The 473,270-nt window shown below is 43.6% G+C and overlaps 6 protein-coding genes and 3 long non-coding RNA genes across 56 annotated transcripts; 5 read left to right on the forward strand and 4 right to left on the reverse strand.

Moving 5' to 3' along the window:
• Positions 1-50,712: 50,712 nt before the first annotated feature.
• On the reverse strand, positions 50,713-112,173 carry LOC310748707 (myocardial zonula adherens protein-like). Its single transcript, XM_083584548.1, has 17 exons — positions 111,780-112,173; positions 105,453-105,542; positions 98,816-98,974; positions 98,391-98,483; positions 96,909-97,022; positions 94,326-94,478; positions 93,380-93,505; positions 91,760-91,888; positions 87,923-88,008; positions 85,515-85,620; positions 73,053-73,136; positions 70,629-70,729; positions 67,885-68,053; positions 56,256-56,374; positions 54,086-54,745; positions 53,174-53,396; positions 50,713-51,329 (listed from the first exon to the last, which is right to left on the reverse strand). Exons 1-17 carry the CDS (start codon positions 111,981-111,983, stop codon positions 51,189-51,191), a joined length of 2,757 nt encoding a protein of 918 aa, XP_083440674.1. The 5' UTR covers positions 111,984-112,173; the 3' UTR covers positions 50,713-51,188.
• A 6,647-nt stretch (positions 112,174-118,820) lies between these two features.
• On the reverse strand, positions 118,821-223,467 carry CGNL1 (cingulin like 1). 10 transcript variants are annotated; one of them, XM_083586255.1, is made up of 21 exons: positions 223,332-223,466; positions 210,745-210,856; positions 207,953-208,036; positions 168,797-170,400; positions 168,179-168,273; positions 167,734-167,827; positions 165,490-165,591; positions 164,274-164,422; positions 163,297-163,432; positions 161,571-161,783; positions 145,962-146,168; positions 143,194-143,298; positions 141,348-141,500; positions 139,649-139,819; positions 137,715-137,876; positions 135,758-135,847; positions 127,961-128,044; positions 126,420-126,544; positions 124,749-124,857; positions 123,535-123,698; positions 118,821-122,910 (listed from the first exon to the last, which is right to left on the reverse strand). In XM_083586255.1, exons 4-21 carry the CDS (start codon positions 170,378-170,380, stop codon positions 122,775-122,777), a joined length of 3,879 nt encoding a protein of 1,292 aa, XP_083442381.1. In that variant the 5' UTR covers positions 170,381-170,400; positions 207,953-208,036; positions 210,745-210,856; positions 223,332-223,466; the 3' UTR covers positions 118,821-122,774. The 10 variants fall into 10 exon arrangements, 9 of the variants coding, with proteins under 9 accessions (XP_083442381.1, XP_083442382.1, XP_083442384.1 ...); XM_083586256.1 differs by lacking the exon at positions 210,745-210,856 and having other exon boundaries at positions 223,332-223,465; XM_083586258.1 differs by lacking the exons at positions 207,953-208,036; positions 210,745-210,856 and having other exon boundaries at positions 223,332-223,467.
• A 141-nt stretch (positions 223,468-223,608) lies between these two features.
• Positions 223,609-226,613, forward strand: LOC310749778. The gene is made up of 3 exons (XR_014541774.1): positions 223,609-223,749; positions 225,111-225,264; positions 226,498-226,613. It is a non-coding gene; the product is annotated as an uncharacterized lncRNA (long non-coding RNA).
• A 1,777-nt stretch (positions 226,614-228,390) lies between these two features.
• Positions 228,391-370,096, reverse strand: TCF12 (transcription factor 12). Of its 32 annotated transcripts, none has more exons than XM_083586469.1 (23): positions 368,312-368,455; positions 367,340-367,436; positions 366,437-366,509; positions 338,676-338,737; positions 321,903-321,976; positions 318,368-318,436; positions 313,551-313,653; positions 293,312-293,376; positions 286,591-286,723; positions 284,311-284,363; positions 264,648-264,750; positions 262,979-263,118; positions 261,605-261,752; positions 258,823-258,887; positions 256,281-256,359; positions 252,766-252,839; positions 250,776-250,847; positions 249,369-249,572; positions 240,551-240,665; positions 237,598-237,769; positions 236,412-236,644; positions 232,707-232,860; positions 228,391-230,570 (listed from the first exon to the last, which is right to left on the reverse strand). In XM_083586469.1, exons 5-22 carry the CDS (start codon positions 321,972-321,974, stop codon positions 232,718-232,720), a joined length of 2,043 nt encoding a protein of 680 aa, XP_083442595.1. In that variant the 5' UTR covers positions 321,975-321,976; positions 338,676-338,737; positions 366,437-366,509; positions 367,340-367,436; positions 368,312-368,455; the 3' UTR covers positions 228,391-230,570; positions 232,707-232,717. The 32 variants fall into 32 exon arrangements, with proteins under 32 accessions (XP_083442595.1, XP_083442596.1, XP_083442592.1 ...); XM_083586470.1 differs by having other exon boundaries at positions 236,412-236,641; positions 249,369-249,575; XM_083586466.1 differs by having other exon boundaries at positions 249,369-249,575.
• LOC310749764 lies at positions 231,869-236,614 on the forward strand. Its single transcript, XR_014541756.1, has 3 exons — positions 231,869-231,919; positions 232,187-236,113; positions 236,297-236,614. It is a non-coding gene; the product is annotated as an uncharacterized lncRNA (long non-coding RNA).
• Positions 370,097-375,704: 5,608 nt separating the features above from the next.
• Positions 375,705-410,382, forward strand: ZNF280D (zinc finger protein 280D). Of its 7 annotated transcripts, none has more exons than XM_083586165.1 (22): positions 375,769-376,102; positions 378,388-378,471; positions 382,770-382,918; positions 383,595-383,660; positions 383,758-384,056; positions 385,525-385,618; positions 386,435-386,458; positions 389,339-389,470; positions 391,937-392,040; positions 393,382-393,608; positions 394,201-394,358; positions 394,911-395,011; positions 395,111-395,257; positions 396,090-396,224; positions 397,182-397,480; positions 399,095-399,232; positions 401,225-401,287; positions 401,963-402,081; positions 402,175-402,211; positions 405,282-405,330; positions 406,337-406,401; positions 407,124-410,382. In XM_083586165.1, exons 3-22 carry the CDS (start codon positions 382,777-382,779, stop codon positions 409,423-409,425), a joined length of 4,701 nt encoding a protein of 1,566 aa, XP_083442291.1. In that variant the 5' UTR covers positions 375,769-376,102; positions 378,388-378,471; positions 382,770-382,776; the 3' UTR covers positions 409,426-410,382. The 7 variants fall into 7 exon arrangements, with proteins under 7 accessions (XP_083442293.1, XP_083442295.1, XP_083442291.1 ...); XM_083586166.1 differs by having other exon boundaries at positions 375,941-376,102; positions 378,341-378,471; XM_083586167.1 differs by lacking the exon at positions 386,435-386,458 and having other exon boundaries at positions 375,705-376,102.
• Positions 410,383-421,234: 10,852 nt separating this feature from the next.
• Positions 421,235-438,367, forward strand: MNS1 (meiosis specific nuclear structural 1). Its single transcript, XM_083587133.1, has 10 exons — positions 421,235-421,357; positions 422,763-422,999; positions 423,948-424,075; positions 424,460-424,562; positions 433,434-433,663; positions 434,173-434,389; positions 434,470-434,574; positions 435,668-435,925; positions 436,207-436,332; positions 437,987-438,367. The coding sequence occupies exons 1-10, from the start codon at positions 421,355-421,357 to the stop codon at positions 438,083-438,085; spliced, it is 1,506 nt and encodes a 501-aa protein (XP_083443259.1). The 5' UTR covers positions 421,235-421,354; the 3' UTR covers positions 438,086-438,367.
• A 140-nt stretch (positions 438,368-438,507) lies between these two features.
• Positions 438,508-459,724, reverse strand: TEX9 (testis expressed 9). 2 transcript variants are annotated; one of them, XM_083586886.1, is made up of 13 exons: positions 459,355-459,468; positions 459,126-459,214; positions 456,279-456,342; positions 454,731-454,807; positions 447,643-447,887; positions 447,460-447,508; positions 445,998-446,083; positions 445,301-445,464; positions 444,565-444,647; positions 442,298-442,471; positions 441,505-441,639; positions 439,979-440,113; positions 438,508-438,951 (listed from the first exon to the last, which is right to left on the reverse strand). In XM_083586886.1, exons 5-13 carry the CDS (start codon positions 447,801-447,803, stop codon positions 438,874-438,876), a joined length of 1,065 nt encoding a protein of 354 aa, XP_083443012.1. In that variant the 5' UTR covers positions 447,804-447,887; positions 454,731-454,807; positions 456,279-456,342; positions 459,126-459,214; positions 459,355-459,468; the 3' UTR covers positions 438,508-438,873. The 2 variants fall into 2 exon arrangements, with proteins under 2 accessions (XP_083443012.1, XP_083443011.1); XM_083586885.1 differs by lacking the exon at positions 447,643-447,887 and having other exon boundaries at positions 459,355-459,724.
• Positions 442,478-446,809, forward strand: LOC310749835. The gene is made up of 2 exons (XR_014541834.1): positions 442,478-444,420; positions 446,617-446,809. It is a non-coding gene; the product is annotated as an uncharacterized lncRNA (long non-coding RNA).
• Positions 459,725-473,270: the final 13,546 nt, after the last annotated feature.

Consider the following 473,270-nt stretch of genomic DNA (forward strand, 5'->3'; position numbering starts at 1 on the left):
CACTGAATCAGAACAAACAGCAATCTCTGGGGAAAACCTGAACAGCCATCTGCTCTGATTTAGCAGTAAATATCAGGTTTTCCTGGAGAAACAGCAAAGCAAAAGAAAAAAAAGCGGTGGGGAGTGTTTATTTGAGTCTCCCCTTGAGGGTGCAGTCCCCTTATGTGGCTCTTGCCTATTCCTACCCCTTATTTGTAGTTGGGAGAATACAATCCCCCCCCCCCATTTCCATTGCTAGGAAGGGCTTCATAAAGTGAAGCACCTGACACAAACAATCCTGCCCACACCATCTTCGTTCTGCCTCTGACTGTGGAATTGCATCTGCTCAGCTTATTGGGCTGCTGTGCATGTCTTGCACCTCTTGGGCATGTTCAGGGAGGAGAAGGCTAATTATCATCGCTGTATGTGCTACCCCCAGAATCAGTGGCAGTGGGCCTCTGCACATCAGCTTCTGGGTATCAAGAGTGAGGAGAGCGGTGCTGTTGCACTCAGGTCCTGCTTGAAGACTTCCTATAATGGCAGGCATCTGGTAGGGCATTGCAGGAACGGGACTTTGGACTAGATGGGCCCCCTTGGAGCTGATCCAACTGCACGGCTATGTTCTTACGACTGAAAAGCATCCTGGTCCTACCTGCCCTCCTCTGTTGACTTGGGAGGCCACCAAGTTGAGGGAGGGAGGTGGTGTTGTGGCTGAAGTTTTTCTTTGATTGGCTGAAATAAAAGGGGATGATGTGGTGGGTTTTTTTGGGGGGGGGGTTGGACACCAGTCTGCAGGGATTGCTCTTCTCATATGGGGGGTGAGAGGGCAGCCAAGGCCCCTGGAGTGTTTGAAAGGCAGGTTGCGAAGCCTGAGGCGTGATTAGTCTTCCCAAAGCGGACACTTTGAAAACAAAGCCCTGGCCATTTGTTGGCGTCCCACCTAGGAACGCAGCTGAGAGAGCCAAACACCCATGAGAGAGTGTTCAAGATGTGCTGTGTGTGTTTTTAAACCCCATCCCACCCACATTTTATCATAGCTGGTCACTGGCCAGCCTGTTTCAAAACAAGAGCAGCGCTGGTGGCAGAGAGGACAGCCTCTCCCTCTTGGAAGGAGAAGTGGCGACAGAGAGGGGCCCAGCAGACTGGTCTGGATCCTCCGGACCTGCCAGCCCTCCCCCTGCCCAACCCCACCAGTTAGGAGCAACAGGGTCCTTTATTTCAAATTGCCAATTCCCTTTTGCTTGTTAAAGGCGTCTTGCAACGCCACCCGGGTTCCTCTTGGCCTTCTTGGGTTCCAAGCTCTGAGCTCTCAATACCTCAGGTGACCTCCTCCAACTCTGGGCTTTCAGCTGCCGCCCAAGAGACACTCTGATCTCTGGCTGGTTTTGTCACAGACTTGATAGATTGGCCAGCTATGAGACATGGTTCAAACAAACTAATATTTCTTATAATAGGAAATGCCGAATATAACCAAGTTCTTATCGTGTTTGTTTTCAATAACAGTGTTTGCATAGCTTTGCATTTCAAAACATGTGCTTATAACTCTATTCTTATTCTTTACCTTATATCTTAGAAATATCTCCCTACATAACATTTTACAGTATATGTCTTAATATATAAATCTTGTGCCCGTCAGTAACAAAGACAGACACTGCAGGACCCTCCACAATGCGGAGAACTTTCCTCCACAAGCGAGTGACAGCTCCTGGTTTTGTTCGGAACAAGACCCTCTCTATGGGCCTCCTTCCTCCCTGCCACACACGCTCCCTCATGGCTGCCAGCTGATCGCTTGCCAGGCAGAAATCCAACTGGGCAAGCAGGTGAGGCCAGGGCAGTTGCTTCTCTGGCTTCTCCTCCTACCCCACTGTTGGCTGAGCCAGAGGGAGGCACAGATGTACAAACTAGCAGAGCAGGGGGCCATGGTGAAGAAGAGGAGGAACAGGTCCAGGGAGGTTCTTGTCCGTGGGCGCCTTGACGCCACCCTTGCTGTGCAGTGTCAGCACCAAAAGCAGCTGCCCCTGCTGCTGGCAGCATCCCTGGGAGCACCTTGTGGGCTTTCAAGGAAAAGGGTGCCTGGCAGGCTTCCTTGGGTTGAGAATTAAAGGGTCTGTGCCCCCCACCCCCAGTGCTGCTTTTGTCTTATTGTTGCTGTGTTGGGGAGAGGGGCACCGCTTGGCAGCGGAAAACCTGCTGTGCCTGCAGAAGGCATCACTTTCCCCCCATCCCTGGCATCTGAAGTTGGAAGGAGCAGGCTGAAGTGGCAAGGGAGCACTGTCAGTCAGAGGCGGGGTAGAGCAATCTTTGTCTCAACCAGGCAGTGCTGGATTTAAAGGTAAAGGGTAAAGGGACCCCTGACCATTAGGCCCAGTCATGGCCAACTCTGGGGTTGTGGTGCTCATCTCGCTTTACTGGACGAGGGAGCCGGCGTACAGCTTCCGGGTCATGTGGCCAGCATGACTAAGCCGCTTCTGGAGAACCAGAGCAGCGCACGGAAACGCCGTTTACCTTCCCGCTGGAGCAGTACCTATTTATCTACTTGCACTTTGACATGCTTTCAAACTGCTAGGTTGGCAGGAGCAGGGACTGAGCAACAGGAGCTTACCCCGTCATGGGTATTCGAACCGCCAACCTTCTAACTGGCAAGTCCTAGGCTCTCTGGTTTAACCCACAGCGCCACCCGCATATAAGCTAAACAAGCGATAGCTTAGGGCCCCACTCTCTTGCCCCCCCTAAATTCACTATTAATATATTTCTTCTCAATTGTATTTCAGTTCAACAATTAATTTGATAAAATACATATTTTGTTATGTGCAAATGGCTTATATATAGCATATATTCAACACAAAAAACCAGCGACAATTTGTTGTTGACAAAGGACAGCTGGACATATAAAGGGCGTCATTACCTTCAGGAGCTTAGGGTCTCATCAAACCTAAATCCGGCCCTGCACCCGGGGCTGCATTTCCCCATGGGTAATCTGCTGGGGACCAGAGGCAGTGGGGGGGGGCTTTGTCCCTCTCCCCCTCCCCCTTTGTCACCTGCATGAAATCAGGCCAAGGTGTAGAAGAGGCCTCTCTGGGTCTGGCAGCTCCATGCCCCCTCCATCGATAGTGTTGTCCCAGCTGCCTCTTGGCCCTTTGTGGCAGGCAAAGCCACCTTTTGGTTCGCTGACTTGACAGTGGCTTGAAAGCAAAGTGGGGGACCTCCCCTCCCCCCGCATATTGTTGCTGGACTCCAACTGCCAGCAGCCCCAGCAGTCAGAGAGTGTGGATGTTGGGAGTCCAGCAAGATCTGGAGGGCACAGATCTCCCTCACTCTAGAATCTTAGAGGACCTAGAATCTAGAGGTCATCAGCACAGCTATCCCATGAGTGGTTCCACTTTCAGGGACTGCACTTTGGAGAAGAGGTCCAGGGCCCCATTCAGGAGCAGGAGGGTCCCCAAGCGCAGCAGGGCTGATATGCCACATTTTGAAGGAAGCCATTTGAAGAGTACCATGAGGTCCAGAGCCTAAACCTGCTCAGAAGGAAGCATCTCCCACTAGGCTAAGGAGTACAAACCCCAGAGCCTAGGACTTGCCAATCAGAAGGTCGGCGGTTCGAATCCCCGCCACGGGGTGAGCTCCCGTTGCTCAGTCCCTGCTCCTGCCAACCTAGCAGTTCGAAAGCACGTCAAAGTGCAAGTAGATAAATAGGTCCCGCTCCGGCGGGAAGGTAAATGGCGTTTCCATGCGCTGCTCTGGTTCGCCAGAAGCAACTTAGTCATGCTGGCCACGTGACCTGGAAGCTGTACGCCAGCTCCCTCGGCCAATAAAGTGAGATGAGCTCCGCAACCCCAGACTCATCCGCGACTAGATCTAATGGTCAGGGGTACCTTTACCTTTTTACTGCACTTTCACTAGGACTTATGTGCCACCGCCCCCCCCCCCACCAGCCCAAGGACAAATGATCAAATATGGAAGCAGCAGAGGGGGAATCCACCACTCTGACCCGATTCTTGCAGGGCTTCCCCACCGGTATTTTGCTGCTTGAGGCCAAGGACAAAATGGCGCCCCCTTGTTCCACCACATACAACAGGAGTGGCAGCAGAATCCAGATTCCACCCTCCTCCTGCAGCACACCTCCTCTGCCCTCAGGGCCAGCCCCAGCACCTGCAGCCTGAAGCAACTGTCTCCCTTGGTAGAATGGCAGAGCTGGCCCTGGATTCTTGCCAGGCCACCATGTTTGAATTGCAACAAGCCCCCTTAGTCCAGCAAGCGCTGGTCATCAAAGAGAAGCAGAGAAGACCATTCCTCTCCCCTCAGTGCAGCACAGTGCATGCAGGATTGGATCCAGGTTGAGCCCAGGCTTGGAGATATTTCCTTGGAGCACCTGGATACCTTTGAAAGGCTGTCTGGCTTAGACATGGCTTGCAGTTCCTGCTCAGCGACGGCAACATAGATAAATGGCCAAAGGAAACGTTATCCAAACATTATCCGCTTCAAAGGCTTGACTGCAAACTTGCAGAGCTTTGACTCTGTCCAATTGCCCAGCGAAAACTGTAAGCTGATCCCGACCCGGGACGGGGGACCCATGCCGCTCCGGGCCAGCCTTTCCCAGGCTCCCCTGCCAGCCCTGCGGCATTTGATGTGCTAATGGCCTGTGTGTGATCTCACTTGGCAGCAGCACATTGTGCAAGGGCTCGGCTGCTGGATGCCTCCCATCGGACAGGCGGACGCCCCTCTGGCGGCCTTGGCTGGCCATGGGAGAGTTTCTTGGAGAGCAGGCCGTGTTCCTGAGGCAGCAGCACCCGTCAACAGGAAGGGCGTGCGCACCCCACCCTGACTTCAAAACAACACAGGATTTTAAAATGTTGTTTTTTGGGGGGGAGGTGGATGTGGAGAGGGCAGAGGTTGCTTGCTGCTCTCTAGAACAGGGGTGGATAGATGCAATGTGGAGACTGTCGGACTCATTCCCTGCAGAAGGCAGCATGGTACATGGCCAGGGAACTTGGGAGTTGTAGTCCAACAACATCTGAAGGGCGCCAAGTTGGGGAAGGCTGTCCTGGAAGGCCACACTGGGGGCGGGGCGAGTGTCACAAGAGATGCCAGAATCTCCTCCTTCTTTTTTAAGCTTGTGATTGATAACACGGGACCTCCCATTTTTATTAAGCCTGGTTAAACATTTCAGCCGGTGAATCATTTCCTCCCCGTTAAGTACATTTGCGCATTACGGAAGTGTCAAGGCAGCACCTTTTTGGAGATGCTGAAATTGTAAAATGACTTACAGATTAATTAGCAAAAGCTGTCACTCTTTGACAGAAGGGGAGGCTGAACAGAGCTGCTATGCTCAGCCGCAGTCTATCTCAAGTTCCAGTTGCTGGGGTCAGCAACAGCAGTAGTCAGAAAGGCTCTTGGTTTCCCACCAGGCAGCTGACTGACCTCTGTCTGAATGGTGATACTGGGCTGGTTGGGCCTGATCCTGTTTCTCTTAAGCAAGCTGCCCTGGTCATCAAATGACGAAGAGAATGGCTCCAAGCAGAAGTACATCCTCAATGCTCATCCCGGCCAATTAAGATCCACCCTTGCCCTATCAAATAAAGTTTGAATCGGTTGAAATCAAGCCATTCAAGTTAGGGCTGGCAAACCCAGTGTGCTTAGGTGTCATTGGATTCGAACTCTCATCAGCCCCAGCCAGGAAGGCCAGCGATGTGGGATGAAGAGAGCTGGAGCTCAGAAACATCTGGAGAGCCATACGTTCGCCACTCTGGATCAAAGCAGATTGTCTTCCTACTCAGTGCAGAATAAATGGTCTTCCTTTAAGTATTGAACTGATGCAAAACAAAGCTATCATCAGCTATATTATGTCCCAGGTCACATTTAATCCCTGCCCTTATCCCTTACAACCTCCCCCCCCCCGCCCCGACTGCTGTTAACTGGCGTGAATCTTATGTTGTGGAGGAGCGAAGGGGCCCAGATAAATCCACAACGGATGGGTCTATCAAAGCCTATTAGCCATGATGGCTACATGGAACCTCCATGAACCGAGGCAGCGTACCCTTGAATACTATTTTCTGGGGGGCAACAGCAGGAGAAGCCCCTGGATGCCCTGCCGCTTGTTGGCTTCCTGGGGGCATCGGGTGGCCATTATGAGAAGGAGGGGGAGGTTGCTGGGCTCTTCTGATGGCCTTAGGCCTCGCCTTTGGACGGGTCTTCTTGGGTTTTATTTTATAGCATGTTGCATGCATAACGGCTACATGAGGTTTATTGAAACATTTGGTCTCATTCGACAGACACAAATTCATCCCTGGAGACTCCCCTCATGGGTTAAGCGATGGTTATCAAGAGGCAGCCAGTTATAGCTAGAAGATGAATAGATGTGCATTGCAGGGAAATGCCTCTTTTAAGGAAAAAATATCTCTCATGGAAGGCAGCGCCATAAATCTTCTTGACTACCTTGCATGGGAGAGCGAGAAGTTAAAAGAGTGACGTGGGGATTCAAGCTGAGTCCAGCAGGAATAACATTCACACCGGGCGAAAACAGCCCCACACAGCACACTGCCTCTCTTCTTTTGAGGGCTGCGCCGTGTCCCTCGGCAAAACGGGCACAGACCAGGTGGGCAGGGCCGGCCTAAAACATTTTGATGCCTGAGATGGAACATTGAAGTGCATCTGCCCAGCCCTCACAGCTTCATGTTGGACATAAGCCACAGGGAGGTTCTCCTGCACAAGCCTCATTTCCACCAGGAGGATGTGCAGCAGACCATCCCGCCAGATGGTCTCAGTCGCTCAGAGTGGTCCAGCTCCCTCTCCCTCTCTGCAACCTTCAATGGCACCCAAAATACACACCTCTAAGGGGTTGCCTTCCTTCCCCATGATAACAGAGCTGTGTGTCTGAACTCGGCTGAAGGACCACACAAGGTCTTGACATCACATGCGCCTCTGCATCAGGACTGGTTTGTTCTCAGACATTCCGGAGGGGGTCATGGACTGCTCCATGAACCAAGGAGTCTGCAGTCCAGCTATGACTTCTGCCATGAACTCCCTAGCTAGCCATAGCCCCCCCCCCTTTGTCATTCCCAGTTTCCAATCTGTAATCTGTCCTCCTTTATGAGGGCATTGCAAAAAATCTCCATGATGTCCCCCCATGTATGGAGTTCCTTTCCACTGGACTGGCATCAAATTTCTAAACTGCTGGCTTTTTGGAAGGCCCTGAAGAAGACCCCTCTCTTTTTCCATTGATCTTCTAGGTAGGATGTCCATTGTGGGTGGGTGAATTATGGGTTTGCTGTTGTGTTTCTGGCTCTCTTTTTTTTTAAGGTGCAGTCAGTGTTCATGTTTTCTGTAGTTTAAGGTTTTGCTTTTTTTTTGCATTACAGTGGTACCTCTGGTTTTGAACGGGATCCATTCCAGAGCCCTGTTCGCAACCTGAAAGGAACGCAACCCACGTCTGCGCATGCGTGGGTGGCGATTCGCCACTTCTGTGCATGCGCGTGACGTCATTTTGTGCATCTGCGCATGTGCGAGTGGCGCAACCTGAAAAGACGTAACCTGAACCAAACGTAACAAGAGGTATGGCTGTAGTAGGTCTTTCCATCTATCGTAGTTCTTGACTGTCAGCTGCTTTGGATGGGCAGGTGCTCAGAAAAGCCACCATTGTTATTTTTATAATTTTGGTGGGACCCTGAACAGTTTGTAAATGTTGTGTTGCTTTAAAGCTTTGACCAATAACAACTGCACTAGTGGAAAGCTTTTACTCTTGCACAAGTCACAGCATCCAGTTTTCACTGGTTCTCCTGCTCCACTGTACCCTCCCAAAATCTGACCCTGAGATTTGGGAGACAATCTAGTACAGCACAGAATATTTGCAGAAAGCTGAAGCAGGGTTGTTGGGGATCTGAAAAATTGGGCTGCCTACAATGCAGGAGCACTTTCAGCCCCTCATTGGATACAGTCCAAAATGTTGACTCTGGTTACCTGTAAACTCACAAGCTTGAATCCCTGGTTCATGTTGCAGTGCAAGGTCTGAGAAGCCTGAACTTTGCGATGACAACTAATTAAGGCGAAAGTTCATAGACAACTAATTAAGCACTCGAGTGGTGGTGCAAATCCCCGCCCTGGAGCTTAGTGTCAGCGCGAGAGAGTAACACTGAAGAGCAGGTGTTGGAGGAGAATTCCCCTCGCCCCTTGGCAGGATGTAGATTTTTTTTTAAAAAAAGAAATTAAATTGTGCGATAGAAGGAAGAGGCATATCACCATGTTAATGTGTTTCTTCCCAAGATGAAGAGTGATTAGAAAGCACCTCTAGGAAATAATATTCTTTTTTCCCCCAGTCATGTATTTTGCAGTAAATATTGCCATTTGATTTATATCGGTAAATCAACTTTCAACAGGAAAACCCTTAAGGAGGAAACAGAGAAGGCGAGAGAGCTGAGGTGTGGTAGGATCCAGGCCCCAGGCCTCACTGGGAGGAGGCCAGGATTCAGGTCACCTTTAACCAAACGGTTGGGAGTGTGCTGACTCTCGCTTGCTCGCTTGTCCTTCCCCCGTCAGAGATTTAGAAACAAGTAAGACGGCCAACATGGCAGGCTCTCAGAGCGTCACCTGGGAGGCTGGCGTTGGAGCCCCACATGGCAAGCAGGTTAATCCCAGCAAAACCACAGCTGGAACATTGATAGGTACTGGGCAAACAAGTGCAGTTCACAAGTGTGTACAAACGCAATGCAGACATCTGTCACAACAAGGATGGTTTGCACGATCTTTAAAAAAAAAAAAGCCCTTACCCTAACAGCACAATCCTGCGCATGTTTACTTAGGACTAAGTCCCATTACAATCAATGGGACTTACTCTCCAGGTAAATGTGTGTGCCCTTCTTCTCTTCCCCCATGGAACTGCCATTGCCCACTGTCACCAAGTCACACTAGCATTTTATGAATTCTATTTTGCACTGATACTTCATCACCCATTTTATCCTCACAATACCCCTGTGAGGTAGGCTGGGTGAAAGGATAGCAACTGGCCCAAGGTAAGTTTCATGGCTTGAGTGGGAGTCAAACTCAGGCCTTGCCACACTCTAAGCTGGGCTGTTAAACGATGGGACTTGCTCCTAGAGGAGGCAGTGGCAGCTGGCAGCTTGAATGGCTTTAGAAGATGATGAGATAAATTAATGCAGGAAGAGCTCTCAGCTCCCAGCCACAGTGGCTCTGTTCTGCTTCCACTTTTGAAGGCAGTTTACCTCTGGATACCAGTTGCTAGGAAATCACAGGTAGGCAGATTACTCTTGCAGAATTCTCCCCTGGCCTCCTCCTTGGCCCAAGTAGGACCAATTCAGCCAGCTAGCCCTGGGGATTATCTAATTGATTTTTGAATTTTATTATTATTCATGTTTTTATACTGTATTTTATGCTGCTTTTATAATTAAGTGTTTTAAAGTGTTTTAAATTTGTTGTTAGTCGCCCTGAGCCCGGTTTTTGAACCAGGAAGGGTGGGGTATAAATAAAAAGTTGTTGTTTGTTTGTTATTGTTATTGTTATCCAGCTTGTTGGTTTCTTGTTTGGGGCATCTTGCTGGCCACTGGACTACATAGACTTGCTTGCATTCCTAGGAGGGGCAGCTTTTTCTCTGTTTTTCTCCTTTGAATTTTGTCTCTCACCCCCCCCTTCTAATTTCCCAGTAACATTACTCTCTTTCCCTTCCTATGGACCCCAGTAGGAGGGACATTTCCCAGTAAGAGGGAAATAGCTGGCCTCTAGAGTTGAGTATAGAGGCGACTGAGAGGAGATAGGATAAAAAGATAAAGGGACCCCTGACCGTTAGGATAGCCATATTCAAATAGCTAAAGGATGGAGCTTGTTTTCTCCTGCTCTGGAGGATAGGAGTCAAACCAATGGCTTGAAGTTACCAGAAAGGAGATTCTGACCGAACATCAGGAATAACGTTCTGAGAGTAAGAGCTGTTTGACAGTGGAACAGACTCCCACAAGAGGTGGTGGGCTCTCCTTCCTTGGGGGGTTTTAAGCAGATGTCCATTTGTCATGTATGATCTAGTTGAGATTCCTGCATGAACCAGATGACTTCCAACTTTACAATTCTATGATTAATCGATCAACACAAAATAGGACGCGTTTTTAAATTGCTGGGTAAATATATTGCTCTACAAACAACACTGGACCAAACTTTATTCCATGGATTCTTCTTTTTAAAGTTTTTATTAATTGTATTTTAAAAAGAAAATAAAAGTGGTCAGCCAATGTCATATAACTCCGTGGAACTTTTTTTTTGGGGGGGGGGGTAATCAGGATGGTTAAGCAGGTTGCCTGGAAGAGCCTCTGTGCCCTCAATTTTGCGAAGACGCAGGCGAAGCTCACTCCTGGCCCTCAGTCAATACTCAGCCCAACCATGGCTGGAGACCTCGCATCCCAGAAAGCCCTCTAGGGGTCAAGCAGGGAAGTGCCTCTCCTGCGTGGAGGAAGAAACTCGCTGGGTGGCTGAGGAGGAAGGCAGAAGGGCTGCAACCCAAGCAGCCTTATTTTACTTACTTAAATATTGTTAGAGCAGTCCCCGCTCCCAAATTCCCTCTTTGGGACCTTCAGATTTTGCTGTTATTAATTCAGTTACAATGGTAAAATATGTGATTTGTGACGGGAAGGCTATTCTTGTGTGTGCGCATGTGCTAACCCTGCTTTTCCCTCTAAACACTCCCTGCAGGGGTCAACAGAGGGACTTCCTTAGCTAGGACACTTGTGGCATCCTAAACAGAAAGCATTGTTGTTGCTGCTTCAATTTATTTGTTGTTGTTTAGTCGTGTCCGACTCTTCGTGACCCCATGGACCAGAGCACACCAGGCACTTCTGTCTCCCACTGCCTCCTGCAGTTTGGCCAAACTCATGCTGGTAGCTTCGAGAACACTATCCAACCATCTCGTCTTCTGTCGTCCCCTTCTCCTTGTGCCCTCCATCTTTCCCAACATCAGGGTCTTTTCCAGGGAGTCTTCTCTTCTGATGAGGTGATCTGATGAGGTGATCCCTAGATGCTGGTGGTGTGAGAGTGCAAATGCACAACAGGGTGAATGACACCATGGCATGGGCAAGTGTGGCTGGACATGACCGAGAAGTGGGGAAGAGCCCACGGCAGGGATGTCATTTGGGGCTACATCCCCGCATCATATATAATGTTTGGTGCTACTCCAACTGGCGTCTGGGATCAGGCTCAAGACTGGAATTCTGTTGCATCGGTGCAACTTTATGAGCAGCAGCTCAAGATGGTACAACCCACTATACATGTAAATGAAAAGAAGATGTGCAAAGGGCCAGGCAAAGACGACTGCAACACCTCGGCCAGTCCTCCTCCTCCTCCTCCTCAGCCACAGAATAGGCTTCCTCCTTTCCCCACGAAGCCACATGATGTTAAACCGGAGGGGGGGAGCTGTGGCCCTCCAGATGTGGCTCAACTCCAACTCCTGTCCACCCCAGGCAGCATGGGGGGTGGTCAGGGCTGCTGGGAGTTGTAGTCCCGCAACATTTGGAAGGCCTTGGGTTCCCCATCCCTGCATTAAGCAAAGCACTCACCAGCTCAGCTTCCACATTCATCTGCCACGAAATGACACATTGATGGAGAGCATCACAGAACATTCCTCAGAGTGCCATAGCCAATCATTTCTACATTCAAGGCAGGCTCCTGATTTTATACCTCTCTAGCTAAGATGGACTTCCCCTACTGCTCTATAATAAGACAGCTCAAAAGGTGCTACATGAAAATCCACTGTCCATCACACATGCCCTCAGCTCTCTCCTCGCCTGCTAGCAGGATTCAACTGCCAAAGATGCTTTAATGCATTAGGCTGTGGACACACAGCCAGAGATCAAGTTGTCTTATACAAGATCAGATGACTTGTCCATCTAGCCCAATACTGTCTACACTGACTGGCAGTGGCTCTCTAGGGTCTCAGGGAGGTCCCACTCATCACTGGTTGTTGTTTTTAGTCGTTTAGTCATGTCCGACTCTTCGTGACCCCATGGACCAGAGCACGCCAGGCACTTCTGTCTTCCACTGCCTCCCGCAGTTTGGTCAGACTCATGTTTGTAGCTTCGAAGACACTATCCAACCATCTCGTCCTCTGTCGTCCCCTTCTCCTTGTGCCCTCCATCTTTCCCAACATCAGGGTCTTTTCCAGGGAGTCTTCTCTTCTCATGAGGTGGCCAAAGTATTGGAGCCTCAGCTTCAGGGTCTGTCCTTCCAGTGAGCACTCAGGGCTGATTTCCTTAAGAATGGAGAGGTTTGATCTTTTTGCAGTCCATGGGACTCTCAAGAGTCTCCTCCAGCACCAGAATTCAAAAGCATCCATTCTTCGGCGATCAGCCTTCTTTATGGTCCAGCTCTCACTTCCATGCGTCACTACTGGGAAAACCATAGCTTTTACTATAAGGACCTTTGTTGGCAAGGTGATGTCTCTGCTTCAATTTATATACCGCCCTTTATCAAAAGACCTCAGGGTGGTGTACAACATTAGAAACACATTACAAAACATTGATGATAAAACATAATAATAACATAGTAAAAAGCATGTCCAACATGGGCTGGATCTGGTCTGGAATCAGCACCTAGAGTTGTTCAGCAATTTGGTCTGCAGAGGAGAGCAGCATGGTTTGTTTACTTTGAATGTTGCGTTGGTGTGTGAACATCTGAGAGCCCACATCGCAACACGGCCTTGCTCAGTGGAAGGGCCATAGCTCTGTAGTAGCAGAGCACCTGTTTTTCATGGCAAAGACTCCAGTCTCATTCCCTGGCATCTCCATATACAGTATTACCTCGGGTTAAGTACTTAATTCGTTCCAGAGGTCTGTTCTTAACCTGAAACTGTTCTTAACCTGAAGCACCACTTTAGCTAATGGGGCCTCCTGCTGCCACCACGCTGCCGGAGCACGATTTCTGTTCTCATCCTGAAGCAAAGTTCTTAATCCAAGGTACTATTTCTGGGTTAGCGGAGTCTGTAACCTGAAGCGTCTGTAACCCGAGGTACCGCTGTATAGCTGAGAGTGTCTCCTGCTTGAAACCTTGGAGCATAGCAGCCAACTCCTAGGGGGGCAGCCCCCCCCCCAAGTTGAGGGGCATTGCCATTCAAATGGTCTGTGCGCACGATGTCATGTGATTGATTATGCGGGGTAGGGCTTACCTTCCCTCCCTTGATATTTTATTCAAGTTGGCAGCCCTGCCCTGGAGTGCTGCTGCCAGTCAGTGTAGACAATATACTGAGCTAATTGGATCAATGGTCTGACTCCACAGAAGGCAGCTTCCTGTGTTCCTATGACTGTAGCTGCCACTCCTAGCAGCAGTGTCAGCTAGGACAGACAGGAGCTGTAATCCAACACATTTGAAGGGCACCAGGTTGGGGAAGGCTGCTTCAGTGCATCAGTTTGGAGTACGGCAAGGACATTGCACCCTAGTGAGCCTGCTTAGGATCCCAGTCCTTCTGCAGTTGTGTCTGCCTGCAATGGGGCCTTTTCAGTGGTGGTCCCATGATTGTGGAGCCAAAGACCATCACCATCTGCAATTTTCGGTATTTCATGTCCTCCTGAGCTGACTGTTTGTATTCCATCTCAGGATAACACTGCATGCATCAGTTGCTTCTTCTTCTTTTTTATTTTTCTTAAAGCTTTATTGAAATTAAAAGAAACAGTGAACAGAAATTCATCCCGAAAGGAAAAACAGTAGTAAATGATACATCAAATCACAGTAAATTCTTCTTGCATTAATAACGACTTCCCATCACCCCATCATGCATCTACCACTTATTTCATCTAACGCACTATCCATTTCCTTAATTAATTTTCATTAATGACTTATTGTCCTATAAACATCCACGATATCACAGAAGTCATTCAAGGCCTGCCATTGACATCATATTATTACAATGTTCCTTAAGGTATTTTTTGTACATGCCCCATTCTTTAATAAATGTTTTTTCACTATGACCTCTCAGTTTCCCTGTCATTTTGGCCAACTCGGCGTATTCCAATAATTTACTTTGCCACTTCAGTTTAGTTGGGATTTTTCCCCTTTCCAATTTGTAGCGATTAATATTCTTGCAGCTACTGTAGTGTACAAGAATATTTCCCTCATTTTTTAAGGTATGTCTAAATTGCTAGGCCGAATTGCTGTGATAAAAATGAATGTATTGCCAAGGATGCTGTTTTTGTTTCAAACATTGCAAATTTTGGATAAAATGGATTGTTTCAAGAAATGGCAGAGAGATATTTCTAGATTTGTCTGGCAGGGCAAGAAGCCTCGAATAAAATTTAAGATATTAACTGATGCTAAAGAAAGAGGTGGATTTGCCCTGCCAGACTTCAAACTTTATTATGAATCAGCCGCTTTTTGCTGGCTGAGAGAATGGCTGCTTCTTGAAAACACTGACGTGCTGGACTTAGAAGGATTTAACAATGTATTTGGGTGGCATGCATATTTGTGGTATGATAAGGTCAAAGCACATAAAGCGTTTAAAAACCATATTGTCAGAAAAGCACTGTTTAATGTTTGGATAAGATATAAGGACTTGCTTGAAAATAAAACCCCAAGGTGGTTGTCACCAATGGAAGCGAAGGCTCAGAAAAAGCTCAATATGGAGGCCAAATGGCCGAAATATTGGGAAATTTTGGAACAAGAGGGAGATAGATTAAAACTGCAGAGTTTTGAAAAACTAGAAAATAGAGTGCGAGACTGGCTCCATTATTATCAAATAATGGAGGCGTATAATTTGGACAAAAAAATTGGCTTCCAGGTGGAAAAATCAAAATTGGAAACAGGACTGTTAGATCCCAAAACTAAGAACTTGTCAAGGATGTATAACTTGCTGTTGAAATGGAACACTCAGGATGAAACGGCGAAATCAACTATGATTAAATGGGCACAAGATGTAGGACATAATATTATGATGGCTGACTGGGAACAGTTATGGACCACAGGTATGAAGTTTACGGCATGTAATGCCTTAAGAGAGAATATAATGAAAATGATTTACAGGTGGTACATGACACCAGTCAAGCTTGCAAAAATTTATCATTTGCCCGATAATAAATGTTGGAAATGTAAAGAGACTGAAGGTACATTCTTTCACCTTTGGTGGACATGCCCAAGGATTAAGACTTTCTGGGAGATGATCTATAATGAAATGAAAAAGGTATTTAAATATACCTTTCTGAAGAAACCAGAGGCCTTTCTCCTGGGCATGGTCGGCCAATTGGTGCCAAAGAAGGATAGAACTTTCTTTATGTATGCCACAACAGCAGCAAGAATACTTATTGCAAAGTACTGGAAGACACAAGATCTACCCACCCTGGAAGAATGGCAGATGAAGGTGATGGACTACAAGGAATTGGCAGAAATGACTGGCAGAATCCGAGACCAGGGAGAAGAGTCGGTGGAAGAAGATTGGAAGAAATTTAAAGTTTATTTACAGAAACATTGTAAAATTAAGGAATGTTAGAAGGATGTTGGAATGAAGTTATGTGGTTTTAGCAGAAATGTTATAAAGGATTAAGAAAAAACAGACTGTTAATTGGTGAAAAGAGGGAAACCGTCACATTATATTAAGATAAGGACAAAAACTGGAAAAGATGGAAAGGATTTGCTGAAATAGCTAATCAAACTAGAATACAAAAAAGGGAGGTGTGAGGAGGTCAAGGAAACAAGCGAATGAAAGATAAGTTATGGGAAGGTTTGTTGTGTTTTTTAATTGTGTTTATTTTTCTGTTCTTTTTTCTTTTTTTCTTTCTCTTTTTTTCTTTTTCATTATTGTGATGTGTTGTTTTGTTTTTGTTTAATATGGTGTTTTCTATTTTTTCTTTTTGTAACCTTCAAAACTTTAATAAATATTATTTAAAAAAAATAATAAATGTTTTTTCACTATGACCTCTCAGTTTCCCTGTCATTTTGGCCAACTCGGCGTATTCCAATAATTTACTTTGCCACTTCAGTTTAGTTGGGATTTTTTCCCCTTTCCAATTTGTAGCAATTAATATTCTTGCAGCTACTGTAGTGTACAAGAATATTTCCCTCTTTTTTTAGGTATGTCTGTACCTAGTATCCCCAGGAGGAAGGCTTCCAGGTTTTTTTACAAAGGAAATCTTAAACATCTTTGAAAGCTTGTTATAGATTACCTCCCAAAATTCCTTTGTTTTCTTACAGTTCCACCACATATGTAGCACTGAACCTTCTGCTACCCCATATCTCCAACATTTACTAGAGGTATTTTTAATACGTTTTAGATAGTTTTAATGGCATTAGGTACCAGCGAAATTGCATCTTCATAAAATTTTCTTTCAAAGCATAACATGCGGTGAACTTCATATCTACCTTCCATAGTTTTTCCCAGGCATCTATGGCAATGTTGTAACCAAAGTCTTGAGCCCAGTCAAGGAGGAGTTGGTACATTTTAGAGAGAGTTTTCCCTTTGGAGTTGATCTGTTCTTTTTCCAGTCTGGAGGGTTCCGTTGCAAAGCCATTTCTTTTATCAAGTTTAAGTATCTCACGTAGTTGGTGATATCATCATCATCATCAGTTGCTTCTGCTAGAATTCATTTCTCAGCCTTTAAGGTGCTACAAGAAACTTGATTGTTTCTTCCCAAAGAAGTTTTCTTGGCAGTACTGTATCTGTTTCATGCTTGCGTTCTCCAATAAGCTACGCCTGGCTATTATTGTTAACCAATGAAAGGTGAAATAAATAAAACAATTGTCCAGTAGCACCTTGGAGACCAACTAAGTATGTTCTGGGCATGCACTCAGATACCACTCAAGAGACAATAAGTGTGCATGCACACAAAAGCTTATATCCAGAACATACTTAGTTGGTCTCTAAGATGCTACTGGACATTTTCAACTGCGTCAGACCAACACAGCTACCTACCTGAATAATGAAAGGGGGACACGTTATGCTCCTTCTGGGGTAGCTTGTTCACCTTTGGTCCCCACCCTGCACTCAGTTCTCACCTGTGGCTCCTGGAAGCTGTCAGCAGGCAACAGCGCCTGATGGGTCTCAAACCCTTGGTGCGTTAGGGACCTCCTCTGCATGTGAAGATGGGCTCTGGTGGATTGAGCGAATGAGACCAAGAGTGGGTTCAATGGTCAAGAAGAAGGTTTCTGCATGTGCTGTAGAGCAGCCTTTCTCAACCTGTGGGTCCCCAGATGTTGTTGAACTACAACTCCGATCACCCCTAGCTAGCAAGGCCAGAGCTCAGGGATGATAGGAGTTGTAGTCCAACAACATCTGGGGACCCACAGGTTGAGAACTGCTGCGTGTAGAGGGAAGTGAGGGGCAGATGGGTCTCATCCACCTGGCAAGGTAGCCCATCGAAGAGAAGGAAAACTCTGATCCGAAACCTCTGCTGCCGTGTAAGATATCTTCAGGAGAAGAAAAGTCTAAGGAGCAAACCGTACATAAATCCAAGTGGATTCCCTAATGTGGTTGAATGACACCTTGTACGCCTCCTTCTGGCAACTCCTACAGTCAATCTGGCGCCAAACACATTGCTCTGCTTTCCTTTGGGCCACATCGGTGAGGCCAAGGAGGCTCTTGCCCAGGACCTCCATACACACTGCCCAGGTTTGCGCCCCGGGGAGGTTACTTCAATGCTGCTAATGCAGCAGATTGACTTCATTCCTGGAGGCACACTTCATTGTCTCTTGAGACAAATGGATGCCAGCAAGAAATAAAGGGGGAGAGGTGGGCTCCAGGCAGCATGCTACCCCGTTCACCCCAGTCCCAATATTCCTAAGCCCCCCTGGCCCTAATCTCTTCCCACTCCACATCCCTGTGGCCCAATTCATAAAAACATACATTTTGCTTTGAGCAGATAATACAGAATTCACTAAAGGCTGATGGGTAACATTCTTGCCTCTGAGTGTTCTGGGGTCGCAAAGATTATCTTCTTCAATCTCCATGTTGACACATTTGACAGCTGCAATAAAAACAGTCAGCCCTCTCCATATTATTATTATTTTTCTCCAAGTCAGCGCTCCCTCCCCCTAAAAATACATCTGTTCGGAAGTGTTAAGATCCTGCTGAAAAACCTCCACGCAGATATGGGCAGGGCGCCATATTGAAAAACAATGGAATATCCAAACATCCTCCCATGAGTTATTTCAGCATAATTCCCCAAAAAGGAATGAATCAAAAGGCACGTCACCAAATGCTCCTCCCAAGAGATGCTGATGTTGTGGGGAAGGAAGAGGTGATGCTGGGGAAGAAATGCTGGGGCTTATGGGGGGGGTGGCCCATATGGGATCCCCACATTGCACATGCAGACATGTAGATTTGAGTGGAAACAGGGCTGGCTCTTGGCATTTTGGCACCTGAGGTGAACCACAAAATTGTGCTCTGTCCCCACCATGGAAGAGGGGGTGAGTGAAAACCTACATCAGGAAGGGGGGATGAATATCTACATCAGGATCTGCTGCGCCTGTGGATCCTGCTGCCTGAGGCAGTTGTCTCACCTTGCCTCGTGGGTAGGCAGGCCCTGAGAGGAACCTGCCAAGCTGCTCCACAGGGCAAATGTAGGGAGGAAGTAAGGCTTGTTTCCTGTCCCCCCCCCTCTCCTTTTTGAACCATGTAACTGACCAGATGCATGTCCAGATCAACTCCATGCCCAGACTCCATGCTTGAAGATACTTTTGTATTTTGTACTGAATAAGTTTTTACCTGTGTTGCTTTTGCTGTAGCATTGAGCAATACATGAGTGAGACCTCTGATTACTGTAAGTAAAGCATTTAAACTTACTTAAATGTGTGGGCTATTTACTAGGAGAGGGGTAAAGGTGGGGGAGCACATTGTGAGCGGTTAATCCTGGGATATTTAAAAGTCTAGCAACCTATATCTCCCACATTTTGAAAATGCTGCATATATTTCAGTTTTAAACACTGCTGGGGGCTCTTTTGGCTAGCGAGTGAATCAAGCCTAGTGCTTTTTGAATTTAGGCAGTCAGAGAGGAAGGGCTTCAGGAATTGGTGCCATTGGTTTGCTAAACAGTGCTTACTATCAACAAACCTTTTCTAATGTTCTACCAAAATCTTCCCCGCCCCTGGAAACTGCTAGCCCTGCTATGGGTGTACTGTAGCAGCAGCGGCGGCAGCAGAGGCAACAGTGAACAAGCCTCCTTGTTCATTCATACTGCTTTTTGAACTAGCATTTTCCCAACATGGTAGTGCCTTCCAGGAGTCTGTACCAGTTTTCCCATGTATATCAGCCTTCACCAACCAGGTGCCCCCCATCAGCCCCAACATCATATGGCTGTGTCGGGTGTCACTGATGGGAGTTGTAACCCAGAACATCTGGAGGGCACCATGTTGGGGAAGGCTGTCCTAGTTAATCTCCAATGATAGTCTGATATCCTCCTCGAATCTGCATAATCCGCAGTTGTGGCTGCCTCATGGCAGCGCCGTAACAATGCCCAGCATGCGACAAATAACTTCTGGCTATCAGCCTTCAGTGGGTCTCCTCGTGGGGGGGGGCTGCTTTGAAACAGCCCCAGAAGTAGGAGAGGGAAAGGAAAGATATAAAGGGATCCCAGTATGTCCCTGAATGGGAAAGCAGAGAAGCAGATTGCAGGAGGAAATGGCGCCACCTGCTCCCTCAGCCATGCTTGGCTGATAAAATGGTGTGAACACTGCTGCAACTGAGCTGCGGGGCCTGCAAGCCTTTGCGTCGCAACTCTGTCTTTTGGCAACAGGAAGGCCTCTCGCATTTCCAAAGCGCCCTCATAAAGAGACAGGAAGCTTGTGCCATGTGTGTGGCTCCAGCCCATCCTCTTGCCGTGCTCCCAGTTCGGAGCTCTGGTGCAGATTCAGTGCCCACTACTCTCCTCCTGACAATTTGTTGTTTAGTCATTTAGTCGTGTCCAACTCTTTGTGACCCCATGGACCAGAGCACGCCAGGCACTCCTGTCTTCCACTGCCTCCCGCAGTTTGGTCAAACTCATATTGGTAGCTTCGAGAACACTGTCCAACCATCTCGTCCTCTGTCATCCCCTTCTCCTTGTGCCCTCAATCTTTCCCAAAATCAGGGTCTTTTCCTGACAATTACCTCTGTCTTTTTGGCTGAGGGTGCATTCTGCTAGTCACTTTTTGGGATGCCTAGCCTTGCCTGCCCACTAGACATCCAAGAAGATACAGAAGACAAATCAGTCAGAGATGCTGTTGCTGGACGTCCACTGCTGACAGATAAGAAGTGTTGCCGTGGAACCAGCCCATACAACTGATGACTCTCCAGCCAGGTCCTGCCAACAGTTTCTGCTGCCATAGAGTGATGGCGAAAGTAAGTGGTTCATGGAAGTCCCTCAATGGGCTGCAATCCAGGCCCAACTTTGGCACACAGCACCCTTGAATGGCTGGCATGGCCACAACAGGGATCCCGCTGAGCTGACACCTGCCTTTCCCCCCATGTCAAGCATCTGGGTCTGGAAGCTGCCATTTTAATTCCCATGAAACATCCCTCTGCTTAAAGGTAAAGGTACCCCTGACCATTAGGTCCAGTCTTGGATGACTCTGGGGTTGCAGCGCTCATCTTGCTCTATAGGCAGAGGAGCCGGCACTTGTCCACAGACAGCTTCCGGGTCATGTGGCCAGCATGACTAAGCTGCTTCTGAAGAACCGGAGCAGCACACGGAAACGCCGTTTACCTTCCCACCAGAGAAGTGCCTATTTATCTACTTGCACTTTGACGTGCTTTCGAACTGCTAGGTTGGCAGGAGCAGGGACTGAGCAATGGGAGCTCACCCCATCGTGGGGATTCGAACCACCGACCTTCTGATCGGCAAGCCCTACAGCAACACTGTACCAAGAGCATTATGGGTTCAAATGAAAGTGTCAAGCTGCCCTGCTCCGATTTGCAATGCGACCTTGCAAAAGTGAGAAAACGTAAAGCAGTGCACATGTTAACCAAAGAAGCACAAGTAGACGATCAAGGATGCCAAAAAAGAAATGAAATGGGTTGAAGATTCTATCTAGGGCCAACAGTACCATTAGGCAAAGCACAGCAGCAGCATCTCATGGCAGATGTTCGAGGGTGGAGTGGAGAAGAAGCAGAGCTGTGTGTGCAGCACCCTGACCTCAAGGGTGTGCAATTGTGGGTGCATTGTCTTGTTGCCAGTGTGGAAGGTAAGCTTCAACTGCCTGCCTGTGGGCGGGGTGGGGCGGGCAGTTCTGCAGGTGAAATTGGTGGGAGGGAGTCATGGTATCTTGTTTTCCACCTCCAGCACCAAAATGTCTTGGGCCAGCCCTAAGCATGTGGCTAGAAAAATGGAAGCTGGAAGCTGGTGGGCCGTTTGGTGGCCAGTATTCAGAGGAAGTGCCTGTCCTGCACCACCCAGCATGAGGACTGGGAAGAGAGAAACCAGTGTGGTGTAGTGGTTAAGAGCGGTGGACTTGTAATCTGGTGAACAAGGTTCGCGTCCCCGCTCCTCCACATGCAGCTGCTGGGTGACCTTGGGCTTGTCACAATTCTTGAAGTCTCTCAGCCTCACTCACCTCACAGAGTGTTTGTTGTGGGGGAGGAAGGGAAAAGGAGATTGTTAGCTGCTTTGAGAATCCTTTGGCTAGTGATAAAGCGGGATATCAAATCCAAACTCTTCTTCTTCATATGGAGGAAAGGATGGCCGTCATTTTGGTGTGGTTGTTTCCACCACCCCTGCCCTGAGGTGGGTTTCATGATGCCTTCTCCTCCTCCTCGCCTTTCTGGCGAGCTCCCTTCATGGACAGCCCCGGGGCAAGGACAAGTCAAGTGACAACACAGTCTATTGTGTTTTACGAACGTCAAGCCTTCCCTTGATTGTGAAGGGGATGTGGAGCCTGTTTCCTTGCACGTCACTCTCATCAGACGGTTGTGAAATTGGATTCCGGGCCTGGATGGGGGACCAACTCTGCCCCTCTTGCACTCCGGATGCTTTCCAGATGTTTCTCCGTCACATAAATGCAGGTGATGAGAGCCACAGCCTGCACATGGGCCTACAACAGGTGGGGAATCGCTGCCAGGGCAGCCTGCGGCAAATTGGAGGAGAGGGGCAAATGGATTTTTACAAAGATGCAACGCCCAAGTCAAGGTGGACAGGGCAAAAGTGATGGTGGTTCCCTTGGCCTCCAGACAGCAAGAGGAGCAAAGAGGACAAGGCAGGCTGCACAAGACAGGATGGTAATTTTAGAGGCATCAGCAGTGATAGAAACATCCCAGCATCCTCCACAGGAAACTGGAGCACACGTCTTGGCTCAGTCTTCTCCAACCTGGTGCCGTCCAGAAGTCATTGGACTACAACTCCCATCAGCCCAAGACAGCAAGGCTGTATCATGGCGGGGCTGATGGGAGTTGTATTCCAATACATTGGGAGGACACCAGGTTCACAAAGGCTGTGTTAGTCCTAAGTGCTGCAGCTCCTTGAGGTAGCAAATATCTTAGGCGAGTCCCCAGACGTGGAAAGGTGATGGAAAATGAGTGAGGAAAGAAGACTCAATGGACATTTCATGCTGCTGTATATTTGGTCAGATTATTGTCCACCTAGAAGGCCAACAGGCAGCAGCTCTTCTGGAGCAGGGGGCTGTCTCCTGCAGAAAGAAGGGTCTGCTGTCATGAGCTAATTTTATTAAGGGGAGATGCTGCCAGGGTTGGCAAGAATTTTGGTTTTTGTAAATGCGATTTTCCTCAGAAGGGGAAATTCCAGATTGCGTAGGAGGTGAGGAAAGAGACTGGCATTTTGATACCCGTGTTGTCATGTGGACACTGCAAAAAACTTGCCCACCTGGAAGCCGCCCACTTCTCCCTTTTCACTTCAGACATTTTGGGTGCAAATTGGGAAGCAAGTAGGAGATGGGTGATTTCCAGTTCTTCTGCACAGCTCAGTGGAGTCTGTGCAGGGAGAGAGGGAGCACCCTCCCAGGAGGACCATGAGATGGAAGAAGTGGGTGTGATCTTGGAGAGGGGGTGCTGCGCAGTGTGTTGGTGCAGGCTGTTGCCGACTCCAGGGCACGCCCCCGCCCCCCCTAGCAGCAGCTGTCGGCTGTGAGGGGGAGGAGGGCTGGAGGTGGGTGAAGCCAAGGAGATGCTGTGCAGATGTGAGGGGAGTGAAAGAGTGCAATAATATTTTTTAAAGACTGTCAGGGGGCAAAATCCCCAGCTGCACCAGATTAGCTCTTTCTCCTTTCCTCTGTTGCTGTCTTGGACTTGGAGGGGCTCGTGGTGAGGAAAATTATTTTCATTTTTAAAAGAGAGAGAAGCAAGAGCCCAGGACAGGACAGACCTCTGCACCCTGTTGCCAAAAAGCCAGTTTGTGCCCTCTCACATGAAGACTGAAATATACTCAGAGTCGAGAGTGGATTTCAGGCTCTTTATTCAGCTCATAGTGGTGAGGAGGAATGGAAGTTTCCCCAAAGTATCTGCTTTATATACATTATTTACATCATGGGCTGCACGTGATTGGCTAATTCCGGAATTCTCCTGTAGGCCAATCAGGTTGTGGATTCACTTCCATCTGGAGCTGGATTGGGTGGCTCCTGCAGACCAATCATACTGCTGCATTGTTCTAGGACCAATCAGACTGCTGCATTTTGGATCCTATCATTCTAGGACCAATCAGACTGCTGCATTTTGGATCCTATTCAACTCAGTACATAACAAAGACGCACTTTGAGACATAGCCCTGAAAACACTCATGCGCTGGCTCAGAATAAGGCAGCCTGTTGTGGCAGGCAGATCATTCAGAGGCCGACCCCTTCCCTCTTTCCTGATTGGCTGAGATACTAAGAGGTCATGGATTAGCATTCTGAGCAATGAAAGAACGAGCCTTTTCAAGGGGAAATGCTCACAGCCAGTTTGGATGGGGAAACCCTCCGACAAGCCACAGGGGCAGGAGGAGGAAACCCTGCCTGAAAAGTCCCTGGTGGAAATGGGCTCCAGGAAGGAGAGAAAGAAAGGGCCAAGGCTGAGCCATAGTGCCTTTTCCAGCCTGGTGCCCTCCTGTTGCTTCAGTTGGACTACAATGCCCATCATTCCCAGAGCATATGGCTTTGCTGGCTGGGGCTGGTGGGAATGGTAGTCCAAAACTTCTGGAGGGCACCAGGTTACACATGACTGATGCTGGAAGATGGTGGGCTTGACGTATTGAAGAGAAGCTCATCAGGCCTCTGCTAAGCCCCCCCCCCTTAACATTTTTTAACACACCGTTTGCTTGTGAGCAACTTAAGGAACTGTCATTGTATGAAGCAAAAGGCAGATAGTCCTAGACTCCTTACCTGGAAAGCACAAATAAGTTTCTGGGGCCAAAATCTGAGCATTAAAGCCCAAAGAACTGAACCATTTAAAAAACTGCTTTAAAAACATTTTAGCAGCAAATGTGATAAAGACATTCTTGGCAATGAAGCTGCACCGTGACCTTTCATGAATAGTGAAGTGTGAGAGACACAGAGGAATGCGGCAAGTCTTTTGGTGTGTTCCTATGAAATTATTGCTGATTGCCAAGGCTTGGGGCTGAGCGGGGTGGGGGATGTGTGGTCGATCTTTTTTTCTTTCGGTCAGGACAGATTCCGCTCCCCCTTCTCCTGGGCAGTGAGTCTGGGCCACTTGTGCTGCTTTTGCAAAGTGGTCGCAGGGTGAACAAGTCTCTGGCCATGGGGTGGCAAGGCACCTGAGAGATAAGTTCCAGAGACCCTGCTGCAGATAGAGTCAGTCCCAGGAGACGTTTAGCAAAAGGTATCCTCAGAAAGCCAAAGTGGGGTCCTTGGTTTAAAAGAGGGCCTAGTCCTCCCTCCTGCCAGGGCCTGTTGGCATTAGGAGATGACCCAAATTCGCCCCCAAACCCTGATCTTCCACTTCAAAGGCTTAACCATCTATGACATCCGCTTTCAATGGGAGGTTTGGGATGCACCAACAGGTCACGGCTTGATCTAAGGTGAGTTCAACAACAGTGCTATCACTATACAGACATCTAGGATTAAAAAAAAGTCAAGAATTGGTCCCCCAAGTGCATGCTTGGGTTAAAGGTGAGACGCAGGCCTGAAGAAGTTGAAGACTTCTGCTCCAGAAGATCACCTTGTTCCTCCTCCCCCACCACACATGCTGCGCAGCCTGTCAAAAGTGGTTTGTTGTTCCCAATTTGGTCAGAGGCACCAGCAGCCACATATTTTCCACCCATGTTTGACGCCTCCCAGGCATCTGGGTCGCCTGTGTTCCTGTGTCAAAATGGAATCCTCAAGAGACAAGTCACTCATTTTCACACGGTGGAGATGGATGGAGGCCTCACACCTTCTTCCATAACCATCTGATAGCTGCCAGTGTGGGAAGAAAAACCGTCTCTGGATTACAGTCAAGGCCATTTGCTGTCTTAACAAGGTGCAAATGTTGTGAAGGGGTAACTGGGGGAGGGGGCAATTCACAGCCTCCTGTACATGCCTGCCCTGAAAAGTGGAGGCAGAGTTCAAAAGAAACCCACCAGAAGTTGTTAAAAGAGACACCAGATATCAATCCCTCATTAGGCACCACTGAGGGGAAGGTTTTGGTATGAACATGGCTGTTTGCCTGATGCCCACAGAGTGTTGAGTTTGGCACCATTTAAGGCAGGATCCTGGGCCCTCAACGTCAAAGTGGCCTGAGGGGTCCCTATTTTGGTGTCCAAAGCACAGCGGGAGCTTTAACCATTTGATCTCTAGAAGACGGCTCAGCTCCATGTCCCTCATGAAAGTAGAACATTGCAATCTTGCACATGCCCACTCAGAAGTAGAGATGTATAGGGTTGCACTGGAAATGTATTGCTGCCCCAAAAGCTCACAGGGCAACTTACTGTCAAAATGAACAGGAAGATTGTAAGCTGTTGGCAAAGGCTTGGTTTTGTTCTTCTTTTGCACAGTCTCTCTCGTGCCAGCAAAGTCAGGCACTTCAGAAATATCAAAGAGAAGCAAGTAAGTCATATTAAACTATCTCTTCAGCTCATCAGAATCCATCCTAAACTAAACCCTTTCATGTTCTATGGATGAATTCCTGATCCTGGTTTTGATAGGAGAGTTAGCTACATGCTTAAAATTTCTCCCCTTAGAAAGCAGTAAGGCAACCGCCTGATCAAAAAGTTCTTTGAAAATGATTGTGAGAGGATTAATTGCTTGATTACTGCATTGACTCTGCACTAAACTGCAAATAAATAAACTAATCTCTTTGAAGGAGGAGGAGGAGACAACATTTTAACCGGGTGAAGTAACTGAACATTGCAGCTGCAAAATCAACGTGCCCAACTTCTCTAGGAGAGCTCCTATCTGATCAGTAAGAAAGAGCACAGTAGTCTGGCCAGTTAAAATCTTAGAAGAGGCATCCCAGACAGAAAGGTGATGAAAGTGATGCAACTGCCATTTTAATAAGACTATTAAAACTATTCTGCCCCTGTCAGCAGAGTTCTCATTGCCCTCACTGGAGGCAAAGCAGTGCTGTCCTACTTAAAGGAACCTAAACCTGTCTGGTTGCTGGGAGATTGGCAAAAGCATTCCCATTTCCAAATATGTATTGCTGCCCCAATTTGGGAGAATCAACTAGCCTGGGATTACTGGGTTTGGAGTGTTTTAGCTGGATTGTTTTGAGCAGTTGCTTCTTTGTATTGCACTTTAGGTAAGCCACCTTCAAGATCGTTTTGGATCAAAAGACAGGGTGGAAATTAATTAAGGGACTCCACACAATGTTGCTGTCGGATCGTGGCATTCCAGTTTCTTCTCTGTGGACCTTGTTTGCTTTTTTCCAGACCTGATTTCTGGTGATTTTTAAACACAACTGAAGTACCAGCCTTTCCACTGCAGTCATGCAAATTCTTACTGAGGCTTTTAAGGAATTCTGTGTCCAGATCAGAGGCTTCCTGTTTGCTTTTTTCAGTCCATTTCATTGCTTTCTGCTCAACGTGACTGAAGAATTGTTTAGTTAGCTTCTGTTCCCCCAGGGAGGTCTGTGTGTAAAATTATCGTTTAACACACAAGGAACAGAAGCTGACAAAATAACAGAAAATTAAGCGACAATTCTTCATTAATCACTAGTCACACCAAACAGGAAGAACAAAAACCTGCACAACTTGCTTTTAATTAATATGGGAAAGGAGCTTTGCAGAATATGACTTATTTGTGAGTTATTATTATTACTATATTATTACTATAATTATTATTACTATTATTATTACCAGTTATTATTACTATAATAACTCCTGCCAACCTAGCAGTTCAAAAGCACATCAGCGCAAGTAGATAAATAGGTACTGCTCTGGCAGGAAGGTAAACGGCATTTCCGTGCGCTGCTCTGGTGTCGGTGTTCCGTTGTACCAGAAGTGGCTTAGTCATGCTGGCCACATGCCCTGGAAAAACTGTCTGCGGAGCGGACAAATGCCTGCTCTCTCGGCCAGTAAAGCAAGATGAGCGCCACAACCCCAGAGTTGTTCATGACTGGACTTAACTGTCAGGGGTCCTTTTAAGCTCTCACTAGCAGCAAAGAGACCCTTGTGTGGAAGTAGCCCAGGGGAGTCTTTTTTAAAAAAGTGCTTGGTTTTGTACATTTGTGGAAGACTTGAAATACGGGTCCTTCTGTTTGTTTATTTTTAAAGTACAGATTGTAATCCTGTTTCTCTGTGTGATATTATATGCTTTACTTTCATATCTTTGTAACCTGAGGCTGCTAGGGGTGGGGTCTTCACGTAAAAATGGCATCCTGCTGCCCCCTCCTTTCTCTGGGACAGACCCCCTTCCTTGCTGTGTGTTAGCACTGCCAGCTTTGTCTGTTCAGTATAAAGCTGGCCTGGGAATACAGAGTTTTCACACAGACCCGTCCCTGGTTATGTGTAGCCCTGAACGGGTTTCCTTTCTCATTTGTTAATCCAGAGCTTGTTTATTCTAGAAAACAGGAGAAGTGACAGGAGGAGATTGCTGGCATCAGAGGCTTCGGCAGTCCCTTCTATAACCGCCCCCCTCAACACACACACACACACACACACACACACCCCGCTGCAGCTTTTACTGTGAAGTGATAAATGATGCTTTGCCCCTCTTGGGTTAGAGGGCACCAAACTTCAAATAACTACAACATCCGATAACAAAGTTTTTTCTTCTTCCATCATTTACAATCAAAACACCGAGAACGCAGCCCTCTGGACCCTCATCCTTCTTGTTCAATTGTAAATCCCAGCAAAATGGCTTACAGGTGTCGGGATTAGAAAATATTCATTGGGAAACGAAACATCTCAGCAGCTGGATTCCTCGTTTGGGAGCTGGGCTTGCTGCTTTGTTTAGAGACTGTTGACGGGACAACTGCAAGTATTCCTTTGGGTAGAGACAGAGTTAAATAACAAGAGGGATGAGTAACCAAACAGCTGGTGAGTCTTCCTCCTCCTCCCCTTATCCACCCCCTCCCCATTAAACATACCTGTGTTTCTTGATTTATAGTAATTCCCCACCACTGCCACAAGACAACTTGCATTCTGTGTATTCCACACCATTCTGCGTTTGGCGCCTGGGAGGACAATAAAGAGCTCAGGCTCCAGAAATGAGGTTTGGCAGGACTTGATAGGGTCTGCATTTGCCAACTGGCTAGTCTTTATGTTTTGGGCCAAGGAAATCTGGATTGTCAGTTAACTGCACCTTTTGCGTACAAGCTACCGGAGATATTGATGTCAACACTTCATCAGTATCTGGCACATCAATATCCTGCTTGCAGTTCTTTGGGTCTCCCTCCCTCCAGGTTTCATACTTCTGGGGTTTGCAACCAGCACCAGTAGCAATACATAAAATATTGGGGAAGAGACGAAGGAACAAGTTCGGGGATGTGGGGCCAGCTCTGATGTGTCTGCACAAGCTGTTAAGGAAATGGTGCTGTACACCAAGGGAAGGGGCTAAGAGTATTTTTGGAGGGGAGAGACATGCTCACACTTGACCTCTTATCTCAACCTCTAGAATAACCATGGCTTTTTCAGGGAGAACTCACAGGAACTCAGTTCCAGCATCTCTCAGTTAGGCAACATTGCCATTCTAAGAGAGGGAGGGAAGTGTTCCGGCACCTTTTTCCCCCTAGAAAAATAGCACTGACTTAACCCTATCCTTAAATGCTCCCGACAGATAATAATGCTTCTTAAAATTTCATTTGCAGTTATTCCCTGCAACTTGTATCCAGAAGCACACCACCTCTGACTATGGAGGTGGTTCATAGCTATTGCGGCCAGTAGCCCCTGACAGCCACCTTTTTCTCCACTTACAGATCTCATTGCCTTTCAAAGCCTTCCATGGTGGTGGCTATTAGGTGCTGTGGGTTAAACCACAGAGCCTAGGACTTGCCGGTCAGGAGGTCAGCGGTTCGAATCCCTGCGACGGGGTGAGGTCCTGTTGTTCGGTCCCAGCTTCTGCCAACCTAGCAATTCGAAAGCACGTCAAAGTGCAAGTAGATAAATAGGTACTGCTCCAGCGGGAAGGTAAACGGCGTTTCCGTGCGCTGCTCTGGTTCGCCAGAAGCAGCTTAGTCATGCTGGCCACATGACCCGGAAGCTGTACGCCGGCTCCCTTGGCCAATAAAGCGAGATGAGCGCCGCAACCCCAGAGTCGGTCACAACTGGACCTAATGGTCAGGGGTCCCTTTACCTTTTTATGAGGTGTAAAGAAGAATCAACATGGAAATGCGAAAGGGGTTTCCAGGAAGTCTTCCACACAGGTACTCAGACTGGCATGGCTACAGCAACGTGGTACCCTCATGGGATGTAGAGAGGTATGTAGGCAGGAATGGGGAAGAAAATAGATTCAGTTTGCATTTAAAGGTGAACCTGCCTAATTCACTCTTCCCGAAAAAATATGCAAGCTGAAAAATAGATGCCCTTCAAAATTTGCACTTTTCTGAATTGTTCAATGTTGTTGGCCTGGTAACCTGTATAAAAAACATATATACTAAGATAAAGTCTGCATTATAAGCACACGACGAAAATGACATACAAGAATTATATTAGGGAAAACTGTGTTGTAAAAATATTTATATTAGGGAAAGTTGTATATAAAAAAATATTAGAAGAAACCTGCACTAAAATGCTGATGATTAAATGGGCACAAGATGTCGGTCATAACATTATGTTTGCTGACTGGGAACAGTTGTGGACCACAGGTATGAAATTTACGGCATGTAATGCCCTAAGAGAGAATATTATGAAAATGATATACAGGTGGTACATGACACCAGTCAAGCTTGCAAAAATATATCATTTGCCCGATAATAAATGTTGGAAGTGTAAAGAAAATGAAGGTACATTCTTTCACCTTTGGTGGACGTGCCCAAAGATTAAGGCTTTCTGGGAGATGATATATAATGAAATGAAAAAGGTATTTAAATATACTTTCCTTAAGAAGCCAGAGGCCTTTCTCTTGGGCGTAGTCGGCCAATTGGTACCAAAGAAGGATAGAACTTTCTTTATGTACGCAACAACAGCAGCAAGAATACTTATCGCAAAGTATTGGAAGACACAAGAGCTACCCACCCTGGAAGAGTGGCAGATGAAGCTGATGGACTATATGGAATTGGCGGAAATGACTGGCAGAATCCGAGACCTGGGAGAAGAGTTGGTGGAAGAAGACTGGAAGAAATTTAAAGACTATCTTTAGAAATACTGTAAAATTAATGAATGTTAAAATTATGTTTGGATTGGCAATAAGTGGTAATTAGCAACAAAAGTTAACAAGAATATGTAAAAAAGGTATTGATAAATGGACGAAAATATAGTTATAATATGTTATGATATAAAGTTAAGATAAATGAAAAAGGGTAAGAATTTGCTGAACTGATTATGTAAATGGGAGTACAAAGGGGGGAGGTGTGAGGAGGTCAAGGAAACAAGCATATGAATTTAAAGATATCAAAAAAAATGGATTTTTTTTTTTAACTTCTTCTCTAACTATTTGTTTTTTGTATGAATTTTTGTATTTTTTGTGTTTTCTTTTTTATTGTTTATCCTTTTTTGTGGTTTTTTTTTTCATTCTGTAAATCTCTACTTTTTCTGTAAAACCCTAATAAATATTTATAAAAAAAATAAAAAATAAAATGCTGATGAATTTTCATAAACTTTTTATATATTTTTTTAAAAACCCACTAACTGATTTGGAAATGTGAAGAACTGAACTTACGGCTGGAAAAATGAGAACCTGAAAGAAACCAGCTTGGGCAGATTCGCCCATCCTTCCCACAATGTGGATCTTTATGCTTTCTCTCTTTTTGTGACCATTTCATGTGCCCTTTGAGGGTTCACAATGATGGTGCACTTGCGGAAGGCAGAATGGTCCTGCTCCATGAGCCTCTTTGACCTCCAGAAGACCAATGCAGCTTCTGAATGAAGAACTAGGAGGCTTCCTCTTCACAGGGCTTAATAAAGAGGTGTTGAGATAATGGATGGACAGTTGGACACTTGGAAGGGGCCTCCATGGTCCTCTGGCCCAACCCCATGCTGATGGGAGAAATCCACTGCTGCTGCCTCCCTGATAGGTGGGCCGTCCAGCTTCTGCTTAAAAACCTCCAATGAAGGGGAGTTAACCATTTCTGAGGCATGATGAACAGGCATGATGAAAAGTCAAATAGCTCATCCCTTCAATAAGTTCTTCCTTGAGTCTAAATCCTTTTTCTTGTCATTTGAACCCACTGGTTTTGGTCCTCTTGCCTTCTGGATCAACAGAAAACCCATTTGCTCCATCATGTATGTGACAGCCATTCAAATATTTGAATAGGGGCAGGAATTTTCAAAGGCAAAACCACAGCTGGAGCCTTTCTCCCTCTTCTCTGGACTAAACCTGTTGTTTCACCATCATTATTCCAAGGTATGCCCTGATTGCCAGCTCTTTTATCATGCCTGTGGCATTCTTATTCACTGAACTGAAGCTTGGCAAAGCAAAATCTCTCTTCAGATTTTCTGTGTGTTTGATAAGCTCTGATACTCCAGGTAAGATTGAATTTTCACAAGGCATAGTGGCGGAACAAGAAACTCTCTCGGACCCAGGGGAATTAGTCAACACACAAGACAATCAACATATGGGTCAAGTGAAAGTGTGGACAAGCCTTTTGTTTCACTGCGGCCCCTTTTCACCTTCTTATTAAAAATAGACAAGGCAGAAATTAAACAAAAAAGGGTATCTTGTGGATCCCAGATATTCAGTGCAAGAAAAGCTCAAGCCCAAGAAGAGGGTGTTTTAGACATCTGTATTGGGCTAGAAAAGATCCTGCCAAATGGTCCCAGATTAATTTGCACAGTGGTGAGTACGGTATTCACTTGCTCATGACAGATTGAACTTGCATTTCCTAGATCCAGGCCTTATGAGGAATTCAAAGTGCAGTGTAGGAGTGGAGCACTGGGGTCAGGGAATTCCTTACACTCATTTTATTGGAATTCAGGTGGATAGATTTGAATGAATCCCATTTCCCAAAAGCCCCTTTCGGTACCACTGACTGGGATGCGGCTGTTCCATGTCTCTTTCTGAGGTGGTTCAAAAAAGAAAAATAATACAGTGGTACCTCAGTTTACAGGCGCTTCAGGTGACAGACTCCACTAACCCAGAAATAGTACCTCGGGTTAAGAACTTTGCTTCAGGATGGGAACAGAGGCCCCATTAGCTAAAGTGGTACCTCAGGTTAAGAACAGTTTCAGGTTAAGAACGAACCTCCAGAACGAATTAAGTTCTTAACCCGAGGCACCTCTAATACTCCTCAGAAAATTCCAGTAGCCCAAATCATGACAGGACTTGGGAAATCTTGGAGGGGGCGGTTAAGCACGTCATGTTCGAGAGCAGGAAACAGGGTGGCCAAGAGCTCTACTTGACAGAGGACAGTCCTCTCTTCTGAAAAGCTGCCAGAGGATAGTCCTCTACTTAAAGCAGGGTTTCTCAAACTCCAGCTGTTTTTGGACTGCAACTCCCATCAACCCTAATTAGCAGGACAAGTGGCCAGGGATTATGGGAATTGTAGTCCAGAACAGCTGAAGACCCAAGCTTGGGAACCGCTGACTTCAAAGTCCACGCTGGGTTTCAAAGGGCGCAGAGGAGGAGAACGCTGCCCATCTGCAGTGCGGGGCACCTGGGTGGCAGGCTGAGCAGGTGGCACATAGGCCACCTGGTGTCTTCCCCACTATGGTAAGGTGCATTGTATAGGTATAAATGCAATTTTTGCAAATTTACCATATGCAAATGTTATGCAAATCAGTGCCCTCTTTTCTACAGTTTCCGTGGGCTTTCAGTGCACATCCAGCAGAATCCACTGTGGTGACTGCTGCCTCCCAGCTTACACTCCAGATTGCCTTCATTCCCTCTTCTCAGAGTCCCCATGCAGTTCCTTAAAATGTTTCTGAATGTTCCTTACCCTCTTTTTTTTTTGTTAGCTGCAGCATGAAAACAGAACACACATATCGTACCTACGGGACCGCTTCTCCTGGTATGCCCCACGGAGGACCTTAAGGTCCACAAATAACAACACTTTGGAGGTCCCAAGTTGCAAGGTGGTTAGGTTGGTCTCCAGTAGGGCCAGGGCCTTTTCAGTACTGGCCCCGACTTGGTGGAACGCTCTGTCACAAGAGACTAGGACCCTGCGGGACTTGACATCTTTCCGCAGGGCCTGCAAGACAGAGCCTGGCCTTGGGTTTGGACTCAGTCTGACCCTTATGTTTCCCTCCCCTTATAGTTTTGACTTATGGACTACTTTTAAAATGAGGCTGCATTTTAAATTGTATTTTAACCTGCATTCTAAGAAACCGGTTTCCCCGTGCCCCCATTATGTTTTATTGTAATTTTATTAGTGTTAGCCACTCTGAGCCCAGCTCTGGCCAGGGAGGGCGGGGTATAAATAAAAAAATATTATTAGTAGTATTACTATTATTATTATGTGCTTCCTTTTTCAGAAACAACTGCACTTTCAAAAAGGTGAGCTGGCATCCTTCCCTGACTTTCAAAATGTGCCATTGATCCAGCATTTAACTTGCTGCCACGTAGGTTTCTAACACCCGTTGCAGAGTTGGGTTCACACCACGAGTGAAGAAAGTGCCCCCGCCCAATGATTACAGCCTCCTCCAGCATCAGAGTCCTCTCATCTAGAATTTCTCCCCTTTCTGATGTGGCCCCTTTGGTTCTGGAGACATGAAGCCCTTTCTCTCTCTCCCCCCCCTCCCCACTTGCCTCCTTCCTCTTCTTCTTCTTCTTCTTCTGCATTTTGCTCACACGCTCATATTGTTTCTTAAAATAATTTGCATCTGCTGAGATCACACATCTGTAATCACTGCAAGCAACATCAGGTGTGGACTGCTTTGATTTTGACAAGGGACACTTGGTAGGGTGTTATTCTTACTTTCCATATATGCCAGTTCTAAAGGACCGGCTCAGGCAGGAGAGTGATGGTGAAAATGGGAAGTGTTAAGCCAGGGGCTTCGGAGGCAGAAGGCAGGCGACTGGAGGCCCCTTTTGCAAGGGGACAAGGCCACACAAGGCCACCTGATCAGCAGCCCTTCTGTCAGGAGCACCAGGCATCAGCGGGGGGCGGGGGGGCGGGTAGGATCCCTCTTTCTTTCCAGTTTCTGGCATACACTATTTTAATAATAATAATAATAATAATAATAATAATTTTTATTTATACCCCGCCCTGCCCAGCCAAGGCCAGGCTCAAAGTGGCTTACAAGCAATAATAAAAACAAGTTAAATGATTACAACTTAAAAACAAAATTAAAAATACAACATTAAAATATTGAAATATTAAAATGTAGCCTCATCGCAGGAGGAGAAGGAAAAGAAAAAAGAAAGAGAGGGAGGGAATCAAACTGGCTCCAAGCCAAAGGCCAGGCGGAACAACTCTGTCTTACAAGCCCTGCGGAAAGAAATCAGATCCTGCAGGGCCCTGGTCTCATGAGGCAGGGCGTTCCACCAGGCCGGGGCCAGTGTTGAAAAGGCCCTGGCTCTGGTTGAGGCCAATCTAACTTCCTTAGGGCCTGGGACCACAAGGGTGTTGTTATTTATGGACCTTGAGGCTCTCCGTGGGGCATACCAGGTGAGGCGGTCCCGTAGGTACGAGGGTCCTAGGCCGTGAAGGGCTTTAAAGGTCAAAAGCAGCACCTTAAATCTGACCCTGTACTCCACCGGGAGCCAGTGCAGCTTGAAAAGCACTGGGTGAATATGCTCCCATGGCAGAGACCCCGTGAGGAGCCTCGCTGCAGCATTCTGCACCCGCTGGAGTTTCTGGGACAGCTTCAAGGGCAGCCCCGCGTAGAGCGAATTACAGTAGTCAAGCCTGGAGATGACCGTCGCATGGATCACTGTGGCCAGGTCAGGGCGGGAAAGGTTGCTTTCTGTTGTATAACTGCTGCTGTTGTATAAAGAAAAAAAATTGCGTATCTTCTTTGGTATCTCATCACCAGTTATAGCCAATAAGAAGGCTTCAGGTTTTGGGGGGGAATGTAAACTTGAAAATCTTTTTTAAACTCATTATAGACCATCTCCCAATAATCTCTGGCATATTTACAGAACCACCACATGTGTATAAAAGATCCCTCTACCTCTGAACACTTCTGGCACAATTTGGACCCTCTCTCATACATTTTGACTAGTTTACAGGGCATAAAGTACCACCTATAGAGCATCTTTTGCAAGTTTTCCTTTATCAAATAACAAGCCGAAAAGTTCATAGTTTTGCCCCATTGCTTTTCCCATTCTGAAATTTCAATGTTTTTGCCCAATGTCTATTGGTTTCCCACTCTAATAAAATTATATATAATTTAGATATTATTTTTTTTTTAAAAAAATCTGATCCTCCTTCTATGAATCCTTTAATTTTCTGATGGACTGATGTTCACATTAATTGATGGACAATGCTAAACAAAGTGTAGGGCACGAATAACCTTGACAACTACTTGTGTTCTCCACTGTGCTGTCCAACATGCATCTGAATTATACCCCTGCATGCCATGGAAAGCCAGGCTGGTGCTGGGCTCTGCCACAAGAGCCCTTTTGACAGAAGGGCTTTCTTGGCTCTGCCCATGGCATTCCCTCGTTCAGCCATTACCAGCCAGCTTGGGCTGTGTTCCAGGGGAAGAGAGGCATTGTCTCCTTGAGCCTGCCCACACGGTCCCTGCAGTGTAGGAAGAAGCCTCCATATTGCCTTGCTGACAGACAGAGCAGCTGCCAGTGGCTGCACATGACGGGCCACTTGGGACAGGGAAAGCAAACTCCCCACCAGGTGCCAACAAGCTCTGTGCATTGTCTCCCTTGCTGTCTAATGATGACAGCAAAGAGCCTTGGCCAAATAATGGTGTGTGTGTACTCCAGGCCCAAAGAACCTGCACTCTGCAACCTGCAAGATTCATGTCCTTCATAAGATCACTTGTGTTCTGCATACCTTGGTTCTCAAACGCCTTGTGACTCAAACGTTTTGACTCCCGAACGCCGCAAACCCAGAAGTATGGCTGTGGAGGGTGGAGCTGAACTGCTTCTCTCTCGGAGGCAGCCCTACTGCCACCTGCCAGCTTTTCTCAATGACTTTGTGGGTGCCCAGCCCCCACAATAATATTATTGTGGATGCCCAAGCACCCATGGCCCCTTGGAGTTGGCTCCTAAGGTGAGAGGTGGAGGAGCTTCATTAGGCCCACCAGGTAACTTTTCTCAAATCACACTCGCCTGCTCTACCACCTGACCACCAGCTGGTCACCAGAGCTTGTGGAGCACCTACTCCTGGCTCAGCAAAAGACCCAACGATGAGCTGGTGCCATGTGGGTGCATGTTTGCCTTCACAGTTGGAAATCAAATCCTGTGGGCAAAAACAGGTCACCAGTGATTGGCCAATGAGCAGCCCTGCTCACCTCTCAAACCTGGACCAGTAGGGGCAGGGGAGAGAATGGTCTTGTTCACCCACTGACCAAATCCCACCCCCTGCTCCTGTTTTAGGGCCTTAGGGAGAAAATTAGCCTGGAGGACACAACCCATATCCCAAGAGAGGTTCTGAAGGAACAGGAGGCCACCTCCTTTCTGAAGATGAGCAGCTCCCTGGATGGAAGACCTCCTGCGAAGCACCTGCATGCTGCCTTGGGTCCCATAATGGGAGAAGGAGAGGCAGACATTCTGAACCACTTTGAGGTTTTATTGCAAGCAGGCGATGCAGAAGCTTGTGAAATAATAATAATAGAAATGAACCACACAAGCACGTTGAGAGGCTCTTCTGGTGTGTTGTGCCTTCCCCCAAGCCAGTCAGATTTATCTGTTGTGTCTTATGCAATACCTCCCTTAAGGGTACCAAAAACCAGCCACTCGAGAGATCTTAACAACTGAAATCTGGTGGGGGGAAATGGGAGAGGGACAGAGTGAGGGATGGAGGGAACATGAACAAATGCAGTTGGACCTGCTTATTGGCTTTCCTGTTCAGTTTGGGGTGACACGTAAAAGGCAAAGGAGACGGGGGTTTGATGGAGGAGGTGGCATTTGAGGCACAAAAACCTTGGTTTTTGAACATTTTCGGAAACAGACTTCTGGATCGGATTCCATTCAAGAACCAAGGTGTGACTGTATTTTACTTTGGTGCAAGACATGGGAGGGACTAGGAGAAGGCATTCCAAAGCCACCTTCCGCCTCTGACCTCTGGAAATCATATCTCTGCCCTGCAGCCCTTTTGGCTTCAGAGATTTTGCTGGTGTGGCCCACATATTTAAGCGCAGTAGTGCAGCCATGCGGACTAGCACTTTGCCTTTCTCAAAACTAGAAATCTGATAATATCAGAAAGCTACAATCTTCCACACTGGGTTGTGCTTGCACTGGACCAAGACACGCACACCCCTGGGGGCCCCCAAGGTCTGGGGCTGGCCCTGCTTCTTTGGGTTCTTTACTTTTAGGTCTGGGAGAGACAGCCCTTCAAAGTGATGGCTGTGCTTTGTGAAATAGGACGTCCCACCAATCTGTGGCCTCACTATAGACTGCCCTCTACAGAGCCAGAGCATTGGTCCATCTGGCAGTCTTGGGCCCCACCAGAGACTCTGAGAGTTTCACCTGGGAGCTTCTGTATGCCTTTAAAGTGTGGGTTCTACCACTGATCTTCAGTCCCGCAGAGTCAATCCTATCAAGAGACATGACATATTTCATCTGGCGAGTAAATATCGGCATCCAGAAGCACTGGAGAGGCCACGCTGTTTTGAAAACCGTTTTGCTTTTCTTCCTCTAAACCATCAATGTTGCCAACTCCTGCATAAAACAAGCCTTCCATTCCAAGGGGACCAGTTGTCCCGAAACCACAAGAAGGGTGGAAATAAATTCCATAAGGCACCTTAAAATCTTCAGGCAATTATATAAACACAGCTGCATAAATGTTAGCTCCTTCTCTCTCTCTCTCTTTTTAAACCTTTGTTTTAAGCCAGGGGATTTAAAACAATTAGCACACTTCCCTGCTTTGAAAACGTCTCCTTGGCATTCTTTTGAGTTTGTTTTAGAGAAGGGGGGGGGGACATTTTGAATTGTAGGCCGGTTGGCCTTTCCCCTCCAGGACCATTTGCTCTTCTGGCACATGAATATAGATCTTTGCTGACATCCTAAAAGGTTGGAGGTATATACAGTTCCGTGCTTGCTTGGTACCGAATGCCTCGCATCAAAAGACACAGAGCTGTCACTCCTGTAATCCCGCCCACTCCCCCAAGACCGCCAAGGGGAAGAAAGCTCTTGCAGCCAAGGTCCACTTTACTGCTAATCCACACCAAGGATGAGAAAACTTTGATGGACACACAAACACTTCCACTGAGCTTATTTGATTTTACAAACTGCCCATCGTCATTATTATCCATGCCCAAGCTTCCCCTCACCACACTTTCTTTATTTTTGCAGGGGAGCAGAATATTTCTTTCTGTTTAGACTAATTATGTGTTGACATTCTTTTTATAAAGAAAACAATTTCACAGCAGCAGCAGTAAATGTGTTCTAGGATTTAACGGCCTTGTGCCAGGAACTGCCTCCCAAATCATCACCCGTCTCCCTTCCTCCTTAGGCCTCATGAAGCCTTTGGTGCGACCGCTTCACCCCCATCGCCTGCCGAAAGGAACCTAGGCTGAGGGCACAGGCAACCCACCATGGCTCTTTGCCCCCTCCCTGCTCCCATCTCCCTCCCCTTCCCCGGATATTCAGCATAGAAACTTCTCTGGGCAGAGGAGGCAGGAAAGGAAGGCCAAAGAGATTGTAGAATGAAGGGCAGCGGTGCCATCTCACCCTCAGGATTGTGGGTGCCCGCCGCCACAATGCGGACATGTGACATCACAGGCACACACCTGCACATAGTGTGTTCGACGTCACAGGTGCTACATTCAGGCGTGTGCATGTGACATTGCACATCCATGTTGCGGTGGCCAGCTGCAGCTCCTCTCCCTCCTCCTCTCCGCAGCCAGTGAGGCACCCTTTCCCATGGGAAGGGGCGTGGACTTGGAGGCAGAGACCCTACCTTCGCATGCAAGGCCCCCCCTTGCAGGCAGCGCTACTGCCACCTGCCAGCTTTTCTCAATGACTTTGTGGGTGCCCAGCCCCCACAATATTATTGTGGGTGCCCAAGCACCCATGGCCCCCTGGAGTTGGCTCCTAGGGTGAGGGGTGGGGGAGCTTCATTAGGCCCACCAGGCCATTTTTCTCAAATCACACTCGCCTGCTCTACCACCTGACAACCAGCTGGTCACCAGAGCTTGTGGAGCACCTACTCCTGGCTCAGCACAAGACCCAGCGATGAGCTGGTGCCATGTGGGTGCACGTTTGCCTTCACAGTTGGAAATCAAACCCTGTGGGCAAAAACAGGTCACCAGTGATTGGCCAATGAGCAGCCCTGCTCACCTCTCAAACCTGGACCAGTAGGGGCAGGGGAGAGAATGGTCTTGTTCACCCACTGACCAAATCCCACCCCCTGCTCCTATTTTAGGGCCTTAGGGAGAAAATTAGCCTGGAGGACACAACCCATATCCCAAGAGAGGTTCTGAAGGAACAGGAGGCCACCTCCTTTCTGAAGATGAGCAGCTACCTGGATGGAAGACCTCCTGCGAAGCACCTGCATGCTGCCTTGGGTCCCATAATGGGAGAAGGAGAGGCAGACGTTCTGAACCACTTTGAGGTTTTATTGCAAGCAGGCGATGCAGAAGCTTGTGAAATAATAATAATAGAAATGAACCACACAAGCACGTTGAGAGGCTCTTCTGATGTGTTGTGCCTTCCCCCAAGCCAGTCAGATTTATCTGTTGTGTCTTATGCAATACCTCCCTTAAGGGTACCAAAAACCAGTCACTCGAGAGATCTTAACAACTGAAATCTGGTGTGGGGAAATGGGAGAGGGACAGAGTGAGGGATGGAGGGAACATGAACAAATGCAGTTGGACCTGCTTATTGGCTTTCCTGTTCAGTTTGGGGTGACACGTAAAAGGCAATGGAGACGGGGGTTTGATGGAGGAGGTGGCATTTGAGGCACAATTTGTATATACAGTGACATGACAGCAAATGTTGACTTTGAGTGCCCTGTGTGAAATATTGGCCTTGTTCTGGGATGTGGCTAATGCAAGTCCTGCTAAGGAGAGACTGGTTGAAGTTAATGAACATGACTAACTTGAGTTCACTCGTTTATATGGGGCTCCTCTGAGCAGGAGTAGCAGTGGACACAACCCCATGGTAGGAAAGGCAACACACATTCCCCGATGTGAGTCTTCTCGTTGGCAAACCAACACATGGAAACAGAGGTGCCCCCTGCCATGAGATCTGGGGGGCAGGGGTAGAGCCATAGCATCTCAGCCATGGGGGGGGTGGAATGGGACAATCTGCTTGGAAATTCTTCTGAGAAATCTCAGTGGAGAGTGCCCCAATGTTAATTAGAAGGAAGAGGGGGGCATCGTTTGGGTTTTCCACCTCAAGTTCCAAAAAGTCTCAGGGCAGTCTATTGAGCAGAGTGAATTGCAAAGTTGCCCTCCATAGCAACAAGCAGCAGATTGTGCCTTCTGTTGTGGACACTGCTCCCAATTTAAAGCTATAAAGAACCAAATCTGGGATGAGGAGTTCTTCTGAAGGCAACCTTTTTGCACTCTCCCCTCCCCCTTCTTCTTCTTCTTCTTCTTCTTCTTCTTCTTCTTCTTCTTCTTCTTCTTCTTCTCCTTCTCCTCCTCCTCCTCCTCCTCCTCCTCCTCCACAATCAGTTTTTGGCAAAGTGTTGACTTAGCTCCCACCCCCTCCGTTGCCTGGAGTCTCCGTCTGCTTCCTTGCCAAAGGATTCTGCACCAGATTCTGCACCTGTTTGCTCTCCCTGTAACAATGCAGGCAGAAGAATCTTTGGGTCACAAGGCTCCTTAAAAGCACCAGCCTGCTTTAGCAGACAGCTAGAACCTGGCAGCTACACAATCAGCACCCAGGGCTCTTCTTGAAGGGGGGAGCCGGGAGGAGCCCAGAAAAAGCACCTTGGAATCAGCTTCCTGCAGCCACAAGCAAAGAGGAACCTTCCCCTTCAACTGGGGGAGGGGGCGGCTACACAGCTGCAGAGCCCAGTGGGGCTGAGGGAACTTCCTCCAGCCAGCAGCTGTGCAAGGAACTTTTGGCAGGCTCCGCACAGCCTTGCTGCGCCCCACAAGGCAGGCGAGGCAGACTCCAGAAACTGTGCGTGTGCCAGCAAAGCCTGCTGGTTCGACTGTGCCTGCTCCATCCTGCGGCTGGCGATGTTGTTAGGGACTGAACTGGGGATCAACTGAGCGCAAAGTAGATGCTCCGTCCCTGAGTTACAGCCTTTCCCATCACCTAGTATTCTGTCTCCAAGAGTGGGGTGCTGCGTGTCATTCTGCCATTTTAACAGCAGACTTCCTGTACTGTCTCTCCCAGGTTAAGGTGTTAAAGGACTCCCTCTTCCCGGCAGCTCTTTACACGATGACCACGAGGGCAGAGTGTGTCCAAGCCAGCACCACATGCCCATGGGATAGACCATGGGTAGGCAAACTAAGGCCCAGGGGCTGGATCCGGCCCAATTGCCTTCTAAATCCGGCCTGTGGACGGTCCAGGAATCAGCGTGTTTTTACATGAGTAGAATGTGTCCTTTTATTTAAAATGCATCTATGGGTTATTTGTGGGGCATAGGAATTTGTTCCTTTCTTTCTTCTTCAAAATATAGTCCGGCCTCCCACAAGGTCTGAGGGACAGTGGACCGGCCCCCTGCTGAAAAAGTTTGCTGGGATAGACGCTCCCCTGAGACCACGGCCTCTTGCTTTGCCTTTGGCAACATTGCAGGAAGAGACAGAAGGAGAGAGGGGGTCCAGGGCTCAGTGTTGCTATGCACCTGCTAAGGGAGGCCCACACCTGGGGCCTTGAGTCCCTGGCCCTGCCATGAAGCAAGCGAGCTGCCACAGAGGGCTCTGAGCTGGTCTCTCAAGCAGGAAGGTCTGAGGAAGAACAGCTGGATTTCTACCTCTATGGCACTGACTTTGCTCTATGATTCAAATGCTGGCTGGCCTCCTTCTCATACTCTCTAGTATCAGTGGGAATTAAAGGTACGTCACTTAAGAAGAAGATGACGTTGCGTGTTCCAAAAGCGCAGCAGTATTACATAGGATAATAGGAAGCTGAGTGAGACTCTTAGTCTACCTGGCTCAAGATTGTCAACTACTGTGGGCAGCAGTTGCTATGGAGTTTCAGGGCAGGTATCTCTCCCAGCCCTACCTGCGGATGTTGTTGTAGATTGAGCTTGCAGCTTCTGCTTTCAAAGGAGGTGCTCTAATGATGGAGCACCTACGATGGGCCTTCCCCTAAAGTCTCTCTCAAGGAGAGCCAACAAAATGTATTGTGACACCTGGAAAGTTAGCAGAGTCATTGTCCTAGAAGGAGCCTTTATGGGCAAGAGTCTGCTTTGTCCAACGCATGAATGAAACAGTAAAATGGTGTGTGGCTGTGGAAAAGACACACATTTTGCTTCTCTATATCTCTTGTTGTTGTTATTGTTTAGTCATTTAGTCGTGTCCGACTCTTCGTGACCCCATGGACCAGAGCATGTCAGGCACTCCTGTCTTCCACTGCCTCCCGCAGTTTGGTCAGACTCATGCTGGTAGCTTCGAGAGCACTATCCAACCATCTCGTCCTCTGTCGTCCCCTTCTCCTTGTGCCCTCCATCTTTCCCAACATCAGGGTCTTTTTCAGGGAGTCTTCTCTTCTCATGAGGTGGCCAAAGTATTGGAGCCTCAGCTTCAGGATCTGTCCTTCCAGGGAGCACTCAGGGCTGATTTCCTGAAGAATGGATAGGTTTGATCTTGCAGTCCATGGGACTCTCAAGAGTCTCCTCCAGCACCATAATTCAAAAGCATCCATTCTTCGGCGATCAGCCTTCTTTATGGTCCTGCTCTCACTTCCATACATCACTACTGGGAAAACTCTATCTCTATCTCTCCATCTCTCCATCTCTCCATCTCTCCATCTCTCCATCTCTCCATCTCTCCATCTATCTCTCTATCTCTCTATCTCTACACACACACAAACACACATGGTGCAATGAGGGGAAGCTGCACGGTGAGATTTTTAAGTAGCCAGGTGTCTGCTGAATGTTGAGGTGCAGTATATGAGCCCCATCAATGGACGTGAATGAGATTCAGTCCTTGGAGTCAACGGTCTCAGAGGCAGAGGAAGACCTAGCCATTCTCAGGGGGCCTTCAGTGAGATTCGGTCATTGTAGGGAGAAGGGTGAGCTGTGCTGCAAAGATGGAGGAAGCCCCCCCTTGACCCCCCCAGCTCTTCCTCCCCCCCCCCCGCCTGCCTTTGCAATGGATCCGTCCTTTGAATCCCACCAGAGTTTCTCTGCCGCTGACTTTTCGAAGGGTTAATTGGGTGCAATTCTAAATACATTCAAGTATATTGTAGGAGACAAGGATTAAATCCAATGATGTGAAAACATTCCCACGGTTTTGACTTACTAAAAAGAAATAAGCAAGATGTTGGCCATCGTCATGTTGCATTACTTCATACTAGCCTGGAGGCAGACTTGACGGGAGGGAAATGAAGAGAGATGTAGCGAGAGGAGACCTTCAAGTCCATGTTTGCTTCACACCCCGATTTTCTTATGCTCAGAGATGAACGGGCACTGCAAGCAAAGCACACCACTTTATTCCTACACGACCACATCAAGTATCAAAAAGTGCTTTGATGGGACCACATTGCAAACTCATACCTTTGCTGCCATCTTCTGGCTGAATAGGGGAAGGACAGGCTGGCAGACTTCTGGAGCCAGGAGGACAGAACACCAAGTTTCCTAGTGTTATGTTTGGACCACTTAGCTGCAAAATAGACTTTGACAGACTTGAGCAGGAGAACTTCTTTTTGCTGTGCCCCATGTTAATTAGCTTGGCTAATTAGGCTTCGGGTGCTCGTAGAAAGCACCAGAATTGGCCCATCTCTTGTACCAGAAATAAGGCTGCCCCCGTGGGCAAAACTGCACATTAAAATGCAAGGGCCGCTCAAAGAGTTATTTTGATTATTACATTTTTAATTTAAATCACATGGCTTTAGGCACTTGGGGGAAATATCCCTGCTCCCAGTTTGTGGGTCTTAGTAATTTTGTCATAACAGTGCCCTTCTCTGCCCCTCTAATCTCACAACCACATCAGCCACCTGTGTACTCCTGAAGGTGTCCAAGATGAGGTCCCCTTGGCTCTAAGGATCCCCAGTTGCTCATCTGCCATGGATGGATGCAAGCTTCCAGGTCTCGTAGCCACTGGGCTCTTTTTATTTTAATTTGAAGGTAACACATGCAAGGGATTGCGTGTGTGTGTGTGTGTGTGTGTGTGTGTGTGTGTGTTCATTGCATCCAGTTGCAAACATTTAAAATATTAATTATCAGAGGAAAACAAAGTTGAAAGTGAAATGTTAATTGTGTTTCCAAGGGTAGTAGGCACATAGACAGTTCAGGGGGTCGGGGACAGTTAAATGGATGAACTTGGACTTAAGGTGATAACATTTGATTAAAGCAAATAAGAATCAATATAAGTGCAACTGGAAGGCTCGCTTAATCAATGACTGGAATTTAGCTCGGTTGTTACAGTCTATCAAGAGGCACCAAAGAATTTGTTTCTCTGTTCTGCGCTTTTAATCTGCAGTATCCTTAAAAGCTGCTACACATTTTATGGGAGTTTAAAAGCAGCAGCAGCAACTGCTTGTGTTGCAAATGCAAGGGTGGTAATTTGGTCAATTTCAGTCACTACACATGGGTGCTACTCTTGAGTAATAGGAACAGTGAGAGAACTTACTAACAGGAGACTGCTACAAATACTGGTATGCGATTTGTCACTTGTACCCAGAAGAGCGATGCCTGCCTATTAAGAACAGATGTCAAATATATTGCAGGAAATACCCAAGCGCTTAGCAAGTCTGAACATCATGCATACTGCACTGAAGGTGGGGCAGAGGAGCTTTTCCTAAGTAGTAGGGCGGCATTGTTGTCGAGCGGGTCCCTAGACCAGATGGCCGGGAGGTTGCCTGCTCTTGATGGAACAGGGATAGCCTAACTTCTGTTGTCTGTGCTCTGGTAACCTCAAGGTTAGATAACAGTAATATGTTATACTTAGGGCTGCCTCTGAAGATGGTTCAGAAACTTCAGCTGGTGCAGAATTCAGCAGCCTGGTTCCTCACTGGGGCAAGACAGGTTGAGCATATTACACCTATCCTGGCCCAGCTGCACTGGCTTCCAGGCCCAATTCAAAGTGCTGGTTTTGACCTAGAAAGCCTTCAATAGCTCAGGACTGCAATACTTCAAAGACTGCCTCTCTCCATATGAACTGACCTGGACCCTGCAGTTATCACGTGAGGCCCTTCTTTGTGTGCCTCCTCTGTGAGAAGTCTGGCAGCATGAGAACAGGCCTTTTCTGCAGTGGCCCCCCGTTTGTGGAATGCTCTTCATTACACACCTTTAGGCGCCAGGCAAAAAGATCCTCTTCAACCAGGCCTTTGGCTGACTAACAACCTATATCCTTTTAGATGTCAGTGTCAGCTTAGATGGAGCTCAAGGAGGAGAGGCCAGGGAGCTGCCCCCAGGAAGGTCTTTTCACAAATCACAGGACCCCGAACCACAATAGTGCTTAGTCACTGCAAGAAGAGTGTGCAGCTAGATAGCCTTTTGGTCTGATCCAACAGCAGGTTATATATAAAAGGTAAAGGACCCCAGGCCAGTTAAGTCCAGTCAAAGGCGACTATGGGGTTGCGTCACTCATCTCGCTTTTCAGGCCAAGGGTGCCGGCGTTTGTCCACAGCTTTTTGAGTCATATGGCCAGCAGGACTAAATCACTTCTGTTGCAACAGGACACTGTGATGGAAGCCAGAGTACACAGAAACGGCGTTTACCTTCCCACCGCAATGGTACCTATTTATCTACTAGCACCGGTGTGTTTTCGAACTGCTGGGTTGGCAGGAGCTGGGACAGAGCACCACCACTGCACGGATTTGAACCACTGACCTTCCGATCAGCAAGCCCAAGAAGCTCAGTTTTTCAGATGATATGTTATATTCTATGTTTATCCCTCAACTTGCAGAAGATATTTTAAAAACCCTTCCCTGAAGGGGTGGTGTTTCTAGAGGCGCCAGCCAGTGGGACCCCTCCACTGCCAGCTTACAGTCTGCTTCATCCCGCCATAGCAGGAGAAAAAAATGACAAAGACCTTTTCCTGTTCTTCAAAACAGAGAAGTAATGGCACCATCCCACTGCCTCCAGTGCTTCAGAAAGTGGTTTTCCTTCACCCTTTTGCCCTAATGAGACTGGGCAAGTCACTGTAGCTATTGCTTTGGGGGCAAACAAAAGTAAATAGGATCCTATTAAAAATGGGAAGCTTAGCACAAAAGAGTGGGGGGGGGGGGGAACCACACCAAACTCCGATTCAATAAACATCAGAAGAGGTTCTATCCATGGATAATTAACTCTGATGTCTTTCTAAAAACGAGAATAATTGAAAACAGGGGTTTCAAGTTGATTCATGGAGGCTTCCCCAAGATATTTATTATTGCAAGCTCAGAAGATCTGTCTGGGTTCTGTCACTGGGGATGGCTAAAGTTGGTGTCCAGATGTTTGTTTAAGTTTCTCCCACATAGTTCTGAAGTCCGTTAGCAGGGGGTTATCAGGGAGCAGGCCCTGCGAATCTTCCTTGACTAATATTCTCATTTCTTCCGCAACTTTGATGTTTTCTTTCATTAAAATTCCTGGCCCTTTGCCACACACACCAAAAAAAAACCTGCTTGGCTTGCAAAAAGAGAGGCCTGCAGACATGACATACGACCGAAGAAAGCTAATATTTATCATCAGCTGTCATTAAAGCCTCGCTATAATTGGTGTGGTGACAATCAGAACAGCTTAAAATGGACCAAAAAAAAAAAAATTAAGGGAAAAAGAACCGAAGGTGGTGCATAACGATGCAAGTCAGGAAAAGGTGTCCACCAAATTAATTGGGAGTTAGCAAATTCCTGCACTTTATTTTTTAAAGAGAAAAGAAAAAGCAAGACAAGAGTATAACTATGAAGCTGAGAGGGGGTGAATTCAGGGTGCCATTGATGGTGGATGGAGAAATCTCACTCTCAAAAACTGAGGCACAACCCGTCGTGACAACCTCCTGGGCATGTCCCACATGAGACCGCCTGGCTGTGGCAGGGCAGGAGTATAGGGGTGTTGCACATGCGTGCATGCATGAGAAATGGACAGAGGTTCTCAAGCATTTTCATTGGCTAAAACATTCTTGGGGAGGGGGTTATCGGCAATTCGTAGAAACCAGCCTTATAACACAGCCTATTTCTTACTCATAAACTTTGTTATTAATTGAAAACTGTAATTCACCGAATTTGCTCACAAATGCATCCATGTCGAACGGTACTGTACAAGGGGAAAGAGCCCCCACTGCAGACAGCAAACATCATAGTCAAGAAGAGCACAAGGAGGAAACGCTGCAAAGTTAATGGGACTCCAGGAGAGTTCAGTAGAGAGCATGGAGGGGAGCAGGTAGGAAGAAGAAACAGGGTGAGGGGGGAATAAGTAGGGGGTGGTGCAGCAGAATTGCAGGGCAAAAGAAAGAAGGGCAAGAGGACTTAGACCTCTCCCACTGTTTTGAACAGAGGCGCTGTGGGTTAAGCCACAGAGCCTAGGACTTGCCGATCAGAAGGTCGGCGGTTCGAACCCCCGCCACGGGGTGAGCTCCCGTTGCTCAGTCCCTGCTCCTGCCAACCTAGCAGTTCCAAAGCACGTCAAAGTGCAAGTAGATAAATAGGTACCGCTCCGGCGGGAAGGTAAACGGCGTTTCCGTGCGCTGCTCTGGTTCGCCAGAAGCGGCTTAGTCATGCTGGCCACATGACCCGGAAGCTGTACGCTGGCTCCCTCGGCCAGTAAAGCGAGATGAGCGCCGCAACCTCAGAGTCAGCCACGACTGGACCTAATAGTCAGGGGTCCCTTTACCTTTACACTTTGGGTGGACTAAGCCGTGCTTCTCCCAAGACCCCCTGCTCTCCCAGCAGCCCAATGGCAACACTTTCACTGACTTTAAGGAGCCCAGAGTGCGCTTTTGTTGATGCATTTAAGATTTTAAACTATGTTACACCCCAGAGCAGATTCCACCACCATTAGAAAGCCTGACAGCATTTAAAATAAAGTATATCTTCAAAGGAGCGTAGTGCTACAAAATTAATCTGGTGTTCACCATTTTAGGCAAAGGTGGTGGGAAAGAAAGAACCATGTTTTCTATGTGTAATCTTTCTCTCTCTCACACACACACACACACACACATCAAGAATCTTCTCTGGACTAGATGGTGGGAAGCTTTGAAGGCAACCGCATTTAAGATGTGATGCGGGTCACTCCCACAACGCAGCGTCTCAAATGAGGCCCCTCTTTCACTGCACCTGACTGCCATTAAGAGGCTAGAAGCAAGTGCTTGGGTGATGCAGAACAAGTCTAAGCAGAGGGCCATAGCCTAACAAGTCCTACTCAGAGTAGATCCATGGGAATTAATAAGCCTAAATTAGTCATGTCCATTAACTTCAATGGTTCTACTTGGAGTAGGATTAGCACTGGATTCCACTACACTGGGGGCCACATGTCAAACTGAGTATGTAGCCTATGCGTAAAGGGGGACAGGGACTTTTTTTGTTTGAAGGGCAAATGGTGGGGTGTCACAAAACCATTGTGGCATCATTGATACACAGTAGGGGGCCTGTGGGAGAGGCCAGTGAGTACAGGACTTAAAAAAATTAAATGGTCAATCCCGACCAGAGACGAATGGTTGATGAAGATGATGGATTATGCCAGGGTTCAGCAAACGTTTTCAGCCGGGGGCCGGTCCACTGTCCCTCAGACCTTGTGGGGGGCCGGACTATATTTTTTGGGGGGGGATGAATGAATTCCTATGCCCCACAAATAACCCAGAGAAGCATTTTAAATAAAAGCACACATTCTACTCATGTAAAAACACCAGGCAGGCCCCCAAATAACCCAGAGATTCATTTTAAATAAAAGGACACATTCTACTCATGTAAAAGGGGTGATATGATAGCCATGTTCAAATATATAAAAGGATGTCACATAGAGGAGGGAGAAAGGTTGTTTTCTGCTGCTCCAGAGAAGCGGACACGGAGCAATGGTTCCAAACTACAAGAAAGAAGATTCCACCTAAACTTTAGGAAGAACTTCCTGACAGTAGGAGCTGTTCGACAGTGGAATTTGCTGCCAAGGAGTGTGGTGGAGTCTCCTTCTTTGGAGGTCTTTAAGCAGAGGCTTGACAACCATATGTCAGGAGTGCTCTGATGGTGTTTCCTGCTTGGCAGGGGGTTGGACTCGATGGCCCTTGTGGTCTCTTCCAACTCTATGATTCTATGATTCTAAAAGCACGCTGATTCCCGGACCGTCCGTGGGCTGGATTTAGAAGGTGTTTAGTCTGGATCCAGCCCCTGGACCATAGTTTGCTTACCCATGGACTATGCCAAAATGGAAACACACACACATAATTAAAATTAAAAATTGGGAGTGGCTTGGGAGGTCACAAAAAACCTTTTAACCATGGTCTCACAGCAGGAGACTCGAAGCAGTGAAAAGGCCTTTCAAAATTAACTTTTGTTTTTGTTTTTTTAAGATAAATGGGGGTGAGGGTCTTGAGGAGGTGCAAGATAACCTCTTGAGGGGGGTAGCTGCATCCCATGGGCAGGTTAGCCATCCCCACACTTTAGCCAACACAGAGGAGGTTGCCTTCACTAGTGCATCTAGCTCATGACCTGCTACGCTGGCAAGCTGAGGCTCCCCAGGGCTTCAAACAGGGAGACTCACACAACCCCATGGAGATGCTGCGATTGAACCAGAATCTTCTGCATGCCAATCATGTGTACTAACACTACGCTATGAGCCTTTGCCACAGTCCCAAGGGCTCTATCTAACCACCCCAACAGTGGCTCCATCAAAGTTTAATCAGAAGGCAGCAAAAGGAAACCTGCCAGAACTGAACTGGACATACTCCGAGAAGGTGAAGGACTATGACTGATCTGCCTCTTAAGTCACTTCCTGCCTCTGAATGCCTTCATTCCACCCCAGCACGTGTGCCTCAAACCTGCAGCACTCCTAGAGACTATTGATCTGCAAAGGGTTGGATCTTCTCTTCCCCACAGCAAATATCTACAGAGCAGAGATGTACACTTCTTCCCTCCCCCCCGCCCCCCCGGTTTGGTCAGCCCTGATCCAGGAGATGCCTTCACAGGCAGTGCAACTAACTGACAGGGAGGTATTTTAACCCTGACATCACAAGGAGACACACACTGAAACATGCTGCTCCTGAATTTTAATGCCACATAGAAAAATATAGAAACACAACACTTGTATTTTTAAATAGAAAATATTTGTAATCTTTTACACAAGTTAACAAATCCTACATTTGTTTGGAATCAGTCGAAGACTAGAAGGCAAAGACTTGGCTGCTCTTGCATCTGCTGCCTCCCCCTTTTACATGGGGGGCACAGCAGACTCAGCATGCCCCTGCACAAACCCAACTGAGGCAGGCCACTGTGGACTGCTGCTTCTATGACTTACAAGCTTTCAAAATGCACCAACTTCTTTGGCAAGCAACAGAAAAGGGAACAGGGTATCTGGAAACCTCTGCAGCACTCTGGTTAATCCAGGGCCTCCGCAGGTGAGCACGCCTAACATCCTTGGGCTAAGATGTAGCAGCCCACAAGAGCAAAAAGCACTGCGATCCTTCTGAGTCTTCGCCCAGGTATCCCCTGCAGATTCTGCCTTGGATTCAGTCTTCAGCCGAGCTGTAGCATTCCTCGTCCCTCACTTCTCTGTAGTTGCCCAGCATCTCCCCCTCTGGCTCATAGCTGGCCATCTGAGGGCCTAGTCTGCCTGCAAGCTTCTGGGCTGCAAGTTTGGCTAGCATTTCCTATAAAAACAGAGAAGAGAAACCATTTACTGAAAGTGAGTAAATGCTAGGGTGGTCCCTAGGCCCAACAGAAACACACCAGAGAAAGCCATATACTATGAGCTGCCCACAGAATCCCCTGGTGTCGAGGTGCAGTGCCATGCTAGAAAGAAAGGCAGTGGAGAAGAGGGGTGGGGGGAAACAAGACCGCCATTCACAGTGCAAAAGCAACTTTGCCACATTGTGCTGAACACTGGGAAGTTTCTGGACACAGAGAGAGAGAGAGTTGCAGAACAAGCTGGCGAAGGGGACCCCAAGGACAAAAAGCCCAGTGCAAGCAGGTAGGTGGAGAGGGAGATCCAGTCCTCTCTTTTCTCTGGCATCCTTAACCACTGAGTTTCAACACCAGTGTATTAATTCATGAACTTGAAGAAAGAAAGAGACATCATAGAGCAAACTAGCTGTTAAATGCTGGAAGTAATTGTCCTTTACAGGCGAACTGCACTTCAGGCGAAGGTGTTCAGAGAAAAAAATCAACTCTGGCTGATGTTTATCTAGCTGAGTCTACAAATCCGAGATGGCTGGACCAGATATGACATTATTTGTAATTTAATTACAGACAAACCGTCCCAAGTTGTTTATTAACATCACAATAAGTAAAAGAAAACAAAGCAGAGCGTGACAAGACAGTATTAATTTAGTGCCCGATACTCTTCTGTATTCATTCCATTCTCACCTGCATTTCAATTAAATTAAGGCTTGCAAGTAAATTAAGTGGGTGTGCATATGAAAAAGATTCATAACTCAAATTCAGCATGTAGAATTTCAAAGCTATGCAAAACTGGCTTATTTGCAATCTGTGTATTTTCACTTGTAAGTCAACATGAGTTAGATTGCAATCACAGACAAATGGGGAATAAATATCAAAATAAATAAGCTAAGTTTACTCTGAACATTTCTATTCAGAACGTTCCTATCCAAGTGTTTTTAGAAAGCAGCATCTTTTGGGTGAAGTTGAATACTGGTACTGCTGAGTCAGGCCACTGATCAAAGTATTGCCTCCTCTGACTGGCAATAGTTTTCCAATATCTCAGGCAGAAACAAGAACAGCCCTGCAGCAGCTGCATGAGGCCAAAAGGGGCTCATCTAGTGCAGCATGCTCTCCTGATAGTGGCCTGCCAGGTTCCCATTATGGGAAGCCACAAGAACGGAGCACAACAGCACTCGGCAGCTGGCTTGCAGAGCATACTGCGTCTAACGGGGTCTAAAACACAGCCATCTTGACTAGAAGCAATGGATAGTCTTATCCTACATGAATTAGTCTCTCTTATAGCCACCAAAATTGATAGCCACCGTTACCTCTTGTGGGAGTGAATTCCATAATCTGACTGTATTTTGCATATAGAAGTACTTTCTTTTGCTTGTCCTCAACCTTCCACCCTCCAGCTACACCAGATGACCCCCACTGAGTTCTAGTATTATGGGAAAAGGAGAAGCTTCCTACCCACCTTTTCCACATGATCCACAACACGTCTCTCCCACCTCCTGCTACCTTTCCACCGAGCCTGCACATTCTGCAGGATAAGCTGTGCTGTACCACCAAGCAATGCATTCTCCCTGATGTTGGTTTGGGGCTGGGGCTGGACCTTGCGCCTCCTTTCTTTCCTCTGTCCTCCACAGCCCAAGGCATAGCAAAAGTACTGAAGCCTCTTTGCCACGACAAGCTGTTCTAACTCTGGGGTCAAGGAGTTCCCTCCTTGGAACAAAATCCTAGCAGACACTTCTCCCCCTCCACCATCCCAATCTGCATGTCCCCATAATATGTAACAGGAGCTCATGCAAAGCACCAGTGGTTTCATCCATACCTCATAAGCTTCCTTTTGTTGGATCTGAATCGCTATTGAATCTTCTAGGGATAGCAGCTGCGTAGGCTCGTGATGAAGAGGGGGTATCCGAGCAGCTGTGATGTCATCCAAGTGCTTCTTATCTCTGTGGCGTCTTTCCTCTGCAGAAAGGGAAAAGGGGGGACCTCTAGGTGAAGGGATATCTGGGGAGCCACAAGACGATCCACTTGACCCAGCCAGCAATCTAGAAGAAACCAAGAGCACAGCTCATGAAATGCCTCCCGGCCCTCTGCCACATAAAGTTGCTCCTTCCCTCCACTCCTATTCCGCTCTGAAATTTCAGGTTTGGATGAGTTTGAGGCTAACATCTGATGCTCAGGGAAGCTTCCTCCGTTGTGCTTGCACAGAAGAGTGGGGCCATGAAGCAATCAAGGAATTAAAATGACACCCATCTTGTTCTGTCCCAAGGATTTTGGCTTCTAAGAGGACTGAAACACTTTGTATTCTCATATAGGCCTCCGTGGCAGAGAAAATGGCAGCTCTGGTCAGGTGGCAGCTGCTGCCTGGTTTCCTTCAAATCCACCTGGCATTGGGCCAAGAGAGAGTTTAGGGGTCTCTGAGTGGAAGAGATCCCTGTGGCTCTACACTGCTTGGGCTAAGCTCCCCCTGCATTCGGGAAAAGGCCATGGCTTGGTGGTTTTGCATTGCATTGCAGGGGTTGGACTAGACGACCCTCGGGAGTAGCTTCCCACTCTACAATTCTATGATTCTAATGTATCACAGCAAATAATTACTATTTTATAATCCTACCTTTAAAAAATATTTATTCCCCAAAATATGTATCATAAACTTCCCAGTATGCCTAAAACATACCCACACTTGTGGTTATAGCAAAAGCTCTCTCTGTGAGAGCGCGTTTCCTACAGTACTCACACATTAGCTTTAAATTTGCTTCTTTTTGCCACAGGGTTCTTCGCTCTCAGTTCCAGCACTTCCATGTAATGTGGAGTTTTGGGTGGTGTGTTTGGAAAGTTCTGAAAAGCACGGCCTTTACAGTCAAAACTCTGCCCATTTTCAGAGTTCTCCCCATTCTCTCCCCCTCCAACTGAAATTCTTTTGAAGGCATCTACCAGTGCTTCACTGCTGCTGCTTGCAGATTGTGCTGGATTTTCAGCTTTGTCTAGAGAATTCTGCTTGGGAGCCTCCTGAGCATCTTTTGGAAGCCTGGCTATTGACACCTCCAAAACATTTTTGCTTCCTTGAGGAAAACTGGTGTCCTCAGGGGCTTGTCCTACTAATGAACTTCTGTTTGCTTTGCTTCTTTTCTTGGTCCAGACACTTTGCTTGTTCTGCAGAGATGATTCAATCTCATTGTAGTGACGTTCAGAAATAAGAGGTGGGTCTCGGTTGCTGACAACCCCTTTTTGTTTGCTAGATTTGATTGCCTCTTGTTTTTCCTGGAACTCTAATCTAACAGCAGATAGAAGCTCAGTTGTTCTCTGCAGCTCTTCCTCTTGTGCAATGGCAATCTTCAATTTCTCAACGAAGTTGGATATCTTTTTACCTTTGTCCGGAAGCCTGGATACAAATTTCCTATAATAGATGTGATGAAGATACACACTAAGGTAAACAGAATTCAAGGATGAGTTCTAATTCACATTTTGAGTTCCTCTGAAGCCCATTAGCAAACAGTCTGCCACTATCCCTTCTATTTGTTTGAGGTTGTCGAATGCAACAGCATGGTTTTTTCCAGAAGATTTTCTGGGGGGAAATTGTTTGCATAATAAAATCTTTTTATGTCCTAGAGAACAATCTAATTAAGCATGTTTATTTTACTTGTATTTAATAAAGAAAACTAAAAATGTTGAAACTACCAAGATTGCCATATTGTACAGTATTTGAAGCTGGCATCATAGGAACATAGGAAGCTGAATGAGACGATTCACCTATTTAGCTTGGTACTGTACTCACAGCAGGATTTCATGCTGGATTCTCACCTTCCTGCCAGGGACTGTTCTGTATGCAAAACAGATGCTTTTACCACTGAGCCACAGCCCAACCATTAATGCTGCTAATGAGATAAGGAAATGACGCCCCCCCCCGCCTTAGCACATAAAACAGGGTAGAGGGGCACATCTGACCCTATGTGACATTTGGCCACCCTTACTTGGAGCTTTTCTTACTGAAGGGGGAGTGGGAGATCTTTTAACATTTCACAGGTGACAACAGGCATTTCAGTGTGCCTGCACTGTTTCTATTTTCATATCACATTCAACAACATTTAATTTTTAGATAAAACAGTTTTAGTTGAATTAAAAAACAGCAGCTCACTGGCAGTGTGCATTTATGTGTGCACTTTATATGTGACAACCATTTACACAGAAGCCTCTGGTGTTTCTTTTGTTATTGATGCTGCACAATTTCATTTAGTTTGTCATATCTGAGAAGGACCTAAAGCACCTGCCTCACATGCAAAAGTTTGAGTCCTGAGCATCTCCAACAAGGGCTGGCCCAGAATTCCACCTGAATTTCTGGAGAGCTGCCGCTCATCAGTGAAAAACACAGCGAGCCATGCAGACCAAAGGCTTTATGTCTTAGCCTTTCTCTCACGTGTGTGTGTTATTTATTGACTGTGAGGTGCTTTGAGGGGCACCAAGTAGCAGGAAACCAGCACGTAAATACCAGCTATTGATTTTCGTAGAAAAGTAGGCAAAAGATACATTTCTGAAATAGGACAATAACAGAAATGCTTGAAAGACCACGTTCACGGCGGTACCAGCACAAAGGGCTGTGTAAGTTGTTTTAAACTGTTCTTACAACTTATAATTGCGTTTTGATGCTGTAATCCGCCCTGGGGCTTTAGGGTGAAGGGCGGTTTAATATAATAATAATAATAATAATAATAATAATAATAATAATAATAATAATATCGTTAATACTACTACCACTGCTACTAATATTGTCTCGGGGTTGAAGGGGCGCCCCCCGAAAGGCAAAAGCGGAGGGAGCGCCGCCCTCCAGGGGAAGGGGAGCTGCTCGCCAGCCCCGCCTGAGCCGCCAAGGGGGAGTCGGCCCGGCCCTCCTTCCCGCCCCGGCCTCTCACCGGTCCCCCAGCAGCTTCTCCTGCCGACTCAGCATCTCCCGCAGCTCCGGCAGGCTCCGGCCTCGCAGCTGCTCCGGCGCCGCCGCCGCCATGCCTCGCCCGGGGAGGGGAGGCCCGCATGGTCACGGAGGCAGGAGGAGAGCGGGCGGGGACGGACACAGCAGCGGCACCTCCGCCGCTTCCGGCCCCCGGTGGGCGCCACCATGTTTCCGGAAGTGCCCTACGGCTCCCCAGCCGGGCCAAAGCACTTCGGTGGCGCCTTTACGCCTTCGCTCGCTTCCTAGGCAGCCGTTTCGGCAGGAGCCAGAGAGGCGCTGCTGCAAACGCGTTCCGACGTTTATAGGATGCTTGGCTCCTCCTTCTTCTCCCTTATATATAAGTCGTTTCTATTTATAAAGTTAATTGCAAAGCACTTTGGGCGCATGTGGAGCTAAGAAGTAGTATCATTAAAGCCAATCGTTAACAATACTAATTAATGCCCAATGATGACCGATGAATCAACAGTGTGATGCAGCAGCAGAAAGGGCTAGTGCTACTCTACTCTGCATCAACAGAAGTACAGAGTCTCCGTCAAAGGAAAGAATAGTACCACTTTATTCTGCAGAATACACCTGGAGTCCTGTGTCCAGTTCTAGGCACCACAATTTAAGAAGGGTGTTGACAAACTTACGCAGAGGAGGGCGACCAAGATGATCAAAGATCTGCAAACCAAGCCTTATGAGGAACGGTTGAGAGGAGATATGATTGGCCACCTTCAAATATCTTAAGGGTTGTCACATGGAGGATGGAGAAAGCTTGTTTTCTCCTGCTCTGGAGGGTAGGACTTGAACCAACTGATTCAAGTTACAAGAAAGGGGATTCTGGCTAAACATCAGGAAGAACTTTCTGAAAGTAAGAGCTGTTTGACAGTGAAGCAGATTCCAACAAGAGGTGTTGGACTTTCCTTTGGAAGTTTTTAAGCAGAGGTTGGACGGCCATCTTTTACGGATGATTTACCTGTAAATCCTGCATTGCGGAGGTGGACTCTAAAATTCTCCGAGTGGGAGCTAGAGTTTTAAGTTTTATAAGCGCCTCAGAGCACATGTAGAACTATTTCCTTTGAGGTGAACTAGCATCTCCTTACTGCTGCTTTTTTAGAAAAGATACTGTTCCTTAGACAGGGACGCGGGTGGCGCTGTGGTTAAAACCTCAGCGCCTAGGGCTTGCCGATCGCATGGTCGGCGGTTCGAATCCCCGTGGCGGGGTGAGCTCCCGTCGTGCGGTCCCAGCTCCTGCCCACCTAGCAGTTCGAAAGCACCCCTAAGTGCAAGTAGATAAATAGGTACCACTTTCCAGCGGGAAGGTAAACGGTGTTTCCGTGTGCTGCGTTGGTGCCGGCTCGCCAGAGCAGCTTCGTCACGCTGGCCACGTGACCCGGAAGTGTCTCCGGACAGCGCTGGCCCCCGGCCTCTTAAGTGAGATGGGCGCACAACCCTAGAGTCGGACACGACTGGCCCGTATGGGCAGGGTACCTTTACCTTTACCTTTTTACTGTTCCTTAGAGCGAAGGCACAATGGTTTGCCCCCTTGGGAAGACTTAAAGGTAAAGGGACCCCTGACCATTAGGTCCGGTCGTGACCGACTCTGGGGTTGCGGGGCTCATCTCACTTTATTTGCCGAGGGAGCCGGCGTACAGCTTCTGGGTTATGTGGCCAGCATGACTAAGCCGCTTCTGGTGAACCAGAGCAGCGCACGGAAACACCATTTACCTTCCCGCCGGAGTGGTATCTATTTATCTACTTGCACTTTGATGCGCTTTTGAACTGCTAGGTTGGCAGGAGCAGGGACTGAGTAACGGGAGCTCACCCCGCCGCAGGGATTCGAACTGCCAACCTTCTGATCGGCAAGTCCTAGACTTAGGAAGCTGCTTTATACCAAGTCAGATTGTTGTCAACACTGACTGGCAGCAGCTCTCCAGTGATTCAGGCAGGGTTCCCTCCTAACCATACCTGGAGATGCTGAGGTTTGAACCTGGGACCGTCTGCCTGCTGCAAAGTGGAGGCATTGCCACTGAGCTACAAGCCCTTCTATTTAGAAGGGGACATGGATGGCTTTAGATGAAGAAGTCTCAGCTCTCACAGAAATACTGAAGCCAACCAGACTCACATTCTGGCCTTACACCTCCCGTTTCTTCGAACCTTCCTGGAGAAAGCTCAGCACTTAGTGGATCTGCTTCCATCCTAAACGTCCAAGCTCCCGCTGAAAGAGGCAGGCTTCCTTCCTTCCTTCCCTCTGGGATGAGGTCCAAGCCACAGCCCATCCTGTTTATCAGATATTTGGCTGAACAGTAACTGCATCATCATATTTCCGTTTTCCAACTGATTGTACTGGTCTGGGCTTTCTTTCTAAGAAGAAAAAGCCACCAAACTGGGAGGGTTTTCCTAATATTTATTCTAAGTGAATGGGTTTCAGAAAGTTCAGATCAGCAAAAACAAAGCAGGCCACGGCCAAAAGTGTAAAATGTGCTCTGCAAAGGATGTTTCTTCTTGAGAAGAAATTACAGCCACCTGATCAAAAATGAATCTTTCTGAGTCCAGTGGACCTTACTTCTGACCTGAGCAAGCAAGCAAAATGTGAAATAGGGCATTATCCACTTTGTGGTACTGTACAGTACTTGGCAAAAGTATTCTATGTGCATAGCTGCTGCGCAACAGACACATGATTTGTGGAACAGCTACAGATATAGTATTTATTTATCCCACTTTTTTGAAATGTGGTAGTGTCTGAGGTTCCCAACACCATAAATGCATGACAGTATCAAAATAAATTCTGCAAGACCAAGCCTAACAATATGAAGAATAGTAGAGGAACCCATCAAAACAAGAGAGCCAAAAGCTCCTTAAGAATTAACCCTAGTCAAGCCAAAGTATTGCCTGAACAAAACGTTTTTCCCAGTTACCCTCCGCCAAGTGATCCTTGCCAGGGCTAGATCAGGAGGAAGGGGGCCCATCAAGTCCAGCATTCTTGTTCTCACTGTGGCCACCCAGATGCCTTTGGGAAACAAGCAGGCCCTCTCCCCTCCTGCAGACTCCAGCAACAGAGATTCAGAAGGATTACGGTCTCTGACTATGGAGGCAGAGCATAGCCACTGCAGCTAGTAGTCCTTGAAGGAAGGTGTTTTACCACTACAGAAAAGGCCCACTGTCTCCCCACCAGCCTCACTTTAGAACAGGGGTGCAAAACCAGTTTCAGCCCAAGAGCCACATTCCCTTTTGGACAACAGAGGTGGGGGCATTCTGATGCAAAAAATGGATTGGGGGGGATGACACTTTGTACAATAGGTATAGACTCCCCTCCCCATCTTCCATCTAGCCAAGCAAAAGCACACATTACAACAGGACAAAAGCACTCAAGGGCGGGGGCATGTGGAAGGACTGGTGAGAGGCAAGGCCTGGGAATGGGCCTGAGGTCCCCCCCCCACTTGCCTTAAAGTTGGTGGATAACATGTGAGTAAAGTGGCCTCATCAGGTGATCTCAGTAGACAAGGCAGTTTCATAGAAGAGGTCTTTTTGGTGTCCTATAGGCATGGCATTGCTACTTAGAGACACCAGCTCCATTTCAAAGGGATAAATGTGTTTTCTCTGTTGACTTACACCTACCCAACAGTCCAAATTTGGATCCTGAACTCTTTTGGGCAGGGATCTCTTTGGCTAACGTTACTCTGTAAAGTGCCATTTAAACCCTATAGACAAATCTCAAAACTGAAATACAGTTAGAATCTAGTGTTCAACTTTGGGGGAAGGTAGTTGAGTCTACCTGGGGAAAACCCAGACTCTAGTCCTCTACTGCAGTTTCCCAAACTTGGGTCTCTAGCTGTTGTTGGACTACAACTCCCATCATCCCTAGCTAGCAGGACCAGTGGACAGGGATGATGGGAATTGTGGTCCAATAACAGCTGGAGACCCAAGTTTGGGGAAACCTGCTCTATTGTATCAGGTGGTCTTTGTTTTGTATTGCTCTAAAGGTACTCAGAAGTTGAACTTATTTTAATTTAGCTAAGGACAAGATGTTGATGTGAGGGAAAAGACCCAGAATTCTTAGAGAAAAGAAAGCATATATTTGTGTGACCATAACTTTAATTCAAAATCACACGACAGACAGCATCAGCCATGTGAGGCAACCTCCTTAGCACCTCCGTAGTGCCAGAGAAATTCTCTGCCCACACACTTCCAAGTTACAATTGAAATAATTGCAGCAGTCATCATTCAGCTGCAAGAATGTGAACTACATTCCCCTCTTCGTTTCAAAGTCCACACTCATATCTGACTTGGCAGGTGTTTTCCAGTATATTTTGGGAGGTGCCCTACTTACAATATCAGTATTTAAATAGAAATAAAACTTCAGCAAAGTGAAGTCACAGAGCCAAGGTCATCTTCAGGGGTGACTTGCATATATAGCGTTGGGGTTTCCCCTGTCAAAATAGGAAGTTTCAATTCTGCCTTTGCTAAGGGGTAGCTTTTGGCCCGTTATATCCTGCTTGGTTTGCACAGTTGGAAGAGTGTTGTAGAAAATTTCCGTATCCATTCATATTTCAACTCTTAACAAGTTTGTTCATCATTTTTAGGCAAGCTCACATTTATTCCTCTTCCATTGAATATGTAACATGCAAGCTAATTTGCCAAATGTTCTATCTATCCAAGGAGGTAATAGAATTGTTTTCATTTCATTTATTTCAGCCATTTATACAGTCCTTCACCCCTTAGGGTTGCATCCATTGCTAGTCCTACTCACAGTAGACCCTGAAATCTCTGAAATCTTCCTGGTAGGGCTGAACCTATGACTCACAACACCTTTGGCTTTGCCTGGACTGGGATAGCCCAGCCTCAGTCCATGCACTAGTGACCTCCCTCTTGGACAACTGCAGGACACTCTACATGAGACTGCCCTTCAATACTGTCTGGAAACCAGCTAGAGTAGAATGCAGTAGTTGGTGAGTGGGGCAGTCTGGTGGGATTATGTGTTTTTAGCAAAAAGAGTTTGTGTCACATCTAGAGAAGCGGGACCATTCCTGTACACCTGGAAAGCTTAACAGCTGAAGACCAGTAGGGAAGCTTTGAGAAGTTTGAACATAACCTGCAGACCCACAATTCCTGATAACATCACTAGCAGATTCAGACTTGAAATTATTTCCCTCCTCTCTGCCTTTGTGGATTATACGGTCTCAGTGATGGTGACTGTGGAAACTCTCACAACCTGTTCTGTATTTACTTCCTTCTTTTCATCATAGTTTTATTTGCTCCCTGATTTGGATTGCTTTTTGTTGCTAATTTATGGACCTACTATAAAGACTCAAAGGTGGGGTTGGTGTGCTGAAATATGCTCAAATAATTTCAGTTAATCATAAGAAAATCACTGTAGTGTGCTCCTTTTTAATTAGTGTTAATTAAACTTAAAAATATTCCAAACCAAGGCCAACAAACTCTATTCATTAAGTTTCTACACTGCCCTTTCTCCCAAAGCAACCCAGGGCAGCAAACAAGGCAGAAAAACAATACAATTAAAGTAAGTGAAATGATTTTAAAACATTAAGACATGCAGTGCTTTCAGGACTCGTGACACATAATCCCATCAGACTGCCCCCCTCACCAACTACTGTGTTCTACTCTAGCTGCAGTTTCTGGACAGTGTTCAAGGGCAGTCTCATGTAGAGTGCACTGTAGTAGTCCAAGAGGGAGGTTACTAGAGCATGGACTGAGGCCAGGCTATCCCAGTCTAGGAATAGCCACAGGTGGTGAACCAAATTTTACAATTACATGGGAGTTGTGAAGGCCATCAGAGGGAGAGGAAGTAACAGTTAGGCCAGGCATAGGCAAACTCGGCCCTCCAGATGTTAACAGGACCAGTGGTCAGGGATGATGGGAATTGTAGTCTCAAAACATCTGGAGGGCCGGGTTTGCCTATGCCTGAGTTAGGCACTCTCCACTTTGCCTGGATATACCTCCAGCTGCCTCCCTCCACCTGCCAACTACCATTCCTGAGAGTAGCAGCAGGCCATTGTGCTTAGATCTCTTTATTTTAAAGATGTCTACCCCTGCTTTTCATCACCTAGCTCTCAAAGCGGCTTACAGCAATAAAAATATAATCAATGCAACATTAATTAAACCTCAGAAATTTAAACGAAAACATCAGAAAATTTTGAAACGCCAGAAAAGCATTCATGATGCAACAGCCTCCTGAAATATGATTTTAACCAGGTACCTGAAACTCATCAGGGGTGGTGCCTATCTGACTTCTAGAAGCAGGGAATTCCAAAGTTGGGCCCAGAACACTGAAGGCACAACTTCTCATTGACATAAGTCAAGCTTCTGCTCCATGGGGACCCTGTTCTCCCAGATGATCTCAGTGATCAACTTGGGATGTCTAGGGCAAGGGGGTTCTTAAGGTGTCCTGGGCTTTGTACACCATTATCATTTATTTTTAATTTATTTATTAAATGTGTATACCACCCTTCATCCAAGGATCACAGGGCGGTTCTATATTGCAAAATGTGTAACATAGCAACAAAGAAAAATAATACCCATCCCGGCTCCTGTATAAAAGGTCCTATGTTGTTTAATTAGCCAAAGGCCTAGGAGAAGAGTGGTTTTTTGCTTGGTGCGTAAAGGAGTCAAGGTCCCCTTCTGTCACCTTCTTCTGGAGAGACTGTGAAATGTCCTGCACCAGCTGGAAAAGCTTTGCTGGATGGCACAAAGAGGATGCAATGGAGATAGTAAAGTATTCCTTCTTTGCTGCTTCATTGCCACTAGGTAGGCTCAATGACAAGCCCTTGCCAGTGTTTGATTTCCTCCATTATTTTCAAAGAACCCTAGTGCAAGAACCCGGAATCTGGAGCAGTAGATCTAGTTCCATGACCTGCAGAATTAGTGCATGAATTTGCTTTCCCCCCTCCTCCCTCCTGTTTCTTTTTTCTTTTGTGTCATGTCTTTTTAGATTGTGAGCTGCTCTGGGAGCTTGTTTGGGCGGAAGAGTGGGTGGAAATGCTTTAAACAAACATATTGGGACTTACTTCTGAGTAAACATGCCTAGGAGAGTGCTGTTTGCAGGATGTTGGACCAGAAGACCCTTTAGTCTGATTCCAGCAGCAAGACTCTGTTTACGTTTGTAGGACTGCCCCACACATGACTCAAGATTTTTTGTCCAAAGTATATGAAGAAAAGGCAAAGCACTAAAAGAGACTGGGCCCTCAAGCCCCATATTTCTTGCCATTTTGAACCCAATCCACTTTGCTGCTATATGTAGTTACAGTACATATTGTCACATGGTCCTCACTTCTCCAAGTGATGAAGATTTCCAGGTGTGCAGGTGCTTTCCTTTTTTTTTTAAATGATATTTATTAGAAGTTTAAAAATTACAGAGAAAAGAAGAAGAGAAAACAACAAAAAATTTAACAAAACATACATTACAATACATAAAAATACATAAAAAAGTAAAAGAATTACAACAATAACAATAAAAAACACACATCCAATATTCCATATCTTTATCTTTCATTTACTTGTTTCATTGACCTCCTCACACCTCCCTTTTTGTATTCTAGTTTAATTATTTGTTTCAGCAAATTCTTTCCATCTTTCTCAATTTTTATTGGGTAATTTATCTTAACAGTCTAACCTATTAATTAACTCAACAAATCCTTTCCATCTTTCACTATATTCTGTCATTCAGTTGACCTTAATTTATTTTAACCTTATCTTACCATAAAATACCTTAAAGCTTAAAACTTAATACTTATTTATACATAACTCCTTATATCATTTCTACTAAAGCCAAATAGTTTCATTCCAACATTTTTCCTAATACTCGTTAATTTTACACTAATTCCCAAAATAAGTTTTTAAAAACTTTCTTCCAATCTTCATCCAACGTCTCTTCTTCCTGGTCTCGGGTTATGTCAGTCCTTAATGTCCATTCCATCTAGTCCATCAACCTGGTAATCTTATGTCCGAGGCTCTTAAGTCTTTTCCATGTCCCTTCTGCAGATCTTCTTCTTGTTTATACCTGCACTTTACCTTGTCTTTTGTTGATCTCTTTCTTAGTTTCTTTCCTTTCTCATTGAGGAGTAGGTCTCGGGGAAACTCCAACCCAAAGATATCTCCATCTCCCCTCAGCAGATCAGCCCATTCCCCACAGTCCCATTCCCCACAGTCAGCAGTGTAGTCCAGAAAGTATTTAAAAACATGTTTCAAAGTCCCTCCAAAATTAAGAGCCCCCACAACTCCAGACCCCCCCCCGGCCTGCTCCAGATTCATTCTTCAAGAACAGCGGCTTGTGCTCCTGCAGGGCCTCGGATCTCTCCATTTGTGTTACTTGAGGTTCAGCAGCAACCTCCTCCATTGTCTTCTGCATTTGCACTTGCCCTGTCAAAACAGGTTCCTGGGTTGGTTCCTGAATGGTTTCTATATAAGTATTCGCTGTTTGTCCAAAGTTTTTAACTGCAACAGTCATCAAATCCATCTTCTCATGTATCTGGTCCAACAAAGCGCTTGTCTTGCAAAAAGCAAGCACCAAAACTTCTTCTAAACACATTTTTATTCAAGGTCAGAGTCTGGTCTCACGATCCTAATCTCCACAGCTGTGAAATCCCCAGATCGAGTCCAGCAACAATTTAACAAGCTCCCTCTAGAGGAGACAATTTCCATTTGTATCCATCTTTTGAAAGCAGGTCCAACAAAAGAAAGTTACTTTCATTTTTCAAATTTTTTGTTTCTTTTAAATGCAAAAGGCAACATTGGAATCAATTTGTTTCTCTTCTTTAACTATCTGTCAAAAGACGTTCCATTCACAGTCAATGAACTTCCCCAGAAATTTCTGTCTCTGACACCCCGTTCCCAGGTTTGAGACGGTGGAAATTTATCTTTCTTTACTCTCTCTCCTGCAGGCTTGAACAATCAAAATTCCCCCTCTTTTCTCCTGCTTCCAAGAGGGGTTTTGGTGGTTAAAACTGAAGGAAATTTAGACCTTTGTATACAACTTTCCAAACTTTAGCTTGCACAATTTTTGCTTCAGTCTATTTACAAAAGCGGAAGGCGGCCTTCCTGTTTAGAGCCTTCCCGCTACAGTGCCAAATTAAAATGTTTCTTAATCCAATTTTCCGTTCTACTCACGGATACTTGTTTAGAGTCCAATTGTCCACAGGAAAAAGTCAGCGCTCTCCAGCAACGGCTGTGCGGCTTCACTCCGTAAAAATAGCGGTCGATTCAAGACACCGCGCCGCTCACCCCACGTCGCTTCGGATCCCCGAAAAAGGGTTTCCCTGCGAGTAGGGGAGGCGCTCCTGGTGTCAGCCGAATCCCACGTTCCCAGGCTTCCTCCGCCTGGGATTTTTGAAGGGTCTCTGCCTTCGCCGCCGCGGCAAGACCCGATTTTCGCGGAGCGGGTTCCTCTCAGTCAGAGGAACTCCGCCATTGCCGATGGCGCTAACCCGGAAGTCGTGCAGGTGCTTTCCAAGTGCTTGCATTTTTTCGGAGGACGGAACACTAGAGACTTGCGGCATTTTGTATTATCAGATTTATTTACAAATGGCAATAAATCAAATCTCCAGAAAGAGGCACACCGAGGTGCTTTCAACGTTTCAGCTCCCTCAGCGCTGCTCTCTCTCCTCCTGTTGCAAACTGCAGTTTGCTTCCCTCAGAGACTTCAGCCTCCTCCCCATGACAGCAACAGGAGTGCCACTCTTCTTCCTCAATCTCTGATGTCTCTCTCTCCATTCAGAACTTTCCAGAACAATCTCAAACTACTTCCTAGGCATTCACTCACGCTGGAAACCATTAACATTACTTCATCAAATCCCAGACTCTGACCACGAATTGCCTTGGGAAGCCAAGGGCAAAGGCATGATAGTCCCATCCACAGTAACAATTTCATAACAATATAAATGGAATATATAACATCACAGGGAATATATACTTCATATTTAGGTTTTCCCTCCATTTGTAAATGTAGAATATGTTGCCTTTGGTACAATTTCCAAAAAGTATTTATTCAAACAGGCACACTAGAGCCAAGTGGGAAGGAACTGAGGTGGCTGGATGGTATCCTAAGCAATTAGTTCTCTAATAATAATAATAATAATAATAATAATAATAATAATAATTTATTATTTATACCCCAGCCACTCTGGGCGGCTTCCAAAAGAATATTAAAATACTGTGATACATCAGACATTAAAAGCTTCCCTAAACAGGGCTGCCTTCAGATGTCTTCTAAAACTCTGGTAGTTGTTGTTCTCTTTGACATCTGGTGGGAGGGCGTTCCACAGGGAGGGCGCCACTACCGAGAAGGCCCTCTGCCTGGTTCCCTGTAACTTAGCTTCTCGCAGTGAGGGAACCACCAGAAGGCCCTCAGTGCTGGACCTCAGTGTCCGGGCAGAACGATGGGGGTGGAGACGCTCCTTCAGGTATACTGGACCGAGGCCATTTAGGGCTTTAAAGGTCAGCACCTTTGAATTGTGCTCGGAAACGTATCTTGCAGAGTTATCCAAGTGACTCTCATGGCCTCAGACTTCCTATACAGTGTTCTTTTTTATTTACTAATTAAGTAGTGCAAATACATGAAAATAACAAGAGCTCTGTTGAAAGAGTATAGTCAAATGTGAAACACAGTGACAATGGGCCAGAGTCTTTAAAAGCATGGTGCCAATCATTTTAAATCAACATTTTCCCTGTTAACTCTTACACATTGTGTATTCCTTGAGGAATAGCTAGCCCCTCCAGCATTGATGTTAAATGACATTAAAATACAACATAGCACATTATAAAAATGCATATACAGTGAGTTAGTCAAATGTGGCTTAAGCTTCAGTACAAAGGATTTTTAACCATATTTCAGTGGAACAGCATTCAGCGATTTTCAATATACAAAATAATAGGCTTTGTTAAACAGGAAGGTTATAAATAGACACGTAAGTATTTCCAGGTATTAATATACATGAAGAACCAATGCTATATTTCCTGGAGACAGATGAGAGGTGGGTATGAAAGACTGAAAAAGTCCCTTTGAAAAGAAACTGAATCTCAGAGACCTGGAGGTTACTGATTGTAGAAATAAACTTGGTAGTTAACAGATTAGAAAGCTACGTGCCTTGTTGCAGAAACCCAACAAATGTCATTCCTTTCCACAAAGCTCACAAGAGCACCACTGGCACGCTTCTTTGGTGGTGGTCCCTGCCGCCCTCTTCAGGAGCACCGCGGTCCCATTCAGTGTTTTCAGAATCAGCATCTTAAAGAGCTACAAAAAGCAGAGACTTCCTCCCCAAGCAAACTGCCAATATATCTTTGGCTGTAACTACCACTTTTCCAAAAAGGAAAAGAGTAACATTGAAATTAATGCCCTTTTCAAGTAAAGAAAATGGCACTTCTGTGAAGTAGAATTAGATTAAAGTTCAAACGAGAAATGAGTTTCCATGTGCAGTTAGGATTGCTGTCCAGCAGCCTCTCCTTCAGGTGTGCTCAGAATGTGGCAGGTGACTTTGCATACTCCTTCCTCTAAAAAAGGAACAGGGGCAGAGGTTTTGCTCACCTTTGGTTCCCTTGCAAATAAATACACGGCAGCTTCATGAACAAAGTGTCTGAAAGGCTTTTCTGCCTCATCAGTCCTTCAAGCTGCAGAGTTTCAAGACGCTGGAACATGTGTGAGGAGTTCCTGGGCCTGGAATGATGGCAGTTGTGCTGCGCTTTGACGAATACTCCAAGACTCTCTTGAATGGAGTGTATGTCCTGGCAGGCTTTGATGTCTCGGAAGATGTGCCGCTGTTCTCAGTGCTAGGAATGAAAACCAACAGCACAAAATGTTAGACACTCGAGAAATCAACCAATACTGTTTGGCTGATCAAAACCAATGAAAAGGAATCCACAACAAATATAACTCTTTCCTTGAGCCAGTAGAGTGAGGAAAGTCCTTCATGCAGCACAGCTGGTAACCAGAAACAAATCTTCTACATGTTTTAGAAAATTGTTTGATGGTTCGTTATAGAGTCTGTTCAATATTTGGAGACCTTAAAATATCAAAACCAAATTTTGCACGATGGTTCCTGAGACCAAGGAGCTATCTTGATCTATGTTTGGATACATTTAGATGCCATTTTGAATCAAAATGTTGGACTGAACCTTTCAAAACTGCACTGGTTTTTGGTTTCTTGGAATTCCCAAGCAACTGTGGTTATGAGGCTGCTAGTTCTTTATTTTTTAAAAAAGACACAGCATGTTGGAAGAATTGCATCTAACATGTAACTTGTTGTAACATGGCAGCCCACTGCAGTCCACCTTTAGTCTCCAGACACTGAACTGGAAAAGTGGGGAGAACAGTGATGCATGCTGGGAATAGTTCTGCTCCCTAAACCCCAGGGCCGGGTATTTTGACTCTCAACTTTTTTATATTGCAACACCTACAGGAATTGACAATAACTGGCTTACAAAAGGTTGACCTAGTGAGCCCCACAAAAGATGACTCCAATCACCCCCCTCCCAAAGTGTAGGTAGAAGATCTAGCTATCATGCAAATCAAGGTAAACAATAACCTTTGGTTCATATGTGGGTTATTAAGTACCTGGGCAAATAAGACAATGCTTGTATCATACTTCCTGAGGAACCAGCATAAAAACATCACACTTGAGGCACAATAGCAATCTCAAGTAGAGCTTCAAATGAATTTTTAACTAATAAGGGTAGGGAAAGCTCAGCCTTTGACTCCTTTCTCCCCTTCTCTTCCAGCCATTCCTTTGAAACCAGACTCCAAAAAAAGAGAACAGATTCTGGCACATGCTTGGAACTCCTTTCTGTACACACCCACCATTCTCCTCTGCTTTCCACTGCAGTCTTACTCAGAGCAACTGAATGTCAGAGCTTGTGGGTCCCAAGAGCTGAAAAATCGTAAGAGAACCTGAAGCAGAGGAACTCTGGCCTGGATGCTTGGCCCTAGCATCAACACCCACCCACACCCACTAGTCATTTAGTCATTTGCAACTGCAGGAACTCCTCTGATTCCCAACCCTTTAAATCTACTCTAGTTAGCAACCTCTCTCTCTCTCTCTCTCTCTCTCTCTCTCTCTCTCTCTCTCTCTCTCCTCCACTAGAGATCTCTTTCTCCACTTTGGGGGTTTGAGTGCAGTAGATTATTAGGGGGGGTGAGCCCAAGGAACACATTATTTAGTGTGTAATTGAACTTCCTTTCCCCACCCTACCTTAATATATCCAGTACTTCAGCATTCAACTCAAGCTCTTGGTGTGAATTCCTGGAACCTGGAACCATGTGCCACGGTGGCACATGGTCAACCCACAGAAAGCATTCCCCTCTCACAAGTCCCCAGAGACACATGCATTCAGAGACTTCAGCATTCAAACTGGAATCTGATTAAGAACTTTCCCCCCAGGAACTAGAAGTTATCATTTATGTATAAGAACTTGCAAAAGACTTTATTTAAACAGATGTTTTACCAGTGATCCATAGTTGTTGGTATTAATTGCTACTTAACACTTTTGCACATGGTTGAAATCTTATTATTAGTATAATATACCGTAGGTTGTATTTGGATATTATTGGGTCTCTTTATTTCGTTGTGCAGAAAATACATTAAGCCTATGCCTGATGAATGGCAATTAGCTATTCATAAACAGCGTGAAAAAAGCCTCTTCCTGGTTTGTTTGTTTTACTGGCATTTGCCAAGTTGCTACAAACTGAGGAACATCTGCCACGTTCCCCATACACATTCTTTTGGTTTAGGGCCTTAAGAGCTTCCCTCAAGCCATAAAAAATCATTAATTCTTATTTACTTATAAAAATTAAACAGGAAAAATAAAGGGCTCCATAAAGCTAAGCAGAGTAAAGGTCAATGATAAATTTCCAAATGAACCACATATAGATGCTTTGGCACCTTGAGGGTCCCCAGGAAGCATCACATAAATAGCTGTCACACGGCCTGGAAATTTCTTAACTTGTCTTATTATCGCTGCCTCTAGGCTGAAGCTCTGGAAACCAGTGTAGCTGGTTGTTAATGTCAGAAGGGCAAAATCATAACTGAGTAATCTTATTAGTGCTTCATTAAACTGCTCTAGTGAAATGACTTATTCAGCGTGCCGCTAAGACTTCAGGCTCCTCTGGCAAGCTCAAACACAGCAAGCATATAAAAGTTTATTACGCGTGACAAATCACTGTTCCTCATTTGGCCTTGAAGAAGCACCATTTCACCTACGGAAATGCCCACCTGCCCACGTCCCCCCCCCAAAAAAAACTTCACAATTCCATGAATTTGCAAAGCGGTGGCAGCTGCTTTAGTTGTCTCAGTTTCTCAACGAAGTGGGCTAAAAAGCATTCCCCCTGAATGTATTCAAGCCCAGATACCTCAGTGGAAGGTCACATCCTACTCCAACATCTCTGGTTTCTACATCAGTCCTTGACTGTGACTCCATCAAGTAATCCAAACGGTCTTGTAATTCTTTATTCTGAAACATACAAAATTGACAACTCAATTCTTCAGTTCAATATCCCAGCAGGCCCTGCAATTAATTGTTACACATGCATACTGTAAAGCAATGAAGAAATTTTCTTCATTAGTATCTTTTTTAATTTTTGAGAGAAGCTCATGATAGTGTACATGACTCATCCTGCTCCAGGCCCCACCCCTGTTGCTGAACCCTGTTAGCCGTAGAGATGGTGACCAGTCCCAAGGTCACCCAGGGAGGGCCTCGAACCAGAGTCTCCTCCCCTGTCCTAAGTCAACACTCTTAACCACTGCCACTGCATAGCCTATCATTTAATCTCTTTAGATTAAGAGAGGCTTGCTTTATTTATTTTTACCATTGAAGGAGAACATTAAGACAACAGAGGTGGGGGAGCAGGAGGTGTTTAAAAGGAAGCTTATAGGGAATTTCTTAAACTGGAGGTGCAGAAAGTGAGAAAGGAAAAAGATGAAAGCTGGCATGGGAGAGGAGTGGAGAGTGTTGGACTTAGGACTCATCCTTACTGTCATTCAGCGTGGATAGTAAGCTTCCTGTACTTCCATTAATTCTCTGTTGTTCATATGACATTCTCCTCCAATAGCTGCCTTCCCACACATTCTCCTCTCTCAATCTGGATTTTCTCTTACCCTCTCCTTTTTTGAGTGATTTGGAGGAGAGCGTCCTATGGACAGGAGAGACTTATCCAGTGCTTCGCTCCCTTTCATGTCACAGCTCCCATGGGTCCTGACAGGTTTTGCAAGCGGGAGCAATGAGAAGCCTAGATGCTAACACTCTGATCTAGCTTCCAGGGTTTTCCTGGAAAAGCTGTCGCTCAGCAGTAGAGCCTCTGCTTTGCGTGCAGAAGGCCCCAAGTTTAGTCCCAAGCATCTCCAGATAGAGCTGGGTGAAACCTCTTTCTAAAATCCTGTTGAATTGCTGTTAGTCAATGTAGAGTATAGACCAATGGTTCCCATAGACCAATGGCTACACCATTGGTGTAGTAGACAATACTGAGCTAGATGGAGGAATGGTTTGACTCTGCAAACGGCAGCTTCCTGTGTTTTCCCCTCCCAAATCTAACCACAAATGTGAAAAGACGTTTCTATTAATTTTCACAGGCTTCTCTTTACATGTTACTGCTCATCTGTGCAAAATATAAATATTTTTTTTTATTTGTTGAGTGCCTGAAAAATAGGTGTTTCACAGAACATGTAGGAAGATAGGTGCTGCCTAAGTAGACTTGCTATCTAATACAAACCACAAAACCAACCTACAAATTAATCAAAAGGTAGGAGGCAGCACACACCTTAATTGAAATCTAACAAAATTAGTTGTAAAATAATGTCTAGGAATATTTTAGCTAGACATTGGAAAAATATTTCAGGGTAAACATAGATCATTCGTACAAAAGTGTATGGGATATTGGCCTAGTGGAAAAAACTAACTAATAAATTATGGTTGTTGAAGGAGCAGAAACAAAAGGATAACTTCACAACAGTTTGGCTTAATTTATTATGTATGCAAGTCTTCCAGACAATAATCAATCCCCCTTATAACATATAGCTCTACATGGCTACAAGAGTGGCGTGTGGCAACATTTTTTGTAGGAGAACAGTTAGGGCCAGAGGCGCCAGCTTGCGAGGGTGATGGGGCAATGTCGTACACGTGAGCATCACACCTCCCTCCCTAAGCTGGGCAGAAGCTTCCCAGGCTTTGGGAAGGAGGCGTCAGGCTTTAATACTTTAATTTAATCGGAACATTTAGGGGGCTAGTCTAGTCCCCTAACAGTCCATTGACTGCACACCACTGGGCTACAGTGATCCTATAAAAGGAAAAAGTATTGGATTTCCATTTCCTCCGCCCTTCCCCTCACATTCACATTCACACAAACACATCCTGGTCTGCATTACCTAATACAGGAAGCACTTAGTTCATTATCATCCCTGCTCCTGACTCACTCAAATCTCTAGACTGCCACTCAAATACAGCTGACGAGTGTACTCAATTAATAGTGTATTGTTTTCTGTTTATACATTTTCTATGGTTCCCCCCTCTTTTTTCTTCTTGTTGACACTTGATTCTTACTAGTTATAATATTATGCTGCCTCGATCAGAAGTGTTTCATATTTGTTTTTGAATTTTCCAGATTGAGAGTATATAAATGTTCTGCATTGTTAAACTTTTATATTATTAAATTTGTATTTATATTTGTACTGGGCTAACAGAACTAGCAGAGTTTTGAGGCATTTTTACACTGGGAAAGATAATTGGCTAAGTATCAGTTAAAAACAATAACTTTCAGTAATTAGCCAAATATAATCCTTACCTCTCCTTCAAGGAATGATATTTTTTCTAAAAGTTGTAATATAAACAGTTCCTTTTGCTTCATCTTTCGCTTTTGCAGCTCAATCTATGAAGAAAAGAAAGAAACAATGTACGGTAAATGCAGATAGGAGGGAGAAGCTCTGTTACTAAGTAAGTTTCCTACCCAAAATTAGATTGTACATATCCATAGGAATGATTTCCAGAGGGATAGCTGTGTATCAGTCTGTTGTGCAGCAGCAAAAACAAGACCCATGAAATACTCCATTCATTGGAACATGAAATTACTCATCTCAAACTTTATAGCTAAGCCTGAATGTTTTCACAGAATGCAAAAAGGTCAAATTGTGATTGTCAAACACATAAAAATTTAACAAATGGCAATGGGGAATAAGTTTCAGGGTTCAGAGCACTAATGTTACTTTTTATTTAAAATATTTTTATTCCAACCTTCTGTCATTACAATATTCAGTGATGTATAAAAATCAAAACTATCATGAGATAAATCCTAATAATAAAACTGAACTCTCTCACACCTACAGAGTTGTTGTATATATGTGTGGTAGCCTCATATATGCTGTCTTGATCTCCCTGTGGTAAGGGGGCAAATACAAACATGCTCATATCTCATGCACAAGCACATCCCCTCTCACCCCAAGAAATCAATTTGTTATACCCATGTTGTGCTGCTGACAGATTATACCCCATGTCTGCACAAACTAACCATGTGCTCATGGGCATAGCCAAGGGGGGCAGGGGGGACAGCTGCCCCCCAATCAATAGGAATCAATACAAATCTGAGGTTCTGCCCCCTAACAAAAGCCTGCCCCTCCCCCAAAAAAACCCCATGCATGTGTTGCTACTGCACAATGTGAGACTCCTCCAAGGCTCCTAAGTCTTCCCTTTCATTTGTGCTCCTCTGCCACTGCAGATGTTTTCTTTCACTTCTCTGCCAGGCAAAAAGTCATTGGATGCGGAGAAGGGGAGACCTAGCAGCAGAGAGGGAACTAAAGGCTACTAAGATGATGCAGAGGCAATGGGCAGAGGGGAGGGGTCATGATGGTGGGCAACAGGGACACCCCAGGTTATTTTAGTGCCTGCATCAGCAGAGAAACCAAATGGCACCCTCACGACTCACTAACAATGATTACACCGTGAATTTTTAAGGGAAGTCAGGACATAATTGAACAAAAACCCCACACAACCAGTGAAATGAGCAGGAGTTGCACAACGGCATTGCTCTGCGCCCGTGCATTTCAACTGATGGTTTCCACCTCAAGGCTCTGTCTGGCACTCTCTACTAACATATGTGAGAAATCGCTAGGAAACAGGGAAAGCCCTGAAAATGTCCAGGAAAATGACATTCTAGGGAATTAGACAAAGGAGGAAGGGTGTGTGTGTGTGTGTGTGTGTGTGTGTGTGTGTGTAAGTCCCTGGAGAATTGCATCAGTGTATGAAGACAGGAGAGGCAGGCAGCATGGCAGGAAATGCGTCTGCACATGGAAGGAGGCAACCGAACAAGATAGTGCCTCTTTGTCAATACCTGTTAGGGCTGGTAAACAACATACCAGGATGGGTCCGGAAAACCATACCATGGATGACTAGACAGTAATTATCTTATTTCATTTAGATTAAAGGCAATTCAGGGCTGCTAGGTACAATTCCTTATTTGCTCCCACGACATTACAGTCATCACTGTATTTGTTTACGTCCAATCACAACAACTATTTATATACCTAAGCAAGCAAATAAAAACAAACAAATAATAGGATGAAAATCAACAGAACTTTAAAAAGAATCCACACTAAATGCCAAAATATTTAAACTCTAAATTAACTGAAGATAAACTGACCTGATTCGAAAATTGTAGCATTCCAATAGCAGCAAATGTTTAGCAAGTTTAAAGTCTGGGTGAATAAAATTATATTTACCTGACAGCTAGAGCTAAGAGGAGGCACTAGGATTGTGGACCAAGGGGGGTGTTCCAAAGAAGGGTGCCAGCACTAAAAAGACCCTGGTCACCACCTATCTAACTGCAGGAGACCACTGCAGGCAACTATTTGGAACTGGGGGGTGGGGGTGGGGTGGAATACTTCCTTTATATCTGAGTGGCCTATTTAGTATTTTCTTTATATTTCAGAAACATTGGCCAGTCCAAAGCCAAGAAGCAAATCCAGGGTTCAGCTGTTGAAGTATGTTTAAACAATGGAATTCATTATCACAAGATGTAATGATGACCACAGACTTGGATGGCCTTAAAACAGGATTAGATAAATTCGTGGAGGGTAGAAGCGATGTCAATGGCTACTAGTCATGATGGCTGCTGTACTGCTTGTTTGCTTCCTAGAGGTATCTGTTTGGCCACTGTGAGGACAGGATGGTTGGGAGTAGATTGGTGCTGGGTCTGATCCAACAGGACTTAAGTTCTGGGATTTTTACAGCAAATGCCTTAAATTGCCAACAGAAGATGCAGAATTAAGAACAGGAGGACTGGTTAGACACCCTATGAGCACAAATGACAGATATAAGCACACTGCACACCTTTTTTATCCTGTAATGATTATCCTAATTTTTTATCCTTTAGTGATAGTATTTTCTATGTTTTTAGCTTTTTCTAGTTTATCTGTGTAAACCACCTAGCATCCCAGACTGGGAAAAAAGGCAGGAAATAATAATAATAATAATAATAATAATAATAATAATAATAATAATAATGGCACATTAGCAGACTATGTGCTTTATGTACCATCTGCCACTCGTACTGAATGTGAGGTAACGAAGACAAGTGCACCTATAAACTTCCCTGTTTGGGCAAATAAATTCAACAACAGGGACTGTGAGCCAAAGAAAATCATAAAAAATAGCTTTTACTACGTCACTGTAAGAGAATGGTAAAATAAAATCACAGCAATATAAACAGGAATTTTCTATAAAATGTACACCTAATTAAAAAGATTTCTGAATGGCACTCACCTTTGCTTATTAAATATTTTTTAAATAAATAAGATAAACTGCAGCAAAGGGATTGTTTATTTTAATTAGCTCTTGAGAAATTTTGGTTTCTTATTCAAAATAAATCAAATTCCCATCTAAAACTATCACTACACTTACACCCACATGCATAAAATGTGTTTAGAATGCTATGATTGTGTAACTGATCTTTTATTCAAGTTAATACTTTTAAAATAGATGTTTAACAAGTTCACTGTTTACAGATGTATACATAACAAAAAGTTTGAGCCAAATGAGAAAAGAAGAAATGTAACAAGAAGGACATTGATAAAATGAGAGTATTTTTCAAGCAAAATTTTCTATCAGCATTGTTGCTTCTAGAAACCTAAAGGGAACTACCACCCATATGTGTTTATCAACTACCACTGAAATGCACTTACAGAAGATCAACTGCTGAAGCATTATGTATATAATGTGTGCTATTTACCCATTTCTTCTCAAACAGCAGAGCTTAAAGCAACATACAAGCAGCCACTGAAATACGATGAACGTGATCCAGCAAAAGTTGAGCACTTGTAGAAGTCCCCCTGACTTTATTTGGAGAGTCAAGGATTTACCTAGCCCCACTGCAAGGTATCATTTTTATTGTGAATTCATAATTATTTGTGCTCATGATGGCATTGGGAAAGTTATATGTGATCCCACTTTCAATATACTTTGTGCACACAAAGTTTCAGAGTGGACAGGCTGCTTTGTTTCAATTTGGTGAATGTCTCATAGCTTCCTGCCGAAATTCTGTAACTTTTTATACCACAAAATTCAGATTTAATTTTTGACCTGTTCTTGTTGTCAAAAGTGCCCTTCCAGACAGCAATAATGTAATAACATTGGGGAAACATCACAGAACAAATAATAAAGCAGAATGATATACCACTGATGCTCTATAATGGGATCATTGACATGTTGCAGAATACAATGCCCGAAACAAAACCTGGAGGGACACTTAAATATTTGGGAGGATCATACCCAATGGAACCAGTGTAAAATCTCATGGCTACAGATTGAAGAACATTAATACAATTCATAGAATCATGGAAGAATTGCAAATAAACATATTGGGAAACATCCAGTGATGTTAGTGCAAGAGCAAAAATCATGCCATGTGCAACAAAAGGGTTATATTCTGTTAGTGTTAAAGTCAGCTAGCCAAGGGGGTGATGGGGGAGGTGTTACTTAGCAACCAGGCAGGGTGGCATGATGTTTCCTGAAGGAACACATGCCCTAATTGGCTGTATAGTTCTGAGGGAGTTTTTCTCTGTATGTTTGGTTGACGTTCTCCCTGTTATGTACAAGGCCTGACCTAAGAAGTCAAAACCTTTCTGTTTATTTCTTCAAATTCATCAGGAATTCTTTTCTTTCTTGACTTTGCCGACATTATTTAAGTGACTTTGCTAACAGTCCACCACTTGTGCAATAGTGGACATGCAGTTTCTATTCTCCCCTCTACAGCCTCCAGATGCCCCCAAAATTTGCTCTGTGTGGTCCCCTAGTTCTCCAGAGCAGATTTTGGGGATGCAGGGGGAGGAGAGAAAGGAGAGGGCCCATTGGGTGAGCTGATGCCGTCTTGGGCCATGTTGGAAGGACCTCACCTTCTGTGACTGGGAATCCCTTTTACAGCGTAATAACAACTAGTGGAATAGTAATTGTCTAAAGCATTGTGCACCAGAACTTGTCACTCGACCAGGGGATGCGTTCAAAGACATGGCAACATAGCACCAAAGTCAGCTAAGAAGGATCGTTTCTCAGACTCACAGAAACACACTTTGCCGTCCCAAAAATGACACATAGCCTGGGTTTTAAAAAGAAAGAAAATGGAAGCAGTTTAAAAGTATTATAAAACATTTATTAAAATTTGTACTTTTCTAACACAAAATGTTGCTGCTACATAAAAGTATTTTTATGCAGTTAACACTGCATAAAATAAAAGTGCACTGGCTGATAAGGTTATTGGCTCATCTTTGCATTGTTTTGATAAAGCATTTTAAAAACCAGATTAATACTTAAAACATTTAAAGGAGCTTGACACTTTGTAAGATCTATTAAAGTGAAACAACCAACCCATATTCCTAACACATGAAAATATAATGCTGCATTTAAGTTCTATTGACAAGAATAAACACCAGCAATGGCAGGAGAGAGTGCTATTGGGCACTTGGCATAACTGGGCTGCAGAGATCTCAAGCCACTCATCACCAGCATTGACTAAGTGCCTTCAGTGATTCAATTGAGCATATGGTACCATCAAGCACATTTCACAGTATAATATGAAACAGGGCCAATGTTCAGGATTAACAGGAAAATGGGGTTACTGCCATTAGAAGTGAGCAGAGTAATGTGTGAAATTATGTCCATGTAACTTATAAGACGAAACAAAAGCTAATCAAAAAATGAACATGATTTCACTTCTATGTCCTCCCCTCAAAACACATCAATTTTCATGACAATACTTCCTTATCATTCATTCCCATCATCTCCTGTTATTTCAATACCTCTCTTGGACAATCTCTAATCCTCCTTTCCCTTTAGGGCCAGAAGTCCCTGTTCTTCAGGATGTTGTCCATAGGCATTTCCTATAGACACTTCCTCCTTCTGGTTATTCCAGGAATTATAAAGCAATATCACTGTCATCATACACTATGCAGTGTAACAGAGACAAACAATATTGGCTTTCATAGAAGAGGAGCATAGATGAAGCTGCCTTATACTTATAGAGGCTTTCCAGGGTCTTAGGCAGAAACAAACCCAGTATTTCATACAGAGATCATTTTAAATGAAGATGTCAGGAATTGAACCTATCGCTAAGCCAAGGCCCTCCTCCACATTGTTCATTTGCTTTTTAAGTGAATATGATGTTAGATATAAAAGACACCAGAAACATGATTGTATGCAAGAGACAGAAAGTGCAGTTACAGAATGGACAAATTATATGCAAGAAAGATCAGATTTCAACCTAAATACATTCCACTGTTTATTAAATCCAGTAAAATAAGACTGACTCAAAAGTAGGCTTTTAAATAGTGGAGCCTTGGAGTCTGAATGTTTCTGTTTGTGCCTACTCAAAAGCTGTCTAGATTCTAACCTAACCAAACAGGAATGGAGTTTCCCCAAAGGATTCACAAAATTCTCATTGCCCAAACTTTCCCACTGAGATTTATGATTAGAGTTTAACTCCCTCTTATGCCCTTTGAAAATTCCAGTCCATTACTAATATTATTATTTACTCTACATAAACTTTCAGTAAAATTGTCATTTTGCTGAGTTTGTTTTTACAGATACTATAATTCCAGTCAATTATACAACAAGTTAGTGCTCGACTATAAGTACCTAAGTAATTGGTTTTGGGAATATATTGCACAAGCGTTGGACTGGAATTAGCAGCTGGTATAATTCTGAAATTTGCTTTTGTTCCTGCATTACAGGTGCTTAGAATTGACATCCCTGCCACAACGTAACTGTTGTAGTTTATGGCACACATTTCTCAGATCCACCAAAAAGTTGAGCCCATGACCTCTTTGGTTCATTGTCTTCTTTTTTTAGTAGTTCAAGTAACTTTTGTGGGATGGAAAAATATGCAACATCGCACAGCTTGCAAAAGCTTGAGTTTGTATGAACAGGGCATTTAAGAATTGCTTTTTCTATAGCTGGGTTTTCAAGTGCCTGCTAAACAAACATTGTCATCATACCACACTGGAGTTTTTGAAGTAACTACAGGAATCAAGATTCAGTTTGCCCTGGGTATATAGGGTAACTTTACAGAACGGATCAGATAATATTCCTTGGTTGTGGTGCATCCATGTTATTTCTCTCCATCGTTTTGTTTCAGGTAGTCACCATTTATCATCTTCCAATGAATCTGAGACTAAATGTGGAGAACAGCTCATGTGCCATGACCTAGAGACAGTTCAATTCAGTTGGTTAGGGGAATGTCACTCTAAATCTGTATTCTGCAAACAGCTCCTTAACCAAGGGATATATTTCCTTTAAAAAAACAACCCCACTCCTTTTTGGCTCCTTCTGTAAATTCACATCTATCAATCAGCACTGCTTTGACAATTACCCTCTTCCTATGATGAGAGAGAATAGATGGCTTACTAATGAGGGTGTTAAATGTGGTTCTGTGTAATCAGCAAAACAGTGGCTTTTTTTGCTCTTCTCCTTTCTATGCTATTTTGTAGCACATGATTTCTCAAACTAAAAATGTACTTTTGTTGCTTGGTCAAATTAGCTTTTTACTTAATGGTTTGTTTCACTCCCATTTATTTTGCATGGGCTTGGGTAAATGTAGATTAACACATTTGCCAAGAAATATCAAGAGAACAATGCTGTCTTTTTCTATTAGAAGTATATTTTTGAGCTCTCTAAGGGAACTAAGTCCAGGAGTGGTCTGGCAGGGTCACCAACACCAAATCCTGAAAGAGCCTAACACTTTGCTATCCTATTGTAAACCTCCACTCATCTTCCTGATCCTTCCAAGGAAAATATGAATACAGCTGGGCTTCCAACTAACTACTAATCATATTTTAGACAGCTGTTTCTATATGAATTTCTGTAGAGTTAATGTAAAGTGTATGAACAAGAGAATCATATTTGTGTAGCTTGGCAGCGGCTCCATTAATTTCCAGATGCTGTATGTGCAGGCAACGCAAAACAATTACCACAAATTATACCATGAAAATAAAATGTTTGGCCACAGTAGAGGGGAAACAGAATTTCTCATGCTTAGAGCTTATTCTTAACAGAGCCGTTGCTACTTCTCTGTAGTTCCTACCTATATCGTTTCAGTAATGCCTGAACTAGGGAGGTCACACAGATGAGATGAATTATGTCATTACTTTCCAGCCTTCCAAGAGGTTGGCAGGGAGAGACAAAGAGTTAGTACTGGCACTGCAAGTAACAACGTTACTGGATCTCTGCATGTAATCTCTCATACCCAAACCTTACTGGAATGGTGTAGGAAAGTAACTATGATAAACAGCACAGTCACTATAGGGGCTGGTCATTCCCTGAATTGGAACTTCTTGAAGATTGGGCCATAAACGACATTTCTTCAAGGAACACAGACCAAATTCATACTCTGAATTTCTCTTTTTAAGGTCTGTCAGATCTGTTTCATCATCATCTGTTTCTTCATCCATCCATTAATTCCTTATTCTTCACAAATGGCAGGTTACAACAACATTTCCTACAGTGAGCTAAAAGATTTCTATCCCTGTTAAATATCACACATTCAAACATACAATTATTTTTTCTAGTCTTGGCATAGTGCATGGGTAGGGGCTGGATCCAATCCAATCGCCTTCTCAATCCGGCCCGCAGACGGTCCGGGAATCAGAGTGTTATTACATGAGTAGAATGTGTGCTTTTATTTAAAATTCATCTCTGGGTTATTTGTGAGGCAATCCATTCATTTTTATTTATTTTTTCAAAATATAGTCCGGCCCCCCACAAGGTCTGAGGGACAGTGGACTGGCCCCCTGCTGAAAAAGTTTGCTGACCCCTGGAATAGTGCATGCAGCTTAATTCACTCCCTTTCTCCTCTATGCTACTTGGCTTTCTTCATTTTAGAATGTAACTGACAGCAACACCTGCCAGAAACCCTAAGAGATTTTACATATAAATTAGTTCCTATAAACTAGTTTTTCAGGTTTGTTATTTGTTTGATTCTACTTACATATTTACAGCCCTGTACAAGCATTAATTATACACAACTGCTCAACATAAAGACAAAGCTGATGCAAATTATAAATCACCTAATATCGTTAAGAGGTAAACAAAAATGCTAGGAAATGAAACTTGGAGCACAAAAGTGAAGAAAAGGGTAACCACAAATGTCAAGGGTTAAAAAACCTGGGCATTAGTTTAGAAAAAAGTGGGAATAAAGTGGGGCATGATAGATGTGTATAAGATTATGCACAGTGTGAAGAATGTGAACAAAGAAAAAAAACTACCCTCTCTCATAATACTGAGCTCATAATACTCTAACAATACCTGAGTTTTAACTCAGGACCATCCAGTGAAGCTGACAGTTGGAAGATTCAGGGCAGAAAAAAGGAAGCACTTCTTCACACAGCAAATTCACTTCTCCAATGGCCACAAAGTTAAATGATTTAAAGGGGGATTAGACAAATTAATGGAGGGTTTTCAGGCTATCAGTGGCAACTGGTTGTGATGGTTGGGTAACCACATTCCATGCAGTTGGTGATTCTTTCATTTTAAAAGCAAACCCCTCCTGTGCTACCAAATAATGAGAGAGAAGGAGAGAGGGAGAGGGAGAGGTTGTAGAGTTGCTGGTACATAAAGAACTCACATCAGCATCTGATGCCATTTTTTTATGCAAAGTGTGGTATAACTGACTTCATTTCCTCAAACCATCCTGAGAGATAGAGTATTAACATTCTCATTTTGCAGATACTGCAAGGCTCAGGGCAAAACTAGGCATGACATTAACTGCATGAATGTTATCAGTGCTTTATCAGTGTGGATTTTGTTATTTAAATAGCATGACAATGGAGGTTGGGGAAGGTTCTGCTAAAATAAAAATAGCAGCTTCAGAAAGTCATTTTTTTGTTGGGACTGTGGCACGGAAGAGAACAAGGTTGCTCAAGCTTCTCTGGGCCTGCTATATACTATTTACTTCTACTTGCTCTCTCAGCGGCTTTTGATACCATTGGCCATGGGCTTGTAAACTGCTGTGATATATTTTTTATGATACAGCAGGATATAAATATTTTTAAAATAAATAAACTGCAACAACAGTGTATTAACTGAATCTATACAATTAACATAATGCAGTGGTTTTCAACCACTGTGCCTTGGCACCCTGGGCTGCCTTGAATGATGGTCAGGGGTGCTGTGGGCAACACTGTCCTCTGTCCCTCCCTCCCTCCTCTGATGCCCTCTCGCATCTCTACCTCCCCACAGCTGTTTGTTGAAGCCCTGGCTACAAGCTCGCAGGGCAAATGCTGCCTCTGGGGCTGGACAGGGGGTGCTGGTTGCCAGGAGCTGAAGTAAGCAAGCAAGCGGGCAAGAGAGCCCAGCCAGCCAGTCCACCAGTCCGTGCTGTTGGGAATAGACAGACAAGTCCCAGGCCCCTGTGGGGCAGTGTGAGGAGGCACCTCTCTTTGGGGCAGGGAAGGGCAGCTCAGAGACAAGGGATGGCAGCAGCAGCTGCTTGGAGGACTCCCAAGGAGAGGAGAAAGAAGAGGAGGCTGAGGGAACACTGCACAAGGGAGGGTGTTCGAGAAAGGGTGAGAGGCTGCCAGCTCTTCTGGCAAGGGGTGGCATAACTGCACTCCTGAGCTCCACAGGGGGTGCCACAGAAAGAATGTAGTTGGTCAAGGGAGCCAGGGACTCAAAAAGGTTGAAAACCACTGACATAATGTCTAGTTTGGCCCTCAAATAAGTATAATGGCTTGTACAAAGCCAGACTCAGTTAAGATGAAAATCTGCTGGACCATATCAGCTTTCAATACTTTGAGCGTGCATTTCTGGGAGGGTGGGGGGTGAAGGTGGAGGAACCACCTTCATGTGTGGCTGGGCTTGATATGTTAGAGCAGAAGCAACGGTGGAGAAATACACTGTGTTCCAGGTGGTTTCATGGGACCAGGAGGATTTCGGAGTCTTTGGGTCCAAGCCGTTTTGTGGAACACCCAACATGCCCCTTTTTGGCCCTACTGACTGATGCTGGGTGGGCCAAGGCGCACCTTGGTGACTAGATCCAATCCTATTTTGAATCTTGGCACATCCTCCAGGGACCATAAGATTGTGCCACTGTTGTATTTTGTAATATTTGTCGGTGTCCAATATTTATATGTTGCGTGAATTAATTTTATTTGCACTTTTGTACATCACCCTATAACATTTTGATGAAGGGTGGTTAAGCAATATTTTAAATAAATAAAAATGCATTTCCTTTTTATCATGAACCAGAGTTAGCCACAATCTCTGAATGAGATTGCTAATCACACCAGGATTATATAACAGGACAGGATGCATGAAGTAGATAAAATTAACTCTGGTTTAAATCTAATCCAAAGAATACTTGTTTGAAATAGAAAATAAATAATGACTAGTTGGACACTACTTTGTGCTGGCATTTCTTATCCAAAAACCTACCAATGCAGAGATCCCAAATTGCTGCCTGCTTAGAGGTCAGTTTGGCTCTCACAAACAACCATGTCAATTCAGAGAAAATGGACACAGAAAAAACCATGATGCACAACATGAAGTACATTTTCAGTGGCAGGGAGTATGCCAACCCTTTCAAAGACAAGCACAAAGAAGCCTCTATAGCAGGAAGCAAAGGGAGGTGGGAAAGCTGATTTGCTTATACTAGTATTTTTGAATATGGCAGATAATGGGCTTACAAATAGGAGAATGTAACAAACAGATATCTTTCAGTTGCTTTACAATCCTCCATAAAGCTGTGTGAACCTTAAATGTACCTTTGTAGCTGTGTGATTTGTGCTCAAACTTTATTGTGATGGCCATTGGCTATAAATAATAAAATCTACTGACATTACCTTCATCAGCTAGAAATTATGTTTGCATTTCATGTTCCAACTGCCACATTGGCCAAGAACATTAAGAAAACGTCAATATTTTTAATAATAAATAGTGATGATGATGATGATAAGAGGAGGAGGAGGAGGAGGAGGAGGAGGAGGAGGAGGAGGAGAAGAAGCAGAAGAAGAAGAAGAAGTTCACAGACCGTATTGTCTGATTTCTGGTATAACTGTGATGGGTCAAAGTGAAAATTTAAATTAACATTTTAAAAACATTTTAACATGTTTGTTCTTGAAAAAATATTTATGATCATTACATCTATTTGATAATATGTTTCCAATCTCTGCCTTAAGAAAATCTTCACTTTAGGTTATTCAGACACAGATATCGCTCTTATGTGATTGTAATTGTGGGGCACCGGAATCGTTGCATCACATAATTCTTGACTGTGCTTTTCACTCATCGGCCAGGAGCAAGTTTCTTGCTCAATATCTAAAGGGAATTGCCGATGATACGAATGAAGCCAAACTGAGATATCTATTAAATGATGATGACCCCCTAAGATCACTCATGGTTGCCAGATTCTTGATCAGCGTCCTATCCCTAAAGAAGAGAAACGGACTCCTGTGCGGCTCGGATAATCCCTTTAAACTATGATCTATGTTTTAGGTTGTAATTAGGTGATATCACCATTGATGTCTTCTACTAATTTATGAGCAGAGGGTGATGTTTATGTTACAAATTTATTGTAATGTATGATGTTGGTCTTTTGTTTTTGTTTTGCTTTGGTTCTTGTCTGTTGTTTGTAAGTTTTGGCGGTTTTAAATTTGGAGGTTTAAGTACATTATGTTGGTATGGGAAACTGTCGTGTGATGGGCCAATGGCCGTAATAAAGATCAATACAATAGGTTATTCAGAGTAAAAAATAAATAAAAATGCCACAACTTACTTCCTCAACCATGTGCTTGACTTTCTTCTGTTGGCAAAGAACCATGTCATCCAGATGTTTGATTCGTTCTCGCAGACTAGCTGTAACCTCCTCTAACTGATGTGACCTAACAAAAGATGTGAATACTAAATTAGTAAATTTAAATTAGTAAGATATAAATCTGTAGAATAGCTGCTTCCCCAATACTGTATCAAATACTTTAAGAAAAAAAGGTCTGTCAATGATAAAACCAATGACACATAAATGGGAAGTACAGAATCATAGAGTTGGAAGGGTCCCAAAGGTCATCTAGTCCAATTCGCAACATATATCTACAAATTCATAATTGTCTTCAGTAAGCCAACTACCACCTGCCTTAGATGATCTTTACCTTATAGAAAGGAAGCTTTTCATCAGTTGCAAAGTAATCTATTTTAGAGTATGAATCAGAGGAGGTGGAAGATTGATCTAACTTATGTATGTACAACAAGGCCAGCCCAGGACATTTGCTGCTTGATGCAAAACAGAAAATGCCCCCCTACCTACATCTTTTTTGCTGCCTGAGGCAACTGGAGACAGCCCAAGGAAGCCCTGGCATGCTGAAGGTAGCAAGGGAGAAAAAAGGAGGCTGGAGAGGAAGAAGTGGTAGTGGTGGGGAGTGGCAGTGGAGGAGGAGCTGATGTAAATAAGAACATCAAAAGAGCCTGTATGCAGCTGAACTGGTCAAAGGACCTGTCTAGCATTCGCTTCTCACAGTAGCCAACCAGATGCTCATTATGGGAACCCCATATAACCTGAGTGTAACAGCAACAATACTCTCCCCATTGCTTTTTACATCATTTGGTGTCAGCCACATTTTGTTGACATGCCTTTCCTGTTGAGAGGTGTGTGTCCCCAATTTTTACAGAAAAGTGACCATACAAATGAGGGAAACTGAACCCTCCCCACTTTGCCAAAGGCCTTTCAGTCAGTCATTTTTCTCTCAGCACAACTCATTTCTGGTGCTGGAGCCTAGCCCAAAGATAGGGAGATGGAAGATGGGCAGGTGTGGCTAGGGAGAGTTGGACTTCCCACCCACCCCGCTTGCATACCCCTTTTAATGTTAAAATTAGACCTGCAAGCAAGCATGAGGAACCTTAGGGCTTCTTTGTATACCTCGGCTGGGGGGTGAGAAGTCTTCACCCAGCAGTATATCATGGGTGAACCTGCCACTGCTCCTGAGTCCCTCTGCTACCAGCGGCCCAATGTTGAAAGCGGCACTGGTGGCAGAAGGACTCAGCAGCGGCATTGGTTTCTCCTGCAATATACTGCCGAGTGAAGTTGCCATCATGGTCTGCCCCTCATACCGGTCCTGGGCGATGCATCAACACATTGTCCAGGCCTGCTTGACAGAGTTATGTAAAACTGTGCTCAGTTCAAATTTCCTCACAGATTTTCTCCCCGTGGCAGATTAGGTGCTCCTCATACAACAAATGCTTCTGTGCCCACCTGGAGGGGCTCCTGCATGAAAGGCCCCTTCAACATGTGGATGCACAGACAGACTGGATCCCTAGGGACTTTGGTGTGTCTGATCCAGCTCTTCTTATCTTCCCATTATAAATATTTCCTGTCAAATAATTTTCCTGACTGGAAGGCACTCCTCTGCATAGTTTTCTTAATTGCCCTTCTCTTTCGCCATGCTTTCCAGGAGTTAAGCTCCTAATTGTTATCGTCACCATAAAAGCTGTTGGGCAAAGAAAGTATAAATGGTTCTCAGAAAATAGCCCACAAGGTATCAAAGAAAATCTGGATTTTTAGGGAAGAAAGAATGTACATAAATTTCTCAAAGGAAATACTAATGTTAGTGATGCTCTTCTGCTCAGTAATGAACATTCTCTAAATCAGAAGATGACCTTTAGTCGGGTCCTGTAGACAAGTGAAATGCCTGAGACATTTTAATGCCTTGAAGAAACCTTTAAGGTCTTCCACACAATGAAGACTGAAGGAACTTTTTTTTTACAACTGAGAATCCATGCATGCATATCACCAGTAACAGCAGGTGGGGTGGAGCCACAAAGACACCCCACCATCAACATCACTACAGCTTACCTGGATGGCACTGGGGGATGGCAGTAAGGTCAGTGATACACAGCAAGAGCACTGGATTTTCTTTACAACATAACCTCAATTTTGCAGTCACCCTCCTCCCCACCAGCCCTGTCCAGGTACGCTGCAGTGATGACCCCACCAGGCCAGTCACCACTGCAAATTACTATGGAAGAATTGTGCAGGGCTCCTTCTCTATAAGGAATGCAGATAGTAGCAGTATATATGGCATACTGAGAATTTTTTTAAAAAAATCTAACATTATATCATTCAAAGTTAATTATCAACTACAGTTAGGGATATTTTATGAGCACCAAGAATCCTAGAAAGAATCAAGACCTCACCTTTGTCTGCCTGACTGACTGTGAAGGTTTGCTCCGTTAAGTTGTATTTCATATTCTATGAGTTGCTTTTGCAGTTGATGGCGTTCCTATGTGGGAAAAAACATTTTTATATATTTCTGTCTTTTAACATATAATAAATCAACTACAGTATACAAAACACTTTTCATTGGAATGCACACACTGCTCATAGAGATCCAAACACGTAGACTAAAAAAAACACAAGGTCCATTCACTCCTGAGCCCAGTTCTTAGTGCTTGTGCTTTACCTTTAAAGCTGTAAATGGTTGGCACAGGGCAGGTGGAGCTTTCAGCAGCACAGTAGAGACAACACAGATAAGGCTTCAGTTGGTGCTAAGGGCTGGTAGAGACAACAGCTAGTAGAACTACCATAGCAAGACCCTGGGAGCTCTCCAAGATCCTGCAAGTGCTCTGGGCGCCCTAGACTCCTGTCATGGCCTTTTGACAGGACACCATCAAGCTTCCCCCAACAGCCCCAAATTCTCACAGAACAGGACACCTTTATGAATGGCTACTTTTCATCCAGCCCTTCCAAACTGATGAAAACCACCAGAAAAGGTTGTTCTAGTTTCAACACTGTTACTTCTACCTCCTACTTGGGTTGCCCAGTCATTCATGCCTTCTTTCCCTCTGCACTACCTGGATACAGGTAGTTGCTTGGCCTCAAAATTCATATTGAAGAATGAGACCTGGTCTACATATGCATCAGAATGAGGTGATAAGAGTGGATTGTACCATTCCAGACTACAAGTGGGGGATATAATTTTTGAATAATCCCTTACATAAACGCCTCCTGGCACTGCCACCTTATCCTCACCTCAGGGCCAAATTAGAAATGGAACCAAAATAGAGTCCAGGAGGAAAAGGTATCTGTACATTTAGAGAGCCTTTGAGATCTTTGAATGAACTGATGTATTTCGGTCTGACCAGAGTGCAAATATATACAACAACAGAGAGCATACAGATAATAATAGATTAAAATTAAGTTTTATGAGCTGATACACGATAAATAATTCAGATACAAAACAGCTACAATATTTAAGTTAAAACCTTAACCACTAATTTAAAACATATTAGGACACTGGCCGTTAGATTCATTCAAAGCTAATCCCCTTAATTTTATAGCAGCAGCACAAAATTTAGCCACTTTTAAGGTAATCTCTGGTTCCTTGTCCTCTATAAAGTATTTTAAGCAGCAATCATCAGTTCTGCTTGTGGTTTGCTGCATGATTGGATTGATAAACATAGAATGTACAGTATAGCCTTGTAATAATGACAATGTAGTAGGGCATGAGTAGCAGTTTTGACTTCCTTCAAACCATATAGGCATATTTGCTCTGAATATGGTTTGCCTTCAAATCTGCCCTGCAGTAATGCAGATGGAAGGACATTGAATCTGGCAAGGGTAAAAGTCTTTTTCATTCTCTCTTTGAGTTGTTATTATGTCATAATTTTCAAAAACTGCACACTGCCAATGCACATTAATGGAACAGGTATACAGGCATACGCTACCAGCATAAGGTGGGTGTTTCCCCCTCTCAGCTATGTGAACACTAATCTTCTCTTCTACGGAAGAAAATTCCTATGCTCATATTAATTGCCACTGTGGTGTTCCAATATTAATTAAATCCTTTGCTTGATGAGTTCCACACACATACCCCACATCTAATTGGAATTGTAAACTAGTCTTCCAACAGCAAAGAAGTCGTGTTTCAGAATGTGATCCTCAGCAACAACTTCAGGCTATAACCCCCCAGTTTTGAGTGGATTGTACAATACATCAATGAAAATGGATGAATTGCACTGACCACGAGGACCTTCTTCATCTTCCTCCACCATCAGAGATGCAGCAGCTGACCACAAAGGAAAGGGACTTTTCCATTGTGGACTCTGGACTGCAATTATCTCCTTAGAGAGGCGTGCCCTCCCCCATCACTGCCTGCTTTTAGACAGGCAGTGAAAAGTGTACTTTCTAGAGAGTTTTTTTTTAGAATTGTTGCCTCCTTGAAAGATATTAGCTTGTGGCAATTTGTTCATTTTGATATTGGCCTGGTTTGCACATAATGCTAACTCAAACCAAGCCCCAGTGCACTATATATAAGGGTCTGGTGACTTCTGTTTCAGTGTATCTGATGAAGTGTGCATGCACACAAAAGCTCATACCAAGAACAAACTTACTTGGTCTCTAAGGTGCTACTGGACAATTTTTTTATATATTTCGACTGCGTCAGACCAACATGGCTACGTACCTGAATCTAGAACCATGGTTTAGAATGAACAAGCAAATGTGTGGGCTCCTGGAAAGGAAATTGCAGCTGCTTTGCTCCTTCCCAGTTATGTTGTGGTGATATGGCATGGCTTGAATGAGCATGTCCTCCAAAACTGAGCTCATGATTGAGACAGCTCTAGCCAACCAGGAGTTGTAACCAAGGCTTGCCCTATGGTTTACTAATCATGGTTTGTCTGGAAAGCTAAACCACAAGCTTGGGTTCAAGCAATACATTACGGCAGACCACAACTTAGTGCACCACCAAAACAACTGAGGAGCAACAAAGTGGTTGCAATCCTGTCTCTGCGTGGCCACACCTTTTGTCATTCATGCTAAGGCATAGTTTGGCTTAGCAGCATGCATGAACGCTTTATCTTATCTATTATAAGTATGTACAAAAGGTGTGTGTCTAAATCAATAAATTAAACTAAACTTTCAAAAATATGGTCACGTATGGGAATGTGCAAGTCTTGTAAAGTAAATAGTTTTGGCATTTGGAGGATCACTAAAATAAAATGTTTAGATGTGTGAGAAGATAGGTCTACTTCATAGATTTTCTAGCTTACATTAAATCCAAAATAAAATCTTGTTAAATCACATTGAGATATAGCCATCGTCTCAAAACTAGCATGACATTCACCCGGGGCAAAGTCCATGAAAAGAAAAGGGCAGGGCAGGAGACACAAGGAAGCAAGAGGAAATCTGCCACAACTTGTTCAACAGCAGTACTATGAATGTCACAAGAGGTATGTGGGCAGCAGGCTTGCTGCAGTCACTTGTAAAAACATATTTGATGCTTGGCTGTGATTTTCAACAAACAAACTTAATATTGAGCCAGTTGCCCTGTGACTGCAGAACTAAAAGGAAGGGCACCCTAACCCCTGTGATGGGCAACCTATGGCTCTGCAGAGGTTCTTGGACTCCAGCTTCTTTAATCTCTCACCATTAGCCATGCAGGCTCGCTGCAGCTGATGGGAGCTCAGAGTCCAACAGCATCTGGAGGGCTACAGAACTTTCCTCCCCCTACTCTACCCTCTGCCATTGACTTGGAGGACTATGGGCCACGGGAAAGCTATGCCTCCCCCTTGCTCTCTCAAGAAAATTGCCACAGAAAGAGGAAGTCTGGTCTAGACTCAGACAAAGGGCAGGGAATGAGTAGATGTAGGAAGCCTGCTTCTTCCGCTCTCTGCCACAAAGGAACTGTGTCACTTGCCCTATGACAGCCATTGGAAGAAGAAAGTTGACACTATGGCCAAAGGAGCAAAGGGCGGTGGGGGTGGTATTAATGTGCTGCAAGTTGCTTTGGATAACATTTAATCAAATAGTGGTATATACAACTATATTTATTTATTTTTTTAAAAAATTATCTGTGCACACAGAAATAGAGGGTAAGTGTAAAAACAACTGCCCTAATTGCTATTTTATATATGAAATACTCTCTGTACCACAACAACTGAGGAAACTTAAACAATCTTTGTATTTTTGTAAAATGGATGAAGCAAGCACACAGACAATTTACTGTATTGAGGAATTTTAGTGTACACACTTACATCTTCCATGCGCAAAATAAACTGATCCAGCTCGCCAATTCTTTGGTCTTTTTCTTGTAAACTCATCTCGGTAAGTCTCATCTTCTTATTTGCATCTTCAATGGCTGTAAGCAGTCTATTTGTTTCAGACTGTGAAGAAAAGGTTAAAATAGGCAGGATCAGCAATACACTGTATAAGCGGGGTAATGTCCTAAAGCAATGTTCTATCAGGAACATATCTCTGCTTCCAATTCTCTTGTCAGCCTCATCCCCACTCTGAAAATCTTCTCTCCCAGACCCCGGAGAAAGCCTGGAGCACAGGAAGCTGCTCTATCCTGACTCAGACCATTGGTTCACATAGTTCAGCATTGCCTATTCTGGTAGTAGCTCTCCAGGGTTTCCAGCAAGAGTCTTGCCCAGCCCTACCTGAAGATGCCATTGATTGAACCTGGGAGCCTTCTGCATGCAAAGCAGGAGCACCTTCACTGGTCTACAACTCTTCGTCTGAAGGGCAGTAAGCATCAGGTACCAGAGTTCATTTTGCAGTCACATAGTCCCCCATGATCCCCAGAAAATCCAACTATGTGAAAAGCTATAGCTACAACAAACACACCCACTTCTGACCCTAGAACTACAGGCATTGAAAGCTTAATGACAGTAAGCACTTTGGAAATAACATTATTAACTTACTTTTTCTTAGCAAAGTCAAATAAATTATCTTAATTTTATATTATTATAACCCAGTCTTGTACTTATTTATATGGAAGTAGAGATGAAGGAGAAATTAAAATCAGTTCACACATTTAAAGCCAAATCTATCAAATTTGCATGTTCCCAGACAATATGAAAACCAAAATGCAGACATCCTTCAAAATTTGCACATCCAAATTTTGTGATATAGTTCTCCAAATAACCAACATTTACAATAAGGCAGTAGAAAGTGTGCATAAAAATGAATATAGTAGTGAAATATTCATTATATTAGGAGAAATTGCTTGCAAAAATATGTACATTAGTCAAAACTACATACAAAAATATCTTTATTAGGAGAAATTCACACTAAAATCTGAAACAATTTCATGTGGGCTTTTTAATAGCAAACTGCTGCAAAAATGTTGAGAATTGATTTTAAGATTGGAAAAATGAGAAACTGAGAGAACCAATATTAACAAATCCTTCCATCCCTATTTGGACACAAGTTCTGCTGAGTTAAATGGAATTAAATTCCAAGTAAATGTGCACAAGACTACAGGCACTTCAACTTTTTTCCTCTGAAATATTTAGGGTTTTTTTTTCTTTCTTTTTATTGATTTTACAACATATCCTCACACCACAGTGTACACTGGAAGATGACTTGGCTTCCTGCTACTACACTAGTTGGTAAACTAGTCTGTACATATCACGTACATGCTCAGTTGAAATCAAAACAAAACAAAAACTATAAAACAAAGCATGTGTCCATCACTCAGCCTTGCAGCAACCCATCAAAACCATTTCCTCTTTACAAGTGGATGGACTAGGCACAGCTACTCAGCAAGAGGCCTGCTGAAACTCACAACCTGGGGTTTCCATGTTCTGTTTAGTGTAAGACTCTCCCACCACCACAATAATACACAACACAGGAAAAAGCTTCCCACGTACTATTAGAGTTTCTTTCTCAAGTTTATGTTTTTGTTCTTCTTCTCGTAGCTTCTCTTCATATTGACTGTATAGTTTTCTGGTCATCTCTCTCATTACTTCTGCATTTGCTTCCTGTGAACATTCTACCTATTAAAAAAATGAGGACATTTCTCACAGCCAAATGAAACAGGTAAGACAGAAAGCGAAAGGAATATATTGACAGAAGAAAATCAGATGCCATAAAGCAGAAGCTCAAGAAGTTGTCCTAAGACATATTATGCCTGAAGCTGAAAAGCCAAACCCCCTCCACCCCCCAGCCTTTCAACTGAGGTTGGTTGGCCATCCATCATGGATGCTTTACTTGAAATCCTGCACTGCAGGAGATTGGACTAGATGACCCTCAGGGTCCCTTCCAAATCTATGATTCTATGATCCAACCTGGGACACAATCCTGAAACCACCAGAGAGTTGCCTGGCACAGGCCTCTTTCAAATTAAAGGGACCTATGCAGGAACACAGCTCCTGGTCACTTCAATGGGACTGGCAGCATATATATATTACATTTTACCTTATATTACATTTTACCTTACTTTTTGGCAGAAAAAAGCCTCCCAGACCAGCTTACAAATACCAAGACTATATATACTAGGCTTTCACTCTCCACTTTCTCAGCCTACACAGCTGTTCCCCATCATAATAGAAAACAGAGTTGCAACTAAAATTCATGAACACTACCAACAAAAACAAGGGGCAGGAGAATAGGCAAGTTTTGAGGTAAACACATCTTGAATTCTGTGTCAATAAATGAGTAATGATATAACATTCCACAGATACTGCCTTTCCAACCAGTCACTGTTTTGAAAAGATTATCACGTTCCTCATGCTGTGAGGCACTGCAATTTCCTTTTCCAGGCGTCATCAGCAGTAGGATCCTCCACCACCCATGCATTGTATTGCCTCAGCTTACCTTGAGTTTGAGCAGCTCGTTTTCAACTCTGGCAGTTTCCAGCTGTTTCTGCTTTTCCTTCAGTTTTTCCATAGACTGTTCATGTGTTTGTTTCAGATTTTTTATTTGGTCTCGTATAACTGTATTCTCCAAAGTAACATCAACTAAAGTTTTCTGTGAACATATTTTTAAAAATACAAAATTAATTCAGTTGCTTGAAAAACTGGGGAAACTTGAAAAAAAAGCTTCCTGTTTTTTTCTCCCAGCATTCCCTCCCCACCCCCCGTTACTCCTTTGAGAGGGATGCAAGGACCAGACATATTGAACAAACTTTAAGATCAGAATTACCAAGTTTGTGCTGTACAAGAGACCCACAAATACAACAGATTATTTGTAGGACCCAGTTCTATGTAAGATTTCTGAGGGCATGGGTGGAGAACCTTCAGCCTCTCCATTTGGCCGGCAAAACCATTTTGGCCAAGCCATACCCCTCTGACCTAGGTTTGATGTCATATATGACGTCAGGTTTGAAGCAAGTGAAGCCCTGGCTCAGCCTAAAGGTGTTTGCAAGCACCACACACCAGCAGGGCTGGGCGATATCTGGTTTTCAACCTCATAAGATATCACCAGCTAAACATCATGATGTAGTGATATATCATGATGTCTAGAAAGAAGGAAGAATGAGGAGATAAGGCAGGGAAGGGAAAAGCAAGCAGCCAGCGTTAATTCCTGGATGTGAACTTCAAAGCGGTTTGAACTAACTCAGTAGGCAGCCCTTCGTAGGCAGCCACACAGGTGATCAGTGACACTGTTCACACGTTCTGCCACTTCATGGCAAGGTTAGGCAGGCAGAGTGTAACTGTCAGGGTGCTGCAAGGCGCCATACATGCCAAGTAGCCACAGGGCACTGCTGGCCTCCTGGGGCACCAGCCTCCCTGAAACCGAGGCCATTCGCGGCACAGCCTCTCCCCAAAGCCGGTCCGGGGCTGCTACCAGCTCTGGCTCATATTGATGGCCCCTCCAGAGCGTTGGCTCATGCTGTGCAAGGCGCCAGAAGTGGCTCCATTCTGCCTTAGTGCTAAGGTGCGGTTCCCAGCTGCAGCAATCACAGCCACCAGCACATGCCAAGCACACAGCATCAGAGGCAAGGAAGAGAAGCCACGGCTGCTTTCCATGTGCTCTTACCACTGCAGGCAAGCAGGGGGTGAGTGAGTGAGCACACGAAAGAGGTGGGCACAGGTACAGCTGCCGCCCCCAGACCCACTCAAGTATCTTGGGAGGGACCTTCAGCAAAACACTGGTGACGCCCAGGAGTGAAAGGCACGGTGCTGGCATTCACAATTTATTGCTAGGTCAGAAATTCCAAAACTGTTACCGCAATAAAGACTTCAAACTGGTTTTGTGTGATGTATTGATAAATCGCCTAGCCCTACCCAGCAGTTTGGAACACTCCTTACAAAGCACTCCTCAAGACTTGCAGAGTGCTTTGATAGGGGCTTTGCATGCTGTGCATTTGCCCACATGGTTTGGTTTCAAGCCCTCTCAGCAAAAAGGGTTCTCTGATGTCATTTTGATATCAGGAGATTGAAAGGTATGTGGTCCCTATCCACTTGTCAAACTTTGCCCACAGAAAGTGGGGGAATCCAATAAACTTTCTCCACCCCTGCCCTAGGATTACTAGTGAATAGGGAATAGTGATGGAGAGGAGAACCTTCTGGTGCAAATCCATCCAAAAATAAACCAAGAAGCATTGTAGATTACTGTGAAATAGCAGACCACCAAGCATGAAATACTGGCTTTAAGACCAAAAAACAATACATTACAACATAATACATTACAACACAGTACTTTAATACAGTGGGCTCACCACTTACACGAGGGTTAGGCTCCCGGGGCAACATGCAAAGGCAATATTGTACAAAGTCAGGAACCCCTTAAACTGCCTCCCTGGGAGGCAGAGGACTGCTTACTGGGCTCTGGAAAAGCTTCCAGAGCGCTCTGGGACACTCCCAAAGTCCTCAAACAGCCCAGGCTCAAGGAAGGAGGTGCAAGGGAGGTTTCCAAAGCCTTCGCGCCTCCTTACCAAAGCCTGATAAATGAGGTGGAAAGCTGCTCACCAGGCTTTAGGAAGGAGGCACATGGGCTTTGAGAGCTTCCCAGGACCCTCCTGCAAGCTTCTCAGATCCCTGTAAGCAAGGAAAAGCCATTGGGTGTGCAAGTGGGTGGAGAAATAAATAAATGGATAGCAGCGAACATCGAGTTTCCCCTGCTCTTCATTTATTTATTTATCCCCCACCCTCACACCCACACATAAGGTTGCAGTAGCATAAGTAAAGCAAACTTAAGTTGTGGGCCCACTGCATTTAATATTAATTTATCTTGCAGAAAATGACGTAAGCACTTAACTCTAAAATGTACCTAAGTTATGTGTTTTAATTCACAATGCTTTTCTACCACTGGATATTTAAACGAACAGAGTCCTATCTCTAAATGTTTAACTAATTGTCATTTTGGCCTACCGATGCTTTATACAACTGACGCAAGAGCAGTGATGTTTGCCAACATAATCATGTATCTATGGTGACCATACTATCAGCAATTTACCTGCAACTCAATTGAGGCTGAGGTCAACGAGTTATTCATTTCACTGAAGCTATTCAGAGCTGCAGAGTGCACTTCTATGTGATTGTCCAATGATTCTTGTTGAGCACTTGATACCTGAAGAAATATAAGCAAGATTTCCCCCTTAACTTAAGATAGCAGGAACTGCAAGCTTACCAGTTGTTTTGTATTAAGGTTGCCTGTTTATACAATGTGTTTTACAGGCATCTATGGAAATACATGTGCTCCATCATTACTTGTCACAGTTCACACTTTTGCAAGGGCAAGTAAAGTTGTGTTCTATGCTTGGCAATGAAATATGTCCTGGCTGCCATTAAGAGTCCACTAAAGCTATCCCAATGCACCTTCCTCAAAAGAAGTGCCAAAGGCATGAATCATCTTTGACTTTGTGGTTCCTGCAGAGTAGTACCCCATGTTGTATGGCAAAAGACACTTGAAACTTGAAAGCTTCAGAAATGATGTGTAATAATTCATTAGTGTGTGGCTGTCCTAGAGGTCACATTCAAACAATATTTGCACTTAATACTGCTCTCTGTATTGCGGCCCTAATATCTATTTTTATAATATTCCTGTAAAAATGCCCCACAATTTACAGATGTTAAAATATTGATCACAAGGTGCATTAAGCACCTGACCCAGAATATCTTCAGGGCAAAATACAAAATGGCACTATACTGACATTGCAGCCAGATATATACTAGCATAGATGTATAGAGAGAGACTAGATAAGGAATCCAGGTGGCCTGTGCTTAATGCTTTGAAGGGAAAAAACGACAAATCCAAGACAAGAGTGAATGTAGAGATCTGCTTCACTGAAACAGAAGGGAGGATATTGCATACAGCAGCAAAATCTGAGATAGGGATACAGCACACTGACCAGCATGCGTAATTTTGATCACAAAAACACACTACCAGAAAACCCCACAGTAATACAAACAATGCCAAGTAAGATGAAAGATCTAGACTTGCCAACATCCAATGAGAGCCATGTCTAGATGAAATGTGCATGGACTGAGGGCACTCCTCCATAAATATGTGAATTATTCCACAAAAAGCTTACTAACCAGTGGCAGCTAGGCCAGCAGGGTGTACTTTGGAGACATATGCAGGACAGAGAACCAGAGAAACACAGACAGATTTTAAAGGGTGGATTAACCAGGGAGGACAAAGAAAATGGAAGCGTGAAAGCACCCTATAGCCTGTATTTCCACGCTAAGCTAAAAAGAGTGAAGGAACAGTAGCTACATTAGACAGAGACACACTGGTTGTGGAAGTAGTCCTTGCTTCTGACTTATTCATGTTTTACAAATGTAACCATCTTTGAGCATCAGACCAATGCTGTATCCAATGTTGATGGGAATAAAATATTCTTATTCATTCTACCTAAACAGTATCAACGTACTGAGAATTCAGTAATTATTAAGCTTATCACTTTTGCCATCTTTAAAGTACATGAGTACTTACTGCCAGTTCATTTGTAAGCTCTTGGATTTTGCGTTTCATTTCATCATATTCGCCATACATTTTCTTTCTTACTTTTTCCAATGTTAATCTCACCTAAGAAAATAAAATATATAAATCAAAATATTGAATCTTGCTTCCAGTTCTGTGTAGATTATCATTTCCACAGCCCAAACATATTGATCTATTTATAATGATAGCCAGTGCTTTTTTTCTGGGGGGAAGCAGGGGAGATGCATACCCCTAAACATTTTGTGAATCTAAGTTTGGTCTCATTGAGGGGCAGTATTTCAATATGAGTAGGAAAATGAGAGTACCCCTAAACATTTTTTTAGAAAAAAGCACTAGTGATAACCAACTAAATCCAATATAACAAATCCTATTTTTATTTTTAATGAACAGCATCCTGTACAGAAAATTCAACTCACATCTCTTATATATTTCATTTCTTCTTTCAGCTGTTGAGTTGACCATCCATAAACCACCATTTCTTTGTTATGATTATCATCAGATCTACGCACCACACCATACACCACACCGTGCGATAAGTTCCCTGCAGACAATCCATTGGGAACCTGGTAGAGTTGCTATATAAAAATAAACAAACTTGTGTTACAGTCACTCTGAATTTCAAAATATTTTAACAAATCTGGAGCAGCTAACAATTCCCAAATACTGGATGCTTTCCTTCACCATTGTGAACTCAATTAAGAATAGTTATGTGTATATTTTCAAGTAAGTGCTTTTAGAATTCTATTTTTAGCGATCCAAAAATCCCATGGAAAATAGAGATGGCAACTACAAAGGTCAATTAAGCTTGGTACTGATCATCTATCTAAATAACCAGTAACTTCTTGCAGCCCTTGCACTAAATGGTTCACATCCACAGAGGCATTTTAAAACCAATTTAAGTATATAGCCTAAAGTGTCAAATAATTACATAAAGTCACGTTGTAATACATGTGTATGACCAGACTGCCTCAGAATTCTGACTCATCAATAAAAATACACTGTTTTGTTTTGAAAGGAGGGGGAGCAAGCATATGCAATTTGAAATGGGTGTGTCGCCACACTGAAAAACAGATTTTCATTTCCTGGGTTAAATATTTCCTTTGTTGCTTTGGTATCAACCACTCCCCTACCCTCATTATTAATATTGAAACATTCAAGAATTATTTCTGTGAAATACCAAAGAGCAAAGTAGTTTGAACTGGGAACAACTGTTTTAGAAGTATGTACTTTTCCAAGGACTTGAAGACTGCACACAGAACAACAAGTTCTGGCAGAATTCTAAGTATCGCTTTCTCCCCACATGCACAAAATGGGGGGGGGAATGTTCTATATTAGTACAGTGGTACGTTGGTTTAAAGGGACACGGATGGCGCTGTGGGTTAAACCACAGAGCCTAGCACTTGCCGATCAGAAGGTGGGCAGTTCGAATCCCCGCGACGGGGTGAGCTCCTGCCAACCTAGCAGTTTGAAAGCACGTCAAAGTGCAAGTAGATAAATAGGTACCACTCCGGCGGGAAGGTAAACAGCGTTTCCGTGCGCCGCTCTGGTTCGCCAGAAGCGGCTTAGTCATGCTGGCCACATGACCCGGAAGCTGTACGCTGGCTCCCTCGGCCAATAAAGCGAGATGAGCGCCGCAACCCCAGAGTCAGCCACGACTGGACCTAATGGTCAGGGGTCCCTTTACCTTAATCCGTTCTTAAACCAAAGCATTCTTAAACCAAGGCGTGCTTTCCCATAGCAGTGGGGGACTCAATTTACAAATGGAACACACTCAACAGGAAGCAAAACATGTTCTTATTCCAAGGCAAAGTTCACAAACCAAAATACCTACTTCCGGGTTTCCAGCATTCTTAATCCAAGTTGTTCATAAACTAAGCTGTTCTTAAACCAAGGTACCACTGTACTGTCATGAAGAGTGTTCACCTTTTACAGTCATACCTCGGAAGTCGAACAGAATCCGTTCCAGAAGTTCATTCGACTTCCAAAACGTTTGGAAACCAAAGCGCGGCTTCTGATTGGCTGCAGGAAGCTCCTTCCACTCTGCAGTTTTAATCTGAAATCTTAGGTGCAGTACTGCACTCAGAGCTCAGAAACTGCTCACGCTAATGAAATTCCCTGTTGCAAAATGCAACTAGAACAATGGGAGTTTTGAACGCTGACAGGGAGTAACAAACAGGGGGAAATCTGTCAGGAAATAACTTCCAAGGATGTGTGTGCTAAATCAAACACAGGCATATTTCTTGCACAGCACACCTTAGAAATCATACTTTTCCATGTCGAAACCCTAGGTTTTGCAAAAGTCCAGTAGACTGCCATTTATCCTGCTTAAAGCTGCAATCCTTATACGCAATAACCTTGGAGTAAGTCATTGAACTCAAAGGTAGTACCCCTTTGAGGGGTGCCCATTGCTTGCACAATGACATTTGGTTATGCAAAGGAAACTTCAGTTTCCCCCCCTCTCCCCATGGCCCCTATATCTGTTCTGGGGGTTATTCCAACCCTCCGGAGGGGATCTGGAGAGGTGGGTGGAACATGAAGAGGAGAGGAAGGGGAAGTGCCATTGTGCAAGAAAATCAATGTGCTACCAGATCTATCTACTTGGATTCTGCCCAATGGGACTTACTATTGAGTAGACATGTATAAGATTGTACTACAGGTCCCTTCTCTTTCCAAAGAAGTTGGTGAAAACTGAGGATATTCAGCCCAGCACAATGGCTACCTCACTACAATCCTGACTTCAGATCATTTCTAAGTTGAATAGCACTGGCCTTAGCACAAAGATCCCATGGGAACTCTGCTGTTTACTTCCCTCCATTGTGAAATGTGCCTGTTTATTCCTATTCTGCCCTTCCTGTTCTTCCAACATCTGCCATTTCTTCTCTTCTCTCCCCTCCCCACATTTTGTTTACCATCTAGACTGATTAAGACTTCTGGAAAACTTGAAACTTGTAAACTTTTCTGTAACGTTTTGATTGATTTAATAAAGGTATTGCCCAAATGTGGATTTGTGAGTTTTTCCTATGGACCAACGTTGATCCCTTCCTCTTTTGTATATTTTAAACTAGTTACTGATCCCTCGGAAGACTTTCACTGCTGCTCTGACTGCTGAATGTTTGACAGTCACCTGGTTCACACGTAATGCTAACCCATGGTTTGTTAAGCCAAAATGTGGTTAGTTTTAACATTAACAAAATGTGGTTTGTTTCCGAACCCAACAGCATTCCTTAACCATGGCTTGTTTGTCCACCTCATCCCAGACACTCACCAACTTACAAAAGCATGAGACATCAGTAGCTGGAAAACCAGGCAGATGGCCTTCTTGGTAGTGGCACCCTCCCTTCAGATGTCAAGCAGATAAAGAATTAAACAACTTTTAGAAGACATCTGAAGGTAGCCCTGCTTCAGGAGGTTTTTAACACTTGGTGTTTTATGTTGTTAGATATGCTCTAAGCCACCCAGAATGGCTGGGGAAACCCAAGCCAGATGGATGGGTTGTTGTTGTTGTTGTTGTTGTTGTTGTTGTTGTTGTTGTTGAAACAAACCAATTTGCCTATGAAATGACTTTTAGGTTATTGAATAAACCATGGCTAAAAGAAACCATGGTTTATATGCAAATACAGCCAGTAGTCCATAAGGGCCATTGTGAAAGCTTTCCAACCATGCCCATTAGCTCACATCTACATTTTAAAAATCATGCTGGCCCTGAGCCAAAGAAGCAGGAAAGGAAGATCCACATCCAAAGTTAACATTTTTCTTTATCACTCTTATAGACACAATGCCACATCACAGAGTTTTCAGATACCTACAAATATAAAGGCAGCTGAGCTGCAGCTTGGAAAAATAAGCAAAAGCCTTGTTCTATGCTTACAATCACTGACATACAAAAAACTAATCAATGGAAGAGGGTTAGCTTTCAAGCCACAAGCTTTGAAAAATACTGTTCAAAATGAGGCATATAAGCTTTAGAACATTTGTGAACATGTACTTGGGAATAACTGAAACAGGTTTTAGAGGAAGCTTCCAAGCCTTGCCTTATTAAAAAACTAAATTCTTCAAGAGCAGATATTAAGCAGAGCAAAGGTATATCTTTTTATGCGCTAGTAACTGCCAATGCACTTTCCTTAGCAATGTCACACTAAGCATACATAAAACAATGGTATCTTTCTCTGCCCTTTTTGCTACGTCTCTACTGCTTTTCTCCCAGAAACAGAAATTAGTGTCCTGTCCCGTCCCCAACCCATGAAATGGAACAAAACCGTCCCCCTTTCCTTCCTTAGCACTCTGCTACTCAAAGCATTCTTATTCATTTTATATTTAGACCACCCTTTATTAAAAATCACAAATTTTCTTCCAGCTTAGTAGCATCCCCAGAAATGAGTTATTAATTAACAAGATTTTCAATTCATTTTTTTTAAGAACCATGCTCTACAAAGTGCCTCACAACACATATGAAATATAAAGACACATTCAAATATTGGGGAGAAGTCCAGTGAGAATATTCCTAGATTGAACTGAGCACAAAAAGGTAAGACAAGGGCAGGGGCAAGTTTCACCCAGGTTAAAGATCCAGCTTGGCGCATGTGCACGAACAAACACACACACCACACACACTTGCATACACACAGATACAGGCTCGGGGCCTCAACGACGCCGTTATGGAGGCTTCACCTGGGGCAAAAAATATGGCTAGCCTCCCCTCCTCCAGCTATGGCTCTGCCTCCCACACATTCCATTTCATGTTAAAAGCAAACGACACATAAACCCTTCATATGTTCACAGGCCAGACTAGTGGATAACAATGTTGCTGCCTCATCACATTTAGCTTGGCCTATGTGGCTTTTTAGTAACTTCTTGCCCATGGCAAATAATATTTGCCCATGGCAAATAAAAAATTGGTGACAAGCATAGAGAAAGAAAGCTGGTTCTTTTTTGTCCTGGCTGTTGTTGTGACACATTTACATGGACAGACAAGCTAGTCATTGTTTTATCTGAGCTAGTAGTTTCTGCGAACTTATTTGCAAGGCTGTCTTCCATCACAGACAACTCTGGCATCTCACAAAACACATTTAGTCATGAAGACAATGAGGCATGTAATGGTTAAATAAAATGTGCTGATCAGCTTACAACAGTTGTTTGGCAGGGTCATCCAGTTAGTGCCACTGAACCACCAGCCTGACACTGTGCCTCAAAAGAATGAAGCCCAGCCCCATTTCAAAACCTACCTTGGCATTTATAGAGCACAGCTATTTCCATATGGCCTCGTGAAATTGTGGGTGTGATGATAATAGAGCTATTACTAACCTCTTTGTGAGCCTCACTTTGCAACGAAGGCCATGGGGGCAGGGAGAGAAGTGTGTCACCTGTGCCTTGCACATTCAGCACCATACCCATTTCTGCATATAAAAGTTCTTATACACAAGTTCCCACACTGGATCTGTGAGTGTAGGATTAACTCTTTCCTTCATGCACCCCAGTTTCAATTACACCCCTCCAGCTACTATTTTTTTCATTGCAGGAAAATGCATACAGGTGCATATGGACACCTGCATGTTTCTTCCCATGTGGCAAAGGACAGATGGAGAGGATTTAAACCAGGAAAGCACCACAACCAAAAACCTCCCCCAGATCCAATCGGAGCTCCCACAGGAAATCCTAATTACCAAGATCCTAATTACATATTTTTTGAGTTGCAATTAGTTGTGCCCAAAAAGTCAGAAGATGCTGACTGAAAATTTATGCTACAGTACTAACACTGGTCAGGGCCCTAACTGAAAACTCTGAGGATTTACAGCTGTCAACTGGCGAACAGCATCACCAGCAGAAGGTGTAGCACAGCACTTATCTGACAACACAGCACTGCAGCCACATCTGAAGAGGAATTGTGGAATTCACAGCTTTTAATTAATGTTTAGAGACAACACAGATACGGGAGGGAATTTTAAAATTGCTGACTGAGCTGGGGGCACAGATTGGCTTTTCTGAGAAGTTAAGTAGATGGCTTTTATCAGAATATTGTTTATTATGATGATTTTATATTTTGCTGTAGAATGTTTTGGGATTGTTATATTTAATTTTGGATCATTGTATTTATGTATTACTATTTATAAGTGTAAATAATAATACTTCATGCTCATGTAACATACAGTGGTACCTCTGGTTACGTACTTAATTCATTCTGGAGGTCTGTTCTTAACCTGAAACTGTTCTTAACCTGAAGCACCACTTTAGGTAATGGGGCCTCCCGCTGCCGCTGTGCCGCCGGAGCACGATTTCTGTTCTCATCCTGAAGCAAAGTTCTTAACCCGAGGTACTATTTCTGGGTTAGCGGAGTCTGTAACCTGAAGCGTATGTAACCTGAAGCGTATGTAACCCGAGGTACCACTGTATTAACATTCTGTAATATTTACAACAGTCCTATACTATAGAATTATTATCCCCACATTACTAATCAGGGACTGGTGCGGAGAGAACAATAGCTCCCTAAGGTCACTAGTAGATTCATGATTTAACCACATTTGAACTAGCGGTGACTCAAATCCCACTATTAAGACAGCCATAACACTTCTGAATCCTAGGTCTTAAAACCAACTACCCTCGCTCCCTTGCTCTTTCATATGCCTAGAATTGCTCCCATTACACAGGTGTAAGTAAGAGAGATACCTCTTACTTACTTCACATTCCTCCTTAAAACCCATTATTTCCGTTGGCATAACCACCTAGTTCCCATGTCCTGCTGCAGCTCTGCTTGCTTTTCCTTCAGAATAAAGTTGGCCAGCTTATGCATGCTTTTTAAAAAGAGTGAACAATGTAATATGGATATGCACTTTGGTCTTAGTTTTGCCCAAAAAGGAACAGGGGGGGCATGCCTTCCAATAAAACAATTGGTAATTTTGTAAACCACCAAAATGTACTCCATTTGCAAAATTTGTGATGTGTAGTGCAGATTTCTAGAACTTTTTTTCAGTTCATGCCAACAGACTCATCTGATTTTTTTTTAGATGGATTAATATTTACAGGGGTGAAGCAAACATCAGCAAAATTTTGTTAACTTACCTTTTTTGTCCTTTCAGTCTTATTTTTAATTTCCTGAGAAAGCGAGTTTTCTTCAGGGGGCAGGGTCAAGCGTAGCCGACACACGTTTGCCTAGAAGAAAGACAAAGCTCTTCTTTCAGTATATTAAAAACATTACTGTCTTTGTGAAAAGAATGAAAAGTAACTTTCTAAGGGATAGCTTGTTTACTTCAGGGAACAAGAAAAACGGACGTTTTTATAACAGAAATTATTAAATACTGTTGAAAGACAAGGGAGGGTCAAAAGCAGGGCTATCTGCAAGCAACAGTTTTCTCCATAAGTCAAACTCATTCCATGGCAAATAGAATTATTACTATAACAATATTCTCATGGACAACAGGTATTTGCAAATTTATTTTAAAAACTGAATAAATTTTATTAGATTTTATAAAGAGCGATACAAAGATAATTATCAAATACCTTTTTCTCCAAACTAAAAAGTTAATCTAAGTAAAATAAAAACATAGATCCAGAGGAAAAGAAGAGGAAAAGATGGAAAGAAAAGGAAAAAAGAAGAGAGAAAGAGAGATAGAAGGATTAAAACAGAGAAAGAGAAAAATAAAGTTAAGAAACTAAAGAACTCCCCACTCTTCTTCTGTCAGCTATATATAAACATTATTCAACTCATCCACTCCAATATAACACCCAGCACAACTACTTTCTATAAACTTCAGCCTTTAAACCCAAATGTCATTATTTCTTTTTCACGCAAAAAGTCTATGAGAGGGTACCAGTCTTTAGTAAATGTTAACTGACTTTTTCTGATTAAACATATCAATTTCGCCATCTCAGCTAAGTCTAATAATTTTAATAACCATTCCTCCATTGTTGGTAATGATGAGTCTTTCATCTTTTATAAATAGAGACTGAACTAGGTGGGGGGAAAGTTAATTACAGTATACCAGAGAAAATACATTAAGAATCACACAGCAGTGCTGGAAGGAAGAGCCTTACTCCTCTGGAAAACTTTGTTTCTCACTGCTTTCATTTTGGTGAGCGAACATTTTGAAATGGTTTTCAGTATATTTTTTCAAGACACAATAAAATAAACTGAGAACACGTATTGTGATACTGTAACACATGGGTACGCAAACTAAGGCCCGGGAGCCAGATCCGGCCCAATTGCCTTCTAAATCCAGCCCGCGGATTGTTTTTACATGAGTAGAATGTGTCCTTTTATTTAAAATGTATCTCTGGGTTGTTTGTGGGGCCTGCCTGGTGTTTTTACATGAGTAGAATGTGTTGCTTTTATTTAAAATGCATTTCTGGGTTATTTGTGGGGCATAGGAATTCATTCATATATTTTTTTCAAAATATAGTCTGTTCCCCCCCCCAAGGTCTGAGGGACAGTGGACTGGCCGCCTGCTGAAAAAGTTTGTTGTAATATTTACAGGTGGCATAAAATAACACGTTAAGATAGGGGTGAAGGAATGTTTTCATACTGACAGCTAAATTCCCTTCTAGACAGCCTCCCAGGGGCAACATGCCAGTGGTGGGTGAGACCAGAAGCAAAAGCGGGAAGAGCAATGAATGGAAATTTTACCACTGTACTGTAAGGTAGTTTCCACATACATTCACAAAGCTCAGTCTGTCCTCCATCCAAATAAGCAAGAGGCATTTTGAGAGTTCAAGGACATATTCCAGGCAAAGACATTAAAGGGCAGTGCAAAGTAGGGCCATTGAGTGGTGTGGACTGGAGAGAGGGGCTGTGACTAAAGAGATAATGTAGAGGAGAAAGAATTGCAAGAGCCGGATTGGAAGGCCTGAAGGGCCACATTTGGCTCCTAGGTCTGAGTTTTCTTGTCCCAATATGAAGGCTTATTGGGATCAAATTTTGCTTGACATTACGTTACTGCATGAGACGTGTTAACATTCCACTATTTTTATTAAAATTGAACCTATGAGTGTTGCTTTGCTACATGAATAGAGATAGCAAGTGTTCCAAAACATAATAATGGCTTTGTAATAGCAAGTGTTATCAGCTGATCTCAGTTTTCTGTCCCCTACAGCATACAAAGAATGTGCATCCTGGAATGATAACAGCCTACACTATCAAATTAGTGGAAAAGCTATTTAGAGGAGGATGACTGTTTTAACAGCCCTTTCATTAGATCTACCAGTGTTTTAACACAGCATTAAAGAGTCAAGATCTTAATCTGGTTTATGAAACATTTCAGAAATAATTTACATAGTTTTAGTTAATGTTTCAAAGTGATAATTGCCAGTATCCAAGATAGCAGCAACATCATCCTTGTTACCTCATTCCTTTCGGGCCTTTTCATTCATTAAGCAGCAGCAAACCTGGGTTTATTTCTGGAAGCACACTTAACAAGAGCTACAACCAAGCCTAGATTCCTGAGTGTGCAAACACATGATACACTTTTATGCCAACACAAGTTTTATCCCTCTAGTTCCTGCTTGTTTCCACTTCAAACTTCTTAGGTACACACTTAAAAAAACCCATAATGTATGAATAACAACATTGTTGGTGAAGGACCCAAGCTCTTAGTAGCTAAATCTAATGCCTCTATGCTGACCATTCTCTGTTAATGTCAATCTTACAACCAACTTCTCTTCAGACTCAGGAAAATACTGTACGTATTTTGGACCACACTAAAAATAATAAACTGATGCTTCAACAAAACAAATGTGTTGTACCCGGCACACATCATAAGCACACATTCTCAAGCATACAGGTACAAATTAAATCCAATCAGGTTTAAAAATGTGCTGTGAACCCAACACTTCTGCATTTCTAGTCACATTAAGTCAGGGGCGGGGGGCGGGGGGGGAATAGGATTGCAGCTGTGGTCAGGTTACCTTGATATGAATCCAGAAGTATGGATGCATAATGGAGGAATGAGTAACTCTGGAGAAAATTTACAGTAGTCGAAGTACTTTTAACTAACAATTTATTTTACATTTGCTTTACTGAACAGGTGCATTTTGGGTAACTTCTCTCAGAAGGCTAAAGCCCTCCAAATTCTTTGACCAAGACAGTAAAAGAGACACGCAGATTAAGGCATGTGTGGTGGAATTTATCACTGCAAGATGGGTCACTGGTTTAGGCTATGTTCACATTTGGCCTTAAAATGCAGCAAAGTTGTTCCCCCTTGCTGCATTTCAAGTTGTATTTTTACTTGCAGAACACACCATTACCTGTTTTGTTACTTACACACACACCAAACTCCTATTCAGTAAAGCCATAATCTGTGCATGTGCTGTCATCTGCGCATGTGCAATGGATATCTGAAATGTACACACCTCATCTTAACAGGAGTTTACATTTTCAAATCAGATGGAAGTTAGTTTGAGGGGAAATGTATCAAACAGCAATATTTCTCAACAAACTATATGAAGCCTATGCATTGTGACTAATGTCATACATACTCAGATTCAAACATTAGCATTGGGAGCGCACTGGAGCCAGAGAAAGCAGTCATGTGTTCACAGCCTTAGACAACTTGAAAATGGGCTTAAACAATTACATAAAGGAAAGCTCAATCAATGGCTACTAGTGACACTGGGTTCATGCCTTTCAGGGTGGAACTAAAAATGTAACTACAGTACACAGATCCTTTTCATTATTACTTTTTAAATCAATTATTCCACCAAAGGGCCTAAGATGGAGAGCACATGTTATCTTCACACCAGTCCTCTGAGATAGGTAAAAGTGAGAAAGCACACAACTGGCCCAAGGGCACCCAGTGAGCTTCATCATTAAACAGGGATTCCAGCATAGGTCTCCCCTACCAAAGTCCAGCACATAATCCACTACAACACAGATTAATAAAATATTTGCATGGCACCAGGATGGCCCAACCACATCAGCTGCTCAAAGCAACACTTTGGAATAGCACAGAATCAGACTCTTGAATCCAAACATCTTCAGTGATGCTGCAATAGATCCTGGATTGCAGCCACTTAGCAGGTTTCTCAAGCCAACTCACATGCATTCATGTATACTTCCTTAGATATATGCTGACCTTTGAGGTTAATCCTCTTCAATGATACACCCATGCCAACCATAGTAAATTACTTTCTCTACAAGCACATAGTTTACACCTTCTACATTTTAGGGGAGGTTGCCAACAAGCCAAAATTTTACAGGAATGGCCATTATTTTGTTTCTTTGCCAGAATAAATGTAGAGAGAGAATGCAAAATTCTGAGTTTGACTCATTGTTATTTCTTTAAAATGGTACCTTTCAGAAGAAGGCAGAGCAGTCTGCACATGCTCAGAAACTGACATGCTGGATGAGACCATGGTGAATCCAGCCGTCTTGTCCAGCATCCTGCTTCCTACAACAGCCAACCTGATGCCTCAAGAAAACCCACCAGCACAGCATGAAGACAACAATGCTCCCCCACTGTTGCTCCCTTGTATTTGGTAATCAGTAGTAGACTGCTTCAAGTTTGGAGGCTCCAAAAGGTCATCCATCTATTATTAATTTACAAAGCCCTAAACAACTTAGGTCCAGGTTACCTCAGGGATCACCTGAACCCTTATATCCCAGCTCGATCATTGAGATCACCTACAGGAGCATCGTTGTCAACGCTCAGTTGACAAGAAGAGAAATCAAGCCTTTGGTGTCACAGGCCCAACCCTGTGGAACACTCTACAAGAGAGATTCAGCAGACACCTTCTGTGCCAACTTCTAAACACCTACTGAAAACTTCTATTCCCCCAGGCCTACACAAACAGTTAAGAATGCCTCTCTCCGCAATGGCTAATTGATCTCTGTTTTTAACGTTTTAATATGGTTTTTATTGTACGGTTTTGTTTTACTGCTGTAAACCACTTTGGGCTTTGGTTTGGTTTTTCACATAGTGGTATATAAATATTTCTATAAATAAATAAATAAATAAATAAATAAATAAGGCATTTCCTCCTAGGCCTCTGTGAATTTGTCAAATTGCCCTTCAAAGGCATCTGAGCCACAGACCATCAGCACGCCTTGTGACAGTGTCCTGCTTTGTATGTCATATAAAATGTAGTTTAAAACAAGCTATAGACCGTTTAATGTGAAACAGCAGAGTTCTGGGGCCAGCTTCTCAGAAGTCCTGAGACGCTCCTCCCACTGCTCAACCCTGGATACAAAAAGAAGCCAGAGTCTGGTTTGTGCCATCTGAGGCAAGGCGTGTCTTGAAGGAGAGGGGGAAACTTATCTGTATCCACTTTCTCCACAAAAGGCATAACATATTATACACCAATATCCATATTTCCATCTTAAAGCTGTTGTGAGGGACCAATACATCCTACTACTTCTTTTCTTTTTTTGAAAGTAACTATATTATGATGCAGGATAATTCAATCCATAGAGCACGAGACGCTTAATCTCAGACTTGTGGGTTCTAGCCCCACGTGGGGCAAAATATTCCTGTGTTTCAGGGGGTTGGACTAGAAGATGACCCCCGTGGTCCCTGGCGCTGTGGTCTAAACCACTGAACCTCTTGGGCCGGCCGATCAGAAAGTCAACAGTTCGAATCTGTACGATGGTGGTGAGCTCCCCACTGCTCTGCCCCAGCTTCTGCCAACCTAGCACTTCAAAAGCACACAAGTGCAAGTAGAAAAATAGGTACCACTGTGGCAGGAAGGTAAACAGTATTTCCATGCACTCTGGCACTCGTCACGGTGCCCCGTTGCACCAGAAGCGGCTTAGTCCTGCTTGCCACATTACCCGGAAAGCTGTCTGTGGACAAACACCGGCTCCCTCAGCCCAAAAGAGAGATGAGCGCCGCACCTCATAATCGCCTTTCACTGGACTTAGCCATCCTGGGGTCATTTACCTTTTACCTTACCATACCATTCTATGATTCTATGGTGAAGCAAGATTATCCCTTCTATGGAGCAAGGGCATCTTGGCGCAGGTAAGGGGTACAGAACAAAGCCACCTTGGCCAGCCCTTCCTCAACCTGCAGCCCTCCAGATGTTGCTGGACCCCACCACCCCATGAGCCATCCTGGGTGGGGCTGATGGGCGTTGGAGTCCAGCAACCCCTAGAGGGCAGGGGCCCTGCCTTCAAGGCACCCAAGCCCCAAACAGCGCCAAGGAAGGCATGCGGGGATCAGCGGCTGAGGCGGCTCCCATTTCCCCCGAGGTTTCGCCTCGACGCCCTTCCCGCCTTTTTTCGCCCCTGAGGGAACTCGCTTCGCGCATGCGCCTCCTGTTCCTGAGGTAAGTTGCGCCCCTGCCTCCGACACCTGGCAGAGACCCGCTCGGGGCCGTCGCTTTGGGGTCTCCCTCTCTGCGCCTGAGGAGAGCTTCCTTCATCGCCGTGCGCTGTTTCGTTGCCCCGTCCCCGCTCACCTTTCTCTGAGCAGGGCCGCCCTGGCCGTCGGGCTTCTTCGGCGTGGTGGTGGTGAGGGTCAAGCCCGAGCTGTAGCGCAACATCTCGGCCGCCTTGGACGCGTCCTGCTCGGCGCGCAGTTGTGCCTCGCTCCTCTCTCCGCCGTACACGCCCCGCGCCGCCTCCCTCCCGCAATGGCCACGGGCCACTGACAGCCTCCTCATGACCCGGCGGGCGTGGCGGGCAGCCGCCCGGCCCGGCCAGCCTCTTCCCCGCCTCCTCGGACGGAGCGGAGAGAGAAGGCGCGCTCGCTTGGGCGGCCGAAGGGCCCCCGAGGGAAGGAGAGGCGAGGCGACGGCGCCTCAAAGCGGCTCCCGAAGGAAATCCTTCCTGCGAGGCGCCTCAGGCCTCCTCCTGACACGGGGACAGAAGCGGGCGGGGGGGGGGGGTGATCAGTCGCCTATTGGGTTCGATAAATCGGTTTTTCAACTTTTCATTCGACTTAAAACGGAGCCTCGCGCTCCACGACAAACGTAGAGCTCTGGGGAAAAACCAGGAGTGTGATTCCTCAGTGAGATTCCAGAAAAACATGAGTTTTGTGACGGGACGCAGCTGGGAAATTGTAATCGACTCAAAAAGTTGCTTGTCCATTAATCAGGCAGCAGATTTGTGGTGGTGGTTGTTGTGACGTGGGGTTTGTGATTTCAGCTCTCTTGACATAATATGCTGGAGACAGTTCTGTAGTAACACTTCTTTATTAAAGCAAACAAGACTGAGAACTGAGGAGGGGAGAGCTACATTTATAGGGACAGGGAACTAGCTAGAAAAGATACATTTTGGAGGGAACAATATCAGGCAATCACAGTCTGCCTTTTGGAGGAAACCAATAAGACAGAGGATCCAAATACAGCAGCTTAAATGAACCAATAGTAGCTGTACCCTCTGGAACCAAAAGGCAGTTACTTTACCCTAATGCAAATGCAGACAATAATAATACAGATATAAAATCCTTTGACTCAATACACAACAGTGGTGGTGTTGTTATTATACAAGCTAATAGGTTAAAAGGTCTGTAAAAACATAACATTCATAAACAGCAATTTAAATAACTTCTCCCAAATATTCATGAAATAACTATTATTTTAAATCATTCCTGTTGGTAGCCAACAGGAATACATGGTCAACATAGTCCCACCCTTATTCTCTGCACATTTTTGCCCTTGCCTGCCAGGCTGAATGCGTTAAGGGAGCTCACACAAATGTTGCTCCTCTACTAGATTTTAAGAAGCATTTAAATTTGGTTTCAGAGCCTCAAATAAGGGTGGCATAAAGGGGTGTATAAGTACTTTAATAAAGCTGCAATCCAGGAACAGTGGAGCAAGATAGCATCCAAAGCATCCTTGGCATCCAAAACCCTATGACAGGGGTCAGCAACCTTTTTCAGCCTTGGGCTGGTCCACTGTCCTTGAGACCATGTGGGGGGCTGGACTATATTTTGAAAAAATAATAATAATGAATTCCTGTGCCCCACAAATAACCCAGAGATGCATTTTAAATAAAAGCATACATTCTACTCATGTAAAAACACCAGGCAGGCCCCACAAATAACCCAGAGATGCATTTTAAGTAAAAGGACACATTATACTCATGTAAAAACATGCTGATTCCTGGACCATCCACAGGCTGGATTGAGAAGACGATTGGGCCGCATCCGGCCCCTGGGCCTTAGGTTGCCTACCCATGCCCTATGGCTCCTGGCCAGTGCAGAAAGGGAGGGCAATAAAACTGATTTTGGGCAAATCTTGGCTCACTGACCTTTTTAGAGTTATTTGAGAGTGTCAGGTGATCTCCTTGACATTACCTGGACTTTCAAAATGCTTTTGACAAAGTACCTCACCAAAGACTTTTGAGTAAAATTAGCAGTCATGGAATAAGAAGTCCTCTTGTGGATCAGGAATTGGTTAAAGTAGTAGGAACCAGAGATAGGAAATCATTTTCCAGGGGATGAGGGTGGGGAGGAATGGCTGTGCACCAGAAAAGGTAACAGATACATGTGTACCTTTGGATGCCATGTTGAGGACCCCAGCCTCAACTGAAAGGGGTTCTTGGTATCAGAAAGATGGAAAAGACTGAAGATCATAAATCCAGTCAGACTACTCAAAATGAGACAAGCAACAAGATCCTTCCTTTGGTGTACAAACAGTCTTTTGATTTCCAGTCTAATATTTTCTGCAGCCAAATTGCTCTGAATGAAGCTCTATGATAAATGCAAGAAAAGCATTGTGTTTCTAGGGGTCTTATCATTCTTCTCCAATCTTTGCCAATAAAGTAAATAGACAAGCAACCCTAATTCCTTCTGTTGGGTGCTCATTGTGACTTCGTAATCTAATTATAGATTTCATTCTAGTGTTACCAGATCAATTTTTTCTCTTTGATGTTCCACACACTGCTTTTTTATAGGGGTTAGAAATGTCTTCTTCCTCAACTCTGTTCTGGCACAAATCCAACATTTACTCAAAAAACTTCACAATACGCAGAGGCAGATTGCTTAAACATATGCACGTGTCATTTAACAATGTGCAGTACAGGAATAGCAGCATTGCTGCACGAGGGTTAAGATTCACGCTTACAATATACATTGAGTAATTAAGCCAGATGAAAGAACAGAACATGGCACACCCTGTATCACAGTTAACAGTGTGTGTAACAAATGAAACGGATGTCAATCATTTAGGCTATGATTTCCTATTCTATCAAATCCAGAATGTGATGGCCAATTACTGTTAAGGAATGAGAGGAAATTGCAGAATAATAAGAGATCTGAAGTTTGATGGTTCTGTAGGGCACATCAGAGTATATCTTGGATGAGACACAGTCAATATCAAACCACTTTAGTGCTTAGTTGCAGATTATATAATCAGTTGAAGGGGATAGATTGTGGATTAAAATATTATTAATAATACTTTTAATTGGACAAAAATTGTGGACAAAAATATTAATAATACTGTCTCAATCTGAAACTTTCAAATTTGCTTCAAATGGGCACATTCAGAACTTATACATGCTCATTTCAATAACACTAAAGGTGCTTCCTGGTCGGAGTGTGTGACACTGATCCAGTTTTTCTTTGTGTACACATGACAAATTAGCTGTCATACATTTCTGTTTACTTCAGTCATGGATATTCATTTTTGCTCTGCAGCTTCTGTCCACAGTAGTGGATGGGACTTGATGAAATGAATTTGTAGGTTTCTTTGTATTTCAATCCCACAAACACTTCTTCCACACCCTCCACTTCCTTTTTTCTGTTCTGGGTATGTACCTGTGCACATGAACAGTGCCAGATCTGTACAAATGTTTGCTGTAGGGGGTAAAACTCTGCCCTGCTGCTCACTCTACCTGGTTGTGAACTCCAAGCAACAAAGAATTTTATATAAATCCCATTAATCCTTTTAAAATCTATTTGAGCTAGAGGGCATCATCACATCCTTTGGCAGTGAATTCTGTTAGCTAATTGCACAGCATATGGATAAATTATTTAATTTGTATACTGCCCTTAGGAGTATATGGGGCCTTAGAGGAGGGGTAGTACTTCTGGTGGAGGCATGTTGTGCTCCTGGGGTAGTTTACCCTTCTTTGGTCCCCAACCTGCACTCAGCTCTCACCTGTGGCTTCTAGAAGCTGTCAGCATGTGACAGCGGCCGCACACTGGGAAATGGCTTTGACTGGCCAGCTAAGCCAGGTGAGAGTAGCCAATGGATCTCAAACCCTTGGTGCGTTAGGGACTTCCCATGCATGCTAAGACAGGCTCCAGCAGATTGAGTGGACAAGACCAAGGTGGGTCTAACAGCCAAAAAGGCAGTTTCTGCATGTGCTGTAGAGGAAAGTGAGGGGCAGATTGGGCTTGTCAACGTGGGAGGGTAGCCCATCTAGGAGAATGAAAAAACTGATCCGAAACCTCTGCTGCCTTATGAGATATCTTCAGGATAGGAAAAGGCTAAGGAGTAAATTCTACACAAATTGGAGTGGAGTTCCTAAGATGGTTGGATGGCACATTGTATGTCTCCTTCCGGCAACACCTACAGTCAAGCTGGTGCCAAACATATTGCTCTGTTTTCCATTGGATCACATCAGCAAGGCTGAGAGTGGGGGTCTTGTCATCTGGCAGCCCAGGACCTCCATACACACTTCCTAGGCTTGTGCAGTGGGGAGGTCACTGGTCCTGCTAACAGTGCTTTGACCTCACCCCTGGAGGCGCACTCTTGAGACGGACGGATGCCAACCAATACCGCCCTTCATCCGAAGATCACAGGGTGGTTCACTTCTGTTTGGGACCTATTGCCTATTAACTTAATTGGGTGACCTTGAATTTTAATAGTGCAAGAGAAATGTATGCGCTTCCTTGTCCTATAAAATTTTATTTCTAACGACTGAATATCAGCATGGAGAATATGCTTAGAAGGAAGAACTAGAGATCTGGTGACCAAGTGACTTACAATTATTCCAACAGGAGGGATCATTTTGTGATAAGTTCTGTAGTATGTAGCAGCACCCATCATTTAATGAGAGGTCCTACTCTGGAGAAGACATGGAAACACACCCAGATTTCTTAGTTAGGTGACCTCCTGAGTAGCTCTTCCTAGTATTTTCAAGTATCATCCATTCTGTTCTACAGTTCAGTAACAACCAATATTCTCTTGCATGTGAGCTCTTTAGTAGTAGTAAACGGAAATTTACTCCTGTAATTTCCACGGAAATAGGCTATTTCACATAGATCTGATTCACATACCAAGTTAAACGGTCAGACCAAAAGCAATCACATAACCAGCCCAACAAGATTTTCCGATTTAAATATGTCTGAGAGATGCTAAGATCCAGATAATTTTCAGACTAAAGCTTTCAGAGTTTGAGACGGACCTTCCAAAGCAGACACAGGCAGCTCTGTCTTCCCATGGTTAAATTGAAATGTGTTAACTGAAATGATCAAGAGGTCCAGCATCAGCCTACTATTCACACAACACGGATCCATCCTTCTAGCCACTCTGTGTTGGCTTCATTTAAAAAAAAAACCAACTATGAGTCCAGGTTCAGACATAACAATGTTAAACCATGACTTAACGCTAACAGAGCAGCAAGGTACACAACCTTATTTCCCGGAGACCACACATTTGTCATGGTATGGCTTAGTGTGATGTGTGAAAGGCCATGTATCATTATTAGGAACTGGCCACAAATCAGGCTATGAAACTGATTTCAAGTGAGGTTTCAAACCATTCTTTGACTTAACCATGGTTATGTTACCACATAGGTTGTATGTCCCGTGAAGGTGGAAGCCTTCAACAACTGAGACTCCCTGTAGCTTATCCTTATTTCAAGTATCCTTATTTCTTTTAACAATAATTTTTATTAGTTTTTAATTACAATAATCCAATGATAGCCTCATTATAACAATGCCAAATTATAATACAATTACTAATCCCAAACATTCAAATGCCAAATTACCGGTATATAATTTAGGTGGCCTGCGTGCTAGCATCAATGGTTTGATTATTTACTTTGTTTCTGCATTCCAAAATCTTATTCATCTCAATTACATTCCAGTCAAAATAACAATCCCTTATAGGACAACTGCAATGTTAACGCCATCTGTTTGTCTTGACACATTAAATGATTTTTAAATCTATAGGTGAAGCATTCAAACTATCTTTATTCCTCCTGTGTGTGACAATTATTCTGGCCATAGTGTTCCTTACTGTCCTTGTAAAATGTTTTATCTATCTTTTCCCAGCCGTTGCTGCCCTCCATCATTCCTTGGGCAGAGCTAATATCCCATTGTTGTTTCAGAAGTCAAGTATCCTTATTTCAAGATATTGTTTTAAAATAAAATCACTTACTTTATACTCAGTGATATGTTGCATAGTGGTTCATACCCAGAGTAGACCGACTGGAATCGATGGATGTGACTGTTTTAAGCTAGTTGACTTCAATACAGTAGGTATATTCTGAGGCTGACTTAGTTGGAAACAATGTTTTGCATCATATTGTTTTATATTCCTTTTTTCCCTTTTTTTGCATTTTCTTTGGCCAGGAATTATGTTCTCTTGTTCTCACAACAGCTTGCCAGCCAACTCCTGTAGTTGCACAACTGTCTCAGTTGCCATGTTACCTCCTACCAATCTTCATGCACAGGTATGCCAAATGGGAGAAAAAAGGAACCAAACATCACATGAAAAAAGATGGTCCATTAAGTGGATCTCATTTTGAAAGGCCTCATCAATCCCCCTCTCCACTTTTGTCACATTTTAACTATAACAGTGGAACCTTGGTTTTCAAACGTAATCCATTCCAGAAGTCCGTTGACTTCTGAAACATTCGAAAACAGGATCAAAGGGCTGGCAGCAAAGTCAATGGGGGAAAATGAAAAATGCACCTCAGAAGTCATTCGAAAATGGAAGCATTCACTTCCGGGTTTATAGCATTCAGCTTCCAAATTGTTTGGCATCCAAGACATTCGAAAACCGAGGTTTGACTGTATTAAATCTCTCCTTTGACACAGGACACAGTGTTTTATGCAGTGCTATTTTCTGGGGGTACTCAAGGCATGTACTGGCATGTTTTTTTCTAGAAGAAAAGCACTGCTTTGATGTAGTGTTATGACAGCTCCACTGCCAACCATGCCTGGTTTTTAAACAAGTTTTTGAAAAAGAGGCTTGTAGCTAGTTTTCTACTGGATTAAAAGGTTACCACCATTTTTGTTAATCTCAGTGCAGGCATAACGTGGCAACATGCTTAATACTAAAAAGGGAAGGAAAAAGCACAGGAACCCACAGGATGGCTTCCATTCTCTCATTGTGAAGAGATGGAGGGAATATTATTCATCCATTAGGCCTATTCCTGTTGACCCATTTCCACGGGGCTTATATAAAAGTTCCCACTGAACTGTCTTCCACTCTGCCACCCTTAACAATGTTCGAGATCCAACTCTGTTTGGGCTACCACTGGGTGCCTCTACTCTTGAGAAAGAGGGTGTTGGAACTGCACAAAGAGACTCCAAAATTGGATGATATTTAGCCAATGTAATTTTATTTCAGAATGACTAGTCCTTTACAGTTTAAGCATATCTGGAGGTAGCTGCCAAAATTACTTGATTTCCCACCTCCCCACACACAAATGGCTTGAGTGAATCAGTTTATGGGCAGAGTCCACAAGGAAATTTCTCTTGCATGAATCCTTGACATGAACGGGGACTTTGGAAGGGAACCTCTTGGTGGATTCTGCCATATATTTCAGGAAGGACAGCTGAACACTAGTGTAAAATAATGTCTATATGATAGTTTCAGAACAAACATAAAACCACAAGAGGTAGCCTCTATTGATTGTCAACACAATAGACTTCCAGTTTCTTTTTCCCTTCTAAAAATGCTGTCCGAGTATGGTGCAATCTGCCTCCTACAGATATTAGTGACAATCCTCTCGTAGATGCTGATGGGCTGGAACAGAGAGAGAGAGAGGACTAAAAAGAACATTGTTTGTCAGGAACCACAATACCTACTGGAAATCCCGCACACTTACAGCACAAGTTATTCCTATTAACCAGTATGCGCAGATTTCTCTTTGACTTGAGGTAGAAAACCCCAAATGCCACCTTGCCTCTCACTCATGAACATCAGGCACCAGCCACTAAGAACTTTTCCTATGCAGTTACATGAGATACTGTGCTGTTTCATAATTCAGATTTGTTTTCCCGGGATTTGCACAGTATAACTTCCCTATTTGAACAGAAATAGTTGCCTCATATTGAGTATCATCTAGCTTAGTATGAGCTACTCTGATGGGTAGTGGTTCTCCAACATCTCAGGTGGGTCCGTCCCCGCAGCATACCTGAAATACCTATAACAAGTATTTTGAAAGTTCTTTACACAGTGCATAGTTAAACTGTGGAATTCACTCCCAGAAGAGGTAGGGAGAGTCACTAACTTGGATGGCTTTAAAGGAGGATTGAACAAATTCGTGGATGATAAGGCAATGGTTCATGGTTCTCCCTCCACCGTGGGAAGCAGTGTGCCTCTGAATTCCACTTGCTGGGGATCACAAGCGGGGAAAGTGCTGTTGTGCTCAGGTCCCACTTGTGGGCTTCCCATAATAGGCATCTGGTTTATCCCCACGAGAGCAGGATGCTGGACTGGAAGGGTCTTTTTGGCCCAAAGCAGCAGCGCTATTCTGTGTTCATATGGAGGGGTTAGGGACTGAACCGGGGCCCTTCTGCATACAAAGCTGGTGTTCTGACTGTACCTAGAATCCCCTTTCCATTCCCTATAGCTGCTGCCCTATAAGATGGACCAGACTATTCTGCCAATCAAACTTCCACAGGAAAGCCACTTGGGTGCTTTCAGATTCTTTCAGACCTCCATGGCACCCCAATTCCAGTTCTCTCAAAGCCTCTACCTGCCCCTAGGAACTCTTAGCATGAATGTCAGGCTACAAAGTCAGCTGCTGCTGCAGCAGCAGCACTCCAAATGACTCATTTGGTGCCCAGGAGCTGCCATTTCTAAGGGGATCTTCAGTGCCTGGATTTGATTTTGCTTAGATGATCAAACAAACTTCACAGACTGATGTCCTCCCCTGCCCACTTTCCTTATAGCCCTGCAACTCATCTAAGGCTTCTTCTATTAAAGGGTACTGCCAATTTTGGGGTTGTGGGGAATTTATTAATGTATGCACAATGGGAGGCATTATGGAGGCTTAATTGCTTTTGTGCAAGACTCAAGCCATACAAACACTGCTCTACCCGTTCCAATACAGAAGCAAAGTTTCCTTCATCAGGAATGGTTTCTTACCCTTCATTTTTAATTGGTATCTTTGTTCCCTTAACAGTGCTACTGTGGACCCATATGCACATGTTTTTACTTCCAAGATTCTCATTGTTATTATAACCATAGTTACTTAAAATCCCAAGTACACTTGAGACATACTTGTTTTTGTTGCTAACTAGGCAGCATTCAACTGGAGTTCATTCTCAACATCTTGAGCAATGGATTTCCAAAACTGATTAACTCCTCAAAGTTGGCCACTTACTATAATTAACATAATTCTCATGTAATTCAGCATTCATCAGTATAGCAGTTTGATGAATCAGGATGCTTCCTTTTGTAGAATACCAACGCTGCATAGATGGCAATATGGCATTGCAATAAAACCTCTGTGTGTGTGTTTAATCCTCACTAATCTGTTCCCCTCCTGACGATGTGGGACTGCAGCTCCCATTAGCTCCAGTTAGCATAGCCAATGATCAAGAATGGTGAGGGGAGCTGTAGTCTAACATCGTCAGAAGGGCCACAGGTTAGCCTCCCCAGTGTACATAAAAGCATGTTTATAAAAGCCTGTAGATAAAATGCAAAGTCAGGGTGGGATAGCTGTTCCTTATACAGTATGCTTGTTGTTCTTTGTAGTCCACAACAGTAGATCTGGTAAACCATTTAGAACAAAGTGGCTTGTATTAGCTTCTGGTCCAAGACTGGCCATGTACACATTAGCAGCTTAAAACACAGCGAGGTTGTTTCCCCCGACCCCATGTGTTTCAAGTTGCATTTGCATGTTGCTGTGCACACCAGAGATGGGATGGACCTGATGCACATTACCTGTTTGGTTTTCTGTGCCTACAGCCCCTTCTCCCATCTCCAGAAAATCCTAGTCATGAAGGTGTCATCTGCACATGCACAATGACTATCTCAAATGTACACACCTCAGCTTAACTGCAGCTTAAGTTTTCAGAATCGGGATGGAAGCTGGTTTGAGGGAAATGCATCAAACAACAGTATATCAGTTTGGGCAAAAACTCTAAGACTCATATAGAATATGGCTAACATCATGTGTACCCAGCCTAAAACACCAGAAGTGGGAGTGCACTAGAGCTGGAGTAAAGAGTTGGGGATTCTGTACCTGGCTGTAGCAGGAAATCACCTGGTTCTTTTGCTCTCAAGGGCTTTGCTGGGTCAGAATGAAACAGACCAATTGAAAATAGGGGGGGCTTTGTTGTGGAAAAAATAAGTTGCAAATCCAGAGGAGAACCGTTTTTTCTCAACTCATTTTTCATGAACAGCAGAGGATTTAGATGTGAGAGAAGCTCAAGGCACCACAAACTGCTGTACTTCCATATGTCAGGAAAGCCTTGCTGAGATCCATGGGAGCTCATTCCTGTGGAGGTCATTGCTCCTGGGATGCAGACCTAGCTCCCAAAATTCTCTTTCTTCACTGAAACGGCAGGATCAGTATGAAAGACACAGTGAGTGCATCCACACACTCCTGAAAACCAAGGACTGGGAACTGGAATAGCAGCATCCATTGCTTCTGGCTCAAAACTTGCTCTTTATGTTCTATGAGCCCTGTGAATAAAAGCTTTTCTAACCCTCCCACAGAGTCTTGCTTGCTTGGAGACCTAAAACCTTGCTTGCTGAATACTTGGAATGTAAGGCTTTTTCAAGCTGAAAAATAGTATGATATTTCAGCAGAGATTTCAGTACTTTGCATGTGCTCTATAAAAACGGGAAGCTTTACAAAAATAGCTATAGTGTGATCAATTAAAACATCTAATTTAAAATATGTACATTCTATACAGTTTCCTCTAGTTACAGCAGTTAAATACCCTTTTTCTCTCTTTTAAAAAAATCTAGCATCCATGTCAGATGGATGCAGTTTAACCATGCTTAGAAACAGAAGGCGCTGGCTCCTTAGGACACAATTTTAGCAACCATCCTATTTCTGCTGAGAAACGTCATCCTAATTTAGTGGTGTACTCTCTATGGCTGCAGGCAGCTTTGGGTTTGGAAAGCAAGTCCTTCGTGTTTTAGGCTGTTTATTTCTGAAATATCTCAAGTCTGAAAATGGCACACTGTGGAGAGAGATATAAATGCCAACCAGCACCAATATTCCTGCAGCCATTGGCTTCCAGAGTCCGTAGCTCATTGCTTTTCAACAATGAAGGCTGAACATCCACAACTCATGGAACAGCTGAATTTTTAGCTTTTGATATCATCGTCCTTTAAGAATTTAAATCCTGAAGGTGCTTCGTAAAGGCTCTCCCCATCAGTGCTGAAGTCGTCGTCGTCATCTTCAAGGTCATTCAGCATTTTACTAGAGGTCTTTTTGTGCCTGCTAAAGCAAAAATATATAAACATGTTAGTGTGGCTTTATAAGCTGGCTGTCAACATTTGGAATGCTTTCATGATGTATTTTAAAGACGCTGGTTGATTTGAATGAGCCATTCCAATGCCTACAAGGCTAGGAAAATGGGTGCAACTGTCTCCTCCACAGCCCTGGGGGGAAACACCAGAATGAGCACTGCAATCTTGGGCATGTCTCCTTTCTGCAAAGTTCCTCTTTCTCCGAATGTTTACACAAAAATAAGCTCCTTGGAAACTCAGCAGTGAAGGTTCTGGCATGACACTTAAGTCCTACATTTTTTCTGGAAGGAATTTGAGGGAAAGCTCCAAATTTGGACATTTTAAACTAGTTCCCAGCGGAGGGCTGAATGTTAGGGTACGGGGAAATCCAATCCAAAGTGCCATGGAACCCCAAAATTATAAACTGGAAGGGGCAGGGACAATCAGCTTGGTTATGGTTTCCAAACAAAGATTCTTAGATCCAGAATGAGGAGAATGAGTTGGGTCATACAACCCATGAGCAAGGAGCCAATGTGGCAAGTGGAGCAGTGACTTTCCAGATCTTGGGAAGGGTTGATGAAAACCTTTCTGGATCCCAAGGCTCTTCCTTTCCCACCTGAGTTCCTTTTTGATTGCATTCAGCTGTCCTTGCAGTTGGTCATTCAAGTCAACTTGCTCTTCCAGCTCCCTCTGAAGCTTCTTCTTGGTGCTCTCAAGTCTATCTATTTCTTCTTCTGCTCCCTCCACCTGGCGTTTCATTGCTTTCAAACGCAAGCTCAGCTGAGAAATGAGAAGAAAGGGGCCAGTTAGAGCTTGGGGTCATTCATTGGGACAAGGGGTCATTCATCCTCAGCAATCCTTGATGGAGGGCATGGAGCCTATGTGAGCAATGGAGTAATCATGGGAAATGCTATTTTTATGGACTAGAAAGCTTAAGCTCGAAGCCTTTGCCAGAGGTTGGGAATTGGATCCAGATGAAGGACCTGCTCCAGAAGTGACCAACCCTCCATGGGGTCCCTTTGACCAAGTATGTATGAATGTATGCATTTTACCCTTTGGAAAATAAATGGGTCACTAAAGTGGTGTGTATCAGATGCTGCTGGACTGCAACTCCCATCATCAACATCATCACTGGCTGGGCTGGCTGGACTTGATGGGAGTCCCAGCCTCTGAAGGACACCATGTGAGCAAATCCCTGCTTTAGAACAACAGAAGGCATTGGATGCAACATACAAGAAAAAGCAGAGGTGTACTCGGTGGTTTTTTCTGGGGGTACTGAAGGGTATGAGAAGAGAGAAGAGTACAGAAGAGAGCCAGTGTGGTGTAGTGGTTAAGAGCGGTAGTCTCGTAATCTGGGGAACTGGGTTCGCGTCTCCGCTCCTCCACATGCAGCTGCTGGGTGACCTTGGGCCAGTCACACTTCTCTGAAGTCTCTCAGCCCCACTCACCTCACAGAGTGTTTGTTGTGGGGGAGGAAGGGAAAGGAGATTGTTAGCCGCTTTGAGACTCCTGAAGGGGAGTGAAAGGCAGGATATCAAATCCAAACTCTTCTTCTTCTTCTATGCAGTACTGGCACACACACACACCCAAAATGCTAAAAGTGTAGCACTTACTGTAACAACTTCATGGTGACTACCAGCGCCCTTTTTTCTTAAAAATGGAAGCCATTTCATATTGTGTAATATTTGTGATGGTTTTAGTGTCTTTAGTGAGTTCCTGGGGCGGCTCACAGTTCCAAGATGAAGGGTGAGCTATAAACTTAATAAAAGTAAATTTGGGGGACAAATCCTTGGTAACTACAATAGCCCAAGAGATGCTTTCCTTCCTTACCTGGTCCTTCTGATCTGTCAGAGAGAGATGCTCATCGTCGACTTGCATCATGACTTCCTTAACTTTCTTTTCAAGCCGGCGGTTACTCAGCTGGAGGTTAGCTCGATCCCTAGGAAAAGAGAAGGGCGTACTCACAGACAGCAAGGTAAGAACCAAAAAATGTTCCACTTACCTGGGAGAAGGACCTACAATTGAAAATAGATGACTCAGAGTAGAATGCAACATGGGTACTTAAGCCCTATAAATCAAGCTCAGTTTGTGTAAGGGAATGTTCCTTAAAAATTCTGCAAGGTAGCATCGTACTCCTGGGCAGCTTTCACACATGACATCAATTGCCCCACAGGGCTGTTGGTGCAGCTCCAGTAGCAGGGGGACATGTTTCCATTTTTGTGGGAATGCCCCTGACATCCAAATTTTGGAGTGGTGTTTTTGAAGTATTTTTATTTTTTTTAAATACTGTATTTTTCGCCCTACAGGACGCACTTTTTCCCCTCCAAAAATGAAGGGGAAATGTGTGTGCGTCCTATGGGGCGAATGCAGGCTTTCGCTGAAGCCTGGAGAACGAGAGGGGTCAGTACGCACCGACCCCTCTCACTCTCCAGGCTTCAGGAAGCTCTCCGCAAGCCTTGGGAGCCCGCAGGAGTTCCCGTTGGGCTCCCTAGGCTTGCAGATAGCAGCCTGCATCTTGAAGCCTGGGGCGCGCTGCACAGTGCGCCCCGGGCTTCAGTTCCCCGACCTGGTTTGGAGGCTGGTGGCGGGGAGAAGCGTGCTTCTCCCCGCCGCCAGCCCCACAAGCTTGGGGGACAGCGGGGAGGTGCAGCGCCGCCATCCCGCTGTTCCCCGACCTGGTTTGGGCTTCAGGCAGATATCCGCAAGGCATGGGAGCCCGGCGGGAAGTCGCACCGGTCTCCCAAGGCTTGCGGAGAGCTGCCTGTTCTGGGGGCCGGGGGGGAAATAATTTTTTTTCCTTTATTTCCCCCCTCCAAAACTAGGTGCGTCCTATGGGCCGGTGCGCCCTATGGGGCGAAAAATACGGTACTCCATCCAAGCTTCCCCACAACCTGTCATTTTGAACTTATGGGATGATCAAACAGCAATTTTCAGATCAAATTAACTTCTTATATGGATGCCGGGTACAAAAAGAACTTATTTGGCCCAGAAATGAAATATATTACTGGACTTAAACCTTTCGTTGTGGAAGAAAAATATGTCGACTGGCTATTGCAGAGAAAATAATCCATGAATTACATTTCTCTAAGGGTAAGGAAGACCTGGAACACTTCTGTATCAAAGGCCTGTCTAGACAAGTGGGAAAGTGGGAAGTCTGCCAACCGGGCATAGAGACAACAGCCCTTCCGTATGGTGTGTCTCCAGCATGAGATATTCTGATGTCCACTGCCAGTAAGTATGGATGGTCTGCTTCTACTACCTGTTCTTCTTATATGCGGCTCTGCAGTTGTGTTATTTTTATTGGATGGGTGGATTATAAACTTTATATTGATTTGAAATATTGTAAGCGGTACCAATTTTGAAATAGGTTCAATTCTTTTTTAAGCTAACAGAGGTGGTGGGTCTCCAGTATTTAGATGAGAGGCTTGTTGCGACTCTTAAAATAGATGAATATCTGACTGGGACATGGTGTTCCCTGGGTGGTCTTGCAGTCTGCTTTACCTCTCTTCATTCTCCAGCCGCTCCTCCAGTTCCATGATCCTGGTTTCCATCTGAACCAGAAGCCCTTCTTTGCTGGACTGGTAAGAACCTTCAAGATGAAAGATCCGGCTTTTCAGGTCCTTGTTCTAGAGTAAGAATATGCAGAGCTTATTGAGCAGGTAAGTCTGTGGACAAATCAGCAATGCAGCACGGGGCCTGGGCAGTTGCATGACCTAGACTTTTTGACTGGCGAATGGCATCCATCTCTTTTCCCCAGTTAATATGAGTCACCTGCCTATGCCTAACAATCTGCTTCACAGGCCCTGCTTAGGTTGCTGGGCACACAGAACAGGCCCTTCTCTTGAGTGACCCCACATTTGTGAAATTCAGTCCCACGGGAAATCAGGGAAACTTCACCCCTTTATATTTTGAAATGGGCCTTAAAGACCCACCTCTTTTAGTGGCTTTTACTGGCTGGCAGAAACTGTTGTGGATATGGAAGTTATAGATGTGAAGTTTCTGTATTTCACAACATGTAGTGAAAGTCTTGCTGAAGATCACGGGTGCCGACTTGAATAAAATATTGGGGGGGCCTAGCTAAGCCCCGCCTCACATAATCAATCACAATACACAGTGCACACAAACCCTATTTGAATAGCAATGGCCATCAACCTGGGGGGGAAGTCAAATACTTTAGGGGGGGCGGAAGGGACCTTGGCCCCTAGGAGTTGGCTTCTATGCTGAAGCTACACAAACAGAAAGAAAATAGTGGATCCTTTAGAGAAGGAAAAACACACACGTAGGGATCATCCACATTTCAGATACTGCCACACTTTTCAGGCACAGATCTGCACTTTAAAGCTCTTTGTCCAAGCATTTTCTGTTTTTGTTTTTGTCCCAGCGCTTTCCTCATGAAAACCCATGTTTTACCACTGAACTGGAGCAAAATGACAATCTGCAAAAAACTCGATTGCCATTTTCTCCAATTCAGCAGGCAAACGCAGGGAAAGCGCTGGGCCAAAAAAGAAACCGCTCGGACACAGAGCTTCAAAGCCTGGACCTGTGCCTGGTGGGACAAAAGGCTGTCTGGCTGAGCCTTTAGTTTTGGACAGCTAAGATGCATGTCCACCACTAGGTGGCACTCTGCTCCTGAAGTGTTTAAGCTAGGATGACTATGGGTGGATTTTTCCTGTGTAATTTCCAAGAGAAGAGGCACTGGTGTCCAACCCTGCTAGGAGGCAGCTCTGCTCCTTAACCCTGAAGGTGTGGGCCTAGGCAAGCCTTTCCCAACCTGATGCCCTTCAGCTGTTTTGGACAACACCCAGCAGCCCTGGCCAGCACAGCCATAAGATTCTGGGAGTACAGCTGTGGGTGTGGCAGCCCAAACTATCTGAAGAGATCTAGGCTGGTGGAGGCTGAGCCAGGCTTTGCCCACTCCATGGCACTGGGAGTGCACTCAGTACACAGTCTGGGGCGCTGCCTGCTAACATCCATATTTCCCATTGTCCGGTCCTGGCATCAAACACCCCAAGCCTGAGCACAAAACAAGCCGCAATCCTTGCCTGTCTCTCCAGCGAAATCTTGTCACATTCCAAGTCTTGCCTCGCAGCCCTTTCCTGAAGTAGCTCACTCCGCATTTGCTCAATCTGTAGGTGGTAAGCAAAAAAGAAAAGAAAAAAGGCTGAAACCTCCAAATGGTAGCAACCTAACAACACGTCTTAACACTCTCCTCTACAGCTCCAGGCAATGCCGTAGAACTGCAGGCACTAAAAAGAGACCTGCAGGTGAGTCAGACCCAAGCAGGCCTATCCAGTCCAGCTTCCCACAGGGGTGAACTAGGGGCTTCCTGAAAGCCCACAAGCAAGGCACAAGGGCAACAGCATGTCCCTAGGTGTGATACAGTGGTACCTCAGGTTACAGACGCTTCGGGTTACAGACTCCACTAACCCAGAAATAGTACCTCGGGTTAAGAACTTTGCTTCAGGATGAGAACAGAAATCGCACGGCGGCGGCGGCGGGAGGCCCCAATAGCTAAAGTGGTACCTCAGGTTAAGAACAGTTTCAGGTTAAGAACGGACCTCCAAAACAAATTAAGTTCTTAACCCGAGGTACCACTGTAATCGGCAGCTGGCCTTGCCTTTGATCCTGAAAGTGGTACACAACCATCATGGCTAGTATTCACCCACTTGGCCACAGCTAAGGGCATTTCCAGTCTGAAATGGGCAGAAAGGGCACAAGTGGCGGGAAGGGCAGCATGAATATTAGTACAGTGGTACCTCAGGTTAAGAATTTAATTCGTTCTGGAGGTCCGTTCTTAACCTGAAACTGTTCTTAACCTGAAGCACCATTTTAGCTAATGGGGCCTCCTGCTGCTGCCACGCCGCCGGAGCACAATTTCTGTTGTCATCCTGAAGCAAAGTTCTTAACCCGAGGTACTATTTCTGGGTTAGCAGAGTCTGTAACCTGAAGTGTATGTAACCCGAGGTACCACTGTATGAGGATGGACGAGGATGGGAAAGAAAGGCGCATCAGGCTTGCTCAGGGACTGCCTTGTGGGGACTTCCGGGTTAGCGCCATCGGCGAATGGCGGAGTTCCTCCGATCGGAGGAACTGGCTCCGTGGAAACTGGGTCTACCCGCCGCGGCGAAGGTGGGGACCCGGCTAGAAATCCCAGGTGGAAGAAGCCTGGGAACGTGGGGTTCGGCAGAGCACCAGGAGCACCTCCCCTACTCGCGGGGAACCCCATTTTGGGGCTCCAGAGCGAAGTAGGGTGAGCGGTGCGGTGCTGCGAACTGACTGCTATTTTCACGGAGGAAAACCGCATTGCCATTGCCAGAGAGCGCTGACTTTTTCCTGTCAACAATTGGACTCTAAATAAGTACCTGTGAGTAGAAACGGAAAATTGGATCAAGAATTATCCTAATTTGGCACCGAAGCGGGAAAGTTCAAAACAGGAAGTCCGCCTTCCGCTTTTTGTAAATAGACTGAAGCAAAAACCTTGTAAGCTAATAGCCTGGAAAGTTGTTTTACAAAGGTCAAAATTTCCTTCATTTATAACCACTAAAACCCCCTTGGAAGCAGGAGAAAAGGGGGGGGGATTTAACTGTTCAAGCCTGCAGGAGAGGGAGTAAAGGAAAATAAGTTTCCACCGCCTCAACCCTGGGAACGGGGTGTCAGAGGCAGAAATTATCGGAGACGTCCATTGACAGTGAATGGAACATTTTGACAGATAGCAAAAAAAAAAAAAAAGAGAAACAAATTTATTCTAATGTTGCCTTTTGCATTATAAAGAAACAAAATATTTGAAAATTGAAAGTAACTTTCTTTTGTTGGATATGCTTTAAAAAGATGGACACAAATAGAAATTGTATCCTCTAGAGGGAGCTTGTCAAATTGTTGCTGCAGTTTACTTGGGGACTTCACAGCTGCGAGATTAACATCGTGGGACCAGACTGTGACCTTGAATAAAAATGTGTTTGGAAGAAGTCTTCGTGCTTGCATTTTGCAAGACAAGTGCTTTGTTGGAGCAGTTGCATGAGAAGGTGGATTTGATGAACGAGAAGTTGGATTTGATGACTGTTGTAATCAGTAAATGTGGACAAATAGGGAATACTGACATACAAATCATACAGGGACCAATCCAGGAAACTGGTTCGATTGGGCAAATGCAAGGGCAGATAACAATGGAGGAAGTTACGGTGGTACCTCAAGCAATACAAATGGAGAGACCCGAGGCCCTGCAGGAGCACAAGTCGTTGTTTTGGAAGAATGATCTTGGAATGGACCAGAGGGAGTCTGGAGCTGAGGAGGCTCTTAACTTTGGAGAGATTTTGAAATATGCTGTTAAAGATCTTCTGGATTATATTGATGGCTGTGGGGAGTGGGACTGTGGGGAATGGGTGGGTCTGATGAGGGGAGATGGAGATAAGTATGGGCGGAAATCCCCCGGAGACCTACTCCTCAATGAGAAAGGAAAGAAACTAAGAAAGAGCCCAACAAAAGATAATGAAAAGTGCAAATATAAACAAGAAGAAGAAGATCTGCAGAAGGGGCATGGAAGAGATTTAAGGGCCTCGGACATAAGACTACCAGGTTGATGGACTAGATGGAATGGATAGTAAGGACTGACATAACCCGAGACCAGGAAGAAGGGACGTTGGATGAAAATTGGAAGAGTCTATAAAGAAAAACTTTTATTTTGGGAATTAGTGTAAAATTAACAAATATTAGGGAGAATGTTGGAACGAAATTGTCTGGCTTTAGTAGAAATGATATAAGGAGTTATGTATAAATAAGCATTAAGTTTTTAAGTTTTAAGGTATTTTATGGTAAGATAAGGTTAGATAAAGTAAGGCAAATTGAATAACAGAATATGGTGAAAGATGGATAGGATGTATAAACTATTGAATGTTAGAATGATGTTGGAATGAAGTTAACTGGTTTTAGCAGTAATGTTACAAAGGAGTATGTAAAAATGTATTGTTAACAGGTGAGAACGTAAAGTTATAATATATTAAGATAAAGGATTAAGATAAAAACGAAGAGGGAAAGGATTTGCTCAATTAACTAACTGAACTGGAATACAAAAAAGGGAGGCGTGAGGAGGTCAGGGAAACAAGTAAATGAAAGACAAGACATGGAAAGATGGATTTGTTTTTAATTGTTTTTATTTTTCTGTATTTTGTATTTTTTGTTGCTTTTTTTCCTTTTTCTTATTTTTGTAATCTTTTCTGAAACTTTAATAAATATCATTTAAAAAAAAGGGGGGGACTGCCTTGTGGAAAAAGAAGCCAGATGGGAGGAAAGGAGAAACTGTAGTTCAATGTAGCCCAGGACATATTTTGCAAGAGGTCCCAGGTTAACCTCCAGTTAAAAAAGCTCAGGCTGCAGGTAATGCACATGGGACTTTTCTCTGTATGTGCCACCACTAGAGAGAGCCTCCCTGCCAGGCAGAGTGGGCAGTGCTGAGATGAACTAATAGTCTGGCTCGCTGTAAAGCTGCTTCTGAAGGAAGGGAGCTATTTCTGACCCAAGGGAGCAGTCGGGAGGGCAAAGACCAAATGGTGGGTTTGGGTGAAGACAAAGGGGGCTGGCAAAGGAGGAGCTTAGCCACAGAAGGGGGGTCAAGAAGGGGCATGAAGTGGGGGAAGTAGAGCTTGGGAAAGCAAAGTCATTTTCTTAGGGTAAAAAACACAGCCACACAAACACCGCAAGAGAGATGGAATGAGATACTAGCCAAAGATACCAGCACCATTTTATAGGAAAATGAGGTCAAAGAGGATCCCAGTGGAAGGTTCAGTTTGGCATCATATCCAAGACACAGGGTCTGGGAAGACCATTGCAGGAGCTCTGGACAGTGTCCATGTTTTAAGGATATTTAAACTGATTTTGGGGCAGTTCCCTACAAAGTGTCCATCCCAATGTGCACCAAATTCCAAATGACAGCATATGCACTCCAGATGCACACACATACACAGCCCAAGCACCATGAACTTCTGAAACCAATGTTGTTGTTGACATTGGAAGATCTTGTTATGGACTGCCCACCATCCCTACTTTCATCTTTTACAAGGCCCTTTTATTGGGGTCATGCAGAAAACTCTGCTATAATTGCTTCAGGAGGCCCAGACAAAATGAAAGAAAATTCTGAAGGGGAGGGGGGAATTAATGAGCAACTAATTAAAGATGCAGCTTTTAAATGGATGATGTTTGTCAGTGGGCTTAGATGTAGCTGGTCACAGTGAGGTTCCAGACACTGAGCTATTGTGTCCTCTGTGTGCTCAGAGGCTGTGAAAAATGTGGGCGGCCATCCCTGGGTCTCACATTAGGGATGGATGTAGGACAGCAAGGGGCACTGAGGTGATGGATGCTGCTGCTGTGGTGGTTGAAGGATGCTTCTGTGTAGAAGGGTCAACACAGAATTGTCTATTGGACATTTCCCCAAGGGCTGCCTGTGGTGCCAATCTCACTGTGCCCAATGCTGGGGGGTCTGAAGCAGGGGTCTCGTCAGGGTTTGCTGGGCTTCTCTGAATTGCAACCTTTGGCGCGGCTCTCAAGGGGTGTGGGCCACGGGAGGGTCTTGTTCTTCTTTGGTGGAGACAGTGCTTTTTTGGGGGGGTACGTAGGGGTACGCATACCCCTAAACATTTTGTGAATCTAACGGGAGAAGAAACTAAAAATGTTTTAAAAATTAGTTTCTTCTCTAGCACTGTGAATTATCAGTTCCATTGCTACCCCCGATGGCAGCCTCATTTCCTGTCACGGTGTTTCCCGAGTCTCATGGAAGCGAGCGTTTAATGTGTGAAGTAGGAGTTGGAATCTAGCACGGTGATTGGTCAGTTTTGTTGTTACCACCTCCAACGGCAGCTTCATTTCCTTTCCTGGTGTTTCCCGAGTCTCAGACGGAAGTGAGTGTTACTGTGAGCTGTGTAATATGAGGTAATGCATGTTCTTTGTACTTTTGTTCATTTACTGTATTTATTTTCCCCAATTTGCACTATTAAATGGTGACTTTCTTGAGTCAAAATGAGAGTAACCCTAAACGTTTTTTAAGGAAAATAGATGTGTGGAGAAGATCAAGTTTAGTGAAGGATCTAGGCAGGGGTCAGCAAACCTTTTCAGCAGGGGGCCGGTCCACTATCCCTCAGACCTTGTGGGGGGCCGGACTATATTTTTTGGGGAAAATATGAATGAATTCCTATGCCCCACAAATAACCCAGAGATGCAGTTTAAATAAAAGCACACATTCTACTCACATAAAAACACCAGGCAGGCCCCACAAATAACCCAGAGATGCAGTTTAAATAAAAGGACACATTCTACTCATGTAAAAACACGCTGATTCCTGGACTGTCCGCAGGCCGGATTTAGAAGGCGATTGGGCCGGATCCGGCCCCCGGGCCTTAGTTTGCCTACCCATGATCTAGGGGCAGGTTCCTGATAGCCCCAGACTGGCACATCTTGGCCACTAGGACAGAAGAGACATGGGCCCTTCTGCATTTTTTATCTTCTCCTCCCCAATGCATCAAAGATGTTCTAATTCTATGACAAGCAGAAGCATGAACTGCACGGCTTCAGGTAGCAGCTGCTCCAGCTGGAAGGGAGGCCCATTGAAGAGCAAGCACGTCCGGTCCAAGGGGCCTTTATTAGAGAGCTTGGTGCTTTGGGTCTGTTTCTGGACAAGGCGCAGCTGCGGAGTTCGTTGTCAAGGAGAAAAGTAATTTGATTTCTAATAATAGCCTAAAGACGGCTGCAGCCGCTGTCTTCCGTCTCCCACTGGACACACGCACGTCTCACTAGTCCTCGAGAGGGGAAAGCCAGGAGAAAATAAAGCCTCAGCCCTCCCTGTTTCCTCGGCCGCCTGACTCAGCAGAAACACTCAGCTACTCAATAAAGGGAGCTAATGGAAGCCTGGATGCCTCTCTGGCCAAAAAAGAGCCGGCACTTCCCACATTTTCATCTGCCTGCTCCACACACCTGCGTCAAGTGAGGAGCAGGTGTGCGGCATCCACTGGGACTGCTTTGCCAAAAGAAGTGAATGACAGCCCTGCCAGTGTAACTTCATCCTTTGCTCATTTACTGTGCCATCGCTATGGAAACAAGCCCCTCAAGAGAAGCTGCTCCGGAGTCAATTAATTCATGTTCAGTCGGCTTTCTTTCTTTGGTCGTCCGTCTCCCAGCCCCAGTTGTTAGTTGCTGCAGGACGAGAATGCATCCAGGCAGTAGGGGAAGAAGGGCTGCTATTGAATGCTGGCCACTGGCACAGTGGCATTGCCAAAGAAGGCTCTCTCGTATCCACAGCTGGACTCGGGTTCAAGTCACCCCTACAGGCTTTGCAAATAATAATAATACAGGATTTTGTTCCTGCTGATAGTGCCATCCTCAGCATTGATTCTGGGTGGTGTCCCTTTAATCAAGGTTTAGGGACTGACTAAACAAAATGACACATAAACACAACTGGTTCTCCCATCTCCTTACATTTTTGCAAAAGCAAGCCACATGTTCCCTTCTCCTCTTTACACCCCAGCTCGGATGCCAACAACACAGTGGGCATAATCCAGGGAACACAATCCAGGGCCCTGGAGTCCCACAATCACATTTCAATTATTTCTTCCTCTCAAAGCAAACTGAAGGATGGGCTATGAAGAAGCTGCAACTCTCACCTGCTGAGCTGGAAGAGCTGCCATTAACTTCAAAGCAGAAATGTGCAGCTTCTCAATCATGACGAACAGCAGTTTAAGGAGTTAAATGCCCCATAAAACTTAGGCAATATTTTCTATTTAATGCCGATCACTCTACAGATTAGTCTCCATTAACTTCATATTAAGGGAGCTTGCCAGCAATGGGGGAGGGGAGTTTCCTGGGTCACCCAAAGGTTTGCCAACTTTTCAGTCAGCCCCTGCTGCTGTCACTTCAGCAGCAATTAGCAATTGGTAACAACATTTAGCTTCATCCATGCCATGGAAATGACACCTGCACATCGCCACAGCCCAAACCTTTGTTAAAGGCACAGGGGCAAACCGGGCTGGGTCAGTTGGCACCCTTAATCAACGATGTTGACCAAAACAAACCCATTATTAGTCCTTGCTTTATTGTGAATGTTTAGCAGACCCTGAAATAGTCTCCTGGGAATCCATCCTTTGGCCATCCTAGTGTTGACTCAGAACAAGGAAAACTTTGTAACTCGTATAAAATTAGGGGCTCCAGAGCCTTTGGGACGAACACCTACTTTGCCCTGACCCAACACCCCGCCTCCCAACTTACATAATATGCTGCTGGTCAGGAAGTTGGTGGTTTGTGTTTCTTTTAAATCTTCTGATTAAAAACTACAGCTACATCCCTTGAAGGCAACCTCCGCTCCATGATCCCAGGCACAGAATGGGCTGCAGCATCCCCACTGAACACTGGCATGGTCTGTGGGTCCAATAAGGCCAATAAGGGCCCCCTTGCCCTACCCCCACAAAATGCTGCATAAATACAAACAACTTTTAAGCAGGAGAGAGGAAGGAAGAAGAGAAGGCTTGTACATGCCCAATTCAAACCAACAAGAAACAAGAAATCAGCCAGCTGCTGCTGCTGACAGAATGCTGGACTCACATTCCTGGCACGGCCCCCAAACTCACCCTAGGCCAGTCCTACTCTCCCAGTGCCACCTGCCACACAGAGAAGCTGCAAGGATGACACAGGGCAATCGTCTTGTATGCTGTCTGGAGGAGAATGTGAATGGAATCCCTAGAAACAAGGCTGAGTAGTGGCTGGTGGGTTGGGCCCAATTAGAGAACTCCAGAGGATTGTCAGGAATCTTAATGTGCTCCCTCCAGCCAGAGCTGCCCAGTGGAGAATTCCCCCTGCTCAGGTACCTGCTCTCTGCACCTGCTGATCCTTTCAGACAAGATGTCTGAATTGTTCCGCTCCTCTTCAAGCTCGAGTTCCAGCTGGGACATCTTGTACTAAAAGAGATGACACAACATTGGCTCAGTGGCTGAGCGTGGGAAGAAGGAGTAGCAGTGGGTGACCAAGGCAAACTCTGGAAGATAAGAATTCAGGACTAGACACTGGGTGAGGACCAGTGTTTTTTACCAGGAAAATGGTGCTGGCACTCACCGTACCACTCAAAGGCGCGCCAGCCTTGCTCCCAAAAGAGGCGAAGTCCCACATGCGCCCCTACAGCAGCTGTAGCATCTCCCCTGGTGACACAGCCACATGAGGAGACAGGAGTTGAGGCGGGAAGAGGAGAGGGAAACGGCGCCTGTGCAGTGGAACGAGGCACCAGAAGCGCCTTCCCTGCATGGCTTCTTTCCCTCAACCCCTTCCTTTCCATTCTCAAAGCTTATTGGCTGCTGGCGCTTCCCGCCTTTGCAAATCATGCCCCCAATGGCTTGCAGAGTTGCTGGTCACTGCTCCCCACCCACCCAGAAACCAGCTGTCAGTCACCTTCCATATAACAGTCTCTCTCATTGGTCAAATCGGAGTGGGCAGAAGAGACAGTGGAATCAGGGAACAGCCGGGGTGGAGGTTAAGTTCTGGAGATGGGATTGGCTGAATAACCTGCCATGATGACAACAGCAATGACAATTATGATGTTTGTCATTGGCAATGCTAAGAAACTAGAGGAAGTGGAAAGCAGGGAAATGGGATCTTGGAAACACTTCCAGGTGCAGAGGATTGAGCAGCCCCCAGTCATTGCTCTCCTGATTTAAGCTGCTGGAAAACAGTGCTGGTGCCGCTTACTGGCATGGAGCAACAGGGGAAAAAGCACTGGTGAGGACTGTGCGCTCCCAAGTGTTTATCTCAGGAATGGGGAACCTGTGGGTTTATTGGGTTCCAACTCTCATCAGCCCCAACAAGCATGGTCTATGGCCAGGGATGCTGGCAATTATAGTCCAACATTAACTAAAGGGTCACAACCTCCCCATCTCTGGCTTACGTTGATCATCATTCAACATCTCTCAAGCTTAAAGGAATCAACAACTGGATGTGAAATCCCCAAAAAAATTCCCTGGGGCAGTTATTTAGGGCAACCAGAGTTTCATTTCCCTCAGCCTTGATGGCAGCATCACATGAAGAACCCCAGGAAACCAGAGCTCCACATCTGACACAGCCCACAGAGTGGGCAGCTTTTCCCAGACCAAGGGCAGTCTTCACAGTTCCCCCTCCTGGAAAAGGGGTCGGTGATGCCTTGAGGGGCTTCTACATACTCCAGCAGAGCCGTGAGTGCCAAAACATAGCTTAACTGCTGTTTTATGATTCTACTACCATTTTACAATTCCTTTTTGTTTTATAGTCATCTTTTTGTAATACTCCCTTGAAAACAGTCTTTGAAAGGAGGTGTGGGAATGTGGCAGGGGCTGGGGGAGAAAAGGGCTGGGCTGAATGTACCAGCAACCTCAAGGGGCACTTAGAGGGGCAACATTTGATGGAGTGTAAATGGAGCAGGGTGAGATTTGAAACATGCGCTCCCGGGGCCCTTGAAACTCTGTCTGTGTGTAGGGTGTGTTTCTGTGGGTGCTCTGTGTCCCAGTGCCAGGGACGGCCTGCTCCAGTTCAAATAGCCAGCTGATCACATCTGGGCAACATGTCTTTCCCTCTCCAGAGAGAAGGGAGGAAGGAAACATGTAAGCAAAAGCCAGGCAGCTAAATAGTCTTGTGTGAGACAAGCGAGAGAGGCAATCAAGCAGAACCTCATTGGCCTCTGGTGATGCTTATGGAAAGGAGCTGGAGCTGGAGCCAGTCCCCCTCCCCGTGTTCATCTACCTGGTGGTGCCTGAAAAGGTGACTCAGCTCTCTCCCACCCTCCACCCCACTCATCTCATCTACCTCCATGATCTTGTCCTGTCTTGCTCTATCTTCTTTCAAGTGATTTTTGGCCTCCAGTTCATATTCCAGGGCTTTCAAAGTTTGTTCCAGAAGCTGTGTTTTGGTAATAGCCTCATCTTGAGCTCTCTGGTGATCTCGTAATTCTTTTTCCATAAAATTCATCTGAAAGAAGAAGAAGAAATTGTGGGCTAAAGACCCCCCTGGGTAGGAGGCAATCACTAGTCTGGTCTGTTGCGGACAGAGAAACTTATAGGGCAAAGTAAATCCATCTTGCATTTTCCAAGTACAGAATCATGGGCCCATCTGCTATTATAAGCCTGACTTCCCTCCAAGCCTGATTCAAAGGTGAGAAGGGGCAGTGGATCCCCATAAGGCTAACTGCCCACCCCTTGAACAAACCACCTTGCCCTGTGCAGGAATCCTGGCCTAGTGTAGCAAGCAATCCCATTTGGGAGGTGTCTTGTGAAAATTCTCCTGTCCAGCTAACACTGAAAGCAGCTTAACCATTTTGGGGTGCCCACTCCAGTTTGAGAAGAAGAAAGTGATTGTTGAGATATGGAGAGAGCAAAGAAAGGAACTGGTTACAGAAAGAAATACCAAATAAGGCAATCTCAGGAATCTGTGGCCACATTTGTTAAGCAAAGGACATTGCCCAGATCAGCAAGTAAAAAACTCACCCCAGCCTCCTGGGACAACCTTCCCCAAACTGGTATCTACCAGATGTTCTTGACTACAACTCCCATCACCCTCATCCAGTACAGCTGTATGATGCTAGGACTGATGGGAGTTGTAGTCATAGAATCATAGAGTTGGAAGGGACATCTAGTCCAGCATCCATGGCAGATGGTTATCCAACCTCTGCTTAAAAACCTCCAATGCATCTCAAGGGGACTGGGTTGAGGAAGGTTGTCTAAAGGAAACGGGAACATGGGAGCAAGAGAGGCAAGGCAAATGAAGATCCAGCTGTTTGTGCAAAGCAACAAGATATCTGGACGTTGTGGCTCATTAAGCAAGCCGAAAGAGAAGCACAGCTTGGTACAAATTGCCTTTGGTGGTGTGTTCTGTGCTTGTGGACTTTCTTGGGTGACTTTGTGAGCACCTCATGTGGAAAAAGATTATTTTAGTACAATACCACTTCCAGATTCAGAATCTTGGATTTCTGTAAGATCCTGTTCACAGATACAGCTCTAGATATAGTGTGCAGATTAACAATCTCCATGTAATCTTTCCACATGGAATTACTCACGCAGAGACTTTTTTAAAAGTCCAGGTTCTTTCATGAGCAAAGTCTGTTAAGTCAGAACTTGCACTTCTTAACTGTTTGTTATCAGTGATCCTGCATGTTTTTCTTCCAGCCACAAGATGGCAGCATGCCAATGGCTTTTTGGGGAGATAGGTGTGGGATGGGATAAAAAACACTCTAACGAAACCATCTCCTAGTTTAGCAAGCCTTAGATAATAACTCAGTAAGCCTGGACAGCAAGCCAAACCCTCCCTTCTTCCTGGAGCTTGTTTACATGATCTGTGACCCTTTAAACTCATTATGGGATTTACAGTCAGTTACTGACTCATGCTGGAATACAGGTTTCTTGTTGGACCACTTTGCCCGGGGAGGTTCCTGTGTAAATCATAACACCGAAAATGGCCCATTTTCAAAGATGAAGAGGCTACATTCTTTTATATTCTCCACTGATAAGTTCTCAAATTTTTGTAAAACACTGAAGCTTGCCCAATGTGTCTGTTCTTACCTCTCTCTTGACCATGGGAGACCAAAACAGGACACTTGCTGGCAAGGACTTGGATGGGGCTAACTCAGGTGAGATTGGGATTTCTCTCCCCCCCCCCTCTCTCTCTCTCCCCCTGCCCCCCCCCCTGCAAAAGTGCACATTGTCCCAGAGAATCAGGATGATTCTTCCAGGCTGAGGAGCCGTTACCTCCTCTTGCATCTTGAGGGACACCAGGTGGGCCTTTTCCAGCTCCAGGTTTTTGTCTTTCAGCTGCCTGTGTGTCTCGGAAAGCTCCCGGCGATTCTTCTCCTTGTATTCATCAAGCTGGTTTTGCAGCTCCAGCGTCGATGTTCGTGAAACCTCAATGATTTCTGCCATCTAGCAAAAAAGGAAAGGAAGCATTAGCAAGAAACAAGAAGCAGTCAAAAGATGCCCAAAGCAGGCTCTCATCATCCAAAAGCTTTAGGCCAGGGGTCAGCAAACTTACCATGCCTCGGGCTGGTGTCTCCAGCGCCAATCACGTGGTGGGCTGCAGGGGGGGGGAGCGCGTGCCCATATGCGTGTGCACACGCTATTTCCGGTGCACTTCTGGGTCGGAGGAGCACTGGAAATAGCTTGTGTGCATGTGCACGGGCCTCCTCTGACCCGGATGTGCACCGGAAATAATGCTTGCGCATGCACACAACGCTTGTGCATGCACACAAGCTATTTCTAGTGCTCCTCCGACCCAGAAGTGGGCAGCTGTGCAGTGCAGTGCCGGTAAGAGCGGGCAGCGGGGGTCGCTGCGGGTCAGATAAACGAGTCCCTCGGGCCTTATCCGGCCCACAGGCCTTAGTTTGGGGACCCCTGCTTTAGGCTGAACACAGAAGCCCAAAGAGCAAATCACAGACTGATGGTTTCTCAGCTTGTGTTGCTCACAAATTACGATCTAAAGTAAGAGGTGGGTGAGGAACTTCTCTGGTTCTCCAGATGCTGCTGGAGCCCCAACATCCATCAGCCCCGGCAGCCAGCATGGCCAATGGTCAAGGATGATGGGAGTCGCAGTCCAAAAGCATCTTGGAGGGCACCAGGCTCCCCACCTCCGCTATAAAGTCTTTGAATAGTGTTTTTAGAAACACAGTGGCTACTTAAACCATGGGGACTTGGCCTGGCTCTCAGCACTGGTGGGTGGGCATGCAAGTGGCAGTTCCAGGAGTGCTGGTTGGCAATGAGAAGGGCGAGTGAGTGGCCCAGGAGGCCTGAGACAATGGTCTGATCTGGCTTCATGAAATGGTTAAAATAATAATAGTTCATTTTGCATTTTTAAAGATAACTCTTATGGTTACACTGAACACTACCTTCAGCATACAAGCAGAAAAGTGGTTCTAAACATTTAAAAAATGAACCCGTAAGTAATTATATCAAGAAAAGGAGCAGCAAAGAAGGGCTGTGGGTTGGAATGAGAAGCTGAGAGGAGGAGAGAGGAGGGCCAGTCATTCTGACTAATTCCTGTTTAATCTATGCTGCCTTTTAAAGAGCTGGCATAGGTATGTTTCTTTGGCTGTGCTTGCTGCAGCCAGCCCTGAGGCTGCTGGGTTAAAACAAAAAACAAAAAACCAAATCTGTCGTTCTTAAGTTTTGCTGGAAATAAATCACCAGGTTTGCTGACATTTCAGGCCCCAGGTGAAGTGCTGTCCGTTTCCTGCAGTTTTGTGCTTGGGATAGATGCCTGTGTTCCTGCCCCAGCTACAACTCCTGCTCTAAAAGCACCTATTGATCTTCCCTGGGTCCCAAACATTAAGTGCAAAGTTCACATTTCACTTTCATTTGTACCTCTTTCTCTCTTTCTCTCCAACCCTTTTGTACAATTTGGTCTTTTATTTTCTCTCCCCCTGCCCTTGATATTTAATCTCCAGCCAGCTCATACCTCCTTGTGTAACTTCTCAATAGTCTTGTCCAGTTGCCACCTCTCATTCTCTAATTCACTCTTCATCCTCTTTAACTGATCCTTCTGGTTAGCTTCATCTTTCAGCCGGTCAGTTAACTGTTGCAGCTCCTGGTTCAGCTGGCTGACGTCCTTCTGCAACCATGAAAAAAAGCCACCGCGTGAGATGCTCTCTTGAATTTTTTTTGATCCTATGCACTTAACATTCTTCCAAGAAATGAGAGCAAATTGGGGGGGGGGGGGAGAGAGAATCCCTGCTGTAACAAGAAACTTTAAAAAATCAAAAAAATCAAAGAAGGGGACCTCTGATTTAAGTTCCCTGGTGCAGGGACCTGGGCTTTTAATGTTGCTCTGTGGGCACAATCAGTATTTTAAAGGTTAAATACAGAGGTTACATTGTAAGTAAAGTACCGCCAAGCACGTATCACGCCCAGAAGCACACCTAGCATTTGACTGTGTTGAGCACCAGGGAAGTGCAAATTCAGTGTGCAAAACGGACAATGGTGAATCAAGGGCATTTATGTAAATGTGGGTTCATGTGCTGCACACCCCCGGCCCCCCAAAAAACTCACCCTGCTCAATGTGTACAGTTCATATTCTGAATCTGATTGTTTAGGTTTCCCCCCACCCCAGTGTTCACATCAAGCATGGGGCAAATGAGACTCCTCAGCAGCACAAGTAAAGCTAGGAGGGGTCACTCTTATGTCTTTAAAGGTAAAGAGACCCCTGAACATTAGGTCCAGTCGCGGACGACTCTGGGGTTGCAGCGCTCATCTTGCTTTACTGGCCAAGGGAGCTGGCGTTTGTCCACAGACAGCTTCCAGGTCATGTGGCTAGCATGACTAAGCCGCTTCTGGCAAACCAGAGCAGCGCACGGAAACGCCATTTACCTTCCTGCTGGAGTGATACCTATTTATCTACTTGCACTTTGATGTGCTTTCGAACTGCTAGGTTGGCAGGAGCAGGGACCGAGCAATGGGAGTTCACCTCATCATGGGGATTCAAACCACCAACCTTCTGATCGGCAAGCCCAAGAGGCTCAGTGGTTTAGAACACAGCGCCGCCCATGTCCTTTACCTTACTATAAAAAGGAGTTCTTACAGCTGAAAAGTTTCACACCAGGATTTAAATAGAGAAGAGGGTGCAAAGAGTAGCACGATCCTTGAATCCTCCTGAATAAAAAGAGCCTAGCAGGCAATGTAGCACTTAACAGAATACAATATGATGTTAAAAGCTACCACTGTGTATTCTCTCTGTGTGTGTGTTTTTAAACTAAATCTGCCAGCCATCTCCATTCCAAAACACTCCTGCAGCCCCATGAATCCATCTTTCACAGGTCATTTAACTTCACCATTTGTTTACAAATCCTTGAAAAACAACCAACACCAACTCAGATCAGACAGAGCTGGAGGCTGCATGGCAAAAGCATTAAGTCCTGGAGAATAAAAACTGCATGTTCTGCCTGTAGCCCAGACTACCAATGAGATAAAGTTGGAGCAATGGCAGCAACAGATCTAGCCCGTTTCAAAGTCCCCTGAACCAGCAGTTCTGTTGATCCGCTGCTCACCGTTCCATGAGAAGCATGCCAGCTTCGTGGGAAGAAAATGACAGCTTAGAATGCTGCAAAGCAAGTCGAAGGGATACAAACTTAGAAAGCAAAAGACGATGCTGATGTTCAACAACAGTGGCAGGAAAGCAATGCTGCTGGTGACACCACCAGGGACACCAGTAAAGGCCAGAGGACACGGAAGCTCAAAGACTCTGCCGGGAGGGCAAAAGGGGGACGGAGCAGGCCTGATGCAAGCCTCAGGGTCAGGTTTTCCTTTACCTGTGCATCCTCCAGCTGGGCTTCCAAAGAGGTTTTGGCCAGTGCCAGTCCCTGCCTTTCCTCTGCCAGACGTGCCAGGGCCTCTTCCAAGTGCTGCTTCTCTTTCTGCCATAAAAGACAAGGTTATCTTGGAAAAAACGGAGGAAGCATTCTCCCCACGGTGTCTCTCCCAAAGATACAACATTTCAAACTTCTGCCCATTTTGGAGCTCCAAAGCTTCTGCTCCCGTACAACAAATCTACATATTCACCTAGTTTGGCTCTCTTTCTTGTGGCATCAATTCTGCTCTTTTTTTTACCCAGTTCCTCAAACCAAGTAAAGCCAGCCCTGTTTAGGGAAGCTTTTAATGTTTGGCGCACTATTGTATTTTTTTTATGCTTCTTTTTTTATTAAAGAGTTTCTTGTTTTACAGAAGTATGTGTAATGTCTCATATTTTTTCCATGTAACATTTTTACAAATCAGTTTCATTTGTTGAGACATTGGGGGGGAGGGGGGAGATGGGGGTGGGGGGGTTGGGTGGTGATGTTTCTATTATGCTTAATGTATATAGGGTTTGGTGTCAGCGTTGCTTGTGCTGTTCACTTGTGTTCCTTTGGTGGTGAGAGAGGTTGGGGTTGGCCTAGGGTGTGGTTGTTTGTTTGTGACTGGCTGTGGTGATCTTTGTTTTCGTGCGTGAGTGGGGTGGGTGGGTGGTGTTTTAGATCAGGTTAGCCATATTGATTTGTATGCTGTTGGTGGATTATTGTCATTGTCTTGTTGGGCTGTGTATGTGATGAAGGGGAGCCATACCGGGGTGAAGGCGTCTTCTTCTGTTTGTCCCCGTGTCAGTTTCAGTTTATTGGTTAATTTTTCTAGTAGGGCTGTTTGTATTTCAATATTTTGTTGGAAGCCACCCAGAGTGGCTGGGGAAACCCAGCCAGATGGGTGGGTATAAATAATAAGTTGTAGTAGTAGTAGTAGTAGTAGTAGTAGTAGTAGTAGTAGTAGTTGTGTGGGCTTAGGGCCTCCCCACCCTCCCTGCATGCCCCATGAGGGCCAAGGGATTGCCCTCTGAACCCTGCTATTGCAGCTGCACACAGAGCTGCCTGATGCCAAGTCATGCCATTGGCCCATCTAGCTTAGTACTGTTTACACAGGCCAGCAGAGGCTCTCCGGGGTCCCTGGCTCCACCTGGAGATGTCAGCAGAGATTGAGCTGAGGGTCATCTGCATGCAGAGCTACAGCCCTTCCCCATTTGTCTTACTCACATCCTTTGAAACCCTCCCTTGACACCTCCTCCCCCAGCAGAAGTCAAGCGGGAGGGCGGGGGTTAAAGGCACCACATATTTGGAATATTTTCTATGAGAAGCTTTCCTGGAGTCAGTGGTGATGTCATCTGAGTGATGGGCAGATTTTTTCATTTGCCCAGGCAGCCCAACATGATGACTAGGTAGTTTTAGTGTTTTTATGCCCTTTGTTGGTTATGGTCCACTACTTTTGTTACTTTGCTTTCATTCCATGGTATCCTTTGGGCGGTTCACAATTTAAAAATCAAATGAATTTATTATTACGGTCACAGACCAATTCCGGCTCACTTACAATATCAGGAAAATCATAAAACACAACAGGAATACATTGAATTGCAATTGGGTATAACAGAGACAATTCAAATATAGTGGCAATTAAAAATATATATTAAATCTTGATCACTAAAATATAACCTAAAATTGTCATTTAAAACCTTAATCATTTTGGTGGTACAGCTTGTTCCCTAAGTTTTATGGCAGTCGCACAGAATTTGGCCACCCTTAGTGTGATCTCTAGATCCTTGTCCTCTACCAGGAGTTTTAGACATTGAAGTTCGGACCCATTTGGAGACTTTTGTATAACAGAAGTGATAAATACCGAGCGTATATCCCCGTAGAAACAAAATCAAATAAATATACAATCCACAATACTGTAAAAAACCAGAGAGTGATATTCAACTAAGTTTTACTCAGGGCAGACCCGCTGAAATTAATGGGCCTAACTTAGTTATGTTCAGTGGGTCTACACTGAGTAAAAGGTGAATCTCACCCAGTGTGTGTGTGTGTAGGCAATAGCAGCACAAAGTTAATTTTAAAGTGTGTATCTTCAAGGGTGATTTTAGTTATTATTATTGTGTTGGCATGATTTCTGTGTTCAACCTGACAGTCTTATGCAGAAGGGTGACTTCTGTACAGTATTTACAAAATAAAGCAAATAAAAAAGAAAGCATCTTGTTCAGACTTCACCTTCCTTACTCGGCCCAGCCCCGTGTTACAAGGCCCGCAAGCCATACTGGCTGGGGCTGATGGGAGCTGTAGTTTGAAACATCTAGAGGCTCCAGACCGGCAAAGGTCTCCCTAAACCCTTCCACTTGTGCCTTTGCTGCAGCTGAGCATTCAAAGCCACAGGTTTCTTTTGGTTTCTAAACATGTTGGCTGTGGCTAAGCAGTGGATTAGTGGATTTGGATGATGGGCAGATTTTTTCATTTGCCCAAGCTGCCCAACATGATGACTAGGTAGTTTTGGTGTTTTCAGTGGGGTTTAGATAATAAAAAAATATATCCGTTATAAAACAACTAATAAAAAGGAGTAAAAAAAAAAAACAAACATCAGGTAAGGAGGGGTGGGAAGTCAAGAAGAAACTTCGGATGTTAAAAAAATTGTATATGATGATAAATGCTTTGAAACATTTTTAGAGACTTAATAAATAGGATATAAAAATACCACACATGCTGGCTGTGGGTTGTGCATCAATGCTCACCTCATAGCTCTTTATTATTTCCTCCCTTTTCCCTCCTTCTCCTCTCATGCTCTCCAGCTCCTGCTGGAGTTCTTTGCTTTGCTTCTCCAGCTCTGCAATGGCTCCTTCCAACTCCTGGCTCTGCTCCACCATCTTGGCCACTTGAACTTCCGCCGTCCGCTGCATCTTCTCGGCCGCAGCCTTGGCACTGGACAGGGAGCCCATTTTCTAGGAACACAACACACGACATGGGTCAGAAGACGGCAGCTCTGAGAAGACAGACCACAAGATTTTGGTCTGGGCTGTACAATAAGACAGTTGCTGCTCGGTGCTCCTCCCCCCCCACGGTGTATAGCATGTGCCTCCATTGGAAAGTCACACTGGCCTGTATCTGAAGAGATGGGCAACACTGGCCTGCAGCTCTCTTGAACCTCAAAGTACAGTGGTACCTCGGTTAAGCACCTAATTCGTTCCGGAGGTCCATTCTTAACCTGAAACTGTTCTTAACCTGAAGCACCACTTTAGCTAATGGGGCCTCCTGCTGCCGCTGCGCTGCCAGAGCACGATTTCTGTTCTCATCCTGAAGCAAAGTTCTTAACCCGAGGTAATATTTCTGGGTTAGCAGAGTCTGTAACCTGAAGCGTATGTAACCCGAGGTACCACTGTATGTGCCTTTACTTCACGGGGTTGTAAATGGAGACTGGAGGGGGCAGAATGGCTCTGGATTTAAAGTAGCAGAAGCCAAAGTCCTGCTTGCTGATGTATTTAGATGGTCTGATCAATTTGCTCAAAAAAGAGGCAACTTAAGCATTTGCGAGTGGGGAGGAGAGGATATGCTGGGTCATTACAAAGTAGAAATCAGGAAGCTGTTGAACCCTCTCAGCAGGTTGCTGGCAGAGGCTCCATCTGTTGTCTGCTGGACTTTGTTGATGTATTTGCTTAACACGCGGGCTTGGAGTTAGCAGATGGCCAAGGAGGGTGTCCTGAGCCTTTAAACGCAATTCCATCTTAACAAACACTGTTACAGAAGATCCTCCACCAGCAGATCTGCATCAGCAGAAACTCAGACTAGGCAGATATGAACCAGGAGAGTCCATGCTTCCCCCCTGGGATTCATCATTTGAACCATCTGCCATGGAGAAAGAGGAGACCATCGCATGACATATCTTAGAGAATCAGCATCAAAGCAGGAATGCCGTGAACAGGGAGAGGCAGTGAAGGAAGTGGCTTTGGGGCTCACATAGTCTGTCTTCTAAATACAGTGGTACCTCAGGTTAAGTACTTAATTCGTTCCGGAGGTCCGTTCTTAACCTGAAACTGTTCTTAACCTGAAGCACCACTTTAGCTAATGGGGCCTCCTGCTGCCGCTGCGCTGCTGGAGCACGATTTCTGTTTTCATCCTGAAGCAAAGTTCTTAACCTGAAGCACTATTTCTGGGTTAGCGGAGTCTGTAACCTGAAGCGTATGTAACCTGAAGCGTATGTAACCCGAGGTACCACTGTATACGGTTTCTCTTCTCAACTCTGGTTTGCTTCAAGTCTACTAGGAAGAATATACCAGAGGGCAACAGCTTTGGACATCTCTGGATCCCATAGTGTGGAAAGGCAGGATTTAACAGGAATGGTTCAATGGACAGCACTAAAACAGCTTCCCTGGCCATTCTCACTAACCAAAAACGCACAATGGACACTGGGAATGGAGCTGGGGTTAAAGAACTGGAATTAATTGACAGGTATGATGGCTTTCCTTCCTTGGTTTTTTAGCAGAGGCTGGATGGCCACCTGTCATGGATGCTTTAGCTGAGATTCCTACATTGAGGGGTTGGACTAGATGACCCTCAGGGTCCCTTCCAACTCTATGATTTTATGATTCTCTCAGGTTAGAATAGACCTGGGTTCTTGCCAGCATCTGATGCAAGGGCCTGTCCCACTGGCTTGGCTAGCACCACTGGCCATTTGACTCCTCCCTTCCCAGAACTGTTCCCATTGGCAGCCTGCCACTCCATCATCTAATACTTTCTAAGAGTTGCTACACAGATTTGCCTATTTTGCTTTTCTCCTCCTCGTTCCTTTTCCCCGCTGTAACATGCCTATCAGATTGAATGTCATTTTTTAAATTGCATGATTTGTTAGAAAGGCTGTAGCTAGCAGATAGCGAGCAAGATAGACAGATCAGGTAGGTCTGCCTCTGCTGTGGCTGCACAGGTTTGTTCCAAGTTCTCACAAAGGAGAGCCGAGAGTTTTCTGCTCATTAGCAAACCCTCCAGAGAGGGGCCTGCCTTTCCTTTGGCCTCACGCTGAAAGGACCTGCTGAGCCGCAGAGCTCAGTGAATGCAATGCTGAGGTCTCTCATAACCCTCCAAGTGCTGGTCACACCCACGTTTAGGGACAACTCGAGTGCAACTTCCAGCGCCATCAACCTGGCACACAGGCTCTTGTCATGCGGGCAGCATGGCTTTGCAGCTCCCATGTGGTAGTGGGAGAGAGAGAAACGGGAGGAAAGAAATAACTCTCAGAGGGGCTTTTCTTTGGACGTGCATTCTGCCATGTGGCTCTGTACAAAGATGCCGGGGGCAGTTTTCTAGCCAGACTACAGAGAAGGCAAGGGCCATTGGGAGAAGTTGGCACAGAGATGATATTGGAAGCACCAGTCTTTCCAAACTCTGTCTTACTTTCTATGGAGCATTTTAAATTGGATTAATTGAAACAGAGCAGAGAAGGGAGGTGTGTGTGTGTGTGTGAGAGAGAGAGAGAGAGAGAGAGAGAGAGAGAGAGAGAGAGCGCTCTCCATCCCCAACGTCCTTTGCACAAAACTGAACCCTTTTGGATGGGGAATGACTTTGGGCTGCTGCCTGCTCTCCCTAATGTTTATCAGCTCCTCGATGCCAATTCCTCTGCCCCTTTCGGCTCCCCAGAGCTCACCAGTAAAGAGCCATGCTATGAGAACCTATTCCAGGGATTTCTGCTCCCCCCCCCCATGTTATTTAGAATCACGAGGCTGGCAGGAAGGGGGGAAGGGGGTGTACGAGTAAAAGCTGTTGAAGGCTACCCAAAGCTGTGTGACCGGCACTTAGTCACCAACCGCCACAGGTCTCCAACGACCTTGGCAGCTATGCAAAGGTTACACTTTCGCTCAAATGAGCTGCCCTTTAACCAGTTCTCCCATGCATTGCGGTACAAAATGTTTTAAAGAGGGATTTGTCCCACTGCCACCATCCTGTCATCCTCGGACCAAGCACTGCTAAAGGAATCCCATTATGCACATGAAAGTGAAAGCTGGGGGAGATTATGTTGTTCATAGCTCAAGACTGAATGGCCGGGATGTGGGGATGTAATATTTCAAATTAATACTTTGCAACTGTGCATTAACCAACTCCTCGCTGATCACTCTCAATATCTGCTGCTTATTATAGGGTTTAAAAGAAGAAATCCATAGAGATGATCTAGTCTTCACTTCAACCAATATCTCTACCCAAGCTTTCCATTTAAACTGTACAAACAAACAAAAGTATATGAGGAAAATATGGGATAAGGGGGAAAATGCAGCACAGCAGAGTCCTGTGCTAAAAACCAGGAGAGGTACGGTAATAGCTGAATACAGAATCATTGTTAAAAGGGCACCTCCCTCAAACAGTCTTTCTTGCAGTAGCCTCAATGGAGCAGGATAGGCCTCAGTCTGAGGACGTCCCACAGTTCTGGCACAAAGACATGTCTCGTGTGCCCACCCACAGGACCTCAGGTGGTGGGAGAGAGAGAAGGAAGGGCCTCTGATGTCCATTGAAGAGTCCAGGTAGAAAATTTGTGGGTGGAGACAGTCTCAGGATTGGAACCAATAAAGATGTTACAGAACTGGAGGATTATCTTGCTGCAGCTAATACTCTGGCAGCTGCCATTTCAGTCTTACGTTTCACACTAGACAGATAAGACACCTCCTGCTCTATACAGTGGTACCTCTGGTTGCGAACAGGATCTGTTCCGGAGGCCCATTCGCAACATGAAAAGAGCGTAACCCGCAGCTGCATGTCTGCGCACACGCGGGTTGCAATTTGCCGCTTCTGTGCATGACGTCATTTTGTGCATCTGCACATGCGCGAGCGGTGAAACCCAGAAGTAACCCTTTCCGGTACTTCCGGGTCACCGTGGGATGTAACCTGAAAGAACGTAACATGAAGCAGATGTAACATGAGGTATGACTGTATATCAAAGGACTACAGGATTTTATAATGCTATCTCTTTCCAAAAGTATCACCTATTACAGTACATGGACTCTCCTTGAAAGATCTGGTCAGTGTATATGGAAACTGCCTCCTAAGGATCCCAACAGCCTCAATCTGGTCTGTGCACCTGCCTCATCTCCCACGGCTGGAAGAAATGTGGGCTGCATGAGGTAACTGCTAGGTGGATTTGTAGCTGGCTGATTGAGTACTCATTGTTGGTTCCTCGTCATCCTCGGGAAAAGTGACACAGGGTTCTGTCCTGGGCCCGTTGTAGTTCAATGTCTTTATAAAAATGGGCCGACATAAAGGAGTTCCTAAGAAGGATAGGATAGGGTGGCGCTGTGGGTTAAACCACAGAGCCTAGGACTTGCTGAGACGGGGTGAGCTCCGTTGCTCGGTCCCTGCTCCTGCCAACCTAGCAGTTCGAAAGCACGTCAAAGTTCAAGTAGATAAATAGGTACCGCTCCGGCGGGAAGGTAAACGGCATTTCCGTGCGCTGCTCTGGTTCGCCAGAAGCAGCTTAGTCATGCTGGCCACATGACCCGGAAGCTGTACACCGGCTCCCTTGGCCAATAAAGCGAGATGAGCGCCGCAACCCCAGAGTCGGTCACAACTGGACCTAATTGTCAGGGGTCCCTTTCCCTTTACCTTTAAGGAGGATAGAGTTTGCGGCTGCAACTCTGTGTCATAACTCGTGTACTCCTTGGATGCCCATTTTATAACGATCTTAGAAACAATTACATCTACCCATTTGTTAAGATCGCAGAAGGGAGGGACGTCTCTTGCAAAGACTTGATTTTTGTTGTCTGATGTAGAGAGATATATATCCTTTAGAACAATTTTTTTGCCAAGGCTTTACAAATTCGTGTAATAAAATTTAAATGAGGAATAGGAAATCATTTATCCTCTAAAGGTCAGGAAATAGAAATGTAAGCCGCTATAAGCAGCAGTATTCTTCTTATTATTATTTTTATGTGTAATGTAAACACAATAAACTGAACTGAACGTCTTTATGACTTGGATGAAGGAATTGAGGGGATGCTCATCAAATCTGCAGAGGACACCAAACTGGGAGGGTGCCCCGGGATGTGAGTGAAAGTCACGCGCTAGCAGGGCGGCAGGTGCCATTAGTGAAAGTGCGCCTCATGTTATGAGCGGTTTTGGGTTGAGAACGGACCTCCGGAACGAATTAAGTTTGTAACTGGTGATACCACTGTAGAAGTAACTCCAGAAGTAACTCTATTAAATATATTCCAGGACAACAATGCAAACGTACACAACAAGGAACTCATAAGTCACTTACTCTCAGCAGCTAGAAACATCATAAGCAGACCCTGGAAAGACCTATCAGGAGCAAACATAGACCACTGGAACCAAAATGTATGGGAAACTGCCCTACTGGAGAACTTGGCCAACATACTTAAACTAGCACGGGGACAAGCAAAGGAAGACACCTTCATCCCAGTGTGGTTCCTCTTCATCACATACACAGCACAACAAGACAATGACCTACCCCCCACAACAACATACAAACCAATATGGCTAACCTGGTGGTTGTTTGAACCACCCCCACATATAAACAAGCCATACTGCAACCAACTGAACGCAACCAACCAAACTCTAGACCCTCCAACACCTCGCAATGCCAATGAAGATAAATATAGGCAAAGGTAAAGGGGCCCCTGACCATTAGGTCCAGTCGTGACCAACTCTGAGGTTGCGGCGCTCATCTCGCTTTATTGGCCAAGGGAGCCGGCGTACAGCTTCCGGGTCATGTGGCCAGCATGACTGAGCCGCTTCTGGTGAACCAGAGCAGTGCACAGCAACGCCGTTTCCCTTCCCGCTGGAGTGGTACCTATTTATCTACTTGCACTTTGATGTGCTTTCGAACTGCTAGGTTGGCAGGAGCTGGGACCGAGCAATGGGAGCTCACCCCGTTGTGGGGATTCGAACCGCCGACCTTCTGATCAGCAAGTCCTAGGCTCTGTGGTTTAACCCACAGCACCACCTGCATCCCTAAAGATAAATATATAAATATTGGACCTACCCATCTCTTCCCCCAACCATAAGATGTCTATGACATTAGTGTCTCATACTGAACATTAATGAACCATGAAAAAGACTCTATGAATCAAAAGTGGAGGTGCTATATGTACTTTCCCTTGTGTATTTGTCAATTTAGTAAAACAAAAACATCTTTAATAAAAACTAATGGAAAAAAAGAAATAGCATGATTTTTTTGAAACAAAAGCAGATGACACTTTAAAAGAGATTTAATGGTTTGTTTATTTATTTAATGGTCCTGAAAGTCTCAAAAGTGCTGCTACTAATCCCAAATCTAGGCTAAGAAAAGATTCAGCTGCTGGAGTGAAGCGGGGGGAGCATCTCTGATTTGTGGTGTGGCCAGATCCTGGGGGTCTCACTTGAACGGTGTTCCGTACCTGAGAAACAGATAGCTTCTGGATCTGCCCAAAAGCACTGTTATTTCCTAACAACTTGGGTTACGTATAACAAGAATTGCACATGGGGGAAGCACTGTGTAAGGAACACCATATCCTCTCCCTACCCCCCCCCCGCCCTACTCAAACACACAGAGATACACAGCCTTGGGATACAGCAGCAGCCAGGTTAAGCCAGGTTGACAACACCGATTTGTTCCAGATGCCCCCAAACCAACAGCAGAGTGTTTAAAGGCTACACAAAGTTTGGAGTTAGATGCCTGTGCTGGACTAACCTTGTTTTACTGTAATCCCACCCCACCCCCACCATGCTCTGCCCTCCTTCATTTGTGATTCACAGCGGCTCTCCCAAGGGTTAAAACGTGATTACTTGATTTAACACAAAGCACAGAATACAAGCCACAGAACCGGCTGTGCAAGATTCCTGCAGGCAAAGGCCAAAATCACCTGCTCACTTATCCAGATAGGCTGAGAATATCTCAAGAACCTAGGTGGAAAAAACCCACTTAAAAAAGAGCCTTCAGTGGCCGGCCGGCCTGGCCTTGAACCTGAGCTCTTCACTTCTGAGACTAGTTCCTTGCAACACTCAGTGTGTGCCAAGAAGGCATGGGAGAAGGGCACATGGCCTGGCTGGTGTGCCACAACAAGAACAGCGCACTGCGTTAGTTTGAAGGGTGGGTTTCTTTTAACACAAACGGCAAGCGGCAATTTTGTTAAGCTTGGTTGCAAAGGGCTAAATGCAGCAAGAATTTCTTAGGAAGGCACCTGGGACGACACAACCTCCCACCCCAGGAGCTGGTGCCAGTCTGTACAGAAGTCAGCCAGCAATACACTGAGAAGGAGAAGATGGGGAGGTGGGAAACCCCCAGGCCAAATGCTGGCTCAGCCACAAACTTGTCAGGCTGCCTGCGACAAATTGCTGCCCTTTCACCCCCAGAGCCATTGGTGCCACCCTAGAGGGCAGAGGCTTTGGGCCCCACGTGGCAGGAAGGCTCCGAGCACCGCAGGGCTGGCTTGCTACATTGAGATGTCAGCCAAGCACAACACATTGTCCTCTAAAGAGAGAACCCCTCATAAGACCAGAGCTTTAAATTACTGCACTGCACCCCTGCTCAGCCCCCACCCACTCCATCTGCAAAACAGAGATAAAAATGACCAAGTTGATGCGTCTGCCTCCAGATTTTATTGGACTACAATTCCCACCATCCATGATCACTGGCTATGTTGGCTAGGGCCAATGGGAGTTGTAGTCCAACAACATCTGGAGGGCACCAGCTTGGCAGGTCAACTTCAAATTTTCTCCTACATGTGCTTCTACTTTGGTGACCTGGGGGTTAAGAAAGTGAAGAGCCTCGTTAGTGGTGGCCCCCAGTTAAACTCCCTTTTTACAAATGTATACCCAGCACTTTTGCTGCCCTAGGGAAAGTACCTGGCCTGTTCATCCTTTAATTACTCAATTCAGCTGTTATTTTTAAGTAACAACGTTGTCTTGCTTCCATTTTTATATTTTGCTACTGTTTTAATCCTTCTGCTAGAAATATTTTAACAAAATACATAAACATAAAGTGTACACGAGAAGCACACAGGGCAGAACTAGGCATTTCTGACCACCTGGGCCTATAGCCAAAGCCAGCTTCCCAGCATCACTCCCCACCAGCGGCGTAGCGTGGGTTGTCAGCACCCGGGGCAAGGCAAGCAATTTGCGCCCCCTAACCCGGGGCAAGGCAAGTAATTTGCGTCCCCTAACCCCTAACCTGCCGCCGCTGCCAGCTTCTTCTTGCTGCTGCCTGGGCTGGTCTGGTGTGGTTCTCTCCCGCGCTCAGCGCTGCGCTGGGCGGCCGCTGCACTGTCCCTCCCCCAGATAGTCCCTCGTCCTCTCTCCGCACCACACGCCTGGCACCCACCCCCTCCACAGTGGGCGGCGACCCGGCAGCTCGTATCGGATTCGCACAGCCAGCACTGCAGTGAGAGAGAGTGAGTGAGCCAGGTAGGGGCAGAGAGCTGCGAGTGCGAGCGCGCCCCCCCCAGATGTTGCACCCGGTGCGGCCGGCCCCCCCTGCACCCCCACGCTACGCCACTGCTCCCCACCCCATTCCAGGTCCACTATATAAAAGGTACCATAGATGGTGCAACTGCAGAAGAAGCCCACAAGACTCCCTAGTGGAGGGCAATATTTGCAGGGGCACCAATTCTGCAGTACAGCCTAAGAGGCACATGCTGCTCAAATGGCCTAGCACAGCAACCAGGAAGCTATCCACTTTGACGACCAAAACGGATCCAAGTCTCTCCAATACAAATTCTTCCTCTCCTGCTTCCAAAATGCCGCTTTCCAATGTGTCAGAAGCACAACTCTAGCTGCTACTGCACCCTCACCTCAAGTGCACAAATCAATCTGGGCAGATCTGCAACATGGCTCAAAAATTGACTCCCTTGGGAAGTTATGGACTCTCCTTCCTTGGAGGTTTTTAAGCAGAGGCTGGATGGCCATCTGTCATGGATGTATAGCTGAGATTCCTGCATTGCAGGGGGCTGAACTAGATGACCCTTGGGGTCCCAACTCTGTAATTCTATGATTCTGTTGCTAAAGTACAGCTAAGTCCTTGCAGCTCAGGAGGCCCATTTAACTACACAGCTAAGTGTGACTCACAACATTCCCTTCATGTCAGAAGGAAGCCAAGTTCAAAGCAGATTTTCAGTTTCTGGTCATCTTAGATGGGCCCAAGAGTTGCCCTGCAATCCTCCTGATGAATTTACAGAAAAGACTTAGTGCTGAATGTGGAATAAGCTGGTTATCTTAACTGGATATAAGAATATCGCCGTCTGGACAGTTTAAAAAAACAAGCATATTGTGGGTTGGGAAAACAACCCCTGCCCCACAGGTCAAGCCAGCAGTCTGGCCATACAACAGCAGTTTAGAGAGTTTGCTTAGCTTAAAGACAGTGGGGCGAAAAACTGCATCAACAAATGAAGGTGGAAAATAAGGCTGGATTTTGTTTGTTTTGCTTTAACTCTCAAAGCAGTTCTTATAGTAAATAACATTTCCTCCTTTGGGTCAAAGGATAACTGGATACAATACTGAAGGAGACCCACTGACTTATCTTCCAACACCTCAGTTGTGACCCACCTAAGTTATAGGCCAACTCCCTTCCAGGGATACAGTGATGTAGCAGCCCTAGGAGAATGGATCTGAATTCTGACTCTCAGTACTAAAATCCTAGAAGGAATTGGGTGCGTACATCGCCTGAGAGATTATTGTATACTTAGCCTAATTATCAAAAGGAATGCTAATAACAGACAGTGGGGGCTGGATTAACCCATTTTACCTTGGTAGTTTATCACTCAGAATTAGGGTTTAGTTGAAAGGAAGATCACTGGACTTCCTTCTGAAGGCTTCTAATCTAACATCCAAACTTAAATTTGAACTCTAAATTGAAGGCTTCTCCATTTGGGATGCCATTAAAAGCTGAAAACTGGGAGACAGGCATTAGACATTTCCACCAGTGGCAGGAGGCTTCTGTAGCACAGAATAGCTTTAGGGAGACTTTAACAGGTAAAATCTCCATGTAATCACGATCTGTGTTAATTCCAGAAGAGGCAACATGGGCATAAAAATTCCTTGGGTTAGCTTAGCTCCTGTCACTCATTTCAAAGTCCCCACCCCATTTTCTGACTTAGCAACAAAACTTGGCCTGACACAAAACTTTTGAAGATAACACGTGTGCTGGAATTACAGCTTTTCTGGATTTCATAAATTTTCCCACCCAAGTGGGGGGGAATGTGTGCAACGTCAAACACTACTTTCGCCTCAACTCCATGCCACTGTCTTCACACTTTGCTTATAAATATGAAAAAAATGAATACCTCAGCGCAGGCTTGCTATGGGAGTGAACCATCCCAGTGGCAGCCTGCTCATCACTTGAGGTGCTACAGCATCATGTGATGGTTTGTCTGTGTTATGGACCATCACCACAGACCAAGTGTCACAGGCAGACTGTTCACATCGCCTGACATCACCCTCTTGGACATAGAGCCTTTGGTGCAATCCTTTCACATGTCGGCTCCCTGCCTTGCAGGCCTTTTCCACCTGCCATGAGAGGCTGATGCCTTGACTGACTCCAGCTACCAAAGCTGAGGTGTCTGAACAGACTCTTGGGTTGGGGAATTGTTTTGGGGGGGATTGTTGCTGTTAGGAGGGATTATGTTGCTGTTATTAGTGCCCTAATTGTTTAAAATGTTTTAATTGTTTCTAACTGCTTTTTAACTTGTGTGTTTTTTAATTTGGGGATGTTGTTGTTTTAAATCAAGGGACATAAGATGTCCCTGTGAAGAGAGGAGCTGGGGAGAGCAGGGGCGACTGGAAACTGGTATATTTAGCAGTACATCCAGCCTCTGGATATGGAGGGTCCAATGGAGCCACAACTAGCTTTCTCTTTGTCCATGAATTTGCCTAATCTCCTTTAGTCATTGCTAGATGCTGCAGCTATTGAGTGATGGCTTGCTCTGTGTGCAGTTTGAGTCAAAAGAGGATTCCAGAGCCTTGTTCCTGGGTTAATAACAGAGTGTGTCACTCCTATCTTTGATTACCACGTACAGTTCACGCTAAACAAGCCACTTCATTCACAGCATAAACACAGCCTAACGTGGCTACAAGCAGCCAGAGCAGGAAAAGGATTAACCTATCAACAAGTGGTTATTTCAGGGCTGTGTTATCCTCTTAGCCGTACATTGCTTCTGCCACACTCTGTTTGCTCGGCTCTCCAGCACAGCCAAGGTCATACCAATCGAGTAGAAGATTAACTCGCGTTCCCAGCAATGGCCTGGGGTCTCGCTAGACGGGTGGATTGTTTTCCCTCAGGGCCTCAACCTGTGGACTTGTTAGGCTTTAAACAGGAAAACCCCGAAGCTCCCGCCCTACCAATATAGGTTTCCCTGTTTCAGATGTGACACCATCAGACAGAAGTATTCTGCTTGCTTCTAGATAGCCTTAGGAAAAGAGCGAGACTAGACTGCAGCAGAACTGGGCCAAGCTTTGAGAACTAAGGCAGTGTGGCATGTATTACACCTGATACCAGGGGCAGCATGAAAACGTTTTGGTGTCCAAGACAGACCAGCTCACTTCTTAAATCAACTACTGTACAACACAGAGCACTGGGAAATTCTGCTGCACAAGCCCCACTGAAATGAATATGCAAGAGTACAGCCAAGCTCTTTTTCCATCTCATGTTCACGTCAGTGGGGTTTGTGCTAGAGAACTTCCTGATGGGCCAGGCCCAATCTCTCTCTGCACCCCTTCACAGCACAAAAAATTCAGCAGCAGAGAAATCACATCACATGGCCTCTGGCCAGGAAGTGCCACATTGTGCTATGCGCTGCTGCTTCATAGGGCCTTTATGGCTGTAATTAGTGCTGCAGCCAAGTAGATAAGAAAATGATTTTTAAAAACCCAAACACAGAAAGGCAAACAGACGATTCAGTTCAAATAAATGGAAATAATGGAACAGCAGAAGATTTTGACACCTCTGCCAAACAGTAAGCTGGTTATATAAAGTTCAGTTAGGCCAAAAGAATTAACATGGGAGGGTTTTAACGAAGTGTCTCAAATGAAACCTCCAGATATAAATAATGTCAGCTTGACAAACAATAAGAACCACATGATTACCCTTCTGTGCAGAATGATGGGTTTTTTAACCACATGGTGTGTGTGCGTTTTTAACTGCTAATATAAACATATATTTGCCAGATCTTTCAGCCAATTATTGACAATCAAGCAGAACATCCCATTGGGATATGCAGTTATCTGTATTCAGGGGCTTCTCTGCAGCAGCAACTTGACTACAGAATTCCCTCGCGCTAGAGGTGTGATCAGCACTGATCAGGCCTTCAGGTACCAAGTTAAAATGTCCTTCTTCAAGCAGACTTGCTCTTGGTGGAACTGATCAGTCTCAGATCAGCTTTTGGAATCCAGGCAGATTATGCCTGCTGCTGTATTTTGTCTCATTCTTTTAAACTGCTCTTTTACTCTTCCATTCATAGTTTAAATGTTACTCATTTTGTAAACTGACCTGGAATTTGTTTGAATGAAGGATGGTTTAGAAATGCAAGAAATAAACAACAAAACATCTAAAGGAACTCCTTTTACTTCCAATATCCACCCACCCACAAGGCAGATTTAAGTAGGCTAGAGTAGGAGAACTGCTCAGTTCTGCTAAGTCACCATTTCCACCACGCAACCAGAAAAATCAAGTGAAATCATTGTGCAAAAAGCAGGGACAGTCAACAATACCAGCTGTCCCCAACCTGGTGCTCTCCAGCTATTTCCAAATATCCACCAGCTTCAGCCAGTGCAACTGTATAATGCTGGGGCTGATGAAAGTTGCAGTTCACAACAGCTAAAGGGCACCAGCCTGGGGACATGTGAGCTATGTAATGCACAAAGAATACATCAGAGAGGTAGAATGCTGGGAAGGGACGCAGTGAAGGGCCAACCCTCTGCCCCCTCACCAATATAAGCACGACAAAGCAGGGGGGTGGCTGTGGAAGCCACAGGAAAAGGGTCAAATTGGCAGCAGAACTGGCTCCTTCCCACCAGCTCTTGCTACTGAAGATTGCTGGTGAAATTCACCCAAAACATCGGTGGCCTATGCCTAAGCCACAGGCAGGAAGCAAACGAGTGCTGCCCATGTTAACATATCTTATTGTTATTACTGCAATATGATATTCACAATGGAAAATGTGGTCTGGTCAGATTAAAAACTGAATGAATCTGGCACACTCAAGATTAAAGGGACTGACTGGGGAAGGGAAGGATGACGGCATCAGAGCCTTTGAGTTTCCACAAAGTGTTTAAAGGGATAATCTGTGCCTTGCAGGCTTTGTCTAATGACTTGCCAAGACCATTAAATAGATTTTTACATGTGCATGGGCTCAGCTTCACAAGGATGCTCTGTGGAGGCCAAAGAAGCTCTGCTACAGGATGCAGGTTGGCTTTTACATTCTGAACATGCAGCAAGTACGGTAAACAGAGCAATGTATCTGAAATGGGAGGCAAATGTTTATTCCATTTTGTCCAGTTGGCCAGGAAGCAACAAGCGAGTGGTTTTTATGTGCCATTCAGTATGGCAAAGTAGGGGGGACAGGCAAATGTGGCCCCCATTTGGGCTACAGTCCACCAAGATGTATGAAGCTGCTTCGTTCCCAGGGCTGGGAATACATTTTGACACCTTAGGTTCCCCCTTTACAAACAGAGAAGTCCCTGGGATGGGCACTTGAATCTTATATCAAAGTGGGCAATAGCACAGTACCCTCCCCTGCACCAGCAGAGGGCAGCAGGCAAGAGGGGGGGGGTTGCACAGTTCTGTCCTCTCTGCGCTCCTCAACAACAGCTACAGGAACCAAAAAAGAAAAACCTGGGCCAGCACAAATCTTCCACCAAAGGAGAAGGGAAGAACATGGGAACAGCCTTGCACCACGCCACTTACCGTATTTTTTGCTCTATAAGACTCACTTTTTCCCTCCTAAAAAGTAAGGGGAAATGTGTGTGCGTCTTATGGAGCGAATGCAGGCTGTGCAGCTATCCCAGAAGCCAGAACAGCAAGAGGGATTGCTGCTTTCACTGCGCAGCGATCCCTCTTGCTGTTCTGGCTTCTGAGATTCAGAATATTCTTTTTCTTGTTTTCCTCCTCCAAAAACTAGGTGCGCCTTATGGTCTGGTGCATCTTATAGAGCAAAAAATACGGTAATTTCTCCAGCTAGCTGAGTTCAGTCTCCCAAGTGGCAGCGCTTTCCAGGTTCCCTGGGATTGAACCTTATACATGCAACTCGGGGGCTCTGCCTCTGGGTTCTGATCCTCCCCCTCCCCCTCCCAGAAGGGCTTATGGGACCCTAAAAAGGACCTAGGTCAGGACAGGAGAGCATCCCATAATTGCCAGGAGATCGTCTTGCTCCATTTCAAAGGCCTTCTTCACTCCTCCCCACCAGTCTGCATCCTCCTCCTGAGTCTGAACCCCAATTTTCTACCCCTGCTCCCCCAGTTCCTATTAAGGGAAGTGGAGGTACAGGGAAATGCCTTGGGCTTCTGAGCGCTAAAGCAGGAAGCTGTCTGAGACCACGGGCAGCCGCCTCTGTTCTGACTGCAACTGCTCTATAAGACTCCTCTTGCTCAACCAGACAAAAGTCTCTTTAGGGCCATGTTCTGGTGCCACCCCGCCCTCCACCTTGTGGTCAGTATCCAGCTGCAGAGATAAGACTTCCTCTGCAAATGGAGGCTCCATTCAGCTCACAGCTGTTGGAAGATCTGCCCTGTTCCCAATTCTGTCCCTTTGCTTTCAGGGAGCCATCTAAACGAGTACCGTCCCAGACACATCCTGAAGCCCAAGTGTTTATTACATGCTGTCTGAAGGAGGATTTCTGTACTTTGGAACTGGGCCTCGCTCAAATGTCATGGCTGGGTCTGAGGTGAGCCAGGAATTAGGAACCGGGGGCAAGCCAGGTATCAGGACCAAAGGAACACAAGAAGAGTCCAGAAAGCCTTTGTTGCCCCCACATAGTCCTTCCTGTCTAGCTGGGTTCAATGCCCAGCCTGGAAGGAAGGGTGTCAGCCCAGGAACCGAGAACGGCGAAGGCAGGTGCTGCAATACATGACTCAGGGATATGGCCCCAGCCGCACCCCAGATGACTCCAAGGGTGTCAGAAGGACAGGAGTGACCAGGCCCAGGTAGAAGGTAGAGGCTCATTTCAAACAGGCGCAGGGGAGTAACCGGGTGATAGGGAACCCCAGGATGAAAGCTACCCCAGCACAGAAACCTGGCTCAAAGAGAAGCAGAGTCCTGGGCTGAGTGAGTCCCCTGCTAGCTGCTGGCTAGTCCCTGCTCCAGCAAACCAGTTGTTTACCTCCAGGGTCTCCCAATGAACAACAGCCTTGGCTGAATGTTAAGTCTGGCTCTGCACCACACTAACCTCTGTAACTTCTTCCAAACTCTCTCTCAGGGTCTGGAGTTCCTGGCTGTGTTGCTCTTTGAGCCGGTCTATCTCCTGGTCGTGGCTGGACACTTCTTCCTTCAGGGCCCCCTTCAGGGCTGTCAGTTCACGCTCTCGCTTCCTCAGGATGTCTTCCTGCTGTTCTTTGACCCTCAGGATGGCCTGAAGATCCTGCTTCAGCTGCATTAGCTCCTGCACCAATAAAAAAAAAGAAGAGACTTGTAGCCAGCACTGCTTAAAAAGAGAGGTCAAAACCACTGAGAGCAGAAGGGACATTTCCAAGGCCCTCAGAAACTCAGCACCAAGTCCTAGCTTGAAGAGTTACCTGAAACTGTTGGTGCTCAGGCCGCAGAGTCCTCTTCAGCCACAGAAGAGGATATAAGTGTAGAGCATCAGCAGGGCTGGCCCACCCATGAGGCAAGGTGAGGTGAATGCCTCAGGCGGCAGGATCCACAGGTCCAGCCTTCAAGAATGCACCATCTGCCACTTGCCACCACAGTGGCAGTGATGGTGCATTTATTAGAGGCCAAATCTGCCTCCTCCTCCTCAGCAGTAACCCCCCCCCAATACCACCTCTACAGCAACCTCTCAGCAAATAGGAGGTTCTGCTGGTCTCCTCCCATCCCTAGAGACGAAATGGCAGGGGCTGTCCTCTGTGGCCTCTGCACCTGCCCAGCCTGATTCAGAGGGGGCCTCTTTCCTCCCCACGGTGGCTTTTGAGTCTCACTTCAACTGTTGGGCTAGGTCAATTTGATTCCCCCGCCTGTTCTCAATGTAGATTTTCAGGCGGCGAAGTGGGACAGGCCACCACCCCGAGCCTCAGCCTCTATCACTGGCAGGCAGCAAGAACTCTCTGGATGGGCCAGGCTTGGTACAGAGCCCAGGAGCCCAGATTTCCTCCCTTTGCCCAAACAGATGCACTTTTGGCTTTGGCTCAGATCCATCTCCTTACCCAACTCCAGCTCAGGGCACGATGAGATGAAACACAGTCTTCTGAAGATTTTGCAACCTTAACACAGACTCAAAAGGCCTTGAATATGACTGTGGCAGCAGGCAGAGGCTGCAGGAAGGAGAGTGCTTAACCATTCTCACAACCCAAATCACCCCAGGTGTTTCTCGCTTTGCAGAGAAGAAGAAGAAGAGTTTGGATTTGATATCCCGCCTTTCACTCCCTTTAAGGAGTCTCAAAGCGGCTAACATTCTCCTTTCCCTTCCTCCCCCACAACAAACACTCTGTGAGGTGAGTGGGGCTGAGAGACTTCAGAGAAGTGTGACTGGCCCAAGGTCACCCAGCAGCTGCATGTGGAGGAGCGGAGACGCGAACCCGGTTCCCCAGATTACGAGTCTACCGCTCTTAACCACTACACCACACTGGCTCCACACAGAGGAAAAAGATACTGGGGACGAGAATTCCCCTCTCCACCTGTCCTATGGGATGAAAAGCAGTGTCTCATTGCTTGGTCAGTGACCAGGAAGAAGTCGATATCTTCCAACATCCCTTCTTGTTTGGCCCTTAAACTGAACCCTTTGCTCTGGTACCACCAATTCACCTCAGAGACCTTGGATAGGAGAACACTTCCCTCAGGCCTGGACTACCACAGTGGCTATTTCCAAGACAGCAGAAGGTCTGCTGGTTTCTGCCCCTTCTTCCAAAAAGAACCACGGTCCCTTCCCCAGGTCGTATTCTGCCTCCCTGACAACTCACCCCAAGGAGCATCTCCCTCTCGCCATCCTCAGCGTGCTTCGCGTTGTCCAGCTCGTCGTGCATCTCAGACAGTTGGTCCTGCAAGTCCCGGATCTCCGTCTGCTGTTGCTCCTGCTCCATTTTCACTTGAAAAAGCCTCCATAAGGGAAACAGAATCATGTTTTCTACTGATATTTCGTCATGTATATATTTCATGAATATATACTTGATTTCTGAGGAAGGCCAAAGGGATCCCCTCCTTTCAGGTAATGCCAAATGGAAAATTGGGGCCTTCATGGTGCTGGCAACCTCCCAACCTCTTGCCTTGGGAACTCCCTCCCCAAGAAGACGCTCTCAGCCAACTCTCTCCAGAGTCACAGGAAAAGGTTCAAGGCTGGTTTATTTGGGAGAGTTTCTGGTGAGAACAGAGGGAAACCGAGGCCACTGGTGTAGTTTGGGGGAGGCAGCTCCTACATACACAAAGCAATGGAGGAATGCCTGAGCCACAGTTTTGGCAATAAGAGAAAAACATCTGGTGAAACCAAACTGTGTTTCTGGGATGTTTTCCTCTGTTCTGGCCACTCCCTTTTTTCATCATTTCTGGAAAAGAATTGCAGTCAGTGCTCAGCTTCTCCCTTTGACCTTATCCCTGACCATTGGCCGTGCTAGTTGGGGTTCCTGGCAACATCTCCCCCCTCCCAGGTTCCCCACTCCTGGCGTAGAACAGAGGCAGGCAGGGAGAGCAGCAAGAGAGCCGCAAAGAAGCAAAGTCTGGAAGGTGGCTTTTGAGGGAAATGGATTGAAACCTGAAAGGGGCATGAACATTGTGCCCCTAAGCCAAGTTCCCTATCAGGCTCCTGATGGAAGGCTGCAAAGGAGGGAGGAAGATTAAGATGGGATCTGTGGGCTGAGAGGGGTGATTCCCAAGAGGGCGGACAATCACACCCCACTATTCACCCCAGCAGGCAGGCAGGCAAGTCCTCCTGCACAAAACTCACTCTTCAAGGTGCTGCCTGAGGTCTTTCTCGCTCTCCTCCAGCTGCTTCCGGAAGGTGTCTTTATCTTCTATGGTCTTTTCCAGCTGCTGCTGGAGCACTCGCAGCTCTGCCTTCACTGCATCTCTTTCATCTGTAATGTTCTGTTGGTTCTGCAAACAGGGGAGATCAGAAACACAGGATGCCGGAAAGGGGCTGGGACAGGCCCTTTTCAGAAAGAATGCTGCATTTTTAAGAAAAGGGACAGGCAATACATTGAGTTACTATGTGCCCCCCTTTTTAAATAGTAACATTTGCAGAAATTCACTATACCCAGCAGCTGGGCTCAGCACCAGCAGCAGCTCTAGTTTTAGGGCTCGAGGCCACATCCACAGCCAGCCCCCACCAGCTTAGGCAGCTTCTGTATTCTGAGAGGCCTTTGGTCCAACTAGGCCAGCATTGGCTCTCAGGCACACAGGGTGCTACCTGGCCCAGGGTGGAGAAATATTACCAGATATTTTTTCCAATGAATCTGGCTGAGTAGCAACAGGGAGTCAGTAGTGGGGATGGTGAGGCAAAAGACCCTAGGCCCAAGCACACATGCATATTGTATAAAGGTGCAAAGCCCTTCTTTCGCACCTGTGAAACATAAATGCGCAGAGTTTTTTTAAAAAACTGGGCAATGGCACACCGCCCACCCGTGATTCCCGAGCCTTCCCTGATCTCCTTCCCCCTTCCCCCTTTGTTTTGACAAATCAGGGGAGGCTCAGGAGTCGCGGGCGGGCAGCTGTTGCCCAGGAGGGGCCAGTCTGGTAGTGCAGTTGGCTCTGGCTGGCTTCAGGTGCTGCTCGCTGCCGTGGCGCCCGTCATATTTCCTGCCAGAGCCAACTGCACTACCAGGCTGGCTCTGGGCTGCTGAGGCTGTGGCTGCAACGTTTCCCAGGGACAGATTTGGGGGGGGGGGACAGAATCTGGGGACATTCTGGGGAAATAATTTGTTCGGGGACAGATTTGCAGAACCGGGGACTGTCCCCAGGAACAGGGGATGTCTGGTAACTCTAGCCTAGGCCCAACATAGAGCTATGGACTCCCCAAAGAAGGGCACTCTGATGCAAAGGTGAAGCTGCCCTGACAGTCCCTGGACTTTCTGCCCATGCAAACAATTTTGCTTCTCCCTGAGAAAGCAGAGCAATGTGCAGCACACAGCACTGATGCAACAACAGGGTGGATGGAGGCCTACCTTGACTTCCAAATCCAGCCTCCTCTGTAGATCAGAAACCTCCTTTTCCAGCTCCTTTGTCTGTTCCATCAACGCCTTGACTGAAGCAGACGTATCAGAGGCCTACAGTCAAAGAACACATGCTTGCTCTGAAAAATCTATAGATTGTTTTGTTCTAAAAGAGCCACCCAAAGTCAATGCCTCAGTTCAGAGCTGGTCTGATTATCCCACGCTGTCCCTGAAGGAGCATCACTGTACTACAGTGGTACCTCGGGTTACATACGCTTCAGGTTACATACGCTTCAGGTTACTGACTCCGCTAACCCAGAAATATTACTTTGGGTTAAGAACTTTGCTTCAGGATGAGAACAGAAATCGTGCTCCGGCAGCGCGGTGGCAGCAGGAGGCCCCATTAGCTAAAGTGGTGCTTCAGGTTAAGAACAGCTTCAGGTTAAGAACGGACCTCCGGAACTAATTAAGTACTTAACCTGAGGCACCACTGTACATCTAAATAATGTCTTGGGGGGGGGGAACGACAACAGACATATCACCAGGGAGTCCTGTCCTTTGTGTGCACCACAGAGAAGGACCACTCACATTGGTGCTACCCACCATTCCTAGGTAAGCCCACTGGGTCCAACTCAGAGCCAGTGTGGTGTAATGGTTAGAGCCCTGGGCTACGACCTGGGAGATGCGGGATCAAATCCTGACTCAGCCATGAAGCTGAGTGACCTTGAGCCAGTCACCATTTCTCAGCCTAACCTACCTCACAGGGTTGTTGTGAGGACAAAACAGGGAGGGCAAGAACCATGTACATCACCTTGAACTCCTTGGAGGAAAAGGTGGTATATAAATTAAACAAATGAATAAGCAAACAAGGAGCCACTTTGCCAAGGGACCCCCTCAGGCCGAAGCCAACCCTCTTAAACTAGGCCTGAAACAAAATTGTCCATTCGGTTTTGCTTTTGTTTTCACCAGCAGATTTCACTCATTTTCCATCCAGGTTCTGAATCTGTTGCAAGAGCTAAACTCAGGGGATCTCAGTGAGCAACATCTCAAGGACCCCACGTAGGCCCAGCCCTAGTCCTAATGATCAAAGGGAGGCGCTTCCCGTGAAGTGTAGGTGGGTTCAGTCATGACTGAGGCTGAAATTCAGCTCAAAAGGATTTATTGAAGCATCAGGAACAACCTAAGAAGGGCAAAGCAACTATATTTCTGAAGGCCTGGGCCACACCCACTCTCAACATGATTGGCTGTCTAAGCCCCCCTAGCAGCGAATCGTAACTCAGAGCTTAAGAGCCAGTGCCAGTAGCCCAAACCCTAATGCTACGTGATTGGATAGCGTGTATCGAATCAGAACGCAGGGGCTCAGGATCCTTAGTCCAGACTCGAGCTCAGGTGAACATAGACCACTGAATACATAACATCACCCCTCCTCTGTTTCACCACACAACATCCCTTTTCATCTTCAATGCTGAGTACCAATTAGCAGAAGGATTTCCTATATTAATATCATACTTAACATAAGGCAGGATCACATGTGAATGGACCTTTGGATCATGTTTTTACTTCAATGGAGTTCAGCCTAAATTTGAAACTAACATTTGAACCTGATGGTGCTCAGCTAACCATTGCTATCTACATAAAACAAAGAACAGGCATAAAAAATGTGTGTAACAGTTACAAAACACAGCTTGCCAGCTTAACAGTGCGCCAACGCACTTATGGAGCTTGGCATGGTCTAAAGCTTCATTATTCTCTGGAGTTTACATGCTGAAAAAGGACAGAGATCCAAATAGCAGAATCCCTGCCAAGTTACTAGATCTTATAGAGTGAGGAGGAATTCAGACTGTCACTCTTTTGCAGGATGGATGCACATTCCAGAACTTTAGATTTGCTCAATTAAAGTAGATTAAAGTAGCGTCACCCTAGCATGAAAAATCCACTTTTAAAAAAAGAAATGGACTTTGTAGTTTGAAAGTGACAGGAAAATGCATGGAAACATGAAGAGATATTTAAGGGGAAGGCATGCAAACATCCTGCAAGTAAATCAGGATGAATGCAGGATGAACACTCATTGCCATCTAACTGCCCTGTAAACAAATCAGAACAATAAAGACTGGAAGCAAATCAGAGTGGGTGGTCAAGCGTCAGGGTTGCCCAGAGGAGCCCTAATCTTTTTTCGTCACACAACAAGGTGAGGGATGTGGATAAACACAAGAAAGTTGAAGAGAGAGACAACCTTGTTTTCCTCGTGTACTTTACCTGTGAGTTCCCTGCTGCTCTGGACTTTAGAGTCTGGATTTTCTCAAATACCAAATTGACTTTCCTCTTCGTTGCATCATCATTTTCGCTGCTTCTGAAATATGAACAAACGTCAGCCAGCAAGGCAATGACTGAGATGTCTCACAGTCACCTGAAAGCCCCCAATTCCTACAGTGATCATCTTATGAAAAGACACTCAGCCACAGATGTTAGTAGGTTAAGATCAGAGTGGAATTTTACCTCCTGGTAGTAAATCAGAGATGCCTAGCTAGACCTCAAGGTTGTTTTAAGGACTGATAATCGGGGGGGGGGGGCGGGTGTAGGGTGCGTAATGTATTAATTGGAGATAGCCACCATATCAGTCCCAAATATCAAATATTCATCTGCTCAAGTCCTCAACGTAATGCCATTTCCACAAGCTACAAGTTTGTGCAAGCCCACTAACCCTTCCTTGAGATAGTTGTAGAGAATCTGCTTAGCTGTTTCCTCGTTGCTTTGCTGTGCAAGTTCCTGTTGGCCCTTCAGCAGATCAGGAGTGACCTGGAAAGACAAAGCCAGGTATCAGTCATATCCCTTGCAAAGAAAGCCTTCAGCTTCAGACAGAACAGCCTCTGTGCCACAAGCAGGGTGAGCCCAAAACAGTGCTATAGGATGGACTGAGAGGTGTGTGGCAGGAATATTTGCAAAGAGGATTTGCAAATGACTGCCTTGATGCCCAAGTCAGGAGGGGAAATGGACTTCTGTGTCCGGAGAGCTCTGTTTATTTGATACTTTGCCTTCAAAAAGGTAATGGCTCAAAATCCAAAAATGTGAATTATTCCTAAATATGTCCTAACTTGCCATCACCACTCCGCACTACCTCCCCAGAGCATGGAAGCTGCTTAGCTGAACTCCCCCTTTCTGTCTCTCTAAGTTTTCCATTCAACAACCTCACCTCCGAGTGGCTGAGGCCACAAGGTGCAGGGATAACCAGCTATTTCATTCATATGTCCAAAATTGCATTTCTGTAGCACAGCATCCTGTCACTGGATCATGTCAACAGATCACACTCTGGCAAACATACCTGAGCAGCTGAAGCAGAAGCAAATGTTTTCACAGGCAGTTTCGGAGTCGCAAGACGGTTTGGTAACAAAAGAGTGGAAGTCACCATTTTATTTTCACTTTTCTTGGTCTGGCCTGGAAGTGTGGATGATTTATAAGCTGAACTCTCGCTGACTATTTTACTTTGCTTGTGATATTGCAAAGAGTTGAAATGCTTGCTGGGAGAATCTCTTGCTGCTGCCTGGAGTTTGCCCACAGACCGAGGAGAAACCTGATCCCCAAAAGACACTGACTTCTGATCTGGAGAGAACACCTTCTGAAGGCAAACTTTAGAGGGCTGTAGTAAATGCTTGGACGACGTTGCCGAACTTTGACTAAATTCATCTGAACAACTGGAATTCACCTTGAGCCCGCAGGGAAGGGCACTGTCGACGCTCCTTGACCGCTTACGGTCGTCTGGGTGAATCCTGCTCCTGATTCCCAGCCTGCCTCTTCTCTGACGACCCATCTTCCGGTCAAACTTTTCAATGAGCTGATCAACTGCAGGAATTGAACCAGTGTCAATATCGCGACCAGTCCCAGGCAAAAATGGGATATACCTTCTGTTTTCATGTCTGTTTACATTGTCAGCATAGATGGCATACTCTTGGTCATCAAGGAAGAACTTGTACAGGGAAGCAACAGAAGTTGGGGTAGTTGATGATGACGACGACCGCCGTGAGCCATTCAGGACTGATCCTGCTGAATCTTGCCTGCGGAAAGGAAGGAGATCAGGTCTGCATTTCCTTGTTTCCTGATAGGTGGGCGGACTTATAGCAGATGGAGATCCATCACTAGAAGAACGTGATCCATGCATTCCATTGGGCGTGTCAACGACGCTGGGGCATTCCAATTCCTGCTTGCTTTGGTCTGCCCCCACTGCAGGCATGGTCAAATTCACAGTTTTTGGTTTGGACTTGGCCAGTTCTACACACTGGAGGGTCATTTTATCTAATGAAGCAACCTTCAGTGGTGAGCTCCAAGGCTTGCTGTCTGGTTTCTCTTCATCTGCAAGAGATTTGGATTTACTGGATGGGGGAGCCTCAAAGCCTTCCAAATTCAGGATGTTCTTTTCAGGATCATAGGGCTGCAGAAGCTCAGGATGCCTCTGGAAGTTCAACAGACTGGGCGACTGGGCGAACCCAGCCTTGAAATGCAGGGTGCTGCTCTCTCCCTCATCCACACTGGCCTGCAGGCTTTTAAACTTATTTGGCAATGTGCTGTAAGTTCCCAAACACTGTCTTTCCTCGCCGGTTTTCTTCCCCAGTTCAGGAGCAGAACTGGAGTCCAGCACTGACCTATCAAGTGTCTCGGTTGCAACCTGTGGGCCATTTGCAGGTGCTACGTGACTGTCAGGCAAACATCCCTCTGCATTGTTGAGCACAATGTATGGATGCCCGTCAATCCCTTGGACCCGGATGCTGACTCCATAGGACCCATCCTTTGCATTCAGTGCACTCTTTGCCTTTGGAGGCACATTGCTTGCAAGCTTGAAGTGGATCCCGCAGTCCTGCTGCTGCTGCTGCTGCTGCTGCATGTGCCTGAAGCTGCCCACATAGGACTCCATTGTTCACATGGGTTTAAGCACTGCAAAAAGGAAAGAAACAGATACGTGAGCAGAGGAAACAAGCCACTTTCATCTTCATCATACCAAAGTCCCTGGCATTTTCCTCACTGACATATGGGGCTGATCCAAGATAATTGGCCACCTGCAGAGGAAAATCCAAAATGCATCCATCACATACAGTGGCTAAAAGGGAGTTCAGTCCTTGAACAGAAATGGACTGGAGTGGGAAGTGAGAAGTGAGAAGAGAGAAGAACAAGGCTAGCCGATCTCCTCAAGCAGGAAGTTCCAAAGGGAAACACGAGGATTGCCCAACCTTCATTGGCCTGAGTGCTGCCTTCACCCTTGGCTAAACCTCCAAGGGCTGTGGGTATAACTACCCCACAGCCTCTCTCACAAACTCTTAAAGGCACACACAGCTTCCTCATCTCAGGAATTCTAATGCATACTTCATGATCCATGCATGTCAGCTGAGTGGTGGACCCCTTCTCTGCTCAGCAAATAATCAATCTGAGGACCCAGGAGGGAGCAATATTCATTCTGCATCATCAGGGCACTCGCCTTTGCATACCTCACTGTGATGCCATTACTACTACTACTAGTAGTAGTAGTAGTACATTATTCTTTGCCAGTGCTGCCAAAATTAATAAGTGTCTTGGTGGGCCAGAATAAATGGGTGCTGGATCAGGTTTCCAAACTGTGGGTGAACCACCGGACAATACCATGAGTGCAAAGGCCACTGGCCTAACCTGAGAAGGGCCTCCCCAGGTGGACTCTCAGTCTGTGGAGGGAACATGTTGAGAGAGAAAGTCCCCTCAGATGCCCTAGGCCCAGTTCCTCTTCCCAGCTTCCAAACGCCCCACTTCCTCCCCTCTTCATGAAGAAGCAAGCCCAAACCAAACCATACAGAGAGTCCACTCATGTTTCCAAGCTGAAAGCTCCTTCCCTAAGTCAGGTAATGCTGCCTTCACCAGCCTAGCTTTAGCCCATCAACTTTACGTATGATGAAAAGTTTAACCATCCACACATGCAAACCTGCTGCACTTCTCAAGCAATACAAGCCCAAAAGAAGGATCCCACTTCCTGCTGGATGTGCACTTGCAGCCTTATTCCATTTTGCCATGAACACATTCTAGAGCTCCATGAACAAAAGTTGGCTGTTCCACTTCTTCTAGTTGGTGACCTCCTAACTCTGCATCCCTAGCCAGACAGGAGTGTCAGCTGGCCATGAAAGTAAGGCTGTAGCAACTATGTGTGGCACAAAATGGGAAAAGGCCCTTCCTGTGACCAATGTGCTTCTGTAGCACCATGCATGCCTCACTTCTTGGCATTTGATCAAAGACCACCTTGGAGCAAGAGTGGCCAAAGGGCAACTCAACATTTTGCCCATATCAGGCTTCAGAAGGGTGAGGAACCAGGACACAGCTGCTGCTTGCCAACAGTCGTCACTGAGAAGACCATGTGGCCATGCTGAGAGCAGAACACACCAAGCTACAGCATCAGGCCCTGTCCCAGCTGCAGAATGAAGAGCAGAAACTCAAAAATGCACAGGAAAACACAGGTGGACAACGAACAACTGCAGGAAATGACATTTGCTGCTCCCAGCCTCCATTTCTCGGTTCCCCAGAACTTCCCCACACTTCCAGCTTCCCTTTGTTTGTTCTGCACAATCACATCTCCCACAAGATCTCCAACTTCCAGGTATTATGAGAGAAGACAACACCGGAAACTGTGCCTCCAATCTAATCGCAGTCAGACAGATCCAGCACCCTTGGATATCCACAAAATGTTCTGTCCATTTTGACAGATTTTGAAGCAAGATTGTAAAAAAGAAACAATGTATAATTTATATTGGCTGGGTATGGGGGGGTGACATCATAATACTATTAAAGCAACAGCCAGAAAGGCCAGAATAAAGAGAATTCTCAATTTCTAACATTTTAAAGCAACACCCATTCTGAACCTTCAGCATCTAATTAATGCTACAGATCAAAGTGAGCTCTTCCTATGAAAGTCAATGCTATAGTAAGGTTGCAGCTCAATTCACAGTCGCCTGAGCATAAGACTTAAGTAGCCATGCCCACGTTGGGCAAAAGATTCCTGCATTGTTGGACTAGTTGACCCTCATGGTCGCTTCCAACTCTACAGTTCTATGAGTCTGTGAATAGGATTGTGTCATGAATCTGTTATTCTTTAAGGTGCTAGCAATGGCTTTTATTGCAATAGAAATAATCATCTTCTGGAATCTGGCCAGTGAGACACTATTGGGAGATTTTGAACCTGTTTGGGAGTGGTTTTCCCCACCTCCGACCTTCTTTTATTACACACAACACAGGCACACAAGCATTGGCATCTGTATCAAATATATTTTAAACGCTGGAAACTGAATTACGAGCCTGAGCTTTTCATCCAATGGCTGTGGAATTTTCCTTTTTTAAAAACATGGCCTTCTGTTTTAATTTGCCCTTTTTATTTATCACACTAAATTTCAGTAATGTGTTATTTTAGAGGGGACATTTATTTATCATTGCTCAGTGTGCTGATGCATTTAAAATAGTTTGGCAAATAAAATAGAGGCATAACAATATCAATTTTGAGTGGTAAGAGCATAAAGTAGACAAATTATTGTGCACTGCGTTGTGTTGTAAATCTTGAGGGCATGCCTAACACAGATTAATGTACAGTTCTTAAGTTATCTACGGCTGCAGTTTTATTGACATGGACCTCTTCCAATCAGATACAAACAGGCACAGCTACTTTGTATGGTCCCATCAAATAATAAAAAGATAGGAATAGTGGTTGGACTCAGTTCAATTTTACACTGGCTCACGTACTGTTTTCTTAACAATCACATCCTAAAGTGGAGAGGAAGAAGCTGTTTCACCAGGGACATCTTCAGGATCAAAGAATTTTTCCAAGCCCAAAGGCATCTGGTCCAAATAATGTATCACATTCCAGCTATTAATACAGCCACAGTCTTGTCAGAAATGAAACAAACCATTAATCTCTTAGGAAGGTGCAGCAAACGTTCTTCAAATGCACAAAACCAATCTGGGGCTTGTTGAAGAAAAAAACTGCCCCTGCGAAGGATTTTGCAACCAAACAAAGCTTCTTTCTTCCTTGGAATTATTTTGACATTCCAGAAACCTGTCCACTTTGCAAAACAGATATATCATCCCTGGGACAGCAGCCAGGGGCAGATTTTGGTAGTCTTTCGTAATGGCACCCTATGCGAAGCCAAAATTTGGTGCCCCCAAATGGATCTTTTCTATTATGGGTCTTCTTGATTTTGTGCCCCCCACAGCTTGGTACACTGTGGGGGGAGTGCCCATACCACCCTAAATCTGGCATTGCAGCAACATGCCCCTGATCGGCAGGCAGGAGCTTATTCCTCATAAATTAGTTGGAACAAATTGCTTCCTCTACTGTCAAGTAATGCACCTGAACACTTTGGAGGCCAATAATGCAACTCCCAGGATCTTCTGGCACTAAAAACCGTCAGCTGCAATTTAGGAAGTGGGGGGCAAGAAACACTTTTGATGTTCTCTGTCTAGCAGGACAACACATCCACTGTTTCATACTATGCCAAATTTGACAGAGAAAAAAACCAAACCCTTTCACCTGGAAAGTCTGAATTCAGGCCAAGGAAGTCACAGGCTGCCTTTTTGTAAGCTGATTGTATTTGATGCAACAGCTGGGTTTTGTAAATGTTTGAGAAGGTGGCACCCTCCGGCTGGTGAGAGGGGAGGGCAGAGCAATGGCCTGGAACCAGTTTTGCACCTTAAATTTAAAGAGAGGCAGGCAAAGAGCAGAGAGTATTGCTGGAGCTGACTAGAAACCGGTACAAGCTTAGTGGCTCTGGGAATCTAACGCAGGCTTGGGGGCTCTGGGAATCCTATCTTTTTGCAAGCTCACTAGCTGTAAATAATACAAAGACACTTCAGTTTCCACTGTTCTCTCGGCGCCAAAGAAAACAAAACCCTGGACTTCTCACCACTCAGGAAATGAGGGAGCTCATAACAATCCAAAACAGGTGGATGTAGCAAGATCTAAAGCAGGGCAGGGAGACCCTTTTCAGCACAAAGGCCACATCGGCAACCTTTTAGGAGCGACACGCCAGTGGTGTGTGGGGCTAGAGGCAGAAGTGGGTGCAGCAACAATATTGCCCATTTCTTTACAGGAGAAGTCAGAGCGTTCCCACATGCGGATGGCCACAGCCCTCCATCCAGGTAAGCACCAGGCACAATCACAGTGTGAAGAAACATTCTATCCAGACAAAAGCACTTGAGGAGGATGCAGAGAAGCCCTACGCAGAGGTGTCGCAAGGAGCATAACTCTGAGGGCCAGACAGAAAAGTCTGGAGGGCCACATGCAAGGTTCCTCGCCCTCTGATCAAACAGCTGCAGTTCTCCATTGGCAATTAAGATTTCCCTCAGAGGTTTCTCCAGGTGCTTAGAGGTCTGCCAGGTGGGAAACTGGAGAAGGCCTGCCATGACACTCCCTCCCTTGGTCTGCCCACCTGGCACCTTTTTGTTAAGGAGCCAAGCTAAGGCTATACCAACATTCCCTACCTAATTTGGTACCTTCCAGATAATTTGGACTATGACTCCCATCTACCCCAACTAGTGCTGTCCAAAACATCTGGAGGGCTCCAGGTTGGGGGAAGCTGCTCTGTACTGCTCTCTAAGCCATCCATTGACATCCCATTGGCCCATAAGGGTATTCACTGTCTGTTATTGTGACAGGAGTTTTCGCCAGCTTCTGGTATATTTTACTGATTCTGCTGCTGCTCTTGCATTTTATTCATATTATTAGCAACAATATTTGGATATTTCAATAATTAGAATATGAATCATTATTCTTTATTATTAATCATATTTGAAGAAAAGTGGATATAAATCCATAAATAAACTAAAAAGATTGATACTCTAAAGGAGGTGCAGAATATATTCTACTAGTTCTGGAGACACTTTGAATAACCAGTAACCGGCACTGACTTGCATTATGGCCAAAAGGTATATTTTTTAATCCCCAAATCTAGCAAGGAAGTACTGTCTCTGGCTCATCTTCCAAACAGAAAGAACTTCCTTTCTCCCCAGGTCAGTCCGGGCACCACATCAGTCAGGCCGACCCAAACCAACCCAGCTACTACTTTGCTGGCTGGAAAACTGCAGGCCAGAAGGAACATCACACAGCGGCCACACTGGGAGCACTGTTTGCTCCTGGTACTGCTTATATGTAGGAAAAACTTGCGCAAGATGGAGCATTTAAGTAGCTCTTAAAAATCTGTTTTATCAGCTGCTCGCTTGGGATCAGCTGTGTCAGAATCAGCATTCAAATCCAATTTTCTCAAGTACTGAAACCCAGCTGCGAATGTTTCAGAGGCCCTGTTGCAGGCAGCCAACATCTTAAAAAGAGGGAGGGAGGATGCAGTTACAGTTCTTTCCTTACATTTTTCTACCTGACTAAATGGATTTAGAAAAGGGGGGGATCCATTGCTGTCCCAAAAGCAAAGAACAAAAATAGGCTACTTCAGGAAAAAGAGCTTCTTAGGCAAAGTTTCAGCTGCTTCCTACAGTACTTCTGGGGAGACGTATTTGGGGAAAGAGCACCACAGAGGAGGAGAGTAGGGAAGAGGATGGTGCAGAATGAGATCCCTTGGCTGGTCCATTTATGTGATTCACTGTCACAAATCATGGAGATGGCTAGAAGGGAAGGAGATGGGGCCAGCCCAAGAGGTTTTGCCACTGCAGGCAGAATGCCCCACTGCCCCTGTCCTTGATGCCCAGGCCCCCTCCTTTGCACTCATCCCTGCCATTGCAACTGGCCTACAGCTGTGTCCAGACTGCTGCCAGAAGGGGAATGGTGCTGTGCCAGCAGCCTGGGTGAAGCCATGCTCCAAAGGAAACATCAGCTCCCCCATATCTGCACCTGCCCTGCCTTTTTTCTTTTTTCCTCTCCAGGGCTCAACCCTACTGTAGAACCAGAACCTAAGACTTGGCGGCCACCAAAGCAGGGATGTAGCCACTGTTCCCCACCACCTCCATAGCTCTGGCCGAAGGCGGGAACTGCAGCCTGGGACACCTCTTTCCGCTGAGTGGCTAGAGCAGGTCAGGGGGTGCTCCTCCTGAACCCCCAGATAAGCTCCCAGGTTGGGCCTGTTGAACATGGGAGATTCAGCTACCAGAGACAACTTGACACATTCTGATGCCTCCTTCAGGCCATCATAAAAATGAAACAACTGGACAATTTGCAGCTCTTTTAATGGGGCTTCTGCAAGCTTTGCCTGAGGCAAGCAAACCACCTCGCCCTGGAGACTCCAAGTGTGTCCTGCCTTTGCCCCATACTGCCCAGACTCTGTCTCACTTGCAGACTTCCAACATAGCAGGAGCCATTGCCAAGCGCCAGGAGGCAGTTTTATTCTACATACAGTGGTACTTCGGGTTACATACGCTTCAGGTTACATACGCTTCAGGTTACAGACTCTGCTAACCCAGAAATATTACCTCAGGTTAAGAACTTTGCTTCAGGATGAGAACAGAAATCATGCTCCGGCGGCAGCAGGAGGCCCCATTAGCTAAAGAGGTGCTTCAGGTTAAGAACAGTTTCAGGTTAAGAACAGACCTCCAGAACGAATTAAGTTCTTAACCCGAGGTACCACTGTACATTTCTTTTTTTCTGGTCTGTATATGTACAAATATCTCACTGCCACCTTCCAAAATGAGGCAATAGAATTCTTTACAGTACTTCAAAAAGGCCACCAAAGCGACGTTCTAAGCCATACCAGTTTCCTCACGGCCGCCTCTCCTCTGGCCCTGTGGCGACCAACCAGTGTTGGATTTCCTCTATGACTGAAAATTATTTTATTTATCCTTCCCTTTTAAAACAGGAAACACTTCAGAACAAGCGGTCTTTGGCAGGCAACTATGGGGAGGGGGGGTGCAGGGGGTGCTCTTATTCCAGGCCCAGCTGTTGGATGAGGGAGACACGAGAAACCGAGGAAGTGTCATATCAGATCACACAAACAGGAAAATGGACCACTAGGTTTGTAAGTACAGGCGGAATGAGGATAGAGCGGACGGCCAATTCATGCTCACTTCTCCAGCATCAAAGGGCAAAAAAAAGAGAACCTGGCAAGGTCCATTTGTATTCCTGCCAAAATGGCTCCCACAAAAGGCGCACAAGGGGCCCCTTCAGAAATGGAGACTGGCTATTAACAATTATTAATTGCTAGCATATGAAGTTGCTGCCCTATACTCAGAGCAACACTATTTGTTCCATGGCAGACGTGCCTCTAAAGGGGGTGGGGGTGTCCCTCATGAAATGCAGCTGTGAGAGGCTGTCATTTCAAATAGATGAGCAGGGGGCTAATAACTTCAGCGGTCTGATTTTCCAGTCAAAATTGCCTCTCCAAAATACTTTGCTACCACTTGGGGTGGGGAAAGATGGACAGGGAGGGCAGTTTTCATCAGAAAAATGGGCTGTGTGGAAAGGGTTAAGGACCCCTCCCCCTTTAATAGAGTCATAGCCACTTGTGGCTTCTTTTCCTTGAAAGAATTGCCCTCTTACCAGCTACCTATGGATCTGAAGGGACCAAATCAATGGTTGGAGGGTTTTGGATATAGTTTTCAAAGAGCTCCAAGGATCTGCACAGGACCCACAGCCACTGAGGTTACCAAGCCTCTCCTGCAAAGACAGAATGCCACACTTGGGACAGTAAATTATCCCTAAATATAGCAAGCCTTCCTGTTTGGCAAGGTTTAATGTCTTCCCTTCCAACTTACTAGAAGGAAGATACAGCAAAGCCCCAATGAAAAACAGATGTTGCCCTTGTAGCAGCACTGAGGTGTCTTCCAGGTTCTTTTCTACTGTTCTTCTATTAGGAAGACCTAACAGATCCCACTATACAGTGGTACTCGGGTTAAGTACTTAATTCATACCAGAGGTCCATTCTTAACCTGAAACTCTTCTTAACCTGAAGCACCACTTTAGCTAATGGGGCCTCCCGCTGCTGCTGCGCCGCCAGAGCACGATTTCTGTTCTCATCCTGAAGCAAAGTTCTTAACCTGAGGTAATATTTCTGGGTTAGCAGAGTCTGTAACCTGAAGCGTATGTAACCTGAAGCGTATGTAACGCGAGGTATCACTGTACAGTCCCTCCCTGGCTGATCTGCTGAGTCTATTAATGAGAGAGTTTAGCATTATATACCTGTGATTTACAGTTGGATCCATGCACTGGCATACGAAGGGGGGGAGCACACCGCTCCAGGCACCATATGGGGAAAGGGTGCCATTGCGGCTGGCCCCCCGGACGCACGCCGCATGGTGCGCAACCCTGGCCATGCACCATGCCCCCTTGGGCAAAGTGCCACGCCCCCCCTCTTTTCCGCTCCAGGGACTGCAGCATGTTGCTCCACCACTGTATCCATGTATATTTTTATTAGTATTATTGCCAATTGTTATACAGCATTTAAATGGAAAAATAAAGAGTTTCATTAGAAGAAACTCATGGGCTTTGGGAGACCACGTGTCTTCTGTAGAATTTCCAGCTTGACTCTGGCCAGTGCTGAGCTTGAGGCAATTTATGTCAATTCCACCCTGTACCAGACCCCACAGAACCCTACAGAAAATTGCCACATCCTGTACTTGTTGCTGAGCCCTGCCCAGGTTCCTCCCACACAGAGGCTTGCACTGCACTCCCAGGAATGTGATCTGTTCTCTCTACAAATGAACTTCAATCGCATTCTGATATTTCGCAACTTATGCAAGCAGGTCTTTCCAGGCAGCAGGTCAGACTGGAGAGGCAGCCGGCACCAGACTCAAGCTTCTCCAGAGCAATCCCGAAATGACTGTAAAGTCCAACCCACCCCTAAAGGGAACCTAAATGCAAAACAAGAAATGCACTATCAGCTCTGTGGCCCGTGATCAAAGAGCTCCATGCTGAAGACATCCACTTCAGCACTGCCTAAATTGTTTGAATTTTCCTGGACTCCCTGGCTGCAGCCTCAGGTAGCTCCCATTCAAAGAAACTTTTGCTGCTGTTTTCACTCTGGTCATCAGCTCCTGGAGAAGGGGCAGAGCTGAGCAGTGCAGCATCTGCTTTGCATGCAAAAGGTCTCAAGTTCAATCCCTGACATGGCATCCCTGGGCAGAACCGGGGGAAACGATCCTGCCTGAAACCGGTTTTCTGACCGCAGGTTTTCTGACCCTGGATCTGCTGCAGAGGCGGGAGCCTGGCCTAACTGACTTTGGACTTGGCCTGGTCTTTGACCTCTTGGACTGTCGGACTACTCTCTAGCATTTCCCTTGGGACCTGTGTACACCAGTGGGACTGACCTCCATGTACGTTGGGGTTCAGGACATTCTGCTTCTAATTTCCTTTTCCCTTCAAACCTGTTGTCTAGCCCAGTTCAAGCAATCTGGTTCACCCTTTGTATATGCTCCCCATCCTTGAACTGTCCCCTCCTGTCATGCTGTGTTAAGTCAGGAAGTCTTCAATTAACCATAGATTCTCATTAAACCTAAACCTAGAGACTGGTTGCCATGTCTGGAAGAAGCCAGGGTCTTAAACTAACTTCAAACCATGGACTGAGGTCTTGGCTTGGTCTGAGTCTAATATAGTTTTCCAGTTTGGAATGAGCAGGAAATGATGCTTAACTAAAGACTTCCAGGCTTAATCACAGCACACTGAGGAGGGAAGAGACTGTATGTGCAGGCACAAAGCTCGTTCATTGTTTGAGTTTACTAAGTTAACTCGTTCATTGTTTGAGTTTACTAAGTTACTAAGTGGTCTCTTTCTGGCCCATCTCATCTGCTTCCTTTTCCCCAGGTAGCCAGGCTGATTTCTCTAGTCCAGCCTCCATTGTGGTAAAGCTCCCCCAGAATTTCAAAAAAATGCAAACATGGCTGGACTCGAAACAAAAGCAAAAAACCCACTTCTAGTGAATATAGAGCAACTGTATTTTTAATTACACCAATCATTGGGTTGGAAACAACCTTGCCAGTTCACCAACATACAATTTCCACAGTATTCTTATAATGGTTATTTATATTGAATCCTGATATAATTACTACGTTGGTTTACAGCAGGGGTGGCCAACTCCCAAGAGACTGCTATCTACCCACAAAGTTAAAAACTGGCAGTGATCTACCCCCTTTTTGGGGGTTCAGGTCAAGGCTGTTGAGCTTTTCTTAGGAAGGAAAGCCCTATTTTGGGGGGTTCAGGGCAAAGTTGAGCTTTTTTTAGGGGAGCCAAAGTTGTTGAGCTTCTTTGCGGGGGAGCCAGTGATCTACCAGCGATCTACCACAGACGTCCAGTTATCTACTGGTAGATCACGATCTACCTGTTGGACATGCCTGGTTTACAAGAAAACTTCACCACCGCCTCACAATCCTAGATCTCACAGCCTCCAAAAAGCAAAGGAACATTTTCTTCCTGCAGTTTAGAATTAATTGACTGTGCCACAGGATGTAAGGATGGCTACAAGCTTAGATTGAGTGTTGTTCTTGTTTGTTTGTTTGTTTATTTGTTTGTTTATTTGTTTGTTTGTTTAGAAAAAGGAGTAGACCAATTAACACCGGAGAAGAGGTCCACCAATGGCTACTAGATTCTTGGGTACTAAATCTTAGCAGGTTAGTTGTAAATTTGGAATTCATAAGTTCATCATGACAGCCCCATAGGAAAATCCAAAAATGAATTGCTGATCAGTTACTGTACCCCACCAAAGAGGAGCAGTATGCAACACAGTACCCAGTTTACTGGAATCAGCTTGACTATCCATAGTTTCCTTGAGTCAGTTTGTCCTTACTTCATAGATTCAACTTTCTAAAACACATTCGGCTTTAGCAACTCCAGCCAGTTGAAATACAACCTCTAGCTCTGAATCAGAAATGCAAGCAATCTTGCAAAGAAGGGTTAACATTTTTAATGGCTAGCATGAAGTAGGAGCTTCTTTTTCCTAGCCACTTCAATGGTAACACTTCAAAGAAAAGGAGGGAAATATCTCTGCTTATTTTCCTTATTCTCTTTCCTCTTTGCTAATATGGCACAGACACAGTAAAACCTGAAAGCTTCAGTATCAGCTAATTCACTTGCCACAGCTGCACCTGCTCTGAAAAAGGTCCCAGAATTGCAGAAACCCACATTCAACTCCATTACTGAATCTCAAGAGGCTAGCAATGTCTGTTTGAAGTCGCTGCTCTTGAGGGAGTAGACACAATTCGCTATCCCTCCAAACTGAACCTGAACAGGTCCCATTCAGACCCAGCAGAAGGAAATGTCTATATAGAAATGCCCATCATTGGTGTCTGCATGAGTCTCACACTTGGAATGTCGGGTATGAGCCATTTTGGCACTGGATTCCAGATTCTGAGAACAGGAGAGGCAGATTAGTGAACACTGGCAGCAGAACCAAGTACAAGAACCATACATCTTCCTCTGGAAAAAAATGAACAAGCTCAACAAACAACCCAAATGAGAATCTCAGGTCCAAAAGAGCAATGCTCCTTTCGCAAAAGAGGTCCAATTGCCATGTTAGAGGCCAGGGCTCCCTTCCTGACTCTGCTGCGAAGCCACACGATGCAGCCCCTGGACCTTGTACCTGTAACCACCCTTGTCTCTCCCTCCAGGAAAACAGAGAGCCTTTGAGCCACAAAATCTAAAGCAGCACACCATCACCTGCTGCAGAGAATATTCCTTTAGGCTAATGGGCTACAAGAAGCTTCATTAAGGAGTGTTTATCAATCTCCCAACATTTAGCATTCAGCAAATGAAAGGCTAGGCTAAGGAAAGACAGCAGGCAGGTGGATATTAATTCATACATTATCACTTCCTAAATATTAACATTCCATTGTGGAATGCCTTCCCAGGGGAGACACGCCTGACACCCGGGTTACTCAGTTTCTGGCACCAGTTTAAGCTTCTCATTTGCCTAAACATTTTGGTGATGGTTTTAATTAAACTGCAAATGGCTGATTTAGGGCTGAAAGGGTTTGATCTGCTGTTTTGCTGTCTATAGTATTGCTTTTTACACTGTGTCTTTTAGATGGTTTTTATCATTACCCACATTGAGAATAAGTGTCCAAAATAACATTTTTTAAAGAGCAGGTAATTCATTTTTATAAGAAGCCAGCAGTGAGTCTGCCGTATCACCAGTCCAGTCCAGACTGGCTGCCAGGAACTATTCAAGGGGCAGCATCCTTCCCAGTCCTGGTCCTAGAGCGCCTGCTGGCTAAGGTGCAGCTGGTTGTTTCAATAATAATAATAATCACAATGATGTTATTTATACCCCACCCATCTGGCTGGGTTTCCCCAGCCACTCAAATCAAAGCTCCCTCCTTTGAGCTGCCTCTTCCAACCCTCCTTTCTGATCCCTAAGCTCTTCCTTCATGGCCTGCCTTTCTCTAACTCAGGTGTAGTCAACCTTTTTATACCTACCGCCCACTAATTCATCTTTCTTAATGCTAAAATTTCCTTACCGCCCACCAGTGCTTGATGGAAGGAGAATTCAGCTTGTGCTGTAGAACCCCCTACCGCCCACCTAGAATCCTGAAACACCCACTAGTGGGCGGTAGGGACAAGGTTGACAACCCCTGCTCTAACTAATGGCACAGACTCTTCTGTTTCACATTTTAGCAATTTTTATCTGACCCATAAAATAAAAATAAAAATAAATAAAAAACAAGAACAATATTTTTGTCATTTTGAGGAGCTAGCCTGGATGTCATCTGAGGAGGCTCTTATAGGTCCTTAGATGTAAGACTGGGGTCTGCAGAAAAGCTGGTGGCTAAAGTGAAAAGCTGGTGGCTGGTGGTGCTGTGGTCTAAACCCTGAGCCTCTTGGGCTTGCCAATCAGAAGGTCGGCGGTTTGAATCACCATGATGCGGTGAGCTCTCGTTGCTCGGTCCCAGCTCCTGCCAACCTAGCAGTTCAAAAGCACGCCAAAAAGTGTAAGTAGATAAACAGGTACCACTCCGGCGGGAAGGTAAATGGCATTTCGGTGCACTGCTCTGGTTTCGGTGTTTCGTTGCACCAGAAGCGGCTTAGTCATGCTGGCCATATGACTCGGAAAAACTGTCTGCGGACAAACGCCGGCTCCCTCGTCCTGTAAAGCGAGAGGAGCGCTGCAACCCCATAGTCGTTCGCAACTGGACTTAACTGTCAGGGGTTCTTTACCTTTATCTTTAAAGTGACCAAAATGGTTTCATTTTGAATAGCCCTGGTCTTGTCTATTAACTATCTCCTTTGTTATGTAAACTAGGGGCAAGTGTTGCTACAGAAATGAAACAGCTGGAGACACTTCCTGATCTGCAGCATGGCTTTCTTTCTCTAGACCCATCTGCACCCTCCTTCAGGTAAACATGTGAGGCTAGATAAGAGATGGGGATCTGAGCCTTGCTGGTGGGCTGGATCTTTTATCTCCCCCACCCCATCCCAGTGGGCCAGGTGTGACAGGCGGCCAGGGCAGCTCATCTGTCAGTCACATCAGGTGACCCACAAAGTTTGAAATTAGGCAAAGGCACAAGGGCTACCTAGTCAGCTTGTCAAGGGCTGTGCAGGGACCTTTGCAGGTCTAGCCAATCAGCTAATCAGAGAGGCCCACAATCCCCTTAAGGTCCAGTTGCATCTTGACCCACTTTATACGAGAAGATTGCATGTGGCTTTCTCAAATAGTCTGATCTGTTTCCAGGTATGGAGTCTCTGTTTTGCCAGTCTAAGCCTGCTGGCTGGAACTGATGAGAAAGGTAAAGGGATCCCTGACCATTAGGTCCAGTCGTGGACAACTTTGCGGGTTGCGGCGCTCATCCCGCTCTACAGGCCAAGGGAGCCGGCATTTGTCCACAGACAGCTTCCAGGTCATGTGGCCAGCATGACTAAGCCGCTTCTGGCGAACCAGAGCAGCACACAGAAATGCCGTTTACCTTCCTGCCAGAGCAATACCTATTTATCTACTTGCACTTTGACGTGCTTTCGAACTGCTAGGTTGGCAGGAGCTGGGACCGAGCAACGGGAGCTCACCCCATCACGGGGATTTGAACTGCCAACCTTCTGATCAGCAAGCCCTAGGCTCTGTGGTTTAGACCACAGCACCACCGGAGTCCCTGGAACTGATGAGAGCTGTAGTCCAAAACTTCTGGAGGGCTTCAGGTTGGGAAAAAGCTGGTCTAAACGGTACAATTAACAGGTAAGGCCCCGTTTCCTCTTTTTCCTCCTCGGTGTTTTCTTGCCCCATTGATGCAGAGCCCCAAACTAGACTATGGTAGAAACATGTGATTCACTTTTTGGAGTTCTTTCTTGAACATCAAAGCAGCCTTTGTAGAAACAATGGCAAAGCAACGATGGTTGAGCTACCACTGAGAGCCAGGAGCCTTCGGTGCCTCTAAATGCAGTTTGCGCTTTCAAGCACAATAGCTGGTTTGTGTCCAAATATCTGATAACAACCAGCCCTTTTCTCCACAGGAGGCTCTGGCTTGTTTTACTAAGTTTTCCTCCAGCCAAGACTCCAGAAAACCTTGTGTCTCCGTAAGGCGGGACTCCCAAGGAGATAATTACTGCTCTGTTTCAATACGGAAGGCATCCCAGATGGATTTCTGATGCAACAGCATTTAAAAGGAAAAAATGCTTTAAAATGCAGTTAAAACATAAGAAAGACCCTGGGGTGCTCCACTTGCTTAGGACCCAGCTCCATGGCTGGGGGGTGGGAAGGGGCCACAGCCTTCAATCACCCCCGTCTCAGATGTGGTCCCCCATCCAAAGATGCCACTTGGAAGCAGTTCCCACCCTGCCATGGACTGTATGAACTGGGCCCCATTCATGTGCTCCTCATGGGAGCCAGGATTCTGTTTGTGTGGTGCATAACCAGTGCAAGCTGGCATCATCTCATGCAAGGCGGGTGCCCCATAGGGAGGCCTCCTAGGCAGTGGCCTCATTTGCACAATTACATACACTCAACTCATTCACTTGCTACTCTACCATCCCTATCAAAACCCAATTATAAACAGGGGTGCTTCTCTCCCCCCCCCCCCGGCCGCTTTCTGTGTCATGTATGCCTTCCTTCTCGGATGCTTTTGCTGCCCTCCCAGCATTATTACAGTCCTTGCTTCCTTAATTATCATTCCATTCTCTGGGAAACTGGCCTCCGACCAGAGTCTCCTTTTTAACTCATTCCTCCGGGCAGTCAGATGTTTAAATATGCAGCCAAGGCTGCGTTCAGCACAAAGAGACCCAAGCAAAAATGACATCACCCGGGGGGCTCAGGCCTGCGGAAGCCGCTGCTGCATCCAACCCCAGCAGCAACTCCTTCCCCACCCCTGAAACTCCCAGTGTACTCTTGGGGGCCAACCCTGAAGAAGAAGCAACACTCTTCCCCTGCCAATGAAAAACCTGCAAGGGAAAGGAAGTTGCAGCTGAACCCTGGATGGCGGCTGCCAGTCAGCATCACCAACCCTAAGCTGGGTGGACCAATGGTCTGGCAGTGCCTACGGCTGTTGCTTCCTCTGTTCCTCTGTGGGGTGGGGGTTGTGTATGGTCTGCCTGGGTGAGTTCAGGTGTGCTTTAGGTGTGGTGAATGGGTTTGTGTGTGTGCCTGCAAATGGCATGCAACCCTCAGAACACGGCCAACCTTCAATGCAGGCTTTGGGCCAGAGAAGGTTAGTCACACCCAGACTTGACCCTGGACCTGCCTCCTTCATACGTGATGGCTTCCTTGTCACACTTCGCATCAGTCTTTGTCCTCTCCAGTTCTGTCCAATAGTTCTCCATCCACTTTCATTTCAAATCTTTCCAGGTCACATTCCACACAGAGCCATATATATATATATATATATGGCTCTGTGTGGAATGTGACCTGGAAAGATTTGAAATATATATATATATCGTATTTTTCGCTCTATATGACGCACTTTTTCTTCTCCAAAAATTAAGGGGAAATGTTTGTGCGTCCTATGGAGCAAATGCAGGCTCCTTGGCTTCAGCGATAGCAACGCGAAGCCTCCGAAACACAGAGGGAGCACTCCCTCCGCGCTCTGGAGGCTTCGTGTTGCTTTCACTGAAGCCTGGAGAGTCTTGCTCTCCCGGCTTCAGCAAAAGGAACCCGAAGCCTGCGGAGCGCAGCGGAAACTCGCACTGCGCTCCGAAGGCTTCAGGGATAGACTCTCCTGGCTTCAGCAGGGAGGGAGAGCTGTGCAGCGACCCTTCAGCCAAGTGGGAGGAGAAATGGAAGGGGCTCCGTTTCTCCTGCCGCTTCGCTGAAGGGGTGCTGAGCAGAGAGGGGGAGAATTTTTGTTTCTTGTTCTCCCCCTCTAAAACAAGGTGCATCCTATGGTCCGGTGCATCCTATAGAGAGAAAAATACGGTATATAAAGTAAATTTATTCTCCTCATCCATGGGTCTTCCTTTTATAAAACGTCAGTTATATCAGTGTTTCCCAATCCATAGGTCACAACCAGCAAAAGGGTTGCAGGCTTTATAAGCAGCAAACCCAGTGCTTTTTTCTGGGGGGACGCAGGAGGAGGCTTACATTTTAACACTTTGGGAACTGCCCTGATCCAGTGATGGGCCATCACAAGGTGCTCATGCAGGAAGTCACCCTCAGTGACCGGCACAGCTCACCTCCAATGTGCATCAGAGGCAATTTGCAACCATCACTCAAAACACCTCCCTGCACAAGCACCCTGTGGCAAACCATTACTGTATTTGCTGCCAAGGTTAGTCAATAGTTAATCCAGGGGTGATTTGAAGTTCATTATATTTGCTCATGCAGCCGTGCATTTTTAGAATAATTTTTTATAGCTTATTAAGTACAATTCTGCAATCAAATGGTTCTTACATTCCCATGAACAAAACCAAATAACTCTGTAAGTGCTATAAATAGTCCAACAAACTCCACTTTAATAAGTGTTAAGCAGATTTTTTGCCAGGTTGCCTCAAGTAATGTTAGAGAATGGGGAAAGTTGCAGTTAAAATACATGAAACTGACTGCTGCCAAAGGCCTGTGGTCGAAACCCCATGTGACAATAAACCAATGGGTCACCATAATAAGCATTGTGGGTTACCATACCAAAAGGGTCGGGAACCACTGTGTTATGCCAAATTTATCTTGCACCCAAGGCTTCCATCCGTTATATTGCTTCCCAGTTAGTTTGGCGCTGTGGTCTAAACCACTGAGCCTAGCGCTTGCTGATCAGAAGGTCGGCGGTTCGAATCCCCACGACGGGGTGAGCTCCCGTTGCTCAGCCCCTGCTCCTGCCAACCTAGCAGTTCGAAAACACATCAAAGTGCAAGTAGATAAGTAGGTACCGCTCCGGCGGGAAGGTAAACGGCGTTTCCGTGCGCTGCTCTGGTTCGCCAGAAGCGGCTTAGTCATGCTGGCCACATGACCCAGAAAAACTGTCTGCGGACAAACGCCGGCTCCCTCAGCCAGTAAAGCGAGATGAGTGCCACAACCCCAGAGTTGTTTGCGACTGGACTTAACTGTCAGGAGTCCTTTACCTTTATCTAGTTTGTTAGTTTGTTGTTGGTCTCCCTCCATTATCTGCCACTTAACTTCATTTTCTGAATTGCATCCACTGTAAACATAGTACCGGAGACAAAGCTCACCTGACAAGCCTCTGTGCGCATTTTGGCTTTCGGTTCAGCTTCCTGTTTTCTTTTAACAATGTACGTATTATTCTTCTGTCATCATAGCCTGCTCCTGTCAATAAATGCTCTGTAACTTAGTTGGCTAGGGCTGATGCAGGAGGGCACCAGGTTGGCAAAGGCTGTGACCATATTTCTGAAGAGTGGCTTAATCTATTTATTAATAATCCTGTCAATATTTGCCTAATTTTGAGGGAGAGGTACCAACAGGTGTATTTTTAAGTCTCTGCCTGCTTGCTTTAGGAGTTGAGCTGGGATTTTCTATATCCCTGCTTGTTCCTTTTTCAGTTCTTCTAATGCTGTCTGATTCCTAGCAAAGAATGCACAGAAGTTGTCTTCTCTGTGTTACATTTTACCTATTTTTCTTTCCTTCTCATTATCTGAAAGCTTTTTTACTGAATAGTTTCTTTAAATATTGCCACCATTATATTTCTTGTAAATTGTGCCATCTTTAGCCAAATTAGAAATTATTCAAGGAAGTCAGAATGGTAGTGGTAAGAGGACCTGTAATTTGTCTGGTTGGTGAAAGCTTTTTTAAATATTTCTCATTGTCTGTTCAGGTTTTTAAGTGTGTGGATGTAGCTGCTGAGAATCTTCTTTCATCCTTGAGCTTGAAAAGGCCTTTCTGGAGCCCTATTTTGTTGCAATGTATGGCATTTTGTATTATATTCTGCTGTTTTAATCTGCTGTTCACTACTTTGGGGAGCTTTGGACTGGAAAGCAGCATATGGCAGTCATAATGGTATTTCTCAACGACTCTCCTCTTATTCCGATTGGTTAGTTCTGGGCTATTATGTCAATGGAACCTGGGTCATTTGTGAGATTTTAATGTTGCTAATAATATCATCATCGTAAATAATAGTGATACTTAGCATGGAAACAGTACTTTTGAGTGTTCAAAGTATTTAACATGCATTATATCTTCATGTGACCATTAACAACAACTGTGTAAAGAAACAAAATAAAAAAAATTCTTCCAGTAGCACCTTAGACACCAACTAAGTTTGTTATTGGTATGAGCTTTTGTGTGCATGCACACTTCTTCAGAAAGTTAACACTATCCTATATTGCAGATCTGGAGGGAGGGAGGGTATGTTAAGGCTTAAGGCATGAGTAGGCAAACTAAGGCCCGGGGGCCGGATCCAGCCCAATCACCTTCTCAATCCGGCCCATGGACGGTTCAGGAATCAGAATGTTTTTACATGAGTAGAATGTGTCCTTTTATTTAAAATGCATCTCTGGGTTATTTGTGGGACATAGAAATTCGTTCATTTCCCCCCAAAAAAATAGTCCGCCCCCCTCCCAAGATCTGAGGGACAGTGGACCAGCCCTTTGCTGAAAAAGTTTGCTGACTCCTGGCTTAAGGCTAGCTGGGGAGCGTATAGAGCAGCCCTAGGCAAACTCCAGCCCTCCAGATGTTTGGGACTACAATTCCCATCATCCCTAGAAAACAGGACCAGTGGTCAGGGATGATGGGAATTGTAGTCCCAAACATCTGGAGGGCCGGAGTTTGCCTATGCCTGGTATAGAGGAGTTGACATTCAAACTGAAGACCTTGTTTGCATTTCTGTCTTTTAGTCACCGCTGTTGCTTACAACCAGGAAAATCCTGACAACTTACATGAGCAGTTTGTAAATATTTATACTGAAGGCAAATTATCTCCAATTTTTATGGTAAAGTAAATTTTAACCAATATACATTCCATTCCTGCTAGAGTAGAATAAACTCTTACTTCCAGGAATAACGCAACAACCCTTTCCTTGCGGGTTCTAAAGGCTTCCCTCTGAATCACGGCCGGCATGCAGATCCCGAGAACATCAGGAGAATCAGGAAACTGCTCCAAACTGCTGGGCAAAGCCCTGCAGGCCACCTCTAGCCAACCCAGGCATACAATGCGGGGTTTACTTAGAGGAGGGTGGTTGCAAGCATGTAGCATGCAGACAAACAAAGTCAACTTCCGCTGCGCCACTTTGTTTGTTTTCCTCTCTAAAATTTGCCAGAAGAGCCTTTGGACTTTCAATGCAACGCTATCCATCAAAAGCAAAAGACCGCCGACACACTGGGTCCACAGTTCAGTGCCCACAAGCTGTTGGTCAGCAAGAACCAGGCACCTCCCCCCCCCACCTGCACCAGCCTTAGCTCAGAAGATGCAAAATAAAGAATCAGACAGATGGGGGGGTGCCAGCAGCTTTCTGAGCTCCTGTCTAGCCAAAGAGCTCAATTATCTGTGCATCACTTCAAGGCCTGACAGAGGTGTGCTGTTTTCCACAAGCCTGGGGGGGGGTCTGGGAGGGACAGGTTCAGTTCAGCACAGGGTAGTTATTTGACCCTTCCCCCCCACCTCCCCTTTTCCTGTTTTGAACTCTTCCCCCCAACCCAGCTGTTATCAGCCACTGAGGGAATGAAGCAGGGCATATAGCTCAGGGGTAGGCAAACTAAGGCCCAGGGGCTGGTTGCGGCTCAATCGCCTTCTCAATCCAGCCCACGGACGGTCTGGGAATCAGCGTGTTTTTACATGAGTAGAATGTGCCCTTTTATTTAAAATGCATCTCTGGGTTATTTGTGGGGCATAGGAATTCGTTCATTTTTATTTTTATTTTCAAAATATAGTCCGGCCCACCACATGGTCCGATGGACGGTGGACTGGCCCACGGCTGAAAAAGGTTGCTGACCCCTGATATAGCTTGTTAATTGGGGAAATGGCAGAGTGAAAGGGTTCCCCTCCTCCAGCATCAGTCCTACCATTGGGTAGGGTGAGCCTGTGGCCCCAGACAGCAGGTACTGCTTGGAGGGTGGGAGAACCCCAACCCTTCTGGGCTCCCTAAGGCAGCCTGCTCACCTCAGATATTGTGGTGAATAAAAGCTTCACCTGCCTGTCTAGTAGGATTCTGCATGTGGGATGGGGTGAGCCCCATGTGCTCCTCCACTAGCCCTGGATCCCCCCCCCCCAGCTCAGGTGATCTCGTCTACTGGGGAAGGGCAACAGCTTCTTTCAAGTCAAAAGATCCTATAAACCAGCCTTTCTCAACCTGTGGGTCCCCAGATGTTGTTGAACTACAACTCCCATCACCCCTAGCTAGCAAGGCCAGAGCTCAGGGGTGATGGGAGTTGTAGTCCAACAACATCTGGGGACCCACAGGTTGAGACACCTATTTTTCATGGTGCAAAGTTTGAAAGAATTCCCATGAAAATCTATACATACCTATCACAGAGAAGAGTTTCAGCCTAGCTTTCCAAGCCAGAGGATCATTTTCTATCAGTGGGGATACTTTTTATCAGGGAGCACAGGGTTCCTTCTCTGAGGCTCAGATCCTAGATTGCTGGTATTAGTGGAGGCCCAAACCAACCCACTGGGCCAGGCAGCCTCCATCCCATCTCTGCTCTTCCTCATCCTGGGGCAAACTCTGCAATCTTCCAGTTAGCAAATATTAATGATCGTCTTTTGCATTTTTGTTGCATTTCTGGAGGGTTCAGAGCCCTTTGTCCCAGCAACATGTACACTTGTCTCTGAATGACTTCCAAACCTCATTTGAGCCAGTTCACACACTCCAGAGCGCTGGGGTTTTTGAGGAGGGTAGGGATCCTTTGCCAGCACCAATAAAGAGGCAGGAGCTCCCGGGGCTCTACAGGAGGGTGAATTTCCGTGCCTTTCAAACTTCTGTTCTCCAAGGGCACTTTTGGCTCCCAGCAGCTGTTGGGTAAACAACTCTTGCAGTACAGCAAAGGGGCCAGAGGGAGGGATCCAAAAGGAGGACTTCCTGGAGCAGGCAAGTCGCTGTGCCCTTGGAGCAGCTCCTCAAACAATTCACCTTCATGCATGACAACCCTCCAGCCAAGCTAACTTTTTTTGTGGGGGGAGCTTTCTATTCCATACTCTGGTAAGGAAGAGGTGGAATCAAAGAGGAAGAGAAGAATAGCATAGCATTGGGGAGGGGGTGTAAGCCCACCTCCCACCAAAGCAGCACCTGCTCCAAACCATCTGTACCTGATGCAGATAAGTAGGAGTCATGGTGACAACCGTCAGGCTGGAATACCCTTCCCCACAAAGGGGCTAGGAGAAGTGAACCAAAGAAACTGAGCTGGTCAAAAGCTGCCTTTCTGGAAAAGATGGGTATTTTCAAATAATCACAATGGATATTTATCGTCTTCGTTACCCACTGAGAGCAGCGCCCGCACCTCACGACAGCCCTCTGGGACAGGTCAGGCCACGAAGTGCTTGATTCCCATTTGTACAAGAACCACAATTTATTCTTCTTGCCATTAATGAGAGGGAAACAGAAGGAAAGAAGGGGAGGTGTTATAAAAGCATGGGCCCACCTTAATTATCATTTCTGAGGGCAGACACTGGAGGCTCCTCATTTGATTCACTGGTAAGCATCATATTCCAGACCACAGAAGAGGTCATCTAGCTACTTGAGGCACCCTCCACCCCTTCCAGGTGATAGATTAAATTTGCATTTAATGTGGAAATTTCAGATTCTTTAAATAGGAGACACGGGGATCTCCTGAGCAGGATTGGGATTACGGTGTGCAGAGAGATGGAGTGAAACTTTTCCCTATTTTTCTGCCAAATCTCTCTCTCTCTCTCTCTCTCTCTCTCTCTCTCTCTCTCACACACACACACACACACACACACACACCTAGCCCCAAGACAGAAGCCTCTACTGGAGCCCAAGCAAACTCTCCTTAGGTATTTTGGAAAGAGAAAGAGGCAATCGTTGGGCTACCCTCCAGACCCCAGCTGTAATCTAAGCCTATTGCAGAGTTTGGTTTTGTTCCAGGGTCCTTTCGGACTCTGGTCTCCTCCAAGGTTCCAGCAGGGCTGCAAGGGGCCCAGCTGGAAAACCAATGACTGACCCCTGAGTCACTGTAGTGCTTGACTACCTAGAGAAAAACCTGGAGATGGAAACATCTGTACTCTGACATCACTTCCATGTGGGAGAGACAATGGAGAAGCAGCCAAGAGTGGCTCACAGTGAAAGTTGGACAGAACAGGCTCTCCAGGGGAGGGGGCAAGGGTCACAGGTACAAAACAATGGCACAAGAAAAAGTTTCCCCAACTACAACTACCAGCTTTTTCTTTTTTCCTTTTGCAAGGGGTGAGCCAAAGTTTTCTTCTTGTTTCCCTTCTGAGTTACATTCACCCAGACCTCCCTCCCAGCCTGGCCCCCATTTCTCAGCACACAGGACATGCCAGAGTACAAGTGTGAATTAAAAACAAACTTTGCACTCATTATTTCTGGTGCCATCCTCCAGGAGCTCCCACTTGACCAGCCCTCCCCCAGAGTGTCTCAGGATCTTGGAGATCTTGATGGATCTTCTACAGTGCAGGTGTATACATCCAGTAGCTCACAAAAAGCCAACATTGCAATAATTAAATGAATTTAGAAGCCAAGGAGATGGTGCAGCTGTCTCTGCTTTTGCAGCAAACACCGGAGCTTGAAGGAATTATGCTTTAACACGCTAATGTGTAGTTAAGGTTTCAGCTACTTGTCAAAGTTTAACATTAATGTTAAATGTTAATGCTGGGTGAGCAAATCAACACACACACACCCCACCCACAACAAGCCACACATTTCTGCAATCAAGCATGTTGTGCCCAGTTTTTATAAACTTTCTGCACTAGCTCAGCCTGGTTCTATGGCCTTTTCAGCCCAACCCCTAAGGAAGGTGGAGAACAGTTCTTCTCATGCTATACTAAGATGGAAAGGAAGTGCCCTCCAATTCTCTGACAAGCAGCAACAGAGGGCTTGCCAAGGGAGCACCTCCCGACAGCCTAGGTAAAGGTAAAGGGACCCCTGACCGTTAGGTCCAGTTGCGGACAACTCTGGGATTGCGGCGCTCATCTCACTTTACTGGCCAAGAGAGCCAGAGTTTGTCCACAGACAGCTTCCAGGTCATGTGGCCAGCATGACTAAGTCGCTTCTGGTGAACCAGAGCAGCGTAAAAAAACGCCGTTTACTTTCCCGCCAGAGCAGTACCTATTTATCTACTTGTCGCAGGGATTCGAACCACCGACCTTCTGATCAGCAAGCCCAAGAGGCTCAGTGGTTTAGACCGTAGCGCCACCTGCGTGGTCTAAATCCACTACAAGCAGCAACAGAGGGCTTGCCAGGGGAGCAGCTCCTGACAGCCTAACCCACAGCAATTTAATTATTTGCAAGTCTCAGTTTTTGCTGCTCAAAGTCAACACACACACACACACACACACACAGAGAGAGAGAGAGAGAGAGAGACTTTTCTCCTTAATACTACAGCCTCAGACAAAAGATGGTCAGGATTTGCTCCCCAAAGCCCTATGCATGTTTTTACAGGAGTTCTGAAAGAGATGCTTCCCTTTCCATCTGCTACCCTAACATTGTGGTAATGACAGGTCAGTTCAAACCCTGCCAACATTTCCATCCTGAGACCCAAAAATGTCAGGCCCTTTCCAACATCAGGTGGCTTAACTTCGCCCTTTCTCACGTGTGAGTTTATTTCAAAGGTTGCTTATCAAACAAGCATACATTAAAGAAATCAAAACTCCACAAGAAACAACATAGCTATATCTGCTTCATAGCTGTCAACTTTTCCCTTTTCTTGCAAGGAATACTATTCGGAATAAGGGAATTTCCCTTAAAAAAAGGGAAACGTTGACAGCTATGACCTGCTTTTCCACAAGCAAATGTGGACAAAAGTTTCCACCTTACATTGTTCTATGATCAGGGAAGATGAGCCAAGGCCAGAGAAACCCGCTGCGCTCAAGACACACAACCCTGTGAAATTCTGTGGGTGGCTGATCTTGGGTGAGTTGCTGTTTTTCAGCCTATCCTACCTTACAGGGTTGTTGTGAAGATAAAATGGGTGCTGTGGGTGGGTGTGGGGAACCTGTAAGCTCCTTGGAGAAAAGCATAGTAATGTAGTAGAAGAAATAAAGTAAAATATACCAGAACCTGTTTTTCTGAAGCAGGAATGGGGAACTTTTATCCAGCTGGAAGGCTGCATTGCTTTATGGGGAACCTTCTGGCAGCTGCATATCAGGGCAATTTGGCAGGACCAGATAGCAATGGACAAAACTCTTTCTTTCCTGCAAGAGGCCACATTCCAGCCATGAAAAAGTGTGTTTTTGCCACACACACACACACACACACACTCTCTCTCTCTCTCTCTCTCTCTCTCTCTCTCTCCCCTCTGGGTCCAGGCAAGCAAGTGGTATTACCATAAATCAAGGACACATTCCAGCCAGGCAAAATGACTTAAGGAAGGTGCAAAGCAGTGCTAGAGACTGGTGTGAAATACCCCCTCCCCAGACCAGCTGCACAGCCTCCAGGTAAACCAGCAAATCCAGAAAGAACCAAGGACTTGTTTTACGTGTCGCAAAATAGCCTTAGAGATCACTGCACTCATCATCGCCTCACAGCTGAACAAGGAATGCTTCTGGTTACAATGGAAAGCAAACACAAACATGTCCTGAATCCTACCTAGCCTTACACATTCATTCATTGATTTGCATGCATAACACACATCTCAACCCAATATGAGTTATTCAGACAAAAGAGACATTAATGGTGGTGTCAAAATCTCATCAGGAAAATGAAGTTTCCTTCCTTTTTCCCGGCGTGCCCAACCCAAAACAGTCCCACGTCTACTGCCAGAGCCAGCACATCAGACAGGAGTCCTGTTCTTTCCACACGCAGCCCCAAGACATTTTAGTCTCCAGTCTCAACTTTTAACCAACCCCTTGCCGCCTCCAAGTTCTAGCCTAACAGCATGCAAACACCAGAAGATCCCTCTGTAGTTGATGCAAGACAAAAATAGGGCTGGGGATTCTGTCTCCCAAGTGCACAGACATCAACATGAGGAAACCATACAATTCACTCTGTTCTCAGACCCCTTGCTTCAAATAGGACCATTTGGCATATTCTCCAAAAAATTAAACTGACAATCAGCACAAAGAGCAATGGTTTAAAAGACAGTAGTAACATTATTTAAATTAAAAAGCGAACAACCCACAGAAGTACAGGCAACTTTAAAAGGGAAACAGGACACACACACAAAGGAAATGTCCTGGCCAATCTCCACTCAGGAGTCTGGACATATTACTGATTTTTTTATTTTTCAGATGTTTATGTCACTGTTTGGCTGAAGAGGATGGCACAGATGAGAATCAAGACTGAAGCTTACCACAAAGCCAGTAAGCCATTAACAACCTCAACAAAGCAACAATAAAAATACATAATCTTAAAGTCAGCAGCTGGAGACTAACACCAGCAAACTCTTTAGCAGCCCTCCAAAGCCTTAGGAAGAGAAGGGCAGTTATACTCTCTTTCAGTGGCTTCAGTGGCCACTCTCTTTCAGTGGCCCTGGAATTCCTCCCCAAGGAGACTTCTGGCAGAGTAGACATGTAAGGGGTTGTACAGTCAAAGACCCAAGAGATTGCCCAGATGGGAAGGCACCAACATCAAGGAGTCCTGCTCAATACTGTGCCAAACAGAACTGGGAAGAACATTCAGAGTTGCAGGGCCTCCTCAACACTCACGTTACCAGAAAGGATGCTCTCCGCATTACACACAGATCCTACAGATTGCATTCAATCCAAGATGTCTACAGCTCAAGAGTCAGCCTAAGGTATTTTTCTGTCTGAGATGCCATGCCTTGGTCCGTGCAGCACAGTCATGGCAGCAGCTCTCCAGGATTCCAGAAGGGCAACATCCCCAGCCCTACCTGGATTTAACCTGGGGCCTTCTGCACTGCTGAGCTATGACGGTCCTTTCCCAATACAGCTACTGCTCAGAATGAAATGAGTGAAGTTTCCCCAAAGCATGGGACAAAGCAGTCCCACAACAGACAAGGAAAAAGGACAGGGAGTTTTAAGCCTGCTGTCCTAGGCTGAAGTTGCAACAAGGGAAGAGGGTGGGCAGATGGTTCTAGCAGCCCATCATGAAAAGTCAGGAATAGAGTGGTGGAAAAACAGCAGTGAAAACTTAACAGTGTGGATGGTGAACATGCTGCTAACCTGAACCTGTTTGGTTCTTTATTCGCCTCCCTCCCTCTGCTGTCAAGTCAACAATGGGAACAGCGCTTAAGCAACACCCTTAACAGGAAGGTCGCTTCCAGACAACTTATTTGCACAAAGTTTGTGGGTATTTATTGAGCGTTTATTCTGATTTGTTTGAGAAGAAGTTCGACAATGTCGTGCCAAGAAAATGTTATCCCAAACTTTCTAGTGTATCATTATCCTTATTGTAAAAAGTCTGATTTGGGAGAGAATAGAGCTTGTTGTGCAATAACTCCAAATTTAATAGTGCATGTATTTGGCAATATTTGATTGAATCCCACCCCAAAATAGTGACTCTCTGAGAGCTCCCAAAGTTGTTTAAGACATTTAATTTTACCTTCCCTACCAGCTACAGATGTGTGGCCCATCATTAAACTGTCTACCTCTCTGCTTATCCCAGATGACATCAACAGACATTGTGCAAAAACTGAAGTACTCTGTGACACATCAACCACCCCAGAACCAGCGCACTGTTTGTATCATCCCTGGCTCTACAGGTGGCCAGAGGAGCAGAGATACTAGCAGGGAAAGAGCCTCTTTATAGAGGACAAACCTTTCAATGGTCTGAGGGGAGCGAGAGACTCCAAAAAGAATTTTTAAAAATAGAAAATAGGAATTGGACTATTGGGGGAAATATCATTGATTGTAGCAAACCAAGCGTCAGCTGATGCTGCTCCACATGTCTCCAAGCAGATCAGGGTTCAGCAACATTTTTGGACCAGTGGGCACATTTCAAATTTTGAGAACGTGCTGTGGGCGCCAGTCATAAAATGGCTGTCATTGGTGCATGGCATAACACAACATGGTTGCCATAGGGCAGCCTGGCATAACACAAAATCAGACAGTGGAGTCATGGGGGAGCTTTCCCCATAACTGTATTTTGTTACTAGAAAAGGTTTAACCAGCTGAATTTATGTTAAAGGCACAAAAACTCTTCCCCTCAGTGCCAACCCTAAACCAAAGCTTAGACTGCCCCATTAAACACAAGGAGACTTACTTCTCAGTAGAGAGGTGCAGTATACTATTTTACTGTACAGTGAATTCTTAATGAGTGCCTGGTCTTTCGCTCCTGCACAGCGGGAGTCGTGCCTAAGCCTCTTTGCAAAGTTTTCACATCCACCCACACTTATTGTGCAGTAGTAGCATTTGCAGAAAATAACTTCTAGGGACTATCTGATCTCAGATGAACCCACCGCAAGGAAAGAAGTATCCTGATTGCTAAGGACAAACTACAGAGGTTCCAAGGACTAGAAAATAAGATAGAAGCAGGAAAAAATAAAGGGAAGGGCTAACAATGAAAGATGATTATGTCCAGTGAATTCACTGAAGAGTGTGGAGGAGAGAAGCCCTTCTTGCACAGTACAGGATCCTAACCCACCCTAAGCATCTCTCCTCCTTTTCCTCCTCCAGTGTCACCGGCCTCCTGCTGCTCCTGGGTTCCAGAAGCCCATGAATCCATGGGCTGTAACGGACAAATTTCAGAGAAGCAGAACAGCCTAATGGGCGCAAGCGCATGATTCCCCACTCACTTTGCCCAATGCTGAGATGTCCAAACAGCATCCATTCATGTATAAAATGAAAAATCAATAGGACTTCCGGAGGCGGCGCGAAACCGTGATGGCGGACCTCTTCGAGTTCTGAAGAGGGGCACCGCAGAAAAGGGTTGTTCGCGACGGCGCAGCGGCAACCCATCAAGATAAACCACGGGCAGAGTGAGTCCGTGGCCGTGGGACCCGGCGGGCACCTGGAGCGACCCCGAAATCACAAAAGGAACCCCGTAAGGGGCTCCGGAGTGAAGGAGGGGGAGCGGTGCTGTGGGTTCATCGCTCTTTCTGCGGAGGCGAAGCCGCGCGGCTGTCACGGATGAGCGCTGACCTTTCTTCCAAGAAACATCGGGCTGAAACATCAAACCCGTGAGTAAGGACCCAAGATCCTACAAATTAATTTGGAAAATTTGGCTAAAAACGGGAGATGAGAAAGAGGAAGTCCGTCTTCCGGCACTGCTTTCAAGATCAAAGCAGACGGTCTAAAGAGCGGAAAGCGCTGTGAACAGGGAAGCTTTAAAGCTTTAAACTGGGACTTTCGTGCACATTTGAATTTTCCTTTTAAAGAATAAATACAGCATAAATTTGACCTGGAGCGGTCCCCCAAGGGGCAAGGGAAGATTCTAACCCCAAATTCCCGGGTGGCCGGGTAAAGTTGTTTAAACTGCGGAACTGTTGCAAACTTCCAGATACTTTTGTAACTGGAGAGTGTAATTTTGAGCTTACTTAGCTGAAGTGGATACAATTGCAGGCACCTTGCTGGAACTTTGTTACATGTTTAAAAGTGCTCTGCAGGACTTTTTTCTTAGTGTGCTGGAACTAATTTGCCTTTAAAATTGTTTTTAAAGTTGGAACAAAGGGACTTTAATGGCGGAAAAGTTATCTTCTTCTTACTAAAACTTTGGTGGCACTCCCCCTAGAGGACATTGGGAATATAGAGGCCTGGGAAAAGTTTTTCTGTTTATCTTCTCTCAATAGACTGTTTTTAATTTTGGGCTTGCCTTTCCCATGGGACTACAACATTTGACCTTGAACATTGACTGATGAGTGGCACAGGAAAGACAAGAGCAGCCAAAGCTAAAGAAGCTAAGGAGAAAGAGAAAGCAAAAAAGCAAGCACAGCTTTTGCAAACAACTTTAACTCAGGGACGTAGATTATCAGTTCCAGCTGTGCTTGCGACACAAAAAGTAGAAACCGAAAAGCCTGAAAGATCTGAAGAGGAAGATATGGCAGCAGGAGGAGCTGAGGGAATACTGAAACAAGTTTTGGAACAATTGTCAGCAATAAATCAAAAAATTGATAACCAATCAATAAAAATTGATCTAGCAACATCCTCGATCCAGAAATTGACAGATCAGGTTTCCCAACATAACCTAGCAATTGAAAAATTGCAAGGAGCAACAGAAGAGAATCGTAAACTGGCAGGGGAAGCCGCTCAAATTGCAACATCAGCTAAAAAAGAAGTCGAGGAAGTTAAAGCGGAAGTCAAGCCTCTCCATAAACAGATAGGGGACCAACAAACCTATCTCTCGTTGGTGGAATTGAAAAATCGCGAGACCAACCTCAGGCTAAGGGCAGTCCCAGAAATTGAACAAGAAGATCTGATTGGACTTTTGACAACAGAGTTTACAAAGTTCTGGGACTTAAAAGAAGAAAGTGATTTCAAAATTGTATCGGCTTTTCGGTTGGGAAGATTAGTAAGAAAAGACAGGTCCAGAGACTGCTTAATAGCTTTGAGATCAAGGGAAGAGAGAGACAAAATACTAGGCCTACATTTCAAAAACTCAATTGTGATACAAGAGAAAAGGGTGGAAATTTACCGAGATATTCCTAAACAGTTATTGGACTTGAGAGCCACCTATTCAGAATTGGCTAAGTTGCTGAGACTCAACACAATTCCTTATAGGTGGGAGTTCCCACAAGGGCTATCATTTACTTACAAACAGAAGAAGGTTAAAATAAGATCACCAGAGGACCTACAAAAGTTCCTGCACGACCACGGAGAAGATCTCCAAAAAGAAGCAGCAGCTAATTGGCCTATACTCAACCCAGGTGGAGCAACACCTGCACCTTCGGAACCAGAGGAGAAAGAAGACACACCGCTCTAGGTGTGGCAGAATAGTTCAGGATGTCTCTGCGGCTACTCAGTTGGAATATAAATGGCGGAAATTCCCCGGAGAAAAGAAGGAGGTTATTTCACATATTGAAGAAAGAACAATTGGACATTATTTGCTTACAAGAAACCCATGTGACCAGGCTCCACAGGAAGGTTTTGGTTAATAAAAGACTAGGCCAAGAATTTATTTCGTCTGACAAAGTAAAGAAAAGAGGAGTGGTGATTTATGCCAAGGAGAGCCTGACACCAAAATTTTTATTTAAGGATGAACAAGGAAGAATTTTGGCAATTGAAATTCAAACCCAAGGAGAAAAAATATTGATATTAGGAATTTATGCCCCAAATGACGGGAAATTAGAATTTTTCAAGAAGCTGCATGAGACGCTGCTGGACTATCTGGATTATGCTAACATCATAATGATGGGAGATATGAATGGAGTGGTGTCTACACATATGGATAAGTCTTACAACCAGAACTTAACATCAGACGGCAGACTGCCTAAAACTTTTTTCGAATTGACTGACAATCTGGATTTGATCGACATATGGAGGACAAAGAACCCCCTAGGTAAAGAAGGAACTTTTTTCTCTGAGGCCCACCTGTCCTGGTCAAGGATCGACCAAATCTGGACTTCCAGGGGGCTGGCACCTAAGACTAAAAAGGTGGAAATCTGCCCAAAAACATGCTCCGACCACAACGCCTTGAAAATAGAACTTAGATTAACTCAACCCGGTTCCTTCAGATGGAGAATGAATGACACACTACTAAGAGATCAAGAGATTGTGAAAAAGGCCCAAAAAACATTAAAGGATTATTTTGAGATAAATCTGAATACTACAGTTGAAAAAAGAACGATTTGGGATGCAAGCAAAGCTGTTATGAGAGGGTTTCTGATACAACAGAATATAATTAAGAAAAAACTCTGGAAAGGAAAGAAGGACAAAATACTGGAGAAAATACACCAAGGAGAGAAAAAACTGAGAACCAAACCAAAGTCCAAGGAGGTGCTGAGAGAAATTAAATTCCACCAAGCAGAATACTCAAAATTGATCAATCAGGAGATTGAATGGAAAATAAAACAGATGAAGCAAAGATCCTTTGAATCAGCAAATAAATGTGGAAAGCTGCTAGCTTGGCAGCTGAAAAAAAGACAAAAGCTAAATACGATAACAAATCTAGAGATTGATGGAAGGATAGTACAGAAACCAGAAGAAATTAGGAAGTGTTTCCACAGATACTTCAAAGAACTGTATGCACAGGGGCCCCAGAAAGAATCAGAGATAGATCAATTTTTAAAGATAAATGGACTATCAAAAATAACTCAAGATAAAAGATCAATCTTGAACTCTACAATAACCTCACAGGAAATTGAAGGTGCCATTCAGAACATGCAACTAGGCAAATCTCCAGGCCCGGATGGGCTTACCTCCAAATATTATAAGGTTCTGAAGGACTATTTGATACAACCTTTGTTGGAGGTATGCAACCAGATCATGGATGGGAAGAGGGCACCAGAAACGTGGAAAGAAGCCTTCATCACATTGATACCTAAGTCAGAATCTGAAAAGACTCAGCTTAAAAACTACCGTCCTATCTCACTCCTAAATGTGGATTACAAAATATTTGCAGACATTTTGGCAAATAGACTTAAAAAAGTTTTAAATGAAGTAATTCATAAAGACCAAGCAGGCTTTCTCCCTGGTAGACATTTATATGAGAACACTAGAAACATCATTGACATTTTAGAACTTTTGCAGACTAACAGGAACACAAGGGCGGTGTTAATTTTTATTGATGCGGAGAAAGCTTTTGACAACATATCTTGGATGTTTATGAAGAAGAACTTGGAAGGGATGGGAGTAGGACGGGGGTTTGAGAATGGATTACATGCAATCTATTCAGAACAAAAAGCTAAACTAATAGTGAACAATGTGGTGACGGAGGAATTTAAAATTGAAAAAGGGACACGACAAGGGTGCCCTCTATCCCCTCTGTTATTTATTTCAGTCCTGGAGGTGCTACTGAATATGATCAGAGAGGACCGGTTGGTACAAGGGATAGAGGTCGGAGTGAAACAATATAAACTGAAAGCTTTTGCAGATGACCTAGTTTTGACACTGCAGGAGCCAGAATCCAGTACAAAAAAAGTTCTTGAACTTATATCTGAATTTGGTCGGGTGGCGGGATTTAGGTTGAATAAACAAAAAACTAAGGTTCTGACCAAAAATTTAACAATTACAGAAATAGAGGGGTTTCAGAGAGAAACAGAGCTGAATGTGGTTAAAAAAGTGAAATACCTTGGGATCTATTTGTCCTCCAAAAATTTGAATTTATTTAAGGATAATTATGAGAAATGTTGGTTGGAAGTTAAAAAGGATTTAGAAATTTGGTCAAGATTGAAACTTTCCTTGTTGGGAAGAATCGCAGCTATAAAAATGAATGTGTTGCCGAAAATGTTATTTTTGTTTCAAACCTTACAGATCGTGGACAGAGTGGATTGCTTTGGAAAATGGCAGAAGGATATATCTAGATTTATCTGGCAGGGCAAAAAGCCCCGAATAAAGTTCAAAATATTAACAGATTCAAAAGAAAGAGGGGGGTTTGCCCTGCCGGACCTGAGGTTGTACTATGAAGCTGCAGCCTTCTGCTGGTTGAAAGATTGGTTCTTGTTGGAAAACACTGATGTCCTAGATCTGGAAGGTTTTAATAATGCTTTTGGTTGGCACGCATACTTATGGTACGACAAGGTTAAAGCACATAAATTGTTTAAAAGCCACATTGTCAGAAAAGCAATTTTTGCAGTCTGGATGAAATATAAAGACTTATTAGAGAGTAAAACTCCGAGGTGGTTATCACCAGTGGAGGCCAAGGCCCGAAAAAGACCCAATATGGAGGCCTACTGGCCGAAATATTGGGAACTAACTGAAAAAATTGGAGACAATTGGAAGTTGCAGAGCCAGGATAAACTAAAAAATAAGGTGCGAGATTGGCTACATTATGCTCAAATTCAAGAGGTTTTCAAAATGGATAAAAAAGTTGGTTTCCAGGTGGAAAAGTCGAAACTAGAGACAGAATTGTTAGAACCAAAGACAAAGCTGTTATCTAGAATGTATAACTTGCTGCTTATGTGGAATTTACAGGATGAGACAGTTAAATCTGCTATGATTAAATGGGCACAGGATGTTGGACACAACATTATGTTTGAAGACTGGGAAAGGTTATGGAACACCGGAATGAAATTCACGGCAAGTACTGCCTTGAAGGAAAACATTATGAAAATGATATACCGGTGGTACATGACCCCAGTCAAGTTAGCTAAGATACATCACCTGTCTGACAATAAATGTTGGAAGTGTAAGGAAGCAGAGGGGACTTTCTTTCACCTCTGGTGGACATGCCCAAAGGTTAAGGCTTTCTGGGAAATGATTTATAATGAGTTGAAAAAGGTATTTAGGTATACCTTTCCCAAGAAACCAGAGGCCTTCCTGTTGGGCATGGTGGACCAGAAAGTGTTAAAGAAGGACAGAGCTTTGTTTATGTATGCTAGTACAGCAGCAAGAATACTCATTGCAAAGAACTGGAAGACACAAGATTTACCCACGCTGGAGGAATGGCAGACGCAGTTGATGGACTACATGGAGATAGCTGAACTGACCGGCAGAATCCGAGATTTGGATGTAGAAACAATTGAGGCGGACTGGAAAAAGTTTAAAGACTACCTGCAAAAGTATTATAAACTGTATGAATCTTAAGATTGTGCATGATTTGGAAAGGATACGCTTTAGCAATCATGATTAAGTAAATAGTAAATCAAGTGATAAAAGAGAAAAGGAGATAATATGAATTGAACATGTTACGTTTATTTTAAAGGTATAAAAATTGTGATATAATATATTGAATTTAGATACATAACATGTAAAAGTTACAATAAGGTAGGACATAAGGTAATAAATTGCTGACAAGGTTAATATAAAGAACGCAGAATCGGAAGGGGTGGGGAAGTCCAAGTTGGGATTTATTTTTGTTTTGATTTTTATTGGTTTGTTATAAAAAAAAAAAAAAAAAAAAAATGGTTTCTTGTAAACTCCTCATTTGCTTGCAATGTACAAAATTTGGAAAGAAACGCAATAAAAAATACTATTAAAAAAAAAAAAAAAAAAGAAAAATCAATAAAAACTGTTTGTTTTTAACAGCATCCATTCTTTGGGAGGCACTTGAGGACCTCTGAAGGGAAACAGCGTTGCCACAAGGCCTGATCCTTGTGGATTTTGGGAGACAGCCTGACCCTCAGGGCACAGTAGGAATGTAAGAAGAGCCTGCTGGATCAGGCCATCTAGTGCAGCGTCCTGCTCTCACAGTGGCCAACCAGATGCTTGTGGGAAGCGCCCAAACAGGCCACGAGGGCAACAGCAACTCTTCCCACTTGTGGATCCTGGTAACTGGCATTACTAAGAGAGGCACAACAAAGCCGCCTGGGCCAGCTGCTGCTGATAGCCTTGCCCTCAACAAATCTGCCTAAACCCCTTTGAAAGTCATCCAAGCTGGGGCCCATCACTGCCTCACGTGGGAGCAGGGACCATGGCTCAACTATGCACCAATCCACTCCAGCCTTCCCCAACTTGGGGGAGGGGAAGCGACCAGATGTTGCTGGACTCCTTTGGCTGTGCTAGATGGGGCAGGTGAGAGTTGGAGTCCGGCAACATCTGGAGGCTGACCTACCCTAATTTAGTTAGCTGCCATGCCTCGTAATTTTAAACATGTAGTAATTCTGCCCTTCCTGCTGGTAGGCAGTGAAATCCTAAAGCGGCGTTTATTCTGACAAGGCAAGAGAGGAGGGGGAGAGGCCAGCTGGGGAATGATCCTGCAAGAAAGCGAGTGGTATCTAGATGCTGGGAAGCTTTAGTCTGGGGGCAGGGCAGGCCTAGGCCAAGATAGATGTTGGTACCGCAGGTGGCAAATCCAAGCGGGACTCAAAGAGGAGATGGAAACCCCGAGGGCAGACTCCCCTTTAAACGAATGGGAACTGTGGAAGACAGCAGAGCCTCCCGGTGGATCGGTCCCTCTGCTCCGCCCTGGCTATGCGGGATTCCCGCGCCCTCACCTGGACAGGGCAGCTCCCCTCCAGGGGTCCAGAGACCCTCCTCCTCCTCCCGGGAAGCTGCAGCTGCAAACTTCGGGGCCGCGCAGGGCTCTTCCGACGGCGCCGAGCCCTTCGCGGAGGCTGCGTCGCCCGTCCTTCAGAAAGCGGTGAGTGAAGGACCAGCCGGCCCCGGAGCACGTGCAGAGCGCCGATTCCCCCTGCGCGATCCCGGCCGGCCGTCCAGTCGGCGACAGCGCCGGCGCCGCGCTCCTTCCTCCCGGCGAGCGCCCCGTCGAGGGAGGCTGGTCCTCCGAGCCAGGCACGGCCGAGCGCGACTGCCCGCCTCCTCCCGGCCATGGGGGGAGGGACCCGAGACGGGGAGCCACCCCGGGCGGGGGCGGAGTCGCGCAGGGAAAGGCCGCCCGCGCTCTCCGCCGCCCTCTGCACATGCTCGCGGGCGCCGCGGCCTCGCTCCTCCGACGAGGGAAGCCCCGCGCAGCTGAGAAAGAGGCTCCGCGAGCATGGGCAGAGCGCCCGCCCGCCGGGACTGCGCGAGGGAGCCAACAGGCAGCCGGGCTCCCCGCTTCCTTCTGGAGGGGAGATGGCGCTCGCCCAACCCAAGGCAAAGTGGAGGAAGAAAGTCTCTTCCCGGGTCACTTCCCAGCTTCGTCCCCTTCCCAATAGTCGATTTTTGAAACCTATGTCTAGGGCGGGTATGGCAGCGAAGAGCTTGGCGGCTCCTTCAAGGGGGCCCGAATCTGGAGACTGCAGGCGAAGCCTCCCCAATGCCCAAAGGGAGAGGCTGATTTTAGTACTATAAAAATCCAAGGCTCCCAGCCCACCCTCCGCTCTCCGTTTTGAATGGCCCGATGCCTGTAAGCCGCCCTTTGATGGACTTTGAAACCCTCAAAGGGGGCGAGGGAGCAATATTTCCAATCAATCAACAGCCCACCTGAAAAGGTAATCTGCCTCCCTCCCGCGATGGGAGAACTGGCAAAGGTTCCTTCTGCTTTAACTGAATTAGATTATAAAGGGGGGGTGTGTGTTGTCCCTCGCAGAAGGCGGCCTGCCTCCTCTCGCGAAAACGAAGCCGCGAGGTTCCAGATTGTCTGGATAGCCAACAGTGCGATCCTAGAATATATGTAAGTCGCCCAAGGTGTTCCCAGAATTGCAGAGGAGTGTCCTGGCTGGAGGGTGACAGACGCAAGTCCTGCGAGCCTCAGGAAACAAATCAAGAGTCAATAAGAACCAGGGAAGCAGGACAAGGAGTCTCCCTTAGGCGTAAAAAGAGGATTAGAATAAAAGCCTCTACGACAATGAAGACTATGAATGAGGTGGGGCGAAACCCAAGGAAACGCTGATGGGCGACCTTGCCTAAGAACCTGAGCCTGGCCCCATCAGGGCTGCATGACCCTCAGGCGTTCTGTGTGGGAGCTGTTTTGGAAGACACTAAAATGCATACATTAGATGCATGAGCATTGAGCTACAGCCCATGTCCAATTGGAGGATAAAGATATAAATACTGTAATCATAAATGAATGGATCTCCTTATGCTTCCTCTTGGGTCTCAGGGCAGTTCACTTTCTGGTCAGTCATGTCCCCTGTCAATTGGGGACCTGCCATTTTGGATTTTACACCTCTGTGTATCAAAATGCCAATTGCAGCAGGAACAATTTGCAGCAAGGAAATCATCACCACCACTCCACGAAATGCAACTTTCCTGATCTGGAGGGGTCTGTTGGGTGCTTGAGTCATATTTGCTGTCTGAAATAAAGCTTGTCTTCTGGTTCTTATAGCCTGCATTTTGCATATCAGTAAGACGGGCCAAAAATAAGTTATAGATGGTGTCAAATGAGAACAATAATCAAACAAATCTCAAGGTGGCATGAATGCAACCACTAACCTGGCAAGATCCAAGAGGAAATGAAATTGCTCCCTCTCAACGTTGTGGGGAGGGGGTATCCAATGACGGTCTCCTTCCCCATTCAGCCTCCTTCCCAAAATTTTAATTTCCTAAATTACTTGGATAAAATTGTGTGTAAGGTTTGCTTCTGCATCCCACAGTGAAGAGAGAACCCCAGGGTCCTAATTTATAAAATTCAGTTGTTGGCTGGAAGCAAGCTTACACAAAATGGGTACTCTGTGATCCCGCTGAGAACAAACCTTCAGTCCAGGAGTGTGGAAAATCCAAAACGGCAACACGCCCGCCCTGCATCAAGGTGGGACATGACCCACTGCGAAGGTTTCCTGCAGACGCCTCTCTGAAACGAAGGGGAGATGCAAAGGGGCAAGTTGGAGCTTGTAGGCGGAGGGCGCCCTTGTTGGCTGCATCTCTCTGCCTCCCCATGTGCCACCCTGACTGGTCATCGCAAGGTGGCAAGCACCAAATGGAGCTGCCAGGACGGCTTAGCCACCCTCCTGCCTTGACTGGCTGCCTGCCTCAGGTGGCAGAAATGGAGGAGTGGGGAGCTGTAGGCTTGGTGTAGTCCAGGGGTCAGCAAACTTTTTCAGCAGGGGGCCAGTCTACTGTCCCTCAGACCTTGTGGGAGGCCGGGCTATATATTTTTTTGGGGGGGGGGGATGAACAAATTCCTATGCCCCACAAATAACCCAGAGATGCATTTTAAATAAAAGGACACATTCTACTCATGTAAAAACACGCTGATTCACAGACCATCCGCGGGCCGGACTGAGGTGGCAATTGGGCCGGATCCAGCCCCCGGGCCTTAGTTTGCCTACCCATGGTGCAGTCTGTGCAAGTCTGCCACAGAAACACACAGAGACCAGGCAAGTCGACTGTGCAGTGGGATATATACAGCACGGAAGGATGTGGTTTTCACCCTAACATGTAATCATGTGAGATGGGGTTATTTTACATTTTAAATAAAAACTTCCGGGGTGGCGCCATCGGTAATGGCGGACTCCCTCTGAACCAGAGGGACCAGCTCTGCGCGAAACGGGTCTTTTCCACTACGGCGAAGCGGGGACCCTTTAAAAAATCACAGGCGGATGAAGCCTGTGACCATGGGACTCGGCGGGCACCTTTAGCGCCCCCCCAACCCGCAAAGGAACCCATAAACGGGCTCCGAAGCGAAGAGGGGGAAGTGGCGCGGTGCTGTGAGTCTACTGCTTTTTCCGTGGAGCGAAGCCGCATAGCCGTTGCCGGAGAGCGCTGCCTTTTTCCTGGGACAATTTGGCATCTAAAGAATCACCCGTGAGTACTTAAAACTCGAACAATTGGACTTTAAATAAGGATTGGCCAGTAGAGAGGAATTGGACTTAAAATTTACTTCAATTTGGTACTGAAACGGGAAGGTCTAAACAGGAAGTCAGTCTTCCGTTTCTTTGTAGTCAAAATAAAGCAAAGACAACGTAACTAGAGCATAGAAATTCACTTTTAAAGGATTGGCTTTCATCATTTAAAATCGTGGAACCCCCCTTCGGTAGCAGGAGAAGAAGGGGGACCTCCTTTTGGACTGTTTAAACTTGCAGAAGTGAGTTTAAAGTAAAGTAACTTTCCACCGTCCTGATCCTGGAGCGGAGTGTCAGGACTGATGTTTGAAGCTCATTGACCAGAGACAAATGTTTTTGACAGATAGCTAAAAGAAAAGTAACATAGTGACATGTTTCCTTTCGCATTTCAAAGGAACAAATATTGACTAAATATTTTAAAAAAGAAACTTTGTTGCTATTGTTCTTAAAAGAAAGAATAAACAAGTTGTCCCCCTAGAGGGAGACTGTGAAATTGTAACCAACTTCAGGAGCTTGCAGCTGTTACAGATTACAATCATGGGAAAGGACTTGTAACCTTGCAGGACAATGTTTTCAGAAGCTCTGTTGGGTGCTTTCTGTAAAATAAATGCCCTATTGGATCAGCTAAACCAGAAGACAGACTTGATGACTAATGTGACCAGAAATTTTGAACAGGCAGTAGGAAACTACATGGAGCCTACCCAGGAACTAACACAGCACAGATGAGAGAAGAGGATACTGCTGAATCCTGGGTGTCAGAAATGGAGGGAGCTGCGGCCCTACAGGGATCATGAGCCTCTGGATTTGATAAATGAATTTGGAAAAAACCAGATTTGGAAAGATAATGTTCGGTTTGGTTTGGAAATGGGGGGTTGGAATGACCCTCCCATGCCGGGATGTTTGGACTTTCTGAGTCTGGTAATGGGCCGTCAGATGTTTGGAGCTGTGGGGGCTTTTAATTTTGGAGGGAATCTGAAACAGGGGTTTAAATATCACATGGAGTTTAGTCTGGACTATGGAAATGGGGCTGATCTGTTGAAAAGGGTCAAAAATATTACTAAGCTGGAGTTCCTACGAGTGGAAGGAAAATATGAAGAAGAGCCGCGGAAGGGACATGGAAGAGACTTGAGGGCCTCGGATATAAGGACACCAGGTTAATGCGCTAGATAAATGGGACAAAAAGGACTGACAAAATCCGGAACCAGGAGGAAGGGACGCTGGATGAAGATTGGATTGTCTTACTTTTCTTTTTTTTATCATTAGGACTGTTTTAAAATAATTGATGAATGTTAGGAAAATGTTGAAATGGAACTACTTGGTTCTAGTAAAAATGTTTAAAGAATTAGGTTAATGATATGGTTATGAGAAGCTGGTAAAAATAAGATTTAAGTTTTAAGTTTTAAGGTTTGCTATAAGACAAGATGAAAATAGATTAAGATAATGTAAGGACAAAATATTATGAACTATGGAAAGGATTTGCTGTGATAATTATTAACCAGGATACAAGAAAGGGGAGGAGGAGGAGGTCAAAGAAAGAAGGTAATGAAAGTTAGAAATTTGAGAATGATGGATGTATTTTTTTTTCTATTTTTCTGTTTTGTCTGTTTTGTCTGTTTTTCCTTTTTTATAATTTTTTTAAAAAATCTTTAATAAATATTATATATATATAAAATACATTTTAAATAAAAAAAATAATCACGTACCACTCAGTGCTGGTACTGTGTACCCTACAGTACTTTCAGGAAAAAAGCTCTGCTACCACTGTTTGTCAAATTCCACAGCTGCTCACACACTGGAACAGGCAGCTAACAAAACCTTCAACAAAATGATACCAAACATTAAAACCAAGCTACTGAGCAGTGAAGCAGCAGTGTGATCAAAAACAACAACCCAGCAGGCTGGAGCTGGTTAAAGATCTTAATCAGCAATTTCCAAAGACTTTAAGAACACAAGGAAGAGGTGGAAGTTCCAGAGCATATGGACTGCCTGGAACAGACAAGGCCCTGAGCCCAGAGGAGGTCCGTCCAGCATCCACACACAATGAAATTTGGAGCAGAAATTTTCGAATGCCAAGCGAACTCATTCAGGAGGAGATTTTTGGTAAATACAAGCATCCTCCAAATGGAGCATTGGGTCAATGGTCATCTTAGGAAAGCTACCACTACTCACTTTCAGCACCACCGGGACCCCAACAGCAATCCTGGCATGTCTTACAGAGCTGACTACAATACAATTGTAGTGCTTGAAACATAAAAAGTCATATAAACAATAAGTAGTATGGTTAACACTCATTGCAGTCATCTTAAAAAATTAATTGGGTATCCCTTTCCACCTCAGTCTACCTAATGACCAAAGTTGGTATAATTGCATAGTGATGTTGTTTCCCAGGTGAGCAACTGAGGCTGAGACACACAGGTGTGTGTGGGGTGTGTGTGTGTGTGTGTGTGTGTGTGTGTGTGAGAGAGAGAGAGAGAGAGAGAGAGAGAGAGAGAGAGAGAGAGAGAAGTGGGGCCCTGCTGCCCCCTCCATGAGGTTCTCCATCTTCTCCCTTTCTAGGCTTATGAAGGCAAGTGGAGAGCGTGATTTGCCCTGCATGGGACAGCCCTGCTAAGACACATACGTCATTGGCCAAGCTGGGGCCACCCAGTGAAATGGAATTTGAGCCGCACCTTTTGGTCTGGTTCCTTGAGTCACGTTCAGCTGTAGAGTTAGGAAAGAAAATAAGCTATTATTATCCCCTGAGCCTGTAATTAACCTTGTAACGGAAATGGTTTAATTGCTTCCCAACTGGCGGAGTTTCTCATTCAGAAGACAGTCTTCCAGTTGGGCAAGATGTTCAAAGGGCTGAGGCAGACATCCTCCAAATCACACTTTCCAAACCCAACATGGTGCTCCAAAGACCACAAAGTTCTCTTGAATCTATGCTCAAGTTTCAAAAGCAGATTATCTCCATGCAATTTGGGGAAGAGAAAGAACTGCTGTTTCAGAATCGGAAGGGCACAGTGTGGCCCCCGTAGCAGGTGGAGTTCGTTGCCCAACCCCCTGGTCAAGGCCTTTGTGCAACACAGATTACCTTGTTCCAGTCTGCCCTTTCAAAAGTAGAGGAACTGCCTCTGATAGTTCCTCTTTCTCCCCATTCACTGTCTTCCTATTGAAACTGCCCCAGAAGCTTCCCAGAAGTTCATGGCTCTGCCCTTCCTGTGGAACAGCTATTACTATTGTAATCACCACATATATTTTTTTGTTTTGCTAAATGAGTGGATTACCTGAGTAATAATACAAAATGAATATTTCTTCCATTATCACATAGATAAATGCTCCTTTACTGGAAAGGTGGTGCCTGTTGCAAACACTGTTTACAGGAGTTTTTTGTGGGGGTTTTTGCAAATATGTGGCTTTCACAAGAGCTCTGAAGTATCTTTTGCTGTGTTCTGCCCCAATGGGTTCACAGGGCTGAGTCAAAAGAGGAATGGCAATAGAAAGCTGCAATTTAAATGTTTTGCAGCAGATGGCCAAATTGTTAGCCTGTTTCAGCCACCCTTTCAAAATAGGCATTGATTTCTTCTTAATAGCAGACTGTTATCTTGTCATATATAGCATGCACACTTATTTATATCGATTCTTTATCCTTATATTCTTATATTTATATCGATTCTTTATCCCTGACTTGACAGGCAGTAGTAACAGAAGAGTCTAGGCCATCCTTTGCCAACCTGGTGCCCTCCAGATATTTTGGCTATCAACTCCAACCAGCCCCAGTTAGCACAACAGTCCAGACTCCAAAGCTTCTGGGGTGCAGCAGGTTGGTGCAGGCTGTCCAAGGTAATAAGGACTGATGGTAAAAACCAAGAGTCTTGTGGCAGCTCAGACACCAACATGTTTACTGATGCTGCTAAGTCTCAGGCAAAATATGCACTGTATATCATTAGATCTTTGTGTGGTGATGCTCTTTTTCCTGGAGTAGGCTAACACAGCCATAACAGCCAGTTTCTAGGGGCCGAGGTCCCTTCACCCCCAATAAAATATTTGAGGGGACCACCTCCCAAGTTTATGCGTATTACTGTGCTGCTGTGTGCTGTGCCATGTGATCAGTTATGTGGGGTGGGGCTTACCTGGGCCCTCCAATATTTTATTCAAGTTGGCACCCCTGAACATAGCTGAGAGATGATAAAAAAGTGCTAAATGCTTTGCACACTGAAATGTGCACCTTGAAATGTGCAGACAACACTTTGCTGAATTCCTGATATCTCTGGGATTTTCAACACAACTACAGTTAGTTGAGAAAGAACTTCCCAACTGACCTGTTTCTCTTGAAGAGAAAATGTGCCTCTTTCAAAAAGCTTCTATACTGATCAGTCAGTAAGAGCATGAGATTCTTAATCTCAGAGTGGCGAGTTTGAGCCCCACATTGGGCAAAAATATTACTGCATAGCAGGGGGGTGGACTAGAATAATGACCCTTGTGGTCCCTTCCAACTCTACAATTCTATGGTTCTATGACAGGGGTAGGCAACCTAAGGCCCGGGGGCTGGATCCAACCCAATCACCACCTAAATCCGGCCCGCGGACGGTCCGGGAATCAGCGTGTTTTTACATGAGTAGAATGTGTGCTTTTATTTAAAATGCATCTCTGGGTTTTTTCTGGGGCATAGGAATTCGTTCATTTCCCCCCACAAAATATAGTCCAGCCCACCACATGGTCTGGGGGACGGTGGACCGGCCCACGGCTGAAAAAGGTTGCTGACCCCTGTTCTATGATGACCTCATGGCAATTAGCATGGCCAGACCTCAAACTTTGTCAGTTTTAGGGGTTGTACAGCAGTGAAGTGATGCAACACTGCCATCTGGTGGGAAAGTCCATTTTTAATCCCTTTCCCAAATTCAATGCATTAATCAGCGCCAACATAAGGCCAGGGAAAATTACATACGTAATGCAATGGCAGCTGGTGCCCACGAGACCCAGTGGGGTTGCTAGGAGGTCACGGGCATGTGGCCAAGTTTGGTTTCCTCCTCCTCCTCCTTTGGAAAGCTACTGTGGGCATTTAACAAATACAATTTTGCAAATAGCTAGCACCCAGCAAAATTTAAAAGTGTCTTACTTTGGTTCAGAAGGGCCCCCTGCTATCAGAGTTGTTTCTGTGCTGGGATAAAAATTGTGTGCCCCCCCCCCACTTCTGTTTTCTCCCTACCCTCTTCCAATGGACAGTTGCCATTTGGGGTTCCCTGCTGCCACCATTTCCAGTGTGAACGCAAGCCAAATAATCTGTACTTTATTCAGAAGTAAGCCCCACTGAATTCCATGGGGATTGCTCCCTGATAGATATGTACAGGATTGCAGCCTGAATTGGTTAGTGTTAAAAGTGGCACATAGGACTCTTAGAAGGGATCCTAAATATCCAGACATGTGGGAAAAGATTATTCCCTTTCCCCAACTTATTCCCTTTTCTGTCTTTTTACCAGGATGTGGAATAAGGTGGCGAGTTATTAAGTGGAGAAGGACCTGGGAGACCAGGGTTACAATCAGCCAAGAAGCTTATTGGTTGACCTTGGGCCACTCACGGTCTCTCAGACACAGGATAATAACAAGGGGAAAGGAGACCATGAATACTACCTTGAGCTCCTTGGAAGAGAGGTAATACTCGTGACCCAGTTTTGAATTGGGGAGGGAAGCCAGGTTTGAAATCATGAAAGAAGCCTAACCTAAAAATCAAAGAAAAAAGAATCTGAGACACAACCAAGGATATTCAGGCCTGCAAACAGCAGACTTTATGCAGGTGTCCCTGGCAAATCCAATGTATGGCCGTTTGCTAGGACAAGCTTGCTTGGGCAGGGTGTGTAGGCAGGATGCAACCCATGTTCCTGTGCTGCACACCCAGGCTGTGCGCACTGAATTCTCATCTGAACTATCATCTGCACCATGCTACTTTTGTAAAAGCATTTTAAGTTAGCTGGAGGGTTTTACGGTCTTTTTATCTTCACAATAACTGCCCAGAGACATATGGGAGGGTCTATCTTCTTTTTAAAAGACATCTGAAGGCCTCTGTTCAGGGAAGTTTTTAACATTTAATGCTGTATTGTTTTTAACACTTGAAGCCGCCCAGAGTGGCTGGGGAAACTCAGCCAGATATAAATTATATCTGCTTATAAATATAATATAAATATAATATAATATAAATAAATATAAGCCAGGTATAAATTATTATTATTATTATTATTATTATTATTATTTGCCATATCTATAATTTAGGATTAGGATAGTTTAAGTGTTACAGAGACCACATTGACAGAAATGTTTGCAGAGCTTCTCTGAATTCAAGTAGAAGTATAAAATGTGTTTTGAACATGAAAGAATGTGTGACACTGATTTTTTTGGGTTGGGGAGAATTTATTTTAAAAATGTGTAACATGTTATGTAAGAGGGCTGTGCGCCTGTTGCCTTAGTAGACCATCATCCACTGTGTAACCCCTGTTTAATACGGGGCAATTAAAAATAAAATAAAATCCCGTTTTCACTCGTGCTTATGAAGAAATTAAGATCCAAAAAAATTAGTTTCCATGTTGTCTGAATTTGCAGTTTTGTGTATGCAAAACCCTGAATTATTTAATGCCTGCAGTATGTGAAGTTTCTTGGCCTGGTAGATTAAGTCACCCCAGCAAGACGGAAGCCAGCCCATCTTTGACATCTCTTTCTTGCAACAGCAAAACAGCTGTTGGAAGAAAGCCTGCTGTCTGCGATTTCAGCATCGTTTCTTTCACTTCCAGTTTGGAGCATAATGTGGCAACCTGGGAGATGGAGGCTGTGTTGGAGCTATGCCCACATTAGTCTAATAATCCCATTTCTGGGGAATCCAGCCCATTGAGTTGAACTGGAATTAATTCCAATTGCTATGCACAGAGAGTCAACCCTGGCGGTTTCTATTAGTTTTTCGGTGGTTGCTCTTCAGAGAATAATATTTCAGCAGCCACTGGGGAGATTCTTTCTCACCAGGAGAGGCAGCAACAGGGCCAAGGTGTTGTTCTTCCTTCTTTAAAGAACCGCCTGCACTTCTACGTTGGAACTGGGTAAATCTTGGTTCCTAAAAATACCCTGGGAACTTTTCAAGAGCTGGCTTGTTTTCGCTTGCGTTTGTCTGCCAAACCCCAAATGTTATCTTGTGAGAAAACCAATGTTTCTGTCTAGCAAGTAAAAGGAGGGTTTAAAGACAGAATATTTTTAGCTGCAAGGCCACAGTGGAGCTGGATAAGAGCTTATTGTTTTCCACAGTGATGAAAATGCTACAGTTTGATGAAGCAGGTGTGAGAGAGCAGGTTTGGGCTCTTGTGAATTGCTCCTTTGTCTGGTGTGGAGCTCAAAGCCAGTTCCTTCAAAGTGTCTGCCACAGTCAGGCCAGAAGGGCTCGTGAACAAGGCAGCAGCCAGCCTTAAGGAAACACATTGCCTTTTCAGAGTGCATGCAGTTGATTCCTGGGACCAAGTCAGGAGCCCCCGGGGAACGCTGGGGCTGGGAGCCAATTTTGCACCCTTCGGCCTCATCCTGCCGCCACTCGCAGGTCTTGTCTGTTAGCTCCCCCTCACCTTCCTGTGGCCTCTTGCCAACTACGGCCAAAGTTACTAATCAGAAAAGTCTGTCATAGAATCATAAAATGGTAGAGCTGTCACCTGAAGCCTCATGGGGAGAGCAGGAACAAATATAAGCAAATGTTCTAAATCTCCCAGGTATTTAGAATGCACCATTTGAAACAAAGCGTTTTAATGAAGACTCTTCCTCACCACTCAAATCAACATGTTCTGGCAAACAGCAAACTTGAAAGCTTACCGGTACCTAAATTTTCTTTAGGCAGGCTTTTTATTAGCCTGGGTGCGTTTTTATGCACTCTGATGTTTTAGTTATCTGCCACACTATTTCGGGTTTTAAATTGTTTTATTTTGATTTCTTTTAGGGAGCGGATGTTGCTAACCACCTTGAGTGGCATTTTATAGTGGAAAGGTGGGATGTCATTTTTTTAAAGAACCAAGCAAGCAGATAAGTCAATTAGTGATAGGAGCTCTGGTAATTCACTGCCCAAGTTTTTGAAATAGTTTATTATAAGAAGCGTGATGCTATTGTGAGTGGTTTTGCATACTACGATGCCCAAAAATGTTTAACGTTACTCTTAGTTGTTGAGTAAGATGTTACTTGAACTGCTGATTCATCACACAAACAGTGCTCTGGACTCGGTGTGTATGTTTGTGTGAGGGAGTGGAAGTGGGGGGGGGGTCCCTTAAGTGACTGCTCCCCAAGTTGATTGCTGGAAACCTCAATGCCTGTTTTTCAGTCTGATCCCCTTTTCAGTAAACTCTTGATTAGACACTTTGAAATAAAGAAAACATTGGAAACCCTTGATAAATCTCCAGCCATCTATCACTCAAAGGAAACTAATGGAAACTAAAGCTGCACTCCTGGTAACACATACCTTGGAGAAACTCCCACTGAACATAATGAGATTTACTTTGGAGTAAACATATAGGGATTAACCCTGGAAGCAGAATCTCTGGGACTTCTCATTCTTTCTTGACTTTTGGGTGCCTGGAACTGATGGGAGCTGGGAAGTCAAATATCAGCTAGGAGGACTTGGGGAAGGCTGCTCTAAAACCTATCACAGACTCACATACCGACAGAACAATAGTTATGAATTGCCACAGTATGAACGTCAATAACCATAGGAGCCAACTCCCAGAGGCCGAGGGATATTCGGTCCCACCAATAAAATATCTGAGGGGGGCAGGTTCCCCCCTCAGTTGATGGACATTGCCATTCAAGTGGTGTGTGTGCGCACCGTGTCATGTGATTAGTTATGCAGGGTGGGGCTTACCTGCCCTCCCCACAATATTTTATTCAGTTGGCAGTCAAGGACTGAGAGGGGAAACCCATGGCCATCCTTTCGTTCTGCTGTTGGGGCTCCTCCAACCCTGGTGGGTGAGAAAGTGCTTTGCCCAGGGCTGTGCAAAAAGAAATTCGAAGGTGAAGTTGTCACAAGGAGTTCCCATTGCAGGAAGGTGCATTTCCCGTCCCTGCCTAGTGGGGAGGCCAAGGAGCTAAGGATGAAGAAACCCACTCCCACTCCCCTAATTAGGAAAAGCATTTTAGGCCAGAAAAATAAGTAAAAGTTTAATGCCAGTTCTTGTCAGACTGAGATGTTTGCCAGGAAGAATTAGGGCAACAGTGGATTATTATTTCCTTAAGCCTTTGATTGAGATTTCAGACTTTCATCATGGCTTCTGTAGTGATGTAAGGGGGAGTCCAAAGACTCTGCCAGGAAAGGGAGACTCCCGACTGAAGGCCAGAAATCAAAGCAACTTTGGGGAGCAGCTTAGGCAGGTGGGTATTTATCAAGCCGCCTGCTGGAAGAAACAAAAAAAGCGGGGGAGCTATTTGCCTGTTGCTTTGAGAAATGTGCAATCATAAATGCTTTCCCAGGGGAACACAGCAAAAGCAAAAGCAGAATTAATTTTGCAGTTGTTAAGCAGAGAAGCTGACAGGATCTGGAAGTCCCAGAAGGAATTTCTCTCTTTGTCTCTCTCTCTCTCTCACACACACACACACTGTCTAGGGTTGCAATATTTTGAAGAGCAAAAAAGAGGACACATTTGCCAACTTCTGCTTTTAACTATGGATCATCATCATGACTCTCATTTTACATACCCATGAAAAAGAGGACATGTCCTGGAAAAAGAGGACATGCACACACACACACACACACACACACACACACACACAGTGTTGGCACTGGCTTTTTGGTGTCATGTGTTGTAAGAATTCTAAGGTCTCAGATATAGAATAAATGTTCATAAATGCACAAGGCAAACACACATACATGAGTATATAAACCACGTGTCTGAAATAGTACAAGAGAGCAATCCCGAAGCCATTTTGGCTCTCCCAAATTGACCTCAGATATTCCTCTGCTCTGCGAAAGGAAAGTCCAATGCTGTAAAGAAAAATATTGCATAGGAACCTGGAATGTAAGAACCATGAACCTGGGTAAGTTGGATGTGGTCAAAAATGAGATGGCAAGAATAAATATTGACATCCTGGGCATCAGTGAACTAAAATGGACGGGAATGGGCGAATTCAGTTCGGATGACTATCATATCTACTACTGTGGGCAAAAAACCCGTAAAAAAAATTGAGTGGCCCTCATAGTCAACAAAAGAGTGGCGAAAGCTGTACTGGGATGCAATCTCAAAAATGATAGAATGATCTCGATACGAATCCAAGGCAGACCTTTTAACATCACAGTAATCCAAGTTTATGCACCAACTACTGGTGCTGAAGAAACTGAAATTGACCAATTCTATGAAGACTTACAAGACCTTATAGAAATGACACTAAAGAAGGATGTTCTTCTCATTATAGGGGATTGGAATGCTAAAGTAGGGAGTCAAGAGATAAAAGGAACAACTGGCAAGTTTGGCCTTGGAGATCAAAACGAAGCAGGGCAAAGGCTAATAGAGTTCTGTCAAGAGAACAAGCTGGTCATCACAAACATGCTTTTCCAACAACACAAGAGACGACTCTACACATGGACATCACCAGATGGGCAACATCGAAATCAGATTGATTATATTCTCTGCAGCCAAAGATGGAGAAGCTCTATACAGTCAGCAAAAACAAGACCTGGAGCTGACTGTGGCTCAGATCATCAGCTTCTTATAGCAAAATTCAAGCTTAAACTGAAGAAAGTAGGAAAAACTACTGGGCCGGCAAGATACAATCTAAACCAAATCCCTTATGAATACACAGTGGAAGTGAGGAACAGGTTTAAGGATTTAGATTTGCTGGACAGAGTGCCTGAAGAACTATGGGTGGAGGCTCACAACATTATACAGGAGGCAGCAACTAAAACCATCCCAATGAAAAAGAAATGCAAGAAAGTAAAGTGGCTGTCCAACGAGGCCTTACAAATAGCGGGGGAGAGAAGACAAGCAAAATGCGAGGGAGATAGTGAAAGATTCAGGAATTGAATGCAGATTTCCAAAGAATAGCAAGGAGAGACAAGAAGGCCTTCTTAAACGAGCAATGCAAAGAAATAGAGGAAAACAACAGAATGGGAAGAACCAGAGATCTGTTCAAGAAAATCGGAAATATGAAAGGAACATTTCGTACAAAGATTACCATAATAAAGGACAAAAGTGGTAAGGACCTAACAGAAGCAGAAGACATCAAGAAGAGGTGGCAAGAATACACAGAGGAATTATACCAGGAAGATATGGATGTCTCGTACACCCCAGGTAGTGTGGTTGCTGACCTTGAGCCAGACATCCTGGAGAGTGAAGTCAAATGGGCCTTAGAAAGCACTGCAAATAACAAGGCCAGTGGAAGTGATGGTATTCCAGCTGAACTACTTAAAATTTTAAAAGATGATGCTGTTAAGGTGCTACACTCAATATGCCAGCAAGTTTGGAAAACTCAGCAGTGGCCAGAGGACTGGAGAAGATCAGTCTACATCCCAATCCCAAAGAAGGGCAGTGCCAAAGAATGCTCCAACTACCGCACAATTTCACTCATTTCACACGCTAGCAAGGTTATGCTTAAAATTCTACAAGGAAGGCTCAAGCAGTATGTGGACCGAGAACTCCCAGAAGTGCAAGCTGGATTTAGAAGAGGCAGAGGAACCAGAGACCAAATTGCAAACATGCGCTGGATTATGGAGAAAGCTAGAGAGTTCCAGAAAGACATCTACTTCTGCTTCATTGACTATGCAAAAGCCTTTGACTGTGTCAACCACAGCAAACTATGGCAAGTTCTTAAAGAAATGGGAGTGTCTGATCACCTCATCTGTCTCCTGAGAAATCTCTATGTGGGACAAGAAGCTACAGTTAGAACTGGATATGGAACAACTGACTGGTTCAAAATTGGGAAAGGAGTACGGCAAGGCTGTATATTGTCTCCCTGCTTATTTAACTTATATGCAGAATTCATCATGCGAAAGTCTGGGCTGGATGAATCCCAAGCCGGAATTAAGATTGCCGGAAGAAATATCAACAACCTCGGATATGCAGATGACACAACCTTGATGGCAGAAAGTTAGGAGGAATTAAAGAACCTTTTAATGAGGGTGAAAGAGGAGAGCGCAAAATATGGTCTGAAGCTCAACATCAAAAAAACGAAGATCATGGCCACTGGGCCCATCACCTCCTGGCAAATAGAAGGGGAAGAAATGGAGGCAGTGAGAGATTTTACTTTCTTGGGCTCCATGATCACTGCAGATGGTGACAGCAGCCACGAAATTAAAAGAGGCCTGCTTCTTGGGAGAAAAGCAGTGACAAACCTAGACAGCATCTTAAAAAGCAGAGACATCACCTTGCCAACAAAGGTCCGTATAATTAAAGCTATGGTTTTCCCAGTAGTGATGTATGGAAGTGAGAGCTGGACCATAAAGAAGGCTGATCGCCGAAGAATTGATGCTTTTGAATTGTGGTGCTGGAGGAGACTCTTGAGAGTCCCATGGACTGCAAGAAGATCAAACGTATCCATTCTTAAGGAAATCAGCCCTGAGTGCTCACTGGAAGGACAGATCGTGAGGCTGAGGCTCCAATACTTTGGCCACCTCATGAGAAGAGAAGACTCCCTGGAAAAGACCCTGATGTTGGGAAAGATGGAGGGCACAAGGAGAAGGGGACGACAGAGGATGAGATGGTTGGATGGTGTTCTTGAAGCTACCAGCATGTGTTTGATCAAACTGCGAGAGGCAGTGGAGGACAGAAGTGCCTGGCGTGCTCTGGTCCATGGGGTCACGAAGAGTCGGACACGACTAAATGACTAAACAACAACAAATTCCTCTGCAGTAAGGGAGGCAAATGGGCTCAGCCTTCCCATTGTCTTTTCGCTTACAAATCCTGTCTTAAGGGCGTATTTGTGCATGAAAAGGGTGAGCCTGCGACCTGAATTCAGGAACTAAAGCATTCAACCATCACAAAAGAATGGCCAGACCGCCCAGGTAATGTAACCAGTGACCATTATCAGGTCTCCTCTGCTGTAGATCACCTCCTTCTGTGATGTACCCTATGTATGAAGTTTTTTTGGGGGGGGTCTTGGGCTACAGGGTGGGCAGTTTCAAAAGTCTATATAAGGGCTTGCGCACCATTGTTCTTTGTTCAGCCCGCCCTCCTGCATGTGGGGAGTAGGGACCCTGTTGCAACAGTTAATAAAGATCAGGCTTACTAGCCGATTTGCTTCTCAATATACCATACTCTGGTTGGCCTCTGTTATTTTCTCCTATCAATAGGGAACCCACTTAAGGACTCTATAACAGGCTCTTGGATACCCCATAAGGGAAAAGGAGTTTTTTCTTCTAGCACATGAATCCGATTCTCACTTTTGACATAGAAGCCTGGCAAAGCACACAGGAATGTCTGAGTCCTTTAGCTCTCCATCCACACAGGTGACATAACAAGAAGAAGAAGAAGAGTTTGGATTTGATATCCCGCCTTTCACTCCCCATCAGGAGTCTCAAAGCGGCTCACATTCTCCTTTCCCTTCTCCCCCACAACAAACACTCTGTGAGGTGAGTGGGGCTGAGAGACTTCAGAGAAGTGTGACTGGCCCAAGGTTACCCAGCAGCTGCATGTGGAGGAGCGGAGACGCGAACCCGGTTCCCCAGATTACGAGACTACCGCTCTTAACCACTACACCACAAAAGTGTGGCCTTCCATTTTGTGACCAATAGCTCCTGCTGCATAATGTAACCAGTCTTCTCTGTCGTTTAGCACATGGTTTCACATCACTTGTATCTTTTTAAAAAGAAAAAGAAAAGCAGGAAGAGATCGAGATAATGGCACATGCAGAGGGTTTTGAACGGATTCCTCCTCTACTTGAGTCCCAGAGAATATCACCCCCACCTTCGTAAAGCTGCTATTTGACACAAGAGGACTCTCCTCCCTGGGATAACAAGGGCGTAGCCAGGATTGGGGGCGGGGGCGGACAGGCATTATGTGGAGGGAGGGAAGAACCGAGTTATCTGCAACGCAGCTGGTCAGTCAGTTAAGTATTAAGAATAGCCCCTCTTTATGTCTCAAATTTCCAAGTGGAGAAGGGCTCGAGCAGTAGCTGGCCTCATCACCAGCTCCAGAATCCAACAAGCTCAGAGCCAGCTCTAGGGCATGTTGCCCCATCCTGCAAGGGGTCCTGTGATCTGCTGAATATGGCTACCTGTAGGTTTTAACCTGGTGGTCTTGTTCTGGCAGTTTATAGGCTTGTGGGGGTGTTAGTAAAAGCTAGCAGCACAGCTGAAAAGATATACAGTTGGTACCTGATTCTGTAGAATGAATGCTGATTTTTTCCCCTTTTGGTATGTACACCCTGTGCTGTTTTACAAACAGTGGCTCAGGAAAAGGTCTTCCTTGTTCCCTACAGAACAGCTGTGAAGGCTGCAATTGACAGAGAACTGCCCTCCTCCATTCTAAGCTATTGCTTTGGATGCTATGTTGCTAGGATCAGAATTCCAGAACTACACTGTCCCGTTGACTTCAGGGCTCTCTGCAGCTTCTTCATTGTCTGAATCCGTTCACCGTTCTTTTAATTTAAAGCCACTTCTTTCCACTGAGTCCCCCCCCCAAAGTCATTCTCATTAGTAATCAGGAGCTTGTCTGTTTACATTAAAATCTGTTGTGAAATAACAAGCAACAGTCATTTGAAGAGAACGACAGGGAGAAGATCAAACATCATCGGTATTCTTTAACCCTCCATACTAGAGCTGGTGGCAGGTTCACAGGGTGTAAATCAATCACCAGTGGGAACAGGATGCCCCAAGGCTTGGCATAAGTGGGCATCTCCCAGGGGGCCAGACCCCAGCAGGAGCTCCCCTTACAGTGAGGAGGTAGATTCACAGAGGGAGGGTGTATTCTGAAAGGCCCATCGAAATCTAGAGCTGACAATGTGGCAGAATTTCAGATACCCTTGCAAAATAAACAAGTTCTAAGGCAAACAAGCTGTCTGGGAAGGTAGCCCTCTGGCCCCACTTCCTCCTCATCCTTTCTGTGGTCTTAGAGCAGGTGGGCAGACAGGGTGCTCTATCGGTGCAGCACCCACCAAGCCAAGCTGCCTGCCTCCTCTTCCTTTTTTCTTTTTTGTATAATAATTTTTATTAGTTTTTCATTAATAACAATCCAATATAGACCACATTAATACAATACCAAATCATAATTCAATTAAAGAAGCCAATTGTCAGATTCCAAATTAAACATTTTGGTTGACTTCCCATGTTCTGATTTTAGTTTTTTAGGACTGCTCCAATTCCTGCTCCAATCTGCTTATTTAATCCAAATAATACAGTTCCGATGTTGATCCTTTATTTTAACAGCCACTGATGTTGACTTTTGTTCGTTTTAAATTGTTCCATATCCTTTAATTTGCAAGAGGAGTTTATATTTGGTAACTTTCTGTGTGGAATGTTTTTTTTTAATGTTTGACTTTCCTTTCTTGTTGCAATCAATCATTTTTGGCATTCCTCCCCACCCCCCACTCCAAGGACTCAATTTTACTGCGTAGTGACCTTTCGCCATCTTGCTTTTCTCAAAACCGAAAGTGGTCTGACGTCTGGCGAATGGCCATTACTCCGGGCAGACTTCCAGAGTTTTCTTTGAATACTTTCCCATCCGATAACAAGCTGATATCTTGCCAACACCATAATAAATCAAAGTTAGAGTTCTCCGTAAGAGGGTATTGCCACAGAACATCCCAATATTTTCCACACAATTCCATTCTTTCAGTTAATCCATAAGCATTATAAAGTTATTGCTGATTCCCTCTCACAGTCCATTAATAATTGCAATCCATTAATAATTACAATCCATTAGTAGCTAATTTTTTCTTCGGTGAAGAGCTGCCAAATCATAGAACAGCATAGTGAATATATACAGAGAAAACAAAGGCATCTCTCCACCACATACCAATCCAATTACGACAAAAATCTTCTCCAGACAGAGACCTTGGCACTCAGTGGCTGATTCATTTAGCAGGTTAACTTGTCTCCTTCTTCCAGAACATGCCTGTTTCTTAAGTCCAAATTCTGATATATCTTAAAAAACAGAAGAATCTCTGCTCATGGTGACCACGTTGGAGTTTCCGATGTGTGCAGTGCTATGCGCTCAGCGTCCCCTCCCCCCTGCCTGCCTGCTCTTTCTGAGACGCTCCAGCCTCATATGTGCGAGGGCTGTCCTCTGGGCCCACATTATATTCAGCAGGTAAGTAACAAGACATGGGCTGAATATGGGTGTTTCTGAGCACAATGAGAGTTCCATTCCCCACTCTGCAAGCAGCTCCGGGAAGCCCTAGGGTTCAGCAGTTCTGGGAAGCTTTGAGCAAAGAAGTGTGGCTTCTAGAAGGCTCTCTGGAGTTGACTGCTAATCGAAGGATGCAGGCAATTTCATTTCTCAAGGTTTTGTTTTTCTTGCATATTGTAATTGTTGTTGTTAATAAATTATTTTTATTTTTATTATTACTATATGACTTTCTTTTGGCACCCTCAAAGCAACCGTTCTAGCTAGCTACAAAGTACCTCAGAACAGGCTCCCTGGTGGTGCTCACATCTTTTGATACCCACCACAGAGAAGCCAAGAATGCAGGGATATTTTTCATCGTCAAGAACTTTGTGGTTCTTAATAGTTGCTAAATGAGTTCTGCTTGCTGTCCTTTGATGGAGGTGGCTTTTTGCTATGAGAGGGGTGAGGAAGGGGGCTGCACATTTCTGCTGCTCCAGAGCCTGTTTCTTCTGGCCAAACTTTGCCTTTCCTGATTCATGCAATGAAAAAGCACATAAAATAGAAAAGCTAAGCTTTTAACTGTTCCAGGATTCAGCTATGCTCTCTGGCTAGTTGCTGTTGCTACAGAACATTTCACAGAGAGCTGGCTCTACATCTGTGCTTCTAAGATTCTCACCCACCTTAATCTCAAACACTTTTGCCCATATTTCAGTGAGGGCAATCCAACCTTTTGTCATATGTGGTGGACCTGTAGAGTAGCTGAGGAATATTGGGAAATGATACATAATGAGTTGAAAAAAAATATTTAAAGTGGGGGGGGGGGCGGGGGAGGTTGTTGGGTCAGGTTAGCCATATTGATTTGTATGTAGGGGTTTTTTTTGGGGGGGGGAGATATGTCATTGTCCTGTTGTGCTGGGTATGTGATTAAGGGGAACCACACCAGGGTGAAGTCATCCTTCTTGCTTGACCCTGTGCTAATTTAAATTTGTTAGTTACCTTTTCTAGTAGGCAGTTTCCCATACATTTTGGTACCAGTGGTCTATATTCACTCCTGATAGGTCTTTTCAGTGTCTAGTGTTTCTTGCTGCTGAAGAGTAAGCAACTTATGAGTTCCTTGTCATGTGTGTGTACATTGTTGTTCTGGAAGATATTTAATAAGGTTAGTTCTGGAGTTACGTCTATTATGTGTTTTGCTATTGTGGAGATTTCCTGCAGCTCTGATATCCAAAAGGATTGAACTTTGGGGCATTCCCACCACATGTGGAGGTATGTGCCTATGAAGGTGCAGCCTCTCCAGCATTCTGAGAAACCCATGGTGAGTTTTAGTAATCACAGCATCCTGACTGACCGAACCCAAAGGGTGCTCATCAATGGTTCCTCTTCATCCTGGAGAAGAGTGACTAGTGGGGTGTCACAGGGTTCTGTCTTGGGCCCGGTCTTATTCAACATCTTTATCAACGACTTGGATGATGGACTCAAGGGCATCCTGATCAAATTTGCAGATGACACCAAACTGGGAGGGGTGGCTAACACCCCAGAGGACAGGATCACACTTCAAAACAACCTTGACAGATTAGAGAACTGGGCCAAAACAAACAAGATGAATTTTAACAGGGAGAAATGTAAAGTATTGCACTTGGGCAAAAAAAAATGAGAGGCACAAATACAAGATGGGTGACACCTGGCTTGAGAGCAGTACATGTGAAAAGGATCTAGGAGTCTTGGTTGACCACAAACTTGACATGAGCCAACAGTGTGACGCGGCAGCTAAAAAAGCCAATGCAATTCTGGGCTGCATCAATAGGAGTATAGCATCTCCTATAGCATCTAGATCAAGGGAAGTAATAGTGCCACTGTATTCTGCTCTGGTCAGACCTCACCTGGAGTACTGTGTCCAGTTGTGGGCACCACAGTTCAAGAAGGACACTGACAAACTGGAACGTGTCCAGAGGAGGGCAACCAAAATGGTCAAAGGCCTGGAAACGATGCCTTATGAGGAACGGCTAAGGGAGCTGGGCATGTTTAGCCTGGAGAAGAGGAGGTTAAGGGGTGATATGATAGCCATGTTCAAATATATAAAAGGATGTCACATAGAGGAGGGAGAACGGTTGTTTTCTGCTGCTCCAGAGAAGCAGACACGGAGCAATGGTTCCAAACTACAAGAAAGAAGATTCCACCTAAACATTAGGAAGAACTTCCTGACAGTAAGAGCTGTTCGACAGTGGAATTTGCTGCCAAGGAGTGTGGTGGAGTCTCCTTCTTTGGAGGTCTTTAAGCAGAGGCTTGACAACCATATGTCAGGAGTGCTCTGATGGTGTTTCTTGCTTGGCAGGGGGTTGGACTCGATGGCCCTTGTGGTCTCTTCCAATTCTATGATCCTTTTCTAAGTGCTCATAGTCTGTCTAATTATCTGTTCTAGGATCTTTCCTGTATTGTGTCAAGCCCACACTTCAGACTGCTCTTACATCCATCCCCATGATGAATGCCCTCCATCATTCATCATTCTTAGGTAAAAGTGGAAATTGGTCTTAGCATGAATTCTGTTTACTGAGAATGATGAATGACATTCCACCCACCCCTCCTTCTTCTGTTGGCAAGCTGAGGGGTGTGGGTTTTGACTCTTGCCACAGCCATACATATGGTTAGGAGTTTTGCCTGTCAGTGTATGTTCCATTCATTTGGGGGGGGGGGTATCTGTTCTACTTTGCTGTGGATAAGCCCTTTTTATGCTTCTCTGTTTAGCGTTGGTTTCTCTTTTGCTGTTCAGTACAGTTTCTCAACTGCTAGGTTTCAGTCAATGGCAGAGTTAAAGTTGAAATGTTGGTGTGGGGTCAAGTTGTCCGTTCTGCTAGGCAATCTGATGTGAGGCATAACGTCTGCCCCTGGGGAGGAGGCAAAAAGCTTCAGTGGACCCTGCCTGTTCCTTCCAGGAGGAGGAATGTCCCTTTGAGGAATGTTATCAATCATTCCCAGTAAACAGAAAAATTCAGGGTAAGACCAATTTCTTTCTTTCTTTCTTTCTTTCTTTCTTTCTTTCTTTCTTTCTTTCTTATAAATCAAACACACAATAGCATAAGAAAAGTGTTAAAATAACTGATTTACAAAGGCTTTTTTAAAAAAAAAGATGGCACATTTATTGCTACATAAATGTTATATACATAGTGTTTTCTGTTACATTTGACAGAAAAAATGTTGAACTTCTTTCCGCTGGTTGAAAAAGTTTATCAGTAACATCCTGAAATTTGACACAGGGTACAAATTTTCAATAAACCAACAATGGAAACCGGGTAACAAGATGAGAAGCAATTCATCTCGGACAAGTAGCTCTTACAATACTCCATAAGGTACTACACAGTATGCTAGAACCCTACTATGCTCTTACAATGCTATTGTAAATTTATGGTATTAATGGACAGGTTACGGTAAATAACCCTACATTTTTTACTACCTAATATAGTAAAATAAAGTAAGAAATTTTTTTTACTGAAAACTTTTTTGATTTCAAAAATCTAGAAAGAGTAATATTTAGAATTCAAGACACTTTCTTACAAGATTATTGTATAAAAGACTAGCTACAGTGAAAAATAAGCCAAATGTTTTCTTTTTCTCTCTCTCTCTCTCTCTTTCTATTTTATGAAGGAAAGCTTCTGGGCATACCACAAAGTCTAATACAGCCAAGAGACAACAAGCTTGGAAGGAAAAAGGTCAGGCAGTGGCAGGTGAGCACTTTCACATGTCATCATAAGCAGAAGTTCATTGAGACAAGAAGCACTGAAATGAAGAACAAGGCCACAGAAGTTGGGTCAGGTGTTACTGGAGAACTGATAAATAATCCAGTCAGTCACTTCACAAACCAGTTGATTTTCTAGGGACCATCTAAGACGTGATCTAAAATTCTTAAGCCTGTTGTAGCAACATTTTTGTTCTTTCAAATATGGTGAGATTATTCAGATGGCTAGTTGATCTATTTCTTTAGTGAGTACAAGCAGATGGCAGCCAGGAAGAGAGTTAGGAAAGTTGTGTTTTGATTGTCCCTTCCTCTCTGCCACACTCTGGGGTGCTACAGTGGAAGACAGCTTTTATGGAAGTTCAAAAGAGCTGGGATATCCCCAAAAGAGGGAGCAAGAAGGGAAGACTTAAGGACCACTCAGGTCAAGCTGCAGCATATTCTGAGATTGCTGTTGCAGCTTATTTTCTAGGACAAAGACGTATGGCAAGAAGTTGATAGGATCCCATCCCAACCTTCTTTGCAGGTAAACTAGATGATAATTTTTAAGCTAAAGTGTAAGGACAGACTGGCTGTTGCTCTTGTATCCCAGTGGTCAGATCCACTCACCCTACTCCTGCCACAACAAACTTCAGATCGGACTGCTCACCAGACTTTACAACAGGTAAGTAAGTCTCCTTTGCATTTTAATATATTTTATGCTTACAACCATTTACTTATACTTACTGCTTAGAAAACAAAGCAGTTCTAAGTTGGTTGTCCCCCCCCACCCAATTTACACATTGTAAGTTATACTAGGAACCCCAACTGTCTAAAGGGTTTGAGAAATCAATAGTACATCACTTCTTTTCATTCCAAGAATGCTGTGACCATAGTATGGTTCATGCCTTGCACTTGGAACGGGAACACCTTTGCAATAAGGAACTGTGCCTGAGAGGGCTGGCAAGCATTTAAAAATAAAAAGACATACTAAGGAAAACATGCACCAAACAGCCAAAGGAATGGGAAGAATGACAGAAGCCCTTGTCCCTTCTTTCTTTTAAGACATTCACAAGTATGCTGGGAATGTGAAGGGTTAGAAGTTTTTGTAGTTTTGCTCTCTTAACACCAACCTCTCAGCTGAACTCCCATCAGCTTTGAACAGCTTAACATTTCCCTTCATATGTAGACCTTCACAGTTCCATTACAAATAAATAACAATTTGTAGTTACAATGCATTTGTCAATTCAGTTTAGGCACAAGGCAACTTCCACGGCGAGTGGAGGAATCAAAGAGTCTCTGATTGTGCTGGAGCGGCATGCTGCTTGCAAGAGGACAAGGAGGAGGAGGAGGAGGAGGAGGAGGAGAAGCACAGAATATTTCTGGTGCTGAAATTCTATCAGGAGGAGATGCTGTTGGCATCATCACCCTGATGCAGTTGGTCACCAGTTACTTTAACCATATAATTGCATTTGGGTTTCTTGTGTCTCCTATCAGATGTGTCTTTGTTCAATTTTGAGTCTGTGTCCTTGTGAAGAAAAGCAGGTCACCTTCTAGGTTTCCTCCCCATGATTCTGGAATTCTGGTGTGAAAATCATAGAAGATATTAGCAAATGATGGTGGCACCATGAATGTCTGCTAAATCTACTAATAGTTACTATTTTCACCAGCAAAGCCTGGCTGATCTGCAGCTGGCCGAAACACCAGCCAGCCCCAGCAAGCCATGTAGGACAGCATCCAGTTTTATGTGGAAGATCAGATTCTGTTTCTCTTGAAGCAGTTTATCCCATAGCACTGAGGCCCAATGGCCCCATCCAAGAAACTAGAGGCAGATCTACACTAAACATTAAAATCATACCCAACACACATTTAGCCCCCCCCCAATCCTGTGAACAGCTCCCATGATTTGGGGGGAAAGTCATGTGCTTTGAAAGTGCACTGAATGTGCTTTAAATGTATAGTGTGGATCTGCCCCGCATAGAAATTGGTCTATTGCACTAGCCAATAGATCAAGTAGGACTTGAAATGGCTTGACTTGCTTCCATTTTGTGTGGAGGCAAAGTCAGCACCAAAGCATCAACTTATACTTATACCGACCTGGCCACAGTGATCCATGCGACGGTCATCTCCAGGCTTGACTACTGTAATTCGCTCTACGCAGGGCTGCCCTTGAAGCTGTCCCAGAAACTCCAGCGGGTGCAGAATGCTGCAGCGAGGCTCCTCACGGGGTCTCTGCCATGGGAGCATATTCACCCAGTGCTTTTCAAGCTGCACTGGCTCCCGGTGGAGTACAGGGTCAGATTTAAGGTGCTGCTTTTGACCTTTAAAGCCCTTCACGGCCTAGGACCCTCGTACCTACGGGACTGCCTCTCCCGGTATGCCCCACGGAGAGCCTCAAGGTCCATAAATAACAACACTCTAGTGGTCCCAGGCCCTAAGGAAGTTAGATTGGCCTCAACCAGAGCCAGGGCCTTTTCAATTCTGGCTCCGGCCTGGTGGAACGCTCTGCCTCATGAGACCAGGGCCCTGCAGGATCTGATTTCTTTCCGCAGGGTCTGTAAGACAGAGTCGTTCCGCCTGGCCTTTGGCTTGGAGCCAATTTGATTCCCTCCCTCCTTCTCTTTCTTTTTTCTTTTCCTTCTCCTCCTGCGATGAGGCTACATTTTAATATTTTAATGTTCCATTATTTTAATGTTGTATTTTATTTTTGTTTTTAAGTTGTAATCATTCATCTTGTTTTTATTATTGCTTGTAAGCCGCTCTGAGCCCGGCCTTGGCTGGGGAGGGCGGGGTATAAATAAAAAATTATTATTATTATTATTATTATTATTATTATTATTATTATTATTATTATTAACTGTGCAAAGGAAAACACTCTACTCAAAAGAATCTCTCTGTCATGACAAGCTCATGGAGAAAATATGCCCAAGAGCCCATTTGCATTACCAGCTACTGGTCTATTTGCAGATGACCCCCTCAAAACTGGATGGACCACCTGCTGTAACCAAGACAGGCACACAACAGAGACCATTCCTATACCAAGCAATCAGTCTAGTTTGCATGGACAGAATTTTAGCCTTGGTTTACCCTCTTCAAAACTGTTCTGTCTTCACAATATATACACACTTTGTGGTTAATCCTCACAGTGAGTTTTACAGTAGCACAAAAGAGCCAGGTAACAAAATGTTTGGCACTCAGCTACTTTTGTGCAAAACTGATGTAGCAAGGGGGAAAGTGAAGGATGCCATAATAACAAAACAGCTACATCAAGTCATGAGGGCCAATCAGGGAGCTCACTTGGATGCTTCTTCCACAGAATTGGTTCTTTTGTGATTGTTTTTAGTTGCGTCTCTCATCTCTCCCGGCTAAAAAGTGGTACAACTGACTTACGCAAACACCTACACAGGCTGAAGATCCGGTGCTTCTTAAGGTGAGCTCTCAGTAGATTTTTAGTAATGGCAAGTCCTAAAGGTTTTTGTTGAGTATTGCTATTCATTTTAACAAAACTATATTAGATGTGGTAAAATGGTAAAGGACTTTATAGCATTTGAAAACAACAACTAGATCTGGGTCTCATGGCAATAGTTAAAACAAGCACAAAGAGTAGTCAAATCATTTTCATACTTTAACTATGTCCTGTGTCCTACACCCAAATTTCAATTCTAGATATTCAAAAGAGCTTTCTTTAACTCACACAGATGTGAAATGTTTCACTTACCTGGCTGGTGTTTACATATGACCCATAGGGTTGGTAGTTTCACTAAGTCCAGGATGGCTTCCTGGATGTGATGCTGGTGGCTCTGCCGATACGGCAGAAACTTTTTCTTCTTCCCTTCTCTTAAGGCAGGCTGCTTTTGGGTTTAGGTTCCTCTCTAAGAGTAACATAAAAAACACCACCTCTATTAATGAATGAAAGGTATGGTTTTGCTTGGTGACTAGTTCTCAATATGGAAGCAAACCAAAGATCTATCTACCTGGCATTATCAAGCATGCTGAACTCCACAGATAGTTCTTACAGATGTTTATTTATTTTAATCTAGATATGCCATCTTTCTGAGCCAAGGCATTGCAAGGCAGCTTGTATAATGACATTTGAAATACATTGTTTTATGATTCACCAATTTTGCACAAAACAACAGTTTCAAAAATAAAAAAATCTGTTTATTTGTTGTACTCAGCCCCAACCAGATAGAGAACCAGCAGTCCACCAAGGGTTCAGAGATAGCCTGGGAGGTTTCCACAGAAGGCCTGCACATTCCTAGTGGCATCTGATTCTGGTGTGGAAACTCATGATTCAAAACAAAAGGACCATATTGATTTACTGTTTTTCACATTTATACCCCAAAAATGGTTTCAGCAGATCCCTGAGGCAGTATAATCCACAACTAAAAACTTTAAAAACTTTATTTAAAAAATTTAATAAAACAAACAACACCATGTTAAACATTTTTCAAAAGATACTCCAAAACACAATGGAGACATTGTGATGGGTTACTGGGTTGTTGTTTTTTATTTTGATTATATATTTTATGGTTTTGCTGATGAAGCTTAAATTCACATTAGCTTTTTTTGCATCTGTATCACACTAATGACTCATGTGCAGCTTGTGATTGATTAAAACCTCAATAACCCTTTCAGATATACCAGTGTCAAGATATTCTCCAATCTATATATCTGTGTATTTTATTGATTTTTGTCTAAATGCAGAAGTTTGAATTTGGTTCTGTTGAATTTCATTTTGTTAGTTTTGGCTCAGATTTCCATTTTGTCAAGATCATGACTGTTTTCTACACTTGATCTTAGCTGATAGGCTAGGCGATTCCTGTTTTCTGAGATATTACTGACTCCTCCCAGTTTCATTTCTCATTTACAAATCTGCTAAGGATTCCATTCACCTGTTCATTCAAGTCGGCCATCCTCAACTTTGTGCCCTCAAATATGTTTGAGACTACAACTTCCATAAATCCCAACCAGCACAGCTGTGTGGTTCATCTGGAGGGCACCAGGTTGGGGAAGCCTGATCTAAGCATTGATAAAAATACTGCTATTGAATATTCCATTTCCATGTTCAGCTGTTAATTCCGTCACTTCCAAGATAAACACTCTCATCCTTGTTTTCTTACAATGTAACAGAAAAAAAGAATACAAAATGAGGCCCAAGTTGCTGGCATAAGCAACAGAACAGATGAGATGTCACTTGGTGATTTAGACCACTGAGCAGATATTAATGTTGACACCTTCTGCATCTCGAAGACATTTATATGTACACCCTGGAAATGCATCAGATGAGAAAGCACAATACAAAACACAGCTGTGTCCAGGCGGCCCACAGGGAGAAATAAACAAGGGAGGGAGAAATACATCCTCTTTAGTGGGAGATGGTGTGGCTCTGATGTCCGTTTCATCATTTCTTTGACACAGATATAAAAGGAGTTGCATACGAGAGGTCAACAGTCGCTCCAGTTCGACAGGAGAATGTGATTATAAAGAACTGTGCTTATTTTATAACCCAACCTCAAGAGAGGACTTTTCAAGGTTGACATGGATATGGATTTGTTGCTAAGGGTTAACTCTGCTTCCAGTGGCAGCTGGTGCCCCCTCAAAGTCAGGCAAACCCCATAAGGATTATGATAAATGGACTTGACAGAATGTAATTTAAATAAAAAATTATCGCCTATGGTTAGGATTTAAAGCACTCAGGGCACTGGTGTGCACACAGAGCTCAGCAGGAACATTCCTGACACAGAAGACAAGGGGACAGCCCTTCCTTGCACAGAGCTCCAGGCACGCAGCGGATCCTCCTTCTATGAACCCGCACTGCAAACACCACACAAGCTGAATTCATGATCATTAGCAAAGATTATTAATGTATTTTCAGTTGCATCTATCCTTTGCTTCCTTTATTCAGCTTTAGTATTTCGATTTGTAGATATAGCCAAACACCCAGAGGTTAGGGAGGACTTGGACCTGAGAGAGCAAGCTTAAATTCTCAGTTCAGTCATGAAGCTCCTAGCCTGCCTTGGGCAAGTAGATCAAAATCTCAAATTGCCTGCCTGCATCATGGGAATGGTGGTGGCTGGCACAGCAGTGCTGCTCACCTGCCTTCCCAACATGGAGGTTGCTGCCAGGAGCTAAGGGAGCAGGGAGGTCGGTGTTGTGGGGGCAGAGCTGCAGAGCCAATCAGATAATCCCGGGGCCGTGTTCTGCACCTCGCCCCCCCCCCCCAGGTTACCAGCAGTGACCTCTGCATTGGGCAGCCAGATCAGCAATGCTGCCCCACCCTGTTCTGCCAGCCACTCCTGCCTGGGAATAAGAACTGACCTTATGTTAACTTACGTTTACTGATTTCATGCCTGCAGTAACAGTGAAATAAGCCCAGACAGAAAATCACCACAGAGTGACTGCATGGCAAGTGCCTGTTGACGCCCTAGCACACAGTTTGAAGGAAGAATGAGGTACACAAACCAAAAAAATCACGAATAGGCCTACAAAGACTTTATGGTAAACATAAATTGAATTATAAAAGCAAAACAATTATACAAAACACACAGCGCATAAATAGTATAACACTAATGGAGAAGAAAATATATGTCCCCCCCCCCCCCGCATGGCACTTTACCCCCATTTTCCTGAAAAAGAGCCCCAATCATAACTGATAAAATGCTACCGCATGCTTCTAGAGAAGGGGAACTGAGGCAGGGGGCTGCTGGCCTTGGCTTAAAGTTACTGCGCTCTGCCCCATGTCAACCTGTCAACCCCCGAGGGTCCAGATGCCTGTGCTGAACTGTGATTTATTTATTTAAAAAAATTATATACCACTTCATTGTTAAAGAAATCTCTAAGCGGTTTACAACAATATTAAGCAGTATGTGATACATGGGCATTTTCTTGCCTCTGTGATATTTCTGGGGGACAGGGTGGGGTTTGGGGGACAAGCAGATACAGTAGCCTGGGCCCTTTTGTTAAAAAGCAATAAAATCTGAGTGCGTTCCCAGCTTTATGTTGCATCTTACTGAAAAAAGGAACTCTTAAAAGTTATACATGCTCAGCTCTCCCACTAAATATGCTGGAACTCAAAAAGGGTTAGGTCTGGCTATCCTAAGTTTATACACAACAGAGCTGGCAGCGACCCATGATATTGTGGAATTGCACCACCCAGCATGAATGGATAGGTGGTGAATCCTGAGTGCACCACACCCACTTCACACAGCACTGTGCAGAAAGGCCTGTCAAAGTCCTGCCACTGCCACCTCTTGCCCACAAGGCAACATGGCCTGCCATCCTTCTTCATCCCTATCCCTCTCTTAGATGCAAATTAGAACACGGCTTAAGGAATGACGTTCAAACTTGGATGAAGAAGGCAACACAAAAACTGGGACAAAGAAGGAAAGAAAAGACACGTGCTCCACCCAGCCAAGCTCACCTCTGACTTGCTGCTCGAGACTGAGGATGACTGCCACAGCCTGGTGAAGAATAAGCAGCTTGGTCTGAGGTTTCTCACTCTTCAGATGAAGTTGACACATCCGGCCCAGCTCTTTGAATGCTTCGTTAATATCTCGGACCCGCAAGCGCTCACGAGCATTGTTGGCCATCCGCCTCTCTCGCTCCCGCTCCAGCTTTTGTTCCGGATTTAAGTCCTCATCTTCATTAGTGCTGCTGTTGAAACACAGGCAGGTAAAGTGCCTGGAGTAAGCACCTGGCAATCATCCCTGTTCATATCATATCACAGAACTTTTTACTGCTGCCGGCATTCCTCCTTTTCAAGAGTCTTCCATGCAAGGAATTGGCCCCTGCAAACCAGAACAATGAGCCCTAATTTCTCACTCTAACCCCACCCCCACCCTGCTTTGGCTACTTTTGGCCAACCTGTCTCTCACACAAGTAAAACATTTGCATGAATAGTGTAGCCTGTCAGTGAGGTTATGGCAACCTGAAGACAGTGTTCCAAAAATGTTGCCAGAGTTGAGATCTGTGAGCAACCTGGCTTTTAGTTTATGCAAGCATGTTGTGAGCAAGTTCACCCCAAAGTAATTAACAAGAGAAATTACTGCCGCCAAGGTGAATTTGCTGAAGTGATCCTTCTTTTTGCCTTACTAGTCATTCTCTCCAAACCAGAAGCAGATCTTTCAGAGGTCCACGCAGCTCACATGAACAGTTCAGGATGGAAGGTATAGACAATAAAGACTCAGAGCTTACTTAAGAATGACAGCTTATCAGGAAGAGCAAAAAATACCTACACCTGGCAACTCACTCCTGACTTGAAAAGCTGCCCACTTCTCCATGTGAAGTGCCTGTCACCCTTTGTGGTGTACCAGAAATAGTAGACCTTATTCTGAGGGGACAATGAAGGTCTTAAGGGCACTGCCTGGAATAAGCCTGACAGTTTGCAGGAACTACTGAGCCTTAGAAGACACTGGGGAAAAAACTTCCATATTGAACTTTCCATTTTTTGTATACTGAACTGAACTGAACAGGTATACATTTTTTGTATACCTGAAATCATATATGCTCTTTCTGATTATGCCCCCCAAATCACTCTAAGAGTTTTTCTCACCCCAGGCAGAGGGTACTGACAGAGACCCTGACCTCTGAGGAGTGGGCTGCTATACCTTGTTCTTCCTCTTGATGAGATTTTGATATCCTTTTGGGAGGACTCATCATCAGATTTCATATCATCAGAGGAGGCAGGTTCATGTGTGTTTTCATCTTTCTCCTTGTGCTCTGACTTGATCTCAGCTGGACCTAATGCCACTGAGTGGTTCGGCAACCCAGATGACAGCACTGCATGCAAACACAACAGAGTGTAACTGGCAATAAGAAAACCACCACTTCCCTTATGTTTGTCCAAAGACAACCTGGCTAAGAAAATGGGTAGCAAGTGGCTCCCACCCAGATAGAGAAGACATAGGAAAATGTTGAAAAAGGAACTAAGATCAGGAGGAAGGTCATAAGGTAGTATTAGAAACCCCTCCCTTCTTCTGCTCCAAACTAAACATAAGTGTTTCAAGGTGACAATGTGGGAGGCTCTAATGTTGAGTCCATTAGCTGTCTGAAATAGCTACTTGATGGGTTGGGTGCATTTGTGTTTTGTGGGGAAGATGATGCAATTTAATATAATAGATACAAACAGTTTGCTTTTTCACTTGAACTCCAACACTGATGCTTTTATTGGCTGCTCAACATGTCACCCATTAGACTTTTTTCTTGATAAAAAAACCCCAAAACTTGCAGTTTTCAGTTAAGAATCTCTCACAATTCCAGAAAACCTTTGAAATGTAATTGCTGTCTACAATAAATTAGAGGTCCATGCCAGAAGAGAAGAAATTTAAGACTGTGCTTATTTCAGCAAGTGTCACTAAAGACCAGGACCAGTTCACAACAATTCTGAAGTGAGAAAAAGAGCCTCTAGGAACTCTGCTGGATACTTCTGTCTTGCCCCTGTTTTGGCTTTAAATAAGTGATCATGTAAAGCCCTGGGCAATAATAATTCTCCCTGCAAAGACAAAAACAAATTGCTTTGGGAGGGGGAGGCAGGAACTTTTCCAGATTCCAGTTGCCTTGCCGTGCTAGCATTGTGTGCATGTCTCAAGTGGAACTAAGTGTGGCTCTCATCCCAAACCCTTTTCAGTGCAACATGAATGGTTCTCATTTCCCCATATTCCTACTCTTGAGAACCTGAAATACATGGCACAGGTCCGTATGCACCGCCTCCTGCAGCAGACTCGTATTAAGTGATCCTTGAGGGGATATAACCTCTCCATAGTGCCCTACTGTCTATGAGAAATGTTGAGAGAATAAAACATTTTTGTGACGTACCTAATAAATGATTACTGCAGGTTAAAAGGCAAAGGGTAAGAAATTATTCAGTATTTACATGATATGGGGCAGCGGGTAGGGTGGGGAACAAGCAGAGATTTTATTAGCTGTAAGAGTAACGACTCTTGGTGTTGACCAAGCACACAGACTATCATTCTTTTCAGGACCCACAACCCAAATCACTGTGCTTTGGATTTATAAGATGCCATTCAAAGAAATATTATTTTAAGAGACCATTTGGAGAATTGTTGGCAAACACCGTATGAATAAATCAGGGACCAGAATGGGCAGTAAGTTCCAACTGGTCCAGAAAACGACACATTCTACCCCCTCTGTGCATAAGACCTACTCAAAGAAGCCATCTGTGGCACTGCTCATTTTACTGTGTGACCGAAAGGGAAAAAAGAGGGAATCCATTCATTCAGGCCAGCAAAACTTCTCATGCCTTAGCTTGTTTCAGCTGAGAACTGAAAGTGCTCTTAAAGGTACCTGCTATGAATGGGTGTGTTCTGCCAAGGCTGGGATATCAGTTCAGCTTGTTACTGTATAAACATCATTTTAAAGAACAGGAAGTCTACACAAGTCCATTTCAGTTTATAGGGAACCACTTCTGCAGGTGGAAAACTATCTCCAAAAGTGGTTGTGCAGATTTAATCCCCTTCTTTAAAAATTTAGTAGATAGGCTGACACATGCAGTTTGGAAGGAAAGACAGACAACTATTATGGGATATGCTACATTAATTTACTAACTTGCATCCACATGGCCGTGTGTGTGTGTGTGTGTGTGCGCACGCGCGCTTAAGCAGAAGTGGGGAACTTCCAGCATGCACATCAGATTTAGCCTAACTAAACTCCCCATTTGACCCCTAAGGCCATTTTGGCCAAGCCATGCCCATGTGCCCTACATCTGATATCATATAGGATGTCAGGTGTGGAGCAGGTAGCGGTGGGGTTAAAAGAGGCATCCCACAATCAGCTGGTTGTTAGGCTTTTGGGAAGCTTATTACTGATTGAGAAGTATGTGCAAAGTACTTTGCAGTTATTGTGCTCAGCACTGCCCAAACACCAACTAGAGCAGAGCTTTCCAAACTGTGTGTCGTGACCCGTTAGTGTGTCGGCTGCAATGTGTGGGTGTGTCGCATGAATGCTCTTACAAGGGATTAGTTTAACCTCCGGTTTGCTAGTAAAACTGAATCACTGTGAGCGAAATGAAACATGTCTAAAAAGTGTCACCAACATGAAAAGTTTGGAAAGCTCTGGACTAGAGGGTTTGCAAAGCACCTTGTGCAGCAATTCTGAAGCACCCAACAATCAGCTGGTTGCTGGATGCTTAGTAAACTCTGCACAAGGGTTATGCTTTGACAGGTCCTGTCTACTTGTCAAAGACGGACTGCACAGGTGGAGTGGGAAGAAGATACAAGATCTGGCTTACCGGGACAAAAATGTTTCCCATCACTGTTTAAGACAGGTATACAAACATTGCCAAAGCATGCCTGGGATCACAACAAACAGCAACCCAAATACAAGTTTTTAGGGAGAGGAATCAGTGGGGTTTACATGAAGAATTTTACTGCATATCACAAAGATTCCTCCAGCTACAGTATATTTCTCGTTCATGAAGAGACAATTAAATACAGGCAAGTTTGTAGATTAGACTCCCTAGGATGCTTAGATGGACTAGTCACCCAGAGTCCTGGGTTAGGAAAAATCCAGCTGGAATTCATCTTACCTCTGTACTTTTCTTACCTCTGTAGCTTTCTTGTGCTTTGTGGTTTAGTTCAGAATTCTGAGCAGAAAGGGCACTGGACAATCCCGAATGACTGCCACTGAGGCTGACACTGTCTTCTCGGTGCGCACTGACCTAGGACAAAAAAAGCACAATCACAGATAATCAGTCAGGCAATAGAAGCAGTCAACCCAAGGTCTTTCTCAGTGGCAGTGGCTCCTAGCACTGCTGACACAGGTTCTTCAACTAGTGGAACGGGGAATGAGTAGTGAGGTGGTTATGTTTGCTGATGATACTAAATTGTTCAATAAAAGTGATTGTGAAGAGCTCCGAAAGGACATATCCAAACTGACCAAATGGGCAGTAAAATGGAATTCAGTGTAAATTCAATGTAAACAAGTGTAAAGTGATGTATGTAATGGGGGGGGGATCATAATTGCACAAACAAGATAATGGGATCTGAACTGCCAGTGACTGACCAGGAATGAGACCTTGGAGTAAAAGTAGATAGCTCAACAAAGATGTTGACCCAGTGTGCAGCAGCTGTGAAAAAGGCAAATTCCACGCTGGAGTTAAGAAAAGAACTGAATTTGGAATACTTTGTACAGTTGCAGTCACCTCATCCCAAAAACAATATTGTAGTTGGAAAATGTTCAGAACAGGGCAACAAAATGATAAAGGGATAACAACTCCCTGTGAGAAAACATGGCAGCATTTTGGGCTCTTTAGCCCAGAGAAAAGGCAAATAAGAGGTTACATGATAGGTGTTTATGAATTATGTATGGTACGGAGAAGGAAGAAGAAAAGTTTTTCTTCTTGCATAGCACTAGAACTTGTGTACATTCAATAAAGCTGAATATTGGAAGATTTGGGACAGAAGAAAGTACTTCTTCACATACTGCATAGTTAATCTGCTACTGAATTTACACAACATGAGGTAGTGATGGTCACCCAATTAAATGGCTTTAAAAGATAAATTCATGGAGGACAAAGCTATCAGTAGCTACTAGCCATGATGGCTATGCTCTGCCTTCATAGTCAGAGGCAATAATGTTTCTGAATGCCAGCTGCTGGAAACCACAAGAGAGGAGAGTGCTGTTGTGCTTGAATCCTCCTTGCAGTTTTTGCACAAGTGTTTGGTTGGCCACTGTGAGAACAGGATGCTGGCCTAGATGGGCCATTAGCCTGATCTAGCAGGCTGTTCTGATGTTCTGCCAATGCAGAGTTATGGCTCCCCTCCTATGACACAATGCTTCTACTATTAACTGAAGAAGATCCAAGAGAAGTGAAGTTAAAAGTACCGTAAATGGGAAGGGAAATAATATCACTTCACACAGCCAAGGTCCTGTTCTTATTCTTATTATAATTTATATACCGCCCTATACCTGCAGGTCTCAGAATATAAAACCACAAGGTACATAATCAAAATAAAAACAACCACCACCCAACAACCCCCCCAAAACACATTTTAAAAGGGCATAGGATGTCAATCAAATAAACCAAAGGCCTGGTTAAAGAGGTGTATAATGAAGGCTCCAGGCGAACCTCCCTGGGGAGAGCATTCCATGTTACGAAAAAGGAGCAATGCTGCTGAATGCTCCAGATGGCTGGAAAGCCAAACAGGATGTTGATGTTATGGGACTGTACCGTGGGAACCAGGGACAGTCTATTATGTGCTCTGAGCACCGGATGTTAGCTCAGAGTGGCACATGACCCTGTACTGGAAGTACATGGGTGGAGTTATTCTCTCTCTGGCTGCTGATGTGAGAGGGTGCAGACATGATTTCTCTGCACTACTGGAAGGACAGAAATAAAGGCATGTAAATACATTTCTGTCTGTCTCTCTCCCCTCCCTGGGAGTGAGGGAGGAGGGATGGTTGTGTTCTTCTCACGTTGAGGAGAATCGGCCGATAAAGACCTCGCCTTGTCTTGCTGGGAGTCCGAGACGGGGAGGTCAACATGGAATCAAAGCCGGGCACCTGGAGAGTGCCAAATTCCTCTGACTGATGGGCTTGAGAGTCAACATTCCACAGACGGGGAGCCACTGCCGAAAAGGCCTGTTCTCGTGTTGCCACCCTCTGAATCTCTCTTGGAGGAGGTGGGTTCATATGGAAAGAGGCGGTCCTTGAGGTATTGTGGTCCTGAGCAGTTTAAGGCTTTATAGGTCAAAACCAGCACTTTGAATTGGGCCCAGAAAATAATTGGGAGCCAGTGCAGTCGACCAGGACTGGTGTAAGATGCTCAAACCGTCTCGCTCCGGTGAGCAACCTGGCCTTGCAACAACAAACATTTGATTATTTGTACCCCACGCATCTGATGGGGTTGTATAGGCAGCTTCCAGCATATACAAAAGCACAATTAAGCATTAAAAGCATTAAATATTAAGCACTTCAGAGGTCTTCTAAAGGTTGTAACATATCTCAAGGGTTGAGAGTTGGGTTGGAACAGTTTGCCTCCTCACCCCTCATGAGAGATCCCTTCTTGCAACATCAGTGTCAATATCATACATTTTTTGCTGATTTGCTGCCAGGATTGATGACGTGCTTCACAATGAACCCTTGGTTGCTGGGACTGGAAGGCCTATGCTAATAAGTTTGGCAGGTCAAAGGTCATCCCCCTCCTCCCCTTTAACACACGTATTCATGGGAGAAGGAGCAACAAATGCAAACCTGAAAGGGGGGGCATGCAATCAAGCACTACTATAGAGATGAAGCTTTTTTATAGGAATAAATAGCAGAGAACAGCAGCTAAAAGATTAAGCCTTTAATTAAATAGGTTTATTGCCCACAGTTACACATGAGAACCCCTGCTTTTCAATAAATCCTTCAAGCCTAGTAAACTGCTGAGCTTTGAATCCCTCTTGAGTAATTAATGCAGCTTTTCTCTTTAACATTTAGTGTGGGTTTTACTGAGACAGAGATAAATACCCTTATGCAAGTTCATGCTTTAATTTATTGTTTCCTGTGAACTCCAATTCATCCTGATTTGTTGTATTACTTTCCAAATGCAAGATTCTTCCACAAAGACAGATGCATACTAGTCAAATATTTTCTAGATGCTCTTATTTTCCTTTTAACATAGAACCGTGCCTCAGGTTAGTGTAAAGTTTCACAAGAATATCAATAGTCACCAGATAGAAATAGAAATACAAACAAGTTTCTATATGAAGAAAGTGTGAAACTCTCCGGGTTAAAAATAAAACTTTGTTAAATTCTGCCCTAGAAGTTTTGTATATCTTTATTCTAGTTATGCTCAAATCCAAATAACATTCAAGCTGCTAATCAAGAGATGTCTTAGGGGCAAAGTAGCTACAGAATATTATTAAATTTTTATTCTTCAAGCAATGTCCAAACCTAACAGCTATCAGACTCTTGATAATGTTAAAATCTAAGACTAATCCAACAATGACAGACAGATCAAATCTTAGATTCAGAAAACAGTCTGGAAACTTTGAAAGTGAAGTTGAACTTCTAGGAACATATGATAGGGGACTCAAGAAAATAATTTAGATTGAATATTTTGCCAGGAATGTCATTACACAGCAATGTAAGACATAGAATCATAGAATTGAGTTGGAAGGGATGCTAAGGATCATCTAGTCCAACCCCCTGCAATGTAGGAATATGCAGCTGTCCCATACGGGGATCAAACTTGCAAGCTTGGCATTTGCAGCACCATGCGCTAACCAACTGAACCAACCAGGCATGTTAACCAAGTACAATATCAAATCAACTTAAATGAGTTCTCAGGTTGATAACTAAACCCCATTAGATCATCAACTGAATTCAAACAGTTACTTTCTTAATAAGATACTTCAGGAAATATTAATTTCTGGAATTTCAAAACCTGGCCAGAATGTTAACTTTGCAACAATGCTGACAGTGTTTAGACATCACGCTAAGCCATAGTTTAGAGCAAACTTAGTCTGGAGTACTCAACTCTCACTCTAATGTAGCAATCCTAAAGTAACTGACACTGAAACCAGTAGGTTTCACATCTGATCAAGGTGACAAAAAGAGAGACGAGAGGACAACTCCCCTGTTGAAAACAATCCTGGCATCCAACAAGATGAGGGCCCATTTAAGGGGGCACTTCCATGTAGGCAAAGCCAAGCCTATGAACACAAGGATCAAGCATACAGAACCAACTGTCTCCCATGCATCACAGATTTTTGAGGGGATATTTACTGAAACCTTATCAGGTGCGACACAAAACACCAGCAGGAGCGCTAGCACCTGCGGATGCTGCACTGGCAAGCCCTGCACTATACATTTCTTGCAGCGGACCGAGAAAAGTACAGCATGTCCAAGCAGCTTGCAAAATAGGACTCTAACTTGTTATTGAGTACTGAGTACAAAAGGAAATACGTCAAAGAATAGAGAGACAGCCAACTTACTTGAAAGTGCTCAACATGTCTGGCAAGAGAGCTAGTGAAGGACTCTGCTCCCTACTTTAGCTTAAAGTTATTGTACTTCATGCCAATGCCAGGCTTCTCCCAAAAAGCACAATGGAATCTAACAGTAATGTATGCTTCAAAACATGAAATAGAATGCAAAATGGTGGGTTGCTTTTAAGATTTAAAATGTTCATTGAGTAAAGAGCAGGGAAAGTGTAACAGCCAGCACAACAGAACACACCAAAACAACAATTAAGCAGAGATGCAGGAAATGGTTTTTTTAAAGCTGGCAGAAAACTTAAGCAAGTGTTACAATAAAACCATGCCTGGTTATGCAAGTCATAAAAAATAAGACTTACATTACTCATTTCCTTGTTTCTTCTGCCAAGGACATTTTCAAGGAAATTTAATTATTTTTTCTAAGAGTTAAGAAGTTAAAATGAGCTGCAATGGGATGTCCAAAATATATTGCTAAATCTTAATGAACTTTTTTTGGCCAAGGTTTACTCAGAAGGGCAAACTTTCCTACTTCATCAGTGCTTCAGTGCTTCAGTCAACATACATGATCTTCCCCAATCTAGTGTTCTCCAGATGTTTAGAACTGCAACTCCTTTCAGACCCAGCCAGCATAGAAGGCTTTGTCCTATGCATTCTATTGACTGAGAGCAGTCAACAAAAATTATATGGAGAAGAAACTACTAGGCACCCATCCTTCACTCAGGCCAAGGGATTCAGACTGCTCAGCTGTGGATGATGCCTCCATATCCGACTGGTGAACCCTCCACAGTTTCTTCTTAGAGAGCAAGCTAGAATGAGAAAACCTTAGCTCTTCCTCCCTGGTGCTTCAGAGGTGATGAGAGGGGTAAGGAGGTTTGGCCTTATAACATTATTACTTTCATAATGTTATATTTGATTAAGAGCTACACTCGTAATGTTCACCAATATTAGCATGTCTACTTGCACTAGTCAGCCAGCCCAACAAATCTGAGCACATTTTCTATCTCACCACTGAAGACAATCCTATACCAGACCCACCAGTCTGTTTCTCCCTTAGTACCTATGATGTAGAGCCCATCATTTCTGAATTAAATGGGGATTCAGGACAAGTTTCCAGTGATACACACAGACCATGACTGCGTCTTCTACATAAATCACAATCTCTACACCCAATAAGTAGTTCAAAAAAATGAAATTGGTTCTTACTATTTCTATTTGCAGATTAGGTTGGAAGACATTTTATCTTGAGTATGCCACTTCCTACTGGATTTGATAGGCAGGGACCTAAGAATCTTTTGCCTCTTCCAGGGGGAGGAGTCATCTTGCCCCTCCAGATCAAACTGGCAGAGCAGAAATAACTCCTCAACCCTAAAAATCAAAACACAAAAACAGAACCATGCAAGGGAATAGGAAAGAGAAACCAATAACAGAAAGAAACAAGCTGAACAAACAGCATCACTAAGCACTGTGTGCAGATTGAAGGATGTAGGTTGCAGCCATGATGCCCAAACACCGCAGAAGAGGGATGCAAAGTGTTTGCGAATATGGCAAACACTTACCGGTACTCCACAAAGACACCTTTTATAAGAATTACACAAAAACAAAAATCATCCGAATTAGGACTTTGGTAGCAGTCCAAGAAGATCAAGTTAGAAGAGTATTAAAATTTAATTGTCAAGGGTAAGAAGCCTGATATCCACAAGAATATCAGAGTTTGACATTTTGCTCTTTGCTGACCACAACAAATGCAGCTTCTCTCTCTTCTTCTGTATTTCAGGGGTTAGTTTGTTTCACCAGAGCACATCTGCAATGAATGGATACACAGCTGGCTGAGTTCCAGAAAATCTCAATATCCTTTCTACAAATCGCCAGGACAACATGGACCAATAGAAACAAAAAGGAATCCAGTTAGGGGTACCAGAAGAAACAAACTCTTAGGATATATGCAGAGAGGGGCAAAGTGGAAGGCGAGAATATACCCAGAGCCTTGCATAAGATTAAGAACAGTCTTTTACTTCCCATATAAGCCTGGTCAGTGAGTTTCATAAACTCAAAACCAAGTCCCCCATTTAACCTACTTTTCCAGTGTGAAGTGTTTGGTTCGCCCCCCCCCCACTTTATTTCCTTCTTCATTATAGCTTCTCTCTGCACCAAAATGCATGAATAACAAAGGCATTCTAGTTTCAAGGCAATCATACAGGAAGGAGGGAGGAATGGCATTATATGTACAGGATGTGTACACTTGTGAATAGATCCATGACCTGGAGCATGGAAAGCAGATTGAGAGAATATGGGTAAAAACTGTAGGAGAGAGAAACAACAGTGACCTTACTGTGGGTGTCTGCTATAGACCGCCAAGCCAGACTCAAGTCTTGGATGATGCCTTTCTAGAGCAGATTACCAAACATTTGAAAAGGAGAAATACAGTGGTCATGGTAGACTTCAACTTCCCCGATATTGTTGGAACTCAAACACTGCCAAGAATGTAAGGACTGACAAATTTCTCCATTGCCTTGCTATCAATTTCATTTCCCAGAAGGTGGAAGAAGCAACAAAGGAATCATCTATCTTGGACCTGGTCCTCACCAACAAGGAGGAACTATTCAACGAAATGGAAGTACAGTGGTACCTCGCTTTAAGAACAGTCCGGTTTAAGAAGGATTCGGTTAACAAACTCTGCAAAACTGGAAATAGTGTCCCGGTTTGAGAACTCTACCTCGGTCTAAGAACGGAATTCAAACGGTGGGAGGGCACCAGCGGCGGGAGGCCTCATTAGGGAAAGCACACCTCAGTTTAAGAACCGTTTTGGTTTAAGAATGGACTTCCGGAATAGATTAAGTTCATAAACCAAGGTACCACTGGACTGGGAAACATGAGAGGAAGTGATCATGTCCTCCTGGGTTTCGTGATACAGAGGCAAGGAAAAGCTGAGTGTAGTTGGACGCACTCTGGACTTCAAGAAGGCCCAATTTCAAAAGCTTAAGGAACTACTGGATGAGATCCCATGGTCAGAAAAGAGAGTCCAAAATGGATGGGAGCTTCTTCAAGTTGAAATATTGAAGGCCCAAATGCAGACAATTCCAACAAGAAAGAATATTGGGAGGCATCTAAGGAAACCAGTGTTGATGTGTACATTTCTGACAGTAAGAGCTGTTCCGACAGTGGAATGGTCTGCCTCGCGTGTTTGTGGTCTCTTTCCTTGGCGGTTTTTAAACAAAGGCTGGATGGCCATCTGCCAAAGATGCTTTTGTTGAGATTTCTGCATCACAGGGGGTTGGACTAGATGATCCTCAGGGGCCCTTCCAACTCTAGAATCATAAATTTCCAACTCTAGAATCATAAACTTAGCCTGCTGATAATGTCTATCATGAAATTATATGAATACCTGAAGCCAAACATGCCACTGGGGGGTGGGGGGTGGAGTTTAACAGGAAACAAACTAGTCTCCTTGATGCTTAATAGTATTAATATAAATGGAAGTGAAAGTCATTCTGTTTTATATATTGTACCCCTTCACCAACTACTTTGATGGGAGGTGAAATCCTGCCTTCATTAAGAAATACCCAGCTGTGAACCTGTTTAAAAGGAAACATTCTCAGAATAGCCAGCAGCTTTGAAAACCAGGCTGTAAACAAGCCAACCTAAACTGTTTGAAGGGAGAAATGAACAGAAGCAAATCTGCAATATCATTTTCTTACACAATGATTTCAGTGTCTCACTCTGATTCATGGCTGTCTTAAATCCATTTATGTAGAATGATTCATATATGTATTAATGACAGTGAGATATTTCTCTCTTCTGGGGATGAGGGAGAAGATTAGTCTAAGGACTTTGCTTTCCCATTGTTACATAAACTACAGCTGTGCTGCTGTGCTCAAAGTCATTACATTTACATTCTGAGTTTGGGCACAACCTGGTTTCACATACCAGCAGCTTCTTTCCAGGCTTGTTTGCCAGCATCTGTTACTAGAAGTTAGTTACATTTTATAACCATTTTTCCAACCCAGAACACTTGAGACCAATTCCATCCTCCTTGACTGCTTTCCCAGTTCAATCTCCATGTTTGCTACTTCAAGCAGAACATGGCCTGCCAATTATTAAACATCTGGAAAAATCATATGTATAAGCTCAAGTACTATTAGCAAAAGTCTCCGGTTTCTGTATCGGTCAAAGCAGCAGGATTTTACGGAGCGTTCATCAGGCGAACCACTTTAGCTCTTCCCCTCTTTCTGCCCTCCCTTCCCGACCCTCTACATTCCTTCCAAATGGGAACTACCAGCAGATGCATCAGGCTGCCATTTCTTCTTCCACAATCACTATCACTAGTTTGGTTTCTGACAGATGTTTCTGATGCATAACATCAAATCTTCAAGCTTCAGTTCTACTAAAAATTAAATCAAGAGTCAGTCAGTTTAACACATTCGGTAGATTAAATAGCTACTTACTATTGAGGCTTGCCGACTGGTGGTTACAAGGCTGGATGCTCCATAATTTGAGTTCAAACTACTAACTGGCCCATTGTGGGAAGATCCCAGTAAACTATGTATCTCTCCATGGGCGCTCGGCAGGCTCGTTGAAGGCCCCACCGCATGGCTCCTCAGCACATTGATGGCATCATCGAGTCTGTCCAAGCGATCCTCCATCCGGGACTGCTGTTAGGATTCAGAAGGAGCACAAAGGTCATTTATTGTACACATCTGCTAAACCCATTATATATTGTCATGCTTTCTACAATGGAAGACATGAAAGGCAAGTGAAATGCAATATCAAAAGGATTTCAAACGCAGCTAAGCAGCACTATAAACAAATAGGTGGGTAGTGGGGGCAGGTAGCTGATCGGAGAGGATGTGGAATTACTTCTGTCTAAAAAAAGAAAAGGATGTTTTTCAACATTCGGTTATTTGTAAGATTAATGCTATTTGATATTTTAGGATGCAACTTGAAGAAAGAAAAACCAGCAAAAAATGTCAAAATTCCAATTTGGATTTAAAAATAAAATTGCTGCATAATTTTGCTGAAATGAAATGTTGGCCTTTTCAGTCAAATGTTGGCCTTTTAGTCAGCAAATGACTGGTGGAGTAGATAAAATACTGAAGACCCAGGTACAAATCCTACCCACCCTACAAACTCCCTCCCAACTAAGCCACAAAGATCAAAAACTGTCCTTAAGACAACTCACAGTCCTTTAGCCCTAAACCCCACCTCATTTGATAGCTATGATAAAGCAAACATTTTAGAAATTAGTCTGAGCTCAATCCAAATACAATTTACATACCAAAAGGAAATTTGGATTTCTCTCCTCCCCTTTTTTTAAAAAGGAAGTTTGTATTTCTTATTTCAATGTATCACTTTCCCAAACAGCTCAGAACAGTATTTCAAAACTACCATCCTGTAAAGTAGGTGAGGCTGAAATAGTAACTTGCATTAGGCTAAGTGGATTTTGTGGCAGTGTGGGGATTTTGAATCTAGATTTTCTGTATCGAAAACCAACACTCTAGCCACTGCACTATGGCATTTTACTGTCCTTAACTTAGGTTTATTGTTTATTTAAACAGAGTAGACAAAAGTCAGCTTAACCTTGGAAACTCTCTACAAAGTGACATAACAAAATGGTTGAAGGAAATGTGTTATCTACAGCTTTCACCAAACTAGCACCCTCCACATGTTTTGGAGCACCAATTCCCCAAGATGGCTAGGACTGATAGGCGTTCTAGTCCAAAATATCTGAAGGGCAGCTGGTTGGCAAAGGTTACCATACTATACTATATGGTATTTACTGCTACTTTAGGAAAGAATCTGTAAGTAGTGTTAACTGGAAAAATAAAAAGGCACCATCTAAAGAGAAATAGTACCTCACAGACATCCTTTAAGAATGACATAGCATCTTGCAAATGCTCGTGAAGTTGTTGCTCAACTCGATTTTTCTGGCAAAGTCAAGACAGAACAAGAAGCAAAGCACAGGTTAAGTAATTTTAAAGAGGTGAGATCAACAGCTAGTATGTGTGACAGCCTCAGTGGTTAGTTAAGTTAATTCAACAAAGATTTAAATTATACTGAGAAATGAGAAGATAAAATACTGAATACTGTAGTAACATTGGAAACCTAATTTCCACATACTGCTTACATTTATTAGTAAAATGTATGGCAGTAACAGAATACTCTTATTTGTTAGTTGCATGGAAAATGTTATTATTATTTTTTATCATTGTAGGTCTTTGTTCCATCCCCCCCCCATTAGGAAATGGTACAGTGGTACCTCAGGTTACAGACGCTTCAGGTTACAGACTCCGCTAACCCAGAAATAGTACCTCGGGTTAAGAACTTTGCTTCAGGATAAGAACAGAAATCGTGCGGCGGCAGTGGGAGTCCCCATTAGCTAAAGTGGTGCTTCAGGTTAAGAACAGTTTCAGGTTAAGAACGGACCTCCAGAACGAATTAAATTCTTAACCCGAGGTACCACTTTACTTCCAGCTATACTTGATTACTGGTTGCCTGCAAGTGAATGTCCTCAGAATCCCGACCAAAGGCTATGTGCCATTTCTATGTAGCACACAACACAGAAGAATAGATGAGAAAAAAGCCCTACTCATTCTAGCAATCTGTTTCTCACAGGGCTAAACAGAGGCCTATGGGAATCTCCAGGCAGGCAAGGGAGCAATAAACTTCTCCTGATGTTATTCCCCAACTAGTATTCAGAAGTATGCTGCCTCTGATCTTGGAGATAAAATGTGCCATCATGACTTGTAGCCACCGATAGTTTTATCCTCCATTAATATGTCTAGTCCCTTTTAAAGCCATTCAAGTTGAAGGCCATTACCACATTGTGTGGTAGCAAATTCCATAGTTTAACACTGTGTTGTGCAAACTAGTGCTTCCTCTTTGCATCTTCCACTATTCAGCTTTATTGGATGACCCTGGATTCTAGTTTCAAGAGGGAGGGAGAAAAACCTCAACAGCCACTTTCTTTACTTTTTTGTTTACCATGGCATTTGCCTTCTTTTCTAAACCAAAAAACTCTAAATGCAACTTTTTCTCATATGAAAGTTGTTCTCGTCACCTAATCACTTTGATTATCCATGTCCAACTCTATATTATTCTTGTTGAGATAAGTGCTCTGTAGATACGGCAGGTGTTAAAGAAATATCAGAGATGGAAGTCACAGCAGCAGCGAAGGAAAGTTAGAATCCATCATCTCTATACCAATTTCCATATCAAATTATCAAGCCCTTATTTCCTAAATAAAGAGTTATCATACTTTTTTGTAGCAAGATGAGCAAGACATATTTTAATACTTTTCATAGAAACACAGAATAGTAGAATTGGAAGGAACTCCAAGGGTCATCATCTAGTCTAATCCCCTGCAGTGCAGGAATCTCAACACACAGTTCCCCATCCAATTTGAAACCATACCAGACCCTGCTTAGCTTTGCAAATGTGCTAGCAGTTTTACTGCTGTACCACTAGTTCCATTGTTATGACAGTTTCATAGTCAAACACTGAAGACAAAAACAAAAAATGCAAGAATTTTTTTTTTAATTGTGAAGTATTTGCACACCTTTCTTCTTGCATGAATTTGCTGATGGGTTACAAAAAGGTAGCATAATTTCTAACAAGACTATCACATAAGCTGTCTTTAATACAGAAGCTTGATGCCCAGCAAACAGATGGCCAAAGACCCACCCTGCATGTTTGGTATTGTTCATTTAAAGACAGCCACTTTTGTTAGCAAAAAATCAATTTGTAATGCTGTACTACTGCTTCCTTTAAGGACTGTATAATTTATTAAAATTAAAGTGCTATCTTTTGGCAATGAAGTCATAACTAGCTTTAAATAATTCTTACCAAAGAGTGCAGAGAATTTTCATAGTTTGGAGAGGAAGGGGCTTGTCCTCCAGTCCTTGACCACTGACTGGCACCTGTCAAAATCAACCAGAAGAAATTCTGATGCAGGCAGGAGAAACAGGAAACAAAAAAGGCAATTTACTGTAGTAAAGTGAAGTTCCACATCATTTGTAACACAAGACTTCTTAGCTTCTAAAACTTGAGCTTTGGGAAGGACTGTAGTTCAGTGGCAGAGCACATGCTTTGCTGGTACAAGGTCCCAGGTTCAATCCCCAATGGGATCTCCAGGTAGAGCTTGGAAATGCTCCTTCCTGAAACCATGGAAAGCTGCTGCTGGTTTGAGTACACAATAATGAGTGCTAGATGGCCTAGTGGTCTCATTCTGTATGACGCAGCTTCCTATGTCCTAGAATTCTATCACAGATGCTGGGAGTTTCCTAGATAGTATGGTAGTTTCCCAAGAGAGACAAATATGCACCAACACAAATGTTATTTCCTTATTTAGAAAACAATGGATGCTGCCCATCGAGAGGGAGGGGGGGCGGAATCTTAGGCAGTTTACAATCAAATAATAAAAGCGGATGGGGAAGCAATGAATATTCTAGCGCAGTTAGCAACTGAACATCTAGTGATGTTTCCCAAATGCTGGATACTCTTTGCTATGACCCTAAATTGAGGCAGATGAAATAACCTCCTGAGAGCCTAACATGGAATAAGATCAGATTGGCATAAAATCATGAGTTCCTTTAAATAGCATGAATTATTTTAAATGAATGCAGCACTCAACGCCAACATATTACATCAGAAAAGTTATGACTCTGCCGAAAACAGGAATCCTATGTAGAAATTAGCCTTGTCAAAAGACTTCCCCTTGCACCCTCTTTCTCAGTGGTGGCTGGAAGCAGAGTTAAGGAGGATGCTATAGAATCCTCAGGACTCAGCAACTGAATAATCCTTCTGAATAAATGAAACAAAAACATTTTCTACCCAGACCCTGGAAAACTTCTCAACAAGAGGGATTCTATCCTCTGTCCAACTTGTTTAATTACTGCCTCATTTTTATAGCCATAACACCATTTGGGGGGAAAGACAGGCAATATAAGAAGAGTAAAGTAAGCTATTACACTCCACACCTATAATAGATCAGGATTATTGTTAGGCTTCAGCATAACAGACATCAGCTATTTTGTGTGGACATTTCACCAAGCAGCAAATGCAATACAGAGATTGCTATAAAGTTTTTTGTATAAATTGTATGAACTATATACTTTAAGAGTTACATCATCCTGCCATTAGTTCTAATTCCTTGTTAAATAACAAATTTAAGTAAATTGGGCTTTCATAAGTATTCTCTGTGTGTTGAACAGCTGTTCAACATTTACTTGGCAGCTGAGGCCCTAGTATCAATGGAAGCAATAGTATCCACTAAGAATGATGCAGCTGCCGAGAGTACCTCTCCCACACTAGACAACACTCAACCCGCTCTTACAAGCAATTCACAAAACTCCTTTAGAGTATTTTGTTTTAAGGGCACAATAATGTAACACCCACAGCATTCTCTCTTCCCTTTCCAGAACACAGCAGCAAGGAGTAGAAATTAAACACACACACACATTTCACAGAAGCACTTTTTCAAAAGGAAACTCAAGGTTTGTGCAGCATTATTAAAAGCAATCTCACCATCTTGTGTTGTTTATGCAAGGTTTTCCTGAAATGCCTCTAAATTCAAACAGGAGTAGTACTAAGCGTTAGTCCTACTCAGGGTAGATCCACCGAACATGACTAAATTAGGTTAATTTCAATGAGTCTACTCTGAGTAGGACTAAGTTGAAGATAATTTTTGATTTTTGTAAGTTACTTCATTATACAGCAATTTTAAGCAGCCAATGAACTAAAAAGTAGCTAACTATGCTATCCTAATGCATGCTGACTCAAAAGTAAATCCCATTGAATTAAATGATGTTTACCCTCAACTAAGGGGACGCGGGTGGCACTGTGGGTAAAACCTCAGTGCCTAGGACTTGCCGATCGCATGGTCGGCGGTTCGAATCCCCGCGGCGGGGTGAGCTCCCGTCTTTCGGTCCCAGCTCCTGCCCACCTAGCAGTTCGAAAGCACCCCTAAGTGCAAGTAGATAAATAGGTACCGCTTTATAGCGGGAAGGTAAACGGCGTTTCCGTGTGCTGCGCTGGTGCTGGCTTGCCAGATGCAGCTTAGTCACGCTGGCCACGTGACCCGGAAGTGTCTTCGGACAGCGCCGGCTCCCGGCCTCTTAAGTGAGACGGGCGCACAACCCTAGAGTCGGACACGACTGGCCAGTATGGGCAGGGGTACCTTTACCTTTACCTTACCCTCAACTAAGTGTGTTTAGCACTGCAGCCCCAAGGTCTTTATGACAGTTATATCTTGATTTTGCTTCATTTAATTAAGATTAGGAAAACTGTGAAAGAACAAATCATACAAACAAAAAAATCCATCAGCATAGAATCTATCAAGTCAAACTACCTAGGGTGAAACCAGAACCCTGAAAAGCAAGGTTGTTGCAATGGCCCCATGGTGGTAAGTTATGACTGGGCCCCTTACAGTCTGGCTGAGCATAGCAGATCTCTGGGCTCTCCTTGTCAGGCTCGCGTCTATGGCTGTGATATCAGCAGAGAAACCAAATTAGCTGACAGCCTGTCGGAAATTTGGCACACAGTGTATCTCTGTGGAACCAGACTGCAACATCCAAATTTCTCTTAAGAAATAAACATATACCCATCCTTAAGAAGGATATGCAGAATACAATAAAGAGTAAAATGGGTAATCTAATCAGGAAGACATTAACTAAAAGCTGTGAGCAGGGCTGGGCGATAACAGCTTTTCAACATCGCAGTATATCTGGAGATAGACCACAATGTTGAAAAAACAAGCTGCATTGACCCCTGCCCACAAGGTGCCGGGTGAAACTGTTGCAGCTCTCACTGCAGGAGCTGAGGCGGTTTCACCCCAGTGCCTCGTGGCCTGGGCAGCTTGTTTGCATGGCTCAACTGGGGTGCAGAAGGGCTCCCGATCCCCAGATGAGCCAATCTCAGTGTTCCCCCTGCTTGCAGATGATCCAGTGCTGGGCTGGGGGCTCTTTGAACTGCTCGGCTGAGGGGAGCGGCAACCACACTCTCCTCAGCTGAGTAGTTTCACGGAGCCCCCACCCAGTCGCCAGCCCATGTAGATGGGGGCTCCGTAAATCTGTTCAGCTCAGGCAAGGACAGCTTCACGTTCCTCAGCTGAGCAGTTTAAAGATGCAGAGGGAGTAACAAGCTGTATCACACTGTATGAGGGCAGAGTGGGATGGCGGTTACACTCAGCGTGAGGAGTCAAGAGTCTTGACTTCCTCCAGTGGGCATTGCCAGCAGAGGGACTCAGGAGCGGCGATGGTTTCACCAGCGATGTAGCTGAGTGAAGCTGACATTGCAGTCTGCTCCTCATACTGGTCCTGAGCAATATATCACCCGGGCCTAGCTGTGAGAGGGGACCTTACCTGTGAGAGGTGATGGTGATCCAACAGGTGTTGAAGGATTTGAAGGGAAACTACTGCTAGTGTGGTCAGGCGAATAAATCTAAAGGAGAAAAGGCACAAATGCAGTAATTTGAACTAATTATTATACATTAGCAAACTGTCAGTACATACAAGGTCATAGTTTCTGTTTGAACATTTTTGAAAGCATGTATTGATATATCACGCAGCCCTACCGTGCAACTGATCTAGCACAATGAAGTGAATAACCAGAGTTGTTAAGTTGCACCATAGCTCTCATTCACTGAGACAGAGTCAGAATTTTCTAGTGCCAGTGTTCAAAACTCCCATTGTTCACGGCGCATTTTGCAAAGGACCAGACCATGGAAAAATGAACATAATATTTTAGCTGCAGTTCATTCATTTTCAGCATTGTATTCTTGTTATTAAAAAAGCACACATAGACATTCCATTGTTGCGCCCATAAACTAGGTTTAAGGTGCCATTTAGCTCCTAGCTTTCATATCTCGGTTCATATCTCTGTCTTAGTGCATAGTGCCCTGTAAGTTTCAGATGCATAATACTCACTTTATAGTCTTTCTAATAAGCATCTAAGAAACTTGGGAAGGCAGAACAAAGCCTAATATAACCACAATCGGATAAGACATGATGCTTTTAAAAAATAGAAGAAAGAAAATGTGTATTTTTAAAAGCCCACAGTTAAAAGAGACCAATATTTCTTATGCAAGTGAGGGCTGCTACTTTTGCAGCTGATGACCAATGAGGAGGAATTTTCTGGGGCATTCTGCCTCTAACACGTTTTCTTGCAACAAACAAGAGCCCTCTTTTGATTAGTCATGGTCCATTCTAACCAGTGGGATGCCAATATGCCTGGCCAAATGAAAAGCCCTCCACACAAAGCCTAAACAACTGAGAGCCTGCAGCACCAAGCCTTGGAGCTGTTAGCACACTGTTTTAAAACACTTCAGAGTACATTTCAGTTAAGCTTTGTCATGCTAATGTCACTGGGCCTCAAGCAACAAAAGCCATTCAGGAATTACTTGGAAAAGTCAACTTCCAAACATTTTCTCCTCCTTTGTTCAAGGACTACTGGCCATTTAGCTATCTAAGCGGCACAAAGGCTGTTTCCCCCTGGTTTGGAGGTAGGAATCAAAACACAGGTTCTGACAAAGAGATTTGATATAATCAACAAAGTTAAACAGCTCTCCACTTTGATCTCCTTTAAATTAAAGACCAAGTGTTTTGATTTGGCATTAAGCACTGAAATAAACCAGATGTTTCTCCTGCCATATAACCCTCCATGGGCACAATCTTAAAAAGGTTATTGTTTGGCAAATGTTCAGGGAAACACATTGCAAATGGCACAAATACCCAGATTTTCTTTGCTTTCTATCTACACTGGTTCATTATCCAAACCAATGTATAATCCGTTGGGCTTTGGGAACTTTGTGTAAATACTTTCATGTACAATTCTCTTTCTTGCCTACTCTGAGATTAAGACCACAATTATCCAGGCTTAAACCTAAAATAAAAGAACCTTTGCAAACGTATTATCTGGCCTTACATGTTTAATCACATAGTGGTCTGTATGGTCTTTAATACTTAAACTGAGGGAGAATGTTGTATCTTCTGATGATTCACACATGAAAGGCTTTTGTTTTTGAAATGATGCACACCACCCGAATTTTACAATTAGACACTCTTTTTGTTGCTACTAACAATATTCAAAAGCTAGTAAAAAGAAGTAGGTTCACAATTTCAAGAAGATTTAACTACTTCAGCAACAGTTCATAGTGCTATGAACCAGGTTAAAAAGAAAACTCAAGAACAAACACACCGTGATCCCTTTATATTACTATCTACTTCCTGAAGTATAGCTTGCATGACACTGTTTGGGTCAGTGGGAGCAGGTGGAGAAATACCAGAATTCCAAGTGTGCAGACTTTAGCATGAACTGTTGGAGGAGGTGGAATGCATCACCATCAGTGATGCATTCCAATGGTTTATGGAATGACCTACCAAGAACAGCACAGGATGGGAGACCTAAGTTACCACGGCAACTGAAGTCCACCCTTCAGTTGCATATACTTCTTCTTTCATCCAAACACAATAAACCTACACCCCTGCCACCTCCTGTCCTCTGTCCAACTGCCTAACCATACAAGCTAAGGTTACTTTGGGGGTTTGGGTTAGGAACTTGGCCTACTCCCTCCCATTCCCCCCCCCCAGAGGGCCTTGTTAGCCAAACTAACAAGGCAGGGATCAAATTCTGACCAACCCAAGCAAAAATGGCCTCTGTCAAAATAGTTAACTGGAGCCCAGGACAGCAAACAACAGGAGATAAAACAAGAAAAACAAATTTAAACAATTTCAATACAAATGCAGAATAAGAAAGATATCCACTTCAAATGCTTGCTGGAAGAGGAAGGACAACAGAGATGGCGGCAGTCTAATATTCAACGCATATGCCTGATATAAACAAAAGGACAAGAACTTGCATGCAGCTTAAATTATTCCAGAAAGTGCTTCAGATAGTATTGCTTACAGATGCCAAGGCTTTTCCAAGAGCATCCCCAGTCTGTGAGCTTCCGGCAGCATTGCCTCTGTTGACTGTAAAGAAAAAACAATGTGAATGTTGATTTAATGCAGAAGATAATTGTGGTATGCTGCTATTTAATACGCATGCTCTTTCAAAAGGATTACTATGGTTTAAAAAGCAAAAATATGGGGAAGACCATAAGGGAAAATTGGATTCACTGGTGAATTGCTCTTCTCAGTGGTACAGGGGTGTGGGAGTCTTAATATTTGGGAACATACCTCATCTTAGTTGTGTTAGGTAGGTTTAGGCTGTAAATACCAAGAGAAGGTATGGAGAGCTTTTCTTACCTATACACAAAACCCCAATAGGATTGACAAACTTTAGAATAGTTATAGAAGCCACCAGACTGTGTCAGCAAGTGAAAAACCATGAAGAGGACAGGACATATGGCCATCCCCAGGACTCTTAAATAGTTAGCCTATAACCCAGAGCCAGGTCAGTTCAACTTGGGTATTATATTCACTGTTATGGGGGATCAGGTGGCCTCCACCATCCTGATTCTACTGAGAAGAGAAATTCAAATGCAAGACCAATCTTCCCTTTCTCCAGTGGTGCAGTCTTCATATGTGGAATATACTCAATCCTTTAGACAGGTAGAAAGCTATGTTTTTCCAATTATTAGGAGCCAGTCTTTGCAACATTTTTTCCCCAAATGCAGCATTGTAGACAATATACCTTTTCATGCTTTATACTTGTATGTAGTGCTAGCACCATGTAGTGAACACTGTCCAATAGCATTGCATGCTCAATCAGATTAAAATTTGCAGGAGATTGGAACTGTAGACATAATACCATCTGAGTAACATCACTTGGAAAGACAGGCGAATTAATGTCAGTGTACTGGAAGAAGCAAAGATTGCCAGTGTTGAAGCAATGATTCTTCAACATCAACTTCATTGGACTGGTCATGTTGTTCAGATACCTAATTATTGTATTCCAATTACTCTACTCCCAATTTAAGAATGGAAAGCATAATGCCGGTGGTCAACAAAAGAGGTTTAAAGATGCTCTCAGGGCAAATCTAAAAATGTAATATAAATGTAAAGGTACCCCTGACCGTTAGGTCCAGTCGCAGACGACTCTGGGGTTGCAGCACTCATCTTGCTCTATAGGCCGAGGGAGCCGGCATTTGTCCACAGACAGCTTCCAGGTCATGTGGCCAGCATGACTAAACCGCTTCTGGCAAACCAGAGCAGTGCACGGAAACACCGTTTACCTTCCTGTCGGAGCGGTGCCTATTTATCTACTTGCACTTTGACGTGCTTTCGAACTGCTAGGTGGGAAGGACCAAACAACGGGAGCTCACCCCATCGCAGGGATTCGAACTGCCGACCTTCTGATTGGCAAGCCACACTGGCCTATAAGCACTCCAATTGGAGAACAGCCTTTACTAAAGGTGTCATGGACTTTGAAGAAGCATGAACTCAGGGTGAAAAGGAGAAATGAGCTAAGAGGAAGGCATGTTTGGCAAACCCTCACCATGATCAACTCCCACCCAGAAACCCATATCCCCACTGTGGAAGGACGTGTGGATCCAGAATTGGCCTCCACAGTCACTTACGGACTCACTGTCAAGACTGTACTCATGAAAGACAATCTTACTCAGCTACGAGGGATTGCCAAAGGAGAAAAGGAGTAACTTAACCTCCACTGCAGTTGCTGTTCAACACCAGACTGTTAATAGCTGAGAACTGCACAGCATTTCAGAATGAAGCTGTAAAGAATTTTGCTGACAAAGAAACCCTTTGTGTAAATCACCTTTGGGGAATGTGTGTGTATAAATTACTGTTTGGGAATCTCAGAATCTCCCACCACCAGATTATCTAGCAACCAACACACTGCTTGTGAGTTCAACAATGAGACCTGCAATACAGCCCAAAGAGGTCTCTAACTCCTTCATTAAATCTACTTGAGCTGCCTTCAGCACCATTTGGTAAAAAGGTGAGATACAAATATAACAAATAAACATTTTAATGCATTTCTCACAGAAGTTCTGTAATAAAACAAATGTATTCGCCAAGTTGGTCTACAATCTGACATGACAAAAAAAATCCTCCAAATTGGGTACAGGCAGCCACCGTTTTAGGAGTGTCTGATATGTGGGCAACTGTGCACACTTGCATCACGCCAAACCAGGAAGTGACACCAAAACATCACAAAAACCTAACAAAAAGGGGTGGAATGAGGACTTTGCAGGCTTTTTCGATGGTGTTTCAAATATATGTGATTTCACTTAAACGTGCAGTGCGCTGGAATGTAACCCCCGCTTAGATATGCAGTTGTCTGTACTTTAGAAATAATGCCCACATCAATTAAACAATACTGTCAGAGTTTCCTCACCTTTAAGAATTATACACTAGATTCTTGAATGAATCCATTAGTGGGGCGGAGGGGATAAATTTTGGCTGGGCTCTCTCAGTGAAAAACAAAGTAATGAATTGGAAGCCCAGTTCTCACTTTGTATAATAATTCGCCCAGCACTAGAAAGTACTCCACACTACCAAATATATGCACCCACCCATCCTGCCCTGGAACCATCTCTTCAGGCAAAATTCCAGCAGTCAGCACTGACAATGCTGTAACCCCAAACAATGCAACAAAAGCTTGTGAAATGACACGTTCACTTTTACACTCCACATGGACCATTAAACAGCATCAGCATGGACATACAGATTTCTAGATTAGCCATAATCTTCCCATGATGCTTTAGGGATTCAAAAAATCTCACCCAGTATGTTGTTGTTATCTGATCCATTGACAGGTGGAGTGTGTGAGGCAACATATGACGAACTGCTGGTACTGCCCCGGTGGAAGCTGGACATTGGAGGAAGGCTGGCGTTTATATCCGATGGTGAGACTGAATGTGGGGGATAGCTCTAGGAAAAAGCAGAAAACAGGGATCACAACCAAAATATGTACCTTAGTTATTATTAACAAAATAAAAAGTAAACCAGAACATGCAAGTTAAGAATGTCAGAACTGTATATCTACAACAGACCAAAGTTTATCTAGCTCAGGAGTGGCTAGAAATGTGTCATGAATATCAAGATTCTATCCTTAGCGATTAGGGCTAACAGCCACAGATGGATTGAGAGACAATTCAGACACAATGCTTCCTGCTAAGTGAATGAGCCTTATGGTTATGTGGTCCCCACCCCTTCCTAAGCTATGAGGTGAAGTCTAGAAGTTTCCACTTCTGGCTGTAAATTAACTCCAGCTCCTCACTGGTTGAATTCAGATTATAAAAATCTTATGGTTTAAAGTTGGCTTCTGTCTCCCAGCTTGTTTGAAAGCCATTAACCACAGTTCCCAGCCAGGACATAATGGGAGAATATGGTGAACTGCAACTTTCTGGGTTGTTTTACTACTCACACAAAATGAGGAGTGAAATGGCTACATGAGGGTGACTGAAGCTTGTGCCTTAATTTTGGGAACTGTGGTATAAAAACAACCAGGATCCAAAACTATGGCTTGAGCCTGGCATGCTCTAACAAACCACTGAGGTTATATTAAAACTGTAAGCAAAAGCTTCCAATCTCCTCCTCCTCCTATCAAGGAGGGTAGGGCACAAACCTAGGGCTTATGTAATCTCATTCATGTTTTGTGGAACTATAATTTCCTATAAGACCCAAAGTGATGTTCCCTGTTCTATTAGACCCTCAAGATCTTATTGGATAGTCACAGCCTGTTTGTATCCAGAGGCACCACTGTAAAATAGGAGTATGTACAATATTAAAAATGAAATTCGGTATGGAAAACATCAAAACCCATAAATAATACCATATATACAACACCAACCTCCATAACATAGAATTATATTCATTCAATACACTTACTCAATATCCTGTTAGTTTTTCCTTTTCCATTCTGTATTACAGCAACATACAAGGACCTAAGGAGCTTTTTAAAAAGTGAACACTTTTGTCCTTTTGTGCAGATTAAAATTTGTTCATGCTTGGCTATCATAGATCAATCAGCTAAAGGTTTAAATGACAATTTACTTATACCCATAATCCAGCAAAACCAGTCTCTTAAAGGATAGTAAACTTTAACAACTGTGTTTCAACTGACCTAACTGAAAGATCAAGAGTTAGTGTCTTACCAAGCGGTCATGTGTGTGTCGACTGCCATAGCTGCTGGACTGTGACATGTGAGAGGAGGAACTTTCTAGCATTCCACCAAAGGCATGCTGGCTCATTCCATTGGAAGGGCTCCAAAGGTCTGAAGCACTGTGAGTCCCATCTTTATTTGTAATAAAAACAAAATAGAAAAAGAATGATCTTAGATTAGTAAAACAGCACATGCTGTACCGTCATGTCATGTACATTTTATACCCTAGCTAAATTTTATTCTGAGTCAGTGGAGAGGCTGGTCCACTGGGGCTACTGGGGCACAGCCCTCTCACTGAAATAGTCCATTTTAAAAAAAAAAAATCCTCAAAATCTCAAAGCCACACACTCTTTCCTGTCCCACACATATTTTATGCTTCCTTGTATTTAGAGGCACTCCTGTCAATCTCCTGTTCCCTGGCCAATCAGCTCTCTGCACCACTCAGTCAATCCTAATCCAAAAACATAGCTATGGCAAGAAGAGAGGGAACTCATAACTGTGATGTATGTTGCTACAATCTCCTGTTTAAAGAATAGCAACAGGCTCTATGTGAGGCAAATGGAGAAACATTCAGAAAGTGTAACTAGTAGACAGGTTGCTATTGCTGTCTGCACAGAATTCAGAATGTCAATTTCACATAAGCGCCATTTGTTGCCTGTTTCTGAACCAAATTGTGTTGGCCTTCTGCTTTCAAGCTGGGTCTGGAAGGACCTTCTCAATTATGTAACCACTTCACTGTCACCCATGAGAGGTCTAGTGGCAGCAGTTTACTGCAAGTGCCTACTGCAGTATTAGTGGGAGTGGTCCTGAGGGCTTTTCCTACTAAACTCGGAACCCACTGAACCATCTCCCCACAAGGAATCTGTCAGAGCCAGGAGACGGGTCTGCTTAAGCAAGCCTTGTAAACTTTTTTCATTCAGAATGGCTGAATCTGCAGCCCAGAGCCTGCAGTTGCTACTTGTCTCCATTCTTTTTTCTTCTTTGATTGTTGTATTAATTTTATCATAGCTGTTCTCCACCTTGGGAACATTTTATCGAAACATTTACTGAATAAATAAATCTTAGCCAAGGACCCTGGGGAGGGAAAGGGAAGATTGCCTTTGCATGGGACAAGAGAAAGGTATGGAGTGTGTGTCAGTCCTCTGGGTGTACGGCTGTCATTTCACATTTGCTAGGAGAGAGGTTTGTGGGTGATGTTATTGGATGGTAGATGAAAATTTGCTATGCTTTTTGTGGGAGTGGCTGTCACTGCTGATGGAGTTTTGCTATTCTTGCTAAGCAATTGGCATGTGTCTGAGCTTGTGTTGTGAGCAGATGATACTACAGACTTTACCAGCACCTGCACAGGGGTCAGATATGCAATATGAATGATATGCCACTAGGCTGTTTTTAAGCTCTTAACCAAAACATGAAATTATAATCTTATATAGAAGAAATGGGCCCTGAAATGACATGACCTATGAAATCCAAGCATATACTTAACTTCAGATTAGCATAATGAAAATGAACCAGGAAGAAGCAATAGCACATTTTCATTTCCCACAAACTCTCCTATCATGTATGAATGTTTTCTCCCTCCCCAAATTCTAATCTCACTCAATAATATTTGTTTACTTGCTATGCTAGTCTTTTAAAAAGTTGCTCAGTTCACAACATCTTACCTTGCAAAAAGAAAGTGCTAGCAAACATACTGCTTGGTGGTTTAGGAGACGGGTAATTTGGAGATTCTCTATTAAAGTCATCTGAATTAGATGGCGCATAAACCTAAACCAATAGGGAAAGGAAAGATAAACATGTAATTGTTAAAAGTGACAATAAAGGTTCCAGTGGAACACAGGATAATTAAACAAGCACAGCCAGCTCTGAAGCTAAAACTTAATTCCTCAGTTGCAAATACCTTTCCTGGAAGTTAGAAAGTGAAAGTGAGCAGGCTTAGCTCCACCCAGCCATCTCCCCCACCCCTCCAAGGTACGAATTCAAAGAGGCAACCTGATAAAAGTCCAAACATGAGCAATTACTTAAATAAAAAATAAAAAAGGAAGAACAAACAGCAGGCTCCCTAAACAATATTTGAGTTAGAGGCATTGAATTTGTTCATTGTTTGCTTAAGTTACAATTCCAGGGGTCGGGTAAAAATATAGAGTATCAAAGGATAAACTTTAATGGACCATCATCTACTACATCAGATGCCATAATAAATTATCTAGTCTAAGGTGTCATAAACCTATTGTTGCACCACATTAAAGTGGCTACCCCTCTACAACTATTCAAGAGAGTACATGTGCAATCAGAGTGAGTAGATTTCAAGCTTGTTGGGTCTTCTTTTCTTTTTAGACTTCTAAAGTCCAAAAACCAGAGCCAGGTACAAAACACAAGAGAAGAAATCTAAGCCCAGTAATTTGTTCTGAGTATCAGTATGGCACAAAGCTCACATGGACAATATAAATTTATGAATATACAATGAAAATTTTACATGTTCTATCATTCATAATAGACAACCAATCAAAATTCTCGAGAGAATGATGTGTTTTTCTAGGGAGATTCAGAATTTAAGCTGATTTTGGTTTACACTATTTTATTCAAATTGTATAACATTTTATTTCATTTTAGTTGTTTTACTGTTTAAGAGTAGTAATCTTTCCCTTTTTAAGAGGCAAAGTTATGATTTTCAAAGGAAATTCAGCATTCTAAATTTGTCATGTTGTAGTTTGCATCCAAGTTAATTTCTACTACATTGTCTTACTTTCATATTGCTAAACATCCAGAATCATCTAAAAACAACAAAGAAATTACTCTGAATCTTCTAAGCTCAAAATCCCTCCACACATAAATTCACTACCGCACCCCACTTCTTCATTGCAGCAGTGTAATTTGTAAATAAATTCATTTTCTATTTGCTCCTGCAATACACCACACTTCTGCAAGTAAAACAGAATTTCAACAAGTAACAAGCAAATTCTTACAAGTCTGGAAAAGCTACACATACACACATGGCCTACTGCTTCAGAATGTCATGCTTTAAATATTTCATGCTAATACAATGAGCAACATTATCATCTGAGAATCAGCCAGATACTTTCAACTGCAGTCAACAAGTGAACAACTGCATCATATAAAGTGAATATATTTTGCTTAAAAGGTGTATAGTAATTAGTGCTGCAATTTCAAATCTAGTCCAAAATGTATTTTAAAAAACTGTTAATTATTGTGTGTCTGCACATGTACCACATGTTAACTTCTCTTACATACAACTTACATGAATCACTCAAGTTGCCTATTATTTGAGGAGCTCAAACCACTTCAAAATCTGGCATGTATAGCTTAACATTATTAACATTATTATCTCATTCTGAGAGATCTCATTCTGATAGATTCTTAAAATGTGCTGTGCTTTGAAATGCAATAAATACTCACTATGAAGGCTACTAATGACATCTCACAATTCCAATTACTTTTTCCTACCTGCATTTAAGAAGTCAATATTTGGCAAGCTCAAGTAATACATAACTTGAGCCATCAAAACAAAACTATTTCTTAGAATATTAATTCATTAACATTCTATTAATTTATTTCACAATGAAATATCAATATATCACATTAACTACACCTTCCTCCTAGAGAACAAAAAGGCTATTATTATTATTATTATTATTATTATTATTATTATTCCGCCCTATACCCAGAGGTCTCAAGGTGGTTCACAGAAAAGATCAACATAAAAATCACAATATATATGATCAAAATTATCCAAGGCCGACTGAACCTTAATCACAGCTATCTTCACTTTAACTATAATCCACGTTTCCTTTCTTGATGCCAATCCACATTATTCTTATATAATTTACGTAATGTAATTGAATAGTAAATCCTTCCTTTTTATTTTTAAGAAGTTGTAAATATTTTTTACTTTTCAAGAAATTGTCAGGGGGGGGGAATAATCCTATGTAATGGCTGTTGAAACAGTAACAACTGCTAAAAGTAATATCTGAGTGTATATGTAGCAAGATTTTGGGGTTTAGTCTACATCTGATGAGCTGCTGTGATCAAACTGGAGACTGTCAAATCCACCCATGGACTTTCCTGCTTATTTCCAAGTGTGCCACGCAGTCTGTTTGCCTGTGGTTTCTGCATCATGTAATCCAAGAGTCTCTCTGCATCCAGTCTGCGAATGGCAATAACTTAAAGAACAACCTGCAACCTCCCTGACAGGGCTGCCCGCCCCTCACAGCTATGGATCACCATTCTGACTTTGGAAAGAATGATTTTCCCTTGCTGGATAAATGAGAGCTGACAATAATGACACAGTCATCTTAGTTACTGTCTTCTTAAAAAGACTATGTAAGATCTTTCTGCTTGTTTTACTGTTATAAAAGTAATAAAAAGGAACTGCACAACTGAAAATTCTACACAGTAGTCAACTGATCTCAAAGCTGTTTTGTGCACTTGGAAGAGGAGGGTGACAGAAGCCACCAACTTTTAAAAGCAATTAAAAAAACTCTGTTTTTTATCTGCAGTGGAGAGCCTGACAGATTTAATTTTGTACAGTACAGTTTGCTGCAATTTACAGGAAGTACGCTAGTACATTCATCGCATGCATTGTATACACCCACACATACTTAGTAACCAAATGCCCAATTTTAAATCTTCAGAATCCAAAGACACCAGGCAGACAGAGAATACTTAATTTACAAGTTGAATCCTAAACATTTTAGCATGTACTGCAGTTCCTTCGACAAGACTTACAGAATGCAGAAATGGAGATAAATATTATTGTATTAAAGCCAACAGTGACAAAAACACGCTACTTTGAAACTGCACTGGGAAAATGCTCAACAATTCTTGTGAGCAAGTCTGAAGCTCAGTTTAATAATCAGTGCAAGGAGAAACTGAAAAGAAAAAATTATCTGCAACAAATCTGTGACAGCAATATAATACAGACCACTTTTATAATAAAACGTGGAGGAAAAAGGTCCTTTCAAAAAGGACCAGAAGTGTTCTAGTGCAGGCACACAACTTTATATAGTTTTGCTGCGTTCCAGGATCTTAAGTATAGCTTCCAAAAACATAGCTGCAGTGATATCAAGCTGCACTTCTTCCAGTCTGGATTCCGAAGATCAAAGAATTCTTGCGGCAGAACACAAGTGATGTGGTCTCAAAAGGCTTCATTAATTCCAGATGTGGTGAAAAAGTCTGCCAATTCCACAAAAAAGAGCGAGCTTTCCTTTGTTACAGTCAGAACCGCCCACAAATTAAAACCAGGTCTCTTAAGTCATTTGATCACCTGCAGATGACTGCCAGCTCACCCCCGCCCCACCTCGCAAGCTAAAAGCAGGTTTTATTTTTTGTTACTACAAACAAAAATTTTAAAATACAAGAACAGAAAAGAATTACTGGGATAGTGAGATTAGGCAGCCTATGAGTAAACAGATCTGCGCTTATGATTACAACTTGACAATGAAGGTATTTTAGACTTTAAATATAGGTAGAGGCTTCACTTTAAATAGAATCAAGGCATAGGTCCCAATCCAGCACAAAGTAGGCTCAGGTGAACAGATCCAAAGCCTTGCTCTTAAAGTTCTGCTCTCACCTCCTCATGGACCATTAATAATACAACTATTTCCCTTTTTTGCCTCCCATCTTCTGATTCCATTTCTAGAGCACTTAGACCAAGAACCAGAAAAGGAACTACTGGGTACAATTCAGCCTGATTTAAACAAGCAAGAGTGCCAAGCTGCCAACTGATACTAGGCAGGCAGCCTCACTATATAGCTTTCAACACCTGCTGCAAAAGTTTTTGTTTAGGCATGTCTACTCAGAAATGTAATTTTGATACGTATTTTTTTTAAAAAACTGCTGGTTTTACTTTTCAAAATTTTAGGTGAAGTTGTTTGCAACTTTTGAGTTTACCTGTATTTTAAATATACATTTTATATTGTTTTTTGTAAACTGTTTAGATGTGTTGAAGATCCAGTGATATATAACTCTTGTTAAATAAATCTATGCTGCAGTACATTATTAAGAAGATGTATGACTCTGAACCCTGAGATTTAATGAAAAGACATTCTCAAAAGCCAGTTCCCAGTTTGGGGGCTCCCTCATCCAGACATCTGGAAACGCCCAAGCCTCAGAATTTTTCAGAAGAAATGCCAAATCTTTTTTACTCAAGCACACACACACAGAGGCTGTTGATAAACAGAGGGGCCTTCAGGGGGGAGCATGCTCTTTAAGTGTTTGGAGTACTTTCAAAATGGTAAACTATTCAAAACATTTGTGAGCAATGACCCACCTTCTGAAAATCATGTCTCTCTTACCCCTTTCAGAGGCTGTGCACAAGGCTCTACACTCACAGCTCTCGAAGTCTGTGGATTGCAGCAAAGCATATCTCAGAGCCCAAGACAACATAAAACAATGTTTAGACCCTCCTCTGGTAGGCTGAGCTAGCCCATCTTTTTTGTTTACAGAAAGCTGACCAGGCTTTCCAGCCTGCAATAAACAGCTAACTTGACCTCCCTGGCATCTCTACAAGCTCTGAAGTGCTTAGCATCTCTTACCCTAATAAATGGGTATATAAGAAAGGGTGACCCACACTCTTCTCTCTCTCTCTCTCTCTCTCTCTCTCTCTCTCTCTCTCTCTCTCTCTCACACACACACACACACACACACACACTTTATTGTCTTTGTCAGACCACAACAGTCAAGTTAAGCTCTGTCACATGCATCATATTCCTTGGAATAATTACAAATCCAATGAACCCATCATGCATGACTTTGTATATAGCAGGCACAGCATTAAGAATTTAATTTTTTTATGAATTAGGAAAGCACCTCAAGCATGCAGCACAGCAAATAGCTGGAATGCCAGGTAAATTATTTGGAAGGAAAATATTAAATATTCAGCACCTTCACATATAAAGAATATGGAACAACCAGATATTAATGCTGTCTTATCTGATGTCAAGAAACTACAAAAGAATACAAAATGTTCACTGAAAATTATCCATTCTGGAACCCTGGACAATGAGGAAGCAAACCTTTAAATCTCAAAAGAAATAAAAGTTGTTTCATGCTCACCCTTACAGGAGAGAGAGGGACACTGAGTGCCCCCCTTGCTTTACCTGTGGATGGGCTTGGGAATGCAAAATGGGAAAAGGAAGCCAACAGGCAAACATTTGGAAGTTAAAGGCAGGTGGGAAGGACTGGTTAAGCAATGCAAGCAGGTTCTGTACTCTCAGACACTACCATTAGAGATAGACTAAATTCAGGAAAAATGTTCTGAAACGAAAGTGCTGAAGTCACTCTCTCCATTCCTAAAGATAGGTCAAGGGCCACTGAAGCCGTTTAGAAAACAAGAACATGACTCTGCTCTCTTCTTCATCCCTCTCTTTAGTGTGGTCAATTGGTTTAAAGTCAATGTTGTTGCAGCTGCAGACAATGTCAAAATGTATTTGAGGTAATGCAAGAGAAGGCAGGCAATGGGTATTTCTGACAGTCCTGAACTATGCCAGATCCAAGCTGCATTTTGTGGAATAAACAACAAAGTAGCAACGGTCAGTGATAACGCACTTCTGTTTATCAAAGGCATTCTGCAGATTAAAGAGTGATTCTTAAATGAATACAGTGCAAAAATACGGTACTTTAAAAAGAAGTTTGTGCCCAATAAGTTCATCTTTAAAAGCAGCAAAAAATATTTTCAAATTTGTGCTGTGTAAAGCCTACCTAATGAATTAAGTTCTTTTGAAATAACTAGCCCTGGCCTTATGTACTTAGAGGAGTATATATTGACAAATAGGGGTGGGGTGGATATATATTTCATGCAGCAGAACAGAAAATTGCGCGGTTTCTCTGGAAATTTGTCTCAAAAGTTTCTGACAAGGGAACACATTTTTTAAAAAATGCAGCTCTATCATTCTGTAAATGGCCAGCAAAAGTGAATTGTCCACACTATCTATATTTATACATCGTCTCATCACTTTGAAAAGATCTGTAAGTCAGATGTCTGGAGCAGAGATAGAAACATTTTCCTGGGCTACTTCAGTACAATATCTACTAGAGACAACACAGCAGAGAGAATAATCAAACAGTGTAGTGCTACAAGCAAGTTTGCTTCTGGAGATTCCTGGATGAGCCCCTTCTCAGTCTTGACTTGCAAATGTTTATTGTGATCCAGAGTCAGCCAAACACAACTGATACAGACGCTGACTTCAGACAATCATATCCGATTTTCATAAGGCGATGAATGAATCAACCTTTTGCTCATACACTGAGACCCTCTGCTCTTCTGTTCACCACGATTAAACAAGGAAATAGCTAATTAAGCATAGCTCCCTGAGAAACCACTGTTCTTTTAGCCTTGTAACACACCAAGTTCTTAATCCCAGCCGGTTCCAAATCTGTTAACCATAGTTACTTGATAAATATAGGCTGCAGTACTAACTACACTTACTTAGGACTTACTTGTGAGTAGACATGGTTAATATTGCACTATATGTTATATATGTTATGTACTGGTAAAAGAGGACACAAATATTTCTTGCCGCAATTGCATACGGCTGCTGCAAATTTTACTCCCCCTCCCCAAATCTGCACATGAAGATATTTTTTCCTATTTCAACTTAGCATCTGTATAAGGAATTATGAGGGAATATGGCATACTAATAATTTAAAAATGTGAGATATCCAGTAATATATTAGTAAATCTAAAATGAAGATTGTTTTCTCTGCTCCCCACATGCTGATAGTCCTAGAAAATTAATATAATGTCTTTCTGAAAGCATGCCTTACCTTAACTCAAATTAATGGAGTTACGTCTTTTAAAAGAAAGAACAGGGTGGTGCTTCGGGTTTCTGAAACTTTCCCCCTAAAAATTTCAAGTATTTACAGTCAATCTGCTATGATGACTGTAGGTTCTTAAGATCAATCATGGGAGGTATTCTCTTAACGAGTCGCATCAGCGTAGCAATTTTTTGCTTCTGCGGCAAGACTTTCTGTCCCTCTTCTCCCTCTGTGTACACCCTATGCTCTCTCCAAATCTGTTCTAGGGGGTTGGTGATATTCCTTGAACAGATTTAGGGGGTGTGCAGGGAGTGGCGAGGGGGAAAGAACATTCTGTTGTGCAAGCCGAACTCCTTGCACTGATGGAATGATTGCCTTGCTACTATGTTGGATTCCAGCCCTTACCCTTGGCTAAGAGAGGGGTAAAACAATTAAATTTCAAAGGTCCAGTTTTTACAATCGGTCAAGGTATTCAAACTTCCATGACTGTACCACTTTAGCCTTCGGGGGGGGGGGCAGCCTCCTCTCTAAAAATCTCTTTGCATACAGAAAAGAGAAATCTTCAGCCTCCTCTTTTCCTTTACATGCTATTTTTCTATTTGTAGGTCCGCCCCCCTCATGGGAACAATTCAAAAACAACTTCTTCTTTCCAGTTTACAGTTCAAGAAAAACTTTATCCCTCCATCCCACTGATTATATAAATTTAACCCCAGTGTGTCTGATTGTCAGATTCAGACTCTAAAGAACACCTACATTCATCATTAAAAGACTCTGATCCAAAATGCACAAGTGGGTCCGTGACGGTGATGCTTGCCAGTCAACTCTTCCCTATTTACTGATATGTTAGGTACATCACCATAGTGTGTATGGATTCACTTTCTCAGATTTAGAATGTGTTTGGCCCAGTTGGCAGAAAGCTGCTCTCTCACCAGGGTTTGACAGCTGTCATGGGAATATTTGAGCCGGGGCAAGATATTACCTCAACTTCAGTTGTTAAAGTGGAATTAAGTGGCATACAACGAAGGCAACACAGAAGAAAAACTGCACTAATACAGTGAGATTATTCTCTAACCACAACCCATTGCCTCCAGAATGTCAACAGGTTATTCTCTTTGGTAATTATTTGGTACATCTTCGCAGAACTCTAGCCCAATGGTTGCCGTCAATTTGATTTGAACTGATTTTATATTGAATTGATTTTAGAACGCTGTATTATTTTAGTGTTGTTAGCTGCTCTGAGCCCAGCTTCGGCTGGGGAGGGTGGGATATAAATAAAATATGATGATGATGATGATGATGATGATGATGGTGATGATGATGATGATGAGACTGCAGACCACGGACCTCTTTACACAGTACAACAGTCCTTTCGAAAAAATAATCTGACACAGGTTGCCTAACAGATACAGACAGTGCAACACACTGTGACAGCATTTTACCTATTTCTGTAAACTGGCTTACCTACACTCACAATGCACATTTTGTTCCCAAAAGATGGATGCTTACTTTTTAAATAGGTAGAGCAAAATTTAAACAAAATTCTGTCTGAAAACTAGCTTGATAAATTGCTTACACTGGATCGGTTTGCAGGGAGGGCCTTACTCGCCTTTTCATTTTAGAATTAAACTACTCAAAACTACTTCTTGCTCTATAGTTAAGCCACAAGGCTTTAATATGTTATGGCTTAATGGAGGAATAGTTGAATTTTTAAATACCAATCTGTAGCAAAATATAAAGAGGCACATTTATTTCATTCTAACAAACAAAATCTGATTTTTACTTTATTTCCATCCCAACACATTAGAGCCTATAAGGATTGCCTCCTTCATCATATCCAGAGATAACTTTCAGCTTTGTTCTAATATTGCCTCTATTAGTTAACTTGCTAACCTTTTTGTCCTCCTTTAAAGATCAAAAGGGGACAGGTCAAGGAGGGCTACAGATATGAACAGCAGGCCTTCCCATGGGCTCCAAAAAGCCCTAGTAGCTTTTTCCAAATCATACACTGCCACAGAAACTTTCAGTTCCTCACTGCATGGTGGAATCTTCTGATACTTAACAATTAAAACTGTTATTTATTTGAAGTTCTGAAACATGTAACCAGACTTTATTAACTATAGACTGGGCAAATACTACAAAGAAGGTGGCTGGACATGATTCAGTCTGATACAGTTTTAGGAGTGTATTAGCTAGTCTTGACAAATATTAAGGCAAAAACATGCTTCAGAATGAAGCCCTGAATCAGAGCAGAAGAGAAGACAAGCCAACATTTCCCACTTAACACCACAAATATGAATACACCAATGAATCAGGATGATTTAACCTTTCTCTTTCCTACCCGCTTTTGAGCTGCTTCCATAAAGCCTAAACGCTGAAGTGTCACAACACAGAAGGGGCACCAGGATATGGAATTGTTATACAATTTCTAGCTCTTCAAGTTCATGAGCGTCACCCATGAACCATAACAAGCAGATGCTATCAATTCTTGAGGCTTGCTTCTTTACAGTACCAGCACTTCCATCCATTACAAGCCTGGAAATACTTAATAAGATCAAAGCTTTCCCCCTCGCTGCAGAACAAAGAGGAATGTTCAGAGCCAGAGAAAGAATAAAATCAACACTCCATGAAAGCCAGACTCCCATTGCTTCTGGGGAACTGCAGACTTCATTTTACTTCTTTCCAACATATACATCTTCACACAAAACTGCAAAACTACTTAAACTTAGGAGGCGACATAAAAAGAATCAGGTTCCCATTTGGAGGGCTTGGGGTGTTGACACCAAAGAAAATAAGTTTCCCTAAAGTTGCCTGAAACTCAGATGCACTTTATAATGATTTAGATATGTCCAGAGAGCAATTTACCAAACCTTTAGTATTTTGCAATGCTACTGAAGTTTGACTATGCTTTAAAAGACTAAAAACAAAACAAAACTGGATCACATCACTCAGATTGCTAATCAACGGCAATAAAATATGAGGCAATACTTTTGAGAGTATAGGCAGAACACAGGAATGCCTCAATATTAATTGCAACTTATCTCTTCTAGTTAATGCCATTTGCCAATGTACATCGTTAGTAAAATCCTAAAAAAGACTAAAGCTTTTAAGTACTTTGCAGAGTGAGCAGCAGTCATTACATGACACATAACATGACTGGATTAGTTTTCTGCGGTGTCTAAAATCAGTTTTGATTACTATCAAACCCATAAAATGCACTTAAGGCTCCTATGAAATGTGGAAGGTTCAGTCTACATTACACAATAGCCATATGGACAAAAGACCAACGCACAACACAATACTTCTCAAACTCTAAAATGTACATATTGCTCCAGAACTTTACACATCTGAAGAGATGCAGATTTATAAACCATTCCTAAGCTATAGAAAGTATTTTTGTATAAAGGAGGATTCAACTTTATGGATCAGATTGAAGATGTTCAAAATGAAAACACACAGTATCACTGTAAGGACAGTATCTGAATGAAGCACAAACACTTAAGTGCGAAACAGCAGCCTGGTCAGCCAGTTGCTTTCTGAAATATTCCTCGCTTTTTGTACTCACTTTTTTAAAGCAAGTAACTGGAACGGTTTCAGTTTCTTTCGCTGCTGCATGAAACAGCAATAATGCCTTTCACATTTTCAAATGCATTGCTACATGAGTGAAATAATGACATTCTCAAGGCAACAGAACAGCTGCATAAAATAAAAGCAAGTTATGTGCAACGATCATAGCACTAACTGAAGCAATTTAGTCTAAGTATTCTAGTCTATACAAGTATATCTAGCTGCTAGACCAGTCCAGAGACTACAAACAACATTTCCAGCCACACTACTTTGGAAAGAATCAGAACAAAAGGAAAGTCCCCTTACCGTTTTTCCATTGTAATACATCAAAGAGTTGCTGCTCATTCCAGGTACAGGATACGCACAATACATGTTCACTCTAAAAACAACACAGCGTGCAGTCTAAGAGCACAGCTTCCCTCCAAGACATCAATTCACCAAATGAAACACGGCAATTCTTCAGTCAGATACAAGCACACATGCATCTACTCAGAAAGAATTTATGCAAAATAGGACTGAACCATCTAATACAGGAGAATAGGGTGTGCGTGTGTTAGAAACTATGCTGTAAAATCTTCCTTCAAAAGTAATCCAGTTTTAGTTGTAATGCAAACAAACAAGGACTTCCACAAAGGATTTAAGAATTTACACCTTAGTCAAAAGGGCAGTAGTTTGCAGCTGCACTCAAATAAAAAAGCCATTTTTACAGAGCCAAAAAGGGAAGCAATGGTAAATCCTTAGCAATTCAATCTTTTTTTTGTTTTGTTTTAATTAAATGAGAGCTTTTGTGGCAGCAGAGACCAAACTTCATGCATCTCTAGCCATACTTCCATCTGGTTCTCTCTAAAGCTGCTTCCAACTTTCACGAATACGCCACTCACTGGCTTGAAATGCTGAATTACACGCTGGGAGAAGGAGGAGGAGGACCTAGACAGCTAATTGCTTCCTGGACCAAAAAAAGCAATAAGCCCTTCATCATTAGGTGCCTGTTAGAGCCCAGGGTCAGAGGACATCCAATGTCCTTTCAAAGAGCTGAGGGGGGAAATGTGGTGCTTTAGGACACAGAATTCACACATCAGTCTAATAGTTATGAACATACAAAAACAGACTATAATTAATATTTAAATTGACATAACAAAATAAGCTTGGCCTTGTAGTTGTCTGTTTTAAACGTATTTTCCAATTCATTTTAGTGACATTTTTACTTAAATTTTTTTAATGTTGGTTAATATTACTTTTCTCCCTGAATGATGTAATTCAGACCTTAAGATTTCATTTCAATGCACAAAAATAAATTTATTAACAAAAATAAAGCAAGGTATAATAAAAATAGGAAGGTTAAATGCAATCAATAAATACCCTTATATCAGTCTTACTAAGAATTCTCAACTTGGGTAAACAGGAATTTATGTTGTGGGGGTGCAGCCTTCATGTTGCTGGGGGGGGGGCAGAACCTCAGTTAGTTAAGTATTTTTATTGATTTACTTGATTTGGGGGAGCAGCTGCCCCCCTGCCCCCTGGCTAGACCCATGACTCTGTCCAAAGAATCACACAATATACTCAAATGCAGCTAAATGCTGAACATTTTAAAAACTATTTTTACTCATTTTATATTAATAACATACATAGACTCAAATACAGCAGGTAGGCAGGTTGGGGGGTTGCGGGGGGGGGGGGTTTGTTCAAAATAAACTTGCATCCTTATTTTGTGGCTTCTTTCAGGTCATTTCTATGTTCTGATTTACTAACAGTTTTGAGCTGAAATGTGAATATTTTACCATGAATATTATGAACAATCAAGAACAGAAATGTATACATTTCTATGTTTATATTATAGGGCAGAGTTATATGGCAATATTATATGGCAACATAATTAAATGCAGACCAAAGGGATATTATTTGAAAAAACTTAATATAGGTTGTTAGATCAGCCTTGAAGGCCCTGCTGTCAAGCCCATGCTAACTGGAAAGGAGTAGGGACAGGGCTTTCTCTGTGGTGGCACTACAGTTGTGGAATTCCTTCCATGGAAACAACCAATAGGCTCTGTTGCTTCCTGCCTTTGGATGGTCTTCGAAAACATTATATTTCAATTAGCATTTGATGTATGATTTCTGCCATTGTGATCACTCTATGGCAGGGGTAGGCAATGTAAGGTCCATGGGCCGGATGCAGCCCAATCGCCTTCTCAATCCGGCCTGCGGACAGTTTGGGAATCAGTGTGTTTTTACATGAGTAGAATGTGTGCTTTTATTTAAAAATGAATCTCTGGGTTATTTGTGGGGCATAGGAATTCTTTCATCCCCCCCACCCAAAAAAATATAGTCCGACCCACCACATGGTCTGAGGGATGGTGGACTGGCCTACAGCTGAAAAAGGTTGCTGCCCCCTGCTCTTTGGTGAGGTTCATTATTAATTGTATTGCCTACATTTGTAGATAAAACAGAAATTACACTCAGGAAAGACAACAACAGCAACAGTATCATCATCATCATCAACAACAACAAATCCCATCTTTACAAGCCTTCAATTTGGCTTTGTAGATCTTCAAGTTGCTTCTTCCTAAAATTTACTATGCTGCTCTTTGCTGGATTGGTGCTAAAACATTTTTCTCCTGTTAATGATACTGTGCTGTTGAGAGCTATTCTTAATGCTGTTTATTGTTACGGTGATAATTATATATTTTAAGTGTTTTGATGAAGCATTTTGTGTTTTCATATGTTGGAAGCTGCCTAGTGAGGCCTTGGCCCTAAAGGGGGCCTAAACAAAAACAAACCAACTGAACAGGCTGAGGAACAGCTGCAAAACAGCATCAGGATACAGACTGCCAAGCGCAGGCGTGCCAAGCAGCTTGCAACTCTCTCTGTCTGCCCTCAGAGGCCACATGGATCCTCTTGGGTTCTCAAAGCACTGGCTAAGATGGCTTGATTTACAACAATGTCACTCTAGTGTTTTACTTCTGCAGGCAAGATGTGTTAAATCTCTCTTTAGATCTTACTCAGGCTCTCCCCCAAAGGTTAGCAACTGTTCTAGGATTAAGATGTTTTTCAGAAGAATATACTCTATGTCAAAGTATGACAGAATGTTTAAGACCTACTTGACTGACAAAGACAGACAAATGTAAGAATTTCCATCTGGAAGAGTTCACAGGAACACTATCAGTCAAGTGATCCCTGGCAATCTCAGTACACTTCATGAAGCCTTGACAGATATTTTGCAGGGGTGAAAGAGTTCTTGCCAATCTTGACAGACTTTTTCGAGTGTAAGCATGTCAACCTGCTGTGTGACGTGGCAGGCTGTAATACTTAGTCACACGGAGATTCCCTTGCAGTTTGGGTTTCCTAGAAGCTACCGATCACAAAATGTGAGTAATTGTGTTGGCCACCCAACAAAAACCATTTTTGTACCCACAACTTTTAAAGTGAACTTTTAATCTGTGCAACAGCTACATCATACTCATATTTTTCAGGAACAGCAGAAACTGGAGCAGCAACCAAATTGGTGAACATGTTATTTTTAAAATACCTGTTTTGATATATTTTTTTCCACAATAAGAAACATCCACCACATATGAAAATCACTTTCTTTCTCCCCCCACCTCTTTTCAATGCTTTTTATGCCAACTGTAACGCATTCCTCTTCATTTAAAGGGTGCTTGAGACCACCAGCACATTTTCAAGCTCTCAAATGTGATGAGTACTGACTACTCATCACATTTAGAAGTCCTAAATCCTTTTCACAGACTCCCATGACATGAAGCCCCCCCCCCGCCCCCCATACAACATAGTTATTAAATTATAAAACCCTTATGCCTGAGAGTTCTATGCGAGATAGTGAGGCAAAGTAGAGTCTGGAAGGATGCCTTGATTATATGAAATGCTGCTATGGCAGACACCCCACATATTGCCCAGGACGGGAGGTGTCCAATACTTTGTTCTAAGTGGTGCCCATTTATTAAAAGACACCTGCAGATCCTATCTGAGTGTCTGGTGTAAAATGAGCAACAGGAGACAATGGAATATATTTGATCTTACCCTTTCTTGGAAAATGCCATGAACAAAATTAAAGAGCATCTCTGAAACAGCAACAGCCCAAGCCTACAACCAAGTAAAAACCCACTGAAGTGAATTAGCATGTATCCAGTATACAATGGTACTGAAATATAAGAGCGTATGTAAAGCCCTGCTGGACCAGGCCAGTGGCCCATCTAGTCCAACATCCTGTTTTCACAGTGACCAACCAGATGTCTGTGGAAACCACGCAAACAAGACCTGAGAGCAACAGCACTCTGCAACGATTTTCCAGCAGCTAGTATTCAGAAGCACATTGCCTCCGACAGCGAAGGGAGAACACAATCATCATGGTTAGTAGCCACTGACAGCCAAGTAATAGTTAGTGGTCACCATTGCCTCTTGCATGAGCTAATTCCATAGCTGACCTATGTGTTGAGTGAAGCACTTTATTTTGTCTGTCCTGAATATTCCAACATTCAGCTTCACTAGATGTCCCTGATTTCTAGGGTTATGAGGGGGGGAAACTTTTCTCTATCAACTTCTTTCTCACTATCCATAATGTCTCTCCCATCTTGGGCTCTACAGCCACAGCAGGTGCTAAAACTCTCCCAACAGTTTGACTTATTCTATAATATTCAAGACAGACTGATGCCACCATCATCAAGTCTCAGCCCCACTAAACTAAAATCATCAAAATATGACAAATGCACACACCCCAACTAAAATAAAATCTTAAAACGTAAGGGGGAAAACAAATCCCTCTGCTAGCTCAACTCTATAACTTTAGGTTTTCCTGTTTAAATCCTCTTAATAAACCATTGCATTGGTTACATGCCAAGATACAATCGTTGGGTATCAAAGTACTGCTGCAGTTTCGGAAGTTTCCTGCAGATGGCTGTATAATCTAATCCTTCTCCCTAATCAGAATACCATACTGTACTTTTAATCAAAAGTATACCAAATCAAAACGATCATGTAGCAAGTTTTAAAGGAAGCAACAGGAAGTCTTATTTTGCAGAGCATTCTACTGGCTTTTGGAAATCATGGCAGTGGGAAGTGCTATGCTCAAATGGCATGAGGAGAGAAATGGAAAATGCAAAAAGGGGCTGCCAGGCTTCAAAGACACGGTCGTCCTGGCACACTGACACACAAATTTGAGACTGCTGGAAACTGGATATTGGCAGACACCAGAAAAGCCACTCAGTGTCCTTCCTCTTGCACATCCCAAATTTATTGTGGCATCACAGCACTCAGCAAACAGAGTACCCCCTACAAGTTTTTCCTTTGATGAAAGTCCTGGCAGCAGGATTTATGCCAGAGTCTGATGCAAAGTCCAAGGCCTTTTGAAATTATTTTAATCACATGAGTTCCTTCTATGTATATTCCTGTGTGCAAATGTTATCTGGCTAGAAGCCACCATCCGAAACACGATCTACATAATGCTCCATCAGCTTCCACATCTATTCTGTCTCCTTACCCAGAACTGCTTTAATGGGGCAGATAGAAGGTGGAACCCTGGAAAGCTTAGTAATAGTAGTAGTAATGTATTAGGCAAACATTTGGCTTTCTTAAAAAGGAAGTGGTATGGGCCAAAAAACCCTTAATGATCTGGGACCCTGTTACTTAAATGACTGTATTTGCTCGTATGAACCAACTCAATTTTTAAGGATCTGCTCTCCAGGCTTCCACTAAATTGAATGTGTTTGAGGAATATCAGAGACATTGCTTTCTCTAAAGCAGCAACAATTCCTTATCTAGGGAAATTTGCCAAGCCCTAAATGATTCCCCCCTCGTAGGAAATACACTGGAGAAAGCCACAGCTAAGATGAAGGCTTGAGTACCTTTGTGACGTCAGTGGCCAGTAGCCCTTCATCCCATCTTAACTACACGGGGCGTCCTTCTTCATCCCACCCTTAATTAAATGATTAGGGCACTGACTAGCAATAAGACATTGGACAATCCTTGTTGATACTTCAAGAAGCTGCAGAACAACCAACAACATCACCCATGCCTCACATGAAGGAAGTTGTAAGTTCCATGAAGGAGGCAAACATTACCTTGCAGAACAGACATAGAAAGAAAAGACCATGGAGTAACCAAGAGAGCAGCTTTCCTGGACACGCAAAGCAGGACTTTTACTAGGCAAAAACCACTGAGAAAAAAAGGACTTGAGAAGGACCCTGAGAATGCACATGCCCCTTGATGTGAAAGTCTCCCTTTCCTCTGAACAGCCTGAATGTTCTCAATTGGAGCAGCATTGAGAGACACCAAGTAAAACCAGGATGCTTACTGGTGAGTAAGCACCACAGAACAGTTAGGCTTCCTTTATAGTAAAGGTGCATGAGACCAAACTTCTAAAGCTGCAGTCCTATGCATATCTACTGTTGGTGGAGTTTACTTCTGAGTAGATCGGCTGCTTGATGAAGTTTGGGGAGAAAAAAAAATGAAACTGTAGTTACATTTGGGACAGAAAGGGTTAAGGAGAAGGAGGGGAAACAATGTTGTAGATAACTGAGATTATGTCTGTGGAACTCTTTTGAATGCAGATGCCTTTTGCATCCAACCCTACCTACACACACAAATCCCTCAGTAATTCCCTCCTATTTCTTTTCCACATGCATCATTTGTATTAAATATTGACACTGATTTTTAATTGTATTTTCATTCCTTCTTTCATTCAATGAGGGGATTCAATGTTAACTGCTGGTCTATTTTTAGCTCCTGCTTGGGAACTGAAATGGGGGAGGGGAAGATTCCTGAGGTTGCCATTGTGACCCTGAGTTTACTGGGCAGCTATTCAGCCCATGAGCTTATGCAAGCAAAATCTGTTAAGAGTCTCTCCAGCTGTAAGCTGGCTTCCAGGTAAGCTGCAAGTTCATAACACAGCTGCCCCTCAGTCTGCCCAACATACATCTCACTGGAAGAAGAAGAAAAATGAAAACAGAAGCTTGGATTCACTTGTTTTGTGAAATACAATGGAGGGCATAAACAAACCGGAGTACCAGCTCCACTTCAGAACTAATGCCAAAGAAGGAAAGATCTGGCCCATTTTGCATCCACAGCTTTCCTCCTGCCTTTGCAACAGCAGCAGCCCATTCTATTCAGCCTGCACAGCTTTGAGTTATGACTCATCCAAGTGCACCTGCGCCATGTGTTAAGTACTGCTGAATAAAAGCCCAACACCTCCATTTACACAACAAAGAAGCATGTTCTGCATCTCTCCCTCCTTTCTTGTTTGCTCTGAAAGGGAGGGATGGATGGAAAATCCTGCCTGCATTTGATGTGGATTTTAAATACAGATTAATGTATTAACCATTTTCTTTACAGAATAAGAGACTTTTAATACCACAACACAACCAAAAACCATTAGATTATCACATTTATTGATGATTTTTTACCAAGCCATGCCACCCCCCCCCCAATTAAAGCCCTTTATTCTCAAAGGACACATTTTGGAGCAAGGGAGATGAACAAACCGGTTGCTTGAAAGCATTCGTGATGTTAGGCTCAAGTTAGAAAAGACTTAATGAAGGCTTGAAAATCCACAAGGGCTTCATAAGGAACATCTGACTTGGTGATTTATGCATATTAATAACAGTCCTATTGAGGCAAGCCGAGCTGCACATGTCCTACGAATCTTAATGTCTTCAGCTCCACTGGGATTATTACCAATGTAAATTTCTAGGATTCTCAGCTATTAATCTGTCTGTCCTCCTGTTCAGCAACATAATGACTAATTAAACATCAAAAGACATGAACAGAAGATAGTTCCTGGGCCACCCCTCTTCCCATGAGAGAAATGTGTATGACAGGGACAAGCAGGTAAAAGTGTACAAATATTTTACAAATCATTGCTATCAGATGTTTAAAAGCACTACAAAGGTGTAGCTACACCAGGGGCAAAACACTCACTTCACCCTAAAGGCCACTTTAGCATTATTGATGACTCAAGAGGGATAAATCTAAGTTACACATAGAAAATCACTACCACAATTTTAAGTTTGCATTTTGTGTGTTTGCATTCTGTTAACTCCCCTTTACTCTGTGCATGATCACAGGTCATTTTGAAGCCCTTTATCCATGCTCATCTCTGCTTCCCATTCTTTATTTCACGAAGCCTGCTTCCCACCTCCTCCCTTCTGTGCGTGCATAGGACTGGTCTGCAATCTGCATCCCAGTTTGTCATTTTTTTTCTGCTTTCCTGCCCACAGATGTTTCAACAGCTGCAGTCCCTTCTTCTCTGTGCACCCCACAGCACACTCTTCTCTTTTTGTCCAATCCATTTGTTCCTTACTTCTTCCTCCTCCTCCTCCTCACTCCATTCCTTAGATTCCAATTTTCCTTCAATCACTCTTTCACTCTTTCCCCTTCTCCTCACTGACTTGGGTCACAGCAGCACAGAAGGCTTTCCCTCTTCCAACAGTTCATGGTAAGGGAGACTCAGGACTCAGCAACATTAGTAAAGAAAGTGTTTTATATGCATTATAACACTGTGACACCAGATGGTGCTGTGGAGTCCCGTCTTTCTCCAACATGATTTCCCACTATGAAGTTTACAAATCATTTTCCTGAATTTTTTTTTAATGTGTCTAGATCCAGCCTCAGTAAAAGCGGACTGTTCAACATGTCCGGCTAATTGCAAGGGGATGAAAAACTTGACCAACTCCAACATGTCACCTGCTCCAGAAAGAGGAAGAGCAGTGCAAATAGTTACAGAGATGCCCACAATTGGTTGGTAGGCTTATGCTGTGCAAGCCTCAGTTAGATTTTCAAACAGCCCTCACATCAGCATAAGCCAGGTTGGCCACTGATCAGGACTGATGGATCTTGAGTCCAGCAACTTATGGAGAACTACAGGTTAGTTATCCCTGCTTTATAACTTATTGCTGCTCAATTTTACTGTTTGTAACCGATACACAAAGAAAGCAATCCAATGGTAACTGTTTACTGAAAGATAGAACAACCAACAATACTTACAGATGAAGGCAAACCTGGGGGCACTTTTCTTACTTTCTTGGTCTGTAGAGAATCTGCATATGAAAAGCCAAATTTTATCAACCAGCAGCATTAGTAACATTAACAGAGTAAGTAGCATTGCTGAAGAAAAACTGCCTAAATGAGAAAAGAACTAGAAAAATGTAGTCCTAAAGAGCAGAATAGTAGCAAGTGCTGTTATAAAACTCTTTTGCCCAGCTACTTATCTTCCAGATTCAAATACAAATTGTTTTTTAAAAGGACACCAAGAATTATGAATTAATTTCCAGGATCTAGTTTAAGAGTTGAACCAGTGGATTCAGCCCAGGAAACACACCCAAATAGAATTCACCTCCCAAAAGAACAAGGGATGGAATATCATACAAATGCTTGTATTTTGAAAATCATCACTATATAACCAAAGAAGGAAATGGCTCATATGCTAAGGAAAAGAGAGTACGTGACTACTGTTGCCTATTTGAAATGAGACCCTTTGCATGGAATAGGTAATTGAACAAAACAAACTGGGAACAATATACAGTGGTACCTCCGGTTACGAACAGGATCCGTTCCGGAGGCCCGGCCTCATCCTGAAAACTTCGTAACTGGAGGCGCCCTTCTGCGCATGTGCATGGCACAATTGAGCGCTTCTGCGCATGTGCGCACAGCGAAACCAGAAAGTATACATTTCCGGGTTTGCCGTCTTTGCAACCCGAAGTTTACGTATCCAGAGGGATATGAAAGCAGAGGTACGATTGTAGGGCGTTATGACTCAAAAACAGTGGAGATCAGGGCCTCCAATTTGGGCTTCTGCACTGTGGGTGCCCAACGTCACAGTGAGCACTGAAATAATGGCGTTGCGACATGACATCACATGTCGCAATGGTGGAACGGCGCACACGCTCTGACGCAGCAGTAGCAACTGTACTGGGGCCTGCACCTCTCCGCTGTGGGGGCCCACAGCAGAGGCGCAGACCCGGATCCAGTTGACACTGCTGCGCTGGAGTGTCAGAGGTAAGGTGGTGCTTGGCGGTGGTGGGTGGTGTGCAGCTGCTGTGGAGACGGCTGCGCAGCCACTGTGGGTGGCGCACAGAGGCTTTTGCAGTGGCAGCAGCACACAGAGGAAGCTGCAAAGGGTGGAGGCAGCCGGGCACCCACAGGAAAACCAATTATGGGAGCCAGGGCACTCAGGGCCCCATGAAGATGGCGCACTTGCTGGAGATAGAGTGATAGATATAGAACCCAAGACTGTTAAGTCATATCTATTCTGTATGGTTTGTACCTAGCAATTTTCAAGACTCTTGCATTCCATTTCCAGTTTTTAGCAGTGTGTGCCTGCACTTATATAGCCAAAATGGCAGCATTCATGCACAAGCACATATGTTTTCCAATCACAAAGGTAACATTTCTTGATACCCTAAACAATTGTGTCCTCGAACAGTTGGTCACAGAACCAACCAGGTATATAGTAGGACAAGCTCTTGGTAAAGCAGAATAAACATGGCTTCTGCAAGGAACTGTCCAGTCTATTAGTGTTCTTTGGATGTCAAGAAAACTAGAGGATCAAGCTGATGTTCTGTACTTGAACATTAAAAAAGCTTTGGACAAAGTACCTAATCAAAGACTCGTGAGTAAACTTGGGAGTCATGGAATAAGAAGCAACAGCTTATTGTGGATCAGGAACTGGTTAAGACAAGGAACAGGAAGTTACAGTATTCCTGATATGAAGGTAGATGGCCACCAAGTATTGGTATTGGGATCTGTGCTCTTTAACTTGCTTATAAACGATTTAGAGTTGAGAAGTGAGGTGGCCAGATTAGCTGATAATACTAAATTCTTCGGGGACTAAATAGGCCATTAGCCTGATCTAGCATGCTCGTAATGTGTCCTTATTGGGGAATGTTTAAGTACATGCTTCTGGGACATCATTCTGCTCTTGCAACTCTTTTGGGGTGGACTGCACATTACATGGGAAATGGATGACTGGGGAGGAGTTACAGAAGGAAAAAGGCAGCAGATGCTACCTAATTTTGCACCCGAAAGGGAAAAATGCAATGTCAAGCTGCTGGCTCCCTCCTACAGCCCACTTCAATGCTCTCCCACTTTCAACTTATGTGAGTCCTAAGCCGCCAGGTTAAACAGAATATAAAATTCACAGAAGATAATCTATAATTAAACACATTTATTGGGGGAAATAATTGGACATCTTCCTGAAAAGAGTGCTCTCAAGCTTAAAAATGTGATGTGGGGAAAGCAGCATTCGCTAACGTATGATTGACTCACCAAGAGAAGATGAATCATGAAGTGATCTTCGTCGTGGATTTGTGGTAGGAAATGGATAATATGATGTTCCGGCTTTTCCTGAGGACATCAGACCTGGACTTCCAAGCCCAATATCTGACCGAATCAGACTTGACTGCAAAACAAACCAACAGGAGTAGGACATTAAAAGTCTCTCTTTCTCTGTGCCTAAAGGACTGGTACACACTAAGCTTTAAAGCAGACATCCCCAAACTTGGCCCTCCAGCTGTTTTGGAACTACAACTCCCATCATCCCTAGCTAACAGGACCAGTGGTCAGTGGTGATGGGAATTGTAGTCCCAAAACAGCAGGCGGGCCAAGTTTGGGGATGCCTGCTTTAAAGAGATGAAGTACAAGAAGCACAAGAAAGCAAAAGCCACCATGATTCTTTGGCTTGTGCACTCTCCCCTCCCCACCCCTTCCTCCAACACAGCTATGAGAACAATGTTAGCAGATTCATTCATCCCTTTCCCAGAATCCTTGACTTGTTGTGTTGCCTAGACCAGGATTATTGTTTTTAAGAATGGTGGCTGGTGCACCCACTGGCACCAGAGCTGGAGTCAATGACAAGTGGAGCTACTTAATTCTAGTTTTGTCCCCATTCTCCTCCATGCTGAGTTTTACAAGGGAAACACTGAGACGGAGGAGGTAGCAGCCAGGCTCCCCACCCCACCCCAGCACTCAGGCCTGTGCTGAGCTTGTCTGAGGCTCAGAGCTGGAGTCTTGTTAGAATAAAATTACAAACTCAAACAAAAAATCAGCCTGTTCCTGGTGGAGCCCCCTAACCGACTTAGTCCTTTGAGGCCCAGAGCAAGTGTACCTGGGTGGCTGCCCCCTCTCTGCACAGGCTGGGCTGCTCCCATAAATAAGAAGGCAGACACCTGAGGGCTTGCTGAGGGCAGAGATTCATTTGCCCTAAGGGCGCAGCTTTCCACTGGTTTTTAACGAACTCTGATCAGTTGGAAAACAACTCAGCTTCCAAGTCTTTTTTAAGGAAAGTAAAAGCCGCTAAGTCCATCTCCTGGCTGTGTTTGAAAAGGGCTGGAGAAGTGTGTGGCACAAGCTTAAGACTGCTCCTTCCTGCTTGTGAGGCCTTGCTAAACCAATATACTATTAGCATAACATATTAGCATAGACTGGGCCTAAGTCTCAAATGATGTGGTTAATGCATCAACCAATGACTAGTGAAAACCGTGTATTCAGCTTCAATCTCATATCACTGTTCAAAGAAATGTTAGTTGTGGTTTTTTGGGGTTGTTTTTGTTAAGCCTAAGAATTATTTATTATTTTATTTGTTTGTTTCACAACATTTATGTGTCACTTGACTGCTAGGGCACCAACTTGGACCCCCGACTGGGTGCACAATGCGCCACGCAGCACGTCATGACATGACGTGACACATTATTTTCCTGGGCCAGAGGTCAACTGTGCCTTGTGCATGCTCCCCCACCCCAAACAATGGGGCTTGTGTCCTGAGAACTACGACCAAACTCCACTTCCAATTGACTTTTTAAAGCCATTTGAGGAAAATAATTTCAAACTAGTGGGGTAGGGGAAACATCCAAACATAGAAATAAATCCTGGTGTGGGGCTCCATAATTTCACTGACGTGATAAATTTAACTCATTAACAATTAGAAGCAATGTTTATGTAGTGACTGAAGCTGGCAACTCCAATCAATGGATTAACAGCAACTGCAAAACCTGAAAGTTGCCATACTTCGCCTGTCCCCTTCTCAGTTTTCTTCTACATGGCGGGGAATGGCTCCTCTGTTAAATTAGCATAGTGCCATGACACCTTCCTGGATTTTGAGGATTCAGGGTAGTTTGTGCTAGTTTTAAAAAGTCATTCCTCTAAAAATGTGAGTTATTTATTTTTCTGTATTATTGCTGATACTTGAAAAAGTTTTATTCAGCTTCTTTGAAGTACTTCTGTTTGCCAAATCAAAATCAATACAGATGTAATTAATACATCTCATTGATTTTTCTGCCTAGCAGAACCAAGCAACCTTAAGATCTATCCTACCCTGAGGGCATCAGATAGAGATGGAATACTCCAACTCCAAGGACGATCATAACACTATGAAATAAGCTTTGTATTATCAATACCAGGCTCGCTCTTGACCAAGTGCCTGGGGTCTCTTCAAAAAGATAAGTTTGCCGACATGATACATGTAGCTTAGTTCCTAATGCTCTTAAAACTGAATTGGAGACTTCTCGCAAGCTGGAACCTCGTCTTCTAAACTCACATCCAATTACTAAAGGATAATCAATAGCAGGCAATTCTCCTGGAATACTGACTAGCACTGCTTGGATTACTGTCCTCAGTAATAAGCACTCACTGATGTAAGCTAATTCAAATATACCTAGCTAATCCACAAATAACCTCCAACAGACACCCAAAGAAAAAAGTCAGGGACTACACAAATACTGCGCCGACTATTCACCAACTAATGAACGACCAGAAACTATTTAAAATACCTAGGTGCTGACATCCATTTCCAAATAAACACGTTTAATTGAAACGGCAAGGAGAGTAAAGCTATCGATAAATTAAATATTAAAAATACTCAGGATATGGGTTTGGAAATCCACAGAACCTGCAGCCACAGACCACTCAAGAGTAGTGTTAAGGATTATTCTGTGGACTGGAGGACTACTGAATTCATTCTATTAAGCAAATATTTATAATGATCTACTATTTTAATACTATTCCAATAGAATTCTGTTGTATTTTTGTCACATTTTGTCACTGCATAAGAAAGCTGCCTTATGAGGCATACACCCCAAAGAGGTGGCTAAGATACACCTGTCATTTGAAGAACACTGTGTCTTCTTTTTCTTCCACTGTAAAACACCCACAATATCCACTGAGGTGCAAGGCTATCCACCCAGCACCAAAAGAAACTTTGTTCTATCCATTATTTTGCACAGAACTCAAAGGATACAAAATTTGGATATAGTTTTAGGGGTACAGTCACTCCTATTGCTAAAAAAATATATAGTTTGTTGGGTTTTCACCTGTTTTATGCTGTATGAAATCTAATACGATGAATAAGCTTACATTTTGCTTTGTTTTAATGTGTAAAGTGGCTTACAATAATAGAGCATCATACAATACATAAGAGCATATACAGCAAGCCATTCATAAAACAGCTATCACAATGGAGCACAACAAAACAATAAAATAGGAAAATCATCAAGAGGGAGTAGCATTAAAGTAATAAATAATGAAGGGTGATATACATTGTTTTATATAAATATAGTGGGTTGCAGCCAACCAAGTTCTACTCAGAGTAGACCCATTAAAATTAATGGATCTGACATACTCATGTCTATTAATTTCAGTGGGTCCACTCTGAGTAGGTTTAACATTGAATACAACCCAATATATACCGGATATAAATGCTGCATTTTAAACTGTTGAATGAAAAATAAAAGCATGCGAACATCAAACATGGGGAATAATGACATTTAGAAATTATATTATATTGCAAATTCATTCTGCATGGAAATGTTAGAAATAAGCTCACAATTATCTGTAGGTTGTTAAGAATTCACTCTGGAGAATATCATTAGATAGTGAAAAACAAAGGAACCTTGAATGAGTAATCAATAGCAACTGCCAGAAAATGAGATAGATTTGGATTCTCTCTGGTGGTTTGTCTTAGAAAGTTTTCATTAAATGCATTGTGCTAACAAGTCATTAGATAGGTACATGATCGCATAGCACTTAAAAATAAATGGGATCTGTTGGAAATCAAACAGTGAAGAATGAAAGGTCTAATAAATTCTTGATTTGCTGATAATTTCATCGTCCAGAAGAACTGGTTGATGAGATGAAAGGAATGGGGACCTTGGGTGGAGGTGACCACATCACGATACTGAGGAAAAGGAAATCTTGATCCAAGTCAGAAGTGCCTCAAATATGCACTAAAGGAGGTGCCTCAGAATTCTGCTCTGGGCCTGGTGTGATTTAACGACTTTATAACATGACTTGGATGGAGTGGAGGAGATGATCATCAAATTTTCAGTGGACATCAAATCTTGGGACATTGTGGAGGCGTTGCAAACACCAGACATGATCTAAGATATTGACAGGATGGAGAACTGGTCAAACTAACAAAAATTATTTAAACAGAGATCAATAAGAAGTTTGGTATTTAAAGTATGAAAAATCAGATGTGCAAATACAGTATGGATGACACCTGGCTTGACAGCACACATAGAAAAAGGATCTAGGGGTTTTAGCAGACCATAAAGTCAGCAGTAGAATGCAGCAGCTAAAAAGGGTAATACAAATCTAGGCAGGATCAACAAAAAGACAGTGTCCAGTATAGGATTTCTACCTGTCTATAAAAAATGGAATCATCCCATTTTTGGAAGTAAATAGCTGTGTCCTGTTTTAATTTAAAATGACACGCAGTTCTTCCATTTTTGAATTGTCATCAAACTGTGAGGGTAGAGGGTGGGTCCAGTGGTAGGAGAGCGAGAGTTTGCGGAAAGCAAAACCAAGATGCGCTGGGAAGGAGTGTTGCCGTTGTTTGAACTCGCTGCCTCCCTCCTGTGCCTGCTTGAAATGTGATGCCTAAGCCACCAATTGGAAGAGGAGCAAGAGGAAGAACCGCATCTCAGAGTGTGATGGTGCTGACTGCCTGTAAGCTCCAGTCCCACGCTGCCAGAAGCGCCTGTGGAGGGCAGAGGAGGCTTGGGGCCTAATGTTGCGCTGGGTGCTCTATTTTGGTTTGGGGCGGCAGCGGAGAGTGAAGGCGAGATGGGCAGCATACGAAGCACCACCTCACACGAAACAAACATGACGTGAAATGCCCGCTGCTGCAGCTGTTGGGCCACCACTTCCTCCTTGGTAGCAGTGGCAGCAGCTGGCACAGGGATGGCACTGGGCTTCGACGTGGCACTCCAGGTCTCAGCCACCCCCAGCATCAACCTGTGCTGGTTCTGGGCTATCTGTTGGGCTGAGGCATGCAATGGAGAGGTGAGGAACAGGTGGCCAGGTGCATGTGGAGGGGAGGGATGGGGAGTGGGAGAAGGCGGCCCTTGCTCACTCATATGGTGGAGGGGGAAAGCATGAGTGAACGCGGGGTGGCAAAGATGGGGCTTGCACCCGACAGGAAACCAGAAGCCTGGGCTACCGCAGGAGGCTAACAGACACTGACAGGCACCCCAGGATTCAAATTGCTGGTGCTGCTACACAAGTGAGAATGCTTCCCTACCTGACTCCTGAGTAAGTTTGCTGCTGCCTGAGTGAAATGCCGTTTCTCCAGCCACAGTGTGGATCCTCTGGCTGGCACTGAGGGTTTGGGGCTAGAAAAGTCGCCCTGCACGACTCCAAAATAAAAACTCCTCTTAATTTTTCCAATTCATTTGAACACTGTGCTGTTAGAACAAAGGTTGAGGAAGAGGAAGAGCTGTAACTGCCTGTTGCCCCTTTAAATGCAGTTCCTGTCTCCCCTATCTGTCTCAGGGTGTGTGTGGGCAAACTTTGAGCTCCTCGTTTCAGGGAGTGTTCAGTCTTATTGATTTAGATAGATATTCACTTCCCTTTGCTGTTTGGTGCTAAGCATCATGTATTTGTCTATTGATGTAAGTGGGCTTATGCAGAAAGCATATTGTTGCTACATAGAGATCTGAGAAATTTCAGTGGCGCAAATCTGTTTTGGATATTGTAAACGGATCTTTCAGGCATGCCTTTTTGCACATGCTCACTCCAGATCCTTGGCAATGTGCAACAAAAGGTCTCAGGAAGTGCCACTTACTATTGCCTTGCAAACTGAGAGTGCCCAAAATGTGCAACACAGATCATTTGTTGACAGAAGCATTGCAAAGCAAACTTTGGAAGCATTTAACAAAGCTTTTAACCTTATGTTCTGAGGCAAACCTAGCAGTCATGGAATTGGAGAACAAGACAACTTGCAGATTGCCTGAACCATAATATTAAATTGTAGCAATAAACTCTAATAATTATAGTAATAAAATATTTATTTAACAGATTTATAAGCTGCCTTCTAGTGTGACTACCCTCACAAGGTAGCTTTCAGTCAATATTAAAATTCAAAAATACAGATGACTGCACACATATTACAAAAGCTATTGCACAAAAAGATAACAAGATAGAGCGGGAGGACTGTAGCTTCACAGAGGGGGAGGAGTGTAGCAGAAGACTGGAAAACCAACAGGAAGTGAGCCAGAGCAAATGGCAGGCAGAGCCACCCCTCATTGGTTGTAAAGGCGGGCAGGTGAGGATTGGCTCAGGGCAGACTGAGGTTGGCAGGGCAGTGCCAGATGTGTCCTAAGAGCCAAGCCTCCATTGCTACTTAGAACTGATACACATCATGGTTACATCACTGACACCATGGTTAGAGCAAACCATGGCAAGAAAGAGATACAACAAGAGACTTTATAGCATGTCCCCAATCTCCTAACCATGGTTAGAAAATCAGGACCTGCAGGTGGAGCATCGTAGAGTCATGATATTGATATACTGATAAATATATTGATATATTGATATAGCAATATATTGATATATTGATAAAATGGGAGAATTGCAGAGCAGAAAACTAACTTCAAACATACATATCCAGATCCTATACAATCACAAGCCATCTGCATTACCTCTGCATGCCCAGAAACACTAACAGCATTAGTTCTAATAAGCTGTTGAAATGTTTTAAAACTAAAACATTTACCTGACAGCCTGAGAGTCCTGGTTCTCGACCAAACAATGGAAATTGAGTTCTTTCTGATGTCTTTCCTATAAAATTAAAAATAAAAATGAACTACCTACATGCAGAGAACCTCATAAGTAGAGATTTAACAATATATCAATACAGCATAAAGGGTACATAAAAGAAAACAAGTACAAATGTTTGATACTTAAAAAGGTAGATTTTTTTTTATCAGAAGCAAAAACTACAATTATTAATTTACACACTTTGGCTTAAAATGAGGAACTTGAAAAAAATACATTTGATACACTTGCTAAACCTGTAATGAAAAATGCTAGCTTTTGATGCCTTCCAAGTATGAAATTATTTTTGCTGTTTGATATTGAAAAAAATGTTATTTACAAATTGCTGCTTAAGACTGCAAGGCATGCAGGGGTTGAGACCCAGATAATCTATCCCTCTTGTAACACAGAACTGGAGTTTCTTGGGAGGTTAATAAGACTGACACATATTTCACTATCGCTTACTTGAAAAACGGACACATTACTGTTAAAAAAGCAAAAGAAAGTTACCAATTTTCTGCTCAAGGAATTTGCCCCCAGCAACTGTCAAGAGACCAAGCAAATAAAATACCTAGCTTGCAAAATTGTTTGAAGCAGTATGAATCATGCTGTTCATGTTAACTGCACTCAGCATTTTCTTTCCTGTAAATAAGAAGCCCTATACCAAATGATAAACAGCTTTGACTAAAGTATGCAATATTCCAGGCAGGGTTTATAAACAAAATATTTGCACAAGACTAAATTACAAGTACTGAAAAATTGCTGCGGCAGAGGACAAGCTGAAATCTACATCTCTACAACTTTGTGGGAGAACACCTTCCCAAACATATATTAAATAGTCACTTCCTTTATTTACAGACTGCTGCCGTTGGGCCTTTGAGCTCCCAGGCAGTACAGATTCACTTTGAAATAGGTAACTCCAAGGGCCAGAACAACTAGACCCATAACCTCATTGCAAAACCAGCACTGCATGGCTAAATTCTAGATCTGAGATGATTCAGCCCAAACATGTGACATCAACAGCTCTTAGGATAGAATATACTTCTATTTCAGTAGAAGGCAAGGTCTGGCTTTGGGGTGGAACTTATTGTCTGCAGTTTTTACTCTTGGAAGAGTGTACTTCTAACTTGCTAGTGTGTGGAAACTCTTAGGAGTGGTTAGAAGAATTTCCAGTTAAACAAATTTTGTATGTGTGGTATGTCAGTACCCTCTTTTTTTCAGTGCCCTACAATAATGCAAACATCTGGTTTCTCTTAACAGATCAATGTAATTTGACATCAGAGCTCTGTAACAGGAATTAAGAATGTGGAGCCTTCTAGATTTTGTTGGACTACAACTCCCAATGCTGGCTGGGGTTGATAGGAGTTTGGAGTACATTCAACAACTGGAGGGTCATAGATCCATCCCTGGTCTATAACAGGCATGTTCTTCAATACATAGAAGCCATTTTAGCAAGTAAACAGTGTATAGACAACAGCAGCAGCAGCAGCAGCAGCAGCAACCACCACCACCACCATCATATCAGGGGGTGCTGTGAATCCACAAGGTGACTGTTAATTACTTGAAGTTGTTACTTTTCCTAAAGTATAGGAAACCATTTGCATTAATTTTCTGCAGCATTTTCTTGCCAGTTATTTTTGAAGAAAGATTTAACGGCATGCCATATGTGAAGCGTGTATGCCCATGTAAAAGGTAGGGGTTAGAAACTGCATTATACAAGTTACTATTTTGTAATTTTTATAGGGTCAAAAGATTTATTTGTTCTCTAATTGCTCCCTTCCCAGAAAGATCTTTAGAGCAGCATATGGCCTTCCTGGTCACGGATATGCAATTCCATGCAGCTGACCGCCAATGTTATATTCCAGGCTCTTGAGATTTGTAAGCAACGTTTGAAGAACTGATAACAAGTACTGGTTGTTTTGATCTTGTTCAAATCTTGTTTCCATTTTTAACAATGAGAAATATGTTGGTTGTGAGCTTTTCTGTATTTTTGTTTTCCCCTCCCCCCATATTGTATGGAATCTTTTGTTTTTTTAATGAAGGTGGGTACGTTATTAATAAAAGAATGTGGGAAGCCAAAGACCCATCTAGGTCAGCATCTTGTTCTCACGGTGGCCTATGGGAAACCCACAAACAGGACCTGAAGGCCACAGCACTTTTCCCACCTGCAATTCAAGCAACTGCTATACTGAGGCATACTTAGTAGGTTAGTAGTCATGGTTAGTAGACTCTATGAGTTTGTGTAAACCTCTTTTGGAGCCATCCAAGTTGGTGACCACCACTACCTCTTGTGGGAACAAACTATGTGCTGTGCGAAGAAGTACTTAATTTTGCTGGAAATTTCCAACATTCAGCTGCACTGGGTGGCCCCATATTCTAGCATTATGGGATTGGGGCAAACTTTTTCCTATCCACTTTCTCTGCAACATGCAGTTTTACACACATAGAATTGTGTATCCTCTTATTTGCCTTTGCTCTAAACTAAAATGTTCAAAAGCTGTAACCTTTCCTTGTGGAGGAATTGCTCTTGAACTTGAACTCAGGTTTATCTAGCTTCTTCTCCAAAGAGCTCAGGGGTGGTTCTCCTGTGAGGCTGAGAAAAAGTGAATGAGCCAAGATCACCTAGTGAACTTTGTGGCTAAGTGGGAATTTGAACCCAGGATTTCTTGGTCCTGATCCACTCTACAAGATCAGGCAGGGTTTCATGGCAACCCAAGGCCTCCTGTTCCTGCTGAGCATGCAGCATAACCCCCACCCCATGCTCACAGGAAGCATCTCAAGAGAAGAGTGTGTCCTGTCACAACAGTGCTGCTTACATCTCCATTGCATTAATACAAAGAAGGGCAGGAGCCACTGCCATAAAACCAGGTAGTCTCATGAAGTGGGATCAGCTGGCGATAAAACAAAGAGTACATTGGGAAAACCTTCTGCCCTCAACTTCCACTGAGCAACAGGCTGCCACCGAGTACTGGCAAACAAGTGGTGGGGCAGGGAAGGCTGCTCCAATATATTCCTTCCACTCCAACCCTCTCATTCTTCCAAGAGAGAAATATTAAATACACACCCTTCCCATAACACCATTACAAAATCAAATATGCAACTAAAGCGTTAATGAACTATGTCTACTTAATCATTTAAACTGGTTTGCCAATCCCCTCCTGCATATATCAGTGGCGGCGGCAGCAACAGTGGCACCATATCCACTGAAAAAAAGATAAAAATGGCACCTGCACAGAGTCCAGCAGGGTCAGCACTGTCAGTGCTGGGAGATAACCCTGCTTCTCTACACTTCAGGAGGCATTGGATGGCAGTAGTGATCTCTCTTTCTCTCTCATCTGCTCTGATCTTAACACAATGCTTGGTGATTTCTGCCTGCACATGGAAAACATCCAAGCTTGTTGGAGCACTGATGCGGAAGTAGACAGCCGAACACTTTGATCTTTCTTGAATACAGTGGTACCTCGGGTTACATACGCTTCAGGTTACATATGCTTCAGGTTACAGACTCCACTAACCCAGAAATATTACCTCAGGTTAAGAAATTGTGCTCCGGCGGTGCAGCGGTAGCAGAAGGCCCCATAAGCTAAAGTGGTGCTTCAGGTTAAGAACAGTTTCAGGTCCAGAACGAATTAAGTTCTTAACCCGAGGTACCACTATACTTGCAATCACTGGCATCCCTTAGTAAACCTGCCTGCTCCTTCTGTGAAGAAGAGGAGAACTGACTGCTGCCAGTGGCTTCCCCATTGACAAAGGCAAGGAAAATCAGCTTTGTTGGAACTGCATCAGCAGGAAGGATTGTGGAGAATGGAACTTCAGCAAACCCCTCTCTCCATTCTGAAGAGGGAGGTATCTGTGTTTGTATGTGTGTGGGATGACCACATCCCATTTTTTGTCATCTCTACTGCTGTCATACAAACCTAAAGGGTTGGACAAGAATAAATGCAACCCTCAAAAAAGCAAAAAAAGGGGGGAGGGATCCCCATTCCTACTATGATGAATACATACTACATTGATACAAAAACCTCTGATTTAGCATTTCACCATTATAACACAACATATGGCATAAGAATATAAGGAAACACCCTACTTAGATTTTCACCATCATAAACAGTTTAGTGTCACCTGAAAATCTGACTCTCTCACTGCTCAACCCCAGATCATTTATGAATGCATTCACCCTACCACATTTTGAATGAAATGGTGTGGACTGCAGGGTGATGTGTAAATGTTAGCTCAAAGTTGCTGTAAGAGGCAGAGAATAAAAGAGTAACATCAGGAGGCAAAACACTGTGTTTTTGTTTTGAATGTGCACTCCTGTCATTTTAAAGAAATTCAAGTCTTGGAAATTCAGCACACTACATCTTTGGATTTTCTGGGCCCTTACTTAAAAAAAGGAGGGAATTAAAATACTTCACAACTCTTCAAGAATTCAACTATTGATTGCAAAGCAAATACAGAATATAACATTAAACATCTAAATGACTTGGAGTCTTACAGCTTCCAGAACAAAGCAATGTTTGAGCACTTTACATGCAATATATGCTGATTTCATTTACTGAAACAATATGAAAAAAGAATACTACAGTATGTCGATTTTATAACACCGTATATGTGAGCATCCATAGATATCTGGTTGGCCACTGTGGATGGCGTTTGGTTTGATCTAGCAGTGCTTTTATTTTATTCATTTGTCTTCTCCTGAACATATTCCACTTCACATACACATCTAGGAGCAGGGAAAACCACATACCTTTCCCCAAAATGCATGAGATCCTAAAGTATAATGGATTGCTTGAGCTAAGGTGGGGGGGATGGAGGATAACACACTGGACAGGTACCATGTGCAAAATGTTTGAAATAGTTTTCATTTTCCAATACCTGCTTGTTTAAAATTTGAGCAGCCTATTTTTTTCTAGCCACTGTGCAGAAAATGCTAATCAAACAAAACTCACTAGCAGTAAAGGATTGGACTATAAAAAGGCATGTAGGATTGCATGTTCCCTTGCTTTTATTTCTGCTTAATGTTGCACCTTAACAAAACTGCTTCTTCCCAACAGGATGAATATTTCAAAAGATTTGTTGTGCTGTTTACATTTTGAGGCATTTGTTAACCAGTACTCTTCCCCTGGGCCAAAGATGAGCAAATACCCTCTCTTCTCATTGGGCCTATTATCATTTTAATTACGTTCTCTTCCCAGGTGGTCATGTTCCTGGATTGCTGCAGTTTATAAGCAGTTACTAAATACATGCAGAATGTTAACTAAGGTATAATTATTTTTCACAGCTTAATAAAAATAATTATGGTTGTAAGCATATTGTTACTTGAATACCCTCCTTTTGCTGACCTTTTAGTTGTGTGTTGGTTACTTTTATATGTGATGATTTTACAAAAGAGATAACTAGTGTTCTACTTTGCTTGATAGTTCAGAGGTCCACAATTCCATTTCCTCTAAATGTCTAGAAGAGCCAAGCAAATAATTTGCCATGAATAATTTACATAGTGAATTTAGTTTTAGTTTTCTTGTGGAGCATCTGTGAGCTGACTGCATTTCTTCCCAATCTGTTTTTCAGTTATTAGGCCATTTTTGAGCTTTCCTCTCTTATCATTGTAACATTTATTTCAGGGGTTGCCAACCATAGTCCGCGAATATTTTCTCTGGTGCCTTCAGGTGGGGGTCCCAGTCTCTGAGCTTCCATTTTGAAAGAAAATGAAGCTTCTAGCCCTCCTAGAAAAAAGGCTACGAAACAAAATATATAGGTGCCCTTCTAACCAAAATGAACTGGCTTAGCTGCTCCTGCCTGTCAGTGTTTGTAGCCAATAAATGAAATCACAGATGTGGTTGACAAGCGAATTATTTGGACAGTAGAAACCACTGGTGTCCTAAAGAGTTACTGTTTCCTATTTCACTTTAGTTTACTTTAACTGTTTTTGTCTTATTTTCAAGTCATTGGAGCCACCTGTTTATTGCCCTGTTTGTTTTGTTGCCTGCCATCCACGTGGAACAGGCAGCAGACAGCTGCTTGAGATAATTCATGGGTAGCCAAACTAAGGCCCGGGAGCCGGAGCCGGCCCAATTGCCTTCTATATCCGGCCCGTGGACGGTCCGGGAATCAGTGTGTTTTTATATGAGTAGAATGTGTGCTTTTATTTAAAATGCATCTCTGGGTTATTTGTGGGGCATAGGAATTCGTTCATTTTTAAAATTATATATATAGTCCGCCCCGCCCCCATGGTCTGAGGGACAGTGGACCAGCCCCCCGCCCAAAAAGTTTGCTGACCCCTGAGATATTTTTTTGAAAACTGGGGTGGAGGGGAGGAGCAATTCTTGTTATATTTGTTTTGATGCCTGCCTGTACATGGAGCATGCAGCTGTTTGGGAAAAACCACAGTTGAATATGAGGGTGGGATGTTGGGTGAGATGTTGCATATGGGAACATTTTCTCATTTCTCATTTCTGCTGCATACCCTGCAGCAGGGATTGTTTCAGAGTTGTGGGTGCAGTCTAGTGCAGAGGCATGCTGATGACAATAATAACGATCATCTTTTTCCTGCTTGTTGTTGAGGTGTTTGGGGGCAGGGGGAGCATTTCAGGGGCATCATCACCACCTTTTCCTCCTGCCTGGCCCACAGCAGGGCATGTTCCCAAGTATTTGGGGGTGGGGAAAGAGCTCAGTGCAAAGGTAGAAACATTATCACCATTATCTCCTCTACATCCTTAATTCTGAAAAGCTTGTAGAGGACACTCAGCTTCAAGCATCATACTAGTCTGGGCCAGTATTGTTCAAGTCCTTCTTCATGCAGTGCATGGTTAAACTATGGAACTCACGTCCACAGGAGGCAGGGACAACTAATAGCTTGGATGACTTTAAAAGAGAATTGGACTTATTCAGCATCCCTAGCTGTGGGCCACAACCTGATTCAAGTAATTTTAAAAACCATAAGCAGCAATTAGCAGGGCCATCTTAAGCATATACGATGCCGTGGTGCAAAGTTCCCTCTGGTGCCCCCCCCCTTTCCCAGAGTTGTCCTTTTTTTTAGGGAGGACGGCACTGCCGGCGGGGCTCGAGGAGGCGGGCAGCGGCTAGAGGACGGCTCCTCTGGCGGGGAAGAGGCGGAGGCTGGACGCGGCGCCTCCCGGCTCAGCTGGCCGCTTCATGCCACGGTGGCCACGGCAGACGGAGGCTCCAGGCGTGGTGCTGCTTTGGCGTGGGCGGCATCGCGGAGGCAAGCAAGGGTGGCGAGCTGATGCCGGGAGGTGCCACATCCAGCCTCTGCCTCTTCCCTGGCGCCCTCCAGAACTTGGCGCCCTGGCGCCCTGCGCCACTAGCCTCTATGGGTAAGACACCCCTGGCATCTAGCCTTGTTTGGTGAAGCAGGCACTAACTAACCCTTTGCTACTGGATTTCACATGCAGCATTAACTAGTCTGTTTGCAATGATAAATGAATACACATGACTGTTGAACTGGGAATAACTAGTAACAGTATTCGTAAATGCCAATGTTTTTAGGAGTGATTGATGAAAGGCTAAAACTAGTCTAACTTCCATACATACAGCAAAATCTCCCTGGAATACTATCTCCATTCCTTCAGCAAGATTTCTGTGGAAACCTTCATGAAAAAAATGGTGAGTGCTCACCAATAGTGCTTGCGCACAATGTTTCAAAATCTCCAGGAACCTGCTTATCTTGAACTTGAGTTTGGATTAAAATAAGACTAATTCAGATATAAGGCTTTACTGATGCATGTCACATACTAAAATATAAGGGGAAATTTTTTTTTTCCCTTCCAGTAGCACCTTAAAGACCAACTAAGTTAGTTCTTGGTATGAGCTTTCGTGTGCATGCACACTTCTTCAGATACACACGCAGTGTATCTGAAGAAGTGTGCATGCACACGAAAGCTCATACCAAGAACTAACTTAGTTGGTCTTCAAGGTGCTACTGGAAGGAAAAAAAAAATTTTGTTTTGACTATGGCAGACCAACACGGCTACCTATCTGTAACTAAAATATAAGGATTTCACTACTTCTTAGGTTGAATGAAATGGATAGCTTTAAAATTTATAGAAACTGAAGCTTAGAAGGGTGTATATGGGATATACAGAAGCTTTACCTTATTTACTGGGCAGTTCAGACAAAAAACCAATCATAGTCTATAGCAGAGCTTTCCAAACTGTGTATCACAACACGTTAGTGTGTTGGCTGCAGTGTCTAGGTGTGTCGTCCAAACGCTCCCCGCGCTTTTATAAGGGGTTAGTTTGCTAGTAAAACTGAATTACTGTGTCGCAGTGTGTCAGCAACATGTAAAGTTTGGAAAGCTCTGGTCTATAGTGACAAGTTGTGTGTATGCACTGCCCTCTGCCTTCAAGTGCTCTAACTTCTTACATCTGAACTGGTCAAATTATGGTTTGTGAGTACCACTGTTTGCCAGCAAACCAGACTGTAAGCTATAATTAGGTGGCAAACTATGGCTTGCATGACACAGTCTGTCCAGTTCAACTGCATCAACAAACTAAGGCTTGTCACTAAATCAGAAATAAGGAGAGAAATTTGAGCATGTGAAGCAAGGTGGTAAACACATAGGTAAAGGGTTGGCACTATATTTGATCTAATCCACTATTAGGTAGGTATATTTCTTCCTCTCAGTGAATGCAATGTTTACTATTGGTGCTACCTTAAAACAGGAGGGTGTGCTCCAATTACATGGCAAAAATTAGAAGTGCAACTCTTGTCAAGCAAATTCATCTGCATGTTAACTGAATTCTGTACTTGTGGCCCCCAACCAGAATGAGTAATAGTTAAGCTGCAGGCAAAATTGTCTCCATATACTACAATGTATTATCCCTGTCAAGTTAATGTTCTGTGTTGAACCATATGGCATGGGTACATATTCAACAAAGAAAATTCCTTAAACTTGTTATAATCAGCATTTGCAGTCATCCAAAAAAACCTGACACAAACAATAGCTATGGCAAAAGCCATGAACACAGCACAAAAATGAAGAACAGAAGAAGTGAAACTGCTGTGAAATGACTATATATTTTATAATTTTCCTAAGCAACTGATTTTCAATTACACTAAACTCAAACCTCCCGACACAAAATCATTTTGTTGAACAAATCTGTATTTGCATAATATACTGCATGCAAATAATACTCCTAAATCAATATAATGTGGTATGTGTAACAATGCTGTTAAAAATGAGCACTTTCTAATTCTCATGGTTCCTTCTTCCCCATAGTTGCTGCATAATTACAGAAGTCTAACAGTGCTTCATTAGAAATAAGGCCATTTAAATCAAATATCTTCATATGCATTGAGGGTAGGTCATAGATGAATTAAAAACTCCCCAAAGTCTCTGGTACCTGGCACAACCCAACATATCAAGTCAGAAATGAGGCTCAAAGAAGAGCAGAACTTTGTTCCAGCCCCCAGAGTAGTAACAATAAAATGCTGAGAAAACACACCATCAAATCCTGAACACAGCATCAATTTCGGTTAATTACAGTCTTGTAAGCAATGTGATTATTCAAACAGCTCGTGCAAATGTTAATGAGTTCTTATTTGCATATTTATTTTTTCCTTTGTTGAAATGTCATTATTACATTCTACAGTGATGAATACTGCTGATGAAGTGGTCTGATATGTAATTAGTCATTAGATGGAATGAATAGATCAATTATGAAAAAACTGAGATTAAGAAATAGCAAACAAGACTGCCCAATATTATAAATGAATCTTTGAGAGATAGAAAACTAAGACAACCACATAATATTTTTTTTTGCTATTTAGATTTCAAAATCGTTAACGATAAATAAAACAACCAATTAAAAAAAGTGAGGTTTTAAGGATAATAAATTAATCAGACAGTAGAAGTGTTCTGTGGAAATGGGGGTTAGAGCTCTGATGCTGGTCCCTTAAATTATTTTTGATATCAACTATTATTTACAAATGATTGCTCAGCCTTCTAAAGTGTGTGTGAGCATACTGTCGTTGGTTTCTTTAAAACCAAAAACCCCAAATGCATACCACAGAAATGGGAGAAAGTATGGTCTGAAATCCTAGTCTATTTTAAAAAGGAACATCTTCCTTAGCCTTTTGCGACTACTTGCTATAGTTATTAAGGCAGCGCTTGCTATTTGCTGGGGGTGGGGGAGAACACATTACTGCAGACCAGATGGGAACATTCCACATGACCAAACCAATCAATCACCTTGGTGGGGCGCAGGTGCAACACAGCCGTGTAGCAACACACCATTTCACAGTCTATCGGGCACAAACACATGGTCACCAATCAATGGCACCCTAAGGACCTCAGAGGGGGGAGGCTCTCTCGAGTCTTACTGGTCCATGCCTGATGACTTCATAATCACACATCATTTCATTCACTGAAGGATGCAAACTAGCATTCTAATAACCTTCTATTGAAAGCATTTTAGGTTGTGCATATTAATAAGAGTGCAGTTTGAAGTACAGTCACGGAGTTGAAACTGTATGGAGTGGAGACTAAAGCGACTTGAAGCTGAAAACTTCTGCCTTGGAGGATATTTTGCTCAGTCCAAGATCAGTGATAAGATCATTCATTTTGAGGCAAAACCCACATACAATTCCATTTTCACACAAAGAAGCCATTAAAAAATACTAGGCTAGTGGAGCTAAAGGGGCAAATTTTAATGTGTGAATACACAAACACACCTCCCCTTAGACTACTGCAAAATATTTATTTTGACAACTTTTCTAGTGTAGTACCTATGCATTTTTTTATTATTATATACAAAGATAATTGATTAAAGCTTTTCCCACTCGTCAGTGTAGCCCCATACTGCCACTGTGTGGCATCTTGCATTCAGACCAATCATTCCTGTGGCAGAAGAGCAGAGCGGGACAGAGAATAAAAAAGTAAAATCTGGCAGCTAGCCTACAGAGTGCAAGTACTTATACTCGCTGGACGATTGCTCTTTTATTTCTTTATATCCCCTGAAGGTTTATATTGTTTTCCTTTTTTGACCAACACATATATGGCATCAAGAGGCAGCATAATGGGAACATATTTCATATTTCATCCAGATAGAATGGCAAGTGTCCACCTTTGTTTTACAATTATACATTAGGTTTCTCCCCAGATGCTAGTCCACTTTTTGATTGCTGGATTGATCTTTCCAACTTTGTACTAGAAGCCTCTCACTAACCACCAAAACTTCCCCTAACAAATTATTATCTCCTAAATTTTATGTCCATGAAATCCTAGGACCATACTTAGCTATACCAAGTGTCGTGAGGTTACTAAGATTATAAACTCCGAATACTTCCACCCATTACTTGTATTAATCCAGTCTTATTTCCAATGCACAGAAAAAGATATGTCAAAGAAGTTTTATGTCAGTGTCATGTTCTGCATCTCCACACTGCATTCATGCCTGCTGCTTCTATAGAAGGTAACAAATAATTTACTGTAACTTATTTCAAATATTGCTGTGACATCTCAAAGATCTCCAGTACTCTTAACTTGCCACAACACCAATGGGCCTTTAGTATAACATAGTTTTAGTCTTTATAGTTTTTTAAAAGTAAATTTTCATTGAATTTTAACAATAAACAGAAACTGTAAACAGTGTATTTCTGCCGTTTTTGCCTACAGAACTAAAATGTAAGAAGTGACGTAGTCTGTACCAGGTCAGCACAGTATTTTTTTCTATGAGCAAATCCATACAAAAAGACAACTGAGAGGCTGGGGGCTGCAGCACATTGCCATTGCAAAATATCCACAATATCTAAAGAGAGAGAAAACACATGTAGCTTCTACATGTCTGGAGAGACTTGCCTTAACAAAAACATTTTAAGCAGGTCCCGAAAAAGAGTACAGCAAACCTGCCTGGTGTCAATGGGCAGGGAGTTCCAAAGATCTCTTAGAAATGTGGAATGGCTAGAGGACAATGATTTCTGCATGGTTACATATTCCTTCCCTAATAATCCCGAATAAGTAAAGGTAAAGGTACCCCTGACGGTTAGGTCAGTCATGGACAACTCTGGGGTTGCGGCGCTCATCTCGCTCTATAGGCCGAGGGAGCCGGCATTTGTCCGCAGACATGTGGCCAGCATGACTAATTTGCTTCAGAGCAGCGCATGGAAATCCTGTTTACCTTCCCACCTATTTATCTACTTTCACTTGACATGCTTTCGAACTGCTAGATGGGCAAGAGCTGGGACCGAACAACGGGAGCTCACCCCGTCGCAGAGATTTGAACCGTCGACCTTCTGATCAGCGAGCCCTAGGATTTGCCTTTTTGAAAGATACATGGAAAATGACTCCAAGATCTTCCTTGAATGAATGCAACTAACATAGAACTCCACTGGGGTATTCTGTTTAGTGTGCACTGATTTGCAGTTTTCATTCGTTATTTCGCTGTGTGTTGTCCCAGCTTTATAAGATCCTTCTGAAATGTCTTGGCAGAGGGCCTTCTTGGTAGTGGCGCCCACGCCGTGGAACACCCATCCATCAGATGTCAAGGACATGGGTAGGCAAACTAAGGCCTGGGGGAAAGATCCAGCCCAATTGCCTTCTAAATCTGGCCCATGGACAGTCCGGGAATCAGTGTGTTTTTACATCGAGTAGAATGTGTCCTTTTATTTAAAATGCATCTCTGGGTTACTTGTGGGGCCTGCCTGGTTTTTTTACATGAGTAGAATGTGTGCTTTTATTTAAAATGCATCTCTGGGTTATTTGTGGGTCATAGGAATTCGTTCATTCCCCCCCCCCCCTAAAATATAGTCTGGCCCATGGACAGTCCAGGAATCAGTGTGTTTTTACATCGAGTAGAATGTGGTCTGAGGGACAATGGACCGGCCCCCTGCTGAAAAAGTTTGCTGACCCCTGGGTCAAGGAGATGAGTAACTATATAACCTTTAAAAGACATCTGAAGGTAGCCCTGTATAGGGAAGCTTTTTAAGGTTTAATGATTTATTATGTTTTTATATATGTTGGAAGTCACCCAGAGTAGCTAGGGCAACCCAGTCAAATGGGCGGAGTACAAATAAGAAATTATTATTAAAATTATTTTTTATGTGTTAATACTCAGTATTGCACTAAAATATATCTCACCTTCAAACAAACATTATCAATATTCAAAACACTTCACACTACATACAGGGCATATACCTCAAGCGGTCATCCCTTGGTTCCTTCCTTCCTATAGCAGTGAAAGCAAAAACACGAAGCCAGCTGGTTTAGCGTTACATGTGAACTAGTGCTCATGTGGTTTGCTTTTCCATATTAAACAAAGAAAAAGTTTTTGCTAGTCTTGTAATAGGTTGGCCTAATTTTAAGAAATTGAAATAGTATGCAGCATTCTGAGCATTTTTACTGTTGATATTCAAATAAAGAAAAATAATGTTAGTTCTACATTTTAAAAATTAAATAGGACACTTTTCAAAACTATAGTGGTATTTTTCTCTCTGAGCATATGTAACCGGCAGATCAAAATCTTCACTTGTCTTTTCAGATTATCTGTATGCTCCCTTGAGTGAAAAAACCCCTGTATCCTTACACCTGCTCACTCCACAATTTCTTTGCACTTGACTTCAAAGGCAGTGTCTCTACAGTGCTGAGAGCAGCAAGATGGTCACGGAGGATGACCCCCTTAGAGGATTTGTAGCAAAGACAGAAATATCAACGTGGCAACTTCTTGTGACCTGTGAATTATAATGTCCTACACCTGATGGCGGTTGCTGTTCCTCAGACTGCCACAGCTGCTAACACTGGAGGGGGGGGGGCACAAATGGACACCTGCTGCAATATACAGATACATTTGTATAAAGCCTTCAGGTATTACTGTACTTAAAGCCACCTGACTGAAATATTACCATAAACACGTGTGTGTGTGTGTGTGTGTGTGTGTGTGTGCATGTGTGTGTGTAAAACAAGCTGAATGTACTCTTAGATGCATAAAAACCCAAGGGTAAAAAGGCTCTGTATACACTACCGGCACTGAATTATCATGTAATTTAATTTTCCTGAAACCCATTAAGTTTCCATAAAAGGAAAATGAAAAATAGATGACAGCATGTCTTCATTGTGAGCAAAATTCAATTCATGTAACACTTGGGGAGAAATAAATTATATGAGCATATTAGGCCACACCACGTCATCCCTTTCATCAGAGGCAAGTATAATTATGGCAAAGGCTGCTTTATCCATTAACAACTCATTTGGACTTGACTTTTTAAAGTCAGATCAAATGTATAAATTCAGAGTTTGAGCATGCAAGATGTCAATAAGGAGCTTTAATGGATTAAACCTACCCTAAGTGATAAAGGAGAGGGATTATACACAAACCAATATGAAAAGTTACATCATCATCATCATCATCATCATCATCATCATCATCATCATCATGATGCTCCTCGTCTTGCCCTTCACCCTAAAGCTCCAGGGTGTGTTACAACAATTCAAGCACAATGCAACAACAGTTTTAGAAAACTTAAAATTGCAGAAATAAGGTGGCTGTGATGCATCCTCAAGTGTCAAACATCAGAGGAAAGTGGTGTGTCTTCAGCCTTTGCTGAAAATTGCATAGTGAAAAAGCCAGAGGCACCTCTGTGGGGAGGGAGTTTCATAATAGGGCCCCCTCTGAAGATTTCAACACCCAAGAGCGTCCAGTAGGGAAGGAGGCAATCTTTCAGATATCTGGGGGCTTTGTCATTTAGGGCTTAAATCACTTACGTTAGCACCCTGAATTGGGCCCAGAAACAAACTGGCAACCAGTGCAGCTATTTTAAATCAGGAGTTGAAATCTAAATAGAAGCCCGGTCAGTAATCTGGTGGCTGAATTTTTAACCTATTGAAGTTTCAAAGTCATCTTCAAGGGTCGCTCCGCATAAAACATATTGCAAAAATCCAACCTGGAAGTTAGCAGTGCATGGCGTATAATAGACAAGTCATTTCTGTCCAAAAGGCTAACCATAGCTAGGCATCACAGTTATAGAGTTCAGACCCAGAGTGTGACAAGAGCAAACAAACAAATATTTTTTTAAAAAGTTGTACCAGGGCTTTCATTTCTAAATGTCTTCGACAATAGTATATCATTTCCAGCTCAAATTCAACCCCTCCCCTTATTCTACACAGCAATGGAAAACAGGATTAAGGTAAAAGTCAGCTTCTACTGGTAAATCAAATCACAGATAGAGAAAATTATAACTGCAGGCCAGAGTAATTAATGCAGTTCTTAGAAGAAGGTAATTTGGTTCACCAGGGATTCACACACACACACCCCACTCAACATTTCTTCCAAATTGCATCATCAAGACATCCACCAACAACTGTTGTCTACTACAAAAGCACAATATTCTTTTCCCTTCTTTCATGTCAAACAGCCTTAAATCAGAGTACTCATTTCTAACCGTTTACATTATGTGATACCCGATTACGTAGCTTTCAGCAATTTGACACCATCAGATGTAACGTTTGATGGAAAATAGATGCACTGCAACCAACCCGAAGAAAGCATACATGTATGCATGCTCCCATCAATAGTGTGAGACACACACTTGTTCAATCAAAAAGTACTGCATAAGGATTCCTTAAAAGCAAGCTGTAGTATGACCTAATTCCAGAATCAGATTAAATATCAGAAGCTTCCTTTAGTGTTAAATCTGTCCTGACAAAAGCAGGGTTAATACAGAGCAACCTTGTATTAATGTAGGGTAACATGATTATTTATCTGAATGGGCAAAGGACTCAAAGACATTCAGGTCATTACATTTTGGATAAAAAGCTGGTAGGCTCCGTTCTGACTAAGAGAGTTGGATTTTGTGTGGATCTGTTTCTATTCAGATTCTATGGAACAGGGCAGACCTTGGAGCACTCCTGCACCACAGTATCAGTAACTACCCATTTCTTTACCAGATTATTAGCTAGCACTCACCCTTTCATGCATATCTCCCTCATATGTTCCCTATCTCACCACCAGGGATCCAGACTGGGTCTTCCAAACCACCAGGAAGCTGATTCTCTTCATGGTTTGCTTGGCCTAATATTTAATTGTCCTATTCTGCCTACTTGTAAATAGACTAGGAATATCATGCTGAAGTGCATAAATCAGGATAGGTGAGTTTTAGAGCCACAGCACTCAGGTTTATTTTGTATTCCGTTTGGCCTGTTGGCTGCTTTTCCCCTACCTGTTATTTCTAATAAATTTTCACAACTAGGCTAGTGCAGTCAGTGTGTTTGCCAGTCTTGGGATTTCAGAACTGCCATGTGCCTAGATTGCTTTTGGTTACATGCTACTGGAAGTCTAAAAGCAGAGTGGATAAAGCCATGAAGACGCCCTTTTCTCTGGGAGAGGCAGAGGGCTGGAGAGCTGACTTTATCCTCTGTGTAAACTGTAAGTGATTGGCTGGATGCATGAGGCACTGGTCCAGGATCCCAGGATTTAACAATTAACATCCCCTTCCTGTATCTGGGACTAGAGGTGACCAAAAAGGGTGGTGGTAGCAACTACCAGTTAGTAAGACCCAATGGGCAGAACTGCAGGGCTGTCATGTAGCAGTTCAGCAGAAAAGGGGGTGCAAGAAGTTCTCTGGAGCATTCCTTCTTCTCCACAACTCTATCGCCCAAACCTGGACAGTCTAGTTTATCTTTCATGGTTAGTGGATACAAGCCAACTTCAAAACATCGTTGCAGACCCATATGCAGTGTAGCTGTGAGGGGTGCAAGCAAGCAGCCAATAACAACATGCACCATTTTAGGTTGGATTAAAATAAGACACAATTTACAGTGCAACAGGGTTGGTGTAGGCATTAAGCCTGTATCCACATGATCAACCAGCCTGCTGGTTGATGAGCTGACTTTCAACAGCTATGGTCGGACACTGCTGAGGTTCCCCACAGCATGACCTGCTTATAGCAAACTTCCCCTGTCATGAGCTGGTCTTCTGGATAAAAACCCTCCAAACCCTCCCCTGACACTTCCTTTCAAAGTATCCAACCCAATGTCTCTTCTGCCAAAGGAAAGATGTGACAATCTGAAAACTGATTCAAAATTTAACAACGTTAACATTATAGGGTGGGAAGCTCAACCTTAACACCGAAGTGGAATCAGCTGAGTGGGTCTGCCTCTTTTATGCTCCTGGGGAAGGACAGACCTCTGAAGTCTTTTCTCTCTCTGGTCCAGAACCTATGCCCCCTGGAAGGTGAACAACAAGGGAATTGAATCAAAGGTCCCAGTTCCTACCCTCTAACTGGCTGCGAGGTGTGCATATCAGCTTGCATTGGGCAGAAGGTTCCCAATGCTGCATGCTTCCTCCACAAGCTGCACCAGGCCACAATGCCTGCTCCCAGTAAGCTGTGTACAGGGTGATTTAGGGTTCAGATGACAAAAGGCAAACATGGGTGGAACAGATATGGCTCTTACCTTTGTACCAGAGACTTTATTTTAGATGTGCAAAAGTTTTCTTTCTACACACACACACATCTCTCCATCAAGGAAAGAGGCATTAACATAGCTCAATAACACACTCCAGCCAGGTGAAAACATTCACTGAGAGTGAAGAGCAGGGATGGTGAGGCGTGTGGTTTGGGGAGGGTTTTTATTCTGGGCAAGTCTTGAAGGCTAGATGGAGAGGCCTGGGCCTGACATTCCTCATTCCTAGTTCAAAAGGTACTCACTGTGAACATTAGCCACAGTGCAGTCATAATGGCCACATTTGGCCAATCATATTTTGATTTAATATGTCAAGATATGGATGAGCCTCATGGTTTAAAGTTGACTTTATTTTCTGGCTTGTTTGGAAGCCATTAACAACAGTTCCCCAGTTTGAATGCAATGGAAAGTTATAATTAACTAAAGACTTCCCTGCTTGTTTGCTCACTCCTGCAAAAGAATAGCAGCTGCGTATGGGGAATGACTCTCAGCTTATTAAACTAAAAAATGGTTTTTAAAAAACTATACCTATGTTCACAATGAAAAGGGAACAGGAAAGGAAATTTCATGTGGGAGGGAGATGGAGCAAGTGCACATTCAAGCATGGTGAGGTCTGGAAGTGGGGAAATTCACATGAAAGGAAAAGTGAAGCCATGAACCTATGGAACACTGGTGACTTTTTAAAACATGTTTTCAGCTGCCTTGTTGGTGTAATTTTGTATTGTCCAATATACGGTTGGTTTTGTGCATTGTACTCAGCTCTGGTATCTTACAGATGAAAGGCAAGTTACATTTGTACTGTACCTATTTTAATGAAAGAAATGAAATTCCAGATATGGCAACATTACCCTGAGCACATTTCAACCTGGTTACAAGTTCATATAATGCCATTATCTTACTCTGGTACCAGAACAACTCAATTGTGTTTCTTGAACTGCAAAGAAAACGCTTTTTTCACACTGACAACATAAACAGGATAATTCTGGAATTAGGAATGAACACAATTCAGTTCAACATAACAGCTTTACATCCTCTGACAAAAGCACTTTAAAATGTCTAAATGAATATTAAAACGCATCTTTCCACAGCAAATTGTTCATTACTGAATCACTATCAACTCTTGTTAGACAAAATTTCTAGCTCCTGCAATGTACAAGATAATTAAAGTGTTTAATAGCTCCATCATCAAAGACAGTGGCAATTCATAATCTGCTATCTTTTCAGGGAAACATGCTTATGGCTGAATATGATATACAGAAACAATATCCCGTTGACACATAATTCTCTGTTTTTAATAGTGCTTGTAAGCCAGGACAGAAATTATGAAATATGTTTGTTATCTCAGTTCTAATACTATATAGTTTAAAGAACTGTGAAAAGCAATTGTTGTACTCCAGTTGAGCAAGGGTGAGCAAATCACCAAACTCAAATCAGCAAAAACTGGAGCCTTAAGCAAACAGTCTGAGACTCTGGTACAAGAAATGAGGCCAGCATCAAATTTGCTGTAATATTGTAAAACACATCAACTGCCTTTCTAAGAATATCTCACAACTCCAATGACACTTATATTAAAAAGTAAACATAAACATCAATACAGCCTTACACTTAAAGCTGTCATACAATCTTATAATACGAACAGCAGCCTAAAGAAAAATTTCACCTGCTGCCAGGCAAGAGTATGATAATAAATGGAGCAAAAGACATGTATGACAAATGTAGCAGGGATGATGGGAAGTAAATTCCTCAGAGTATGAAGCACAAAATTATAACCAAGAGTTTCACCTAACTTCAAGATCTTCTGGTTTAGACACTGTCTTCTATCTTTGGGGGGGGGTCAGCAGGGATGATGTTTGTGAGGCTTTAAACAACTCCCACTTTTACCATGAACGGGGGAGGGGGATTTCCAAACAGGATGCTAGCTTTGGAGAAAATGTTGCTACTGTTAAGATTTCACGCCATGGAACAGGCATTTGATGGTCAGCTCTGCTTATGAACATACTTTGTGCAACCCAGTCATTTGTTTCTCTGTTTGTGGAAGACTAAAGCAGAAAACAAAGGTAAAATGGAAAGATCTGCAGAAGACCACCAGGATTTGGATTTATGTAATCTACTTAGATTACTGTGGCAGTGTCTTAAAAGGACAATATCCTCAAGAACACAAATAGGTCACATGCACCAGACAACATCAGTTTAGCAGACGAAGTAACATTATGAAGAATTCCTAGGCTACAGGAACAAGCTAAACCAACTTGCCTCAACAAATATTCTACAAATCAGTGCAATTGCTACATTTAGGTCACACAAAAAAGAAAGCAATCAAAGCAGCATTTTAAGACAAAGAAAACAACCTATCCAACAGCTAAGCATTCTCTTAGCCATCTTCACAACACACAGGATGAAGCGGACCCTAGCTCACGAAAGCTCTTGTTCATCTTTGTGGTGCCTTTTTTGCTGGAATTGCTGTTACTAAGTCATCAAGATGTAACTATACTTTGAAAAACAGAAAAAAGCAGTTCCAAGTTTTGATAAAGCATAATAGAAAGCATTCAAATACTTTTCAAAGCAACAGAACAAAGATACATATTAGATTTACTGTTGGTGGTTTGGCCTCTTTCACAAAGCAGTATAAAATCCCTAGACTAAGAAGTTGCCCTGTAAAGCAAATGTGAAGTGCAAATACCCTGTGTTTACAGGAACTACTATCCATCTACTAAATGGGAAGAAAAATATCTCAAAGCCAGAGGGGCTTTGATGGGCTACTCACAAATAATTACCTACTTACCCATCAGATTTGAGTTCATGAAAGGTGTCGGGGACAATCCTTCATCGGGGCCTAATCGACTATCATTCAAGTGATCACCATAATGAGGGCTGTCTGTAAAACCCTATGGGAAAAGAACAGAGTATTTAACAGATTATTGGGCAGCACTACTAATAGAGTTCAAAGATACTCTTCTAATTAAATGCAGAGATACAGTCGGTCATTCTTCAGTGGGTTGGTCTTCAAATCTGCGAATCACAACAAACACACAAATGCTGAGCCTCTTAGCACTTTGTAAACGCCCTTTTCCCTTTAATTGTACAAGAAAAACAATACTATAAATGAACTTCAAAAGAAGAGGCTCCAAAGGGTTTGATAGCACACTTAAAATAATAATAATAATAATAATAATAATAATAATAATAATAATAATAATAAATAATAATAATAATAATTTGATCGCAAGGCTCACAAAGTGTCCTAAACACAAATTTTGAGATTCAGGTCTAGCCACATCTACAAGCAGAAAAGTTCCTAGAAATTAATTAGCAGTGGAAGAAATTATGGCATCATGACAGATTTAAAGAAGGAATTTCACTACTTTGAATGCCACATAGCCACATGAAGTTACCTATTGATTTGGAATCTTATAATATATATAGCACATGGTACTATCAAGACTGTATCATCCAGAGAAACTCTGGGGTTGGGGCTAGGGACCATGTGCTCTCTCCCACCTCCCTTTCTAGCCTGTTCCTCACCACAGAAGAAGTCACCAAACACATTTATTTCAGTACATTACTTCCACAATCATGGAATTATAAAGCCTGCAGCAGTCACCAAGACCTTCAGTGGTGGTTCAACGCCACCTGTAGCGAGGCAGGATGAGAATAGTGCCAATGGCCTGCTCCTGCTATCTTTGCAAATGCAAACTCAGGGAGAAAATATAATATGAACAGAATCCAAGCCTCATCCCCAAATGCAGTTAAGCCTAAGTCCACGTAGCAGCAATGCTCACATTCATATTTTGCTAGCCACATTTATTCCTCCCCACCCACTGTCTCCTCCCCGCCATCTGACCAATACATACTGCTTCAATCTGCAGAACTGGCACTGTTACAGGTACTTGTTCCACGGTTGTGAAGAAAACAAAATATTTTCATGTGGCAGCACATATGCTTTGGAACTCCCTGCCTATTTGCATCAGGTAGGTGCAATCTCTTATAGTCGGTGTACTATTTCTGGTGCCTGCATAGAACATTTTTGTTTAGACAAGCCTATTGAGACATGTATAATAATAATAATAATAATTTTATTTATATCCCGCTCTCCCCAGCCAAAGCTGGGCTCAGAGCTTTGTTACAGATGTTTTAATCTTTTTTACTGTTAATTTAATTATTGTATATGTTTTTAGCTTTTAGAAGTTTTTTATTGGTAATTTTAATATCTCTTATAAGCTGCTTAGGTTTTACTCCAATCAAGTGGTGTAAAAAAATTGTTAAATAACTTCAGGGATGGTGACAGGAAGCATCTACAAATTGCTGCTATTCTGTTTCATTGTACAAGAGATGGGGAGGTATCTTTTCCTAAGATCAGAATTTGAGGGCATAGGATTTGGAAGGGGAGGAAACATAATTTTTGTATTTACTGATGTTTTGCTTAGAATGTCACATAACCAGGTTCTTTAAATTTCTTGGCATTGAAGCATTAAACAACTTCTAAGACAGGCTCAAGCAAGAGAGTAAATTGCTCTGGCCTGCAGCAATAAGAAACCACCCAGAATCCCTAAGGACTCTGAAATCATCAATCACTGAACATTCATCATTTTCTAGGCTGTGGGCTTGAATTCAAGACGACATTAATGGGGCTGAAATAGGCCTCCCTATCTTTGCAGGCGTGCTGTCAGTTCAACCAAAGGGCTAGTAACTAAGGGCTAAATATCTGTCAGATTCCTACAACTGCTTATAGATGCATGTCACAACTTTCTGCTATACTGCCTGAGCATTTATCTTCTGGGAGCCCCAGAAGATTACTCACTTTACCTACTTCAGAATCAGCGATACACATGTGATAGACATTCAGAAAAAATCTTAGTGACATTTACAACTTGCTTATGACTACAAGGGTGTCCTCCGGTATCCGTGACCTGGCCCCATCTGTCAGACAGCCAGCAAGTAGCAGCAGCTGCCCAGGAAATGAGAGGCTCCTAGCCAAGGTCACTGACTGCAGTTTATTTTATATTCAAGTACAGAAGAATATTATAAGACACTAGCTGAACAAAATAACTTGCAGAGTACACCATCTATCAAGCATAATCTTTTAATGATTTGATCTTTTATCTAATTAATGCAGCAAGACTCAAAGTAACAAGTCACAACTCTCAAGTTTTAAGAACCAAAAATAAAACACCAACAGTGGGGAGAAGTGAATCACAATCTATAGCTAACTGAAGCCACTAAATACTGCTGAAGCTTTGCTAAAGAATACAGTTGTGTTCTAGAGTCATCCTGGTTAGCAATGGTATGTTAATACTAGTTTTAATATTGTGCATTGTTTTTCCTGCATTATCGGCTTTGCTAGAGAGGGAGAAAAGCATGCAAATAAAGACAGGAGCCTAGCTATTATAAGCAGCCTGGAGGAAATGAATTTTAAAAACAATCAACAAAAGCTGGTTGACAGTCTTTGAAATAAAACATTAAAATGAGCGTCTAAATTTAAAATGAGGTGCTCATAGTTGTCTATATTCCCCTTCCCACTCACCATTACTGCAGAACTTCAGATATTACTAAAATAAAGTAATAAACTTGTATATGTAATATGAACAGTGTGCTTGGCTCTCCACAAAACATAACATCCATATGGCTCTCTACTCAGAGGGTTCCACAACTCAAAAAACAGCTAACACAGGGTGGGAAAGACGTGGGAAACTAACGCATTCATCGTGGGGGATGAGTGTAGAAAAAAACCAGTCAGTCACAGGAGCCCCTACCATAGCACCCGCTCAGTGACAGGGAGTTACTGAGAAAGCCATTAAGATAAGGGAGATTGGGAAAGAAATTGTTTCTAAGAAACAGTTGGCAGGCTTCTCAAGTTACTATCGATAAAAACACAAGCCACCTGAATTGTACCCACAAAACTGTGCTTCAGAATGCCTTTTCCATTAGGTGACATCCCCACCACCTCCACGGAGCACAACCTGCAGCCAGTAAAGCCTTGAAGTTAGAAACTAGTGAACTGTAAAGTAAAGAATGAGGTCTTAACCACAGATCAGTTTGTGAAAAAGAACTCTTGCATCCAACTGATACCAGACATTTTGTATATCATAGTTCCAGGAGTATATTCCAGCTACAGTGGTACCTTGGGTTACATACGCTTCAGGTTACATACGCTTCAGGTTACAGACTCCGCTAACCCAGAAATAGTGCTTCAGGTTAAGAACTTTGCTTCAGGTTGAGAACAGAAATCGTGTTCCGGCGGCGCAACAGCAGCAGGAGGCCCCATTAGCTAAAGTGGTGCTTCAGGTTAAGAATAGTTTCAGGTTAAGAATGGACCTCCGGAACGAATTAAGTACTTAACCCGAGGTACCACTGTATATAACTAGCTGACCAGGTATAGCCTTGCTTCACTTGGTCACATCCTGGTAACCTCTTTTGTGGAATACTACAGTATTTTGTACAAGGAACAGACTGGATATGGTCCAAAAATTTCAGCTGGTCTCAAATATGGCCGAAAGGTAACCAAACAGGGTTGGGTTCTACAAATTTATAATCCCTATAATGGCTCCCAGACTATTTCCAAGCACAAATCAGTGTTGGTGCCAACAAGGCCCTTTTTATTTTCCAGACTTTGAGAGACTCAGCAAGATTTTAGATCATGTTCTTAGCTTTACTGTTTTATCCTCCATGCTTAACAACTCAAGAGTTGTTTTAATTCATTATACCAATTATTACATTACTTGTCTTATTGTTGTTTCTAAAAGTGATATTTTGCAAACTTCCCTGAGAAAACTTTGTTATATGGTGGAATATAAATGAAGAAGCATGTATCATTTATTCAGTGTTCCTAAAAGTTTCTACACTTGGGCCTTTGTCTTGGAATGTAAGAATTTGCTGATGTTCAGACTATTTGTCCATCTAGCCTAGAATTTATGTTGTGAACCAACCTGAAGGCTTCGGGTATAGTGCGGTATACACATTTAATTAATTAATAACTGTCTCCTCTGAAAGGCTTCAGCTGCCCCGAGTTTCAGACAAGTAAAAGCCTTTCCCATCACTTGCTATCTGAACCTCTTGACTAGAGATGCCAGAACTAGAATCTGGAAACTGCTGTGTGCAAAGCAGCTGCTCTGTGGCTTCTCCTCTAAACTCATAACATCCCTTCTGAAACAATCTGCCCCTTTTAAACTTACACTGTGTCTACCACCCCCACCCAGCTGTGCATACAGAATCCTGCACACACAGTGATGTGTGCAACCTGCTGCTGACAAGGATCTGTGGACTGGTACATTAACATAACACTGGTATTTGAACAAGACTAGAGCAGGGCATACCAAAGTTCTTCCTATAAAGAGAGGAGGATGGAGATGAAGTGTCTATAGCCAGAAGTGCACTGTGTCCCTTGCCTGTGCTCTGCAGCTTCCCTGCTTAGCATAGTAGTTTAGATGGCTGCAATAATACATTTCTGCTAAGAGTCGAGTCTGTGGCTGTCTGCTGCACAAGCCTTTCTACTACTAGAACTTTGAACCCACCTTTGAGCAACTCAAACTTTTGAGAACCATCTTTTTTTTCACTTTAGAACTCCAGATGCAAGCAAATAATTACAGAGAAAACAAATCCCACCTCCTCATGTTTCAGCTTCTCAAGAGCTGTTGAGAGATCTGAGCTTTTTCCAAGGAGGCCACCATTTTCCTGTAAGCAAGGAAATATTCAGAAAAATTAGGGCAAAATTAAAATAGCATTTATTAAAAAAAATTAATATTGTACCTCACTTTAAAACAAAAGTCTGGCATTTAATGATTATGCTTAACAAAACAAAGAAAAAAGGTTGCTTACTGAACTGTTCAAGTGTTTGGTAGTTTGTTTCGCACTCCTATATATGGAGCTGCATTTGCACATGGACAAGAGGTGGAACCTTCCAGAAGTTCTAAAAGGAAGGGTTGGAGCTCCCCTGCTTTCAGCCATGTGCCTTGCGCAAAGCAAGGGACACTCTGTTCACCCTCTCCACAGTACAGGCACCCTTAATAGATATTACCACCTGGACTTGAGACAGAGTCCACATGATAGAGCCAGAAAGTGTGACATATGACTGGAAAAGAGTTGGTTCTACGAACAGCTAGAGGTAAGCAACCCTGTTTTCTTCATGGTCCCTGTGCAGTACCTCACATGAGAAATTAGCAGGCTTGTTTTGTCACACAAACCACCACCCTGGCTGAACCAATTCTTTCTTGAACGTGCAAAAAAATAGTAATAATCACAGATCTGGAGTATACAAACTAAAACAATCCTTTATGGATTGCTTGAATGAAGTCCCTGAATGTTGCATTGTAGAAGCAACATTGGAATAACCCTGGCACAATGGACCTTGAGAAGAACTAGGCACATTTTCCTCTAGAGACTACAAAACTCTAATTGCCCTCAGAAGCAACTGAAAACATGTCTGTAAAGAAATGCAATTGCCTTCCAGGTGTCTCTGCAGTCAACAAAATTGTTTTGATAACCGATATGGAATTAGGAGTGAGCAGTGGGATAGCCAGCCTTACTGATATCACCAAACTATTCAGGGATGTAAAAACAAAAAGTGATTGTGAGGAATTCCAAAAGGATATGGTCACCTCACCTCAAAAAGGATATTGTACTGCTGGAAAATATTCAGCAAAAGGCAAATAAAACGCTGATGGGGATGGAGCATTCTCTTATGAGGAAAGGTTGATGCTGTGCTTGGGACTTTTTAGTTTACAAAAAAGGCAAGTCAGAGCTGACATGATAGATGTTTATAAAATTATCCATGAATGGAGAAAGTGGATAGACAAAAGTTTTTCTCCCTCACTCACAACACTAGACCTCATGAACATCCAATGAAATGGAATGTTGGAAGATTCAGGACAGATAAAAAGGAAGTACTTCTTCATGCAACACATAGTTAAGCTATGGAGTTCATTCCCACAGAAAGCAGTGATGACTATCAACTTGGATGGCTTTAAAAGGAGATTAGACAATTCATGGGGGAGAAGGCTATCGATGGCTACTAGTCACAATGGCTGCGCTCTGCCTCCACTGTCAGCAGCAGTATGCAGTATGCTGCTGAGTACCAGTTTCTGGAAACCACAGGAGGGCAGAGTGCTCTTGTGCTCAGGTTCTGCTTGTGGGTTTCCCACAGGCATCCGGATAGTCACTGTGAGAACAAGATGCTGGACTAGATGGGCCATCAGCCTGATCCAGCAAAGCTCTTCATGTTCTTATCTCACCCAACTGGGTGAATGGACAGTAAAATAGTAAATGCAATTCAATTCAAGTGTAAAGTGATGATTATGTATTTATAAAAGTATTTATATACTGCTAAATTACAAAACATATCAAAGTGGTTTATACATTAAAAAGAAAAAAGACATCGGGGCAAAAATCCTCATTTTACATATACACGCAGGGATTCTGAACTGCTGGTGATTGACCAGAGATGAGACCTTGAGATCACAGTGCATAGTCAATGCAGTGTACAGCAGCTGTGAAAATGTTGAATTCCATGTTAGGGAATGTTAGGAATTGGCTAAACTGTGGAATTCACTCCCAAAAGATGCAGTGATGGCCATCAATTTCAATGACTTTAAAAGAGGGTTAGATAAATTCATAAAGGCAACATAAACAACAACAAGGTTAACACAGTGGAGTAACCTCACAGGATCTCAATTCATTTTAGAGGAGACAAGGACTGAACTTAGAACAGGAAGAGACAAGACACCCAGGGACCATCTGCATCTCTATAGCAGTCAGTACCTTCTGTCACATAGCACACCAAAGTCTCTGACATTTTAAACTAATGCTCAATGGATGCACAAGTATCTGCCATATGGCAGGGGGAAATCTCTTGTATCTTACCAATGCAAAACCAGCATCTCAAACTGTGTCTTGCCCAATATGACAAAAGCAAGAAAAAGATGTGCCTATGTCAGATATGACGCCCCTTGCGTTTGCAATTTTTGCCTACACCTGGAATGCAAAGCTCTCTCTAATTCAGCCACTGGTGCAATTTTATCTCTTGGTCTCACTGATGTATAGAGGACACTCTACAGCAGGGGTCAGCAACCTTTTTCAGCCATGGGCCGGTCCACCATCCCTCAGACCGTGTGGTGGGCCGGACTATATTTTGAAAAAGAAAAGAATGAATTCCTATGCCCCACAAATAACCCAGAGATGCATTTTAAATAAAAGCACACATTCTACTCATGTAAAAACACGCTGATTCCTGGACCGTCCGCAGGCCGGATTGAGAAGGCGATTGGGCCGGATCCGGCCCCCGGGCCTTAGGTTGCCCACCCCTGCTCTACAGGAGTGGTGGAGAACCTGTGCCACTCCATATGCTGCTAAGCTAAAACTCCCATCATTCCTGACCACTCGCCATGGTGGCCAGGGTTGTTAGGAATTGGGCTAAAACAACATCTTCATGTCCAGAGGCACCCCACCCCTGCCCTCCTGACGTATCCTAACTCAAAGTAAAAAGGTAATCATTTCCCCTTAAGTAAACAACTGTGATCTTTTATTTAACATTTATTAAACTATTTTAAATGTGCATACTATATTACTGATTCTGTAGAGCATTATGTTCACACTGTATTATATTTAAAATAACTGGAATTAACAAAGGCTACTATTGTTAAAAACTTTATAGTTTTATTGTATCTTAAATACATTACAGGAGATCCATGAACAGGATCTGCCACTTTTCAAAATGTCTGTAACTGTAATGTAGAGACGGGTGGTGACTGCCTGGGTACCTGGATATTTTGCAGAAAGTGGCAAGCTGTTCCATGAACAGATTTTACTCAGGTAACTGCAGGGAGGGGGGAGGGGCGAGCCCAGATCTCCTGCATATCTAGATTGGTTTCCATCACTGATGATAAATAATCATTTTCTTTAAAGAAATTCTTTTAAAATGCAATTAATAATTAATTTGTGCAAAGGTGTTCATCAATTCACCACTCAAGCAATCCTGCAAGATACAGGTATGGGCAGGAAGATTGCCTACTAATGTTTTCTTGTCTGCTGATAGATTAGTTCTAGGTACCACCTCTGAACCACAGACCGTATGCATATACAATAAATGCTCTTTTGTTAGCCATACTTCTGCCTATAATCAACTGTAGTCAAATTATACTCTTACCCTTGTAGGTTCATATGAAGGACTTGATTGACCACTTGCTCCCCAAGATGCAGCACCTGTTCGTTCTCCCATACCTAACAGTAGAAAGAAAGAGCACAGGCTATATAATATAATGCAAAGATTGGGGAAAATTAGATGTATACCATCATTCCATCACATGGAAGACAGAGCAAGCTTGTTTTTCTCTTGCTCTGGAAGGTAGGATTCAAGCTTTAAGAAAATACCAATTCCCATCCTGTTTATTCACAGCATTTGTAATCAAGAAATAGACATCCACTTTACCCAGTTGGAATTCTGGCCGTCATCGTTAATAGGCTTTGTACTGCTTCATTACCACCACCTTACACACATTTATTTATCCAATCTTTATTAAAAACCATTTATGCTAGTGGTTATCACAACCGTGTAAAGCAATTCATTCGTATTTTCATGATATGCTTGTATGACAAGGTACAGGCAGCCCCCCGTTTACGCAGGGGTTACATTCCGAGGCACCACGTGCATCAGTGAAATTGAGTATAATTGCAACACACTGAAAAAAAAAACGACAAACACTCTGCCACCATTCCACCCTTTTATTTATGTTGTTTCCAGGTTCGGTGCAATGCATGTATATACACTCACACACATACTGCACGTGCATAAATGGGGGGCTGCCTGTACCTCATTACCTAACGTGTTTCCCCCCCAGTAAATGCTTCTAAGCTCTTGTCTTTAAGAGATAGTAAATCACTTTTCCATACATACTTTCTTCCTACTAGTATCTTTGGTGTACCCCAGTCCATTTCTCTCTCTCTCTCTTTTAAAAGACTGCTCTTCTGTAATATGGTGTGCATTTGGTACGCAATTAACGTATTTTTCCGTGTATAAGACATCCCCATGTATAAGATGATCCCTATTTCTTTCAACCCAAAATTGAGAAATCAACATTTTGGATTTAGCTACTCAGTTTATTTTCTTAATTGGTTTACTTTGGCTCTGGTTGGATCATCGCCTGTTGTTGCAGACTTCACAACCTTGCAGCTAGGGACCTCCCTACCTGCTCAACCTCACATTCCCTCCCCTTTGCTAGCATCCTAGCCTTCAATCAACCTGAGCAGTGGGAGCTGGCTCGAGGCAGCACACTGAGGACGGGAACTTAAACAGCTGCATGGTGGCAGACACCTCCATGTTATTTCCAGGCTTCCCAGGAAGGAGTGTGCAGCTGAGGGTCTGGTGGGGTCAGTGATTGGTGAATCTTTCATGTGCTGTATGGAGAGTGACTGTCGTTTTTGGGGTGGCTGGGTGAATGAATGAATTAGGGGCATGGGTGCTGGTTTGGGTTTAATCCTTGGACGTTTGCAAGCTGATTTAACTGGGGCTAGCACCCCTTAACCACAAAACATTTCTGCGCAGCGTGTGCAGCTTGTTTGTGTGGGCTCCAAGATCTACTTGTTCTTGGGCTGGTGAGACTAAGCTCAGACGTGCTTTACCATACCAGGGCAGCCCACCCATCCCACCCCATTGGTTGTTGGCTTTGTGGTGTCTCTTTCCCCTCTCTGGGCTCAGAGGGCTTGCAAGCATCAGAGCGTGAGAGCATTGGGATTGGGTGTGTGTTAGTGGGTTTGCCTTGCTTCTTTCGTTGCTCACTTCGCGTCAGCTTGGTTGCTCTTCTGGGTTTGCTGTAGGGCTCCACAGAGTGTGCATGCCTGCTTGCTGCCTGAGTTAAATTATCCCGGTTTTTTTGGCTGGCTGGCAAGCAACAGTGTGTTGGTTTTTTTTAACCCCTGTGCATTCAACATCTGTGTATAAGACGACCCCCAATTTTTGAATAATTTTTTTTTTAGCTAAAACCATTGTCTTACACGGAAAAATGTGGTATCTGAGTTGCACTGGATATGGTATGCAGTTATTTCACTTATTAGATATCCTCTTCTACAGAGAACCAAAGCCACCCATAGCATTGTAAATATAGACACATCAGATTCATAAAGGCTCAGTCTCATTCCTCCTTACCGCCTGCCTTTTTCATTACGACACATGCTGTACTGACATTTCTGCCCTAAAGTCTTTCTCCTGGTTATTTCATGTCAAGTTAGACGCATCACCACCTCTGTCTCTCTCTCTGGCTCTGGCTCTCTCTCTCTCTCTCTCTCTGTGTGTGTGTGTGTGTGTGTGTGTGTGTACACACACACAAAAACACACGTTTACCGATCAGTTCCGGAATTACAGAAATCATCCCATTTTCTGATTTGATCCCAGAATGTCCCGTTTTTCCTTAGGACATCCCTATTCAGAGAAATGTTGGAGAGTGTCGTATGTGACCCCTGAGCCAAGAAGATAAGTAACTAAACAACCTTTAGAAGGCATCTGAAGGCAGCCCTACATGGGGAAGTTTTTAAATGTTTAATGTTTTATTATATTTTTATATGTGTTGAAAGCTGCCCAGAGTGGCTGAGGCAACCAGTCAGGTAATCAGGATACATATTAAAAAATATAATTAGCATTATCATCATCACCGTCGTTGAATAGGACATCCCTATTTCATTTGAGAAATGTTAGCGGGTATGTGTTTATGCAGGGAGGGAGGGAGAGGGAAAATTATTTTCCCCTCAGTATGCATTGCCTTATACCTGCCATTCTCTTATGCACTCACCCAGTTTGTAGGCATTATTCTAGGTGGGGAACTTGTGGCTCTCTATATGAGGTTGGACTTCAGCTCCATTCATCCCCAGGCAGCATGGCCAACAGTAAGGGGTAATGGGAGTTGTAGTTCAGTAACATCTGAATGGCACCATATTCCCTAACTCAGGTCTATAGTCTAACTATCCACAAAGTTTGTTGTTCTCAGTGAGCTTTGCTGGTTTAATTTTCCTAATCTCCAAATATTTCATGAACAAATTATAAAGCACCCAATTTTGGACCAGACAGTTACAAATGCCTAACCAGTCCTTTGCTTCCTTCTCTTCTATCCATTTGTTTTGAAATCATGTGATCCTCTTACCTAATAGCTACTAAGGTTCCTTGAGAAACTTTAGTAAGTGATTGGGGCAAAGCTTTTTGCATTAAACAGGTTTATGCTATTTTTTCCCCTAAATATGATTTCATTTATTATTCTTATTCTTATTAATGCATATAACACCTATGTTGTACCCACTGTTCATTTTATGGAATCTCAGACGCTACTACAACACAGTACCTCAGTATAGTATGACAATGGCATTCCCGGACTATTAATGGCATATAAATAGCTTTAAATTCTATACAAACCCACTTAGCATTGGCCCAATAGTCAGGTTTATACAAAATCAAGTTAGACAAATGTGTACACTCATGTGCAGGAGGTTAAACTGAACGATAGTTTATTTCAGCATCTTCTTTCTAAGGGTGGACAGGGTGGAAACTCAGATTTGCTTTACATTATATACACAATGAATCTAACATGCTATTCTCATGACTATTAGACCAGGTTGGAGATTCTCTTTTCTATCTGCTTTCCAACCTGAATTATTTGGCAGCATCTTCAAAGTTGACTGTCTCACTGTCCAGCATGAACCCCACTTACTCATGAATATTAGGTGGCACCAGTCTCAATACAGAGCCTGATACCACATTCTTACATGTGAAAATGGTCTATTTATTTCTATTCTTTTTTGGAGTCCAAGTGTATAATATTTACCAATCTTCTCTACCTATATGCCAATGCTGTTGAAGAATTCTAAAAGCTAGGAAAATGGCTAATCTTCCATTTGTAAAAGCTATGCTGGTTTCTCCTCAGAAAGGTGCTATTTATATATATTTAGCTTCGGATAGCACTTTTCACCAATTTACCATGAACACAAGTTAAGCTGACAGTAATTCCTAGATCCACACTGATTTTTCTATTGCTTACCTTTCAGTCCTCCACTAAGGAGTTTGCTTTTAGTGATTAAAGGTAATTGTTGCAAGTAAAAAAAGGAAATGCATAAAATAAGCCTTTTTGCAAATGATAGAGCAATTATGCTATCTAATCCAAAAGCTGCAATGCCTGTATTAATGAAAGAACTAAGCAATTATGGTAAAGTGACTGGATTCAAAAATCAATGAATCCAAATAAAAAATAATGTATGTGGGTATTTCTCCCTCTGACCATTTAATCATGCAAAAACAGACAGGTTTTTAAATCTGCAGCAAGGTAATAAAATATATGGAACTGCAGATAACTAAAAATCTGTCAACTTTAAAAAACAAACTTCACATCATTTCTTTTACAGCTATGACAAGAACTTAGATCTTGGAAAGACCTACATTTATCATGGTCAGGACTCATAGCTTCTGTAAAGATAGTTATCTGATGATGATGATGCTGCTGTTCAAGTTATCTATTCAATTTATATACTGCCCTTTATCCCAAGATTCCAGGGCAGTCTTTCTTTTTCAAGTGCTGCCGAGTAGGATTACACCCCAACAATTTAAAATATGGCAGGGCTCAGTAAAAAAAGTTCATACACAAAGGACAAAAAGTGCAACCAGGCTCCTGAATTATATGTATCCGTGTTTAAAGTGGCGGGTTCAGAATCCCACACCTCCAAACTTATTACAATGGCTTCCAATTAAAGCATTTGATATCACTGATCCACAGACAAAAGGGTAAACCACGGCTAGATACAGTCATACCTCGGGTTGAAGTAGCTTCGGGATAAGTATTTCCAGGTTGCGCGCTGCGGCGACCCGGAAGTAACGGAGTGCGTTACTTCCAGGTATCGCCACTCGCGCATGCGCAGACGGTCAAAATAACGTCACGTGCATCAGCAAAAGCAGCGAATCGCAACCCGTGCATGCGTAGATGTGGGTTGGGTTCGCTGCTGGATGCGAACGGGGCTCCGGAACGGATCCCGTTCGCATCCAGAGGTACTACTGTATAGACATTTCAGATCCAGTATACAGAGCATGTCCTTTTCTGCCCTCTTTACTCACTGAAACCCATACCATTGCAAACCCTTTCCTCCACACCACACCGAATGTTTGGAAAACAGAAATTAAAAAATTGGCTTCTCTGATATCTCCCCTTATTCCTCTTCACTTCCAACTATCTTTTAAAAAAGCAGGACAATGCTTAGATTGAATGGCTGGGAACAGATGGCAGACTTTTATACACTAAAATACCTTTTTTTGCGAATGGTATTCCTCTATGAAAAGAACAATTCATAGCTGACATGCCAAACCTTAAATGGTCATGGTACCATTTCAATCAGCTGTTAAGATTCCTGTTAAATCCAGATATTTCCACTTAGGCAAACAGGAACCTAACAGCAACAGAACACATCTTTGTTAACCTCGCTCCTCTCTCCTTTCTCTAATGGCATAGCTTCCTCAATTTATAAAGCTTTAATAAAATGACGTGGGAGATGGACCTAGAAGTCAAAATACGAAATGAAAAATGGATGTCTTTGTGGTCCAAGAGCCTGCTGAAATCGTTTTCTGCAAAAATCAGGGAATCCTTATGAACACTTCTGCATAAATGGCACTATAAACCAGTGATGCTATCCCAGATATGTAAGGTATTGGAGGGGATGCACAGTCAAAGGTACATATTTCCATATGTGGTGGTTTTGTAACATCATCAAACCCTTCTGGAGTGCTGTCTTCAAAGAAGTAAGGTTGATATATAACAAAACAATTGAAATGTATGCAGTAACACTACTTGGGCTTATGATCCCACCCAGTGCTTTTTTCCTACAAAAATGTTTAGGGGTACTCTCATTTTGACTCAAGAAAATCACCATTTTATAGTTCAACTCAGGAAAAATAAATACAATAAATGGACAAAAGTACAGAGATTCACAATATGTTTAGGGGTATGCATACCCCTGCGGGACCCCAGAAAAAAGCACTGACCCAACCCATTCAAGATTAACCTAACAGTGACCACTTAGTCTTTCTATTGACAGCTGCCCATATGGAGATAGCCAGATATTGGAAAACTGGTCTTAACATCTATTCTAGGCACACCAGAGTATGGTCAATAGCATTGGCTGAGAAATTAACATGTCAGGTCAGAGCAGCAAAGAACAAACACAATCCCTATGGCAAATGTTTATTAAATACATCAATTGTATTCAGACTGTGGCAAGAATCCACCCAACACTCATGGGAAAATGTGGTGTGATATTTTAGACTAATCTAACAAAACTTTATTACACAGTGTGGCAAAAGTCTAATTTTATCAGGACAAGTTGTTTGCTGCCCGCTGTTGTAACATGTGTTTTCTCAAAATGTATCTTCTGTACCATGAAAAATAAACAACTTTTTTTTAAGAAAAAGAAAAGTTAATTGTTGTTCATTTCTTTCCCTCTCAGCTTGCATATATGTCAAATAGTTGGCTCATGGGTTAATAGCATAGACAAAGGACAAAATATTCATGTTAACGCTCATTTAAGATTGGCCTAAAATGAGCAAGGCAGGCTGAAAGAGAAATTTCAAACTAAGAATGTCTGCTTTCAAGGAAGGTCTTTACAGTATCACCTGCTGAAAAGCGAAGTCATATTTATTGTTAATTGGCAGCTATAATTTAATGCCATAAGGTACAGCCACAGTATAGCTGTAAATCATCTGCATGGTACAAGGGTGTGATTTCCCAACACTCTTGCCAGAGCAGAAAAACTCTACAACTTTGTCACATCTTGCAGCTGACAGTGCTGTATTAATTTTGCTGTACTTGATCCAGGAACTGAGGAAGTGTGGTGGCTGGCACTGACAAAGACAAAAGTAATCTCTTGGCATATATAACCTTTTTCTTCCTCAGACAAGAGAAGAAATAACACAACCACCACCACCACAACAAACACAAAACAAAAATATATTTGCTTGCCCAGTACCCAGAAAGTAGAAAACTGACTCATGAAAATATCAAGATTTAGCAAAATCTGGAAACAGACTTTTTACAAAATCTAGCAGTATTTTTATTTTACTATTTTATTTATAAAAATATTCATGAATTGTCAACTCATAACAAAATCAAGGCAGTGTATACTAAAATGATTAAAACAGCATAAAACTATAAAAACATAAAATACAGAACAAATAACTAACAATGAGTCAGATTAATTCTTCTATATATAATAATATTTATTAGGGGAACATACGTAAGTATAATAATGAACACTCAAATATGGATAGCTTGTGAACAGACCCTACCACCAAGAACAGGGCATTAAACTAGGAGGTTGCATTGAGCCCTTTCAGGCATTCCATAGCCGCTAGTGGGTGTTCCTGCAGGTCATAGGCATCAATGATGATGATGATGATGATTTTATATATATATATATCCTGACTACCTGACTGGTTGCCTCAGCCACTCTGGGCAGCTTTCAACACATATAAAAACATAATAAAACATTAAACATTTAAAAACTTCCCCATATAGGGCTGCCTTCAGATGCCTTCTAAAGGTTGTATAGTTACTTCTCTTCTTGGCTCAAGGGTAGCATACCATACCCTCCAACATTTCTGTGATGAAAATAGGGACGTCCTAAGGAAAAGCGGGACATTCTGGGATCAAATCAGAAACTGGGATGTCTTCTCTAAATCAGAAACACCCCTGGAAAATAGAGGCACTTGGAGGGTCTGGTATTCAGGCTTTGTAAGCCAAATCCATGCTGTGTGTATACCATTGCAGGTCTAGGCCTTAATGCCTCTTGGAGCTTCAGCTGCCTAACAAAAGACAGGAAGGATTCTAAAGCTCTCCAGTGAGATTACTGGTAGCTGACAGGCAGCCAATCCCCTGCTGCAAAAGGACCAGTGTTGTGATTCGCTAGTTACAGAACAAGACGACCTATGGGGGGTTGTGTTGCCTAGGGTGGGTTAAGATATATATTCTAGGTTGTGTGCCCCCGTTTGTCATTCTTGTTCCTGGTGTTTAAATAAAACTTTTTGAGCTTAATCTCGGTCTCAGGTTATTCTTGAACCCACCTACACTTCAGACACCACAAAGAGCAATAAGCTCCCACCTCTGTAATGACTATTATCCATCCTTCTAACAGTCAAAAGTGGTTTCTATCTGCATACTTCCTCAAAGGCTTCATACAACATAATGACTATTTAAGTTCTGGAAGTGGGGAAAGACAGGCCACCAATGCATATATATTTGGCAGGCTTTTATCAAGGTATGTGGGTCGTGTGAATTATGGACTGATTTATGAACAACCTTGCATGACACAACCGGCAGCAGAGGAAAAGCAAATGGTGCATAGCAATAGCCCCTATTTTTGTTATCTGCCATACAATACTTGTGTGTGATGCGAGGGACAGCTTCCACAGCCATCGTTAGTGTGGTTATTTAATAATAGATGTAGATGGAATTTGTAATGTTCCAGTGGAATTCTACACCAGCCGCTCACAATGTTTCAAGCAGCTTCAGAACAATATTGCTTAAGCAGAATGAATTCAAGCTAGACCAGACAAGAATCAACTTAAAAAAAAACCAGAATGTAAAATTATTGAATCCTTTTAAAAATCTGACTTAAAATTATTATTGTTATTAATTAAATGTATATACCGCCCTTTATCAAAAGATCCCAAGGCGGTGTACAACATTAAAAACACATTACAGAACATCAACAACAAAACATAGTCAGTTCGATTTATTGTGTTTAGCGAACAGCCGTTACACACATAAAAATAGTAATAAGAATACTGCTACTAATAGTGGTTTACATTTATACTCCCTGACTTTTAGTAGGCAAATCATTTCCCATTCCCCCTTTAAGTTTTATTACACAAATTTGTAAAGCCTTGGCAAGAAATTTGGATGTTCTAAAGGATATATACCTCTCAAAACATAATAAATATACCTGACAAAACGTAATAAAAAGTATACTGACAGACAGCCTAGTAATAAAATAGTCAACATAATAACTGTCCTCTCCCCCACACTTTCAAGGTTTGTGATCAGCACAACAACAGCAATGGAATACAGTAGGAAATAAACAATTCATGTCAGTTTTACAAAGTTTCAGTGTCAAAAGTCAAAATCCTACCTATAACGTAAGACAACTACAGGAACAATTACTCTCCTTAATTTTTTTTAAGAATTGTTTACATTTCCTGCAATGAGGCCTACATATTATCTGTTTTACAACTCTTTTCACATAATATATTTCTCTAATGACAACATTCCGAAGCAACTGATGAAAATTTCTTATTACTTCTATTTATGTTATATTATAATCTGCTTCTTTACAGTGAAAAACCTCAGCACATCCAAATAGATCTGCAACTACAAAGAGTTATTTCAAAATCCATGTGCTAAATATGCTCCACCATATATTTAATTGATTTTGAAATAGTCCACGCAGACTTTGGAATTGAGAATCAAATTTTCCCATTGCCCCAGCCAGACAGCTGTTTGAACCAAGACCTCCAGAGCAGTAGGGGTAGGCGATATATTGATACTTTGTCCCTTACCAGTAGGAATTCCAGACTGCGATAAAGGTTTCATATTTTTTCCACAAGAATGTACTGCCCAGCTGGCCTTGCAGACCCTCCCCACTAGGAAGGCAGCAGCACTTTACTGCAAAGTAAAGCCTTTACTGCAGGGGTCACCAAGCTAAGGCCCATGGGCCGGAAACGGCCTGCAGAGGTCGTTTGACCGTCCCACGAGCTGCCCCAGAACAGAGTTGCCCACTCGCTGCACTAAATCGACACAGCGCGGCACGGGAACTCGCTTCCGTGGCGCCGGAAATCACGTCTGCATGCAATCTGGCCCACAGAGGGATCTCCACGGGACCGCTCCAGCCCAGGCAAGATAAACCTTGCCAACCCCTGCTTTACTGCAAAGTAAATGGCCGTTTCCTGCCTGCCCGGCCACCTCTCAGCTGGCACTGCAGAGTAAAGGACTGCACTCCATTCAGCAAATGATAAGATTCAGGTGGCTTTACTCTTGCTTTTGTTATGCAGGTTTAAGGCACATACCACATCTCTTGCTAGGCAGAGTAGAGACCCAGCTTCCCTGCTGAGGGATGGAGATTCTGGTGGCCTCCTGAGCGATGCTCAAACAGTGGGTCTCAGGGCTGCAATCTGCCTCTCCTGTCACCCATTTGCCTGTCGTGCTCCCCAGTCTTGCCAGCGCCTTTTGGTTGGATCAATGAAAGCACTAGCAACTCTCTGCATGCTGAGTAAAAGTGGCCAGGAAACAGAAGAATGGGGGGGGGGGGTGAAGTGAGGAAGAAAGGGCGAGAGGCGTTGAAAAGTGAGAGAAAAGGTTACTATTAATTAATAAACTGGGAATAGAAATTAATAGGATAAGATAGGAAAGAAATGAATGTAAAAAGGATCAGGAAGAAGTGATGAAAGAAACCACTTCTCCACTTAGAACCTCCTGCCTAAAATGGGGAGGCTGAATCACCATACCTCCAGGCAGTGCTTTTTTCTAGAAAAAGAGGTGTAGGAACTCCCACCTTTTGGGGACAGACAATTTTCCGTCACCCAATCGCAGAGCTGCCACAATCTCAGCACCATGCCACCCATTGCATCCAACGCGAGGTTACTAGTGCCGTTCCAACAGCAACGCTAAAGAGATGCCGGAATGCACCAAAAAGGGCAGGTGTCTGTACTTAGCTCAAGAAAAGATGAGCCATAGAACTCATTGCCTCAAGGAAAACATTGTGGCAAAGAATTTAGCAATTTCCAAATATGGATTAGATATCAGTAGAAAGTGCTGTCAGTAACTTTGCTTACATCTGCCACAATTTTGTGACTGGCTCTGCTCCTGCACCACCATTTCTGACTGGTGCGCCTCAGTAATTTTCAGCTGCCTCAAGTGGGTTCTGGGGATAGAAAGTTCGAGAATCCCTGCTCTAGATGTTTTGGACTCCCAACTCTCAGCAGCTCTAGTCAGAATGACCAGTGGTCTGGGATGATAGGATAACTAGAAGGGCCTCACCTGCAGATCTATATGGGAGGAAGCATTCTCTCAGATAGCATAGAACCAAGCAACGAGCCAGAGTGAAAGCTCTTCAATGTTTTGGTATTTCAAGATTAGTTAAATATGCTATTGGGGAGGTGATGTACTGGGGAGGCGGTTCTTTTCAGAAGTGGTATAATACGCTTGCAGTACATAGTTTCATTCAGGAATCCAGCTCTGGCCTTATGCATCAGCACCAGCATCAGCTTCCAACACAACCTTAAGGACAGCCCCAGATGCAGTACATTACAGTAATCCAGTCTATATGTTACCACCACATGGGTCTATGTGGCTCACCATGATCTCAGTGGCAAGGCTATCCCTGTCCAGGAAAGTTTATAGCTAGTGCATCAGCCAAAGCTGGTAAAAGGCACTCCTGGCTACTCCAGCCTCCAGTAGCAGCACTGGATCAAGGAGTACCCTCAAACTACATGCCTGCTCCTTCAGAGGAACTGTAACAGCATCTAGAACAGACAAATTACCCCCTTCCTGGATCCAAGACCAACAAGGCCTCCTTCCTCCAGCCCACCACTGTATCCAGACACTGGTCCAGGACTTGCACAGCCCCACCTGACTAAGCTGTAACAGAGAAACAGAGCTCCAAATCTCCCAGTAACTGCTCTCAAAGGCTTCATATAGATGTTATACAGCATTCAAGACAGGTCTGACCCTGTAGCAGTTAACACTCAGGGGACCAAGGCACAACCATCCAATACAACTCTGTGGTATAGATACCATGGCTGATAGCTTCAAAAGTTGCTGAAAGTTATTGTAGAAGCAATAGGTTCATACTCCCTTTACTGTCCTTCTCCCAGTAAAAGTCATTCAACAGGATGAACAAAGTTTATTCAGTCCTGTAACCAGGTATGAACCGAGTCCTGAACAGGTCCATGTTGGGACCAATTCCTGGTTGGGGTCCTAGAAAAGCAGTGGAGAAAAGCAAGAGTGAATATCCTAATGCAATATTGAAATTTGGAGGTAAAACTGACAAGGCAAATAAGAAATGGAGCATGTGGAACAAATCGTGAAAATCACACAAAACAGCACTAATCATAATACATCTAAAGCACAGCAGTTAGTGTAAAAAAATCACATCTACAAGCTCAACGAGGTCACAGGCTAGTAGTACACTGGATACAAGTATGAGGCACATACATTTCCGTTCAAAACCTGACTGTCCCTGAAACTGCAACTGTTCCATTATCTTCAAAACCTAGGCGTTTGTTGCATGAGGGTCCCATTGGGGACAAAACCACCTATAAGAGGAAAAGCCTACTATATTAGGTCAAATAACTATTTAAGTCCCACACTCTGTTCTCCCAGTGACCACCAGATGCCTATGGGCAAAATCTGTGTGCCATAGTATTCTTCCCACTCAGGATTTCCAACAACTTGTATTCAGAGGCGTACTGTCATTCAACACTAGATCTTAGGCGTAGGTAGGTGTAGGTAGATCTTAGGTGTAAGCAGTCATTTGTCAGTTCAGTTACATCCAGCCAGGTCTCTGTAACACATATCAGGCTGGCAGCTTAATCCAATTAAACAATGCATGGTGCTGTTCTTATTTCTAGCAATCGCTATTTGCAAAAAATGGAGCCTATAGATTCTGAGGCACAAGCCAACCAAGAGCACACATCAGGGGAGGCTTGCTGCCTTCATGCCCTGTTTATGGCTTTGAAGTGGGCTTTCGCAGAAGGTACAAGCAACAGATTACTGCTGTTCCTTCTGACAAATATACAGTTGGAAGAGAGAAAATACACCCCTTCTTTACTTCTGGGTGGAGGGTGTGTAAGAGGGTTTGCCTCCCTCCTTTCCTGTTAAGTTTTGAATAAGAGGGAGCAACAGCAGTGGTGAGGCATTGCTGGCAAATTCTGCAGAAGCCCAATGAGTATCTTAAGGGCTGTCACATGGAAGACGGAACAAGCTTGTTTTCTCCTGCTCTGGAGGGTAGGACTCAAACCAATGGCTTCAAGTTACAAGAAAGGAGATTCCGACTAAACATATGGAAAAACTTTCTGACAGTAAGAGGTGTTTGACAGTGGAACAGTCTCCGTCGGGAAGCTGTTGACTCTCCTTCCTTAGAGGTTTTTAAGCAGAGGTTGGATAGCCATCTGTCATAGATGCTTTAGCTGAGATTCCTGCATTGCAGGGGGTTGGACTAGATGACCCTCAGGATCCCTTCCAACTCTACCATTCTATGATTCTATGAACTCAAGGGACAAAAGCCATGTCTTCTTTCCTTCCCATTCTCTCTTGAAGAACAGCTAAAATTTGTTCTCACAAGTTGGACTTTTAAACAAATGCCAGCCATACCTCATTGCTGCTTCCAGCACAAAATAAATGGGAAAGGGGAGAAGGGACAGCTTATTTCATAGCTGTCAACTTTTCCCTTTTCTTGCAAGGAATCCTATTCGGAATAAGGGAATTTCCCTTTAAAAAAGGGAAACATTGACAGCTATGGCTTATTTCCTCCATGGAGCAGAGTGAATAAGAATTACACTGGTTTCTCTCTTTCCTCATTAGATGTTTGTGGGGGAAACAACTATAAATGAATACGATCAGGACCCAGCATACAAATACTGCCTAGCCCGAGAGACTGGTAGGATGCAAGTATACTAACTACTCCCATGCCACTTCAACTAACAATTAACATACTACTGAATTAAATGCCAGGTGAAATTTAAGCTTTGCAACCTTTGTGAAAACTTGGCTGAGATTAAGACTTCCTTAGCATTCCAGAAGTGAGGGACAACTGTAATAAAATACATGCTCCTAGTTGCTACCATCTTAAGCTGATTCAGTGATGAAAAACTAAATTTGGCCTACTGACTCAACCAAAACTGGCAGTCCAAGCTGATATGATATAGTCTTTCCTATATTCCCAGGCAACTCACAAATCTTGGCCAGTTCAAATCCCACATTCTTCTCACCAACACAAGGAAATGAACTCAAAAGACCTGATGCTCCTACAAGCACCTTCTTTTCCCAAAGACAAAGTGAGTTCCACCCTGAACATGAGAGTATGGATTTCTATACACACACATTCCAGCTTGCAAAGCCCATCATTTTTAGTGTTTCCCCTTTAGTGGAACTTACGTATCCAACAGATGCCTCAGATAAGCATTTCTGGAACTATAGGTCAGGTACCATCAGTGGCTGCAGCCAACTTTCAGGTGGAACTCTACCTTACCCATCTACTCATCAACAGAAGAGCAGGGAGGCTGTTTGAATGTGTGTTTGTCCACCCATCTGAATATGTGAGGTCTGTGTTTGTTTGTTTGTTTGTTTGTTTGTTTGTTTGTTTAATATCAAGACAATTTCATAAGCATTAACTTACATCCAACTCAAACCACAATACAGTGGTACCTCGGGTTAAGAACTTAATTCGTTCTGGAGGTCCATTCTTAACCTGAAACTGTTCTTAACCTGAGGTACCACTTTAGCTAATGGGGCCTCCCGCTGCCGTGGCCTCGCAATTTCTATTCTCACTCTGAAGCAAAGTTCTTAACCCAAGGTACTATTTCTGGGTTAGCCTAGTCTGTAACCTGAAGCATCTGTAACCTGAAGCGTCTGCAACCGGAGGTACCACTGTATTCAGTCATTAAAATAAGACATAACCAATCTGCAGTGAAGATAAAATAGAAGTCTCAGTGACATTTCTCACCCAAATGTCTTTGACACTTGCAAAGTGAACACTTGCAAAGGGACACAATGAAACCTCCAATGGAAGGAGTTCAACAGCCAGGGGATCACCACAGAGAAGGCCCTACCAACGACAGTAACTGTCTTGCTGATTGTGCCAATAGTCACCTCTATCTGCTACCATTTTATTGCTGGCCCTAATCCTATACTGCCATTCTGTGACTGGTGGCTTCAGTAATTTTCAGCCCTCTGGTATGCCCTGGGAGTAGAAAGCTGGAGAACTCATACCTCAGAACAAGCCCCTACTGACAAACAATGCACCCAAAGCAGATCTGAGTTGGAATGAGAGGCCAATCTACACCCAGGGCTGCAGTTTTTGCAGGGTAGTGGCTCAACTCAGGTAAGTAGTCTCATCCCCACCATCTGCCAACTGATGGGACAAAAAGTCAGAATGTGGAGACAATACTCCGAGGAAAACCCTGTTTAAGCATAATATATTCATCATTAACAAAGATGACAATATTTCAAAGTAATTCATTTTTCCTATATACTTTCATTGGGAATTTTAGTACTTAGGTACATCTGCCAACCTAGCAGTTCGAAAGCACGTCAAAGTACAAGTAGATAAATAGGTACTGCTCCGGCGGGAAGGTAAACTGCGTTTCCGTGCGCTGCTCTGGTTCGCCAGAAGCGGCTTAGTCATGCTGGCCACATGACACGGAAACTGTACGCCGGCTCCCTCGGCCAATAAAGCGAGATGAGCGCCGCAACCCCAGAGTCGGTCACGACTGGACCTAATGGTCAGGGGTCCCTTTACCTTTACTTTTTTATATCTGCTATGCTCTGCTGGTAACAAAGGATTGCCAAAAAAAAACTTTAAAGAATCTTTTTATTGCACCTCATGCTCTAGAAAGTCAGCTCAGAAACAGAGAAGGGGCAGGAGGAACTGGCTGTCCTACCAGGAGGAATTGGCCCAAATCACATGTCTACAATTCTCTCTACAACTAGCAGCATTCAGTGGTTGAACAATATTTTACTATATTAGAATGCAAAGACAAAGTTATTGAGAAAATGCCCGTAACAGGTTTCCTATTCCCCATCTGGCTGCAGCTTAAAGTTGTAGTAGATCCAAGCCCCTTCCTCACTCTCTCTTCAACAGGAATTAAATTAGGTTTTCCAAGGGCTGCGTAAGTCAATCAAAATGACCAATGACCCATAAAAAGTGACACAATTTCATTAAATATTAAGTAGATCAGCAAGAAATGTACGGCATATATAGTCTTCTATTTTTTTCCATATTATTTAAATTACATTATAAACAGTATATGCTACAAATTAATATTTAGAAGCACTGCATTTCACTGGGCAGGCACAGTACTTGTTTGTAAGTTCAAGCATAAATAAGTAACAGGAAACCTAAAACTCAAGAGTAATATTATCTAAGTGATGTTTTATAAGTTTCTAAATCTGCAGAAACGCACAGTCCTAGCATAAAATAATCCTTATGCTTGGATGTCATCTTAAAGTCCAACAGCAGCTAAACAAAATTAACAGATATATCAGTAGGCAAACTTTCTTCCTAGCTTCCACCTCCCAAAAATCCTTTTATCAAGTGAAAAGTAGACAATTAATATAAAGCACAATTGATTTGGATGGTAAAATTTATACACTGCAATGATACAGTGCCCTGGAAGGCCAGCAATCACTATAAGAAAGTCTAAGAGTATAATAGTAGGTATTTATTTTACTCATATTCCCTCTTTGCTAGATCTAAAGTAGAAGCATGAAACAGAGTTTACTTTGGGAAGGATCCAAAGACCTGCTTAGGTTCTTGCAGGAGACTTTAACCTGCTTAGTGGAGTTTTTAAAATTTTCATTGAATAGCTCACTACCATGTACCATCACAAACTGCTTTAGAAACTCCCTCCGCGAATGCGGAGAGGGGAAGATTCTGCCAGTGAAAAAGTAATCTAAAGTCCTTGTTCCATGGGTTGCTGGCACTTTAAAAAAATTATTCTTGACTTTGGTTTTAGCTATATCCTGAGCAGCAGCTTCATGGACATCACTAGCAAAAATATTTTTTTTAAAAATGGGTCACAGCATCTGATCTAAAATATGACTTTCCATTCTTTTCTCCCAGGGAAGTCTGGTTAGATGCCATGCTACATCTTTCAGTTCCATTGCCTCTACATTAGGGGGGAATATCTTACTTGCTTATTCTGTTTCATGGAGTTCTTCTATATCATCCAAGACGCTTGGGTGCAGTTGTTCCCTGCAAGCAGATGGAGACAGCAACAAATAGAATTTTTTAATGGCGTCATCCCCTCATTCAAGGGGAGTTCACAGGCTCAAAATCCTACGTTTTCCAAGAAAAGTAAAAATAATAATACTATACCACACATATTACTTTGTAAATGTTTAAACCTCAAGTGATGGTAATACTAACTGATAAAAATATAGGAATTACAATCCATATGAAAGTTAAGTATCATTATGCAGACAAAACAAAAAAACTCAACTTACACTTGGTGATGCACCAATTACTACTCGTTTATTAATACAGTAAATATCTGAAAGAGGGGGAGGGAGGCAGACATTTTAATGCAGTTATCATCCCCATCTGATTACAGATATTACATTTGGTCACTCAAATGTTAGGAAATTGCACTATTTTGTGATTACACCCACCTCCATGTCTAATTAGCAGCACTTGCACTAGTCCAGTTTCCAATTGTCACCTTCTTTAAAAATTATTCTCTAGCAAACCTAATTCTGTTTCCAATTCTGTGGTACACTAGTTTGTAATAAAACTTAACCCTCCTACAGACTTTTCACACAGGTATGTGGTCAGAAGAACCACCTCACATGCATTTTCTGACATACAGGCCCCTCCCCACTCATGAGCGATCAACACGCACACCATTTTCAGTGTCAGTGCTAGAAATTAACCAGGCACATTTTGTGCCTGGCACAGGTCCAACTGCAACCACGTGGAGATCTCTGGGTGCCAGGTTGGTGCCAGGGGAAAACAAATGTCACTTAGAGAAAGATCTGAAATATTCTCCTTGAAGCTTGAATTTGTTTTATTCTGGATTGTTTTATTTGATGTTTTAATATGTTGCAAACTGCTTTAGGATTTGTAATTTTAAATATAAAGCGGTACAGAAATGAAATTAATAACAACAACAAACCTCTTTGGGGGCGGGGAGGCCCTGGACATTGCATTGTGGCAACCGTAACCTAGGTTTAAGGTGCCATTTGGCGATTAGATTATATATCTGGGTTTTTAACACTGGTCAGTGCCAAAAAGGGGCTAGGCTGGGAACAGAAGGCACTTATGCATGAGGCAGTTGGGAACAGTAACCCCGCGTAAGCAGGGATTCTTCTGTAAACTATATACATTCTTAAGCAATGCTATTAACCACACACCCAGATATTTACCGTATTTTTCGCCCCATAGGATGCACCGGCCCATAAGGCACACCTAGTTTTTTTGGGGGGGAATAAAGGGGGGAAATTTATTTTCCCCCCAGGCGCGGGGCTGGGGCGGGGGAAGCCCGAGCTTCCCCGGACCCCAGCCCCCAGAATAGGCAGCTCTCTGCAAGCCGTGGGAGCCCAGCGCGGGCTCCCACGGCTTGCAGAGAGCTGCGGGAAGCTCGAAGCCTGGGCGCGCTGAGCTCAGCGCGCCCAGGCTTCGGCATGCAGGCAACTCTCCGCAAGCCGTGGGAGCCCAGAGCCGGGCTCCCACCACTTGCGGAGAGCTGCGCGAAGCCTGGAGAGTCCAAGAGCGATGGCGAAGTTGCGCGCAGCTTCACCATTGCTCTCGGAGCTTGCGGGGCTGGGGAAGCCTGAGCTTCCCCCGACCCCAGCCCCCAAAATGGGTCCGAGAGTGATGGTGAGGTTGCACACAACCTTGCCACTGCTCCCGGAGCTTCCCGGGCGGCGGGGGGAGGGGTGGATCGCTTCCTGAAGCCTGGAGAGCGAGAGGGGTTGGTGCACACCGACTCCTCTTGCTCTCCAGGCTTCAGCGAAAGCCTGCATTCGCCCCATAGGACGCACACACATTTCCCCTTCATTTTTGGAGGGGAAAAAGTGTGTCCTATAGGGCGAAAAATACGGTAATCTTCTTTTCAATCTTTAAGCCTGAGGAACTTTGTGATGTATTTTTACTCTCAACATTCATATTTTTTACCAGGAGTTTGTTTTTATCTTTATTAATTTTAAAACCTGCTGTTTCTCCATATATTTTTTTATCTCTTCCATTGCTTTTGGGATTGACTCTATTGGTTCCTTTACAGATACCACCGCGTCCTCTGCAAAATCTTTTAATTTATAGTCTCTGTCCCACCCTTATTCCTTTAATTTCTTGATTACATCTTATTCTTTGCGCCAAGACTTCTAAAACTGTTATAAACAATAAAGGTGACAGCGGCCAACTTTATCTAGTTCCTTTAGTTATTTTACAATTCTCTGTCAATACATTATTTACTATCAATTTTGCTGATTGATCAGCATGTATTACCTTAACTCCTTTTATAAAAGTGTCTCCACAACCCATATATTCCAAAACCTTAAACATAAAGTCCCAGGAGACATTGTCAAATGCTTTTTCAGCATCTAAAAAGGCCCTACCTTTTGTTGGTGCTCCACTTCATGCCAGCTCTCTTAACCTGGCTATCAAATTTACTGATATCGCAATGTTCCTTGGCAATGTTAGAAACTCAGACCAAATGGATCTTAAACCTTGGTTCATAGCTGTCAACTTTTCTCTTCTTTAAAGGGAAATTCCCTTATTCCGAATAGGATTCCTTGCAAGAAAAGGGAAAAGTTGACAGCTATGCCTTGGTTGCGGTCGCCACAAAGGAATGTCTATTTTTGCAATAAAGTTTATTATATTTTTCATTACATTTCTATTCTGCTTTATATTTAAGGGAAAAAATCTCAAAGCGGTTTACAACACATTAAAATATAAAATTAAACAATCCAGAAAAAAACCAAATTCATGCTTCAAGGGAATTATTTCAGATCCTTCTCTAAGTGACGTTTTGCTTTCCCCTAGTTATTTATTTACCTACTTAATTTATAAAGCTGCCCCATAGCAAAAGTACTCTAGGGAGCCAGTGTGGTGTTGGGGTAAGAGATTCGGACCAGGACCTGGGAGATCAGAGTTCAAATCCCCACTCAGTCATGAAGCTCACAGGGTTGTTGTAGGAATTGAGGAGGGGTGAATCATGTGCTTTTTGGAAGAAAGGGTGGGATATAAATGCAATAAATAAGCTCTTCTGCTTACCAATTTAAGCTACCTGGGGAGGCCAGCTATATAAGCTGGCAAATATTTATTTAAAACACTAGTTCACGTAAAGGTAACAAAATTTCTGACATAACTAGTGGGAGATTGTTTGGCAACTGTGAGGCTAGTTCCTTTTCTCTCTGTGTGTGTTGAGTAATTCTATAAAATATTTACATAAGCATTTATATAACCATTAAGGTTGAGATTTTCTGGTTAGATCCAACATCATTGCCAGTGCATTACATTCACTCGTGGAAGCAATTTTTGGAAGGAGACATATATGTGCATCAATCAGTGTCCAAGTAATTAACTTCAAAGCTTTAATTGTATTAGCAATGTAATTGTAAAGTATTAGAATGCTAATAAACACTCCCACTGCAGTATCCCTTAATCATTCAGGCGACTAATGCGATGCCTGAATTCAAAATAGCAAACAAACAAGTGCAGCATGCGGCAGTTCCTTTTAAGGCGAAAACAGTTGTGAGACACTGTTCGTAGAATAGACAGTGGTGTCAGTCAAACAAAACATCAATTTTCCTCTTCCTGCCTAAGAATTCTTATATTTGTACCCAACTTGTCCTTTTCCCAAAAAGTGGAGAGAACATACCGTATTTTTTGCTCTATAAGACTCACTTTTCCCCTCCTAAAAAGTAAGGGGAAATGTGTGTGCATCTTATGGAGCGAATGCAGGCTGCGCAGCTATCCCAGAAGCCAGAACAGAAAGAGGGATTACTGCTTTCACTGCGCAGCGATCCCTCTTGCTGTTCTGGCTTCTGAGATTCAGAATATTTTTTTTCTTGTTTTCCTCCTTCAAAAACTAGATGCGTCTTGTGGTCTGAGGCGTCTTATAGAGCGAAAAATACGGTACATAAGATTCTCAAGGCACCTCCCAGTCAGGTGGAGCTATATCAGACACCTTCAGACGTCAACTTTTAGGATACAACAACTCCTGGCTCCATGCCTCCACATCATCCAAAACAAAAGCGTAGGGGACCAAAGACAGGCCTTTTCTGTTGTTTCACCCTGCATTTGTGACACAGTTCCCAGAGTTCTGCCAGGTGCAGCCTTCACTTTCTTTTCAGCATTACATTACAATGTTTTTACTTGCCCAGGCCTTTCAAGTTTGTTTTGTTCTTCTGTGCTGCTGTTTTAGCTTCATGCTGTGATTTGTGGGATGTTACTGTATTTTTATGTAAGTTCTCATAGACCAATAATAACAACAGTGCCCTAGCACCACACACACCAAAGGAACTGTCCTCTGAATTTTTCAGGTAATTATCACCTAAGACAAATATAGCCTTTCTAAATATATATAAAAATAGGTCCTACAGACATATATTGATGGAAAGTATCTCACAGCAGCAGAAGAAATTCCAGTCATTACAATTATTATATTTTTGCCATTCCAAAAAATATAATTGAACCATAAGAACTGTTGGCCCTTCATTTCTTAAAAAAAAATAGCAAACATAGGGTAAGAGGAAAATAAGATGCTTGGGTCATTCCATATCAAGTGATCCAATTTTTTTTAATCACGTGTCATCCAATTTTCTTAATATTTTTTACACTTGTTGAATTATCAAAACTAAGTTAAAAAATTTAAATTTTTGTTTCATCCCGTTTGAAGTTATGAGGGTTTGAAAATTCAAAAGAATGATAATTTTGGCCTTGCCTGACTACACACAAATGTCAAAAGCTCAGCCCAGAATTGAGATATTTCAAAACTAAAAATACCAATCTCTTCAGAACTTCATGGGCTTTAATGTGATATGTCATATGATTCTTACTTTAAATTTTAAAGTTCAGTTACAAAATTTACAATTTTAAAAAGTGATTTTAAAAATTTAGTATGCTTAAAAATGTCAAAAATGTATTATTATTTTTAGGAGCTACCTGCAAAATTTCATATTGGGATCTCAATGGGATCACATTTTTAAAAATATATTTTGTAAATACATGCCCTATTGGGTTCTAATTAGGATATCAATTCTTGGAGCAGAACATAAAAGAGTAAACAAGACTTCAAACTATAATATCAGTTACTTCAGGTGTTTCGTTAAGAAAGCTAGTAATACTTTTCTTTTACAAATGTGTGGTCCAAAGCAGCATAATAGCTTGCTGTTACATGATAGAATTTTTTTGTGTGGGGGGGGGAGAGCTCAACAACTCGAGTGTTGGTGGGGCATGTTCCACTGCTGCCTGTGCACCACCACCACCTCGCTGCCCCAGGCACTGGCGGGGGTTGCCATGCCAGCGACTTGAAAATTTAATAAAATATCAAGGTTGTTCTGTCTGATGTTTAAAATATTGATTTCTTGATTTTGGGTTCAAAAAACAGGGGTTGTCTTATACATGGATAAATACGCGGGGGGGGGGTGTGCGCACGCATGTATAACAAACAATTAAAAAATAAAATTAAGCACAACAGAATGAATATTGGTATCCTTCAGTATAATATAAAGTTTTGACTACACCATGCAGTTTTCAAGAAACAGATATAAAGAAATATTTGTGAATCAGCATCTTCAGCAGCTTGAGTTATCATGGCTTAAATATGTATGAACTCAGAACAGCCAAGTTAGCATTTTAAAAGATTAAAAATGCAAGGGGGGGGGGGGAACTGTGGCAGCGGAACGTCTTCAGATTTTTCATATCAAGCCAATACAACATTATATACATTTGGCTTTGTGCTTTATTATTCACCTGTAATCACCTTTTACAATCATCTCAAGGTGATATGCAATGAAACAGCAGTTGCAAATTTTAGTAATATAATTTTAATATACAGTAGCTCCATGTGTGATGTAACACCTCCCAGTTAAAGCTCCTCATCTAGCTTTCTTCATCAAACACATGTGAGGCTGTGAGTGTCCAGAACACAGATAGGATAGGATAGGATAGGATAGGATAGAGGTTTTCAACCTTTTTGAGTCCACAGCTCCCTTAACTACATTCTTTCTGCGGAACCCCTCAGGAGCCCAGTTATGTCACCCCTTGCATGCAGAGCCAGCAACCCCCCACCCGTTTTTGAACACCCTCCCTTGTGTAGTGTTCCCTCAGCCTCCTCTCCTCTCGCCTCTCCTTGGGAGTCCTCCGGGAAACTACCGCTGCCATCCCTGGTCTCTGAGCTGCCCCTCCTTGCCCCAAAGAGGGGTGCCTCCCAGAGGCACCATTTGCCTGTGGAACTTATAGCCAGGGCTGCTGCCATAAACAGCTGTGCAAGCCTTTGGGAGGCAGATGCAAGAGGGCATCAGAGAGAGGAAAGGAAAGAAAAGAAAAGAGGGACAGAGGCTAGTGTTGCCCGCAGCACCCTGATGAGTCATTCAAGGCATCCCAGGGTGCCATGGCACACTGGTTGAAAACCCCTGGGATAGGACAAATACTCAATGCAAACAAGTTGGCTGGTGGTTCATTCACCCAGATGGAATACGGAATTATACTCTGAGTATGGAAAGATACTTGCCTAATTGACCACAGATTTAGGCAGATGGAGCAACCTGCCCCTCAGCTTCTGCAGCGGAGTGACTCTGCTTAAAACAAACATTCTCCCCTATATATACCGCAATGACATTGCTAGTGCATCTCTTTTGCAAGTTTTTGTAGGAACTCCTCCAAGATTTTCACTTTAAAAAATGTAACTGGCAGAGGGCTTTGCATTCTCTTGAGTTCAAAATGTACTTCAGGGTCTGCTTGTTGCTTAGTATTTAAAAGTAGCAATGGCTGCCACCAGCTGATGCTGTTCCTGCACAACCTTATAATTCTTTTATTTGACTCTGCTCTGAGGATTGAATGCTCTTGGATCCATGCATGTAAGGGGAAATGTCATCCTACCTACCAGGTCAGCAACACAAAAAACACACTGCTATACAATCCTTTACAACACTTTATAGAAGTGTCAAGAAATTTTGGGGTGAAGGGGCCTCAACACATGTGATCAATCAATGGGTCAGCATGTAGAATTCTTTCCTTTCTCAAGATACCAAAAAAAACCCCAGCAACCCCTTTGTCCTCCTGTTCAATTAAAGTATCTCTTGACTACCCTGCTTCATCCTGAGGCCCTTAGTGCAGCTGAGTTCCTTGAGTTATTGGAATATCTGATCACCTCAACACATCTTTCAAAATCTGTTATTTCTATATAAAGCTCTAATTGACAAAACCAACTTTGATTTACGTGGATGAGAGGAATGGAATGAGCATTTGGAATAACCGATGCATGAGTGGCAATGGAAGGATATTCTGGTGTCTGTGCAATTAACTTCTTCAGATCTCAGATTGCACTTAATACAACAAAAATAATTTTCAGAAAGTATTGGATCCACCACCACCTCTTCCAGAACTTGATAGAGAAGCAGAGATTGGACTCTGCATGTATTGATGGTGACAAAAGCCTGGAAGAATGCTCTCCACTACTGACTGTGCAGTGCTTAGAAGATTTCTCAACATTAGCTGCATATGAGAAAGCAACCCAACGGCAGCAACTGGAAGGAAAATTGTCTGATATTTGTGCTTTGTATTTATATGAATTTTCATGAGAAAGTACTGACTAACAGGACTTGCTTACAGCTCCAAGTGGTGTGACTGGACTGAATCCCTAGCTTTCTGTTCTTGCATTGTTTAAAGGACTGATCACTGTCTGTTCAGTGTACATGTATGTGCTTTTGTTCTATGAGAAATTGTTTAAAACTGAATAAAAACATTGGATGGTATTTGTAATGGTTATAGGGGTTGCTCGTGCGTAAGTTGCCGCCACTCCTGGCTAGGTTACCTGGCTGAACCCTTTCTGTCTGGACAGCCCTTCACTTCGTGGCTGTTTCAGTTGCTGGCAGAATCCATCAGTGGGCGTTTCTTGAACTTCTTCCAGCAAAGAAGTTCTTCGACGCCAAGTCTCCTCCTACTCTCCCTGCGCGGAAGTCTTCTGCGCAGGGAGGGTGTGGGCAGCGGAGCACCCGTGCTCTCTCCGCTGGTCTCCGGTGAAGAGTCCTGGAGCCTCCTCTCCGATTCCCCCATCTGCCCCCCTTCTCCACTGGTGTTACGCCGATTTCCTTCCCCAGCAGATGGGCTGCCTCTCTGCCTGCTGGGACCCTCTCCGGCATCCCTCTGGAGCCTTCCCTCTGCCTCTGGCTCCGATGGAGTTCCCTGACAGTATTCAACTGAGTTTTATCCTGAGCAGCCTCACTGAAATTAATGGCTCTACCTTAGACATGTTCATTAATTGCAGTTTGTTTACTCTGAGTAAAACTTAGCTGAATACCACCCACTGGTTAAAAAGTTATGGTGTGTTCTTACTAAATTCCTTGCTTAGGGTTCTTTATTTGTTCTCCATCTCTGCTGGTAGTTAAACTTGGAGAGAAATGTAGTTTATTCAGGAGATTTGAAACTTGTTGCATGAAACCTACTTCTGGCCTCTCCAATAATACATACAGGAGCTAAATCTCAGCTGTTTTTTTTGTTGTTGTCATTAGACAAAAAAATGTATAACTTTGTCAGCAACTTACAACATGGCATACTGTAACACTAAAAAGGAAACACCTTAATCAACATTTCATTCCATGAAAGAAGAGGCCACACATATCAGAGTGAATGCTATCCATGCTAAACTTGTAGAGCAAAATATACATATTGCTTCAAGAATAAACAGACTTAACTGGGATATGCAGGGGGAAAGAAAGAGAACAAATTTATGGAACCACAGAAAGGGGGAGGGAAGTCGAAGATTGATATCTAAGAATTGTTTCCTTTTTTGCTGAAATGTTTATTTGTTATAAATGAAAATCATAATTTTTTTAATGTATTTTGCTTAAACCAAAACATGCTAAATTTCAGTACAAACTTGTAGTTTTGTGATTAATTAGGGTAGAGAAATCAGAACTGGGAAATGTTACACAGTAATATTATTCAGTAAAGACAATGTTGCAATTTTAGTAGTAGTAGCATGAGCCAAGGAATCCGTTTTAGATTTCACCTTGCCTTAAGTAAGCTACTACAGTAATGCCTCCGCGAACATCCACCTCGTCTAGCATCCATTCCAGCGAACGTCTGCAGCAAACCTGGAAGTACCGGAACGAGTTACTTCCGGGTTTGCCACTCGCACACACACAGAAGCGCTAAACTGCGCTTCATGCATGCACAGAAACGCAAACCACTCCACGCACATGTGCAGACAAAGCACTTTGCCCTGCGTCCTTTTCGGCTAGGGCTCCGGAATGGATCCCAGCCACAAAACGAGGTACGACTGTACGTTCTTAGCTTTTGCAAGTCCAATTGCAACAAAGAAGTGGAAGTAATCTTGACATCTCTTACTTACATGGCTATTTTAAGATTGATAATATAGGTAATAATATTTATACACTCTCAATCAAGTCCAGTAAGCCATGGTGAGCTTTAAGCCACACAAACCCTAAGTTGAAATCTATAGATCAGACTGCACTCTTTGGTGTTATCTCTGCTTTGGCTAAACCCATGGTTTATGGTGACAGAAAATAGATGCAGAAAGACTCTGTTCCTTGCCTCTTCCAGTGCAGTTAGGAGGAAACTGGAAACCTTCACTTCCATTTTTGATTAACCACAGTTAGTTAATCTTAACTATGGCTTGTTTCAACAAACATTAGCTATAATTTATTATTATTACTATTTATTAAATTTGTATACCACCCTTCATCCGTGGATCTCAGGGCTGCTCACAAGATAAAAACAAAATAATAATAAAAACAAAAGCAAAGCAAACAAATACCCCCCCTTCCATCAACACATTTAAAAGGATATAGGATGTTAATGAGCCTGGTTGAAGAGCAATGTTTTCACCTGATGCCTAACAGGATTGCGGTTGTATGCTCAAACTATCTTGTCCTGGTGAGCAACCTGGCTGTACCAGCTGAAGTTTCTGAACCGTCTCCAGAGGCAGCCCTACGTATAACACATTGCAGTAATCTAACCTAGAGGTTACCAGAGTACAGACAACAGTAGTTAGGCTATTTCTGTCCAGATAGGGGCACAAGCTGGGCCACCAGCCAAAGCCAATGGAAGGCATTTCATGCCACTGAGGCCACCTTAGCCTCAAGAGACAGCAAAGGATCCAGAAGAACCAATCCAAGCACCTTGTCCACATCCTCAAACCTTACTAATGGAAACTAATCCAACACAACAGGATAGGACAGTGCTGTGGACGCCCCTTGAGATTCATCTGTAGTGGAGTTTGCCTTTAAAACCAGCTATTAAATTTATTTTTACTTTCACGTAAAATCTCCATAAAGGTTGGTTTTAAAAATGTGAATGGGGGTTGGTACTCAACTAAAACCAATTATAGGAAGCTAACACTGTAAAATGTACAATATAAATATTTCTAAATCTAGAGAACCATACTTTATATCTTTGGTAGTTTAACAGATCTAGCAAACAGTGGCACTGTAAAAACATTTTATACCCATAGAACTTATCATTCTTTAAAAAGGACTCCTGCTTCTGCTCAGAACCTGGAAGCTTAACTATTATAATGCTGAATTATTAGGTACTTCTGTGGTGTATTTTCTGTGTCAGTGAGCACCTTCCAACTGGCTTCCTATGCATTTTAGTATAAAAATCATGCATGCCACACAAGGTAACATTAGCAGTGACTAGGCAGCTGTGCAAGGACTGTGTTCATCAAAATACATTTACTTACTACCATGGCTTTGTCCTGAAACTCACTAGCAAGTTAACCCAATTCAAAGCTACTCCAGTGCCATACATAACTAACACAAGTGTGAGGTTGGAGTAACACTGACACCAAGATAGATGTGCTGAAATGTGGTGCATGCCAAATCCTTTCTAGTGTTAAAAGGACTAGAAGCCATTCACCCCCATCTGATGTAGTCAAATTTCAAATATTTTACATTCTATTTCCCACATACGTTCATCCTAAAGCTGTAACTATTATTACTGTAGATTGCATTTATAGAAAAGGTACCAGCAAAGCAATATGCCATATTTTTCCATCTATAAGATGCCCCCATGTATAAGACGCCCCCTATTTTGGGGTACTCTGGTTTCAGAAAATGGGGGGGAATCTATCCATGTATAAGACGCCCCCAAAATTTGGATATTATTTTTTAGGGGGGAAACCTAGTCTTATACATGGAAAAATATGGTAGTTACAGTATGTGTAACCATGACAAAACATTTAACACAATTTTGAGGGGAAGGTATTTTGAATTAAGAAATAAAGTTACACTGCTAGAATTTAATGCTTAACAGGGTAATCGCTGAGGCCTTTGCAAAAGACATGAGGGGAAAGTGACAGTCAGGATAATATTGCCAACAGCTTTTATGAACTGACTTTATTTACTGGTGACTCTCAAGGTCAAGTTAGAGTAAGGGGATTTGTTTTCCAAAACAAGTGAAGAAAATAATATCAAGAACAATTATGCAATAACTGTGGATTAAGCAAGTTGGAAGCAATATGAAAAATAACAGTACTACAAAAGCCCCAAATACAAATGTAGAGCACTAGTGTAATGAAAAGGAAATAATGTTATTCTTTAAAATAGCATAATTTAATTCACATTAGGAAAGCTGAGATAGTGGTATGTATATGATATGTTAAAAACCTTGGTGGGAAATACAAACTTAAAAAATATAAGTTTGTATTTCCCACCAAGGTTTTTAACATATCATATACATACGGGTGTAAAAAGAAAAAAAAATAGAATGCAGATTTATTAAAGAAAAACGAAAAAGAGGGGGGAAATGCAACCTATAACTGAAGGTGGATCCTTTCATTTCTACATACCTAGAGGCAGCGCCACCTACCAAAAATAGGTATTGAATATGCTCTCTCTATAATTACCCATGCTAGGGTATTCATAGAAAAAGAAACTCACCACAGATTCTAAAACGCTGTTTATCTGACAAGACTGAAACTAGTCATCTAATTTATTGGTTTATCAATGACAATTCTTCTTGAGACAGTAGAGCTGGGACAGGTAGTGAGGGCAGGAGTTAACCGTACAAGTTATGGAACTGTACAAGTTATGGAACATATGTAAGAAACCATGCAACTATTGAGCCAAACAGAACAAAATACAATAATTTTCACTTACTCTTCACATACGAGTTATAGCATTTAAGAATCTCACCATCAGGGGGAACCAGTTGAGATCTGGGAGGCAGCTTTTTTAAAAAGCAGACACATGTGTTTCTCTACACAGGATCACAGACAGTAGATCATTGACAATAACTGATTTTATCACTAATCAAAAGAACAGCATTGCAACCAAGTAAAAGTCATTATGAAAGCTGGCTTTTGATATTCTCACCTATGAACAATCCTCACTTACTTGCTTAGTTTTGAGATACCATGGCTTTTGCGAATTCACAGAAGCATTTGCAGAACGGAAACCCTACTATCCTATAACATTTACTTTAAAAAAGGCAAAAAAAATCCCACCCATCTCCATAACAGCAATATGGCTTCAGAATTTGTGTAAAATGAAGCTGACTATACAAACTATAGAAAATATATCTATAGAAAATAGCTGGTCAATTAACAGATTTGAAAGTAACCAATAAGTTGCTATTCTCTTAAAATGTTTGAGGTTTTTTTCATATTGTTAAAGGAAGTATTATAAATTAAATGAGAGATGCACACTAAGAAGTGGATGTGGTTAATCCCAAGAAGCAGTTGGACAGTTGTCCAACTTCACTTCCAATACGATTCAGCCGCTTTTAAGTTACCATGAAGGCATCTTCCAAATCATTAATCTCTCCCTCTCTCTATTAAAAGGTCAACTGTGTGCAATGCCTTTCCTTTTTTTCCACCTACTTTCTGGTCAGTCTTGGCTCACAATGACACTTCTTCTGCCTCTAAACTTCATCCCCCAATAACAAGCTAAGGAGAACTCATTAGGCTGGATCCAGGCTAAGTTAGAAGATTTCAATCGGATTCAATTACAACTGACTTAATCTGGAATCTGGATCCAATCCACTGAGTCAATCCCTTGATTTTTTTAAGACTAGTTCTACCACCACTCCTCTTTTATGGAGAATAAAAAACGAGCAATACATTCTTATTAGCCAAATCCCGTTTTTGCAAGCAGAATACATTTGTCAAAAACAAACCCAACAACACCTTGATCACAGAATCTTTAGACAACTTGTTACCATATCCATGATTATTAGATCATGGCCACAGGCAAGACACTGGTACATGTCTCCAACTGTCAAAGTGAATTTAATCCATTAACTTCGGAAGATAACAATGGACAAGGCTGTTTTCCAGAGGAAATTGATTTGGGAATATTTTTCCCACCTGACAAGCAGTTTGTTGTGCCTACTCGGCTGCAAAGGTTTTAAACACCATGACTTTATAAAAGAATATATGCATATAATATTGATCAAGCATATGAATTCATTTCATTACATTTAACTGTAACAAGATTTATAAGTATTAATGTATAATTTTCATGTTTTCAGTTTAATATAATAAGGTTAATTGTAACTTGAAGAAAGACTCCTCAATTGTTGTATTAACATGATCTTCTGCGTTATGGTAATATTAGCTGGCTGGAAAAGGTGCCTGGAAAAAAAATATTCTATGCCCTAGAATAAAACACCTATGCAAAATGGTTGCCGCCTGTATATTATTCTCAAATTCCAACCCTTTTATTGTAGAACAAGAACAGTAACAATTAAATACAAACAAAACATAAGGTAAATAAGCCAGTTTTGACCAGTTTTATAAAGGTTTTATAAAGGTTCACAGTGTTGAACTGATATCAGCAAGCTTCACTGGGAGAGACTCCCATAAAGTAGGAGCTAGAAGAGACAGCTCCAGTTTATAGCCCAAACAGCTCCTGTCCAAGATCACATCCGTTGAGGGCCCTCTAGCATCTCAACTGACAGGATGACTTGGGTTGGCAACAGTGTTAAATCAAGACCTTTTAGGGCCCTAAAAGGTAAAATCCAGCTTCCATGGCAGGATCTGCTGGAACTTAGGGATATCACTGGATATGATAAACCTGAACTCGTAAAGACACACTTTTGGGATGTTTGTAAGATATAATTTAAGAGGGACATCTACAGCACTGGTGAGGAACTCCCATGCCACTGGTTGGTAGTACTGAGTATGGCACGCAGGTAGGGCACTGTTGCTTCCGAACACTAAGAATTGCTGCCTGTTACTGAAAGGGAGTCACAGGAAGCTCACTATTACTGCAGGAATGGTGACAGAAGTGTTGGATTGGCAGCATGTCACAACACACTGAACTCCCCACCGCTCTCCCTCTGAGGAACTGAAGACTCTCAGTGTTTAGAAGAGAGATGAGCAATGCCACCCTACCTGTACCAGCCCACCAACCACAACTGCCACAATCCTATTTAGGCCCATCAGGCATTGGAGGTTGGGCTGCCAGGTTGCTTGGGGTGAAGTACCGCCACATTTCCCAGGTATGGTATCACATTCATATTCAATGAATGGCTGTAAAGGAAGGAAAACTAGGAGCACAATCCTAAGATTCTTACTTTGCAGGCAAAATTCAGCACGTTTTAGATTTGGAGTCTTTTCTTGTCACTGCATATGCCGCCAGAAAGAGTGTCATATTCAAACATCTCCGAACTCAGAGGCTCCAAAGAAAGAATCTTAAATTTTAGCAGTCAATTTTATCACTTGAAATTGGCAGCTGTCAATTTCAATTCATCATCACAGCTCCATTAGCAGGAGCTGCAAAATAACTTTCAAGGTGAGGTCATTAATCAACAATTTTTTACTGCATTTGCATATGACATATGGCTCTATACAAGGAAGATTTCTGGAGGTCTTGTACCAGTGTAGTGAGAGACATTCCCACATCCATTTAAAAGATGGCCCGGGGGGCGGGGAGCATTGGTGGGAACTTCCAAGTGTGCTTTGTTCTAGCCTTCCTTTCCTGACAAAATGAGCCAACATTCTTGTGAAGCAACACACATAATGCCACTGAAACAGTGGTATCCTGCAACAAGCACATTTGAAACTAACTTTTAATTTCCCCAGGCCCCTTCCTTAAAGCAGAGCAGCACTTTGTGTTTATACATCACCCACTTGTCTCATTAGACATTCTAGATGTTTTACAATACTGCAAAAATAGATTTAAAAGAATAAAAACAACAATAGTGATAAAATTAAATCCAAGTTAAATGCAAAAACTGTTGGTTGGCAAGGAAAATAAAAAGGTATATAAAAGGAGAATTCCTTGGATACCAATACCCAGGTTTGGGACAAGTACTTTTTGTCGAGAGAACCTGAGCAGAGATTTATAATCAAATCTTCAAAAAACAGAAAAAGGAAGACCCAGGTAACTACCGACCTGTGAGTTTGACATCAATACCATGGAAGGTCCTAGAACAGATAATTCAACTGTCAATCTGTGAGCATTTAGGAAAGGAAGCTGTGATTACCAAGACCCAGCATGGGTTTCTCAAAAATAAGACATGTCAAACCAATCTGATCTATTTTGATGGAATTACAAACTTGGTGGATCAGGGAAATGCTGTGGACATAGTATATCTTGATTTCAGTAAGGCTTTTGACAAATTCCCCCATGATATTCTCATGAGGAAACTGGTAAAATGTGGGTTGAGTAAGGTGACTGTTAGGTGGATTTGTAGCTGGTTGACTGACCAAACCCAATAAATACTCATTAATGGTTCTTCATAATCCTGGGAAATAGTGACAAGTGGGGTGCTGCAGGGTTCTGTCCTGGGCCCATTGTTGTTCAACATCTTTATAAATGACTTGGATGAAGGGGATGTTCATCCAATTTGCAGATGACAGCAAACTGGAAGGGGTAGCTAATGCTGCAGAAGACTGTCAGAATTCAAAATGACCTGAACATATTGGATATTGACAAGATGGAACATATGCAGAGAAGGGCAACCAAGATGATCAAGGGTCTGGAAACTTAGCCTTATGAGGAGCGCTTGAAGGAGCTGGGTCTTTCCAGGCTAAACATACCATCATTTCTCCTCTCAAGTCTCCACTTTTCCAGGCTAAAGAGGAGACTGAGAGGAGAAATGATAGTCATCTTCAAATATCTTAAGGACTGTCACATGAAAGAGGGAGCATGCTTGTTTTCTCCTGCTCTGGAGGGGATGACTCAATCCAATGGTTTCAAATTACAAGAAAGGAAAAACTTTCTGACAGTAACAGCTGTTCAGCAGTGGAACAGACTCCTACAAGAGGTGTTGGTCTCTCCTTCCTTGAAGGTTTTTAAACAGAGTTTGGATGGCCATCTGCCATGGATGCTTTAGCTAAGAGTCCTGCATCACAGGGGGTTGGACTAGATGACCCTTGGATCCCTTCCAACTCTACAAATCTATGAAAATATGCAGCAAAGAAAATCATGGAAATTTAGGCCATTAGACCTTTCAAAATGCCCTTGTGAGTTCCTTCCAAAATTATCCTCTTCCTCTAGCATAGAAAAAGACCACATGTTTAGTAAGTTAAAAATGATTTACCGTATTTTTCGCCCCATAGGGCGCACCGGCCCATAGGGCGCACCTAGTTTTTTTTGGGGGGGGGGAATAAAGAAAAAAAATATTATTTTCCCCCCAGCCCCCAGAACAGACTGCTCTCCGCAAGCCGTGGGAGCCCTTCAGCTTGTGCAGAGCTACCCGAAGCCCGGACGCGACTGCTCAGCGCGCCCAGGCTTCGGGATAGAGGCAGCTCTCCGCAAGCCGTGGGAGCCCGGCGGGAACTCCCGCGGGCTCCCAAGGCTTGAGGATAGCTTCCTGAAGCTTGGAAAACGAGAGGGGTTGGTGCGCACCGACCCCTCTCGCTCTCCAGGCTTCAGCGAAAGCCTGCATTCGTCCCATAGGACGTACACACATTTCCCCTTCATTTTTGGAGGGGGGAAAAGTGCGTCCTATAGGGCAAAAAATACTCTTTGCAAGGTCAGGTTCATGTGCTTTTCCATACATCAGTAAGAAAAGAGAGGCAGTAAAACTTGGCTTAGTTACAGTGGTGAAAGTTTCTGAATTATGGGTATAGAACTCAGTAATAGCTTGTAAAAGCTATGCGGTCTAAACTTGGAGCAATCACTTTATACCACATCACCTTGAGCTTTTCAAGTAGACTGAAGGAGAACAAAGGACTTGATAACTTTCCTTTCAAAGTGAGGGGGAGTGACCTAGCTAAGCCTGGCAAGACAGCTTACTCTGTGGCATTAACCCTTTCATGTATTAATCAAACTTCAAGCACATTGGTTATATAAGGCTGGTTATCATGCAAAAAAACAGCAAAGATATTAAAATTACGTACTCAAATCCTTTAAAAAACCAATGCGCTTACAAATCCAGATAAGCTTGATAGCATGATCAAAAGGGACCCTTGGACCTAGCAGATAATGGAATTTTTCTGTTTTATTTAGAAAATGTTAAGACTTTTCTTTCTTCAGCACAGCTCCCATACCATCCCCACAACATGTAAAAACCTAACAAGTTCTAAAAATTGGATATATTTAGAAGCATGGCTAGCTCATACATAGCGCCACATTATAAAATGTAACAAAAGCTTGTTTTGTTTCTTTTCCTTAGTATTCAGTTAGCATCTTCACCAAAAGTATGTCCTTTATGCTTTTGAATGTTGTGTTTGTAACCACAGCTTTGTTTTCTAAATGTAGAGACACAAAACATTCATTCAAGTCATAAAATCATCAATTATCTCATCCTTGCTGCAAGAAAAGAAATTGACCATTACGGTTAGCCAAAAATCATTGTGTCACTCACAAAATGCTAAGATAAACTAAGCTTTCAAAAGAATATGTTCAAAGTTAGAAACTGATGCATGCTATCTTACACTAGACTAGAGAGTGAAGCAATTACTAATACAGTCATACCTCGGGTTGAAGTTGCTTCAGGTTGAGCGCTTTCAGGTTGCACTCCACGGCAACCCGGAAGTAACGGAATGCGTTACTTCTGGGTTTCGCCACTCGTGCACACGCAGACCGTCAAAATGATGTCACGCGCATGTGCGGAAGCGGCGAGTCGCGACCCACGCACGCACAGACCTGAGGTACCACTGTAGTGGCTGAGTCATAAGCAGCATTCATCACCAAGAAAAGACAAGGGTTAGAGGCAGACTCACTCTTTTTTATCTTTTGACATGGTAACAAGGTGGCTTATCTACAACTCTCTTTAAATTTTCCCATGGAAATATTCAGCACAACTCAAGCTCTCTCTAAAACAGGTATGTCTAATCAATGGCACTCCAGATGTTGCTGGACTACAGCTCTCAGCATCACTGACCATTGGCCATAATGGCTGGGATGGATGGCAATTAGGAATCCAACAATACCTGGAGGGCTGCAGTTTAGCTACCACTGCTTTAAATGCTTTCTAAAAAGACAACTACTGAATTCTCCAGAAAAATAATGAAGACCCACCTAAAGGTCTCCCAGAGACCTTATGACATTAGACACAATCTCAGGTTCAAGTACTTCCTTAAAGTGTCAGATGCAACTCACAACCCAAGTTTCAAAAGCCAAAATAAACAAAGAATTTGTCCTACTATATTTATTATACCCATCTCTTCCCTCCAATGAATATAGAACAGATTATTTATGGTTCCAAGGCAATCCCCATTGCAAATTTTTTAACTTTAACATTTATAAATATATTAAACTAAAAAAGCCATAAATGCAATATTCAAAGATGAAACAAGTATTATGTAGATACAATGCAAACCAACAATCACATTTTTAACCCAGAGTAAAAACATGTTAAAAAAATTTGCAAGTCCCATCATAATAGAAGTTTGTTGATGGCTTCAGAAGCCAGCCCACCCTTGGCAATCTTCCAGGGAACAGAAAATTTATGTGAGCCTGCTGTCAATCTGAAGATTACAGTAGCACACAGAGAATACCGTATTTTTCGCTCTATAACACGCACCTGACCATAACACGCACGTAATTTTTAGAGGAGGAAAACAAGAAAAAAATATTCTAAACGAAACAGTGGATGTATGATTTTTGTGGTTCATGCTGTGGCCACAGACACGTGATCTGACGGTGAGTTTGGGGTAGCCCAATGCAAAAATCCTGAGAATCCATGTGGATCCATGCTTTGTAACCATGTTTTTGCGCCATTGCGGCCCCATGAAACAGTGGGTGCGTGTGTGTTTTTTGGTGCTGGCTGCAGCCATGGACATGCTATGTGATCTGATGGTGAATTTGGGGTGACCCAGTGCAAAAATCCTGAGGATCCATGTGGATCCGTGCTTTGTAACCACGTTTTAAGTGGGGAGGGAAGGAAAAGCACTCAAGGGACAAGGAACACGCGTGGGGTGGGTGGAGAAGGAGCTTTTCGGCGAGCTAAGTGGGGAGGAGGGAGGGAAAGAGCACTGTTGCTTTAAAGGTATACATAAGGTATTTGCCCTGTGCCTGGGGTTTTTTTCCATTTAACAGTTTGCCGCCTCTTCCTTCCGCTCCTTGTTTTGAGGCAGAATAGATTTGAGCAAGTGAGGAGGACTTGGATTGCAGGGGATTCGCCATTAGCTGTGTAAAAGCGCTCCTGCTTGCAGCCTTCTACTTTGTTTGTACACGTGGCTACTGGTATCAGGTTCTGTTTGAGAGATAAGCAGCCACCAGCAGCAATAGAATGGAGCACAAAAAAGCGGTAAGGGCACTAGGACCCAGACAATGCTCAAATCTATCCTGCCTGAAAACAAGCTGCAGAAGTAAAAAAGCACACTCCAGCGTCCCCAGCGGATCAGCTGAGGGGCGGGGGGGGATTTGCATAGTTTTCCCCTCTCCCTCATCCCTTGCCTTCCCCAGCCTTTTTTTTTTACTTCCTGGTTTTCACTGCGTTCGTGGCTCAGAGCTCGAGGTTGGTTTTTTTTTTGCTGCTGGTTGCTTAATCTTTTCCCTTCCCAATCCAACCCCTCCTGTGCCCTGCCGTCCCTCTGCAGCCTCATTGCTCCGTTTAGAGCAAACGTTGCTCCGTTTAGAGAGAGACCTTTGCTAGCTGAGGCTGCAGCAGCTGTGGCTGACTACGCAACGCTTTTAAAAGCGCCTGCTGGCGTTTAACCGCCTGCCTCCTTCCGGCTCGCTATGGCTCCCGTCTGTCCCTCCTCCCGTGTAAGCGGCTGCTTCCCGCTTTGCTGCCATGGCTCTCCTTCACTCCCTCCTCCCCGGCTCCTCCGTAGGTTGCTTTAAAGCAAGCAAAGCGAGAGCCGCGCAAAGCGGGACAGACGCTTTGCTTGACTGACGGCAGCCAGGGCTCCAGTCCAGTGCATTCGCTCCATAACACGCACAGGCATTTCCCCTTACTTTCTAGGAGCAAAAAAGTGCGTGTTATAGAGCGAAAAATACGGTATTTTGCTTTCTTCAGCTTGTAAAAGCCAGGTCCATGTTTTGCTTGTCAAATACTACTCACAGGCAGTAACTAGGAATTGAAGTGAAGAATGATGCACCAATATAATCTGCTCCCAGCAACCAATTTTTGTAGGCTAGAAATTCCACCTACTTTTAGAATGTCTCATAACATTTTAAACACAACAAACAAACACATCACTCATATTTATTTAAAACACTTATATCATGCCTTTCTTCAGAGGAGCTTGAGATAAAAACCACTTATTGACATTTAAACATGGAGAGCTACAAATTCACTCACAATATGAAGAAAGTCACAGAAGGTAGCAGGGGTGGATAAAAGAAAAACTGAACAGTAAAGTTGTGCCTAGCTGTTTCAGGTGACTATTCATAGGAAGCATGTATATATTTATATTATTATGTATACCCCACTTACTAACTGAAGTTCTTGAGATGGCTTACCATGTATTTAAAACATAATGAAATAAACATTGACACAACAGAAACTACAGCAGACAAAGGTGTGTTTTTATTAAACCCCCTTGTTCTGTATGTTACAACAAATGCCATTCTGCAATCTCCTGGCCTAGAACTGATGGCTGAAGCAGCTAGAAGTCAGTTCCACACAGACCACGACTTCCCACTGGGTGGTTGCTGCCGATGTTTCTATCTGCCTCAGCCCTAGTGGCAGATGCACGAGGTGCTGAGGGAACAAAAATGTTACATGCTTCTCTCCCAGTTCCCAGATGATCCAACTGCCACTTTGCTGCAGAATCCCTGGGGCACAGCAAGTCAACAAGGAAATAATCTCAGCCCAGACATGGCTGCCTAAGTATATTAGATTGCATACAAAGTGGTAAGCCCTGAAATTGGGGTGGGGAGAAACAGGACTTTTTTCCTAGGCCTTCCCACCCACCCCTGTTTTTCTAGTTGAAAAAGATGACATTTTGGTGGGGGAAAATATATTTGGCATTTTAAAAAAAAATGAGATACTTTTTAAAGCAAGGTTTTCCTTACTCAAACTGAATGGTATATGAGTACTTTTTTACTCTACAACCTTAGAGCATCAGTTTATGTTTACTACAGACACATGCAACATTCAAGTCCAATATGCATCTCTACACCTAGAAGTGCTGCCATCTTCATACTACCATCCCTTTGCTGTTTGCAAATTGATCTTTGCCTTCTTTTGATTTAAGTTTGAATATTCTAAAAGCTGCTCTACTGACCTGGCACTTCCCTTGTGGTCAACCTTTTCACCTCTCCACTCAAACTACTACTACATAGGTACAGATAAAGGCAAAGGACCCTTGGATGGTTAAGTCCAATCAAAGACAACTATGGGATGCAGCGCTCATCTTGCTTTCCGGCTGAGGGAGCCGATGTTTATCTGCAAACAGCTTTCCAGGTCATGTGGCCGGCATGATTAAACTGCTGCTGGTGCAACAGGACACCGTGACAAGTGCCAGAGCACACGGAAACGCTGTTTACCTCCCCGCTGCAACAGTACCTATTTATTTACTTGCAGTCATGTGGTTTTGAACTGCTAGGTTGGCAGAAGCTAGGACAGAGCAACAGGAGCTCACCATTGCATGGATTCGAACTGCTGACTTTCTGATCTGCAAGCCCAAGAGGCTCAGTAGTTCAGACCACAGCGCCACCCACATCCCTTTACTACATAAACATCCTGCTACAAAACTAACAAGAAGCCTATACATGTCTACTCAGAAGTAAACCCCACTGAATTCAATGGAGTTTACTGCCAGCTATGTGGGTACAGGATTGCAGCCCAAGACACTATACTTTTGAGGCTACAATCCTATGTACACTCACCACTAAACAGAGCAGGTCTTCCTTTTGAGTAAACATGCAACGGATTGCTCTGTAAATGTCATAAATATGATAGTATAATTGAATATTCTAGGTAAGTTATATATATTATTAGTGAAGGTTAGCTAACAAAGTAATGTATACATTTCTGGTTTTCAGCTCCCAGAAGAAAAATATTTTTCTCAGTGATTCCAAAATTTCCAGAAATATTATATTATGTCTTTAGCTGTTCAGGTATGATTTAAGTCAGCAACTAAAGGGTTCTTAACATCTTCACATTTTTCTTAAACTCTAATACTCTAATTGCCATTTTGAAATATTTCTAAACACCCCAACAGAAACAATTTCTAAGTGGAGCTTTGAATACAATGTTTAAACCACTAAGTGCACTATCTATCTATCTATTTTCTAAACAAGTATCTCAATTACTTTTGGCTACTAGAAAATGTTTCCAGATATTTAGACTCAAATTGAAAAATAGATATTGGGGGGGGGGAATACACTAAATCAGACCTCCATTCATTCTGGGCAGAACGACACCCCCCCCAAAAAAATCCCCATTACTGACATCAACTGATACTGCAGAAAGCAATGATACCCTGGTCTGTATCAAATACAGCTCCCAAACAGTGTATAAAGTGCCACTCCATCAAGCCAACTGCAACAGTCAAGCCTCAATGCTATGATGTCATGAACAGCTGTCACTAGCTTGACCCCACCCCCCAAGAATGTTACAGCCTTCTTCCCAGATTTCATTCATTAAAGTGTGTTTCTATACACTGCCAATGCCTGCTGTTCCAAAATGAGGGTGACTCCAGACACACCTTGCATCTAACAAACAAACAAACATACAAATAGGAGATGCTAATGCCATCATTGATGTAATTTCACTACTTTAGACCACATCAGCCACCCTTATGTGGATTCAGTTTGTGTGTGTGTGAGCATGAGTGTGCGCACACAAACATATATGTAATATATATCCTTATAGCCTGCATTTCCTCAGAGAAGCTCAAGAGGGCTAACAAGACATACCGTATTTTTCGCTCTATAGGACGCACTTTTTCCCCTCCAAAAATGAAGGGGAAATGTGTGTGCGTCCTATGGAGCGAATGCAGGCTCCCTGGCTTCAGCGATAGCAAGGCAAAGCCTCCGAAGCCTGCGCTCCGGAGGCTTTGCGTTGCTTCCGCTGAAGCCAGGAGAGTTTGCTCTTTGAGGCTGGCGGTGGGGAAAGCAGCGCTTCCCCCATCGCCAGCCCCAGAGATTGGGGGGCAGCGGGAAGGCAAGAGATGCCTTCCCGCTACTCTCCAACCCGGGTTTGAGGCTGGCGGTGGGGAAAGCAGCGCTTCCCCCATCGCCAGCCCCAGAGATTGGGGGGCAGCGGGAAGGCGAGCGATGCCTTCCCGCTACTCTCCAACCCGGGTTTGAGGCTGGCGGTGGGGAAAGCAGCGCTTCCCCCATCGCCAGCCCCAGAGATTGGGGGGCAGCGGGAAGGCGAGCGATGCCTTCCCGCTACTCTCCAACCCAGAGCTGCAGGGGGGGGAATCATATTTTTTCCTTGATTTCCCCCCCTGAAAACTAGGTGCGTCCTATGGTCCGGTGCGCCCAATCGTGCGAAAAATACGGTAAAACAATTTATCAGTGATTAAACATCAGGAAGAAAAACACAAGCAACAATATTTTTATAAGAACCATTCATGTGGCATCTGCCATAAAGTAAGAAACATCTGAGACGCAACTGCATGCCATGAGCATACTGATGGCATTTCGTTCCACATCTCTGTAAGAAACCCTTCCCCTTGAAGAAAACCCACACCTACAGAACCCATGCAGGAGGCCCCAGGAAGCCAACATCCAACTGCTGATTCCTTGCGAAGGGAATGTGCTGCAAATATTCATGAAATCCCAGTAAGTATATCATTATCATATCATGGTAACAGTAACAAACCCCGAAGTACAACTGGGGATGAATCATCTATAGATTGAGGCAGTGTCTATGCCAGGGAGGAAATTCTCAGACGAAGGGTCCAAATACAGTGCTCTGGCCCCAAGGCCATACCCCTCATCAGCCCTGCATCCTCTTCAAATTCTTTGTCCTGGCTGGAATGCGCCTTTGACCTGTGGTAATGCCTACAGGTGTTTAGAGCTTTTGACATTTGCATGGCTGCAATGCAGCCTACTTAAGAGCTGTACCTACTGCTCCAGCCACTTTTGCCTCTGATCCCTTAAGGGGGACAAGTGGCAGCTAAAAGCTGCCATAAGAGAACAGCAGCCCCCGGGGACTGAAAAAGTATCTTCACTCCTGCTGCACACAGACTGAAAGCCAGGTAGGGACTAAGTACTTCCAAAACAAACTGGAACTGATCCCATTAACCAGGTAAGACTGTCTGAGTAGTCAAGCTAAGAAGCCCGGTCGTCAAATACAAGCAAATGGCAAGCTTCACACAAGCAGACAGTAGACCCTTAGACCTTAGTACAAATCATCCAGACTGGTGAAGACGCATAGAAAGACAGAATGGCATTTTATAGAAACAACAGAAGAGGAGAGGCATTCCAGAATATATTTGGATCCTGAGCCATAAGGAGTTTTATGGGTTAAAACCAGCACTTTGAATTGGGCTTGGAAATCTACAGCCAGGCAGTGTAGTCATAACAGAATTAGTATTATGTGATCTGTGTTATAGTTGCCTCACCTCAAAAAAAGGTTATTTTAGAGATGGATTTTTTTCAGAAAAGGCAACCTAAATAATAAAGGGGCTGGAACAACTCCATGACGAAAAGTTACAACAACTGGGGCTTTTTAGTTTTGTGGTGGGGGGAGGATTAAGGGGGCATGATAGAGTTTATGTATGATGTAGTGAATGCAGACTGAAAGTTTTTCTCCCTCTCTCATAATACTAGAAGCTAGAACCATCCAATGAAGTTGAACATTGAAGGATTCAGGGGAGACAAAAAAAGTATTTCTTCACACAGCATAGAGTTATACTATGGAATATGCACCCACAAGAGGTAGCCATGGCCTCCAATTTGGGTGGCTTTGAAAGTGGATTAAACAAATTCATTAATATGAATGTCAATGTCTACTAGCTATGGTGGTTATGTTCTGCCTCCACTGTCCGAGGCAATAGACCTCTGAATCTCACTTGGGTCTTGCTTGCAGACTTCCCATAAGATCTGGTTGGCCACTGTGAGAACAGGATGCTGGACATGATATGGTTTTGGCCTGATCTATCAGGGCTCTTCTTAGTAGCAGCACTTGTTTCACCATCAGCAAGACACAAATGATGAAAGTTTTCTGTAGATGATAACAGAACCTTAATGTCTCTAGTAAATTTCACAGCCACAACCTCCCATGTTGACTTTTTTAAGTAGTCACTGAGTATTCAGTGTGACTTATTCTGATATAAATGTGCACAGGATTCCAAACTTACTTCATGTGACTGCAAATTATTTGCAACAAGTTAAAAAATTAATGTCTCTCACATGCACGTAAAATTCAACTACTGGAAGATTTTGTCAAGGCTCAGTTTTAGATTATAGGTTTTTGAAAGAGACAATTCCGTTCAGGTTCATGTAACAGGTTTTAACAAATTGAGCACAAAGCACAAAACCACTACTGAGATCCAGAAGATTTACATTAATATTTAACAGGAAGGACGCAGACGTGAGGGTTACTTGTGAACATGAAATCGACACATTTTGAAATTATAGACAAACCTCTCAAAATATATGTTTAAGGTTATATCATAAATATGGCATATATTTCAATAAAATAAGCCTCTCACATATTTATGCTGAAAACAGATTGTCATTCTCTGCTTCCATAACTCTGCTTCAGAAAACTGTGTATACTATGGTACAATTGCAGCTGCTTGCAGCTGCTATTTTCTAGGAAATTAGAAAGCCTAGGGAAGCTTCCTGTTTGCAGCCATATTCATTTCCCAAAGAAAAATGGCATATACTTGCAACTCCACATCAAGCTGTACAGGAAAATTAAAGCACAATTATGTTTCTTTATCTGTATTCTCCAACAGCAGTCCAATAACCATAGTTACAAGTCTGAAAGTTATGTTTGGTTTAACTATGATTAACAACATCAGTGATGTAGATACAATGCTATTAATAGTTATTTCTTAAATGAAGTAGGGGAAGAAATGTCCACATGACAAAGAAAACTGCAAGCACACAAGGCACTCCAAATCACTTCACTATGATTAGACACCAGAAAGCATTATGTCTACACTGGGTCTATTATGAAATATATCAAAACCTTTTTAAAATTATCCAACAGCAATCTAAATATTAATTTTCATTCAACAAAACTTTCATTGAGAGTTTAATTCAGACTTGGCTGCAACAATATTAAAAGACTCAAAACTAGTAGACAGACTGGCTTGCTTTTTATCCATTCAGAAGTTAATCTCCTTGGGTAATTCAAGTTTAGATAGAATACCAAAGATTTGTGAGGAAGGACAAGACTCAGATTCCCAGTTAGATTATGGAAATACTTACTAGATTACCCCTGACAATTAGAAGTCAACACAAATAAAAATGCAACAGTGCTTCCAAAACTAATAACATAGCATTTGATAATATGCTTTATTTTCCTTATCTATAAAAGACAACAAGTACAACAGATCAACACAATTCTCTGAAAATGCTTTCCAATAATGCAATCTCATATCATTCTACACTGGTCAAACTAAAATAGTCATCTATTTTAAATCTGCAGCTCAGTTATGCCTACTGTGAATTTAAAGTAGGATATGAATGTATACGTAACATATGCAGGAGAGAGAAGAATGCCAGAAAACATGTTTTAGGCACAAGGTTCTAGAAGCACTGGAAGACAGAATAACAGCTCTGCACTGCTGCCATTGCAATTTACAGCATTTTTAAAGAAAAGCATTATCTTCAATACAATTCAATTTCAAATTTTATTTCCTCAGCAAATACTTCATCTCCCAATTTAAATAGCTTATGCACACATAAATACACATCTGTTCAATCTGGTCAATATACATTATACATTTGCCTCTCTTTTGCTACTTAATTTGACCAGGTGATCTCTAGAAACAAAACACTGTTTTCCCTATTTAGCTGTACTTTATTCTAGTCTTGCTTTATGCCTTAATTTTGTATAAATTACACAAAAGGCTTTCAACTTCAATATTTTGAATTTATGTTAATGTTACTTCAGTCACTAAAAGTTTTTTAAAATTCAAAAGAAATAATATAATTCCAAATTACTGACAAAAAACTGAATATCCACATTTTCACAAATACCTGTCTTCCTGCAAACCCAATATTCTCAATTGAATTAACCTTTAAACTCATTCCACAGCATCAACAAACTAGAGATTCCAGCAGAAAACTAATTCATTTTTAAAGTGTTTACACTGCATTTGTTTTAACTCCTTGAAAACTATATATTTCATCCACAAAAGTTTGTCGTATACAAATGAAGATTTTATATATAACATAATACAACAGCATTGCTCTTGAACTTTTATGCTTTTCAGCTGCCTCTTACCTGATCCACTGAACTGGCTGCTTCCTAGTGTTGTTGGTCTAGTTTTCCCACTATTAAGAGGTGGAGAAAACATCTGCAAAACAAGTGGATGCATTTCAGTCAGCATGGAATGAAAACTAATTCAGTTATGTATATTTGGAATGTAAAAAAAGCTGGGAATACATTCATAGAAAAATTAATAGCATTAACTGTGCTTAAAAATGTTTCATAACACAGAGAATTAGTGGTACAATTTTTAAGGTCAGTAACATGACCAGTTTATTACTCAATATAATAGGTCTATTGGTCAAAATACTACAAGTGCAGGATAACCTAACAAAGCCAAGTAAGTATTCTGTATTTTACTTTCACAAAATACACTTGATTTAAGTAATAATAATGTAAGACATTGTGGGACATCATGACTTGCTTCCAATATTACAGTGCAAAAGAGGAATAAAGATACTAGGGCTGCAATCCTACACAGACTTACCTGGGAGTAAGTCCAATTCAACTCAATGAGGTTTACTTCTGAGCAAACATACGCAGAATTGAACTGAGACTACAACCCTAATTATGGATACATGAAGGCAGGTCCCACTCTTCTGAGCAAATAGGATTAGGATTAAGCTGCTTGGGGTCCCCCTCCCCATTACCTACACTGCATTTTTACAGAAAAAACAAACACCCTTTGAGCTATCTGTGGAAAACAAACGAGAAAAGCTATCCAATGGCTATCTATGGGTCTGCTGGATTTTAACCAGTTAAGATGACTGACCCAGAGCCTTCAATACGGGAGTCTACTTATTACATCCAAGTTTCCCCTTTGGCTGAGCCAGAAGCAACCAAGCCCTGCACGCTGCCCCACTTCTCGGTCCGCTTTACCGTGGAGAAGCCATAAGAAGACTTCGAAGAATATCCTACCGCGCTGAAGTCCAGCAGGTCGCTCAATTCCTTGTCTGTCCCTATAGCGGCCATCCGCTGCTGCTGAGGATTCATCTTCATCCACTTACGGAGGGTCCTAAGCTGCAACAAAAGGGAAAGGAAGAGGCGCGTTAACCAAAACAAGGAGGACGGCATCCTCAGCCTTGAGCAGCCCCTCGCAAAGCCAAAGATCATTCTTCTTTGCCCCGCATCTCAAAGGCACCCAAAAGCAGCAGCAGCAGCAGCAGAGCCAACTCCGTGGAAGTTTCTTTCCTCCCTCCCTCCCTCCTCCATCCCAGAGATGTTCGCACCCACAGAATTTAATCCTCGCCTTGGGGAAGAAAGGCGCGGGCTCGGGAAGCGGGCAAGAGGGGATGCCTAACAGGAGCAGCCCAGAAGGGGAAGAACGAAGAGCGCCGAAGCGGAGGCAAAGTCCTCCAAGCAGGCCGAGCGGGGAAGTGAGCGGGTGGGCCGAGGGCAAGGCGGGCAGGCGCTCGACTCCCTCCCCTCGACGAGGCTGCGAACAATAAGTCTCTCGCCCACCTCTCCGCGCCAGCGAAGCGCCGCCAGGAACCCGAAGTTCGCGGGAAACTGGAGAACGCGGCGTGTGGGGAGGCGCAGGGGCCACTAGTTGGGGGCGCGGAGGGGCCGCGCTTCCTGGAACAACCCCGCCGGCCTGCGCGGAAGAGCCAGAGGAGCACCCCTGCCGCCCCCGCGCCGAGAGGGGGTCTCCTGCCCGCCCATCCCGCGGCCCCGGCCGCCTCCCAAAACAGGGCGCCGGAGCCTCTCAGCACCAGGCGCGATACTGCCCAGGCGCGCGCCCCGGGCCGTGCGCGTCCCCGCTTCTCCTCCCTCCGAGCGGGGAGGGAGCCCCCTCCGGCCGCCACCGGCTTCCCTTCCCCTCGGTCCCCACCCCTGCCCGCTTCTCCCGCTCCCTCCCTCCCTCCCTCCGTGACGCCTGCCTGCCTTTACCCGGTTCCCGGCCCCGCTGCCCGGGTCCAAGTGGCTCTTCTCCTTCTTAGGCGGCGGCGGCGGCAGCGTCGCCACCGCCCCGGAGTCAGTCAGGAGAGAAGCAGCAGCAGCAGCAGCGGAGGAAGACGGAGCGGAGGGGCGAGAATGCCGCGCGCTCTCCTCTCCCTCAGCGCGTCCTTCCTTTTCTTTCTTCCGCCTGCCCTCTTCGCGCTCGGCCGCTCCGTCGACTGCCGCCCGTGGCCTCCCTTTCCTTCCCCAGCCCGCGCCTGCCGGTCTGCCTTTCTTGCTCCCCCGCCCCGTCTCGACGGAACTTGCGGGGCCTCCCCTCAGGCAGACATTTTTGGGCTTCGGGGCCTCAGCACCGCCACGTTCAAGGTTCCTGCTCTGTATCCCTCCGCGCTTGGCGGCGGCAACAGCAACCTCAGCAGCAGCGCCGCGAAGAGCGCGGCGGCGATTAACCCTTCTCTGCCTGACGAGTGCTGCCGCCGCCGCCGCCTTAATAAAGCCAGCGGCCCTCACTTAGTCTCTGTGAGGTAAAGACCTGGAGCAGGGAGAAAGCGGGCGCTTCTTCTCCGGCCGTCGGCCTCGTCTCCTTGCCGGGTCCCGCCCGCCTCTTCTCCCCTCAGCGAGCGAAGAAGCGGGCGCCGAGGAGCCAGGAAGCCCAGGTGGGCGGGCGGCCCCGGCGCTACTTCCTCCCGCAGGCGCGCTTCAGGGACCTGGTCTCCCGCCGGCTTCCTTGGGAGTAAGCGCCGCTCTGAGCGCAGCGGGACTTGCCCCGCGTCAAGGCACCGAAGAGAGGCGCGGAGTTTTAACTCTGGCGCAAGAGTTCCGGAACAAACCGGCTGCCTCAGCTAGTTTCGATTCTCGGCGGGAAGGGGAGGCTTCGCTTCTTTCCAGAGGGCCAGCCGAGGAAAAGCAACCCCGAGCCTTGGGGCACCCTCGGGATAGCCAGGTCCGGAAGGCTCCACCAGATGCTGTGTTGCTTCGACTTCTCCTGTTGGCTTTGTAACAAAAACATGCAACTTATCCTTAAGATCAGCCTCCATAAAGTGGCATCAATTTTCAAAAAGGAATCGTTTGGCCCTCTGGGTGTTGCAGAACTACAACTCCCATTAGCCCCAGCAACCATGGGAAGGAAAGATTGGAGTTCTTGTTCAGCCACATCTGGATGGCCAAAAGTTCCCCAGTTACAGGCTGGAAAGCAATATTAAAAACAGAATTATTGAGCCACCACAGCTTCTTCACTAACCCTTTAGATGCCTTTGGGAATGTCAATAAGCATGTCGATAGCTTACTATGTGTCCTTAGACTTACAAAAAGCTTTTGACAAAGTACGAAAAGGGATTGCAAGCAACTCCAAAAGGATTTCTCCTAACTGGCTGGACAGGAAGTAAAATGACAAATGCAACTCAATGCAAACAAATGTAAAGGGCTGGACCAGGGGCAAAGAATCCTATTTTCACATATATGCTCATAGGGTCTGAACTGGTGGTGCCTCCCCAGGAATAAAACACTGGGGTTGTAGTAGATACTCCGATGCAGATGTTGATCCATTGTGCAGCAGCTGAAAAAAAGGCAGACTCCACATTAAGAATTAAGGAAAGGAACTGAAAATAAAAGTATGTACAGGTCTACTCACTTCACCTCAGAATGGATATTGTGTGAGCTGGAAAGGGTTCAGAAAAGGGCAACCAAAATTATCAGGAGGAGAGGACAAAGTTGCAACATATGGGGCTTTTTAGTTTAGAAGAAAGGTGAGTAAGAGGAGACATAAGAGGTATATAGAATTATACATGGTAGGAAGATTTAGGACAGAGACAAGTGCATACTTAAACTATAGAATTAGTTCCCACAAGAGGTAGTGATCCCATTGGATGGCTTTAAAAGAGGATTAGACAAATTCATGGAGGATAAGGCTATCAGTGTCTATTAGCCACAATGGCTATGTTCTATCTCCATTATCCAAGGCAAAATGTATTTGAATGACAGTTATCTAAGAATCACTGGGGGTGGGGGTGCTGTACTCAGCATGCATGTGCATCTGTTTGGCCATGGTTCTTATAGTCTGCACAAATCTCTCCAAGGCATAGCAGCCCTGAGGGGGGCGGGCTGTGTGTGTGATGGCAAGTCTTTGTGCTGGCTTTCACTCAAACAGGAATCACTAAGGATGAGTTACTTTAAATTAGATTTTTTTAAAGGTACAACAAAATACTTAAGATATTTGCATCTTATCCTTCCAAATTTATTTTAACATAGCAGCGCTTTAAAATGCACAAGCATACAACATTAAAGCAAATGTGATGGCAGAGCAACAAAGATGGTGAGGGGGACTTGGAGACTAAGTCACAATGAGGAAAGGTTGAAGGTGTTGGGTGTGTTGAGCCTGGAAAAGAGGCTTCAAATACCTGTAGTTCAAGGGCTCTCACATAAATGATGGAGCAAATAGGTTTTCCATTGATCCAGTTGGTAGGAACCGAATTAATGACTTAAAATGCAGGAAAAAGGAGATAAACAAAACAGGAAGAATGGTGTGATTGTAAGAATTGTTCAACAGTGAACAGCCTACCTTGAAGAAAGGTAGAGATTTATTTGCAGAGAGGGGATGGTCAGCTATCAGGGATGCAATAGCAACAGATTTCATGCATTGACAGCAGTGGGGGTTAGATCATTAGGTGGTTTTAGAAGTATTAATTCTGTTAGTTACTTTACTTCATCTTAGTCATTCAAGTCTTTATTTCTGGTCCACCAAAATAACTGAAGGTTGTTTATGTACAGTGCAGCTAGCATATTGTGTATATTCAGACCCTTAGCTCTGACCCTGAGGTTGTTGTGAACAGAAAATGAGACAACCTCCTACATATATTGCTCTGAGCTTCAAAGAAGTATGGGATAAAAATGTGATAAACAGGAATTAATGTAAAGAGTATTTGCACAAATTCAAGAGCTTGCATGTTACTGGAGGTGATTTACATGTGCCACAGGAGGTAGTGTGGGGCATGACACAAAGAAAGGAAAAAAAACACATCAATGTCATCTTACATCTACTTGCTCTGGTACAGACACATCAATTTTACCAACATAGGCATGTCAGCATTTTTAGGATTGGTGCATAAAAAGGTTTAAGTAACGATGACAACAGTATTTGCTTCAGATACAGGCAGTACATTATTTTTAATAGTCTGCTCTAAGCCTTTGTGCAACGTGGGGGTGGAAGGAAATCAAATGTGTCACTACCTTTTGAGTCAAGTGTGTGCCAGTGATGGATGAGGCAACGGTACCAATCAATAAGTCACTGCATCGTCAAAAAGCGAGATGACAAAATGTCTACAGCGTCTTGGCCACCAGCATGAGCAAATATCTACAGATAATTAACAAAAAATTAAAAACAGCTATGCACAACCCAATCTTGAGCAATTCTAACGTCTGAGGGATGTATTCCCAACTAAGTATGCACACAACTGTAGTCGTGCAGCACAATACTATAAATATCTACTCAAAAGTTAAGTCTCATTGAGTGCAGTGAGGCTTGTATCCAGGAAACTGAGTATAGGGTTTGCAGCCCTAATCTGTAGGATCCATGGACTCATTAAAGGTTACAAATGACAAACTAACCTTTAGTGAAATAAATAACACTGCACTATTTCTCATTGTATAGTAACTGATTCTCGCCCATTTAAGTTCTTCCAAAGAACTTGGCCTTTTCCACTTCCAAATGAAAAGCAGGCTTTGTTAGATTTTTTTGAGGGAGCTTCAAATATAAGGAATGACCCATAAGCACCTATATATAAGCATTTATACATTGCCCCATTATTCAACTTTGCTTCTGTCACTAGTTGCCATTGTTAGCTAGTCAGCCATGGAACATATACTGCAAATGGACCAGATCTCTTAAATATCAGTGCTATGTCCTTTGCAAATAATTTTGTCTGTATAAGTGAAAATGAAAGCAAGGCAGTTGAACTGTCCATCAAAATTAAAAACTGGTAGATGCTGTAAGCGTTCTCCGCTTTCATCCCATAATGTCCATGTAAGCAACTTCTTTCTGTGTAATTAGCATTGGGAATATTTTTAGATTTATTTATCATTTGTGCATTTGCTGTCCTGGGCTCCTTTGGAAGGAAGGGTAGAATAAAAATAATAATTAATAATAATAGTTTTAGCACAAAAGGAACAGCATTTTACCTGATACAAAGAAATTGGTGATTTCTTAAACGGTTTCCTGATTGAATGGCTTGGCATTTAATACTTCAATTGGAACTGCAACAACTGCGAAGTCAAGTTCTCTTGAAAGTAGAGTGGCTTTATCCACCAAAAGTATAGCTAGTGGGTCCTTAAGAATAACACGGGTTCTTCCCCAAACTGGGAGTTGGCAACCTCTGGACTGACTGAAAGTGTTCTGCTGGCTGCCTATTTGAGGATGCAGTGCAGTTTGCAAAATGTGTCATCTTTGCCACCTGTACTGCAGCATGGTAAGCACAATTATGTGCCCTAAATGGTGTTTGGGCAACGTCAAAACAAGACTTGTATCACTTGTGCCCTAGTCATCATCTGGCTTGCTTTATAGCCTGCAGCTTCCCAGAATACTAAGAAGCCATATTGGCTCAGCAACACTGGAAGGAACAAGCATCCATTGTGTCAGCCACTCATCTCCTCTCACCATTTCACAGCAACAGAATAGTTGGCTTTCTTCATTATTTTGAATAGTTCTTTTATGATACTTGCTTTTTCCTATGTGAAATCTCATGAAGAAGAAAAAAAAAAACAACCAAAGCAATATAAATGTGCCAGTCGTTATTGATGGTCAAATTTGGGTAATTAGAGCAGTGGGTGTTGATTGAGAGAGATTAATGCTTTATTGATCATACACACCATACTTTGCTGATTGAAGGTATTTCTCCAGTGCAATTGACCCTGGGCTGGCCACCTGAATAGTTAATAGTTTGCATTTTATTCAGTTTATTGTTTTTTCTTTGTGTTAATTGTACTTCTTGACATGTATCTTTAATGAACCTCAGTAAAATAATTTTGAAAAATCAACTTTTGGGACTGAGATTATTTTGTGGGGGCAAGAAGAGTGCAGGGGAGACTGCAGCTTGAAATTTGTTAGAATGCAGTGCAGGGATGGTGGCTCCAAATAATATCCACAACTTATCTCCAGATGTGATAAAAATGCTTTATTATATTTACATCCCATCTAGGTCACCAGTCACCAGTCACTGGCATTCATTGACAAACAGCAAGTGATCAGAAGCCATTAAGCAAGCATCTTCAGCTAAACTCATCAGCTAAGCATCATTGCCCATTACAAAGCTAGCAAGCGAAAAATAAATAAAAGGGGAAAAGGCTATCTCTCAATTGACACCCTAACCTTTTATATGCTGTAGTTTCCAGGAGGGGCATGTTACAGAAAACCATAGCAGCTTGTGAAATACGGTAGTCCCATTTGAAATAACGAGCAAATTAAGAGTTATAAAGCTTTAGAGTGGAATGCCTTAACAAACAGAATTTATGTCAGAAAAATCTGTGCTGCTTTTTCTCTTTCTCCCATTCAGACACTCCTTGTCCCAGAAAATATGTGACTTGTTGAAAGTATAAGTTACAGTTGTTCCCTGATGTAACAATTCTGAATGGAAAGCAGCCTCAGAAAAAATAATGCTGCCACCCTTTCCTGCCATTTCTCTAGCCTTATCAGCTGGCTGAAAAATAAAATATTAGCCTGTCTTCAATTGTCAAAGTGATGAGCTCTTTTCCACTGACTTGAACATGGTCTTCTGAAAAAAACTAATTTTGGGGATTGGCAGATCTGGTGGGTAATCCTGGATTCGAGTAAAGTATACGAATAGCTTTCACATGAAAAATATGAATAAATATGACATTTTAAAGCATTGTCAAACTTGGATAAGTATCTATGTGTTGCAGAAGTTTGACATCTCCACTCCATCTGCCCAAATGTCCAGAACCAGCTTCCTGAGGCAGTGTTGAAAAATCCTTTGCACAAAAAGATAGGTTGCAAGGGAAGGAAACAGAGTAAATTCCATCAACTAGCTGGTTTATTTAATTAAAATAATACAGATTTTAAGAGGAGAGTTAATCTGAGTGGAGGCTTGTAGCTGACTCAGGCTGCAAATGTGAGCCCAAGAGGTTTAAGGGCACAAAAGGCAGCCATTCAGCCATTTGGGACGCTTTATACGAGGGATGGGGGTGGGGGGAATTGAGGTTTCTCTTCATCTGTTTTCTCTTCACTTTCCCCAAGCCAGAAGGGAGTGTTGTGTCCTGGGTGGGTGTGTAGAACAAGATAGCAGCCACAAAAGGAAGAGTCCCAAGTGAATGTGGCATTCCTGGCAGCAGGGCTCCTATGCTTTGGACAGTTGCCTGGCAGGCAATTCAACAGGTTCAGCCTGACTGGCAAGCAGAGTCAGTGCCTCTGAGAGAGCATGAGAAGTGCACGGCTGCCAGATTAGGCCAAAGGGGCCATTCAGTCCGGCATCCACAGGGACCAACCAGGTGCCCACGAGTGAGAGACGCCCTCAAAATCAGTCGTGTGTCCGAGTTATTTGTCCCCTATAGCCTTTGTCCCCTATGACTTTTGCCTCACCCCTTTATAAAGCCCTCCAAGTTGGCCGCTGTTATGTACTGAGTTGAATAGGATCCAAAATGCAGCAGTCTGATTGGTCCTAGAACAATAGGATCCAGAATGCAGCAGTCTGATTGGTCCTAGAACAACAGGATCCAGAATGCAGCAGTCTGATTCGTCCACAGGAGCCACCCAATCCAGCTCCAGGTGGAAGTGAATCCGCAACCTGATTGGCCTCCAGTAGAATCCTGGAATTAGCCAATCACGTGGGGCCCATTGTGTAAATAATGTATATAAAGCAGCCATTCTGGGGGAACTTCCATTCCTCCTCACCACTATGAGCGGAATAAAGAGCATGAAATACACTCTTGACTCTGAGCATATTTCAGCTGCCATTATCACACACCCCCAGGGCCGGATTTCGGTTTGATGAGGCCCTAAGCTACTGAAGGTAATGGCTCCCTTTATATGTCCAGCTGTCCTTTGTCAACAACAAATTGTTGCTGTGTTTTGTGTTGAATATATGCTATATAGTAATTTATGGACCTAATAGGTATCTATAGGGATATTTTGGTGAGCAGGTGGGGCCCATTACTTACATCATAGGAGCCTACACAACACAAACAGTGTTGCTGTATGTAGGTCTTACTTTGTTTTTTATCATATATTTTGTAAATGTACATCCAGTTTTTTCCCCTTTAATTTTTTTTGGGGGGGGCTCCCAAGAGAGTGAGGCCCTAAGCTATAGCTTGTTTAGCTTATACGTAAATCCGGCACCGCTTGACGCGCCCCATTCCCCCGTCTTGTGGCGGCCAGTTCCGCAGCCTAAAACCCTCCGCGCTGCGACGACAGCGCCTTCCTCTCGCGTTATTCGGTCTCCGGAGGGGGAAAGAAGGGAGGGCCGGCCTCCTCGCCTCTCCCAGCGGCTGGTACCCGGAGCTGCCTCCGCCCTCGCCAGGGACTGCGACCGCCCTGAGGGGAGCGGAGGGCGGCCCGGCGGCCTCACGCCCCGCCCCTCGCGCGTCCGCCCGCCGCCAGGAGGCCGCGAAGGAGGAGGAGTTGGAGGCGGCGCTGCTGCTGCCTCCGTCGTCGCTGCTGCTGCTGCGGCGCCTCCACAGGCTCGGCCTGCCCCGCTCCTTCCTCCACCCTCCCGGGCGGCCCGCGCGCCGCCTCCCCTCCGCCCGCCCCGCGCCTCCTCCTTCCTCAGGCGCAGCACGGTAAGCCCCTTCCCGCCCTCGCCCGCCCGGCCCGGGCCTGCTCTCCCTCACGGTGGTCCCTCAGGAGGGATTGTTGCCTACGAGACCGCCGCCGCCGCCATCTTGGCTGGGAGGGAAGCCCGGCCTGGCGGTGACCCCGTGGCTTAGGCAGGCCAGCTCGCCACCGCCGCCGCCTCCTCCTCGGCGGGCCTGCCTGCGGGGCGGCTGTGAGGCCTGGCCTGGGTTTCGCCTGGCGGGCTGGGGGGGTCCAGCGGCCGGCGAGGGGAGGCGGGCGAGGGCCGGGCCTGGTTTGGCGGGAAGCTCCCTCTCTGGGGATGGGGAGATGGCTGGAGCCCCGGGGAAAGGGGGGCGGCGGCCCTCCGCGCAGCATCTCGGGCCCAGACCCAAGCAGTGTCGGGGCTGCACCGCTTTCACACAAAGGGCATTCAGGTGTGCGTGGAAGAAAGCGGCGGGCGCTAAGCGGCTAGCTTTCTGCGCGCAGGGCCTTTTCCCTCCTCAGGGCCAGCCCCCCCCCCCGGCCCATGCACCGGTTCTGGCTGCTCCAGGAGACCTTGTCCCAGGAGGAACTTGAAGAAAGGCTTGCTGAGTCCGTGTAGCAAAAGCAGCAGGGAGCCTTAGTTTGATGGAGAAGGGTGAGGGGTTAAGATAGGTCTACTCTTGTTGAATAATGTGCTGTTGGAAGTGGGTTAGTTACAGTGGTACCTCGGGTTACATACGCTTCAGGTTACAGACTCTGTTAACCCAGAAATAGTACCTCGGGTTAAGAACTTTGCTTCGGGGGGCGGGGCCACTAGGTGGCGCATCCGAAGATGGCTGACAATAACATCTCTCCGACCCACACGAGGTAATTTGGAGGCTATGATGGGGGTAATTGGCCTCCTTAACCCCCCCAGGATTGTGGGGGGGGGGCGGCCCTTGCCTGCTGTGCCCTATACCACCCCCGAATTTGTGGGGGTGGGGGCACTAGGCACAAAGCCCTCCTGTGGGATTCCGGTACTCCTGGACGCCGTCCCTGATTCGCGCCGCTAGTTGCAAGCATCTTCAAAAGAAACAATTTGGACGAGATAAATTGCACATGCTTCAAGGAAAACGGGGAGTAAAGACTGCTGACAGAAGAGATCTCTGATAACAAGACAAGAATAAAATATGAGAAGATACGGTATGACTGAGGGGGGAGGGGGAAAAAAAACCTGCCTTCCTTTTTCTTATGTGATTTAACAAGAATCCCCTCCCCTAATGAGTCAGAAACTAAGGACTTAAGCTGTGGATTTAAGGCTGTGTGGAGATAAACTTTCGAACCAAAGCAATGTTTCAAGATGAAGCTGGAAAGCTAAGAGTTTTGGAATGACGCAGTTAAAAATGCCGTCGCCATTTTGGGAGGCATTGTTGGAGCTCTTGGGTCTGGGAGGAGAAAGAGAGAAATAGAGTTGTTTACATATCGTAGATCAACTTCTCGGTGGGACTTAAGAGCGACAAATGCCAAATTTATGATGGAAAGAGCGATGTTATCTACGAAGGAGATATATGGAAACCATCTGGACTTAGTGGAGGAACGGGAAATCCACACAGGATTATTATTTTGCTTATCGTCTTAAGGAGACTAACAGAAGAGATCGTAAAGGAAAAATAGAAATTATATGAACAAGATATGATGTGGAAACACCAAGATAAGACTGGATAGAATTATGAATTTTGTTTGGACTGATTGGGACTGATTTGGACATTAACGCAGTAATAAGAAGATGATCTGAATCCCCCTTTGGATCTTGAAGTATGGGTTCCCCCAACAAAATTTAAAAATTTGGCTTTGTAATTTGGAATTTATGTGATGTGATTTAATTTGATGTGATTGGCCAGTTAATAAAAATTATTAAAAAGAAAAAAAGAACTTTGCTTCAGGATGAGAACAGAAATCGCGTGGCGGTGGCGGCAGCAGGAGGCCCCATTAGCTAAAGTGGTTCTTCAGGTTAAGAATGGACCTCCAGAACGAATTAAGTACGTAACCAGAGGTACCACTGTACACGTGTTTGTTGTTTTTCATAGCAGACTTTCCCAGGAAAGGGGTGGTGGTGGTGAGTTCACATGAGAAAAAAATAAAGGCCAGGAACAAGCTTTCAGCTCTCCCCAGATGCTGCTACACTTGGAACACTACTTCTTCAATGTGATCCTAGTATAGACAACAGTTTGTAGCCATCTCAGTTCAATAAATAGGATTTATAGAATCTCATATTTGTACAGTTGGAGGAGACCCACAGTGTCATCTTGTCCAACTACCTGCAACACAGGAATCACATCTGAAGAATCTCTGGCAGATGGTCATCCACCTGTTTTAAGAACCTCCGATGAAGGAGAGCCCACCATCTTCCAAGGTAGTTTGTTCCACTGTCAAACAGCTCAGGCAGTTCCTAATGTTTATTTTGAATCTCCTCTCTTGTAATTTGAATCCATTGGTGTGTGTTCTACCCTCAGCAGCAACTGAAAACAATTCTTGCTTCATCTTTCATGTGACAGTCTTCTAGATATTTGAAGATGGCGATCATACCACCTCTCAGTCTTCTCTAGGCTAAACATATGCAAGTCCCTCAACAATTCCTCATAAGGCTTGGTTTCCATACCCTTGAGCTTGTTGGCCACCCTCCTCTGCACACATTCTAACTTGTCAGTGTCCTTTAATTGTGATGTCCAAAACTGGACACAGTACTCTAGGTGGGGCATGACAAGAGGAAATGGAGTGGTCCTGTTACTTGCCTTGGCCTGTACACTAGACTTTATTAAACGTGGAACAAGCATTATGCCCATATCCTTCCTTCTGTTTGTTGCTTAATCAAATATCTTCTAAAAATTAGTTTTATTTATAAGAATATTTATAAACCGGTAACTCGTAAAACAACCAAGTCAGTGTACATTAAAATCATTGAAACACAATAAAGCTTTAAAATTGCATAACAAATGACCAACACTATTTATAAATACAAAAGGAAATTCAATATTTCAAAGGCAATATTTAAAAATCCTGAGGTATTAACATAAGATTATTATAGAAATCATCTTGAAATAACCTTTCTCTTGTGTGAAAAAAAAAATGCAGGAGGCCTGTTTCTTCTCGTACACTACCAGCTGTATGAAATCCATTTCCATCTTAAATCTGAAGATATGCGAACAAAACATTGAGTCTGCTGATGGCACCCTCACAAGAACTAAGGAATTGAAGTTAAACTGAGCACATACATACAAACAAAACACCTTACAGTCTTAAGACATTCAAGTTACTGATTGGAAGTGTTGTTTTATTGCTAAAACAGAACTGTTTAATTTAAAATTGGTCCAGTTCAGGCATAACTATCTGACTCTATCTGAAAACACTCTTTGCTGTTTTCAGTCAGTAATGTTTTATTTGGGACTGGGAAACATGTGGCTCTACAGATGCTGCTGGACTAAAGTTCCCATCATCCTTGACCATTGGCCATACTGGCAAGGACTGATGGGAGATGTAGTCCAAAACATTGAAAGACAAGCATTTGGAGAGGCCTAGTAAACAGGACTGCAGCCTTTGGTTACTTTTATTGTGTAACTGTAACAGACTGAATATTGAACGAGTGTGTGTTCTTTTAAAGAAAGTCTCTCAGTCAGTAAGGTAGTTTGTAATAATAGTGTAGCCTGTCAGACCTTCCATAGTCAGATCACTGAAGGCAGCTTTCTAGCACTAATTGGAACTCTCCCATCATTTGTAAGACAGAGCACTTGGGGAGATACAGCACTGTGCTGCTTATATGGAAAAAATTATATTTAAAAAAACGCACACAGAACACTTGATCCAAAGCAAAGGAGTCCACATTACATTGTTTAAGAAGGACGTTAACATTTGTAATGTAACAGTTGCACTTTGCTTTGCCTCATGTGATTTTTATGCTCTAGTCAGTGATAGCAAAAGGACAGACAAAGCTAACTATCGGTTCTTATATTTTTAGCTCCTTTGCTTTGTTCCTGTGCAACCTGAGATCCTAATACCTTACACACAATGTTAAACATAATGTTAAGGATTCCTCCATTGGCATTTTTAGCAAGTTGTAGAGAGGAGCTTAGTGCAGTTCTTTCAGCTAAACATTTTTTTCATTTCAAAAAATCTAGGCAGAAGAGTTCTGTAACTCTTAGATTTTTACACTGTGTTGTGAATTCTAACAAAGATGGTATGTTGTTACAGTGGTGGTGGTGGCTGTTGGCTTTTTTTAGATTACTGTTGTTTTCTGGTTACAGATAGGTAGCCGTGTTGGTCTGCCATAGTCAAAACAAAACAATTTTTTTTTCCTTCCAGTAGCACCTTAAAGACCAACTAAGTTAGTTCTTGGTATGAGCTTTCGTGTGCATGCACACTTCTTCAGATACACTGAAACAGAAGTTGCCAGATCCGACAAGTTGTTGTTTTCCGAGCACTGATCCCACCGCATCAGCTATTACCTTAAAAGATGCTTCCACCTTGCTGGAGTAATGGATTTAACAGAAAATCACAAAATTTTTCAGTTTCATTTAGGGATCTTCTTTCCTGACTGTAGTGATGTTTTCAGATGTTCTCAGCTTTATTTATCTCAAGCTTTCATTAAGTAACTGTTGACTTCGATAAAAACGTTGCTTCATTTAAAATTGTTTTATTGTAATTTAAAATCATTCCTGCCATTGGCTACCTTGGGTGCTACTAAAATAATGTTATAGATTTGGGAGTGGGACCCCACCCCCTAAACCCTAGAAATTAATAAATGGTAGGATTTTGATTATTTGGGATGTGAAGGGAGAAATACAAACTGCAGAGGAATCTGGCCAAGGTAAGGCCATTAAGAAACAATTGAGGGTCGTTGGCAATGCAAAATGACTGTCCTTCCCCCCTGCTCTGAGATGTGAACAGAGACTGGGGTAAGGAAGGTTGCCATGGTAACTCTGTATTTGAGGAAAAGGAAAAGGGAGTCTGGTAGCAAGAGGTTCTGGGAAGGAGGAGGAGGAAGAGAGACTGGGATCCACCTGTGGGCAGGCTGGCTACAGGCTGGCTGGGGGAGATTCCTTGGATTACAGGGCTGCACTGCTGTGTGGACAAGCCCCACTTGAAATGATCAGTAAGATCTGGACTTTCCCCATTCAGACTGAAGGTGTAAATAGGTGGATAAACCATATTTCTTCAAGCTACAACAGTCTCTACTGTGTCTCAATTCTCCAAAGGGTCACAGATCCTGGGTGAGTTCCTAGAACCCCATGGGCTCTTGACACTGATTGGCGGGGGGGGAGGCACTCAACTTTTGTAACAATAATTATTAAATATGTTCTGATTTTACTTCTGTTGAAGAATTCAGCTGACTGCCTTGTTTAGATTTGCTGGTCCTCTGCTACAAAGAGATTTCACTACCATTCTGTTTATCCTTCTCTTTGCTGTATGCAAACTGCCCTGCCCTCCTGAGTGTTTTTCAAAGAACCATCACTCATTTGTTGTGTGTAAGGTTTGTGTTCAGCTGTTTAAATCCCTGGAATCAGTAGTTAGAGAAGTCCTGTGTCTGAAACCCTGGAAAGCTGTTGCCACGCGGTGTAGACAATACAGAATTTAGATGGACCAGTGATCTGATTGTGTATAAGGCAGCTTCCTATGTTCCAAAGTATGGCTTGTCAACATTTAGTTATTAAGCCTTAAGCTCTACAGTAGAGACATGGCCAATATTTTGTTGTGATAAACCTGCTCTTACTTACCTAAGGCAGAGACAATATATAACTTGTGAAATATATAACTTGTGAAATGAGGAGATAGCAAGGCTGCTTCTGGAAAGAAACAGAATACCTTGGATGCAGAGGTTTATGATCACCACAACCCTGTCACAAATGCACTCTTTCTTGGGAAGGTACTTGAGCAGGTGCAGGAAACTTGTTGCCTTCATCTATTGCAACAACATCTATTGCATCTGGTTTCAAGACTGTGTTAGCCTTGGCTGCCCTAATGAATAATCTTTTGGGGGGAAGTGTACAACCCTCTCGCTCCTGTTCAAATCTTGTGGTAGCTTTTGATACCATTGACTACGGTATCTTAGACTGGGTTTTGGGTTGGGAGTGGTGTTGCACTGATTCCACTGCTACCTATAGGACAGTTTCAGTGGGTGGCATTGGTTTACTGCACTTCATCTCCTTGGCAGTTGCTCTGTGAGATGTTACAGGTATCATTTTGACCCCAGAGCTGTTCAACATCTATATGAATGTATTTGGAGCATCATTAGGAGATTGAGAATGTGGTGCCATCAACTTGCATCAATAGGCCCATCTCTATTTCTCTTCTAAATGGGTGTGACTATGCAAGCCCTGCACTGGAGCCTGGATTCAGTGGTTGGCTGGATGAGGGCCTGTAAGCTGAGGGGGGGAATTTTGACATTACAGAGGCCTTGTGGGTGGGTAGTTCCTGGTTCTGGGAATTGGGCAGATTGCCTGTTCTAGATGGAGTTGCACTTGCCCTCAAGAGACATGCGCTGATGGTTATTAATCTTCTTAATTGTTTTTGTATTTGTTTATTAATATGTTTTGTTTTATTTTACATGGTTTATATACCTCTTAATCATTAGAACCTCCAAGTGGTTTACATAAAACCTCTAAGTGGTTTACATAAAACCTCTAAGTGGTTTACACAAAACTATTATTTGTTATCTAGTGCCACGATGGCAGAGCTATTTATGGAATGCGAAGAGGAAGAGCTTGAGCCATGGCAACAGAAAGTGAAACCAATTGTTGTGGATGATGATGATGACGATGAACCCATATTTGTTGGGGAGATCCTGAGCTCTAAACCATCCAATACCTGTAAGGTGACATTTTTTGAAAAATACTGCTCTTAGTGATATGTCTTATAATGAATGCATCTGTTCCAGTTGAGGGTTTTCTGGCAACTTGTTATAAATGAAGAGTGCCCCAAAATAAGTGATTTCTGAACAACTACCAGAATGATTTTGCTTTTCTCTGTAACTCACAGTGGATGATTGGAACCTGATCATGTCCATATTTCTGACTTCAGCATAATTTACTTTTAATTAAGTGTGCAGTTACACCCTTATTTTGACAGTTGAGATAAAGGCTTACGCAACTAGCACAATCCAAGCTCCTAGGATCCCATTTTAATGAATGACTTGCTCATACAAGTTTTAATTTTTTAGCAAGTGTTGGAGATGTTTTGGGAAACCCAACTTCATAGTTGTATGTGTGTGTGGTTAAAAACTGCAAGATAAAGATACTTTAATTAGACAGGCTTACTGAAGAGGACATGGCTATGATTGTCCTGCTTCATTCTTAGGGGGTATTTGAAAGGAATTTAGCAACTGGCTTTACTTGTGTGAAGATCTGGGTACTTCTTTTAGAGTTGCTGTAACTTCATGGTGAGGAGTAGCTTGATTTGTTTGCATCCTCTTCCATATGTTCACACAAGTATATTTTACATCTTTCTAGTTGAACTAATTAACAGACAACTCTCACTTTTAAACAGATATATTGAACAGAGTCAATCCCAGTTCACCACGGATTGGAATGCAGAATGGTGCACCAAAAAGAGGTATTCTGATGTACTCAATCTGGTGACTTTGTAAAACTGAACTCCTTATAGTCTGAATGTGGTGGAGTTAAATATATTTCATAATTCTTTGTGGCAGGTGCTGTGGCTGTTTCTCCAGGGTTTCCCTCTGCAACAAGACCCGTAACTAGTACTCTAGCTGTTCAGCCTCAGCCAAGGGTCAGTAACGTTTCAGGAACCTCTCAGGTCTTGCAGAGACCTCTTTCTGCGTGTTCCTCACTGCAGGAAGCAGCCAAGGCAAGCACTGGAATATCTCAGCCTATCAGTAGATCTGCCAGCACTCAATCATTAGCAAGGAGCCTCGGCATACCTGTAATGGCTCAGTCTCCATCCAGGCCAGTGGCCACAGTAACAGCCCAACCGGTATCATTAAATCGGGTGAGAATTGACCCTTTTATTTTATTCCAAGACGGGTTTTCTTTTATTTAACTGAACAGTGCTGACATAACAGCACTTATTAAGGGCTCTGAAAGTCATTTGCTTTTGCTGACACAGCATAGCTTCGCCTGAAAATTAGCATGTTCAGTAAAAGTAATTTGGGAAAGCAAACTGATCAAAAGTTGAACTCTTCAAGACTTTTAAAACAAAATTCTTTAATGTTCTTATAATAGTAATCATGACTATTCATATGGCCTGTATCCTATCATCTCTTAACAATTAGTCATGCTGACTGAGGCTGATGCGAATTAGTCTTCTCGAGGACTGTAGTTTGCTTCTTTTTGACTTTTATAGATTTTTAGAGTTGCAATGTTTAATTAATTAAAACATTTAATTGACTTAAAGAGCTCAGGCTGCCAATTTAAAAGCAAACAAATCATTACAAGATCTCATAAAAATTGCAGATGGCATTCCCCCTCCCTTTTTCTTTTGCATAGGAGGGAGATGTCCTATAATATGATATCTTCTCTGCCATGAGCATGCATCATCTGAAACCAAAGTTTCAAGAGTCCATGGCCCTTTCTTCACTCCTCCCTGATCCTAAATTGCAGAGCTAGTGAGGACTGATTAAATGTTTGCCTCCTTTCAAAGATGTGCTCCCAGCATTTTATAGGTAGATTTTCAGTCCTTTCAGTTGCAAATGTTTGGTTTAATTTGCAGACTCAGTTACATTGGAGATGAGAATTAAGAGGTTTTGCCAAAGACTTCTTGGAAGCAATGAGTTCTAAGAAGGGAAGTAAGAGAGGTCCCATTGGAGAGAGAGAGAGAGAGTGAGAGAGAGAGAGAGTGTGTGTGTGTGTGTGTGTGTATTTTTTTTTTGTGTGTGTGTGTGTGTGTATATATATATATATACACACACACACACACACACCCATTACAAAAAAGAGGGAAAAAAACAAAAAATGAAATCCCAACTCTTTCCCCCCCCTTTCCCAGGACAGATCAATCTAGTTAGGTTTGTCTAATCTATTCTTTCGGTAGTTGCCATTCTTCAGGGTTATCAGTAAAGTATTTTATGTATAAAAGGATGCCATCTGGCATATGGGACCATTGGACTATCGATGAATGAACAAAGATCCAGGGCAGTAATGCATCAGGATATAAGAATGAAGGACAAGGCAAGTTTCTGACTGAATCTTAGAATACAAGCTGTGATTTGTACAGACTTCTACAGAAAGGAAAATATTTCTTTGCAGAAATTGGGTGACATATTTAGCTAGATTTGGATTTGGATTTGGTTGATTTACCTATGAAACACAAACATTCCTAATTACTTTGGATTATTTTTTAAACCCTACTGAATATATGCTTATGAAGATATCATTAAGTGTTGTTTTTGAAAAGATAACCCAAAAAGAGATTACTAATTGGAATATTACAGCTGAGCTAATTAACAAATTCTTTGCAGGTTATACCGAATAATCCTTTGCCTGTAGCTTTTGGTTTAAGGCAAAATTCAGGAGTAACTCAGTGCCAGAGTGGATCTGCAGTGACTACAACAGGTATGACTAGTACATTTTCAAAGTTTATTATTCATATCATTAAAAGCAAATCTATAATAAAAAGAAAAAAGAAGCATTGCCAAAACAACCAATAAAATGTGTTTCCTGTTTTTTGGGGGGGAGAGGAGAGGCGCTTTTTAAATTGTGCATATATTTGGTGCACTAGGATCATAATGATAAATTAAGGGTTATTGGACATAGTTGTAATGATCCTCGAAGTAAAGAGGATTGCTTGAGCCTCCATAAGTATAACTAATATAAAAACAGACATTGAAATCCTTATTCCGGCACCTGACTGTATTCTTGCAAGAGGTGTTTTGATGATGGAGTTGCTGGTCTTCTGATAGGCATTGTCTGCAAGGTTTTTGAACATAAGGCATCTTTATTTTAGACTTCCTCCTTAGCTTTGGAGCCCCCCCCCCCTTACACAGAGGTTATGTTCCGGGTGCCCACACACATAAATGAAATTGCATAAACTGGGGAGCGCCCTCTAAAAAGCCTCTAAATGCCTATTTCCCCCTGCTCTACAGCTCCTTTTCCATACAACTCTCTCTTCAATTAGAGTTGAAGCTCTGGGGCCAGTAAGAGGACACGTGGGAAAGGGGCGGGTGGCAGCTGCTGCGCTTCGCCACACATCAGCTGTTAGGCAGGGAGGCTGAGCAGCCTGAACAAAGCCCCGCTGCACCTTAGTTCTTTTCAGGGCTTCATCTGCCTTCACTGACGTCCTCCTCTGGCTCCGGAGAGGCTTTCCTCGTGAGCCACAAGGACTCTCCTGCCATTTCCCGGTGTGATTCTATTTATTTATTTATTTCCCAGCACCATGTATATATGCAGTCACATGTGAGTATTTATTTCTTTGCTAGCGTGCTACTGATACGTCATTCTAAGTTTATTATACTTGCCTGCTGCTTGCCTAGTTCCAGCTGAGATGCTAAACCGTGCAAACTTCCGCCTGCAGACTTCTCATAACTGATGGCTCTTCCATATGGGGGAAAAAACTTTGAGGAAGGCCAAATTAGAACCAGACTTCCTAAGTGGCCAGTTTTCTACATGGTGCTAATTTATTTTTATTTTATTTGTGGAGGAGCATTCAGCCATGTAAGCTCCTTGTAATAATGGCTATATTTCACCTTCAGAATTAGAGACAGCATGCTTCTGAATACAAATTACTGAGGGAAAACCTTGAAGGTGGTGGTGGTGCATCCAGTCCTGGAAAAAAACCATCCTGGGCCCAGAGGTTTATTCTAACTACTTCCTAGTCACTAGTCTGGGTTCATGCCTTGTTTTGAGACAGAATCAACCTTGGCTTTCTTGATGGATGACTTTCTTTGGAAGAGGAATAGCGAGAGTTCAACCCTGTGGAATCTTCTGCATCACTGAGTGGCTTTTGGGATCCTTGACTTTACGGTGACATCCTCCTGCACTATCTCCATGTGTTAGGAGCCGTTTTATGGTGGTTTCACTCCTACACGGTTGGTTCCAGAGAGTGGTATTGGGTGACTGTGTCCTGGCCCTTTGGCAGTTGATTTGTGTGGTGCTGCAGGGCACAATTTTGTCCACGGTGCAATTTAATAGCTATAGCATTTGAGAGAAGATGTCACCAATATGTTGATGATGGTCAGCTCCATTTCTTTAGAACTTTTGTTTCAGGAGACGCTGTGCATGGGTTGGATGAGGACTGCATCCAGAGGCTGCAGCTGGATCTAATAAGGTGGAGACCATATGGAAGGGTGGTTCCCAGGTCCAGGCATTAAGTTATATACCTGTTTTGGATGGAGTTGCACTCTCTGAAGGAGCAGGTGCATCCTTTGGGAGTGCTCCTGGATCCATTGCTTTCCCTAGAGGCCCAGATGAACTAATTAGTCTCTGCTAGATAGTGATAGCTTTACTGCAGTGGTCCATGCATTAGTAACATCACAATTAGACTACTGTAGAAGCACTCTATGTAGGGCTACTTTTGTGCCTGACTTGGAAACTACAGTGAGTGCAAAATGCAGCAGCTCAGTGAGACCTCCAGGTTTACGCATATTACACCAGTGTGAAAAATCTGAACTGGGCACCTATTAGCTACTAAGGCAAGTTGAAGATTTTATTACAAACATTTGAAGTTGTAAACAACGTGGGATCACTGTATCTAGCAGAACCCCTCTCCTGCCCCGGTACAGACCCAGCTGATACTTTAAGATCTTTTAAGAATACCCTTGCTGGTCATTCTGCATAGGCACCGGTTTAAGTTGCCATTTGGCAATTAGATTGTATACCTGAGTTTCTAACACTGCATCTGAGGCCCTTCTTTGTGTGCCTCCTCCATGGAAGGCCCGGGGGGCAACAACACAATACATTTTTTTCTGAAGCCGCTCCCTGTTTGTGAAGGCTCACCTGGCACCTTCGTTACATATCTTTAGGCACCAGGCAAAAACATTCCTCTTCGCCCAGGCCGTTGGCTAATTAAGCAGTCTGCAGCCTTTTAAACTGAAGGGTTTTTTGTTTAGTTTGTTATTAATGTTGTGTATTTTGTATTTTTATACTGTAAACAACCCTGTGAAACTCAAAGTGTGGTATATAAATTTAACAACGACAACAACAGTAAGGCAGGCTCCTGCAACCTCAGTATTGCTTTGAATTCTAGACATGGCTGAGAACTGGATATGGGCCTACTGGTGGAGGCTGAAGTAATCATGGTTACTGGATTAACTGGATTCAGCCCTTTGAGCCTTCTTGAAAGCATGAGGAGCTCCTGAATTTGTTACTGGATTGTTTCAGTGGGTAGGAGCAGGGGTGTTCCGCTCTGGGTGCCATTCCAAAGGGGGGGGGTGTCAAAATGCCGACACCCAATTGGCAGCACCTCGGACGAGCACCGTTCTGGGTGCTGGAGCAGGTTGCTCTGCCTCTGGGTAGGAACAGCTGCACCAACTTTTGTCTGGTGGGAAAAGTGCATCTCTCTTTGTAAAGCTCAGATCACAGCAGACTTTCACCTGGTGATAGCCTCCAAAACCTTGCAATGCCCTTTGCCTTGGACAGCCTTGGACTAGTCAGAAACTTCAGCTAGAGTTGAATGTAGCAGGCTGTCTCACAGTGGGGTAGTGGATAGAGCACATTTCAGTGAACTAGCACGTTAACTGGTTATGATTCAAGATGCTGGTTTTCACTTTTAAATTCCTAAAAAGCTTTGGATCAATGTTCTTGAAGCCTTGTTTCCTCCTTTCCTTGTTCTCTTGCATTGCATTGTGATCTTTTAAATCATCTGCTAGTGCCTGCTCAGTAAAAATAACAGTTTACCAAATTACGTGCTTCTGTCTTGAATAAACTCTTGATACATCTACTGATGCTGAATGGCATGTTTGTCCTAAAGCTAATAAAACAATCAAATTTAATTAATTCAAACAAATAACATTTTGCACAGTTGTTATGACTTGATAACTCTGCTCACAGTGACCTTGCAAAATACGGTTTTATGGGTTGTGCCATTTTTGTTGACGATTCTACTCATTTCTGGGATGCTGATTTCCTGCTCTAAGATAAATTAGTCAAGGTTAGAGGACTTTGACTCCTCCACAAAGGCAGTGATCCTCCTAATTCTACCACACCTTGAAGGACTCTGCAGCTTGAAGCAGCTGGAATCAGAGTATTGGAGAAGAAAACAAGTCAAGGCTTGCTTGGGTTGGTTTTAGCAATAGTATATTAAATTAAGACTTACTTAATTTTCAAAACTATTTGTAGGCCTGTCCAAGCGTCCTTCCACTTCTGAAGCTCACAGTATTAATCCAAAAAAGGCCAAGGCTGATGAGGCAGTTTCTGGAAGTGATTCACCTTCATTTATATCTCCAAATGACACATCATTGCTTCGGAAAGGTAGGGAAGCGTCTTATTGTCCCAGCTGTTACAGCATTTTCATGAAGAGACATATCAGAAATGTTTTTTAAAAACAGAACAGATGGTCTTTACAGGAAAAATTTAGTGTCATTACGTGATGCATTGGTGCGGCAACTTTCCCAGTCCAAGAAGAATTCCACAGTTTTTGGTGCAAAGAGTGACTGTAGAAACCTGGGGCATTGGACCTAGGAAGCCAGAGACAGGCAGGTACCACTCCCTTGCCCCAGGCAAAGGTGGGAGGCTTCCACAGAGAGGGCACCCCAACTGGGGATCCAGTGGCGTAGCATGGGTTTCTAGCACCCAGGGCGGGACAAGTGTTGCACCCCCTTGGTGGACTGGGCAGCTGGGGTGGAGGTGTACGCCAAGGGGTGCACACCCTGAGCTCTTGTGAACAGAACCTGTGAGGACCCAGCGGTAAGCAGTTCTCGGTGACCACTCCCTGAAACACAGATGGGAGCATTAAAATAAGCTACTTTCAAAACTTCTTTGTGGGAGGGGCTTGCTGGTGGCCTGTATGTCACTTTGCAGTCACTTTAGCACCATCCTCAGTTGAAAAAGCAACTCCAAAAACATCATTAAAAATGGGAGGGCAAAGGGCCTGGACATGCACCAAGGAGCTGTATGAGGTTGACATGGTGCCACATTGGGAACTCCAGGTATAAGGAGGCCATTTTGCCTAGAATACACCCCCCACACACACACACACAAATGTTGGCTGTTTCCCTAATATACTTACCTTGCATTCACATCCAGAGTACAGAAAAACAATGAGAGAAATATGCTTTTATAAGAGTGCCGTTTGAAGGTGCACGATGCAGTGTGATTTTCACTTAAGCTAAGGGTGAAACATCAGGGCTTAGATTGAAACATTTTAAATTTAGGCCATGCTGGAAATAGACAAACATGGCACAGAGCAAATGCCAGTATTCCACCAAGCTGCAGAGCAGAAAGAGAGATGGGGTGGTGGGGAAGAGGAAGGGAAGTGGCAAAGTTTTGACTGCTAGCCATGCAGCATAGCGCTTTTCTTTCTCTGCACAGATTTATACTTAAGGATTTGCTATGGTTAGGTTTCTTTTTTTAAAAAAAGCAAACAAACACAGGCAGGTTAGTGAAGGACTTCTCCTGCATTTATATATTTATTAAGCTTCAGGGGAAACTGAGTGTTGTTCAGTCAGGTTTGTTTGAACAGAAGAGAGTGCGGCCAGAGGCCATTCAGTGCAGGAAAGCAGTGTTGCTCCCACCACCTGCTTTCCCTACCGTTGCCTTTCATTTGCTCAGGGTGGGAAGTTGCTGCCACCCATTTGCCTCGCTTTCTCCCAGCACCCTGCTCTGATTCTGCCCCTTGATCTGGCATATCCCCGCCCCCCCCCCAATTACCTGCCTCCACGACTTTGCGAGGAAGCACAGGGGAAGCAAGACAGAACAGAAGCTCCTCACTCACTTGCAGCCTTCCCTTCAGCTCTAGGAATGACAGCTCTTCTGCTGCTATTAACCCTTGCAGAACTGAGCAGTAGGAACCTCTTTGCTGGTCCAGGCAGAGAGTGAGGAGAGGGACAAGGGACACTTGCGGGGTTTGCATTAATGAGGGAACCTGTCTTGGGGGTACCTGGAAGCACTTCTCTGAAACGTGTGCTGGGGCAATTGCCCCTCGCCCTCCCATGTTAAACCTCTCTTTGTGAATCCTTCTCTTTACAAGGAGTTGCTTGGTATCTACCCATCTTACCAAGCTTTAAAGATTGCACTTTAATCCTGTCAACTGTTTTATACCGTTTTTATGATTTTGTTCCTTTTAGTAATTTCTAGTTTATGTATTTCTATTTTAATTGCTTTATTTTTGCAAGGCACCCAGAGAATTGATTTATTTTTGCAAAGCACCCAGAGAATATAAAGTGTAAAAATACTTACAAATTTAAGAGTCTTGGAACATAGCAACTGATTTTGATAGCATGTAGAATGCAATTATTCTCTCAAAATTATCACCCTTTCAGAAGGCCCATGGATCTAAGCATTGCTGTGTTCGACCTAAGAGCTCTTGAAGCAGCAGGTCAAGCATAAATATAAGTCCAAAAAATAATTAGTTTACTTTTGCATATCTACATTAATTAGTGATAACACACTGACAGCCTGCAACAGAAAAGATTCTTTCCGTTTACCAAAACTACAGTTCTTGTGCCACTTGGGGAAATGTTTTGCTTGTTACAAGCAAGCTATCAAATGACTTACGTGTTGCCTTTTGAGGAATATGCACACAAAGAGAGGAGGCTTTTTTTTTTTAGAACAAATTATAATGTTATTGGTTATATATCTTACTTATCTGCTTTTGTTGGTGAACTCTGTATGTTTGTCATAGTTACTCAAGTGGTACATCATAAATTTGTAAATTTGAAGAAAGTGTCTGTTCAGAAGTGATAATTAAGTCATAGGGTGTACTTTTCATTTTTACAGGTATTGCTTCGAGCAATGTTAAACATGGAGCACCTTTTCCACAAGCATGTCCAAAGTGTAATATTCATTTCAATCTTTTGGAGCCATTAAAAAATCACATAAAGGTAAGGACGTGTTTTGGCAGAGGAAGGGGAACAAAATGAAATCATAGATGTGGCATTGAGTATTAATACGTTTTAAAGATGATAGAACTTCAGAGTTAATTATACTTAAGCATGTAATGGTTCTGGCTAGTTGCTGTTCTGTGGTGCTTTGAACATTATCCACTTTCAAAAGCAAATTTCATGCATACCTGTCAAGATGATAAAACAATTTTTTTTTTCTTTTTCTTTCCAGTAGCACCTTAAAGACCAACTAAGTTAGTAGTTAGTTAGTCAGATACTGTGTATCTGACGAAGTGTGCATGCACACGAAAGCTCATACCAAGAACTAACTTAGTTGGTCTTTAAGGTGCTACTGGAAAGAAAAAGAAAAAGAAAAAAAAAATTTGTTTTGACTATGGCAGACCAACACGGCTACCTTTCTGTGTCAAGATGATAAATAAGAATGGAAGAAGGGCCTGGCTGCTGAGTCGTGCCAAAGGCCCATCTAGCCAAGAACTCTGTTCTCCCTGAGGCCAACCATTGCCCTTTGTGAAAATCATGATTTTTGCTTTTAAAAAATAACTTCATTTTGCAAATTAATTTTTATGGCTGCTTGTGGTTTTCCCTGTGTGAAGAGCACTTTAAATGGCAGAATGTTCAGCTACAGCATTTTCTGTTTGCTGTGCTTGTTTCTATGTATGTTATTAAGGATATTGTAACTCTTAGAGAAAATACATATTAAATTAAGCTGACTAGTATAAGCCCTGTTAGTACAGAGTTAAAAAGAAGCCTGGGATTTATTGTATAAATGTGCAGAATTCTGTACAGCTTAGATCTGTTATTTAGTAGCCCCTTCCCTTGAAAACCATTCCAGCTTCGTTATAAATATATTATGAAGAGATCTTAAATTTTCTCTCTTGTTGCTTTTGATTCTTTGCATTGCTTCCTTATATGTACATCCTATAGAAGTCAAAGCTGGTGCCACTGTTATGTAATGCATAGTAAGCTAAAGATGCATTTTTATAACAGATGGTTTATGGAATTGGGGACTCCCATCAGTATTTATGCTAATCACATTTGGGTGGAATTAAGTACCCTTGATCTCAAGTTACAAAACTGTCACAATTCTAGGTGTGTTTCCTTAGAAGTTATCTGAAACCTGTGGCCCTTGCTTTGTTACAAATGTGTTAAAACTTCTGGCCCCACTTACATACATGCAACTTACCTGGGCTCAAAATATCAGGTATTGGGTTGGGAGGGGAGGGTTTACAAACATACTTTGTTAGGTTCTAGGCTATACTTCAGTTATTTTCTTTAAAAGAGAAAATGGTTTAGTTGTTCTTTAACTTGCTTCTCTTTCAGTATTGCTGTCCAGAAATGGCACATACCTTTCTGGGAATAACCCAAACAGACAGTTCAGGGACATCAACTAAAATGGCTGAAACTGAAAAAGGAAAACTGATCATGTTAGTTAATGACTTTTATTACGGCAAACATGAGGGTAACATCCAGCAGGTGCGTCAGGAGCAGAAGACACATACGACCTTCAAGTGTGCCAGCTGCATGAAGCTTCTCAAAAGCAATATCAGGTATTTTTATAGCCTGAAAAATGTATATGTGATAAAAACTTTGGGCCCAGGTTTGGCTAGTGTGTAGCTCACAGTGTCACTGTAAGACATCTATAGGTAGTGTTTTTCCCCTTTTTGTTTTTTTGTGCAAAGCTGATTTTACATTCTTTCACAAAATGGTGTTTTCCTAATGCTACACTCAGAACAGTCTGAAGATCATACTAGAGATTGAGAGTTGATCTTTGGGAGTCCTTTCATAAGAGAAATGTAATCCCTGGGAATGGGGGGGTGACAGTGTTTCTCGGAGAAGCTGCCCTATTTTTCATTTATAATCTTTGAGATCCCACTTGCACTAATCTGCTTGAAATGATAAATAGTGATAGCAGTGTATTTTAGGTTACTGTTTTTTCTATTTCCCTCTATTTCCTTCACGTGTTTGAGGAGCTTGCACAGAGGAAGGCACTGCAGTCCATTAAAGGGCATTTTAAAAAACATAATATGCTAAATATGTGTTTATGGCAGTGTCCTTAGCACCTGTCCAGCTTATTCATTAATGGTTTTTTTTTAAAAAAAAAAGTGTGGTCTGTTGAGCTGTTCTTTGTGTCGCTCCCAGGTTTATGAACCACATGAAGCATCACTTGGAGCTGGAGAAACAGAATAGTGAGAGTTGGGAAAGTCACACCACCTGTCAGCACTGCTACCGTCAGTTTCCAACACCTTTCCAACTCCAGTGCCACATCGAAAGCAGCCATACCCCTCATGAGTCATCGAGTAAGTTTCTCAGATGCTATGTCTTGTACAGCAGCCATTGGTCTAGATCAGGGGTAGTCAGCCTTTTTATACCTACCACCCACTAATGCATCTTTCTTGATGGTAAAAATTTCCTTACCACCCACCAGTGCTTGATGGGAGGAGGATTCAGCTTGTGATGTAGAACTCCCTACCGCCCACCTAGAATCCTGAAACACCCACTAGTGAGTGGTAGCGACCAGGTTGACGACTCCTGGTCTAGACGGCAGCCGTGCTATTTTGTCATGGTGGGGGCACATGCACTCTGCCCTAGTTGGGGCATGGGCATGCAGCAGCTCAAAGAGATATGGGATATTATGGTTAGAAATATTTGACTTTTGCAGCTTAAAAGCATTTCTACTTTTCATTGGGAGCAAAGTAATAGGCAAATATTTTTGCCACAGCATGATTTAAAAATTAGGCTGCCAAAAGACTTGAGAACTGTCCTTGGATTAATAGGCACCATCTACTTTGTCTTCCCCCGTGGTTCTGATTAAGAAAAAAAAGTTCACCTCTTTTTCTGCTCTTTTCTAGCTCTGTGTAAAATATGTGAACTATCTTTTGAAACCGAGCAAGTTCTTTTGCAGCACATGAAGGACAATCACAAGCCCGGGGAGATGCCCTACGTCTGCCAGGTACCTCAGAGCATCCTCCCCCTTGTGCATGGCTGTTTGTCAAAGACTTGTTTCTAAAGAATGTTGCTTCAAGGCAGTCCATCTCTTTTTCCATTCTAGGTGTGCAATTACAGATCATCAGCATTTTCAGATGTAGAAAAACACTTTCGAGCTGTTCATGAAAATACAAAGAGCCTGCTGTGCCCATTTTGCCTCAAAGTTATTAAACTTGGGGCACCATATATGCATCATTTCCTGAGACACCAGGTAAAAATACTTGATTATCTTTGGAGTACAAGCACTAGGCAAGAGGGATGTAAGATGTCTCTGCAGAAGCAACTAGTAGCTAATAAATTGTTAATCCCCCCCCAAAGGCCTGATCTTCTATAAGTTATGGTAACAATAGAGCTTAGAGCCTTATCCACAATAAACATTTGTTGACCATTAGCATACTTGAGAAAAGTTCAGCTACGTTCACAAAGCTCCAGATGTCAATTTAAAGTTGAATATGGCTAATGCAAAGGGTTTTTTTTTAAAAAAAAATGTTTCCAAGGTGAGATGGTGGCAGACAGAACTTGGAAGAAGTGTTTGATAGTAGGAATGGATGGTGCCTTAACCTATACTGTTTTCTTGCAAAAGTTTGGTTTAAGGAGCTGGAAACTATATGCTGTATCCAACATTCTGTGTCTGCTAGTGTGATTGTGAGTTTTAATCCTGCCTAACAGGAATCCAGTGCAACAGTTGTGCTAGTAGAAACTCACTATGCCGCGCATTGCTGGTAACTTGGTGCCTTCTTTGGGGCAGCAAGGTTCCCTTGGTGCAAACATTTCACTAGTGGAACAAGTGTACTTAACATCACATTCAATACAACCTTATGTGATGGTGTGTAATTAATGTGAATTGTTTGTGATTATTTTCTATCAATAACTTAGTACAGGATTTTGTTGATACTGAATACAGTTAGTCCTTTATTGCTTGCAGCCACTGCTCATCACTTTTGTACTGTTTATGTTTTTGAAACCTCCTGGAATGTTAAGCTTCTATTATCCATTTCATCAGTATGTTTTGGCTTAAATATATTTTTCTTTTTTAAAAAAAGAAAAAGGGAGTACATCGCTGTACCAAGTGTAGACTCCAGTTCTTGACATGCAAAGAAAAAATGGATCACAAATCTCAGCATCACCGGACATTTAAAAAACCTGCTCAGTTAGAGGGATTGCCTCCAGGAACCAAAGTAAGCTTAAAGCATCATGTAATGTTTATTCTGAAAAAATGGCTACAGGGAAATGGCAGGAGAGAGTGATGTGTGTTCATGTGTGTTCCCCACTGCTGCTGGGGTTTTTTGTGGGGAGGGGACTTGAAAATCATTCTAAGGCTCTCTAGAGACTTGTAAAAGGGTTCAACTCTAGGCACCTTTTAACAACATTTAAAACCTTCCTGGGACTCAGATTTAAATCTGCAGCAGACAGGGGGTCTTCTTTGTGGTGGCACCTGTTCTGTTCTCCTGGATTTGCAGAAGTTCAGTCCTGCTTGGGTTGCCTGACGTGACCTTAGGTGGGTGACCAGCTACAAATAAATTTGGACATACACTATGCAAAACAGATAGTTTCAGCCATCACGGACCCTTTAATGGATTTCCCCTTGCTGTGTTTGTGTGCTTTATACGAATAGGTGGGAGGGGAGTTTGCACATAGGCATGTGTGTGTTCGTCATTGCTTTACTGTGCAGTGGCGTAGCGTCGGTTGTCAGCACCCGGGGCAAGGCAAGTAATTTGCGCCCCCTAACCCGTGGATTTGCGCCCCCTAACCCGTGGATTTGCGCCCCCTAACCCATGGATTTGCCCTAACCCCAGATGTTGCGCCCAGTGCGGCCCGCCCCCCCTGCACCCCCCACGCTACGCCACTGTTACTGTGTATTGCAGCACAGGCTCTAGCTGTGATTGGATGGGCACTGATCTCATGGTGGGCACACTGCTAGCCATTGCCTCTGACAAAGTAGTCTGAGGGTTACAATAACAGAATTGTAGCATTGGCAGGTACACCAAGGGTCATTTATTCCAGCCCCCTGCAGTGTAGCTTTCTCAGAACTGCTCAGCCTCGTGCCCTCCATGCACTCTTCTTGCAAGTCTTTTCAGCAAGACAAATGATTGCCATTCATTTAGGAGAGAGTTAACCGGGTCTCATCTTTCTAGGTTACCATCAGAGCTTCTGCTGGATCTCTTCAGCCTGGATCAGCAACTGCATCTCCTGTCATCCCAAGTGCGTCTACTTTACACTTGTCCACCAGTGCAGCTAAAGTGACAAATGCTAAAACGACTCAGAACAAAACGAATGCAAATAAAGTAAAGCCAAAATTGAAGCCATTGAGCGTACAGAAAAAGCAAGGTCTGGGGACCACCCACAATAACAGTAGCAGCAGCAGCAGCAGTAGCAGTGCCGGCGGCAGCAAAAGAAACAATAAAATTGCAAATACAGCATTAAATAATCTAAGGTAAGTCTTCTGGTAGCTTTCCAGAGTGTAGTTTTGAATGTTAACTGGTTGGAATAAAAAAGGAAATAGAATTTGAGTTCTTCTGAATCAATAGAATGGTAACAAGATTAATTTTGACTGGAATGGCCAACTGTTTGGGCCTTGTTCAGTGGGTGGGAATGTTCTGATCATTAAAGAGGGTTGGCGGTGCAAGTGTCACTTGGATCAGCTTCCTAGTATAAGGGTTACCTTTCTCCCAAATAGGACCTTTATAGAGGCAGCAGTTTAAGTAGGACTTTTTTTCAATAGATCAGCTTAAGGACTACAAGTAACATCAGTATGTTTTTTCTTAAATTGTGTAGGTTTTTAAACTTAAGGGCTATCTGCTTTCCAACACTTAGTGACAGCAGATAGCCTAATGCGGACCTTCTAGGATACACAGTAGGCTTAACTGAGCCAGCCTAAGACGGGCTGGCACTGGTTCCTTTAAATTCCCAAAGCTTCCCCACTCTGCTCCTTTCTTTTGCTGTGACTGACTAAATAACCATGGCTATAAAAGTGTGTGCACAAGAGAGACTCTTTGCCCAAGAGCATGTGCCTCTGTAGGGAGACATTATTGGCATGGAGAGATGCAGTGAGATAGAATCAGAGTTGTTGAGTTCCAAGTGTCATCTAGTCCAACCCCCTGAAAGGAATCACAATCTCTTTGTTCCACTGTCAAACAGCTCTTACCATCAGAAAGTGCTTCTTGATGCTTAGTTAGAATTTCCTTTCTTATAACTTTTGCAGCCACTGATTTGCATCCAACCCTTTGGAGCAGCAGAAAACAAGCTTGCCTCATCTTCCATGTAACGGCCCTTTAGATATTTGAAGATGGTTATCATATCTCCTCTCAGCCCGCTATTATCCAGGCTAAACTTACCCAACTCCCTCAGCCATTCCTCATAAGACTTGGTTTCCAGACCCTTGATAACCTTGGTCACTCTTATCTGCACACGTTCCAGCGTATCAATATCCTTCATAAATTGTGGTGTCCGGAACTGGACACAGGACTCCAAGTGGGGTCTGATCATAGTCTTGTATTGGTTTTCAGCTATAGTAGCAGTAAAAACTCTGCAGATAAAAGACATTTGCAGTAAAAACAGTCTCGGGCATGTGCCTGAGCTGGAGCCAAGTGGAGGGCGCCTCTGCCCCATCGCTGATAAAAGCAAGAGAGAGGAAGATGTTCATATGAAGAACCTTTGACAGTTGCAACCTGTGTACACATTTACAAACCTTTTCCACTGCTTGCAGTTGGTTAAGCATTGCAAACCTGTTTGCCCAGTATCCATAAGGCCTTGAAGTAAAGGCTATTTTCAGAATGCCATGTGCCCCTTGGAGCTTCTCCCATCAGCTTCCCAGCTGCCCTTCCCACTTCGTCCCCTTGTGTCACATTGACTCCCACCCTGGGAGGTCCTCTGGAAAGCCTCTTTCTAAAGATTGGGCGACGTTATAAAGCGGAATTCAAAAGCCAGATTCTTTTTCTCCAGGCCAGTGATACTAACTAAGCAATCTTTTCTGAAAATAATGATTTGAAACGGGAACTTAACTTTTTTCTTAATACTGCATACTAATTTTGACATTGGTTCATTTTAGATGCCCGAATATTCAGAAGTGCATTGAGTGTTATTCTGATATAAGGACATTCGCCAGCCACTTTCCAGCCTATGTTCGCTGTAGTTTATGCAGATACAGCACTAGCTGCAGTAAAGCCTACGTGAATCACATGATGAGGTAGGAAATCTTCAGCTTCAAGTTGTTAAATGATGTCCGTAGTTTGTTTCTGTTCTGGTAGATTTCTGGTCTTTTTTATATTGCAGCAAGTCTGTGCCTCAGTGCAACCCTAACACCGCCTCCCCTTGTGTGGGCACTGACCCTAACCAGGATTACTCCTGGGTAGGTTTCCCCCTTAAAAAGTATTTGAAACCTGCTTGTTGGTGGTTGGAAGCCTGGTTAGCGTTCAGTGTGGTTAAAGCTGAGGCTGGGGGCTTGTGCTCAGGGAGAGAAGAGGCAGGCAAGGAGCATACTGTCTCTCAGCCAGTGCTATACTGCAATGCCACAGCTGCATTAATGGAAGATTGGGGCTCTGCATGGCTTTAGTGTCCTCTGTTCCATGGTTTATAAATTAGCATTTTATGCCTTTTTTTAAAAATGCTAGGCTGCTTTCTTCCACTAAGGAACTCAAAGCAGATTACAGTGTAAAAATAGAAAAATAATCAAAGCAATATCAGAGCAGCAAAATAAAATTCTGTAATAAAATCAGTAGTCAGAAAAGCAGTGAAGAAAATCCAGCTCATCAGAAGTAAAAAAGAAACCTCAGTTGGTTTAGCCTTCCCCAGAGATCTCTTCAAAGAATCAGGTTCTCACCTGGTTCTGGAAGGCCTTCCTAGGGAGAGCATTCTGAAGCATTGATGCCACAACTGAAAAAGCTCCTGTTCCTTGTGCCCATTTTAAAAAATTCAGGTTTCGACCTAGAGCATATGGGTGAACAGGGTGCTTGAAGGCCAAAATTTACTCCCATTTCAAAGAGGGAAAACTTCCTCCATGTGAACATACTTACTGAAGTGAAGGCACTTTAACATTTCCCAGACATTTTTAAAAGTATTGCCATTTTAACATGCTACAATTTGTTATATTTTAGATTTTTGTAAACCCACCCTGGAAGCACTGCTGAAGGCAGTGGATAAAAATATTTTACTTATTTTGTTCAATCATTCAGAATATTTACATCTTGCTCTTTAACCCCAAGCAGTTCTCAAAAGCAGATTACAAAAGATTCTCAAAATTTGGCCACACTCAGATCTGGTACAGGAACAACAATTACTTGGTATGTCTTTGGAACCAAGATAGTCGAGCTTATTATTCTTTCCTGCTGTTGCAACCAGGGAGCAGCTGCTACCAAAAACTTGTGAAACAAAAGAGAAGAGGCTGGCCAAAAGGGTCTCATTCTTGTTTCTTCCTGACAGTAGGCATCTCGAGAAAGGGGGCTGAGCCAGTGTCACTGGTTCCTGTCTATGATGGAACATATTTAAAATAAATAGGTGCCTCACATCAAAAAGTAGACCTCCCAGGAGAGGTTGTTGAAGAAGATTAATCTCAGATGGACTCTCCTTTCAGTCTTAAAGGTAGAAACAAATATAGAGACTAGGAAAACATATAGGTAAGACAGCTGCCTGTTGTTGTTTTTGTTTATATAAACCAATTTAAATTAAAGCAAAACAAAAATAGCATTGCCCTTTAGCTGTTATGTTTCTTCTAGCAGCTCTGGTCACGTGGACTTTACAGGGAAGCGGAAGCCCTGTAGAAGCCTCTGTGGCTTACTCTATGTATCACTGGTGTAGCTTTGACAAGCAAAGCAAGAGATGCTATTTCTGGTAATGTATTGAGTTGTAGGAAGATAGATTTGGATCCAAGGAACCTGTTCCACACACTTTCCTTTGTATGGGTAGGATTGCCAATTTCCCCCTCCTTCTGCTCTCCTCTCAAAAGTTGCTCTGGAGGAATCTCCGGTTCTTAACAGAGGTGGCTGAAATCAGTGGCACACCCTCCTTCACTAGTAGAAGCATCTCCCAGTCATGCAGCAGAATCTTTGGGCTCAAGAATGACTAGACATCTGCTTGTTTTTATACCTTAGATAGCAGTCTTATTGTTTAATGTTGCATTATATGATATTGGGTGGGGGCATTTCTTTAGGAAGTCCATTTCAGCTATTTTATTATCTTGTAGTTTTCACAGTGCTCGACAAAGTAAACGATTTTGGATTTATAAGACTCATTCAGAAGATCTGAGGTAACCATCTCCTTTTTCTTTTTTAAGGTGTACATTTTTTTTCAACATGTATCACAGTCCTTGGATATGTCCCGCTGTGTCTAATGAGGCTTTCTCCCCAAGTGTATTTTAGATTGCAATTTCAGTTACTGTTGAATTGGATTTAAGATGTGTGCATGTTATCTAGATTCCATCTAACTTTTATTTCTTATATAAAGCTTTGTTTTCAGAATGCAAAGCTTTCTTCATAAAATGAGACAACCCTAAACTAATATCCAAGCCAAAATTCTTGATTTTTCTGATGTTCTGAGATGTGATACTGATTCTTTTGTTTGTTAAATTTTGCTCATCATCATGATTTGTTGTTTTGAATCCATTTTTCCACATACAAGCAGTTTCACATATCCAGAAGTTATAAGGAAAACCATCAAGGGAGGGGCGGGCACTGATAACTTTGCTTACCGAAAAAAGTACAACCTTTCCTTCTGTAGTCTTGTTCTTTCCAATAATATTATTCATATATGCAATGCTTATGAGAAATTCTTGGAATGAACATGTGTACCAGCTAGTATATAATGAATTTTACTTATATATTAGTCCAGTGCATAGTTGACTTCACATGACATGGTCAGAAGAAGCTTTTTGTAACCTTTTGCCTCCCTTGCACTCAGGGTTACTTCTTCCTTTTTCTCCTAGGGGTGTTACTCTTGTTTGTCTTAATTGTGAGTTCCTGACTGATGCTTCCGGCTTGGATAATATGGCTACGCACTTGAACGAAAACCTTACTCATACTTGTCAAGTGATTATCGAAAATGGTATGTGGCTCATGTACCTCTGACATAAGCCAGATGTTAGCCTGTTGTCTTTTTGTTGTTTTTTAACACTACTGATCTTCTCTTTAATTCCAGTTCCCTCGGACTACCTGGTTGCCGACAACCTTTCTCAGTAAGTTTCTGAGATTAGTTTGTTTGTCAGTTGGGTGGTTGTGTTGATGGTCTTCCAGCATAGAAACAAAGAGTAGATACCTGTTCTATGATACAGAAGCAAGTTTGGTTGTACTCCAGATAAAAAAATGCAAATTCCCTTTTAAATATTTTTATTAAGCTTTATTACATACACACAAAGGCCAGGATAAAAAAACCCACGCAATTTGGTTCAAGTGTTTTTGGGGACTTGAGGTTTATGTTTTACGAATAGTAGCCCCCAATACTGTGTGTCAAGCCATATTTGAAGCATATGTGTTTGAGTGTGTGTATGATAGTGAGTTGTTCACGGGGGGGGGGGGGTGTTAAATCTCTGCTTAGCATCCCTGAAGTGCCTTATTTTGGAATCACAACCCAAGTCTAATTACAGTGCATTGCCTAATAAGTTGTAGTGTTCTGATGCATCCTTATTAATGAGGAAGCAGCCACCCAAGCCAGTGGAGTTCCTCTGCATCAGGCCAAAGGGGGCCCATCTAATTCAGCCTCCTCTTTCCCAGAGTGGCCAAACCTGATGCCCCAAAAGGGCCTCTCAAAGCAGGACACAAAGGCAGCAGCCCTTCTCTGCTGCTGCCCCCACCATCCACAATTGGCATTCAGGGTACACCGTCTCCGAATCTGGCGTTTCTGCCAGCAATCGTAACAGTTGATAAAGCTCTTCTTCATGATTTGTCTAAATCCACCTTTAAAACCATCTGAGCGAAACTGTTAGCCACCTTCCTATCTTGTGATAGTGAGTCCCAAAAGCATATTGTGCTTTGTATGAAGAAGTAGTTTGCTGTTGTCGAGCCTAGCCTGAGCCTGTTGCTGGTTGTTCAAATGCGTTCTGTTACACCCTGTTAAAAAACGAGTTCCCACCTATTTCCCGTAGTTCTAACCTGTTTGAGGGATGTGAAATTTACCATTGTTGCAGCAGCTTGTATTCTTATTTAGTTGGTCAAATTAAATATGTTTAGTGTCTCCCATATACAGATTTTTTTAAATTTTATTTTTGCTGTGTCAGACAAGTTTTAACATAAGACAGTTTATCATACTTTTTTTTCAACCACAGTAACAAATTATCAACCTTCAATGTAAATAAAACAATATTTTCTGTATGCTGCATCTCTGGACCAGCTGCTGGCACAGATAAAAGCCTGTTTCTCCTTTCTGAGTATCAGTTGCATTTGGCAGTTCAGGTTCCTCACAAAACTGATATATAGCAATGCAAGAAAAGGAAGTCTCTTTTCTCTGGTCACTTTCAGTAACAGTATTGATTGTAAAAGTTCCCTCCCCTTCCATATGGCTTTGACATAACATGTTTTGCACATGGTGGGTTGTTTTCCCCGCACTACGTAGTAGAAACAATAAGCATGTTTCACAATATACAATGTTTCACAATATAAATATGATTTTCATGTTCTGCAGATATTTTTAACATGTAATGCTGGTTCTATGTAGTATTTTAAACTCATCAGTAAGACATTACAAGAAGTTAGATGTACTTTTAAATATATGCTTTTAAGGCCAATCCTATGAGGAATCTTTTGATAATTGTCAAATGGTTGCTAATGACATACATCCTTTTAAAGTTACAAAAAATGGAATGAGTTATGTCAGCCTGTTAGCACTGGCTCTCGCCCTCATAATTAAACACATGCAGCTCCTTATTATGCCAAGTACCTTGTATGTTGCTGCAGCCTTAGTAGGGTCATTAATCATTTAATTCATGATTAATAACATTTCTACCCGGGTGTAAGAGGTGCAGTTCCATACTTCAGCAGATTAAAATTCACTTCAGTGCCACATCAACAAAGAAGATACAATCACCAGAAATTTCTTTAAACAAAAGCCTTTGAAAGGTTAAATTGTACGTTAAAAATCACGAGTCCACAAGGTTTTATAGGAGAGGTGCACTTCTTGCTCTTTCTGCAGTAGAGTTGTTCTAGCATAAAATATAAAAATCAATCATGGTGATGTGATAAGTTGCTTGTTTATTGTGGTTTAGAAGTCAGTACATTTAAATAATGTATAACTAATGAAGCATGCCCTGGGGAAATATTTGCAGAAAAATCTACCCTTTAATGATAGATTGAGGTCTATATTTATCAGCAAACACTACAGAAAAGCCCTTCATTGCGGTACAAAAATGCAGAGTTATGGCTGGAAGACTTTTTCCATGAACATCTCAGTTAAAAATAGGCAGGGAAATGGGAGCCCATTCTTTCCACAGAAGGGCAAATCTGTGAACTTTTAGGTATGCATTTTGCTAATAATTTAGTTCAGGAATGGCAACAACCTTGCAGTTCAGAAAGTGCAGTTGCTGGGCATTAGTGCTTTACAGAATGCAGAGGCAAAAGAAATGCAGGCCTTGCCCAAGAAGCTGAGTCTAACCTAGGTGTGAACAGGAGCTGCCATGCTGGTTGCTCACATGTTGGTCCCATTTCTATATAATTGGGTGGGATTAAACAAGCCTGGCTGCTCCCGTCAGATTTTGTTCAGCCCCAAAGCTGAATGGGAAAAACAGCAGAGGGGAGTGGAATTTCCTCTTAAATTGAAATTAATTTACTTAATTTCAGCAACTCATACCTTATCCTTCTATTCCAATAGCAGCACTCGTGGTGACTTACAAAAGAAAAAATAATAAAAATTTGACCAACAATAGACTATTAAACTGAGACAAGCATCACAGATGAAAATGCATTATGCCGCAGAGTTATCTGCTAAACCTTTTTGAAGTTGGCACACCAAATTCCTAACAAACAACTACCCGGAACAAGCTGGTGAAGAGTAGAGAGGTGGGGCCAAGTGGGCCTCTCTTTTCAGGTAGTTCCACAACCTGCATGCAGAATGTTGTAGATGGAACTTGCAAGGAGTAAAACAGCCAGATTTCTCCTTGAGCTATTGTTTCATTAGGGAAGGAGGAAAGCAATGACTCACAGTGGAGATTTCAGAATAGTTGAAAATCTTAAATGTGTGTTAGTATTAATTTCCTGGACTTTAACATTGATGATAATATGCTGTCTGAGAATAACAGATGTTGTTTCATTCTTTAGCCTGGTTAGTGATGCATCATTGAACAGTGGAAGTGAAGAAACATCCCAGGTAGTGTACATTTCTGTTCTCAACCTTTTGAACTGGCATGCTCCTAGAGTGTATTTAGAAGTGTGTGTGTTTGTGTGTGTGTAGCTTTATTTTTATTTATCTGCAGCATAATAATCTCCAGTGTGTATATATTCGTTGTTCAAACCTGAATTTAGATTTTCAGAATGGTAGGTTTCATAACTAAAAAATATTTAGTGGTCTATTAAGCCAACTTTCAATAGGGGAACTGCTACTTTCCTGTGTGTATGTAGTGTGATATTAACGCTTGAACTATTTGGCATGTATAGTGAAAAAAGTATGCCCATATCCCAGATGGGCCCTGGCCACATGGGTGGGGAGCAGAAGTTGCCACAGCACATCCACACTCTGCAGAAAGCTCTCTTTTAAATTAAGATATCTCAAATAGAGCAGGTGAGCAAGGTGGGCTAGCAATGTGCTTTTATCATTGGAAAGCTTAGGGTGTTACTGGCTTTCCTGAGTGAAGGAAATCTGAAGAACTTGCACTGCTGGGGTTCCTTAAATCTACAGGGCTAAGTGATATTTTGCAAGCAGGTCTAGTAATACCTTGTGTTCCTTAACCTGCATGAGGCATGGCATGCCTCCATCTGGTAAGCCCAACTCCTGAGAGGCCATGTCCCCCTTTCCTCTTTTGCTACAGTTCCTTCCCTCCCCTCCCAGCCAGAAAAAAATGGTTCTCTTTCTGATTCTGTCCTTGCCACAGATTTTGGGCCTGTGTGATTGCCAGTTATCTGTGCATGTCCCCACTGCTTCCTTCTTCATCTTCTCATTTACCACAGCTCTAGACTCATAATTACAAGAGCTTCTGGGATCCCAGTTGTTCTACAGGGGTTTCCTCCTAGATTCGTGTATGCAATCTTGTTAGATATTCACGCAAGGTCACTCTTCATTGAGAGCCCAGATCATCTTTTGGAAACCCTCATTTCTCCTTAGCAATACCTAAAATTCACTGCATTGCACTGTAAAAATAATATTGTGTATTTTTCAGAAAATTCCAAGGCTCAGTGCACCTGAAGAGCAAAAAGAGCAAGAAGAAACATCCATCTCTGCAAGGTAAATATAAGCACTGTGCCTTCTCACAAGGTAAAGTGAATCCAATATATTGCAGTTCCAAACTGATCTCCAAATTAAGTATCCCATGTGGGAACTTGCAACAACCTTTTGCAGTTTATAATGCTGCTTTTCTTCTTCATGGTTCCAGAAAGTCATGTCCTTTTTCAGGGTAATCTACTCCTTTCTCTTGGTTTATTCTTTCCCTTCTCTATCCTGCCTCCTGCCAAAAATGAAGAGAAAAGAAAGCAAAACATTCCATGCCTTCTCAGCATGATCAGTCCTAATTTAGTTGTTTTGTGTTGTTGTTGTCGTCATCGTCCCCCTATGCTTGGACTCCCTCATGCTTGTTCATGGATGGTGCCTTTTTGTCTACATAAGAATCAGCACTCAGAGGGTTGAGTTGGCTCTTGGTTTATAAGACTGCCTGAGCTGATGTCTCTCACCTTGTAACTTGTTTTTAAGGTTGGGGCCTGAGCATATTTTAGAGAGAGAGAGAGAGAGAGAGAGAAATAAGTTTTAAAGTCTATCTCTTCCCCTCCTTCATTTTCTTTTCTATGTCTTAATGCACAATAATGGACAAAGTGGGGTAGATTTATCCCAAGGTTTGTATAGTAAGGGAGGAATTATTTAATTTCAAGGGTTGTTTTTTTTTTAAAGGCACTACTAAAATATAAGCAGTATGTTTTCTTAAAGTACTAAACTGTTGGATTTGCTTTTTTCAGCCCAGAAATAGAACACACTACAGAAGAAACAGATAAAGACCATCTGGAAAATCAAAGCGATGAAGCTGCTTTAGAAGTTGAGTGTGAAGAAAGTAAACTGCCTGTTCTAGAAAACAGCCTTGGTTCAGAGCTTCAGGCCTGCTCAAATGACTTCACAGGCTCTGTAGATGGGGGAGAGACAGAGGGCCTTGGAAACCAAAGGGATGGAAGCCCTTTCACAGCTGAGTTCAAAGAAAAGATACCTCCATGTCCAGAAAACACTACTGGCCCAGTGTTCCAAGCATGCTCAAAAGATTCTTTGGGAGAAGGGAACTCAGATGACCTTGCAAATCAAGGTGATGAAGAAGGTTCTTTAGCTGCTGAGTGTGAAGAAAATCCAACATCTCCGGTTTTAGAAAACTCAAATAACCCAATAAACCCTGCAGAAAAAACAGACACAGAGAGCTTTATAAATCAAGGTGATGAAGGTCCTCTACCTGCTGCTTGTGTAGAAAATATGCCTATGTCACCCATGGAAGACTCCTCCATTTCAGAACATAATAGTTGTTCAAAAGGCTCTACAGAAGAAGGGGACCTTGCGGTTGACCTTGCAAATCAAGGAGATGAAGGTCCTCTAGCTGCAGGATGTGAAGAAAGCACACTGCCTTTGGTTCTAGAAAACTCCTCTGGTTCAGGACTTGACTCAGCCAGCTCAAATGATCCTGCAAAAGAAGAGGACACAGGTGCCCTTGCAAATCAAACTGATGGTCTTCTAGCTGCTGCTGCTTGTGTAGAAAATATACCTGTGTCACCCATGGAAGACTCCTCCATTTCAGAACATCATAGTTGTTCAAAAGGCTCTACGGGAGAAGGGGACCTTGCGGTTGACCTTGCAAATCAAGGAGATGAAGGTCCTCTAGTTGCAGGGTGTGAAGAAGGCACACTGCCTTTGGTTCTAGAAAACTCCTCTGGTTCAGGACTTGACTCAGCCAGCTCAAATGATGCTGCAAAAGAAGAGGACACAGGTGCCATTGCAAATCAAACTGATGAAGGCCTTCCTGCTGCTGCTTGTGTAGAAAATATGCCTATGTCACCCATGGAAGACTCCTCCATTTCAGAACATCATACTTGTTCAAAAGGCTCTGCAGGAGAAGGGGACCCTGCAATTGACCTTGCAAATCAAGGAGATGAAGCTCCTTTAGTGGCCAAATGCAAAGAAGAGAAATCTCCATGTCTAGAAAACATTTCTGATCCAGGGTTTCAAGCCTGCTCAAAAGACGGTTCAGGACAAGGAGAGACAGGTAACCTTGCAAATCAAGATGTTGAAGAAAATCCATTGCCTTCGGTTCTTGCAAATCAAGAAGTTAAAGAAAATCTATTGCCTTCAGTTCTAGAAAACTCCAAGTCAGAATTTGCAGCCTCCTCAAATGACTCCATAGACCCTGCGAGCAAAGACACAGAAGGCAGCCTTGCAAATCAGGACAGTGAATGTTATTCAGCAGCTGAGTGTGAAGAAAGTACATCGACTTTGGTTCAAGGAAACCTCTCTGGTTCAGGACTCTCAGACTGGTCAAATGATCCCATAGATCCTATGGAAGATGAAGATGCAGAGACTCCTGCAAATCAAAGTGATGAAGGTTTAGCTGCCAAGTGTAAAGAAAGTCCATCAGCTGGAGAAGAATCCTCCGTTTTAGAACCCCATGTCTGTGCAAAAGGCTCTGCAGAAGATGCTTCAAAGGACCATCTTGAAAATCAAACTGATGAGCATGAAGAAAGTACTTCTGTATCAGCTGTGAAAGACTCCTGTTCAGGATCCCAAGCCAGTTCAACTGAGACCTCTTGTGAAAGGACAGAATCTGATGATTTGGGTAATGGTGATCAGATAGAAGAAGGAAAATCCCCGAAAGCTTCAGATAATAAAACCAACTCTTTCCAAAGTTCAAAGGATGCAGTCTCTGCTGCCGAGACAAAGGTGGCTGATTTGGATGAAGCTGAGCTAGAAGGCATAAATTCTGACCACTCAAAATTGGCATCTGATGAAGAAGATGTCAGTTTTGAACAGTTTCTGAGGAGAAGTGAACCTGAATCTGTGAAGTCTGATGCGAGTGAGCAAGGCAGTGTTCATCTGGAACCTCTGACACCATCAGAGGTCCTTGAATATGAAGCTACAGAGATTCTCCAGAAAGGTGGCGTTCCACCTTCAGCAAAGAAGGCTGAGCCAGGTTCTGAACTAGAGGATTCTGCTGATTCCGGAGAGAGCAGCCCTGCTAGCCGTGTGGAGTCACCAGTAAGCCAGGCAGAAGAGAGTGATGAAGCAAGCTGAAGCAGAATATTTGCATCACTTTGATCCAATTGTTGTGTATACTCTTACAGGTGCCAATTGGGAAAGAAAGCGGGGTAACAGAACCATGGACTATGTAATACTGCCAAAGCTCAGCAGTGACAAATGAGATATTAGACCCTCTGATATGAAAGAGCGATCAGAAGCCAGAACCATTGCCTGCAGTGACCCAACCCGTGAAGCCAAGAGGGAGACATGTTATTTATTTGATTCAAAGTAAGATCCCGACAGGGGCCACAGTCTTTGTAGTACTTGGGGTACCGGTGTTTCTCTATAAAGGGCATTTGATCCACCGTCGCTTGGGTTTGATGTTGCATTCCTGTCCCATCAAGTCATGCTAGGAAGGAAACTGTGTGAAGGTCTGGCACCTCAGGATTGATGTGATCTTACACGATAATAAGCTTACCTTAAACTTTCAGTGAAAGTGGAATTATTATTAAAAAAGTAAATATAGTTGTGAGTTTCCCAGTGTGCAAGGTGTGCAGAAACCTGACACTTTACTTGTTTGAAATAGGGCATGTGGTGGCCTCTGTGTCTTCATTTTATTTTTATTTTTGTTAATTGGCAGCAGGCCCCCAAAACACAAGGTGGGTGGGAAGAGTTAAAAAACTAATATGGAAATGTGTAAACTGTTAGAAAAAGAATAGGACCTGAGAGGCATTGATACACTCTTAGTTGAAATTTATGTAAAACAAGCAAAGGGGTGGGGGTGGGGGGTGGCATGAAAATCATTTTTATACATAGTTAGGTTAAGGAATGTGTGTGACATCATTTAGAGTAGCTTGCCTTTTAAGTATTAAACTGAATTAAGTGCTCTATATGAACCTTTTCAGAAAGTGATTTTGAACTTGTTGAGAATTGTTTTCAATGAACATAAATGTTTTGAACTTCTGTTAGGACACCAATGTACATATTTTGGATTAAATATTTGCAAGAAAATATGATGAATTATTTTGTTGTTCATGTGTGTGTTTTTATTAATCACTTTGCTAGCTTGTGTTTTGCTCACATTTCTTTTATTACCCCCAGGCTATTATTAAACTGTTTTGCATCTCCTACCCAGAATTACTGAAGGAAAACCATGTTTAAATAGTTAAAAGACCTTAAACGACACCCCGGACTGCAACGAAATGTGAATGTATCATAGGAACAGTGTTCAGTTTTATGCGCTTATGGCAGGTGTGAGGTTTTCTGAGTGGAAGCAATCCCTCTCTTCTCATGGGTCCTTCTCCTGCCTATGCTACAGTGGCCTGTAAGTTCCACCAGCTTAAGTGGTAGAGAGAAGCATGTGGAGCTGTGTCATCTCGCACAGCAGGTGGGAGAGATTTCTCATAGTCCTTTCTCCCTGGGGTGAGTCCACTAGAGGCACCATTTTTTTAAGCACTGAAAACTCCTGCATGCTCTCTGCTTTCCCCCTCCAACTTGCTGTCTGGGCCAAGAGTTGCCATATAGTGAACCAGCTTGGCCATGACCATACTGTATTAGCAAAGTGGGGAGTTTCAGCCACTGAAGAACTAGGTTACACCATGTTTTGAGCTCTTGGAGGCTTGGACCAGTGTCCTGTCCTAAGCTACATGATTCTGTCAACCTTCCCTTTGCACTTGGAGGAGACATTTTGTGGGATAGGGTCTGTGGGAGTCATAACAGCCAACCACAGGCAATCCTCATTTTGTGCGGGGGATACATTCTGGATACCCACATGCATCAACAGAGCGCACATAAGCCTGTTCTGCCCCTTCTTGTGACATCTATATGACATTTTGGGGCTGCTTCTGGGTTAGGCGTTTTTGCGATTATGCGTCATTTGGCCACTCCTAAATCGGTCGTTGCCTGTGCATCCACTTTGGCTTCTTTTCCTGAAAATAGCTGACCTGTCAGGTCCACTGAAACTCTGGCCTGGGGGTGTTATTTCATGCACAAGTCCCTACATACCACACAATATATTTTTCTTGGCAGGCCACAAATCTGTGCCCATCATGGCTCTCCCCACCATGCAGCTGCCTGAGAAGAGCTGTGCATGGAATTGGGAGTATGCAGAGGTAACATTTTTGGGAGGCAAAGTGAGGCAGCCAACTCTGGCACAGTGGGTCTTTGGGCATTGGCAGGTGGTAGAGCGGAAGACTAACAGGACCCTGGAATAAGTGGGATTTGTATCATGGGAGTTTGTGCAGGGAGGTGTCCCAGTGGATTATGCCCCGTTTTGATTCGGGTGTAGGGGCTGCGGCCGTGTGCCCTGCACCGCTCATTCCCTCTCCTAGGTGGGAAACGCCGTGGAGAACTTGTGCTTAATAAGATGAGATTAGAGAGCTCAGTAATGTAACTGCTGCTGGCAGGCCAGAACATAATTTCAAATATTTGAACTATGTGGTACATAGTGCATATTTTTCTTTGTTTAAACGCAGCATCAGTCTCTGAGCATGAGACAGAATCTCAGCCAAGCTCCCCGAGGTCCAACTAATTCAGTAATGAGCTGCGACAGCTCAGTACGTGGTAGCTGTACCAATGCCTGAAACCGTAATATCTCTAGATAAAGATGTGTCTCTCTCTACTTTTCAGAATTCAAAAGGGAGGTCGATGTAATTGGGCCACCTTCACTTTGGGTGAAACACAGTGGCAAAATCGATAACAAATGAGTGCAGCCTAAGGCTGTGTAAAAACGTTTCTGGACTTCTGAAAATTAAGTCCAAGAGCCTTATTGTCAGTGAAACATGATAGGTTTATTAACGACTCAGCAGAAAACAGCATCTGAAATACAGCTTTTATCTGATGCGATTTTTCTCCTTAATTTGAATTGTGTATGCGATGGGTGTTTCAGAACATCTGGATGCGGCAATTTTTTTTTCTTGCCTGCACCTGCAAGCAGAAGTACGCACATAAAACAAAAAAAGAAATTAAATATTTCACAAAGCAAGAGAGGAAGAAGAACTCTCTCTAGCTATGAAGCTCAAGGGAACCTGATGACTAGAGCAGAGCTGTAAACATGTTTTAGATTTAATTCTTCTGACAAGTGCCAGTGGTGGCACCTCACACAGGCATAGCATATGCCCAAATTTCATTGGAGGGATCATGGGAGGCTTCATGCAATTCTGAAAAGGCTCAGAGCACACCAGCCTCATTTTTATCTAAAAATAGCCTCACAAATCAGGAAGAACTTGTGTCATTATCTTGATTTCCTAGAATTAAAACAGACTCTCTCCCCTGAAACCCCAGTGGCTACAGATGGCAATTCTCATATGCCCAGAAATATTGTAGTGTTCAAAAATTTACAACCAGCTTACTTGCCCATGGCTGTCTTTCAATGTAGTTTTCAATATAAAATAATTAAAATACAACGAGAAGAAAACTAATTATAGTTGAATCTGGATTACAGATCTTCCCTCTGGGTTTTGGGAGAGTGTTTAATGCTTTGCTCTGCAAGTGCCTCTTCCATTAGGGCTAATTCTAGCATCCACATTCGGGGGTTGTTACTCCAGTAAATAATTAATAATAGTATGTTAAAATAATCTAGAATACAACATTACAAACTGTTTTAAAACACAGTACAATCACAAAAATGGGGTGGATCCTAAAAACATACAACTCTTAAGGAACCACCTAGCAGCTGCTTTCAAGAGGTTTATGCTCTTGATCCTGAGCTCCAAATCATTGTGTCTCAGCACAATATCTGGAGGCTCCACTGTCGATCAATCTTCACAAACCCAATGACCGAACATCTGATTTTGACCCACATTGGAACACGTACCCAGTCCTACCAGCTTTTGTGAATTTGTTGTGTTTGTGTGTCTGCAAACATGACATGAAGTCTGCCAACATCAACCCCACTGTGGGGGAATCTCCTGCAGACTCCTGCAGTGTCGAGCTGAGCATCCATAGCAGTGACCAAAGGAGAAATGACCACTGGGAGGAGCGCCGAGAAGAAAGGCCATGGTGCATCTGCAGAAGCACAGCCGGACGCCTCCATCTGCCCCAGCTGCAACAAAACATGTCTCTCATATGAGTCTCCACAGCCACAGCAGGCTCAGCAACCTTCCAAAAGTTTGATTTCAGCTGCAAAGGCATGCTCCATTGTCTCCCCAGACAGACGTACGCCAGACAGACCTTTCAAGTGCTCCCAGAGTTAGCTTTGTGATGCAGGGAAAGAAAATGTATCTAAAGTCATATTGTCTGCTCGGTGGCCGAGTAAGAATTTAGACCTGGGTTTTGTAACAACTGTGCCTGCAATTTTTTTGAAGTGATTTACTGCAACGGCAAGAACATTGGATTGTTGTTGGTTTTTTTTAACCAAATCATCAGGATTTCCTGAGGGCTCTGAATGGAGGATTTGATGTTCTACATTCTTAACATGATTGCTTGTTCATAGTTCATACTGGCACCTGCCTTCAAATGCTTACTGCCAGTTCTGTCGTCGTCATTTCAAATATCAGCCCCTGCCTCAATTCCATTTCCATTCATGTAGAATAATGCAGAGTGCAGTTCATATTTCTCCATGAGTAGCAGGATGTCTCAAAGGCTGGATGTACATGCTGTATAGCAGCGCTCCTCAACATTTTCAGATCAAGGACCTGTCTTTAGTCCAAATACGCATTTAGGAACCAACTTTTAAATTTTGCACACTATTTTGTATGTTGGTAGTGTTGCTGCCGCTCACTAGTTGCAACTTGCCAATCTTCTCTTAAAACATTCATTCCCCAGCCCTGCTTATGTAGCACTACACCACTTTGCATCATGAAGTTGGGCTCTCTACTGGCTGTTTGTAGACTTGTTTTATTGTTTCTGTCAATACTGCCTGCCTGTCTGCCATCGTCCTTAGTTCATAACACTAGTTCTACCCCATAGGAGAATGCAGCCATCATTCCATGCTTTTTCCAGGCCACCTAGTCTGCTTTCCACTTCAACGATCAATGGGGCAGCATTGGTGTCCTCCAGCCTACTTTTCAGTGATTTGTTTTTAATTTTTAAAAAAATACTTATATACCTCTAATTCATAAAGAAAACATCAGTGGTTCACAACATATTGAATGGTGTACATAAAACCATGCAATGAAAACCATTAGAAAGTTAAAATTAGAAATCAGCTAACTTGTGAAAACATTTATTTAACAGTAGTGCTGCCTGTTATTACACAATTGCCCCCGTCAGCATTCTGGCTACTACATTCTGCAGCAACTGGAGCTTCTGAACCAGGCCCAAGGGCAGCCCCACGATAGAGTGCATTACAGTAATCCAGCCTCAATCCAGACAATGGTCAAGTTATCTCTGCTCATAAATGGTTGCAAACCAGACGCCTAGGCTTCTAGTGACATATGACATATCAGGCAATACCACCAAGTTAAGCACTTGCTCCTTCAGAGGGATTGCAACTCCATCCAGAACATGCTTATCTCCTGGACATGGGAACGTCCTACTCTGAGTCTCTGGTATCCTAAGATTCAAGTCGTTTATTGGCCCCTGTCCAGTCCATCACTGCATTCAGTGATCTAGAGCTTTCATAGCCTCTCCTGATTCAGATGTTATGGAGAAGCAGACCTACTTGATAAACCTAATAGTAAATTCTGTTTCCATTAGTGGTTCCAGAGTGTAAAAATTCTGTGTGTATATTTAGCGAAGTTGAAAATCGTTTTGGAGAGAGCCTTGCTATTAACAATGCATGAAATTTTGGCTCTTAAGGAGATTTAACACTTTATTCAGTGCCTTTTCTATCTGAATTATTTAAAAACAGCTATTCTTTTTAAACTATGGCTCTGCATTAGGAATGCTATTGGCAATTTGCATCCTAAATAGAATCCTAGCCACAAGGACACACAGAGAATCAATGATACCATTTCCCTGTCACTGCCTGTAGGAAAGCTGTACTTTGTTGTCAAGAAAGATAGCTATAAACAGAAGACAAGCTTCTTAACCCCTCCTGCCCTGAGAGGAGTTCCAGAAAAATTCCCAAAGCTCTCCCAGATCAGCCAGGTTCCATTCCTTTGAGCTCTACTGCCATCTTCCGACAAAAATGCATATTTGCAACCTTGCTGTTTCTTCTCTGGTCTGCAGTAGATTACTTGGTGAACTCAGGTTGCACGGAAGCAGCTGGAAGAAGAAGAGACTTTGTGTTCTGACCTTGGCAGAGGCTCTGGGCCATTGGCAGGTGTGTGGTAAGGAGAAAGGGAGCAGGTACGGCTTTTGCCAACATCTTGTTAAAAAAAGCTTTACCTGTAATTTCAACTGCCAAACAGCTGGCAAAAGCTAGTGTGGTTTAGTGGGTAGAGTGCTGGCCTAGGACCTGGGAGACCAGGGTTCAAATCCTCATTTGGCCATGCAGCCCACTAGGTTACACTGGACCACTCACTGCTTCTCAGATTAAGCTTCCTCACGGGTTTGTTGTGGGAATTAAATGAGGAGAGAGGGAGAGACTGTGTGTGCCATCTTGGGCTCCTTGGAGAAAAAAATATGGGACGTATGTGCAATAAATAAAAGGTAGAGTGCTTCCATTTGGGAAAGGATAGTAGGGGTATCTGTCTCTAGCTGAAGTCATAAGGTGAAGGGAAAACATGTTCTGACAGTTAGAAATATCTGCAAGTGCAACCTAATTTACTTTTAACTTATCCATAGGCTCTCCATAGTTTGCAACTGCTGTTAATTATAAAATGAGAGATCTGTACCTCTACTGGGCTCTGAACAAAAAGTAGACAGAGGAAGTTAATTTTTCTTCTTCTTGGTTTTCCTGTTTTGTACTCCACCCCTCCATACAGATACAAGTACAGGCCTCCCAGCTTCCCTTCCGGGGGGAAACGGATAAAAAAAGACTAAGGCTGCGTTCAGACGTTTTCTATTGTCTTCCCCTTGTTGCCTTACCTATCAATTTTTGTTCTGGAAATCTAATCAGAGTTTAGCACTTACGCTGGGGGTGTGGTGGGGAATCTACTTGCAAGCCTGGAAACCCAGGATATCACAGGAGTTTTGCATTTTAAGTTTTCTGTGGTTTTCCTGGATCACACCTACAACCATGTAATAAGTCAGCTCATTAAGGCCAGGTTCCACAGCAGCTGCTGTTGGTGCTGGTGAAAGGGCAGGTGTCAACCTGTGATAATCTAGCATGGGTGGAAAATACAGGGAAGAGACTTGCCTGCCCTCAGTTTTCCAATCCCAGTTTGTGGATGCTCCCTGCAGCTCACAACCAAAGCAGGTGTGGCAATGAATGTGCTGAACTGACAACTCATACCCATCAACCATCCAGATTTGACTGGGCCATCCTAGAATTTTTGGAAAAATTGCTTTGAGACTTTGTAAAGTTGATGAACATGTGTAATAAATAATAACAGTGGAATCCACCTGCATCTGAGATGGGTGAGGAGCAAGGGCAACCTGAAGAATAGTGACGAATTTCCCCCCTCCTCTCATTCCTTGCTGGTTTGTCCCATATGCTGGTATAGGCATACATGCACACCAGGTTCCAGACATCTAGGCCATGTGTAAAGAGCACAGGCAGCTTCAAGTCAGAGGTGCCTTCATGACACTTGCTATTTTGCAACAAAAGGACAGGCAGCATTTGCAAATTGAAAGCCAACCAGGATGGTACAGTGAGCTCCTTCTCCTTTGCAGAGTGAGCCAAGCTCCCTGGCTGGCTTCTCCACCCTCTTCATCTTCCTGTTTATTCCAAGTTTCATTAACGTCAATCTTCTGCAGACGGACTGTCATTCACACTTGCACTGCCTGAGCCATGTCCTCTCTCCAGAGAGCCCCCTTCATCATTCTGATAAATGGGCTGTTAGCAGAGCGCATGATAAAACAGCAGGGATGAGAAGAGGGTTATCTGCTGCCTATTTCTATGGGCTGCAATGAGGAAGGCAATTCAAGCTGGATTGGGACAAGGAGCTACTCAAGGCTAGTCCGATGAGTTAAGGCAGGCTCTTGTTAATTTAGCAATGCATGTGAGTAGCAAAGAGTTTTAAGAGAAGCCCAAGAAGAGACCTACACACTCCAAGTTGGGGCACTTACAAAAGGAAAGAAGGTAGCCTGCTCTATAGCAGGTAGGGAGCCAGCCTGGTCTGGTATTGGAGTTTTCTTGACCTCAACCTCCCACTCAGCAGGGAGGTCAAAATTATGCATGGAGTTTCTGGAAACACCATAACCAGACACTGGAGAGACCTGTCAGGAGTAAGCATGGACCAATGGTACCAAATAGTATGGGAAACAGCCCTACTAGAAAAATTAACTAATAAACTGAAACTGACACGGGGACAAACAGAAGAAGACACCTTCACCCCGGTGTGGCTCCCCTTTATCACATACACAGCCCAACAGGACAACGACAATAATCCACCAACAGCATACAAATCAATATGGCTAACCTGATCCAAAACACCCACCCACCTCACTCACACACGAAAACAAAGATCACCACAGCCAATCACAAACAAACAATCACACCCTAGGCCAACCCCAACCCCTCTCACCACCAAAGGAACACAAGTGAACAACACAAGCACGCTGACACCAAACTCTACATACATTAAGCATAACAGAAACACCGCTACCCGACCCCACCCCCATCCATCTCCCCTCCCTCCACCCCCTTTCCTTTTTTTTTTTCTTTTTTCTTTTCTTCTCTCCCTAATGCCTCATCAAATGAAACAGATTTGTAAAATTGTTACATGGAAGAAAAAAAAAATACGAGGCATTATACTTACACTGTAAAACAAGAAAACCCTTAATAAAATATTTAAAAATAAAAAAATAAAAAAAAAATTATGCATGGAGACAGAAGAATCTCTTGACACCCGCTAAGGTAGGGGCTAATCATGGGCAGCTGGAGTGTGTGTCTCCGAAGTCCAAAGGGATCCATGTCCCTTCTAAGTGTGCAGTCTTGCCTGTGACACTTTTTCTAAATGGCGATCATATTCACACAATAAAAAGTGTGTGTCCATCACTTGCAAACTGTGTAATTGTTTGCTTTTCCACAAGACAGATATAGTGTTCATTACCTACAAATGTTCAAACCTCTACATTGATTCCCAATACATGAAGGTCAGGTTTATAATAAATAATAACAAACCTCATTGGGAAGAATCGTGCATCAGCTTTCATTTGTGTACATTTATTCTAAGCCACCCAGAGCACTTTGTTGTGGGGTGACATGCAAACGGCATAAATAAGCAAATGTGTATGAACGGAAAATGGCCAGAGGCCTGGAAGCAGGCCTTTGTTCTGAATTTTTCTTCTTTATCAGACGTTGGCACAAGCTATCCCTGTTGCTATTGCTATTGTTGTTATTTATTTATTGCCTCTCACAAAGCACAGGGCAGTGCACAACATGATCAAACAGAATACAGCAATAATAATTAAAAGCAATTAATTACACCAACTCAACGAACAACCAAAACAGCAAGACATAAAGAATAACACAGAATCAGCAAGTCTTGAGTGCTGTTGCTTTCTGTTTGTTTGATAGAAAAATTATATTCAATGTATCTTTGCTTATATTTCTAGTTCTTTGTCATTTTTGCAAGCTATCTGTGGCAAAGATTGTTAGAAATTAATTGAACTGTATGATCAAACCAACCCCAGCTTGACCCATTAGATCTGCATTTTCTTAGCTTTCCCCTGGGTCTTGGGGGAAGAAGGCGGCTACGAGACAGGCACCCCTGAGCTGATGTGAAGTGCTGCTTTATTCTCACAGTTAGGCTCTTAAGCAGAGGCTGATTTAAGTGACTTGTAAAAGTAAGGTCCTTAATCCTTGAAGTTCAGGAAAAGCCCTTTTGAAGATGGCAGGTCTCCTGGCTCATGCATGTTTTATTCCCAAATAAAAATGGATAAAACAATGGCTTGCTAATCTCAACAAGGCAGGACTGGATGGAATTCCCAGTGTGCAGCAATGCCAGGCGTTTGACCATCATAGCCAGGCTGTGAAATCACTTCCACTGCCCCAGGTCACACGAGGAAGCCCTCTGTGCTCACAAGCAAAACCTGTGATCTGGACAATCAGTGGTACAGTTAGATCAATTTAGATGCTAGACTTAATGATCTTATGAGGGGTGTCACTCTTTAGGTGGCAACAGGTATTATTTTTCCTACTTCAAAATGTGCTCAACCAGCCTTCCTGGGTCCGGGGTCCTCCTGCTCATCATACTGCACGAAGCCCTAGCCTTCTGCCCCATGATATTTGTGTTATAAAACGTTACGAGATTCTATCAGGTAGTTAAAGGACAGAAAGGTGCAAAGAGTATTGAAAGTGGGATAGTATATGAGTGCCCAAATAGCATCATGGGCACAAGTCATCAAAAAGATGTTGGTTAGGGGCCCATCGTGAATGACTTATTTCTGGGTTTCTTTTGACAGTGATGCTCCCTTTGCTGCTCAGGCTACTGTCCCATCCATCAAGCAAAACAAGCACATTTCTTAGCAACTTATCTGAGTCTCTAGTAGATCAATATTCTTCTCCTGATGGGATTAGACCCTTCCAAGCTAATTCACATATGTCTTTTCACTCAAGACAGCAAAATTGTTCCACAAAGAACGCAATGCTATCCCCAACAATGGCTTATAATGCCGCAAACTCAGCAGGAACTAAATAGGCTCATCACAGTCTCATGCATTGCCTACTTGCTTGCAAACAAATTTGGCAATGCACTATGTGTTGCATACTTTAATGAACTTGTTGACAATCATCATTCTAAAGTTTCCTAAGTAATCACTGATGGCTAAAAGAACTTTATTGAACAAACGGGATATTCTTGCATCAGCTGGGAAGGTTATGCTGCATTTGAAAGCTACATAGAAAATATTTTGGGGAGAATCAGCAGCAGGTTTTTCAACTGCCTTGGGGGCTCTAGTGAGATGCTGGGCATGTGTGATTCACCATTCTCCACCTGCATACTTGTAAATACACACCTTTATTTATTTATTTTACGGTATATCTCACCTTTTTCTCCAAGGAGCTCAAGGTGGCATACACAGTAATCCCCACAAGAAACCTGTTGTAGTCACCCACTGAGCTTCATGGTTGAGTGGGGATTTGAGCCCCAGCCACCAGGTCCTACTCTGGCACCCTAACCACTACACCACACCCCCCAAGGTCTTATCCAGCAGGAAGCTGAACCATTTACCAGTTCCCCTGCAGCTCATCACTGGAGCTCCCAGAAGTGGGAAGCCAAGAACATTTTTTGACTATTTCTAGGGATAGCATTTTCAGTCCAATTAAAACAAAAACAGTGTCTTGTGGCACTTCAAAGGCAAATGTTTTTGTATGTATGTGTGTGGACTTGAGACCATTTAATCAGATGGATGGAGTATTACCTGGCTGGTATATGCACACATACAGGGAGAGAATGCTAACTGTACACTCAGAGGGAAATAAAATGCAACAGTTGCACTACAGCTTAAAACGATATAGAATAATTGCAGTGGCCATTTATACATTCAACGCTGTTGAGGATAACACAAATATCCTGGCATAATACAGTAACTAACGTTGGTAGAAGAATAAAACCCCATGATCTAAAACCGAACTTCCTGGCAGTTATTGATTGCCGCCTTTTTCTCCAAGGAGCAAAAGTGACGCAGGCGGTTCTTCCCCTCCCTCCTCTTGAATCCCCACAACAACCCCGTGAGGTAGGCCGGTCTGGGAGGCCGCGGAAACGCCGACGCCCGGGGAGACCGAGGCCGAGCCAAGAGCACGGCGCAGGCGCACCGGCGCGGGCCGGCAGTTGCCCCGGTAACAGAGCTTCCTCCTTTCCAAAACGGTCCTCGCGGAGGCGGAGTCAAGCTCCGGGCTGGGCCAATCGGGGCTCGGGCGGCGCTCGCAGGCGGGAGGCGGTGTGGGGGCGGGGCTTCTCCCGGAAGTGCCGCCTGCCCCCGCCGTTTCCACGGCAACGGTGTGCTTGAGCGGGAAGCGGCCGCTCGGGGAGCCTCCGGGGGCGGCGGGAAGATGGTGAGTCTGGCGGGCGAGGCCGGCCTGAGCTCCGGCCCCAGGACGACGCAGCTGGTCTGCCTCGCAGAATCCCCGGCTGGCTCGCAGGCCTCGTTTCGTTTTGCTCTTGTCTCGCCCGCTCAGTAAATACAATTCCGAGGCGGCTCCTCAGGGCGAACGGCCAGTTTGCATCGCAGCGCTTGTGGATTAACGGGGCGCTTTTCCAAAGCGGCCTCTTGAGTCTCGCGTTTGCCTCGCGAAAAGGCTGCGGGCGAGTTTTAAGCCCTTGCCTTCTGAACTGCTCTTCGGTTTTTATTAATCTGTTCTCCACGTTGCGCCCCCTGTGCGCTTTCTCAACGGGGAGAAAGCCTCCCTTTCCTGCCCTGGGGGACTTGCAGTGCTTGCAGCTCAAGGGGCTGAGGGCGGGGCAGGCGAGGGCCCTGTCCATCTCCACACAGGGCCAAAAGCTCAATTAATTTAGCAACCGGCGGGGGAGGGTCTTCAAGAGCCACCCCTCTTTCTCCCCCAGCTGCCTCGGAAGGCGAGGGCGCCAGAGTTGGCCTTTTCTAGATGATCTCAGCAGCCAGCCAGGCAGCCAGCCTGCGGAGAGCTCCCTTCTGAAGTCTAGGGTCAAGGTTGCCCTGGTTGTGCCCCTGCACTTCTCTAGGGCCTCAATAGGGTCTTGCTAGCCTGTCTGACTTTCGGATGTAGGAAGCTGCCTCATGCCAGATCCAACCTGTCCATTGAGTCCAGTCCTGTCTGCTCTGTCTGGCAGCTGCTTTCCAAGCCCATAGGCTTTCCCATTCTTTTGAGACCAAGGGACCTTCTGCTTACAAAGCAGGTGTTCACTAAGCTATGGCATCTCTGGCTAAGAAGAGAAAATGGACAAAGCTGTTTCTGCTCGTAGGCTATGACACTGCTTTGTACACAAGCAATCCCGTTATCCGTCTTGCTTAGTATGGTCTACTTTGACTCTTGCTGCTTGATCCTTTACGCTGGATCTTCTGCATGCAAAGCAGCAGGTTTGATGCTGAGCCAATTGTCCCTCCCATAATGAAGTGTAATTGCCACAACCAGTGTCTGCACTTGCTGCTGCTGGGCTGCCGGCTGCTGCATTTGGCTCCCAGCCCTTGCCTGAATAACTGGAGGCACATTTATGGGTAATCTTCTTGTTTTCTAAATGGCACCAGACAAAAAGAGGAGGTGGTGCCACCCTACATGTCTGTCTGTTCTGTAAGTGCAACTCCCAGTGACAGCACTCCTTAACTTTTGGGTTGTGTTGGTGATATTGTGTAGAAGAGGAGAAGGGCACCATGCCAGTGTGAGCCATCTTTCCAGTAGGATGCTGGTGGTCTCCGTCATGGAGAGACCTTGACAGTGCGATCCTGCAGCCATGAGAATTCTCCCATATCTGACTCCCTTGCAGGCGATGGCACGGCAGCGGGGCGGTCGGGCGCAGCTGACAGCGGCGCAACAGCTGGATAAGAAACAGCATGAGGCTTACTTCCAAGAAATGAGGGAGCTGGAGCACATGAAAAAGGTGCAGCGCGTTCATCAGCTAGAGGTGATGTGGGAGGCTGAAGACCGTGTTGAGGAGAAGCGTCTCGCACGGCTGCTCAGGGAGGAGGAGCATGAGCGGCGTATGGAAGAGGCTATTCAGAGGGTGAGTCGGATTGTCTGGAAGCAGGGAACTCCTCCCCATAATTAAGATCCTGATGATCTGTTGCATATTTGGTGAGTCCCACTGAGTACACTTGCTGAAGTTTGTGTTCTAAACTGCAAAGGGAAAATGAGCATAGCTGCTCAGCAGATTTGAAGGGAAGAAGGGCCACAGGCTGTAGGTAGGTTAGTGACAATGGTAGGCTGTGATTTATCTCTGGGAAATAGGAAACAATTATAGTAATGTTTCACCTAACAAACAGCCTGGCTGGCGGGGCGGGAGGGTGGCTGTAGGTTCTGCCACCCCAGAGACTCCCAGGGCCTGAATAAGAACTTGATGCTCATGGTTGGTTGAGGCGTCTTGCTCTTAGGGCTGAGCTTGCAGCATCCCAAGACATCCCTCCCACCTCCATGGCCCCCAAAACTGGATTCCAGGTAGTGAGACAGCTTATACAAGCTTGGTAGAGTTAGTAACAACCTGGCAATGTCTTGTGTAATGAAAAAGTGGTCAAGCTGAATATTTGGGTCTTATGCTACAAAATGTTGATGAAGCCTTTCTGAATCTGCATTGCGTGATCTTTAAAAACTTTTTTTCAGATGTTAGGCTGTTGCTTAATCAGAATAAACATCAACTTTGTGCTCACTCTAAGATTAATACTGCTGAAATCTATATCTTCTTTAAAAATGCCAGTGTAATTGTAAATATATCTTCTGTCAGTTCAGCACAGTTTAGTACAGCAGGGATCTGAGTGAAAGTGTTCCAGACTGAAGGTATGCAAATAATTTCCATTCCACTGAGGTTTTTAAAGGATTATTGCAGGACACACTAACCATTTCTTTAGAGGCACACTGAACTATCAGACAGTTGCAGGATAATAGTTTAAGAAAATCTAGGCTTTCGTTTAAGTTCTAGAATCCAATTCTGATTTGTTAAATTCAATTTTGTGGTCAGGCAGAAGAGAATAAAAGGTTGAAGGAAATGGAGTTGCAACAGGAGGAAAAACTGGCAGCTGAGTTAGCAAGATTAAACCATGAGAAACTCAAAGATGAAAAGATGAGACAGCAAATAAGAGAGACCAGGTATTTCTTTCTTCAACTTTATAATCCCACATAAAGTTGCAGCTTCCCTAAACTCTAACTGTTATGTTTTTGAACCTACCTAATGCTTCTGTTTGATGTCAGAATTTAGCACTGTTGGGGGCATCATGGCAGATGAAGATAATCTCTGTGGTGTGGCGGCATCTTCTTCCTCCTCCAGCTAATAGGTGCCAGTCTAGTGGCTTGTCAGAGTTTTAGCAAGAACACACTGGGCTGGTAGAAGCATTCATTTTAATGTTATCTTTTAAAACTATATAAATGTGTTTAAAATCAGATTTGTAAAGTGTCTGCAATGAGAGGTGCCAAAGAAAAGAATGAGAGGCAGTTTTCAACGCGTTTCATACTTTTTGTCAATTTGGTTTCTAGTATTGAACTTCGGGAGCTGGAGTTGAAGCTGAAATCTGCTTATATGAATAAAGCGAGGGCTGCCCAGATTGCTGAGAAAGAAGCTATAAAATATGAAAAAATGGTAACTGGCTTTATGGACTGTTCCAGTCTTGGATCTGCTCAGCGTGTGTGTGTGTATGACAACTGACTTAAAATCTTGCTGTTTGGAAAATGGATTGGTCAGCTTAATAATAATAATAATAATAATAATAAATTTTATTTATATCCCGCCCTCCCCAGCCGAAGCCGGGCTCAGGGCGGCTAACAACACTAAAATAGTGCAACATTATAAAAACATTATAAAAATTAATTAAAATCAAAATTGATGGCAACCATAAACTAAAGTTTTGTAAAGACTGCCAAAGGAGGGAGTCAGGCTGCGCCCTGACCAAAGGTCTGGTGGAACAGCTCTGTCTTGCAGGCCCTGCGGAAAGATGTCAAGTCCTGCAGGGCCCTTGTCTCTTGTGACAGAGCGTTCCACCAGGTTGGAGCCGTAGCCGAAAAAGCCCTGGCTCTAGTTGAGGCCAGCCTAACCTCTCTGTGGCCTGGGACCTTCAAGATGTTTTTATTTGGAGACTTCCGGTCGGCGCCAGCGCTAATGGCCGCCTCCTGCTGACCTCCACTCTGGGAGGCTTCTTCACGAGTTCGGGTCTGACCGCTACGGCGAAGCGGGGACCCCTAAAATCTCAGGCGCGGAAGCCTGAGAGCAAGGAGGCTCGGTGGGCACCTTAAGCGCCCCCCCTTACTGCAAAGGAGCCTTTTTAAAGGCTCCGGAGTGGCATCGGGGAGCGCGGTGCTGAGAGCCGCTACCCAGCCCGTGGAGTGAAGCCGCGTCGCCATTGACGGAGAGCGCCGATTCCTTCCTGACATTTGGAACTGAAATTGGACTACCGTGAGTAAGATTGAACAACAAATCTAAAAGGAAACAATTTGAAATTGGCTGAAAACGGAGAAGGCAAAAAATAAGGAAGTCTGCCTTCCTCGGACTGCATGTAAATAAAGCAACGGACAGGAAGCTGCAATTTGACAGAAAGCAGCCTTAAAATTGACGGACTCTGACATTGGACTTAAATCCCCCCCTTAGCAGGCAGGGGCAGGGGGGGAAGATTTGTGATTTGTTTTACCTGCATGAAAGAAGCTTAGAAGGGGAAAGTTCTGCCGTTTTAAACCCCTGGGGAGGACTGCTTGGAAAGTGAGCCACCGGGACTGAGAACTGTCATTCGATTTGCTACAAAGTAGGCGCTTTGCCTTGGATAAACTAAAGACACTATTTGTTACAAGTTTGGCACTTTGGAAAGATACAATTTGATATTTTGGAAATTATTGGACAATTGGTTGCTACTTTTGTTTACCTCTGAAGGGAACTTTCGTTTCTTTGTATTTGGAACTTTGAGTTGCTCCATCTAGAGGCTGTAGGAATATAGCTACTATTTTTTACTGTAAGGAACAGGCTTGTGGAATTTCCCAGCTGAAAGTGATTCTCGTGGGAAAGACCTTGGGATATGAGTGGCCCAACAGAGGAGAGATTAACAAGGGCTAAGAGCAAAGTTGAACAAAAGAGAAGAGGCTCAATCGTAAACCCAACTACACCTGCTTCAACTCCCTCCATGGATACAGTAACAATAACAAAGGCATTGGTTAAAATAAATGAAACTCTGGAAGTCTTAACAAAGCAGAGCACTGAAAACTCCAAACAGTTGAATGAATTATCAACAAAATTGGATCTGAATACAGAGACTATAAATAAATTAGTTCAAGAAAATGAGATAACTAGAAAGATCGCAGAGGAGGCAAAAACTTCGGCAGAGGAGGCAAAAATTTCTGCAGGAAACACACAGGAAAAGATAGTACCAGTCTGTAAAAAGCTGGAAGAACATGATGCTGCCCTGTCTTTAATGGAACTACAGAGGAAAAGTAAAAATTTGAGATTGAGATTGATTCCAGAAAATGAAAAGGACAATTTGATAGACTATCTTACAAAAGAATTTCTGGACTTTTGGCAGGACAGCTTAAAAGAGGAGGAATTTAAGATAACAACTGCTTTCAGACTGGGAAGGAGACAGAACAGAAAGAGCCCAAGAGATTGCCTGATAACTTTGAGATCTCAGGAGGAGAGAGACAAGATATTGAATTTACACTTTCAAACAGCCCTTGAGATTGAAGATTCTCGTGTGCAGATCTTTAAAGATATCCCTAAATATATTTTGGAAGCGAGGACCTATTACAAGGATTTGGTCACTCTATTGAGAAAGAACAACATACTATTCAGATGGGAGTTCCCACAAGGCCTGTCTTTTAACTACAAAGGAAAGAAAATTAAGATTAAAACAGTGCAAGACAAAGAACAGTTTCTGACAAGGAACGAGGAGGAGCTTCTGAAGGGAACGGCGGAACCTACGGACCTAGAGGATTTACCAGATATTTCCAATTTATCTTTTGGAGCTAAAAAATCAACAGAAGAAGATCTTCTTGGAGCTGTTGGAGGGGTAACCAAATAAAGAACAAGATGTCTCTGCAATTTCTAAGTTGGAATTGTAATGGCCTCAATCTTCCTAGAAAGAGACGAGAGGTTTTTCATATCTTAAAAAAAGAACAATTGGACTTGATTTGTTTACAAGAAACCCATGTGACTAGAGTACATCGAAAATTACTTATTAACAAAAGATTAGGACAAGAATTCATTTCATCGGACAAAGTGAAGAAAAGAGGAGTGGTGATTTATGCAAAGGAAAAGTTGGCCCCTAAATTAATATTTAAAGATGAACAAGGAAGGTATTTGGCAATTGAAATATTCAAGTTCAAGGAGAAAAATTATTGATAATAGGAGTTTATGCACCAAATGAAGGGAAGTCAGAATTTTTTAAGAAATTGCATGAGACATTAATAGACTTTTTGGATTATAATGTAATTTTAATGGGAGACATGAATGGAGTGGTTTCTACAAATATGGACAAAGCACAAAAACAGGTGATCTCCAAGGATGGGAGATTACCTAAGACCTTTTTTGAAATGACTGACAATATGAATCTGATTGACATCTGGAGAACAAGGAACCCTCTTGAAAGAGAGGGAACTTTCTTCTCTGAAGCAAAAATGACATGGACTAGAATCGACCAAATATGGATAACTAGTGGGATGGCATCAAAGATTAAGAAAGTGGAAATCTGGCCAAAGGCTTGCTCCGACCATAATGCTGTAAAGATGGAGATGAACCCAACAACAGCTGGCTCCTTTAGATGGAGGATGAATGACTCCCTATTTAGAGACGAAGAGGTCTATAAAAAGGCCCAGAAAGTGGTAAAGGACTACTTTGAGATAAATCTGAGAACAGAAGTGGAAAAAAGAGTAATTTGGGACGCAAGTAAAGCTGTCATGCGAGGATTTTTAATACAACAGAATGCCATAAAAAGAAAGAGACAGAATGAGAAGAAGGATAAGATCCTGGAAAAGATAAAAGAAGGAGAAAAAAGATTGAGATCTAAACCAAAGTCACATGAAATCTTGAGAGAAATCAAGTTCTACCAGAGACAATATATGGAACTGATGAATCAAGAGATAGAATGGAAAATAAAACAAATGAGACAAAAGACATTTGAATCGGCAGACAAATGTGGGAAACTTTTGGCATGGCAACTGAAGAAGAGACAAAAACAGAATACGGTTACAAATTTAGAAGTGGAAGGAAAAAACATTTATAAACCAAATGAGATCAGAAACTGCTTTCAGAGTTATTTCAGGAGACTTTATGCACAAGGGCCGGTGAATGAAAAAGAAATAGAAGAATTTCTTTAAAAATATGGATTACAAAAAATTTCTGAACAAAGTAAAGTGACTTTGAATCAGAAGATAACTGATCAAGAAATTGAGGGAGCCATTCAAAATATGCAATTGGGAAAATCTCCAGGACCTGATGGACTGACCTCCAGATATTATAAAGTTTTGAAAGAATGGCTTATACAACCGTTGAAGGAGGTCTGTAACGAAATCTTAGAGGGGAAGAAGGCACCTGAATCGTGGAAAGAAGCATATATTACACTTATGCCAAAGTCAGAGACTGAGAAGAACCAGGTTAAGAACTACCGCCCTATATCATTACTCAATGTGGATTACAAAATTTTTGCAGACATTTTGGCAAAAAGACTGAAAAGAGTTTTGGTGGGGGAGATTCATAAAGACCAAGCGGGCTTTCTTCCAGGAAGACACTTGTCAGACAATGTGAGAAACATAATAGACATTATGGAGTTACTGGAAGTTAATATTAATACCAAGGCAGTTTTAATATTTGTGGATGCGGAGAAAGCCTTTGACAATATTTCTTGGAATTTTATGAAAAAGAATCTCCAAGGGATGGGGGTAGGCCAAGGTTTTGAAAATGGTATAAGTGCAATTTATTCTGAACAAAAAGCAAAATTGATTGTAAATAATGTAAGAATTTCCTATTGAGAAAGGGACACGACAGGGATGCCCAATATCCCCACTACTTTTTATATCGGTCCTGGAGGTCTTATTAAACATGATTAGAGAGGACCAGCTGGTTAAAGGGATTCAGGTCGGAGCTAAACAGTATAAACTGAGAGCATTTGCAGATGATCTAGTTTTAACATTACAAGAGCCAGACACTAGTACGAAAAGAGTTTTAGAACTAATACAAGTATTTGGTCAAGTAGCAGGATTTAAGCTGAACAAACAGAAAACGAAAGTATTGGATAAAAATCTAACAGTGGTTGAAAGAGAGAGGTTTCAGAGTGAAACTGGTTTAACGGTAGCAAAGAAGGTGAAATACCTGGGGATTAATTTGACATCTAAGAATGTGAATTTATTTAAAGATAACTATGAGAAATGTTGGTCAGAAGTTAAGAAAGATTTAGAAGTATGGTCAAATTTGAGACTTTCCTTGTTAGGCCGAATTGCTGTTATTAAGATGAATGTCTTGCCGATAATGTTGTTTTTGTTTCAAACATTGCAGATTTTGGACAAAATGGATTGTTTCAAGAGGTGGCAAAAAGATATATCTAGATTTGTCTGGCAGGGCAAAAAGCCCAGAATAAAATTTAAGATACTAACTGATGCAAAAGAAAGAGGGGGGTTTGCCCTGCCGGACTTAAAGTTGTATTATGAATCAGCGGCTTTCTGCTGGCTGAAAAGTTGGCTGCTTCTTGAAAACACAGACATTTTGGATTTGGAAGGGTTCAATAACAGATTTGGCTGGCATGCATATATATGGTATGACAAAGTTAAAACTCATCAAGGTTTCAAAAACCATATTGTTAGGAAAGCATTATATAATGTTTGGATTCGGTACAAAGATTTGTTGGAAAACAAAACCCCCAGGTGGTTGTCACCAATGGAAGCTAAGGAAGTGAAAAAACTTAATATGGAACCCAAATGGCCAAAATATTGGGAAATTATAGAACATGAGGAGGGAAAAGTGAAATTGCAGAGCTATGAGAAATTGAAGTCAAAAGTAAGAGATTGGCTTCATTACTATCAGATAAATGAAGTTTTCAAACTGGACAGGAAAATTGGCTTCCAGGTGGAGAGGTCAAAATTAGAAACAGAGCTATTGGAACCCAATACTAAGAATCTGTCAAGAATGTATAACTTGCTGTTGAAATGGAATACACAGGATGAGACGGTTAAATCAGCTATGATTAAATGGGCACAAGACATCGGTCATAACATTATGTTTGCTGACTGGGAACAGTTATGGACCACCGGTATAAAGTTCACGGCATGTAATGCTTTAAGAGAGAACATTATGAAAATGATATATAGGTGGTACATGACCCCAGTCAAGCTGGCAAAAATTTACCACACGCCCAATAACAAATGTTGGAAATGTAAGGAAACTGAAGGTACCTTTTACCACCTTTGGTGGACGTGCCCTAGGATTAAGGTCTTCTGGGAAATGATTTATAATGAAATGAAAAAGGTGCTTAAATGCACTTTCGTGAAGAAACCAGAAGCTTTCCTCCTGGGCATGGTAGGCCAATTGGTGTCAAGGAAAGATAGGATGTTTTTTATGTATGCTACAACAGCAGCAAGAGTACTTTTAGCAAAGTATTGGAAGACACAAGAACTACCCACACTGGAAGAATGGCAGACCAAGGTGATCGACTACATGGGACTGGCGGAGATGACTGGCAGAATCCGTGACCAAGGGAAAGAGACGGTGGAAGAAGACTGGAAGAAATTTAAAGTTTACCTTAAGAATTGCTGTAAAATTGATGAATGTTAAAATGTCTTGGGTAGAATCACAGAATCATAGAATCATAGAATCATAGAGTTGGAAGAGACCACAAGGGCCATCGAGTCCAACCCCCTGCCAAGCAGGAAACACCATCAGAGCACTCCTGACATATGGTTGTCAAGCCTCTGCTTAAAGACCTCCAAAGAAGGAGACTCCACCACACTCCTTGGCAGCAAATTCCACTGTCGAACAGCTCTTACTGTCAGGAAGTTCTTCCTAATGTTTAGGTGGAATCTTCTTTCTTGTAGTTTGGATCCATTGCTCCGTGTCCGCTTCTCTGGAGCAGCAGAAAACAACCTTTCTCCCTCCTCTATGTGACATCCTTTTATATATTTGAACATGGCTATCATATCACCCCTTAACCTCCTCTTCTCCAGGCTAAACATGCCCAGCTCCCTTAGCCGTTCCTCATAAGGCATCGTTTCCAGGCCTTTGACCATTTTGGTTGCCCTCCTCTGGACACGTTCCAGTTTGTCAATGTCCTTCTTGAACTGTGGTGCCCAGAACTGGACACAGTACTCCAGGTGAGGTCTGACCAGAGCAGAATACAGTGGCACTATTACTTCCCTTGATCTAGATGCTATACTCCTATTGATGCAGCCCAGAATTGCATTGGCTTTTTTAGCTGCCGCGTCACACTGTTGGCTCATGTCAAGTTTGTGGTCAACCAAGACTCCTAGATCCTTTTCACATGTAGTGCTCTCAAGCCAGGTGTCACCCATCTTGTATTTGTGCCTCTCATTTTTTTTGCCCAAGTGCAATACTTTACATTTCTCCCTGTTAAAATTCATCCTGTTTGTTTTGGCCCAGTTCTCTAATCTGTCAAGGTCGTTTTGAAGTGTGATCCTGTCCTCTGGGGTGTTAGCCACCCCTCCCAGTTTGGTGTCATCTGCAAATTTGATCAGGGTAATGCAAAATAGAATTGCAGTGACAAACAATTGGACATGAAAAAAAAGAGTTAAAGAAAGTGCTATAAGAAATTGAAATTAGGGGTTGCTGGAATGATTTAAAACAGGGATGCAGAAAGGGGAGGTATGGGGAAGTCGCTGAAAGAAGGTTTTAGGAAAGAAAGGTCAAGAAATTATACATGTTTATATGTTTGTTTGTCTATGTATTGTATTGTATTGTCTTTTAATATGTGTTGAAAAACCAATAAAAAATTTATAAAAAAAACAAGATGTTTTTATTTGAAGACCGTAAGTTCCTCTGTGGGGCATACCAGGAGAGGCGGTCCCGTAGCTTGGTTAGATTTTGGATAAGCCTAGCCCTACTGTTTGTTTTCATTGGGAATTTATGGTAAAGGGTAGGAAAGACATTTAATAAATGACAACAAAAATGTTTAAAATCCATTTTCTAAATTTAAAAATTACATTTTAAAAAGGAGATTTATTTTGGTTAGTAAGAGCAGTGTTTTATTCTACATCTTGATATCTTCCACCAAGCTAAATCAATGACATGATGCGGACCTAAGCCTGCTTACTCAGGAAAAAGTCCCACTGAGCTCAGTAGAGCTTATTCCCTAGTAAGTGGGTTTTCTTAAGGACTGCAGCCATAACAACCATGCTTGCTTCTAAAGGCAGTGTGGGGCAAACCCCTCAAAGCTGAATTCATGCAAATAGTTTTAAATGTATAGCAAATGGTCTACACAGCACTGCATTGTTTTTCAAAGGTCATCTCTCCAAATGTGATAATTAAAACCTTTCAAGCAGCATGTTTCTAACATGTCTCTTAGTGGGCTTTATCCAATTATTCCATATACAGAGTACACATATTGAAATCAATGGACATGACTAACGTTTCAGTTAAGCCAGATTTAACCCATAACTAGGGACGTGGGTGGCGCTGTGGGTTAAACCACAGAGCCTAGGACTTGCTGATCAGTAGGTCGGTGGTTCGAATCCCCAGGACAGGGTGAGCTCCCGTTGCTCGGTCCCTGCCCCTGCCAACCTAGCAGTTCGAAAGCATGTCAAAGTGCAAGTAGATAAATAGGTACTGCTCCAGCGGGAAGGTAAATGGCGTTTCTGTGCGCTGCTCTGGTTCACCAGAAGCGGCTTAGTCATGCTGGCCACATGACCTGGAAGCTGTACGCTGGCTCCCTCGGCCAATAAAGCGAGATGAGCGCTGCAACCCTAGTCGGCCACGACTAGACCTAATGGTCAGGGGTCCCTTTACCTTTACCTTTAACTCATAACCCATAACTATCAAACAACTTTGGCTGCAATTTTGAACCAGTTACCATGAAATAATCTCTTTTGAACTCAGCAGGTTTTACTTCTGAGTAAGCATGCTCAGGATTGCACTGTTAAATAAATAAGTACTACATTTTAGGAAAAAATGGCACTGAAATGGTTTACAATGCATCAGATTTGTGGTTTGGATTTCTAGTCACCCATCCTAGCTTTCAGTTGCTTTTTACAAAGATTCTATAGCCCTTAGTAGCTTCGTTTTCATAATTTTATTTCCATGTACTGTTAGTTTAGCTGAATGGATGCAACAGTGTGTGTGGAGAGAACTATTTCTTGGTGTCGCAGGTGGAAAAAAATGGATAGTTCCTAGAGGGCTAGGTTAATAGGAGATAAATATATGTAAATAATACTGTTCATCAGCAGTCCACAGTGTCCTTTCACTGGGATGCTAGTCTTCTTTGGAGTTTGTTACTCCATTCTTCAGGTTTTTTAAAAAAACAGATTAAAATCTTTTCAGAAAGATGATGCAGAAATATACAAAGCAATGAAGGAAGCACAAGAAAAGGCAGAGGAAGAAGAGAGGACGGCTGAGGCAAAGCGGAATCAGGAAAAGCTGCTTTATCAGCAAGAACTGGAAAGGCAGCTTGAGGACCGAGAGAGACGGAGGCAGGCGGCCTATGAGGAGTTCCTCCGAGAGAAGCTCTTGATTGATGAAATTGTGAGAAAAATCTATGACGAAGATGAACGGTTAGTTTGACTTCCTGTGTTTGTGTTTTAAACTTGTTTAGCCTTACTGTTTGCACTTTGAGTTTTGAGGTAAAACTTGCTTGCTTCTTTGCTGCCCGTTAAATGTCACAAAATGTTAAACAGTCTTGGGCCTAATAATGCATAGTAAGAAGTAAGAATTTTTCTCTGGTCTGAGGGGTTCCTTGCTTTATTAATATTTCTGGCTCATGGCTCCTCTGTCCAGCCTGCCTTGTGCTTATGGTGCTCACAGTGATGGCAGACCTGCTGCTTCACAGTGAGCAAGTTGTGGATCTGGTGGCTCCTACCTCAGAGCATTTGAACTTGACTAGAGGACTTTCAGGCTGTGACAGTCACTTAACTGGGAAAGTTGCCATGAGCACAAAACGGCAGACACTGGAGTGTCCTTAGCTCCCCAGGGGATGGCTGGGTGTGACACATGAAGAGCAGGGGATTCTTAATTATCTGGGTTACATTTAGAAAAGTTACTAAAGTTTGAGACTTCTCCATAGAGCAAAACAAGGAAGACTAGAGAAAATGAGAGCAACTCAAAGGTTCATAGAAGAATTTAAAAACGATCAAGCTATGAGGAAGAAAAGGCAGCGTGAAGAGATGGAAGAGGAAAACAGAAAACTCAAGGAATTTGCCAACATGTGGCAGGAAAGAGAAGATAACAGGATGGCAAAAATCCAGGAGAATGAGGAGCGGAAGCAAAAGCTCCAGAAAATGGTATTGAAATGCCTCTTAAATTTCCTTCCTTTGATATGAGAGGCAGCAGGTGCCTAAAATCTCCTCCCTCTCCATGACAGCTTGAAGAGGCTCTAGAAAGGGAGCAGCAGGAACGGGAAGAACTTGAACAAATCCGTGAAGAGCTGTATTTTGAAGAACGAGAAGAGGAAAACCGAAAGGAGATGGTAAGTGACTGCAGTTTTTAGTCTTGTTGTGGACCTGCACAAGAGAGTTTAGTAGAGTTAAATAATAATAATTTAAAAACAGATTCCCCTGCCCCCCCAATTGCCCTCCCCGTGAAATAGCAGCTTCAAGAGCTTTATTAAGTTAGTTTCCATGGCTTGTTAACCTCCACTACTTCGTATTGCTGCAGACATCTTTGTCTTCCTTAAATATACCCCCTTCACGTAGACAAAGCAGTAGCCCTTTCTGTACTTCCTTCTTCCCAAGGGACAGTATTTCATCCAACGTGAATTTGTGAGGGTTTTGCCCAAGGGCCATGTAACACTCCTCTCCAGGTCTTGCCTGTTTGAGGAGGAAGGCTGCACTTGCCCCAGGATCCTCTCTCTTCCCCATCAGGTGTCCCCATGTCTCCTAAGACTGTCTTGAATGACAAGTTATCGCAGTATAAAGGTATTGCAAGATTTTCCAATCTGTGGTCCATGGACCATCAGTGATCCACAAGCCCTCTATCAGGTGGTCTGTGGCATGTCTCTGAGGAATGGCGGAAGTAGCAGCAGCAGCTCTGTCATTCTTAGAACCTAGTGGTCCACCTGGAAGGTGTGTGGGATGGGCTGGAAGTGATCAGGGGAGAAAGCACTTGAAAAGGGGCGGGGAAGATTAGCAGCAAAGATAATGTGAGGCTACATTTAAGAAGTTTAATCTGGATTCCATAAAAAACCATACAGCGTGTAGTGCAGTGTGTTACATTTGCTACAACAGGCAGAAAAACCATTAAATGGTCCTCCAAGACTCTCAGCACTTTTCAGGTGGCCCGTGGAGAAAAAAGTTTGGGAACCACTGTATTGAAGGTAGTAGTGCAGGCAATTCCTGGGGGTTGCATTCTGGGTCATCGTATGCATTGGGGGAGTGCACATAAGCCCGCCTCATCCTGTTACGCCCCCATCACACCCTCTTCTGGGTCTGAAAATGGCCCATGCATACAGGGTGGCACATAAAACGGGAGTTGCCTGTATCTTGCCTAATTGTTCACCCTGTGAACTGGCAGTACTTTTTTTTTTTAATGACTGTTGTATGCTGTACACTCCTTCCCTGTAGGAAGAGTTGGAGAAGAAACTTAGGCAGCGCTTGGAATTGCGCAAAGCGTACGAAGACCAGTTGGCCATGAGGGAGGTGATGCGGCAGGCCATGAAGGAGGAGGAGGAGGCCTTCCGCCAGTCCATGCTGGCCAAGTTTGCCGAGGACGACCGCGTTGAGCAAATGAATGCTCAGAAGCGAAGAATGAAGCAGCTGGAACACAGGAGAGAAGTAGAGAAGCTCATTGAAGAGCGGAGAAAGCAGTTCATTGCAGACAAGGTGAGAAACTGGCCTCTTTTGACAAAACTAGCCAGAGCTAATAAGGAAGGCAGCTCCAGCTTCTGTACACGACATTTCAAGTAGGGCAATGCATGCACTTTTATAAACTAAGAAAATCTTTAATAAAAAACATTGCAGGGGAGGGAAATATTAGAGCAACCCGTGGCTTTAAAGCCAGAGCAGAAGCATTTTGTTTTTCACAGGGCAAAAATCTCCCATAGCTTCATGAAATTGGGTTTTGAACTAGAAAAAGGTAATACATTTTTATTACTTCTGTATAGGAACGTGAACTTGAAGAAATGCAACTTGAAGAAAGAAGGAAAGGCATTGTTAATGACATCATTGAGGAGGAGCGGCAGAAGCTGCTTAAAGAACACGCAGTTAAACTATTGGGATATCTTCCCAGAGTAAGTAGAGACAAATGCAGCTTAATGGGGGTGAAATAGCAGCAGCAGCAAAGTTCCCTGCATTAGGATATCCAGTTAGCATTTAACATTGGAGCAGGGGCAGGCAGTCTCTCCCATGGCTAGCTCTCATCGTTCACATGGAAAATCTATGTGGATTCTGGTGAAAAACGGAATTCTAATCGTGCAAGACTGAAGCCCACATTCACCTGTCTTAAAGGACAAATGAACAAGGCTTAGAGTGGGAAGGATGGGAGAAAAAGTAAAGCTGAATGACTGAAACACTCTTTGGGGGTTTGCTTTGAACAGGGAAGGGAGAATGTGCAGTAAGCTCTGCTGTCTCAATGATACTCTGCACACCAGGCAAACACCTTGTTAGTCTGAAGGGGGGCTGGCTTACTTGCATGTAAGGTTTCCAACACTGGGACAGGAGCCCTGCACATTGGCACTTAGTCTTTCACACATGCAAACTGAATGTCTGAAAAGAGCTTGAGTGTAAAGGGGGAAGGTGGGGGGGGGGGAAATGGCATGGATAGGGTGTTTAACATTTGTTTATTTGTGAAAGAGAGAGGGGATTTTGGAGTGGAATCTTGTTTTGATTCTGGGACAAAGTGGGGAAGGATGGGTTAGTAGAGAAGGCAGGGCAGACCTGTAAAAGATGCTTCCTCATGTGTATTTACTCAAGAGTAAAGCCCTGCTGTTTTAAAATAAAATATTTTACTTTCCCCCACTTCTAACCCTTTCACCCCTGCGTTCTCAATATGGTGCTCTAGTTGTTTTTGTACTCAACTGCTGCCTTCCCTCATTTGTCTTTGCCTTCCCCAGAGGTCCCTCTGTGCCCTTGCCTGTCAGTCCCCCTTCAGGTTTTGCTGTTTCTGTCCCTTCAGCCCCTTCTCCATCCTTCCTTGCCAAATTTAGTGGCTGCAGTACATAAGGTTTTCCCTTTCCCACCAGTTCACACACTGAGGGAGTCTGGCACAGGGGGGCCCTGCAGCAAGGGTGTATACTCTCCCACATGCCTCTGAATCCAGGGAGAGAACTACCTTGGGTGTAGTCATGTGGTCTTCCTTGTAACCCTACCCACATATTTTCTGGGCTCAGGTGGCCTGAGATGTTTCCACTGAGATGGGAAACGGGCCACAATCAATGGGAATCTAGAATTTCCAGAGGGGGCTGTAATGAGTGATGGTGAGGTTTAGAAGTAAGGCCTCAAGTTGATCCTGCTGCCTGGCAGGCAGGTACACCCAGTGTGCAAAAATGGCTCCTGGAGCAGCTAGAATGGGAGAATCTGAGTCTAGAAGGGGCAACGCTGCTTTGAGATTTATTTTCTTAACATGCAAAAATCTTACAGCCTTGACCCCTGCTTCCACTAATCCAGAACTTCATACTTGCATATTACAATGCATCACTATAGTGGAAGCTTATCACCAAACTCCAGTTTGGTAAACAGTGCCATTGCCACTTAAGCCAAGTACAGTTAGCATCATAAAAAGAATTAAATGCAACATACAACAAAGCACAAACCATTAAATGTTGTGCAAAATAAAGGTTTGAGAACTTTACTGTGCAGGCTAATTCTTAGACTTCCAGTAACTAAAATCTTAAAATGCCTTTTATGGTGTCATATTGAATTGAATACTGTTCTTTGTATGTTCAGGGAGTTCTTAAAGATGAGCAAGATGTTAACATGCTGGGAGAAGAGTTCCAGCAAGCTTATCAAAAGAGAAAAGGCGATGGGCCAGCACACGACAATTGAGACCTAAGTTTGCTTCAAGAAGTATTAGAAGAAGCCCTGGGACTGTATATGCAGTGTTCTTAACTGCTAGGTAATTTTTGCCTCTAAATCATTCCATGTGTCTTTCAACTGCCTTGGTTTTTACAGTGATAAAATTATTTCTGCAAAAATAGCTACTTTTGTTTGCATTTTGTGCTTATGCTGGAAATGGGGAGCTGAATTTATCTTCACTTGACAGAAATGAAGTTGTGGCAAAAGTCTGATAGCTTCAAGTGTGTTTACATTAAAAATGCTTTAAATTCATATATAGCTAAAACGCCTACAGCTTATTTAATAAGTGATTGGAAATGTACTCATTTATTTGCGCTTCTGTGGAGGGAACTGTGACATGGGAGTAACCTTGCTCAGAAGCAGCTCTTGTTATTTAATGATGGACAGGAAACTTGGAAAATAACAACTTTATTGTGAAAAACAAAAAGGCTTTACTAAGCTACTGATGAAGTAACTCATAAACTTAAGGGAGTCTTTAGTGTCAGTGGAATATGTGAAGCTCCCCAAGCTAGTCTTGGTAACCTGGAAGACAACAGCAGTCGTCAGTACAATTGCTTAAATGGAGGAAAACGAACCAAATGGCAGCTGGCAATAACAGTGGGGAGGAGACACCAAACAGGAGCTGATACTACACTAAAATTAACACATTGCAGTGTTTGAGAAAACTTCAGTAGATTTGCTTTGAAACATGTTTGTTATTTTGAGCCACCATAGTGCTGAATGTTAATTGTGTTTCTGTCCATGTACAGTGTTGAACATTAAGAATTTCCCCATTCCAGGGCTTTCATAAATTCTTCTTCAGTGAAAGAAAGCATCTTTGCAGATTCAATGTGCATCTAAGGAAAGGGGGGAGGGAAAACAATTCATTAATAGTTACATGAAAAATTTAACTCTGACAAAATTTACCTTATTCCCCATTTTAACATTTGTAAAATCAAAGTGCAAGTGAGAAGGAAGCTGAGGCAACCACTTAACCTTCTGTTATGTAAGAGTTTCTTCCAAGCATTTATGCTGAATTATAAAACTGGCCATCTGCACCCTTGACGATAAAACTGGTTCTCCCCCTCTAGACCAGCTCCATCCATCTCCTACTTACTATGACAGATAATGAAGTTACATGAATATAGCTGAGTCAGCTGGAGGGAGCAGATCACTTTGGATGCTAGAAGCCACTGCTCAAGCTGCTGGTGCTTTCTGAGACAAAGCAGCCCAAATCTTTGTCAGACCTATTGGCTCTGCACAACTTCCCTGGTGGTGGTTCAGCTGCAGTACTTAGCTTATTTTTCAAACAATTGTCTTAAGGAAGTTGTCTGTTCTTAAGTCCAAACCACTTCCAAGAGAAAGTTTAGGAACAGATGTAGCTGGAGGCTGGCCAGGCCACCCAAATGTGCTCCATGGTTAACTGCTGCCTTGCTAATACTAAGACTTGCTTTCCCTTTCCCCCCCAGGAAAGTTTTCTGTCTAGTAAGACACAATGAAAAAGAAATTGTATTTGTTCAAACAGAGCAGTTCTTAAATCAATGTAGTAGACAAAAGACAGCATGGCTAGTTGCTAATACTGATACCTGGGAAGGGAAGAGATGGGTGTCCTCCTTGCCTTTTTCTGGACTGGTTCAATGCAAGTCTCATGTCCTAGTCCTAAAGCAGCCCATAATTCTAGTTTATGTTGGCTCAATTGTGTAATCCAAAGTTGTACCACACCATAGTTCTGAAAATGATCTTAACCTTCTTGGAATTTGGAGCCTCCGTTTCATATTTTGCCATTGCCTTCCTTGTCTCCCCACCCAATCAAATAAATTCAAAAGAGTCCTATGGCCCTAACTTTAATTCAATGAAAATTGCCAACAGCACAGGATAACTTGCCTTTTGTCTCTTTAATATATCAATTAACTTTAATTGTTTCTTGAATCCTGCCATCAGCTCTCCCTTTTGTTTCTCCAACTTCTTGTTCTCAGTTTTCAGGTCTTCAAGCTTTTTATGTTCCTGGTTCACTAAATCCTAGTGGGAGAGGAAGGATATAGTGTGTGTTATGCCTTTATAGGGGACGCGGGTGGCGCTGTGGGTTAAACCAGAGAGCCTAGGGCTTGTTGATCAGAAGGTTGGCAGTTCAAATCCCCGTGATGGGGTGAGCTCCTGTTGCTCGGTCCCTGCTCCTGACAACCTAGCAGTTCGAAAGCATGTCAAAGTGCAAGTAGATAAATAGGTACCGTGCGCTGCTCTGGTTCGCCAGAAGGGGCTTAGTCATGCTGGCCACATGACCCAGAAGCTGTATGCCGGCTCCCTCAGCCAGTAAAGCGAGACGAGCGCCGCAACCCCAGAGTTGTCCGTGACTGGACCTAATGGTCAGGGGTCCCTTTACCTTTATGCCTTTATAAGCAGCTATGAGTAGAATCCTTTGGGATGTTCTTGTAGAACCCAGAGCATGTCATTCCAAAAGGGAAGGTTCAGTCATAGGACCAGTGCTTTATTTCTAGGGGAAAAGGTGCCACAATGCACCATACCCCCCCATCCCCTCCTATCCCGCCACCGTTTGCCTGCTTGCTCCCAACCCCACTCAGACCTTTGCCTGCTGCCGCTTCCCACAGCAGTAGGCACAGCCTCCCAGAGGCACTTTATTATTATTATTATTATTATTATTATTATTATTATTATTATTATTACTATTACTACTACTACTACTACTACTACTACTACTTTGGCACAACCCTTTTACAATCGCCAAAGCGCTTTCCAGGAACTTGGAAATCATAAAAGGGTCGTGCCAAAGCGCCTCTAAGAGGATGTGCCTGTCACTGCGGGAAGTGGCAGGTAAAGGTGTAGTGCAGGGTGAGGCATAGGTGGCACTATGGCGTACTGCCTCAAAAAAGGCACTGCACGTGATTCAGGTGATGAACCTCTTTCTAAAGCAAAGAGGACCAGTTAGTCACTGTGAGGTGTGTATTCCAGGCACACACTAACAACATCCAGGCATCTATAATTCTGCAACCAAAAGAAATTCTGCTGGAATTCTATTTAAGTTCATATTTGACTCTGACTGCTGTGTTTGGCGTAAACAGATGTATGGACGGTGTTGAGGACAAAGATACAGTGTTTTTGTTACCCCACCTTTCCCCTGACCATGGTCTCAAGTTAGCTTACAGATAAAAATAAATTCAGCTAAAAACATGGGGAGGGGGAGAGAATTATTAAAAAGTATGGCAGCCTTGTTCACTTGGTAACTTTCAGTCTAACCTACCTGACAGGGTTGTTGTGAAAATAAAATGGGACAATCTGCCCTAAGATCTAGACGGCTAAGGAAGTTACAGGGGGCTATTGCAGAGTGAACTTAAACCTGGACATCATGTACCTCTGCTGGTTTTTCCTGTTTTCTAAGCTAAAACAAAGCCCACCTTGTTACTTTGCTTCACTTTATTCAATTCCATTTTATATTTCTCTGCTTCTTCAAGAGCTCTGTTGAAGCGAACCTCCATTGTACTCTGGCTGGCTGAAGCCTGTTTTTGGGCTCGCTTCAGATTCTCCAGTTCCTATTGCAGTAAGTCAAAACAGAAAACAGGATGAAGATTTACAGCAACATGCACTTAGGGTTCTGGAGGTGGCAGGTGCTGGATTCTCATGTGCCTGTTTAGCCCATAGGGCAGCAGCACTGGAGACTAGAGGAAGGACTTGCTGGGTGACAGGACCCAGCACACTAGGTGGATGCTTTGCAAGAAGTCCGTTGCTGCAAATTCCTGCAACCAGGGAGGAACATTTCTCTTTGGAGGTGCTCCTGCCAAGCCACCACCTTGCTGACTTTCAGAAGACAGGAGGAGGAGACCTGCCAAGATCAATGCTGTTGCTTTCTTATTGTGGCATCCTTTCCATGCTTATGCTGGCTTTGTGTGCATTATATCATTCTCCAGCTATCTGTTGGTGTTTTTTCATGGAGAAAACGCCCCTATGGAGGGAAAATAAAATAGAAACAATTTCCCTAATGATATACCCAAATTTGATTTATCTGATCACAGGAGCCGAGCAAAACACTCTTTGCCCTGGCCTCTGGATTGCCCAGGCTCCTGCCTTGGGAGCAATGAATTGGCTGATTTCCCTTTCTCTGTACTTTTCTGCAAAATGGGAATTAAACTGAGGGCGGCCAGTCCAGTGACATATTGCCATGTAATGAGGCTGAAATGGGGATCTTGTTACCTTTTCTAGTGCAGAGCACTTCTGCTGCAGTCCTTCACTTTTACTGTTTGCTTCTTCTGACAGCATTTTATACTTTTCTATTTGAGATTGCTGTACACTGGCTGTTCGCTGCAGCCTCCCACGCTCTTCTTCAGCCTCTTTTAGGGAGCTGCTTAACTTCTGATTTTCTTCATCCTGAAGACCAAGAATTAACTTACTGAACTGAGTTTAAATATGCAATTTGCTTTCACAAGTAGTGAAGACTAGGGCCGGGCGATATCTGGATTTCAACACCGTGGTATATCATCAGCTAAACCTCACAACATATTGATACACCATGATGTCTGAAATAAGGATGGAGTTATGCAGAGGCATTGGCTGGCTTCACGGTTTTTCCCACTTTGTGATTTTTGCATAGCACACACACGTCACAATTTGTGATAATTGCCAGGTCAAAAATTATGAAACCGCTATCACAATATGGATTTCAAACTGGTTTTTGGTGATATATTGATATATCATCTAGCCCTAGTGATGGCCACTAACTTGGAGAACTTTAAAAGAGGATTAGACAAATTCATGGAAGATAAAGTTATCAATGGTTACTAGCCATGGTGACCACGGTCTGCCTCCAAAATTGGGAGGTCTGACGCCTCAAATGCCAGTTGCTGCTTGGCTTCCCTTCAAAGCATCTGGTTGGCCACTGTGAGAACAGGATGCTGAACTAGATGGGCCATGGGCCTGATCCAGTAGCCCCTTCTTCTGCTCTATAGATGAACTTAAGGGGCCACTCAATAACTGCATTTTCTTGGAAGTTTAATTTGAGGAAGGCAGATTGAAAAAGCTGCATCCTTTCGTTTAACATGCACACCTCAATAAGATGCTCAGAAAATGCGACTGAACTTACCAGAAAGAAAAAATTGGGAAGCCTTTGCCTCTACAAATGGAATTATGTGCAAAGTAGCACTTGCAGACCTTCGAACACTCCAAGGAGGCTTTGGAAGGCACAGATGAGGAAGAGACAGGTGGTGGTGATAGGTGATGTCAGGGGACTGCCATTGGAACAGGGGAGGGAGGCAGGGGACTACAGAGAGCCTTCGATGCTTCTGAGGAGCAGCGCCTCAGAAGCACCTTGTCCAGCAGTGGTGAAAGCCACACCTCCAGTGGAGCAGAGGGGGAAGGGGGCAGCCAAGCGAGGGGAGGGCTCAAAGATGCTACTGAGAGCCCAAGAGCCTCACCAGCCCGGCTGGCCAGGAGGCAGACACGCTGTTTCCGTCGCCCAGCTTATGCAGAGGGGTGAAACGTAAGGAGGGGAGGCGGAGATTTGGGGGGTCTAAGTTCTTACGTTGGGGGAGAAACCGGAAGGGACCACTCCTGGAATCTGCAAGTGACTAAGATGGACTTGAACTTTGTGGTTCTGCACTGTAAATAGTTTGCACCAAATAAACCTGTTAAAGACAGGTCGGAGTCCTGCCTGGTTACTAACGAGCAACCACCAACAGCACCTGACAGCTGACGCCCTACTGAGGGGGACAGGCAGTAGGGCGTGGAGGAAACAGGATGTCGCGGGAGGTGTGTTGTCTTCCAGGCGCAAAGATTAGCAATGTGGCAGAGAAGCTGCCAAATCTGATAAAGCCCACGGACCACTACCCCTTCGTTCTGATTCATAGTTGAGATTTCTGCCTTTCAGGGGGCTGGACTAGATGACCCTTGGGGTCCTTTCAAACTCTACAATTCTGCGATTCAAGCAGGTGCTGGAAGCTTCTGGGCAGCAGCATGGCCAGGGAGCTCTGGGCAAAAAAGAAGCACCTCCCATCTGTTTCAGCACCACCTGCAAGGTCTCAGTTCTTCTACCTCTTGGGTTCATTTCCCACCCAGCTCTTCCTAAGAGTGCTTTAGAGGAGCGGAGCAATAACGAAGCAGGGACTAGAACTATCCTGGCACCAGCCAGAAAAGTATTTGTTTGTTGACTGCATCAAGAGGATTGTCTGTTGTGTAGGATTTCTGCGTGTGGGTGAAGAGTACAGGTTTTGCTACCTCCAGAAGGTTACTGGCTGAGGGAGTGTGAGTGTGGACCAGAGCCCAGGCTTGGCTATAGGAACAGCCTTGGCCATGTACAAGCATACACTTCAGATCCCTGGCTGGTGAGTATGTGAAAAGACCTTTAATCTCGCACTGAGTAACATTTAGGTGCTAGCAACAATTGTGAGCCAACAATATAGCCCCTCATACAAGGATGTTGCTGCTACATATTATGATGCAGGAACAGAAAGTCTACCTGTTCTTACCTTCTTACTGCATTCTAGTCCCAGGGCATCCAGCTCCTCCTGCATAACACGAAGCTTTGCCTTTAGGAACCGGATTTGGGCCTCTGTAGATTTGCAATAATTACATTTAATGTTCTGGACTGTTGTGCCATTCTAGACCTGACAGAAAAGAGCCTCAAAACATCTGAATAGCTTTTAACCACACGCTTATGCTAATGGTGCAATGATATAAAAGTTTTGAAGACTGACAATTCTAGAACATCCTTCATAGATGCAAAGACATTCCATGAAACAAGCCGTTCAATTCCCTGGACTGGGGGTCCCTAGTGTCTGAAGGGAGTGCACAGGATTAAAAAGTGCAGTGTTACCAGCCTTCCCCTGGGACGACTTCAGGAAGGATTCCTTGCAGGGAGGGACACCTGAAAACAATTTCCCACCCCAGGTGGCTTGCCAAGTGTGGTGATCTGCTGTTGCCAAACAAGCAGAAAGGAGATGCAGCTATGGCAGCAATGAGGATAGCACAGGTGGGCAATAAACTCTGAGACACTGAAAGACACCTCCGTTTTCTCAGGTGACTGATAATTTATCCCTCATTCTAGGAACTAGATGAAACACTGCCAATTCAAAGAGTAGGCATGTGTTAGAAAGCCTCTCTATGTGAGGCCTTAAAATTTAAGGATCATATGAACAGGTCAGTTGGAAGAGAAATCCAGCTCCCTTTTAGCAGTAAGGAAAGGACAGTAAAAAGCAGACCCACCTGCTCCAATTTCACTTCCTGCACCGGGGATAAGATCGTCCTCTAGATCAGGAAAGTTTCCTTCTTCAAGTTGCCCTTCAATTTTCCCAATTGTCTTGGCAAGAGAGAAGTCTGGGACTGCAACATCTGCAGCACTTGGAATGTCATGTGGTCTTAGTTTTGTGCTAGAGACAAGGCCAAAACACAGCATTTCTAAGCATTTTAAGAGCAAACAACAGAAAAAAGGACTGGAATGTAAGAAGCAATTGGCAAAAACAAATAAACTGATAAGGGGCTATTTCACCTTTCTAGAAAACAAATAAACTGATAAGGGGCTATTTCACCTTTCTAGAAAAGGGGGGATTTCTCCAGACCCAGTCCTGAAATGTCAACAGGACCATTAATCCCAGTGAAACAGAACATCATTAATGTGACATGGATGGGATTGTTAGCTGTTGGGGTGAGGCAGTTTTTTAAAGCTGCCCTTCTTCAGAAAGCAGAATGCTGTTAGAGGCTTTCTGTGGTTTGTTGATTGCTTTTCAGTTCACCTTGCTATTAGCCTCCGTCAATGCTACATAGGCAAAAATAGTTTTAGCCTCTTTACTTTTAATTATGTTCATGTAGTTACTATCACCAGGCATGGTTAGAAGATAACACCAGTTGCTGTTGTACTTTGAAAAATGCCTAAGATAAGCTGGGTGCTATTCAGCTGCTGTACCTTGACAGAGTTCCTTTCCCCTTCTTTCCAGATAGTGGCCTAGTCCGAAATGTAGATGCAGAGCTAGGTTTCTTCTTGTTTGGTTGCTAAGGAAAATTCACAAAACAAAAACTCTTAGCTAACTAAAGCATATCACGGTCTTAGACATAAGGAGACAAGAGGAGCTCTGCTGGCTCAGGCCGGTGGCCCACCTAGTCCAGCATCCAGCAGCCAACCAGGTGGCTTGAGGGAGGCCCCTGAGCAGGATCTGAGCACAACAGCACTCTCCTCGCTTGAGACTGCCATCAACTGATATTGAGAAGTATCCTGCCTCCAACAGTGGCATTTTTCTTCTCCAAGCCTGCTTTTCTGTAACTTAAAAGTCACAGGTTTTGTACAACAGTTTATTCTAACTACATGTGAAGCAGAGTCAAATCCCCACCCTTGCACAAAGTTCTCTAGCTGCACTAGTCAACATCTCTCAGCTCCTCTCCCTAGGTTGCTGTGAAAGGATAGCATGTGCTGTGACACTCAGATTAATTTTAAGTGGTTATATACTACACTGATTACTGTGTGTCCTCTATTGATCATCGTACCCCCATCCTGTTTGCAATCTTTATCTTGTTTGTCCATATTAAAGGACCTGGAAAGGAGGACACAATCGTTCTTCTTTTGTGTAAGAGCAGCTGTGCAGAGCTGGACCCCTGGCAGACTGGAGACAAAAGACAGAACGAATAATGATCCACCGCTAGAGGGCCACAAGGAACATGGAAAATTTAGACTATCTTTCTTAATGCTCCTCTTGCTTCTGGATCACACACAAACACAAACAACCAAAAAACAAACGCCCTGTGGCCACAGACCTCTGGCCTATCCAGAAGCTCTGTCATTTCCTCCCACATCAACTCTCCACTACTCCTTTTGTGCAAGGATGCACCTGATCCTTACAAGCCCCTGCATCTGAGCCCATACAAGTGGACTCAGCAATGTAAGGCTACAAGCCCTACGCAAATGCACCTGGGCACAAGCGTCACTGGATTCTGTGGGAATGATGCTCACTGTGATACCATTAAGGTAAGTGGTATAATAAGCAATTTTTGTATCTGCAAAACATATCTTCAGATCAATGCACTAAATTTAAGTAACAGTGTCTGTGACTGTATGCGCTCTGACTGAAGAGGTTCATATATAAGTGTCCATTCCCAAAGTTTTTTTAAAAAAAGAGTAGAAAATATGAAGGCCTTGAACACAGGAGATCTGTCTTGGGTGTAGAGAAATAAGAGCCAAGATGAACAGTTGTCATTTGGTCAACTGTCCTGCTTCAGTCTAGCTATGATCCAAAGAGAGGCGGGTGCTGTCCCACCTCATTCTCTGACTCACTGAATGGATTCTCTGTGCCTCCACAGAGGTATTGAAGACACACAGCAAATGCTACCTTCTCCTCCTGCTTTGAGAAGAGCACATCCGCCCCCAATTTCAGTACCTTATTAAGTGCAAGAGGAGCAGTTGGCAATTCAGGAGACCACTGATCTCTGGAGAGAAAAAGGAAATTGCAGCAATTAGCTTATTTTGAAGAACAAAATAAATTAAGTATTTTACTGTGTTTTAATTTTTTTGAACCAAAATTGTAGAAGGGAAGATCAATGATGCAAAACACACCACTCACTTTTCAAAATGTTTTGGCTTCATAGAAACAGCTTCAGTAAAGAGCTCCTTCCTGTGAGGCGGGTGGCGTGAGCAGCGCTGGCAGAGTGACTGTGGTCTGTCACGCTGGAGATGCCCAGAGATTCTGAAGCTGGCACCATATGGCCACATCCTCATGGACATGAGAAGAATCAAAGCATCCAAGGGGGGGAAGCCTGGGGGGGGAAGCCTTCCTGTGGGATATCCAAGCCCTCTCTGTATTGGCTGCTAAGAAAGAAGGGGAATCAAGGGGGAAGCTGTGGCATTTGCCTGCTGCTCAATCTTGCACTTGATAAAACCGAAGGCAATGCTCACCAAACCAGGGCACAGGGGTGACATTTTAAGACTGATTTGTGTCCTGCCCCAATTTAGTAATGTGAATGCCTGGAGAGAATGTCAGGGGTGACGAGACTAGGAAACTGTCCCCCACCATCCTGGACCTTCCCATCTTCCCCTGCGACCCCAAGTCTCTCTTCTTCAAGTCCCAGGCACAGAGATCCCCAGGAGTTCACCATGTAGCTGACCCCTCTTGACTTCTGAAAGCTGTGCGGCTTGGTCCTTCAGCAATCCTACTCTTTTGCAATTAGCTGGAAGACTACTTGAAACTATAGGACTGTAAAGACACAGGCTACTTCCAGACTTTGTTCTCCAGTGCTGTGTGTCTGCCACCCAGTCATGAAGGAAGACTGCGAAATGCAGCCTGGATATTGACATAGTGCCCAGTTAACAAAATGCAGCTGGCCTTTGGAAATATCCTTGGATGGTTCTGGGTCCAAAGGAAAGGGCAATACAAAACTCTGGCAACTTTCTTGTGTGGTCTAGTTTTTTTATGAAGCAAGGGAGCAGCAAGCACCGTGGTTGAGATAAGGTCAACATTTTTCTTCCAAACAGTAAGTTCATATAAAAACAACCCAGAGAAAATTCACAGCAAAGTCTACTGGGGAACCAGCTTAGACTGGTAAAGGTATTTCCCCTTCACTGGCCGTAATGGAACAGCGATCTCTCCCTAACTTTAAATCTGACTGATCCAAGAGATCAGATGCAGCCATCTGGCTTGGGATGAAGGGAAAGGAGAGCTAAGCTCACAATCTTCAACATCCTGATATGCCCAGATCCTAGCATGGGCACGTGCAAATTTACTTAGAGGTAAATTTAAAAGATTCTGGGTGTGTTGGCATAAGTCACCCGCCCACCCCAGCACAGGAAGCCAAGTCCCAAAGCACTCCAAACATTGTGGAGAGACAGGGTGCTGCACAGCCAGTGGCCATGCAGCTACCCTTAATATGGCTATGAGAGGTTGGAGCAATCCACACAGAAGCTCAAAATCAGAAGCCGCAAACCAGTAGCACCCTGCTTGCCCCCAGACATGGCTAGCCCAGCCAGTTGATCATGCTGGCACTGAAGTGGGAGGGGCAGCACATGGCTGTGGACCCCTCCCTGAACTGACAGTTCTAGGCCCTTTGATAGAAGCCCCAACTACCTTTTGCAGGAAGCTTCTGGCTCAGTTTCCAGGAATTGGCCAGAAGAGGTAGAATAATAAGAATAAGAATAAGAATGCATCTTAAAGGGAACAGCTTCCAGATTTAGGGGCAAGACCTATAAAACTTTGTAGCAAAGTCCCACTGCTTAAAATGTCCTGTGAACTAAAGGCCAATCAAGCGCACAGACACCGAGTAGGGAAAAGCAGCAGCACTTTGGAAGAAGAGGGAGGAAGAAGCAAGCAAGCAAGCAAGCAGGGGAGGTGGGGAAAGGGAGGAGAGGAAGGAAACCAGCCCTCCCCCACCCCCGAAAAAGAAAAAGATTGTACTTCCAGAATATAGTGACTCTTGTTGGTCACAGGCAAGGATCACTGCCTGCCTTCAGAAAAGCTGATTTGGCAGAAACAGAAAAGCCCAACACTCCTATACAGAGGCAAGAAGAGAAGAAAACTAAACATTAGATTATAATCTTGGCAGGGAAGGAGAGTCAGGAGTGGTCAGCCCGTGGGTTTGCAGCTTCCCTAGGTGGTGGCAAGCACTCATGCAAGCAGAAGTTCACAAACTTGTATGAACTGGAGTATTTACAATGGGAAACATAACAATAGCTGTGGGGTGCGTAAGCCAGAAACACACGGTGTAACTGCTGCACTGTTTGAAAGGTATGTATGTGAATGTGGAACAAAAGTGGTGTAATCTGATTTGCCAGCTGACAAAAGGGCCAGTGTAGCTGCAGCACTTTCTTCCTGGAGAGCACTGATGCCCAGCAAGCTGCCCTGCAAGTCTTGCTCGTGGGCGGGGGGGCTCTCTCATGCCATCCACTGACTTAGTGCCTTCCCACTGGTTTCTTAACATCCCCGGAAAGGGCTTGGCAGCACAATACACTCTGGTCTGCAGCTCACCTAAATACAACTGGGGGCAGAATTATGAGAATTATCCTAAAATGATAAAGAAAGAAGTCCTGATGTGAAAAACAAGGGGTGCCACAATGGCCAGAAAAAGCCAGGATAGAAAAACCAAGTCTGTACCAAACAAAAAGTGGAACTTCAGTTATTATGTCTCTTCACAGGATGCGGTCTAAACACTGCACCTTCCTTGTGCAAGCAGCAACCCATGAAAGGCCACTGCTGCAAGCCACTTGTGTATTAGGGAGGATTCCTATGGCACCCTTGCCTACACTTGATCACAGAACCACAGTTCCAGGCTGGAGTATACTCACTGTCTTGTTAGACCATGTATTATTTCCTCCCTGGAGGACTTGCAAGCAGGAGGGCCAGGACTCGGGCTCTTCTGCTCAAATCTGTGAGATGCTGTAACCCAACTTATTTCTCCGCCCCTCTCCCCTGAGGCACTTCTTAAAGACTCTGGATGCTACAAACCCTCTGAAAACTGAAGCTACTTGTGCACAGCTGTGAGAGCTATTCCCATATTCAAATAGGTCAGCAGTGACCTTTTGCTGCCTAGGGGCAGAAACAGTTCAGCTCCAGTACTAGTGGAGTCTGAGCGGCTGGATGCAGACATGAGAAGCACATGCCTGACTGTCTCCTCTGTGTTCAAGTAATCTGGTTCCTACCTGACCACACACTCACCCCAGCCAAATGCTATGAGGTGCATGGCTGAACAAAAGGCCAACAACTGACTTGCTTTGGTTATCAACTGTAGAAACAAATCCCCACCCCAAACATATATTCAGAGGTATATTACATTTAAAGGGACCCCTGACCATTAGGTCCAGTCGTGGCCGACTCTGGGGTTGCGGCGCTCATCTCACTTTATTGGCTGAGGGAGCCGGCGTACAGCTTCCAGGTCATGTGGCCAGCATGACTAAGCTGCTTCTGGTGAACCAGAGCAGCACACGGAAATGCCATTTACCTTCCCGCCGGAGCAGTACCTATTTATCTACTTGCACTTTGATGTGCTTTCGAACTGCTAGGTTGGCAGAAGCAGGGACCGAGCAACGGGAGCTCACCCGGCAAGTCCTAGGCTCTGTGGTTCAACCCACAGTGCCACCCGCGTCCCAAAAAACTTATACAGTCTATCTTATGCACCCCTGTTTTAAGCACTGCAATTACATTGTTCATGCACAACATGGAGCTGTGTGCTCCTCCTCTTTAGGTAAGTTTGTTTAACTGCTGTTTCTGACTCTATGGGGAGGGGGCACAGAGTACACCCTTTGCATATCTAAGGACTTGGGAGGTCCATTCCTTGACTTCTCCTGTTAAAAGGGGCTCTCGGCCAGGTAAGAGGGCTGGGAAAGGCCATGTGCCTAAGATTCCAGTGAATTAACCTTTTGAGGTGATGTGAACCAAGGATTTAGCTTGGTACAAAAACAACTCATTGTATAGTCTGGCTTTTGATTCCTCCCCCACCTAATTTTTTGTTAGGAGTAAGGAATTTAAGAAAACAATAGTCATCTCAGAAAATAAAGGGAGGGACTCTACAGAAAACACTTGGGCTGTCCACACTTTGAATGCCAATCATTAGGGCTGGGCGATATCTGCTTTTCAACATCGTGATGCATCACCGGTGAAACATTCCAATATAGTGATATATCACAATGTCTGAAAATGAGGAGTTTGAACTGGCTTGGTAGCCAGCCAGCCCTCCATGGCCAGCCACGCAGATGATCAGGAACACTGTGCCCTGCTTCTTCATAGTGAGGCCAGGTGGGCAGCTCTGCCCCGGGCAGAGCACATCAGCTGGGGTGCAAACAAGGAGCCCTGGGGCACGGCTGACCTCCCCACCACAGCCTCTCCCTGGAGCCCGCCCTGGGCTGCCCCCAGCTTCCACTCACATCAAGGGTGACTACCAGGAGCTGCTTCATTCCTCCAACACGGTGGAGCGCCCATCTGTGCTGATCACTGCCACCAACTGACCAGGAAGCCCAGAACTGGAGGCAAGGAAGAGGAGCCAGCACTGCTGCTGCTGCTGCTCCCCACGTGCTCTCACCACAGGGACCCTTGGGACATGGCCAGCACCCAGTGCGAGGTGGAAGGGAGGAAGGAGGCAGCCTGGTTGCTCGGCTGGAAAAGTGCTAGCAGGCAAGTGGCAGGCAGGTGAGCGAATGAGCACACAAGAGATAGGTGCAGGCATGGCTGTCACCCCTGGCCCCACTCCCGTATCTTAGGGGGCAGCTGGGCTGCAGAAGGAGGGAGGGAGTGGGCTTTGGGTGGCCTTGCGGGGCTCCGAGAGGAGAGCCGAGGACTGGTGAGGCTGTATGTGAAACCTGCTGGCATTCATGGTATTTTAGACCTGGCCTAAAATTGTGAAATCGTTCCTGTGATGTAGGTTTCAAAACCGATTTCAGGCAATGAATGAATACATTGCCCAGCCCTATGGATAATCTTACTTCTAACAGATTGAATTTAAATAAATTTGTATACTAATAAAAACTAAGTACAAGCCCCCCCCCACTTGCGTGTGATCATGTATACGTGTGGCACTGGAAAATAATTAAATAATTAAATTCATATCAGGCAATGGAGGGAGAAAGCTGGAGAATCCTTTTGGCTTGAGAGGAGATCCTTCCCAGAGCCCAAACAGGACTTCAGTTAGGGTGGAAGAGACCGGAGGTGCAGTGGAGCTTTGTTTAGTGCTGCCGCGCACCTCAGCTGCAGTTTTCCATGCGTCCTCCACCCTCCAGCTGGCCCTAGAGCTTCAATTCCAGTTGTGGATATTTTGGATGTATTTTTTTTATTTGGATTGGAGTGGCAGAGAGGGCATTTAAAGGGTGCTCCCCACTTACAGAATTTTCATTTGTGCATATGGAGCACTGAAAGGTAACTCCTGCATAAATGGGGAGTTGCTTGTATAGATACCTCTGTAAAGTATTGAAGGAAGTGTGGCGCTTGTTGGGAAGAGGTGTCCCTCCTCCCTTAGACACACGGGGGAATGCCTCTTCTGAAATGGGGCCTGCTGTGACATACATATGCATCAAACAGAGGCCTTATTTCTTCAGGACAATTTATTCATATGCAAATTCATGCAATTTCACTGATTTAGCCAACAGCAATAATCAAGAGACAGTCCTAACCCTCTAATATGCCAGAGATCAACCATCTTCAAAAACTAAATGACATGCCCTTCAATCTCAGCCTCACCATTTAAAATTTGTCCGCTGTTTCATCAGCAACAAAGCTAGTTTATAATTCTACCTCCCACATTTTGCAGCTGTACAGAACTGACCAAGATACACCACAGGTATGAGAGAGCAATTCTCAGCATTTTCTCCACTTGATGAGTTGCCACTATTGTCCCAGATAAGACTGAGGCATTGTTGGTGGGCAGTTCCCTAGACCGGATGGATGGGAGGTTGCCTGCTCTTGATGGGGTTACACTCCCTCTGAAGGAGCAAGTACATCGCTTGGGGGTACTCCTTGATTCACTGCAGTTGCCTGAGGCTCAGGTGGCCTTGGTGGCACAGAGTGCCTTCTATCAGCTTTGGCTGGTGGCTCAGCTGCACCCTTATCTGGCCAGGAAATAGCCCAAGTTCTGTTGTCTATGCTCTGGTAACCTCTAGATTAGATTAGTGCAATTTGTTATACATGGGGCTGCCTCTGAAGATGGTTCAGAAACTTCAGCTGTTGCAGAATTCTGTGGCCAGGTTGCTCACTGGGACAAGATGATTTGAGCATATTACACCCCACGATCATCATCTGAGGCCCCACAAGAGGTCCAGATAGTGGCAACAAGAGAACAGGCCTTTTCTGCAGTGACTTCCAGCTTGTGGAACGCTCTCCCCCGGGAGGCTCACCTGGCAACTTCATTACATATCTTTAGGTTCCAAGCAAAAACATTTATAAGCAGGCCTTTGGCTGATTAATCTATGGCCTTTTAAGTGTGCTTGTGGAAGGGGGTTTATTGGTTTGGGGGGGAAATTGTTATGCATTATTCTATCTCCTTTTGTATTTTTATGTTGTGAACTGCCCTGTGATCTTTGGATGAAGGGCGGTAAAGAAATCTAACTTAAATAATCAAGAAAAAATAAGTATAATAACAGCCTTTGATGAGAGATGTGCAGTGTGAGCTTATACAGGTCAGTCCCAGGGGGTTTATGGCCTGCTGTTAGGTACAGAGGATGGCAGCCTTAGTGGGGAACTATGCAGCACAAAAGGCGGGGGTCAACAGGTGCCTCAATGTTCCCAGGAAGAAGAGACATATGATTGTTTTGCAACATGGGAATGCAAGACTTGAGAGGCCCTTACAAGACCTGCGTCACTTGCACAAGGCCTTACAAAAGGTCTTATGAAATTGGAGGTGGGGTGTAGGTGGAAGAGAACAGGTCAAGGAAGAGGTCTCAGCACAGCTGTGGAGTGCAATCTTTTGTACTGTCTGCTTTGGGAGACCAGGGCACTTGAAGGACTCAGAAAGAACTATTTCCCAGGTAAGCACAACCACCCAAGAGCCTTTTAGTGGGAGAAGCAGCTGGACCCTGAACCTGGGACCCCATGCATGCCAAGTGTGGACTTTCCCACTAAACTATGGCCACCATTACATTAACTCACAGCGCTGAATTTTGCAAATAAAAAACTATTCTCTCTCAAACCTCTCTCTGGCACTGAAGGCCTTCAGCAGATAAGTTTTAGGAAGAGCTTACCTCTGATGTTTGGTCTCCTTGTCAAACAATTCAACCTGTGTAGAGATTGGCCTGGACAACATTTCTTGTTGATCTCTCTTCAATAAGGAAAGATTTTGTATTATAGTCAAATACTGTGTATACTACATCCAATTAACAGCCATCATAAACGCTTAATTATGTTGGTTGTGATGATTAAGAGATGTGCAGAAATGAGCAATAACTACCTCACCACCACACTGTGTCAAAGACCACTTTTTTAAATTCCCCAGAGTTCCCAAAGCTTTGTTTTCCACTACTGAGATACTGTAATTCTATATCACAACTTTAGTGAAAAGAATTTAGAATAAGAAGATAACTTTAATTACCAGTTAGCCCAATCCACTCTACTCTATAGATGCTAAGAAGATTGCCAGGATGAGAAAGAAAGCTTTGGTGGATTTTTACTCGCCAGTAAAGCTAATTTTTTCTTTCCATACAAGGGCAGGTGAAATCAGTCCTTCTCAAAGCAAATGTTTTTGCCATTCAGGGGAGTGAACCCTGTCCAACCACAATGCAGGGACAAAGTCAGGTCAATGCAACCCAAACTGACAGGGTTGGGGGAGGGGGAGGCATCAGTATGCCTAGTGCTATGTAAAACCAGTGTGAGCAGCAAGTGGGCTAATGGTATCTCCCTAAGCCTCACCTACTGTCTTGTAAAAGAAGCAGAAGCAAGAAGCAAGAAGCCAGCACCCACCAATCCATACAGAGAAGGAAGGTGGCTAGAGAAGTCCTAATCTCTATAGACTGAGTCAACAAGAGAGACAATCTCCACATGCAAAGACCGCCCCATTGTTGGGGATAAGTACTTGGAATCAGGCCACTTTTAGAGATAGGCAATGTGAAGTACATGTTTTTTAAATATTCAAACCATGTAATGGTCTGAAAACAAACGTTAGTGTACTGTGTACGAAAATAATGCTATTGTAACGATGCTCAAAGATGCCAGCTTTGCTTTGTCTTGACTGAAGCTAGAAAAAAACATGGAGTGACTGGACACACAAACTGGTTGTCCATTGTTTGTTTTTCTAAATGATCCATGAGCAGTAAATCAAGAACAAACCTTGGTTTCCGCTTCTGTTTCGTCTAGGAAGAAACAAACCACGAGTGCTCGTTCACATGCAATGCCAAGCCAGCCACTCCATGGTTTGCTTCCTACCTGAAGGGAAGGCGTTAAAGATCTCCATCTTGTCAGCATTCAATCACAGCTTTCATCCAGCCCACGTGTTTAGGGCATGCGTGGCTTCTGTTGAGTATTGTCAGCATAGTGGTAACACCTTGCCTCACGTCTCCTAATAACCACTCCTAGTGGCTTTGAATAGATATTAAATAGCAGAGGACAAAACTGTGGCCTGCAGGTGGAACTACAAGGGGCCCAAAGCGCAGTCGCTGAGTACTAATCGCTAGAACCAACCCCGTAAGTAGGAGTCAAACTGCCGTAAAATGGTACTCCCAACTCATGGAGGTAGTCCAAGAAAATACGGTGGTCAACAGTATTGTAGCTAAGCAGGTCTGACACTGGGTACTCACCATGACTTCTTCAGCCTGACGCACCAATTCTGCTGTCTTGGCTTCTAATTCTGCATTTACACGCCTAAAACAGTAATTGAAAACTGTGTTTAACTCGGCTATCTTTTAGAAAGCAAGACCACTAAAATGGTACTGCAAGGAGTCTGCCTTCCCGGGACAGACTCCCGGGAGAAACTTGCCGGCTGACGGCTGCAGGGCGCAATAGAAAGCAAATACTTTGCTAGGAACGCAGAATCATAGAACTGTAGAGTTGGAAGGGACCCCAAGGTTCTAGTCCAATCCCCTGCAATGCAGGAATCTCAGCTAAAGCACCCATGAGAGATAGCAACCTAACCACTGCTTATGTAGTCTGGTCCCATTAGTTTTAAAATCTGTGTTTAAACTTTGGGCTTGTGCTGAGTTTTCTTTTTGCATCTGTTTCTTCTGATTTCATGGTTTTGTGTTTCTATACTTGTGTACTGAAAGCCACTCAGAGAAGGGTAGGTAGCACGCAAATATCATTAATAAACGGGCAATGTAATTTTTAAAAGGCATCCAAGGGCAACTCTGTCAAGGTCTCTGGAGGTGAATGCTCTGCTTAAGTCATCCACTCAGTATGTCTGGGCACCCTCCATATATGTTGGAAGTACTGTAGTGTATTAGGTAAAAATGTAAATGACCCGTGGCCGGTTAAGTCCAGTCAAAGGCAACTATGGGATGCGATGCTCATCTCACTTTTCAGGTCAAGGGAGCTGGTGTTTGTCCACAGACAGCTTTCCGGGTCATGTGACCAGCATGACTAAATTGCTTCTGGTGCAACGGGACACCGTGACGAGTGCCAGGGCACATTGAAATGCTGTTTACCTTCCCGCCACAGCGATACCTATTTATCTACTTGCACTGGTGTGCTTTCGAACTGCTAGGTTGGCAGAAGCTGGGAAAGAGCAATGGGGAGCTTACCCAGTCACACAGATTCGAACCGCTGACCTTCTGATCAGCAAGCCCAAGAGGCTCAATGGTTTAGACCACAGTGCCACCCACTACGTATTAGACTACAATATGGCCAAGGGGAGTTGCAGCTCAAAGCATCTGGAGCAAATGGATTCAACTTACAAGAAAGGAGATTCTAACTTAACATCAGTACAGTCAAAGCTTGGTTGTCGAACATAATCCGTTCTGGAAGCCCGTTCAGCTTCCAAAATGTTTGACAAAAGAGGCGCAGCTTCTGATTGGTTGCAAGAGCTTCCTGCACTGAAGCGGAAGCTGTGTCGGATGTTTGGCTTCCAAAAAACGTTCAAAAACCAGAGCATTTACTTCTGGGTTTTTGGCGTTCAGGAGCAGAAACATTTGAAAACAGCTATTCAGGAACCGAAGTTTGATTGTACTCTGGCTGTAAGAGCTCTTTAACAGTGGAACAGACTCCCCTAAGAGGTGGTGCACTTTCCTGCCTTGGAGGTTTTGAAAGAGAGGTTAGATGGCCACCTGTATTGTATGATCTAGTTGGGATTCCTGCATTGCAGAGGGTTGGGCTAGATGACCCTCAGGGATACCATCCAACTCTACGGTTCTATGAGGTCAGCAAGCTAGGAAAGGCTGCTGGAGCACGCTTTGAACCAGTCACTGTGGTGCAGAGATGAGTGAATGCCAATAGTGCCTTAGTCTAGAGCAGACAGGATGGCAAGTGTGGGACTAAGATTCAAGGACCTTCAAAGAAACATTTGAACTAATTGATATCGGCCTGAAAGCGAGAAGTCCTTTGACTGGTCTTAACCGTCCAGGGGTCCTTTACCTTTATTTACCTTATTGGGAAATATTGGGAAATTAATAAAAACATTTTTGACAACAGCAACATTTAAACATTTCAGTGTAGTACAGTACAGTATAGTATCAAAATAATTTGTTTGCAGAATATGAATAGATATCTTTTCAAAATCAAGCACTGCTGGGAGCTGTTTCTTTTGGTTTTCCAATGCATTTCTTAACAATAAAAAATTCGGTGTGGTGTGAGCAAATTATCATGCCCAGAGAAAAAGTCTGAGAACCACTGGTCTAGAGCAGGGGTGGCCAACTCCCAAGAGACTGCAGTGATCTACCCCCTTTTTTGGATTCAGGTCAAAGTTGTTGAGTTTTTCAGGGAGGAGGTAAAATGTTGAGCTTTTTTAAGACAAAAAAATTTTTTCCCCTTCCAGTAGCACCTTAAAGACCAACTAAGTTAGTTCTTGGTATGAGCTTTCGTGTGCATGCACACTTCTTCAGATACACAGACTTAACCGTCCAGGGTGTATACTGGAAGGGGAAAAAAATTTTTGTTTTGACTATGGCAGACCAACACGGCTACCTATCTGTAACTGGAGCTTTTTTAAGGGGAGCCACAGTTGTTCAGCTTCTTTGGGGGGAACCAATGATCTACCAATGATCTACCGCAGACGTCCAATGATCTACCGGTAGATCACGATCTACCTGTTAGATATGCCTGGTCTAGATGAAGGCAAGGGTGCTTCTGAGAATGCCTAATCGCCTCTCTCAAATCCCCACGCAACTGGGATTGGAGGCTCAAGCCTGAGCCCGAGAAAGCGGCACTTACTCGGGAGCAAGGAAGGGAAACGCCATCAAAACCCGTCTCTTGGAGCAGACACCCCACCACACACACACAATAAAAAGCCCCATCGCAGCGTCGTGTGGCCAGAGCGGGAGATGGGGGCTTCCTTGGCCAGCCTCTATACGCCCCCCTCCCACTCGCTGGATTCTCACGAAGAAAAAGACACGCGTCTTGAATCAAGGGGACGCCCTTGAGGACTTAACGGGGGGGCGTTAAAGGGGGGGCGAGCATCAGCAGGGACCCCCCTCAGGGAGAGAGACGCCCCTTACTTGTACTCCTCCTCCTTGGCCAGGAAGGCGGCGGCGCTGCAGCTCCTCGCCTTCTGCTCCGCGCCCGCGGAGGGCCGGCGGAGGGGCACCTGCGGAGGGCGAACGAAGCGGAGAGGAAAGTCAGGCGGGAAAGAAACCTCCCGCGGCCCCGCGCGGCGCCCGGCCCGGCCCGCGTCCCCATCCCACCCCGCCTGGGGGGTCCGGACAGGCCAGCGCTTCCTTCACCCACCCGGGCCGAAGACGAAGAGGCGCCTGCCGCCGCCATTTTGCGCCGCAGCCGGGGAGGAGGAGGAGGAGGAGGCGGCGGTGGCGGCAACTGGGGCTCCGGCGGCGCTTCGCCCTCGCTAGGCAACGGCGCGCGTGAGGGCGGCCCTCCGTCCTCCTCGGGCCAACCTCCTCGTCCTCTCCCTCCTCCCCCAGGTGTTTGGGTCGGCGGGGGGGGGGTGTTTGCTCATGGCATTTACTGCATGCCTCCCCTTTTCCTCCAAGCAGCTCAAGGTTCTCCCCACCCATGACAACAACTCTGTGGGGAAGGTCAGGCTGAGAGGCAGTGGCTGCTCAAGTGAGCTTGGGGACTGAGCGGGGATTTGAACCCTGCTCTCCCGGATCCTAGTCCGGCCCTCCAGCCACTGCTGGCCATCTCGGCAGCCTCACCTCCCTCCCTTGAGGAGGCGCCTCTTCTTGGGGGGCTTTTCTGTGGGGTGCATAGGATTCCCCATATGGTGAACACCAGCTTCAGTGGCCCCTTTGGGGCAGGGACCTTGGCTTGTGTTGCCCCCCAGTCAGAGCCGAAGCTATTGGGGAAGGGAGGCTAGCTACAGGTGAAGCCTCCAGAGGGGCGCCATTGAGGCTCCTAGCCTGTGTGTGTGTGTATGTACACAAATGCACATGGGGGTGTCAAACTGGGTCTTTGACCTGGGTGAAATAAAGCATGGGTGCCCTGGTAAATGTCGAAGAGCAGGAGCTGACTTGTGACAGCCCCCAAGGAGAGGCTAAACATGGCGGTGTTATTAATGTGCACCAAAGAGCAGCAGTACAAAGCACAATACAGTGATACCTCGGGTTACATACGCTTATGGTTACATACGCTTCAGGTTACACACTCCGCTAACCCAGAAATAGTGCTTCAGGTTAAGAACTTTGCTTCAGGATAAGTACAGAAATCGGGGTGCAGCAGCAGCAGGAGGCCCCATTAGCTAAAGTGGTGCTTCAGGTTAAGAACAGTTTCAGGTTAAGTACGGACCTCCGGAACGAATTAAGTACTTAACCCAAGGTACCACTGTACTGAATTCCTTGGGACCAGTAGCTGGCAGTCATGGAATAGAAAGGAGGCCTCCCTAACTTCCACTACCTGCTCAAGCTACAAAGAACAGTAAAACTTGAAAACCTCACGCTGTTCACTTGCCAGAGCAAGGAATCACTACCCAACTACCCAACTGAGAAGACTAGATCTCCCTCAATTGGGGGATATGGGTGCACATGTGGCCAGGCCATTCATACTGCGCAGGCCTGTGCCTTTGCTGTGCTCATAGCCTTGAGTCCACAGCAGCACACAGACGACGAGTTGCACTGTGTTGAGTTCTCCTCAGATACGAAACATGAATTTCAAACCTTCTTTGCTGTTAACTGTCTCCAAAAGCAGCTCACATCAGTCAGTAGCACACTCAAAGGAAGAAGTGAGCTCTGTCTTCCAGCTTACAGACCAAAAAACAGAATAGCATCAACAGCAAAAAGAGACAGAAGAAAGGGGGGGGGAGCAGAGGAGAGAGAGGAGCTTGAAAGTGCAAGCCAGGTCAAAGTGGAGAGAAGAAAACAGGCTCAGCTGTCTGCTGCATTTAGAGTCATTGTTTTATCTGCTTGAGAATTTTATGCTGCTTTTCAAAACAAAAGAGGTTTTCCCAAGTGAGTTACAACCTGTGCCATAAAACTTTTAAAAATAAAAACCAGTTTCTAAAAATGTTTAAACACGGCAGCACAAAACAACAGTATTAAACACTTTGTAGCTAGACCTTACCAAGATTCCACATACTGTAAAACCATTAAACAATATCACAATTTTCAACAGAGGGCAGTAACAATTCAAAAACCAGCCCATTGTTTTAACCAAAGGGATAAGAAAACAAAAGGTCTAGCTTGCTTAAAGTAGACTGGGAAGAGTTTAGCCATAGTCCCCAGCGAGCCTTTTGGCCTTTCTCACGAGCCAAAGGAACAAGTGCCCTGGTTTCTGTAGTCCTGGGGCAACAAAACTTTCTGCCTGGAAGCTACATTGTGATGCATTCATTATTTACAGAGACAACAGTCTTCACTTTAATATTGCAACCAGTAGATAGACCTGTAGCTACCTAGAAACACAACTAAATCATGGTCCTGATGTGGGTGTCAACATTCTTATACAAAGAGTCACATAGCTGCCTTACACTGAGTCACACCATTGGTCCTGTTCCATCTCAGTTTTGCTGAAGTGGCTCTTCAGATTCAGGTAGAGGTCCTTCCCCAGCCCTGCCTGGATATGTCATGCCAGGGATTGAAAATGGGACCATATGCATGCAAAGCAGCTGTTCTGCCACTGAGCTATGCCTCTTCTTTGTGACCACTTGTGGCAAGAGGTCAGAGTGGAACCTCTTGCAGTCTCCTCTTCTGAGGAGGAGGAAGAAAGAGAAAGGGCTGCTGTGGTGGACATAAACTGGTTTCTGGGTCTAAAATATGGCAACTCGAGCACATACTGTGTGACATTGGTGTGGCTGGAGAGTCTTAGAGATAGGCAGGCAGGTGTCTGAATAACAATATGGATGCATAATAAAATCCCCCAGCAGCCCAGCCCCAGGAATATGTTAACTGTTTTGAAGCATATTTCCAGGCAAGTGTGCTCAGGATACATAAATATAATAAACATGATTAGGATTGATGTGTAAGCTATACAGCTTCACAAAGAATATAGTGCTGAATCCTTTGTATGGCACTTTCAATATCAGCCGATGTGTGTACACATGCCCAGCCAAGCAGAGTTCCCTCTCTGGTCCGCACACCAGAAGAATAAATGGTTTCTAGGTGGTTTTAATGGCTGCCTTTGCAGCAGTCCTTTCCGTGACATCCTGAAGCTGTGAAGACTTTGCTTTCCTTTGTTTTGATTTTTTGCTTAAGGAGTTACACTGGCATCACCATTTCCACCCTAATCCGAACAATGCCCTTGGCTCTGCTGTTTAGCCATACAGAATCCTCTGCCAGAGAGGTTTTCCCTGGTAATATTCTCCGATTACAACAGCTTTGTGTCTAGCAGGGGGGAGAGAAGGACCTTAAATGTTATTAAACCTCATCAGCACTATGAAAAAAGGGTAAGTGGTTCATCAGCAGCCTGCATTTCCTTGACAATACCACAAGTCTTCCACAGGGCATAATCCTTTAAGCTCAGGAGTTTGGTCACTTTTGTTCTGATTATTACAGCTCAAAAGATTTGACACTGACACACATCCTCCAAACCACTTTCCAGCCTTTTGTTACGCCAACATGTTCTTGTGGAAACAGAATAATTGATTCTTATTGTGGCCTGTGTTTAGAGTTCTTAAAAACTCGCAGTGTACCCAATCCATTGTGACTTGATGAAGTCATCCTTTTGCAGAGTTAGTGTCCCATTAATCTATCAGTCCCGTCCCCCCCCAGGACCCAACAACCAAAACAAAATAATCTTTCCATCTGGAGCACAAGGCAGATCTGCTAATTTACAGAAGATGGAATTTATGGGAGATGGATCTGTTAATGGACAGTAGCCAAGCTAGATGGAAACCCCACTATTAGTGTTAATGGCTTCTGATTGCTGGATGCCAAGGGCAAACCAAATGGCCTGACTGCTACATCATCACGACCTGCCTGTGGGCTTCTTTCCCATGACGTGTGGATGGCAACTGATAGAGACTGAATGCTGAACTCTATGGACCTTTGATACAACCTTGCAAAGCAGGTCTTTGTGATACAGTCCAGCCATTGCATTTTCTTGCATGCTTATGAGAAGCATCCATGTACAAATGTACTGTGTGGATAATGTGCAGGCTGCCAACTGGTGCCAGGAGGGTCCATGATCTGCAGGATCCTGGAAGCAACTCCTGTGATTCAAACAACCCAGGAGAGAAAAATTGTTCCGTAGCCACAATAGCCATTTTTTCAAAGTGAGATTTCCCATCTTCATATACCATGACAGACCATGGTTCAGTGGTAGAGCATCTGTTTTGCAAGCAGAAACTCCCAGGTTTGAACCTCGTCAGCACATCCAGGTAGGGCTGCGATAGATCCCTGCCTGAAACCATCCTGGAGAGACATTGCCAGTCAGTGTGGGCAATACTGAACTAGATGGAGCAATGGTCAGAGTCAGCATAAAACTATTATTTAAATTTTTTATTAGCAAAGGCTCCAAGTGACATTTAAGGCTATAAACATAAATATGTTATACCGTTAAAAATTCAAACAAAGCATTAATATTCTCAAGCAAAACACCTACAATTTGTACATGCACACACAATCCCCCCCCCACCCAGTAATAGTCACAGGAAGCTTTGGCAGCACACTTAACAGCTGAGCAAAATCAGCTCAGACCATCAAAAGCCTGAGTGGAAAGGTAAGGCTTTTCCTTGTGCTGAAAAAATATCAGCATAGGCACCAGGCAGACTTCGACAGGTGGAGAGCCACAACTGAAAAGGCCCTGAATAGACTTCCTGTGTTCCTGTAAACAATCAGTGCTTTCAAAATAGCCAGAGCAGCTTGTTTTGCCATTGGGAAAAGCTTGAGAGTGCTTTTTTGCCAGGTTACTTCATGTTCACTCTCTGGCTGTCCTTGGAAGGCCAGGAACAATTAGCATGTGAAGAAAGGGATATGGTGGTTTTACGTGATGGCTTTTGCATAATTGGAGCAATTGTATAATTTGTTCTTCAGCCAATGAGCAAAAATATCCATCTGAAGGATAAGTAAAATAAAGCAGCTGGCAAACTGAATAGAAAATGATGCACGTGAATTACAGCATGACCCTCAGACAAAGCCCTCTCTGCTTTCTAGGACTCCAGTTAAACCCAGATTCCTCAACAGTGCACCGTCAAAACAAACAGCAGCATTAAACCAGGCCACAGCATTTGATAAATTGAGAGGGATTTCCTCCCCAGCCCCTCCACCCTAAGTACAGAAAGCTCTCTGCAGCCGGTTTTCCTGTGTTCTGCATAGTCATCCATCTTCTCAGACGATGTTTGTTTTGTGTTTGCCAGCAAAACATATACAGTAATTTAGCTTTCCCATAATCTCCCTGCTATAATCCAGACAGATTTCTCCTGGATTTCTATTATCTAGATTTAGCAATATGTTGTTCACTGGGCAACTTAAATTGCTGCAAAGCCTTTAGTCCTCACAATAAACATATTCTGATGCCCCTGATAATGGAGACAGCGGATTGTTCTGGACATTAAGCGCATGTAAACTTGTATATTTGGAAGGGGCACAGGTTGAACAGCTGGGGCAAAGCCTGAATGGGGTCCACTAATTTCACTGCACAACAAAAGCACCATCTGATGTTTACATGAACCCATCATAATAATGAGGGGAATGAGATATAGAGGATCACCAGCCACAACTATGACATTTATTTGCAAGGAGCTTTGGAGGACAACAAATATTTTCCTTATGATTTCAAAAAGAGGGAATGGGAGATGTGTTGAGTGATTGCAGGATTACAACCAAGGCTACACTCTAAACAATGGGAGTAACTCTCATGGAACAAAGTGACTCTTACATCCGAGTAAACCTGCATAGGATTGCACTGTAAAACACCTCTCTTCTGAGGCCCGTTCCTTATTTTGCTTTTGCAAGTCTATAAAATAATTACTTGTCAAAGACTATGCAGTAAGGAACCCTTATCCTGAGCTTTGCCTACCAAACTGACTGGCAGTGGCTTTCCAGGGTTTCAGGTAGGCATCTTTCCCCAGCCCTACCTGGAGAGCCCGAGGATTGAACCTTGGGCATTCTGTGTGGAAAAGAGATGCTCTGCCACTTAGCTACAGTCTTTCCTCACTTCCGTAGTGAGACAACAGGTGAGCTGGGATAAGAATCCCTGTTTTCTGTTACCATGTTAACAACAGGCACGTTAGGAAGCTGCCACAACCCACACCAGAGTGGTGTACAGTGGTGCCTCGGGTTAGAACTTACCGTATTTTTCGCTCTATAAGGTGCACCTGACCATAAGGCGCACCTACTTTCTTTTGGGGGGGGGAGAATTCAAGAAAAAAAAATGTGGCTCTTGGGGGCTTTTGCGGGAGGTGGGGGAAATGAGAGAGCCTTGCTCTGTGCCTTCCCCCACCCCCCGCAAAATCCAGGGATAGCCGTGTGAAGCCTCCCCAGGGCAGCGGGATGAAGGCTCCCCGCTGCCCTGGGGAGGCTTCGCGGGCTACCCCAGAGCTGCTCGACCCAAAGAGCAGGTCGGGGAGTAGTGGAAAGGCTGCGCGAAGCCTGTCTGCTGCTCCCTGCACTTGTGGGGCTGGCGGTGGGGAAAGCTGAGCTTCCCTCACCGCCAGTCCCAAGGAGCAGCGGGAAGGCTTGTTGGGGCTGGAGAGGGAAGCCCGGTCTGCCCCCCCCCCCCGGGACCACACATTCGCTCCATAAGACGCACAGACATTTCCCCTTAGACTTTAAGAGGAAAAAAGTGTGTCTTATGGAGCGAAAAATACGGTAATTCATTCTGGAGGTTCGTTCTTAACCTGAAACTGTTCTTAACCCGAAGCACAACTTTAGCTAATGGGGTCTCCCACTGCCACCGCACTGCCGGAGCACGATTTCTGCTCTCATCCTGAAGCAAAGTTCTTAACCCAAGGTACTATTTCTGGGTTAGCGGAGTCTGTAACCTGAAGCGTCTGTAACCTGAAGCGTCTGTAACCCGAGGTACTACTGTACTAGTAAAGTTTGACATGCAGGAGCTACGGTAATCATGACAGCTCCCATAGTTAGGCCCCCAAAAGGGAACCAAAACCAGCAGGAAGTTGTGCTGCTCATCTAGAACCCCCAAAGAGCAGCAGTTTATTAGGGCCAGCTGGAATGACCGGTAACCTGACCTGGCAGAAGGTGCAGTAGTGGTGAGCATGCTGAACGTGGCTGGGGAAACCTGGGCTCACTTGACGGAGTGATGTTGGGCCAGTCATTGCCTGAGCCTAGTCTTCTCCAGGGGGGAGAATAATGAGGATAAAGTGAGATAGCCTCTTAGGTCAAGGGAGGAAGGGTAGGAAACAAATGTAAACAGCATTAGAGCACCATGTGGTTCACAGATTGCCATTTCACATGCTAATGAGACAAATTTTAAACTATTTCACAACATTTTGGTTAGTCCTAATAAAGGTATTGCCCAGCTATGGATTTTGGACCAACACAGCTTTGTTCTTACGGACCAGCATGTCTGCTGTTGTTTTCAGAAAAAACATTTTGAATGTTAATGATGACATTTATATGACACTTTTCCTGTGCTCAAAATAATGTTACGTTGGTACCTAATGCCTGGGAAAAGTGATGGCTGTGTTTGGCAATATAAAGTCCTGGAAGATATCCATGTGGCAGGTCCTAGTGACCTAAAGGCAGCAGAAGGTTTTGCAAGGAATAAAGAGAGTCACTCTATACTGTGAGCAGCTAGATCTATAGCTGAGCTAGAAAGTGTTCTGACTACAGAGGCAGCAGAGCCAAACCAAAGTCAGCAGCTTTATATATTTTTTATTTATTTGACACTTTTGCCATACGAGAGAGGAAACAATATGGAAAATAGTACAGTCAACAAGTGGACAACATCAGCATTACTTCTGCCAAATACAATCTAGTTAAATTATTTTATTTTTTATTTGGATTAATAGCCTGCCCATCAGTTCAAGCTCTCAGGGCAGGTTCAACAAAACCATTTAAATAACAACTAAAGGTTAAACCCCAATTCAAGATTTCAGCAACACTACTTACTGCTACCATTACACTTATACATCACCTTTTCTCCATGGAGTGCAGGGTGGTGTCGATGGTTCTCCCCCTCTGCATTTTACCCTCATGACAACCCAGTGAGTAGCTGAGAGACGGGTTAAGCCCAAGGCTAACCAGTGAGCTTCATGGCTGAGAAGGGGCCTGAAACAAAAATAAACCAAAGTAGAATCAAATAAACTAAACTACGTATGTCAAAATAGACTTCCTGCCATTTCCTGATGTACTTTACATTTACAATATTGATTGTACTTATACTTATTACCTTACTCTTAATATATTTTCTAATACTTTCTCATAACATATCGTACCATTTCCCCTTATTTATTAATGTCTGATTTACACACGGGTCATTCAAACACTGCCATAGATGTTATGTCATTATTGTATTTTTGTAGGTATTTCTTATACATACCCGATTTTTTAGTGAATGGTTGTTTTGTATTTCCCCTTAATCCATTTGTTAGTTCAGCCATTTCTGCATAGTCTAGTGACTTATTCTGCCATTCCCTTACTGTTGGCACTCCCCCCCCTTTCCAATTTGATGCAATTAGTAGCCGGGCAGCGGCTGTCGCATATAAAAACATTTCTCTTATATTTTTCAGGATATCACTGCCTAGAATTCCAAGCAGAAATGGTTTATTTTTGTTTAGTTAGAAAGTACAAGAAAAAAGTACGTATAAGTACAAGTTTAAATAAATAAATATAAACGGTATAATTATTTAAGGTTATCATCATCATCACCTTTTCTGTGTACGTGTATTTAAGATTGTATATGATATCCATGGATACCAATTAATAATAATAAAAAGGGGGAGGGGAGAAGGGGCTTGAAACACTGGTCTCCAAGGTCCTCACCCAAAATCCTATATATTACACCACACAGGTTTGACACTGCAAAGGGAGAAGGCAGCAAGCTTTTACATCACTCATCCACCCCAAAGGCATAGGCAAACAGGTGCCTCTTGATCTGGTGATGGAAAACACAAAAGGATGCATCTCAAAGGGGAAGAAGTTCCATAACCTGGGGGCCACCACAGAGAAGGCACTCTCATAATAAAGGATGGGGAGTGGGAAAGTTTATGGAAGAAAAAACTACAGTGCCCAGCATGGCCAGCAGTCATGAGATGTTGGGAGTTGTAACCCAACAATATCTGGAGAGCACTTGGCTCCCACCCCTGCCGTACTGGCTAAGCTGATATTGAAATAATATATGTTGGTAATGGAGATATAAGCGGCAAAATTAACTCATTCAGAGATACACCACCCCCTTTTGGAATTGCATTGCTCTGCCCCAGGCAGACTGCTAAACTACCGGTGCAGTTCATGCTCGTACATTCCTAGGGCTGCTTCTGAAGTTATGCCTTCTGATCACAGAGGGTAGGGGTGAGGGCTGTGCCAAAGGGAAATGGGTTGTAGCCAGCCTTGCAGGACTAAAGAGTGAGACAAAGTTGGTGATCGTTCAGTATATTTTACTAACTCAACCAAATTGGTTTCATAGATTGTGCAGCTCTCAGTATGGAGTTGCCTTCGTGTGCAGGCATAAAAACAATAGTAGGCTGGGTTTCTCTCCTTGTCTGAGAGTGTGCACTTATCAAACACACTTTTTAGTTCTCCTGGCTTGAGTTCAGAGCAGCTCTCTTCTCTGGTTGCCAAAGACAGAGGGAGGGGAACCCAAATTTAGCTTGGCCCTCGTTATCGGTGGGGTGGCTAAATTTATCCTTAGACTGGCTGCTCTGCCGAGCCAATTTCTCCTTGTCTAACCTGCTCTCAACTGTAGTGTGAGAAACTATACACACACTTATTCCCCCCCCCCCCCAATTCTTACTCAAGCAATGCAATACAAAATTGTTTGGGCTGAATAAGTTTTCAGTTCATAGATCTGATGTTGTCAGAGGCTCCAATGCTTAGTATATATTTTAATGTGACTCCCTTCCGCTTCGTAATTGTGCTTTCCAGTGCAAATTAATAGGAATATAAAGGAAATCATTTGTATTTATTTATTTAAATAATTACTACCTGCTCTTCATTGTTCACACAAGACCAGAGCAAGGGAAAACACTGAAATACAATAAAGCGATTATTTCATTTAAATACAATTGAGTATAAAATCAAGCAGCATACTAACGGCATAACTACATCAGTCAAGTGAGGGGCACTACTTTAACCAAATGCTTGGGTGAATAGCCATGTATTTACCTCCAATAGCGTTGGTACTGCTTGCATCTGAGAGGGGAGGGGGCACTGCAGAATCAGGGTGCTGCCACTGCTGAGAGAGCCATTGCATTTTATCTCAGAGAACTGTGGCGCCATGAGGACACCCCCCCATGACCTCAAAGTCAGGGCAGGTAAATAAGGGAGCAGGTGGTCTTTCAGGTATCTAGGTTCCAAGCCATGTAGGGCTTCTGCTGTCAAAGCTAGCACTTTAAATCTGGCTCGATAATGTATTGGCAGCCAGTACTGAGCTGTCAACACATGTGTTATATATTAAAGGTGAGCTGTCCCTACAGGCAGCGTCTGAATCCAAGGCAACTCCACATAGAGTGAATTGCAATAATCCAGCGATGAACTTACCAATGCATGAACCAGAGAAGCCAGACCACCCACAAAGTCCTTGGCCTGTTTGTATGTCTGGTTCATCATTCAAGGACTCAGGGTCTGGCAGCAGGTCAGGGCTAGGCATGGCAGAGGCCTTTTGCCATGTGCCCATCAATTGAGAAAGGTGCAGAGGGTGGCAACACAAGAATGGACCTTTTCAGGGTTGGCTTCCCAGTTATGGAATGTTTCTTAGAGAGAGCTGCCCGGCACCATTATTAATAAATGTGACCATTATTTACAACATTAACAACAACTGTAATTGTTGTAACCCGCCCTGGGGCCTTAGGGTAGAGTAGTAACAGCAACAACAGCTTTTAGACACCAAAGATATTCCTGTTCTTTACTGAGGGATCCTCAAATCTGAATTTTAGTAGGGTGGGAAAGGATTTGCACTTTTTTTGTTATTGCCCAATGAACACCTTTAGTCAATTGATGTTCTGTTACTTTTTTGGTATATTTTAAATTGTACATAACACCTGCTTTTATAATTGTATGTCATTTTAAGACACTACTGTAGTAAGTAATGAATAAATGAAATTAATAATAATGCTGTTCCCAGAACTGAGCTCTGCTTTGACCTTGAATGTGTCAACTGAGGAATTGGCTCTTCTGGATAGAAGGGATCTGCAAATAATTAGAAACACCCATTAGAAACACCAATTAGAAACACTGCAAATAATTAGAAACCCCCCCCCCCAATTTGTATCTTGTTATCAAACTCTCACCGGCTTCCTTAAGAAATGCCTTTATTAAGCTGTGTTTCCAAGCGATGCCCACTGCAGTCTTGGATGGCCGCTACAAGAACATCCCATACCAAAATAGACTTTGATTTTGTGGTCAGCCTCAGGTGGAAGACATCACTCATTATCTGTTAGCCTGCTCCTTATATAAAGATCCGATTGCTTTCTGAAACCTTTGCTCATACAAGCAAGCAGATACGCCCTGGTAGAAATGGTCCGGTTTCTTTGAGTGACAGTAATAGCTTCAGAATAGCTTAATAACACAGAGTGGTTCTCTATGCACTGACTACAAGAAAAAAAATCACTATAAATTATTGTGGTGATTTGGAGGTTCAATTTGAAATCAAGAAGGATTTGAGTTTGTTGGTGTGTCTAATAACCCCTCTCTTACAGCATGGATGTTGGCTCATATTATGGATCTGTATTGTTTTATTGGTACTGTTTGTCATGGTCTTCAGCTAGAACAATAAACTTATATGGAATTGAAAATCAATAATAATAGAGCCAGGGCAAAATAAAAAAATTAAAAGACAATTTAAAAATAGCATCAAATACATTAAAAAGTTTCATACAGTGGTACCTCTGGTTATGAACTTAATTTGTTCCGGAGGTCCTTTCTTAATCTGAAACCGTTCTTAACCTGAGGTACCACTTTAGCTAATGGGGCCTTCCTCTGCCGCCGGCACCGATTTCTGTTCTCATCCTGAGGTAAAGTTCTGAACCCGAGGTACTACTTCCAGGTTAATGGAGTCTGTAACCTGAAGTGTTTGTAACCCGAGGTGTTTTTAACCTGAGGTACCACTGTATTTTGGTAAGGTAAATCCCCCACCCCTCTCTAAATTTCACTGTCACCAGCAGTTAATGGGAAGCTGCCAACTGAGTAATGCCTAGCAATCTGTAGAGTAGCACACAGGACACAAGGGACCAAGCCCTGGGACTTCCCCTGCAAAAGAAGGAGCAATGACATCACCTGCCAGAGTCGTACCAGGCCAACTGGCACATTTTCCTTTCTCTAGTAAGTGACTGAGGTGGTAATAATGATTTCAAATTTGCTTCTGAGTCCCAACAGCTGCTTTTCAGGCCTATCCTTGGAGGCTGAAGGTTGAAATGATGAACTCCTGTACTTCAACACCCACCATAAGACTATTGCTGAAAGCTAACTGGAGTCTGCATTGGCAATTATCATAGATATTTATAGGATTTTGTATTCTAAAGTGATAATATAATAATAATAATAATAATAATAATTTATTATTTGTACCCTGCCCATCAGCCTCGGTTTCCCCAGAACACGGCTTCCAACAGAACACTAAAATACAATACAGTGGTACCTCGGGTTAAGTACTTAATTCGTTCCGGAGGTCCGTTCTTAACCTGAAACTGTTCTTAACCTGAAGCACCACTTTAGCTAATGGGGCCTCCTGCAGCTGCCGTGCCGCCAGAGCACGATTTCTGTTCTCATCCTGAAGCAAAGTTCTTAACCTGAAGCACTATTTCTGGGTTAGTGGAGTCTGTAACCTGAAGCATCTGTAATCTGAAGCATATGTAACCCGAGGTACCACTGTAACCTATTAAACATTAAAAGCTTCCCTAAACAGGGCTGCCTTCAGATGTCTTCTAAAAGTTTGGTAGTTGTTTTTCTCTTTGACATCTGGTAGGAGGGCATTCCACAGGGCGGGTGCCACTACCGAGAAGGCCCTCTGCTGGTTCCCTGTAACTTGGCTTCTCGCAGCGAGGGAACCGCCAGAAGGCCCTCGGCGCTGGACCTCAGTGTCTGGGCAGAACGATGGAGGTGGAGATGCTCCTTCAGGTATACTGGATCGAGGCCGTTTAGGGCTTTAAAGGTCAGCACCAACACTTTGAATTGTGCTCAGAAACGTACTGGGAGCCAGTGTAGGTCTTTCAAGACCGGTGTTATATAGTGATGTTTCCTCGTCGGCTTGCTGAATCTGTGCCATGGTGGGGAGCTCCCGTTGCTCTGTCCCAGCTTCTACCAACCTTGCAGTTCAAAAGCACACCAGCACAAGTAGATAAATAGGTACTGCTGTGACAGGAAGGTAAACGGCATTTCCGTGCGCTCTGATTTCTGTCACAGTGTTCTGTTGCGCCAGAAGCAGTTTAATCATGCTGGCCACATGACCCGGAAAGCTGTCTGTGGACAAAAGTGTACACACACACACACACACAGGTCACAGGGTGGTTTACAATACAAAAATACAGAAATACATAAAATAGTAACAAACCAAAACAACCTCCCTAGTTTAAAAGGCCATAAATTGCTTAATTAGCCAAAGGCCTTGGAGAAGAGGAATGTTTTTGCCTGGCGTCTAAATATATGTAGTGAAGGCACCAGGCAAGCCTCCCTGGGGAGAGCATTTCACAAGTGGGAAGCCACTGCAGAAAAGGCCTGTTCTCATGTTGCCAGCCTCTGGACTTCTCATAGAGGCGGCACACAAACAAGGGCCTCAGATGATGATTGCAGGGTCTGGTCAGTTCATATGGGGAGAGGTGCTGTTTTTGGAAAAATAATTAAAATTGCAGAAGGAAAGAGAATGGTAATGACTTTTGCAAATATGTATTGTGTAAAATGATTGAATTATTTTAAAAATGTTATTATTTGGCATATAACATCATTGAATTATTTTTTAATATATTTATTTGGGGGCATTTATAGCCTTCCTAATAACTGAAGTTTGCGAGGTGGCTTAGAATACATTTTAAAATGCAATAAAGTAGATAGGATTTTATTATGCAAGGGGCAAAGTTGTATACAATACTCCCCACAGTCTCCCGGAGGGTGTTGAGAGCAAGGAGTGCCTGAACTGCAGCTGGC

This window comes from Podarcis filfolensis (genome assembly GCF_964270895.1).
Source record: "Podarcis filfolensis genome assembly, chromosome: 14".
Classification (NCBI taxonomy): domain Eukaryota; kingdom Metazoa; phylum Chordata; class Lepidosauria; order Squamata; family Lacertidae; genus Podarcis; species Podarcis filfolensis.

Bases quoted from the DNA above. Each gene is read 5' to 3' on its own strand.
- LOC310748707 (XM_083584548.1), bottom strand. From the start codon at position 111,983: ATGAGGAGGCTGTCAGTGGCCCGTGGCCATTGCGGGAGGGAGGCGGCG. The intron at 88,009-91,759 runs GTAAGTGTGTAC...TTTCCCACATAG, and splicing joins TTATTTTGCGCATGGAAGAT to GAACGCCATCAACTGCAAAA. The intron at 54,746-56,255 runs GTGAGAGGCCGG...CATCTATTATAG, and splicing joins GAGAAGCTGCTGGGGGACCG to GAAATTTGTATCCAGGCTTC.
- CGNL1 (XM_083586258.1), bottom strand. From the start codon at position 170,380: ATGGAGTCCTATGTGGGCAGCTTCAGGCACATGCAGCAGCAGCAGCAG. The intron at 163,433-164,273 runs GTGAGTTTTGTG...TCCCTTATGGAG, and splicing joins CTCAGGCAGCACCTTGAAGA to GCTTTTTCAAGTGAAAATGG. The intron at 122,911-123,534 runs GTGGGAAAGGAA...TTTTTGCTTTAG, and splicing joins GCAATCAAAAAGGAACTCAG to CAGGCACAAAAAGACCTCTA.
- TCF12 (XM_083586457.1), bottom strand. From the start codon at position 367,420: ATGAAGATGAATCCTCAGCAGCAGCGGATGGCCGCTATAGGGACAGAC. The intron at 321,977-366,436 runs GTAAGAGGCAGC...TTCTACTGTTAG, and splicing joins CAGCCAGTTCAGTGGATCAG to GTATGGGAGAACGAACAGGT. The intron at 313,654-318,367 runs GTGGGATTTGTT...CTTTTCCCATAG, and splicing joins AGAAGCTGAAACATGAGGAG to GGTTTTACAGACAGCCCTCA.
- ZNF280D (XM_083586165.1), top strand. From the start codon at position 382,777: ATGGCAGAGCTATTTATGGAATGCGAAGAGGAAGAGCTTGAGCCATGG. The intron at 393,609-394,200 runs GTATTTTTATAG...TGTCGCTCCCAG, and splicing joins CTTCTCAAAAGCAATATCAG to GTTTATGAACCACATGAAGC. The intron at 399,233-401,224 runs GTAGGAAATCTT...ATTATCTTGTAG, and splicing joins TACGTGAATCACATGATGAG to TTTTCACAGTGCTCGACAAA.
- MNS1 (XM_083587133.1), top strand. The intron at 423,000-423,947 runs GTGAGTCGGATT...TTTTGTGGTCAG, and splicing joins TGGAAGAGGCTATTCAGAGG to GCAGAAGAGAATAAAAGGTT. The intron at 434,390-434,469 runs GTATTGAAATGC...TCTCCATGACAG, and splicing joins AGCAAAAGCTCCAGAAAATG to CTTGAAGAGGCTCTAGAAAG.
- TEX9 (XM_083586885.1), bottom strand. From the start codon at position 459,390: ATGGCGGCGGCAGGCGCCTCTTCGTCTTCGGCCCGG. The intron at 447,509-454,730 runs GTAAGCTCTTCC...TTTTCTCTCCAG, and splicing joins AAGGAGACCAAACATCAGAG to AGATCAGTGGTCTCCTGAAT. The intron at 442,472-444,564 runs GTAAGAACAGGT...CTTGGTCTTCAG, and splicing joins GACTAGAATGCAGTAAGAAG to GATGAAGAAAATCAGAAGTT.